This window comes from Macaca mulatta, chromosome 17 (genome assembly GCF_049350105.2).
Source record: "Macaca mulatta isolate MMU2019108-1 chromosome 17, T2T-MMU8v2.0, whole genome shotgun sequence".
NCBI lineage: Eukaryota > Metazoa > Chordata > Mammalia > Primates > Cercopithecidae > Macaca > Macaca mulatta.
Window position 1 is genome coordinate 91933490 of NC_133422.1, and position 568345 is coordinate 92501834.

Sequence of the window (568345 nt, forward strand, 5' to 3'; positions counted from 1 at the left end):
GAAGCATTTATTTGCATAAATTGCTTAAATTCACTGTTTCAGGAAGAAAAAAACTCTACTTTCTTAAGAATGTTGAAAAAATTCTTAATTATGTAGCCATTAAATGATGTATAGACTTATTTTGGAAACCTTTTCTTCTTAGGAGCAGGAAGTGGGTTGCAGCCAAATCCATTTTGGCCTCACTCTCGAACTCCCTTCAGTGCTGAGTCCCCCAAGTCAATGCAATTGTTGTCTATTAGGTAATTCAGGTCAGGTGCGTTGGCTCAGGCCTGTAACCCCAGCATTGTTTCGAGATGGGCAAATCACCTGAGGTCAGGAGTTTGAGACTAGCCTGGCCAACATGGTGAAACCCCATTTCTACTAAAAATATAAAAATTCACTTTGGGAGGCTGAGGCGGGGGTTCATGAGGCTAAGAGATTGAGACCATCCTGGGCAACATGGTGAAATGCCATATCTACTAAGAATACAAAAATTAGCTGGGCGTGGGGGTGCGCACCTGTAATCCAGCTACTCAGGAGGCTGAGGCAGGAGAATCATTTGAACCAGGGAGGAGGAGGTTGCAGTGAGCTGAGATCATGCCACTGCACTCCTGCCTGGGCGGCAGAGTGAGACTCTGTCTCCAAAAATATATATAAAATAAATTAGCGCCTACTTTGTAGCACACGCCTATAATCCCAGTTACTCAAGAGGCTGAGGCACAAGAATCACTTGAACCTAGGAGCCAGGGGTGCAATGAGCTGAGATTGCACCACTGTGCACCACTGCACTCTAGCCTGGGTGATAGAGCAAGACTCTGTCTTAAAAAAATAATAATAATAATAAGAATTCAGTGGTTTCTACAGAGTAAAGTTCTGCATATAAAGTACATTACAGAAGCAGAGTGTTCTCCTTGAACTTCTTGTCTTCCCTAATGTTCCTTCTTAGCAGGAAGTTGGAATCTTTAAGTCCTTCATTACCTAAGAGAGAGAGTATCCTTTTAAAAGACTCTAAATATGGCATTTCTATTGGATTCGACCTTATATCAATTTTTCCTTGTAAGAAGAAAACTCATTTGGAATACAATCTGTCAGAAGGTGACAGCTGTTTTTTGTCGGATGTAGAATTAAGTAAACAGTTAAGACAGTTGAGCTTTTACTAAGATGATTTAATAAAGCTCATTAATGTTGTTTATTTACATAGCTGACCCAAATAGAACGCAAAATTCAACTCTGTGTGATCAAAATATATGGAAGTATTAAATGCACGACTGATGTTAAATTCTAATTTCAAATTTAATCAAATTTATTAAGACAAAAGACAACACAAAGAAGGAAATCCTTGAAATATTGGGAAATGTTTTACAGGTATTTTCCTTTGTTTTGTAACCCATGTAAAGTGCTCAGTCTACCTCTTCAGGAAAGCACTAATAGTTTCACTGCTATGATTAAGAAAAAAAAAAAGAGTTATTTTTTAGATTATAGATCAAAGCTATTAAATCAATCAATATAAAAGCCAATGAGTAGTTAGAGAAGGGCTTTAGCACTCAGTAAACATCCTCTCTTCTCTGTCAGTCATATCTACAGTAATGAATCAGAGAGAAATCATTTGACCCAGCAAAATTTACTCTCCTGTCTGAATCGTGATTTCTACAGTTCTGATCCTCAGAGAGCAAGCCACGTAGATTTTTTTCTCTTTTCTGTTTCCATGCCCAGTTCTTTCAATCTTTGTTCACTGCATCGTGACTGAGGATGTCATACAGTCTACTTGATAAGCATGTGATTCACTTTTCATATATTAAGATCTCTTAGCTTTCCTTCAGCTTTATGGGAGTGGAAGGGAAGGGGGATTATATTTTATTTCTTATTCCAGTAGCTCCTGAGTGTTGATAACTAGGTTTGGCTGTGAATCTTGTGAAGTGTGAGAATTAAGCTATGAATTGTCATAATAAAAACAATTTTCAACGTTTATTATTTATTATTTCTGAGCATTAACTCCTTTAATCCTCTCAGAATCCCATGAGAATTGCTATATCCTTGTTGCAGAGATAAAGAAGAATCTTAGGAACAGGGGGCCCCAGGCAAAGGCACATGCTAATAGTGAGAGAGATAGGACTTGAACTTGAGAACTGATTGGAGCCTGCTCAATCAGTTGTAGTAATGATGGTAGTAATAATCATAATAGTAATAATGTAGTAACAATGATAACAGTGTAATATTATAGTAATAATGATAATAGTATAATACTATGCCAAATACAATGAAGTGGAAAGAGAATGGCATGGGATTCAAAGTCTGCAATATGGGTTCAGGTTAAAGTCATGACCAAACTAGTAGTGTGACCTTGAGCAAGTTATTTAACTTGTCTAAGCCTCAGTTTCCTCCTTTGAAAAATGGATTTAGTAAAACAAGGGCAGGTAACAGGCTTGTCTTCCTTGAGTGCCTGTTGTCCCTCTGCTGTGTTTCTTTTCCCTCTACTCACTGCTTTCTCCCTAACTCCTTGGATCCCCTTCCCTTTACTGCACGCATTCATTTTGAAACTCAACTAATTATACAGCTAAAGTGCTAGAGAAAACCTGTAAGTGGCCAAGGTTGTGCTACACACTCTATGATGGGCACTAAAAACCAGCAATCAATGAGAGTGAGGTTAGGGGGATAGTCTTAAATTATGTAGAGAAGCATTGTTTATTGAACTTGTTATTCTGCAGATTTGCATTTCCCAGTGTGCATTTTTTATATTAACAGGAGTGTATTAGTCCATTTTCATACTGCTGATAAAGACATACCTGAGACTGCGCAATTTAGAAAAGAAGCAGGTTTAATTGGACTTACAGTTCCACGTGGCTGGGAAAGCCTCACAATCACGGTAGAAGGCAAAGAGGAGCAAGTCATGTCTTACATGGATGGCAGCCAGCAAGGATAGAGAGCTTATGCAGGGGAACTCCTCTTTTTAAAACCATCGGATCTTGTGAAACTTATTCACTATCATGAGAACAGCATGGGAAAGACTTGCTGCCATGATTCAATTACCTCCCACTGGGTCCCTCCCACAACAGGTGGGAATTCAAGATGAGATCTGGGTGGGAACACAGCCAAATCATATAATTCCACCCCTGGCCCTTCCCAAATATCATGTTCTTACACTTCAAAACCAATCATGCCTCCCCAACAGTCCCCCCAGAGTCTTAACTCATTTCAGCATTAACTCAGAAGTCCACAGTTCAAGGTCTCATCCAAGACAAGGCAAGCCCCTTTCACCTATGAGCCTGTAAAATCAAAAGCAGGTTAGTTACTTCCTAGATACAGTGGAGGTACAGGCAGTGGGAAAAATTGGCCAAAACAAAGGGGCTACAGGCCCCATGCAAGTTTGAAATCCAGCAGGCAGTCAAATGTTAAAGTTCCAAAATGATCTCCTTTGACTCTGTGTCTCACATTCAGGTCATGCTGATGCAAGGGGTGAATTCCCATGGTCTTGAACAGCTCTGTCCCTGTGATTTTGCAGGGTACAGCTTCCTTCCCAGCTGCTTTCAAGGACTGGTGTTGAGTTCATGAAATTAAGTTTGGAGATAAACAAAATTAAACTTTTGTTTCTTGCAGGACTTCTCAGAGCCTTTAATATGCTCATGTGCAATGTGAATCTCCAAGTGGACAATGTAGTATGCATTGATTCCCACATAAGTCCAAAGGAGAATTCTTTTTTTATTTTCCCAGAGCATCTTGTGGGACCATTACTTAGCAGGAAAACTATGAGAAAGTCTTGGACAGGAATAGTGCCAATTAACAGACGTAAGAATCAATAATTGAGGATCATTATTGTGACTTAGGGAGGGGGCAACATACCTCTGATGACTTTGTAGGGTTGGAACTTGCCTAAGCCTCAGTTTCCTCCTTTGAAAAATGGATTTAGTAAAACAAAGGCAGGTAGCAGGCTTGTCTTCTTTGAGTGTCTGTTGTCCCTCTGCTGTGTTTCCTTTCCTCTACTCACCACTTTCTCCCTACCTCCTTGGATCCCCTTCCCTATTGTGGAACCTACAGCTTGGCCCAGATTGTACAATAGAACTGGATTGTTCCTAAAACTACAGAAGTAAAAGCTGATTCATGGATTTATCTCATCAATCTCTTGGGGTGTAGAAACCCTAGTCCCTACTCTTTACCCAATTACAGGTCATGTTTAAAAGTCTCAGTGGTAGATGCATGTGGGTCAGGGACTTGAGAAATTTGGAAAAATAATGCCAAGACTAGGAAAGAACCAGAGCAGAAACACAAAGGTTATCCAAAGGTGAGAAGCTCCCAATAATGAGATCAGCCTCTAATAACATTCACCCACCTCAATCTTAACCTCAATCTAAAGATGTTAACTGGACAGATGTGTATAGTTGAGTGGGTTGTGTACTGTACAACTCCAGTGGTGCACATACTTCAAGAATGTGGACTGCAGAATGCTAAGTATGACCTAAATAATGTTCTAGAGATTTTCCACATACAAACCTCCATGGTCATACACAGTGGCCCTGGACATAAACTCAGCAACTATGTAAACTGAGAATGTATACTTAAAAATTATTATTTTGATCAGACTGTAAGTGGTTTTTACATCCAACAGAGTTCTTAAATGCAGGGGCAAAAAAATCAAACTGGTCAGCCAACCAGCTAAAAAGGCACAATAAATGAATTCAAAATCCTTGAAAGATATGATTTGGGTAATTATATTTTAAATTAAATCCCTATATTTCCTTTAAAATATTGCAGGAAGTTCTCTGTTTTCCATTTCTAGGATAATGCCACCCATTATTATTTTCTTCTATATAAACAAGATAACCCACCAAAATTTCACTTGCCAACTCCCTGTCAAACATGTTAATAGAGTATGAATCTTTGCTCCACTTTTAGGATTAGATTGAGTATTTGCCCCACTAAGAGGCCTAAATTTTACACAGAATCCACTTCAGCCACTAGGTTCTTTAGGCACCCAGGATTAAGTCTTTAACCTGCTCTGCCTCAACTTTTCTACTTGTAAGGTGAAGGTAAAGAAAGTGACCTCCCAGATTGAGTGAGTATGAAGTGATAAATTACTGCAAAGTAGTGTTCAAAGGAGAGTGTGCAATTAGTGCTTTCTAATCTTTCCAGTATTGAAGACATAAAGATAAATTAGTTAGCCTCTTTGTCTTCTTTGAGAACGATGATGAAACCCTTATTTGGGTGTTGGTGAGTCTAATTAAGGCAATTAATACTTATTAGTTTACACACTATGAAAAATGTGTGCTCATTGCTCATTTGGTAAAATTTCTAGTTTTCTAAAAGTTTGATGAACTTTTTGTTTGGCTATTGTCAATATCAAAAAGTTCTTTAAAAAAAGACATTGACTTCTTTTTATTTTTATTTTTTTGAGACAAGGTCTTGCTCTGTCACCCAGGCTGGAGTGCAGTAGCGCGATCTCAGCTCACTGCAACCTTCGCCTCCTGGGTTCAAGCAATTCTCATGCCTCAGCCTCCCAAGTAGCTGGAATTACAGGCATGCACCACCATGCCTGTATAATTTTTGTACTTTTCGTAGACATGAGGTTTCACCATATTGGCCAGGCTGGTCTCAAACTCCTGGCCTCAGGTGATCTGCCTGCCTTGGCCTTCCGAAGTGCTGGGATTACAGGCATGAACCATCACGCCTGACCGACATTGACTTCTAACCCCCCTGCCAAAAAAACAAAAAGTGTTGTCAGTATATTTAAATGTGAAATCTTAAGAAAAGAGATTTTTTTTTTAAGTATGGTCCAAAGTATTAGCTCAGTGATGTTACATAACTCAGGGTATGTATCTATAAAGCAAGGTTATAAATGCTTAATTATGTTAAAAATAACTTTAAGATTCAAATAGATTAAAAATGTCATCTGTGTTTCTTAGTCAGGGACCCAGCAAATTGAGAACTTTTAAAATTACTTTTAGAACATGACGGTTAATGTGTGATGAAAGCTTATAAAGGAAGTCTTTGTCTTTGTGGCATAGCTTGTGGTTTTGAAAACGGAGAGACTGATTTTGCCAAAGTGTAGTATGTATGTGGATAGTTTTCTATTCATTGACAGTGAATTTTTCCTATTGATACACACAAATTTTATAACTATACATAAATACAATTTAAATAATTCTGCACAACTGTGATTTTTTTTTTTTTTTTTTTTTTTTTTTTGAGATGGAATCTCACACTGTTGCCTAGGCTGGAAAGCAGTGGTGCAATCATGGCTCACTGCAACTTCCGCCTCCCGGGTTCAAGTGATTCTCATGCCTCAGCCTCCCAAGTAGCTGGGATTACAGGCATGAGTTTCGCCACCTTGGCCAGGCTGGTCTTAAACTTCTGGCCTCAAGTGATCCACCTGCCTTGTCCTCCCAAAGTGCTCAATTTTTAAATGTTATTTGCTGTGAGACCAAAGCCAATATTGAAACTTCTAAGTGGAAGGGACTCAGTCCAATTCCTGGTATGGGAAGGATTTCTGGCTGCTGTGATTCAGTGACTTGGGTGTATGGGATTTTTGTGTAGGGAGGAGAAGGGTGGTGAAAGAGTAGCAGGGAAAGGAAGGCAGGGGTTGGGTGGGGTGGGGGGAAGGGATGAGGTACACAACATTTGATGCATGATCTGACACCCTATGAGAATCCTCATTGAAATTCTGAGGAGGCACAAACTTCCAGGGAGTTGAAATCTTTTCTGTCTTTTACAAAAGTAAGTCTTGTCTTGCTGTCTGCATCCTCATTTTCAAACAAGAAGCTAGGACGTAGATGAAAAGAAAGATTTCTTCTAGCCCTAGGATCCGTGATTGTAAGCTCACCATAATCATCTCAGGATCGGACTGCTTTGCGAAATAAAATCATTCTATTTGTAAGTGATCAGGCTTGTTGGAGAGGTTGGCAGTCCCATGGGTTGAGGGTATAGAGGAGGAGTGTGTGGGCCTGAGCTTGAGAGAGACAAGGGTTGCAGGCAAAGCTGCAGCCAAAACTGGAGTAGAAAAAGCACAATTCTCATTTTGTTTTGCTGTGGAAAAGGGACCTGCTAACAGAGTTCAAGATTAGAATGACTCAGTGAATATTTAAGTATGGTTATTTCTTCCTTTTTCATTAAGCCTTCTAAATGCAGAGATCTATAAAACTGTGGCTTGAGATTTTAGAGAAAGAATGCAGTGACATGAGACCAAAATGATGTGGGGTGATGACATCAGCATCAGAATGCTGTTGCTAAGGTGAGCCTGTTTTTCTCTCTAATCCAGCTGGAAGGCAAAATAATTGCCCATTTCTGGTAAAGAATATATCCACGACATGATCCCTCTTCTGTAGCAGATAAAACAAAGCCAGATGCCTTCTCTTTGCACAAATTATTTTAAAAATAAAGATTAAAATTTCATTATAAAACATAGCACATGTCCTTGGGAGAATAGGCAGAACATTTTACGTAAGTTTGAAATTTTAATTTATCAAGACTATATGCCGAGATCTAAATGGATATCGGAACGAGATAGCGTGATGAATCTACTGGGAAAGAGATAGCAGTATATTGGATTTAGGGAAAGGGGAGATAGGGAAATATCTAAAGGTGTCAAAGAAAGATCTAATGCTTATGGTGGCTGATACAGGAAAGAGAGTGAGGAAAGTCCTGGACGTGAAGAAAGACAGGCAGAAGCCACCATTCTATGGCCTTCAATAATGGATGGTGCCCTTTGTACAAGGAGAACACTGTCAGTGGAATTCAGAAACAAGGGGTGGGACTCAGGCAAACTGGAGGCCAGAGAGGTTGCATGCAGAAGTCCCTCCCACATGAACATTTTCCAGAATTGCTCTTGGGGTTTGAATATTCTGCTTGGAACACACTTCTCCAGGGATTTCTTTTCATTGACGCTAGAAACACAATCCCTCACCCTACACATCTCTGTTCAGAGGGAGCTTTCTCCATGAGCCTGTCCTGGCTCCGCAATAGAAGCCACAGCTACCCCCTCCCAGCTCCACCTGATTGCCTGATCCCCTCTACCAGGCCCAAATTCTCCTTTTCCTTTTGTTTTTTTCTTTGCACTTAACACCTTCTGATTTGCCATATACTTTTTCTATTACAATTAGAGCCAGTGAGGTGTCACAGTACAGAACATGGCCTCTGAAGCCAGCTTGCATGGGGTAAATGGGCTGCACCACCTTCCAGCTGTGCGACCCCAGAAAGGTTACTTAATCATTCAGGTGTTTTCCCATCTGTAAACCTGAGACAATAATAGTGTCATGGATTTCACACAATAGCATTGTCCTTGACTCGGTATAATCACTATGCACATGTTTAATAAATAGAAGTCTCCCCTTGTCCCCAATACCATGTAAGCTCCCCAGAAGCGCCTGTCATGAGTAGTATTTGATGGAGGAAAGAGATGAGTAACACGTTTTCCAGAAATTGATGTTTTTGCTGGAACATGGAATTTAGACAGGGTTAAGCTTTGGAAGGGTAGTTATGCCCATAGGTCAACTAGACAGCTACCAAGGGCCCTCTGCTGGTCAGAAAACCTGGGCAAATCATCTCCAAGATTTGCCTGAGGAGAAAGGCTGCTGCAAAGATCTGGTCCAGACGGGAGATCCTGGAGCCACAGGGACTTCCGGAGTAACCAAGGTTCTGAGAAACAAATAGAAAGTAGCATTGAGGTGTGCTAGACGCCTCAAGTGAGTAAAGCTGAGGATCTCAGTCAAGTAAGAACATATAGCATCAAATAAAAGAGGTTGAGTTGAATGAGGTTGAATAGAGGTGACAAAGGGAGATCTGGAAGCTATGGTTGTTGACAGAAGACAGTGAGGGAAGTTCTGAATGTGAAGAAAGACAGGCAGAAGCAGAGATGGACATGGTCTAATGAACAGGAAAAAAAAATTTACCTGGACCAGGGTTTCCCAAAATATAACTCCCAAGAACACCATACTAGTTAGATTTCTTTTTTAAAATAAAAGAGCCTCTGGTAAAATTAATTCTCAGACACAGTGAACTAGAGACCCCGTCTTGGAAATTTGCAATGCACATTCCCAGAATCAAGGCTCTGAGAGGTCCTTCGGTAAAAACACACATTTAATGAGTGATTTCAACAGTTTCCAAACTTACTCAGCCCTGGGTCATTTTCTTCAGAAACATTTGAGATAAGTGCCCAGAGATCTCACTTTGGCGATCATGTGAAATACTGTGAGATTCTCAGGATCCCATCTACATCTTGCTTATCTTTATATCATGAATGTTTCAGTTGGAACCAACACGTAGCAAGTCATGTGATAAACCCTAATCAGATGAGTGAACTAGTGGATCTAGGTAGGGTGGTGATTCTAAAACAAACAGAAAGAGATGGAGAGGGGAATAGGAGCACTGACAAGTCTTTCCTTCAGGAACAGTATATTGTAGTAAATCTAAACTAGTTGCATTTAATTTTTAAAGTCAAGCTTGTCATCACGCTACAATAACACACATGCTATGCTTCATCTATTCCCCACGTCCATTCCATACTCTCTCTTGGAGATGACGATGTCTTCATCAGGCAGCAGGTTCACCTACTTCCACTGCTACAGAGACTCCTACAACATCATCACAATCTTTTGTGCTGGAACCCACCCACTTCTGAATCATTGAAGAACAAATTACGTTATTCTCACTCCATTAAAGAAGAGGTTATTAAAGACCCTTTGATTCCATTAAAAACTCTTTGTATGGATCTAAGCTGCTCATCAAGCATCAAAGAGACAGAAAATCCTGACTCTGCTATAGCACACACTATTTGGTCACACCAAGGTGATACTCTCAATTGGTAGTTTTGACTTTTCAACTCTTTCCTGGTTTTTTAAAGCTTGGCTTTAATGACCCTTGGGAGCCCCTTAGAAATGCCACATTAGCTCTGATCCTTGACCTTGTGTCTCAAACCCAATTTCCTACTCATCCTGTACCACATTTCTGTCCTCCTAAATTTTGTTTAACAAATATTTATTGTCAGTCCCATATGTTGGATACTGGACAACTAACAATGAGTATCAAGTAGATTATAAATTTTGACAAGAGGCAGTAAGTGCTCCAGATACAAAAGGAAAAGTATAGCACATGAGTGTATGTCCTTCCATCCAATGGCCACTGGACCCCTGTTAAGCCTGGCCCCTCAGTCAGAAGGTAGGCAGAAGGCTATGGATGGAAAAAATCTTACTTTCAAGTATCCCAACAGGAGGGAGATCATGGCCCCCACCTGCAGCTTGGAGACCCACCTTTCAGGCTTGGACATTCTTCTCTGTCAGAAACACCACTTTCATAGAAGGAGGTGGAGAAGGGGCTGAGAATACTCATCCTTCATTATAGGAGAAAGAACAAATTCTAGTGAGCACAGTGACAGATGCACAGTGATCCCTCAGCCAGCCTAGAAGAATAGCAGGCAGGAGCTGCAAAAGGAGTCTGTAGTTTTATTGAAGACAGTGACAGGGGAAATGCTCATTGCTGCTTCCTCTTTGCATTTATATTTATAATTCAACATCTGGAAAGGTGAATGATCCTGGCAAGTTCCCAGGCACATCAATTGTGGGCAGATCATTCGGCCCCTGCCTCAGGGTGTTCTTTCTTTGGCCCACAGACATCTGCAATCCTGGAGAACCATAGGCTTCACCCAAATCTCATAGGCTTGGAGGATTTCATATGACCACAGCTTAAGGGCTGGGCATGTCCTGTAACCTTTGACCTGACCTTCTCTCTGCAACTTCAAATGCCCTTAGGCCTAGGACAGGAGGCTCCATATGACCATCAAACCAGAAAAACAATGAGACAGTTAACATTGGTCAAACTATTGGGACTTTTGCCTCAGTGCCATGGTTCCCAAACTGTGCTCTCAGGCACCCTAGGAAACTGTGGTGAACTCACTGGGGTTCCATGGGCTACCGTACATTTTCTAAGGAAATACAGCAATACTCAACATCTGTCAGACACTGTGCAACCTACCAGCTCAAGGTAATTGACAATTTCAATAGAATCACACTTCATTCCTTTTGATGGTAACATATATCTTTGCAAAGCTGGGTTTTTAGTAGTTGTTAAACTGATAAAAACAATTACCATGCAAGAAGCAACGTGGAAGAAAATGAGAGTTGTGGTTGCAATCTGATTGCAAGCTTTGAGATTGGCATGCTACCATCCATTAAAAACTAATTCGAGTTAAGCATGTAAGAAAAATGTTTTTTTCCAAATATTTACTTTTCATATAACTACTAACTTATTAAAACATAAGCACTTACTAAGGTGTTTGGATATAGCTATTTAATAAATGGAACAATTAGGTATTATTTTTGGCCTAGGAACACAGGGAAAAAAATTATGGAATACCAAGAATGTCACGAAGCAAGGAAGTTTGGAAATCTCTACATTAGTTTTCACTTTTTTGGCATAAAGAAATCACTCTGACTAGGATTCTAAGCCCTAAGGGTTATGATAATGTTGATAATGATAATAGTAGCAGTAAAAATAGTGGCTAACAGACACTGAGCACTGCTATGTGCCATGTTCTATGCTAAGGGAGTCTCAGACATGATTTCATATATATGCTTCATGCAATTTACTTCCTCCTATTTTCCTTAACCCAGAAAATGTTAGTCTTAATTTTCCCGTCTTCTGCCCCTAGACCTACTGGAGAAAATTTAAAAACCAGTAGATATTTCTTGTGATAAATTCAATAAAAAACACTATCACTTTTTCTGAAAATTATAAAACCAATTTTCTATTCCCTGCTGCATTTTCAACCAACATGTTTTAAAAAAAAATTACTATTCTCCTCGAAAGTATGTAAATTTTCTCCAGAATCCTAAATAGAAATCAATCAAGTTAAATGAATTCAGCCCCACTCCATGCTCGGCATTGTGGATGACAAAAAGTACTTTAATGCAAGGTCTGTACCCTCAAGGGGCTTATGATTTGGTTTATACATGAAACAACTAGAAAAAAAATTTAAAAACAACAGTAAGTACATGCTAAAGGACAAAGAGGCCGGATCGGCTGGAAATATTATGTTGAGAGAGAAACAGCCCTAAGATTGAATAATCACAGACCAGGCCCGTCAGCAGCTTACCTTTCTGTCTCATCTCTTTCTTGCTATGAACAACTTTTTCTTACTTTCTAGGGGCCAGGCCATCTCTTCCAGTAAACCAAACACTTCCATCTGTCCTCAGACACCTGTTCTTTTCTATTCAAGGGGAGACTTTGTTTCTCAGGAAATCACCACGATTTTAAACATCATCAAAGATTAGTTTTCTCCTTGACTATAAGCTTGCTGACATTTGGTATGCCCAGCAAAGGAGATGATTTCATAACTGCATTGTGCCTTTCAGCTTTTATTTATTGCTTCTTTTCCTTCTCCAGTTCAACTTTAGATTCATGAATGTGTGTTTGTGTGTGTGTGTGCATGCATGGATATATATTACTACATATGTAGTATATTTACACATACATATAATACACATATAATATATAATATGCATATTATACACATAATATATAATATATACATAATACATACATATTATATATCATATGCATGTAATATATACATATATGTAATATATACATATATACACATATATGTGTTGTATATATGTAATATATAATATACACATAATATATAAAATATAGTATGGATATAATATATAACATACATATTATATAATATACAATAATTACACATTATATACAGTATAATATATATGTCTCTATGGTTTCTCTATCAGTTTTTTAAGCCCTGTGACTGTCCTTATCACTTTATTATCAGTGCCATTTAACCATTCAACAACTATTCAGTAACTGTCTGCTATTATACGGTGCATGTTCTAGGCACTGGGGATAAACTGATGAATAGGAAAGACATGGTTCGGTCTCTTATAGATTCTAGTGAGGTACATAAACAAGCAAGACATGTTTACTACATACTGTGACAACTGCTATGACGAATAAAATGTCAAGGTGCCATGAGAGTCATGGTGGGCAAAGAAGGCTTCCTGGAGAAGGTGACGTGTACACTGAGTGTTGCTGGATGGAAAGATGTTAGATGTGTGTGAAAGGAATAGAAGATTTTTCACGAAGAAGGAATTCAGGCTCTAAATTAGAGAAGACATGACACACCTGAGGGTCTAAAGTTAGTTTAATAATACTGGATGTAAAGGTAGGAAGGAAGTGACTTCAAGAGGAGGGTGAAAGAAGATAGCTGGGAACTGGGCAGGGGATTTTTCTGGAAGATAATGAGGAGACATGAAGTGAGTTTATGCAGATAATGGCATTATAACATTTGCATTTTTAAAAAGATAATTTTGGCTGAGGTGTGGTAAATGGAGTGAAAGGTGAGGGGCAAGACTGGAGGCAGAGAAGTAAGGAACAGGTAAAAGAGGTAAAAGGTGGCGGGGGTTTAATTAGGGGCACAGCAGTAAAGATGGAGAGGAGTGGATAGATTCTGGAGACAAGAATTCACAGGGTATGGGACCATTTGGTTGTTGGTGATGATAAAGAATTAGGCATCAAAGATGGTGGCTCCATTTACTAAAGTGGGAAACATAAGAGAAATGATGGTTTCACTCACTGAAATGGGAAATGATCAAATAAAAAATGATTTTAGTTTTGGACAAGGTAAAAATGAGTCATCTCTGGTACATTTAGGTGAAGAATTGGGCCGGCTGGGCACGGTGGCTCACGCCTGTAATCCCAGCACTTTGGGAGGTCAAGGTGGGCAGATCATGAGGTCAGGAGATGGAGACCATCCTAGCTAACACGCTGAAACCCCGTCTCTAGTAAAAATACAAAAAATTAGCCGGGCATGGTGGCGGGTACCTGTAGTCCCAGCTACTCAGGAGGCTGAGGCAGGAGAATGGCATGAACCTGGGATGGGGAGCTTGCAGTGAGCCGAGACTGCACCATTGCACTCCAGCCTGGGCAACAGAGTGAGACTCTGTCACAAAAAAAAAAAAAAAAAAAAAAAGAATTGGGCCTAGAAGTTAAAATAAAAGGATGGAGTGATCTCGCATTTATCGAACTGTAGAAGACAACTGACAATTTCTATTGGGCAAATTTGAAGGTTTTGTTTTATATTTTCACTCCTCTGGCCACCTTCTTTACTTGAATACGGTTGATCATCTTCTTGTTACTTGTTCTCTGGTTTCTCAAACATTCTGCTTTCTACTTAGCATGTCATGACCTCAAGAAAAATTAAGCTTCTATCTAGAGTTTCCAGGAACTTATGTAGATATATAAAAAGAAGAAAAGAAGGAGGAGGAGGAAAGGAGAAAGAAGAGGAAGAGGAGAAAAAAGAAAAAATATAAGTCCAGCTTGGATCTGTAGGACATTATACCCATCAATTAAGTCATTTAACATACATGTGTTATTGAGTGCCTCCACCATGTGCCATGAACATACTAGATTAGATGTGGAGAGACAATGGTGACTTCTGAGACCAACAGGCTGGTTCCAAAGGTAGACCTTAAGTAAATAAATAATAATAACCAAATTAATGTATAGCCATCCCCTGCAATAAGTGCTATGAAGCAAACAACATCTATAAACATTTTGGTGCTCGAAGAATAGTCCATGGACAACAGCCATCAGCGTCACCTGGGAGCTTGTTAGAAAAGCAGAATTTCAGTATCCACCCAAGAACTATGGAGATGGGATCTGCATTTTAACAAGACCCCTGGGGGATGTGCATGCACATTAACATTTGAGATGCACTGCTCTGGAGTTCACAGGGCTATGAGAGAAAACAAGAAGCAGATCTGAACTCATCCTGTGGGTCAGGGAAGGGTTCCCTGAACAGACGGCCTCTGGCTAGCCTCTGGCTAAGCTAGAGAAGTAGGCAGGCGCTAGACGGCACAGAGCCTCATGGGTCATGTTGAGGACTTTTATCTTTTTCCTAAAAGCGGCCCAAACAGAGTTAAAGGTTGTCTCAGTCAACTCAGGCTGCTGTAGACTGGGTGGCTTATACAGTGGAAGTTTGTTTTCTCATAGTTGTGGAGGCTGAAAGTCCAATGTCAGAGTGTAGCATGGTCAGGTTCTGATGAGGTCTCCCTTCCTGGCTTGCAGAGAGCTGCTTTCTTGCGTGTCTTCACGTGGTAGAGGGAGAGAGAAAGAGTCTCTTTCTGGTGTCTCAGAAGAACACGAATCCTATTATGAAGACTCCACCCTCATGACCTGATCTAAAGCACCTCCCAAAGGTCTCATCTCCAAATACCTTCCTATTGAGGGCTAGGACTTCCACGTACAAGTGTTAGGGGGACACAATTCAGTCCATAGCAAAGGTTTTACACAAAGGAGTGCGGAAAAATTAGACTTGTCTGTTAATTCCTGTTCTGACTGAAGTGTGAAAAAAGGTTTGAAGGGGTCAGGAATACATTCAGGAGACCAGTTAAGGGCTATTTCAATCATCATGATAAAAGACACCGATAACTTGGACAAAGTCATTGGGAGAGATGAAGCAAAGTGAAATATTTCTAAATATTTAGGTGTTAAACCTGAAAGACTTTGATAATGGATTTCAAATGGTGGTTGAAGAAGGAGAGTTAAGGATGACTGCCAGGTTTTTGGCTCCTGCAGTTGGATGAATGTGATACCAGTTCTTGAGATGGGAATCGTGAAGTCAGCAAGTTTGTGCATGGCATTTTGCTAACTGCAATGAACAATGCATTTAGAAATACCAGTAAGAATGGCTATCATTAGTGAGCATTTATTATGTGCCAGTCACTGCATAGACGTTTTGTGTGCATTATCTTAATTAATATACAACATGAGCCTTGCTTTCTGAGATGGAAAGATCAACTCAGGCAAACTAACACCAGAAGACTACAATGTTAAGGGTTTCAAAGTGTCTGATACAATAAACAATACAGAATGCTTTCACAAGAGAATATCAGAGAGGGTAATGTGGCCAGAGAAGACACGACAGAATAAAGGGAAATGTGAGCTGAGGTCTAAAGATTGAGTAAGGCAGAAATAAGCATGACTCCATCAGGAAGTTCACTTGGGAAAACAGTGGAGAAAAAGTTGAGTTGAAAGGGAGAGCCCAGATTATGAAGGCCCTTGAAAGGCTATAATTCAGATTTTATAGAGAGAAAGGTTTGAATGTGAAAGGAAGATGACTTTATATGACTTTAAAAACCTGTCTGGCAACAAGGGAGCTTGAAGATGAGGAGGCCTGAGTCCCAGAGGCTGTCTTGTTAGCATTTGTGTTTTCCAGGTAATAGGTCAGAGTTCTGGCTTACCTGAGAAGGAAAATCAACAAGGCTTAGTTTCACTGGCTGAGAATGGGGGAATGTGTCAAAAGGTAACTAGAGTTTCAGGAATGGGATTCATGGAATGATAGTTTCGAAGACAGAATCAGAAGGAGATGCGGAAGAGGAGAATCATGAATCTGTTTAAGTATATTAATAATTAAAAGTAGTTTTTACCTGTTTGACCAAAGAACTAATTCAAATTTCCAGAAGTATTACAGTAGATGAAAGCCGGCAAGTTAGGATATGTGGTAGCATTACATGGGGAGGACAAACAATGTAAGCATAAAAAACTGAGGGGAATAAAGCATAGTAGTTATTGAAGAAAGTAGCCTAGAAATTATGTGAAACATTGTTTTTAAGATGTAATGGCAAAATAAAAAGAAAGCATTCCATTTCATTCTGTTGCTTCATTACAGATGCACTGAACAGTTGCTTATAAAAATAGTGCATTGGGTTCAACCTTTCAGATGAATAGGGGCTTTGTTCTGCCTTGGTCTCGTCATGTAATCATCATACTTTTTTGTTTTTTCTTAAAATGTTGTATTCAGGGGAAGGAAAATGTATGCTTATTGTGTTTGCTAAATGCCATATGTTTTTGTGTTTTTGTTTTCAAAGCATACAGAAATGCTGTAGACTGGGAAATAAATAAATAAATAAATAACCCTTTCTAACCTTTCTCTTCTTCTGCTTTATTTCAGGAAACTCCAGCACCTCCTAGAACATCTTTTGTGGAATGGCAGGCACCTCATGGGGGCCCTTGGATCATGTGCCACATGCATTCAACAGTAAACATCTTCCTATAATCATTGCTTCATTAACGACAATGTAAGCCAATGCACAGTATTTATCAAATGGCATCTAAGATGGTTAAGGCACACCTAATCCTCTCGTGGGTGCCTGCCAAGAGTAGAAAAGGGTGGTGTATAGATATCAATTTTATTGTCCAGCATTCCCTAATCGAAGTCCCAAGTGGTCTGAAAACTTAGACGAAAGATAAATGGGCCACAGTAATTAACCAGTGCAATAACAGATGTTATACAGGAAACCTGTGTGTGCCAGAGCTAGAAGCATGTTTTGATTTTGAATACGCATTTGGGCTAGCACATTCTTCCCCAATAATGGAAATACGTAAATGTTTTGTAAGGTATTAATTGCCATGGCAGACACTGAATTATTTTTCCTTTACAAAATATACACATATGCTTTGTCAGATAGTCCAAGGACTTCAGTTTCATGTACAACCTGGATTTCTTTGGAATCTGCGGAGTTTCACATTTTCCAAAGTGTTCACGGTGCAGCTCCTGGCTCCGAGCTGGCTGTCTTCAAGGGTGTTTTCTTGAGCTACCCCTCTCTCTGCTCTGCCAATTATGTGCCACTTTGTCTTGGTGCTATGATTGCTTTCTTCTGAGAGGGAAATTCCTCTTTCATCAGTATGGATGCACTGTTTTTACACACTGCAAGTGCTGTGTTACTGTGTCAGTCATCCTATTAGGGCCAGTTTCAGACGAGTAGGGCTGACGAGCTGGCTGGGGATTGGCTGGCCCGGGCTGGGAGGGATTTGTCGGAAGGAAGGGCTTGCAGCTTACAGCAACAGAGTTTAGACTGTCTTTGCTTCATCATCTGAAGGTAAAATTTTCCAGATACGGCAGGCGGCTTTCAGAGTACAATAAACAGGGAATGAGAACTATTTACATGGAAGTTTCTTCCTCATGATGCGGTGGAGAAGCCTCGGCCACTTGGTTCTGCCGGATGTTCCTGGGGTTACTGTAAATGGGAAGGACAGGCAGAGCTAAACAAGGTAGGAGAATCGCCCCCCTTTTTTGAATGTTTAAAGAGTTTGCTGCAGTATGCTGCATTCCATGTGTGCTGCTTAGGGGAGCCAGGGAAACTGGATTCCACTAATTCAAATGTAATACTTGCGGGGGACCCTGGAGTTTTACGTAACATTTTGATTTGAGAAAAAGAAATGGCAAAGCTTGAATCTATGCCGCCTGTTCGGGGTGAGGCACGAAATCGAGTTTTTATGCAAAGAATCGATTCATTTATTACATTATTTTTTAAAAACCATTTTAATTCTTCGGCGCAATCTTATTTTCTTGCTATAAAAAAATTGTCATATTGCCATAGCTAGTTCCCAAATAGATAAAGTTTACATGGATCCTATTATTTGAAAACAGACTTGCAATTAAGGATTAAAAAAAAAATTCATGGTAAATAATCATCGGTTGGATGTTTGACCAAACGTATGTGTCTATTTATTAAAAATTAGGGACTTACCTAGCTCTAAAATGCTACAGCTTTAACTGAGTTTCAAAAGCACATTTTTAACAACCTAGCAAGAGGTAGCTTTCTGGCAAGTTTTCGATACTGTAGTTCAATGTTTACATTTCTTTTCCTGGCATGTCTGAGTCTTTGTTTCCAGCTTAAAAGTGGAACCATTATATTCAAAAGTAAAGCTGGGTTAATAATGCTTACTGCAATTATCTGATCTTTATGCATTTTTAATGAGAACACACAGCCAGCAGAATAATTTAATGAGGGCAGGCTAGCTTTTAAAGCTGTGTTTTCACTATGCCGAACCATATCAACTTTCTCGCTGAGAAGCAGCAGTGAGAAATGATGGAGAAGATTTATTTTTAACACACTTGGCCCAGGAGAAGGAAAGGATGTATTTGCTAAAGAATTCTTTCTGCCCTTTTCCGTTTTAAATTTCTGCCAGGCATGAGGAAACTGTGCTTTTTTGTTAGGCCTCGGAAGCATGTGTTTACAATAAATGTGTAACATTTTTAGAATAGTTAGCAAGCACTGAAGCGAAGAAAAAAATCTGACTTGCCTAACCACCACCACCTTGAATGTTCTTCAAGAAACATTACTGTCCCTTTAAAAGACAAAGGTTAAGTGGAAAGCTATTTGTTAATTGGGTAATGTGTGCGTTTTGGGGACAATAAGGTTTTAAAAAAAGGCAGGGGGAACGTTCTTATAATCTTTAAATAAGAAGAAGTTTCTTCAGCTATCCTACTTGTTTTGCAAGGAGCAGTAGAACTACTCATTTAAATAAGGGCAATGCCACGTAGATTCTTCTAGACCCACTGTTTTTACTTTCAAGGAGAAGTGCAGGACACTAGCCCAGAACTTCTGACGTCATCCCCCAACTATTTCTGCTGTGTGTTCCTTTATTCGAGCTTGTGGAGAGGAATATTTCTTTATGTCCTGGCCAGGAACATTCTAACTCCCCGTTGGCAGGACTTAAGTTATGTCTTTATATTTTCGCCTGTCTTTTGTAAACTGTAAACCCGTCCCCCTCATAAATAGGGCATCTTCTCGTACCTGCCTCATGTCGGGCCGGTCAGCAGAGGTTTTCTGCAGGGCTTCTGGCTGGGCTGGCAAAAAGCAGCAGGGAGCAGGGCACAGCTCTTTTTCTGGCCTGACTCCCCCTCGGTGCAGCCCAGCGCTGCCACCTAGGTGGATGGTCCCCGGGGCCCTATTCCCAGTTGCTCCAGAGCCACTATTTAGGATCCAGGTTGTGCCACCAAGTTCAAGGCTGGTTGTGATGGTGGGAACAGCTGTTTTCATAGAGAAATCATCATGTCCTAGCACAGATGGCCCCGAGCAGGGGAAGTACAATACTGCAGGCTGCGAATCCATGTCACAGGTGGCAACCTTGGTCACAGAGATCGGGGGAAGGGTAACGTTTACGAAGGAACCTTTTAAAAAAGATTTTGATTGGAGCACATTGGAGTTCCCGGGAGTTCCCAAAGCTAGTTTGTGTCTCCTCTCCGACTACTCATGTAGTTTTGAGCAAGTGCCTACCTTTTCTATCTTTTAATAGAATTGAATCATACTTGCTACACTTTCCCTCATCATTTAGCATTCTGACACCTTAACCTTTTACCAAAAAAAAAAAAAAAAAAAAGGTTGTTTGTCTCTGGGCAAACTGAGCTATTTAAAGTACAAAGGGATAAAACCTCGGTATTAGGAAACTGTTGGCAAATGCCTTAGGGTATTAAGATACATAGTCATATACACAAAACCCTTCATTCTACTTTGTGCTCATGTAAATTTTTTTAGGGATATTTATTCTTAGTTCAACAAATGAAATTTCCAAGGAAATCAAAGCGTTGTTGTTTGCATTTTTTCCATTGATCTAGTCTGATATACTAGAAGCTCTGCAAAGCACACTATTCTGGCCATAGGCCTTGTAGTGCCCAAAACATTTAATGCTGTTTTTCCTTTGACTTTTGTGTTAAATTTGTGAAAGTGGAGTAAATAAGAGAAAAAACAGGAGGGAAGGAGAAAAAATATGCTTGTGAAATATACTGGTTAGGTAGCTTTACTGGTTAACAGCCTGCCTTCTCTCTGCTAGTTGTTTCAATTTGCTGTTGCTATGGTGAAAACAAATCAATATCACATGGCTACCAGCCAGTCCCGCGCTCAGGGAGCGCCACAGAAATTCAAGATCAGGTACTCAAGATTCCAAGCAAGAATTGGGAAAAGAGGATTTAGATGCTGAGCTTAAGATAATTCCATATAGTAGAATAAGTAGGTTCAATCTCGCATGCATTTTCTCTTCCTTTTTTCTTGTACTTTCCTACTGATAACAAGAAAAAGATGAAAAGGAAGGTATACTGATTTGTTTACATTTCCAAAATGACAAAACACATTATCAACATAGAAGTAGGTTGGCAACATTGCAAGGGGTGAAGGATTCTGATTCAGGAAAAGGTGGATAACTACAAGACATGTTGGTTGTTGAAAACATAGTTTGGGGGCCTGGGGGCCTTTACCATCTTCAGGTACAGCTACATGTCAGAGCTGGCTGGATCGTGCCGAGCAGAGAAACCTGGCAACTCTAGTTGGACAGGTGGGCAGTGGAGATAAGGGGGGGTTACAGAAAGGTAGGGAGCTGTGGGCATAAAAATCAGCAAGCAAGAAAGCCCAGAGAGAGCTGCAGGTCAAGAGTCAGGCCAGGCGAGCACAGAACCCCTGGGGCATGGCAGAACAGTAGAGAGGACAGTTTGCCCTGTTCACAAAATCTGCTCAAGACCCAAGCTAAAGGCCTAGCAAAGAATGGCAGGAAATGGCTGCAAAGAGAAGTGAAGGTGTCATGGGCCCGGGCATCCTTTCTGGAAGGGTCGACTCAACTGGATGGGCATGGATGCCCGCTGCTGTGGAGAGCAAAGAGCTTGATATTTTAATGCTTTGGTTTCTTTCAGAAGAGTGAGGCAGGAAGACTTAGCTGGGCTTTGTAAATTAGTTCACATACTATTTTTCTCTCCAGTTTTCTGCTCTGCTCAGTTTTTTTTTTCTTTTAAAAAATGTGCACAAACTATTTTTTGCAGCCGTGATAATATTCGTAGTAAAGAGCCAAAGGTGGCTGGGTCTGCATCAGGCCTGGGCCTCCAACGGCACGGCTCCAACTACACAGTTGTTTATGGACACCAGTCCGGGCCTCCTCTGCCGAGAGTAAAAACCAGGTGTGAAAGGTAAGGCCTAAGGGTTTATTTTGTAAACCTGAGCTCTGAGGCAGATGGACAAGTTTTGGGCAGGCCTGTCCTCTGCAATACAGCAGAAACGCTTGGTAATAAAAGTGGACTCAATAATTTACCTTAGTGTTTTGACAAAGAACGCATTGTCTGAATTATCCTAGGTAGTATATTCCATCAATCAGTCAACAAGTGTTTATTAAACACCTCTGGGGTTCCCTGGCTTTTGCTATTTGGTGAGAAACCAAACTCAGTAACCTAATACCTGCCTTTGTGTGTGTATACAAAAATAAATGATGCAAAATTGTAAGTTTCAAAGATTTGAATAACTTTATTGGCTAATATTAATTTAGCATTGTTAACCATCAGATTAATTTTAGGCTTGGGGCAGTTTTGGTGATTGGGGGGAGAACAAGAGATGGAGTTTTGAGTTTTAGATATCTAAATGTATGTACTTTCTTGACCTCTGTTATATTTCTCCAGATAAGTACTGCTTAAATAACATATAAAGATGTCAGATGAGCAATAGACAGATAAGAATGGTGCAAAAAAATTCAAAATATGAAGCTACTGAGAGCAATTTCTGAGTCTCAGCACACTGAGATTTGGCCCCAAAGTGCCTGGGGAAAATGGGCATATCATCTAAAAAGCTGTAAATACCAGCCAGCAACGGGAAGTCTTAGACCCGTGTCCCACAATTCTGAGCTGCAGGGTGTGGGGGAAGGAAGCCTCCATGCCTTTATCTCACTGTCTCCATCTCTAGCAAGGAAACCTGTTTTCTGACTCTGCAGAATTTCACTTTCCCCCTTGTTTCTTAAAAGCAGAGTTACTATATCTATCTATATATATCTCTATCTATCTATCTATCTATCTATCTATCTATCTCCTTTTGAAACACTAAGTTTTGGGTTTGTTTGTTTGTTTTACCCTAACATCACAGTTAATGTGTATTCTCTGGGCACAGACAAGCTACGAGGTTCAGGGACATACGCCTGGGGAAGAGCTGAGAGAGGAGGCTGAGGATGTAGCCACGTTTACAGAACTCTTTCAGGCATGGGTCTTGGCAGACAGATGGGCAGGTCCAAGGTTTATGGGCATTGAATGCAAGCTGGTTGCTGTAGACGAGCTCCAGGGTGGTACATGACCTCAGAGGAAAAAGGGAGGAGTCAAGAACACTGAAAATGCTGTGGCCGGCCCCGTTTGCAATCCACAATAGCAAGGAAACAAGATATGTACAAATGCGATAAGGATGGTTAAGCACTCAAATGTCTTCAGAAGGAAAATTTACATATGTGTAGTTTCTTACACTTTACAAAGGGCATTCACAGGCATTATCTTAATTAGCAGTTCAAATAGAGTTAAAAAGTGGGAGTCTAAACTTAGGGCACTCTGGCAAGGGTGGGCTGGGTAAAGCTGCTGGAGGAGATGCGTTATAAACTGGATTTTTAAAACTTGGATTTATTGATTTTTTTTTTCCAGCAGCTAATTCACTTGAATTTTGAAGGACAGGAAAAACTTAGAACTGTCCCTGGGGGTGCAGATGCATGTCCCCAAATGCCTTCATGGATAGTGTGTGCATTGAGACTAGACTTTGGGACCATCGGCAGCCTGGATGCCAAGACAGAGCAAGAAGACAGGTTGATTCGCTTTGCTTTTTCAGCTCTGACTGCTAGGCATTCAGGCACAAAGGCCTCCGGGGTTCAAGCAATTCTCCTGCCTCAGCCTCCCGAGGAGCTGAGACTACAGGCGTGTGCTACCACACCTGGCCAATTTTTGTATTTTTAGTAGAGACACGGTTTCACCATATTGGCCAGGCTGGTCTTGAACTCCTGACCTCAGGTAATACACCCGCCTCGGCCTCCTGAAGTGCTGGGATTACTGGCGTGAGCCACTGTGCGTGGACTATTATCTCTTTTAATGGTCACATTTTGCCCCCTGTTTTACAGATTCAATGAAAACTCAAATTGAGTAAGGTTAAGCAATGTGCTAAACGTCTCATTGGCCAAAAAAGTAGAAAAAGTAGTCCTCAAACCTCTGGGAATCCATGTGTGTGATGTTTAATGAGACAAATGAAATTAAACTTCAGTCTGACTTGGAGTTTTCTTGTAATGGATGTTGCATAATTGAGTAGAGCCCAACCCAAGCAATTCTGAGAAGACAGTAATATTTTTAATTAAGATATTGAATTATTCTAAAAATCTATAAATTTCTGGCATCCTAGATGCAAGCTTCAATTAATCAGACTTAAAGTATTGATGCAATATATATTGTCTAAATGATTTACTACATATAATTTTCAATGTTCTGAGAGTTCAGGAAAGTGGAGCTCAGTTTGGGTGGGAGTAAGAGATAAGGCTGCCTGCAGGAAGAGCTGCCTCCTTTGGGTCTGAATGGATGTATTTGGTCTGGATCTATGTCTCTAATGTGGTATGTACACACCCCAGGTCAAGGGCAAGATTATTCACTTGGCAAGGAAATAGGTGAACTTCCATCTTATGTATTATTTAGCTCATCCTTTACAAATGTCAGTTTTCATGGATGTTTGATAATGTGTATAACATATTAGTAGGGTTATGCAAGTATAATATTTATAAAGTAACCATCTTTAATGGTTGTTTCTGATCTAAAAAAAAAAATTCTTATAAGAATGTATGATAAAAAGTGTTTGGAGAGGCCGGTGGTCAAAATCTCAGGAAGGAGGAATAGCATGATGTGGTGTAGGGGCCAGGGAGAAACCTTGACCTTAGAGATGGGGATGAAGTGTTAGGGAGCAGCGGGGAATAAAGTTAGATGGAGGGGGTGGAGTTGGGATATGAATCAGCTGGAGGGCTCTGTGGAAGAGTTTAATTTCATTACCTATAACATCACATCTAATGCTTTATAAAGATTTAATTGGGACTTGTAAGATAGGGTTAGAGGTCAGAACATTTGTAACTAGTGATGTCACCGGCCAGAAAACTTTCACAATATTCTAGGCACAAAGTGGAAAAGGGTTGCATTAGCAGGAAAAATGGAGGAGAAAGGGCAAATCCAAAAGGCATCTTGAAGGAAAAATACTAGAAGGTAGTGAGAGCTTAGAAGAGCCAAACTGGGCTGGGCACAGTGGCTCACGCCTGTAATCCCAGCACTTTGGAAGGCCGAAGCGGGTGGATCACCTGAGGTCGGGAGTTCGAGACCAGCCTGACCAACATGGCGAAACCCCATCTCTACTAAAAATAGAAAAATTAACCAGGCATGGTGGCGCATGCCTGTAATCCCAGCTACTCAGGAGGCTGAGTCAAGATAATCCCTTGAACCTAGGAGACAGATTGCAGTAAGCTGAGATCACGTCACTGCAGAAATTCTAGGAGGAGTGATATCAATGGTACCCTGACAGAAATGGGAGTGGTCTGAAAAAGGGACCCATACATAGGAATAGGGTTGAAGGAGGGTGGGCGATGATGAGTTTTTAGACTTGAGAATGGTGTTTTTAGCTAATGATGGAACATTCAAGTGGAGATGTCTCATAAACATTTGACAATGTGGGAATGAAGAACAGCCTGGACGACAGGCTACAAATACAAGCTCGTGACACACCTGTGTTGAAGCCATAGTGGAAGCCATTGGAGCTCACACCTCGTGAAAGAAGGCAGCACGAACAGAGATAGGCAATGACCAAGGATGAATCTTGGGGAACACAGCAAGGGCCTAAAGAGAATAGGAGCTAGCAGAGAATCAGAAAAATACCCACAAAGGAGCAAAATTGTTTTAAAAAAATAAATGACCAATACTATTAAGCACCAATCTCCAGGATTCCATGAGAAAACAGTGTAGTCTCCTGGGTTGAACTATTCTCCTGCACATAGCTTTCCCTCTCTGGCAAGGGTTTCTGGCTATGGTCCTTTTGGAGGCAAATATTAGTTCAGAGTCTTGCGTAGAGCCACAGAATATTAGATAGTCGAGGGAACCTTCGTAGCTGTATCTCTCATATATACAGTTGACTTCTTAAAAGTCGATCTTCACGAATAAGCAAAGAGAGTATTTAAAACCAATAATTATCAATACTTCTGCATCTATCTCTCAAAATATATATATTTTGGGGATGTTACTGGTCAGAACAGTAATTCCAGGGTGATTGGAAATATCATTTGACACTGGTCATCCTGTTCTCAAAGACCCTGGCGATTCATTTTCTCTGATTCTAGCAGTTCTCAATTGAACCCAGCCATAAGGACTTCTCGGAAGAAAATAGCCTTTCATGATGAGAAAGTACTTGAAATATGCAAATGGATTGATGCCCTCACACCAGACGCCTACCATAAGTGACCAGACAGCACTCCTCAAACTCTCATGTGTCTATGAATCACCTGGGGATCTTAGTAAAAATGTAGGCTCTGATTCAGTAGGGCTGGGCTGAGGTCAAGATTCTGCATTTGTAACAGGCTTCAGGTGATGAAGCTGCTGTTCATCCAGGAGGCCCCAGGAGCTTTGTAAGTGTCACTGCCACAATGTGAGTGGCAGCGGATCACTGGGTCTGGGATGGCTCCTTGGAGGATCTTCTGGTGGTCTGGAGACTGGAACCTACCTCCTCCACACATAGGTCTTTCTAGGCTGTTCAGTAGGTCTTTCCAGGCTGTTCAGCCTCAGAGTGAAGCTGAGGTTGAATTGATGTATCCCACCAGCCTTGCACCAATGTGGCTGGGGCTGAAGGCATGAAAGCAGGGACTTCAGCAGCTACAAGCAGTTCTGTGGCTACACACAGCCTGTCTCTGGATATCTCCCCATTCCCAAGATGTCTGTCTTCTCTGTGGACACAGACTCTGACAACTTCCCCAAGAGATTTGGTTACTGCCTCCAGGGAAGGCTGGTGTGTTTGTTTATCTGTCTGCTCCAGAGTTTGTTTTTTTATCCTAAGGAATATATGCATTATAAACCAGACTTAGATTCCTTTTCTTTAGATGGTGGTCAGAACTGGAGCCTGGAAGTCTGATGTGCCTACTTGAGTCCTCACACCCTTGGTGAATTAGGTCCAGGAGCTCTGACACACTCATTCATTCCCTAAGATGTAGATAATGCCATTCTCTCCTCCGTCTCTCCAAAGAATATGAAGGATAGAGAGGAAGGGTTATATGCCATTAACATTGCATTTGTTTTAAAAATGCTAGTTTTAAAGTCTTGTAACAGAAACGAAGACATTGTGAGAAGAGACAGCTGTCGAATGAAGTAGCTTAAGTGAAATGTCCAGGCCTGATTGTTGAGTCTCATACCTTGTTATAGGTCTTCCATCTCGTGCCCCTGTCTTTCTTCCCTCCTTTCAGATGTCTCATTTTCCTGTGTGTCCCACATGTGGCCCCCTCTTTCCTAGAACCAGAAGTCAAGCTAAACTGATTTAGAGGAAGTCTTCCCTACCCAGATGCTCATTTAGTCCACACACAGATGGCCGGTATTTTTATGCATTTTTAATTTACCAATAACCTTTTAGGAATGAAACACAACTAACATTTATTGAATTTATTGAGCACTTACTATATGGAAAGTCCTCCTCTGCTGAGAGCTTTATGCATATCAACTCAGTTAAACCTTTTCATGAAGAAAATGAAGCTTAGAGAGATCAAATTACTTGCCAAGGTTACAGAATAAGAGGCGAAACTCAAGTTGGTAGGACGGAAACACGCAGCCCTTGTCCACCAGTGCTTACTTGGGGATTGCAACAAAAAGGGTTTGCTTTAGAAAAACTTCCCTGAGAGTTGTAAGTACTGTTGGTGGAGCTCACTAAGTAGCTAAATAGACATAAACAAGCAATTACTGGCATACTGTGCAGGCATGAGTTCAGTTTTAGCCAGGAGTCCCTTCTCACAAAGGGACTTGGTATATTGCCAAGGATAGCTAGGGCATCATCTCCACTATTTGCTGTGATTATTTGTTGGGCTTTTTCTTACTCTCGACTGTGTGTGTGTGTGTGTGTGTCTGTGTGTGTGTGCATGTACATTGAATGAACTTAACTTGATGGATCTCAACGTTTAGACACCTTAAATACATGTCATAGGTACAAGCTCGTTATCAACTCTAAGACCTATTCCAAAGTGAAATGTTTGTGCTGGTGTGATTTTGTTGCTCTCTATGAGAATTCTTAGAGATTCCTTTTCTTCTTGCACTTCCCTTCCTGTGCAGTGCCGTTTTCTTTGATGCTCTCGCTTCAGGCTGTCTTTTTCTAGAGTTCTGCCTGCTCCTGCGCTAGCCCATGGTCGCCTTTCTCACGTCCCGTTCTCTCTTCCAAGTCTGTACCCGGCACCCCTACTAAATGGCACACGTAGATACCTCATATTTCTGGGGTCCTAGTCACACCTGACTCTTAGCTGGTAGAAGGGACTATTTATTTTCCCCCTTAGGAAACCAATCATTTGGAGCCTCAAGTATCAGCTTCCTGGCAGCCTCCACAAAGACCATCCCCTCAGGAAACAAACAAGCTCTATCTCTAGAGTTTCCCTGTTTTTTTTTTTTTCTTTAAAGTTCCCTGGTGCAAGTAGGCTGCAATTAAGAGGCAGGATCAAAGGGACTGGCTGCCTCTGGGGCTGCTGGGACCAGCAAAGAGCTTTGGTCCTTTTAACTACTTACTTCCCACAACACGTGCTACTCCAGCTGCTTCTTTGTTCTCCTGAGTACTCAGGTACCAAAACGGTGGTTTGCTGTGGGAAGACACATTAGAGTCAATGGGATAACTTTTTCACATCACACAGGATTCTGACAGCCCCACCACGCCACTCTTTGGAGATCCACCCAACTGACAAAAAACACAAATATAAGGTGGAAACTAGAAGGAAATCCCAAGTGGGAAGGCATCTGAGGGATTATCTGGCACAATTCCTGTCTACCCTCTTCCCCAGCCCTAACAAGCTCTTTCCATCTATTCTGTATCTTCCTTTATTGACTGGACAATCACGACCCCATAGCACATACAAGCCATAACATTTTGTTAGAAAATTCTTCCTCGTGCTGAAATGAAATGGGACTCTGTTTCCTGCACTCTTCACCCCTGTTCAGGCCTTTGGAGTAACCCTAAGCAAATCAAGTGTCTCTTTAGGAGGGGAGCCCCTTCACGTATTTGAAGATGACAGAATTCCTCTGATAGAACCATTATGGCACCTCCCTAATTCATGACAGAATACCTTTATTTATGCAACCCAAGACACTGCGCTTCTCTGGCAGTGTTGACCCATTGTTGACTCAAATTGAACCTTGAACCAGCTATGATAAGAGAAAGAGGCGGGGCTCTTTAACTTCTTTCAGCTCTGTTCAGGCCTGAGCACAGTAGGGCGGTGGTGGGGAGTGAAGAGATGAAGGTAAAGTGTGGCGGGACAGATGAGCTTCCACAACTGCATGATGGAATGCTTTAAAATTGTTTTCAGTCCCAACCACAGGTAACAGCCCCCTCCAAACATCCCTGGCAATGTACGGGACACTGGCTTGCAAAGTTACCCACAAGGGCAACAGAAAGATCGATCGAGATTTAAATAAACATACATGCAGAGATAGGTAGAGGTATTTCTGCACATCAACCATTTGAATAACATACTCAGGCAGTGTTTAGAGATAAGGTACACATTTTTGGTTTTCTTTCGTTGTTGTCTACGTTTTTTGGCTCAACGATCATTTTAGCAGTAGCGCTCAGTCCTCCTGAGTTTCTCTGCGGCTCTCAGCAGCTTAGAGACATACTTCGCCATCAGTAGGTGCCAAGGTCACTGGAGGAACTAATTAATCCCAGCTCCAGTCAACAGCAGGCTGCACTAACCTGCCCTCCTTCCTCGGAGAAGGAGAAACCAGGAAGGATTTTGTCCCTCAGATCCACCCAGGCCTACTTAGGGACACACCGAGCAAACAAAGGAAGGGTGAGGAGGGGTGTTGAACCATTTCTGTACGAGGTGGCCACGTTTTCATGTAGAGAAAGCCCAGAACCTGATCTGAAGCTTTCAGACTTGAGTTGGTATTTAACCTAGAGATCCCCAGGCCCCTATTCTCTCACAAACTCTGCCTTTTTTTCCCCCTCTGTACTAGTATTGGTTTTATTCATGCCCTATAAACCTAGCCACCACGTTTTGCCAGGCTAAAAATTTGCCTTTTTAACAAAAATTGCCAGCTTTCTAGCTGACCACTCAAGAGCGTGAGTTTTCCCCACTCAGGGTGACATCGATGTCATATAACCCAGACCTCATTAAATAATTGATCAGAAAATGTAACTGAAAGGAGTGATTATTTTTGGAAACATTGATGACCAATAACCCAAGATACAAAGTTAGAAAACATTGCCATTTAAAACCTTGTAGATACCTGAATTCTTGTGAGTCCCCTTATCCAGGTACATGTTAGGTCTTGAGTTAATTGCGGCTGTGGATTTTTATTTGATGTTCTGATCTCTTTCTTCCAGTTTGATAAATTAGCATAGAAAGTGGAGGCAAAACATGTCGGCGCGGCTTGTGCCCTTTGTCAGGTTAACAGAATGGAGTCCTGCTCTGGGATCAGTCAGTGCTGTTGTCCGAACCCTCTGTGGCTCCTTCCTCCCTAGACCCCAGAGCTGCGGAGGCAAGAGGGGCGTCGGCCTGGGAGCGAGGTTCCAGTTACAGTTTGGGAGAACCCAGCAAATCCTGGAGTTAGGTTTCTGACGCTCCCCATCTTGCTCCCTGGTTACAAACAGAAAAAATAAATCAGAACCATATGTTCAATACACTATCAGCCTCCTAGTGAACATGTTGCCATTAAATAATAACCGTCAGCCTATCCGCAAATTTGACGGTGATGGGCGTTGGAGCTGACCTGCCCCGGCGGAGGCTGGGAAGGGTGGAGAAGGGCGATTGTGTTTGCTTCCTTGCTCAAAATGGCATGTCGCTGGAAGCCTTCCAGCTCCTAATGGTGGAGGCAGAGCGAGGACTGCATTTACCGACTTATTTCCCTCTTTTTTTTTTCACGTATTGCTTCTTCCCCTCACATTTTCAGGACTGAAAATTAGAAACACTTTTCTCCTACACACAAAATTACTCCCTCACACACACTTTATTTTCCCCCCTGCTTTGAAGTGACAGTTGCTGCCAGAATAGCTTTCTCTCAGAAGAACACAGGCTGTCCTGGCCAGAACGAAGGGGTTAATTTAAAATACAGTCAGCTAGGTAGTCCTGGGGGCCTGCTTTCCCTTGGGGAAGGGGTTAGTGTCTGAAAGCTTGCAGGGGGTGCTCCTGGAGCTCTGCTAATATCTTATTTCTTCATCTGGGTGTGAGATGTACAGATGTGTTCACTTTGTGAAACTCCATTGGGCTGGATACAGGATATGTGGTCCTTTTTTTTTTTTTTTGTCTTTAATAAAAAGTTTTTTAAATGTAGCTGGCTACCTTGTACTTTGTATTACAAGATAAAGAGAAAGCCCGTGGGAAGATAGTCCTATATTTTTATTCTGTTCCCCCTTGGACCTCCACTTTTTATTCATTTCTCTCTTCTGGAACCTTCTGGGCTTCCAGCCGTGGTCTCTGTTCCCAACTATAATCAGAACCATGAAGGGTCATGATAGCCATCTTACCATTCTACCCTGGACCAGAAGGAAGTTAATGCTTCGAATTAGAAACTTGAAAGGACATGATCAGTGTTAAACAATAATGATGGTGACAGTAATAATAACAGTTACTTTGTCATTATATACAAAACATCTCGTTGTTCCTTGTTTCTCCCTATTTTTATTTTATTCAAATGCATGAAAGCTTTGCTTAAGGGACTTTTTTTTTTCTTTCTTCTATTTGGCAATCAAGACAAATGGAAGGAAGGAAGAGCGTGGGGACAGCAGATGACAAAGCCCTTTGCCCTTTTCTGGCTGTGTAACCCTAGACTAGCCCATTAGTATGGTTAAGTCAGGGGATTGCAGATCTCAAAAAATAAATAAGGATGGCTAAGGATGGCAGGAATCCAAAACTTGTGGGTCATCAACACAGATTTGAATCCTGGGGTCCCATAAGAAGCACAAGTTACCAAATTCATCGGACCTCTGGTTTCTTGTGCCCACCTCTCAGGATTTTTGTGAAGATTTGTTAAAACAATGGACGAGCATTGCCTCATGCATGGTGAGGGGCCCTTTGTCAGTGGGAAGGAGCTGATGGCATTGTTAATTTAAGGACCTTCTCTGCCAGGGCAAATGTGTTCTCCTTAATGAAGCTTTCATTGGCTATAGAAAAGTTTGCAGGAAAAAGAAATGTATGAAAGATAGTGGATGAGGAGAAAATTATTTCTTAAGTCTTCCCCATTTCCTTTCCCCTCATGGAATTTATACTCTACTGTGACAGGTAAGATGTGTGAATAAATCACCATGGGGAAGGTATTATGCCACAAGGGAGGTATAAGGTGCCTGTGAAATTACTGCCATCCAAGTGAGGCAGTCAGGGAAGGCTCCCTGGAGGAGAGAACATCTGACATGGCCTTGAAGGATAGATAAAATCACATTGTGTGCACCTGAAAAGCACCCATGCAGGTTTTTCTGGGGCATGGAGTGTAGTCTAAGGAGTATTTGACATGGACTAAATTGTGAATGACCTTGAACGCCACCCTATGTATTTCAAACTTTATTCAGAATGCAGCAGAGAGCCACGAAATATTTTTGACCAGGTAAATGAGGGGTGAGACAATGCTTTAGAGAGAGAATTCCGTGGGCAGAGTTTCAACCTGAGAATTGCAGACACTCTGGCAGGTCATGAAGGCATAGGCTGGGATAGCAGCCATGAGGATGAGGTGCTGTGCTGAGGCCAGGAGCAACTTACAAAGAGCACGGGCAGGATTGATTGGGGCCAAGGGAAAGCGGGGGAGTCAAAGCTGACCTGGCCTGGATGTGATCAGCTTAGAAAACAGAAAAATCAGTGATGCCAATGGCATAAACCCACAGGAGGATGGGGGAGGACAATAAGATTGGCTCTGGTCATTAAGAGTTTGAAATCGGAATGTCCTCTGAGAAGTATGGGTCTAGGCTTCTGCGGCGTGCGGAGCCCAGTGTATATTTGGAATTCATCCACAGAAGACTGATGTTTGAAATCATACTGGAATTGAGATAGCAAAGAAAACAAGTGTCATCTAGAAAATGGTAGACGACACAGGCTTGGGGAAGCCTTACATTGAAGGGAATTTCTTAGGCACACTTCCACTGGCACAAAAATCCAAAGTGAAGAGCATTGCATCCAAGGTGAGGGCACCTTGGGATAGGTGTATGGGCTTCATGCCCTCTCTCAGTGTCTTTGGATCTGTGACAAGGGACATTTTTATTCACTGTGTCATAGATTAGGGGTTCCTGAAACCAGGTGAGAATGGGAAATGGTGGCAGATCCTAAAGAAAGTTCAATGAAGATGAAGACTGGGCCCAGTCCCATGAGGTGCAGAAGCCAGGACAACACCTCTGACCTTCGGGAAAGTCGCTTTTTGGAAGAGTGCTGCGTGGGCTGCTGAACTGCAAGGCACCAGGGAAGTGGAAAGTGGAAACGGTTAGGTCGGGAGTGGGAGACAGGTAGCGCGGCCAAAGGGGAGATGGTGGTGAGCAGAGAAGAGGCAGGGAGAAAGTAAGCAAGTTTAGGTTAGAGGGCAAGCTGTGCTGGGCTGGCTGGTGGCACCTGGGGCAGCTTTTGGCTCATAGAGGCTGCCTACTGGGGATTCATAAGCTGAGGCCACTGGGGAAAAAATGGTTTTTGAAAATTGATAGGCGTAAGTATGATTCTGCTCTGCCAGGAAAGATGAAAAACATCAGAAAAATGTGAAGGAAGGTGGTGAGGTGAGGTCTAAAGGCTTCTCCAAGGAGGCCTCCAGAGGCCTTTGCCTTGAAATGAATTCTGCTCTACTCAAAGTAACTGTAGCGGGGAGGGGTCAAAATGCTACATCCAGCCCCACTGCTAATCAAAGACGATGTCTGTATCACCACAGGCATAACTGCAATACAGCGACTGCCGCGACTTTCTAAAGTGCTATACAAATGTTTTTTGTACTGTTGTTAGTTTATTATTTTCCTTAGCTTTTCCCTTCGTACTACAGGGTATCAGCAAAGGCTAATTCATGTGCCTAGATAACGCTTCTCCTAAATAACAACCTGCCAATATAGATATCTCATATGGAATATTTTTAATGTCTCCTTATTATAGTAATCCCCATGCATTTTAAACTTGAGCCAATCTCTGGTAAGTAGTAGATGCTCAATAAATGTTTGTGGAATACTTGTGAATGGCTGAGTGTTTTAGTACTGAGGCAGGCATTTCTCTAGATAATTATTAGCTATGAGTCATACTCACAGAAATCCATAGTCCATCATCTCTACAAATATACCCAGAAGTTTATATGGTGATGAAAAATGAATGCATTTTTCCCCTGGGAACATATGCATCTCTATGAAGTTGTGCTTTACTGCTGAAGAGAGGCCAACCCCTTCAACCAGGGATCTTTTTTCGTTTAAACTTCAAAGAAGAAGTTTGGCTGATGAAGGCTGTGGACAGAGAGAAATTAAGTGCGAGATACATGAACTGTGAGTTCTCTGGAGCGTCCTAACTCTTAAAATAAGTTTTAGTTGCTTGATTGCTGTAGGATAGATACTTCTGGTTATGTGTGGCTGCACAAAATGTACAGCACGTCTGACAAAATGGACTGACCTATTTCTTTGCCCTTGAGGGCCACTCGAAAACTTAATAAAAGACAAGCACATCCACAGACAAAGGCAGAATAATATTTGTAGCCACTGGGACAAGGTTGTATTTCTGGACTATATTCACCTCTCCACCCAACTCCAACCCCAGGAGAGGTTGTATTTTCTTTCCATATCCATTTCAAAAGCTCTCCCACGTTACTCCAAAGGTTGATTTTGTTAGCTACACATACTCTTGCGAAGCGTGTTAGAAGGACAGATTCCTGGGCCCCACCCCAGACTTCTCAATCCTAGGCCCTAGCGCCATGATTCTGACTTGGGAACTCTGAGGGGGGGCCTAGGAACCCACATTTTTTGCTAGAATACACAGTGATGTTGACACAAATTATTCACAGACCTCCTGGCACAGGGGTTAGGAGACCATTCAAATCCTGCATCCAGATCCTGGCTCTGCCACAGACTAGCTGCACAACTTCAGGCTGATTTTGACATCGTTTTGAATCTCAGTTTTCTTATCTTTAAAATGGGGGTAATAATTCCCACTTCTCTGGGCGACAGTTGGGATTAAATGAGAGCACCTCATGTAACTTAATTACGCGAGAAAGTACTTTCTACGCTGCACAAAATATACACTAAATACATAATAAATAAGATATAGTTCTCTGGGGTGGACCCAAAGCTATTAGAGAATAACCACCAACGAATGCTATAGACTCTCTAAGCAATCCTTGAAAAAGCAGGGGCTTTGACATGACTATTTCTGCAAATTCTTAAAGGCTTGATATCCCTCACAAAGATCCCATTGTTCTTTTACCAAATGCAAGAAGGCTTTTTATTCTACAAAAGACTTTTGGGAATGTTTACATTTGAAGGAGGTGATAAAACACTGGAGCATGTTACCCCAGACTAAAGGAATCATAGTATTTCTAGGATGATTGAAATGTAGCTGCTTTTGAAAACAGGAGGGCTGGGCTACATTTGGAAAGTTTCATGTAGTGCATGTGTGAAAATGAAGCACTTGAACGAGCTCCGTGATAGGCCATGCCTTGAGCTGTTTTGGCACAGATAAAATTGCTTCTGTCCTCACTCGGGCTGTTTTTAGGTTGTTCAAGCAGATGGTAACTGGCTCACATAGGGGCCAAACTCCTGAGCTTAAAACTTTTGGAAATGAATGACTGACTGAATGAATGAATGAATGAGTTTCCTCTGGGTCCAAGAAACACTCCCATTGTATCTGCCGTTCCATTCTAGCCCTCTGGTCCCTCAGGAAAGGTTAGCCTCTTTGTTGCTTAGAGCATGAATATGTAAGGATTGGTTCAAGGTGTTTCCTGGAACTGAGGTCCCCTTCCTTCCTGGATGTGCCGACCCAGTTGTCTGTGTTGGAAGACTCAATATCAAACGTTCTTTTTTTTTCCCCACTGAGAACCCATCAGCAGCAGAGATACTTCCACAAGTTAGGTGTTTGCTGGAGCTCTGGGTCATAAGATTTGGGTCACACACAACCAAGAGGAAAGAAGCGTGCTACGGAGTCCATTTGATCAGCATACAGGGAGAAATAAGAACAGAAAAGTGAAAAAAATATTCAAAACAGAGGAGAGAGTGCAAAGAAAAAGATATGCTACTCTGAAATCTAAGTCTCCATTTCAGCTTTCAGTTGAGAAAGGTTTTCGATTTTTTTTCCAAATCAAAGTATATCTACAGATCTTCAAATCCATTGTGAATCATTTTCAAAAGCCTTAGTCCTTTCATTCAGAGCACTGATTAAAATTCAGCGGTGTGCCTAGTACCCCGATGCTAGGTAACGAAGTAGAACAATCATGATTGGTAGCCATACGCATAAACATTGCACACACACGTGTGCAACACAGGCACGCACCCCAAAAGCCATTGGAGAACACTGAGACCAATCCCATTTGACTTGGGCCCTGGATGCTTGCTGCTTCATTTAAGGTGGGGGGCCATTGGAGTTAGGCTAGCTGGGTCTGACTTCAGTTGGAGTGAACCTTGTGTTGAGCTTACACGGATGCCTGGATTGAGATAACTGTGCAGGAGAGTGGCATACATCCCATATCAAAGGAAACTGCTCAAACAAAAGCCAATAGGAGGAAATGAGCTCTTATTGTGTGCACACATGGGGTTCCTCTGAGAGGAAATTGCCTGATTGAGGACACTTCCGATGCCTTCTGAAGCAACAAGGAAAGGCTAGGCCCATGTTCCCACAACTCGGAGAAGGTGTCTCCCTCAACCCTGGGCTAGCTGCAATGAAATGGGTAGGACTTTAACAACACCGCTGCCCACCCCCAACACACTCCTAGACCTCCAGAAACTTCAATTACAGAATGTGTCTTTGGAACCCAAAAGGCAATTCCTTATGTTCTTCTTTGTGCTTCAGGGTGTTTAGATCTAGGAAAGAGTAGGGAGCGGGCACTTGGCTCATATATGTTGCTCTCTTCATAGCCAAGGCTCCCTCATTCCTTGGGGTACATCAGGCAACTGAGACACAGCCCATGCCTTGCAGGGTCACTTTGCTACCAGGATCGTGTTGGCTCCCTGGTATTGGTTAGGCCGACTGAGATGAGGTCCCTGGATCTGCTCAGAGGGGTTTTACATTCAGTCCCCTCAGCTAGACAATAGAGGCATCAACAATCCTGTTACCTGCCATCTTCTACCCAAAATATAATCCTGACTCTGAACTTGTGATTTTGCAGGGCACAGCCTGGTGTCTGAGACTTGTCCTCGGCCCCATGTGGAACATAGAAACATCCCCCGTCCCCGAGAAATGTAGGGTCTAGAAGAGGAGTTAACAGAGTAGAATGGGGACTTCCTGGGTCCTGGGAGCCCCCGGGGGGGGCATGAGGGTACCTAAGAGACATTAAAAGAGCTTGGAATGAGCAGGACTTACTTGTTCCATTTTTCCCCCTCCTGTACGTTGCTTGATTGACAGTTTGAGAACAGTTAAGCTTGGATCTGTGGGGATGCTACTATAACTGGCATGTATTATGGAGTCGTTGTCCAATGACATCATCCTCTGTAAGTGGTGCTGGTGGAAAGAAAATGAAAGCCGACTGAGCAGGGCTCCGCGCGGTGGCCCCTCCTCTCTGCTGAGCGCATGCGCTCCTGTGCAGGCGTCTCCTTCTTGCCCTCTACCAGCCTGAAGCCCCAAAACTTGGGCATGATCTCAGAGTGTCACCAACCCAGCCAACCCCTCCCATATATCCCCACCGCCCAAGTGACTATCTGCAGCAGTGGCCAGGGGCAGGCATGGACAGTGGATGTGGGAGAGAGAGTTGATCAAAAGACAATGTCCCTTGAACATATCAAGTTCTGCTGCAGTTTAGGTAGATGCATTTTCAATTTACCCTGGGGGATGAAAAATCAAGGTTCTTAGATTGCCTTACAGACTGCTCTTGATGGCTCATTTGTTTAGTCAGTCAACAAACCCTAGGTGAGTAGCCAGCATGTGTCAGATGCTGTTCTGGGCGCTGGGCTACAAAGATGCATTAGCCTGGCTACTGTTCTAGCCAGATAGAGCAGCAACAAGGTCAGCCTCAAGGAGGTGAGGATAAAAGGAAAGGGAGCACAAGGGTCAGTGAGGGCAGGACTGGCTGGCTGCGGTAGTAGGGGTAGGGGACAGGGCTGGTCATGATTTTCCAACAAGGGATTTGAACTGGGTCTTGGAGGATGCCCCAAATGCCAGAAGTCCATAAAAAGGGAGAAGCAGTCTCAGTCTTCTAATTAGCATGTTCCTTCTAATTAGTTGCTTCTAAGGCTTATCAAGTTGTATCTATAAACTAAAACTATTAGGCAATTGAATATTTAACAGTTTCTTTTTCTTTTCTCTTTTTCTTCTTTCCTCCCCACCTTTGGAGGGGGAAAAAAACAACAAACAAATTAAGGGTTAAATTTGCCAACAAATAGCATTATGTGGATGCAGAGAAAGAAGACTATTTTGCTCATCCTGGATAGGGCTGGGTAACTGAGAATTTTATCCTCCGGCATGGATCTTATTTTGTTATCGTTCATCAGAAGTGGCAAGAATAAAAAGGTAGAGGGAAACTTCCCTGTGGACTCGAACATGTTCTCCCTACCCTTTTGTCTTTCACAGCATCAGAAAGGCAAGGGGAAATAAAACCACGCCCTGGTTCTTGACCATAGTACAGACAGTATTTTACCCTCTCTTCTGGCTAAAAACGACTAAATAAAAAACAGATTCATCTCATGTAACAATGAATAATGGTGGTTTCAAAGTCCTCATAGTTTAAAGGCTAATTTACAGGATTAGGTCATAGAAATGCCTGTAAAATTCCGATGTGATTCTTTAGTCATATTTAATTTCAAATATTATCACATACCAACAATAAAAATTTTAAGAAACCTGCTAGTGAAGTATTTTCAATGAATTTAAGTTTTCATGCATTTCAAACATGATGACTTTCGTAGCTGTCCTGAATAAACACAAGCTGTAATTTCGAAAGCAACAAATTGACGGGTGCAGAGAGGAAACCAGGCCAGTGTCTCCTTAACACTGCTGAATAGATCAAGATCAGAAAAGCCAAGGAAAGCTTGTCATCTGCTAAGATAAATCGGGAAACAAATAGAGACAAGTCAACTTATAGTCAGTATGAAGCCCCTAACTATTGAACTTCACTGAGAACCATGAAACTTTGACTTTTTTCATGTATGAACGGCACTTTTGTGCCTTTGTTTTACAATGTAGACCAACGACTAGATAATGTGCCTTGTTCTTCATTGACTTTGTAATCTCATTCTTTGCCACAAATATAATGGCCTGTTTGTTTTGCTGCTGGTACACACTGGTCAAAGAATCAGACATTTGTTTCACGGTGCTTGTTTTGAAGAAATCAGTTCTGGGTACATCTTTACACTGCCCATAAAAACAGGGGCTTATCTGGGTGAGAGATACACCAGGTCTGCACTGGGATGGGCTTACATTTATCCACTACTCTAGAAAATGAAATTGAAATATAGTAAAACTGCATTTTAATCTAATTACTGAAGAGTTTGAATTATAGACTATTCATAAAGATGTACAGTTTTATTCATTATAATGACACACAGCAATTTGAGTTGGCCAAGAGTATTTTATCTAATAATGACCAGTAAGAAGTTCTTATTAATAAAGAGATAAGAATGATTTGTAAGTAAGATTACAGGTATTTTTATCTAAATAGTAAACTCCTCAGAAGTTTGGTCTCAGAAGTAGGGTAAATATTCCCTTTAGGATTAGGTTAAGACTTAATTTCTTCAACAAGCACACCCTCTCTGCCCTTTTGTTAATAAATAGTTCAAAAGTAAACTTTAGCCTAGTCTATAAATGGTTTCAAGTCACAAAGGAATTCTGATCAGTTGGTGGTGGCTGCTTGCCTCAAAACTTGCTTGGAGAAGTTTTTGGGTGCCAAGTCTAAGCTCCCAGGGAAAAAGCACTGGGATCACTTAGTGATACCTGCCATGGACAGGATAGGGGAAAGGGAGGAACAGATACTATTCATTTGCTATCCTTGGCATATCATAGGCTATTCCAAATGGTTACAAAGTTAGGATTCTCACAAAAGTCATCCCCAGTCTTCTCTGTACAAAAGCATGATGACTTTTATGTTGCTGGTAACAGTGTTTCTAGATGTCACCACAATCCTGAAGTTGAAGGTTCTTTCTACAAGGGTGGTAGCCATTTCACTATCTTAATTCACTTAGACCCTAAGTAAGAAAATTGAATTTACTAAATGTAGTCATGTAAAATGCATTTTATTTTTACTAAGTTGAAGGAATAAAATTATTTAACTACTCTTTTTTCTCTCGAATTTGATATTTAGGCAGGAGGAAGGGCTGTTACATTGGATTGAGTCCATTGAAATGGTATTTTAATATTTCATTTTAATTTTGCATGTAATTATTATTGCACTTTTTGAAAGAAAATACTTAGTTCCTTCCACTGAGACAAATCTGAAATTCAGAGCCAAGTCCACGCAGCAGCACAATTTTCCATTATTTTGAAGTTAAATAACAGATGATAAGTAGGACAAAGGAAGGGAACTAGTGCCTTTAAAGCACCTACTATGTTTCAGGCACTTTGATTTACTTTCAGAATGTTTTTCTCCCTAATTTAATGCTCCCAGCTACCTAAGAGATATATGGTATTGCTACATTTTATAGATAAGAAATGTGAGGTTTAGAAAGGGACTGTGTGTTCATTGCGGAACTTAAGTTGGAACTAGCCTCCAAAATTGGCTGAAATTTCTGTTTGGAATTCAGAATTTAAATGCATACCACTTGTCCCAACTTATAAACAGGACTCTTGTAGTGAAGTTTTTTGAATTAACTAATACGAATTTAAGAACTTTAGCATTTTTGAAAGCTGTTAATAACTGTTGGCTACCGTTATTTCTCACACACACACACACACACACACATTTATGTGGGTGAATTCCTATTGAACTTCAAACATTTATTGCAAACCACTTTGACTTTTTATTTCAAAAAGAAAATGTGAATGACTACTGTTTATGTTAGAAAATTATTTAAAACCTAGAAAAGAGAGAATTTTATATGAGGATAAAGACTGTTAACGTATACAATAAAGTCAGCAGTGCGTGTAAGAAACCCGAATATCGTCCTGACATTTTATACGTGTGTAAATTGAACTTCTAATTCAGAGGAAGTCTGCTTTTAGTTAACCACTGCGAATAAACTTCTGTTTCTAAAATTCCCAGTCTCTATCTTTGGGTAGGAGGAGGCAGTGGGATTTGTGGTAGAGAGATCCCCCTCTACCCCACCCCGAAGAGGCATCGTATTAATTTCTCTTGCTGAATTTTTGACCCTGTAAAGAAAAAAAGATGCATTGTACCAAACCACACTACAAGGCAGTCTCCTCCAGACGGGCTTTTTCCTTCCTGCTGAAGGACATGGGTATCGGCTTTATGAGCTGGTTACAGTCAGCTTTATCGCCAAGCCAGTAGATTTTCTTAATATACTTATTGCTGTTCTGTAAATAGCACAAAGGCAATCACGAATCTGAATTACTTATGGGGTCACGGTGAGATTGATAAAGGTAATCTTGGGAAGAAAGTGTTGAGTAGCCTAAATAATGAAACTAGTAATTGAAATTCTTTCTTATTGTGCAGGCTGACAGTCTCGAAACCAATTCTTTGAGTACCTATTGTCTATTTCTGAAATTTAATGAGATAATGCATGCTAGAAACACTTTATTCACCATACACAATTCTACGTAAATGCCAGCTGATAATATTAAAGATAATAATTGTATTAAAAAATTTAACACACGAAGAGAGCTTTGAGATTGTCTAGCATGTTTCTTTACAAAGTTGATTGACTAAAAACTGCAATATGCTTTATTTGTTTCTTTATTTTCAAGAATATTTGGAAGAAAAAGCACTTGAAGCCTGGCTTTATGTAAATAATATAAAAACCAACAGGGCACTGGGTTTTTTTTTTCCTTTAAAATGGTATGCCACCCTGATTTTTTTTAATTCCAAATTACCCTTTGATTCCTTTTAAAAGTGAGATAGGAGAAGAGATATGCTCTAAGTTCTAGGACAGGAGACTACTAAACATGAACCCTGACATAGGTCTTCTTTGTGTTCTTAGGGATGGCTTCATTTCTCTCATACCTGTTTCTCTTGTTTATTGATTGAAGTTAATGATACAACTTGGAGCATTAGAATATTCCAATGTAAAGTGTCACGGTTATTGAGGCAGTGGTGTTACTTATAAAAAAATTGTTTAGAACTCTAATATTTTCTTTAGTTCATTCATTAAACAGCTAAAAGAAAGCAGAATGGTTAATTAACAACATCATTTACTCCATATTTTAAATCACATTCTAGTTCAGTTACATCATTTTACTTCAAATAGCTCCATAAGCAGTTAATATTTGAATCTGCAAGCCAATTAATTGTTCTACCTGTGAATTTTACCCCAAAATATAGGTTTACCCAAATCTAGAAAATATTTGCTACTCAACACTTTCTCCCTGATTACCTTTTCAGTCTCAAAGCGTATATGACAAACCCTTCATCAAATGTTCTAAACTTTTCATCAGAAAACCTTGTTTTGGTTTAGTCTTTTAATGCTGCATTAGAAATGATGTTTCTTGGCAAATACTCCTTTCCATATTTATTATCTGGATTTAACATGTAATTATTTATTCTTTGCATAACAATTCACTTTTCATTATATATATGCGTGTGTGTGTAAACATGTGTGTGCGTATGTATATACATATGTGTGTGTGTGTGTGTATGTGTATATATATATATATATTTTTAAGATGGAGTCTTTCTCTGTCACCCAGGCTAGAGTGCAGTGGTGCAATCTTGGCTCACTACAGCCTCCACCTCCTGGGTTCAAGTGATTCTCCCGCCTCAGCCTCCCAAGTAGCTGGGACTACAGGCGTGTACCACCATGCCCAGCTAATTTTTGTATTTTTGTATTTTGTATTTTGTATTTTTAGTAGAGATGGGGTTTCACCATGTTGGCCAGGCTGGTCTCAAATTCCTGACCTCAGGTATCTGCTGCTTCAGTCCCCCAAAGTGCTGGGATTACAGGTGTGAGCCTCCATGCCCAGCCCCATAATATTTCATAGTCATGGTTGAGGCTCTTGTACATGAGTGAATAGCTTAGTTGGTTAAAGCAGGAGACATTGATTGTAAGTCCCTGATACCACAGTCTCATATATCACCCAGACCTGAGCCAACCATTCCTGAAACATGTGCTATGGGTCTCCAAAGGGACAAAGCCCTAGCAAAATATCTCTAACCATTTAAAGCACAAAAAGAAAGAAATCTTGTGTTTATGATTACTGTTAAGAATAATAAAATCCAAATAACTTTTTTTTTTAGAATCCTCCCTTTCTTCTAAAATCCTATAACATCAGATAAAGAAAAGGTGGAACAAAATCCTAAATGTAATGTTCAAACTGTCATATGTGGTGCCTTAATGGTTAATTTTCTATTAGTTATATTTTATTATTAGAAGCAATAATAAGCTGTTATAATTTAACATTTTTATGCCAAGTCTATGGAAAATGTTATGCAAATTTTACTATTATTAGAAAGCTACAATTTGCAAGCCATTGTCACTCCATTCTTTTAATCTCTTTTCTTAAAAGTGGCCACCCCCAACCCCACTCATTGTGAGTTGAAATTATTCAAATTAATGTGAAGTTGTTTAAATATTAAACTATATTTTACCTTGATACTTAGTTTTTAAAAACACATAATTTCTGCTACACGATTTGGACAGAAGACTGTGATATATGATATGCCTACTATATCGTCGTAATGGGCAAGGTTCATGATAACAAAAATATGTCCAGACTTAGTGAGATAATGTGAATTCCCTATTTCTCAACTTCCTTGCATTTTAAGATGTTCAGTCTGGAAAGTGTTTCCACAGTTTATGAATGATTGTCCCTAGATGGTGGTGAAATTTGACCTATTGTTCAGTTTTGAAGATGGAAATGACATGTTCACCAGCATAAAAGCCCAGGGGGCATTTTTAGAATTTTTGTCTTAGAATGTTTTTAGTTTTATTTTATTTTCTGGTGATAAAATATGTGCTTCCTCAAGGAAAAATATATAACATTTAATATCCTATGGTAAACACTGGAGCCTGACATTATCCATTGCTAGAAAACATGGTTTTTAAGAGCTGCTTAATGTCTGATGAAATGAAGATATCATTATTTATTTTAGCATTTCCTGTTGCTTAACATTTACATTGGTTCTAATTGCTTATTTTCATAAATTGTGCTGTGATTAACATGCTGATACATAAATATTTAATCCCATGCCTAATTTTTTCCTTTAGGATATATCCCTACAAGTGGGAGCTTTAGGAGCTGCTGAATTTTATTTTCTTTACCCTTTGCATTTTCTGATAAGGTTTTTCATTTTCATGTTGGAAATAAAATGCGATTGGGTATATTGTTTTGAGTATTAGGTTTCCCCCCTCAAAGTTCTATAGACATATTTCTATTGGCTTTTGCTGTTTTCTGCTGCAAAAGAGAAGTTGGAAGCCAACTGATTTGTTTGTAGTTAACTCTTTTTTGGGCAGAAGGCTAAATAATTTTAGAAATCTTCCTTTGTCTTTGCAATTGCTATGAGGTTCCAGCTTGGCAAAGCTTTTTGCTGGCTTAGCCCAGGACACGGAAGTCTGGTTGGTTCTTCTTTCTCAGCTCTTTTTGGAACTTTCCAAGATTCTCTAAGCTACAGCTTTTAATTATTGCTTCTATTTCGTTTGTTCTTTATTTTTTTTTCTCTCCAGGAACACCAAAAATTCTTAGGTTGGATCTTTGTTTTCTGACTTCCATATCTGTCAGTAGTTCTCTGGGCAGTTTAATCTCTTTTCCATCTTTCTCTATATTGTGTAAAAAAAAAAAAAAAGTCTCAGGTGTATTCTCCAACTCATTGATTCTACTTTATTTGCCTACTGTGTTGAATTCAGGTTTTAATTCTGCTGTTGAAATGTTGGTTTCCTCTCATTCCTTTCTTATGTCAACCAACTGCCACTTTTATTTCTGGCTGTCTCTTGGTCCCTTTTCTGCTCAGTCTGCCTTTTTCCCATCTTTACTGTCCTGTTTTATACGTTCTTTAAGAGACATTGAGCTCTCTTGAACTTCATTGAAAACATAAACCGAGATGCTTTCTTCAATTTTTTTTTAATGACAAACCTTGGGCTCCCTTTCTGACCCTCCTTTTAGTTTGTAGAATCTTTCCTGCAGTCATTTTGGATTTCTGTTGTACATTTAGCTATTTGTTTGTTTGCTTTTTGTTCATTCAGTGATCTTGAAAGAAAATAAGTCTGTCCAGGCTTGGCTTGTTTTTATTCAAGACAGGGCTGAGAAATCATTTTAGAGATCCTCACTTGCTGCCTGATATCATTATAATCCTCCCCTCCAACGCTAAGTAGAAGGCTCCTTGATGGAAATTTGATTTAGTTCAATGGTACGGCAGCTTCAAGATAGCATGGAGGGAGTTTTAGCGACTGTATATACAGCACAGGTATGTCATCTTAGCTGAGTTTCTTATTGTAAAGGGTTACTTCTCTCCATCCACCTTTTTCTTTTCTTACCCTGGATGCCAAATATACAACTCAGCCAAGCCTCCTTGCCATTGCTATTTCCACTGCACAGGAAGAAGAACTCTTGCATGGTCAGTTTTGGATTTGGTGCTGCTACTGGCCAGAATTTAGTAGTTTTCTGTATAACTGCTAGGAGCATGGAGACTTCAAGACATGTGGCTGAGGGGATGGTTAATATGTACAAAAATATGGTAATGTTGAATGAGTGAGATCCAGTATGTGATAGCACAACAGGGTGACTACAGTCAACAATTTATTATACAGCTAAAAATAACTAAAAGGATATAATTGGAATGTTTGTAACATGGAGAAAGGATAAATGCTTGAGGTGAAGGCTACCCAATTTACCCTGATGTGATTATTACACATTGTAGGCCTGTATCAAAGTATCTCATGTACCCCATAAATAGATACACCTACTATGTACCCACAAAAATTAAAAACTAAAGAAAAAGACATAGCTGATAAACTTTCTTAACACTACTTTAAGTTTTCTTTTTGCTGGAGATTAATAGGGAAAGTCAGATAGCTACTTGTGCTCAAGTTGATGTTGCACAAAAAAGTCAGAAGCTATTAGTAAACACGCACTGAAGTGTTTAAAGATTTATTTTTGTTGTTGTTCTTCTTCGCATTGTTTTGTATTGTTAGAAGGACTTGTATGACTATTATCAATGAAAGATTCTTTTTCCCTTTATGGATTATATTTTTAATTAGATCAATTGGTGAATAGAGCAAGTTGAGTTTATAAATAAATTTTTTTCTCTATTTTCCTTAACTTTTCAAACAATACTTATTGAATAAGGCATCCTTTCTCCATGTGTGATATTTAATATCTTGTATCCTCAATTCTTATATATACTGGGCTATCTTTCAAGAAATTATTAGTTTCAATGATTTATCTGTCTATTCTTTCCATAATAATAAATTGTTTTAATTGTTTTAGATTAATAGTACATGTATCCCGATATACCAAGGCCAATCCCATAAATTGTGATTCTTTTCAGGAATTTATGCTCTGTCCTCATCTGCTGTTGCTTCCAGAGAAATGCCACAATCATTTTTCAAGTTCTTCCCCATATCCATAACAGCCTCCCCAACAATAAAAAATCCCTTTGAGGTTTTATTAAAATAGGATTAAATCTACAAATTAATTTAGTAAGAACTAATATTTTTAGATGACAAGAATCTACAAATATCTTTCAATTATGTTCAAATATTATTTTACATCTCTAAGTAAATTTTGTTAATATTTTTGCTTGTCCGATACATTTTCAGTTAGCATTATTTCAAGCTGTCTTATTTTTATAAAGCTATTATAAATGAAATATTTTTCTATTATATGTTCTACTTGATTATTGCTAGAAAACAAGAAAATTATTGGTTCCATTTAATTTTATTTAGTTATCTCATTTCTGGCAACTTAACTGAACTCACTTTTTCCTTGTGAGAACTAAATTTAATTCTCTTGAATTTTCTGGCTATGTAATCATATCATGTGAAGATAATGATAACATTTTCTCCTCTTTTCCAGTAGCTATGCCATATATTACTGTTACATATTAATGCATTGGCTGCACCGTTTCTTGACTTTTTGAAAATTTCAAACAGCTTCTCTTCTGAAAATTCTCAAAAATAAACGGTTAGTGACAGAGGTCTCTCTCTCTTTTACATCTTGTTGTGAATATGAGTTCCCCACTGGGAATTTTAAACTAATTATAGCAACCAGCAGCAGATTTTTCATCTTGCTAACTGAAATCGGAGACACTCAAGCATCTCATAAATATCAGTTTTATGATATTAAAAACAAAGTTCAGGATAGTACATTTAAGACTAATTGCACATCAGTTTCCTGCTTGCATAGAAAATGCAAATTGATACATACATTTAAAATAAAGATAACCAACTTTTTTTGCTTTGTTTCATCTATCCATCCATATATCCATTTATCTCCTGAACAAATATTTTTTTAAACTCTGTGCTTGAAGCAAAGAAATGAAAAGTAGAGTCCCAACCCTACAGAACCTCATCCTAGCCTTATTAGGGATGCATAGTTCTGCTCATATAATTGTGCCCCAAATGTTCATGGCTTGAATAGATGATATCAAGTGAAAATGTATATACTTATTAAGTTCTCATTATATTCTAATTATAAGCTCCTGAGTTAAAATTTGATCCTTTGAGATAGACACACCTGTGACAGATGAGTAAAAACAAATGCCACTTGTGGATCCTGTTCATTCATTACCAAAGACCTCTCCAGTTTCTTGTATTCTTATCAAGGTTTCTCAGATGAGGAATGTTGGGAAGACTGCAGGAAAATTAAACATGTTTCAAATTTACTGGTTTTATCACTCACATAAAGAAATTATTTAGTTAATTCTCTCTTTGTAAAATAGCAATACATAAAACGTTTCATTTGAGACAGTAACATTGTATTTATTAATACTTATTAATTTATTAATACTTATTAATAAGTTCTTATTAATACTTATTACAACACAATGTTGTATTGTGTAATGTTCTTTGGACATTTACATTCCAGAAATGTGATTTTTTTAAAGGAATTTTCAATATAATTTTTATTTATTTATTTTTGAGACAGAGTCTCACTCTATTGCCCAGGCTGGAGTACAGTGGCACGATCTTCACTCACTGCAACCTCCGCCTCCTGGGTTCAAGCAATTCTCCTGCCTCAGCCTTCCAAATAACTGGGATTACAGTCACGCACCACCACGCCCAGCTAATTTTTGTATATTTAGTAGAGATGGAGTTTCGCTATGTTGGCAGGCTAGTCTCGAACTGACCTCAGGTGATCTGCCTGCCTCGGCCTCCCAAAGTGCTGAGATTACAGGTATAAGCCACTGCTCCCAGCCCAATACAAATTTTTTAAATATGTAAAATTTCAACTATTAAATGCTACTGAGTAAGAAGCATTTAGATATTTAGATTAAAATGTTATAACATTGAATGGTTTCCAAATGTGAAATGTCAATATTCCTTTCTCTTTGAGAAATAAACTATAACTTACACATAAAAATCGAAAATATCATTATTCTCAATTTTTGAAGCATGATAAAGGATTTTGATGTATTATAATTGAAAAGTATTTAATCTTTCTGAAAATAGCTCATGAAAATTTTGACTGTAAAAGTTTCAATTTAAACAAAATCCAGTGTTATTAACTTGCTCTGTCTCTAAAATGGCCGTTGAAAGGCACTTGCCTCTATTCAGAAATTTTAAAAAATCTAAACATCTGATTTGAACTTGTGCGTTGACATCTTTTGACCCTAAACCTACCCACCCCTCCACTCTTCCCCCTGCCACTCTTTTATATTGGATCATATAGTTGTAGGGATATAAGACCCTCTAAACTTCCAAATTTGCTTTTTCATTACGGTAGTATTTTCAGTAGTAGCATAAATTTTTCACAAAAACAGTCAACGTGATGGATTTCTCAAAGCAAGACTGAGTCTTGTCGAATATGAGCAAACACAACTGAAACCCAATAGATGCTACTTTTCAGCAACAGGAACAGCCCAGGTACTCTTGGGTGGCCCTGATTTCAAGTAAATAAATCAGTATTTCCAGCCGCAAAGGTGACACTAAAACCAGAGCATACATCATGACCGTGTCAGGCATTTAGATGCAGAGAAGTATTATTTTCTTCTCCAAAAAGCGTGAGTGATTCAGATGAAATCATCAACCTTAATGAACCTGTGCTTCTGCTGCAGGGTTAACAAGCCAAACCCCAATGAGTCACAAGCAGCTCCCTAAAGATCCCTCCCACGGCGAGGCAAGAAACATAATTCTTGGCATGTCCAAGGTAGAAAGCACCTTGGAGACCCTGCCCTTCAGTATCTCCAGTTTTTCCATGGAAGCTCAGAGCAGAGTTAGAAGAATTGACAGAAGAAATCTGCTGAATTATCCACAAAAGTCTTTTAAAGCTTTCCTTCTACTCTATCACATATCTTTGCCCTAATATAAAAAACACATTTTAAATTGCATACCACTTCAATTATTTGACTTTTCTCTTTAACCCTCATCAGGTTTTTAAGTAAAATGAAGGCTTTCCTAGGCTGCACTGTGTTTTCCTTGGGCCACATAGCCACTCACGTCTAAGTTTGAAGATTGCAGCTTGGTCCAGAGTCGTCTTTTAAGGTTGGGTAGACCGAGGACTGGACAGGAATTGTGACTTACCTTAAATCTCCCAGCTAGCAGGTGACTGTGCAGGAACCAACACTCAAATCTTCTAACTCCCAGACTTACCCATTTTCAAATAAACAATTAGGCAATGAGGCTATCCCCAGATGGCAGCCAAATGTATTTCAGAGAACCTTCACTTTTTACATTTTCCCACTTTGCAAATAGGAATGCTGGTTGACCTTTTATTCTAGAAACTGTTTAGGACCTCATGTGCTGTGTTTTTGGTGGAAGGGGAGAGCTGAGCCAACTATCCGTGAAGCATCCATAATCTACCTACTGACTTGCACATTCACTCACTCTTGGTGACTAAAGTACTTCTCTTTCTAAAGAAAACCACTGGGGAAGCCGAAAGCATCAGCGAAGATAGGTAACTGTGAACATGATCGTTTAGGAATGGATATGATCTGAACTCATTCATGTTTAGAGAGTGTCAAATTGAGAACTAGGCAGATTCACCTACTCTACAAATGACCCTGAAGCAAACTGGTTGAAGAAATTAGATCTGAAAGATTCTTGGTGGAGAGTTTTGAGCTTTTATCAGTATATCCATATTTAAAAGGAGATAAAAGAAGACAAAAGAAAAAAATTATTGCAAGGCTGACAGAACAATTGGATTAAACATCAGTTCAATTAAAAAGGACTAACAGATAAATCTTTTTCTTTTCTTTTTTTTGAGACGGAGTCTCGCTCTGTCGCCCAGGCTGGAGTGCAGTGGCCGGATTTCAGCTCACTGCAAGCTCTACCTCCCAGGTTCACGCCATTCTCCTGCCTCAGCCTCCTGAGTAGCTGGGACTACAGGCACCCGCCACCACGCCTGGCTAGTTTTTTTGTATTTTTAGTAGAGATGGGGTTTCACCGTGTTCGCCAGGATGGTCTCGGTCTCCTGACCTCGTGATCCGACCGCCTCGGCCTCCCAAAGTGCTGGGATTACAGGCTTGAACCACCGTGCCCGGCCCCAGATAAATCTTTTGAAGATAAATTTTGACGCCAGTTCTTTAGAGAAACTAAGGTGACCTTGATGGACAGTGGGAAGAATCATGACATGTGAAATTCCTTGAATAAAAATTGATTGACTTTAAATAATAATAATAATAAAAAACCTGCCAGCTTGGGGACATGGATTTTTTTAAATCAATTTTCTTAGAAAATATTGGAACTACTATTTGTGAAGCTGGGTGGAACCTTGGAATGCCTGTTAGCAGGCTTGCTGGGAAATTGGTTGTAGCAACCAGCAGAGTGAAGAACTCATAGTCAGACGTAATAAATATTTGCTGCTGATGAGTCATTTGTACTGGAAAAAGTGAAGCAGACAGGAGTATCTCCGCCAAATGCTGCAGGTTATCAGAGTGGCCTTAACCAAAATTTCCATGAGTAATGTTGCAATCTTCTTACCATGGCTTGGTAAGACCTTCAGGAATGATAATGCCTTATATGAGTGTTCTGTTTTAAGTCTTCCAAATCTTCCATAGACAGTGTGTAGACAGAATCTCAGGACAACCTGGTAGAGAGGAGGAAACTGCAGTTTCGAGTTCATCGGCTTGCCCAAGGGTATAGGGTTGTATAAGCTGTTTCTCTTGACTCTTAGCAGTGTGGATTCAAGTAAGCAATCATTTCTCATTTAGAGGCACTCTTTTGTTAAATGCTAAGTAAGTCATTTTGATTATCACCACCAAGACACATTTCAGTAAGCAGAACATCATTTACATCTGCACATACAGAGGGTTTCATTGTAATCATAAAAATTATTTTGTATTTATCTCATTGTTAGTTAAAAAGAGACTGTATTGGCAAAATAATACTTTAAATCAGAAAGCGTTACTGCATGGCAATTTGCTTTTTCATGCATGCCTTTTGGTTATTGGAATATGCAGAGAGCATGAATAGGTAACCCCGTGATAATCTGCATACCAGTAAAAGGTATTATTCAGACCCTATCTTTTTTTTTTTTCTTATTTTATCTTGTCAGGTTGGGTTTGATTCAAAGTCGTTGGTTCTGTTAGAGAAGGAGGTTAGACCAGTCTGAGGAACAAGGAGCATGAGAAGAGCATTTGAAGCCTGCACGTAGTAACTCAGATGATAAAATCGTTTTGGAAAATAATGAACAAGTAACTTGAGAGCTTGTCTTGAGGGTGGCATCACAGGTTAGGCCAGGTTATTAATTTTCCAACTCAGCAGTATGCCTCTCAAAAAACACTTACAGGGACATGGTTACGTTTTTGAAAGAAATGCAATTGGCAGAAGGGAATGAAGGAACTGCATGGAGTCCACAGGCCAGTGGACCTGGGAGAGCAACACTACTTCCATGTAAATAAGAATTGTGTATCTGAGAAAATACCCAAAAGATACAGCTAACAGGACAGAGTTTAGTACACCAAAGTCGATGTCTCAAGATTTCTTGGTTCATTTGTATGATGCCACAGCACCCACCCTCTCTACCTCTTTGTTTCAGTCACCCTGGGTTCTTGTTGGAATGGCCCAGGGAGCTCCGTGTAAAGCATGAGCACAGGCGCCTGTGCAGCGTGTGCTCCTCAGATTTTACATTTTGCTCCTCCATTCACAGGATTTAGGGGAGCACTGGCCCATTCCTCAGCTTCCCCTTCCATAAAATGGGAAGAACCACGTGTGCCTCTCAGAAGTTGCTGGCGCCCAAGGGCAGATCAGTGACTGTGATTTCGCCTTTCTCCCCATTTCTCTGTTGCACTCCTCAAAGTGGTGGCCCATTGTTACCATGGAGACACAGCACAGGGTGACCTTGCTTAGAAATAATGACAAATGGTGGTGGCAGGGAAGCAGAGCCCGGTGGGATGAGCCTCTGAGGAGCACCCCATCTGGGCAGAGAGGCAAAAGAAGGACCTGTTCCCGAGTAAAGGAAGGGGCAGTAGGATGCAGGATTTCAGGAAGCCTGCCTGATGCATTTAGCAATAACATTACCTAATAACTCGTGGTGCCACATTTTTACAGAATGTATAAAATGCTACAGGGTTGTTGTTTTTTTTTCAATTCCTCTGAACTGGAGGCTTTAAACACAGTAAATATTTGTTGTTGATTTCAATACCTAGCAGTTAGCTTAATTTCCTGAAAGATAAGAGGAATTGTTGACTCATTCGTTTCTGTAGGCTACTTCATACTTGTGGTTTGAGTCATCGCTCATCGATGGCGATTTTTCAAAGTATGGCAGTAAATTGATTTTTTCTTTCTTTCTTTCTTTCTTTCTTTCTTTCTTTCTTTCTTTCTTTCTTTCTTTCTTTCTTTCTTTTTCTTCTAGGGTGAATGAAATAACAACAAAACAAAATCTTGTTTTAATAAATTACCCTCTTCCTGTTCCTGGATTACTGGGTTCTGCTTTTTCTGCTGAAGTCAAATAGTGAAAATTATATTTTGTTAAATATTAATACAACCCCATCACCTGCGTATCAGACTCTGCTGCTATCTTTCCCACAGTGTTCAAATAAGTGAGTAGCATTCTGTGTCCTTCCGAGGTCTTCTGAACTCTTGGATCCTCCAAGCCACATATCCCATATCAGGTTCTGTGCTAGAATAATTGGGTTCTGCAAAAATAGTGGGATGGGGCTGGATTTGGAAAGAGTTTGGACAACTGGCTGGCTCTTTCTGGTATATTATCTCTGGCATAGGCTCAATAGCCAGATCACAGATCCCAGGAAGGAGACCTGTGGCCACTGCCTCAAGGGCCCAGGCCAGAGGAAGGCCTGGTCTCTGTGACCTGACTTCGGAGATATGTTAACCCCCGAGGCCAGAAGGTCTGCTCTCTCTGACCTGACTTTGAGATATGTTAACCCCCAGAGTATGTAATGCTGAGGGTTCATGTGACTCAAAAATGCAGTCTTTCCTTGTGAGAGAATGCCAGAGCCAAGGAATGGGGCCTCTTGGAGCTTAGCCTTAGTGAGAATCATGTTCACATCTTCTCAGACTCTGAGCAACCTTTTCTGCTGGTGGCCTTCAGGACCCAGCACTGCTCCCATTCAAGTTTGAGACCCTCCTCTAGGTCTGGGACCACAGTATCTCCCACCACCACACCATGGAGACTGGACCTGGGTGCGCTGGTGAAGTCTTGGTGCATAGTGGCATTCTCTATATATTCTGTGCTAGGAGAAGAGAACATGTAAAGAAGAAGAATGAAACCTCTGGGGCACCAAGTCCCCCGAACATTGTCCTTTTCACAGTCTGGGGCATAAGCATTCCAAGTCTACCTCCCCAATCCTTTTCACTCCTGCACCAACCCCTCAAGGCGCTGAGTGCTATAGGCAGACCCTGCCACCTTTTCACCCTCCCTGAATTCCCTTTTGTGCTCCCTCCTTGGGTCTGGACTCAGGAGCAGGAAGAAAATGGGCTCCACTCATGTCCCCCTTCCCCCGATTCAGATGCTCCTTTTAGATCCCACAGCTCAAAAGGCCTGCTGACAAATCTAGGCCAAACTCAGCCGAGCTGGTAAGATTTCCAGAAGAGTTCCTAAAAATACACTTCTCCTTAAATCAGCCTTGCCAATCACTGTACAGTCACAGAACTTTAAGGACAGCAGTGACTCTAGATATTGTCGAGGCCTCTCTGTTTTAAAGCTAAGAAACTGGAGTCCCAGCATGCTGAAATAATAGCAACAACAGCAGTTGAGAAAGATTTCACATCCCATCAAGAAGATGGAGCAGAGCAAACCATGAAGGCGGGCAGAGACTGTAAGCTCTGTGGTGTATTCATTCGTTTATTTGCTCATTCATTCACTTGCTTACTCAGCAAATATTTATTCACTGCTCACCGTATTCTAAAGTTAAATGTTGCCGTAGATGTTAAGGATACAGACAGACCATCCCCTCACAGACATTACAGTCTGGTTGAGGGAGAAAATGCATAGATAAACAAGTACATATGTGAGTGTCAAATAATGATGAGGACTTTGGAGGGAAATAAAGCAGGGTGAGCCAGAGTGAGGAGGTAAGACTGATGCAATATTACATCAGGAAAGACTGCCTCATAGGCTGACCTCCAAGTTACGTGACTATCTGGGACAAAAATATTCCCAGCAGAGGGAACAGCGAGGTCAAAGCTCTAAGGCAGGATGTCCCTGGCTACTCAATGAGCAGTCAAAGGCCAGGATGGCTGGGGGGGGGAGGTCAGAAAGTATGGGGCCAGTCACCGAGGTCAGTGTAGGCCGTCATAAGGCTCTTGATGGTCCCACTCTGTGAGGTGGAGAGCCATTGGAGGTTCCTGGGCAAAGATGTGACATGATCTGATTACATTTCCAAAGAGTCCCTCAGGATGATTTATTGAGATGTGGCTGCAGTGGGGCAAGGGTAGAGGCATCAGTAGACTGGTGAGGAGGCTTTGTACTAATATTGTGGGAGAGAATGCTGGCTCCAAGGCAGGGGGCCAAGTGCAGCTGGTGAGAAGTGGTCAGACTCTGGCGCCATTAGGAATGTGGAGCCAGAGGCATCTGCCATTGGATCGGATGTAGGGTATCGGAGAGAGGGAGGAGGGGAGAAAGAAATAGGAGAAAGAAAGAACACAAATGTCACTGTCTAGTGGGTTTTAAAGCCGTAAAACTGTACAAAAGAGTGCACTGGAAGCCATAAAACCAGACAAGAGAATGGTTAAACAGAGGCTTGGTGGATTTTGCAGCCAAACTGCCTGTGTTCCAGCTATTCCTTCTTCTCTCCACCTTCCCCATCCACAGATATGCTAACCTCCTTTTTTTTTTTTTTAAATTAGCACAGGCCACCAGGCATAAACCCTTTGATCACTCTGATCTTCATTATCTTTCACTTTAAAAACGTTATCTCAAATGCATCCCTCACTTCCCACCTTCTGTGGGTCCTGGGAGTGTGAAGTCAGTGTCTCATTTCCTCGCTGAGGCTGGGCCTCCATGGGAGCCAGCCACCCTGTCCTTCTCCCTTCTTGAGGCCAGTGGCTGCACGCTGGCCCATGCCTCTACTCTGCCATCTCTTCGAGCTCTTGTTCGGTTTTTCTCCTTCCATTAAAATGAAAGAAACGTGAGAAGGGTCAGGGGAGAAGAAGGTTATCTCCCACCCTCCCGGGGACTTCAGAGAGTGCACTCTTAAAACTCTCTCTACAAACCTGAGGTTCTGAAAGGGTAACTGCTCAGGATCCCACAGGTACCAAAGCATCTCTGACTTCAGAGCTGGGAGTGCAATCCCTGCCTTGCCACATGCTGTTCTTGCAGCAGCGAATGCTCCAAATTCTCCAGGCACTGAGTGCCTCCTTCCCCAGCTCCGACAGCATCATGCCACCCCGCTTGAAAGCCAGCAGGGACTTCCCCCTCATGACACCTAGCCACCACAAATTGCCCACGTGCCTTGATGTGTCCGTGGCAGTGGAGGCTTTTGGCTACTCCCTCCTCTTGAAACTCTGAACCTTTCTCCCTCACTGTTGCATTATTGGAAGGATCTTTTGTCGCTTTCTTTTTTTGTGGTTTGCCTTACTCCTTTTCCTTTTTTCACCTCCAAATCACTAAATAAACTGTCCTTGATCCAGTCCAAGCCTTCCTGTTTTCTCTCCTAGATGTATACAAATAAATCCCTTCCTCCTCTCTTATTTTTGCCATTCCATGATTTTAGCAGTCATTTCCAAGGCCATGAACTCCAACTCTGGATCCATGCCCATCACTTCTACACCCATTTCTAGTTGCCTTCTGCTTTCTCCTGGGCAGAGCTTTGATGTCCTTCTGCACACACAGGACCCACATTTTGAAGTCCTCCCCCATTTTTTTTTTTAAATAATTGTTTTTTTGAGACGGAATCTCGCTCTGTCCCCAGGCTGGAGTGCAGTGGCGGGATCTCAGCTCACTGTAACCTCTGCCTCCTGGGTTCAAGCAATTCTCCCACTTCAGCCTCCCAAGTAGCTAGGATTACAGGTGCGCATCACCACGCCAAGCTAATTATTTTATTTTATTTTATTTAACCACGTTGCCAAGGCTGGTCTTGAACTCCTGACATCGGGTGATCCACTCGCCTTGGCCTCCCAAAGTGCTGGGATTACAGGTGTGAGGCACTGTGCCCAGCCTTACTTTTCTTTTTTAATTATTAGACAGTCTTAGTATATATCAAATTTTTCAAGAATGCAACAACTGTGTAAACTGAGATAAGATTATTCTTTAACTTGTTAGGAACTTCATCAGAAATGATTCAGCACTTTGATAAGCCACGCCTTTTATCAAACCTATATCAGTCAACATTTGTACCCATTACATTCATTACAGTGCTGCAAACATACAGGTATCAGCTTCTGACACTTCGTTCTGTCTTCTAATATGCTTGTGCCTTAGCATCAAAATTTTAAAATATATATTATTTATTGTATAAAATAGTTTTCTGTTGATATGTAAATTACTGTATTTATAGTTATGGCAATATATCGATTTTGTTTTTAAAAAGTGTGTCTGTTGGTTACATCATGATTTTCATTTGGTGAGAATAAAAGTTGTGTTACAAACATTTTGTCAAAAAAGGGGTTACTGGTATTTATAGGTAGGAGTACAGGCCGATGAAATGGCCATTAGGCTGGTCACTGGAGAGACAGAAAACGACAAAGGTCAGCTGAAAGTGGTTCTGTCCACCCGAGGCTGTGGCCAGGGAAGGAAATCGAAGTTCTGACAAAGACTTCTCTGGGAATTCAGGGCTAGATTTCAGCTGACAGATCGATCATTGTTCTGTCTGGCTGCAGCCATTGGTTCCTGGACATCCAGGAAACCGGTAAGTGCAACGCAGTTTTCAATGGTCTCTAATACAATTGCTTTCATTTCTAATAAGAGCATCTCCTAACTGAATCATAAATATTTGGGTAGAAAACACAGATGCAGTGAAAAACATAATTTGAATACAAATATGTGTTGAATAGATTACATCTGGCTGTAGTTTCAGGAATATATTTAGAAATTTTCCCTCTTTGAATTGAAGATGTGATTTCTTTCTCTACCCATTCCTGGAAATGGCAATGAAAAGAGATTGGAAATTTTTGCATGTTAAAATGAGCCCTGGGTTTTATGAATTTTTCACTTGTACTTTAAGACATAAGATACAAAAAAAAAAAACAGTTGGAAATTTCTCCTTTTGTTATTTTTATCATGAAACAAAGGTTGGCTTATCTGACTCATTGAACGGCCTTGGGCAACCCCATGTTTTATTTCCCTTATATTAATATATCTGAAAGTATGTTCCAGAGGACAAAGTACCATGTCAAATGAAGATATCATTGTCAGCCATGGTTCTTTCTCTAGTTAGAAGGAATGAATGTTTGGAGTTAGTTTTAGAAGACAGTCTATCAAGGGCGTGTCCAACTCACATGCTAGGCAGGACTTCATAGCTTGTACCTACCTTCAGAGAAAGAGCCTTTCTACTTTCTTTGACTTACACTTCATTGACTTTGGAGAAAAGAACTTTTAGTAAAGAAGTTATTTCCACCTGTCATTTGTGTGTTTGTGCGTACATGCATGTGGATGTCTCAAGAACTAATGTTGATACAGATTAGGTACCGCATAGAGAGTATTGACAGTATACTACTAAATATATTTTGGTTGCAGTGCATGTATTTATAGCTTAAGTGTTACTAACCCTTTGATGAAAAACAAGGAAACTGAAGCTCAGAGCAGGTGCCATCACACAGCTATTCAGAGGCAGAGTGACTAGAGTCCAGGTTAGAAAAGTTGGTCTTGTCCTTCAACCAAGCAGAACATTCAAGGCACCATTTTATTTATATTTTCAGTAAATTAGGCCGGGCACGGTGGCTCACCCCTGTAATCCCAGCACTTTGGGAGGCTGAGGTGGGTGGATGACTTGAGGTCAGAAGTTTGAGACCAGCCTGGCCAACATGGTGAAGCCCCGTCTCTACTAAAAACACGAAAATTAGCCAGGCTTGGTGGCAGGTGCCTGTAATCTCAGCTACTCGGGGGACTGAGGCAGGAGAATCACTTGAACCTGGGAGGCAGAGGTTGCAGTGAGCCGAGATTGTGCCACCGCACTCCAGCCTGGGCAACAGAGCAAGACTTCATCTCAAGAAAAATAAATAAATAAATAAATAAATAAAAACAAAACCAATTTAAAGGTATCTAGAAAGAAAAACCATTAAAAAAAATTCTCTTTTGCTACCTGCCTCAATGTTTTTCTTTGAGAAGTCAATCGAGTGCTCTGTTCACTCGCATTTGCATCTTCTTCACATCTGTGTTTCCCTTGGTTCACCGAGCTTCCTATGGGCAGGCCCCTGTTAGGAGCCTCTTCTCCGAGGCTGTGATTACAGGGCAGTCTCACACCCTCCTCCTGGAGGTCAAGTGGCTCTCAGCCCCAGTCCTTCAGCTGGCGGCTCCTCCAGGGCCCTCTCCCGCCCAGGCGTCTGCATCTGATAGGCTCAGGATGCGGCCAAGTCATTGATCAAGAGAGAGAGCACATTGAGAGCTATTTTAAATTAGGCTTCAGAAATAGAATGGGGACACTCCAACACTGAGCCACTCACAGGAAGGAAACATTATTTTAAAAAATATATATATTTTAAGAATTTAAAAATTAAAAATAGGAAACTCAGAGATTCCGAAAACTGGAAATACCAGAGTCAAGGAGATGAGGTTTCTTTCTTGTAATTAGATTTATATAAAAAAATTAAAGGCATCCTATAAATTACTTAATGGATAATGAGTTCTTGACTGTCTGACTCCGAAATAGGCTTGTTTTGCAAAGATCCTTTAATCAGCTCCCTAGGAGGCCGATGTCTGGCAGGCAGCTAAAATATCATAGATGACCCGAAAGCAAACTGGAGGAATTATGCGCTGCAGAATTATTTCCCTTAAGGTGGTCTGAAATTTTGATCAATCTCAGTCTCAAGACTGGACATGATTGATGTTTTTCCCTTAAAAAATGTACAAACTATCTAGAAAGCAATGGCACGGAGGAGACACCTGGGGTCCACAGCCCGGGCTTGTCTGAGAGGCGTGGAATGGAGGGAGGTCACCTCCTTGCAGAGTGAAAAGCCAGGCTTTCCAAACTCGCCCTGCATAACTTAGCAGCTGCAAAAGAATGTGAGCGGCAAATTCTTTTATACAGTCAAAAGTGACTCTTTTCTGAAAATCTAACACTTAGAAGAGTTTTTAAATACATTTTGAAAAATGAAGTGTCATGTAAGTAAAGACCCTAAAAATAGCTTGGGATTATTTTGTAGAGTTGAACGGCACATCCTTTGGCATTTCAGAAAATACTACAGAACCTCGTTTCTTTCTTCTCGAACTTCAGTCTTGCCTTTCCTTTAAAGATGAGTCAAGCAGTGAACCTGGATATTCCTTAAATCACATGCCGTCTGGAGAGGATGGGGCACTACAAAGCAGCTCCTTCTGATGGCTGACCTGCTGGTCATCAGGCCACTAGTCCCTTTAAAGTGGTCCTCTCTCAGACAAGCGTCCATAAAACAAGGCCCCGCCCACCCCCTCCAGAGGGCTATGGGTCAGTGTCCTTCCTGATTCTCACAGAAAGACGTCTTAGCTGAAACAAATCTCTCAGGTGTTTTCTGTGAGTCTGGCTCTGTTTTGTTGTTTTGTTTTTATTGATCAGAAACAGCCGCTGGGGGTAGCCCGGCCAGCACTCTTACAATTGTTTCTAGGGAAATCAGTGAACTCAAAAGCCTGCAGGTAACTCTGGGTGGACATCTTTGTTCCTTCAGCAAGCAGCAGGATGCCTGGCACATAGAAGGCAAGGAATGCTTCCGACAGGGGTTTTCAAGCTTGAGCCTGCATTCAGACACAGATTGCTGGTCCTCACCATCAGGGTATCTGATCCAGGACCTTGGTGGTGGGGCCTAAGAGTGTGCACTTCTTTTCCCTTCCTTCCTTTTTTCCTGGCTTCCTCCCTCCCTCCCTCCCTCCCTCCCTTCCTCCCTCCCTTCCTTTTTTTGAGACAGTGTGGCTCTTGTCATCCAGGCTGGAGTGCAGTGGCACAATCTTGGGTCACTGCAACCTCTGCTTCCCGGGTTCAAGTGATTCTCATATCTCGGCCTCCTGAATAGCTGGGATTACAGGCATGCGCCACCACACATGCCTGGCTAATTTTTTTTCTATTTTTTGTAGAGATGGGGTTTCACTATGCTTTTCAGGCTGGTCTGGAACTCCTGACTTCAAATGATTCATCTGCCTCGGCCTCCCGAAGTGCTGGGATTACAGGTGTGAGCCACCGCACCGGGCCGAGAGTGTGCATTCCTAACCAGCTCCCAGCGGATGCTGCCGCGGCCGGCCCAGGCACAACACTTTAAAAACCGCTGGGCATTGAGGCTCATGGTGTGCATCCCTGGGGCAGCTCCCAGCCTCAGCCTACTTAGCAGCAGCAGGGTAAGCCAGTGGCATCTGCTGGAATTTTCCTATGGATAATACTGGAAGTCCCCATTCAGAGCATTATTCCTTTAGCTTGAGTTTGGTTCTTATTAAAATGCAAATATTCCTTGGAGGAGGATCAGGAGCTCATTCAACAAACATTTGTCCAGTATATTCGGCATACCAGGCACTGAACTGAACTCTAGAGACTGAAAAATAATACACAAGGTCTATCAGATACCTGAGGCAAACCCTGTAGGAGTGTACCCTGTGGGGAGGCAGATGGAGAAATCAATATTTACGGTTCTTGTGAATTAAGGAATAATGATACCTATTTAAAAATAATGACCAGGCAGTATTAAAGATGGGCTGTAGGAGAGGATGTCAAAGGGGAAAGGAGGAACAGGGGGCACTGTTCCGGATGCAGGCCGGTGAGGAGGGCCTGCCGGAGGGTGGCTCAGCTGAACCTTCAGGCAGGCTCATATCCTCTTGCAGGAGGTGGCTGGGAAAGGCAGGAAATTCCTAAATGCCTGAGGAGGAAGAGGAGAGGGCCCGCCAGAGAAATAATCGGGGGCAACTACTCCCAAACATTGCCTAGGTTCTGCACTGGAAGGAGCTAATTAGGGTGGGATTGTTTGGGACGTTGGAAATAAAACCAGAAAAGTCAAAAGAAGTGAAAGAGAGGGAAGCCAAAACACACCAGTGAGAGAGACTTAGACAAAACTGGAAAATCATGTGGGCAGAGATCCTGTCCCCAGTGCAGCCTAGAAACTCCTGGGAAAGGTCAAGGCTGCCTTGCCTATAATGGGGCAATGCCATTATACATGGAATCTTGATGGGAATTTTCCTAATTTCCAAAATTATGAAATGCCTGGAGGTGCCCTCTCCAGACATTATTAACAAGAGGCCCCTCTGGGCAGATGAACTTGAAATGCCACCCCTTCCTCCCTGCTCATCCAGGGCACTGTGAATGGAAAAGCAGCTGCATTTCCACCATGCCCTCAGGGAAGCAGGCTCCCATTGGTGCTACAAGAGTATTTGAGCCCTGCTTCCCACCCAGGGTGACTGCTTGGCCCCAGAGGTGTTCCCTTCACGTTTGGTTAGCAGCAGCTGAAGGAAGAAAGCAGGCTTAAGGTTTTTGTAGTGACACTTGGAAAAACCTCTCTGAGGGTCCCTTTGGTTGTAAAATAAAGGCGATGTGAGAAGTGAAGCCTTCTCCAGATAATAGGTCCAGGTACCCCTATGCAGTCAGACCGTTGATCTCTAGGCACCTCCCTGCTCTCAGACTCTGTGGCTGGAGCAGATCTACACCAGGTCTAATGCTGGTCATCATACCAAACTATTGTAGAGAGAGACGAAGCCTGAAAGTAGATTTTGTTAATACAGATTGGTATAGTAACTTTTAAAAATCACAGAGTTCTTTTATATTTCCACTATAATCTGTCTTTCATGGCAGCAACCGTGTACATATAGGCAGGAACTATTATCAATATTTAGATGAAGAAGGTGGGTCTCAAAGAAATTGACTTGCCCAAGATTATGTGATGAGACACCTCGGTAAAGTGAAGGCTGGAAGCTAGTTCTTAGGACTTTCTACCACTCCCGGAAGTCCTGTTGACTAATAGAAGAAATGCAAAAGCCCTTAAGACAGCACCATCCATAGAAATACAATGTGAGCTACTTAGATAATTCTGAATTTTTGAGTGGTAAAAAGAAGCAGGTGAGATCAATTTTAATATTTAACCCAATATATTAAAAATAATAATTCACTACGTAATAACTATGAAACAACATTAATAAGATATTTTCACATTCTTTTTTTTCCTTACAAGCCATGTATTTTTGAATTCAGTGTGTATTTTCTACTTAGAGCACATCTGAATTTGGATGCTAAATTTTCATTGGCAGTACTCCATCTGTACGTAGGTTTCATAAAATTTAAAATTAAAAAAGTAAATTTATATGCTCAACTTAGTCCAATCACACTAAAAAGTTTTCCAATGACTGAATCAAAGGTGACTTTTTAAAATTTAAATTCATTAAGAATAAATAAAAATTTAAAATTTAGAGTCTCAGTTGCATTTGCCTCATTTCAGGTGCTTGATTGATATGTTGCTGGTGATTTCTGCCTTGAACAGCACAGTCTGACACATGCCCCTTCCTCTCAGCAACTGGCAGGCTAGTGAGTCCAATATTCTATTATGTCTATATGTTGGCATATCTCTCAGTCCCGTCTCTTGATGGCCATGCCAAAATGTGGTCTAGTCCATCCTTACCCTCCACTGCTGTTCTCTTTGGTGGACCCATCTAACCTAGCTCAAGTGGCTCTCTTCCTCTTCCCCACATCTGCCTGCCTGTACCCACTCCTTGGTACAGGTGCCTATGCTGACAGTAGCCATATAGCTTTTTGGAAAGGAACAAAGAACAAGCTGGGAGAAAGAGTGGATTCATGAGAGGCTATGATAACAGTACGTTGTACCTGTGATATAATGCACACCTCCTTCCTTCCAAAATATCTTTGCTGTACAAGTGACTCTGGCCATCAGAAAGCTTGGGTACACCTGCTCTTTTTTGTTTTTTTGAGACAGAGGTTGTCTGTGTTGCCCAGGCTGGAGTGCAGTGGCACGATCTCAGCTCACTGCAACCTCCACCTCCCAGGTTCAAGCAATTCTCATGCCTCAGCCTCCCAAGTAGCTGGGATTACAGGCATTTGCCAGGCTTATCTTTGTATTTTTAGTAGAGACAGGGTTTTGCCATGTTGGCCAGGCTGGTACCAAACTCCCGGCCTCAAGTGATCGGCCCATTTTGGCCTCCCAAAGTGCTAGGATGACAGGCATGAGCCACTGCACCCAGCCTACCCAACTTTCTAAAATTTATTTATTTATTTTATTTCTAAAAAAAACCCCAAAAAGCAGGATATATGTGCTGAATGTGCAGGTGTGTCACATAGGTATGTATGTGCCATGGTAGTTTGCTGCACCTATTGACCCGTCCTCTACGTTCCCTCCCCTCACCCCCCAAACTCCCAGCAGGCTCTTGTATGTGATGTTCCCCTCTCTGTGTCCGTGTGTTCTCAATGTTTAACTTCTACTTATGAGTGAGAACATGCAGTATTTGGTTTTTTGTTCCGGTGTTAGTTTGCTGAGGATGATCGCTTCTAGCTTTATGCATGTCCCTGCAAAGGACGTGATCTCATTCCGCTGCATAGTATTCCATGGTGTATATGTACCACATTTTCTTTATCCACTCTATTATTGATGGGCATTTGGGTTGATTCCATGTCTTTGCTATTGTAAATAGTGCTGCAATAAACATAGGTGTGCATGTGTCTTTACAGTGGAATGATTTATATTCCTTTGGGTATATATACCCAGTAATGAGACTGTTGGGCCAAATGGTATTTCTGGTTCTAGATCCTTGAGGAATCACCATACTGTCTTCCACAATGGTTGAACTCATTTATATTCCCACCGACAGGGTAAAAGCATTCCTATTTCTCCGCAGCCTCACCAGTATCTATTATTTCCTGACTTTTTAATAATCACCATTCTGACTGACATGAGATGGTATCTCATTGTGGTTTTGATTTGCGTTTTTCTGATGATCAGTGATGTTGAGCTTTTTTTTCATGTTTGTTGGCTATGTAAATGTCTTCTTTTGAGAAGTGTCTGTTCATATCCATTGCCCTTTTCATATCCTTTGTATGTTCATATCACTTTTTGATAGGATTTTTTTTCTTGTAAATTTATTTAAGTTCCTTGTAGATTCTGGATATTAGACCTTTGTCAGTTGGATAGATTGCAAAAATTTTCTCCCATTCTGTAGGTTGCCCATTCACTCTGATGATAGCTTCTTTTGCTGTGCAGAAGCTCTTTAGGTTAATTAGATCCCGTTTGTCAATTTTGGCTTTTGTTGCAATTGCTTTTGGTGTTTCTGTCATGAAGTCTTTGCCCATGTCTATGTCCTGAATGGTATTGCCTAGGTTTTCTTCTAGGGTTTTTTATGGTTTGGGTTTTAAATTTAAGTCTTTAATCCATCTTGAGTTAATTTTTGTATAAGGTGCAAGGAAGGCCATCCCGGCCTTTAAAAGCCAGTTTATCTTAAAGACAAATAGGGCATGATCTCACTTAGAGGTTTTAAGTGTTCTCACAATTAAAAAATGCTAAGTATGCATATGTTAATTAGCTCAATTTAGCTATTCCACAATGCATACATATTTCAAAATATCATTTGTACATAATCTATACAATTTTTGTCAATTCAAATAAATACTTAATTTTAAGCAAGTGTATCTTGGTAGAGTCTGATCATCTGAATTCTAGTGGGATTTTCACAGTAAGTTGAAATGGGGATTCTCCCAGGGGGAAAAAATGTATTTCTTCCAGGGGGAATGGAAAAGGCTTCTTACCTGTAAGTAAGAATAAAAATGTGCAGCATTCACTGAACTGCTTTGGAAACATAGCTCCTGGGGAACTTTTAGGAACATCTGAGTAATTATTCATGCCATGTATGCAACAGTACCTATGTTTACCTCTTTCTTTTCCTTCATGGGAGCCCCTGGGAGAGACTCTGCTGCCTTTGAGTTGAGCATCTACCTTGGGGCCTGCTACTGAGGACTTGGGGACTCTATGTAATATTTTTCAAACACTTAAGTGTGTTCAGCGCATCATTTGAAATACCCTTGTCATTGGTGCCTCATCTCCCTTGGTGCAGGCAGAAATGTGTCCTTGTCCCTTGCTTTCCTCATCCTTTGTTCTCCATGGGAGCCAGAGGTACAGGTTGAGGTAATAAAGATACAAGTCCAGGCTGGTCTATGAAACCCAACCCATATTAAATTTGGTTATTAAACTCATCTTCTTAAGCTCCCTAGCTTAAGCTCGCTGATATTAGCTTCTGTGAACACAACGTTGCCAAACAGACTTGCAGGAGCCTGCCTGGATCCCTCAAATATTTTATAATTGAAGTTTGCTATGTGTCATAGCTTTCAAGATTGCCAACTTCCTTAAATGCACATGCAATTAGAACTCATGCAAACACTTTTATTCAAATGTAAAATAATTATTGGGATGAAGTAGCATTTCCTACCAGTCCCAAGAGATGTCCTGCTTAAATAAATGTTCCATCATCAGATAAGCTTGAGACACCATTGTAGCTTCTCCCTTATAAGGGACCCATCAGACACAGCAGCCAAGAAAAGCCCTGTGGCAGGCCGGATGCGGTGCTCATGTCTGCAATCCCAACATTTTAGGAGGCCAAGGTGGGTGGATCACCTGAGGCGAGGAGTTTGAAAACAGCCTGGACAACACGGTGAAAACCCCACCTCTACTAAAAATACAAAAGTTATCTGGGCATGGTGGTAGGCACCAGTAATCCCAGCTACTGGGGAGCTGAGGCAGGAGAATCACTTGAACTCAGGAGGCGGAGGTTGCAGTAACCCAAGACCACACCACTGCACTCCAGCCCGGGCGACAAGATGAAACTCCGTCTCAAAGAAAAAAGAAAAAAAAAAAAAAAAGAATAAAAAAGCCCAAATGCAAGAAAGCTCGTCTGGCTTGGTTTACCCAGGGTTAAATAAACTTAATTGATTTGGGGACATAATTTTTCAGGGAACACTTGTGAACCACTTAAAAATTATTGCTCTCTGGGCTGGGCACGGGTGGCTCACGCCTGTAATCTCAGCACTTTGGGAGACAGAGGTGAGTGGATCACCTGAGGTCAGGAGTTCGAAACCAGCCTGGTCAACATGATGAAACCACGAAACCCTGTCTCTACTAAAAATACAAAAATTAGCCAGGCGTGGTGTCAGACACCTGTAGTCTCAGCTACTTGGGAGGCTGAGGCACAAGAACCATTTAAACCCAGGAGGCAGAGATTGCAGTGAGCCAAGTTTGCACTACTGCACTCCAGCCTGGGTGACAGAGAAAGACTCCATCTCAAAAAAAAAAAAAAAAAAAATATATATATATATATATATATATAGCTCTCTGAACTTATTTGGTACCTGCCAATTTAAAATAATCTACTTCCAGTCTTCATTAAGTTCTTCTCAGGTATAAATTTTTTAGAAAGACATCAAGGCTCAGCAAGTATGTAAGGTCATTTGTGGCATATCCAGTTCATGAAAATAATCAACTTCTGGACTTTAGTCCTTTATTCATGCTTATCCCAGTAACTGTAATTTAATGTTCAATGATTTCATAACCCTTGAAAAAGTTAAAAGAAACTGAAGGTGCTTATTTTAGACATCTGAACTTACTGACTATATTTTTGTTGTAGCCATGTGTTTTAACTCCAGCATTCCATACTACAGAGCGTTTTTAGATTATGACTCAGTTAAAAACTAAACTGAACTCAACTAAAACTAATTTACATTCCTGGCATTTAGTCATCAGTTAAATTGGTCAATATATATTTCTTGAGGGTCTAATATACACCATAGACTAAGGCACTGGGAATACAGAAATGAAAACTACAAAGAATAGTCTTTGCCCCGTGAATGCTTGCAGTGTAAATAGGAAGATAAACATTAGGTAAGTCATGGAGGAGAGGAAATATTAAGACACCTGAGAAAAAATATCAAGAGGATCCTACCTACCCATCTCTAAGTCCACATCTCTGTAAACTAGGAAGAACATAAAGAAGAAAGAGCCCACACTTCATCCAAAATGACAATATCTTTATTACATAGGAGGGACACATCCCAAATAATTGTTTATAGCACTCCCAACAATAAAATCAATGGCCTAAATGTGAAATTAATTGGAAGCCACAGTCCTAATACACTGTTTTGGCGATTAAGCACATTAGATGGGATTGTTTCAGAAGGCCTAATTATTGTGTCTGCCACACTCATCTGTTTGAGTCATTCCTAACTTTTGGACTGCTGCCTAGACAATTCTGCAATACGGTTTCCGTTGCGTATTCTTTTTTTTTTTCTTTAATGCATAACTTTTCTCACTATATTCAAAGCTCAAAGCTCTAAACCGTGCTTTTGCAAATTCTAGATAAGAGTTCAAAAGTTCGTTGGAGTGTTGATTCATTGAGTTTGCATAAAGGTTGATATTTCATTTCTGTTTTGCAGGTTTATCATTTAGAAGTGCCTGTGTGAAGTCACTTTTGCTGGAAACTGCAGCCTGGGAGCTTTCTTTGTATTCACATCTCGCTCTTCTGTCAAGTACACTTTACCCTGACCTTATGAGTGGATGAAGATACCTCAGTTGTCTGACTTTGCCAATTGCTTAATTTCAGAATTCAAAAAGGGGGAAGAAAAACATCCTGCTAAAATATGAACATCTGAGTGTCTTATTTTCTAACATCGTCAATAGCTGTGAGCGTCAGCATTAAATATTCTCCCAAGGAGTGCCATGAAATTGAAGTCACTTTATTAAAAACAGGTGTATCTGCAAAACAGCCAAGAGACTCAGACGTTGAAAGCCAGAGATGACACTGAGCGTGCTTTTATTGTGGCCCGCCATCTTCAAGTGGGACATGTTGATTGATGAGTGATTGCCTGTCCATAAACTTTCTCATCATCCTGTTCCCTGGATTGGACTTCACTAAGCAATTTATCACTCACCTTCAGACTTACATGTGGGAGTTTTCACAACAGTAGTTTTGGAATCATTAGAACTTGGATTGATTTCATCATTTAACAGAAACAAACAGCCCAAATTACTTTATCACCATGGCTTTGAACGTTGCCCCAGTCAGAGATACAAAATGGCTGACATTAGAAGTCTGCAGACAGTTTCAAAGAGGAACATGCTCACGCTCCGATGAAGAATGCAAATTTGCTCATCCCCCCAAAAGTTGTCAGGTTGAAAATGGAAGAGTAATTGCCTGCTTTGATTCCCTAAAGGTAAGAGAATGCGTTTTATGTGTCATTTCAATACCACATTGGACTTGCAAGCAGAAGGCTTTTCATTGCACTTTTACAGAAGTTTAAAAATTGCTTTTAGATTCTGTTTTCTTGTTTGTGGTGACTGTTGGGAGATTTTCACTCAAATTTTTTCATATCAGGCATATATAAATTTTTTACATACCCATGTTTAAATTAAAAATACATGATGATGTATTTCTGGCCTGGCATGACATTCATGTACCCAAGAGTTTTAAATCAAAGTCTGGCTTGTGACAACTGAAGATAAATATTTTATCAACATTTGATCTTCTGGAGGTTATATAAAGGTGAAGAAATTGAATGTGTCACTTTTAAGTGCCAGTTATTCTGACTTAGCTCTTGAAGAGTTTTCTATTCTTATGGCTTTTTTTTTTCCTTGACCGAGTACTTCCTAAAACCCTTCTTTGAAAATGTGTCACGGCTAACAGAAATTATTAAGTACACATTCAATACTCAATACTTGAGAATCTACTTCATGTGAGTTATATGACAAAAGAAACTAAAGTGATTCAGATGGCTCCCTTGATGAGCTTACTCTCTGGCAGGGAAAATACAGTATATCAGTAAGTATCTACAATGCAAGAAGAAGGGGACACATGCCTTGTGGGAGGAACAGACAGTGAACACATTTCTATGGAGTCCATAGAAGAGAGCTGGCTTCCAACAGACTGTTTCAAGACATGTTTTTGGAGATTCAAGGCATCTGAGTCGTATACTGATTTGGGTGGAGTTAGGAAGATAGAATTTAATGAAAGATCTAGAAGTGGCATGAGTTTTAACCCATAATGCTGTGGAGTGTATTCAGCCCTAACATTATGAATCTGAGATTGTCTAGGGCAGTCCTACAGGCATAATAATATTGTTTCCAGGAGCAATAAATAAGGCACATAGATTAAAAGAGCTCAGTGTTTACATCTCTGCAAGACTTCAGTAAGTTTAAGTTTAAGAAAATTGTTTATCAATGCTCTTGACATGATTTGAGAAATTACACAGCTGTTAGTTTACAAAATAGTGACCCCAGCCTATTCCTGAGTGTTAAAGAGACTGAGTTGTCCTTTAGGACAATTTTCTCTTAAGTAAAAAATTATGTCTTGTAAGACATAAGTCAAAATTTATAATTCTTATAAGACTTCAAACTATATATTTAAATTTTAATATCTCTTAAAGGGAAAATTTGTCAATACACTCAAAGCAGGAAAATGTATTTCTGACCCAACGAAAAAGTCTTTTAAGGGTAAAATTTTGACAAAATAGATCTGTAATCTACATCAATACCTACTCCCATTTTATTCCTTTTTATCATAAAATGCTTATTAGACTAGACTTTAAAATGATGAATTGTTTTGCCTAAAATGGAAATGAATAGATGGATAAATCACAATTCATATAAACTATAACAGTACAAGCATGGTTATATATATTTTGCCTTTAGTCAAAAAAGTAAACCAAGTCTGTATTTGCCTCTATGATTATCAGCAATAGAAACATTCACTATGAAAAAGCAGTGCAGGCCAGGCACGGTGGCTCATGCCTGTAATCCCAGCACTTTCAGAGGCTGAGGTGGGCGGATCATGAGGTCAGGAGTTCGAGACCAGCCTGGTCAGCATGGTGAAACCCTGTCTTTACTAAAATACAAAAAATTAGCAGGGCATGGTGATGCGTGCCTGTAATCCCAGTTACTTGGAAGGCTGAGGCAGGAGAATCACTTGAACCTAGGAGGCGGAGGTTACAGTGAACCGAGATTGCACCACTACACTCCAGCCTGGGTGATAGAGCGAGACTCTGTCTCAAAAAAAAAAAAAAAAAAAAAAAGCAGTGTAGATTTAAAACTAGATCATAAAAGCTTCAAGATATGAAAACAGGTCAGTGATGATAAATTAATTTTTCAGGTCATCCCCAATTTTTCCATCTTATTAATCCAAGCCTTCTCCAGTTGGATATTTAATATTAAACATCACATTTTTTGCCAGTTTTTTAAAAACCTTATATTCTTTAATGTAATTAGAGAAATATGGGGAAAATAATTCCTGACCTATTAAGGCCAAGTATTTCATGAATATCAACTAGGCAACAACGCCTTGATCCTTGCTATTCACCACATCACTGTGGATTCACTGGGACCACAATTGTTTGAGGAATCCAGCCCCCAGAATAAAGGGTCATGAACCATTTGTTTAGCATAAAAACGTGAGCCAAGTTGTGAGAATGTTGACCACCACTCAAGTAAAAAAAGGCTGTACAAATCATTTTCAGAAGTGCCTGGTGGAACCTTTTTGAGGTGTTGAAGCATAGTTATAGAGTGCCTCAAGTTATCAGTTCCCTTTCAGATTGTAAAATTTCAGGTTATTTAATGAGTGCAACATTATATATTTTTAAAACTGTCCAGCTGAAAAGAATGTGAAAACGGCCCACAGGCACGGGGTGAAATAGATCTGAGTCTAAATACCTGCTCAACTACTTCCCAGCCTTGGGTGTGTCATTTATGACTTTTTGACTTGGTTTCCTCATCAGTAAAAGGAGGATATTCAGCAGAGAAACTGGCTGAAGTAAGCACGGTCTGTAGCAACACGCTGGCAGATTCACCTTACAAGGTTCATGTGAGGATTGCAAACTCTTTCCACAAGACAGACCAATCAGAAAAGCACTCAAAAAATAGTAGCTAAAAAGAAAAATAATGACAATGATAATGATGAAGCTGTTTAACTTTACTTCATAATCAATTAAAAAAAAATGTTGCTCAGTGTGCAACAGAGAGAACTCAGTGTGCAATTGAAACCAGTGTGCAATAGAGAGAAGCAGCAAGGGCTTTGAAATCAGATGGACCAGGGCTTGACTAAGCCTGGCTGGGACCTAGGCAAGCTTCATCACTTGGGATGAGTTATTTTACCTCGTTGGCTTCAGTTTTCTCTTACATAAAATCGATCTAATTCCCACTTCATAAGGTTACTTCAAAGACTACCTGACCTGTGGCATCCCACATACTTAGCCCAGGGCTGAACAAGTTAGGACCTGGCAATGTTAGTTTCTTTCCCTTCGTAATAAAGTATCCCAGGATGGCCCTTGATTTTGATGACTAGCTTTAAAGGCAAGATCTTGTGCCCAACTCTTTACAAGTCCAAACGTTTAAGAATCAACTGTGTGAATGACAGTACCTCAATTATACAAATTAGCCATGACAAGAAAAAAGATTTGGGGGACACAATATTTTTGTTATTTATTACCAGATATTTTGTGCAAACACTGTGAAGTATTTATTTATAACTGTGAAAGGAATCTATGTTGGACTGCCAGTATGGGGACAAGTCAATCTGAGTCTTTTTTATTGTTGTTATATGTTATTTACAAATATGAGTAAACTTTTCCATAAGTATGTACTAAATTTGTTGGTGGAAAGTGATTTGCTGAGCTCTTTGGCATGAGAATTATACATATATAAATGCATTTATAGAAGACATTTTGGAAAATATAGTACAGTTCTTACTGTGAAATTTGTGCGTTTTTCACATACCTTGTTGTTGTATTTTATGTAAAACACTGAGCATGGAAGCAGCTGTGATTTTTTTTTTGGCAGTTTCAGTATTATTATGAACAGTAGACTTTGTTTAACGATTTTTCTGAAAGGCCAGGTCACATTCCAGAATGCTGTGTTCCACAACTTAGGTTAACTTGACAAAATGCAAACTGTTTTATGAGCAATCGTCTCCCTTGGAGCAGAGGCCTTGACCACGTTAACCATGTCTCTGATGCTTTTATGATCCATGAAACGCTTTCTCTCATAGCTAAAATGTTTGAGATTTTTCTTTCCAGATTCTTTTTTCCTATAATTGATAGGAATTAATCTGAACCATTTGGTAAATTGAACATCAGGAAGGGAGCACATAAAGTAACAATAATGCTTATTAAGACTAAAAGTGTCAGTATTTCCCCCTTTCAGGAAGTATTTATTTGCTTAAACATTTGAATTCGCACTCAGCTTTAAAAAGGGACACAACTTTAAAAATAGGATTGCTAATTTTGGTTAAAAACACTCAGAGTATGGGGGAAAATTGTTTGGACAATTTTTAGAAATTTAGACGTAATCTTTTGTAATAAAAATTTATTTCCAGTACAGTGAGATCCTTTTTAACACCTGCATCAGATGATGTCACTCCTCTGTTCAGGATCTGTCAGTGGCTTCTCACCACAGTCAGAGTAAAGAGCAACACTGCAAAGGCTGCCTAGGCCCTGTGAGATCTGCTTCCCCCTCCTGCCACCTGACTTCATTTCTATCGCCACCACCCCCTCCAACCCACTCCAGCATCTTTGCTGTCCCCTGAATATGCCAAGTAGGCTTTGCCTTAGGGCATCTGCACTTGCTCTTTCCTCTGTTTGGAATACTCTTGCCTCAGCCACACAAACAGCATGTTTCCTGGTTTCCTTAAGGTTTCTGATTAAAAATGCCAATTTGTGAATGAAGCCTTTCTGCCAACTTATTTCAAATTGTAATTCTGCCATTGCTGGGATCCCACTTCTTTCTTACCTGGCTTTACTGCTCCCCCAACACCAGCATTTGATATGAGAGATGCTAATTTGTTTATTGGTTTATTATCTGTCTCCCTCCTCCACTCTGCTAGAATATAAGCTCTATGTGGATAGGGACTGTGTCTGTTGTGATCACTCTTGTGTTCCTGGAACCCAGAACAGTGTCTCATACATAATAGATACTCAATAAATATTTGTTGAATTGCATGTTCTCCATGTTCATCAGGAAAGTTTTCAAGCCTCTCAGATAGGGCTGCTGGATTTGATTGTACAGGGGTGCACTGCACTCTAGGGGCACCTTTCTTATCACAGTCTATGTGATTGACACCCCCTGGCGTTGTGCAGTGGACAACCTGTACAGCCATGTGCTGTTGCCCTGGGGTCAGTATCCAGATTTCAAAATCAGGGAGTTCTGTGTAGGAATTTCAAGGCGCAGGTGTGACTCTGAAAGTATAATACAACATTGACAAATTTTCAAGTAAATAATTTGATTTCCTCTTCAGGGTAATTCAAGCTGCATATGATACAGAAACTACTTTTTTTCTACCCTCGTTGTCTGTCTAAATTTCAAAGATGTGAAGTGGAAGTTGCTCATTTGCCTATGGGATGCTGTCTATAAGTTAGCTGATGGCAATATGTAATTTGCCAAGACTTTAAGTTCATGTTCTTAAATTGCTGTTGGACTCCTTAATAGCCGTGAATTCTTTGCAGAAATTGTTTGAGTATTATCTCAATGATTAATTTTGGCCGGATTTGCAAATATAACCTCAGACAATTTTTTTATTATCAATAGTCATCATTGTAGTAACATAGAGCCTACTATATGCCAGGTACTTTTCATGCATTATTTATTCCAATAACTCTGTCAGGTAAATATGATTAAATCACCCTTATAGATGTGGACGCAGGTTCAAAAATTTAAGTAGCTCACTTGTGACTACCAAACTCATGAATGATGGAGAAGGGGCCTGACTCCAGGTAAGTGTGGCTCCTAGCCAGCACTATGCATTCCCTTCTTGTAACTGCTCTTACTGAATAAGTCACTGAGGTGGTTAATTCCAAAATTCTTAATAGCTTAATAATATTCATGTTTAACAAGATTAGCATGTTGAGGAGATCCAAAAAAAATTCTAGGCCAAGTGCAGTGACTCACACCTGTAGTCCCAGCACTTTGGGAGGCAAAGGCAAGAGGATTCCTTGAGCCTGGGAGGTCAAGACCAGCCTGGGCAACATAGTGAGACCCCATCTCTACAAACAAATTTTAAAAATTAGCCAGTTCTGGTGGCATGCACTTGTGATCCCAGCTACTTGGGAGGCTGAGGCAGGAGGATTGTTGAGCCCAGGAGGTTGAGGTTGTAGTGAGCCATGATTGTGCCACTGTACTCCAGCCTTGGGGACACAGCAAGACTTCATCTCAAAAAAAAAAAAAAAGTCAAAAACCATTCTAAAATAGAAGCTCCCAGGAGTAAACCTGTTTAGATAGCAGAAATTTCAATCTTTAAAAGACAGAGACACTGCAAGAGAAAGTAAGGCATATGTTGTATTTGTTTGTTTGTGTCTGTCTATAAATATTATACCATCACCTACTAAATCTCTGTAACAAAAATGGTTTTTGTCCAAGGCATTGTTGGTGTGTGTGTGCCCATGTGATTCTGAAATGCATAAGTCAGTTTTAGAATGTAACGGAGCACAGGCAGGTTCATGCTTCAAGATTCTTGGACCCACCAATTGTATTTTCTGAAAACAAGCCCATCTCTTTCATTTGACTTCAGCTGTTCTGGGTATATCAACCACTTCCCCTGTGTACCCTCTCTGGACACTATTCAGACTTCATATCATAGTTTACTCCTGGAAATCCATGCCCAGTGAGAGCCCAGAAGCTTCTGAAAGATGGGATTGTGTCTTACTTATTGTCATGCCCCAGCACCTAGCATGGCATCTGGCACAGAGCGGAAGTACAGTCATCCCCAGAGAGTGCAGACATGAACAAAGAAACCCTTACAACTTTTCCAGATGGACCTAGTGCTGCTCCATCAGTGATCTCCAGACCAAAACCTTCCTTGTATGTTGTTCACCATTTCCTTTAACATCTCTGTTTCATTTTGCAGTTTGGTTATTCGAGGAGAATTCTCTCCTGCTACTTTTTGCCTGTGTTATTTTCCTAGTTCTTTCACCACGCTCACCGCCCTTCCTACTTTCCCTCTAATGCCACCTCTTCCTCCCCTTGTTCCCTCAGTATGGATGCTCCCCAAGACTCAGGATCAGCTTTTCCTAGTTCAGGTTCAGCCATCAGCTCTGAAAGCTCATCTGCTTTTATGCATTCATTTCCCACCTCTTTGCCAATGAATCCCAAATCTGGGTGTGTGCCCTCACTGGCCACCACCGTGGCTCCAACTACCTACTGAACATTCCCATCTGAATGGCCCTTTGTCACCTCCAGTGCCACATCTCTAAATCCAAACTCTTGCCTTCCTACTGCAATCCACCCCCACCCCTGAGTGCCTTGTTCCCCAGGCATAAAACCTGACCACTATGGCCCAAACTCTTGGTCCTTTCTTTTTTGTTGTGGTTTTACAGGTTGTAGGGAAGTATAATACCTTTAAGAATTAATCAAAACTAAGAAATCTTTACCCAGAAAACTATCCATACTTACAGACTATTACAAACAATCTGCAGGGTTTCATGTTTGCTTCTAGAAATTATCTATACATTGCAAGTTAAGAAATCTTCATCTTAAGAGAAGTCTGAAACATTTAAGAAGGCCTGAGGGTCTTTAAAAAAAACCTTTGAGTTAGTTTACAAATTTGCCCAGAGTCAAGATTAGCACCAAATTCCTCCCAATACCCAAGATATTCTGTGCTAAGGAAGGAGAAACATGCAGCTTTCAGGATAAAAGCAGAACCATGACTCCCTAAGAGCAGGTGGGATCAGTTTCAGTGCTTTGAGTAAGCAAAGAAATGAGGATTTTCAGGGCGTCAGGCACCTCCAAATGTCTCACTTAGGGAAGGCACATATGCGCCATAGAGAAAGTCCTTTTCCTGGAGAGAAAGCCACTTTCCTGGAGACAGCGTCCTCCAGCAAGATGCCTACATTCTAGCCCATTTTACAATTTAGAGTTAGACAAAATCATCTCTCTTTCAGTTTCCTAAGGCCGTCGTACAAAGTACCACAAACTGTGTAGTTTAAAACACCTGAAATGTGTTCTTTCTCATATCTGGAGGCCAGAAGTCTGAAATCAAAGTGCTGATAGGGCCACACTCCCTCTGAAGCCCCTGGGGTTGGGGAAGTTGGGGGAAAGGGATGGGAACCAATTCTTGCCTCTTTCGGCTTTTGGTAGCGCTGTTTCTTGGCTCATGGCAGCCTCACTCCAATCTCTACCTCCCTCTTCAGATGGCCATCTTCCTGTGTGTCTCCCTTCAAATCATCTTCCTGGTGTTTGAGTCTGTGGTCAAATTTCTCCTTCTTATAGGGACATCGGTTATATTGGGTGAAGGCCCCACCCTTCTTTGGTATGACCTCATCTTAAATTACATCTGCAACTACCCTATTTCCAAATAAAGTCACATTCTGAGGAACTGGGGGTTAGGACTTCAACATATATTTTGGGGGAACACAATTCAACCCATTAAAATAATATATACACCTAGAAAACATCAGAAATCCAACACTGTAGTCTAATTCAATTCTGATGATTGGATTTGGCAAGAGAGAGGAGGCTTGCAAAACTCCAGAGGGTCTTTGGTACTGAATCTAAGAAGGAATGATGACAAACTGGCGTTCCATGATTACAACATTCTTTGGTTAAAACATGTACAAATAATTCATGGAGAAAAATAGCAACATTGATTTTCACCTCTAAATGAATGGAATACAATATCAATGTTTATTTTCATTGTATTTTTTATAGTTAGGTTTATTACTCATTTTGCTTTGGGCAGTGATGCTAACTTTTGTTAGTCAGTGTATCGGTTCTTATGAAACCATTCATTATTAAGGCTTAAGGAGAAAGAAATATTTATGTTACAGGATTTGTTTAATATTCTATTCTTTTTAAAAATGAAAATAACATTTTGTCAGTACCTTTCTTTCAGTCAGACTTTTGTTTATATTTTAGGATTCGAAAAAAATGACACAATAGGAAGCAAAGATTTAAAATTAAAAGCCCTGGCCTGGGAATCTGCATCTGAGCCCTGCCTTTGTCACATGTAACTTTGTATCATTTCGCCTCTCTGGGATCCAAGTGTCTCACTAGCAAATATTCTTTAGCTCACTCATTCATTCATTCATTCATTCATTCTCTCATTAACTAAACAAAAGGGGGCAAATAAAAAGGAACCAGGAAGGTGATATGAACAAATGACTCAGCTCTCCGTGTTGGAGAGACTCAGGAATTGCTGGAGACAGCAGAAAATTCAGTGAGGAGCTCATGACCCCTTTAACGACAGCAGCTGCTACTCAGCAATAGACAGCTGTTGCTTGCCTTGTGATAATCTGAATAATTGTTAAAGAGAAACAGAAATTCAAATTTTGATGTGATGTTTCCCAATTTCTGAATCTTGGCAATCAATTAAAATCTTTTTAAACCTTAGAGTCCAAATAAAACACATCTTCAGGATGGATTCAGCCAGTAGACTGCCATATTTAACCTCTAAAATAAACAAATAAATATTGATTAGGTGCTCTTAAACACTGGGAATATAACAGCATAGATTGCTTCTTCTATCAATAGAGATCACTGAAGGCACAGTGAATTTATCAACTGCTCTTAATCATCCTTGAAAGACTGTATTCACACTGATTTGGTGATTCACTCTCATCTGGTTTTCCCCTCACCTCATTGGCCAGTCCTCTGCCTCCCTTCCTGAATCTTTTTCCTTCTGACCTCTAAATATTGGACTCTCTCCAGACTTAGTCCTTGAACATCTTCTCTACACATCCATGGTGGCACCTTACTCTTCTTAGAACTCACCAAACACGTTCTTGCCTTAAAGCCTTTGCACTTGCTGGGGCAGCCACCAGAATACTTGGCCTGCCAGATGTCTTTATCCAATCCAACGACCATAAACATTTCTAGATGCTGAATATTTCTTAATTTCTATCTCAGCCCTGATTTCTCTCCTTAACTCTAGTCTTATGTATTCAACTGCTTATCTGACATATCTACTTGGATATTTATTTAATGACATCTCAAATTTAATGTGTCTACTAATAACTTTTTAACTCCCCACTCAACCTACTGTTCTCATTGGAATAGTTCTCAGTAGATGGTGCCATTCCTTCGGTGGATCAGATCAAACACCTTGAAACCCACCTTCATTCTCCTCTTGTTATTGCTGCCATATCCAATCCATTATAAGTCCTATTCTGTCTGTCTTCAAAACAGACCCTAAATTAAAGCACTTTTCATCATTTCTATCATGACCACTCCAGTCCAAACCACCATTGTGTCTCATATGGACTATTATAGTAGCCTGCTAGCTCTCACTTCTCTACTCTAGCACTCAGCGATCCTTTTAAAACATAAGTCACAGCATGCCAGTCTCTTGCTCAAAATCTTCCAGTAGTTCCCATTTCATTTATGAAATTCAAAGTCCCTTAAGGCCCTATGTGATGTTTCACCTGTTGCATTTCTGGCCCCACAGATCAGCCACCTGCTCCCCCGCCCGCTGCACTGTGCTGCAGCCACACTGGCCTGTTTATTCTTCAGGGCCTTGACACTGGCTGTTCCCTCCACCTGGAATGCTCTTCTCCCAGGGAACTGCAAGCCTCAGTTCTTCATGTTAGTCTGGTCTTTGCTTAAATGTCACGTTTGCTCACAAAAGCAACCCTGGAATTATCTTTATGTGACGCTATCTACTGTGTCTCTCCACTTTCTGTTTCCTCCACTGAATGTAAGGCTGGGGGGGCAGGAACTGCCTTGTTGTATCCCTGTGCCTGGCAGCTACTGGCTGTACACCCATGCTTGCTAGTGAAGAAATGTATCCTTATATCCTAAATTTTAAGGTTCTAACTGTTCCAATAAAATTCAGATAGCTTTTCTGGCTGCTTGTTACTCAGTTTTTCCCATTAATGTACAAACAGAAAAGCATCACTGCTCAAGGCTTTATACAAAGAAGGCTCTTTGGTTTACAACTGAAAGGTGTTGCATGCTCACTCATGTTTATAGCTGTCCTAAAAGCAGGTCACATGGAGACTTGCTCACAAGTGTCAGCTAGAGCTATTACAATTCATGGATTGGCTTGTTGGGCAACTTCACCGTTCCCAAAATCTTGGCCCTAGACTGATGCTGGTGTTTGATAAAATTTTGACTAGTCTGCTCTGAAATAAGGACACTGAAATACGTTTTTCTCATTAAGGTAAATTCATTCAATTTAAAGGCTGTTTTTTTAAATTGACATATATTGTGGGGTACATAGTGATGTTTTCATGCATATAATATACAGTGATCAGATCAGGGCAATTAGCATATCCATCAAACATTTATCATTTCTTTGTGTTGGGACATTCAATATTCCAGCCATTTGAAACTATAATTTTTATATTATTTTTAATTACAGTCTACCCACAGTGATATCGAACACTAGAACTTATTCCCCCGATCTAGCTGTAATTTTCTACAAAACGTTGTTTTTTATTCCAAGATTGTTTTCTTCTTATTCTTCTAATTATTATGTTTATTTCTTTTTCTTTTTTCTTTTTTTGAGACAGAGTTTCGGTCTTGGTGCCCAGGCTGGAGTGATCTTGGCTCACTGCAACCTCCGCCTCGTGGGTTCAAGTGATTCTCCTGCCTCAGCCTTAGGAGTAGCTGGGATTACAGGCGCCCGCCACCAGGCCTGGCTAATTTTTTGTACTTTTTTTTTTTTTTTTTTTTTTAGTAGAGACAGGGTTTCACCATGTTGGCGGGTTGGTCTCGAACTCCTAACCTCAAGCATTCCACCCGCCTCGGCCTCCCACTGCTGGGGTTACAGCCATGAGCCATGACGCCCAGCCTTTGTTGATTTCTTTTATAAAATGATTGTCTTAGTAGGTGAGTCTTGTCGTTCTTTTTCCATAATGCCTTTACTTGACAAAAAGAAAAAGTAGGCCGGGCGCGGTGGCTCAAGCCTGTAATCCCAGCACTTTGGGAGGCCAAGATGGGCGGATCACGAGGTCAGGAGATCGAGACCATCCTGGCTAACACGGTGAAACCCCGTCTCTACTAAAAAATACAAAAAACTAGCCGGGGGAGGTGGCGGGCGCCTGTAGTCCCAGCTACTCGGGAGGCTGAGGCAGGAGAATGGCGTGAACCCGGGAGGCGGAGCTTGCAGTGAGCTGAGATCCGGCCACTGCACTGCAGCCTGGGCGACAGAGCGAGACTCCTCTCAAAAAAAAAAAAAAAAAAAAAAAAAAAAAAGAAAAAGTAAATGGGCAACTCTATGTCAGTTTCCCGCTCTTTTTTATTATGTATTACTGCTTCATAAAATTCAAAGGCAGGGGTCTATCTGTCCATACTACTTGAACTGAAATCCACACCAGCAGAGTTATTCATTTGAGTCATACACACTGGAAGAGTTTTGTCGTAAGAAAGTCACTGGGGGCCAGGTGCGGTGACTCACGCCTGTAATCCCAGCACTTTGGGAGGCTGAGGCGGGCGGATCACGAGGTCAGGAGATTTGGACCATCCTGGCTAACACGGTGAAATCCCGTCTCTACTAAAAATACAAAAAAATTAGCCGGGCGCGGTGGCGGGCACCTGTAGTCCCAGCTACTCGGGAGGCTGAGGCAGGAGAATGGCGTGAACCCGGGAGGCGGAGCTTGCAGTGAGCCGAGATGGCGCCACTGCACTCCAGCCTGGGCGACAGAGCAAGACTCGTCTCAGAAAAAAAAAAAAAAAAAAAGAAAGAAAGTCACTGTGAATCCACATGTTACCTGAGAGGACCCAAGAAGTTCCTCAAGCCTTTTTCTGTTAGCAAATGAGGACAGCTTGATCTATCAAATAAGCTAATATCCATTTGAGGGTGGGGGAGGAAAGAGCCCAACCAGGAACCTCGAGGCCTAGAATGGCTTTGTTTCAGTGCACATAATCAAGTCCCCAAGAAGCTGAGAGAAACCGGCAGAAAATGCCAAGGTCTAAACAAAGGCCAGCGGGCATGCCTCTGGGACTGGGGAGACCAGGTTTGTTCTGCAGGAGCTAGACCAATGATGAACTTCACCTATTTCACAATTTTTCCATTAACTGACCCTGCTAATACTAAATAGCGCATTCTTTCCACTTGGTTTGATTCCATTTCCTCTGGCTCAAAGATTATAGTCCGGTGTACGTTAGTCTTTCTCAGCACTATCATGACCAAGAAGAATAAAACTGATACTCCTAGAACAGATCCTCCCCTGAGCACCGACCTTTGCGATTCAGGGAATGAGTAGATACTGACATCTTTATTTGTGATCAAACTTACCTAAGCCATCTTGCCTGACCAAACAGCATTTTGGGGCTGTGACTGATGAGACCATTTTCTTATGCCTGAGGTTGTACCCACACAATATTAAGCTCTGTAGAACATGATATATTGTCAGGGGAAGGAGAAAAAGAAAATGACGTAGAGGCCTTAACCTAATTAAAGCAAAACAGAATGGCTAGATTCTACTTCAGGGATGTTTATATTTCATTTAGATTATCATCATCTCAATGGAGCATTTCTTATTCTTAAAAAATATGTGTCTAATTTTTTACTGAATAGTGATGTGGGTGCTTAGGTACATTAGTAATCAATCTTAATATAAAAACGTATGTGTTGAAAAGTAGAATAGAATATATGGAGGCTCTTAAAAAATGACCATCTTGTCTACATCTCAAATCTCATTTGGAGGAATAGTTCAAGTGCTCCCAGCTCTTAGTAAAATCATTAATAATGACACTAAAATAAGCATTTGCATACCTGCCATGAAACTAGCCATTGACCCAGATGCTTGGGATCTAAAATTAATCAGTAGCAGCCCTCGTTGGAGGCATTTAAATCACATGACCTCTCCCCCATTCCTGCTAACTTTCGGTTGTTAACAGGAGCTGGGATAGCTGGAAAATATCAGGAAAACAGAATTCTTAATGAAGAATTCTAGTAGGTCCAGAATCTTCTGAGTGGTATGTAAAGTCAAGGAGAAAGACATTTCACTTTCTAGGGAACTTTAAATCTCTTTATTCATTTATTTATTTTGCAAATAGTCATTGAGCCACTATTAAGTGTTAAGCACTACGTTTGGTGACCAAAGAAGAGGTGGGGACCTTGCTTTCATGGACCTCACAGCCTAATGGGGGAATCTACAGTATTCCAACACAGTGGTAAAGTAAGTTAAAATGGTCAGGCCTGAAGAAACTATACGCAGACATAGCCAGCAAGACCTCAGATGTGACCGTAACCTTGCTTGATTTGCAAACATAAGCAAAACTGAACTTGAGCAATTTCTTGTAAATGCCTATGTTAAAGAATACAACTTAAACTCCAACCAGTCAGAAGTTAACAAACAAATGTGTAATTATGTAACTAGGGAATTTCCAACAGGATAGATCAAATAAGGTAACTGTATAACTGCAATCAGTCAAATATTTCCCTTCATTACTTCCATGTTTATCCTATAAAAGCCTCCCCCTTGCAATCCCTCGTGGAGCTCCCAGACCAGTTCTGGTTTGGAGCCACCCAGTTCTTGAATCACTGTTTGCTCAAATAAGCTCATTAAATTTTTACTGTGCCTCAGTTTACTCTTTAGCAGAAGTAAACAAACTAATAAAATAATCACAATTTCTGAAAAGTGTGATTGATTTATGAAATTTGGAGTGCCCCAGTATGACAGGCAGTGGGCACACCACTGGAAATAGAGCATGTTCTAAACGCAGACAAATTTCTTGACCTCATGGGATTTTCATTCTAGTGCGAAATGACCAAAAAAAAAAAAAAAAAAAAAAAATTGGTAGAAACAGCCCTCCTTTCCCACCCAACAATTATTTATTTACCGCCTGAGAATTACTAGACAGGAAATGGAGCAAGGTACTCTGATAGAAAACATTGTGATGGGGGAAGACTTTTACAGAAAGGGTGGCTTGTGATGTGTTCTCCAAGGAGTTGCTTTCTGAGCTGAAGCCTGAAGGAAAAGAGAGGAAGGCTTCCCAGACGCAGGGGAAAAAGCTCTAAGCCTGGAGATGAACGCGCTTTGCCAATTCCTGGAAACCAGAGGCCTGACGTAATGAGTAAGACAGAAACTGTGTAGGTGTTTGAATGTTATGCTCAGCACTAAGATTTGAGCACAGGGATGACAGGCTCTGATCTGTCTTATGGGAAGGCCAGTCAGCCTGGAGGAGGGATGGGAGGAGGAGGCAGGGCCAGGTGGTTGGTTCAAAAAAGCCTCTGCATCACTCACATCACTAACTATGCCACCCGGCTGGGGTGGAGGGGGCAGAGGTAGGGAGATGTGTGGATTTACAATATGTTTTGAGGTAGAATTATTGTTATTATTGTTATTTTGAGACAGAGTCTCACTCTGTTGCCCAGGCTGGAGGGCAGTGGTGCAATCTCGGCTCACTGCAACCTCCGCCTCCTTGGTTCAAGCGATTCTCCTGCCTCAGCTTTCTGAGTAGCTGGGACTACAGGCATGTGCCACCACACCCAGTTAATTTTTTGTATTTTTAGTAGAGATGCGGTTTCACCATGTTAACTGGGATGGTCTCAATCTCCTGACCTAGTGATCCAACTGCCTCAGGTAGAATTATTAATATTAGAAAAGCTGATGCGTCACGACAGATTATTAAAAAGATCAAGTAATACACATCCCATCTCCATTTGCTCTTTACCTTTGTGGTATCAAGAGTGATTGCTCGGGCCGGGCGCGACGGCTCACGCCTATAATCCCAGCACTTTGGGAAGCTGAGGTGGGCGGATCACTTGAGGTCAGGAGTTCGAGGCTGGCCCAGCCAACATGGTGAAAACCCATCTCTACTAAAAATACAAAAATTAGCTGGGCGTGGTGGCATGCGCCTGTAATCCCAGCTGCTCAGGAGGCTGAGGCAGGAGAATTGCTTGAACCCAGGAGGTGGAGGTTGCTGAGATCGTGCCACTGCACTCCAGCCTGGGCAACAGAGGCAGACTCCATCTCCATCTCAAAAAAAAATAAAAAATAAAAAAAGTGATTGCTCAAAGAGGGAATGACTCTTTCCTCTTATGAGGGCATCTCTCCTGGCCCCATTTGCACTGCTGGTCATTTTACCCTTCATGTTCTCTAAGGCCATTCTCGCCATGGTCACTCAGGAGCTGGGTGTAAACCCAAGCTTGGGGAGAACTTGGTTTATTATCTGAGCAGACTTCCCTCGGACTGCTTCTGTAGAAAATCCTTCTAAACGTGTCCTGTGTAATTGAAGCTCCTGCCACTTCTAGATTTCCCTTGGTTCGTCTTGAGATTGGCTCCAGTCTCCTTAACTTTTTCTTTGCCATTTTAAACAGAAAGTTCTATTTGATCATTTGTCTTCTAGAATTATTTTTTATTTCCAATTTCAATTCTAAATAAAAATCTAGCTCATTTTTACATGAAGTTTAAGCCCACTTCTTTAATTAAATTGTAGAAAGTGTTGTCGATATCCAAATTCCTCTCTCGGTGAGCCCCAGGTCGTCCTGAAATTCCTAAAATATTCACTTGAAGTAACAGTCACATCTTCATAAGTAGTACAATTTCTTCTTTATTTTCCTATAGGATTTCTTTGCATTAAGTTCATCTTGATTTACATTTTTCTCAGGGAATTATTTCACTAAGATTTTCAATTTTATCACTTAAAATTATTTTACACTAAGTCTTCTCTCTAAATATGACTACGTAGATAATTTATAAATTATTTGTTTTCCTTTTATTTTTTAAATTAAATTTGCCAGAGGTGTGTCTGTTTTATTTGAAGAACCTGTTCTTTATCTTAGCTACCAATTCTACAAAGGACAAATTTTTTAATCTCATCATCATCATTGTTATTTTGACTTCTGTGTTTATTATTTCCTTTCTCCAGCTTTCTTTTTAATTGTTTGGTCTTTTTGCCTATAAATTCTGAGTAGAATATTTAGTTCTGTTCTCATAATTATTTTTCTGTTGAAGTATTTAGGACTGTAAGTCTACTACAAAAAATAGTTTTGGCTGTATCTTATAGATTTTTGTTTCTCACTTTTGTTATTTTCTAGTTGCTTGACTGCCTCAGTCATTATTTACGCAACCACTTCTAAAATATCCAAGTAATCTGGTTTTTCTTTTTCCTTTGAAATTCTAGTAGTAATTTTAGTATTTTATTATTAAAATAATAAGGCACAGTTTTTACCTTAGAAATGCACTGCAGTATTTTTTAGTGCAGATTATGATCAGTGTTTATACCTGGTACATGACACTTGAGAAGATGCATTTCCTGTTCTTAAGGTCCAAGGTTGTATCAGCGTGCAGATATTTATCCAAACATTACATAATTCAAGTGCTTTGTGTCTGTAATTATTTATTTTTATCCCCTTGACCTGACAGAGAGTTATGGTGATGCAAGAAATTTTAATACTCCTCACGTGTTTCCTTGTACTTCTATGATACTATGTTATTCTAAGCTTAGTGTTTCTTGAGTCTCATAGCTTTTTTACGGCTCTGTCTTGTATCAATATGTAATTAACCTTTTTTTCAATATATTCTTTGTTTAAAATTTCTTCTTTCCATAGGTTTTTGGGGAACAGGTGGTGTTCGGTTACACGAGTAAGTTCTTTACTGGTGATTTGTGAGATTTTGGCGCACCCATCACCCGAGCAGTATACATAGAACCCAATTTGTAGTGTTTTCTCCCTTACCCCGTTCCCATCCTTTCCCCCTGAGTTCCCAATTTTCTTCAATTTATTATTTAACATGAATGTACCACTCCTGCTTTTTTTTTCTTCATGCTTTCCTGATCTATTTTGTTTCATTCTTTTATTTTCAACTGTATTATATCTTTTTTATCTTGTGTAAGCTTCATTTCATTGAATTTCATTTTTAATCTGAATTAATCTTGAAATCTTGTGTTTCTCTGATATTTATATTATTTTTAGCTTAGTTTCCTGTATCTACCTTCCTTTATTTTCTTTTTTCTCCCACCATTTCCAGAACCCCTCACCAGTTAATCAATGACTCTGTTCAATATTGTGCCATACTCCCTGCAAGACACATGGAAATGTAACACTCAGTTCTTGTTCTTAGGGATTTTATAAACTAACTAGGAGACAAATAGCCTTGCAAAATTTACAATTAAATACTAAACCATGTGTACTAGTTATTAGCAGAAGAGACTTTTTAAGAAAATGGAAGCGTTAGCTGCAAGAACAACCAAACAATGTCATAGCAGAGAGCATTATGGGTAGAATTTAGCTAAGTGGGAAGGCAGACCTTCATGTTATTTACCTATATCAGTGGCTGCCAAATGCTATTCCTCTGGGGACTTATGGAGGCACCTGGTCAGTAGGTCTGGGTATGGATCCCAGTATTCTGTATCTTTAGAAGCTCTCCAGTGATTTAGCTGCATGGCCAAATTTAGAAAACATTACTTGAAATAATTATATCACATACTCTGAAACAGTTCTTACACTGTATAAATCTAGTAACTATCCCTGAAGGTCTTACTTAAAGTTTCCATTTGTCATACAATGTTCCAATAAGGCATAAAGACTATGTTAACTCATAGATTACATTTCCCAAGTCAGGATAAAAAAAGATCCAGCACCTGCCCTACACCCTTTGACTTTTTATTCTTGTGACAATTCTAATTGCAGTGTCCAACTATGCAGAAGCCTTTAAGTCATTAACTATAACTATAAGCAAAACAACAACCACCCAGTTATTAACCACCCAGTTATTGCCAGTTTGAAATATTAGGGTATCATTGTGAGGGGAAAGTAAGCAGTATGTGAAGAAATGGAAATGAATGAACTGGTTGTGTTTACCCTGGAGAAAGAAAGATTTGGAGAAGACATGATAGCCCTCTACAGATGTTCAGAGTTAGCACATTGAAGAGGAAGTAACTTGCTCTGGGTAAAGAACAGGGCCAATGAATGAGATCTGTGAGAAGACACATCTTTGTTCAATGTGAGGAAGAAGATACAAACATGCCTTGAGGGATAAAAGTTTCCATCTCAAGAGCTGCTCAAATAGGTGCACGCTTGGGATTAGTCTTCAGATTGTCTTTTAAGTTTTTTTTTTTTTTTTTCTATACCAAAGATACTAACAGACAATCCCATGCAGAACTCATTGCTAAAGTGGCCAATCCCAGCTTAGCAATAGAAGTTTTCCCCTGTGCCAGTGTTGAAATATTTGGTTGCCTAGCAACCATTACGTATCTGTGATGCATCGGAAAATCATTAGTTTGTGCCTGAGTTGATGTTGTAGTTCTTAACACCATACTTGGTTCATTTCATTCATGACAAGTATCCCCATTATAGTTTGTTACATATCAAAAGGGTGTTGAGCTGGAACGTGCACAGTGGTAATCTTTATCAAACCCTACCCAGCTGCCCAGCTTAGCCATAATGATCACAATAGAAATAGATGTTTGATCCATGCAGGAGATGACAGGATAGGACGGTGAGAGCACAGTAACAGTTTGGGGACTTATAAAACTGTTAACATACATTTAAATCTAGTAGAGTTCTTGGAGCGATGGTACAAGTTAAATCATGAACTCTTCAACGTTGAAATCCTGTGAATTTTGAATAAGTGACTAATACCAGCATTTAAGGTATAGAACAAAGTTTAAATACATAACATACTTAGGTCATAACTTTGCATTTACAGTCTCCTAGGAAACCAACAAAATATATCTGGGTAGTTTAAAAGTATGATCTCATCTATAGAGAGCTGCTTTATATCATAAGAACCAAAGAACTGTTATTTGTCAAACTTCCATATTAAATATCTGCCAAGATATCTTATTAGGTTTTCTTAGTAATAATGACTCAGTACATAAAATAAACCATGGAACTCTGTCAGATTCTATCCACGCTAAATAATTGAGACACTCATTTCCTCTCCTTTGTTTGATTTCTCCAACCCAAATCATAATGTTACGAAGTGATTGATTTTGATTCATTTCTCTTTCTCTCTGAAATATTTAGAACTGCTTTAGGTAACTTTTTATTAGCCAGTCCAAGACATTTGTACAACAATATAATTAATAGCATTTTTAATGAAAATGATGGCATATTAATTGGTAATTTTTGGATGAGTGTTCTTCCTAATTACTTATTAACCTTTAAATCAGATATACACAAGGGAACAGAACAAGATTCATGTCTTTGAGTATCTGAAAGCTTTTTCAAGGTGCTTTTTATAAAAAGAATCCAGAGAAACTGTTTCCCCCGCAGAGGGAACTTAAAATTATATCAGGAGCTAAGTGTGGTATGATGCTCAGCACATTAATATGCTACAGAATTTTTCAGTGTAGCTATTCATGGCCCTTCAGTGAATCATCATTAATAGAAGTATGGTTTAATAAGATAGTAAAGAGGATGCCGTCAATTTTTCTTTATCATTTAAATTTGAGCTAGTTGCCAAAAGGTGCTTAAAAGGGAAAAATACTATTATCAGTTGAGATAGTCTATTTGAAGATTTTGACATACATACTAGAAAATGAGGGAGGCTAGACCAACAGAAGATTTCTAGATCTTTGGCTCCAAACATTAAGACTACTTCATGGAGCTGAAGAACATTCTATAGATAAGGTGTGATCAACCTGACTCATTGCCATCATCAACATCAACTAGGTGAAGAGACAGATGTGGATTTTAGAGGACAAAAGTCCAGTTTCATTTTCTCAGATAGAAAAGGGCATCCCAGTCCAGGTTCTTGTCTGTGGCCCTGTCCTGGTCTGAGTTTCTGTCTGGCCTTTTTGTCCAAGTGGTACTGCTGAAGGAGGGTTACTATTTGAAAGTCAAAGTTGCTTTTCCACTCCTTCTGCACATTCATTTTCTACTTATGCCTTACCTCAATACCTTTATTCTGTTAACTTTTCTGCTTTCTTCCTCCATCTCTGCCTTCTTTCATTCATGTAATGGGCATTTATTGAGGGCCTAACATACATGAGGTTCTGTCTTTGACATAGAAGGTGCAGCAGTGAAGACAACACTACTGCCTTTAAATTGCTGATAGCAGGAGAGGCATCAAGATGAGTATCAGGCAACTGCCATACAGTATGATAAGTACCAGGAAGGGTCTCCATGTGTCCTGGAGTATGGTAAGATCTATGGCATGAGCTCTGGAAACACCTTGCAGGCTTAACCCCAGACCTGAGGTTGGGAATGTCAGAAGAAACATCTCATTAGACTTAACTGGGAGAATTGGGTGGGAATGGGTAAGAGTGGGCACCATGGTCATCTCTGATTCTGCTTTCTCTAACTCCATGAGGCTGCCTATCCTCTCAGCCATTCCCTGCCTGTCTTTCATGTCTCCATCTTCCGTGTTTCTCTGCTAGATCATTATCTGCCAAAACAATATCCCCAGCCAGGACCACCCATCAAACCACTCTGCAACACTAGAAACTAAGATGCTGCTTAAAGACCCTGCTGCATGTTGAGGAAGAGTTGATGAAGGAGTCTGGATATCCATTCTTTTCTATGGTTTGCCTCCCAGTTTCAAGAGGTCCGAATGCAGTTGCAGACCAAGTTTTAACTGTGGCTCTACCTGTCATTCTAAATAAGCAAAGGCTGCCAGAAACAAGATGCAAAGACAAAATACTAAACTATAGCTAGAGCAGCAATGAATAAACAAATAGGCCAACAAACACATAAGCAAGCACCTACAGAAAATAAAATATTTCTTGAAAGGAGAGGGAGAACAGACACATAGAAGAAAATGATAATAATAGCTGCCATTTACTGAGTGTATACTACACATTTTGAACTCTGTCAGAGCTCTTCAGTATATTAGATATAATTCTTAAAACAGTCCTGGAAGGCAATTTCTTAAAAACAAAATAAAACTTCTGGAGCCATCTTTGGCACAAAGTAGGAAGGCAGTAACTATTTCTTGAATACCTGAATAAATCTGTCTGTTTGCTTGGTGTCTGTCTTCCCTCTTTCCCTGGAATATAAGCTCCCTCATGGCAGGAACCTTGTTTGCCTTCTGCTGTATCCCAAACACCTAGAATGCAGGCTGGAACATGGGAGGCACTCAATGAGTATGTCTTCTCTAAAAGATAGAAAACCTGAGACTTAACAAGATTCAGTATCTTTTGCAAAATCACACAATAACTGGGAAGATCTGGGACTGGACCCAAGTAAACCCATGCTGTTTTTCCCTTTACATAATGCCTGTCTCACCTTTTCTTTCTCTTCCCCATAATCATTCTGTAGTTATCTCAGGCCTGTTTATATTCCAGATATTCTTCCCTGTCAATAATTCACCAATAAAGTTCTATTTACGGACTCAGTGCAAAAGCATGCATTGGTGAATGAATATTGCACACATAACTATTAGAGTAGGGAATGATGAGGAAGTTTTATTCTTCTGTTTGTGCCAAAAAAGCACTAGAGGAATACACAGGCATTAAGGATTGCTTGTCCCTTGCAGCTGCAGTGGGCCTTCTGCTATGGAGACAGTGCAGTCAAACTCACTGATGCACTACAGCTCATCCTCAGGATCACCTGAGGTCACACGGTCACCTGAAAAGTACAGGCAAGCTGTAATCTCATAGTATAATGATCATAGTGAAGAGAATAGCTTGTAGTGTACCTGGCTGGTTTGGGAGGAGGTCAGAAAGAAAGCAATGGGATGTTAGGAATTGCAGGGTTAGGACTGAAAATTACTGTGCTGGTCTGAAGAACCCACATGACTCAGAATTTCATGAAGCATGAGCATTGATGGTTTCCATTAGTAGTAGATTCCAGCTACTTTCATTTTTCTAGTTTTTTTCCCCCATTCTTTCTGTATTAATTTCTTCTCTCTATTTTTCCTATTAGCTGAATGAAATTTAAAGTTTTCTAATACTGACAGTGTTTTAGGGAACCATGCACCATCATATTGCATGGTAGTGTGTAAAGGCAACACAAGGTTCCTGCCATCAAGGAGCTTATATTCCAGGGAGAGAGAGAGGAGACAGACACCAAACAAATAAATAGATTTATGGAATATAAATTGATTTAGGCTTTTTGGAGGACGATTTGTAAATATATATTAAATTCTTAAAGGTTCACAACGGTTCAACTCAACCATTCCATTTCTAGATATTTATTCTAGAGAAATACTTGTGCATGTGAACAGTGGCATGTACATGGATGTTCATGTCAGTAGTCTTAATACTTGGTTACATGAACTATGGTTCATTGATACTGTGAAATACTGCATATTTAGAAATGAGGTAGAATTACTGTATCTATCTATCATCTATATCCAAGACATACACACATGACTTGAAAAAATCTTCAAAACATATTACCTAGTAGGAACAAAAAAGCTTGCTATACTGTTTTTTACACTATTATCTTTTATATTTAAAAAATTCTAAGAGATATATTCCATAGGTACAAATATAATGTGTCAATCAGGTTGTAGCAGCTAAGCTATAACAAGAGACCCAACAACGATATGGCTTTTAACCATATGGCCTAAACCAGTGAGCAAAAAGCTTACTTCTGTCTCATCACAGGATGTCGGGGGTGTTCTGCAGTCATTCAAGGCCCATATTCCTTCCATATTGTGGTGGTTCTGCCATTCTTCAGGCTCTAGGGCCTTAGAATTGCATAGTCAAGGCTGGGTCACTGATACAGCCAGGTCCCAACCAGCCGTAAAGGAAAGGAGAAAATGTGGGAGAGGCCCATTCACTACCTTAAAGGGTCCCACCTTAGGGACTGCACACATCACTTCCACTCAAAACCTACTGGTGAAGACTTTGTCCAACAGCCACCTCTTATAGCAAGGATGGTTGGAAATGGAGGCCCTGGCAAGATGACCATGTACCCAGCCATAGCTCTATGATAGTGAAAGTAACAGAGAATATGTTTTGGTGGACAGCTAAATATCTTCTTCACCATATAGGGCAGCAGCATCCCCAGCGTTTTTGGCATCAGAGACCAATTTCATAGAAGGTGGTGGGGGGATAGTTTGGGGATGAAATTGTTCCACCTCAGATCATCAGGCATTAGAGTCTCATAAGGATTACGTAACCTAGACACCCTGCATGCGCAGTTCACAATAGGGTTCCCACTCCTATGAGAATCTAATGGCTCTGCTGATCTGACAGGAGGTGGAGCTCAGGCGGTAATGCTTGTCAACCTCCTGTCTAACTCAGAATCTGTAATACCTCCATGAAGCCCACTTAACCTCCCAACTGGCCTCTCTTGCAACATTGCCTTTCTCTTCATCTTCTTTTTCACCTTCAGCATCTTTACTCCACTGTACTCTCTTCTATGCTAACCACCATTGATCTGCTTCAAAAATGTGGATGCTCAATCCCTACTGGATTACAAATTTGTAAAGAAGTCAACAAAATTATAATCCAGTAGGGATTATACCTATAACTGGCCTTTTACCCTTGCACTGGGATTTTTTCACTGACTCCTTTACTCACACAAATATATTGGGCATCTATAACAATGATAGATAGATACAGTAGGAAGTTGGAGTGATAAGACAGAATTGTCATTGACACCAGCTGTCCCCTTTGGAAACATTTATTGAATTAGCCAAACAAGACATCTGTGTCAGAATAGATGAGTAACAATGGTGGTTGATGTGCCTGAGTTCGTGGTAAAGCTATTAAGCTAAGTAGGACTTCAGAATGGGAGATGATAACTGGAGGTTCTTTAATGAAATGAGACTGGAATTGCACCCCGAGGCATATGTGATATTTGTCTAGACATAAAGACATTAGCATGTACGGTGGGAATGGAGTGAACACTTATTGACTGCCTGCTACAGACTGTGCACTGTGCCAGGCATTTTGCCTGCATTACTCCATTTATCCCTATAACATGTTATTAAAATAGGTACTCTGATATTACAGAGACAGAAAATGAAGCAGCGAGCTTATATTAATACCTCAGGATCCCCAGGCTGGGAAGCAGAAGAGGTGGGATGTATGTTCAGAACTATTTTCTAGGTAGATCTAGATCTGCCTGGTTTCTAATGACCTCACCGTGTCTCGGAGCATTTCAGGCAGGAGGAGAAGCAGGAACATCGTGATGGAAGGGAGCTGAGTGTGGTCCATCGAGGGACAGGGAGGAAGGGAGGAGAGTGGGTTGGGTGGCAGGATGTCATTCCATATGCTTTTAGGTTGAGGTCACCCTGGTGTCTGAGGTGCTCTGGTCCAAGAGAATTGAGTTACTTGCAGGAAGTGCTGTATCATGCTTCACTTGGCATTGAGTTCTCCGCCAGCCCTGGGGGAAAGAAACCCTACAAGTCAGTCCAGCTCCACTGGCCCAATTTAACAAACCAGTTTAGATGCGGGGTTTAGTTAACAGAAAGCACTACCAGCCTATATTAGTTCGTCAATAGCAAATGCTGACTGAGAGTCCTACAACCTTCCTGTCTCGTGAGCATCAGTTGTTTTTGGTGACTTGTGGTCACTAGAACATAGGGCAGACAGGTCTTCCTGGTCCTTGACCTACATGGTCTCAGAGCAGTAAGCTCTACTCTTCTCAGATTTCTTCCAGTTGGACGCTTGCTCAGCTCTTCATGAGGTGACTGTATTCCAGTGTTTTCTCAGAGATCATGTTCTTTAAAAGTCCTTGAGATTTCTGCAGCAATTTCTCAGCACATCCTTGGAGGTGTGTTTCTCTCTGGTCCTGCAACTGTCTCCTCTTGTTTCTGCCCTGTGAAGGCCCTGTCCTCTGGAAAGCTGAAACAAAACTATCTTCCTAACCTATTTCCCCTTCTTTTACTCTCTGACCCAAGCCATAAACAATTCTCAAATGCTTTCTAAAGACCTTTTCTCTAGACTTGGCTCGTTATTTTGATCAGTCAAATGAGAGGAAGAGAATCCCTTTCAATGAGAAAGGCATGGTGGGTAATGCTTTTTACAGAGCGTTACCTCTGTATGATGGGGAAACTGAATGCGGAAAGAAATAGTTCGTCCTTTTTTCCAAAGATATTTTGGCTGTGGGGTGTGGTTGGGAGGAGAAAGCCTTGGAACTCTCTGCGTAGGAATATGATAGGAAGGAATGGATGTTTACAATTTGTAATCTGGTCATCTAAAGTGGTAATATGTGCCCAGGACAATGCCAATGCCAAGTTCTTTAAAAGTGTTGTTTCCCTTAATCCTCACAATTAACCCTATGATATTGGGCCCATTTTGTGGATGTGACAGAGTTTGAGTCTGATCATTTCAATCCAAAAACAGTGGGTATAAATATGTTACTAGTGAGGACAGAGAAACTCCCAGGAGGCTGTTGTGGAGTCTGCACTTCAGCTGGGGCCCAGACTCTGTTGGCTCTGGGAACAGAATAGAAAGGAAGGGTGAGGCCATTGACAGGAAAGGCTGGCAGGCAGAGAGTGAAAAGAACAGTGAAGAACGGAGGGAGGGGCACTGACTGAGTGCCCTGCGGCCAAGCATGTTCCAGCGGCTATGCCACCAATCCCTACAATCATGTCACAAAAAAGTTCTTATATTCTCCATTTTGTGGTTGAGGAGAGAGGTTCAGAGATGTGAAATAACTCTACAGTGCCGAAGTGGCAGAGCAGGGATTCGAACTGGGCCCTTTGTGATTTCCAATTCATAGCATTTTGTACCTCTCTGTATTCTTCAAATGTGGCTTCAAGCTTCAACCTTGGGCATGAAGAGGAATCACGAAACCTTTCCCAGAAACAGGGAAATCATGTCCCAGGGAAGGACATGTAGGCGGGCTTTGGGATTATGAGTTCCTCGGGAGGCAGCAGGAGTCTTTTGGGGTAGAAATTTCTTAAATGTCTGGGGACAGGAGCTTGCAATGCAGATTTGGACGGCAGAAGTCACAAGGCAAATGCCACCTGCCAAGGGAAAACAGGTGGAGTCGGGAGGGTCCTCGGGGCTGGGCAATGGGTGGGGGTGCCCACAAACAGAAGCCAGGATTAACCACGGGACCAGGAAAAACATGGAGAAGGGACCGTTAGCACCGTAAGAAAATAAGAAGGTGCCAGGGTCAGCGACAATCAAAATGGAGAAAGGCATAGAGGTCGGAATCCAGGCAAACCCCCGCCAGCTAGCTACCGGCTCTCTCAACCATGCAGGCTGCACCAGTGATATTTTGGGTCATGTCAAATTTATTAAGAATATATTACATTCCATTAAATGCTGCGGCCATGAAGGACACTGAAGTGTTTCCTCTCTCAGGCCTCCCTGCTCTGGTGGCAGAATGCCCCATTTTCTCAGGGGCTCCGTCTGATGGATTATTGTTTTCCAATAAAGTATTTGTGGAACATATGCCTCACATAAACCAATAGAAAAATAATAATAACGTAGACCCTCTCTGAACCTTAGAAGAAAGTGTAGGCTTTCATTTAATGAGCTTTGGAGACAACATAGCGATTTCTGATGTCCTGTCAAGTTTGTTAAATTGTGATTCTACCAGGATTTTACAGTGAGCCAGAACAAGCATGTCCCACGGTATAAATTAGGCATAATTGGATATGCACTGACTCTTTCAGTCACTGGATATAATTTAAGGCTATAATTGAATAAGTGACACTGTTGTGGCCTGACAAGCCCTCTCCCAAAACTTCTAGCCCACTTTCAGGAAGTAACTGGGGAGGCAGAGTCCATCGTATGACTTGATACCAGTGTTTTCCAAACCTAATCCCACATCTGAAGAAGGGCTCCAACCCATGGCTATTGGTTTATATTTTCAATAGAGGGGACAGGAATTTGCATTTTAAAAAAATTATCTGATTAATTCAATTGGAAAGCCATATTAGAAAACACTGTTTTATGCTATTCAAGGAGAAAAGTCTTTGTCACATATTTTATATACCTAAACTTTGTAGGGATTGACTTGGTGAGGCTTAGCAGGGAAAGTGTTTATTTCATTATTGCCTACACTAACTTTTCATATGAGTTTAATTTTCTATTAAAAATATGCACTTACCTTTTTACATATAGGGTCAAAATGTAAAAACTCATTTATTTGCTTTTTTATTTTTAATTTAATGATAATTGCTATTATCCTTGGCATGCTAGCCAAAATATCTCATATATTCTAACTCCGAACAAGAATATAATGATCTGACAAGTGAAGGATTTAATAGTGGATCATAGTATAAGATCTTTAAAGACCTGGTTTTGGATCCCAGATCTATCATTTATAAGCTAGATGACCTTATGCAAGTCATTTGCAAAGTGGCAATAATAATAGTAATATCTAGTCTGCTTACCTCATAGAATTGTTATAAAAATCAAGCGACATGATGAAATGACAGAGCTTTGCAAACTATTAAATGCTTACAAACAAAATGCATTATTACATAGAATTAAAATAATAAGTTCTATGGTGTTACTTCCATGACAGTCCCTGAGGAGAAAAAGTTGGAGGGATACCAGCTCTGCTTAATTTAGAGAAGCTCTGTTTGACCTTTATACCTTAAAATCTGATTTGTATATTGACCTTCTACATGAGGCTTCATTGGAAATCTGCTGCTTAAAAAACATGGTTGAAATCAGTCTTGTGTGTGCTGTGGGGCTTTCTGCCCATATTCTTCCTTCTTTTAATTACCAGCCCACCCTTGATCAAGTAAGTGCTAATTACCACCTTCACAGATATTGTAAAAAAGGTAAAATTCCAGTTAGCATCTTGACTTGACTTCTTATCAGGAGTTCTAGTTAAATTTTTAGGTTTAGTTGAAAAACAATGGCTAACATATTTTTTTTAGATGAATTACTCTTATTTTCAAATTTTCTTTCTACTACCCCTAAGGATAATTAAGAAATTCCTATAATAGGAGAATTTCTATTTACAGTCTACTACTTGGAAATAGGAGTGAAATCTAAAAGGTGCACATGTATCAGATGACATGAGCAAATCAGGAAACGTATCGATCCCCAATGCTCAGCCAATATTAGATTGATGTAATTTTAGATTGACTGCCTAAAAGCCTAAATCATCACTTCAAAATCCCAAATTGGTTGGGTACGGTGGTTCACGCTGGTAATCACAGCACTTTGGGAGGCTAAGGCAGGCTGATCACTTGAGCTCAGGAGTTCGAGACCAGCCTGGGTAACATGGTAAAACCTCATCTCTACAAAAAATACAAAAAATTAGCTGGATATGGTGGCATGCACCTGCAGTTCTAGTTACTCGGGAAGCTGAGATAAGAGAATCCATTACTTGAGCCTGGGAGGTTGAGGCTGCAGTAAGCCATGCTCACACCACTGCGCTCCAGCCTGGGCAACAGACCCTGTCTCAAAACAAACAAACAAACCCAAAATCCCAGGATTTTAATATTTTTTTGTCAGAGTCTCATGATAAGTGTCTTCATGAAAAGTTCAAGACATTTGACAGAAAGCTACCCAAGCAATAATTATGTCTAAGAGGAGCAGAACAGGAGGGAAGGGGAAGAGAAGGGATAAAAAAGGGAATAGAACAAATGTGTTCATTCCAACAGATTCTGGTGGGGCTTTCTCTGCCTGGAGGTGTCCTGGCATTTTGTGTGCCCTCACTGAGCAGCTTCCACTGCTAGTCTGCATGTGTTCCCTTTCTCTCCTCACACAGAGGAAAGGTAGAAAAATGAAAACATTTTCTATGACATTAAAAATCATTTCCTCTCCTCTTTCTCCAATGTCCCTAACCAGAAGAACCTAACTTAATAGGATATTTCAGATGACAGAATTGTCCGACCTTCCTCACCACTGCCTCTTAACCCTTGCTCACTGCAGGGCAACCTGGTTGTTGCTCTCAATACTCCACCAACTGCCGTGGATGAAACCACCAGTAACTGTTTAATTGCCACATTCATTGATCATTTTTGCAGCGCTTCATTTTATTTGACCTCTCAGCAGTATTTGACACCATCGAGTACTCTCACTTTTTCTCGCTTTCTTCAAACCTTCTCATCTTCTTCTTTCCTCTTCTTCAAGGCACATATTTCTGGAGCCTTCCATTACCCTCTGAGAGCAAACTCATGGTGGTCACTCCTTGCCATGACTGTTACATAAATGACATCTCTTACATTATATTGCAATGATTTGTAGACATGACGGAGAGGCTGGGATTGGGCCACCAGTGTGACTGCCTGGGACATAAACGGGAAACTCTCCCCTTGGTGGTCCTCATTTCACTTTCTCCATCTGAGCAAGAAACAAAGAAGCAAATACTTCCAGAAAAACTTGAAGGGCTTCCCAGCACCAGAAAGGGATGAGGAGAATAGGTGTCCTACTTATGAGCTCATTTTTCATGTGGAGGAAACCTGCATGGGAAGTAGACAGCCTTTGGACATTGGTCTCCTGGGGCTCGGTAGAGTCTGGTGTTGTTGCCAGGCAACAAGAACAAGACTCAAGGACTATAAGTTCTTGTCTAGTTGAGTAGAAAATTTGGATGGATTCTCAAAAGGATTTCAGGAATCTGTGGAAACTCTGCCTTGGTTGGATCACTCAGTGTTCGTGAAGTCTCCCTGCATGCCCAGCCCTGTAGACTCTGGATTTTTATCAATATAGCATCTTAGTCCTTATTGTTCAAGGCATGTTCTTGTTATCTCCCTGGTTAAACTGAAAACTTTTCTGAAGGAGAGAAAGAAAGTCTAAATCTCATGGGTTCCATCTCCCAGTATCCAACATAAATAAAACTGTCTTCAATAAAATCGTATTGATTGATTATTGGTTGATGATTGATTATTTGACCTACCATCCTAGTTGGTTGTCATAAATCCTCTCCTTATTTTTCTTGGTGGACACAAGTTTAGTGATACTTGTAGAGGCCAACTTTGCCTTTCAACTTTGAACTTCTGTTGATTTTTCCACTGTGTGTGCCAAAGCCTTAAATTGGTTCCAGTTGCTTAAAAGAGATGTATATTTTTCTTCTACACATTTTAAGGAAGAAAAAACTTGGAGCGTATTTTCCCTAGACTCAACCAAAACCAGACAGTTTTTCCAGAAATGTATGAATGAACAACAAAGTCATTACTTTGGAAGCCGACGTGCCGTTATATTGGATTTCAGAAAAGTCAAGTAATCCCACATTTCATGTGATTCCAGGTAAAAGAAAAAAATATTTAGTCAGCCACAGGAAGGGAAAAGTAAATTCAAAAGCTCCCTTGCACAGATTTGTGATACAAAAACTGAAAAATTTAATGTAGCAGCAGTATGACAAATTATATTAGTAAATATGAATTGCTTTTTAGACAAAAGAATATTCATGACAGTTTTGCTGTTTAAAGATAAAATGATGTCTTTCTTCTTCATTGAATCATAAAATCTTGGACCTGGAAAAGACTTCAGAGAATTAAATTATTTTCCACCCAAGTGCCAAGATAGTGACTCCTCTAGGGCACGGATCGTATTTTCTGCTCCCTCTTCAAAATGTCCACAGTGCTGAGTCAAATGCTGTGCACTCAGTTCCCTTAAATAACAGTCAATGATGAGAATGCTGTTCACAGATACAGGGGATAAAAACAAAACTCTTATCCTCACTTTCTGGAATTGCATTTCTCTTTGATAACAACCCATTTTGAGCCATAGAGCTATTATAATAATAGGGATTGCATCCTTGGGATTTTCCTTGTATCACTCATTAAAATGTCATGCAAAGAACCACACTGGTGCTTTTGTTGCTGGACGAGCACTGGCTGGCTGCCACATGCTTGCAGGCCCCAGTTCATGGAGGCCCCACACATTGACCTGCTCATTCAAAACTGTTGCGAGGGCTTTACCTTTATATCACCACAGTACAGTGACTTACAATGATACCAGATCAATACTCCTCTCAGAGTTTGTCTAGGAAGTCCTACCAGCTGTCATGTAAGGGTAATTAACACATCTCTCTCAATTATGCATGCTGGTGGAAGAATTTCAAACATTTGGCTGGATAACAAATCCATCCCCTCTGTTGGAGAAAGGTCATCCCTCTGGCCATCTGGGTATTTACTTTTCTTTAGAAATGAGCTTCATGGAATTTTCTGTTGGAAGGGGAAAATGATGAGAACAAAGGGAATTTCCTGGTAAAAATGATGATGCCCCACTTAACACTGCTCATACCCACACACCAACAATCTTAAATCTTACACCTAATGCTTATTTATTCCACTATGTACTAACCTACATCATGTGTGGCCTTCTCATTATTATGACAAGAGCTGCTTTAGAGGCCCCTGAAGTTTTATGATGATCGATCTGTATAACAGAATATTTCTTTTTCCTCTGATGTGTTCACAAAAGATACAAGTCATCACTTTGGGGAAGTTGAGAAAGAAAAGGCACTGAGAGGCGTGCAAGGATGAGTAAGTTCCTGCTCTTAAGGAAGGTACAGTCTAGCATCAGGGAACACACAAGTGACTGTGACTATGACAATGGTCATAGCCTTCATTTCTAGCAAGATAAGCAAAAGAAGTCCTGGGAAGGAGGAGACGTTTCTGAGCGGGACTGAGGAGTCATCGTGGAGAAAGGGCATCAGAGCTGGGTCTGTGGGGGTGAAGTAAGAGGGCAGTCTGTGCAGAAAGAGCCCATGAGCATAGACACAGAGGAAGAAAAGTGTGGGTGTATTTGGAATCTGAGAGTAGCATGGTTGGACTGCAGCATAAAAAACCATGGGGTATGTAGGGAGATAAATAACAACAACACATAGGAACAGGGCTGTGGGGGAGCTTGCACGCCCAAGTGAGGAATTTGGACTTTATTTGGTGAGTGGGGACAATGGAAGACTTTGAGCACGGAAATGAAAAATGTCAAAATGACCTTTGCAATCAAGGGCAGTTGCATCACATCTCCCCCAAAATTCATACGTTGAAGTTCAAACCACTGTTGTTGACTGTAACTTACTTGGAGACAGGCCCTTTACAGGGGTGATCAATTTAAAGTGAGGTCATCAGGGTGTCTTAATCCAATATGACTGGTGTCCTTATTACAAGGGGAAATTTGAACACGGAGATAAGCAAAGAGGGAAGACAGCGTGAAGAGACAGGAAGAAGACAGCCATCCACTGTCAAAAAGAGGGTGCTGGGACAGATCTTTTCCTCGTGGCCCTCAGAAGGAACCAACCCAGCACACACATTGATCTTGGACTTCTGGCCTCCAGAACTGTGAGAGAATAAGGCTCTGTTGTTTGAACCACCCAGCTTGTGGTACTTGGTTATGGCAGCCCAAGCAAACTAACAGCTGGGATGAAATAATGTGGGCTTTGCAGAGGATGGTAGCAATGGGAAATTCAGGGAAGAAAGAGAGATGAAAACTGTCATAGAGAGAGATGCTTGAGCATGGCTCACGCCATGGGAATTTGAAATTTTAAATTTTTACACTGTTTCAACCCAACACTAAGAGCTAGCTCTTGTTCATTAGTTGGTTTCATTCAAGTTAATACCCAGAGTAGAAATTCTTTTCCTTCATTGAAAGAAAAAATAAGATCGAGAATAGCACAGAGAAGGACTATCTGTAATGGAGTATGGGGCAGGTTATGCAAAAGGTGGAATATTGGTGTTTGAACATTCATTTGAAGAGATTTAACCAAAGTGGAGGCCTAGAAGGGTGGTAAGGACAGAGGACTGTCAGGCAGAGGACTTAGCCCCTGGCAGAAATGTCAAGGTGTAAGGCTTAGCAAATAACCAGCTCCTCATGCTGTCTTCAGGGTGCTGATTGGGCATGCAAAGGCCTGGGTTAGAGTTAGTTCTGGCTCTGACTCCAAAGAGTTCTGTGATCCCAGACAAGTCGTGTTCTCTCTCTAGCTTCAGGGTCTGTACTATAAAAAAAGGGGATTGTTCTGGATCATCTTAGAGATTCCAGTGCCAAGAACATTTTCATGATACGATGCTAATTATGTGAAGTTTTATGTTAGATATAATAAATGCATGTTTGTATATATGTCTGTGTGTATGTGAGATTTACAGCCCTCCTGTTTCTTTTCTTTTTTCTTTTTTCTTTTTTTTTTTTTCCTGAGACGGAGTCTTCCTCCGTCGCCCAGGCTGGAGTGCAATGGCGTGATCTTGGCTCACTGCAAGCTCCCCATCCCAGGTTCATGCCATTCTCCTGCCTCAGCCTCCTGAGTAGCTGGGACTACAGGTGCCTGCCAACATGCCTAGCTTAATTTTTTGTATTTTTAGTAGATATGGGGTTTCAACGTGTTAGCCAGGATGGTCTCCATCTCCTGACCTCGTGATCTGCCTGCCTCGGCCTCCCAAAGTGTTGGGATTACAGGCGTGAGCCACCGCGCCTGGCCTATAGCCCCTCCTGTTTCTAAAAGGAATTTGAAAGAACTTTTGAAATTCAGCATCTTTTTTTTTTTTTTTTTTAAGAACAGCTAAGTAGAAAATCAACCTAAAGGAATAGAGAAACATATTACCAGTCACCTGAGATGAACTCTTTATTAGATAGAACTTTAGTTCTGAGTTTCCTGGCAGTTAAGGTAAAAAGAAAAACATGTGCTCATTGTCTGATAAAAATCAATGTAATATGATTAGGTCTTGAGAGAAACATGTAGATATGCTGAGAGCTCAGATAAGATTACATTTGAGAATAGGCAGGTTCAAGATGCATTAAAAGCCACGCAAAAATCCATACTCTTTAATCCAATAATTCCACTTACACTGAGGAAATAAAAAAAAGGGGGAGGAATGACTACGTGTGTGAAAATGCTTGTCACAAAATTATTTATGAAAGTGCAGAACTGTAAGAGCCCGAATGGGAGGTAGAGTTAATTGTGGTGCACTCATTCAAGCAAACACAATGCCGGCATTGTAAACAGTGAGGCTCTCCAGAAGCATAGAAAAGCAAGGTGAGTGATCGGCTCCATAAGAACAATCAGGAGATAAAATTATTTGTTCACCAAGGTTATAACTATATAAAAATATGAAACTGTCAAAAATGAGTCTTCAAACATGGTCGTAATTATGGTAGAGTGGTGCTCTTAGGCGTGAATCCCCCCCAACCATGTTTCCCAATGTTTAATGATGTTTACAATTAAATTTAAGCAAACAAGCCAGCTCACACACTTAAGATTTTCATTCTAGCTATGCTTTATGGGATTACATTTTTAATTAAAAGAAAAGAGAAAGATTTCAGACCGCAAAAATAGCAAACTGAAATTGTATTCCTTAGCAAAATCAATTTCTTGAGATAGCGCTGGATTTTTAGAAGGGATTTTTTTCTTAAAAAAAAAAAAAACATGCGTAGATGTGTGGTGCTCATGCAGAAGTCCTCCTTGTTTGCTTTGAGGTCATGGAAGCTGCCTGAATTAAACATGTGAGGAAATACTGTTAAGGGGCTACAGGTGGGTTAACGTCCAACAGTGCTCTCTCCTTAGCACCCTCCTAAGCCTCCTCTTCCCGTTAAATCTCTTCAAGTGAATGTCCAAACACCAATATTCCTCCTTTTGCATAACCTGCCCCACATTCCGTTACAGATAGTCCTTTTCTGTAGTTATTCTTGATCTTATTTTTTCTTTGAATGAAGGAAAAGAGCGTCTACTCTTGGTGTTAACTTGAATGAAACCAACTGATGACTAAGAACTAGCTCTTAGAGTTCAAACATTGTAAAGTTTTAAAGCTTCAAATCCCCAAGGCATGTGAGAACATTCTAGAAATGATCCAGCAAAGACAATAACTTGAAAAAAAAAAGATTCGTAGAAGAACAGTGTAGGTGCACATGTCAACAGTTGCTCCAGCCTTTGGCAAAGTGCTTCCGAGTGCATGAAAATCAATCAATGGAATACACTCTGTTAATGGAATAAGGGGACGGAAGACATCATTTCAGTTGATGCATAAAAAGTGTTTGATAAAATCCAATATCCTCTCATGATAAAAACAAAGAAGTTTGTCTTCTACTTGCAGCATTTCTCCCATTTCACCTTCCTTTTTGAGTACTTTTCCTTATTTCATGTTTTTGCACTTGTTTCTCATGAAGTCTATTATTTTCTTTCCATTCTAACGCCCTCTTTTACTGGAGGTAGGTAGGTAATTAAGAAATTACTTCTCACTGAAGTTTTAGTGATTTCAAGATTATTATCATTGCAAAATTCCTGGATCACAAAGAATAGGAAATATCTCCAAGAAATGAGTCTATAATGGCAGCTCTCAAAGACCAGGAAACCCTAGAATGTCTCTTCTTCTCATTGGTCTTCATAACCCATAGTTTGCTCTAACCACAGCCATTGAGTTAGAATTCTAAGTAGCCCACAACTTAGATTCATTTTATTACTTATTATTTACTACTCATAGGTTTTCAAAGAATTAAAATTCCTCGTTTGGCACTGAAAACTTTTCTCTGTGCACCTATATTACTAAGTATGTTTTCACTACCTGTTTATTGGGAACACACCTTACAAAAATTACTATGAATTCAATTAAAAATTATATGTCTGAATCTGCATTTTATTCCTCACAGTAGAGTTTATAACTTTGGAAACTCTCATACATGTACTTACTTTCAAGACACTATTTATTCAGTCTACAAGCAGTGTTTGGTGCTACATGCAACCATGTTCCCTGGTGACAACTTGCATCCATTGGGGTAGCAATGGTCTACAGAGGGAAACACTGAGAAGCACAGAGCAAAATAAATTCTAGAAATTCTTGGGAGGAATTGCACATAGACAAGCCAAAAAGAAGTCAATTCCTCTATGCCTCAGGACCATGAATTGGAAAGTGGGGGCTCCTAGTGGTGCTCCCTAAATTCTAAAGGTCCAACGGCTCTTTGAATCTTTGCCTTTGTCAGGATGAAGGCAGGTCCAAAGTGTTAGCTCTAAATCCTGAAAATAGAATCTAAGCTATCAATTTGCTTATTCTGAAGCAATTTTCAATGGTTTTCCCTGCTGTTCTTTTCCCTGCATCTAACTGCACTCATGCCTTCTCATAACACATAGGACCCACTCCTGCACAGAAGGAACTCGAATTCTAATCAGCCAATTTTTTATTTGTGGGACATCCCATCAAATTTTTTAAAAAATATCTTATTGAACAGAAGAGGGAAATGGAATTTGAGGATGATTTGACATTGTGAGATGTAAATGGAGTTGGCAGAAGTTTGACCAGGACTTTTCCCTGCTCTGCTGGAGAGACTGTCCCTCCTCTTGCTGCCCTTCTTGGAGGAGCATTTTCAGCCTGCTGCCTAAACAGCTATTGATGGATAGCCTTCTCCCGGCAGCACTGCTCCAAAAGCTGGTAGCAGACATGGCTGATCTATTCCCAGCTGTCTGGATTTTAAGGCTGAGCTGTAGGCTTCAGGGATAGCCACACACATTCTTTCAAGGTCTGAGGTGGGCACACTGGAAATAATGTGGTTCACTACACCTGGGCTTCTGACATGTAAGCCCGTTATGCTCTCCCAGGCTCTGACCTGCTGTCTGATCACAAGGGCAGTCCTAAATGGAGATCTGTATGAGATCAGCAGTATTTAGCAATTGGGAGTTTGACATAATGCACTTTCTCATAATTTATTAAAGTTGCTAATACATTTAAAAAATATGTGAAGAACATGGAAACCTCTCAGTAATATGGTCTAGTGCATTAACCCTCCATTGATTTTGCATCTCAATCAGAGTAAAAGCCAAAGTCCTTATGATGACCCGTGAGGGTCACCATCTGGTCACCTCACTCTCCTCATCTCTCCAGTCTTAAGTTACTGCTCTTACCCTCACTCACTCTGCTCTAGCCACACTGACCTGGTTGCTATTCCCCGAATATTCTAGGCATGCTCCTGCCTCAGGACCATTGCATTTCCTCTCTCCTCTCCCCAGAAGCCATCAGACCTGCTGCCTGCCCCTTTAACACCTCAAATGGCATCCTCCCTTTGAGATCTTCTTTGTTCATCCCATGAAAACTTGTAAAGTTTTCTGCACACATACTTCCTGTCTCTCTCAGTTGTTTCTGTCCCTAGCACTTATCACCATCATCATATTCACTACCTGTTGTATTTATTGATCTTGTTGAGTGTCTGCATTTACCCATTAAAATGTAAGCTCCATGAAGGCAGGGACTTTTGCCTGTTATGCTCATTGCCTTGTCTCTAGTGCTGAGAACGGTGCTACACAGAGTAGCATACATTAAATATGCACCAAATAAATGAACACTTATTTACCACTCAAATATGCATTGAATGAGTGAATGATTAAAAATTGGTAGTCAATGCTGTCCAAGAACATGAATTTTGGGAGACTCTTGCAATACTATTTTTTCTTCTATTGAGATAATCCGCAGCTCAGGCACTGAGGTCAACAACTCTAATGTTCAAGATCTTCCAAGTAGGAGGGAGGAGGTTGGATAAACAGAGTTTGAGTAAATTTGCCCTTGGCTTTTGAGAGAGCTAAGTGAGAATCCTGGCTTTCCCACCTCCTAGCTCTGTGACCACTGATAAGCTATTCAACTTAGGTCAAGCTGTTCAACTCTGGGCCTTAGCTCACTCAATATGTAAAATGGAATGATATGAAATTCAGGGTTTTATAAGAATCAGGGTTGAAAACATTAGGCATATAGTAATAAACCCTTATTAAAATGAAATGTATTTTCATATATAGAAATAATTTGTATTTGTAGAAGTTTGCTTTTTGATAAAGTAGACAGTCATATACTTATTGACATTTTCATTTTAGGGGACACACTGAATCTATATTTAAAATAGTATTTTTTGTCTTACAGGAAAAAAAAACTCCTATGTATACTTTAATTAAATTATCACATGTATTTCTGTTATTTAAGGATCCTAAAATGAAAACAAATAACTTCCAAAGCATTTAAAATAATTATCAAGGTATATTTGTTCACTCCAGGTCTCATCCCGCAAGGTTTACAAGAGTCTTGGCTTTTGAAATCTGTGTCTTCCAAAAATTCATTTGTTAAGCAAGCACTGAGTACTTGCTCTCTTCCAGGCACCAGGCTCTACATTACTGGCTATTCCCAATAGCAGGAAAGAGCTTCTGCTCATGAGCAACTTACAAGATAGGCTCAAGATGGGATCTGATATCAATACTGATATTGATAATGGTTAATAGCAGGCATTAGGGGTTAAGTGCTGCCCCAGAGGTGCAGATGTTAGAGACATGCAGAGAAGAGAAAAGATGCTTTCTCAAGGAAGCTTGGGGGTGGTTAGAGAGTCATTCATGTGAGGGCAGGTCAGGGGACCAAAACAGAGGAATGGAAACAGCTTGAGCAAACTCATAGAGGAGGAAGGAAGGCATAAATCTTTGGATTTTCCCAACTCCAACTGACCTCGGCATGAAAGAAAGCAGGACTTGGACTGGAAAGGAAGCTCACTCTCTGGCAATGTGGAAGGCCTTGCTCGTGGGTGAGGGTGTGGAAGGCCTTGCTTGTGGGTGAGGCAGTTGGATGTGATTCAGGAAAGAATGGGGGTTCTCTGAGGGTTCAGTGGAGAGAGATAAACTCATGACCATAACCAAGGGTTTGTTCATGGCTGTCAATTTCTTTCATATGCCAATGACTTCCAAATGTATACTTCTAGACCACACCTCTCTCCTGGACTCAAGATTCCTGAACCCAACAGCCTGCTTGGCACCTCTCTTTCAATGTCTTATAGGTATCTCAAACACTGCTCCTGCTATTTCCCCCACATCTGCTTGAACCGTACCTTGTGCATCTCGATTGATGACAAATATCCCCTTCCAGGGGCTCAGACCCAAAACCTTAAACTCATCCTGACTGGTCCCTTTCCCACTTCACATTCAGTGTGTCGGGAAATCCTGTTGGCTCCACCTTCCAAATATACCCAGAGCCCACCACTTCTCACTTCCTCCGCTGCCAGCCACCTGGTCTGAGCCACCATCTTCTTTCCCTGGGTGATGACCACAGCCTAACTGATCTCCTGATGCCACTTCTGGCCCCTTCAGTCCATTCTCACACAGTAGTCAGAGCTATCCTTTTAAAACACCAGTGAGATCACATCACTCCTCCGCTCAAAACTCCCATTTCCTTCAAAGAAGAAAACAAGTTCTTACAATGGCCTACAAGACCCTACCTGGTCAAGCCATGGTTGTTTCTCAGAACTCCTTTCCAGCTTGGCCCTGGCTTATGGAGCCCAGATTCTCCAGCCTCCTGGCTGACCCTCAGATGCACCAGGCATGCGTCCTGCCAAGCCCTTAGTGCTGCTTGTTCTCTCTGCCTGGGATATGCTTCATCTGGATACAAACAGGACAGCTCCCCACCTCCGTGAAGTCTTTGCTGCTGAATTACTTTCTTAGTGGTAATGGCCCTACCTATGTAACTAAAAAGGGCCACCCAACCCACCAGCACTCCCCGTCCTTCTTGCCCACTGGTTCTTCCCCAAAGCCCTCAGCATGTTCTGCTGCGTAACTTGTGTATTATCTTTATTGCTTATTGTCTGTCTCCCCTAACTAGAAGCTAAGTTCCACGTGGACAGGGCTGTTTGTGAGTTTTGTTGTTGATATCCCATGTCCCTGGAACACTGCCTGGCCCAAGGTAGACTTGCAACGTATGTCTGTGGAGTGAATGAAGGGGATAGTGCAGCGGAGGGTATAGGAGATAGAGGTAGAGAAGGCATCTGTTGGCAGCACTGTCACACATCTGATGGCCTGGACCAGCCTGACAATGCCAGTGGGAAGAGAAGGTGGTGGGGGATGCAGGAGACAGGATGGGTATGTATCTAGGGCTAGGTAACTGAATGTGGGAGATGCCAGGCTTTGCGATGGATGATGTATCAATTGCGCTCCAGTCCCGTGTGGTCCTGTAAGTATCACTCTGTTCCAGGGCCAGAGGTCATATGCTTTTGCTACTCAACTGTCTTTGTGGATCACAGAGGCAACCAGGTAAAACTGGGTAAATAAAATGAACAAACTATTGGTCCTGTAAAAATAGCTCAAAACTGTGTACCCTCCCAATGGACCCCACAAAGTATGAAGGTATGACATGCTCAGGAAAGTCACGTGTTTCATACTGGGGTCATCTGAAGGAGGTGGACAGTTCCCCCATCCGACTGTCCCTAGGGAAACTTCCCTCCTCTGGGGCTTTAGTCTTTTTCAGTAAGCAAAGCACTGATATGTGTCTGAAGTATGCGTGCAGAACTATTCAGTGATAGGTTTATATATGCATAATCCTTTTGGCTGTCTGAAATCCAGGTGCCTCATTTGCAGATTCTGAAAGCTTGTGATCTCCCTGTAATAGGGCAGTCCCAGAGGCTGTTAGTGGTGCCTTGTCTTGCCCTAATAAACGGAGATATGATGGCAGTGGCCTACTTTGGTTATTCACTTCAATTACTAGTTTGAAGTATTAAAAGTCAACCGTATTTATAAAATATACTCAATCACTTTAATTGGATTTGGAAAACTGTATGATTTATGAAACATTACATGAATCCTTCTGGCTAATATTAGAATTAAATATTACTTATTACTATGCTTTCTTCCCTTCCATTGATGTGTATATGCATTGCAGATTTATGTATGTAGAGTTTCTCAAAGATAAGAAGAGTTTGCTTTTCATCTTTGTAGCCACTTGGGCCTAGCACAGTACCAGACATAAGGTAGGAATCAATAATTTGTATTCAGAGAGTGTGGTGGTTCTGGAGCTAGGCTGAGCAGGTTCAAGTCTGGATCTTCCTCTTACTAGCTGTGTCACTTTAGACAAGTTATCTAACCGCTCTGTACCTTGGTTTTGACATTTGCAAAATGGGCATAAAAATAAGACCTACCCAAAAGGCATATTGTGAACACTAAGGAGATCATTCCTGTAAAGCACTTAGCACCATGCTTGGCACATTGTGAAAATTCGGCAAACATAATTAGTTTGTATAACTATACGAATATGTGGAAGAAGTATAGTGATTAAGGACAGTGGCTTTGGAGTCACACTGTCTGGGTTCAAATCCTGGTTCTACATCTTGCTACTTGCACGTCCTAGCACAAGATCATTCATCTCCTCAGGCCTCAGTTCTCTGTCTGTCAAATAGGGATATTAACAGCACCTCCCCCTCTCAAATGTTTGTCTGAGATTTTGCATGTGAAATACTTAGCGTGGTGTCTAGCATGCATCTAAAGAGTATTCAAAAATAATAATAATGGTATTTGACTGCATTCAAAAGCTGTTACCAAGTATTATTACCATATATGTAATCCTTGTTTTAAAAGAAAAAATGAGACTTCATAATAATATATCAATTCAGTTTGTAAATACATTTGACTAGCAGTTTCTGGACGATCCAGAGCTTAAGTATCCAGCCAGCAGTGACAGATGAAGAAGAGCGGGGGTTTGCTGAGGGCAAAGACTTCTTCCACAGTTTACAGGCAGGTCCTGAGAGGAAGAGGAAGTAATGTCATAGCTCACTGTTGGGCTGAATTTGACCAGGAGCGACCCCAGGGTCTGGAGTTAGTTTGGCCCACCAGGCCAAAGAGATGGAGATTTCGATGCTGTGAGCCTGGGTGTGTTGTCTCAAGGTCTCCGCCCTCTCTAGGTACATACTGGAGAAACACGCAGCAGCAGGAATTCTAAGAAAAATGAGCAGGTATCTACTGAGGGTGGACCACAGTGAGAAAAACCCTGGATGGGGACCCTCAGGAAGGGTGAGCGAGCAACAGCTGCACAGCAGCGGACGCAGGACCCCATCCTACAGGCAGCGTTTTCTGGAGGCAAAGGTGAAAGGCAGAGCTTCACTCCAGTAAGGAGCCTGGAGGGAGGCAGGTTCTCAGACCTTGAACTCGGAGGCAAAAAGAGAAACCTGTGGGACCCTACAGCATAAGACGTGGGACACCCAGTGGGTGTTAGGGCTTGAAACAGAGCAGCTGTCTAGCCATCAAAGCTAGGGCCACGAGTCAGCATCAGCTGGTGCAAAGATTCAGTGTCACTTGAGGATTGGTTCTGGGGACTTGGGCCTCACTGGGGGAATGCTGGCCAGGCGGGAGCTCTGGCAATGATCAAGGGCACTAAAGGCTGGGCCTGATGAGAAGGAATAAATAGGCAGGGCAGTCGTGAGGGTGACAGAAGACTCTGGCTGAACAGAGCAGGCCAGTCCCCTGTCCTCCTCCCTACCGCTGTCCCTCTGTGTGTGAAAGTGCCAGAGAAGATGACCCCACCCACATCACGGGGGAGACTCTGCTGATGCTCATCTATCCACCTTTGTAAAAGCAATTCCAAAATGCTGGCCAAATTTACCCATTTTCTTTGGCTTCCCTCCTGCTAGATTGAATGATTTTCTTTCCCCTCCATGCAATTTTAATATCAAGGACAATTTTTATCAAGTCATTCTCTGTAATCAGAATATAAAAATTATCCCAACATTTCTCTTTGAAAATGGATCTTCAGAGACCCAGTAGCCCTTTATGCATTACTAATGAGTTCTTTAGTGAAACATTTTGTCTTTTACTAAAATAAATCTCTTCTATTAAATCTTCCGTGGGAAAAATCGGATCGCATTTAAGCTGACTAGTTTCACTGGTAGAAAATCATTGTACTTGTTAGGGATTTGGGGGTTGTTATACTTTATTTTTGAGCAAATAGGGAGATCTCGTTACCTAAGATCATGAAAAAAATTAGAATATACATTCACAGAAACAATTCTTAGTGTTAGAGGAAACTAGTGTTTTGCTGGTATAACCGCCAGTCTCAAGACAAAATACATTATCTAACATTTCTTAGAGGTGGCTGTGCTCGCTTCCTAAGGCTGCTATAACCAGTATCATACACTGGAGGGCTTAGAGCAACAGAAATTTATATTCTTACAGTTGTGGAGGCCAGAGGTCCAAAATCCAAGGGTCAACAAAGCTATGCTCCCTCTGAAAGTTCTCTGAAAGAGTCTTTTTTTTTTTTTTTTTTGAGGCAGAGTCTCACTCTATCACCTCGGCTGGAGTGCAGTGGTGTGATCTCAACTCACTGCAACCTCTACCTCCCGGGTTCAAGCGATTCTTCTGCCTCAGCCTCCCGAGTACCTGGGACTACAGGCGTGTGTCACCATGCCTGGCTAATTTTTTGTATTTTTGGTAGAGATGGGGTTTCACCGTGTTAGCCAGGTTGGTCTTGATCTCCTGACCTCGTGATTCACCCACCTCAGCCTCCCAAAGTGCTGGAATTACAGGCATGAGCCACCGTGCCCAGCCTGGAAGGGTCTATTTTAGGCCTCTCTCACAGTTCTGATAGCCTCAGCCATTCCTTGGCTTAAAGATGGCCATCTTCGGCTGGGTGGGGTGGCTCATGCCTATAATCCCAGCATGTTGGGAGGCCGAGGCAGGTGGATCACCTGAGATGAAGAGTTCGAGACCAGCCTGCCCAACATTGTAAAGCCCCATCTCTATTAAAGATACAAAAAAATTAGCCGGGCATGGTGGTGGGCTCCTGTAATCCCAGTTACTTGGGAGGCTGAGGCAGGAGAATCGCTTGAACCCAGTAGGCGGAGGTTGCAGTTAGCCGAGATGGCACCACTGCACTCCAGCCTGGGCGACAGGGTAAGACTCTGTCCTAAAAACAAAAACAAAAACAAATACAAAAACAAAAAGCCATCTTTTCCCTGTGTCTCTTTCACATCGTCTTCCCTCTATGCATGGATCTCTGTGACCAAATTTTCTCTGTTTATAAGGACACCAGTCATACTGGATTAAAGTCCATCCTAATGTCTTCTCTCTAACTTGATTACATCTGTCAAGACCCTACCTCCGACTAGGATCCCATGCTGAGATTCTATGGGTTAGGACTTCCACATGCGGGGAGACACAATTCAACACTGTCAACCAGGGCACTCTGGCCTTGTCACGGTATATTTATAATAAGATGGGCTATTCAAAATATTTTACCATAAGTACCTCCCAGGTGGGCAGCAGCCAATCAGAGTGTACCACAGCTAGTCCCGGAAACCCCTGCTGTGTGGGCTTAACTCTTTGATTGCTGGGGTCCAGGAGGAGAAGATGCTGGGACTCTGGAGGAGGGACTGGAGTGGCCAGACAAGCAGGGAAAACACTTGACACTCAACAGGCTTGGGACAGTGTCTGTTTTCTACCATCCACTATCACCTCCCTTGAGTGCATTATCATGCAAGGTCACTCATTCTGCTTTAAAGAAATCTCACATATTGAGCCAAAAATCTGTAACCCCATAGTGTCTCCCATGGACCACTGCAGGCAATGGAGAAGGCATGTGTTTTGGTGAGGGAAGAGCAGAATTCAGCCCTGGTTGACTTTAATAACATGACCTGGAAAGTACCTTAAATCTCTCTGAGCCTCATTTCCTTACCTTTAAATTGGGGTAAGAGAAAACAAGAATATAGTGAAGGTCTAATAAGACGGCGTGTGAGGAATGCTTTTTAAGGTGTGATATAGAAGTTCCATTGTGAGTTTCTTAAAACCAGCTCTGCATAGCGCTGATGGCAGGGAGTCCCAGGCCAGCCGACTTGGCTGACTGCACAGATCTGCCACTTACTTACTAGCTGTATGCCCATGGGAAGTTATTTCCCCTCTCTGTGCCTCTGTTTTATCCCATAAAATGGGATTATTAACATTACCTCTGCTGAGAGCTTGTAGTGAAGACTAAATGGGTATGATCTCTAAGAAGCACTTAGAAACTGCCTGGTAGATGATATGTACAACATTATATAAGTCTCTGCTATTTTTATCGAGGGCAGGGCCACCGCTTACAGTCCTGTGTGCAATTCCTTCCCAGTTTCTGGTGTAGAGCAGATGCTCCAAAACTGTCAGATGAGTAAAGGAGGAGGCACGCCGCTTCCACCCTCAGGAGGTGCAGGATAAAGCCCACACCTCTTCCCTGTACCTCTGCTCTGCATAGCCTTCCCCAGCCGGTGCATAAATGCCCACGCCATGGTGCAAGCTGCCATGCCCTCCATCTTCCCAGGCTGTTTTTTCTGAAAAAAATGCAGCTTCCCCCCGCTGCAGTCCAGGACTGCAATGCAGGTCTTTCCTGAGACACCAAGTACAGAAAGTCACTGACTTATAATGGTTCAGTTTATAATTTTTGACTTTAGAACGGTTCAAAAGCAATATACATTCAGCACACTCCTGGACTTATGATGGGGTTACACTGGAAAAACTCACTGTAAATTGAATATGTCATAAGTTGAAAATGCATTTTCAACATACACTATTTTCCATTAACCATGGGTTTATCGGCACGTGAGTCCATGGTAAGGCAAGAAGCATCTGAAATCCAAACCAGCCTAAGAGGAATGTTCTTTTCCTGTGTTGCTGAAAATGAGGGAACTCTTAATAGGATACTCTATTTTCCCATCTTCTTCCAGTGTTTCTTTACCTAGTCTTCCTTCCCCTCCAGCCCACCCCTTCCCTATTCCTCTATTCATAGGCACACAACCCTTCTCCCACTTCTTCCTGGAAGCATTCCCAACTCCAACACCAGCAACCAGGGCACTCTGGCTTTGTCATAGTGTATTTATAATAAGATGTGTTATTCAAAATATTTTACCATAAGTACCTCCCTGGTGAGCAGCAGCCAATCAACGTGCACCACAGCTAGTCTCAGAAACCCCCTGCTGTGTAGGCTTAACTCTTTGATTGCTGGGGTCCAGGAGGGGAAGATGCTGGGACTCTGGAGGAGGCACTGGAGTGGCCAGAGAAGCAGGGAAAACACTTGACACTAAACAGGCTTGGGACAGTGTCTGTTTTCTACCTGAGATGGAAGTCATTTCCAGTATTTAAGTAAAATGGCACAGCTGTGCAGGGGCACACCCACCAAATGTCGGCCTTTAATGCACATGTCCAAATTCCAGGCAGCCCTCTGTGGGGGTAGGTGATTCACCATACAGTATTGCAATCAGTTTGAAAAAGGCTATAATAGAAGATGCATAATAAGGTTTTGTATCTTTGGATACATTTTGCTTATTTTAAAAATTGACCAGCTTCTGGAATTGCTAAGGACTGATAATAAAAATAGAACCCAATATTTACTAAACGTTCAGTTGGCCCTCCGTATTCATGGATTCAACCAACTATGGATTGAAAATACTTGTTAAAAATTGTGCCTGTACTGAACACTGTCAGACTTTTGTCTTGTCATTATTCCCTAAACAGTAGAGTATAACAGCTATTTACACTAGCATTCACTTTGTATTAGGTGTTATAAGTAATCTAGAGATGATTTAAAGTATATAGGAAGATGTGTGTAGGTTATATGCAAATACTAGGCCATTGTATATCAGGGACCTGAGCATCCTGAATTTTGGTATCTGTGGGAGGTCCTGGAACCAGTTCCCCATGGAAACTGTGGGATACAGATGTCATGGGATGGTGTTTATAAGGCTTCAGGAATTAAACCCCCATAGAGTGGTTGTCAGTTACTCTGGTTTGTTTTAATTCTCCAAATTGCTAACTCTAAGTTTTAAAAAGACTTTTGTGGGTACAGAGTAGGTGTATATATTTATGGGGTACATGAGATGTTTGGATACAGGCGTGCAATGTGAAATAAGCACATCATGGAGAATGGGGTATCCCTCCTCTCAAGCATTTATCCTTTGAGTTACAAACTATCCAATTATGTTCTTTAAGTTATTTAAAAACATACAATTAAGTTATTGTTGGCTATAGTCACCTATTATGCTGTCAAATGGTAGGTCTTATTCATTCTTTCTATTTTTCGTGTACCCATTAACCATCCCCACCTCCCCGCTACAAATGGCCAACTCTAACTTCCACCTTCCTCCCCACTCTCAACTAGATAATCTGATAAATATCTTAGCTTACATGTTAAATGTCCCATCCTCTGGAGTCATCCCTGACCTTTAAACTAGGGAGAGCTCCCTGCAATGCATTCACACAGGCTATCATGGCATTGATCACTCTATTTTAATTGTAATTTTAATATCACAGGGCTTGGCACATGGAAGGGGTTCAATACATATACGGTGAAGGAGGGATAACATGCACCTATTGTATGAGGTTCCCTGTACTGTTGGGGTTTGAGGAGAAGTTCAGGAAGTAGACAGAAAAGGCCTGCTCTCCCCGACAGGAGAAATTCCAAGGCTGAGATATCAATGTTTCTGTTCACCCATGGGGCTGCAGACATTAATGAATGTGGTATCAAAAAATCTAGACTCTATGAAGTCAAACAGCCACTAGACTGGTATATTTGTCAGGGTTCTCTGAAAAACAGAACTAATAGAATAGATGTATAGATGAAGGGGAGTTTTTTGGGAGAATCGACTCACACGATCACAAGAAGTCCTGCACTAAGCCGTCTACCAGCTGAGGAGCCAGGGAGCCAGTCTGAGTCCCAAAACCTCAAAAGTAGGGAAACCAACAGTGCAGCCTTCAGTCTGTGGCCAAAGGCCCGAGAACCCCTGGCAAACCACTGGTGTAAGTCCAAGAGTCCAAAAGCCAAAGAACTTGGAGTCTGATGTTCGAGGGCAGGAAGCATCCAGCACGGGAGAGAGATGAAGGACAGAGACTCAGTAAGTCATTCATTCCACATCCTTCTGCCTGCTTTGTTCTAGCCTTGCTGGCAGCCGATTAGATGGTGCCCACCCAGATTGAGGGTGGGTCTGCCTCTCCCAGTCCATTGACTCAAATGTTAAAGTTTGGCAACACCCTCCCAGACACACCTAGGAGCAATACTTTGCATCCTTCAATCCAATCAAGTTGACACTCACTATTAACATCATAACTGGTTTCATGTTAGGTTGATATATGATCATGGTCCACACTAACCAGCCTACTGCCATGACTCAGAAGACATTTATATTCTCATTAAATAAAATAATTTCCAAATGAAGCATCTGGTGCCCGGAAGTTTGTTTACCTGAATCTCTCGAGAACTGATGGACTATTTTTAGTCTCACTGATTTCTCTTAACTGGCACATTTTCAGTTAACAAATAAAATTAAGAGAATTAACAATCCTTATTGGTAAGAGGGGTTGCTCCCTTCATCAAGCCAACAAACAGCTCTCCCCATCACAAGACACAAGTTGTGTGGGAAATTGCAACCCAGTTTGGTTTGTCCAACCAACCAAAATGCATTTAAAACTTTTTTAAAGACCAGGTGCAGTGGCTCACGCCTGAAATCCCAGCACTTTGGGAGGGCAAGGTGGGAGGATTGCTTGAATCCAGGAGTTCGAGACCAGCCTGGGCAACACAGTGCGAACCAGACTCTACAAAAATTTAAAAATAAGCCTAGTGTGGTGGCATGCACCTGTAGTCCCAGCTACTTGGGAGGCTGATGATGTGGGAGAATTGCTTGAGCCCGGAAGGTCAAAACTGCAGTGAGCCATGATTATGCCACTGCACTCCAGCCTGGGTGACAGAGTGAGCCCCTGTTTCAAAAATGAAACTAAAAAATTTTTAAAAGGCTTAAACATGCTATGAATGGCAAACTACAAACAATTCACCTACTTTGCCTTTCTTCCTCATTTACTAGTTTTTATATGCTTTATTTATTTAAAATAGTCACAAAATTAATGTCAGGGGCCTGTGCCAGTGGTGCTTGAAAGAAGAGGGCAGTTGCATTGGCATAATAAGGAATGAGTCACAAATCTATTCCCAAAGCACCTGTGATGGCCTGGAGGTTTTTTCCCAGCCCTCAGGTGATAACAAGCTATCCTAAATGCAAATCTAGAGATGAGAACACTCAGATTTGCAACTCCCTTGAAGAAAGGTAAAAGCACTATCACTAGAGAAGAGCTCTGCCCCATAGTCCAGATGATGCAGTGGAATGATGCTTTACACCTATTTGTATGGGTTTTTGGAAAGAAAATGCAAACTGACTTGGTCTACTTACCTGTGTAACTTCGTTTCCACTTTTCTTTATCCTCTCCTAAACCCGTAGCTGTGCAATCGGTGGTGGTGGGTAAAATTGGAGGTGGTAGTGACTGTCTACCACTATTTGTGTTTTTCCCTCATTTATCCACCAGGCTATACTGCCAAATATTCCTTCTATCATCCTAGGCATTTCTTCCATATAATGGAAGCACCAGAGAAAACGAACACCCCCCAGAGGAAAAATGTAAATACATCATTTTTATCTGTCATTAATAAGTACAAAATGTTGTGCTACTCACCAATTATTGCATATCTAGACTGTAAAAGATAAATTGTAATATATGTTGAACCAAATAATAAACAGAAAGAGCTTAGTGGAGGCTTATGCATAATCTTGATGATATTGGCAATTATCCATGTTGATAGACATTCTGGTTATCATTTGTTTATAATGATCCCCTGAATCTAAAGTTTCTTTCTAATTCTGAAGCCCTTATGTGCTTGTATTTTATTTGCTGTATTAGGTAGTTGGAACTAATAATACAAGAAGCTCAAGTGCTTCAATTAGTTTATTTAAATTCAAAAGAAGCCCAAAAGCCTAATCTGTCACTTGCCTTACAGTAGAGCTATTTCAGTCTCATAGTTAATGTCGTAAATTAAGCTTTGATGTAAATAACCATTTTATTCCCCTACACTTTTACTTGCCCATATCCTTCTGGAAATGTACTGGGAGGAAGAAGAGGAGGTTCAGGCCAAATGTTAGACTCGGCCTTCGCCTATGTGACTGAGACCTGTATAAATGATGGACTGATAAAAATCAGCTCACCCACACAAACCACAGCCTTTATTGCTTCCCAGCTTTCAAAGATCTTGAGAGGTTTTCAAACTATAGGGAAACTGAGGCTGGCACCATCTGATACACCCAGTCAGCTTAGTCACTTAGTAAATATCTGCTGAACAACTTACGCGGCACAAGGACGAAAACAGAGGTCTGTTTGATCAAATTTTTCACTTCCAATTTGTGTACACTGTGGGTACTGAATAAATCTTCCCAGATTTAATTGATTTTGACTTAATTCGCCACTTTCTGCTGAATCTCCTCAAGCCTCATCACGTAGACATCTGATAATTCTCAGAACATACCTGGACCGTTGCCAACATACGTCCCTGGTGTCACTTTTTACTGTAACTGTTGGTTCATGTGGCTTTCCCCTTTTACAGATTAGGAGCATTCAAGGGGAAAATAGATCTGGAAAAAATATGGATAACAATTTATGTTTCTTCCTGAGCAATTCCTGTTCTAACAACTGTCAGAAGGAGTTGAGATATGGGAATAGGATCACTCCTATTTGACAGATGAGAAAATTGAGGCACAGACTATCACACGTTATTTGTAAAAGTTCATCTAACCATTTTGGAATGAAGCCACAGCCAGAATTCTGGGATTTTCCAACCATAATACATAGCTGCTTTAAACTCAAGATAAGTCATGCCATGTTGATTAGCCCTGGCAAGTTTCAGCAGGGGAGATACCAAAGAAAAACAGTTCTGAGACTGTTTGAAGAGATAAATGACCAAAGTCGGCACAGACAGAGTGAGAATAGCAAAGGGTTAAAGAGCTTGGAAACAGGCCAGACAGGAGCACAGTGATAAGGAAATGGAGCAAGTATTAGAGAAGTTGTTTTCAATACCATGTATTTTTACCTACTATGAAAAGAAAGTGTCAATAATAATAGTGATGATAATGATGATGGTGATGATGATGATCTAGCTTAGGGAGTGCCTATTATGTGCCAGGAACTGTTAAAACACTTTATATGCATTAACTATTAATCCTTATTGAAAGTCTATGAGGTAGAAACTATTCTTAGCCCCATTTCACAGATATGGCAACTGGAAGCCACAAAGTCCCACTTGCCCAAGGTGCCCAAGAACAGCAGCGCTGCATTTTAAATCCAATTAGTCCAGTTCTGAGACTGTTCCCTTAACCCTTTTTTTTTTTTTTTTTCACACTGCTTCTCCGGGAGAGGTTGCAAGACAGAACAGGCTTCTGAAATGTAACTCCAGAGCAAGAGCCTTTGTCTTGACCTCAGGATTTCACCAAGCTGGCCTCAGCCATGTGGAATGAGAGGAATTTCAGAGGCTCTTCCATGATTTTCCGTGGCCAGCTTTGGGGTCTAAAGCAGGCTCCAGGACTCAAAGTGTCCCTGAAGGCTGCATCTAAAGCACATACCATCTGCCCTTAAACCTTAGGGCCAGCATTGCCATTCCGCAGCCTGGCCTGCTTGCTTGAAAATATCATCATGCACCTACAGCAGCAAGCGCTGCCGAGGTGGCACTGGAAGAGGCAAAATTCAGAAAATCAGGTTGGGATTCCAGCCCTTCGCTAGAATCATTTTCCCCAAAAAACGTTTTGTTGGAGTCTGCCGGTCGATGACTCAGCCCATGTAAAGACACAGTTCAAATTATTCCAATGGAACACAAATGGCTGAGGACTGTTAACTGAATTGTAGATCATAGAAATCCATTGCTTTTCCCATGAAAAACTAATGGGATGCAGTTGTCTGACAGCTATTCCTTTGGGCAAAAACTATGGTTAATGGGAGATTCTTTAATAGTCTTCTAATTAATGTTTTCTTTTTTGTGCCCATATTTTAATTGATTTTTTTTCAATTAGGAGCATACTAGAAAAAGATTCCAAAAATTACTTGTTTTAAAATAAGCCATTAGAAAATCTCATCCTTCAATTATGCTTTTTCTTTTTCACAGCAACCTGATTCTGATGTCTTTTCTTAGCCAAAGTTGCATTTATTCTATCCCACGCCATGTAATTTAATGGCCATGTAATTCCAATAGCGCCAATCTGTTGTTCTGTCAAGTACATATTACAATTATTTAGCATCTTCCTTCCTCCTGTCAAGAATCAACATGAGTATTCTGTATTAGAATCTTTCATGGTTGCTGATTTTAATAAATTTAATTCAGCTTGAAGTTCAGACTCGATTCTAGCCATCATCCCTAAATATTCCTGGAGTACAGATTATTCTTGGAAGTAGAAACTGCACAAATCCGTCGACTCCATCAGAATTCTGTTACTGTTTTTAAAGAAGTGGTCTCCAAACAATATAAACTATAATAAAATTAGAAATATGAAATATAATAATCAGGGTGTGATTTAAATGTAGCATAAATCTGATCTGGTTATTCTCCTGCTTAACAACTTTCAGTAGCAGGAAGTTCATACCCCTTAGCTGGTCTCCCATTGTCTGGCTTCTGCCTCCTACTTCCTGCCTCACCTCTTCTCACTCCCCATACTCCTCCCCACACCCCTTCCCTGCGCTGGCCTTAGCTGCCTGCCTGCCCCAAGATGGGACATTCTCCTGGCACACGCTTCTCCTCTAAAGAACATTCAACACCCACAACACACACACACACACACCACACACTAGACACACACCATACACACAATACACATACAACATGCACACACACCCCATGCACACATACAACACATGTACCATATATATAACACACACACATACAGCACACACACAACACAAACAAATACAGCAGACAATACACACACAATACACATACTATACACACACAATACACATACAACATGTACACACCCCATGCACACATACAACACATGTACCATATATATAACACACACATATAGCACACACACAACACAAACACACACAACAGACAATACACACACAATACACACACATAATACACGCAATACACATAAAACATACGTACACACCCCATGCACACATACAACACATGTACCATATATATAACACACACATACACATATAGCATGCACACAACGCAAACACAACACACACACAAATACACACACATGCAGCACACATACAACATATACAACACACACAACACACACACGCACCACACACCTTGTTCACACACAGTATACCTACCGCATACACACACAGAGAACACACATCCACACACAACACACATGCAGCATGAACACATACCCCATACACACATACAACACATAAGCACACACAACAGAAACATACAATACATACAATACATACAATACCTACAACATACATGCATACACATGCAAAACACACACACACACACACACACACACACACATTTTGACCACCACTCACTCCCTTGCCAAGTTCCTACTCATTTTTCAGGTCTCAGTTTAAATGTCACTTCTCCAGAGATCTCCTCTGACCCCTGGTCTCAATTCTGACCCTCTCCCACTATTTCTTCTCAGCATTCTTCTCTAGAATACATATCACAACTTGTAACTAGATATGTTTTGTTAACCTCTGGCTTCCCCACAAGACTGCAAGCTTCATGAAGGGAGACACCATGTCTTGATTTTCCTCACCTTTGTTTAGCACTAAGCACAATGCCTGGCACATAGTAGAATCTCAAGAAATATTTATGAATGAAAGAATGAATGAGACCTTAGCCTGGAAGTATATGACCACCTGCTGGTTCCATACCTGGCATGTCCCACCCATACCTGGCATGTCCCACGTGGGATGAGCAAAGGCCCTGAGGGCTTATGTGACCCATGAGCTTGTCCCTGGTGTGAACCCACCTGACTGGCCCTAGCTGAGGCTTCTAACTCCCAGTTCCTGGAAGGCTCTTCACAAGCACTCGCAATGGTGCTCTCCATCTCCATCTCCACCCCACAGAAGCTGCACCAGTCCCTGGCACTAGGCACTGGACTTCCTTCCCTTCTCTCTCCAGAAATAGTGTGTTACCAAGAACTAAAAGGGAGGAAGAGTTAAAACAAAACAAAGCAAAAAACAAATCCTAGCTGCCACAAGGAAGATTTTTCCCAGACATTTTTGTCTTTATTTCTTGGACTAAAATCAGGAGACACTATTTTTGACACCTCTGTTTTGTTTCACAATGATACACAAAGACGCTTTATGCTTCTGCACACTGCCCTGTACCATTCAGCTATGACAAGCTGCTTTGATAACCAACAGCTTTTGTACACTGATGCATATCCTGGCAAATCTTATGCCTTAGCAAAAACTTCCTTACAAATTGTTCACTGTGTCAAATAGCTTGTTTTATTTTGACAGTAGCTTTTCCATTAGGATTTTACAATCCTATAGGATCCCTTACTAAAATTCTGTTACCTAGAGTCTCCCTGGGTTTGAATTAGTGTGCCTCAGACATCCATGGTACATAATTCTTCAAACTATTAATACTAGATTGTACTAGGGTTCAGAGCTGTCTCTTAAAATGTGGACACACAAATACCCTGTAGAATTGAAAATAATTTTAAACATAAAATATTTGAATAAGTACAATTAAGTAGCTTTTAACATGTTTGGTGTGAAAGTTTATTCTGTAGAAGAATGAAAGAGCCAGTCAAAATACTACTAAATGTATGATTCTGTACTCACTAAAAATGAAATATCATATGGAAACATTTCTCTTTCTTTTGATAATAACATTTACTCAGTGCTTACTATGTGCTAGGCATTTTTCTAAGCCTTATGTATGTGTTAACTCATTTAATCACACAACAGCCCTGAGAAGAAGATACAATAATTATTTCATTGAACAGATGAAGAAAAAAGTCAAGTAATTGCTCAAAGTCATGCAGCTAAGAAAAGGTTGAGCCAAGTTATGAGACCAGAACCTGTGAGCTTGATTACTCCTCCATCCTCTTACCAACAGATAGGTCCATGCAAATAATTGTTTCCCATTCCCAAATCTATATATATATGTATATACATATATATGTGGACAAGATATACATATATATCTAATTTAAAATTTTGTTATGCATCCTATTATTATACAAAAGATCATGGTAAATTTTTATCCTCCCTGGATTTTAACTATTGCTAATGAATAGCTTGGCAGTGCGATGTAATTGAGTCAGGTAGGTCTGGATTTAAAATCTAGTTCTACCACTTACCAGTTATATGGCCTTGGGAAAGTTCCTTAATCTTCTGAGTCCATCTGCTATTTTGTAAAATAGGGATCATTATTGCAGTTATAAGGAGAAAATGAGATAACCATATATAAATTGCTTGGCATGTAGGTGATCAATAACACTCTTTACTCCAAGTATGTAAGTAAGGACACTAGGAAATTACAGCAATTGTCACAAAAAAGATTTCATTGATAAATTACTAATTCAATGTTGTAAAATACTTTCTATAAGCTGAAAAATAGCTTAATATGGTTCCCTACAAGTCCCAGTTTTATCAAGAGATAGGAGCATTTATAAGAAAATTGTATTTTTCCAGCCAAATTGAAAGTGTATGTGCAGCCACAGAGCATTACATTAAAAAACTAGTGATCAAATTGACAATTATATGAGTGAACACAATATAATGGCCATACTGGTATAAATGTGGACATTTCATTAATTCCGTCTTCATTTTCTGGAATTCTGCTTTCCCAAGTCTCTCCATTAGACCCATCTGTGCACCTTGAATATGTGAGCCTTTCTGGGTGTCAGCTTCCAAGAGCAGTGTTTGTGGCTAAAGAGAGTTTGGAATGAGGTTAGAGAAGCCTGGGGTGGCTTATCCTCTGAACAAGAAATGCATTCTCTGTAACCCTCCTCCACCCCCGCTGATGGGCTGTGCTATGTTTTGATCCTCATGGACACCTCACATTACAAAAGACAGAATTGTATTTGGCCACCTGATATAAAGGCAGCCAATTCAAAGACTGGGTACAAGTGAACTTTGTAGGAGCTGGCTCAATCTGAATGCTTTCTTGGAGATTTGATTTTTTTTTTTTTTAAATTCAGAAAGAGTCTCACTTTGTCTCCCAGGTTGGAGTGCGGTGGCGCGATCTCGGCTCACTGCAAACTCCGCCTCCCGGGTTCACGCCATTCTCCTGCCTCAGCCTCCCAGTAGCTGGGACTACAGGCGCCCGCCACCACGCCAAACAAAGAGACAAGCAGTTGTCAAAGGCAGGAAGAAAAGGAAGTAAAGTAAGAGATGCCTGAAGCAAGTTGACAGGGCTGGAGGGACCCTGGCAAGTCACAAAGCAAAGAGATTTAGGATTAAAAATTTTTAAAAGATTCGATTTGCAAAAGAAGAAGATGAAGAGAGAAAAGAGAGATTCCTATACTGCTTTGATTTAGATTAATGTCCACTTCACCTCTATCTTTACAATAAACTTTCCAATACTTTCCCTACAATGTCCATGTATACATAGGAAGCTGAATGAAACATCAACAATATGAACTTGAGACTAAGGAGATATGTTGGCATTACCCACAGTTATAGACTCTTATTAGCAGCAAATAAGGACCTATTCCTTTTGGTGTCCTTGGCACCTGCCTGGTTATCCTCCCCAAAGAGGGTGATGCAACTATTAATGCTGCTAACAGTAGATCCTCAGGACAGCATTTGTTGATTAGCACAGACACCCGGGACTGAACACAGGACCCATGTCTGCCCTTCTCCATGGTGGTGGGGGAAGATTCAAACTCCAGAGAGGAAGTCTGAGCTGCCAAAAGTGTGGATGAAATTAGTGGGAAGCAGAGTGAGAACTCCAGATGTTTAGAATTAGGATGACTATAAACAAATTCATTTCCCCAAATCCCCCAAGCTTGCTTTTTAAAATTATTTTTATATCTGGTAAACAAATCAATACTCTCTTTTCTTGGCTGCAAATGGACTAATTCTTTAGGGAAGTATGATAAACTGGTTCACAGTTTGCTCTTCTTTCTCCAGAAATTGTACAATTCACACATCAATGTAATTCTTTCAATTGGTAGTTTTGAAAACTTGGGGATTAAGTATAAACACCGCCATATGCAATTACCCTTCCAGACTGGTTTTATGTACCCTGTCACCTAATTATTATTTTCCTTTGTTTTACCAGCTTTGGTATCCAAATACTACTTTAGCCATAAACACTCTTCACTATGTCACATCATGACATCAGATTTGATACTCCTGTCATGGGAGGAAGTCCTGTCATGAGGGCAAGGCAGGGATATAGAGTGACAGCTTTTGTGTAGCAAAGTAATCACTTGCAGATGATTATCTGAGTTCAAGCCTGAGAATTTCATCTATGTGTATATCACCAAGAAATGTCCACCCCTGCACTATTATTGCCTCTTCATCAATAAGCTGAAAGAAAGAATGTCTTCAGCTAATCTGGAACACACATTTAAAATTCTTATTACTCTCTACTCCACAAATTTATTACATAATTATTCATATTTGGACATCACTCTAGCATGTACAAACAAGCGTATAGCTAGTTCAAGGACTCCTTCTGATAGCCCACAATAGATACGCCCTTCTGATTACCTTCCGTACTGTGTAGGGGAAGAACCTTTCTTTCAGCAGTCACACTTCTTTGGAATCTTTTGTCAGGGTTTAGAATCTGAAAGAAAAAGAAAAAGAAAGAGGGGTGGGGGGGGGGAGAGAGAGAAAGAAAAGAAAAGAAAGAGGGAGAGAGAAGGAAGGAAGGGAGGAAGGATGGAAGGAAGGAAAGAAGGAAGGAAAGAGGGAGGGAAGGAGGAAGGAAGGAAGGAAAGAGGGAGGGAAGAAGGAAGGAAGGAAGGAAAGAAGGAAGGAACGAAGGATCCAAGGGAAGCTTCTCTACTTAACAGACTTAAGAGGTTCAAGCAACCTTGATAATCATGTAATGTTTGATTCACTTTTACCCAACAAACACATGAACATGCGTGCGCGCGCACACACACACACACACACACACACACACACACACACACAGAGGATCTTTGATTTTGTATATAAGACGTGATTGTTCAATGGTTGACTTTGGAGTTGAAAGCTACTTACAATAGTCCTAAAACCAAAACTTGTTTTTACAGGGCCGTTGTTCGAGAGAGAACTGCAAGTATCTTCACCCTCCAACACACTTAAAAACTCAACTAGAAATTAATGGAAGGAACAATTTGATTCAGCAAAAAACTGCAGCAGCAATGCTTGCCCAGCAGATGCAATTTATGTTTCCAGGAACACCACTTCATCCAGTGGTGAGTACATCTTATACAGTGATGAGTTGGATGGTTACAGTGTTGGTGTGGATGATGCCACATTGACCTAGGGTGGCCTCTCTCCACTTTGTCGCTTTGGCTACAATTAGAGCCAAATAGCTTTAAAGCTCAACAGATGAAGGAAAATAGGCTTTTAAAAAATTAATAGAAAAATACTTGTGGAAATAAGAGGCAAAGACAATTTCTAATCAATATCTGGGAAATCTGTATCACTCCAACTCTTTTCAACAGTAACTCTATAACTCAGCCATCTTAGAACGGAAATAGTTTTAACAGGTTCATTTACAGTGTGAATTAGTAATTTAGGTATCAGTGAGTTTGAAATGCCTAAAATATTTTGAGCCACGTAGTTCTATGGCACCATTTAAAGGATGAGGAAAGTGAGAAACCAGAGAAGTTCAATGATTTTCCCCAATGTCATACAGCTAATAAGTCTTAGAGCTGGGACTTAGACATGTTAGCAGAGCACTTTCTGTAGTCTGTTCCAAGAAGATCCTAGTAACATCCCTCAAAGAAGGATGTCAAAGGTAGCACCACCAAGGAAGACCCTACCTGAGTCACCTAGGTCTCAACCTGCCTTTCAGAGGCCTGCAAAAGGTGTGACAGCTCTGACTATTGTCACAAGATCAAATGCCAGAGGGACTTAGTATATGAATATGTATTGCACAATATTTTTTCCCTGATTTCACCCTGTCTGAAAGTACTTCCTTAAAGGTCTGGAAATCGTTTTAGGAATGATACCCTTGGGGAAAAGGAGTGCGTTTAATTTTAGTTGGTTTCATTTACACTTGTGAATTATTTGTCAGAAACAAGCTAACTTTTTTTTAAAAAAAAGAAAGACAGTGAGTGAAATGTGTTTGTTTTTAAAAAGTATGTACACAAAGCCTTTTGTATAAAAATCAGTCTTTATTATAGAAAAATTCTGCATGATCGAAACCTGCTAAATTAGGAGGGACGGCTACCAGCAAATTCAATGTTCTTGTTGTGTTCCCTGTGAGATGGGGTGTGGAGGGCAGGGCCTGCACAAACAAGGGTAGAGAATTCTGGCAGGTCGTCAGCCATTCTGCTTGTCTCCAGGTTTCCGTACAGAGTAGCCAGGAACCAGCTCTGCCCAGAGTGAAAGAAATGCCAGGTGCAGAGGGCTCCAAGATAAATAAGATACAGTCTTTTGGGGATAGACAGACACAAGAAAAGGGCCAAGTAAGATTCAAGCCCAGGAAATGACGAGACTGGACAAGGAAAGCCTGCCTGGAGGAAGTCTCAAATAAGCCTCTCGTAAAGGGTGAGTAAGAATTCACCCAGATTAAGGACTAGATGCAGATAGAGTTCTGAACATATTTAATCCCCAAAATAGGCATTTAAGTGGTTCTGTTTAAACTACACACATGTATAATTTATGGTTCTCTCTTTATTGATACACACATATAAACTATTTTATTAAATTACCTAAATGCTAAAATAATTTAGTTATACATATTAAATAATGTCTACAGCAATACATTTAGAGCCAGCAAGGTCAACATAATAATGCCACATTATGTGTCTCACTTATTTGACTCATACACATCCTATTTAGAATTCATAAGGCTGACCCTGGCACTCACTCGTGGCAGTGTTAACAAGAGAATCCCATCCCTGCTGTTAACTATTAGTTGAACTTTTTTTGAAAGTTATGTTTATTATTGCCTCGAATATTAATTAGAAGTTCATAATCACCATTTCCCTCTGAAAAAGGAATATTACACTTAAATATTTTAATAGAGGTTTTTAAATCACTGGAAGTATTAGAATAAAAACGGTGACATTTAAAAATTATCAACTCCACAAACAAATTAATTCAGTCTCAGAAATGAATTAGTGACCTAGTAGAGGATAGGTGGCTGAATAATGGCTCTCAGAGGTACCTGGAACCTATAAATGTCACCTTATATGGAATCAGGGGCTTGGCAGATGGGATTAAGTGAAGAGTCTTGAGATGGGGAGAATCTCCTGGATTGAATGCAATTACAAGCATCCTTATAAGAGACACTTACATAAGAGAGAGGGAGCGTTAGCTCCGATAGAAGAAGAGCAAGGCAATGTGACCACAGAGGCAGATTGGAGTGATGTGGCCACAAGCAGAGGAACGCCATCAACCACCAGAAGATGGAAGAGTCAAGAAATGGATTCTCCCCTAGAGCCTCTGGAGGGAGCGCAGGTCCTGCCAACACCTTGATTTTGGCCCAGTGAAACCAACTTAGAACTTCTGGTCTCCAGGACTGTAAAGGGATAAATGTGTGTTGTTCTAAGCCAATGGGTTTATAGTAATTTGAAGCTGTTTACAGCAGTTACCGGAAAATAATAGATGCAAAAACTGCATAAGACAAGTCAATTGATAAAGAGAGTCTCAAGTATCATTCCATTTTAGGTCTCACGAACGAAGCTTCTTTACAGCACTGTGGATATTTCTTCCATTCCCTCCTTCTTCTGTCCACTCCTGAACCCATTCCCCTGCAATCTCTCACCAGTGTCCTCCATATTACCAAACCAATGGTCACTTTTTGCCTTATTGTTGCTATGGTCTGAATGTTTGTGTCCCACCAAAATTCATGTTGAATCCTAACCTCCAAGGGCGTATGGGAGGCGATTAGATCCTGAGGGTGGAGCCCTCATGAATGGAATCAGTGCCCTTATAAGAAGAGACATGGGAGAGACCCCTCACCTTCCCGCCATGTGTGGACACAGCAAGAAGGCACTGTCTATGAACCAGGGAGATGGTCCTCATCAGACATCAAATCTGCCGGCACCTTGATCTGGGGCCTTCCAACTTCCAGAACTGTGAGAAATTCAGTTCTGTTGTTTATAAGCCACCCAGTTTATGGTATTTTGTTATAAGCAGCCAGAATAGACTAAGACAATTTATTTTACCTCTCAGCAGTACTCAAGTCATGTAACCAATCTCTCCTTTGTTAAACACTCCTTCCTCCATCTCCTTTGCCCACCATGTTCCTCTTCTGTATGTTGAGGTTCCAAGAGCTGGATATTTCTTTCCATCTACCCTCTCCCTTGTGGTCTCATCCATTCCTGAATCTGTCAATCATCTACAGACTGAGGACCCCCAAATGTATTTATCCAGCCCAACCTCTCCTCTGAGCTCCAGGCTTTTATATCCACCTTTCTACTGGTCTCACCTTTAAATTTCTTAAAGGAACCTGACACGTTCAAAATCAAATTCTTCCCATTTGAATAAATGGTACTCTCAACTGGCAATCTAAAACCAAAACCTAGCAGACTCTTTCCTGAAATCACTGGAAGTATTAGAATAAAAAGTGTGACATGTTTCAAAATTATCAACTCTATAAACAAATTAATTCAGTCTCAGAAATGAATTAGTGACCCAGTAGAGTATAGGTGACTCACTGACATCCAGTTCATCAGCAAGTCCTGTCATATCTGCCCTGAATCCTATCCACTCCCCTACATCTCAGTTCCCTCTTCTGAGCCACCATCAACCTTTTATCACAATATCATAAAAGCATTTACTTCCTAATCTATCAATATCCACTCTTGCCTTACTCCGTTATATCCCATAGACAACAACCAGAGGAATCTTTTTAAAACATAAACAGCATCCTATCACTCCCTTATGTGCCCCTCCATGCTTTCCCATCTTACTGGGACAAAGCCGAAACTCTGACCTTGATCATGACCTATGGCTTTTGCGATCTGGTCATGACCCTGCTTACATTGCTGGGTGAACACGCACAGCTTGTGCGTGTCCCAGCCTCTGCCTTTGCTGGCCTGTCCATGTCCTAGTGCTTTTCACACATTAATCACCTCATTCATAAGGACTCCAGGTCCACCCCTGCAACCCACATGCAACCCCCAGCATTCTCTACCAGCGAGCCCTCCTCCCTTTCTGCTTATCCACACAAACGAACTGTAATTTTGTTTGTTTTCTTCTTTCTTATTAGGGCTTCAGTTCAATCAATGTACGCAGTGTTCTGGCACCATGTCTGCACCAATAAATATTTATTAAGGGAATGAAAATTCAAGGCATTCTCTCCCCTTACAACCCTTCTGCCTCAAATTCACAATGCTTGAAAAGTCCCCTTCATTTATTCCTCCTAGCAGCTTTTCTCTCCCCAATTCCTGATAGGAGAGGACAGGAATTCTTCCCCCTTCCCTTTCCAGAGCGTGCACAGCCTTTATATGTGCACTCAAGATAAAGAAGCAAGCGTGAGCTACCTTTGGGAGGATGGAGATGGAAGAACCCCGAAGGGACAAGTCTTGCTTGAGTCTTGTGCCCTCTGGAGCTGCTTCTGGCAGTAGAGGGAGGAGGCTTAGGAGACGCCATGTGTCAGCCTTTTAGCGTGAGTGCCAGGCACCTACCCTTTAAAGCAGACACGTTCTAAAAGAGTGAGACGACGGCATTCTTGCCTATTGACTGGACTTTTGAGCCATGAAATACCTCAGGCCCTTGGCTAAGCCCCGTTGCTGCTACAAAATAGCAAAGAATGTGCATGTGTGCGTGAGTGTGTTGTGAGTACGTGTGTGTAGTGAGTGTGCAAGTGTGTATATGTGTAGTGAGTGTATAAATGTGTGCAAGTGTGTTGTGAGTGCATGTGTGTTGTCTGTAGTGTGTGTTGCATGTGTATTGTGAGTGTATGTGTGTTGTGTGTAGTGAATGTATTACGTGTGGTGTATGAATGTGTTGTGAGTATATGTGAGTGTACATGAGTTTGTTGTGTGCATGAGTGTCCTGTGTGTGTAGTGTGTTATGAGTGTGAGTACATGAGTGTGTTGTGTATACTGAGAGTGTGGAGTGCTGTGTGTGTAGCGTGTTATAGTGTAAGTGTACATGAGGATATTGTGTGTATGAACATATGTGAATGTGAGTGTATGAGTGTACATGAGTGTGTTTTGTATGTATGATCATATGTGTGTTGTGTGTGAGTGTACATGAGTGTTGTGTGTTGTGGGTGTGTATGAGTATACATGAATGTGTCTTGGTGTGTGTATGTGAGTGTACATATGTTGTATGTGTATAGTGTGTGTGAATGTACATCAGTGCATTGTGGATGTGTGTACTGCATGTATGTGTGTACGTGAGTATATTGTGAGTGTATATTAGTGTGTTGAGTGTATACAGTGTGTGTGAGTGTACGAGTGTGTTGTGTATGTGTAGTGTATGTGCGTACATGTGTGGTGTATGTATTGTGAGTGTACATGTGTTTTGTGTGTACACGAGTGTGTTATGTGAGTGTATAGTGTGTGAGGGTACAAGTGTGTGTGTTGTGTGTGTATTGCGTGAGTGTATGAGTGTTGGGTGTGAACGTGTGTGTTGTGAGTGTATGTCAGTGTACGAGGGTGGTGTATTGAGTGTATGCAAGTGTATGTGACTGTGTTGTGTTCATAGTGTATATGAGTGTACGAGTGTGGTTGTGTGTGTGTATTGTGTGTAGTGAGTATATGTGAGTGTACATGAGTGTGTATGTGTGTTGTGAGAATGTATGTGGGTGTGAGTGTACATGAGTGTTTTGTATGTGTGTGGGAGGTGTAGGTGTGTTGTATGTGTTGTGTGTGTGTATGTAATGTGTGTTGTATGTTGTGAGTGTATAAGTGTACATGAGTGTTGTGTGTGTATGAGTTTTTGTGTGTATTGTGTGTATGTGGGTGTGAGTGTATGTGAGTGTACATGAGTGTGTTGTGAGTGTGGTGTGAGAGTACAAGTGTGTGTAAGTGTATGTGTGTTGTGTGTATGTTTTGAGTATGTGAGTATACGTGAGTATATGTGTATCTGAGTGTATAGTGTGTATATGTGAGTGTACATGAGTGTGTTGTGTGTTTCGAGTATATGAGTGTGCATGTGGTGTGTCTGTGGGTGTGTTTTGAGTGTGTGTGAGTGTACATGCGTTGTGTATGTGTGTTGAGTGTATGTGTGAGTGTATGGGAGTGTGTTGTATGAGAATGTGTTGTGTATATGAGCGTGTTGTGTGTGAGTGTACGTGTGTTGTGAGTGTATGGGAGTGTGTTGTGGGTGTGTATGAGTGTGTGTTGTGTGAGTACGTATTGTGTAGTTGAGTGTGCGTGAGTGTGGGTGGGTGTGTTCGTCATCTTTGAACCTGGACCTGATGTCCTGGAAAGGAGAGCAGGGCATGGAAGACTGCGGAGAGAAACACAGGAAGGTGGAGTGGAGAACAGGGGCAGGAAATCGCAAGACCAGCATTTCAGAAGCGATTTTCTTCAAGAAGGCTTCCCGCGAATCTTGTCCTCTGGCCTCTTTAGCTGTGCCTTTGAGCTGAGAGATGACGTGGACCAAATGGATCCTGTCTCAGACAGCCTGGCAACAGCACTTCTGCAGAAACTGCAGGGCTAATTCTCCCAAGCTGTAGTTGGTACGCTTCCAGGAACAGAATCATTGGAAGGTGCTGCCCTTCTCTTTTCTCAGCCGCCGGCTGAGAACCAAACTCAGACACCGGGATCCGTTGTTGGCCGAGATCATACCTCAGGAGTTTAATTTGAATTCAGGATCTGAGAACCACTTTTCCAAGGCAGCAGGCCCCACACCTCCTGTCTGCAGACGGCCCAGGCTGACTGTGGGACACGTTCCTGTGCAACTCTCCACCAACGCTCTCTGCATTCGCTCCAGAAACATACGGGCAACTGATTTGGAGGGGGCTGCTTTTCGTCTTTTGTTTTAAGAAGTAACCAACAAAATCTAGTAATCGCAAAAGGCTGGACACGGCCTCAGACTAGGGGCCAGGAGTCCCGGGTGTTCTGCCTTGACTTTGCCTTGAAGCATTGACCTTGGGTTATCCATTTAGTGTCTCTCCTCTAAATTGTTTTCACCTGGAAGGCTGGGCAATTCTTGCTGCCGCACTTGCTTCTCATGGATTTGAGAAGATTAAAGAAGACAAGTGTGAGAATGCCTTGAGAACGACCAGAACCTTTCACAGATGTAAAGCATTATTATCCACAATAATATTAACACGGAGTGAGCCTCTCTGCAAATCACCGTAACTATATATTTTAACTAATCAATTTCAATGAAAAACACGCTACATCAAAAAGGAACATATCCTACTGCGTCTTCGTAAGGCCTGTGAACTTGCAACTTTCAGTTTCATGTGACAGAAAATATTTTTTTCAGTCCACATTTCAAAAGGAAAGAGAAAATTTTTGCTATAATTTTACTCACTTTCATACCCTTACTGTACTGCTATGCTCATTACATCCCTGTTGTAGAACTGTTAGATAATTTGAGGCCAAAAAACCCTTGATCAACATTGATTTTTACAGTAGTAATGAGAGCTGCTTTTTATTGAGTTCTGACCATGGGAAATAGGAGCGCAATAACACCTTGTTCTGCCCAACGCTTCCAGCTAAGTAGTTTCACTTCCTCATTGCAGATAAGAAACTGAAAGCCCAGAGAGGTTAAGTTCCTCCTCAGGTTAAAAGGTAGTAAGTGTCAGACCACTAGATTTGAATTCAGGTCTCTCTGAGTCTAAAATCTATGGTTTTACTTTAAAATAATACTATTTCTCTGTGAACTATGTTATTGCCATCATCAATAAAACATACTGGAACTCTCATTTTAGACTATGAAATCAGATGAACAAGTAACATAGATTTTTGAAGGCAAAAGTTAGCTAATTGGAATATATTTGTCGATACCCAAATGGTTTCGGGAAATGAGTTTTGAGGTTCTCAATCCTGTCGACAAGGCAAAGTACAACCCGTATTTATGGTACCACACTAACCCTGGCTTCAAATGATCTGTGGTCTGGGAGGGATAAGAATTTGCTTCCAGAGAAAATGAAAATGGAAGTATGGGGGAGGGCTCTTTTATCTAAATGTTTATGTTGATAATTAGTCTCTGGGTTAAATTACATATTTACTGCAAGTTTTTTAATACTATTTTCACTCCTCACATATGACAATGGTCCTCAAATTTGGCGACGCATCAGATCATCTAGTAAAATTTCTAAAATTCAAATATCAAGGTCTCAGCCTAGATCTATTGGGTCAGAATTTCTCTCTATTTGTAAAATCTCCCCCAGGCATTTCTGACAGAGCTGGTCCACTGAATCACTGATGTGCTGTGATTTATGACCTTTCAGAATTGATTCTTTTTAAAAATCCTAACATTACATAGTCCTTAGACCATTTAAATCACTTGGCTTTTTCTCCAGTAGTACTAAATTATAAAAGCTACAGTTACTGAAAATCATAACTTTCTATAATTATGACTCAGTGAGTAACATACACATATAAATGTTTGTTGACAGTCAAGGAAGAAAAAAATCCTAACTGCCATCTATTTCCCACATTCAGACCTCATGTTGCAACTTTCTCCCAAAATGGATTTTACGTCGGAGCCATAAAGATCTAAGAGCTCCTTGCGGGAGTACTGAGCCAGGACCCCTCTAAGACCACTAGAACTACCCCTTCTAGCCACTTTGAAAATAGGCTCTCCTGCCTATCTGATAAATGCCTGCACAAACTATCAATAATTTACTCTTTTCTATCATGACTTTTCCTAAGAAATATTTTTCTGTTACTGCTATAAAGAAAAAGTATGTTTACTAAACGTAGGTTGTTATTTTTCCCATATGTTAAATAATTCATCCAGTCATAAATAGACAAGAAAAATGTCACCCACAATGTAGAAACAGAGAACAAGCATGACACAGCATAGTTCAACGTTAAAAGTGTGACAAGCAACAGTAAAGTTCAGTGTTAAAAAATTGCATTAATATGTAATTGCAAATATCTGAAATCAAATAGGTTAAAAATCATCTGTAATTAACAACCAACCAAACAAACGAAAAGAAGCATTCAGGTCCAATTTGGTGTACAATTTATTCTAAGAAAAATCTTCAGCATTTTAAATTACTTAACAAGGTTTGTTCTCTTAAATGTACATTATTTCCTTTCTAAAAGGCAGAATTATTTACATATTATTAGGTGGAGCTTTTAAAACTAATCATCACGTCAACCCACTAGCATATTTCTTTTTTTTCCTAGATGAGGAATATAGGGTCAGAGAACAAATTTAATAAGGTTCTGTATGCTCTTGTCACTGCTGTGTTGATTTTGTGACCTAGAAAACCAAACCAACTTTTAATGGCCAATCAAAAAATTGTTTGATTAAAAAACTCTTCCAGAAAATCTTTCAGGAAGGGAAGACTGACTGGATCTAGATGTAGTTGAACTAGGGCAAAAAATTGTAGGTTTATTTGAAAACTACATTTGAATTTTGGGAATATACATGCTAGTGATGGAATATGGAAACATACTGATAAGTCTGGGCAAAATAAAATTGCAAGTAACCCCACTGTTTGAAAATGCATAGACTTGGCCAACTTGAAAATCAGCCTGTAATCAAAGGGTTTCGTGACTCCTCTCCCTTTGAGAAACATGTAGAATAAATCAAAGATTATTAGTTGGTATTCTATAGCTTTTACTACCTTAGTGTTATAACATTTAATAGTTTAGAATGTTGAGTAATTGGAGTCGAAATTATTTTCTTTTGTTGAGAACACTTTCATAGGGACAAAAGCTTAATCTAGTTCCTGTAACTAGAGGTTTTTTATGATGTTCGCTCACATTTCTATATGGTTTGGGGAAGAGAGGGTCTACATAGATTTCATTTTTATTACAGGTCAGCATTGAGCTATACAACTAACGTAAAGAGTATATGATGAATACATTTTGCTTAAATGACATTTCCTGGTAATTTTTTAAAGTTTAATTCTAAAGAACTCTTTCTCCTGTGTTGTCTTCCTTTAACAGCCCACTTTTCCTGTAGGTCCCGCGATAGGGACAAATACAGCTATTAGCTTTGCTCCTTACCTAGCACCTGTAACCCCTGGAGTTGGGTTAGTCCCAACGGAAATTCTGCCCACCACACCTGTTATTGTTCCCGGAAGTCCACCGGTCACTGTCCCGGGCTCAACTGCAACTCAGAAACTTCTCAGGACTGACAAACTGGAGGTACTTCAATTCTATTTGTGTTTTGAGATGCATTTGTGGTAGAAGTATACTTCTGTATAAGTGATTGCTTGTAAGATGTTAATTCAGTCCTGCAAAACAGCCATGTAAACACACACACATAAACTCTCACCTAAAACCCATGCATTTATAACTCTATGGTTTGAAGTTAAGGCCAAGTATAAAGGAAATTAGTCTATGGAAAAGACTAGTTTTAACACAAACAAAAATCAGCTGCATGGAATATGCGTTTAAGGGAAAAACATTAAACAATCAATGGAACAGTGACTCAATCATGATGCAGCCTATACAGATGGCTCCAGGTCCTGAAGGCCTCCTCATGTCAAGATCTAACCCTTGCAAGACCCTGGAAAGTTCTGGAAACTGGTGGGCAGGAGCCCAGCAACCAGGACAGCCAAGGACACCCAGGGAGAGTGGTGGGAGGAAGTGGGACTACACCTATTTACCAGCTGGTATGATCATATTTCAATATCTCAAGAACAAGCATGGCTGCTCTAGTATGTTCTGGCATATTAGTTCTGATTGTGTTGTTGCTAAACAGGGGAAATTGGAGGATAAGTAAATTTAGTTTTTTGTTTTGTTTTGTTTTGAGACAGAGTTTTGCTCTTGTTGCCCAGGCTGGAGTGCAATGGCCCAATCTCGGCTCACCACAACCTCCTCTGCCCAGGTTCAAGTGATTCTCCTGCCTCAACCTCCCAAGTAGCTGGGATTATAGGCATGTGCCACCATGCTTGGCCAATTTTGTATTTTTAGTAGAGACAGGGTTTCTCCATGTTGGTCAGGCTAGTCTCGAACTCCCAATCTCAGGTGATTCACCAGCCTTGGCCTCCCAAAGTGCTGGGATTACAGGCATGAGCCACCACACCCGGCCCATAAATTTAGTTATTAATTGAGATTTTTCTTTAACCTCAATTGTTCTATAACATTCAAGAAAACAAGTTCCTATGTATAAAAAAACATTCTTAAGTTATGAATCAAACTAAACCTCCTGTACTTTGTTAGGTAAAATTTCTCTTTAATCAGAGCTGTAGAACTCATCTATCTTACTGCTATATCCCTGTGATATTCACTACAGCATTTTATAAGGGTGTATAAAATTCTCATAGATTTTTCAGAGAGCTCCTTTAATTTCATTACTGATTAAAGGTGTTAGGTGACGCATCCGGTTAGGACGTAAATACACAGTGCTTTCTGTTAGTGGGATTATTAGAGAATGTTCTTTCAATGTGTATTTGTTTAAATATTAACCCAATGAACTTTGAGGGCAATAAAATGTGGCTGCCTAATAACCTGTGAAAGTTTTAAAACTCAGAATTTCAAACTGCAAATATTTTATAGGATATTTATTTTTTAATTTAGTTTCCATCTGGATGCCCAGATGAAGAGAATGAAACTCTAATTGTTACTATTTTGAAAAGATCCAGCCTATCCTTGTCAATTACTGTATAGACCTTTCACAGGACTGGAAAAGTGTTTTGGGCTCCACCTGCTGGACCCACGGAGCTTTTGTGTTCAGCATGTGACTCTATTTTAGAAAACAAATTAAATCAGCGGAATTGGGAACAAATAGTCCTTCCCAACAGGGCTGGTAGACAAAGGCATGTAAAAATGAATCACAATGATTTTAGCAGAGCGACTTTTGGTTCATTTCAAACCAGGAATTAAGTGAGCTGCACACAGAGCACCTTGGTAGGAGCTTGAGGGCTGGTCCACACTTATGATGCTATCAGACAGAAGTCATTCCACTGATGGAGGAAGGCTTGCTCAGAATCTGTGGGAACATCTTAGTGCTTTTTTATTTTGTGCATTTTATGAACTAAAGATAGAATGTTGGCTAATATCCAAGTAGGAGGAAACAATTAACAATCTGGTGATTCATGCTGTTACCTTCAACCTGGCCTGGTAACTGGTCAGTATTTCCTAAGTTTGTCTGACATTCACAATACTTGAATTTCATGTCAGGGGCCCTTCATATAACATCACTAATGATCAACATGATGATCACTTACATATCCAATTTGGAATTGGAGCCTAAAAAGAAATAACTTACAATTCTATGCATAATTATTTCCTGCTAATATTTATAAACAGAGAAGAATTATACAAGCAATATACATATGTTATGTATGCTATTTCATGTTATCTATATTCAGGGAATAATTAAGAATACTCTTCAAATTCTAAAGAAATATTTTTTCACACAGTAAAATCTTGATCCACCAGAATTCTCAGGGGTGGAGAATCCTAGTTACTTGAGATTTCAGGATAATTTAGCATTAAAGAATTTTAAAAATAAACTATTTCCCTACATTTCTTTCTCTATATCTCTTGCCATATTTCTCTCTTTTGTCTTTTTTTTTCTTTTCTGTGCTGTCAAAAATAGTATAGTGACCTTAAAAATGAAAATTTTGGTGTCTTAGATATTGTTCTTCTGATTTATGATTATGTTATCTTTGTAGAGCAGGGGAGAAGGAGTGGGAAACAGGAATGTTCAGATTCACCCCACCCCACCTCCTCAGAGAGAGGAGGAACATGTTTGTCGTCATTTTCCCTGATTCTTTTTGTACAGCTATGACCTGGTAGCTTGATCGATGGTGAAATTATCCCTCCACACACACAAAAAAACCTATAGCATTCTCAGAATTGTCATCCGAGTAGGAGATTGAAGATATAGAGAGAGGTAGATAGATTATAGGTGATTGGTAGACAATAGATTATTGGTAGGTAAGCAAGTATATACACAGGTAACTAGATTAGATAGATGATTAATTAATTGATAGATTTTAGATAGATAAGTAGATGATAGATGATGGCTGGATGGACAGATGATGGATGGATGGATGATGGATGGATAGATGGATGGATGGATGGATGGTAGGTAGATAAATGGTAGATAACATTAGTAATTGCAGTTTTTACCATTAAAATAATGATCGATTAACAGATAATAGATGGATGGATGGATGGATGGATGGATGGGTGGATGGATAGATGAATAATAGATAATAGATGGATAGATTGATAGATGATAGATAATAGATGATGGATGAATGAACAGATGGATAGATGATTGGATAGATTGATGGTAGATGATAGATAAAGGAATGGATGCATGGATAAATAGATAGATGACAGATGATAGATACATGGATGGATGGATAGACAGACAGATAGATAGATAGATAGATAGATAGCTGCATAATATGCCACCCAGGGACAATGGAGGCCTTGTTGCTTTTCCTTTGTTATTTTAGCTGAACTGCAGATTTCGGATTATTTTCTCAATATAGATTTTCACCCTAGAAAAGGGGGTAAAACAAAACTCAAATGAGTGTCTCAGAGATTGTGGTTACCTGGGTTCTGGATAATCAGTCTTTTCTTATCAGTGGTTCAAGAGCCACCATTGAAAGCGAGGCAGCCTCTGCTCCTCCCACGGTGGCCGGGGCCGCAGGGGCGCCTGGGCTCAGGCTTGCCTCTGCAGCGCGGCTCTTATTCCCTGTCTTAGGTATGCAGGGAGTTCCAGCGAGGAAACTGTGCCCGGGGAGAGACCGACTGCCGCTTTGCACACCCCGCAGACAGCACCATGATCGACACAAGTGACAACACCGTAACCGTTTGTATGGATTACATAAAGGGGCGTTGCATGAGGGAGAAATGCAAATATTTTCACCCTCCTGCACACTTGCAGGCCAAAATCAAAGCTGCGCAGCACCAAGCCAACCAAGCTGCGGTGGCCGCCCAGGCAGCCGCGGCCGCGGCCACAGTCATGGTAAGTGCGGCCGCCCGCCGCCCCTGCACCCTGGCGCCTCTGCGGAGGCCGCTCCGGGCTGGGACTTGGATGTTCTTCCCAACACTCGGGAAACATGGAAGGCTGCTATTCCTGCTGCTCCGCTGCCTAAGTTTTGCTGTTGTTTTCCCCCTTTTTGTTTTGTTTTGTTTTCCCCTCCTGCCCTTCTTCAGCACAATAAGTAAATCCCTCAGGTGCAGGGAAAGTCCTGGGGTCCCTGAGCTCCGTTCCCCACTCCCAGGGCAGCGGAGATTGAGTGTGCTCACTTAGGGTCTTCTTAAGAGAGGCTCAGGGCCTTGTAATGAACACGAAGGTGGGCACCGCTTCAGAGAGAGGAAAGAAAGGCGCATTTCTGCACCTGAGCACCAGGAGGCAACCAGCTCCTTGGAGCAGCGGCGGAGGACAGCTGTGGCCTAAGAGAAGCCCAGCGAGTGATCTGGCTTTTCGCTACTCCCATTCTCTCCTCTTCTTGCACTTATCACAAGGGCAGTGCTGGTCACATTCTCCACCGCAGTGAGATTTTATGCAGAATAGCAATGAATGAAACAGATGAAAGTGGAGCCATCCTGGCTGATGCAGAAAAAAAAAAAAAAAAAAAAAGACCTGTGACCTAGGCTTGCTTCCCTGAGTCACCTACTGTCGTTAGAGACCAGCAGTACATCATTATCATGGCCTGGGAGGCTGCTCAGAATCTCAGGGAGCCTAACTGTCCCTTAGAGACCAGATGCACCATTATTAGGATCACCCAGAAGCCTGTGGAGCCTCCAGAATCCTCAGCCTCGCCCCAGACCTCAGGGAATCAGAATTTAAATTGTAAAACATCCCCCAGGTGTTTCGTATGCACATTAACATTTGAGAAGCACCTGCCTAGACACTGCTTATCAAACTTGGCTACATTTTGGAACAACCTGAAGGGTCTGACCTGACATCTGTCCCTTTCCCTGAAGTTTCTTATTTTCTTATTTAATTGGTCTGGTGTGGCCTGAGCAGTGACTTTTTTTTTTTTTTTTTAAAGACAGGGTCTGTCATCCAGGCTGGAGTGCAGTGGAATGATCAGGGGTCACTGTAGCTTTAAACTCCTGGGCTCAAGTGATGCTTCCACCTCAGCCTCCTGAGTAGCTGGGTGCAGGCCCATCTAAGTTCTAAATTTTTTTGTAGAGACAGGGTCTTGCCATGTTGTCCAGGCTAGTCTCAAACTCCTGGGATCAAGCAATTCTCACATCTTTACCTCCCAACGTGTTGAGATTACAGGTACGAGCTTCCACACCTGGTGACAGTGGCATTTTTTAAAAGCTCCCAGGTGATTCCAATGCACCACAAAGCTTGAGAACCTCTGCATCAGGTTGCAGAAGTTTCTAATTAATTTGTTTTCACGCGAGCTCTCTGGCTTATCAGAAGTCTGTGTTAATATGTGATAGGCACTATGCATTCATTCTTTCAAAAAATTTAATGAGACCATGCATCTGGCACTTGCTGGGTAGAATAAATAAATCAGGCAGGTTTCCTTGCCCTCAAGGAGTTTGGAGTTAGTAACTGAGAGCAATAAAATGCTCCTCAATGACATGATAGAAATGCTTAATCGGGTCCAGAAGGCATGAAGGACTCAGTGGTCAGTCCTCCCTCAAGAAGGAGAGCTATGACTGCAGAGATGAAAAGTACAGTTTGAAAACACCTTGTTCTAGCTAGCAACCACCACCTCATACACTGATTACTGATTAAAATGGAAGGGTAGCTGTCACACAAACAAGTTCACCATTACTCAACATTGTTTGCACAAATGTTTATTAAGGCACGGACCTGCAATCAGTGATAGGGATACAGCAAGAAAGGCAACGTCTGCCCTGAGGTAATCACCACTGGGTGCGGAGCATGTGGTTATAGAGACCTTTCCAATCTGAGCTGCTTATTTCCATGCACCTTGAGCACAGGGCGCTTCATCTAAATCACTGTTTTTGTTTAATCTCTGAGTCCTTTTCTTGTCCATTTAGTGTCCTTTCCTCTTGTCCTTCTCATGCTTATGTTATTGGACATAATGCTGATTTTTCTGAGTGTGAATTCCTATATATGTGGAGATGTATGTATCTACACAAGAGGGTCAATAAAAAATAGAGAAATTCTCCCCTTTTTTGTTCTAGTAAAAGGGTAGTTTCCAAAACTCATTTTAATTGGGAATGGGAAGGAGGGGAGTAAACTGATCACTTAAGGCTGATAAAAAAGGAATTCTTTTAGAGCACAAATGAGGCCCCTGACACATTTTGCCAATGTGGAATCCATTCTACTATCCACCTAGTGAGGATCTCAGCCCATAAGAAGTAAGATTTTTTTCATTGTAATCATTATTTTAGGCCAGCTCCAACTTATCATAATTGGTGTGTTGATTGATGGGCACTAAGAACATATTTTTTCATACAATTTCTTTATTTGTTTGTTTTTTGAGACAGAGTCTTGCTCTGTCACCCAGGCTGGAGTGCGGTGGCACGATCTTGGCTCACTGGACTCTACTTCCCAGGTTCAAGAGATTCTTAGGCACCAGCCTCCCGAGTAGCTGGGACCACAGGTGCATGCCACCATGCCTAGCTAATTTTCGTATTTTCAGTAGAGATGGGCTCAGGAATGCCTGGGTTCAGAAACTTCAGACCCACCAGGTCACTCTCTTCTTTCCCTTGCCTACTTCTCTTACTATAGCCACACCATTCTCTAAGGTCAGCTTCTCTACAGGACCTGGGATCAAGGCTTTGGACATCTATAGGGATGCATTCTTACATCTTTTGACAAGGGAGAGAATGGTGTCTTTTATACCAGCTCAAATTAGATATTGGGGCGGGGGAAGAAGTTAAACATCATTTTGGTGGCTGTCCCTGTGGTCAGTGACAGGATGCTGTGATTGATTCAGCCTGGGTCCCAGTGGCTATCCTTGGTCACTGAGGTATGGAATGAGGCCCTGATAATATGAAAATATTAGTCCTTCAAGTAAAAGCATATCACAAAGATATTGTGGGTTTGGTTCCAGACCACTGCAATGAAGCGAGTATCACAATAGAACAAATCACATGAATGTTTTGGTTTCCCAGTGCGTATAAAAGTTATGTTTACACTATACTGTGGTCTATTAAATGTGCAAGAACATTATGTCTAAAGAATATATACACACCTTAATTTTAAAATATTGCTTAAAAAATGCTAACCAACAATCTGAGGTTTTAGTGAGTCGTATATTTTTGCTGGTAGAAGATGTTGCCTTGATGTTGCCTTGATGTTGATGGCTGCTGACTGATCAGGGTGGTGATTGGTGAAAGTTGTGATGACTGTAGTAATTTCTTAAAAATAAGACAACAATGAACTTTCCCACATTGATTGACTCTTCCTTTTATGAAAGATTTCTCTGTAACATGCAATGTTACTTGATAGCATTTTGCCCAGAGTAGAACTTCTTTCAAAATTAGAGTCAATCCTCTAAAACCCTGCTGCTACTTTGTCAACTAAGTTTATACACTTTGCTAAATCCTTTGGTGTCATTTCAACAATGTTCACAGCATCTTAGCCAAGAGTAGAACCCATCTCAAGAAACTACTTTCTTTGCTGCTCCATGAAGCAACTCCTCAGCCATTAAAGTTTTATCATGAAATTGTAGCAATTCACTCACATCTTCAGGCTCTACTTCTATTAAGAATTCTAGTTCTCTTGCTATTTCCATTATATCTGCAGTTACTTTCTCCATTTAAGTCTTGAACCCCTCAAAGTCTTCCACGAGGATTGGAATTAACTTCTTTCAAACTCCTGTTCATGTTGATATTTTGATCTTCCATGAATCATGAATATTCTTAATGGCATCTAGAATGGTGAATCCTTTACAGGTTTTCAGTTTACTTTGCCCAGATCCATCAGAGAAATCACTATCTATTGCAGCTACGGTCCTACAAAATTTATTTCTTAATTAATAAGACTTGACAGTTCAACTCCTTGATCCATGGGCTGCAGAATAGCTGTTGTGTTAGCAGGCATGAAAACAACATGAATCTCCTTGTACATCTCCACCAGACTCCTTGGGTGATGAGGTACATTGTCAATGAACAGTAATAATTTTGAAACAAATCTTTTTTTTCTGAGCAGTAGGTCTCAACTGTGGGCTTAAAACATTCAGTAAACCATGTTGTCAATACATATACTGTCATCCAGGCTTTGTTGTTTCATTTCTAGAGCATAGGCAGAGTAAATTTAGCATAATTCATAAAGGTCCTAGAATTTTCAGAATGGTAAATGAGCATTCAACTTAAATTCACCAGCTGCATTAGCTTCTAGCAAGAGTTGGCTGCTGTACTTTGAAGGTTTGAAGCCAGTCTTGACTACTCTGTAGCTCTGAAAGTCCTAGTTGACATCTTCCAATATCTGGCTTTTTTGTCTACATTGACATCTGTTCTTTAGTGTGGCCACCTTCATCAGTGATCTTAGCTAGATTTTCTGAATAACTTGCTGCAGCTTCTCCATCAGCCCTTGCTGCTCACCATGCACTTTTATGTTATAGAGACGGCTTGTTTGCTTCAACCTCGTGAACCAATCTCCGCTAGCTTCCAACTGTTCTTTTGTATCTTCCTCTCTCCTTTCAGGCTTCATAGAATTGAGGAGAGTCAGGACCTTGCTCTAAGTTAGGTTTTCAGCCAGCATAGTGGCTCCTGCCTGTAATCCCAGCACTTTGTGGGGCAGAGGTGGGTGGATCACTGGAAGCCAGGAGTTTGAGACCAGCCTGGCCAACATGGTGAAACCCCATCTCTACTAAAAATACAAAAATTAGCTGGGCATGGTGGCACACGGCTATCATTCTAGCTACTCGAAGAGCTGAGGCATGAGAATCGCTTGAACCTTTGAAGGCAGAGGTTGCAGCGAACTGAGATCGTGCCACTGCACTCCAGCCTGGGTGACAGAGTGAGACTCTGCCTCAAGAAAATAAATAAATAAATAAATAAATAAATAAATAAATAAATAAGGCATTGGTTTAAGGGAATGCTATGGCTGGTTAGATCTGTCCAGCCCACTAAAATTTTTTCCACATCGGCAATAAGGCTATTTTGCTCTCTTATCATTTGTATGTTCACTGGAGTAGCACTTTTAATTTCCTTCAAGAACTTTCCCTTTGCAGTCACAACATGGATAACCTTGGCACAAGAAGTGTAGCTTTTAGCATATCTTGGCTTTCGATATGCCTTCCTCACTAAGCTTAATCATTTCTAGCTCCAATATGGAGTATGTATTTTAAGTAATAATGTGTGTCTCTTTCTTTCACTTGAACACTTAGAGGCCATTTAAAGTTATTAATTGCCTAATTTCAATATAATTTTGTCTCAGAGAATAGGGAGGCCTGAGGAAGGAGAGAGAGGGGTGATAGCCAGTGAGTGGAGCAGTCAAACCATGCATGACATTTATCAATTAAGTTCGCGGCATGGTTCATGGTGCCCCAAAACAATTAAAATAGTAACATCAAACATCACTGATCACAAATCATCATAAGAGATATAATAACATTAAATGTTAAGATATTGTGAGAATTACCAAAATGTGACAAAGACACAAAGTTATCACATGCTGTTGGAAAAATGACACTGATAGACTTAACATAGGGTTGCCACAAACCTTCAATTTTAAAAAACTGAAGTATCTGCGAAGTACCATATAACAAAGTGCAATAAAACAACCTATGCCTGTACTTATTAACACAACATATCAAGGTACTAATAATGACCTTAGGGCTGAGCCCTGATTTCATCTGCCTGTTTTCTCAATGGACCATTTCTAACATCTGCAACCAATATATACTTCAGTCATTAAAGGAACAATGTACCTAGTATATGTCAGTGGTAGATGACCTGGGCTGATGGGGATAAGAGGGAAAATGGCCATTTACACAAACAGGTCATTTCCCTGCTGCATTTCTTCAAGTCAAAGCTGTACTCTTCTGTGTACCCTTGTATACATTTTCACATTACATTCATGGTTACATTCCTCAAGCTGCATAAAGATTATTGCAGTGGATGCCAACAGTGTTAGTTACCATAGTTTCTTGGATTGTTACACCGTGCCCAAATTTGGAGTTCTGATAAGTCAGAGGATCTTGCAGCATCGTCAAAGACAACCCAAAGGAATGTAGTTTCAGAACAAAAGCCAGGTTCTTTCTGACAATGACATGAAAATTACTGAATCTGTCATGTGTTTTTAGTTGAAGTGAGACGCTCATTTGAAACCAGCCTAGGTGCTGTTGGATAAAGTCAAAGTATTGCTACTCTAATGGCAAAATTACTCAGTTCATGAAAGAAAAGCTATTATTTTATTTCCTTATTTAAAAGGACAAACAGGAGTGATGAATGCAGTTAGAAGATATTAATATTCCATCCATGACTTCCATATATAAACCCCAAGCATTTCCAGGGTACAATTTTTATTATTGTCTGGAGATTTCCCACTTATTTTAATTAGATGCTTAAAAAGAATGGAAAGTTTTGACTCCAGAATAAAAGACATTTAGTTCCTTTAGAGTCTTATTCTTTTAAATACTTCTTAAAACATAACCATCACAATCACCAGAATTTTTTAAACATGAGAATAAGCCAGACAGAACTTTTCTTCGGTAGTGTTAACACAAAAGGTGTCTGATCTTCATACAAGCAATCTTTGTTCACATACACCAAAATGGAGTGACACAAGGAAAGAACCATTTTGCAAAAGGAAACAGGACAAGCGGCCATCAGCTAGATATGTTTTGATTGTTGAGGAAAGTCTGTACAGGAACTTTGATTGGCATCCTACTTGTCTACTTTCTTTCCTACTTTAAAGTGACAGCTCTGATCATTGTTGTCAGTGTTTTCTGACCCCTCAGATTTGGTCTTTGCCTACCATGCCTGATGTGGGCAGTTGGTTCGATTACCTTGACTTGCAGGTGGATTGGTCCTCAATTCAAAAAAATAAAAGCCTAACTGCCCATAGGACCTCCTCTGACTCATCACCCATGCTCACCAAACTGGAGAGGCCCAGAGAAGCAAAGGCTCAGAATGTTGGTGATGCCAGCCAGATGGATTCCAAGTGGCTGATACATAGTGAGGACTCAATTAACTGTCTTGGTGCTTAAGGAGGATCTTAGGATACACTGGGCTTGGTGATCTATGAGATCTGTTCTAAGCCTGAAGATCTTTCAATGTAGGTAAACATATGCCAGCAGTCAAAATCACTGAAAACTGAGCATCTGTATATGAAAATGGTACATTATAACATGATTATTCATCCACATGGATTTTTAAAATACATTCTCCACATACCTGCTTCACCGTGTGAGATGAACAGCATGTTAATATGCACACCCCACCCTCCAAGACCTCAGTGTTTACTTAAAAAGGAGAGATCTGCCTCTAATAAAGAAAACTCATGCCATGGAGTGATAGAAAGAGATACATGTCACTGTCCTGCTCACTCTAGTGTTCTCAGTTTTTTTACATTCCTAGATTATTCTAAATTCTATGGAAATTAAGTTTCATCACACTAAGACCAGAAGAAGAACATTAACCTTCCAGGTGACAATCCTAAAGGGAAATGTTTATTATTTTTCATTGTACTTGGAGACTTCATTAAATGGTTCCTTGTTAAGTCAAATTTTTGTTCATGAATATCAGCCTTTGGAGACACAATCGCTCTTCTAGTTAACATGTCGGAAAAGATCAACCCATTAGTGGATTCATTCTGTAAATACTTAGGATTGCAAACGGGAAGGGAAAAATTGAGTCCAGAAAGTTAAGGCCAAAATGATTTTGAGTTTAACGATCCAGTTCACGTTCTCAATGTGTTCCATGAGAATAGGCTTTGTAACCTTCTTCAGCTGACGCAAATTAACTGAAGCTCGAAAAACAAAACAAAAGAAAACCCTGCACTGCTTAACAATGCAAAGCTGTGCAAGGATGGAAGATTTGAAACAAAAATGGCATTATGGAAGTTACATGATGTCAAAGTTACATGCAAGGAAAGAATATCCAGTACACAGAAGTTTTGTCAGCTCATTGTTTTTAATGTTCACAATTGTACTTTCACAACATTGATTTCATGTTATTCGATGACCCTGATCAAAACTACCTTCCAAAACATTTTCTTCTCCATTGGCCATTCTAAATCTCTTCTCTGCCTGTAGTTCTTTCTACTTTATTTCTAGTCTCTTCCCCTCCACAGCTCTCCCCTATTATCTCCATACTTTTTATCCTGAATTATAAAACAATAATAAACATCCTTTATCCAGGAAAATGTCATTAACTGTTTCCCATTTTAAAGGTTTAGTACTATCTCATGTCAAATGACAAAGTTCTATTTCAAAACTTTGGAATATAATATTTGTATTTATTAGACAAACCTTAGGGATTTACCTATTGTGCTAAACATAGAAAAGGGTATTTCATTTTTTATTTGCATTGGAGCAATTCCTTTGAATTATTTATTTGCATAGAATTCCATCATAGAATTTTTAATTTTGTTTTTTTTTTTTTTTTACAACAATTAACAAAGAATAGGAAAATTTTTCATCGTGGTCTAAATCAATCCATATTTGTTTTTATTTCAGTTGTTTAAATGAAACTGTCTTCCCAAAATTATGGTTCTAAGTTAAAGATATTATTTTACTTCTAATCTTTCAAGCAGTTCTTTGCTATTATTTTTAGCTGTTTGCTATTTTTAGCTGTTGTATGTGTTCTTTCCAAGAGTTCCACTTTTCATTAATGGGGTTGCTCACTGACTGTAGCTAAAAGTACAAATAGAATTACTAAATAGAAATTATTTTGATACCGGGGGACACTAAATACCTTTTAAAGGGTATTTTCTTAGTATAATCCGGTAAGTTGTTTGAGATAAATGAAATGAACATTTCAAATGTAGTAGAAAACAGAATGGATGATAAGTTGGTTGTTAGAAACAGGATGATGGAATAAAAGTGGGGAATTCTGGAAACTCACTATTTAAATTCAAGACACTAAATTTGGAACTTTAGTCCACATGACAAGACTCACACTAGCAGAGTGAAGACAAGAATTGAGACAATTATCCACATGATTCAGACAAAAAATAAAGATCCAAACCCAACAGTTTCGCCTAAATAATCTTGTGTTTGAATATTTTTTTGCCTGAATTTTTTGTCTCAGTTCGCCACTTCATTTTGTTAGGCTAGCTATGAATTTTAAATTATTTTTATGAAAAATTTCAACTTGGGTCTTATCCTTACTCGATGGATTCATTGTTTCATATTTGAAAACTAACTTATCAGAAGTTCTTCGATCCTATGGCCCTTACAAATTTTGCATTTTTTTCTGAAGCAATATAAAAAATGCTTATGGTGTGTATGCAAGCTGCTGTTTTAATTAACTTTCCTGAATTTCAAACATCTATATTTTACTCTCTTATATGCTTTTAACTAAGGTATAGTAGATGCATTTTTGCTTCAATACTAATTTAAGGTGTAATATTCATTTCTTTAGAGAACATTTTTGTTGTTGTGCATGCCTAGTGTTTTGTACGTTGTATATTGCATTCAGAATATTTTTTTCCTTCTCACCTATCCACAATGCAATGCCGTTCCCATGATGCACCTCTGCTTGCTGTTTACCTGTATGTTAATTCGCTTGAATCCCATTGGCCCACTGCCATCATGTGCTCGCTGCCTGTTATTAAAAGACTCAGTCGACTGCCAAAGCAATGAAGCGACCTCTCGAAGCAACTGTAGACCTGGTACTTTGACCTTTCACCTTTCGCTTTGCATGTAGCTTTTCAGAGAACCATCTGAGATTTGTATTACTTGTAAAATATTGGTTGCGAACAATCATTATTATTAATTTATGGAAAAAATCCAATAAGGTGTTTAGCCATCTCATTCTCATACGTAATCTGTGAAATAAATTAATCCTAACAAATTTTAATACCTTTTCCAAAAGAGTGAAGCAAATTTAAATTATTTGACTCAGAAAATGTTCATTATAATTCTTATTAACCTTTAAATTCAAGAAATTGCCATTTAGTTAAATAAAAGAATAGGTATTAATAATAACACCAATGCTTCCTCCCCCTTAGAATAGTTTAACTCATTTTAAAAGCTGAAGCCATTTTTTTGTTGTTGTTGTTGCTTGATAGTTTTTCTTTTCCTTAGTTGAGATGCTACCGTTTTGGGTTACAGAAATCATGCTTTCGCTCTCAATAACAAATTCTCACTCATTCGACATTGCCGCTGTTTAAATTAAGGTGCATGGCAGAGGCATCTCCTTAGCTGTCATTTTTAAAAAGAATGTTGCAATTGATGATCTCTATGAACACGGAAGTTGTGTTTGCTTTAAGTTAGACATATCTTATCGAATTCTTCATTTCTAGGCCTTTCCCCCTGGTGCTCTTCATCCTTTACCAAAGAGACAAGCACTTGAAAAAAGCAATGGTACCAGTGCGGTCTTTAACCCCAGCGTCTTGCACTACCAGCAGGCTCTCACCAGCGCACAGTTGCAGCAACACGCCGCGTTCATTCCAACAGGTATGTGCCCTTACTGCCCTATGTCCTGTGCCCTTCTGGTCATGTGCTTTCTTCTCATTTCTTTAAGCTGTTTGGTGGCATCTAGTTTGCTTTTGAAGGTATAATACAGTTTGAAATTCATCGTTGTCCTAGCTATCTAAATGTATTTACCTTACTTTGAATGATAGCTAAAGACTGTTAGGATTCTAAAGCCAAATATTTGATAGATTGAAAAGACAGATTTAACCCATGAGAAACAGAGAGCAGTTAGGGCTTTTGGTTTCTCGTATTCACACAAGCCCTGTCAAATTGTTTATGTAAATAAGACCTTTTATGTGTGACAGTTGAAATTTGTCGTTAACTGTGAATGACCTAAAAAATAGCAATTCCAGTAAATACTAACCATTTTTTTTCTATTTCTATTCAGAGCACTAAAACAATGAGACTATTCAAATTAAAGCAATTCTCTACTCATATTTTTATATCCATTCTATCTCTTTCTCCATCCTTCTCAACTTTCACCAAGTTCACAAGTATATAGAGCTCTTATCCTCAGTGTCTAAGCCAATGCCTGATACTATTACGTACCATGTGCATTAACTATGATTCCACTAAAAGATCCATTGTAATAGTCATAGAATCTTAGAGTTTAAAGGACTCTTAGTGATCTCCTCATCCAGATGATTGTTTTACAGATGAGAAAACTGAGGCCCCCTAAATGAGAAGTGACTTTCCAAGGTGCCACAACTAATGAGAAAAAGAACTGAGTTTCCCTGTGACCAACTCCATTTACATCACATTCTACCACCCAGACCTGCCTCTATATACACATACCACAGAGTTCTCCTGAAAAAAGAAAAGAGCAGATAAAAGTGAATTTTTGAATAAATGACCCCAAAAAGTCAGATAAAAGTAAAAAAACAAAAGTATAAAGCATGTCATCCCTCCCCTATTTGCACCGACATCTCTAACCACAGATACACACACGCACACCATATGCAAAGATAGTCACTGTAATTGACTTCGGTTTTCACCTTATAGTCAATGTTAGAAGCAGGGGATAACGTAAGCCCTGGTGGGAAGACCATCCATTGAGTTCTTTGTGAGTCAAAATTCTTCAGCCCACAACAGTGAAATGAAGGTAAATATAAATGAATAACAATTCTAACAAAAAGAGGTTTTTGATTCAAATCCATAAGTTTGAACTTTTCCAGCTTATTATCCATTTCCTTAAATCCCATAGCTTATCAGAGTTAACATCAGAGGGAGGTAAAATATTTCTGTGATATTCTTTGTATAAAATCTACACTTTGAAATGGATTAGTAACCTGTGAACAATACATATTTTAGTTAAGATATAAATTATGTGAGCAAAGTGGTTTTTCAGTGTTTACTTTTCTTATTTTAGTTTTGAACCTATCTTAAATTCACAGACTTGTAGAAGAAATCTCTAATGCAGTATTTATTAGGGGTTCACTCTTGCCCTATTACAGCTTTAATTAGTGACATCCCAGTGCTGTTACAGCATAGCAGTGTTTTAACATGTAATCTACTTGAGATAACACATTTGTAAAATAATTACTAGAAGGTAAACTTACGTTAATGTCCTGTGTGGTTTCTACAAAGTGTCTCATTATAGACCTCTTGGCCACTAGATATTTTATGATAAAAAAAAAAAAATTAAGGAAGAATATACCGAGGGGAAAAATGTAAAAGGAGAAGCCTGTTTCTGAAGAATGGATGTTACTGCCATTACCATGTCCTGGGAATACCTATGGAGCTCTGGTGCTAAGCCTGCCAAAAGACCCGGAAGCCCTCCAGCACATGTTTAATTCTCTAACCCAATAATGACTGATTTGTTAAATCACTGAAAGAATCATCAGTTTAAAATATTTCACCTGGAAGCCTTTTAAACATTTCCAAAGCAAGGATAAACAACATCCCTTATGCAATGACCTGATTTTTGTTGATGAAATGTATTGCGTGAAGGACCCATGCGGCTGCATTGGCTGCTGTGGTTGTGTACTTCCGCCCTCTGGTGGATTCTTTAGGAACAGCTTAAGTGTGTCTGGCAACCCTCAATACAGTGGGCTTTGGAAGCCAAAAAGTGGGTCCTGGCACACCAATACAGTGACTAGAAGGGTTTCCATTTCTTACAAGACATGAATATCAGAGTGAACAAACATGTGGATCTAGTGTTCTGAAATGGTATTTCAACTGCTAAGAATTTTCACATTTCTCTTAAATGAGGAAAGAGAAAATAATTTTATTAAAAGGAAATTAAAATAATCTTTAACCCACTTAAACCCGTACCAGGAATTTTATTGTTCATTATAGCTCAAGGTTTTGCTTCTGATTTTCTTTCTTATAAGCCACATTTTCAACTTTATTTCTAAAATGATAAAGATGATAATCACTCATTGTTCATCATTGTTGATTTGAAACCTCTGCAAATCAAGTGAAGATGTTCAAAAATAATTCTTACAACTTGGTACATAGAGGACCCACTACTTTTAAATGAACAGATTTTGATTTTTCTATAAATGTTTTACATAAACTTAAATATAAAACAAAAAAGTATTTTGTGTTTTCCTGAAGGTTGCCCTTGATCAAAAACCATTCATAGTTAAAGCTTTTGATATGATACTAAAATTCTCCCATTGACACAATGTGAATTTGGATTTTGGGAATTCTGCCTCCAGTTTGCAAAGATATTAATATAAAATGTTATGCAAAATATGAGAGTCTTCTCCCAAACCATGCTAAGATCATTATTGCCCTAGTTGATGCCCTAATACATTTGCCGCGGGTGGAAGTTTTCTTTTTCTTTTTTTTTTTTCTTTTTTGATTGGGATTATTTTAACCAAGTAGTTAGACTTTTTCTTTTCTATGTTAGGAAAGTGGCAAAACCACACACACTTACAAAAATAGCAGCATAATAATTCTTGGCATTTCTCTGACAGGTTTATTCTAAGTTACTGTAAATGTTCTTATAGACATTATCTCATTATTCTTCAAGATGTTGCAGTTCTGTTAGTGGCAGGCATGGTTATTTGCATTTTGCAGATGGAAAAACTGAGGCTGTGTCTACACTGCAAAGTGGAATACATAATTAACGGAACTACCCAGATAATTCTGGCTCACAGATATGACAGCTGAAATATTTGTGCAACTGAAGCAGAAAACATTTGAGAAGTCTTTGTTCATAGAATTGGTGCCTTAGTGAAATGCTTCAACTGATCAGAACAAAGGCAACCCACAGAATCCTTCCTTGATTTATTTCATTACATTGAAAGTACAGAATAAGTAGAACAGGGGACAGTGTCCAGATATGGCCTAATGATGAGAAATGTGTAAATGTTACATCAGATTGTCACATGACTTGGTGAAAGATTGATCAGTGTTCAGTGGCATCTATATCTGCATAAGCACAACAAAATTTATTCCATTCAATTCAGCAAACATACCTTGAACCCGTACTATGTTCTGGGTTCCAGAGCCAGTAATGAGAATACAAAAGAGTTCATAATGATGTGAAAACCAAATATTATGCAGAGGATGAAACAGTACCTGAGGGTCTGGGCAAAGCTATTCAAGAGTGAAGGAGAGGGGACAATGAATTATGCCTCCAGCATGTGCACCAGGTGGTGGTTACGAAGGATATGGAGAAAGAAGACTTTCCGAAGTAGGAGAAGTTTGCCTAGGAGTTTGAAAGAGAAGCAAGATTTTATCAGAGGGGGAAAAGCATCCCATTTGGGATGTGGGAAGAGTGTACTTGAAGAATAGAAAATTGTCCATCATAACTATAACATAAAGTATATACAGGGTGTATGCAGAGAGTAGAGGATGGGAGTGTTATAGAAAGGCAGAGATGTGGCATTGAGTAAGGGAGCCACACATGCATAAGCTATGCATTTCCAATATTCACAGCATTATTAGGCCACTTAGAGAGAGAGGCTCATGGAATTAATTTGGTTAAGGATTTCAGCCACATCCAGGACTGAAGCCAAAGTGACATGACTGATCCTAGCCCAGTGCAGCTGTGGGAGCTGTGGATTATTTGCAGTACCATTGGTATTCACATGCATGGCACAGCAAAGCTCTCCAAGAGACCCTCCGCTCCACATTTGAATGAAAGAAAAATAAGAGGGCATTTTTATAGGTGTAACTTTTTTTTTTTTTTTTTTTTTTTTTTGAGACAGAGTCTTACTCTGTCACCCAGGCTGGAGTGCAGTGGCGTGATCTTGGCTCACTGCAACTTCCGCCTCCCAGGTTCAAGCGATTCTCTTGCCTCAGCCTCCTGAGTAGCTGGGGTTACAGGCATCTGCCATCGCACCCGCCTAATTTTTTTGTATTTTTCGTAGAGACAGGGTTTTACCATCTTGGCCAGACCATTCTTGATCTCCTTGACCTTTTGATCCACCCGCCTCGGCCTTCCAAGGTGCTGGGATTACAGGCGTGAGCCACTGCACCCGGCCAGGTGTAACTTTGAATCCATCCATGGTTGACTCTATAACGGAGCAACTCACAAACTGGGTATTTTATTAAATTTTAGAAACAAATCACTCCCAGCACACTTCTTACTAATGGCAGAGAACATTCATTCAACACATTGACCACCTACTATGTGCCCCATAGACCTAGACAGACAAGATCTCTGCTCTCCCAGAGTTTACAAGAAAGGGGGAAAGGTCAATGTTCAACAAATATCCATAGAAAATACAATTAGAATTTATTTATTTATTTATTTATTTATTTTGAGATGGAGTCTTGCACTGTAGCCCAGGCTGGAGTGCAGTGGTGCGATCTTTGCTCACTGCAACCTCCACCTCCTGGGTTCAAGTGATTCTCCTGCCTCAGCCTCCTGAGTAGCTGGGATTACAGGCACGCACCACCACACCCAGCTAATTTTTGTATTTTTAGTAAAGATGGGGTTTCGCCATGTTGGGCAGGCTGGTCTTGAACTCCTGACCTCAGGTGATCCACCCGCCTCGGCCTCCCAAAGTTTTTGGATTACAGGTGTGAGCCACCGTGCTCAGCCATTTTTTTTATGAGTACAGGTTGAGTACCCCTTGATCCAAAATGCTTGGGACCAGAAATATTTCAGATTTTGGATTTTTTTTTTCGGATTTTAGAATATTTGGATTACATTAACTAGTTGAGCACCCCAAATTTGAAAATCTGAAATCTGAAATGCTCCAAGAAGCATTTTCTTTGAGGGGCATGTTAGCACTTGAAAAGTTTCGGATTTTAGAGCGTTTTGGATTCAGATTTTCAGACTTGGAATGCTCAACCTGTACTATGAATGAAAAAGTAGAGTTCAGTGAGATTAAAAATAGAAACTGACTTGATGGCATGGGGAGTTAGGTAAAATAACAACTGAGCATTTTCTAAAGAAGTGACATATACCCTGAGATCTGGAAGATGAAAAAAGTGAGGTGAAGATTATTCTAGGCCAAGGGGACAGCTTGTGGGAAGCTCAAAAATAGGACAAATGTGTAATGTGTTCAGTTCAAAGAAAAGAAAATTAATCTGTCTGTATCATGGTGCCAGGGAAGAGAGGTGTAGGAGGGCCTGGGGAGGTAGTCAGAGACTAGACCACAGGGGACCTTTATCCTAAAAGCAATGAGAAACCACTGAATGGTTTCCAGCAGCGGAGTGGCCAGGCCTGCATTTGGAAAGATCTACTCTGCCAGCAGCTGGAGAATGAACTAAGGAGGGACGAGAATGGAAGCAGGAAGACCACGTAGGATGTTATCACATAGGCCAGCCTAGAGATAATGGTGACCAGGACTTCAGATGTGGCAGTTGTGACGGACAAACAGATGACTGCAAGCTGCATGCTAGAAGCAGGATTGCTTTGGCTGATTGGTGAGCTGGACCTGGGAAGTTCACAAGGGGAAGGGGTATCAGGCCTAACTTTCAGTTCAGACTAGAGCTCTACTTAGATGGTGATGCCCATCAGGTATCTCCTGAGGTGTAGAAAGTTTCTCCCATCCAAGTCCTAACCAGGCCCGACCCTGCTTAGCTTCTGAGATCAGATAAGATCAGGCGCTTTCAGGGTGGTGTGGCCATAGACCGAGGTGTAGAAAGTTTCTGTGAAAAGATCAAAGTTCGGTCCTGTTCCATTTGATACACTTATGAGACATCCAAGCAGAGAGGTGAGGGGGGCATTTAGAGGAAAGGACCTGGAACTTTGAGAAGAAATCTGCGTGGGATACACAAATATGGAAGCTCCTGGAATCCAAACCCACGAAGTGAACGATACACCACAGGAAATGCAGCATAGATGAAAAGGATCCATGACTGAGTCCTGAGGAACTCCAGCATAGAGAGAGTGAGTTCAGGGAAGGAAGGTCGTTCAGCAAAGTAGACAAAGGGACTTGCCAGAAAGAAAAGTATGTGTGTGTGTGTGTGTGTGAGATCAAAAATCTAAGGGAAGACAGTGGCTTCCGATGGAGGGAAGGGCAGAGTGCTGAATGCTGCTGAGAATCAGGAACAGTGAGGTGAGGATGGGAGAGTTCCTGCTGGCTGCAGCAATATGGGATTTTCCTGGTGATTGGCATTCACAATTTAAGTGCAGAGGTCAAATGAAAGCCAAATTGAAGAGGAATGAAGACTCAGTAGGGATAGGGAAGTAAACATTTATGTGCAGGTAGATTTCCAGAAGTTTGATTGTGAAGATGAGAGAATAGGGCTGGAGAAAGGTTTAAGTTGGATGTATTGGCCCACATTTGTTGAAGACTATGGCTGTAGCCCAGTTAAATAGCCCCCTTTCCTGACTAGGTCATGTTAGCTTGATCAAAATGTAGTTCAGGCAAAAAGTTGCCCTCCAGCGTGAACAGCTCCACAGAGAATAAAGATCTACACATCTCAAATTCTCCAACTAATATCTCAGAAGTCAGTTCTGAAACTCTAAGAGGACATTCCTATATTCACAAGAAACTACTTCTCAGGCACCTACATGACACCCAGTCTTCAATGATCTAAATCCATGTATTACTTTTTTTTCATGGAACTGAACCAGTAGCAGATAATTCCCCAAAGCTTTCAATACAGTTTTCTTTCAGTTCTCCACAACATGCATGAATATAATATTCATGGTCAGAGTTTCCTGATGCGTGTATGATAATTATGACCACCACAAGTAAGACAGCTATTTCTAAGAAAGGGTTGAAATCGCCCCTCCCACCTCCTACCTCCCCACTCAGACACCAACTTGAGATTTCCTAGTTTTGCCAGAAATCCTCCTCAGGGATCACCCTGTAGTAGTCATGACAAAATTCCTTAGCCCCGGTCCTAACTCAGCTGCAACTCTGCACTATTCTGCCTCTACAGTGTTTAGGCTTTATTGCCAGGCACTACTCCTTTATCACAATGAATCTTACAACAGAGAGAAGACCATGTGCTCATACAGGTCATTCCCTGTAAGAACCTCAGTCTTCCTAGGTGATTAGGCTTTCAAGCAGTAATCTAAAATTCACCCATCCTGCCCTGCAAGTTTCTGATTTGGAGAATATCTTAAATCTTAAATACTGTTCTTATTTTCATACCATTGTTGACACAAAACATTTACAGTCAAACAAACAAGTAAACTTTTAATGCAGGAAGTTCAGTGTATTCTAGTGAATATAAAAGATGACCTGGATTTAGGAAGAGAATTCTATTTCTACCCTTCCCCTTGACCCACACCATGCATGACCTTGGAGGAGTTACTATGCCTCAGATTTTTCATCTGTAAAATACCTGCTTCCTACCTTGGAGGATTAACTTGATAATGTCTGTAAAATACTTTGAGGTTTTAGAGGAAGGACACCACAGCATTATCACATGTCATTCTTATTAGAATCATGTCGATGCATATGAATAGAAAGTGTGGACAGTGGTCTAAGGAGTGAGCTTGGAATAATATTGGCTTAAAATAAGTCTGATATATTTGTGTCTGTACTGACAATGTGAATGGCCCTAAAAGACTGTGTTAACTAACCCTACTTATTTCTGGTTGTGCTTCAATCTCACTTTGAATGTTAACTCTAAACCGCTAACCTGTTTCTTTCCCTTTATTCACTTTTTCCACCCACCATTGCATGACATCAGGGTCAGTTTTGTGCATGACACCCGCTACCAGTATTGGTAGGTTTCAACCTTTTTTATTTGTCTTTTATATGATGTACAATACCTTCACTTGCTTGAAATTTATTTCAGAGATGGTAGAAATGCTACAGGAAATAGTAGATTTGAAGGCTTATTTGGCTTTAGAGTTAACATATAGGTTTTTAAAAATGTACTTGTATATTTAAGAAAATGACGGTTTTAATGTGACCTCTTGTGCTAGAACAATCACTACAAAAACATAAAGCCACAAGTACGAGTCTGCTTTTTAATGATTTGTGTTTTGTTTCTCTTTATAGTTTATATGGTATAGCGTAAGGAACAGAGCTTACTCTATCAGCGAGGCAGGCTAATTTCATCAATGTTTGAAAGTTTCATAGTGGTGTGCCTTTATCTCCTCTTTGCTGTGTGTTAGAGCGATCAGAGTTTCCCAGAAGTATTCATTTTTTACAAATTATAAATGGATGTATTTTGAAACTGAATGTCTGAGCTTCTTAACTTAATTATCTTTTCTAATTTTAAGTGTTGATTTATTTGGCATGATTTTTCTGGACCTCAGCATTCCCTTAGCCATTCAATTTTAATAGCAGATAGTTGTCTTCACACACATGAATGCCTTGGTACAAACGTCTGTCTTTAAGACATGTGGATTAGATCTATTTAGAGTCAAGAAAAAGAAACATTGAAAATTTTGTCTGGCTATTTCAGAGTAACTGTGTTAGAATTTGCATCAAGGCTATGATGTTTGCTCCATCGTTTATTGATTCAAATAAACCACAACCCACAGCAATTCCATTTCATGTAAGCAGTTCCAAATTGAAAAAAAAAATTCAATTTCACCATAATTCCAAAGAACATCCTATCCCAAATTAGGCCTCCATATGGAGACTTGGATGTCTCAGAATTTATGATTAAAAGTGATGATCACATATTCTTGCTTCATCAGACATCACCTTTCACAATTTTAGAAACAACCATTATTACATACACCGTATACTCTGAATTGGGAATGGATCTATTGTTAGAAGTAAAATGTTTATAAATACATCAACCAAAGTAATCTGCTTTGGCCTTTCTGGGAATCACTGATTATGTTTTAAAACTTCCTTTAATTGTACTTGTAATAAGCTATTTTCCCTTTTTTATTTCTCTCCCATGCTTCCTTGCTTTGCATTGTGATTGCATGCCATCTGCTGGTTTAACCCATGATGGCTTGCTGCTCTGATATTCACCATGCCAAAATACCACTTCTATTACCATAATGCTACACCCTCCTGTTCATTGCTCCCATGGTTCCCCTCCTGAAAGTACCCATGATGCACAGCGCTACGTCCGCCACTGTCTCTGCAGCAACAACTCCTGCAACAAGTGTCCCCTTCGCAGCAACAGCCACAGCCAATCAGGTTTGCTCCTTTTAAAGCTTTCTTTCACAAATCCCAAACTCTAAATGAGTGCTGATATTTAAAAAAAAAATTCTCGGTGAGAATTTTTTTTTCATGTTTATCCATCAAATTTTATTTTTTTAATTAGTTTATAGCAAGCATTTACAGACAGGTTGCACTTATTTAGAGTTAACATTTACTGCAAATAATGATGTAGCTATGTTTTGTGTTGCACTGTTTGTTTTCGTACCTAATATTGTGTAATTAACCTGACAGGCTTAAATTCCTTTTAGTACAGCATTACCTATCCAGTGGTTTGTGAATGGCCACATAAAAATCGTAGACGCGCACCCATGGGTGCTTCAAAACTGGCTCTATTTTAATTCGGTTCATTCAGACCCCATCATCTATGTGGAGGAAGAAATTCTCCTCTTAGAAAGTCTTCCCTTTGGCCTAAGTGTCATATTTGAGGTCTGAATAATTCTTATGATCATTTGACCTCGGTCTTAGGTTCTGCCAAACTCACTTGGCTCCCACTTCACAATCTGCTCCAATACTGGCCTAAGAGCCAAACCATCCAGAATGAAGAGTCATGGGTGCCGCTGAACTCACAAAGGCTGGATATAACTGATGAGGAGCGTTTAACTCTGTTGGTTTAATGCATGTGCCAGTGAGACCATGGATGTACTATTTCGTAGTGACAGCCAGCTGCTATTTCCTACTCTGTGGTCACAAGCTGACTGTATTCCTGACCCTAGCCTCCCAACTTGCAAACATGTGCTTCTAGCCACAAGAAGACAGCGTGAGGGTGAATGAGCAGAAACTCTCACCTCGCCTGGGAAAATACTTCATTGCGCATGCCCTCCCTTCACAGTAGAACAATTTTGGTTTGGTTTTTAGTTTTGTTTCATGGGTTTTTAAAAATAAAATCAGCTCTGCTAATAAAAGATGACAAGGGATAAAAGAAACTAGGGGAAATCGTGTTGGGGGATCATGGCAGTCCCAACCCGCATTCTGCAGGCTGGGAGGGCTGAGTCATGCTGCTTTCCACGTTCAAGTGAATCCACGATTCCAGCTCTGCAGGTTTCATCTCTACAAAGAGAGGCGTGAGTGGACAGGAATGCAGAAATAAAAGTTAAACCCCGTGACAGTGCTGACTATGCCCTCAGCATTGTGACAGAGCAGGAGAGAGCAGAGAGTGGGGGAGGGAGGAGAGGCTGAACAGCAGTGCAGAGGCAGGTGTCAATCAACTGTGGACGATTCTTCAGTAATTCACTCCCACCTTTAAAATGCCAACCCGTCCTCCGAGGAAAGCCAACCCAGCTTCGAAATAAACAGAACAAAGAGCAGGCAAGGATGAGTTCCTTAGCTGGGAAGACGGTGATGATGATGATGATTTAATGTGGGATGGGAGAAGGGAGAGAGACTGCATCTTTCCATTATTAGGACCAAAGCTCTTCTCAATCATTCACTCTCAATAGGGAAGCTGGATACCTGTTTCTTTCAAGTCTTAAGTCCTGCCTCCTTGAAATCTGTTTAGTGATTTTTGACCCAATCTTTGTTACAAAGTGCTTTTATAAGAAAACAAGTTTGGACTGAGTGCAGCGCCTCATGCTTGTAATCCCAGCACTCTGGGAGGCCGAGGGAGGAGCATCACTTGAGCCCAGGAGTTGGAGACCAGCCTGAGCAACATGGTAAAATCTGGTCCGTACAAAAATACGAAAAAAAAAACCAGCCAGCATGATGCCATACACCTGTAGTCTCAGCTACTTGGGAGGCTGAGGTGGGAGGATCGCCTGAGCCCAGGGAGGTTGAGGCTGCAGTGAGCCATGATAGTGCCACGGCACTCTAGCCTGGGTGACAGAGTGAGACCCTGTCTCAAAATAAAATACAAGTTTGAAGTATAATATAGTAGTATTTGTTACAGTGAAATTCTATATGGTAAGTTTAGCCTTTTGGGCACTTAGAGATCTTTTTTAAGAAAGGAAAAGAAGCCAAGATAAAGAAATACTTTAGAGTTGTAGGATAAATTATTTTATCATGATAAATATTTGACCATGTGTCATATATATCATTCAAGCCTAGTGATTCTTTGGCTCCATTTGGTAGAAAAAAACTTTGAGAGATTCCATACGTATATTCAAGTTTCTCTCTCTCTCTCTCTCTCTCTCTCTGTGTGTGTGTGTGTGTGTGTGTGTGTGTGTGTATATAGGGAGGCAGAGGTTGGAAGCATGGAATATTCAGAAGCTAAAATACATCACTTTCAGGCAGGGTGTGAATGGAAAAGGAAATACATTGAAGTTTCAACTTCTTTAATTGCAAGCGTAGCTGAAGTTTCATTTCAATTTAATCCAAAGAAATATAATTAAAGGAGTACCTGACAGTAGCTTCAAGAATCCTATATTCTGTGTTTTGCAGTTTATCAGATGTAGTAGTTGCTGCTAGATTGCACTTAAATGATGAAGAGAAATCCTTTAGCAGCTCTTGATGCAAGTCTGCTTGCACATGAAAAACACGAAAAAATAAATTATAGTGAACACAAATTTCCAGATATGATATTCTTTATGTATTTTCAATAGGTTTCAAAGAGCAAAGCATCGACAAAAGACCTTGGCAATTCTTTTAACATCCAATCATAGGAAACCCAGAGCTTGTTAATGACTAAAATAACAAGTTATCATCTTGTTAAGATTTCACTCTTTAAACTCAAATAGAATCATACCCATGTGGATTATGTAAGTCATTTAAACATAATGAATCTCAGTTTCCTCATTTGTGAAAGGAGGAGTAGAACTAGATGCCCCTGGAGTCCCTCTCAGCTTTGAGATTCAGTAAACCAAAGGTTCAATGACTATTGTTTTAGGCCCAAAGCATGAGATTACAAAGATAAACACAAATAGAATGCAAAGTGGAACTAATGATTCCAGAGTTCAGTGACTGATAAGCACCCTGCCTTCTTTTCTGTCTTTAACACAAAATGTAGTTGGATTTTGACAGATTTTTTGTTAATTTGATCAATTCAGACTGTCAGTTCAAATATTTAAAAATCTCATAAGCATTTGTAATTAGATACAAATCATTTATTGAAGAAAGAGGATAGATTTAAACATCCCATGACAGCTTCTTAGGTCCAGTGCAATTTACACGTTACCCCATGGTGAGCCAAGCTGAACAAGCCGCTCTATCCTCAGGCTGAATCAAGATGCCACCAATAAAAGTTTTCACTGAACTTGGACTGGTGGTTTGAGATTAAATCAGGACAGAATCCAAATATATTTGGGAAATATAAAATGTTTTTTGATTGTTTAGCTTTAGGAACAGATAAGGAAACAAAAATATAATAAACAAATTTACTAAGCACTCTTTTCTGTTTCAATTAAGGTATTTGGGCCTTAACAGGCAAATTATACCTAATAGTAATAATATGATTATTATAAACCTCTTATTATGTGCCAGGTATGATTCTAAATGGTCTCTCTCATGTAATATATTACATATCATATTATACATTCTATTATATACTGTGTAAGAGAGGATACTTATGTATAGATGTAGACACTCAATTCTTCACAATAGTTTTATGAGATGGGTGCAATGATCATCACCCGCATTTGATAGGTGGTAAAACTGAAACAAAAGTTAGCTACCTCAGCCAAAGTCAGACAGCTTCTACATGGTCTTGCTGGAGTTTAAACCTGACTCCAGAAAACTTGATTTAACCATGATGGTATACTGCCTTAGCAGCTCAAGCTAAGATGAATCCTACACTGGAGAGATGAGCTGGATTTGAATAGAGCCTTGAGCTAGCTATGTAAAGTAGCCAGGTCATCTTTAGAAACCATATAATAGGCCGGGCGCAGTGGCTCATGCCTGTAATCCCAGCACTTTGGGAGGCCGAGGTGGGCATATCACTTGAGGTTGGGCGTTCGAGACCAGCCTGACCAACGTGGAGAAACCCTGTCTCTACTAAAAATACAAAATTAGCCAGGCATGGTGGCGCATGCCTGTAATCCCAGCTACTCGGGAGGGTGAGGCAGGAGAATCGCTTGAATCCAGGAGGCAGAGTTTGCTATGAACTGAGATCACGCAATTGCACTCCAGCCTGGCCAAGAAGAGCGAAACTCTGTCTCAAAAAAAAAAAGAAAAAAAAAAAAGAAAGAAACCATATAATGGACCATATAATGGACCTTATTATTTCAGTGTGATAAAATAACCAGTGAAAATTATCAATAATTTTTATAGAAGTAAGATAGCCTAAGAAAAAATTAGTCCTTTGTCTTAGGGAAACAGGTTCATGGGTTTCTTTTGTCATAGACTTTGTTCCTAACCTCTACTAATCATCTCACAAATAGCTTGTTAACAAAAAAAAATTGGTTGGCGGGGGGAAATGATAGGTAGCATGTAAATTAGTCAATTTGAGTCCACTGACCAAGGACCAGAATGTGTAAATCTGTCAAAGATGCCTATATTGAAACAAATTTAATCTTAGAATGTACATTAAGAGAGGTAAAGCTTAGTAATGGATTACCTGTTTTTTCATAAGAAAAGAATTTTTAATAAAATGAGAGTGCAGAGTAAAATTCCTGAGCTCGAATTATTACAATATTCTAAGTTGTAATTTGTTTAGCATTTTTTATTTCAAAGTTATATTCTATTTCAAAGGGAGATAAAACACATTTTAAGTTTCTTCATTTATATACAGAGATCATTTAATTTACTTAATAACATTCTTTTTTTTTTTTTTTTTTTTTTTTTTTGAGACGGAGTCTTGCTCTGTCACCCAGGCTGGAGTGCAGTGGCGCTATCTCGGCTCACTGCAAGCTCCGCCTCCCGGGTTTACGCCATTCTCCTGCCTCAGCCTCCCGAGTAGCTGGGACTACAGGCGCCCGCCACCTCGCCCGGCTAATTTTTTTGTATTTTTAGTAGAGACGGGGTTTCATTGTGTTAGCCAGGATGGTCTCGATCTCCTGACCTCGTGATCCGCCCGTCTCGGCCTCCCAAAGTGCTGGGATTACAGGCTTGAGCCACCGCGCCCGGCCCTTAATAACATTCTTTTTCTTTTTTTTTTTTTTTTTTTTTGAGACGGAGTCTCACGCTGTTGCCCAGGCTGGAGTAAAGGCACAATTAAAATACAATTTATCCTCTGAATCTTTCCCTGAACATCTCTCTCCTCCTCCCCCAGCAAGAAGTACTTTCCCTGTCCTCTGAATTCTACAAGGACTTTGCACATTCCTTAAGGCACTATCATTAAATAGAAAGACAAATGCACTTCTACAAAGAAAGCTGGGGCAGCATCGAGTTTAGCTGGAGAATAACTCCCATTCAGATAGATCAGAGCATCTGTTTGTGGGAGCGGCTACAGCGTAGGTTTGATTCTGATTGTGTGGGACCTTGATACCGAGTTAAAGGGTTCGGCCCTGAGTTGGCCACTGCAGGATTTTCAAGCAGGATAGTGATGGAAACGGTACTCTAGGAAGAGTGAGCAGATGGATTAGAGGCGGGAGAGTCTGTGGAGGCCATTAAGAGGTTTTAACAAGAGCCTAAACTGGGACGATGGCAGCTGGCAAGTGGCCTACTTTGTCTTGCCTTTGCCCATTACAAAGGGAGTGTTACTTTTGGCAAAAGAGAAACATGAAATGATTTCATACTATGGCAAAACCTGTCTAAATAAATGTCACGTGGTAGAAAGAGAGATTGAGGCTGCTGTGAAACTCAGTCCCTGCCAGCACAGCAGTCGAGTGGCCTCGCTGTTCGGACACCGGCAATGTGTTCACCTTTCACATGGGCCTTCCCATTTCCTACCTAAATGAGACTCAGAGCCACAAAAGCTCGCCCCCTACCTCCAACCACAGGCTTCTGCTTGAAGGAAAGAGTCCCCTCAGGTGTAGAGTGAATGTATATTGTCCATGTCTCCAAAGCAGAGCTCTATGGACAGTGAACAGATTATCCATCTAATTCATTCTGGCCCATGAGTCCATGCTAGGGAAAGAGAGTCCTATGTATTAATATTGGGAATCTTTTTACAGAGCATCACAAGAAGTGCTTTAGAAGCTAATGAAATCAGATTATACTCTGGGCAATATGTTAACCAACACTTAATCACATCTCCAAAAATGATGATTCATGTTTAATATTATGACCTCAAGGTCTTATCACATCTTCTGAACCCTCCTCCAAAGATTAAGTACATTCACCAGAGAGTTGGCCTTAGGAAGAACTTACTGGAAATTAGTTGATAATATGTCATATACATATAGCCCTCTATTTATATTTGATAAATTAGAAAATCTCATTTTCTAGACTTACCTGGCATAGTTTTATTATATATGATAATCAATTTCAATATCTTATCAGAAAGATAAAATAATTACATGTAACCAGACATATATTATGTTTTATCTGGCCTGCTATAAAGTATTGAAGAGGGAAGAGAAAAGCTTGTTTCTGACCTATAAACATGAACATAACTTTAAAGTTATTTGTATATGGATTCTTGGATATGTAAGTCCACCTGTACTAACCAAGAAGTCTAGAAAGGTAAGATTGTGTTTTATTTCATCTCTCATCTCAGAGTTTTATAAAACATCTATTATTCAATGCCATCTGTCTGGACTATATTCAGACAAATGTAGGAGGCATTAAACATTCCCCACTATTCACCACTTGACCCATTTTGGGGCCTGCATTTTGTTTCACAAGAAAAATCTTGGTTCAGCAAGGCCCCAGTGTGGGAGGAGTAGGCTCCTGTCCTCTCTCTCTCCTGAAATACACAGTAAAGTGGCCGGCCTGTATGTATGGCTGGTCAAACTGTGAAACACTCCTTTCTTGGAGTTTGCTTGTTCCTGGGAACAGATTACAGAAAGCAGCTGGGCCCCACGTATGTTGTTCTCCAAAAAAGCAGAGACAGCAACTGTCAGAATCCAGCCCTTGTAAACAGTAATCTGGGCCGAGACTTCTCTCTCTACCTTATACTGCCTAAGTCCTTTAGCCACCTCTAACTGTTTGCTTATATTCTAACTGTAGAGCGGGGGATTCAGGTTGGAGAATGGATATGGTTACTTCAGATGAGGCAGAATTGCCATATCAAATATTTTGTAGAGAAGGCAGGAGAGAGAAAGAGAGTAGAGAGAGATAGAAGGATTGAGATTGAAGGATTGAGATTGAAACCTCCTCAATTTCTTTGCGTAAAAAAATAAAACTATAAAAATTGCAGCATTTGCATTCAGTGAACGCTATTTGTTAAAGCTCCTTGGCAGTTTGAGGCTGAATTCCACTGTGCGCATGGCTAAAGATAGCAGAATCCAGACTTGCTTAGTATGCTAAAAAAAAAAAAAAATTAAGGCTGGGAAGAGGTTGGGGGGTACTCTGTCTATCTTAGGTGGTCTTGGATCTATGAGAACAACATAGATGTACATTAATTTTTCTCTTCAAGAAATTAGAAAATAAGTAGACAATAGACTTTTTATGTTCCTGCCTCGGCAGCAGCTGCTTTGCAGGCCTACCCTGAAGTTTAATTAATAAATGCATTTGCAGATTCTCTAAGAAAAGGCTCAGTTATGTAAGTGTTGTAATCTAGTACATTTTCATTTTTCATGAATAATTTACACCTCTTGGTGAGAAACTTGGGTAGAATTCTTTTGTATATAGCACATAGAGACACCGTATCAGCTCCAATTCTGTGCAGCTGAAGAGAAAATGTCAAGAGTCCTTATGCAGCACATTCCTGCCTGTGGACAGTCCTTCGCATGACACCTCAAATCCATCCTCCTTTGCTTTTTTTTTTTTTTTTTTTTTTTTTTGAGATGGAGCCTTGCCCTGTCACCTATGTTGAAGTGCAATGGTTCAATCTTGGCTCACTGCAACCTCCGCCTCCTGGGTTCAAATGATTCTCATGCCTCAGCCTCCCAAGTAGCTGGGATTATAGGCGCCTGCCACCACACACAGCTAATTTTTGTATTTTTAGTAGAGATGGGGTTTATTATGTTGGCCAGGCTGGTCTCGAACTCCTGACCTCATGATCCACCTGCCTCCCAAAGTACTGGGATTATAGACGTGAGCCGCCGTGCCCGACCTCCTTTGCATTTTGATGGAACTGGAGGGGGGTCTTTTTTAGTCATATTCCCAGTCTTATTTTGGCTTTTGTTGATGGTAGTAAAATCATGCTCCATTTTTCCAATTTTAGGTTTTCTCATTGGAGCAACATGAATATATAGTTCATCCTATATCGGTGTTTATTTCCAGCTCTAGATTTGTAAGGAAAGAGAGACTAGCTGCAATGAAGGAATTCGGGTCCATTTTCAAGGGATGAACGACGGGCAGGGTTTTCTTCTTTATAAGAGTTGCTGTGAACGGAATGGAATTCCTCCTCATGGGCCGTTATCCACCCAAGCTGTGCCCCTGCTGCCTACCTTCTCACACGTCTGCCCGCACATTTGGGGAAGGTGACAGCTTCTCTGTGCAGGTGGATGTGGAGGATAGACAAACCCGAGACTGAGGCTCCAAACACATAAGATGCTACCACATGTCAAAGATACACTGGCATTTGCTCTGGCCTCTCAGCCCCTTCTGACATTCCTCTGGGGTGACACTGCTGGAGGCAGTAACTCCCAAGGTCAGACTGGGCTGGGTCTGCTGACCACTCCAGAGGCCACCAGGTTGGGGAAATGCTAACCATACTTAGGAACTCACTGCCTAGTCAAACAGATCTGAAACAAGCAGAGAATGTCATAAAACACAAAGTCCAGCAGGCAAATGTTGCTGACTGGAAAGTAAGTGCCATGGCACGGCCTCATCCCTGAAGTGTCAGAGGTCTGAGGGGTGTGTAGGAATGAGACAGAGAAGGGACAGGTGAGGTTATTCCTGACACCATGACCAGCTGGAAATTGAAGAAGTAGAGATGAGGTAGGGTAAAGAGAAAAGGGAACCCATGCTTACCCATGCACCGGCCATCTGCTTTCCACATACTATCACATTAAACCCACCAGGACTCTATTTCCCTCTTTTACATGCGAAGACATCACATGTTTGATCACAGCTCCAGTAGGTAGCAGAGCCTGCCTTTGGCCTCACAGCTGCCTGACCTTGAGGTCAATGTTTTTCCCCTTGTTTAACATTCTTCCTCGATAGCATATGTGGTTTAGAAAGGAACTTCAGAATCCATCTCAGACTTTATCTCATGATAGAAGCAGATAGAACAGCTATGATTGCATCAGATCTAAAGAAGAGGGGACATTGTGGCTCATGTGAGCCAGTGAATGGGGTGAGTGGGAGACACCAGGGAGCGTGAGGAGGAGGATGTGGTGGGGCAGTCCTAGAAAGTGCAGCTGAGTGGATCAGAAGGAGGTCAGGTTATGGAGGGCCTTAAAGCTCAAGATGAGAACAGGACAGGACAGGTTCCATGAGAGGCTTGGAAACTCAAATCAACTCCAAGTGAGTGGGTAGAGGTGTGCAGGGACAGCCAGCCCGAGTCAAGCTAACTGGTGAGAAAGCTGCTTTATCGACAAAGTGATGAAATTGGGATAGAGAGAAAAGAGAACATTTGAGGGGAAAAGGGTGAATCATTCAGAAATAGGGAAATTCAGAGAGGCTCCGTGATCCCTGGCTTGCCTTTGCTCACCCAGAGGCTGTTCTCTGACTTCTGTGGTGTCTGTGGATTTCAGTGCCTTTCTCCTCTCTGTCACATAACGCTCCTATGAGACCTCTCTCCCATTGACCATAAAAAGGATGGTTCTCATTTACGCCCCTTCATTTTGATTTGTACTATAAAGGACACATTTGTTGACTGGTATTTTCTGACACCAGTTTATGACAAACTATAGCTAATCTAGCAGTTAGAATTCATCATGCTTTAGCATTAAATACAAAATATTAGAGCTTTTGGTCTCTTTGTTTTACTTTCGATGATCAAATTATATTATTCCTATCATTGCTCCCCTTGCTCTGGAGTATTCAAAGATCTCAGAGCATATGTCAATAAATTTCCTATAATCTTTACTGCTTGCTGCAATGCATTTCTGGAAGCAGCATCTTTAAGGTGATCGTTGCAGAATGTTGCCCATTTTCCCCTAATCACAGGTGCATCAGGCATTATAGGTCTGGCTTGAGACCAGCATCAATTACATCACAGATATGAAAGGCAGTAAGTCATAAGAGCAGATTTTCCACCATCATACCATACCTCTACAAAACATAAAAAAGAAAAAAGATGATGCGAATTACATTATAAATTGGAATAGGAGCCCAGATGGGCTTACAGCTGCCTGACCTTGAGGTCAATGCTTTCCCCCTTGTTTAACATTCTTCTTGGTAGCTTACCCAATTCACACACATAGCAAGAGAGCCAGGCCCAGGACCTGATCACCGAGTCCTGCCTAGAACAATGTTGTCTCCCTTTCACCACACTGCCTTCCTGAGAAAGTGCTTTAAAGGATCATGTAAGGCACCTTGAACTGCTCCAGAGCATACAGGCAGCGAAAACATAACTCAGCTACCCTCACAAAGAACCTACCACGTGCCAGACACTGGGCTAAGCCTTTTGTATGAATTATGTCATTGAAACCCAACATGTCCTATGAAGGACTATTATGATCCCCTCTCTAGTGATGAGGAAACTCCAGTTTAGAGAAGCTAAAGAACTTGCTCAAGATCATACTATAACAATAAGTGGTAAAGCCAGACTTAGAGCTTTCCCGAAGCTCCTAATACTTCATATTTCCAATGAGGAAAAGGACCTAGAGTGGTTAACTGACCTTAGTCATAGTTACAATAAGGGATTAGGATTAAACTCAGTCTCCTAACAGCATGCTCAGTCCTCTTTCCCCTCCATCAAACTTCTATTCAGCTTGAATAAGCAGGCTGTACATTTATTCTAACTTTGTTAAATAAAATAACTTTGCTTCCTCCCTACAATTTAGAACGGTTTTTGAGGAATCAAAAAGATACTTGACGTTAAACCTAATTCCCTCCTTTAGTCCAAGTATGTTTTCCTAGTAATAATTTCATAACTGTTCCATTAACCATTCTTTCAATATTTGTCATGGTTATACTAAAATATGCAAAAGGTCCAGAGAACCACTTTAGTTCAGAGGATCTAGGACAGAAGGAATTGCTTAAACCGATTCCTATTGTTCATATCCTTTTCTTTGCTTTTCTCAAACCTTGTAACATTAAGAATGGCTTTGCACAGGGGAAAAAGTTAAAATGGGGAAAGCTAAGAAGTGTGTAAAGAATGAGAAGAAAAATTCCATTGTGTTCCTTTGCCTTGGACAAAGGTATTTAAGAGTTGTTGGGTTGGAGTTTTTGATCAGTTGGTTGATTGGTTTAACATAAACTAGAAAGTCCCCTCCATCTTTCCACTGCTTATGTGGAACCTATGTGGGGAGAGGTGAAGGCTTGGAGCTTGAAAGACAGATGTTTATCAGACAAGACTGGATGCACAGAGGTGTCCGTAGAGAGACATTTACTCTAAGCACACTGATCTAAGAATTATTAATAAACACTATGCCTTATCAACATATTCATATTTTGTGGCTTATACCAGGAAATGGAAATAATTGAAATATTACTGTATAATATTACTTAATTGAAACATTACTTGAAAATAATTGAAATGTTACTATATTAATAACAGTGGCATTTATTATATGCTTACTACCACCAAGCACTTGTTAAATACATTATCTGATCCTCACACCAACCCTGTAAGTTAGAAAAAATTTTTAATTCCCACTCTAGAAATTAGTAATACTAAGAATAAAAGATGTTTAGTGACTTATCTATGGTAACATATCTGTTAAGCCTAGAAGCTGGGTTTGAACCAAGTTTAACTTTAAAGAATGGGAAATCCTGCCCTTCATGGGACATCAACTTCCTACTGCAGTGAACACTGATTATCATGAGCTGGTGGTTGTTGATGCTTTTGTAATAAAATATTTCAGTTTGAAAAATGATTAACATGAATTGACAGTCAATGCTTTAAGGAAAAATCAGAGAAATTCAGTTTATACTTTGTCATCAGTGACAGTTCAGGAGATACATATACAAAAATGGAATGAAGTGCTCATTTTTAAGAATCTTAATCTCATCAAAACCAAGTTTATTTCCAACATATGGGGTGCCATACAGATCATATAATATTTAAGTTACCCATGGTATTATTTGAATGTCTATTTAAATAGAAACTGAAAAGAAATTATTTAGGATTATGAATCCTAAAATAATAGGCTAAGGAAACAGAACCAACATTTAGCAAAACCCACTATTACATGTCAGATGTGTATATATGTTATTTCTTTTACTACTCAGCATAACTCTGTGACGTTTCTTATCCATTGTGAGTATCATATCCATATGTGAGCACATCTTGGAGAATAATTTGCTTAAGATTCAAGCAGGTAGGAAATGACGGATACATGTAGACCTCAGGCTTGCCTGCCTGCAAATCCTGTTCTCTTGTGAACCTACCATGTTTGAATTAGATTGGAGTCTATGGTCAGTGTAGGCTTGGGATGAACCTCTTCATACAACTCCCCTTAAAAACTCTGAACTACTGAGTTTATTGCTTTGAAAAGTTTTGACTAGTTGAGCCGAAAGTTTAGTAGAAGCAAAAACTTTTTAAAGTCCAAGCTCAGTATCAGAAATGGTGTGAAAATATTGCTGCTTGGCGAGAATAGCAAGAGAATCCAAATTTGAGGGGTGAAAAGGCACCATTCACTCTTCCCAGGGTGGGAAAACTGGCACACAACTTCTGTCTGAAAAGAGTCTATCAAAAGGACTCCTCTCAATTGAAACTCACTTTTTAATTTTTAACAATAATAATTTTAAAACAAAGATACTATTTTTCTTCACCATCCCCACAGAACCTGACTTTCAAATTGATCTCAGGTAAAGGGAACAACACTAGTTGAGGATGAATATTTTAGGCAGCCTGCAGGAGCGACTGCAAAGGGAACCAAGTATAAGTTTAATTTAGTTGTAGTGAAACCACAGAGGTAAATGAGAACCCAAATGGGGATCTTAATGGTGATTCAGGTATACAAGCAGGAAGAGCCAGGGGTCTCACTGTGAAGCCCCAAATGGGAAGGAAAACAGAAAGGGTGGGAGGGCAGGAAAGAAGGAATGGAAGGAGGAAGGGATTCAGGATTGGCAGGAAAGGAGGATGTGGAGTTATTCTCTAACGGGGGCAGGTTCCGTTTGGAATGAGGAGACGTTCTGGAGATGGAGGGTGGTGATGGTGGCACAACCAGGTGAATGGAGTTAATGCCACTGAACTGTATGCTTGAAAATGGTGAAAATTGTGAGTTTTATGCTATGTCTATTTTACCACAATTTTAAAAAATAGACAAAATATCTGAGTGGTCATTTCTACAAAGAAAGGATTAAGGATTGACAAGGATAATGTCTGATTGGACCTAGGTTTTCATTTAATAAAATCTTATAGTATAAAATGGTTCTTTTTGCATTAAAAATTCTTTACGGTTGCCACGTTTCCCTTTAAGAATTCTGTTTTCATAAGGCAAGGAATGGAGTGCAAAGGTGTCTTCTTTCTAAATGAAACCATGTCTGTGGCAACATAGCTTTATATCTTCTCTCAACAAATGTATGCTAAGAACCCACCTTGAACTGGACATGATGGCTCATGCCTGTAATTCCAGCACTTTGGGAGGCTGAGGTGGGTGGATCATGTGAGATCAGGAATTCGAGACCAGCCTGGCCAACATGGTGAAACCCCATCTCTACTAAAAATATAAAAATTATCCAGGTGTGGTGGTGGGCACCTGTAATCCCAGCTACTTGAGAGGCTGAGGGAGGAGAATTGCTTGGACCTGGGAGGCGGAGGTTGCAGTGAGCCGAGATTGCGCCATTCCACTCCAGCCTGGGCAAAAGAGCAAGACTCTGGCAAAAAAAAAAAAAAAAAACAAAAAACAAACAAAACACCCACCTTGAGCCATGTACAGTTCAGAATTGTGGGAATACAGCAATGAAAACAGCAGTTCCTGCTTTCGTGGGTCTTACATGGTGAGGGGGACAGGCGATACACAAATGTATAAGTAATTACAGTCAGAGTTCTTATCATATGAGAAGGGTCATATCAGAAAGTAAATGGTGATGCTGAAAGAATGGGCCTCACCACCGAGCTTTAATGGGGGATGGTTAGTAATAAAGAAATAGAAGAGGCCGGGCGCGGTGGCTCAAGCCTGTAATCCCAGCACTTTGTGAGGCCGAGGCGGGCGGATCACAAGGTCAGGAGATCGAGACCACAGTGAAACCCCGTCTCTACTAAAAATACAAAAAAAAAAAAAAAATTAGCCGGGCGCGGTGGCGGGCGCCTGTAGTCCCAGCTACTCAGGAGGCTGAGGCAGGAGAATGGCGGGAACCCGGGAGGCGGAGCTTGCAGTGAGCCGAGATCGCGCCACTGCACTCCAGCCTGGGCAACAGCGTGAGACTCCGTCTCAAAAAAAAAAAAAAAAAAAAAAAAAGAAATAGAAGAGAATATGGGAGCTCTCCTCCTTCTTTAAACATTTTCCTCCTTTGGTTTCCATTTTGCCATCGATTGGCTATTTTGGCACTTCCTGAGGGCTTATTGGGGATGACAGATGGTGAACTGGCTAAACTACTCACTGCACTGCAGAGGTGCCAGTGTGATACAAGCCAAGTGAGAAACTAAGGCTCGAAAGGGCACAAATCTGACTGGTGGCACAGACAAGCCTCCTGAAATCCCCCTCCAGTACTCTTTTTGATTTTTCCTTTGCACCTAGATTTTACACACAGTTGAGTGGTTTTTGTTAACCTCTCTCTCTCTCTCTCTTCCTCATCATCCCTCTCTTTCTCTGTCCCTCTCTCTGATACACACACACAGGCAAAGAACTAAAAAGAAAAAAAAACTTAGTTTTTTGCTGGAAAGTTTGTTATATGGCAGCATCATCCCACCAGTTTGAGAATGTGTCAGATGATGACAATACATAAAGACACACGTCCATGTCCCGTACATTATATTAATCTTACTGTTCCCTTTACTGCATTTTAGCATTTGGTTGCTTTTCTCCCTTTGATGCCTTAAAAGCCAATTATTAGCAGGCTAAATTACACATTCTACTCCACTGTTAAAATGGGTACTGTGGCCAAAATGTGCCCAGGATTCTAAGTCCAACATAATGGTAATGGATACAAAAGCAGGGCATTGAGCAGGATTGGGCATTTTATGCTAAATTCAACAAGATCTTGTTTCTGTGATTTTTCTTGACCTGAATCTTCAATTTATTACTGGGAGCAAAACCTCATTTTGAAAAAAACCCGTATCATATATGAATCCTTTTGAAATTTCTTTTCTGTTGCTGCATAAATGAATTTATTTTTGGAATTCCCTTGTTGCTTTAATTTTTTAACTTTTGTGTTTATTAAATTTTTATTTTTCACTCCTGAGTTGCCAGTTCCTGTTCTTTAAAATATTCAAGATATATAAAAAATAATCATGAGCAAAAGTAGATACATTAGGAAAATATTTTCAATGTATACAAGTTAGGTCTTAATATTATGTTACATATTATATTAATATTATGTAACATATTGTCTGTATATTACATATATTACATATTATGTTACATAATATTAAGACCTACCTTGAAAATACAGTAGTGAATACAGTGCTGATTTTTAAAGGTATAAAAATGTTTTCTTAGATTCTACTTTATGTCCAGGGGTCATCTTCAATGAAGCAGCCTATTTAATCTCAGACAGCCTCACTTACTACACATCTTACTGTAAATATTTTAAACACTTTCAAATATTTTCTTAGTGTGGCCCACATATTACATATTTTTTCTTGATTTAGTAGAGGAATTTATCCTGCTTTCGTACACATATAGTCCCTAATTTTAAGCATATTTATTCAAAATTTCCTTTGTCATTTGGTTTGGAACTCAGTTTTCGTACAGAGACGGCCATGGACTTGTTGGTTAGATCTCCGGGCTGGCCTACAATCATTTTATTTAGCTTGTGGCATTGTTTATAAGTAACACAGTGCTAAAGCATGGCCCAGGCCAAGTGCCACCCATGTCTGTGATGTTGCTATATCTTTGGGATTCAAGAAAGATATCATAAGCGTGCAGCTAACCCAAACCCCCAGATGGCCGTGCAACAGAAAATAGAAAATTCCTTCACCTCCTCCACCTACTGGAGCTGTGGAGGAGCCTTAACCCCTGGTGAGTTCCACGACTGGAATGTCATCCGGGGAAGGCCTGTGGAGTAGGAATGGGAAGTATGGTGTGGAATCACGAATGTTGGGTAAAGACTAGGAAGATAAAATCTGGGGCCTGCTTCTGGGTAGCCACCAGACCCATTCACGCCACCTTCTTCCTCATTTCTCTCGATGTCATGGTTTCATCTGCCAACTACTTTTTTTTTTTTTTTTTTTTTTTTTTGAGATGGAGGTCTCACTCTCCCACCCAGGCTGGAGTGCAATGGTGCGATCTTGGCTTACTGTAACCTCCGCCTCCTGGGTTCAAGTGGTTCTCCTGCCTCAGCCTCACGTGGGCCATGCCCGGCTAATTTTTTTGTATTTTTTTGTAGAGACAGGGTTTCACTTTTTTTTCCTGGCTATCATGCAGCCCTTCCAATCTAGGGTTTTGTTTTGATTTTAGCTTTTCTGGCACCTGCTGAGGAAACACAGTCTCATCACTCCCCTCCTTCTGAATAAATACACAGTGCTCTTGAATATGTCTTTGTTTAAAACACTTCTAGAACACCAGCGGAAAGGAAAGTCTCCTTCTCGTGCCTCTTTACCTTCCTCCTCATTTATATCCTAGAGGAGAAGAAAAGTGTTCACTCTTGGATAACATATGGGTTTTTAGATGGTCTGAGGACTAGATTCCCATCTCAGCCTGAGAGCCACAGAAATGATTCTCAGAATTCCCCCAGGGGAACTGGGATTGAAGGAGACTGTCTGGAGTCAGGGAGGGGATTATAATCAAAGCCTAACTGCAATACTCATAAGAACCGAGATGTTTCCACATGTGACATGGACTCATACAAAGAGCAGAATCTTATTCAAAGTTGAGCACTTCCGTTTATGAATTTTATCCAGATACTCTAAGTTGTCAATGTGAACCCTGGTCAGTAATCTTCAGCGAGGACAGTGTTATTGCTTTTCATGTAAAACCTGAATTATTAATAGTTTTAAGTGACAATTTTTCTTTAGTATATCTAAAAATATTTTGTTCAAATATAATCAAGTGGAAAATATTGGACAGAAATGAGTCATCCACAAAAAGTATCATTGAAACTAGGGGCATTAGAGCTTTGAATATAAACTTTCTACTGAACAGCAGAGGACAAAACAATAATTCTGGCAAAACTCCTCTGGAAGGTGCTATGAAATATTAGGGACATTCCAACCTCGGTGTGCTCTTCTCCAGAGTAAAGCTGATTGTCATATTTGAGAATTTTTCCCCCAGGACCTCAGCATATGCCTTTTATGTACAAATAAAACTACATTTTGAAAATAAGTCAAATATGGCATGACACTGCCTGCCCTCCAAACAATATTCCCCCAGAATAATGAATCAGACTATTTTTAAGTATCTTTACATATTCTACTAATTTATCTCTGAGCTTTTTCTATAATTATTATTTTATTTTATTTTTTTCGAGAGGGAGTCTCGTCCTGTTGCCCAGGCTGGAGTGTGGTGGTGAAATCTCGGCTCACTGCAACCTCCACCTCCCAGGTTCAAGTGATTCTCCTGCCTCAACCTCCCAAGTAGCTGGGATTACAGGTGTGCACCACCACACCGAACAAATTTTTGCATTTTTAGTAGAGACGGGATTTCACCATGTTGGCCAGGCTGGTCTCGAACTCCTGACCTCAGTGATCTGCCCACCTAGGCCTCCCAAAGTGCTGGGATTACAAACATGAGCCACCGCACCAGGCCTATATTTAAAATTTTATAGTCATGAAGTAGGCCAAAGAAAGTTCTTGAAAGTGTACATTTATTAACATGTATAATTATAATTGCTTTAATTACTTTTTAAATCTGATACCATATATTCACCAAGAGACTAAAGACACTTGCTTTTGACTTCAGTAATCCATACTGTGATTAAGTACTGAATTATATTGGAGTCAAAAATGTACACATGTCCCTTTGCCTCTGTGCAGTTTGCTTCAACTGAAAGATCTCACAAGTGTCGCCTCTCAGGCAAGATCAGGGCATTTCAGACAGTCGTGGCTGCCATGGAGAGGAGGTGTGGGGCAGTGGGGAAAAGGTGGAGAGAATATTAAATGGTGCAGAGACTGAAGGAGAAAGCAATGCCAATAGAGAGTGGCAAGAAGGAACCTGGACAGAATCAGAAGAAAACTGTAGATGAAGAAACACAGAGACTGGGAGGGTGAGCAACATGCGAGCCTCCTTAGCTTAGCCCTATTTTTAGGAAATGCCACCTAATTGCCTATTTTTAAATTAATAATAAATTTTGTTTAAAGAGGCAGTGAAATATTATTAATACCTTTAACTGCCTTCTGGGGGAAACAAGGCCTTGTAACCATGGCAAAAGATTTCTAAGAAACCTACCAAGTCTAGAAGGTTTCTTTAGGTGGATTTTTATCTGTCATATTTCTTTTCTCTGTGAGTGATTCTGCCCCCAGCCTGGAATATTTTCCCCTTTATCTATAATGGGGAGTAGGGAGAATGGGAGAATGGGGAGTGGTGTTTATTTCTCTTAGATATTTCTGAGTCCTTAACTACCCTAAAAGGGCACACAGACGACACATCTTGTCCAAAGGGTTCTTTTTCTGCCCTATTCCTGTTTCTCCCCTGAATGGTCTAGTGGTCTTCTGTTGATACCAGCATTGTGGCACTGTGTCCTCAATGATTTCAATTTATTCAGCCATCCATGCAACCACCAATTAATAAATTCCCAGCCCTGTCCTAGACACTGGTGCTATAAAGATGAATGAGACAGTCCCCCTGTCCTTAAAGAGCTTGGTTTGGCTGTGGACCCAGTTAGTGTACCAGCCCTGCTTGGAAGTACCCACTTGAGATTCCATGTTAGTGACATCAAGACGCATTGAGATTCCTTAGTAGTTTAGCAAGGCTGCACAGATATAAGGTATTTTTTATCTATGCCATCCAAACTCAACATTACAAAGACAGTCCTAATGGCTATTCACAGAAGACTGAACCAAAACATCCATTATTTCTCTTTTCTAATTGCTTGATGATTTGCATACATAGAAATTCTTGACATTTTCACTGGAATGTTTTCCTATCAATTAAGCAGAGCAGGAAGAGTTCTTACCAAATTTAATATTGAGCTATCATTTAAAAAAATAACTCATCTGACATCCTTGAATCTTTGAAATGAGCACTTTTATGTAAGAAGTATAAACATTTCTGGAAGTCATCTAGAAGCCCACAGTTTCCAAAGTTATGCATACGTACAGTTCCTGGAGATAAACCTCGAGGGAGAAAACTCAGAATGTGTTAATACATGGTACCTCTGAAGCACTGAGGACATTCTACGTTGATTTGTTTTCTCTTGCACCCTTCTGCATGAGGATTGGTTAGTTCAGCTGTTAAGTTCATGGTGCTGATGAGTTCAAGTTCAGTGTTTCAGTCTCTGCAGAGACTATTTTAGTTTGAACCAAATGTGTTTCTCACCCTGTTCAGCTCTTTTTTGAGCGCACACCATGAGTGAGAGGTATGGATGGCTCAGCCTAAATCCATCATCACATGGAAGAGACAAGAAAACATGCATGTTTCATAACTGATGACTCAGTCAAGGGAGGGTTCATATTTTCTTTTTAGGTAGAGGGTGCCTTGTTGGTCACGTACTCTCTTTCTTTGGGCGAAAGCCAAATGTCTGAAAGTTGCAGGACTAACTCTCCTATACACCTGCTCTTCTGGTCTCACTCTTACCACTGCTGCCTGCCATGATGTTGCCTGTAGCCTTGGCTTATGCCAGCTCAGGAAGTGATCCAGACTTAGTGGATATAGTGGATATTGCCTTCAAGAAAGTAAAGCTGATGAGTACACAAACCAGCAGCTCTTAGCTGAATTTAGCCCAAAGATATATATGATCCACACAGGGTTGTTTTCTGTGATGTGAATTCATTGCTGAATTTCCAGCTTCTCTTGGAAAATCTAAAGGTCAAGTAATATGGAGTCCATGTTTCCGCAGGTAGCATTTGGCTGGGGCAGAGTAGCTGCTGCCACACCCTTGACCTGGCCTATTCACTTACGTACCTTTCCTGCCTGGCCCCAGGAGGCTTAGTATTAGACAGGACCTAATCTGGTCCACTTTTTAGTAAGCTTGGCTACCACTGCACTGTGAGTCAATGGCAGGCAATTCACTGAGGACATTGTAATTATTAAATGGCTGCTCATAACATATTTGATAGAAAAATAACCCATTTGATGTCTTTGAAGCCATTCATGCTTTGTCTTCAACAAATAAATATGAAACTAATCAGGTACTGGATTCACATTGGGGTAACTTGAGAATGTATATTGAGCAGAATCATCAGATTCTTAAATCCAACCACCTAGGGGAGACAGTTTAATTCACTTATTGTGATTTCCTTTCCTTATTGATAAGCAGACTGTATTGTAGCCAGCTGATATTTTTGCTTCGGAGATACTCTTGTTCTAACCAGAGGGACCACTAAAGATTTAGAAAAGTACTCAAGATTTGAGATCAAGTATATCTTTGTCTTAAAAATAGAGTCACAGATTTTGTGGGCATCAGCTATTCTGATTTTTGTCTGTTCTCCTTTTAGTGGAAGAAGGAATTGAAAATAATGCTTGCAGTTCAGAATTTTGATTTACCATACTAGATTAGCTAGAATCTTATTTAATAATTTAACTTCCTTCTCCTGTCATGGTGCTCTGTTATATAAAACACTACCTACTTGAGGCAATAGTCTCCCAGGGAGACAAATAGAAATATAGCTTGTTGAATATCTTTGATTTCTTTCCTATCATCATAGTTTGCCAAGATTTCTCAGCAGCTGAGGCAGTGGCACTGTGGTTGGGTAGGGTGTTCTGTCGCTGTAAGCAGGCATGTTTGCAACATCCATCTGGAGGAGCCCTGGGGCAGGATGTGGTTGACCTGTGGATGCCCTGAATGAGAGGCCCAGCAGCCTCACAGTCCCCCAGCAATTTCCACCCATCTAGCCCCTCCATACAGTCTCACTGTCTCCCCTCTAAAGCTCCAAGCACATTTGCTGTAGGTTCCACCTCAGGGCCTGACCTTCCCCTGATCCCCAGGCTCACAGGGTTCTTCTAAGCACCCTCTGAAGCAGGCACCATGAGGCACAGATATGCTCTTTGGAACCTCTGCTTCCTCTAGCCCTATCTCAGACCGTCCCCATGCCCTGGAGCGGATGCCTTCACCAGTGAGCGAAGTGACATCTCTAAGCTCATGCTGGTTTGTGCAAGCACTTTGTACATTGTGCAAGCCAGTTAAAATGATGCATGTCAGCTTTTCCATGTCTGCAAAATATGATCACAATACTGACCTAGCTTGTAAGACTCTAGCTTGTAAATTCTCAGAGCCTCCTGAAAATCAAGGGGATATATCTTAAAATTCAAACAAAAATAAAGGTGCTTCAGAGAGGAGACTGGCAGGAGACCCAATGTGGTGGCTGTTTCTCTGACTTATGCATACCCTGGCAGACCCTATGAGTTTTCCACTTCCCTTTCAAGACAGCATGGGGTGCTGTGCCTTGGAGGTTGAGTACAGAACTTTGGGCACCAGCCTCAGCTTTGACCAAATGCAGGGCAGGAAAGAAGTGACGGACAGTGGGTCTGTTGAGCTCACTTTGGTGAACTGTATTTTAATTAGTATTTTTAAAAATGGACAAATTCAAAATTAAGGTTGATCCACATCAGATGTGTAGCCCATGTGCCAGGGCCATATATAAGCCTGTTATTTTAAGAAGGTATGTTTCTTACCTATAATGAAAATATTCAGGCACCCCATGAAGGTTTTGATCCTCCTGGTCACAAAACTACAAAAAAGATGGAAAAAGTTTATATATATATATAAATAATATAAAAGTATATATGTGTGTATATATATGTGTATGTATATATATAAAATTGGTATGGGAGAAAATCTCTGAAAAGAGGTAACAGGAAAGCACACAAAATGTATCTATTCATGTGATTTTAAATTATGTTTGTTTAGTGCTAAATCAACATGTAATCTGAATAAAGAAAAACCACGTTAAAAACTAGACAAAGGTTCCTCTTTCCCTCAAAGTAGCTTCTCCTCTCCCGCCTGCCAATCCCCACAAGCACACACACTTGGCTCTCCACTTTCCTCTTGTCCTGTGGGTGGTCTTCCAGCTGAATCTGTCCCACACTACCCTGGGGCCCTCGGGCCTGTAAGGTCCTGTGCCTCCTCACAACAGAATTCTATCAGATGGGTGCTAGCGATATGACAGGCCCTCAGTTGATAACTGTTCTTGATCTGTATCCCTGTTCTATGTCTCCAGGGTGTATTTCACCCCAGAGTACAGATAATACAGACTGTATCAGCAAGCTGTATTTCTCAGGAAAAAAATTTAATAATCAAAGATATTTCCAAGAAAAAATCTGCCACCCAAAAATGGAACCTATAAGGAAAAACAGCCAAAGCTTTCCCACCTTCTAAGATTAAATCTGTTGAACTTCTTGAAGTTCACAGATGCCAGGAATGTGATTCATTTTTTTATACAACATGACAGCCAAAGACAAAGACTGGGGATGGCCAGAGTTTTCTGGCCTAGATGCCAGGCAGCAATCAAAGCTGAGAGTTCAGTAGTCCCAGGGCTCGTTTTTATTGATGTCTTTATTCATATAATAGCTCATGGGTACACTGGGGCAGAGGGGAAGTGCAGTCTGGGCGAGACTAGTTGATGCTTTAGTTAGCTGCAAGACTGATTTACAGTCCAATTAAATTTCAGTGGTCATTTATGTCTCCTCATCAAATACGAGTTCAAAGCCTTGCCGTAAGTAATTTCCATAACCCACATTTCCCCATTCTAATATGCCATTGCTGTGCTTTTCATAGAATACTTCTTTTCCAGATGGTTAGGAATTTCATTCTTTATAGCATTTTAATTTCAGCGAATAAGCAAGAATCCAAATGCATTCTAAAATACATATTATTATACATCAATTTAAGAAATTGGCTGGGCACAGTGGCTCACACCTATAATCCAGCACTTTGGGAGTCTGAGGTGGGAGGATTTCTTGAGCCTAGGAGTTTGAGGCAAGCCAGGGCAATACAACAAGACCCCATCTCTACAAAAATAAAAATGAAAATTAAGCAGGCATGGTGGTGTGTGGTTGTAGTCCCAGCTACTCAGGAGGCTGAAGTGGGAGGATCGCTTGAGGCCAGGAATTCAAGGCTTCAGTGAGCTTTGATTATACCACTGCATTCCAAACTGGGCAACAGAGGGAGACCTTGTCTCAAAAAAAAAAAAAAGAAAAGAAAAAAGAAAAAGAAAAGAAAACAGAAAAGAAATAAAGAAACTGCAATTTTTTTCCCGGAGTTATTTTAGAAAGATTTTTTCTAAAGTAAAAGAAAAAGAAAAATCACATTATTTGATGTCCTAGAGTGCATTCTTATTTGGAAAACTTACAGATAGGCTTGAAACTAAGGGATGAAATCAAAAAATTTCTATTTGATAATCAAATATCTAAATCTAGAAAATCTGAATATTACCTATTGGCAATGATAATATTCAAAGATAATAGTATTCAAATATTAGATACTGTGTTTACATATGAAATCATATCTTATTTTTTATTCATGTCTATTTTTCCCAGTTAATTTTAGATTCCTAGGAATATTTAAGAAACAAAGAATAATCTTATCTGAAGTTTTAAGTTCCCATTTACTCTAAATATTCAAGATAAATGAGTTCTTTCTCTATTTTTATGAATCCTATACACATCTGTCTGTTTCAATAAAATAAAGAATACTCATGTTTACTTCACAGGAGGAACTATTTGCATGTACTAAAATTGTTGCATATAAAATACAGGAGCACTCACTTAAAGGGAAAAAATACCCACGTGGAGAAAACATAACGGGATAATACACTATGCTTGGGAAAATAAGGCTTTTGCTGGGAATTGAATCCTAGTGTGTAGAAGTATTAGCTAACTCTCATTATAAACAAATTTTACCAGTTATTTCCTAAACAGACTCTTGTTTAATGAACAAATGCTTTGCTTATTAATTACACAAAATTTGGTCAAAGCATTAGAAAAGATGAAACAGTTTCGTTAGAGTGTGTTAAAAACTTGACTTTTAACCTTGACATTTAATGGACTGGACCACATGGGCCAAATTCCCTCTCCTTTGCAAAGGTATGCAGCTGGAAATGAACTTAGAGATCAGACTCAAGGGACCACAGCTTGCATTTAATAGTTTACCTTTAGCTGTGCTTTAGCTGTGCTTTTGGATGTATTAAGAACTTTTTAACTGCTTTATTAGACTGTTATCCCTTTTACTCTTTGATATGTGACATTTAAATATGCCTTGAATTTGAAACTGGTTGTTGTTATGTGTTGGGAACAAAATTATTTTTGATAGGAATACATTTTTGAATTACAAATGCAAGTTAATAAATAATATCTGATTTATTATATCTTGAAATATTTCTATTTAAGCCTTACAAGTGACTTTTCAGTACAAACAAGATTCTCTGATTAGACTTTCTGATCACCATAGCAAATATTAATTGGACAATAATGGGAATGTATAATAAAGAGCTGTAAAGCAAAAATTTTTTAAAGAAATTGTGGTCTAAACATGCATGCCTCTCTATTTGCTGCCACAGTTTTCCAGAAAGTACTGTGCATTTGAATCATCATTCTTTATAGTGGCCACATAGCAGAAGTGGTTAAGTGTAAAGTTTTTCAGCATGAAGGGCGGGTATTGTGCAAAATTATAATTGCATCAAAATAATGAGAGATTGAAGAAAACTCTGATTTTCAAATGTCTATTTTTGAAGAGTAAAACTTAAACTCATTATTTTTCCTCCCAGAAGGATGCCTAAATCATGCTTGTCTTTCTCTTTAACAGATAATTCTGAAATAATCAGCAGAAACGGAATGGAATGCCAAGAATCTGCATTGAGAATAACTAAACATTGTTACTGTACATACTATCCTGTTTCCTCCTCAATAGAATTGCCACAAACTGCATGCTAAATAAAGATGTAGTTCTTCTGGACAGACCACAACTCTAAGAAGCTAGTGCTGCTATCTCATATATGAGTATTAAATATGGTATGCTTAGTATATTCCAACCTAAGATAGTTAACTACCTGAGACCAGCTGTGATGTTTAAAGACATAAAGGATAAAGTTTACTTTTAAAGGGTTTCTAAACATAGTTTCTGTCCTAGGAATATTGTCTTATCTCCATAACTATAGCTGATGCAGAAAGTCCAGCCACTTTACTCATTTCGATTCAGAATATTTCAAATTTAGCAATAAACAATTAGCATTAGTTAAAAAAGAAACATATTCCAAGGGCAGGTTCGATTGTAGCTGTAATTACTGTCATGCCATTTACCCACTGGATCAAAGGGTATGTTTCACTTCTTGACAATATAAATGCTGCAGCAAAGACGAGAGGTGAAGTAAAACCAATACCTGTCCTGCAGGTCTAAAATTTGAATGGAAATTCAAGCACAAGTACTGGGGACACATCAAAGTGTGGTGTTTGGTTTGCCTGGAGATGCCGCATTGAATCATGTGATTCTAGATTAACATTAAATAGATTGAAAAAGAAACTTTGCACGGTATGAGCTTCATACCCCACCAAACAAAGTCTTGAAGGTATTATTTTACAAGTATATTTTTAAAGTTGTTTTATAAGAGAGACTTTGTAGAAGTGCCTAGATTTTGCCAGACTTCATCCAGCTTGACAAGAATGAGAGGCCCATGCCAACAGTCTAATCTAAGAGATTAGTCTTTCAAACTCACCATCCGGTTGCCTGTTACAGAATAACTCTTCTTAACTAAAAACCTAGTCAAACAAGGAAGCTGTAGGTGAGGAGATCTGTATAATATTCTAATTTAAGTAAGTTTGAGTTTAGTCACTGCAAATTTGACTGTGACTTTAATCTAAATTACTATGTAAACAAAAAGTAGATAGTTTCACTTTTTAAAAAAAATCCATTACTGTTTTGCATTTCAAAAGTTGGATTAAAGGGTTGTAACTGACTACAGCATGGAAAAAATAGTTCTTTTAATTCTTTCACCTTAAAGCATATTTTATGTCTCAAAAGTATAAAAAACTTTAATACAAGTACATACATATTATATATACACATACATATATATACTATATATGGATGAAACATATTTTAATGTTGTTTACTTTTTTAAATACTTGGTTGATCTTCAAGGTAATAGCGATACAATTAAATTTTGTTCAGAAAGTTTGTTTTAAAGTTTATTTTAAGCACTATCGTACCAAATATTTCATATTTCACATTTTATATGTTGCACATAGCCTATACAGTACCTACATAGTTTTTAAATTATTGTTTAAAAAACAAAACAGCTGTTATAAATGAATATTATGTGTAATTGTTTCAAACATCCATTTTCTTTGTGAACATATTAGTGATTGAAGTATTTTGACTTTTGAGATTGAATGTAAAATATTTTAAATTTGGGATCATCACCTGTTCTGAAAACTAGATGCACCAACCATATCATTATTTGTCTGAGGAAAAAAAAGAAATCTGCATTTTAATTCATGTTGGTCAAAGTCGAATTACTATCTATTTATCTTGTATCGTAGATCTGATAACCCTATCTAAAAGAAAGTCACATGCTAAGTGTAATCTTACATAGTGCTTGTATCGTTGCATTTGTTTTAATTTGTGGAAAAGTATTGTATCTAACTTGTATTACTTTGGTAGTTTCATCTTTATGTATTATTGATATTTGTAATTTTCTCAACTATAACAATGTAGTTACGCTACAACTTGCCTAAAACGTTCAAACTTGTTTTCTTTTTTCTGTTTTCTTTCTTTGTTAATTCATTTAAACTCAATGAAAACATAGTATACATTACTAAAAGGTAAATTATGGGAATCACTGAAATATTTTTGTAGATTAATCGTAACATTGTCTTTCTTTTTTTCTTTTGTTTCATGATTTTGATTTTTAAAATTATTAGCACACAACTATTTTCAGCCCTTTAATAATGGAGCATCAAAAACATCACCTGTATCCCCAAGCAAATATAGAAGACTGTATTTTTTACTATGATATCCATTTTCCAGAATTGTGATTACAATATGCAAAGAGTCATAAATATGCCATTTACAATAAGGAGGAGGCAAGGCAAATGCATAGATGTACAAATATATGTACAACAGATTTTGCTTTTTATTTATTTATAATGTAATTTTATAGAATAATTCTGGGATTTGAGAGGATCTAAAACTATTTTTCTGTATAAATATTATTTGCCAAAAGTTTGTTTATATTCAGAAGTCTGACTATGATGAATAAATCTTAAATGCTTTGTTTAATTAAAAAACAAAAATCACCAATATCCAAGACATGAAGATATCAGTTCAACAAATACTGTAGTTAAGAGACTAACTCTCCACTTGTATGGGAACTACATTTCACTCTTGGTTTTCAGGATATAACAGCACTTCACCGAAATATTCTTTCAGCCATACCACTGGTAACATTTCTACTAAATCTTTCTGTAACACTTAAAGAATTCCTTCATTCATTACCTTACAGTGTAAACAGAAGTCTAATTTGTATCAATACTATGTTTTGGTTGTAATATTCAGTTCACTCACCCAATGTACAACCAATGAAATAAAAGAAGCATTTAAAAGGATTGTATAGTCTTCCTTCTTTTTGTGTTGAGACAGATTGATAATTCGCCAAACAAAATGGTTTTCACCTTCACACATATAGTATTTGTTAACTTCAAAGAAGACCAAACTCTGGTCTTCGAACGGGAGATTGGTAGTTTTTGCTTTTGGCTTTGGCTTGTTCACAGCAAGAAAAACAATTAAAAATGGTAATTTGAGAAGTTTGTTTACTATTCTTTAAAATTAGAAGTAAAAATAAATCCCACCACTCAGCCGTCTTCTTCACATCTCAGACTGATAATGAAAAGATATGGGATCAATGGCATCAGTAACTACATGGGCAACAAAATGTCAGTTTCATGAATAGATTTTAAAAAGGGCCCATTAGGCTGTAATACAGGCTTCTGTAAGAGCTTGATGGCATAACATGACTCAGACCTGAGGCTGCAGAAAGAGACAGAATGGTGAGTTCTGTTCTATGCAGAGGTCCTGGCCAGGTGGCTCAAGAATAGAACAGGAATTCAACAAAGAGGGTGATGAGGGTCCCTGCTATTCTGTCAGTAACCAGCCTTCTCCTAAGAGGTGGTGTGTGGGCAGAAGGAGTGGCAGAAACTCCTTCTTCGGCCTTTTGAGACCCACCATTTTTGTCAAGGAAGGTGCTATTGGCCTTTTGGGTGGGAACATTCCTTGTCATACTGAGATTGGCAGAAATTGCCTCCTCTGTGGGCCAAGGCAGAAACATGAGTTTTTCTCCATGGCAGATTTAAAGCTTTAGGCCTCCTGAGTGGTTATGATATAGCATAGAAAACACATACATTCAGCAGATACAAATAAAGCTGCTTGTATTTTTTAACTATCCCATCAGGATTTCCAAGGGCAAAAATACTTTTAACACCTCTGTGGATATTTGAAAATATGGCTGTATATTTGGATGAGTGATTTTTGTACTGTAATGCAAAAGAAAATCTATCTCATCAATCACTCCCTACAAAAATCATTCTGTTAATAGTAAGTTCAAGATGTCAACTTCAGAGAGCAAGTTATTATTTTAAGTGAAAAATCTAAAACTGTACACCTGGTTTCATGAAGTATAAGTTCTATCAGTAGATTGCCTATTCATGGTACTACATCAAAATCAAAAACAAAACTTAAACCTCTCAGGATAAAAAAAAAAAACTCTCTCTTCAGCATAGAAAATATTTGGGTATAAAATACCAATTATCTCATAATTATCTGACAAAAGAAAAGTGTCATTTCAGTTTTGGGCTCTCCAAATTTAAAACGATGTTTCAAATGAGAAATGCATTCTTTATTATTAAAGTTCTATTGCAATGCCACAGATTTTAGGGGCAGCTAGGAAAATCAAAATAAAGTTCAATGTTCTGATATTTATAAAAAGATGGTACTGGTTCCCTGCAGAATGATTTCTGCAGGGGCAACCCCCACCCCTTCTCCCCACCTCCAAAATATCCTAGGGTGTCTCTGACATATTGGGCGATTGTTGCTGGACTAATTTATCTCCATAGAAATGACTGAGTCACTGTGGATAAGCATGATTCACACAGAATGAAACATAGTAATGATTCCCTCTGTGCTCTTAGTTGGGAAGATAGATGGCAAGGATGGGAAAGGGTAGAATTGAGAATGTTCACCAGGGAGCTACTTACGTGCCAAGTTCTATGCTAAATATTCTATATATGTTTCTAACAAGCCCACCCTGTGTTGGAGAGAATTACTAACAACCGATAAGTGAATTCTGACTGCTACAGAGATTCCTCTTCAAGGTACATAGAGATTCTGCTGTGAGAAGCATCTTACTTCTAGATCAACACTTCTAGTGTCTGCCCTTAGGGTGACTAGCTGCCCAGCTCAGCTGAAAACCTCTGCCCAGTACCTGTCAAAGGTTTGACCAACTGGCTTGTGACTTCAGTTTCCTCCACTGTCAGCTACTTTGAAAAATGTCCACCCATTTGAGGTGTCCCTGTGGCACCCACCATGTAAACTGTATAAATGCTACTAGGCCTAAATTATAATGAAACCATTTCAGATAGCCCATCAAATCTGGTGAAAACCCATATAGTTGTTTACATGAAATAAGGCATAAACAGAGAGTCACTGGTTTTGTTCACACATATTTTACATAATCCTTAGGGTTACAAAGAATCTATTATACCCATAATGTAGATGAAAAAAATCAAGACTCATAAAAATTAACTCTCAAGATCACACAGAGCAAGCCCTGGCTTGTCCCAACTCTACAGCCAAGTTAAAATGAGCTTGATTTGTGGCAGCTTTCAGGTCAAAATTTCATTAAAAAATTCAGAGTGAAGCATTTATCCAGGTTTAAGGTGAAGTTATAAGAATCTTTTACTTGGTTACTTAAGATAAAGATATTCTTCCCTATCCCAAGAATATGATTTATGAAATATCTTGAAACTATGGGCTACAAAGTACTCTGCTAGATTTAGGACATGGCCCAGTTCTTTATTAGGACCAGAGGCAAGAGAAGAAATGTTATATTGTACCATTACTCTAGTGTTACCCAGAGTCTTTCGTTTGTTTGCTTGTTTGTTTATCAAGCTTCTATATGGTTCTCCTGAAATAAAATATATAATGACGGTCATTGAATTTTTCCTAATAATAATGTGGCATTAAGTCATGATGCAGCTAGCATGTGAAAAGATATAACGTGAAAAGATATAACTTGAAAGTCTGGGGAAAATAGCCAGAGAGAATAAATTTCTGCATAAAGGCCACATATGAATGTGAACCCCTAAAATCCAATTGCCTCTAGAGAGGCTGAGAAATTAAATGTTACTATTGTTGAGCCCTTTCTCTCATAACTTTTCTGTGGGTTTTTCCAATACTTTGTTTATATAAATGAAGGCAGAGATTTATATTTGCCCTTGTGTGTAAACTAAAATGATCTAAATCAGAACAGTCTAACTTTTCTTTTGCTAGAGAACATTTCCTTCCAACAAAAGGTCATCCTACAAAAGTCCACAAACCAAATCGCAGCAAAGTGCTCCTGTTGCAGGGAGGTCTCTTTCCTGAGATCCCTGAATAAGCTCTGCAGTCTAGAGATGGAAACCCATGCATTTAAATGTAAAATGTGTGGCTTTACAGAGGGAGAGAAATGTATTCAAAGCAGCGTGACAGCTTAGAAAAGCTGCCTCTTAAGTTCTAAATATGTCTGAGCAAATTGATCAGATATATACAGAAGTAACAAACATACTACAGAATAAATATATTTTCAACACTCTCACACACATATTTTTATATAGAGAGCAGTCTAAACGCATTAGCATTCATAAACACAAAGTCGAATGTTTTTCAGAGCTACAGAATGGAAAGATCAGTGTCTGCATTCCACAGTAGTTTAAGAGCTGGTTAAGTACTAAGTTGCTGGTCACGCCGCCCAAGTTTAACTCTCAACTGTACTTTTTAACACCTCGTAAGCATCAAGGTGTTTTCACCAATAAGCTGAGTCTCACAATCGAATGTACCTTGCTGGGACATAATGAGGTTTAAGTGAGATAATATATGCTAATCAGATAGAGCGGGACCTGACACTTAGCAAGATTTCAGTGAATATCAATTATTATTCTTAAAATAATATTAAAATGAGCTCTTGTGTTTCCCTGTAAGTATTTATATCCTTTTTCTGTCCAAACATCTCTTGGCAACTAAGAGGCGCCTCTTCTATTTCCCCAATGACAATTAATGCCAAAAACTGATGGGCAAATTATAGAAAATTCCTAATAACAAATAATGAGCCAGATTATTTTTGTGGAAACCTATAATTACTTCAGTTCAACAACTGTTCACTGAGCACCGTCTAAGCCCTGCTGAGTCATTAAAGGGATGTGAACATGGCCAAAGGCCAATGCTCTGCCCTCAAGAAGCTTATCATGCGGCACAACAGAAACTGTTAAAAATAGAGAAAGGAGGAAGAGGATTGTATCGGTTTCCTAGGGCTCCCACAACAGACCACAAAAAGGGTGACTTAATAGAAATTTTAGGCTGGGTGCAGTGGCTCACACCAGTAATCCCAGCCTTTTGGGGGACCAAGGTGGGCGGATGACCTGAGGTCAGGAGTTCGAGACCAGCTTGGTGAAACCCTGTCTCTACTAAAAATACAAAAATTAGCTGGGCATGGTGGTATGCAGCTGTAATCCCAACTACTCTGGAGGCTGAGGAAGGAGAATCACTTGAACCCAGGAGGTGGAGGTTGCAGTGAGCTGAGACTGAGCCACTGCACTCCAGCCTAGCAACAACAACAACAACAACAAAAACAATATAAATGTATTCTCTTACAACTCTGGAGGCTGGAAGTTGGAAATCAATGTGTCAGCAGGGCCATGTTCCTCCTGAGATTCCAGTAGAATCCTTTCTTGACTCTTCTAGTTTCTGCTGGTGGCTGTCAGTCCTTGGCATTTTACGGTTTGCAGCTGCATGGCTCCACTCTGTCTCTGTCATTACATGGCCTTCCCCTTGTCTGTCTCTACCTTCACATCATCTTATGAACACACTGGTCATATTAGATTAGAGCCCACCCTAATGTCTTCATCTTAGCTCAATTACATCTGCAAAGACCCTATTTCCAAAAAAAGCCACATTCCCAGGTATGGGGTTAGGACTTAAACGTGTGTTTTTGGAAGGACACAATTTAACCCATAGCAATAATAAGGGGGGTTGAATAAAGATTGCTTTCTATAGATTGCAAAGTAGTAATAAAATACTTTGATCACGGTTTCTGTTGCTTTTTAGTTAGGAGACATGACCCACAGGGAATATCATGACCAAAGCCATAATCCCTCAGGGAGAGCCTTGTGTTCGTTTGCTTGTTTCTGTTTTGTCTGCAGAACAAAGCATTTGGAATGCAAGATCTTCTAACTTCCATTCTGGATACAACAATCTGTGATTTATGAACACCTAGCACATTTCTGACTGAACTCAACATCTATTGTACTTGGTAATTTTGATTTGCAAATATATTTCATTGTTTGTAAGTTTGCATTGACCAGACTAATTTTACTTAGCCTGTGTTGCAGGGGTAGGCCCTTTCTTTCTTTCAACAGACATTAGAAACTTCAGAAACCCTTCATAAGACGTTGTAGTCAAGCTTGTCCCAAAAGGCCAAGTGGGCTGTCTGTAGCAAGGAAAAATATACCTAGCATTTTTTGTACCCTTATATTGTGATAACCTCTTAACATGAAGTGTCTCATTTAATCTTTACAATAATTTGAATGGTTGATTCTATTATGAGCGTCCCTATTTATAGATAAGAAAACTGAGGACTGAAAGTTTAGATGACTTAACAAGTCAACAAGTTTGTAGTGAAGTGAAGATTCAAACACAGCCAGTCTGCCTCTAGATCCCTAGTGTTTTGCTACTTTATTACTCCAAATGTGGCCCTTGAGCCAGCCACAGGACTACCTGAAGACTTGCTAGAAATGCAGAATCCAAGGCTGCACCCCAGACCTACTCCCAAGGGACACACATGCACCTTAAAATCTGAGAAGTGGTGCTGTGGTACTCAGGACTAATCTCCCTTCAGATACTCTGTTGACTCTGCAAAGCAATGAACGAAGACCAGTGACAACACTGGACCATTTTGGTGTTCCTTGTTAGTAACAATTCAAAAGAATTGTCATTGGATACAAAGACATCATATGTCTCTGATTTTATTCTTGCTCTTTCTTGATCTGCTCTCTATATGGCAGCCAGCACATTCATAAAATAGAAATCAGATCACGGCATCATTTCCATCAGAGATGGATCCAGGCTTTGTGAGGCTGGAAGCTTATAAAATTGGGGAAGGGAGTTCTTAAAGACAAAGAACCCCAAAATAAATATAAAGTTAAATACAAAAGTAAATATATAGAAAAGCAATATGCCATTTTTATAAATTATCCATTGGGCACACTACTATGACATGTTTTATTTAAATTTCTCACTGCACCGCCTCTGATTACATCCTCATATAACACTTTTTTGTAATATCATTTCCTACACAGATAACAGAAAGGTAATTCAGTCTTGTAGTGTGGTCGGATGAAATTTGCTTTTTAATATAGATTTTTTGTATTGATAATTTAACATGCAACTTCACACATACACATACACACACATATCCTCACTGCTTATCATGCAAACACAAGAATTCTAAGTTCTATTTTACACAATTCTTATTTGAAAAGGAAAAAATTGGCATTTATAATTGTGCTTTGTTATCCTAAAAGGTAAGTATAAAAAGAGAATAAATCCTCTGCTTAGAATTGTATGCATCTGATGACTAGAATGTTCCATGGACTAGCATTCACCACATATACCTTAAACCTTTTCCTTTCCACTACCTGCTTACTCCTAGGGCTGGGTGCTGTAAGACACACTCACATTGCAATGAAAACCAATTGTCATACACCTTCATGTCATAATACTGGGTAAGCAGCACCTATACTAAGATGGCTAACAACATTAGCCAAACACAGAAATGTCTATGAGCCATATAACTGTATTTCACCATGCGCAAGCTAGATGTATACCAGTCAACTTCCTTGGAGCCAAATATGAAAAATAACCATGGCCACTCCAATGTCACTCCACAAAAGGGAGTGTGATGGAAGGGATGTCAGAATGGAAAAAGAGAGTGATCCGAAACAATTGCCAATTTTATAAAACCATGACCTTGAACACATACAAAGCTACGAAAGCCACAGTTCCTCCCAGGTTTGTTTTGTTTGTTTGTTTTGAGACACGGTCTTGCTCTGTTGCCCAGGCTGGAGTGCAGTTGCATGATCTCAGTTGACTGCAACCTGTGCCTCCAGGGTTCAAGCGATTCTCCTGCTTCAGCCTCATGAGTAGCTGGGATTACAGGAGTGCACCACCACACCTGGCTAATTTTTGTATTTGTAGTAGAGATGGGGTTTTACCATGTTGGTCAGGCTGGTCTCAATCTCCTAACCTCATGATCTGCCCACCTCAGCCTCCCATGCTGGGATTATAGGCATGAGCCACCTCCCACTTTCTTAAAAGGACTCACACAAGTGGTAGGTCCTGAAGCTTAAGCTTCATTAGTTTCATGGCAGATCTGCCTCTGTCCTCTATTTTAAACAAACAAGTAACAATGACAATAAACTTTCACTCTTCTCTGACTTCCCACTACTCCTAGGATAAAATTCAACCCTTTTGCCCTGACTGACACCTTCTCCAACCTCATCCATTACCATGTTCCCCTGAGCAAACTACCGTCTAACCCCTCTGAACTCTTGCATTTCTCAAAGGACATGGAATTCTTTCTGCCTCCTGAATTCCTTTCTTTCTGCCTGAAATGCTTGTCTTCTTTCTTGGGTCATAGCAAAATCATTTTCTTCTGAAGGTGATATCACCTCGTCCCAGACCTCAGGTGGCATATTTCATCTCTGCACTATGTTTATTGCTGCCATAGCAGCTATCACATTGTGTAACCATCTTGCTCATCTCTGTTTCAGTTGCATTATCTGCCTCTCATCAGAATTTAATCTCTGTGATGGCAGGTCCCTTGTCTTGTTCACCACCTTTATTAGTTGGTTCTCATGCTGCTGATAAAGATGTACCCAAGACTGAGTAATTTATAAAGAAGAAGAGGTTTAATGGACTCACAGTTCCACTTGGCTGGGGAGGCCTCACAATCATGATGGAAGGTGAAAGGTACATCTTACATGGTGGCAGGCAAGAGAGAATGAGAGCCAAGCAAAAGGGGAAACTCGTTATAAAATCGTCAGATCTCGTGAGACTTATTCACTATCATGAGAACAGTACAGGGGAAACTGCCTCCATGATTCAATTATCTCCCACTGGGTCCCTCCCAGACCACGTGAGAATTATGAGCGCTACAATTCAAGATGAGATTTGGGTGGGGACAGAGTCAAGCTACATCACCACCATATCCCCTTTGCTCACAACGGTGTCAGAACACAACAGACTTCAATTCATATTTGTCGAGTGAATGATTAGTAAATCTGGGATGTCAGAAGAGATAGGCATAAATAAAATCTAAAACTATGAAATTAAAACAGTGATTCAACACATTTGCTACACACTCTACATTCTTGGCCAAGGAGCTAAGTAGAGATCCACTTAATAACAAGTATTTTTGAGCCTCTAATGCGTATATTACAAAATGCCAGAAAACATGAAAAACAAAGGGCTTATTTCCTTATTAGATTGTAAACAATCTGGAACCATCACAGTCTTGCTATAATTTAGAGAAAGAAAAAAACATACAGATGGAAACAAAATACACGATATATATTGAGATATCTCATGATGAGTTCCAAATTATTAAATAGTGAATGTCATGGGCAATTGGTGACAGCTGGAGACGTGATGGAAGTCTCCCTGGAGAAGTCTCTTGAACTGGACCTGGAGGAGTAGTAAATACAGAATTTGCAAAGTGAGAAGCCTGAGAAGCAACAGGAATAAAAATGCACAGGTGGGTGATTAGAATGGATGGGGGTTCTATGCTCAAAGGAGAGAGCGGCACACAAAAAACAGGGGGAACATTGGCTTTTGCAAGACAGCCAGAACTAAAAAAGTGAATAGCAGAGTGGAGCTGCAGTGTGCTGTCAGATCCTCCTGCAGAATGAAGTGCTTACTCTGCAGGGTCCAGGAGTGCTGCAGCAGTCGGTTCTTCTGGAATTGCATTAACTAAAGAGAAATGCCTGATCCAAAGCCTCACTCCCTCTCCTCGCATGCCCCTTGTCCAGTTGGTTGAAGGAAGAGGATGAAGGCCTACAGCCTTGCCCCAAATCAGAGCAACTCTGAAGAGTCATCCTCGGGTGTCCATGGGGCCGGCTGAGGCCTTTTTGAGACTGCAACAGAGCCCAGCTTCTCCTTCTGCCTCACTATGCTTCCTGCCCTCCCTTCCACATGGGTTGGTCCCAGGGGTCTTCCCTAAAAACTTCATGCCCACTGGTCCCCACCTTAGAGATTACTTCCCAGGGAATCCAAACTACTATCAATAGGTAGATCCATCATTTGTCAATTCCGTTATTGAAGCACTTGATGTTCTTTCAACTGATGCAAGAAATACATTTTAAATCCATAATTCGATTCTTTCTTGACAAAGAAAAAATTTTTCTGTAAATGTATCTTGCCTAAGATAGTACTAAATTAATCACAAAGAAGAAAAAGGAGAATGATAAGAAAGAATTCCAAGCTGAAATATTTTTATTATGATTTCAAAAAGTAGCAAATTTTCACATATTTTAAGGAGAAATATAGCCTTTTTTTAAAAAACAAAAAAAAAGAGGAGGGAATAGTGAAAGTCATGACTTTCATGTTTCTTTTGGTCCAATTCTTTTTAGTCTTTTACATTCCTGAGCCCTATGCCAATACTTCTTTCAAAAGAAACCAGAAAAAATAACCAAATTAATTCTATGTAAGCCAGGTATCATTATATAAGATGAAAGTTTGTATTTGTTCAATACAATCCTGGAACTAAATTCAATTGTAGAACACAAGGGATATAAAACTCTAGAATATGGTCTGCTTAACCCATCAAAGCCATTTCAAAGCTAACTGAAGTGATTTGTCTATGTTGTTACATATTGTTTGCAAGCTTAAGTGGGGCACACTTGGGAATTAATACAGTTGATGGCTACTATTGATAAAAAGGCTCCCTTAAGAAAGCAAGGAGTAATTAAAGAAACACATACACATAATCAATGTTCAGATAATCCCAGCTCCTTCAAGAGTCATCAATATGTTTTGAATGCAAACGACATATGAGGTGGTTTTACTCTGGTAAAAATCCTTACAGAGAGCAATTAACCTATTTAGGGCATGAACTGATAGCTAGCTGTGGACACACGGACTATAACTTTTACATGTTCTACTCACAGGAGCCACTGCAGGAGACAGGAAACTGGGTTAATACAACAACTCTTTGTTGACCATTGGTGTGTGCTACCACTCACTAACCACAGTTCATTCTGCAACCCTAAAAGGCAATAGCTATAGTGTTTACAACCATAGAATTGGAAGCAAAACTAGCTCAAATCCTGGCTGCCCAATTTCTGCCCATGTGACCACAGGCAAGTGAGCGAACTTCCAGTCCTGTCTTCCTTCTCTGCAAAAAGGGAGCTGATAATAATGGTATCTATCACATAGGATGGTTGTGAGAATTTAGCGAGTTACCATATAAAAACTCTTGGAACTGTGCCTGGATTATAAAGGCATTAGCTGTCCTTGAAGAACAAATCCAATTTTTAAAAGTTGGCCATTTGGAATGAGTTTCTGTGTTTGTGCCATTTCCCAAGCAGGATGACCTCTCAGCATTACTCCTGGTAAAGTTAACTGGGACAGTCTGGTTGCCTCACAGTGGAATCAAGTAACCCAGGCGCCAGCCATCAGGCACTGGCTTGGCTCAGCAGACAACTCAGGTTTTTATATCTCACAGTAATAAACATTCCAGAGTATCATTTCTGGAGGCACAATGGGATAAATACATTGAATGAGGCTCTGGAGGAGAATAACAAAGACAGCTGGATAAAATATTAAAACTGTCTCTTTAAAGGCACTTTGGAGCTATCAAGAAAGGAAGAAATGCTCAGAGGATTAATAAAAAACGAGAACACTTTAACAAGAGCTAGGACAAAAGCTATCCTCTGCCTGGTGGCATCTGCCCAGCTCCAGTACATCGGAGCCTCCACAGGCACAGGAGACCAAGAGAAAGACTCGGCCTGGACCAAGCTGTCTCCAGGGCTGGATCAGCATGTAGCCACCTGTCTCAGGTACAGTAATTAAGGGAGCACCAACAAACCCAGAACTTGAGATTTAAAAAATGTAATATTTTTAAAAATCAAAACTAATGCAAAAAAATTCCGTGATGAACAAAATAGCAAAACTGTAAACAAAGATAAACTGTTGCTGTTTATTTGATTTGCAACCCAGTCAAGGACAGTAAAGTTATGAGTCAATGTAATTCGTGAAACAGATATATCAACACATTATCAACTTCATGGAGAAAAAACATCTTTCCAAAGATGCAAACACATCATTAAGTAAGATAACATCCGTTTATGATAAAATCTCCTTACAAACTAGTAATAAGGAAACTTTCATATTATTATAAAGATTATATACAAAATACCTACATCAAGAACAGCAGCTAATGGTAAAATGTTAAAGAACTCCCTTCAATGTCAAGGCCAAGGCAAATGGTACACCATAGTTGGTTTTACTCAACATTGTACAGGAGACATCAGCTAGTACTGTAGTACAAGAAAAAGAAATAAAATGTGTAAAATATAGAAAAGAAAATAAGCAAAGCTCATTATTACCAGATAATATAATTTGTATGCAGAAAATAATCAAAAAATCAACAGGTAAATATTAAGATTAATAACTGTGTTTATCAGATTTCTAAGATTAAAATCAAAATGCATTAATTAAGATAATCTTATTTGTTGTAACAGATACATCTCAGTGGCTTAACAAAACAAGAATTTGTTTCTTAGCAGGTAAAGCTAATTTAATAGGAAATAGGTGAGAGATGGGGCTCTACTCCACCAAGTCACTTGTGGGCCCACTGATGGAGATGCCATCCTATTCAACTTGTGACTTCCAAAATTGTTGTGAGCATCCAACAACATACAGGGAAAGAGGGACTGGGAAGCTGTAAATGAGGTTTTTATGAGTCAGATAACATACATAGGAATTAATATGACAAAATATGTTTAAGTGCTTTTCGAGAAAATTTTCAGCTTTTTTGTAAGATCTTAATAAGCAGAGAGATATTCCATGTGCATAAATGGGAAAAAAACAATATCATTAAGATGTCACATCTTCCCATATTAATCTATAGCTTTAATGCAATTGAATCAAAATAGTAACAACATTGTTTATGGTACCTGGAAAACTGATTCTAAAATGTATACAGAAAAGCAAAGAACTAGGAACAGCCAAAACACTCTTGAAGGAGAATAAGGTAAAGAGCTCTCCCAACCCCTACCAGAGCTAATTCTAAAACTGTAATAACTAAGGCAGTGTGGAACTGATATAGTGTTAGACAAGGCAGACCAATGGAACAAAACAGAAAGGCCAGAAACAGTCCACGCTTAGAACAAACAAACAAACAAACAGAAAAAATACTTGGCTCATGACAGAGTGACAGGCATTGAAGATCAGTAGGGACAGGGGAATTATGCAATAAATGCCAGCGGGGAATTTGGTTATGTAATGGATTAAAAAAATTTAAGTTGACCCTTACCTCCCACCATTCATAAAAATCATCTATTCAAATTAGATAGAAGGTTTCATTGTGAAGGGCAAAATGATACATTTTTGAGAAGACAGTGCATAAGACTATATTTCCCACCTTGGGAGGAGGGGAAGATACATGAAATGTTTTTATAAAGTTTAGAATCTTAGGGAAAAATTAATAAATTCAACTCCTTTGAAATTAAGAAATTCTACTTGTCTAAGGGTTCTACAGGAGGATGAGAAAATGAACTAAGACAGGATACTTGATACACATACAGGAGATAAAAATTGGTATTTGAATATGTTAAAGACTGCTACGAAACAATTTTAAAAGGGACAAACAACCCAATATAAAAATGAGCAAAAGACATGAACAGGCATTTCATAGAAGAGGAAACATAAATGGCCCCAAAACATGAAAAATTATCCATTAGTAATCAGGGAAATGCAATTTCAAACCACAACAAGGTACCATTTCACACATATCAGGTCAGCAAAAAATTTAACCATTGAACAAAAGGTTCTCTCATGCAGTGTTTGGAGTTTAAATTGGTATCATCACTTTAGAAAACTATTATGTGTTACCTAGTAAAACTGAGTATGTGCATCGGTGAAAGGCTGAGGTAGAGATCTAAGCCCCAACTTATCAGCGATAACAGCAGCCAGGGCTGTGCCAGAATCTGTCTATATCAGTCACTCATGGCAATGTCCCAGTTTAATGTCTTCAAATATGGGAAGGGAAGTGGCTTTGAGGTCAGATTTCCTAGGCACCAATCTTGTCTCCCACTGCTTACTAACTGTGAGCCTTTGGCCAGACCCTTAAACTCTCTTAGTCACCTGTCTCAGGTATAGTAATTAAGGGAGCACCAACAAACCCAGAACTTGAGAAAAAGAATATTTTAATGTAATATTTTTAAAAATCAAAACTAATACAAAAAAATCTCTCTGTGTCTCAGTTTTACCATCTATAAATGAAGACAATAAGATAGAACACTTAGCGAGTGCTATCACGGTGATGAATCCTGTGAAAATTTCACTGGAGATGAGGATGAAAGTATAAGGAGCTGGGGTCCCCGCTTGGAACATCACCAACTCGGGACACTTAGTTGATATCCCTTAATATCTGGGCTTATCATCTCCTCGGGACTATTCTGTAGGCAGTGGGTGATGTCTCAGGTGAAAGCCAAGTTTGCTACATCTTTATTTCTTAGCTAGAATATGGCGTGTCCCTAACAATTTCACACAAGTCAGAAAAAAACCCCACAAATTCCACATCCAGCTTCCAAGCATAAATGAAGAACATGAAGTCACTTGCTATTTTAAAAGCTAATTACTAGTAAAATACTTTCAGATTCACATTTCCTGTGAAATAAAATTCTGCCTTTGAAATGAAAGTCTCTGGCAGAACTACTCAGCAACACCTTTGTTCCAAGCAGGGGTTTTCCTTTAGTACAGAACACACTGTTCCCTAGTCAGAAAAAGATTGATTTAATTTTAAAGGGGAGACAATGAAAGCATATAACTGTTAACACACATTTAAAAATATATGTGCAACATCACCAAAGAGACATAGATGTTGGTGAGCTCTTTTGTTTTTGTAAGTTTTATGGTGAAGACATGAAATAAAATATCTAAAGATATCCAGTTTAGTGTCTGAAATTGAAAATAATAAAGAAGTATTTGACTTCTTTATCATTTTCCAAACAATCTACTTTTGGACTACAAATTGTGGGAGAGCTTCATATCATCAAATTTCAGCTTCTTTGGAAAAATACTCCTTATAAATAGATTCGATGACTCAATATTTTTCCCATTGATACTTTTTCTATATGTATACTATTGATTCTTCTCAAAAAGCTAGATTAGTTAGAGAATAATAAGGAATATGCAGAAAAAAATCATCTCCAGCTTCTACAGACCAAAGAATAAACATTATTTCACTAAGTTGAATATATTGAGTTTAAGCACATAATTCTACAGCTTCAAATGTTGGTTTCCCTACAAAGTTGTACAAACTGTTAAATTCTTCCAAATAATTTGGCGTCAAGAAATATTTTAAAAATCATTCTCTTCTTTTCTTCCCTTCCACTGAAAAAAGGTGGAAAGAATAGTCCTCTCCATTTCCTCATCTCTGGTTTACTCTTTTCATTTTGGAAAAGTGTTATGCAATGTTTAAGATCTAAAAAGGTATAGAGGCCAGGCGCAGTAGCTCACGCCTGTAATCCCAGCAGTTTGGGAGGCTGAGGCAGGTGGATCACTTGAGGTCAGGAGTTCGAGACCAAAATAGTGAAACCCTGTCTCTACTAAAAATTCAAAAATTAGCCAGGACTGGTGGCGGTATCTGTAATCCCAGCAACTTGGGAGGCTGAGGCAGGATAATCACTTGAACCCAGGAGGTAGAGGTTGCACGCCACTGCAACCTGGGTGACAGAACGAGACTCCATCTCAAAAAAAATAAAATAAAGTAAAAAGATATAGAGAATATAGCAACAAACGTCCATCTACCTACCCCTAAGCTTAATAAGCAACCTATTCACAACACAGTTGAAACTTCCTGTGAATGCTTCCAGATCAGATAACTCTCCCTCTTGAATCTGGTCAATACCATTCCCAAGCCTCTCCTCATAATCTTATTACTTCTGTATCCTTAAACTACATGAAATATTGCTTGAATTTTAAATTTGATGTGAATGATATCTTAGATTATGTATTCTTGTGCAACTTGCTTGACTCACTCAGCATTATGAGTGTGAGAATCATCCAGGCACATCCCGAGAGTTAATGTTCATTCATTTTTACTGCTGTATAGCATTCCACTGCATGAAGATGCCCTAACATGGTCTAGATTAGTGACTACTTTAAATATTAACTCACTTCTGTGAATGGACATTAGTTATCTCTAGATACTATCTCCAGATACTATATCCAGATTTTTATGCCACATTCTCTCCAGTGTTTGATATAGTCTACTTACCTTTTTGCCAGGTCATTTAATTTACATATCTCTGATTACTGGTATAGTTAAGCCTCTGTTTCTGTAATAAGTTTTTAGTTATTTAAGTTTTCTCTTCTGAAAATTATTCTACATGTCAGTCTTTTTGGGGGAGAGGTTTTTTGTTCTATTTGTTTTGTTACTTGTAACATTGTCAAATTTATCAAGCCTTTTATTTATGGTTTAATAAATTCTTCTTTACCCTAAGGTCATAAAGATATCTTCTTATATTTTTCTTCTGTAGCAATTTTGCCTTTCAAATTATTCCACTAAGGATTGATTTTTGTATATAAAGTGCAGCAGGGATCCAATATCATTTTGCTTTTCCCTGGAGGACAGTGAAATGCCCTAGCACCATTTATTGAATAGCGTTTCTTTTGTCCACTGGTCTGCAATACTCTTTCAGACATAAATCAATTTTCTATATATGTGTGGGCTTCCTACTCCTTCCTTCTGGAAGGAAATTTCTCATTTTTTAATTGAAGTGAATCCCTTAGCAGTTGCTGCTAGAAGGGTCAGTGGGTAGTAATCTTTCTTAGAAATGTATGAAAATGTTTGCCTTTTCTTAAATGACATTTAAGTGGATATACAATCTAGTTTCCCCCAGCATTTTGAAGATATTGCATTGTCTTCTGATATCTATGAGCACAGAGATGGTGCATGAGAAGACAACCCTTGATTTGGCTTGTTCCTTTATACATGATCTCTCTTGCCTCCTCTAGCTTTGTGCTTTTTCCTCTTTATCTTAGATGTTATGCAATTTTAATATAAGGTTTCTAGATGCAGTTTTTTTTTTTTTAATTTCTCTTGGGTGGGGCTCTGCATGACTTTTCCAACTTAGGATTCTTTTTTGTTTAACTCTTAAAACGTTGTAATCATTCTTTTTATTATTGTTTCCCACCAGGCTCTTTATTTTCTCCTTCCAGACGTTCTATTAGCTGTATATTGACTCTTCTCATGTAGTTCCCAGGTCTCTTCTTTCTGCTTTTCATATTTTCCCTCTCTTTGTCTCTCTGTGATGCATTCTGTATAGTTTCATCGATATACTTTACATTTCACTAATTTTCTCTTCATCTGCATCCACTCTTGTTTAATCTATCTTGATCTTTATTTTAATTACTATGTCTTTCATTGTTTAAAATGTCTGTATGCTTTTTATAAATCTGTGTGCTCCTTTTCCCCAAAAATAAGTCCCACTATTAAATTAGAAATCGTACTCCTTATTTTCTCCCTTTGAACAATTTAAATGTTTATTTTAAAGTCTCTGAGATACTGCACTATTCTGTTTTAAAGTGTCTTTCCCATACAGGTAAGTCTCCTCAGTCCTTTGAATTTTTTCCTCTGAGCTTGTCTCAGCACCACTGTCTACTATGGCATCTCTGGGTTCTGCATTCAGGAGATTCGATTCCTGCCCAGTGTCCAGGGCAAATGGAGCAAATCTAGCTTCTTTTCCAGGCCAGTCAGTGAAGTTTTTCTGGGCCACGGACTAGATAGCCCATTTGTTGGTCCTGGCTCCCCACTAAACAGGGAAATTATAGACTTGACTCTGTCCCTAAGTGGGCTTCATAATCCCACTTACTAAGATATGTTTCCTGTCCTGGAAGTTGAGTATATACATCCTTGACTCCCTTATATTCACATCTGATATGCTCACCCTTGCGAAATCCATTCACTTATTTGGGATAAATAGTAATATGCAACTGTGTCAACTTCTGTTCCCTACTTTAGCTGAATTCCTTCCTCAATTCTGGAAACCAGAGAGAATACCTCAGAATTCTGCTAAGCATTTGGTAAAATTTGTAGTTTAGCCACTATTTCCATATTTCTACATGGAGAGTGAACATTTGTCAATCCAGCTCATTCAACCATTCCTAAATAGGAACTCTCCCTTCTTCCTTCCTTCTTTCCTGCCACTTCCTCCGTCTCTCCCTTCCTCCCTTCACCAGTCACCAGTCACCATCTTCTATCTCCGTTTCATTCTCATGGCCTTTCCTTCTCATTTTTTGGTGCTATCTTCTTTCTCTGTTCACAACACAACACATGGTCTCTAAGCTTCTTACCTTGGCCCTCTTATCTTCATTTTCTACTGGTACACTCTTGAGAAATTTGTTCAGTTCCTTGGCATAAATTCATTCAATTCTTTGGCAGAGTAACATCCTAATGACAAATCCAAGCCAGACAGACCCACTGAGCTCTAGTGCCATGCATTTACTTCTTACTGCATATATAGGCACCTACAAACCTCCCAGGCACGCCCATCTCAACATACCCAAAACAAAGCCATGATTAGCCTTGTGAAAATCTTTATATTTACTCTTACATTTTCCTTCCTTTTGAGTGACATTTTCATCTATCTGCTCAGTCACCAAAGTCAGAAACCTGGGTAATACAGCAAATGTACCCTTCCTCTCAGTAGCTATATCTAGTCGACAATAAACCCCTATGTAATCCACCCATTTGGCAACTCTCATGTCTATCCTCTCTTCTCCATTTCCACTGTGATGGCCTGAGTCCTGGTCCTGAGTCCCACTCTCTTGGGCTGCTGTTACAGTGCCCCACATAATCTTCCAACTTCCCTTCAGTCTCATCTGACTTCTGTAAATAATCACAGGCAAGAAATATATCATGAGATTCCTTATTTTCATTGTAACAGGAAATCACCAAAAGGAACGTCAAAATATCATGTGCTTATTTGTGGTCCAAGATGACATCTGGATAACAGTTCAAGATTCAGCCTTTCTCAACTTTACACTGAAACATACATGACACACACACACAAAAGAATGAAATGACAAAAAAAAAAAGAATGAAAACAAAAACTGTCAGAACTGTCAGGCATTCTACTACTGCCAGGCTATGGGAGGAAATTTCACTAACGAAATTTACAAAGCCGAAATGAACATCAAAATCCATGATGACACTGAGTCACACTTTGAGTCTTGAAGAAGAGCACATGCAGGCCTCCAAGGTAGCAGAGAAAAACATTGTTTGTCCTCCATCACCTTCCTTGGGGCTCAAGGGCCCAGCGACATTATGAACCAGGCCACCATGTAACCAGCCTCTTCTGCAGATAGTAGAACTCAAAACCTGAGCAGGATTTGCCCCACTTCCAGTCAACAAAACCCTTGTCCTCACCTCAGGTAGATCCAAGCCAAAAACCTCTAGAGAATAAGAGGACCAGACGTAGGAAGAACGCTAAGAACTGAGCTGGCCTCCCTGTTAATCTCTCACCACCTCATCAGAGTAGAATTCCAGCTGTCTTACTAAACCACACCAAACAAAAACTTACTAAAACTTAGATCAAGGCAACCTTCCCTAATATATCCTATTACAGAATAAAGCCCAAATTGCCTTATATAGCATTCGAGGCTTACTCTATACATAGGCTCCATCTACCTTTATCATCTACTTCTCATTATCTCCAAACATTGCAAACTCCAGCCACACAGTATTATTCAATGATTTTAAAGCATCCTTCAAGCTTCCCTACCTTCTTGTCTAGGTTTCCCTTGTTCCTTCTGCCTAGAAGACCCTCTTCTTCCTCTTTAAGCTCCCTGAAATCTTTTATTATTATTATTATTATTATTATTATTATTTGAGATGCAGTCTTGCTCTGTTGCCTAGGCTGAAGTACAGTGGAGTGATCTCAGATCACTGTAACCTCTGCCTCTGGGGTTCAAGTAATTCTCTTGCTTCAACCTCCTGAGTAGCTGGGATTACAGGTGCATGACACAACACCCAGCTAATTTTTGTATTTTTAGTAGATACAGGGTTTCACCATGTTGGCCAGGCTGGTCTTGAACTCCTGACCTCAGGTGATCTGTCCACAGCCTCCCAAAGTGCAGCTTCTCCATTATTAAAGATCCACATTTCAAGGTCCAAATCCTTCCTCAAATCTTCCAAAACCCCTAAATTGGAATTAGTCTCCCCTTCCCCTGTGCTTCTATAACATTTTCTTTGTGCTTCCATTTTAATATTTATCACTGTCTGTCTTAGATTGATAACTGCAACTTTGCTCCTCCTACTAGACTGTGAATGTTTTCATTTTATTAGCTAACACATACCATAGTGCCTTCTGTATCAAAGATATGCAATGGACATGTGTTGCATCAACTGGAGATGAGATGAAAATGAACTACAGAAAATTTCTTGCTCAGGTCCAATTTTTACTATTTCATTTATATTTATATTTAAAACAATCACTGGGTTTTGTCACTAGGCCAAGCAACAGGCTGAAAAGGAATGAAACCTTGAATTTCCTTTGCAATTTTGAAGAGGAAATCCATAGGTGACACCTTCCCTGATAAAAAAAAGAGGAACTAAAGGCCACAAGGGGTAGGGAAGAGGGGGTGTTGAGGTCATAGAACAAAAGGAAATCCCATTTTCTAATCTCTACAAGATGGTCTCGTTGCTGATCTCTCCTGCTGCAATAGAGCAATAAAACATGTCCTGGAAGGTCAGCAGATGTTACAGCAGTGGGAAAAGCAGGATATAATTATCAATGATCAAGGCACTCAGTGGGGCCATCTCAATTTTCTCCTCTTTCATTCTTCCAACCAAATGATAGAAAATTGATGTCAATTCCAAAGCCACTTATGTATTTGCAGCACAATAGCGAATCATCCATTCAAACATCTTTCATAGTTATTTCCTAATGAGCTGACGCTCTATGTGAAGGTTGCTGTTCATTTGTATAGTCATCCCTGTGCTTAAAATACTAAGGAAAACTTGTCCCTTCTTATTGACCTCAAGGATACTGATTCCATAATGGTTATAAAAGGCACAGAAGTTGTGTTTTGCATGCCTTTTTCTGCCAAATTCAAAAGCATAATTGCTCTTGCTTTTCAGCCACTGATTCAACAAATGGTAATGGGAGTTCTTGCTCTTCTGCAATCACGGTGCAAGAACTAGAGGTAAAATGATGAGACACCTGACTTCATGGAACTTACTTTCCCTTGGGAGAGACAGACACCAATAAAATAATTCTATGGATAAGTGAAAATTTTATGGAAATCAAAAGAAGTTTTGTGGAAAGGAAATGAGAATCTATAACAAAGGGATCTTTGTTCATCCGGAATGTTAGAAGGCTTCCCTAGAAAATCTTGTACACTGAGATTTGAAGGTTGAGTATGAGTTAAATAGGGAATGAGGAAAGAGAATGTTACAGGCAGGAGGAAAACAGCAAATATAAAGACTTTGCTGCCTGAGAAAAGATGTTTACGAACACTGAGGAAAAACCAATCATGATGATTTCAGCATACTGAGCTCTCTATCTGCAATGCTATTTAGTGGCCAAGTTCCTAGGATTCTACAATAGTATTCTACTTAATAAAAGTTCATTAGTTAGCTGTTTGGAAAGCTTAAAAATGAAGACAGTTTTATGAAATTGGGTGACAAACATAAGTCTTAATATGAGGCAAGGCAAAAAAATGATGTGAATAGCTGAGCACGGCCTGAAATTTTTGAGCTCAGGTTCTTAATTTGTAACCCATCTTTCTTCCTCCTCTGTCCTCCCCAAGTCCAGATGCATAGTCACAGGACCTAAATCTTCCTCTACTATGAACTTTCAACTGAAGGCAGCACACAAAACACCACTCAAAAAGGATTTCATTAGCAGTTTTCTGAGCATTTTGTCACTGGACTTACTGACTAAGCTTATTGAACATTTTGCTTGAGGATCTTAGGATAGAAACCAGTATTATTTTTTTAAATGATCAGCTAAGGCCAGGCGTGGTGGCTTACATCTGTAATCCAAGCACTTTGGGAGGCTGAGGCAGGTGGATCACTTGAGGTCAGGAGTTCGAGGCCAGCCTTGTTAACATGGTAAAACCTCATCTCTACTAAAAATACAAAAAATTAGCTGAGTGTGGTGGCACATGCCTGTAATCTCAGCTACTCGGGAGGCTGAGGCAGGAGAATCACTTGGACTTGAGAGGTGGAGGTTGCAGTGAGCCAAGATTGTGCCACTGCACTCCAGCCTGGGCAAGAAGAGCAAAACTCTGTCTCAAAAAAAAAAAAAAAAAAAATTCAGCTAAGCAGAGGCTGGTGGGTTTTTATACCTGACAGTTCCTTTCTTAACATTTTCAAAGTTTGTTTCACTGATTCAGAATGACTTTTGAAACCATTATTTAATTTTTTTTTACCTGCTGTCCAGCATGTTCTGATTTCTGCCTTGGCAGGAACAAAACATTAATCTCCTCCCATAATCCTGACATGCAGGATTGGCACAGCATTTATTAATTCACCTTTCACTTAAATTGGTTTTCTTTTTAGCTGCACTGCATTCAATATCTTGGACTAACCATATCTTTTTTTTTTTTTAGCATAATATAAGATAGGGTCAAACCTTTACTTCTTGAGCTGGGTTTAATAAATAAAACTAATAGCTGAGATTGATTACCCATGTAGACAGCAAACTACAAAACCCAAGATGAATTGTGTAATTTGCAGCTCTATGACATGTATTAAATTTTGAGACATAAGATAAATAATTCATGTAAATAAGAAAGTGAGGACACCCAAGAATGAAGTTTGTGGTTATCCGTTAACAGCAGGTGAAATAAACAACCAATTTCATTAAATTTTGATTTAGGCCTTTTAAATACATTTTTACTAACCACTGCCTAATTGAGACTGCTGTATAAATTAAAGAAATTCTGTTATTTGTCCTTAACTAGAGACATTTTAAATTAAATATCTAGATCCCTCAAAAAATTATCACTACATTTACATCTTACTTACACTAAAGTCAGCCTACCACCTTGAGATTTAGAGAATTAAAGTCCCTTAGATAACTAGGGGAGGTTAAAAAACAAAAACAAAAAACAGCAGGCATAAATGATAAGGTATTAATTTTTCTTCTTTGGTACCTGCCAAGTAGAATCCAGTGGATAAAATATGGAGTAAGTGTTGAATGTTGCTTACACTTCTTATATGCCTAAATTAGTATGCCTGACATTATAATTTAACCAAACAAGTTTTTCAACTTGCAAGACAGGGATTAAAAAGTCCACTCATTCATAGGGTGGCTTCATGGTTTAATTAGATTTGAAGAAGCCACGATAATCCTGAGATCCTCCAAGGAGGATGTATAAGAAATGATATGGTTGTTTTAATGAAGAACTGTGCCCGTCTCCTCTGCCACTGGGATATTCCCGCCTGGGATCAAAGAGTGGTCAGATTTCTAAGCCATCAAGAACAGGACCTTTGACCAGGTGGTGTAGATTTCTGGCCCCAGGGATACAAAGAGACCTTCCAGGTCTTCCATAGCTCAGAGTACTGGTACTAAGTGCTCAGCAGTGGACACGATGCTGTGGTTAGTTAAGTCCTCCCTGAATGTCTACAAGACAGCAGACTAGGTTTTTCTGGAATGTTCGAAAGGCAAAGAGAGTCCCTGCTTTCCAAGATTTACAGTTTGTGATGAGAACTGTGAGTAGCTAACATGATGTTTTTTCATCTTTAGAAGAATTTTTATTGTTATCCCCATTTTACAGATGAGAAAACAAAGGAACAGAAACAAGGGTTTGGTGATTTGTCAGGTGCAGCCTTCACCTCATTCTCCACCCTGCTGTTTACAGAGCTGTAAAGAGACTTGCAACTGAGGATTTCTTTGGGGTTAAATGTTGTTCTTCTCATAGGATTAAAGGTTAGCTAATCTTTACCATGTTTGAATTTTAGAAATTCTCAGTATTTGTTTAAAAGTGCTGGAATAATGTCAGTTCTGGGTATAATTTCTCCTGAGTAACCATACTTACTTGGGGTAGAATCACCTGAGCTGGCTCAGTTTCTGCAGACACTATATTGAGCTACAATAACTAAGGAGTCCCATACTACATACTGTATCAAACCAGTCTTTGAAATTTTTGTGAAGATTGGAAATGAGGCAACGTTTTGTGTACTATTTAACCTAAATAGAGTAAAACAAAAGTTTTATATAATCTGAATAAAGGAAAAATTTAGGGGACTCAATGGGTGTCTTTGAGATCCTTCCAGCAAGTTTGCATCCACAGCGATCTGGGGGCTACTCTCTAGGCCTAGACATCGAGTCACCTATTGCAGCTCCACCTGCTTCCCTCTCCCATCAAATATGAAACCAGCACCTTCAATGTCAAGCCCTTTACTCAGGGCTTTTTTTTTTTGGCCTGCATTTATTGGTGTGTTTCCAAGCAGGCGACTTCTGCAGCACTTAGTCTAGGTTATATGAAGCAAAAAGAAAACCGAGGAAACTCACATCTGTGTCATTTATTGGGTCTCAAGGTCCCTGGAGGCTTTGCTTTCTTCTCTCCACCTTTTAGACTCTTCTGTTTGTTCTACATATCATGTATGTCCAGGGGTTTTAGTTGTGCTCAGTGAGAAATAGGGAAAAGTGAATCCACTCCATCTTTCCAGAAGTGGTAATCCCCTCAACTTGCCTTTTTAAGAACTGTGGTTTTATACACAGAGGCCACTTTAAGTGGCTTTAAGTTCAGCAGCATTAAGTACATTCACAATGCTGTACAACCATCACCATCATCCCTCTCCTGATCTTTTTCATCAACTCAAGCAGAATTCTTATACTCATTCAACAATTCCCCATTCCCCTCTCCCCCTAGTGCCTGGTGACTTCTACTTTCTATATTTATGAATTTGCCTGTTCTAGATATTTTATATAAGTGGAATCATACAGTATTTGTTTGTGATGAGTTTATTTCACCATAGCATAATGTCCTCAAGGTTCATCCATGTTGTAGCATGTGTCAGAATTGCCTTCCTATCTAGGGCTGATACTCGGCTGTGTGGATATAGAACATTCTGTTCATCCATTTAGTCTGTTGATGGACACTTGTGCTTCCTAACTTGCCTCTTTAGTGCTGAGAGCTGACGTGAGGGGGAGAGTGGAGGTTCGTGAAACTCTTTACCTTGGTTTCCCCTACTCCTTTCCCTCAGTAGTAAAGGCAGAAGAGAAAGAGCCTGACTTTTAGGATGCAACTCCTGGCATTCTGGATCAATCTTCAGCCTGCTTTCCTTTAAGCAGCCTGATAGAGGCTATTGTACAGCTTATGTGGTTGGCAGACTGGTGCTTACTGACTTAAATAACCTTCCAATATGGATTTATTCACAATGTAATCTGATGCTTTTTAAATGCCAAAAAGAAAAAAAAAAAAAAAAGATATTGTGAGTCTGTGCACATCCCCGCTCCTCCAGGCCTCATCAGTCCCTGCCAGAGCACAGCCTTACTCCGACTGCCTGGTGTCGTCCTGAGCCCCCAGAGAACCAGCCATCCAAAACTGCAAGGGAAAACAAATCCAGGAAAACCCTACAAACGTCAGTGAATGCGTCTACACCAATCACATCTTAACTGAAGCTACAGTGTACCCAGTCCTATAGTTCAGGGTACCAAATAAAAAACATGTGAAAAGACTATGGACCCTGAGGATCTGAGAACAGTGTGGCTCACTGATAGGAACTTGGACACTGTAAAGGCAAGTGTACATCTGCATTCTGATGTGTGCTCCATGTTCCTCAAGGGTTGAGTTGATGTGGACAGAACTTCTTGTGGTGACCCCCATATTCCTACTCAAAAGTGAACCCTCCACAAATACTACCTGACCTGTTGTGATTATTCCTAGTAAAACAACCCCAGCTCCTTCGCAAAGTTTAAAATTGGTGGTTTCACTGCCATCAGGGTTTGACGTTGGTGGTTTTAATTAAAGATACTAAGTATTTTAGGGTAGGAGACTGTTTTATTTTGTTTTCCCAAAACATTGTGATGGACTATGTCACAATATATGATGAACTCAAAACATTGTGATGGACTCTGAGATTTTAGATACTGGCTCTGGTTTCCTCTGTTAATTCTGTTCATGAAAAAAATTAGACATGGCATTCTGAAAGATCTGAAGATCAGGAGAAGTCTAATCTTCATTTATACCAACATCTGGAGACTAAACTGCTGAGAAAGGGCTCTTGGCCCCATTCCAATAACTTGTAATTATTGAACAAAATACAGCAAATATAATTACATTAAAGTCAGGATTAGAAGATAGAATGGGAAATCACTAGATACAGAAAGAGAGAAGAAATTCAAACCTGGAGTGGAAATGAGGTAATGAGGTTAAGGTTATCCACAGGGCCAGAGGACCCCAATTTAAGTCCAGGGCTTGAGGAATGGAGGCAAGTTGGGATTTTAACACCCACATGCTTCTGATAGGTCCCATCTCAGTCAGGGAGCTGGAGGGCTGGGCTATAGCCAGAAACTTTAAGGAGCTGTCAAATACATGAAGGAGAGACTAGAAGTTGGCAAAATAATAATAATAATAACAATAATCTACTAAATCTAGATTCTTCTCCTCTGGAAGAACTGGATGGCAAACTTTGGATTCAATTGGAAAAGGCCTCAGGAAAGGATCTCTTGGCATGAGAAAATTCCAAATCTTTACTAAGCAAAGACCCTTGTCTGGGTCATGCGTTTATCTGTTTTCTAAAAATTAGGATTAATTGAAACAAAGCAGGTAAAAAATCAAGTTGTGATTTTTTTTCTGATGCACATGAATTGGATCATCATCATCCACATTGTCAGTCCTCATTAATATCACAGTTACAATTCTCTAAATGTGATCACCGACACTCCATGCTAGACTTCTTATAAACAAATCATAGGAGTGGTTTTCTCCAAAATAACATTTACAAAACAGGTAAGGATCAGGTAAAACTCCTGTATTACTAATCAACCTGTTGTACTTCATCAATAAAATGATTAAGAGCAACTTAACATTGTGATATGATTTGGCTGTGTCCCCACCCAAATCTCATCTCGAATTACAGTTCCCATAATTCCCTCATGTTGTGGGAGGGACCCAGCGGGAGATAATTGAATCATGGGGGTGATTTCTCCATACTGTTCTTGTGGTAGTGAATAAGTCTCATGAGACCTGATGGTTTTATAAGGGCTGTTTTCATTTTACTATTAATAGTATCCCTTTTTATTCTCAAAAATGTCCAAATTTAGTAGGTAAATTATATGGTCTAGTAGTTTCATTTTCAAGTTAGTTTAAAATATAAATACAGCTATTTTAGACATTACGTCAAGTTTTAAAATGTGACCGAGGTTATGATCCAGAAGCCCTGAATGCCCCTCCCTGCAGGTAGGACAATAAGGAAATCCCTGCATTCACAGGATCCCAAGTACTATCTTAAGGAGGAACTAGATGATTTCATATTACTTTTCCGTTTCTCCAGATGACAACTGGAGAACTGTTGCTGCGTAAGAACAACAATAAACAGTTAAGTTGAAGCAAACCACCTCTTTCTGTATTTGTTGAATAGCTGCAGGAAATACTCAAATCCTCCTAGATTGTCCACTTGTTGTGGGACTGGCACGGGGTTCTATGTCTGGGTCTGTGAGATAAGCTGATCCCAGGCCTCATGTCACATGACCTGGCTAGTGCCTGGAGCTTTTGCACTGCATCTTGTTATTAAACCTGCATGAGAGACATTATTTCCATCATCACAGAAAGGACAAACTATCTCCTCCAGGGAATCTGGCAGGACCCTCTAACACTATCATAAAGCAGCTCCAGAAGTCACTGTCATCAGCTATATGCAATTAGGATCTGTAAAATTATTGGGCCATAATTTATAATTAATGCTGACAAACTGACAATAGAATGCTGTTCATTTCCAATGTATTCTTAACAGAGATATAAGAGAACATGTTCTAACAGGATAATTTTGTCTTTTTCAGGAACCTTCTGGTTGTAATAGAAAACCGGAAAACCACTGATACTAACTTAAAGGAAAATTTAGTGTAATGTTGGGGTGGAGGCAGGGATCTCAATGCCAATGGTAGAAAATGCAATTGGATCTCCTCATGAGTAGGAAAGCTCTCAGGAACTAAGTGAGCCATCACTACTTCTCTAATAATCGACTTTATTCTTTGACATTTCTCTGCAGATTAGCATTTCTGCTGAGTTGTACACAGAGGCCATCAAAGGCTTTCCCAGTGTGGCTTTCCTTACTTCCTAGTTCAAATGCCCAGCCCCACCCTCTGGACTCCAGTTCTAAATTCCTAGGAGGAAACAAATCTTACTGGCTCATGAGCTAGGCACCATGTGCCAATGACATCAACGATCTATGACCAGAGAACTCATGTAGTACAAAAATGGGTCCCCTGGAGCCTGACAAAACTCCCAAGAAACCTACAAATGGATAGAGTCATGCGCATTTTTATTGTATGTCTCTAGTACTAAGAATGCCTATTTTCTATTTTTCTCAAATACATTTGAAAATAAGTTGGGCATATGGGCACACAGAAGCATCATGTTCTGAGTAGGTAGTAATGCCATTTTAGCACACTCAACTGTGCCTCCAAAATCTTCTGTACAGAAGTAGATTAGATTGTGTAATTCATGAGAACCATGCCAAAAGCCCCCGACTAAGGGAGCCACTGTAAACTCACAATGAGAAGGCTGGCATCTTTTATTCTCTCTCCCGTCTGCTGTCATCTGGATATTCTTGCCTCAGCCCCTATGAAGGTTCTGTGCCTCCCACCATCTGTAAGCTTTCCTGTCCTGCCTACACCAGCCCTCAGCTAGAATGAAAAAGGGGGTCTTTAATATGGGGACTGAAGACATCATAAATAGTTTCCTTAACAGCTTGTCACAGTCCTGCCAATCAGATGTCCTTGATTTCTAAGCAACAAGAAAAACTACTGAAATTTTAAGGGGACACAAGACAAAACTATATCAAGGACATGTGTAAGTTTTTGTATATTTTTCTAATATTTTTTAACCTTGATGACTCATACCTTTTAAAACTCATTTGCCTTGGTGATTTGTTTTATTCTTGTTGGTTTTTTTTAAACCAGTTAGAATCGCCTTATTGGCTATTTTTGATTCAAATAGAAGTGGAAGTGATTCTTTTTAAGAATGATTTCACATGCAATGAGATAGAGAAAATGGGAGTTTTTCTATATTTTTCCATTACTTTATCACATTCAGCAGTTGTTTGTCTTTTAGTATAAGTATTTGGTTAGAACATTAAAAACGATTGCTTAAAGGATGAGACCCAGCTGCAGTTCCTGTGAATTAAGCCTATGTTACTGTCTTTTGAAGAATAATACTGTTTAAAATTTCACATTGTTATGAGTTCATATAGTTTAGAGTTTCAGTTCAAAGTTGAAAAACACCATTGATTTCCCTTTAGTAGGGAGAATAATTTGATAATTTGAAAATTAAGCATACTTTTCATAACATTTAATGTTTTATATTTAATCCAATTCATTCAACATTTATTGAATATATACTATGGACTAAAGCATAATAAAGATTAGAAAGATGAAAACAGTTATAGATTCTCCACCCTCCTCCCCGCCAGACATCCATGAGTCCATACACCAGCTGAAATGACAAAGATAAATATAATGCAAGACAAATTGCAGTACACATGAGAAGAAAGGTATAAAGTTTTTGGAAAATATGGTGAGAGATTAGTTTAAGGAAAACAAGGGGAGGTGGAATTTAAGTTAAATTCTGGATTTGGGGTAGGCTATCTCATTAGTATCCTCGGTAAAAATTTCCAAGATCACCAGTTCCTTTAAGTGTGATCTTTACTTCAGAAAACACATAGTATTGTTAAATTGATTTTCTTTTTTCTTTTTTTTTTTTTTTTTGAGACGGAGTCTCGCTCTGTCGCCCAGGCTGGAGTGCAGTGGCCGGATCTCAGCTCACTGCAAGCTCCACCTCCCGGGTTCACGCCATTCTCCTGCCTCAGCCTCCCAAGTAGCTGGGACTACAGGCGCCCGCCACCTCGCCCGGCTAGTTTTTTGTATTTTTTAGTAGAGACGGGGTTTCACCGTGTTAGTCAGGCTGGTCTCAAACTCCTGACCTGGTGATCCACCCGTCTCGGCCTCCCAAAGTGCTGGGATTACAGGCTTGAGCCACCGCGCCCGGCTAAATTGATTTTCAACCCAGAGGCAAGTCAGAATCATTTAGAGGATTTTGTTCAATATACACATTCCCAACCCTCCTTCCCCCAGATTATTCACTGATGAGACTTCGGAAGGATTTGGGCATTAACATGCTCCCCCTACCCCAACCCTAAGACATATAGAGCAACACAAAGTGTGAATGCCACGGTGAAATCTATTTAAAGAGATGTACACCAATGTGCAACACAGTTTCTGAAAAAACTTATTTTGAATAGATAAAGGTTTCTTGAAAAAATCTATTTGACCCTTAAAACTGGAAATGTATTAATATAGTTCATTTTTATTTAAAGTTTTCTTATTTTTATTTAAGTTTATCTTATATGTATTTATGAAATGTACTTTAGTCCTTTCTGGAATCAAGTGGAGGAAAAAAACAAAATAGATATGTTAAAATAGAGATCATAAGACTAATGGAACAGGCTCCTTGTGGCAATAAAGTACCAAATAATAAATGAGACCTAAGGCCATGACAGAAAAAGCTAAAGTCACATACCCCTACCCTTATAGAATAAACTATGCTCTAATTGCCACAGGTTTTTCTTATTCTCTAGCAGCTAAACAAGCACTGGCCTCAAGATAAACACTGTTGAAACAATCATAGCTCATTGAGCACCAGATGCTGACTAACTGACCCCTCTTTTCCACAAGCTACAGCTACGGCTTTGATTGGACAAAAGACTGATTTCAGTAACTTTCTCCTGATAAGAGACCACTGACCATCTTCTGGTTCTGTCTGGTTTACAGAGGCTGAGCACTGAGTGCCTTCATATCCCTGCTTCACCTTTTGACATATAGAGCTTAATTGGAATGCATTTAAATGTGAAGTCTCCACACCAAAGTGAACAACGGATGTACGTAACATCCATGTTTGCCTACTATTCATGCACATGCCCCCTCTTCATGGATATTTATAGCTCCTCCTACAACGTGTTAAATAAATATACTTGGCCAATCCATTCAGCATAAATTCCTATCTCATCCTCCCTAGAATAACTTTTTCTTTTGGTCTCTGCCTGAGGTTACACTTCCCAGCCAGCTAGGATGGCCACCCTGCTGGCTGCAACTCTTAGGAAGAAATAAAGCTCTCCTCTCCAAATTTATAGATTTCATGATTTTAAGTTGACAGGTAGATGGTAGATATCGAAACAGAGCTAGTTAATGTTCGCTATTTCTGTGTTTGTGAGAGCCAGCATTTAAGGAGTATTATACAAGGTGTGGTTAAATGTCTTACTAAGCCTCAGTCCAGCCTCCACCCCATCAATCACATATCCAGATAGAACCCTCAGGCTTAAGAGAGTCTACAGCCCTAATGTAAAGAGCAGCACTGAGCACTTGGAAACTTTGCAACATTAATATAAAAATCTTAAGAATCATAACCTTACAGCACCACAATTTGTCCATTTGAGTTCCTTTCACTTTGTCAGTGTGTAGTATAGAACTGACTTAATCCATTCCAGCTTTGAAACTAATTGTTGCTTATATAATTTAATTACATTAACAGATTAATATTTCTTATGCAATTAACACGCATTGTTGTATCTTTTCATTGGAAACATTAGTTTGCATGGAAAATGGCCAAAATCTTAAAAACCTAATAAACACCAGAGACCAGTCCCCAAAAGAATGTAATCAAGACAAAGTATAAGAAAATACTTTAACTTTCCTTGACTACCTGGTACACCAAGGAAAATAAGGCTTACTATTTCTGAAATGTCTCCCTCAGCTTCTCTCATTCAAATGTAGACTCTGATCAATTTCACCATCAATGCCATTGCACAGAGATAGCGCTCTGACTAAGTAAACAAGACATATTTTTCAACTAGTGCAGCCCAATGAATGTGGTTAATAATTCATTAAGTGACTAATATTTTGTAAGGCTGTGTGAGAAATATTAATTAGGATAATAGTAAAAGATGGTGTACTGTTCTGTGAAAAGCAGGAAACTGATTTTTGAGGTGATAATTCTAGAGAGCAGGATGAATAACTTCCCTCAACAAGATAACTGGATGGCTGCTGAGAAGAGTTAGATGGTACTTCCACCATAACTCTGCTCTGTCTTCCCCAAGATGCCTCCAAACCATTGCTGAACACAATAATGTGAGAAGCAGAGGAGAAATGGAGGGAATCAGAGAAGGGATGCAGCTTCAAAGTTTAAAAACTTCTTATAATCTCATAAAAATTTAAAATGAGTTAAATTCTTGAAATGAGTTTAAGAATCTAGTAATTGTAAAGGCTGTTATTTTTCATGTTACGCCATGTGGAGTGATTAACCTTACTGAAAAAAATTAGTAAGTGTATGACAAAATAAGTGGATTTACTTATGGCCTCCTTATACTCGCTCTGGGCACATACTCATGCCATGACTTATCCCCCAATTTAAACTATTTTCTTCTAGTTTACTTTCTTCATTTTCTTTTTCATCCAGGTAAGCATAATTCCATGCCCAAAGTTGACAGACTGTGAAATTTAACTGTATATCTCCCACTTACATTTTAATTGGAAAAAAATAACTTTTACATCAAAACACCAAACCCTAAGTGCAGAATTTCAGACAACAGTCAGTTGATAGAAGACATGATTTTTCAGATCTTTCCTGGCACTACTAAATTCCAGGTCTACAAACTGCCATTGACCTTGCCTGTTGCAGACTTAGTGTTTTTGAGATACAAGTTTCTTTGGAGATTAGACCAACTTTAGAGGACACTTATATCAACCTCACCTTGATTTAGGGAAAATCCTTATTCCTTTCCTTTTATTCTTATCTTCTCTGTGTTCAAAACCCAGGGTTTTTAGAAGCAACATTATAGTCCACTCAGTTGCTCATTTATTTACAAACATTTTATGAATTCCCACAATTGTTTTTAGGCAATGTGCTGAATGCTGGTAAAACAAAAATGAACAAAGCTCTGTCCCTTTCCCCAGTCACTGGAGAAGACAGCACAATCACGTGCTATTGGTGTTAAGGCAGAAGTCTGTTCAGGGTTACACTTGGGGTCACAAAAAGTGAGTGGTAAATCCTACCTCCAATAATACCAAGATGTGTTCATATATCTACCATAGCTTAATTTAAAAAATTCTTATATTTGTACAGAAAATAGCATTAGAAAAATTAGTACTACAACCATGTTTGACCAGAAACCACATAATGCCTAAAAAGTTCTGATTTTTATTACAAATATTTATTATTGTTGCTCTACTATTACATTTGGCACATCTATGGGTTTTTTTATTTCCAAAATGCTTTGCTAATCTGTAACTTATTATTACTTACAGCTTTTTTTGTTGAAAAGATTTTCCTACAGCAAGGTACAAAAAAGGCATTCTACTGAAAACATTTTAAATTACACTAGTTACCAAAAAGACTATCTTTATGTATTACCGTTCTATTGAAATTTTTCTTTTCAATCAAATTCCATTCATTTCTACATAATGCATGTCAATAACAGCTACCATGGAAAAATAACCACAAGCCAAAACTGTTTTTCTACCTGTCCTTATTTTTTGCCACTCCTCATATTTCCTTCTATTTCTATTTGTGAAAGTTTGAATCCCTCCTTCTTGATGCCCTTAAATCCATAATTACTTCTTATGACAACTCTTTTGACGCCCACATTATAAATTATTCATTATTTTGAATGACGCCTTAATTTCAAATGCACTCTTGTACTCCTACTTTGTCTTCTGTATTTTTCTCCTATATTATTTTTATACTTTTAAATAATCTTGCTTTGAGACTTCTGGCATCTTTCTTTTTCTCTGAGAGATGCCCCTAGAATGCTGTTGCTACAGGGAATTTAAAAATCAAGTGATTCTGGTATTTCCCTTATTCGCTCTTACTTCATTCCTGCTTTCTTCCTTTGCTCTTCCAGTTCCTTACATCTAGAGTGTTCTCTTCTGCCCCATCTAGCCTGTCCTTTAGCCACTTCCTTCAAAACCTGATACAATATTAATTTCCTTCAGACTAACTCTCCTGGACTAACCTACTCCAATTTACTGTGTCTCTCGACCTCTGGGAATGTCACTATAAACTATACATTTCATTCTCATTTACTTGGAAAGTGTTTGTTTTTGTAATTTCATTCAGCTATTTAGTTATACATTTTGTAATATTATTTATATAATTACTATATGCCTTTTCTAATTCCTGATTTTTCCTTCTTATTAGTTTTAATGATAACCATTATTTTGTAACATAAACATGTAATTGGTTGCTTACTATCTGTCTCTCCTGCTAGAATACAAGCCCTTTAGGATAATTGCTTATTGTTGTATCCCCAGAGCCTAAAAAATATACACAGTAATTGCTCAATTAATATTATAGTATCTTTGAAATATCATTCGGATATTAGTGAAATGAAAGTGCTCACAAATGCTTGCTGATTTTTTTAAACCCCATTTTGGCTGGAATGGCTCACACTTTTCGTAACAGGTGGGATGTATTTTACTGTAAGATGCAGAAAACCTTACCAACACAGACTTAAATCGAAAGACACCAGCTGTTTACTTAGCCGTAAGTCCAAAGGTAGGAAGTTCTAATGTTAGTTTGACTGTCCAAAGTTGTCATGCAGAACCTAGGTTCTTCCCATCCTCCTCCTTGGCCATCTGAAGTTGCTGGCTTTCTACGGTATTGCATCATAATGCCATAATGCATCATAGCCCCAAAATGGTGTCCACATTCTCGTATTTCAATGTGTAAAGCAGGAAGCAAGGAGAGTGACATCAGAAAACAGGGATATTTCCTCACTCTTGTCAATATCCTAGAAATCCCTCCAGCCCCAGCAGCCTTCTCCCCATTCCGATGACAAGAACTGAGTCACGTGCCTACTTCTGGACTAACGGTGGGCAGAGGGAAAGCAATGCTATTAAAGTCCAATCCTGATTCACCCCAGCTTCTTTGGCAAAAATAAAGGGAAACTGCTGGGTACGCAAGCAACACTGTGCCTGCTCTTCTGCTTTGTTATATGAACCACACTGAAGCTCTGTTTTCCACAGAATCCTCCAGCTCTTAAGATTCTTCAGTCTTTTTCTTTTTTCTGCCTACATTTTAATCATTACGCATTTTCTTTCAGATTTTTTTTTCTGATTAAAATGGCCTTTTGAAACATCTACTCTGTCCACCCATAAGTTTCTTTTATTGAGTTGTTCCCATACTCTTAATTTCTGCATTCTAATTCCTTTTCTTTTCAAAAACACTGAGACATATCACATTTTTAAAGGAAGAACAAAGTTTATTTTGCCCCTTCCTTTCCACTCCACATATATATTTCAGATTCTCAACTGTATTAGGAGCCTCAGAGGGCAAGAAACCATCGTCTGCTCTCCTTATAATTGCCAGCAGCGTTTCACAGGTGCTAAATGTACTTGACGTGCCCTTCCCCTTTATGGTTAATCAGAGGCATGCAGGCTTTAATAAGAAGCAATAGGAATCAGGGTTTTACAGTTGAAAAGTACCCCTCGCATTACAAATATCCTCTACTAATTTGGTTCTATTAAATTCTCTGCATATTTGCTTCTTGCTGGTGTCAGGAAGTCCCAGAATACAGTGGATTTCCCACTTCATACCACCTTTTCCAACATCTTTCACAGAAAGAAAGGATGGACCTGGGTTTCCATGGTAACACAACTGTGATAATGGAAGGTATCTGGCTATAGGTGAGATAACTCCCTCTCAGATTTAGTGGAGGGAGGAGAAATGAAGATTTTCTTTCTTTTTATTCTCCTGGCAATGCACTTCGGAAACTAAAGGGACCCTGCAGTGTCAGTTACAGCGTTAAGTTTTCACTGTCTTACAGATTTACAGCTCTTGGGCATAATTCATATTTCTTTTATATCATTTTTATTTATTTCCCACAAACGAATGAAGACAAAAGTTATTTCTATAATCATCTCAGAATAGAGTTTATGCTGGCATCAGAATGAACATGACTAAGGGGTTAGAAAACAGACATCCATCTCTCCCCCAAGTCCTCTAAATTCTCTACACGTCCTGACATCCTTTTTATAGCAGCTAATCTTTCACCCAACATTTCACATACAGCCACAAATCAGGTAAGTACCATCGTTTAAGCCAGAATAGGTGAGAAAATATGCTCTGACCTGTCATGTTTCTTTTGCCTCTTGGTGGTTAAAAATCAACCTTTATAGTACTGAGCATGAAATCTGAGGCCTGTCAATATAAGGCCTGTAAATAAACGAGCTATAACCACCCAAAGGGCTGCAGTCTCTATACTCCTTCTTATCAAAAACGTCAGCATTGATGAGAGGTCAGGGGAAATAACCTGAGAAATGTCACAAAGCTGTCCTACTCTCTATTATGCTAAGTGGAGTGACTACGGAGACTACTCACTATTTTTGTGACAGCTTCAGTCCAGAGCTTCTCAACATCTAGGGACCTAGGAGTCATGAAAACAGTTGTTTTAGGCGACCTTCTGGACCCACAATCCCAAAGCAAATTTCTCAAAAACATAAATCACTGAATCTTTATTCCTTGCAAAGTAAATGGACTTAGAACTTCTCTGTAATGCAAGGTACTAGATGGGTTGTCATGATCTAGAGAGAAAGCTTCATGCTTCCTGACTCTATTGAACAAATCTAAGAACTTCTTATTACCAAGATGCACAATTAGAATCTTAAAAGAGACAATCTGTCTTTCCTTGGAAAAGAACTATAGCTGCTACTAACCTAAAGTAACCATGAATAAGCATACCAGTTTTACACAAAATATGAGACTTCTGGAAAGCTAGGTGAACACCATACTTACCTACATCCTCTTGAAACATCCCTGCCAAAGTAGCTCAGATATGAAGCACCCATGTAAGTTCTCTCAATTTTCACTATTTCACATTACTAGCCTAGCATGAAATAGTAGATCCTCTTCTGTTCCAATTCCCTTTAAACAGTCCTGATTCTTAGTCCTTTTTATTAATATAATACCTTCACTGCTGATTCTGGTGGCTCAGATAGTACCATTCATATTTTAATGATATGTAATCAAGAAATGCTGAGTTATATTTTACTACATACACATTTTTAAATTCAGAGGACATTTGTCCTTGATAATTTTAAATGAAAACTTGGTGTGTATTTATTATAGCAAGGTAATGCAAATATAAGTTACCCATTCTAATATAACGAAGCTCTAGGGAAATAGGAAACTACTAAATTTGAGTAGTCTTTGCAGTAGTTTGACTATCGACAGAAAAGATGGTGAAAGAATACCTGGCTTTTAACTCAGACCAAAATCCCCTCTGCATGATGACCTTGTGGGAAAGAGGACCGGGGGAGAGGTATGCCAGGCTTTAACAACAGAACTACAGAAATGTATTATTCGCAGGAAATGTGCGACAGTAACGAACGGATGAGACTAGTTTGAGAAGGACCTAGTTTAAAGAAAGTAAACCGAGTAACCGGTAACTGCAAAAAATAATGCAGGAATGTTTGAGGATGTAACGTCTCCTAAATTTGACGTTATGGGTGGGAGAGGGTGTGTAACTAAGATGTAATGCTAGCGACAGAACGCTAAGTTTTAAAACTTAATAGTGAAAGAAAAAATAATGTTCTGGGAGGAACGCCTGGAAGACCCATGCAATTGCTGCACGATATCTCCTTAAGGACCGGAACATTTCTCACCCTGAAGACAAAAGTCCCTGTGTTCTCGATTCAGCCCACATCCCTCAGCACCATTTCCATGCCCATCATTTAGGCAGAATGCCACGGAGACGACGTTAAAAGTGGAATTCATCATTCTGGCTTGCAACCCATCTTGTTCTTTTGCCAGAACAGAGCACAGCAACTGGCTCCTCAATCTCTGCCCCTCCCAAACGCCCGCAGCCGGGCCCTATCTCCATCCCGCCAGCCTCTGTGGCAAGGGGCTCGCGAGCTCTGGTTGGCTTGGTCGAAACTTCCGTCACACGCCAGCTCACCTACGATTGGTTGGCAAAGCGTGCGCGAACCGCCCCGCCTGGCGAGGCACTGGGGGGTGTGCTTGCGGATCCCGCGACAGATTTTTTTCCCGATTGGTTGAAAGAGGAAAGTCACGTGGTATGGGGAGGCTCTCTTATTGGTAGTGAATGGTACCATGGGGTGCAGAGACATGACGTGGTTGGCTAGAATGAATCCCAGCTTCCCACTAGATGCCCCTAGCCGGCTGTTGCTATGAGGTGTCCCGGGGCCTTCCGGCTGCCGGTCGGGGTTCCGCTCTCCAGGTTTTCAATTCACCAGTGGCTGACAGGGCGTGGACAGAGCTCGACTGCAGTTCGGCACTGAAAGGGGCGGATCTAGAAGAAATGTGGGCGGATCCAGAGGATTGGTGGGCGGGACCCTGGCGACGTCAGCAGGCTTGGACCCAACTTCCGTGGTGTGTGGCCGCCTCTGGCTCGACCCTGTGGCGCGCTGCCGGAGGGGGCTGTCACCCTCCTATCAATGTCCTAACACTCGAAAGCTTCGTTTTGTTGCGTTTACACAACTTCAGGCAGAAGCCTGTAGGTGCCCGTCCCCTTAAAGCTACACATGCTAATACAAGATAAAACCAAAGCTCTAGAAGTGCTGACAGACTGGGTGGCATCGGGCAAAGGCCCTCGCGGTCCCTCTTGGGCCTTGGGCATCTCTCCCCTTCACTCCTCGCCTCAGGGTAAAGCTTGGAGGTAGCTCTGGCCCCTCTACCATCGCATCTCCGCCGAATTCTGAACGTGGGAGTCTCAGGTTGACTGCTCCCAGCTCGGGCGGGAACTGCGCATGCTCGGTACGTAGGCCCTGGGGTCTGACTGGGCGCGCAGGGTTCGGCGCTGCTGGGCAGTCGCGGTGCTTGTTTATCTCCGCGACGGCAGAAGCTTCGGAGCCGCGCAGAGCCTCTCGGGAGCGCCCGCGGCCGGTCGCCTAGGCGACGGGGACGGGGGCGAGGCTGTGCCGCGGGCTCCGCCCCGGCCGCCGGGCCCCGCCCCTGGCCGCGCTGCGGCTGGGGCTCGGGCGCGCGCTCCAGCGCTGGGGGTAGCGGCGGCGGCGGCGGCGGGCGGGGATCTGGGCGTGGAGGCGCGAGGGGCGGGGCGGGCGGCACTGCGGGCCCGCGGCTCGGGCGGCTCGGGCGGCTCCGGCGGCTCACGCTCTGTCTCCCTGCTCGCCCTCAGTCCCACCCGGTGCCCACGGGGCCGCATCGCCGCCCGGCTCGGCCCATGCCTAGGGCCGCTGCTCCCTCAGCTGCCGCCGCCGCCGCCGGCGCCCAGGGGGCCGCCGCGGCTGTGAGGTGGGGGCGGCCGCGGGAGGCGGCTGGGCGGGCCGCCGGGGCCGGGGCTGGGGGCGCAGCGCGGCCGGCGTAGGTCTATGTCGCGGGCGGCGGCGGCGGCGGCGGCCGCGGAGGGACGATGCGCGAGTACAAAGTGGTGGTGCTGGGCTCGGGCGGGGTAGGCAAATCCGCCCTGACCGTGCAGTTCGTGACCGGTACCTTCATCGAGAAATACGACCCCACCATCGAGGACTTCTACCGCAAGGAGATCGAGGTGGATTCGTCGCCGTCGGTGCTGGAAATCCTGGACACGGCGGGCACCGAGCAGTTCGCGTCCATGCGGGACCTGTACATCAAGAACGGCCAGGGCTTCATCCTCGTCTACAGCCTCGTCAACCAGCAGAGCTTCCAGGACATCAAGCCCATGCGGGACCAGATCATCCGCGTGAAGCGGTGAGCGAGGGCGCAGGGGGCTTGGCGGCTGCACCCCGGAGTCACCGTCCCGGGGCCAGAACTCCCCGCGCGGGGCTCTGGGGAGGGGGCTGTCTGGGGGGTGGCTCCGAGCTGGAGGCTTTACTATTGTCATTCTGCTCCTCCTCCTCAATCTCAAATTCGAATGCTTTGTTTCACAACTAAAATTTGGCATCCTGTTAGCCCACAGAACAGCTCTTTGTCTCTTGGCCGTTGTTAGCATTGCTTGTACAGAGCCCCCAAGGAAACAAAGTTTAAAACTTGCAGAGGGGAAGGGAGTGGATGGGTTTGTGTTGGGAAGAGAGGAACTGTGCAGGTATAGTTGAGACATTTGCAGACTGAACAACAACAGTCTGCCTTGGCAATGTTTGACAGCAAAAATCGCTCACACACCTATACAGTAAAGTCAAGTCCAGAGGAAAGAGACCTTTCTCATCTCGTTAAAGGTTTATGGTTCCAAGGCGTTTTACAAAAATTAAGTCTCTAATTTAGAGCAAAACTTTAAAGACAGATTATCAAATTTTTTGAAGACATCGTAAGCTAAATGGGGTTTCGAGAATATTAACATAGAGGAGTGCAAATAAGCCATTCACAAGAGGAAAAGAATGCAGCTTAGCTGTTTTTTGTTTTTGTTTTTAATATAGCCGCCTTAACCGCTTCAAAAAAAAAAAAAAAGTTCCTGGAAACAAAACAGAAGCTTCTTCAAAAGTGTGACTCAAGTATTAGCTAATTTAAAGTTAACGTTAATAAGCCTTTATATATATATAAATTGTTTTCTAAAGTATACATTTTGGAAATATGGCTGATTACTTAAATGATTTAAAATGTTTGTTTTCTCTTAAATTCACTGAGTATATTTTTCCATGTAATTTCAAGCATTAGAAATGTGATAATATCTTAGTGCAAAGTTTTGGCAGATTTTTCTAATTATCATTTAATTACATATTACCGTTTTATCCAGTTGTTGTTAGTTAAAGCCTGCTGATAATTTTAGTGTCCTTTTTTTCTTGCCTTATTCTACTTAGAGCCTAAATCTGAAGACCTTTATTGAAAGATGGTTGTAAGTGCACTGTAGACATAATCACATTGTACGTCAGTTTGAGTCCACTCATTTTGAAAGAGCAAGGACCAAGTTATGTGTGCCCAGGGGATGCTCAAAAACTCATTACGAGTAGTGGGTTTTTAATGCAACCTGTGAGATCAAAGAGAAGGCTCTCTCTCCATTGCTCCACCCCCCCCCCTTAACTACTTGAGTATGCACTTTAATAGCTGAACTAAAATTGTGCATGTTATTCATCCTTGTGTTAAATTCCAAACTAGAATAAAGCAGATACTTGCGTGGTCTCTGCTGCTAAGATTTGCGAATTTGATAGCTTTTTACTTCTCCAGTATCATTTTCCTAAAGTTAAGCTTAGTATGAGGATGGCATTTAAGGGGCTACATTTAAGTGACTTAAATCCTTATTACCCCCTCCCCCAATACCACACAATTAGAAAGAAACAAACCAAACCAAACCAACTGCAGGGTAGTCTGATACATCGCCACATGTTAATGTTAGGCCAAATGCATACGTCAAAAAATAATCTAAATGTCCCAACTTCCTCACCCTTCACATTTAGATATGCAGGCATAAAGATATGAAGATGCAGATATACAATGATAAAGCCACATACCCATGGCTAACTTCTTGAAGCCTAGGGAACAAATATGGCAAAATATTTTTGGATAATATGGTCCACATAATTTTGTAGTTTCTTGTAATTTAGTGCAGATTACTTTTCTCAGTTATAATAATAGGTTAGTCTAAACTCAGTATATTGGAGCAATGTATTTATTTTCCTTATGGCCCAGAGGAAAAAAAGAGTAAAATTCTGCATGCCCAGATATCATTTTACTCACTAGTCTCAGTTCTTGATATAAAAAGATCATTGATCAGCTGAAGTAGAGTTCATAAATTCTTTCACCAGAATTCAACCATTGTATACGTAAGAACCTCTTGGACCCTCACTTATGTGTCTTTGTAATACGGTAGTAGTAAGGTATTTTACACCTCATCGTAATCCCAGCATCTGGCTTCCCATCATTGATGGAGAGGACGTGTGAATGCAGGTGGCCTCTCAGTATTTGATATCTACTGTCAAATTCAGTATTCAGCTTTAGGTCTAGGTCAGCACTTTTCAATAGAGATATAACGTGAGCCACATATGTAATTTTAACATTCCTAGTAGCTGATTTTTTTTAAATAACATAAATATGTGGAATTAATTTTAATAATGTATTTTATTTAACCCACCATATTTAAAATAGAATCATTTCGACATGTCAATATTCAAAAATTATTGATAGGATACTTTACTTTTTTATACTGTGCCCTTGAAGTTTGGTATGTGTTTGACGTAGCACATCTCAATTCAAACAAGTCACATTTCAAGTGCTCAGTAGCCACATGTGGCCACAGGCTGCCATATTGGACAACAGAGGTCTAAGGTGTATATGATTTGGGGAAATGCTTGCTTATTTCTCTAAACTTCAGTTTCCTTATCTGTGAAATAGAGATTAATATGCACCTTCAAGAGTCCTTGTAAGAATTAAATGAGATAATGTATTTTAAGATACCCAAAACAATACCTAGTACACAGAAGTTGCTCAAAAAATTCTAGCTGTCATTCTTACTTTAATAACTTTGTCATTTATCTTCCTTAAATTTTACCCTTGATATAAATGTAATTTTAGAAGAAATAAATTTGTAATTGCATTTTGGAATTCATTATTTAGTATAGGCAAGATGAGACTAAAAAGCAATGAGGTTAAAATAATCCTTGGAAGAACTGTGTTGGTATTCTCTTTAAATATTTTCTCTTATGAAGGATCTGATGGAAAAGGGCATGAGAATGAACATTTAACTTCAAGTACAGTGTAGCAATAATGCACAGCACTAATGCATAGCCAAACGACGAATGGAGCTTTTCATTTTTCATTTTCATTTCAAATAATAGCAGTCATTTTCAAGGATTTCTATTACTTGAAATATTTCACTTTTAAGAAATATAAAAACTCCCTTAAGTGTCTATAAGTGTACATACCTCCATATACATACACGACCTCTTATCAAAGCCAAGTGGACCAACTGAAAATGGCTGTATTTGTAAATTCATATGCTTTCTTTTCTTAACTTGATTTTGGGTGACATTACACACACAAAGAAAAGTAATAGGGATATAGGAAATGTTTTTCAGTTGAAATAAAACTAGAATTTTTTCTGATTTTGTAATTGCTTTTCTCATTATTACCCATGCCAGGATCAGCCATGGTCCTGACGTGAGGTTCTTGGAACGTGATATACAAGGCCTGTTTGCTGTTAGGAAAAAGTCCAGAAATCTTCAACATGACCTTTCACAGCCCAGCTTGCTCTTATCCCTCCCTGCCTGTGCATCTCTTGAAACCGTCCTTTTACTCTAGCACCCAGACCTTAAATCCTTGAAAGTGCCTTTCTCTGGGCTCTCCTTTGGCCTGTAGAAATCTACCTTTTCCCAGAGTTAATTCCTACTCCATCTTTCACCCTCACCCCTGCTTAACCCATTTATACCAGAGGTTGCAATTTTTTTTTTGTGAAAAATCAGACCTTGGCAATGACCTTGAGCAGCAGGATATAAATAACTCCCACAAGCTTAGCATTCCAATAATGGAACACTAGGCATAGATGAGTTAAAAGATTTCTCCCCACTGAGGGAAGATATGCTCTTAAACCAAAGTAACCCCTTTCCTGTCTTCCCTTACTAAATTTTATGCCTCACCTCTTCCCTCAATTACACATACTCTGCCCTTCCCCTTTTCTTTGAAGCACTCATCCAAATTTAATTATTTGTGTGATAATTTATGGGTAGTCAGCCTTTCTCACAAAACTCTAAGCCTGTGTAACTAGCACAGCTCCCACTAGCACATAGGAAACAAGAAAAAATGTTGGAAAAATGAATGTTCAGAAAGAAAAGTATTTGTGTTGTCCTTTGGCCTCAGTTTCCCTAAACATTTTGATTTCATAGACGGAGGAGATGATCTTTTAAAGTTCTTTTTGCAGATGGAGGTGATCTTCCTTCAGCTGGAACTTTCTGTGAGAACACTTCTAGTTGGGGCAGTTTTTAATATGAACCTCAAAGAATCAGAAACATGATGTATTCCAGATGGAGGAAATGGCACAGGAAATGCATAGAATATGTTTTTTGGATGTTAAATAGAGCAGATTGGCCAAACGGGGAATTTATATAGAAGTGTGAGGGGAGGCAAGGTGAAAAATTTCAAAGCTAAATTACTGAAGGTTAAAGACTTTGGAGTTGATCGTGTAGTCAAGGACCATAATCACAATTGTCATAGGTATAGTAATATGTAGTGATATGGTAGATGACTTAGTGGTAATAGACTACTCTGTTTCATAACAGGAAGAATAGTCATAAATGTTGTGATAATCCAGTTTCTATATGAAGTGTGAAGATCCTGAATTAGCATGGTGGCTGTAGTAACAGGAGAGAAAGGATGCAAGGAATGTTACAAAGAATGAATTAATCACACTCAGAGGAAGTGGAAAAGGTCAGACGTAACCTTGACATTTTAAAATGAATGAATAGGATTATGGAGGAATAGCTGGGGGAGATTATTTTCAGTTTTGGCGATGGTAATTATCCAGATAGCCAGCCTAATAAGTAATTAGAACATCTGAATAAAGCCCGAAAGGTCAGGTTATGTATGAATATGAAGACTCAGGATCATCTGCATAGTTCAGATTGGGAGAGTAGATGAAACTTACTGGGTAGAGTATAGAGACAGAAATGAATGGATATGGCTAAGAATAGAAATGAGAAATGAATGAATATAGCCAAGGATAGAACTCGAGAGTTGTAAGATACACAGTGGAGACTTCCTATATTGCAGTAGGAGGGAAGGCGTGGGGTGTTTTAAGATTGGTAAAAAGATAGTTGATGTGCAGTACCCAAGGTGAATAAGTTGTTGTTTTTTTTGATCGTTATTAATTTTCTGTATCACTTAAGTGGTCACTTTCAAGTGAGCTGGCTGATTGTTTACACTGTCCCCCTTACAGTATGTAGCTATTAAAGCCTAATCTAAAATAGAAGCACATTGCCAATTGTTACACATAGATCTTTGGCCCATGACAGTTTGGTGCTGGAAAGCTGAAACAAGAGTATACATCAAAAGATGTTTGTCCCAACTAAGTGAAACTTCTGGAGCTCTGCTACCATTTTTTCCTCCACAAATACCTGCTTCCCCAACACCAAAACTTAATTCAAAGCTGGACCTCCCAGGTACAGAGCCTAATAGCTATGGGTCACTTTTTTGTTTTGTTTTGGTACTGGTGAATTAGTAAGAAAAATTTTTAATAATTAATAAATGTATATTATAAAGAATTGATGACTAAATCCTGAAAGTCAGACATAAATCCAAACAAAGAATTTGGGTATGAAGATAAGGAGTGATGGTGAAACCTGTATCCGCTTAAATACAAAACTAAGATAAAAGAATTGTGAGAATTATGGCTGCCAAACAGAATATCACAGTGAAAAACACTGACAATATGAAACAAACAATATAGCTAGTAAGTCAAGATGAGAGGAGGGAAATAGTTATGAGTGCTCACTTCATCTTTCATGAGAGGGATTTAAATGGTCAAAAATTGAAATTTGTTTTGAAAATGACTCAAAGAGCTCAGTGTTTTTCATGATCTTTCTTCCTTTTTTTTTATTTTTATTTTTATTTATTTATTTTTTTTATTATACTTTAAGTTATAGGGTACATGTGCATAACGTGCAGGTTTGTTACTTATGTATACTTGTGCCATGTTGCTGTGCTGCACCCATCAACTCGTCAGCACTCATCAACTCGTCATTTACATCAGGTATAACTCCCAATGCAATCCCTCCCCCCTCCCCCCTCCCCATGATAGGCCCCGGTGTGTGATGTTCCCCTTCCCGAGTCCAAGTGATCTCATTGTTCAGTTCCCACCTATGAGTGAGAACATGCGGTGTTTGGTTTTCTGTTCTTGTGATAGTTTGCTAAGAATGATGGTTTCCAGCTGCATCCATGTCCCTACAAAGGACACAAACTCATCCTTTTTTATGGCTGCATAGTATTCCATGGTGTATATGTGCCACATTTTCTTAATCCAGTCTGTCACTGATGGACATTTGGGTTGATTCCAAGTCTTTGCTATTGTGAATAGTGCCACAATAAACATACGTGTGCATGTGTCTTTATAGCAGCATGATTTATAATCCTTTGGGTATATACCCAGTAATGGGATGGCTGGGTCATATGGTACATCTACTTCTAGATTCTTGAGCAATCACCTCAAGCGTCCTCTCCAGCGTCTGTTGTTTCCTGACTTTTTAATGATCGCCATTCTAACTGGTGTGAGATGGTATCTCATTGTGGTTTTGATTTGCATTTCTCTGATGGCCAGTGATGATGAGCATTTTTTCATGTGTCTGTTGGCTGTATGAATGTCTTCTTTTGAGAAATGTCTGTTCATATCCTTTGCCCACTTTTCGATGGGGTTGTTTCTTTTTTTCTTGTAAATTTGTTTGAGTTCTTTGTAGGTTCTGGATATTAGCCCTTTGTCAGATGAGTAGATTGCAAAAATTTTCTCCCATTCTGTAGGTTGCCTGTTCACTCTGATGGTAGTTTCTTTTGCTGTGCAGAAGCTCTTTAGTTTAATGAGATCCCATTTGTCAATTTTGGCTTTTGCTGCCATTGCTTTTGGTGTTTTAGACATGAAGTCTTTGCCCATGCCTATGTCCTGAATGGTACTACCTAGGTTTTCTTCTAGGGTTTTTATGGTATTAGGTCTAACATTTAAGTCTCGAATCCATCTTGAATTAAATAAGGAGTAAGGAAAGGATCCAGTTTCAGCTTTCTACTTATGGCTAGCCAATTTTCCCAGCACCATTTATTAAATAGGGAATCCTTTCCCCATTTCTTGTTTTTCTCAGGTTTGTCAAAGATCAGATGGCTGTAGATGTGTCGTATTATTTCTGAGGACTCTGTTCTGTTCCATTGGTCTATATCTCTGTTTTGGTACCAGTACCATGCTGTTTTGGTTACTGTAGCCTTGTAGTATAGTTTGAAGTCAGGTAGCGTGATGCCTCCAGCTTTGTTCTTTTGACTTAGGATTGTCTTGGAGATGCGGGCTCTTTTTTGGTTCCATATGAACTTTAAAGCAGTTTTTTCCAATTCTGTGAAGAAACTCATTGGTAGCTTGATGGGGATGGCATTGAATCTATAAATTACCTTGGGCAGTATGGCCATTTTCACGATATTGATTCTTCCTATCCATGAGCATGGTATGTTCTTCCATTTGTTTGTGTCCTCTTTTACTTCACTGAGCAGTGGTTTGTAGTTCTCCTTGTAGAGGTCTTTTACATCCCTTGTAAGTTGTATTCCTAGGTATTTGATTCTCTTTGAAGCAATTGTGAATGGAAGTTCATTCATGATTTGGCTCTCTGTTTGTCTGTTACTGGTGTATACGAATGCTTGTGATTTTTGCACATTAATTTTGTATCCTGAGACTTTGCTGAAGTTGCTTATCAGCTTAAGGAGATTTTGGGTTGAGACAATGGGGTTTTCTAAATATACAATCATGTCATCTGCAAAGAGGGACAATTTGACTTCTTCTTTACCTAACTGAATACCCTTGATTTCTTTCTCTTGCCTGATTGCCCTAGCCAGAACTTCCAACACTATGTTGAATAGGAGTGGTGAGAGAGGGCATCCCTGTCTTGTGCCAGTTTTCAAAGGGAATTTTTCCAGTTTTTGCCCATTCAGTATGATATTGGCTGTGGGTTTGTCATAAATAGCTCTTATTATTTTGAGGTACGTTCCATCAGTACCGAATTTATTGAGCGTTTTTAGCATGAAGGGCTGTTGAATTTTGTCAAAGGCCTTTTCTGCATCTATTGAGATAATCATGTGGTTTTTGTCTTTGGTTCTGTTTATATGCTGGATTACGTTTATTGACTTGCGTATGTTGAACCAGCCTTGCATCCCAGGGATGAAGCCCACTTGATCATGGTGGATAAGCTTTTTGATGTGCTGCTGGATCCAGTTTGCCAGTATTTTATTGAGGATTTTTGCATCGATGTTCATCAGGGATATTGGTCTAAAATTCTCTTTTTTTGTTGTGTCTCTGCCAGGCTTTGTTATCAGGATGATGTTGGGCCTATAAAATGAGTTAGGGAGGATTCCCTCTTTTTCTATTGATTGGAATAGTTTCAGCAGGAATGGTACCAGCTCCTCCTTGTACCTCTGGTAGAATTCAGCTGTGAATCCATCTGGTCCTGGACTTTTTTTGGTTGGTAGGCTATTAATTATTGCCTCAATTTCAGAGCCTGCTCTTGGTCTATTCAGGGATTCAACTTCTTCCTGGTTTAGTCTTGGAAGAGTGTAAGTGTCCAGGAAATTATCCATTTCTTCTAGATTTTCTAGTTTATTTGTGTAGAGGTGTTTATAGTATTCTCTGATGGTAGTTTGTATTTCTGTGGGGTCGGTGGTGATATCTCCTTTATCATTTTTTATTGCGTCTATTTGATTCTTCTCTCTTTTCTTCTTTATTAGTCTTGCTAGCGGCCTATCAATTTTGTTGATCTTTTCAAAAAACCAAGTCCTGGATTCATTGATTTTTTGGAGGGTTTTTTGTGTCTCTATCTCCTTCAGTTCTGCTCTGATCTTAGTTATTTCTTGCCTTCTGCTAGCTTTTGAATGCGTTTGCTCTTGCTTCTCTAGTTCTTTTAATTGTCATGTTAGAGTGTCATTTTTAGATCTTTCCTGCTTTCTCTTATGGGCATTTAGTGCTATAAATTTCTCTCTACACACTGCTGTAAATGTGTCCCAGAGATTCTGGTATGTTGTATCTTTGTTCTCATTGGTTTCAAAGAACATCTTTATTTCTGCCTTCATTTCGTTATGTACCCAGTAGTCATTCAGGAGCAGGTTATTCAGTTTCCATGTAGTTGAGCGGTTTTGATTGAGTTTCTTAGTCCTGAGTTCTAGTTTGATTGCACTGTGGTCTGAGAGACAGTTTGTTATAATTTCTGTTCTTGTACATTTGCTGAGGAGTGCTTTACTTCCAATTATGTGGTCAATTTTGGAATAAGTGTGATGTGGTGCTGAGTAGAATGTATATTCTGTTGATTTGGGGTGGAGAGTTCTGTAGATGTCTATTAGGTCTGCTTGCTGCAGAGATGAGTTCAATTCCTGGATATCCTTGTTAACTTTCTGTCTCGTTGATCTGTCTAATGTTGACAGTGGGATGTTGAAGTCTCCCATTATTATTGTATGGGAGTCTAAGTCTCTTTGTAAGTCTCTAAGGACTTGCTTTATGAATCTGGGTGCTCCTGTATTGGGTGCATATATATTTAGGATAGTTAGCTCTTCCTGTTGAATTGATCCCTTTACCATTATGTAATGGCCTTCTTTGTCTCTTTTGATCTTTGATGGTTTAAAGTCTGTTTTATCACAGACTAGTATTGCAACCCCTGCTTTTTTTTGTTCTCCATTTGCTTGGTAAATCTTCCTCCATCCCTTTATTTTGAGCCTATGTATGTCTCTGCGTGTGAGATGGGTCTCCTGAATACAGCAGACTGATGGGTCTTGACTCTTTATCCAGTTTGCCAGTCTGTGTCTTTTAATTGGAGCATTTAGTCCATTTACATTTGAGGTTAATATTGTTATGTGTGAACTTGATTCTGCCATTATGATATTAACTGGTTATTTTGCACGTTAGTTGATGCAGTTTCTTCCTAGCCTAAATGGTCTTTACATTTTGGCATGTTTTTGCAATGGCTGGTACCGGTTGTTCCTTTCCATGTTTAGTGCTTCCTTCAGGGTCTCTTGTAAGGCAGGCCTGGTGGTGACAGAATCTCTAAGCATGTGCTTATCTGTAAAGGATTTTATTTCTCCTTCACTTATGAAACTTAGTTTGGCTGGATATGAAATTCTGGGTTTAAAATTCTTTTCTTTAAGAATGTTGAATATTGGCCCCCACTCTCTTCTGGCTTGTAGAGTTTCTGCCGAGAGATCTGCTGTTAGCCTGATGGGCGTCCCTTTGTGGGTAACCCGACCTTTCTCTCTGGCTGCCCTTAAGATTTTTTCCTTCATTTCAACTTTGGTGAATCTGGCAATTATGTGTCTTGGAGTTGCTCTTCTCGAGGAGTATCTTTGTGGCGTTCTCTGTATTTCCTAAATTTGAATGTTGGCCTGCCCTACTAGGTTGGGGAAGTTCTCCTGGATGATATCCTGAAGAGTGTTTTCCAACTTGGTTCCATTTTCCCCCTCACTTTCAGGCACCCCAATCCGACGTAGATTTGGTCTTTTTACATAATCCCATACTTCTTGCAGGCTTTGTTCATTTCTTTTTTGTCTTTTTTCTTTTGGTTTCTCTTCTGGCTTCATTTCATTCATTTGATCCTCAATCGCTGATACTCTTTCTTCCAGTTGATCGAGTCGGTTACTGAAGCTTGTGCATTTGTCACGTATTTCTCATGTCATGGTTTTCATCTCTTTCATTTCGTTTATGACCTTCTCTGCATTAATTACTCTAGCCATCAATTCTTCCACTTTTTTTCCAAGATTTTTAGTTTCTTTGCTCTGGGTACGTAATTCCTCCTTTAGCTCTGAGAAGTTTGATGGACTGAAGCCTTCTTCTCTCATCTCATCAAAGTCATTCTCCGTCAAGCTTTGATCTGTTTTTGGCGATGAGCCGCGCTCCTTTGCCGGGGGAGATGCGCTCTTATTTTTTGAATTTCCAGCTTTTCTGCCCTGCTTTTTCCCCATCTTTGTGGTTTTATCTTCCTCTGGTCTTTGATGATGATGGTGACGTACTGATGGGGTTTTGGTGTAGGTGTCCTTCCTGTTTGATAGTTTTCCTTCTAACAGTCAGGACCCTCAGCTGTAGGTCTGTTGGAGATTGCTTGAGGTCCACTCCAGACCCTGTTTGCCTGGGTGTCAGCAGCAGAGGCTCAGTTGAAAATGCAGAAATCACCGGTCTTCTGTGTCGCTCGCGCTGGGAGTTGGAGACTGGAGCTGTTTCTATTTGGCCATCTTGCTCTGCCCCCCCTTTTTTTGCTTTTTTTTAAAAACCACTTTATTGAGGTACGATTGGCATTCAAAAAGCCAGATATATTTAATGTATCCAACTCAGTGAGTTTAGAGATAAGCATACACCTGTGACATCACCACAATCAATACTGTGAAACTATCCATCACCTCCAAAAGTTTCCCCCTGCTTTATTTATCCATTCACTCATTCATTCGTTTTTTTTTTTTTTTTTTTTTTTTTGTAGTAAGAACACTTGACCTAAGTTCTATCTTCTTAGCAAATGTTTATACAATATAGTATTGTTAACTGGAAGTACTATTACTGTACAGAGCTCTGGGACTTACTCATCTTGCATAACTGAACTTTGTACAGTGAATCACTTTTTATGGCCCAGGAGTTTTTCCTGAAAAGGAAACTTTTGTTTTGGCTGCATTGTAAAATTACAGGTTACAGTATATAGTTTTCTTTTTGCCATCCCAGGATTGTAATTTTTAAAGCTCAATTTGGAGTTGGAGGAGATGATGTTCTTCTGCTCTAACATTCTGTGAGAGCACTTTTGTCTGGCCGGGGTGATGAGGGAAGGGGTCAAGTTTAATATGAACCTTAAAGAATCAGCAGCCTGTAACCCACAATTTTGTCTAGTTAAGATTTGATAATTATATCAATAAAATGTATGAGAGGAATAATTATACTAATATTTATTTTTTAATGGAGAGAGGGCAAAAATAATTTAAATAATTATTAAACATTAAGGAAGAGGTAGAGGAACTAAGAAAAATGACTGGATTTCACAACCAACAGGAAGAGCCAACAAAGTTGGAATTATTTATTTGCTAACGTTGCAGTAGCAATACACTTGAGTGATTTAATTTCTGTATGTGAACTTCTGGGAAATTATATATGGCACAATAAGGTGTATTATGCATGTATGTGTACATATTTTTAAGCAAGGATCTTTACATAAAACCAAGCACGCTATACTTCAGGGAATTTTTTTTCAGGGATATTTTTTCTTTTCAGTTCTCTTTTAATCATTGTCTTTAGAACCTTAGTGCCTAGGGAAGGATGTATGCCTTACTCCAGGGTTTTCTTTGCTTCTGTTTTGATTTTTCCCTGTTTTCTGTTTCTCTCCATCTGTTCTTACCTACTGTTTTTTTACATACTTATATTTTTCAGGCCTATGGTGTAAAAAGAGTTTTAAGTAGTCAATTTTTTTGGAGTAATAAGAGTTTGAATACGAGTAGACTTTCAAACAAAGTAAAACTGATGGAGACTGAATAGTTACTAAAGGAAATGTATAGACATTGTGTTTAGGAAATTTATCTTGAAATTTTAATGGTGTACAGAAATACGCTATATATTATATATTGCCATTTCATTTGTTACTTTGACAGTTGTGGTTCATTTCATTAAAAATTATTCTCAGCCTGACAGAGAAAAGTTTAATTTCTTAAACATGCCTTTCTGCTTTATCAGATCAAACTCAGCCTTTTAGTAGAGTAGTATCAATAATGCTAATGCTGTAATTGTGGACATCTGCATTTCAGTCAAGTATGTTAAGTAAAGCATAAATATATTAATAAAATTTAAAGTAATCAAAATAGCTAAAAACAATATTTGAAGATTCTAATACATAATCTAAGATTTTGTCATGGTATGTATTAAATACTAAGTAGATTTAGCTTTGTACTTTTAAACGATTGAAACCTCTTTGGAAATATTGGACCTTATAGACCAACTCTTTCACCTTTTTTTCCTCATTGTAAGAAAACTCCAGTAAAATCAAACGCCTTATTTTTAATAAATTTCAGTTAAATTGAGGGTCATTGCTATGAAATATGTTTTTTTAAAGCATGTAAATCTGAATAAGGTTATTGGGTATCTGAATCATATGTCAACAGTGTATTATATTGAAGTTATGGTTTGGGAGGTCTAATAACCAGTCAATACTGGGAATTTTTGGAAGTTTAATGCACTTAGTTACTTAAAGTTGGAAATGTACTTCTAATCACACCTCACTGAAATGTATCTGAATGAGCTATTTAAGATAGATTGGAGCTAGTAAAGTACACTTTTAAATGATAGATTCTTAACTGTAATGCTGAAATGTTTTCACTGGCATAATTGGATAGATGGGGATTTGTTTTTGTTTTTGTTTTTGATTTCTCTAATATGTTTAAGATTTTAAAACACACCAAAATTTATATTTAGGGAGAAATAAGATGACTTATACTTTTTGTTTTTAAATTGTTAGTATCTGTCAAAAAGCCAAATATTGGAAAAAATTAATAACTATCTCACTATTTCTGTAGATCCACTCAGCAGGGGATTTCACATTTTCTTAACCAGGGCCCTCAGTAAGAAATACATCTTATATTGTGACTTAGTGCACACATCTAGCTGAAATCAACATTTCATGAAACAGTAAACTTATTCTGTTGCTTATATTACCTTTTCTATTTATTTTTTTCTATTTTTATTTCATTGTTTTTAAGTGCACTTCATGACACACCAAATTGATTTTATCACACATAGTTTGGAAACTGCTATCCTAGGACATTTTACCCTAAGAAAACTAAATGGAACTATCTGTTTAATATTTCATCTTCTCTCTCCTGCTTTTCTGGTTTCCAACAATGCTATGTAAGATTATGAAAATGAAGTACTTCCCAATGTGAGTTAGTAAATACTACCTGTAATTCAGAGAAAGATAGCATTTAGTCACTGAACAAAAAGATACAGCATATCTTTTGAGAAAGCATTTATCTCTGTTGTGCATATTAGAAATGTGAGGATGTATTTCTCATGTAATTTTGTTCATTCTAGTAATGCAAGATAACTCTTGCCTTGTGAAAACTTAGAGAAAGGGAGGTTGTGGTAGTATTCAGACTTGAATACATGAGTGCAGGATTACCCATTTCTAGAACAGTTGCTGAGGAGGTTCAGAAAACTCAAAATAGAGGTCTGCTGCATCTATCCAGGTTAACACTGATCCACCTCTCCCTGTAAAACAGTAAAACTATAAATACCTTAAAACCACTTAGTAAAGTTACCCAAGAGAAACACTGAAAAACCTTTATTTAAAACATTTAGGAGTGTTTTCATGCTTTCCTGCCCCTTAAAAATTAATAATTCAAATGTGGAAATCCTATATTATATTAATAATTCAGTGCATATTAGTATTTTCTTTACTAAGTATCTTTACAGCTCTCTCTGTATATGAAATCTTAGAGTATTTTGAGAGACAGGGTCTTGTTCTGTTGCCCAGGCTGGAGTGCAGTGGCGCCATCATAACTTGCTGTAGCCTCTGACTCCTGGGCTTAAGCAACCCTTCTGCCTCAGCCACCTGAATAGCTAGGACTACAGGGCAGGCACCACCGCATCCAAGTAATTCTTTAAAACTTTTTTGTAGAGATGGAATCTTGTTATTTTGCACAGGCTGGTCTCAAACTCTTGACCTCAAGTGATCCAACTACCTCAACTGCCCAAAGCACCAGGATTCAGGCCTGAGCCACTGTCCCTGGTCCTAAATTAATTCATCTTTAGGTTTCCAATGAACATTATAAATAACTGTACGTATTATAATTCTTGAATAGAGTATTTTGTTGTATATACTCATCTTCTCATCCATAAAGACAGCAAATGTTAATCTCATTAAAGCTGAGCTCCAGCACTTACTAGTTATGTAATTAGGAGCAAGTTGACATTCCTTGCATTTTTTTTTTTTTGAGTTAGAAAGCTATTTTATTTATTTATTTATTTATTATTATTTTTTTATTATTATACTTTAAGTTCTAGGGTACATGTGGATAATGTGCAGGTTTGTTACATATGTATACCTGTGCCATGTTGGCGTGCTGCACCCATCAACTCGTCAGCACCCATCAACTCATCATTTACATCAGGTATAACTCCCAATGCAATCCCTCCCCCCTCCCCCCTCCCCATGATAGGCCCCGGTGTGTGATGTTCCCCTTCCCAAGTCCAAGTGATCTCATTGTTCAGTTCCCACCTATGAGTGAGAACATGCGGTGTTTGGTTTTCTCTTCTTGCGATAGTTTGCTGAGAATGATGGTTTCCAGCTGCATCCATGTCCCTACAAAGGACACAAACTCATCCTTTTTTATGGCTGCATAGTATTTCATGGTGTATATGTGCCACATTTTCTTAATCCAGTCTGCCACTGATGGACATTTGGGTTGATTCCAAGTCTTTGCTATTGTGAATAGTGCCACAATAAACATACGTGTGCATGTGTCTTTATAGCAGCATGATTTATAATCCTTTGGGTATATACCCAGTAATGGGATGGCTGGGTCATATGGTACATCTAGTTCTAGATCCTTGAGGAATCGCCATACTGTTTTCCATAATGGTTGAACTAGTATACAATCCCACCAACAGTGTAAAAGTGTTCCTATTTCTCCACATCCTCTCCAGCACCTGTTGTTTCCTGACTTTTTAATGATTGCCATTCTAACTGGTGTGAGATGGTATCTCATTGTGGTTTTGATTTGCATTTCTCTGATGGCCAGTGATGATGAGCATTTTTTCATGTGTCTGTTGGCTGTATGAATGTCTTCTTTTGAGAAATGTCTGTTCATATCCTTTGCCCACTTTTCGATGGGGTTGTTTTTTTCTTGTAAATTTGTTTGAGTTCTTTGTAGGTTCTGAATATTAGCCCTTTGTCAGATGAGTAGATTGCAAAAATGTTCTCCCATTCTGTAGGTTGCCTGTTCACTCTGATGGTAAGTTTCTTTTGCTGTGCAGAAGCTCTTTAGTTTAATGAGATCCCATTTGTCAATTTTGGCTTTTGTTGCCGTTGCTTTTGGTGTTTGAGACATGAAGTCCTTGCCCATGTCTATGTCCTGAATGGTATTACCTAGGTTTTCTTCTAGGGTTTTTATGCTATTAGGTCTAACATTTAAGTCTGTAATCCATCTTGAATTAATTTTCGTATAAGGAGTAAGGAAAGGATCCAGTTTCAGCTTTCTACTTATGGCTAGCCAATTTTCCCAGCACCATTTATTAAATAGGGAATCCTTTCCCCATTTCTTGTTTTTCTCAGGTTTGTCAAAGATCAGATGGCTGTAGATGTGTCGTATTATTTCTGAGGACTCTGTTCTGTTCCATTGGTCTATATCTCTGTTTTGGTACCAGTACCATGCTGTTTTGGTTACTGTAGCCTTGTAGTATAGTTTGAAGTCAGGTAGCGTGATGCCTCCAGCTTTGTTCTTTTGGCTTAGGATTGTGTTGGCAATGCAGGCTCTTTTTTGGTTCCATATGAACTTTAAAGCAGTTTTTTCCAATTCTGTGAAGAAACTCATTGGTAGCTTGATGGGGATGGCATTGAATCTACAAATTACCTTGGGCAGTATGGCCATTTTCACGATATTGATTCTTCCTATCCATGAGCATGGTATGTTCTTCCATTTGTTTGTGTCCTCTTTTACTTCACTGAGCAGTGGTTTGTAGTTCTCCTTGAAGAGGTCCTTTACATCCCTTGTAAGTTGGATTCCTAGGTATTTCATTCTCTTTGAAGCAATTGTGAATGGAAGTTCATTCATGATTTGGCTCTCTGTTTGTCTGTTACTGGTGTATACGAATGCTTGTGATTTTTGCACATTAATTTTGTATCCTGAGACTTTGCTGAAGTTGCTTATCAGCTTAAGGAGATTTTGGGCTGAGACAATGGGGTTTTCTAAATATACAATCATGTCATCTGCAAAGAGGGACAATTTGACTTCTTCTTTTCCTATCTGAATACTCTTGATTTCTTTCTCTTGCCTGATTGCCCTAGCCAGAACTTCCAACACTATGTTGAATAGGAGTGGTGAGAGAGGGCATCCCTGTCTTGTGCCAGTTTTCAAAGGGAATTTTTCCAGTTTTTGCCCATTCAGTATGATATTGGCTGTGGGTTTGTCATAAATAGCTCTTATTATTTTGAGATATGTTCCATCAGTACCGAATTTATTGAGCGTTTTTAGCATGAAGGGCTGTTGAATTTTGTCAAAGGCCTTTTCTGCATCTATTGAGATAATCATGTGGTTTTTGTCTTTGGTTCTGTTTATATGCTGGATTACATTTATTGACTTGTGTATGTTGAACCAGCCTTGCATCCCAGGGATGAAGCCCACTTGATCATGGTGGATAAGCTTTTTGATGTGCTGCTGGATCCAGTTTGCCAGTATTTTATTGAGGATTTTTGCATCGATGTTCATCAGGGATATTGGTCTAAAATTCTCTTTTTTTGTTGTGTCTCTGCCAGGCTTTGTTATCAGGATGATGATGGCCTCATAAAATGAGTTAGGGAGGATTCCCTCTTTTTCTATTGATTGGAATAGTTTCAGAAGGAATGGTACCAGCTCCCCCTTGTACCTCTGGTAGAATTCAGCTGTGAATCCATCTGGTCCTGGACTTTTTTTGGTTGGTAGGCTATTAATTATTGCCTCAATTTCAGAGCCTGCTATTGGTCTATTCAGGAATTCAGCTTCTTCCTGGTTTAGTCTTGGGAGAGTGTAAGTGTCCAGGAAATTATCCATTTCTTCTAGATTTTCTAGTTTATTTGTGTAGAGGTGTTTATAGTATTCTCTGATGGTAGTTTGTATTTCTGTGGGGTCGGTGGTGATATCTCCTTTATCATTTTTTATTGCGTCTATTTGATTCTTCTCTCTTTTCTTCTTTATTAGTCTTGCTAGCGGCCTATCAATTTTGTTGATCTTTTCAAAAAACCAAGTCCTGGATTCATTGATTTTTTTGGATGGTTTTTTGTGTCTATCTCCTTCAGTTCTGCTCTGATCTTAGTTATTTCTTGCCTTCTGCTAGCTTTTGAATGTGTTTCTTCTTGCTTCTCTAGTTCTTTTAATTGTGATGTTAGAGTGTCAGTTTTAGATCTTTCCAGCTTTCTCTTGTGTGCATTTAGTGCTATAAATTTCCCTCTACACACTGCTTTATATGTGTCCCAGAGATTCTGGTATGTTGTATCTTTGTTCTCATTGGTTTCAAGGAACATCTTTATTTCTGCCTTCGTTTCATTATGTACCCGTAGTCATTCAGGAGCAGGTTATTCAGTTTCCATGTAATTGAGCGGTTTTGATTGAGTTTCTTAGTCCTGAGTTCTAGTTTGATTGCACTGTGGTCTGAGAGACAGTTTGTTATAATTTCTGTTCTTGTACATTTGCTGAGGAGTGCTTTACTTCCAATTATGTGGTCAATTTTGGAATAAGTGTGATGTGGTGCTGAGTAGAATGTATATTCTGTTGATTTGGGGTGGAGAGTTCTGTAGATGTCTATTAGGTCTGCTTGCTGCAGAGATGAGTTCAATTCCTGGATATCCTTGTTAACTTTCTGTCTCGTTGATCTGTCTAATGTTGACAGTGGGATGTTGAAGTCTCCCATTATTATTGTATGGGAGTCTAAGTCTCTTTGTAAGTCTCTAAGGACTTGCTTTATGAATCTGGGTGCTCCTGTATTGGGTGCATATATATTTAGGATAGTTAGCTCTTCCTGTTGAATTGATCCCTTTACCATTATGTAATGGCCTTCTTTGTCTCTTTTGATCTTTGATGGTTTAAAATCTGTTTTATCACAGACTAGTATTGCAACCCCTGCTTTTTTTTGTTCTCCATTTGCTTGGTAGACCTTCCTCCATCCCTTTATTTTGAGTCTATGTATGTTTCTGCATGTGAGATGGGTCTCCTGAATACAGCAGACTGATGGGTCTTGACTCTTTATCCAGTTTGCCAGTCTGTGTCTTTTAATTGGAGCATTTAGTCCATTTACATTTGAGGTTAATATTGTTATGTGTGAACTTGATTCTGCCATTATGATATTAACTGGTTATTTTGCACGTTAGTTGATGCAGTTTCTTCCTAGCCTAAATGGTCTTTACATTTTGGCATGTTTTTGCAATGGCTGGTACCGGTTGTTCCTTTCCATGTTTAGTGCTTCCTTCAGGGTCTCTTGTAAGGCAGGCCTGGTGGTGACAAAATCTCTAAGCATGTGCTTATCTGTAAAGGATTTTATTTCTCCTTCACTTATGAAACTTAGTTTGGCTGGATATGAAATTCTGGGTTTAAAATTCTTTTCTTTAAGAATGTTGAATATTGGCCCCCACTCTCTTCTGGCTTGTAGAGTTTCTGCCGAGAGATCTGCTGTTAGCCTGATGGGCGTCCCTTTGTGGGTAACCCGACCTTTCTCTCTGGCTGCCCTTAAGATTTTTTCCTTCATTTCAACTTTGGTGAATCTGGCAATTATGTGTCTTGGAGTTGCTCTTCTCGAGGAGTATCTTTGTGGCGTTCTCTGTATTTCCTAAATTTGAATGTTGGCCTGCCCTACTAGGTTGGGGAAGTTCTCCTGGATGATATCCTGAAGAGTGTTTTCCAACTTGGTTCCATTTTCCCCCTCACTTTCAGGCACCCCAATCCGACGTAGATTTGGTCTTTTTACATAATCCCATACTTCTTGCAGGCTTTGTTCATTTCTTTTTTTTCTTTTTTCTTTAGGTTTCTCTTCTCGCTTCATTTCATTCATTTGATCCTCAATTGCTGATACTTTTTCTTCCAGTTGATCGAGTCGGTTACTGAAGCTTGTGCATTTGTCACGTATTTCTCGTGTCATGGTTTTCATCTCTGTCCATTCGTTTATGGCCTTCTCTGCATTAATTATTGTAGTTATCAATTCTTCCACTTTTTTTTCAAGATTTTTAGTTTCTTTGCTCTGGGTGCGTAATTCCTCCTTTAGCTCTGAGAAGTTTGATGGACTGGAGCCTTCTTCTCTCATCTCATCAAAGTCATTCTCCGTCCAGCTTTGATCCGTTGCTGGCGATGAGCTGCGTTCCTTTGCCCGGGGAGATGCGCTCTTATTTTTTGAATTTCCAGCTTTTCTGCCCTGCTTTTTCCCCATCTTTGTGGTTTTATCTGCCTCTGGTCTTTGATGATGGTGACATACTGATGGGGTTTTGGTGTAGGTGTCCTTCCTGTTAGTTTTCCTTCTAACAGTCAGGACCCTCAGCTGTAGGTCTGTTGGACATTGCTTGAGGTCCACTCTAGACCCTGTTTGCCTGGGTATCAGCAGCAGAGGCTGCAGAAGATAGAATATTGCTGAACAGCGAGTGTACCTTTCTGATTCTTGCTATGGAAGCTTCCTCTCAGGGGTGTACTCCACCGTGTGAGGTGTTGGGTGTCAGCCTGCCCCTGGAGGGGGGATGTCTCCCAGTTAGGCTACTCAGGGGTCAGGGACCCACTTGAGCGGGTCGTCTGTCCGTTCTCAGATCTCATTCTCCGTGTTGGGAGATCCACTGCTCACTTCAAAGCTGTCAGACAGAGTCGTTTGCATCTGCAGAGGTTTCAGCTGTTTGTTTTTGTTGTTGTTGTTTTGCTGTGCCCTGTCCCCAGAGGTGGAGTCTACAGAGACAGGCAGGACTTCTTGAGCTGCTGTGAGCTCCACCCAGTTCGAGCTTCCCAGTGGCTTTGTTTATCTACTTAAGCCTCAGCAATGGCGGGCGCCCCTCCCCCAGCCTTGCTGCTGCCTTGCTGGGAGATCGCAATCTGCTGTGCTAGCAATGAGGGAGGCTCAGTTGGCGTGGGACTCTGCCGGCCAGGTGTGGGATATAGTCTCCTGGTGTGCCCGTTTGCTAAGATCCTTGGTAGAGCGCAGTATTGAGGTGGGAGTTACTCGATTTTCCGGGTGTTGTGTGTCTCAGTTCCCCTGGCTAGGAAAAGGGATTCCCTTCCCCCTTGCGCTTCCCAGGTGAGGCATGCCTCGCCCTGCTTCAGCTCTCGCTGGTCGGGCTGCAGCAGCTGACCAGCACCAATTGTCAGGCACTCCCCAGTGAGATAAACCCAGTATCTCAGTTGAAAATGCAGAAATCACCTGTCTTCTCTGTCGCTCACGCTGGGAGTTGGAGACTGGAGCTGTTCCTATTTGGCCATCTTGCTCCGCCCCCTCCTTCCTTGCATTTTAATTTCCTCATTTGTAATATGAGTATGATGTAGTAACTCAAGAGATAATGAACATAAAGTGTTTCTTTACATGTGAACCTAAAATATCAATAATAAAGTTTCACCAAGCATCACAGAAATAGGAATGAAACCCAGCCTTTTATCTGTATACTGCCACGTGATTTATTAGAAATTAGGCTCAATTGTCTTACTATATTGAGATGAATTATATACCTAGTATAGTATAACATTTCTGTTTTTCCCATTGTTTTCTCCTCTGTTTTAAGTACTCTAACACTATGTTACAGAACTTATAGCATAGACCTTGAGTGCTTTGTGTCTTTGCCTTCTCCCAGAGACCTAAATATGTTGGCTATAAATGGTGGCAATAAATTTTTGTGACTTACGAGGAATTGTGATGATTTTTAGTACGCATATTTTAAATATTAAAATGCGACATAAGCAGTCAGCATATAACATTAGTATTTGTTAACACTTTTCTTTTTAAAAAAGTTAATAGTAGACCTCTTTATGAATACCAAATGTTACACATGGGGTGAAGATAATTTTAACAGTCTTTATGGCTAGTTATATATAGTAGCATGTTGGCATACCTTTTTAATAAATCAAATTGAGAAAAGTTTTGTCTTTGTATAAGTCATCACTGTCAACATCAAGTAATATCATTTAAGCCACCTCATTTGCATAGCATTGCCTTGGGCATTATACAGAATAAGAACAAGATGCTATCTTTGTCCTTCTGGTGTGTCAAAATGTCCTATAAAAGGGTATATATTTTGCAGTATTGAGTTATACAGAAATCTATTTTTAAAGACAGTTTGATTTCTAAGTTTCAAAATATTGTTCCACCAAAAACATTGCTCTTATTAGGCCACCTTTTCTAAGGAATTTTATTCATTTTAACTTAACAGAAATTCAGAATTTTATCTATAAGACTAATGACAACAATTACATATTTATATATAACCGCCTTTTTTGTATATGTCTTAGTCTCTTCAGGCTGCTATAACAAAATTCCTTAGACTGTGTAATTTATAAACCATAGAAATGTATTGCTGACAGTTCTAGATGCCGGGAAATCCAAAGTCAAGACATATCACAGATGGTGCCTCTTGCTGCATCTTCATATGATGTAAGGGGCAAAATGGCTCACTCAAACCTCCTTTATAAGGGTAGTAGTCCCATTCATGAGGGTGGAGACATCATGACCGGATCATTTCCTGAAGTCCCCATCTCTTCATTCTGTCACATTGGGGATTAAATGTCAACATATGACTTTTAGGGAGACAAGCATTCAGATCACAGCAGTATATTTAGTACATTTTTATCCTCCCTATCTAAAATATAATTTCTCCTTGCCTCAATGATCCACTTATACTCTACTGTTTCTTTTTCTAGTTCGTGAACCAACAGTCCCAACAAACTTTGGCAATCAGTAATGTTGATTGGTAAAATGAAGTACTGAAATCCTATTGTTAAGTAGCTACATACATACATACATACATACATGAAAACTAACTAGAAAATGAACTAGACTTAATTCTTTTTAATTTTTTAAGAGCAAGTGATGAGAAAATAATTTCTCAATGGTTAATTCAGTTTATGTGTAAAACCAATGATATAAAACTTGTTTACAATGGTCTAGCATTAAGGAACTATAATGTTTGCATAAACCCTATGTCTGTTCTTCCTCTCAGATGGTCAACTAGTTGTGGAGTGCTATTACCTTTATTAAAGAAGGATGTAAACAGAGCATTATCTCAATAGGTGCAGCTGCTATGTGGAGCTCTGTGCAGGGAGAGTCCTCCAGCTGGGTGTGGGCTCAGTCGTGGGAATGCTGTGATCCACCAGCTGCATGTGTCCTGAGAGAGGCAGCCAGGATGCTGTGTGTTTAACATCCCTGCTGAACAAATCAGTACCTTAATTATGGTAGGATGCCTTCCAGAGGTATATACATTTTAAAAGGCTACTCTTGATGACAGAAAATGTTTATTCCTAAGGCCACCCTGAGCACATCATCTGGTTTTATTGAAGGAAATACTTGTACATTTATGGAGGGAAGGAAATTTATTTTATTGCTTGCATCAGCATATACCTACTAAGGAATGAGTTCTGAAGCTTTTTTTTTATAGGCCACAGTGAGTGGCTTCTTAACAATCCCATACCTATTTTCCTTTGAATAAGTACCATTGCTTCAGTCTATTCCCTTTTCTCCAAAGGTGACTGTATGTCTCTTTTGTCTGGGACAGTTCAGGTCTATGCTTGTTCTTCTCTACATTGATTTACAGTGCCCCTTTCCATCTTGAAAGTATCTCAGTGTGGGCAATACATTTTATGGTCACTATAGACTGTTACCTCAAATTCTCTTTTTTTTTTAATCATGACAATTCAAATCCCATTTGTGCATATATTTTTGAGATACCTTGTTTAAATAAACAGTATCTTTCTTTGACCTGGCCAGCATCCTTTTTTAAAGCTTTTGTTAATTTGGGTAAACAAATCCTCATGAACTGGAAATGTTGCTCAGTTTTGAAAGATGACATCTTTTTTACTAAATGCTCTTGATTAAAGATGGCTGCAGACTCTTTGACACAACTTTCATTGAGAAGTAGGATCTGTTTCCTCTTCCTCTGAGTCTGTGCTGGCCTGTTTAGACTGCACTGATCCATAAAGTATGGTGGAAGTGATACTAAGCCGTTTGGGGCCTAATCTCTGAGAAGACCAACAGCTTCCACCTTACTTTCGTGAAACCCTGAGCTACCACACAGGAAGTCCAGCTATGCTGCTGGAAAATTCACAGAGAGGCCCGGAGGCTAGACAGAGAGGAGGAGGGAGCTCCCTTCCACCCATTCCTACCAACGTGCCAGGCCTCAGGTGATGCCATCTTTGACTCTCCAGCCCAGCCCTGCTCACTGTAACTGAAGACCTCTGAGTGACCCCGGTCAATATGATGTAGAACAGAAGAACTGCCCAACTGAGTTCTGCCCAAATTCTTGACCCACAGCATCATGCAATATAGTAAAATGGCTATTTTAAGCCCCTAAGTTTTGGGATAGTTTCATGCAGCAGTAGTTATCTGGAACAATAACACATTTTTAGATAAACATGTTATTTTAGAAATTATTTTGGTAAGAGTACTGTTGATCCTTTGGGTTTCTTTGTGAAGATCTTAAAAAAAATTATTGAAGATGATTAAATAAATCTTAACTCTTAAAATATGGCAAATTTATAGAGCACCTACCAACTGCCCTTGGAATTGATCTGCCCGATGTCATTTGACCACTCTCACCCATGCATAACTGTACTTTGAAGATCACATTTAATTGTATTAAGAATATAGTGTATTATAGCTTAGTTTCAGCAGAAAATCCAAATGTATGTATGTGCCCTTTGCAACTGTTTATACTCATAGTCTGAACTGCTGCTTCCCCCTTCACTCTACCCACAGGGTGTATTGTTTATACAAGTAATTGATGTAAACCATCTAATTTCTGTTAACGAAGAAAGAGTCTGTTATTTGGTGGTGCTCTGCTTCAATTTTCATATCTAGCACCTGACACGTAGAAAATACCTAGGAAATATTTGTTGAATTTATAAGTAAAGATCCCTGCATTCTATATTTTGACAGTTTCCCTCCAGATCCCAGATCTCTGGAGACCCCTTATGCATCAAATCAATATAAGCATTTCACTGTCTAACACAAGGCATGATAAAGAAAAATAATAAAGCATTTTAGACAGAGTACATCCAAAAATGCATTTTTAGCCTGGTGGCCATGGACATGTTTGCACTGATTTTGTGACATTTTTGTTACTCCAGACACTATGGACTACTTGAGAAAACTGTCAGATTTGAAGACCATCACTTCATTATCGCATTCTACTTTGTGTGTCTGTAAGTGTCAAGAACTGATTCCAGCACTGGGGATACAGCTGCATATAAAACATTCATTGCCCTTGCCTTCCTCAGATCCCAGATGTAACTTCAAAGGTAGCACAGCTGGCTTCAGGCAGAAACAAGACTTTAGCGCAAAACTCCTTATACTACTCAAAAGTTCTTGGGTTTTTTTTTCCTTTTTTTCTTTTTTTATTAACCCACCTTGTCTTAGGCCTTCAGAGCCATCGTTCACATCTAGTAACTTGACTTAGCAGTATTTACTGTAGGAAGATGAACAGAATAAGGAAAGCTACTTCTGTTTGGAAAAGATAGTATTCGATCTTAGAGGGAAAGGTTTCTATCCGGTTTTTCTCAAATCTTTTCCACAAGATTTAATGGTTTTCAGACTAGATGGTTAGTTTTGCCCATCCTTGGCCAGAGGAATGGAAGCCAGAGATAGGAGATAAAACACTAAATAACAGTTTGGTACATTTTTACAGCTATAGCACCATTATGATTCTAGAACTGCCTTATGATTTGAGAGAACTTAGAAAAGGATAATTCTCATTTCTGTAGTATTTTACAGTATCCACAGTACTTATTAATTCACGTAAATGGCTTAGTGTGGTGTCTTCACACACTAATGTTAAGTCATCATCATCTTCCTTAACGTTACATCTAAGTATCAATTAATATTTCTGTTTCACAAATAAGGAACCTGAGGCTCAAAAAGCTCATAACGTATCCAAGGAGGCAGAGCTGGGACTTATTTCTAGGTCCTCTAACTCTAGATCTAGCGCTCTCTCTCTCGTGGTGCACTTCATCTTAATTTTTGCCAGTGACCAAATTGTGGTTGGCCTGGACTGTTAATCTAGAAATAATTTACCCAGAAAAAAAACAGGTTTGCTCACTTGATGAGTAACAAAAGCACCCCCCATGAGAATGTAGGTTTTGATCAATAGGAGTTTTATTACTTGGTGCTAGTAACTAGGACACTGGAAGGATTCTTCAAGGCAGTGCCTCCCTAAGGAAAAGCAACAGGAGGGCTTTATGGGGCAATGGAGAGGGGAGAAGGGTGCAGCCTTGAATATGGAGGAGGGATCCCAGGTGCACAGATGCAGTGAGCCATCATGCCAGCACATAGGTCGCATGTTATGGTAATGAAGCTGTTGCCTCTCCCATGGTGGAGACTTTAGCATGGTAAGTTGCAGGGGTCTGTCAGGAGCTAGTTTAAACCAACAAGGTGACTGCATTCCACACAGGCTGCAGGACAGGAGTCTGTAAAACAGGCTGATTGCCCAAGTTGATGAAATTCCTATAAACCCTGGAAACCCTCCTTGTCTGCTTACAGATAGGCCTTTGGCTAGTCATAGTAGATCCACTACATATTTTTATGGGATAGTTGGTTGGGAGAATGATTGAAAAAGCAATGTTTTAAGATAATTATTATGGAAGTAGCATAGGATAGAGTAGAAGGATGAGAAATTGGAGGTGAGACCAGTTAGGAGACTGTTGCAGTGTCTCGGGTATGAGTTATTTTGGAAATGAAAGGATTTTTATAGTGGGAATGAAAATGATGGGACAGATTTCCTCACATCCAGTAATTCCTGCTCTGTCCATCCCTGTAATCACTACTGGACTAGACCTGTTGTTGCAGCCTCTCATTACACCTGCTCATGCTTAGAGACTATTGGACACTCTGTTGCTTACCATTCACTCTCCCTTGTCCCACAGTGAATTCTTACAACTATCTGTTTCTGACTTCTTTCATTTCATTGTTGGCTTGAACCCAGTCAAAATGTAACTCTTCATTCTTCATTGGTTGCTGTTGAGGGCCATAACCTCTGCCAACAATGATAGTTTTCAGCTCCCTTCTTCACTGTGCATTTGTTTTATTTGTTGTTTTTTTTTTTTTTTTTTTCATGTCATCTGTTACTTCTCCTGGTTCAAGTGAAAAGACCTTTTTAATAGGCATCGCCAATAAATCTCATGCCAGTTGAACCATCCAGTTACAACATGCCATGAATAATGAATGTACTCCTCTTCCTCTTCTGAGTTGTTTATTGCTGGGGAGAAGAAATGCTAATTCTGTTGGTCTCATAAGCTGAATTTTCTAGAAAGCTGTATTATAGAGATTCAGTGTTTGGGTTTTTTTTGTTTTTTTTTTTAAGTTTTATTTAGTGTTATATGTACTGAGTGATTTAGAAATGAGAAATATTCTAAGATTTTATTACAACAATAGAAAAATCTTGCAGGATAAATACTCTTCTGTTCATAATTTAAAAGTTCCTAAAAATCTTAGCTCTTCACAGCTTTGAAGAATTTTTATTTAAATCTTCTTAATTCAGAGGTAGCTTTAAAAAAGTAGTAATTGAACTTTGTGTACTGAATTTTTATTCAAAACATTTTGCCAAAGATTCTGAAAATGAAGGGTGCTAAAAAGATATATACTATAATTTAATCCAGATGTAAATTTAGGTAGCAGTTCAAATAACTTGCCTGTTCCTGAATAATTGACTCAATTTAATATTTTCAAGTACAATAGTCAAGTCTGTTTTTTAATGCACAGGTTTCAGATTTCAGTTCTCACTAAAGATAAAATGGATGTTGTACGTCCAAATACCTTTTTCCCTTTGCTAGATGAAAGCTGTGTGTTCTCCATATATGTGCCTGAGCTTGAGTTTTCCTTACTGTTTAAATTACGTAAAAAGCATGCTTTGTTGACAGATTTTTAAATGATACATTTTTGATTAAAATGTACATTCTAACAACACATTCAAGTATCAAATGCAGATCAACAACCACTTTCCTCCACCTTATTTTGGATGACTTGGATATTATGCTTAAAAAAGAATCAATTGGTTTATTCAGATAGGATTTTTGTATTTGGTTTCTGACTGATAAGGTTTGGGGCTTCTAAACACTTCCTCACAAATAACGCATTACTGGCACTTTACAATGAAAAATCTCCATTTCTAATAAAGAAACAGATTAAATGTAGTTTTATTATATTCCTTTTTCTTAGCATGGATTTTTGAGGTACTGTGACATCTTGATATGCCTGAAGAGCATTGTGGTCAGTTGGATGCAATATATAGATCTAATAGTGAAGGAAATGTTTAGAATTACTGTTTTTATTTTCAATAACATGTTGTATTTCAGTGTTAATATTCATTATGCTTTCAGTCTTTAGCCAGTTTTGGATATAAATTAAACAATATTGCATTGTACAGAAGTTTAAAATTGGTTAGTGATATTCTGCTGAGTAAGAAACTGACTGTGATCAGCTTAATCATGTGCCCTCCATGATGTAAACACATAGCCAACATGCATGTGCATGCAATTTGTCTTGAAGGTTATTTTACTTTTCCTGATTTAATGAAGAAATTGTTTATTACCTCACTGATTTTTTTTTATTGAGGTATAAATTTTATGCAGTAAAGTGCACAAATTGTAGGTATACACCTAGGATGTGTATACCATGTAACCAAATCCCAAATGAAAATGGACAGACATTTCAGGCAACAAAGCAGGCTGCCTCATGTTCCATTTCAGCCACTTCCATACTCAGAGACCACCATAAATGAGTCATGCCTGGTAATGAACTTCTGGCTTCCATCATTCAACATCTTGTACGGGATTCATCCGTGTTGTTGCATGGACCAGTAGTTAATTCTCTTTAATTGAGGTGCAGGATGCCCCTTGCATGAATATACCAGGATTTCATTAATTGTTCTGTCAATGGGGCACCTGGATAGTTTCTAGGTGAGGGTTATGAATGATGCTACTAAAAACATTCTAGTACATATCTTTTGGTGAATATGTGTATACTTCCTCTTGGTGTACCATTATTGGATCATAAGTACATGTGTTCAGTACTAGTGTATACTGCCAAGCGATTTTTCAAAGTAGTTATAACCAGCAAGAGTAACAATTATTCCACATCCCAACCAACATTTGATCATGTCAGTCTTTTTAATTTTAGCCAATCCGATAGGATTCTAGGAATCTCAATGTGATTTTTGTCTTTGTTTTCTTGGTGTATAATGATGTGGAGTACCTTTTCATATGCTTTATGGCCATTTGGGTATTTTCTTTGGAGAAATGCCCATTCGGGTCTTTTGTCCATTTTAAAAATCGGATTATCTTTTTTCATAACTTGTAGAAATTCTTTATATATTCTGGATACAAGTTCTTTATTAGATGTGTGTATTGCACATACCTTTCCCCAATCTTTGGCTTACCTTTTCCCTCACTTAATAGTTGCTTTGAGTGAGCATAAATTCTTAATTTTATGAAGTCAAATTTTAAAATCCTTTTATGGTTAGTTCCTTTTTGCGTTCTGTTTAATATATCTTTTTCTACCTCAAGGTTCTGAGGATCCATTCTGCATATTTACTTCTAGAAGTATTATAACCTAACTTCAGTTCTGTGATCCATCTCTATACGGGTAATGTGAGATAGGGGGTCAAGGAATTTGTTTGTTTTGTTTTGCATATGGCTGTTCTGTTGAGCCAACATCATTTATATAAAAGACCATTTCCCCAGTAAATTGTAGCCGTACCTTTGTCATAAATTGTTATGCACAGACCGTTTGTTCCCCAAAGAAGACCACCAGAGTCCAGAGTCAAAGCCAAGCGGCAAGGATCTTTACTACAAGTTCGAACTTTGTCCCTCCATTCCACAGCATACAAGAGGGCCCCGAACAATGCGAGTGCTTGCTTTTTATAGCCCGATGTAAACAGGATATGTAAAGTTACAGGGGAACAAGGTAATTCTCTCGGTTACAGCATTACAATTGGTTAATATTATACATTTAGCGTTTTTTATTGGTTCCCGCTGCGTCCTTATCGGAGATTTCCCAGGTGGTGTTTTTCTGAAGTTTGAAAGAAATATGGAGGAATGTGTTTGTGCTGGGCTCAGGAAGTTGGGAGATATATGGGGGATGTGTCTCATTCCTTTCATTCCCCCCTTCTTTTCAGGTAACTCTAGAGCCAATCTTGGGTCTTATAAGTCTTACTCTGTTTCAGCGTTTACAGGTTGGTATTGGGCTCTGAGGACCATGAGCTGAACGGTGTCAAACCTTTCTCTGACAAACTGCAAAATTCTGTTAACAACACAAGGTCCTATGGTTAGCAGAAATAGTAGACTTAGCAGGGGTCCAAGGAAGGGGGCTAACAGAGAAAACATAGAGGAATTCCACCATTGGTCTGCAGCTGAAGCAAACTGCTGTGTTTTTACTTCAGTGCTTAACTTGCGTAACTGTTGGACCCGGTCTTCTACAAGCCCTGATTCATTTATGTAGAAACAACAGTCCTCTTTCAGAAACATACATGTACCACCTTTTTCAGCAGTGAGTAGGTCTAGGGCCCTCCAGTTCTGCAAGGTTACCTGGGCTAGGGACGTGAGCTGCCGCTGAAGGGAGGCAAGGGACTCAGCTGACTCCTCCATAGCAATGGCAAATTGTTGGTACAACTTGTTGCTTTCTATGAGGGTGTGACCTAGGGCTCCCCCCGCCATCCTGGCTGCAATGAGGGATGCGGTGAGGGAGATTCCTGCAATGAGGGGGAGAAATATGGCTCGTGCAGGTCTCGGTCTAGGGACTGGGTGAATAGCAGTACTAGTCCAGTTACCGGTGTACCCTAGGAACTCGCCAGCAGTTAATAGAGTCAACCGGGGAACTAATGTGACAGGAAGACACAGTAGGTTGGTAACAGAGGGACTAGATAGGTCCTTAGATAATGTCCCATTACACCAGAAGAATATGCCCGGCGGAGCCCTTAGGGTGATATTAGGGGGCACTGCAGTGATGCTGCAGAGGCTGGAATTGGTTCCTGAGAAACAGTAGGGAAACTTCTCCTGACTGGGGTTTAGGTATAGGGGCACGTTTAGGATAGGGGCATATGAGAGGTTTCGGAGGTGGTTAGCTTGGGCAGAGGTAGAGGATCCCCATGGCAGAGGGACAGCAGTTAGCGGTGGACGCCCTAGGGTGGCACACAGAAAGCAGCCAGACAGTCTGTGAAGTCCTGTAAGGTTAGCAAGCTCTAGTCCTTCCTGTAATAATTTTAATCAGGAGAAAGGACGTAAGTCTTGTGTTAGTCTGTTTTCCTGTCGTTGGATATTCCTGTGGACCAGGGGCAGTACCTGCACTAGGCCTCGCCACAGATAGAGGTGACTGCTAGGCCATGTGGAGGAGGGGGAGTAGTATACAGCCCCATGTTGAGGCGTGGTGCAGCGGGAGTTCCAGGGGTCTCTATCCATGTATATGAAAAGTGTCCATCCCGTCTACGATGGAAGGGCCACTTAGGGTCCAACTGTTCTTCCTCTCCCCAATAACGGGACCTATGGATGTTACAATAGTTATAAGGACAGCCGGCATTTTGGTGCCACCAGTAGTGTTTACAATTGTATTCAGTCTGATCAAACTCAAAACATATTATTGGTGTCACTGGTTTGGCTATTTGAAAGCCAGTAAAATTTAGTAAGATTGGGCTATTGCACCCTGAGGAGGGGCAATCAGCACTGGCCAATAATTTCCCGGGCTTATGAGGTTGTCCAGGGTGGGTTCGGTTTTCATAAAGCCAGAATCTCCAGACAAAGGGATTAGATGCTGGTTTGGTGTTTTCCCCAGCGGCCACTAGGGCGGCTAGCGTTAGGGCTAGACTACCTAACTGCATGTTTGCAGTGAGCTATGTTGCCGGCGCAGGGTGAGTTTTAAGGGGTTGTTCTTAGCTCTGTCCACAGTTCACGTGGCCGGTGCTTCAGCTGCTGCCGTGATTGGTCCCAGAAGGTCGGAGGTTGGGTCCACTGGCTTGACGTGGGTGTAGTGGATCCACGACGCGATGCCTTCTACCTTTAGGGCGGTGGGTGTGGTCAGGAGTACCTGGAGTGGTCCCTTCCACCTGGGTTCTAGGGTCTCTTGTCTGTGTCGCTTAACCAGGACCCAGTCTCCCGGCTGGTACGGATGGGGTGTCGGTGGGGGACCGGTCTCATATAGTTCCTTCAGCTTGGGCCAGATTTCTTGATGAACTTTCTGCAAGGCCTGTAGGGAAAATAAGAATTCAGAGACATTTTCTGTTTCAGATTTGAGCAGATCATCTTTTAGACTGGGAACCAGGGGTGGGGGTCTGCCATACGTGATTTCGTAAGGGGTAAGGCCCAGTCTGTAAGGGGTATTACGGGCCCGGAACAGAGCGTAGGGGAGAAGGACCACCCAATTAGCGCCAGTCTCCATAGTCAATTTAGTTAAGGTCTCTTTTAAGGTCCCATTCATCCTCTCTACCTGTCCTGAACTCTGGGGCCTGTAAGCGCAATGTAGTTTCCGATTTGCCCCAAGGATGGAAGCCAAATCCTGACTTATCTTAGCGACGAAGGCGGGCCCATTATCTGACCCTATCTGGACGGGGAAGCCATACCTGGGAAGGATATCGTCCAGAATTTTCTTTGCTACGACCTGAGCAGTTTCTCTTTTGGTTGGGAATGCTTCAGTCCACCCTGAAAAAGTATCTACAAAGACAAGTAAATACCGATACCCGTACTTTCCTGGCTTTATTTCAGTAAAATCTACTTCCCAGTAGATACTGGGCCTGGTTCCCCTGAGCCTTGTTCCCGCTGCAGTCTGGGATTGGGGGTAGGCGTTGTTAAGCTGGCAGACTTTGCAACTTGCCATGATGCTGCTGGCCTTCTCGGCTGTATGTCTGAATTTGAGCTTAGAGCGTCTGATCAGGTCTATCATCCACCGAGCACCCAGGTGGGTGGTTCGGTGGATGTGTTCTAATACTTGTTGTCCTAATTCTTCTGGTAGGATGGTTTGGTCATTAGTATCAGTCTACCACCCATTCTGGATCTGTTTCAGGGGAAGTTTTGTCAATCCACTGGAGATCTTGTTCTGAATAATCAGGGAAATATGGCAAGTCCTGGGGGCCCGGGTCAGGGAGCTGGAGTGCAAGGAGTTGGCTGGGAGCCTTTGCCACATTTCTTGCAGTTTGGTCTGCCAGAAAGTTGCCTTGAGCAGTTGGAGTGGTTGGTTTCTGATGCCCTGGGCAATGCACAATGGCTAACTTTTCTGGCTTCCATAGCGCTGTTAATAGGGCTAGGATCTCTTGCTTGTTTTTTTATCTTTTCCTTCAGCCGTTAGTAACCCTCGCTCCCTGTAAATGGCCCCATGTATGTGCGCCGTAGCAAAAGCATATCGGCTGTCTGTATATACTGTCAGCTTCTTCCCTGCCCCTAAGGTAAGAGCTTGGGTGAGCGCTATCAGTTCGGCCTTCTGGGCTGATATCCCCGGGGGCAGGGGTTCCGCACAGATTACCTCAGTCTCTGAAGTCACTGCCGCTCCAGCGTACCTCTGGCCTTGATGCATGAAGCTGCTCCCATCAGTGAACCAGACGAGGTCAGCGTCAGGGAGTGGGCGGTCCTGCAGGTCCTCTCGAACTCCGTGCACCTGAGCTAGTATCTCGGTGCAATCATGGAATGGCGCGTCCAGGTCCGGGTTGGGCAGCAGCGAGGCAGGGTTTAAGGTCGTTGGGGGCAGGAAGGTTATCCTGATAGGATTTAGTAGTAGTCCTTGGTAGTGGGTGAGCCAGGCGTTACTTATCCATCGATTAGGTGGCTGTTTGAGTACACCTTCGATGGCATGTGGGGTAACGACCCGCAATTTTTGACCCATGACAAGTTTATCAGCATCTTATACCATCAGAGCCGTGGCCGCAATCATTCGGAGACAAGGGGGCCACCCGGCAGCCACTGGGTCTAACTTCTTTGACAGGTAGGCAACCGGCCTCCGCCAGGGGCCTAAGTTCTGAGTTATTACCGCCTTGGCGACACCCTTACTCTCGTCCACGTATAAGTGGAAGGGCTTGGTGACATCAGGTAGTCCCAGTGCAGGCGCAGAGAGTAGGGCGGTTTTGATCTGTTGGAAAGCCGACTCGGCTTCATCTGTCCAACTAAATGGCTGCTGCCCCCGTGTTGCCTGATACAAGGGTTTAGCCAATTCTGCGAACCCAGGTATCCATAGTCTACAAAATCCCGCCGACCCCAGGAATTCCCTCACTTGTCGGGTGGATTGTGGCCTGGGGATCTGCAGAACAGTCTGCTTCCGGGTGTCTGTTAACCAGCGCTGCCTTCCTTTTAGCGGGTACCCCAGATATGTTACTTCTGGCTTACAGATTTGAGCTTTCTTTGCCGAGGCTTGGTAGCCTAGATTTCCCAGAGCTTGTAAGAGACTCTTGGTCCCTTGAATACAAGCTTCTTGGGTCTCAGCAGCAATCAGGAGGTCATCAACATACTGTAGTAAAGTTACTGGGGCTGCCTGATTTACGAAAGACATTACAACAGCTGCCTGACTTCCTGGAGCCTCTGGGTCTATGGGGGTGTACTGTCTAAAAGCTTCCATTAATCTTTCTAAGTAGGTAGCTGGGCTCTCTGTCTTTCCCTGCAGAACAGAGTATACTTTAGCCAAATTAGTGGGCTTGCGAGCAGCTGCCCGGAGACCCGCCATTAGAGTCTGGCGATAAAGGCGTAGCCGTCCCCTACCTTCTGCCGTGTTGTAGTCCCACGCCACGCCGGCCTGTATTCTCTCGCGCTCCTCTGTTGTGAACAAGATTCGGAGGAGCTGCTGACAATCATCCCAAGTGGGCTGGTGGGTGTACATGACACTATCCAGTAAAGCCATTAAATCTTTGGGGTTGTCTGAAAACCGAGTACTCTGGGTCTTCCAGTTATACAGATCACTGGTAGAGAATGGCCAGTACTGGAGCCTGGGGATTCCCGTGTCATCTGGGGGTCCTATTTCCCGAAGGGGTAAAGCCACCGTGGAGTCAGGCGGCTGGGGGGGGGCTAGCCCGCAAAGTGCGCCCTCGCGTCCACCCCGCCGGCCCTTCAAAGTTACTTTCCCTTTCAGCGGGCCTGTGTGTGCCGGCCACCTCCCATCCGCCTGCTCCTTCCCGCAGCTCAGCCCAGGGGGCTGGGGCCTGGGGCCCGGAGGGGTATGGAGGGGGTTCTGTGAACAGTGGGTCCCCGCTATCAGGTAGAACAGGATGGGGCAGTTGGTTGCTTAGATTTTAGCAGCCAAGCAACCAGTGCCTTACAAGATTCAGGGGCTAATTGGAAAGGTAACAGCCAAGGAGGCGGGTTCTCAACAAGGTCCTGCCATATGAGGATATATGGGATTTGATCCAAGTGGCCCGTACGCCCAGGTAGGAAAATCTTGGACTTTAGTGATGACAGCAAGTCGGAACGTCCCTTCGGGTGGCCACCCCACATCAAAGGCAGGCCATTCGGAGGGGCATAGGGTAATGAGCTTTCCCCTCCTGATTTCCAAACTAAGATCATGGGCCTTTGTTCTTACATCTTTGAAATTACTTGTAAGGAGAGATAGGGGAGTGCTCTGGGTATTACCCATCCTGTAATAATTTGTAGTCTCTTCCTGTAAAGGAATGTGGGTTAGAATCCCTGTGAAGGAAATCTGACTTATTAATGATATCTAGTCGCAAGCGCGCTTTGGCAGCCCGGGTCAGAAACGGCTGCTGCCCAGATCGCAACCGCGCTCTGGCAGCTCAGATCGCGAGCACGCCCCGGCAGCCCGGGTCAGAAACGGCTGCTGCCCGGATCGCAACCGCGCTCCGGCAGCTCAGATCGCGAGCGCGCCCCGGCAGCCCGGGTCAGAAACAGCTGCTGCCCGGATCGCAAACGTGCTCCGGCAGCTCAGATCGCGAGCGCGCCCCGGCAGCCCGGGTCAGAAACAGCTGCTGCCCGGATCGCAAACGCGCTCCGGCAGCTCAGATCGTGAGCGCGCCCCGGCAGCCCGGGTCAGAAACAGCTGCTGCCCGGATCGCAAACGCGCTCCGGCAGCTCAGATCGCGAGCGCGCTACGGTAACCCGGGTCAGAGTCAGCTGCTCGGATAAAAATCAGATGAGAGCCAGGGGACGTCTCCCACCGGTCTCCGCTGGCCGTCCTATAGCGCATCCGCCAGGACTGCGCCAGCTTCAGTTTCAGACCTCGCGAGTCACAGATTCAGGTTCAGAACAGACACAGACAGACAAACGGAGACGAGCCGGCTCACCTATCAGTAGATCGATCCTAGTAGATCCGTTGACCAGGGGTCTGGTGGGCTTGGGGAATCCCGGACGAGCCCCCAGATGTTATGCCCAGACCGTTTGTTCCCCAAAGAAGACCACCAGAGTCCAGAGTCAAAGCCAAGCGGCAAGGATCTTTACTACAAGTTCGAACTTGGTCCTCCATTCCACAGCATACAAGAGGGCCCCGAACAATGCGAGTGCTTGCTTTTTATAGCCCGATGTAAACAGGATATGTAAAGTTACAGGGGAGCAAGGTGATTCTCTCGGTTACAGCATTACAATTGGTTAATATCATACATTTAGCATTTTTTATTGGTTCCTGCTGCGTCCTTATCGGAGATTTCCCAGGTGGTGTTTTTCTGAAGTTTGAAAGAAATATGGAGGAATGTGTTTGTGCTGGGCTCAGAAAGTTGGGAGATATATGGGGGATGTGTCTCATTCCTTTCAAAATCAGGCAACTCTATCTGTGTCTGTTTCTAGGCTCTCTATTCTGTTTTGCATTTCTCCCTTCTTATGCCCAAACCACAGTATTAATTTTTGTAACTTTATAATAAGTATTGATATCTGGTGTCTAATCCTCCAGCTTTGTTCTTCAGATTTGCTTTGGCTCTTCTAGATATTTTGCATTTCTTCTTTTTTTTTTTTTGAAACGGAGTCTTGCTCTGTCGCCCAGGCTGGAGTGCAGTGGCCGGATCTCGGCTCACTGCAAGCTCCGCCTCCCAGGCTTATGCCATTCTCCTGCCTCAGCCTCCCGAGTAGCTGGGACTACAGGCGCCCGCCGCCTCGCCCGGCTCGTTTTTTGTATTTTTTAGTAGAGACGGGGTTTCACAATGTTAGCCAGGATGGTCTCAATCTCCTGACCTCGTGATCCACCCGTCTCGGCCTCCCAAAGGATATTTTGCATTTCTGTAGAATCCTTTGCATTTTCTTTTTTTTTTTTTTGAGACTGAGTCTGGCTCTGTCGCCCAGGCTGGAGTGCAGTGGCCGGATCTCAGCTCACTGCAAGCTCCGCCTCCCGGGTTTACGCCATTCTCCTGCCTCAGCCTCCCGAGTAGCTGGGACCACAGGCGCCCGCCACCTCGCCCGGCTAGTTTTTTGTATTTTTTAGTAGAGACGGGGTTTCACCGTGTTAGCCAGGATGGTCTCGATCTCCTGACCTTGTGATCCGCCCGTCTCAGCCTCCCAAAGTGCTGGGATTACAGGCTTGAGCCACCATGCCCAGCTAATCCTTTGCATTTTCAAGAATCAGTCACACACACACACACACACACACACACACACACAACCAACTGAACCTTCTGGCATTTTGATTGGGATTGCATAATCTCTAAGTCAATTAGTAGAGAAATTATGTGTTAATATTGCATCTTCTAGTCAGTAAATGTCATATATCTTTCATTTTATTTAGATATTTTTATATTTCTGTAAGCATTGTTTTGTAATTTTTGTTGTAAAGGTTTTTTACATCTTTAACTAGATTGTTTTCAGTATTTGCTGTTATTTGGTGCTACTGTAAATGGTTTGTTTTAAATGGAGTTTCTAATTTTTTTCTAATTCTAATATGTTTGAATTCTATTTGTAGATTAACCTGGTATTCACAACTCTTACTTTTTAAAACACTTTATAAGTTATGTTTATAGTTTTTGTTTGTGTCTTTTTTTTTCTTTGCCTTTTTGCACTGTCTTGGAACTTAATTGTACTTAACATTTCCTTTTTTGTACTTAAATATTCTTTTAATCATTTTGATTATAAAGCATAAATTACATATGTAATAACCGTTTTAAATTAAATGTTTATAATTACAGATTCACATGCAGTTTTATGAAATAATCAATTCCATGTACTCTTTACCCAGTTTTCCACAGTGGGGTAACATCTTGCAAAACTAATACAATATCACAAACAGAATATTGGCCTTGATACAGAACATTTCCATGACCACAGGATCTCTCATGTTGCCCTTATAGTCACACTTACTCCCCTCCTTCCCTCCATTCCTCTTCCCCATCCTTAGTCCCTGTCAACCATTGGTCTGTTCTCTTTTTCTATAATTGTGCCATATCAAGAATGGCATCTAAGTGAAGTCATACAGAATGTAACCTGTTCGGATTGGCCCTTTTCACTCAGCTAAATTTCCTGGACATTCATCCAAGGTGTTGTGTGTATCAATACGTCATTCCTTATTATTGCTAAGTAGTATATCTGATATAGATTTACTGCCGTTTGTTTATCCATTCACTTGAAGAAGAACATCTTGGTTGTTACTGATTTTTACCTATAAACATTTGTGTACAGGTTTTTATGTGATCATAAGTCTACTTTGGGTTACATGCCCAGGGCTGCAATTTTTCACTTATGATAATTACATAGTTTTAAAAACTATAGTTTACATAGTTATGCTGCCATACTTTTCTCTAAAGTAGCTAATTTTATATTCCATCAGCAATGTATCTAGCTTCTTTGCATCCTCACCAGCATTTTAGTGTTGTCACTATTTTTTATTTTAGTGACATTTTTTATTTTCATCATTATGTTAAATGGCAAATGATGATGTACATCTTTTTAAGTGCTTATTTGCCATCTACATCCTCTTCAGTGAAATGTCTATTCATGGCTTTTGTCCATTTTCTAATTGGATAGTTTGTTTTTACTATTGAGTTTTGAGAGATCTTTATATTTTCTAGATATTAATCTTGTCAGATAGATGTTTTGAAAAGTTTCTCCAAGTCTATTGTTTGTCCTTTTATCCTCTCAGGTCTTTCACAGAGCAAAAATTTTAATTTTGATGAAATCTAATTTGGTTAGTGTTTACATGATATATCTTTTTCTATCCTTTTACTTTTAACTTATCTATTATATTTAAAGTGGATTTCTTCTTGATGGCATGGATATATGTCTTTTTTAAAAAAGATTCAGTCTGAAAGTCTTTTTATTCATGTGTTTAAACCTACATTTAATGTAATTGCTAATATGCTTCAATTATGCCTACCATTTTACTGCTTGTTTTCTATTTTTTCACCTGCTTATTTTTTTTTCTTCTCCCTCTTCTGCCTTCTTTCTGATTATGTATATTTTTTGTATTCCATTTTATCTGTTGTCTTTTATATTTTTTAAATGATTGTTGTAGGTATTACAATATAAATACCTAATCTTTCACAGTCTACTTTGAATTTGTATTGTACCACTTAGAGTAAAATGTAAAGAGCTTACAACCATGTAGGTCTCTGCTTTCCAGAGTTTTTGTATTTTTACATCCACATATATCAAAATCCCCAAAAATGACTATGTTATAATTTTTTGTACATTTATACATATTGTAAAGAACTTGAGGAAAAAATAATCTTATGTTTACATAGTATTTACTATTTCTGTTTTTCTTTCCTCATTTTTAAAATTGCAGGATTGCTTTGATACTATTTTCCTTCAGCCCGAGGAATTTTCTTCAGTATTTCTTTTACAACAAATTTGCTAGTGATAAATTTTCTTAGCTTTCCTTCACTTGAAAATACTATTTTCCCTTAGTTCTGAAGGATATTTTTGCCGATACAGTATTCTGTGTTGACAGGGTTTTTTGTTTTTTTATTTAGTATTGTAAAGATTGTTCTACTGTCTTCTGGCATCTGTGGTTTCTGATGAGAAATTTTCAATCATTTTGTTTGTTCTCCTATATGTAATGCATTTGTTTTCTTTGACTGCTTTCAAGATTTTATCTTTATCTCTAGTTTTAAATGATTTGATTATATTGTGCCTTGACATAATAGTTCTGCTCATTGATTTTTTCAATCTTTTTTCTCTCCTTTCTTCAAATTAGACCATTTTTATCTATCTGTTTTTAAGTTTACTGAATCTTCTGTCATGTATCTTCCCATCCAGTGAATGTTTTATCTCAGATATTATAATTTTCAGTTCTAAAATTTTCATGTGGTTTTTTTTATTATACTTTATGAGAGCATTTTATTTTTCTCTTTATTTCTAGAGTGCTTACCTCATAGAGCATGGTTATAATTGCTTCTTTAAAGTCTGGTAATTTCAGCATCTAGGTCATATGACATCTATTGATAGTTTTTACCCTTGAGAATTAGTTTTTCTGTTTCTTTGCATGTTTGGTAATTTTAGATTGTGTTGGACATTTTTAGTATTATGTTGCTTAGTCTCTGGGTCCCATTACAGTCCTCTGGAGAATGTAGCTTTCTTTTTTCCTTTTAGCTGATAACCAACCCACTGAGGTTCAAACTGCAAACTTTCTCCTTGTTTGGAAGATGATTCCGATATCAGTTCAATTTTCAAAGCCTTTACTATGCTGTCTAGTGTGTATACAACCACTCACTAGCTAGTCTGAGACGTAGGTAGTGGTTTAAATTGTAGTTTGGTTCTTTAACCTTTGTTATACTGCTTTGAGTCTTCCCACTCATACACAGCTCATATTAGCTTATGTTGATTCATACACAAAATTAGGGAATCTTTTTCTCTAGCTTTCTCCTCTTTGGAGGGATCTCTGGGATTCCTCCTGTTCTCTTTAGATCACAAGAGCCCGTTGTTGGTCTGGCCAGAAACATGGTGTTTCAAAGTTTTAGCTTTCTGCACCGCCACACAGTTCTTGCAGTTGGGGTCATCTTTCTGGTAAAATGGGAAGAGAAAAAGAGAAGGAAGTGTACTGGGGATTTCTCCCACCCTCTTCAGGACTGAGGGCCCATTTCCCAATTCTTTAGTCAGAAAGACAGATTTCTAATGAAGTTTTAGCTACTGGCACCGCCTACTGCCCCAGCTCTGCTATTACTCACTCTAGGTGAGCTGTGAAATAAGAAGGAAAAAAAATGAGGATTTTCAGCCCATACACATACTCAAGCTCAAAGGGCCCTTTACTCTGATCTTCTGGTTGAAGACAATCTCCCAGAGTTCTAGTTGTCTGTGTGCAACACTGAGTGCCCACCCTCAGCTCAAGGCCACAAGAAAAAAGACGGGAAAACCAGGAAACTCACCTGCATGTAGGTCTCTTTCTTCTTCAGGTGTTGGTTCCCTTCCCCAAGCTGCTTTTTTCTCTTTACTTTTTACAGTTCTTTGGTAATTGTTTTTTGTATTTTGTCCTGAGTTTTTATTTGTAATCAGCAGGAGATAAGCACTTTAATGGGCTTATGCAAGCCTTGCCACAATAGAAATTCTCAAGTGGTTTGTTAATAAAACATTTAAAATGGCTGTGAGTTGCATTTCCATCATCAGCTGGTCTGTCACAATCAAAGCATTAGGAATCTGTTCTGATATAATATCAACACTCAGTTTCTATGAAAACAGATTTTATTGGTTGAGATATTCCTAATAGCTTTGAATATCTTCTTGGTATCATTACTCTCCTTACTTTTTACATTACATTTACACATTTCTCTCTGTTCATCTTCAGTATGCATTCTGAAACCAACAGGACATCAGAGCAAAGGACTGTGGTTTTCTTTCATTATTCGAGCTAAATTACCAGAAATGCCCTTTTAAGATGAAATATTTAGTCGCTTCAAAACAGGTCAGGTTGGAGGAAGAGTGCAGGTTTACTTAGCTCATGTTTTTCATCCTTACAAGCAGTATTGATGTTTCATGCTAGCAAGCTGTGGTAGAAGCCTTCAAGTCCTAACCAAAAACAATTCTCTTTCTTCAAAACTCCCATAACACTTTATTAAAAGATTATAAATACAAATCCCAAGGATAGGGAAACAGGCATTCTTAAGCACTGTTGGTTTTAGTATAAATTTGTACATGTTCACTGAAATTTTGTGTGTGTCTATGTTTACAGGGCAATTTGATGAACTAACCTAGGAATATGATTTTTCTGGCTCAAAAGGTATGCAAAAGATTATAGGTATAAACACATATGTGAGATATATATATGTGTGTGTGTGTGTGTGTGTGTGTGTGTATAATGTATACCCTTTGAGGCAGAAATCACACTTCTAGGTGTAGTTGATCAGATTGCTGTTTATTTTAGCCAAAAATGGGGGTGGGGACATTCATATACACTAATGGAGTACAGATAATTAAATTATGGTACAGTTATAGATTCTATAAAATGGAATACTACCTAGCCATTAATATGATACATATTATTTATTAAAATGGAAAGCTTTGTAATAGTGGAAATTGAAGTTACCAAATGTAATTGGTGTAATCTCCCTTTATAAAAGCTATAGTTATATTTATATTGAGATATATATATATATGAAAATAATTTGGAATGATAGACATCAAAATAGTTATAGTGATCATTCTCACAGAGCCGAGATTAAGAATTTAAAAAAATGTTTTTTTGTTTCCTATTAAGTATTGCTGGGTATTTTTTTAAAATCATGACTGACTTAATTTGAGCAAGAGTAGGAGGGACCTATATTCACGTTGGGGAAAAGATTTCTACATTCTAAAGGGTAAAAGAACTAGAATCTGTGAGAAGAAGGGGCAGGGTGTTACAGATCACAGTTCCTTATATACAGGTAAACTTTTAAACTCTGACTTTTTAACACTAACTTTTAACAGACCCGACAGTACAAAATGGGTTGCCTGTAGGTATGAGTTCCATGTCACTAAAAATGTTCAGACATAAGCTCCAAAGCCATTTGGTAAGTTTATCATGGAAGTAATTGAAGCATCAGTTTTTTTGACGGTTTGCCTTGGGACTCTCTTGGTAGATGATTTTAACATTGGGTGAAAAGTTGAATGAGGGGACTTAGAAAAGCCTTTCTGACTCTCATTTCTAAATTCAGAGAGAATTATATTTCCACCTGCTTATCACTAAGAAGATAATGGCATGTTAAAATTCACATGAAGTATGACCTTTTAATATGCTGCGGTACAGCACCCTCAAAAGTAAAGTACAGGAACTGACAGTAGTGGTATCTGTCTACAGTTTATCATTGGTGAATAAGTTAGGGGAAGAAGGAATTGAGTCTGGACTTGCCACATATGGAACCATGAACTATACACATAGAATATTATTTGGGGTCACAAAGTAGTAAATTACGCCGGTGATTCCTAAACCCTGCTGAACTTCAGAATCAATCTTCAGAGCTTATTGATACAGACATACTACATATTTTAATAGACTCTTGGGTCCTGATCCCACAGATTTAGATTAACTAGCTCTGGAATAGGGCCTAGAAATCACTACCTTTAAAAAAATTCTCAAGTTGTTTTGATGGTCAGCCAAGTTCAGACATGACCAGAATAAAATATATATACATATACATACACACATATCAGGACAGTTACAAGAAAGGAGAAAGCAAAAGTATTTTGATAAACACATCAAATGCTTTTGAGTTACTGATATTTTAAAAAGCTGTCTCGGTGAGAAGCCCATTAACATTCTACAGCTAAGTGATGCTACAGCCAGTATTTCTGATGTTTCATTGAATCCATTAAGCAGAGCTGCTTAAAAGAACTAGTTTTGTTTATTTATACATTTATAATCATGTTCATGAATATAGTCAACAATATGGAAATTCTTGTCAATAAAAAAGTGTTTGTCCACAGACTATACACAGAAATAAAATTATTAGACCTGCATCAGTCACTGTCTGACCTGGTCATGCCCTTAAAGGAAATTTCAAGGAAGACAGGCTGCAGTTGGTGAGATATCTGCTGATGTTTAAGATGTAGGCAAGGTGGCATCTTACCCATGATCAGGTTAACAATAACACATCCATTGAACAGTTTTAGAATTTTGCATCTTTAGCTTTATGTCCAAATGATGTGTTTAGAAAAGAGGGAAAATGAAGGCAACCCGCAAAACTGATAATGAAAATAGAACATGAAAGTAACAGTCATCATGCACTAACAAAGCGCCTCATCTTCCTAAATAACAGTCAGCCCTCTCTGAGTTAGTCTGTCATAAGTGCCAGATTTGTCTTCTGAGGCCACTTTTGGCACCCGAATTCCTGAGGTCTAGCCTCAAATGAACATTTCCTCCACTGCCAGAGTCCTGCAGGAGGCCGTAAGGATGGATCCCACAGCTGGTCGCTGCACTGACAGGCACGCTCTCACTGGCTCAGGCGTTGTCTAGGGCATGTCATCCTTAGAATGCTCTTCCCCTAGAACCTGCGCGGTAGGGAGCAGACTCCCAGAGACCCTTCCCATCTTTGTTCACAGCCACTTTCTCAACAAGGCCTGTGATCATCTTATTTAAAATTGTGGCACCTGTGCTCCCCACCCACCACCCGATCCACATCTTTTTTTCCATTGCACTTAACACTTTTATTGTAAACCCAGAATTGACTTATGTTTATTGTTGATCTGTGCCCTCTGCTAGACTGTAAGCACTGTGAAATTACAGAGATTTATTTGCTTTGTCCATTGATATAAGTGTCTAGAATAGTGGCTAGCACTTAGCATATAAATATGTGTTGAGTGGATGGATAAGTACATGATGGATTGATTGTTCATTACTAGCTATTTATGCCACATCAGGCAGTTTTCAGTATAGCCTTCAGTATTCACGTAGTTAAAACCATCCCAAATATTTGTATTTAAACAACATTGTCTGTGAAATGGAACTGCCTAGGTCATGAGTGCATTTTGGAGGTCTGCTGTTGAGTCAGAGCATGCTGGCAGTAGCGGCTCCACTTGTAGAAGTGAAACTTCCTGCTTGTGTTTTGGTCCCCTGAGATCTCATGAGATTTCCCCCAACATTTTTGGCTTTACTCCTGACGTGCACTTTCATATCTCTTAAAGATCAGCCCATTGGACGTTATTCTTAGGACAGTGCTTAGCACTCAGCAATTAGCCCAGTCAGTGGTACATGTTGATGGTGGGTGTGACCCACCACGTCTGTTGTGATTTTTAACCTCGGAGCATCTTAGGAATTATCCAGTCCAGCTCATTTTATACTTCAAGAAATGCAGGAAACCAAGATGAGGTTAATCTTCTAAATTCACAGTACTAGCTAGAGGCAGTTCTGGGACAGGAATCCTAGTCTGTTTGGTTTTTTTTTTTTTTAAACCCACCATATTGCTAAAACAGACAGCAACACCAGCTTCCTCGTGCAGTGCAGTCATCTACTGTCAACACAGGGCTTGGCTTCGTTCCCTTCAACTTCTCACCCGTCTTTCTTAAGGAGGATCCAGATTTCTCCAAATGTTACCTTCATATGGGGACCCTATTCTGTCACCCCAACCCAAAGCCTTCTTAGAATGCCTTCCCCACGGGGGCCAGTATTTTCTTTCGAGTGCCCGCTGTTTGGGAATGCTTGCTTTTCTGCTTTCCTACGCGCCCCCCCATCACCATGCTGTTCAGCACAGGGACTGGTTAGTGTCTGGTGGCTGCTTTGTTTTGACTCCCATCTGTTTTTTGCCTGTCTCTTCCCCCAGCTCCATCTTCAACTCGGTTTGCCCTCAGGAGCTCTTTACCTCCTTTGATCAGTTTCTCTGGCTCCTTCTTCACCCTTCATGGCTTCTCAAGGCCACATCAGTAGAGTTAGGAAGGGAAGGAAGCAACCACCCTCCTTTTATCTAGTACTTGATTTTTTTTCAGTATTATCTCATTTGACCTTTACAGCAACCCTGTGTTAAGTGGGAACAGATACTCTTACTCTCTTTTTACTAACAAAGAAATGAAATACAGATATGTAAAGGAAATGATCTCATTGGCAGAACTGGAAGCAGAGCCTCCAAATCTGAGTGTAGAATCTTTTCTTCTGTCCCAAATTTTAACAGAAAGAGAGACAAAATTTATCACTGTCTGGTATTCTGAAATGTACATAATTTTTTTTCTGAACGTCTTATTCAGTTTAAAAATCTTCTGAGGATATTAATGTGGATTTCTCTAGTGTCTTTAGTAACTTGATTTTAGAAAAGACCACTGACAATTAAGTTAGTGATATAATAAACAGGTTCTTTGATACTGACTGCATTTTCATCTACATTTACCAGTTATTAAATGCTGTTATATGTGGAATTGTGTTTGCAATATTTTATTTACTGTGTTGAGAATCAGGCTGATGGTAAGATTTATTCAAATTCTTGATTTTAATAGTGTATCAATATAACTTAATAATTTGATGTCTTTGCAAGTTTTGAAAATCTACATATTCTAGTAGATCCTCCACTTAACTAAAAGTGTAAGAAATATTTCACATATAAAACATGATATAGGCCGGGCACAGTGGCTCACGCCTGTAATCCCAGCACTTTGGGAGGCCGAGGCGGGCGGATCACGAGGTCAGGAGATCGAGACCATCCTGGCTAACACAGTAAAACCCAATCTCTACTAAATATACAAAAAATTAGCGGGGCGTGGTGGCGGGCGCCTGTAGTCCTAGCTACTCGGGAGGCTGAGGCAGGAGAATGGCCGTGAACCTGGAAGGCAGAGCTTGCAGTGAGCAAAGATCACGCCACTGCAGTCCAGTATGGGTGACAGAGTAAGACTCCGTCTCAAAAAAAAAAAAAAAAAAAAAAAAGATATAGTATTGTATTTAAACTTATATTCTTTAAAATATTTATCATTTATCTCAGCTAATAGAAAGTGATGTCTTACCACTTTTTATTATTCGTAGACAGACCGAAATTTGTTTCAACTTAAATTCAACCAATAAGTTTTACTTAATTTTATTAATGTTTTTTAATTACTTCACTGCCAAGCAGAGCATTTTAAAGCACACTGTGATGTATATACGCTCATAAGAAAAATGAAATGTAATTACATTTTGCAAGTAACACAAACTGGAAACTGACATTGTCCTGACATGGCTGGCAGTGTCTGCTCCCTGCCAAGCTTCTCTGTATAGCCTATCAAGAGAGTTTATATGCAAAGTAGCAAATATATGGTGTTCTGTAATGCAGCTTTATTCTCACTGCCACTTGCCCGCCCATAGGCCATGGGATGCACAAATTGTTTGTATGTAAGAGTCCTAGAAGATGTTAAAAAACCCTTGTGTCTTATGTTCATAGCTGTCAGCATGATCTAAGGCCTGAAATCATAAGATACAGTAGTGTACAGTAAATTTATATAAAGTCCTTTGATATAAATTGAAGTTGTCCAGATTCATTTCCTACGAAATGATAATATCCAACTTCTAGGTTTGCCTTTGATGTTGTTACTTCCAGTCATTTTTAAGTTGTTTTCATGTTCCACATTGCCAATGGCGCACTATCTGGAGTGTGCCCTCTTGTTGAGACCATTCTTAGTTTGATATAGTGGCAAAGAAAAAAGTGAGACTGTTGGGAATTTGGTTTGCTTTACAAGTTAGGGTGAGTGGAGAGAACCCTCTTGACAGGATGATGAAATTTGTGGAAGTATAGCAAACAATAACCACCTGTCTATTATCCAGTTTACTGAATGATAAAAATTGTCTGTGCATCCTGCCTCAAAGATTTGACCATGGGGTGGGTTTTCTCTTCTGATAGATTAACAGTGTCCAGTCACATTTGTTATCATTTATGTGTGATCTTGCTGTTTACCTCTTTTAAATCAGAAATACACTCTGCTTAGGGGAAGACACACACACATACGCACACACACTGATTTATACTAAAATCACAAAAACCTTTTAAAATGTCTTGTGAAAATATTTTAGCTACCTTTCTTAGAACAAACATAAACAAGAATAGTAAATAAATGTGCAGGCCAGCACCAGCGCTGACATCTGTTGTGACCTGTGCTACATGGAGTAACCATTGTAGAGACAATCATCTTAGGCACCAAAATGACTTAGGAGCTTTTTTCTTTGTTCTTTCTTATCACTTACTATTTTTATTAGTTTAGCTCTTTCCAAACATGTTTACTCAGAGATACCTGTTTTAGTTAGGAAGAAAAAGAGAAATAACACCAATTAAAGCTAATTGAGGCTGAATTCTTGTCAGTCTTAAAAGAATCCTAATTGTTTCTCTTTGAACTGACTAATCCATAAAAGTTTTCTGAAGGGATGGGGTGTGGTTGTATTTGATGGCTTCCATTTGGATGATTTCTACTAGCTTTTTTCTTATCTGAGAACTATTAGAACGAACATGATCATTTTTTCAGGCTGGAGTGCAGTGGCATGATACCAGCTCACTGCAACCTCTGCCTCCCTGGTTCAAGCGATTCTCCTGTCTCAGCCTCCTGAGTAGCTGGAACTACAGGCACCTGCTACCATACTCGGCTAATTTTTATATGAACATGATCAATTTTATACACATAGAACATAGTGAAATGCTGATAATTATAAGTTGTTTGCTCATTGGAGTTATTTATTATGTGATCAACTGTGAAATTTTGTGCAACCCTCCCTCAGAATAGAAAAAAAATTAAGAGGATTTAGTCTGAGTTTCTGAGAATAATTTTCCAAGTATATCTGGAAAGATAAATTGATTTTAAAGGATGTATAATTGATTAATTAAAACATCATTTCATAAAACTCATTTTATGATCCACTGTGAGAGCAGCTTCAAATGCCCTCAGATAAGTATCAAGCCAAGTGGTACAAATCATTTTCATGCAACTGAAGATATCATTTATGCTGGAATAGCCGCCCAAAACAAAAATCCACGTGACCTGTTTAACTTTGTGCTATTACAATGTCTGTGTTTTGTGTATTCTCTCATAGGTATGAGAAAGTGCCAGTCATCTTGGTCGGGAACAAAGTGGACCTGGAAAGTGAGAGAGAAGTATCGTCCAATGAAGGCAGAGCACTTGCTGAAGAGTGGGGCTGCCCCTTTATGGAAACTTCCGCTAAGAGTAAAACAATGGTGGACGAACTCTTTGCAGAAATTGTGAGGCAGATGAACTATGCTGCTCAGCCTGACAAAGATGACCCATGCTGTTCTGCATGTAACATACAATAGCATCCAAATATGGCTGTCCTGGATGGGATTTGCCCAATGTCGTAGGTGATAGAAAACTCGCCTACTCCACTGCAGAACTTGCAGGATGCGTGGTGTTAATCTACAGAGAACTGCAGCCCTTATTCAGAATTGAGCAGTGGTTGTCAGTTGATATCTCTGAGTAACATTTGGGTTCAGTAACTACAGTTTTCACCATTTGTCCTCAGTCTCCTTTATGCATCTGCAACTTTAAGGCATAGTCCATCGATCTACAGGGTGATCTCATTTGAAAGCTATGATGGCATTGTCGCTGAGTTGACAGAAGCAACTATTGTATAAATTAAAAATAACCATAAGGGAGAAACCAGAAGAATTCCTATGACCACTTACAATTAAAATATTTTGTCTTCTTTAAAAAAATAAGTAAAGGAGAAATATTTTCCTACAAGAGTACTGAATTTCAGGAATTGGGATAGAGCTTCTAACCAATGTATTTCGTCAAGTAAGATAATAACAGCTGACCTGCCAACAGCATTACAGGGAGAGATTCTTTGCTCAGCTAACACATTTCTGTTTTTCAAAATTGATGCTTAATTGTAGCTGTTACTCTAATTTGTGACATGGAACTAACTCATGCTTCAATCCTTGATAGAGCAAAAGTCAGAACAGGTTATATAAAAATAGTCTGGCTTTAGAATTTGTTAAATCACCTGCTTTGCCACAGAAAATGGAGGCTTTCACAAGGGTTTGATCAGAATTAAAACCCCGACCCCGCCCTCTGTTAACTGAGCAGGGGTGGTCTTTGTAACTTTACTGAACAAGAGGGAAGCAACTGTGATGGGAAGAGATTACCTAGCCTTACTAACAAGAAGCATTCTAATAGATAAACTAGTACCATCATGTAAGGAAAATGAAGCCATGTTGCATCCACATGTTCCTGTTTGCAGAAACCTCACAGGACAGTACGAATATCTGGCATTTTTAAGTTCATTAAAGCAGCAAATTCCTTCTCGCCTTTAAGGGCTATGGTTGTAGTGTAACCTGTGGCTAACCTGCTTTCAAAATCAAGTTTGCTGTAGCAGAGCTTTATTGCAGGCATTTTAAAAATTGAATAACCATGTGAAATAATTTGGGCTTAAAAGTGAACATAAATTATAGAGTGGAAGGTAAGGGACAAAAGCCTTTTATCTTTAATTTTCCTGGAGAATTATATAAAGGTTTTCTTAGAACAATTTTGCCCTGATTACTGAAGTGTCAAATAAAGCTGGAGTGAATATTTTGTTTTGAAAAGGTGCTCAAGCTCTGACATTTTTGGTTTTCATAGCCGTGAAGTATTTATCATTTGCATGACTAATGGCACAGGAAAAACCTATTCATAAGTTTTACAATCAAGTATACAGGGATCTTCAGCTAACTTCAGTTACAAATGCTGAAAAGATTATCTTGAGCTGGGCCTTGGGAGAAGAATTTGGCCTTCAGAACTGCAATATCACTGAGCCTGCGATCTATACACCACCCCACATTTTGTTGGTTTCACAGTGTTGTGCAAGTAACCTCTGGTCTTACGTGTGTCACTGAGAGAAGAGTGTGTGTTTGTGTGTGCATGTGTGTTTATTGTTCTGAAGAATTTGGCACAAGTCAGAGATAATTTGCCTATACTAAGAATCTATACTGCAGAATATAGTGTATCAAAAACTTTTTTCTTTTAAATTATTAAAGTGTCTTTTATACTTTTATGAAATCATTGGTAGCCCCCCAAATGTTTAATAACTGGCATTAAACTTAGAGGATGAAAAAAAAAAAAAGGTTGATAGTATTTTTCATAATGAAAAAGCTGAAGAGATAGGTGAATGAAACCAGGCCATAGTTGTCAAAAATCTTTGAATTTTGAATATTTACATTCTTCAGTATAATTTTTTATAATCCTCAGTTATGAAGCACCTTGTTTATAGGAAAAAATTTTTAACCAATTTTATTGAAACGCATTTCACTGCATAAAAGTTGGTTTGATTCAAACATGTAGAGAAATTGGAGATTCAAGATATATGATTTCTCTACTGAAATAAAAATACTTGTTAGTGAATTGGTTGAGTTTTGATTCCTCTAACTTCTCAGAATGATTCTTTTGAATTCTATAACTAATAGCAATGTTTGACAAATAAAATTGCAAAATAGAAATATCTATAAAGATCCCACAGTTTGACATTATGACTTGCTATGCAGATGTGAAAATAGGTTAAATAATATGAAAGATATGGCAGAATGTAAAGTGGAAAAAATGATCTAAAATTTTGAATTGTATTAATAGTTAAAAACATTTGTGTCAGATGACAAGGTGGGCTTTTACTGTCAAGACATGAATAATAACTGATCTGGCTGCCTGATCAGTGTTTCCACGCAAACCTGCATATTTGGTGACCAAGGCATCAAGGACATCCCGAAACTGGAAATTCCTATCCATCTGGTGTGAATATAACTCAGTTGGCAAATGAATGTGTTTGTTGAGATATTACAGTAATAAAATGCTTAAGAACAGGAAGATTACATTTGTTGGCATATGAAACCTTAGTGGCTACAGAAGAAAGTTGACCTTGTGTCACGATTTATTTTATGCCCTGATCAGACTAGCAACTTAGATAAGTGAAAGTTTTTCTCACATGCCTTAAAAATATTATGGTTTGATCCAAAGACCCACTTTTTCTTTAGCTCTTGTGATAAGATTTTCTTTTTTTTACTTTTATACAAAGGCAGCATCTTTGAATTTTTTTTCTTTTGATGTTGCAACTTTTGGGTTCTTTTAAACTGTGATAGTGATGGTAACTGATGCCTTTCATTTTGTTCAACTTAAACAAAACAAGCCAGCATCTGATCAAAAGTATTACATCAAATCTTTTCTTAAACTATCGAAAGGTGCTTTGATGATTTTCTCCTTTGGTTTGTAGAATTAGGACTGAACTTTTGACTCGAATTGCTACAGTTGCCATCACTTTTCTGTGGTAATACTACTGATATTTGCTTTTCTATATAAAGAAATGTTGCCTAAGACTGTCTGGTATTTGTTTTCAAGGGTTTTCCAGTATGAATGTTAATGTTGTCAGTGTATGTATGAATATGAAAGTGCTTTGTTTTGTTTGTTGCTGTTTTTTGCTTGTGTGTTTTTTAAATTTTTTGTTCTTATCAGTAGTCTTGTGTTAGCACTGGGTAAGCTTTAATTGTCCCTTAGCCAATCAAACATTAAGGACTATGGGGTTCTTTTTTTTTATTTAACATGTCATTGTGCATCTATTAAATCTTGATCAGGGTTTCAAGAATGACTGCAGTGGGTTTTGGAAACAGACTTATCATTATTGATTTGAGGTTTCCCAGAGATATAGTTCACAGTTAAGTGTTGCGCTCTAATACAACTGACCATTTAAAATTGAACAACAGTTTATTGTTTTGTAACAATGTCAGTTGTTAAACCTTGACATTTCAATTAAAACATGAATTGTAGTTATAACTCAATGCAAATTCAACAGTTGTATTTGGAGTTAAATTATTTTAACAAATAAATTTATTTAATGAAACTCTGGATTTGCTTTGTTTTGTACATGCTCATGAGAGAAATGTATTATATACAAAAACAACTAAAAAGTGCCATATAATGAATTTAGTACTCCTCATGCAAAAATATTTTAGCTGATTTAAATTGAGAGTTCATCATATAAAAAGGCAGGTAGGTAGATACTTCTCATAGTCTTTAAAAATAAAAATAACATGGAAAAGATTGTAAAATCAGTTATTATAAATATAAACTTATCTCTACAAATGGTATTTTATATTTTGAATGATAGCTGGCTAATTTGAAGCCTGATGCTAAGGTTAACAGAATTGTTCTAAATAATTAATATGAATTAGCAATATCACTGAAATGATTCTGTGTCCTTCTAGTGATGGCTTGAAGCCGGCTTTCTGTTTTCACGTCATGTGGATCCGAGAGTGCCAGAAGCTGAAGGTTGCTGCGGGGCTGTCGGGCCCGCTTGTTCTATATGGGGCCCTGTGAATGTTGGCAGATGCTGTTAATTGTATACAGCCTTCAGCTGCTCTGATAAGGAGCCCATTCATTTCCTAAGCCAACTTAAACTATGCCTTTTGGTTATGTTGCCTTCAAACTCTGCTGAAATCCTCTGGCAGCATTCCACCAGTTGAGACGCTTCATTGTTTTAGATTATAAGAATAATTTGAATGAATATAACAGAGGCACTGTAGATAGAATCCCAGATATTTAAAGGAAAACATACCTATATTTTAGTATTATCTTCTGAAGAACTTCATAATTTTATTTGAAGTGTTTGTACATTTTTTAATAAATTATTTAAATGTATCAAATCCCAAGTTGGAAGAAGATATTTGAGGCTAAAAAGTAGTACTCTGAAATTCTCTCAAGTTGTATTATTTGTTTGTTAGAGGTCCACAAATGAAAATATATGTAGCTAAAGGAATAAGGTGCTGCCCAGTTTGGAACCCAGCTGACCTCTAGGATCTATGAAGCAGAGAATATTATCACAAACTTCTGAAAGAAGCTGTTAACCTCTTACTTGTTTCTTAATTTAAAATATTTTGCCATGTAAATACTAAAAAAACAGTGGCTCTTCATCAGTTAAATGCATAATTTCAACTGGTTTTACATTGTTGAATATTATCTAGTATTTTTAATAAATATTTTTATAAATAGTTTTTTTTTTTTTTTTTTTTTTTTAGACAGAGCCTCGCTGTGTCACCCAGGCTGGAGTGCAGTGGCACAATCTCGGCTCACTGCAAGCCCCGCCTCCCGAGTTTACGCCATTCTCCTGCCTCAGCCTCGTGAGTAGCTGGGACTACTGGTGCACGCCACCATGCCCAACTAATTTTTTGTATTTTTTTAGTAGACACGGGGTTTCACCATGTTAGCCAGGATGGTCTCGATCTCCTGACCTCGTGATCCGCCTGCCTCGGCCTCCTAAAGTGTTGGGATCACAGGCGTGAGCCACCGCACATGGCCTATAAATAGTTTTTAGATAATATTCAACATCCCCAACATCGAAGTATTGAGTTTTAAAGATTTGTTGCTATTCTAGGTAAGACGCTATTATTTCTTTCTGTATTTTCTTAGTAGTCTTCATGTTAGTCTGTAAGGATTCCTCCAGGATTTCTCAGCAGGGAAAATAGGTAGAGGACTAGCTGCTTGAAAGACTAAATACGAAGAGCTATTTAGTATGTATGAGCTGGGAATAAAGAAACTGAAGGAATGATCCTTGGTTTAGCTTATGGGAATTTTTTTATAAAAAAAAACTTAGATCCTCCCATTTTAAAGACTTCATTATCAATGATTCATCTTTACAATTTTACACTATTTTGAGTGTGATGTGCTTTTATACCTTTAAAAACAATCAGGATGAGTGAAGCGAAGAAAAGGTCACCCCAACTTCCAGTTCCCCAAAACAGCCACGTTAACAATGGATGTAAATCATTCCCAGCATCTTCCTATGCACATACACATATGTAAGTACATGAACATAGGTAGAAGGATAAATAACTCGATGTTATTTCTGAGAAACTGGCTCTAAGTACTAAAAATGAATCACTGAAAGTCACACAGCTAATAAAGTGGCAGAGTTGAGTTTCTAACTCTGCCACTTAATTTCTAACTCTTCTAACTTCTAACAAGCTTACAACTCTAAAGGACCCTTTCCCCACTGTTAGTCCTTTTACTTAAATTGAATCCACTCATTCCATGCTCATTTAGCTATTATTTATTGAGAGGTTACACCTGCATCTGGCACTGCCGCAATACACAGATGGTCTCTACACATAAACCCCGATGTTACAGACATCCTAGTCCCATCTCCTTGCCGTTCCCTTTTCTCTCAAGACAGACACAGTTTAGTCTACTGGCAAGAAATACTTTGTACCTCCCCTACTTTTCACATGTCAGCATCCCAGTAATCCAGGCTGAGCCGACGTCCCAGGCACAGCCCTAGAGACTGCTGCTGGCTCTGTTCTTTTCAAGATCTGTGCATCAGCCTGAGCTAGACCTTCCTGGGAACTTGAGGTGTCTGTGTGACAGAGTTGAGGTGGATGACAGTACAGCAGGGCCTCAGGGCTCTGCTGTTAGAGGCTGGGTCTACTTCTAAGGAAGAATTCAGGCTAAAAATAGGATTAGCAAGGGGCAGTGGGGATACAGAGGCAGGTTGGGGACAGCAGGGCAAAGGGTTCTATGTATCAGATACTACACTGAAGAATAAATGCTGGGTCCATGCCTATAGTTAAATACCAGGTGTTTTTAGGTTTTAGTAAGATTTTTAGTTTAAAATGTTGACATTTGTTACAGCACAGCTCTGTAGTGTGTTCTGAAGAGGTCTTGTACCATGAGAGGTTTTGCTGAAAATGATGATAGAGTCAAGCAAGTTTGGGAACCTCACATAACAGATTTCACATCTTGGAAAAAACTCAAATTCCACTCATGTCCCAAAACTAACTAGACCCCAGGACACTTTCTTTAGATTTTACACAGTAGCACTCTCTGGAGCACAATTTGGAAAATGCTGCTATTAGATATTTGGCCTCCAAATGCTGATGTGGGAACTCTGTCCAGGTGAGGGGACCTGGATCAGTTGTGAGCGTGAGAATTCCTCTGACCCCTGTAGTCTCTAGAGGAAGGGAAGAGAAAGGGAGCGAGTTGGGTGCAATAGCTCGTGCCTGTTAGCTCAGCACTTTGGGAGGCCAAGGCAGGTGGATCATCTGACGTCAGGAGTTCAAGACCAGCCTGGCCAACATGGTGAAACCCCGTTTCTACTAAAAGTACAAAAAATAGCCAAGCGTGGTGGTGTGTGGCTGTAGTCCCAGCTACTCTAGAGGCTGAGGCAGGAGAATTGCTTGAACCTGGGAGGCAGAGGTTGCAGTGAGCTGAGATCAGGCCACTGCACTCCAGCCTGGGTGGCAGAGGGAGACCCCATCCAAAAAAAAAAGAGAGAGGGAGAAGAGGAGAGGAGACAATGTACAGTTGATGGACATTGGAGTATTTCCAGTTTGAGTCTATTATGAATAAAACTGCTATGAACATTTGTGTACATGACTTTTGGTGGACAGACACAATACTCACTCCTAGGTCACTATCTAGGAGGGGAATTGCAGAATGACAAGATTTGACTGTCAACTTTCATAAACATTGATAGTTTTATCAAGTGGTTGTACCAGTTTACACGAACAAGCAGTATGTGAGAACTCCAGTTGCACCATGTCAACGATGGATTGCCTGGGAAGTGGGCTGTGACATAGAGCTTAGTGTGCAGGATGCATATTACCAAATGTCCTTGGGATTAACTCCTGTGGAAGGGAGTAGAGGAAGTAAGGGTGGCCAGAGGGAGAAGTTGTGCAATGCAGGGCCTACAACCCCCAGACAGGGGGAGTTAGAATGAGGCCCTTAGAGTTGGGCCCAGATGGTTTAGTCCTCTGTACCCTCTGCCTGTCAGTCATTGTGACCTTGAACAAGATGCAGAGGCAATCCCTGAAGGATCAGAGAGTGAAGACTGTTGGCACTCTCAGCAGCAGGGCAGCAGCCACTTGACTGAAAGGAGGTCCAGGTGGTGCCTCACAGCATCTATCAACTCCACCTTCCACACACATACCTGGCACTGTCAGGCTTTGTCATTTTTCATTTTATTCTGGTGGGAGCGTGGTGGTATGTCGTTGTGGATTCTACTTCATGTTTCTCTAAGGCCAATATATTTATATGCTTATTGGTCATTGGTTACCCTCTTTTGTGAAGTGGCTATTTATGTTTTTTGCCCATTTAGTAAATGTTTTATTTACTGTTTTATTAAGTGACTCAAAAAAGATTTATTTAATCTTTTACTTACTTATTTGTAGGAGTTCTTTACATTTTCTGGGCACATGTTTGTAAGTACAGTGTACTATCCGAGTCTGAAGCTTGTCTTTTCACACTCTTGTTGATATCTCCTGATAAACAGAAGTCCTTACTTTTAATGAAGTCAATGCACCAATGTTTTATTTGATGGTTAATTGTTTTGTGTTCTTTTAAAGAAATCTTTGCCTATTTTAGGGTTGACCTCCAGCCCCTCAGGGGTATGCTGAGTTGACCTTATGAATATGATAATAGGAAAATAACAATTGTAATCATAGTTTACTGAACAGTGATATACCAACCATCACCATCATCAGTCTTGATTTCATATTATTGATGAAATATTTAAAATTAATAGAGTTGGCTCTTGGCCAGCGTTCTGTGAATGTGTCCCATCAAGTACTAAGGCTGAATAGGAAAAAGATTTCCATGGTCAAATAAGTTTGAGAAACACCAGCCTAAACAAAGTTAAATAGGCTCTTGTGGTTTTCAGTATCCTAATGTGGATTATGTAACACTGTAAGATATAAATACATTATGTTCTGCAAATTATTTAATCATCGTATGCTAGTTTTTCTTAGAATATTTCACAGGACTAGTATTTCATAGTTTGGTAAATACTTCTCAAGGCAAAGGGTATGACGTCCAACAAAAAACAGCTTAAGAATAAACTGAATCTGAGAGTTCATAGTGAAACTAAAAAATAATAATAAGGATCCGCCATTTACAGGATACTAGCTAACAGACACAGAAGACGGAACCAGGAAGACATCCCTTTCCAATCCTCCACAGCAAAGTAGATTCAGGGACGATCAGCAATCAGCAATGCTGAGGCCACTGGGTGCAAGGGTTAGAGGGAAACAGATATTCACAAATTGCTTCTTATTTGCTAAGGGAAAGAGGTAGCTTTTCAGTGGTGACAACTGGCTGACACCACATGAACCAGGTGATCAAACCAAGCACTGCCAACAAAGGGACAAAAGTCTAAATTTAGTCTATCATGGGCCCCTCTGTGACACAAAAGGAAGCACCCAATGCCACCTATGTGGTATCTTCACCTGGACCAAATCATGGAGAAACAGACAAATCCACATCATGGGACACGCCACAAAAGTAGGTTTGGATGCTTCCAAACTGTCAATGTCTTGAAAGACAAAAATAATAGGATGGGGGTTAAGGGGCTGTCCTAGATATAAGGAGACTAAAGAGACTTTTTTAAAGAAAATGATGCATCCTAACATTTTTCCAACCACCGTCTTTCAAGTGTGCAACATAGTTCCATCAAATTTTACTGTGTATAGAGACTCTCAAAAGAAGGAAAATGTGGCCCTCCCCTTAACGGGATGCATCCAAATCCATGTGGTGGCCGGGCGCGGTCACTCACACCTGTAATCCCAGCACTTTGGGATACCGAAGCAGGCGGATCATGAGGTCAGGAGATCAAGGCCATCCTGGCCAACAACACGATGAAACCCTATCTCTACTAAAAATACAAAAAATTAGCCGGGCGTGGTGGTGGGCACCTGTAGTCTCAGCTACTGGGGAGGCTGAGGCAGGAGAATGGTGTGACCCTGGAAGGCAGAGCTTGCAGTGAGCCAAGATTGTGCCACTGCACTCCTGTACGGGTTACAGAGCAAGACTCCGTCTCACAAAAAAAAAAAAAAAAAAAAAAAAAAAAAAAGGCCAGTCTTTCCCCTGCCCTGGAAATCTGGGAACCTCCTTCCACTACAGATTGAGCTCTACTCCTTTCCCACTGAGAATCCCTGGATTAAGCTGGTTGTTCCTTGTAACGTAAGTGAGACTCTCAATACTCACTGCCCAGAGACCCCGACTTCTGATCTTTTGCTGCCTTTACGGTTGACCAGAGCACTGCTGTCCTGGGGCAACAGCAAGAGCAAACAAGTAATTGCAGAGTTTATAACATGAAAGTTGATAGAAGAGTTGGGCTAGGCATGCCTGGACCTCTTAAGCCAATTCAGCTGTGTTTACTCCTCCCTCCATGCTCCTTCCCTCTTCTCATTCCTTCTGTTGCCTCATGTGCCACAAGGACCTTTCCGTAGCCCCATGTCACTGGATTTTCCCCACGTCCTAAACACAGACAATTGCTAATTAAGTCATTCACATTATTTCCTTTTGAGAATGATTTTGGCCTTTTGATTGTTTTTCTAGCAATAAACATCTTTCTGGAAGAGGAATTAGCTCACTTGAGCAGCTGGTTTCAACAGCTCCCTGCATTTTCCTTCAGCACCCAGGGACATGTGATTTGCAACTAAAACAAAATAAAAATGCACAAAACTCATTCACTCATACCAATAATATTTGCTGTATAACTTTTTCAAACGACCGACTTCTTTCCAAATATACACAACAAAACTGGTCAGCATTAAAACTGCAAGGACAGTGGTTGTCACTGTTTGCCACTGGATCTGTCAACTCCTTTGTGGAGCCTCTCAAAGCTGCCCATGGCCATAGCCTTGGGCCTGGGGTTGGAGTGGAGAAGAGCTGGCAGAAATGGCTGCGGATTGGAACCTGGCTGGAGACCAGGGCAGGTACTTCTTGGGAAGGACCAAGAGAGAGTCCTTAAAGGGTAACCTGACAGCGTCCTCAGGGAGGAAATGTGATCCTAAGTGGAAAACCATAAATAATGACTCCTCTGCTCACGACTCAAAGGAATTCCAAATAGTAGCAACAGAATACATCTTTCCTTTTCATTTTATATGAAGAGTTGCTAATGTTTAAGATGACTGTGTCCTCTTTTTCTTCTTACAATGACTTGTCACTTCAGTCCTGAACAAATATTGTCTGATATATTAGCATATCAGTGGCTTAGAAAAATATAAAGGCAAAATGTACTAGAGCTGAACAATACAGATCCCCTAGTCACTCACTTTTAATTACATTTGGATGGATTCTTCATTGCCATGGAAACACTCTACCCTTACCAAAATTTTTAGGCAGGGATCTCCTCCAAGTTTCACAGTTCTGTGTCTTAAAGACATTTCTTGTGCTATTTATGAGTTTAGAAGCTATGCCGCAATTTCCTATTGGGATAGCATGCAACTGTAGCTGCTGTCAGTTGCTCAAGACAGTTAATATAAGAGATATTGCACCAGAGACTGTGAGCGAAGTAGTAGGTGTACCAACACGTTCCATGATTCTGGCACTGGTTTTGACTGCCACCTTATAATTTTTTCACCCGAAGGCCGGCTCTACCAAGTAGAGTATGCTTTTCAGGCTATTAACCAGGGTGGCCTTACATCAGTAGCTATCAGAAAGAAAGACTGTGCAGCAATTGTCACAAAGACGATAGTACCTGACAAATTATTGGATTCCAGGACTCACTTAATCAAGATGACCAAAAACACTGGCTGTGTGATCACAGGAGTGACCGCTGACAGCAGATCCCAGGAACAGAGGGCACAATATAAGGCAGCTAATTGCAAATATAAGTATGTTTGTTAGATTCCTGTGGACATACTATGTAGAAGGAATTACTGATATTACTCAGGTCTATACACAGAATGCTGAAATGAGGTCTCTTGTTTGTTGTATGATTTTAATTAGTATATTTGAAGAACTAGGCCCTCAGGTGTACAAGTGTGATGCTGCGAGTTACTACTGTGGGTTTAAAGCCACTGCAGCAGGAGTTAAACAAGCTGAATCAACCAGCTTCATTGAAGTGAAGAAGAAATTTGCCTGGACATTTGAACACAGTGGCAACTGCAATTACATGCCTTTCTACTGTGCTATCAATGATCTCAAACCTTCAGAGATAGAAATTCAAGTAGTTACAGATGAAATTCCTGAATTCAGGATTCTTACATGAGCAGAGATTCACCACACCTTATTGTTCCAGCACAGAGAGACTAAACATTGCCCTTAGTTTACCAAATCCGTGATGCCACTTCCTCTGTGTTTGGTAACAACAAACCAACTTTATAGAGGTCTCTGGATTGAAACAGGAGCCTCTCCCGCTCCTCCCACCACTGAAGTGGTCAGGACTCTATTAGTAAAAACAATGCTTTTGGAGAAAAATGTAAAAAATAAAAAATGATCCCTTGCTTTCTATTGTTACAGATTATTTCTATATGAAACTACTTTCTTTATTGTCTTTGGTTTGGTTGATTTATTAAATGGCTCTGTCCAATATGGTAGCCATTGGCCACATCCACATATGGGTATTTAAATGTATATTATTAAATAAAATTAAAATACAGTTAGTCAGTAGCACTAGCCACATTTCAAGTCACATTAGCCACATTCTAAGAGTTCATTAACCATAGGTAGGTAGTGGCTACACATTAGACAGTGCAGATATACAGCATTTCCATCATTGCAGAACATTCTATTAAACAGGGTTACAAATAAAAGTTTGCTTATATCAGAGCTATTCAATTTTATTTGGTCAAAAATAACAAGGGACTAGGAAGATATATGCAGAGCTAGCTTTATGTGTGGGACTAGGAACATATATGCAGAGCTAGCTTTATGTGTAAATGACCCCACACTTAGAAGAAACCAAAGCTCGGTTCAGTGCTCTGTTGTGGTCTTGAAATTCTTAATAATTTTGAACAAGGCTCTGAGTTCATGCACAAGGCTCTTCAAATTAAGTAGCCAGTCCTGCACTATATAAGATGAAGCTTGGCTGTTGAATTCTTTGTTTTCACTTCCCCTGCATTTGGTTCTTTTCAGCTGCCCTTTTTTTAGAGCAAGGAAGAAGAGTTGACACATGAGATAAAATTCAGGTGCCTGGAATCCTTTATAGCATCTCAACAGTCTTATCAGTATCAGGGATCCAGCTTTAAATAACACCTCTTAGGAATGATAAAAGCCTAAAACATTTTGGCAACTCCAATACTAAGAAAAAGTTTAGCTTCTCTTAGTAACAGGTGTTTTCTACCATGAATTCTGAGTTGCCCATGGTGGAATTCCTTTCTCTTATACAGCCTTGCCAGAGCTTTTTTTTTTTTTTTTTTTTTTTTTAATTTGAGACAGAGTCTCGCTCTGTCTCCAGACTGGAGTGTAGCAGCACAATTTCGACTCACTGCAATCTCTGCCTCCTGGGTTCAAGCAATTCCCCTGCCTCAGACTCCCGAGTAATTGGGACTACAGGCGCGCACCACCATGCCTGTCTAATTTTTTGTGTTTTAGTAGAGACGAGGTTTCACCATGTTGGCCAAGATGGTCTCAATCTCCTGACCTTGTGATCTGCCTGCTTCGGCCTCCCAAAGTGCTGATATTACAGGCATGAGGCACCGAGGCCGGCCTGCCAGAGCTCATGTTTAAGATTTAGCCTGACTTGTTTTATTCTTCATCCACTAATTCCTTTATTCTTACAATCCTTTATTCAGCAAATATGAAGCATCTACCATGTATGAGACACTGTTACAGGTCTGAATAAAAAATTATGTGGCACATACCTGCTGTTGCCATCTGGTAAATTATGTGCTGCAATTAACCCAACATTAGCAACAGAAACAAGAGGACAGTAAAATCAAAGGCAGCCTGAGTATCATCAAGGATTTATTAGCTACTCTCCATGTTTCCTGGTCACATTAAAACAACAAAACAGAATGAATGAACAATTCCTACTGATTCATGTACTATGTTATAAAGAGGAAAATTTCCCAACCAAATTTTGGTTAGTTTTTTTTTTTTTTAATATACCAACCAGTTAAAGGAAAAATAGCACAGATAATAATAGTATTAGTGATAATTTTACAATTAATACTAAAGTCACTTTCACTTGTATTGGGAGCTCATTGCATGATGTACCTTTCTGAAAAATTTGATTCCCAATTATGCTTGAATTAAACTAACATTTGCATTGGTGCTGCCTTCCTGGGCTCATATGGTTCAGGTATGTATCGAATGTCAAAGGAAAGACGGCATGTGACTACACAGGCCAATGAAAATTTGCAAAGCCAGAGACACTCATGCTGAGAATTGCAATGTCACATAAAAATGCTTCTTCTCGCCTTTCAGTATCCTTGGGAGGCTTGTAGAAATGCATACCACATAAACTGAATAGGAAATAAGGGCAAAGAGAATATAGTAGAAAAATAAGGTAAAAAACAAACAAACAAAAACCCTCATAGGTAAAGTTATTATTCACAATGCATGACAAATGGTCCCGTATTTTTTTAAAAGATAGAAATAGAATCTTTCTATGTTGCCCAGGCTGGCCTGTATTTTTGAAAGCTGAGTTCTTCATACTTAATTCTGAGTTCCCTGGTAGCCAAAACCAAGAGGAAAACAAAATTACACTGTTTATAGTGTTTTGTTTTGTTTTACAGTGTTTTTTTTGTTTTTGTTTTTCTTTTTCTTTTTGAGACAGAGTCTTGCTCTGTCGCCCAGGCTGGAGTACAGTGGTGCAAACCTCGGCTCACTGCAACCTCTACCTTCCCGGTTCAAGCAATTCTCCTTACTCAGCCTCCAGAGTAACTGGGATTACAGGCGCCCACCACAACGCCTGGCTAATTTTTGTATTTTTAGTAGAGATGGAGTTCATGATGCTGGCCAGGCTGGTCTTGAACTCCTAACCTCAAGTCATCCACCCACCTCAGTCTCCCAAAGTGCTGGGATTACAGGTGTGAGCCACTGAGCCTGGCCTAAGTGTTCTTGAAATAAAAATAACCAACTCTAGAGATAGACACCAATGTTTCTGTGGATCCCCAAAAGAGTACACTGTATGACTGTAGTAAATGATGCCATCAGCCACAAAGTGGGGACTGTTTGTTATGTCTTGTGACCTCTGTCATTTGTTTATTCATTAACAGTTATTCTTGTCAATGCTTAATGTTTATAGAATAATTTTGTGGCTTTTCCGTAAAGGGGTAGATTTTAAAATATTCTATTTATAGCATTCCAGGAAGAACACAGGAATAAAAGAAGAAATAAAAGGAGAGGTGGGCAGGAAAACTGATTAGGGAGCAGAGAGAAGTCCTGAGAAATTAGCCCTGTTGGATTTAGATTCCTAAGCAATGACCTAAGAATGTACCGTGGGAAGATGCTAGGCATTTAACAGAGGCAGAGATGGAGTCCAGAGAGTCTCTGGGCATGACATCCGGATAGTATTTGAGGGCTATTTAAACATATATATTTTTAAATACACTTTACTTTTTAGAGCAGTTTTAGGTTCACAGAAAAACTGAGCAGAAGTACAGAGAGTTCTCATATACTCCCTTCCCCCACACCCACAGCCTAACCCAATATCAACATCCTGCACCAGAGTGGTGCGTGTGTTACAGTCACTAAACCTGCATTGGCACATCATGTTCGCCCGAAGACCATAGTTTAGATTAGTATTCACTCTTGGTGGTGTACATTCTATGGGTTTTGACAATGCATAATGACATATCTTCACCATTATAGGCCCATATATTTTTATCCTCAAGAAATTCCAGTTCTTTGTAGTCCTGAAGCTAGACAGAAGCATGAGGTTAAGAAAAAGTTTAGGTTCTGTTAGTAACAGGGGTTTTCTACCATGAATTTTGAGATGTGGGAACAAGAGCGCAGGATATGAGAACAGCAGAACCACGTGGTGGAAATGTTCCTGTTCCTTGGTAGAAATCAACAGGTTCTAGGCCAAGACAGTGGAGTGAGTGGTAGACTTTCAGCTCAGGAGTTTGTTTTTTTATAAACTCCAAGCTTGACTTTCTCTAGTCCTGGTCTGGAAAACTATAAATTCTGGAGGGCAGTGGAAATAGCATGTATAATGGGGAATAATGGAGTATGGGATAAATCTAATTAGGAAAAGCCAATTATGATCTTACCTCAGAAGACTGAGATGCTTAGAGAAATGGATTAAATTTTAAAGTTAATTAGGCAATAATATATTGCACCATTTGTTGAAAATCTTTCTAAAATTTATATGTTCATTTCAGAGTTACAATAGCAGCAAGTTTTGGGGCCATATACCAATTCCTAATTCCCCATTAAATTGCATGACAATAATGAAAACTAAAGACTGAAAAAGCACCAAAGTCAAGGTGGAATTTCCACTGACTGCATTATCCCTGCATCCACAGTAAATAAACACACATACACACACACACACACACATACAGGTAAAATTCTAGAGATAATCCTAGTATGGTAAAGGACAAAAAAGAATTTCCCATATGAGTGCCATGATCAATATTTAACATATTCTACATCAGAGGCTTCAGTGCCCTCAAATTTAGGTATCTGAGAGGGGTACTGGAACCAATTCCCCATAGATACCAAGGACTGATTTCAAATCAGGGCTAACCACAGTCAGTTAAAAGAAAATTTTTAAAAATACCACTCATTAATGTCAGAAAAAAGAAACAGAAAACACCTCACGAAGAAAGCAGAACAAGCTATGTTGAAGACAAAACTAAATAAGGTTTCTAAGAGCATCTTGACATCATGTTGCTGGAAGACCTGATGCTATTAAAATGTTACTTTTCAAGAATTTAACGTATGCCCTTAATGCAACATCAATTAAAATGGCAATTGTGAAGAAATTGATAAAATGATTATTGTATATAATTAATTCAGAAAATAAGTTTAAAAAAGAGATTGGAACATTTCAATAATGTATAAAAATGTGAGGGAATCTTGGGCGTCTGATCGTAATGTGTGTGATACAACTACATTCGTTAAAATGAAAAATAAATACAATTTTACATATGTTTTGGAGTCAGACCTGGGTGGTTCTGTGCCAACTCCTAGCTAGGTTATATTGGGCAAGTGGTTGAAACTTTCTAAGAAAATGAGTATATTACATGTATTATAAGATTGTGATTTGAACCAAAAGAGATAATCACTTAGCACAATTCCCACTACAATTCTACTATTGTTTTATTTGGTAACAGAATATTTAGGAAAATGTGTCCTATGAACCAAAAGGTCACTTTTTAAACCTGATAAAGCAAATAATTTACAATGACATAGTATCATGAATCTGTTCCTGCTGCAATAATACCTATTGCTGGGAGTGGTATAGTAAGGTAGACCCAAGAGTGTTGCAAAAGTCCTGGAGAGTAGCTTAATAATACTTACCAAGAGCTTCAAACATGTTTCTACCCTTTAATGAAATAATTTAATTTTAAAAATCTAACCTAAGAAAAAGTGATATAAGGACATATATATTAGTTGTTATATTATATATAAGTATTTAAATATTCACCAATGAAACTATTAAGTAAAACATGACATAGCTACAGAAGAATATTTTAGGCTATGTATATTTATGCAAATAAAGAATTATAAATGACATCGTAAAATGTTAGAGCAGAATAAAGAATGGATATACTGTATAATACCAAATTTGCAAGTTAAAGCCATATAGATATCTATATATGGTAAAAATAAAATATAACATGTTTTCTCTGAATTATTAAATTTCTTTATGCTTTTCTGTATTTTCCAAATTCCACAATAAGCAATTACTTATAGTAGAAAATATGTTACTTAAAATAATATGTCAGGACAAGCCACTGTAGACCAAGAAAAAAAGTATAAGATCTAAGTATTCTTTAAATAAAATATGTCTACTTCCTGCCTTACTATTAGCTTGGTCCAATTAGCTTGATGGATATTTTTGGCATTGAGTTATTTTAAAAGGCTTGGAATTATCTCTGAAAATATTAATCTTTCTATAGCATTTACAATATTAGACTATTAGGCCTAGTGAGTGTTTAGGGGAATGACAGAATAGTCACTGGAATCATATGTATAAATACTTATATCTTAATTGCTATTAACAGCATTACTGTTATAATTTTTCTTTTTCTCTTAAAAAAGGAAAGTTAATGAAAAGAAATTGGGGGTCACAGGTATTTGGATTCTTGTTAATGAGATTCTCCTCTTTAATGAAAATTACAGAGTACCTATATGTAATAATTCCCTTCCTCATTAAAGAAATGAGCATAGCCCTTGGGATGTGTGAAATCTTGGTGGCAATTCAAAGTTACTCACTAACTACATGACTTTGACCAAAAACTTCACCTCTACCAACCTTGGTTACCTCAACTAAAACATGGGGACAATCCTGAATTGTTTTGAAGTTATTGCTGATGCCCCTGTGGCTAGGATTGGAAAACCCAGGCTTTTCCCCAGGGAACTAAATTTAGGGGACATTTTAAATAGAAAACAACATGTAATTTTAAAACATGTTGTATTTAGAAGACAACAGTAAATCAACATATTCTTTCAGCAGTACAGAAAAAAACTGATTTTAGAACAGGGTTAGCAAAAACAAATTGTTAAAATTGGAGTAACAGACCAGAGGGTGTGTTTGGAGCTGTATTTACTATTTGGCCTCCTTGCGTTTGTAGTAGAAATGCTTAATACATTCCCCAGCCCTCACCCCCATCTTGGTCCGCCCCTTTCTCCCTTCCAGGATCTTAGAAATTGAGTTATCTGGTTTATTAAGCACTCTGATTGAAGAGACCAATATTGACGTATAATCTGGTAAAGAGAAGACAAGGACATTCTACATGGTTGGTGGGAAGCAGATAGCAGGAGGGAAGGTGGGTAAAAAACATGCTGCAGTATCCGGTGACCACCTGAAGAGCAGAAGGTTTCTTTCTCCGAATAACTAGCTAACTCCTGGTGGGAATGGTCCACCCTTCAACTTCCCTAATTTTAGAAAATTTTTTCTTCTTTTTGTTTACTAGATACGTGTTATAAAATGAATTATTTCCTCCCACCTCAATTCATAGGCTGAAGCTCTAACCCACAATGTGATTACATTTGGAAATAGGGCCAGTAGAGAGGTACATAGGGACAAATGAGGTCATGGGGATGGAGCTCTAATCCAATAGGACTGGTGTCCTTATAAGAAGAGGAGGAAATTCCAGACCTCTTTCTCTCTCCACTCACACACAGAGAAAAAGGCTATATTAAGACACAGTGATAAGGCAGCTATCTGCAAGCCAGGAAAAGGGGCCTCAGCAGAAACCAACTCTGCCAGCACCTTGATCTTGAACTTCCAGCCTTCAGAACCATGAGAAAATAAATTGATGTTGTTTAAGGTATCCAGATTGTAGTATTTTGTTATAGAAGCCCAAGCTGACTAATAGAATGTGTTGCTCCATTACAAAAAAAAAAAATTCTGATTCACTGATATTACCATAAATGCTGAAACAGCCTACACACTCCCAAATAACTAAAACCTAATAAAATGAACTTCATCTGAAACTACTCTGAATACATTCACAGACTGTGAACCACAGATTCCATCTGAATCTCTGTAGATTAAAACATTAAAGATTTTGCAGGATTGTCAATTTAAACATTATTTGTATAACGTGATACATAAAATCCTCGTGTTTTAATTTTAATATTATGGCTTTCTTAGTATTTTTAAAATAGGAGTTTGTGACAACAATGTGATAATCATAGCTACTGAAAAAAAAGATGAGTTACAATACATTGGGAATCTCCTGTATTGGATCAGAAACAAATGGAGTCAGATGTTGCAGAGCCCAGTGATTGGGTGGATATAAACAGATGACTTAAAGATTTAAAACTACTCAGCTTTAAGCAGGTGCCTTGAAAAATGAATACAAATCAGGGGCTGTGGCATTTTTATTTGTGGGTATTTGTGTTTGTAAACGTACACATTGACTGTCTGAAAATCAGAAATCTCTAGGGTCTGGGCAAATAAGTAGAACGTAACAGAACATGCTTTATATCCACACCCATTTTCTTTATAGTATTTAAAAAGATGAAAAGTAGCTCAAGTGAGGACTTGAGAGAGGGAGAAAGATAAATACTATAAATAAAATATTCAGAAGTCTGTAAAGTGATTACTGTAGGAAGGAGAATCAATATGAAAAGCACAGTACTGTTTGGCTCTCATCTTTCTGACTTTTTTAGCCCTGGGCAGAGGGACAGTCTTGATGGAAGAGGCTAAAACATTGACTGCTGGCATGCAGATGTACATTTTGGTCCAAGGCTGTGTGAGTTAATCACCAAAGGGGAAAGTGATAGCATTGGGTTTTGGCAGTAAGAGTTGTAGAGTTAGCTAAATGATAAGCCTGGACAATAAAAATATTGGCTCCGTGGAAGAAGCTGGAGACCAACACTAAGGAATCTAAGGATTAAAGGAGGTTTAAGAGACGGTCTTGTGTATTCTTGTTAGTAAGTGGATGCCAATTAATCAACTCTGTGGCCTGTGGCCTCTGTGGCCTGTCCTGGTCTCAGGACCTCTCAGAAGCCATTCCCAACCCCTCTTAGAATCCAGCTACAAGGATTAAAAGAATAACTTCCAGCCCGGATTTTGCAACATGTTGGACAAGTATCTCAAGAATTATCTACCACAGATAAACCCATCTGAATTCACTTTCATTTAAATATAAATTGTATGTATCAATTTGAAGAGTGGAAGAAGGTATCAGAAAAGCAAATATTTAAAAGAGCAAACACCCAATTTTTGCCTTTTTGCTGACTGCAGAGCACTTCCACATTTAAAAACTAATGTGAAATCTTCATAAATTCTACTCTCATGTATCCTTAAGTACTATACTTAACATCATAGAACTTTAAGGTAACCTGGGGGTCAGCTTATTCAAGCCCTCAGTTTTATCCCCGAAGCTCAGAAGTTTACAACTGCCCGAGACTCACAGATGTTCCACAGAGCCACAAATGCTTCACGTCCCAAACTGAGCTCACTGTGGTGTACCAAATTTGTTCCTTTTCTTATATCATTTATTTCAGATAATAGTGGACGTATATTCCAATTACCTAAAAATTTAGGAAAATTTTAAACTCTTTTCTTAATCCAAATCATATCATTTCCATGTATTCATTCATTCATCTATTTATCCATCAAGAATTGACTTGTCATTGACTTCATAAAGACACTTTGCTAGACTCTTCATACTTAGTAATTAAGTAGCATACAGTCTCTGCTGTCCAGAGTTTCAGTGTCTGGATGGAGAAAGTGTATGCAAATAAACAGTGAGTGAAGTGCTCTAAAGGACTGCTGTAGTATAACAGAGAATCAAGGTCTGAATTCAGCTTGCGGTAGAGTCAAGAATATTTGAAAAAAGTGCCTTTTCTATTAAGCTTTGAAAGTTCCACAGGATGTCCCCCGGTAGACGGGAGGAGGAGGAAAGGCAGACACCATTCCACCTGGGTTATGCCAACAACCTCCTATTACACCTTCAGTCTTGTTCCCCTTAACCTATTCTAGCTACTACAGCCAGATTGCCTGGGCAGACTGTCTAACTCTCCTTCCCCTTTCCCCTCCCTTCCTTAATTCTTTCTGCTCTTGTCACTTTGTCTTTTTGTTAATCAAAACATAACCGTAGTTAATACTTTTGTTAGAATAAAAATAGAAGAATGAAATGTTTGACTCTAAACTAAAAAATGCATATAGACAGAATAAGAAAGCAGGCTGTTCATTCAAAAATGCAAATGTTAAGTACTGTTCACAGCTCCTCCATGGTTCTCTATCTTACACAGAATAAATTCTTTTTTTTTTTTTTTTGAGATAGGGTCTCACTCTGTTGCCAGGCTGGAGTGCAGTGGCACTTTCACAGCTCACTGCAGCCTTGACCTCCTGGGCTCAAGTGATCCCCTCATTCCCACCTCAGCCTCCCTAGTAAATGGGACTACAAGTGTGTGCCACCACACCCAGCTAAAATTTTTAAACATTTTTTGTATAGCTGGGGTCCCACTATGTTGCCCAGGCTGATCTTGAACTTCTGAGCTCAAGCAATCTTCCTGCCTTGGCTTGTCAAAGTGCTGGTATTACAGACGTGAGCCACTGCACCTGGCCTAAAAGCTAAATTCTTAACACAGATGGTAAGTACGTATTGACTGCTCAAATTCCTTTGGGGAAACTGCATGCCCTCAACTAATGACGAGTTGGCCAGGCATAGGCAACACATACAGGGCCACCACTACCCAGTGCAACTCCTGTTTTTAAACCAGAATAAGACGCCATCCCTACACAGATAAATTATAAACGTCACCCCCTCCATGGGGGAACAGCCTTACGCATACACAGGCAGGCAAGCAGACACCATCTTGTGCAAATGAAACCTGCCTTTCCCTCCAGGAAAATGCAGCTCCATGCCAGGATACATAGCCTGGTGAGCAAATGGGCCTGACTTTTGGCCCCCATTCACTCCCCGTGACCAGATGCCTTTGTGCAGTGCACAAACCGTGGACAAATGATCTGGACTGGAAGCACACACTGATTCCTTCTAGGTACAGTGTTCGACTCAGGAGTAGGTAGGCGACCAAGCAGCGTCAGAGTCTTTCAAGACTGATAAATAGATGTGAGGACAAAGAAGGCTTTCCCCTCTGGGGTTACTAACCTGGGAAACTGTATATTTTAGCCTGCTGAAGCCATTTATTCACCATGTGGGAAGAGGCTCTAATGTAAATAAAGGAAATGCATAGAAAGACACACACAGAGAGAAAGAGAGAGAGAGAGAGACAAAGTCCTGATACCACTGCCTGAGCTTTTCTCTATATCCAGCTAAGTCTGAGGGCTCGTCTGCCTGTAGGAGGCTGTCTAGTTATGTAAGACAGTGGATTCCATCTTTTTTTTTTTAGACGGAGTCTCTCTCTGTCGCCTAGGCCGGAATTGCAATGGTGAGATCTCGGCTCACTGCAACCTCTGCCTCCCACGTTCAAGCAATTCTGTCTCCGCCTCCAGAGTAGCTGAGATTACAGGAGCAGCTGACACGCTCAGGGTTTCACCGTGCTGCCCAGGCTGGTCTCGAACTCCTGAGCTCAGGGAATCCACCCACCTCGGTCTCCCAAAGTGCTAGGATTACAAGTGTGAGTTAACACGCCCAGCCAATTCCATCTTTTAAAGTTGGCTTGTTTCACTAAAATATTGTCACTAAAATAGCCCATATACATATAGCTTATCATAGGGTTTGCAAATTCATATGTCTATAAAAATCCTATATAAAAGAAAACAATATGATCAAGACAATATGGAGTGTTGGGGACTGTGACAAAATTGGGAACCATTGCCCTATCTTGAAGAACCTTCTCCTGCTTATCTCCAATTGACCTGAAAAATGTATGTCCAGCAGAGCTGAGTCTTGTACTTTTATTTTAAAGGGTACCCTGGAAACACAGATATTTATGCCAAAATCTTCTAATTTTTAAGTATTATCAACTAACTCTAAGTAATGTTAAAACACCATGCAGGTCAAATGTAATATATTTGCAGGCCAGATCAAGTCAGCAGTTTGGAACTTCTGACATATGTTACTGCAGAATGTGTTCTGTTCTTCCTCTCTGCTCTATGTCATTCTACTCCCAATTACCTTCCACCTCACTCTCTCTGCTCCAAACTTCTTTTTTTTTTTTTTAAGATGGAGTCTCAGTCTTTCACCCAGGCTGGAGTGTAGTAGTGCAATCTCGGCTCCCTGCAACCTCTGCCTCCTGGGTTCAAGCGATCCTCGTGCCTCAGCCTCCTGAGTAGCTGGGATTACAGGTGCCTGCCACAATGCACAGATAATTTTTGTATTTTTAGGAAAGATGGGGTTTTGCCATGTTGGCCAGGCTGGTCTCAAACTCCTAACCTCAAGTGATCCACCCTCCTCGGCCTCCCAAAGTACTGGATTACAGGTGTAAGCCACCATGCCCGGCCCAAAACTTATTTTAGCTCCTTGAATACCCCACTCTCTTTGGAACCTCCAAACTGTTGAGAATGCTGTTTGATACCTCTGACTGAAACTCTTTTGTCCTCCGTCTGTCCCTTGATCTCAGTTCAATTGTCACTTCTTCCAAAAAACTTTCTCTGGAATCTTAAGTCTGGGTTAGATATAATGCCTCTGTGTATTTTTTGAAAAAGAAAGAAAGAAAGAAGAAACAAAGAAACAAAAAAAAGAGCTAGTTCATTTGAATTCATACAGAACTTTGAATGCCAAGGTAAAGACTGAAATTACTTCTCTACTAGCAGTTCTCAATCAGGAGGAGGACCTTTGGTGCTTAAGAAAAATGTAAGGCCAGGCATGGTGGCTCATACCTGTAATCCCAGCACTTTGGGAGGCCAAGGAGGATGGATCACGAGGTCAAGAGATAGAGACCATCCTGGCCAACATGGTAAAACCCCGTCTCTACTAAAAATACAAAAAAAAAAAAATTAGTCAAGCGTGGTGACATGCACCTGTAGTCCCAGTTACTCGCGAGGCTGAGGCAGAAGAATTGCTTGAACCTGGGAGGCAGAGGTAGCAGTGAGCCGAGATCACACCACTGCACTCCAGCCTGGGCGACACAGTGAGACTCTGTCTCAAAAAAAAAAAAAAAAAAGAAAAAGAAAAAGGAAAAATGTAAATATCTGGGTCCCATCCCCAGATCCAGGACTAGGCCTGAGGCAAAAAATTTAAGGATACTCCAAAACTCAGCAATCAAGATAAATGTTTGGAAGCAACATTTTAAAAAATCAAAATTAATGCAAAAAATTCCATAATAAACAAAATACCAAATTTTTAATAAAGGCAGAATGGTAATTACCGATATTTCCCGTTAAGCTCCAACATGACTTGGTATAACATTTCTTTAAATTTTGATATTTTGTTAATTATGAATTTTTGCATTAAATTTTGTACTTTAAAATATTACATTAAATTGGTATTTACCTTGAGCAATGAAGTTTTGAAGTACCCTTAAATTTTGTGCCTGAAGCAGGTGCCTCCCTTGCCTTACCCTAGCCCTGGTCCTATTCAAGTGTAGCATAAGAATTCACAGTAGTACATTTCCACTTCTCTACTCCCAGCCTTTGTGCTAATGTAGTCATTCATTTTATTCATTTAGTCATTTTTTATATAATTATAAATTCGTACTATGCTATCATTATTTTTATTTATACTGGCAATTGTCTTTTAAGGAGATTTATATATTTACCCATATAGTTACCACTAGTGCTACAGATTCCTTTGTATAGAAACACATTTCCCTCTCATATCATTTTTCTTTTGCCTAAAGTATGCCCTTTAACATTCTTGTAGTGCAGGACTGCAAAGCATAAATTCTTGCATCTTTTGTGTGTTAAAAACAAATCGTTATAAATAATGATATTTTTTCTGCATATAGAATTATAGGTTGACAGGATTTTTCCCCCACTCAGTACTTTAAAGATGTACCACTGTCTTCTCACTTACATCATTTCTGATGAGAAATGTGCTATAAATCTTGTATTTATTCTACTATACCTAATATCCTTTTATACTGTGCCTTTATTAAAGATTTTTATTATTATTATTGATTTAAAGCAGTATTTTTATTATGGACCTTCTTATAGTCACCTTCATGATTTTTGCCCGTTTTGGGATTAAGATGGGAGAATAAATTTGGTTCCTGTTATTCCATCTTTGCTAGAAACAAAACTTTTTGGGTCATTTATCCTTGATGTAACTCCTAATACATTTAGACAAGCCTACCATCTTATCATTTGCTTTCTACTTTTTTTTTTTTTTTTTTAGTTTCTTTTTTGTCTCTCAAAGCAAGGAGAGAACATCTTGCTTTCATTTTGATTATTTTTCACTACTCTATTTGTTTATCTTCTACTAGTTTGAAAGTTCTGTCTTCCTTTACTATTATTTTAGTGGCTACCTCAGCAACTATCACAAGCACCCCTGGTTTTAAATACTATTTCTGTGTGAAATAGTTATGCTTTTCCTCAGCAATGCAATAACTCAAGCATACTTTATCATTATTTAAGCTCTTCTCAACTTACATACCCTTATTTTCCTTTAATTCTACATATTTATTGACTCCCAATATATTACTTTTGATATTCCTCATTTAAATACATCCAGATGCTTAACATTTTTATTGCTTCTTAATTTCTTCATGAATATTTGACTTTCTACTGGTATCATTTTCTTTCTCCTTAAAGAGTAATTTAGGTCTGCAGGTGGAAAATTCTCATGATCGTTTATTTCTGCATTCAAATGTTTCTTATTTTATCTTTACTCTATGTATTTTCACTGGGCATGAATTATGCAATAGCATTTATTTTCTTTCAGCACACAGGAGATAGTATTTTATGTCTTCTAATACTCATTATTGTTTTTGAGAAGTCAGCTGAAATCTAGTTATTGCTCCTTTAAAAGCAATCTCTTTTTTTCTGGAAGATTTCAAATTTTTTCTCTGTTCTTTGGTTTTCTGCAATTCCACTATGATGGGTTTGGGTTGTGCACTTCTTTTTATTTATCCGGTTTGAATTTTTGAATCTGTAGATGCATGTCTTTAATTAATTTAAGAAAATTTTAGCTTTTATTCCTTCAAATATTGCTTCGGTTTCATTCTTATTTTCTCCTCTTTCTTATTTTGGATTTGCAAAAACATGTTTGGTTATTCTCATCATTACCCCTATGTTTTTTTTTTATAATTTTGCATTTTTTAAAATCTTGTCCCCGTTGCTTCCTTCTGAATATTTTGCTTTCATCTATCTTCCAGTTCACAAATTCTCTTTTCAGATGTGTCTAATCTGTTACTAACCATGTCAACTGAGTTGTTAATTTCAGTTATCATATGCTTTAATTCTAAACTTCTGTTTGGTTCTTTTCTAATCTGCTGCCTACTGCTTTAATGGTTTTAGGTCTTCTGTCAACATTTTCACTTTTTAATTTCCTTGAACATCAAAAGCATAGTTTTTTTTAACATCTGTGTCTGATAATTCCAATATCAGGAGCTCTTGTGGGTCTATTTCTGTTGTTGATTGTTTCTATTTGTCATTCTTCAAGTTTTACTGTCACTTCATGTGACTGGTTACCTTTCACTGTGTGCCAGATATTGTATTTGAAAAATAATTAGGCAACTGATGTACTAGCAATCCATAATTTTATTATTCAATTTCAGAATTGGGTTTTTTTTTTTTTTTTTTTAAATCAGCCAGACCACTTGAAAATGGATTACTACCCTTGTGGGAGATTATTTACTTCTGGTTTATTTTTTCTTAAAGGTCACAATGCAAAGTAAAGCACTTACTATGACTTCTACCCTCGACGGGCTCCAAACTGCAGTGTTTATTTCCCAACAGTTCCAGGCTGTCTTGTACCAGCCAGAATGACAGCAGTCTCAATGACATTAGCAAACACCCTCAGGGGAAAGAGAAGTATCAAATGAAATTTTCCCTCTCTGAATTTTTATCTTCCCCTGGATTGTGCCCCAATAAATCTGCTCTAACTTATAAATCCACCAGTGCCTTCAAGAATACAGACCACTTCACCCCTTGCTGATTTTCTAACTGTCTTCAGTAAAAGGATTGGTCTGAATTTAGGAAATTTTTAAAAATTTAATTTCCTTTTTTATCATGAATGAGGTTAAGCATTTGTTTCTTTAAAAATCATATGCATTTTCCATTTGATTTGTAAGAATATTATCAACATTTCAAACTCATGATTTTTCCTAATCTACTCTCTGGTTTAAAAATTACCAAAGAAATATTTTGGGGAAACAAAAACTATAAAAAATTATAATACGTTTTGATAACATAAATTGTTTCTATTCAACCAAAAGTATAAAACACTTTTTATTCATTGAAAATTAGACTTTATCTCTACTTCTTTACTAAATAAACATTTTAAAATATTAATTTGAAGGGCAAACTATTGGCTTCTCTGGATTGATCTGCCCTTGACCTCAGGGGTGAAGCCTGTGCATATGTCGTTTTAAGAAGTTCTACAGATAATTGAGATCCTGGTTAACATGCTGAAGCAGATGTCATTGAATGACTCAGTCAGCTTCTTCAAACATCTTTGTGGTCCACCTTATTGCATGCAGAAAGGTAGAAAACTAAAGGTTATGTTTCCACAACTCCCTTTACATCTTGGGGTCAGTACTTAACCAAATAACCACACCCATACAATATTTGGAAAGGGAAGTGAGGTATAACCTGTGCTTTTGTTTCTGAAGGCCTATTTCCTGTAGCAGCATCATCGGGAGTTCCATTGTCTAATCCTGGCTTTGTGGCTATTGAGTGGTTGTGTGTGGACTATCCATTTGTTGGCATTACAAGGGGACATGGAGCTCAAGTCATGGTGGTGGCTTTCTGAACTTTAGTTCCTAGTTGCTGTTGTGGCTGTGATGTCCTGATTCCCCAGTTTCCTGACTATTTGCAAAAATAGCAGCACCCTTGGTGAGCCACTTTTGCTGTTTTGGGTGTCATTCCTAGAAGCTCAGCCTCAAGTGCATACTTTATTATTTTGTAAGCTTTTAGTTACCTGAGGAACTAGATTGGTTTCTACTCACTACACCTGAAAAGCAGGCTTTCTGCATGACTAAAGTCTCAGAGACTTAAAATGATCAGAATTGTGTTACAGAAACAGAACTCTGGCTTAAAGCAGGCCACCAGAGAAGCAGGGAGGTCAGCTAGAGACAATCAAGCCTAGTCAATTTTACTTACCTGATATTTCTCAAATCTACATTTCCTGTATTGCCAAGTGTTGGGACTGCCCCATCTCACTCTGAAACTCTTCCACCAACTCGATAAATCATCTCCTTTCTCCTCCGCCCTATTCCTTACTTCCCCTGTGCCCTTCGTACCATTGCTAGAGGCTCTGTGAAATTCAGACAAAATGGTGTTACTTCATTGCTCAGTGGTCTTCAGTGCTGCTCTATCATCAACAAATGTCCTAGCATTGTGAAATTTCTTAGCTCCTTTTTTTTCCCAGTCTTATATCCTACCATTTTTCCTGTGTACCTGGTCTCTAGTCATACCTGAATACAAGGCTTCAGGAAATGTAGAATCTTTTTTCCTGTCTACCTACGTCTGCATGTGCTTGTCCATCTCCCTCTCCTCTTGTCTCTCTTGCAGCTTTTTCACATCTTTCAAGATTCAGCTCAAATACTATTTCTTCTGTGAAGCCTTCACAAGGAAAGGAGCTCACACTTTCCCTGTGTCCTCACAGTATCCTCACTTTCCTCCACGGCAATTGCCATCTCTTCTACAGGAAATAGGTCTTGCTAAATTTTTTGTGCCAGTATAAAACACAGCTGCTGGCACATAATGAATGAACAGCATTGCTTGTTGAATGAATAAACAAACTGTTTGCCACACTTGGATTTAAGCCCAGTTCTAGGATTCTTCCTATCATACCATATTATTTCTCTCCTTACCTCATAAATTCTACTGAAACTAAATTAATTGCTCAATTGTGGAACTATCTATAATTTATACTGCATTACCCATAATTTCTTGAATTGTCTAGTTACTGTTAAAAAAGAGGGACACCTTTCTAATTGCCAATAACTTTATACATTGCATATTAAGTACACACACACACACACACACCCCTCACACACATAGATACAATCACAGCTAGTAGCACTGAAGAAGCTACAAACAGCTCAAACGTTCTATGATAAGTATGGGCAAATTATAAAATAGGCATTTATATATATTGTTTACTCTATGTTCCCATATTCATGAATTCTTCTACTGTGCCTATTACCATCCTCAGATCTGGGGTTGCATTCACACTAATCAGGTAATGCCCTCACTCTCAGACCTCATATCATAGAGGGGATAGACAGCAACTAACACAGTTGCACAATTAATTACACACCCTAAAATTGTTAGAAGTGTAAAACAAGAAAAGCACAGGATGTTTTAAAATCAGGTTGACCCTATATGGTCTAGAAGGTGAGGAAGTCTTCCCCAAGGAGAAGTCTGAAGTAAGATAAGTAGGAACAAATAGATACAAAGAGGGCAGAGAATTCCAGAGAGAGGGAATAGCATGTGCAAAGGCCCTGAGATGGGAACAATCATGAGATATCTTAGGAATGACAGGAGACCAATGTGGCTGGATATCAGGAAGCTAGGGGTAGAAAGGTATACATGTGGAGAGGCAGATGGGAATTGGATCATGTATAATCATAGAGGCAAAGTTAAGGATTTTGTTCTCTATCCAAAGATCAATGGGAAGCCATTGAAAGACCACAACTATTCCTTAAATCCATTTTATACATAGCATTGAAAGTCTAAAATTGTGCCTTCTGATGACAGAGTAAATAGAACATCAATGGTCCTAATCACCTCTTCTCCAAGTATTCTGGCAGCACAAATGGATTTTCAGTTTAAAGTACTTGAAGTAGGGAGGAAAAGGCTTCTGACTACTTTTTCTAGAATAAGCAAGTCCTGCTTTAGAATCTGCCCACAAGAAAATCCTATGGGAGTTCCTTGACAAACGTTATTGCCAAGCCAACCCAAATATCATCAACAACTTTTTTTTCCCAGCCTCCCTCGTGGCTAGGGGTGAACATGTTAGACAATTATGGCCAACCAGATGTAAGTTAAAGTCTTATGAGTGGGAATTATGCTTCCCTGATGTAAAGAGAGATTTGGCAGAAGCCTCCTTCCCCTCCATCTTTCTTTGCCTACGGTTCAGATTTAAGCTGTGGAGATACAGCAACCATACTGCAACCCTGAGACCATAGCATGAAGACGAAAGGTCTACTAAGGAAAGAAAAGAAAGAAGAAATCAAAAGATATGAAGAGACGGGGTCCTTGATGACTTTGTTGGGCAGCGACAGCAACTTTAGACCTTTCTGGGTTTCTTACAACAAAATTAAACCTCTAATTGTTAAAATGACTTCAGGTTTTCTGGTTTTCATTTTGTTTTGTTTTTACAACTAAACCCATTCCTAACTGATGCAGCAGGGTCTTTAGGATGGGAGGGGAAAGGATGGTCTAGGAGATCCAGGTAAATCAAGCATGAGCCTGCTTCTACCAAACTTCCTCTTCTGCTAGAAAACCAGGGTGGAAGGGGAATGGACTGTTAAGTTCATGACTATGCCAAATGTCATGCCCGGGGTCAGGTTCAAGCCCCAGCTGAGGTCCAAGGGGAGTGGGTGGATGGGCAGATAGCTGAAAGAATACTTGGGGTGGCAGGGTGCACAGGCAGGTGAATATGGTATTATTCAGCAGCTCTCTCATCAGCAGCTCTCTTATACTGTCCGCACTGTTTCAGCTACTTGCTTCAGACGTCTCCAGGCACAGCTGCGTGGCCGGCTCTCCCTTCAGGGTCAGCAGCTTAACTCTTTCTCTCCCTGAGCACGAGCCAGTTTCTGGCTGCCCCCTTACTCCCCATCCATCTGCAAGACAGACAGCTTTGATTTTCTTTCTCTGAGCATGAGCAAGCCAGCACAGGAGTGTCTATACAGCATCCGCATGGCAGTTATACCTCCTTTAAACAATAGTGGCTCCGAGCCCAGTATAAGCTTACACAAACAGGTTATGAAACAAGTGGAGTATGTACCTGCACCCTAAACTCACTGAATCACGCAGGCCTGGATGTCTGCCTCAGCCTGATTCTTGACCAAAGCACATCCATGTAACTTACATGGACCAAAGGTAGTTAGATTACAAGTGTCGACTTCAGCTTTCTACAAGCGAGAAGGAATAGTGTCATGCAGTGTTAACTGCATTTTCTGCAATGTTTACTGCTTGATTTAAGAACAAAAGCATGCTGGAACCTTTGGCTTTCTTGGATATATTATTACTCTGGGTTGCTTAAGGTGCACTTGCCAGGCCTTTGATGGTCCCGTCCTTCATCGTGGGACTCCAATTCTCAAAGTCAAAAAAGAAACATGAATGCTTGAGAATTTTCAAATGGTTTTTAGACATATTCTTGAACATGGTTAGTGTTAACTTATGATGTGTCTTATTTATGTGCCTGATGAGACTTTAATAAAGATACTTCCTTCTTTAACTGTAAACTTTTCTTAATTGAAAAATCTTTTCATTCTCACCACAAAAGTAGTGCATGTTCATTGTAGAAAAAGTAGTCAGAAGACTTTTTCTCTTTATTTCAAGTCCTTTAAATTCAAAATCCATTTGTGCTGCTAGAAGATTCTTTCAGAGCAGAGGTGCTAATGACCTTTGATATTCTATTTACTCTCACATCAAGGGAATCTACAGAAAGAACATGAAGGTCTTGATGGGAAAAGTCTGAGTGAGTCACAGCTTGATTGCAGCTAGCTGCCCTGTGCTCAGGAAGATGCAAAGAGGCCAAGCTCACAGCTGATTTTTCTCAAGTGGCTTGACTTTAAATTACATCGGGTTGTGAAGACATCTGATTCCCACCCTGAGCAGTATCTTTCTGTAGCACTTCCATGGAGGTGAGGATTGGGCTTCCTCATTTACTGCTGCATCCTCTGCACCTAACAAGACGGAAGGTTCAGTGAAGATGGGTGCGTTCTACACTTACTGACTGAGAGCTGAATTAAACTCTCCTTGGAAATTATAGCCCAATATAAAAATCTCTGCAGATCACACACACACATCTCTGCAAGTCACTGTGCCTTGTAATGGGTTTATTTGGGGGTAAGAAAGATGTGTCTGGAGCCAGGCCCAGTGGCTCATGCCTGTAATCCCAGCACTTTGGGAGGCCGAGATGGATGAATCACTTGAGGCCATGAGTTCAAGGCCAGACAGGCCAACATGGCGAAACCTCATTTCCACTAAAAAAAATAAATAAATAAAAAGTAGGCGCGTGGTGGCACACACCTGCAATCCCAGCTACCTCGAAGGCTGAGGCATGACAATCACTTGAACCCGGGAGGCAGAGGTTGCAGTGAACCGAGATCATGCCACTGCACTCTAGCCTGGGCAACAGAGCCAAACTTGGTGAAAGAAAGAAAGAAAGAGAAAAAGAGAGAGCGAGAAAGAAAGGAAGGTAGGTGTATCTTGGGATGGGAGAGTCTTCTAAGCATCAGCAAGCAGATTTAAACACAAAAGACGGTCAAAAGAGTGTCTCCATCAATAATAGCAGTAATAGCTAATGTTTATAGTACTTACAGTATACCAGGCACTGTTCTAAATATTTTACAAATATTTACCAATTTAGTTCTCATAGCTGCGCCTATTATCTCATCCCTATTTAAGAACTGAGGAAACCAAGACCCACAATGACTGAGTCACTTTACTCCAGGTCACATGACACACAGCTGGGATGGAATGCACAGCTGGCTCCAGAATCTGTCCATCACCGTGCAAACCTCCTCTTAAAAGGGTACTTAATACTAAGATCTTCCAGCTGAATTACATTCTGCAAGTTGTTTCCAGGAACTGTCCTAGGGTTTATTTCTCCTTTGACTGGGGTCCACAAAGAGCTAAGAATTGTGCTTGGCTCTAAGATTCAGCAGCACTGAGTTGCCAAAGCTCAGGAATTCCACCTCATGAGTAAGAGCATTGGGCCTGTTTGGTTCAGTCGCACATACCCTCCAGACCTACCTGACATCCAGTTTTGAGGCTCATGCTTGACTTCTCTTGCACTGCATTCAGAGGGATTCAATGTTTCGGTGGCTTAACAATTACAGATGCTGTATTGGAGGGAGTTTTTGGAAGAAGCTTTTAGAAGTCTCTTCACAGCCTTTGTGTCCCCTGCCAGGGAGCACAGTAATGGTGTAGCCAAGGGCCCAAATCTGTCAGGGTCCTCATAGGAATAGATGGCACAATCCAAGTAGAATAATCCAGGAAGGGCTTATTTATAAAGTGACTAAGTTACAACAATACCGGTGAGGTGTAGGGGAGGCACGGGGACAGTACAGAAACCCGCCTGCTGTCCCCATTCCCAGAGCTGAGGGAACAAAGAGAACAAGTGGCCATGGCATCTAGATGGCAGCTCAGGCCTGTTGGTTGCTCTGAGAGGAGCACTGGCCTTCTATCAGGGATGCAGCCAGCCCCAGGTGAGTTTACAGGAGAATCAGGGGACTAAGTATCCATCCTCGTTTTCCTTTCTCTTTCAGATCCCTTGACAGGAGTCCTCCTTGGCTGGACCCAAAAGGAAGTAAGGGAGATTAAGATTCCTTTGTTATAGTTCATACAAGTCAGCTTCAGGGACAGAGAGCAATGAGGAAAAGGGAAAATGTGGATCTGGAAAGGGAAATGAACAATATCTGGAAGCAGGATCAGCCAGACTGTTAATAGACTGAGGCCCATGCCAACTAGAGAAGGTAATAAAGAGGTCCAAAGCATCAGAACAAACATCATGACAAAATGGCAGCCTTGTCTCCACTCTGTAAGAACTGCAAGCTGAGAGTATTAAGCGAGCCTATGGCTGGGGGTCAGTGAGCCATTTTGTTCTCTGGGTATTGCACTAAAGGATGTGTGAAAATATCTGGAGGTGGAAAAAAAAATCTGCGTTGGGACAAAGGAACCACCATGCAGATTTGGCAGTTATGATCCCAGAGGCAATGTCAGTATTACCTGTATCCTTCATCCTGGCAGAAGTGCTTGCTGAAGACTGGTAGATGAACAACATGCACTTTCACACATCATTATATACAGACTATAGGAAATTTGAGACCTAAAGAAAAATTGTATCTGAGCCACATCCCTAGCATCTGAATATTAAACAACAAAGCAGTTAAAGTAACAGTCGGCAAATAGCATCTAAGTGCCAATTCATCTTGCGTCTATTTTTATAAGTAAAGTTTTATTGAAACAGCGCCATGCTCATTCACTAATATGGTCTATGGCAGCTTTCCTGCTACAGTGGCAGAGTTGAGTAGACAGAGATTGGGTGGTCTGCAGAACCCAGAAGATTTGTTTACTATCTGACACTTTACGAATAGAGTTTACCAGCTCATGAATTCGGGTCAGATGGTATATGATGTACAGTAACATCATCAGTGGGTTTCAGATGACTGTGAGTCAATATCTACCACTAGGCCCAAACTTGGAAAAGGCAACAACTATGTCTGTCTTATTCATAGCTCAATCCCTGGTGCATAGCACAGGCTTCGCACAGAATGGGGGCAGAGTGAGTGAATGTTCTGTAAAGGCTTGAATGTTCCCGAGTGCAGAGGATATAGGCATGAAGAGAGGAACTTCCCTTTAAAAAGAGGTGAAATAAACCACAGAACTTTATAGCATTTGTCCATAACTGGCTTTGTTTGGGATTTTATCTTTATCTTCCTCCTTTAGTTCACTTAAAAACTTAATGTGAACTGTTTGAGGGAGAGAAGGAAAGTGGCAATTGTCAATTGTACATGGTGTAAATGAGATTTTTCATCTGTCTCTGTTCTCTGATTATGTTTCCCATGTTGTGTCTGGACTGCTGATTTGGTAAATGAGGACTGAGCCTAGCATTGCCCAGAAGGTTTCTCAGTAGTGATAACAAAAGACCATGTGATCTGCGGAGGAAGAAAAGGACAGCTTTATTTCCTATAAAGGATTACAGTCTGCAGGTTGGGAAATGAAGCCTCCAGCCTAAACCAAAAGCACTTACTTCAGAGAAGAGTAAGGGAAGGTTAGAATTTATGCCTGACAGGTTAGCTATGGCTACATATTCAGTGGGTTATAGGAGAATCCATAAATATTTATGAGAGAAACCAAACACATGCCAGTGAATAAACATATATGTTACATACATTCCATGTTCACTTTGGAGTGGAAATTTAACATTAAAATGAAGTGAAATTTGTCTCTTTATGTCAAAAGGTGAAACGCAGGGCACAAACCCATCTTGCATGCAGTCTGGGTGGGCTGGCCAGCACCAGTCTGTGGTGGGCAGTCATTCATTAAGAAGCAATGTTTTTTAAGGCTGGTCAGTGGTCACAGCAAAACCATAATGGGGGTAAGGGAGTTTTTGGCCACAACATAAGGTGGTCTGTTAAGATTGGTGGAGAAATCTTCTAGACATTGTTTTTCAGGAACTGGTTTCTGTTTAATCATAGGAAAGCAAGTCTTCTAGTGGTTAGCAAGGTAGGAGAATATTGACTTCTGACTGACCTCCTGCCTTGCCAAAGCCAGAGAATCTGGTTTAAAGTTTTCTGGGATTTCTTTGTGCCACAGGGACTCTTTCATTCTGCCCTGAGGGTTTTAAAACTCTATTTCTATTTCACAGTGGTTGTAAACCCTCAGAAGTGACCATACTATTTGGCAGGTCTTCCTCAGCCGTTGCTATAGGCTGAGTGAGACCTCAAAGCAATTCAAGAGATCTAGTTTCTAGGTAGGTGGATTGAGAGAGAAAGTCAAATATTCACCTGAGAAAACACCATCTTCTGAGGCATTCATTCATTCAAAAAATATTAGGTGCTTATTCTGTGCCAAGAAATCTTTTAGGTGTAGGAGATACAATAGTAAACAAAAAAGACAAAAATAAAATCCCTACCATCATGAACTTATATTCTCACATGGGTGTGTAACAGAGAGAGGAATAGAGGCAAAGATTTTCCTTAAAATAAGTAATATATAGTACATCAGAGGGTGATAAGTTCTATGGAGAAAAATAAAGCAAGGAAGGACCTAAAGGGTGCTAGATTGGGAATACGGGAAATTTCCGTTAACTGTCATGGTGGTGGGTAAATGAGCTCATTCCTACTTCAGCATTTGGCATTACATGAAGAAACATCAGTATTGCACTAGAAAAGCAGTTGGCTATTTGATCTTCACTTTAGGGAGGAAAGTATTGAAAACTCAGCTTTCTGGGAGTTTGAAATTGTTAGCACGGTCACAGTAACAATTCATTCCCCTACCCTGAACCTCTTGTGTGCATCTCTGACATAACACATTTGCCCAAGTGGAAAGTCATACCTTGGTCTACCAGTAAAACAAGGACCCAGAACACGGAAGTTGGCTGAAACTGGCTATTTGAATATAGCCAAACTGGGCTGGGGGCCAAACTCATATTTAATATGGGCTGGCCAAACTCATATAGAAGTTGTCTTATCAGGGTCAGAAATCTCTGCAAGCCAGGGAACTATCCTTCATGCTTCCTTTACTTCATTAGCCATTTTCCAAACAGAAAGAAGGACCCATGTTTTGGAAATTCTGATCAGAGTATTTGGGTGGTCACATATAAAAGTACTGCTTCATGCCTGCCAATGCCCACTCAGCAGTGCTAAACCTTGCAAGAAAGCAGGGGCTTGGGCAAAGGGCTTGAGTTTGAAACATACTGCAAATGCATTGAAAACCATGAAAAAAAACTTCTCAACTTAATTGGCTTGGCCAATGAGATTGAATCATTTGCAAAACCACTTTTATGAAGCACTGTCCAGAGACTGAGGATACAGCATGAAGATGTAAACACCCCCCTCGCCCCGTCTTCTCCTAGGTAATGACAAGAGTCTTCAGTGTCTGATGAAACAAAACCAAATTCTGTCTCTCAGAAGGTGGGAAGGGAGCCACATGACCTACGCTGCACTCCAGAACTCCAGGTGATATGTTGAATGGGAGTGGAGGGGAAATTGTGGAAGAGCCAGAGAAACTTCCATGGATGCTCCTGGGGACACTTTCAGTGAAATTGAGGATATCTGGCTTCCACAGCTCTCTAGGGAGCTGGTTGCAGATTTGATTCCTACAGCCTCTTCCCTAGAGTGGATTGGCCTCTTCTCCACTTCCCTCATTTTTGCCTGGGAGCCAACAAGTTTCCATAGTGTGGAATGGAGCTAGGGTTTCCCAGGCCTGGGACACAGTACAGAAATCAACAAGAGTAAGTTCAGAATTTCCCGAGCCTCTGCACTCAGGGTTCTTCCAGCTCAGCTGGTCCCACAGAGCAGCCTTCAGAGCCATTCAAATATGCATCATGTCCCTTCTGTTTTCCTATGGATTTGTTGCTCTTTCCCACACTAGAGGCAGAGAAAAAAAATCTGTATCCTTAGCTTCTCTCCTTCCTCATTTCTCTTCATTCTCCCTCCAAATTTGAATACAAATTACCTAAAATTTTTCTTAAGATTTTTAAAGGTATGTATCAACAGAATCACCCAGTCAGTCTCCCAATTAAACAGTTCAGATGTGACCCTCTGCCTAGGTTTATCATTTGGGCAATATTTGCCCTGTTTGAGAGCAGTAATAACTCCAGCCCTCTTCTTGTATTTATGCCAAGACATGCTGCATTTAAGAAGCACTGAAATTTCTCATGGCATTTTCTTTCTAATATCTTAAATATTTGCTTATTTTTTCCCACAGGAAACTTTACAGTTACATGTGCATTCCTAAATCAATCCTTGTTGGTTTCCTCCCCTTCTCTGCCCACTCGCCCCAGTACTTCCCTCTTCAGCAAATCCTTGGGCAGCTCACTGTGGACGGTTCTCTTAGTTTGCTCATAGCAATGGGAGACATTTTCCTTTGCATTGCATGATTTGATCAATGGCAGTTAGTTTTCTCATTTGCTCAGTAAATCTTAGCTATTGCCTTGAGTAGGACTCTTCTTCACACATAGGAAGCATCTCCAAAAGCCAATCGGACTCCATTATTTTTTAACTCTCCTAAGTTCAGGCTCATCTTTTTCTCTTGATGACAACTCAACGGGTCCTCTGTGGGGCTGGCTGTATGATGTAAGCCCCACCACGCTCTCAAATCCAACAACTGCTTGACAGATTTTGTTTCCCAATTTTACATGAGACATCACAATAAAAGGAAGCAGGGACTCAATGAAGATAAATTAGAAGCAGCAGCTAACACCTACAGAAAAAAAAATTCCAAGTAGCACACTCCAAGGGATCATTTTATAGCCTTTATTCTTTATTTGGGGGAAAATAAGCAGACTAGTCAAAAAATATAACCAACTAATTTATATCTGCCCTGCCAGCCAATAGAATAATCCAGTGAAACATGTCTCTGCTGCAATTCCTAGCTTTACATTTTCATCACAGGCAGTTTTGCAAGCCATAAAATGGTATCAAGTATCTGCAGAAAAGATCAACGGTACTGCAACAGGGAAGCCCTTTGTCATAAAAGGCCAAAGACTGAGCACCATTCCTGAATCTTGGAAAGATCTGTTACCAGCCTTTGTGGTAGACACAGGCGCTTCTGGAACTAGATGGAGATGCTGTAATCAATAACTGTTCCCCATAATTGGCTGTGTTTCCATTTAAGATCAGAGTGGAACTCTGAATGAGAAGGTGCGAGATTGAAGTGTTTCAGAAGCACTTTTCAAGGCTGGATCTAAATTGAGATTCAACTGAATTCCATGAGTACTTATGGGAAACTCTGCATACGCCACTGCGCTTAACATGGCCATGTTATTATACGACTCTGGGCGGAGGCATTCACGACCTAGTCCCTAGGAATGGCCTCCCTAGAATTCCTGCACAGTCACATATGATACCCATCATGTTAGATACCACAGGCCTTTTGAAATCTGAGGAGGACTCTCTCTGCCTTCGAAGAGCTTTTAGGCTGGCAGGAAGGAAAAGATTGCTACAGAAGCAACTATTATACCAGGCAGAACAAGCTTAGTAGCAAAATGGAAGTAACAAAAATCAAACTCCAAGTTAACTCAAAATGTAAGGAATCGGCCAAGGAAGGAGGATAGCGGGGAGAAGAAAAGCTGGGATTATCTTGTGGGAGGCTCCAATGTTTGGTCTTCAATTGGTAAGTCATCAAGAATTATGCTTTCGGAAGATGAAACTGACAAGAAAAACAAATGGCACATTTTTCAGGAGTCTGGAAGACAGGTAGAAAGTCACTGCAAATAGTCTAGATAAAAGATAAGGGGGCCTGGGCTACTGTGATAACAGTCAAAATGGAAGAAAGGTGATGGACTTGGAAGATGTTTTGACATTTATAAAAATTCATTTCTATTAACCATAAAGTTATAGGTGAGAAAATTTGTAAGAAACAAGGGCTGATTAATCCCAATTTTAAGAATAAGAAACAATAGAGTTACATAAATTAGGCTGAATAATATTAAATTGTCCTTTTTGTAGGTAACAAAATAGTTGACTATTGATAATTTCGTAAAATTTATATTTACTTCATAATAAGTGCCCTTAAATATACAGCTGTAGAAAAAGCATAGCCCCAAACTTAATAACTTTAGAAGAAATAACAATTAACTGTGAACAGAAGAGAGCCAGAAATCATTTATTTAGCAGTGAAACAGGTAAGAGCGTGTTTTAAAGAACAGATACAGTTCTTAAGGGATATTGCCCATTAGAGAATCTCTGGTGGCTTTCAGCCTAGGGAGAAGTTTCAGACAAAAGTGGTTAGGTCACTGAAAGCCCTGTACTGTTTTTGGAATAAAAGAAGGGCATTGTAATTTACTTCCATTTATAACCTCTTATACACCTCCCTTTGGGGCTTTCTTAAGAAGATTTGAGCCAGAGTCATTGGCAAGCATTGAAAGAACCTCTAGTGAAATTTTCCCTGAGTCCATTTCTATCCACACTTCCTTCACCATAATACACACTGAAGGCAGAATCCACAAATAAATAGAGAAAGCTTAACTGTGTTGTGCTAAACTTAGGCAAACTTTCCATTACATGAGGATGTTATTAAGTTACCCTGTAAATGTTAATGATTACCTGAGGGTGAACGCTGTGAACTCCAGTCAGAATGATGCAGGCTATAGAACGTCCATAATTTTTACCTCCGAATTCTGGACCACATCAATCTGCCTTCAGGCCTTTGTTCCTGTTGATCCCCTTTTCTAGAAAGTTCTCTCCCCTCCCTACTTCTTTGCCTCCCAAGGAATGACAACTCATCCTTCAAGTCCTGACTCCCAGTTCATTCCAGAGGAACCAAGTCTTCTTCTATGAACACTCAATTCACGCCTTTGTTTTCATTGATTTGAGTTTGATGACTACCAGTCTAATTTTGGTTTTCACTCAGATTTGATCAAGAAAGGTAAGCACAAAAATGTGTTAAGCAGTAAAAAAAGGAAAATAAATTTCAGGTTTTGTGCTGGTGATACGCTGCATTTGTGTCACTAAAATGTCAAAAAATGCATTGTAAAAGAATGCAAATATTTTCACCTGTGCATAGAAGTATACATGAATTATGTATAATAGAAATATGTTTGCGTAGACATAGAAAACATTTGAAGGGCTAGCCATCCATTTCCCCTAGGATGTTGGGAAGATTAGCTACTTTTACAATATTATTTAATCATTTTTTCATTGCTCAATTTTATTTTTAAAAGAATACTTTTATTAAAATAAATATACATACCCCTCCCACACTGGGTTAGAGAACTGTGGTTCCTTCAAGATCATCATCAAAGAGGATATGTACCAAAGCCCACAACACCGACTCCTAAATGAGACCTGTCTTCTACATGTTCCTTAGTGGTTTCCATTAGAAAGTGTTTGTCATACTACAGGGTGACCTTTCCAAAGCCAAACACAGCCAGGTTAACTAACTCCGGAGGCTACACACTCCACAGCCTCCTGCACTGATAATTTGGGGTGAATGAGGCAAACTTCTACTTACTTTTTAGAGTAACAAAAGGAATTGTTGCCCAAGAACAACAGGATCGGTAAAAATTGTACAGTAGTTCCCCCATTTGCAGGGGTTATGTTCCTAGCTCCCCAGTGGATGCCTGAAAGCATGGGTAGTACAGAACCCTGTGTACACTGTTTCTCCTACACATACATACCTATGGTAAAGTTTAATTTACAAATGAGGCACAGAAAGAGATTAGTAGTAAAAACTACTAATAAAATAGAACAATTATAACAAAAGCCAGCCACACTACTCTTGTGCTTTGGGACCATTATGAAGACAAATAAAGGTGACTTGAATACAAGCCCTGTGACACTAGGACAATCAATCTGATCACTGAAATGGGCTCCTAACAGAACGGTAGTATAGATACTGTGGAGATGCTGGACAAAAGGAGGATTCATGTCCTGGGTGGCATGGAGTGGGACTGTGTGAGATTTCATTGTGATACTCAGAATGGCACATTGTTTAAAACAGGGTTCCCCAACCCTGTTAAGGAACCAGGTTGCACAACAGGAGATGAGCAGAGGGTAAGTGAGTGAAGCTTCATCTGTATTTACAGCTGCTTCCCATCATGCACATGACCTCCTGAGCTCCGCCTCCTGTCAGATCAGCAGCAGCATTAGATTCTTGTAGGAGCATGAACCCTATTGTGAACTATGCATTCCAGGGATCTGGGTTGTGTGCTCCTTATAAGACTCTACTGCCTGATGATCTGTCATTGCCTCCCATCACCCCCAGGAGATGGGACCATCTAGTTGCAGGAAAACAAGCTCAGGCTCCCACTGATTCTACATCATGGTGAGTTGAATAATTATTTCAGTATATATTAGAACATAAAAATAATCGAAATAAAGTGCACAATAAATATAATGTGCTTGAATCATTCTGAAACCATCTCCAACCCTGGTCCATAGAAAAATTGTCTTCCACAAAACCTGTCCCTGGTGCCAAAAAAAGTTGAGAGTCACTGATTTAAAACATATAAATTGTTTATTTCTGGAATTTTTCATCTAATGTTTTCAGACCACAAACATTTGAGCTTTACATTTGAGTCATTAATCCATCCTGAATTAATTTTTGTAAGTGGTGAAAGGTAGGAGTCCAGTTTAATTCCTTTGTATATGACTAGTCAGTTACCTTGACCGAAGGTACCTGAAGTCATGGAGAGTGAAGCCCACATAAGAGGGGGACTATGTAAATGCAATATTTGACATCATTGTATGAAGCACTAAGCAGCCACTTCCCAGCATAGGATATTTCTCGTGGCCACATAAATGCTTAGGCCTGAGCTTCCCACCATCTCCTCACCACTCTTCCTTCTCCAACATCTTCTCTTCCATTTTCTAGTTACCAATCTTCAACCCTCAACTTCCTAGTCCTTTAATAGGCTAAACATTTTATCCTCTCAAAGTAAGTTTTAGATTTACCTTTAATATCCAAAAATGTCAAAACTCATATTAAGGGGAGCCCGCTTAACAAAGGACCCTCAATCCAAGTCTCTTTCTGCAGCAACCAACAAATAATTTGGTGAACCAGCATCACATTTCTTAGGCAGGCCTTCTAATCAGACCAATCAGAGCCCACTGGAGATTCTGTCACTAGAATCAACGTTAGAAAATTAGAGCTTGGCTACATACGCCTGGCATTCTGACTAATAGGACTTCCACACTGGGAGTGAAGTGAAGTCGAAGGAAGGTCTTCCTAGAACAACAATGAACATTCATCAAGCACTTTCTGTGGACCAGCCCCTGGACTAAGGCATCTTTCATGTAGCATCTCACTTAGTTTTAACAACTCTGTGAGATTGTAATGGAAAAATTTATCCCTGGCTAGGCTTGGTGGCTCACACCTGTGATCTGAGCACTATGGGAGGCCAAGGCGGGAAGAAGATCACTTGAGGCCAGAAGTTCGAGACTGCCCTGGGCAACATAGTGAGAACCTCATCTCTACAAAAAATAAAAAGATTAGCCAGGTGGTGCTGGTGCTGATCTGTAGTCCTAGCTTCTTGGGAGGCTGAGGCAGGAGAATCACTTCTGCCTAGGAGTTTGAGGCTACAATAAGTTATAATGCCACCACTGCACTCTAGCCTGGGTGACAGAGTGAGACACTGTCTCTAACAACAACAACAACAACAACAACAACAACAACAACAACAACAAAAGTCCTGAATATAGTCTGTGTGATGTAATTATAGCCTTCTTCAGAAATGAAATTAGACTTTTACTGATAATATATTTAAGCAGTTTTCTGATGAGCTTTAAATGGGATTAACACTTGCTTTGGGAAATTATCACCAATTCACAGCTGAAAAATCAGGGTCAAATTCTAATGATTTTCTTTCTTTTTTAAAATGTAATTTCAACTTTTATTTTAAATTCAAGGGGTACATGAGCAGATTTGTTACAGAGGTATACTGCATGATGCTAAGGTTTGGGGCAAAATTGATCTCATCACCCAGGTAGTGAGCATAGTATAGTACCTTTTTATTAGTTTTTTAACCATTACCCTGTTCTCTTCCCCCTCTAGTAGTCTCCAGTATCTATTATTGCCATATTTATGTCCAGGTGTACCCAAAATTTAGCTCCCACTTACAAGTAAGAAGATACAGTACTTGGTTTTCTGTTACTGCATTAATTTGCTTAGGATAGTGGCCTCGAGCTGCATCCATGTTGCTGCAAGGGACGTGATTTCATTCTTTTCATGGCTGTCTAATATTCCATGTTGTGCATGTACCACATTTTCTTTGTCCAATACACTATTGATGGCAACCTAGGCAGATTCCTTGTCTTTGTTATTGTGAATAGGGCTGCAATGAACATACAAGTGCATGTGTGTTTTTTGGCGGAATGATTTATGTTCTTTTGGGTATAGGCCCAGTAATAGAATTGCTGGGTCGAATGGTAGTTCTGTTTTCTTTATTTTGTTTGTTTTTGAGACAGAGCTTTACTCTTGTCACCTAGGCTGGAGTGCAGTGGTGTGATCTCGGCTCACTGCAATCTCCACCTCTCAGGTTTAAGTGATTCTCCTGCCTCACCCTCCCAAGTAGCTGGGATTATAGGTGCTGACTACCATGCCCAGCTAATTTTTGTATTTTTAGTAGAGACGGGGTTTCACTATGTTGGCCAGGCTGGTCTAGAACTCCTGACCTCAGGTGATCTGCCCACCTCGGCCTCCCAAAGTGGGTATTTCTGTCTTAAGTTCTTTGAGAAATTTCCAAACTACTTTCCATAGTGGCTGAACTAATTTACATTCCCCCCAACAGTGTATACATGTTCCCTTTTCTCTGCAGCCTTGCCAGCATTAGTTTTACCTTTTTTGTTGTTTTTTTGTTTGTTTTACTTTTTAAAAATTTTTATTTATTTATTTATTTAGAGATGCCGTCTCAGTCTTTTGCCCAGGCTAGAGTACAATGGTGCGATCTCAGGTCACTGCAACCTCAGCCTTCCAGATTCAAGTGATTCTCCTGCCTCAGCCTCCTGAGTAGCTGGGATTACAGGTGTGCACCACCACACCCAGCTAATTTTTGTATTTTTAGTAGAGATGGGGTTTTTTCATTACATTGGCCAGGCCGGTCTTGAACTCCTGGCCTCAAGTGATCTGCCCATCACAGCATCGCAAAGTGCTGGGATTACAGGCATGAACCACCACACCCAGCCAGTCACTATACCCAGCATGACTTTTTAATAATTGCCATTCTGACTGGTATGACTTGGTATCTTATTGTGGTTCCGATTTGCATTTCTCTGATGATTAGTGATATTGAGCATTTTATCATATGTTTATTAGCCACTTACACATCTTCTCTTGAGAAGTGTCTGCTCATATCTTTTGTCCATTTCTTAATGGGAATTATTTGGTTTTTGCTTGTTGAATTGTTTGAGTCCCTTGGATGGTAGACCTTTGTGGGATGCATAGTTTATAAGTATTTTCTCCCATTCTATAGGTTGACTGTTTACCCTGTTTTTGTTTGTTTGCTGTGCAGAGGCTCTTTAATTAGATCCCACTTGTCAATTTTTGGTTTTGTTGTAATTGCTTTTAAGGACTCAGTCATAGATTTCCCAAGTCAATGTCCAAAATAGTGTTTTCTTCTAGAATTCTTATAGTTTTAAGTCTTACATTTGAGTCATTAATCCATCTTGAGATAATTTTTGCATATGGTGAAAAGTAGGGGTCCAGTTTAATTCTTCTGCATATGGCTAGTCAGCTATCCCAGCACCATTTATTGAATAGGAGGTCCTTTCCCCATTGCGTAGTTTTGTCTACTCTGTCAAAAATCACATTGCTGTAGGTGTGTGCCTTTATTTCTTGGTTCCCTATTCTGTTCCATTGGTTTCTGTGTCTGTTTTTGTACCTATACCATGCTGTTCTGATTACTGTAGCCTTATAGTATCGTTTGAAGTCAAGTAATGTGATACATCTGGCATTGTTCTTTTTTCTTAGGATTGCTGTGACTACTCAGGTTTTTTTGGTTCCATATGAATTTTAGAATAGTTTTCTTTTTTCTAATTCTGTGCAAAATAGCTTTGGTATTTTGATAGGAATAATGTTGAATATGTATATTGCTTTGGGCAGCATGGCTACCTTAACAATATTGTTTCTTCCAATCCATGAGCATGGAATGTTTTTTCATTTGCTTGTGTCATCTACTTTCAGCAGGGTTTTGGAGTCATACTTGTAGAGATCGTTCACCTCCTTGGTTAGATGTATTCCTAGATATTTTATTTTTTGTGGCTATTGTAAATGTTCTTGATTTGGCTCTTAGCTTAAATGTTATTGGTGTATAGAAATGCTACTGATTTTTGTACATTGATTTTACATCTTGAAACATTACTGAAATCGTTTATCAGTATCAGGAGTCTTTGGGGTTTTCTAGGCATAGAATTATATCATCGGTGAAGAAAAGTAGTTTGACTCCTTCTTTTCCTGTTTAGATTCCTTTTATTTATTTCTATTGCCTGATTACTACAGCTAGGACTCCCAGTACTATGTTGAATAGGAGTGGTGAGAGTGGGCATCCTTTCCTTGTTCTAGTTCTTAAAGTGAATGCTTCCAGCTTTTGCCCATTGAGTATGATGTTGAATGTGGGTTAGTCACAGATGCCTCTTATAATTTGGGGGTATGTTTCTTCAGTGCCTAGTTTGTGTTGAGGCTTTGTGTCATCAAGGGATGTTGGATTTTGTCAAAAGCTTCTTCTGCATCTATTGAGATGATCATATATGTGTTTTTAAATTCTATTTATGGAGTGAATCACATTTACTGATTTTCCTATGTTGAACCAACCTTGCCTACGAGGAATGCAGCCTATTTGATCGTGGTGAATTAACTTTTTGATGTGCTGCTGGATTCAGTTTGCTAGTATTCTGTTGAAGATTGTTTTGGTCTATGTCCATCAGGAATACTGGCCTGTAGTTTTCTTTTTTTCATAGTGCTTTTGCTAGATTTTAGTATCAGGGTGATGCCGTCTGCATAGACTGAGTTAGAGAGGAGTTCCTTCTCCTCAATTTTTTGGAATTGTTTCAGTAGAATTGGTACCATCTCTTCTTTGCACTTCTGGCAAATTTGGCTTTGAATCCATCATATCCAGGGCTTTTTTTAATTGATAGGTTTTTATTACTAGTTCAATTTCAGAACTCAATATTGATCCATTCAGAGTTTCAATTTCTTCCTGATTTCATCTTGGGAGGTTGTGTGTTTCCAGGAATGTATCCATTTCCTCTAGATTTTCTAGTTTGTGTACATAGAGATTTTCATAATAGTCTGTGAGGATCTTTTGTATTTCTGTGAGATTGGTAATTTTTGTAATTATTTTTGTGCAGTTAAGATTTTTTCTTTTCTTTCTTTGTAATATTATTGTTTTTCTTCTTTCTCTTTCCCCTCATCCCTAGGGAGTGTGACTGTAGAAAATGTTGGGTAGGGTCTCTTGACTTTGCTTCTATAGCCCTATGCACTTCCATTGGCAGGTTTTATACTGGGCTATGCGGTTTGACCTGCAAGCCTGTAGATGACACTTATGGGTAAGAGCTGGTTGTGGCCAATCTGGCTGGGTATATATGTGATCCTTATTTACTGGGAGAAGCTCTCTGTTGCCTCAGGCAATGGGCTGATGTGTGTAGTGCACAGTGGTCTGACCTCCCTGCTCAGCCCAGGGAAGAAGGGGCCACCATGGGTAGGACCAGACCAGGCAGGCCTGCCTACAAGTCCCCCAATGGCAGGCACAAGTACTACCACTGGGGGAATTCAGGGGGCAGCCACCAAGTGCCCAGAGGTGTGCCTAGGAGTTTCCCAGTGTGCCTCGGAAGCCTCCTCAGCCCTAAGTTATCTGTATGAGTTGGGGATTGGGGTTGTGGCCTAAATTCATAATCCAGGAGCATGGATGTTCCTGATGTCTGGAGATCTGCCCGAGCGTGAAGTGGAAAGGGCTCTCCTGCACCTAGATCTCTGCACAGGAAAGATGGAGTGGTGCAGGCTGCCAACCTGGGCAAGTAGGTACTTTGAATGCCTCAGTATGGAGCAGAGAGGCTCTCCCTCTACCAGAATCTCTGCACAGGAACGGTGAGGTGGATCAAGCTGCTGATACAGGTAATTGGGTGCTCATGCCTGGAGATCTGCCTGGGTGTTGGGCAGACAGGGTCCTCCTTCATCACAGTCTCTGCATAGGAAGGACGGGACAGCTCAGGATGCTGGTCCAGGTGAATGGGTGCTCTGAATGTCTGGAGAGCTGCCTGGGCTGGAGTGGAAGAGGCCTTGCTGCACCACAATCTGTATGCAGGAAGGGTAGAGCAGCTCAGGCTGTCAATCCAGGTAAGCAGGTGCTTTGAAGGCCTGGAGATCTGCCTGGCATAGAGAAGGGAGGACCCTACTTTACCACAACCTCTGCACAGGAAGCATGGAGTGGCTCAGGCTGCCAATCCAGGTGAATGGGTGCTTCAACTATCTGGAAATCTGCCTGGGTGTTGAGAGGGTCCCCACTATACCAGGATCTATGTCCAGGAAGGGTTGGTGGCTTATATTGCTGAACCAGGTTGGTGGGTACTCTGAATGCCAGGTGCATTTGCATTGCTATGAAGGAATACCCAAGGCTGAGTAATTTCCAAAGAAAAGAGGCTTATTTTGGCTCACAATTCTATAGGCTGTACAAGAAGCATGGCGCCAGCATCTGCTCACAGTGAGGGCTCAGGAAGCTTCCAACTATGGTGGAAGGCGAATGGGGAGCTGGTGTATCACACAGTGAGAGAGGGAGTGAGGGAGAGGGGTAGGAAGTGACACACTCTTTTAAACAACCAGATCTTGCATGAACTCAGATTGAGAACCCATTCACTACTGCAAGGAGGGGGCTAAGTTACTCATGAGGGCTCCACCCCCATGATCCAAACACCTTACCCCAGGCCCCAGTCCAACACTGGAAATTACATTTTAACATGAGATTTGGAGGGGACAAACATCCAAACCATATTAGCTGGAGATCTGCCTAGGCGTGCAGCAGAAAACGGCCCCCTGCACCAGATCTCTACACAGGAAGGATGAAGTGACTCAGGCTGCTTGTCTAGGCAAGTGGATACTCTCGGAGTGCCTGGAGTTCTGCCTGGGGATGGAGCGAAGAAGGCCCTACTGCACCATGATCTAGGGGAGCAGGCTGAGGCACCCAACAATGACACACTCAGACCAGTTCCAGGTCGCCAAGCTGGTCCTGGCTGCGAGTCTCACCACCCAGGAGAAACTGCAGCTGCAGAGCTCTCTGGCTGCCCCAGGCCTGTGACAGGGAAAAGCACAATTCCAGTACCTACTGCTGAGGCACTTTCCACCATTCTGGCTATGGAGGCCCCTACCCTAGTCCAGAGCAGATGCTCCAATCTCTGACCCAAGACTAAAATGCCTGTGTGGCTACATTGCCAGGTCACCAAAGAATGACCAACTTTGTATGTGCCTGGATTAAAAATAGCATGCTGCTCCCGGTCTTGAGTCTGAGAAAATACCTGCAGCTTTTCCTGGTGTCTGTCCCTCTCAGCATCTCCAAATCACTTTCCAAGTTATCTTCAGGGCTTGAGAGAAAGAAAGTGCTCCTCCGTCAGCCTGGGTCACTCACATCCCCAGTGGAGAGGTGAGTCACAGAAGGAGGCTTCCTGCCACTCTTACATACAGGGGCTTCATCGCTTTTATCAGCCGGTTGCCATCTTGGGGGCTATTTGTCTGCTTTCTCATCCACAGAATCCGGGATGTCACTCATGATTTCGGTGGATTCCTGTTTTTCTTCTTGAATTGCAGCTCACAGAGTTGATCTTTATGCACTATTTCTAAGTGGCTGAGGTATGCTAAAAACTCTAGTGACTTATTCTAATGACTTATTTTTCGTTAAAGAATCAGTCGAACAGTAGTTGTCTCTACATTGGCTTCTCCTGTAAAATGTCTGTACCGAAAGTGAATCCTGCTTGGCCTGTAAGACGATGTTTTCCTCCTTGTGAGATTTCCATAGAATTTGGACACATACTCATGACCAAATTGCTTGAATATTCTTTTAACTAAGTAGAGATGACTGTTTTCCCATGTGACATCTAGTGAGTAGCAGCAGAGCCAGAGCATGAAGGTAGATTTGTCTGACTCCAAAATCTGGGCCTCTAAGTATTCTAATTGGCCTCTCACTTCATTCCATTCTCATCCCACAAAGTTTGTGACTGGCAATCCCACTTCTTCAATAAAACTGTTCTCTGTAAGTTCTATCAGTTAGGACATTGGGCCACCCTAACTTTCCAATTTTGACCATGGTGATAGAAGCTTCAAATGGAGAAAGAAAGCTGGGTCCACAGCCTAACTCTTGTGTCTCCGTAGATTATTTTTTACCTGGAGGCTCTCCTTCACCTCCCTAACTATCCCTGCTGCCACCCCACAGGCCTTAGACAGGAACTGCCCCCTTTCCTGTCCTCGGTTCTACGGCGACTGAGAGTCTTATGCCCTTATCCCAGCTGAGAGCTGCCTTGACACTTACACCAGATTTTACTCAGGGCTCAGGAGAAGAGAAACAGGGAGCAAGATGCAGGTGGATGACATGCTGTACAAGTTACAGGAGCTCACAGTTTAAAGTCCTCAATAACTGATCCTACAGAGTCAGGTCTCCTGCAGGCTCACGACAGAAATCATCTTAACCTGACACCCAGGAGGGCCCTCAGGTATGTCTAGACTCCTTAAATTCTAAAGCCCCAGAGGATGAAGCCAAAAGATTTTGGTTAACTGCTTAAGTATCATCTTAGGAATTTCCAATCACCTTCCACAGGAACACGTTGTGCTATACCCCAGAAATACCAGGAGGTATCCTGAAACACATTTCTCTCCCATAGAAAAATGTCTAATCATTGAACATGCATTCATTCAGGAAACCCACCTGCGCCCTCTCTCCTCTCTGCCTTTGATATTGCTGGTCTTCTTTCTGAAAGGCTCATCTTCCCCTCTACTTTCTCTGGATGACTTACTCTCATCCTTTATGTCTCAGTTTTATATTCCTTCTCCAAGAAGCCTTCCCAGATACCCCTTAATGCCTTTCTCTTCAGCCTTTCTACATCTTATCCCTCTTCATTTTAATCACCTCTATTTTTGTCACCAGACTCATACATAAGCCCCATGAGTTGAAGATTGGGCCTATTTCTTCAACATTGTATTTCTAGTTCTTGGCTTAAATAAAGTGTTAGGTACATACCTGATGAATAAATGCATCATGTAGCATAATGCATTGCACATGGCTCTTCATACACGTTGGCAGGATTAAACAAAGTGCTCAAATTCGGTTGTTTTCTCTTTGGCATTGTTGATGTCTTTGGGTAGAATGAGCTTCAAATACTCTATCACGTAATTGATTCAAGTTAATTTCCTCTTTTTTGCCCAGGAAAGAGTTTGGATTATACTGATTTACTTCCTCTACTCTGCTTACGCACCATGTTTCTGTGAGATGATTTAGTTACATTAAATCAAAGTAGCCATTTAGCCAATGGGACAGTGAAGCATATAAGGTCCTACATATTATTTCTGACTCTGCTCACTACCTTGAGCAACTCACTCAGTGATCTTCTGTGTCTGTCCATGACTTAAGATGTTCAATGACCAGCAATCCTTAGAAACTCTTCGGTGCAACTGTAATTCTCAATCACATATAATATTCTCACTTCAATCATTATTGGTATACTTGAGGAGAGAAACCCAACCTTATTAAAATATCTCTTTGAGTGTTGTTGACTGTAAATTTAATATCAGACCACCTGCACTTAGGTAAAAAGTACTCTTGCCAAGCCAAAGATCAATTCAAAGCAAACTTACTAATGGGAAATATTGAAATTATAAATTTCCCTGCATATGGCTCGAGTTATGATCAGCTTAGCTTTTGAAATGAATTCCAACTTCCAGTAAGATAGCAGCTGGGGGCACTTCTTTTGGGTTCAGGGAGAAGTTCACCTTTTACAGAATGCTATTAAGCCAGTGTGAGATGTGGGAAGGATCTGTGGATGACCTACTATAAGCCATTCGACTCTTCTCTATGTCTTTGATTATCCCTTATATTGAAAAAGTAATACATCAGGGTGATTTCCATCTCTTTATATTTGTTCCTTATATTTCTAACCTACTAATATTAAAGGAAATAGTAAATGCTGTTTTAACAAAGCAAGAGATTCTTTACCTATAGGAATACAATGCCAATGGGTTTCTTTTATGGGAAAATAAAACCAGAAACTTGCTATGGAAAAATAAAACCATAACCCTTGTATAGAGGAATTTCAAAATGATGATATCTGATGACAAGAACAGCTCTGGACAAACACATACCCAGAAACCTCTGTGAGGGAAGACAGTCCTTCTCAACTTGGGACTGTTTTAACATCAAACTTATAGCCTTGAAGGTATTGAGGCTATGTGTAGCTCACTCTGACAAACTGATCAGAGTGAGCGATGGATATGTCTTGGCCCATATTCTAAGCAGGTAGTGGCTTTTGTCATTAAAAGAAATTTTATATCCTCCTCCCATGAACTCAGGGCAGGATGCTGATCCCAGAGACAGCGCAGCTGGCAGACAGAACATAGGCAAGACCTCAGTTCACATTAAAGAGAAACTTGCAAAATCAAGAAAAGAATCAAATATTATCCCTTTGACTAATATGTAAAAAAGCACCAGCACTTTGCAGAGTATAGAGAAAGGAAGCAAAGACTCCATAATGACTATATTCATTGTGGACTGTGTTTTGCATAGGCTATGATTGAAGATCATCTAGAGATAGTCACAGTGTTCTAAAAGTCCCATCCTCGTGCAGAATGGCATGAGACAAGATGTCATGGGACTCATGGAAGAGCATCAATGGAACTTAAATGATGCAAGAGGAAAAGAGATCCAAGCTATACCAGAATAAAGACTCTTTCCCAAAACACACTGATTAAGGGTTCTAAGGGTTCTCCCTAGATTCTTTGCAAGAACTGAAATTTTACTTAAGAATCCCACTACATATAACTTTCAAAGATGTATGTTTTTAAATGTATGTGTGAGTGTATACACACATACATGAATACATGAATTTTTACATACATATATGTGTGTGTGTGTCAGGTCATTCTTGCATTGCTTTAAAGAAATACCTGAGTCTGGGTAATTTATAAAGAAAAGAAGTTTAATTGGCTCACAGTTCTGCAGGCTTTACAGGAAGCATGGTGCTGACATCTGTTTGGGTTCTGGGGAGGTCTCAGGAAGCTTACAATCATGGTGGAAGGTGAAGGGGGAGCAGGCACATCACATTGCCAGAGCAGGAGCCAGAGAGAGGGTGGGAGGGGGAGGTGCCACTAACTTAAACAGATGTTGCAAGAGCTCACTCACTATCGCAAGGACAGCACCAAGCCATGAGGGATCTGCCTCCATGACCCAAACACCTCCCACCAGGCCCCACCTCCAACACTGAGGATTACATTTCAACATGAGATTTGGGCCAAGACAAATATCCAACTGTATCAATATATTTATGCATGTGTGTATGTATGCCTTGTTAAATATAAAGTAATTCTCATTTCAACTGTTCTGAAATTACTTTGATATATTTATGAAGTACTGAGCTATAAAATTTCTCAGTGTGTTATATACATGCTTTGGGCAGGGTGGCTCCTACCTGCTCCTTACAGTCAGGAGTTTAGAACCCAGAGTGGGTTAAAGAGATAAGTAGCCTCCCTTTCATAGTCCTATAAGGATACAGTTTTATTTTATTTGGATTGATAGCATATTTCATGTATAATATGCACTGTGTATGAATTTTTTTACTTTAAATCCATGTCAACTAAGATTCAGCAGCTGTTTGCCTTCCTTCTAAAAAAAGAAAATATTCTGAAGCACTTAATCTTTTCACCCCAGCAGTGTGTTGAATTGTGTCCCTCCAAAAGATATGTCTGCGAAAGTCCTAACCCCTGGTGCCTAGAGTAACCTCATTTGGAAATAGGGTCTTTACATTTGGAATCAACTTAAGCTGATGTCATACTGGATTAAGGTAGGCCCTAAACCCAAAGACAGACAGTCCCTGCCAGCAAGAAGGCTCTCACCAGGTGGGTCCCCACTTGACCTTGGGCTTCCCAGCCTCCATAACTGTAAGAAATACATTGCTTTTCTTTATAAATTAACCATTTTAGATATGCTGTTATTTGCAACAGAAAAAAATTAAAATATGCTTTTTTACATTGAAGTACAGTGTGGAGGGTAATAACTGTGTTATGCCCTTCAACGTCTGCCTCATGCTCTTCAAGGGGCTCCCACAGACAAAGTCATTGTCTTGGACAAAAACAGAAACAGGACACAACATTATGCCTTATATCCGAGAAGAAAATATAATATGGGTACATGAAAAGGTTTTCTCCATTGGCACTAGAACTTTGTCCTCTGTGGTGCAAGGAAAAACTGGGAGGAATATAGAGCTGTGCTTTCCAATGGAACTTTCCACATTTACAATCTGCAGCACACAGTACAAGAGCCATGAGCCACATGTAGCTACCGAGCACTTGAAATGAGGCTAGAGTGATTTACAAACTGAATTTTGAATTTAATACTTTAAACTTAAATTAGACTATGAAGACCCAGAATCTAAACAACATGGTAAGAAGAGTCTAGAAGTGGGAAAAATAGAGAACTTAAAATGAAAAAAGGCACAAAAATCTACTTAAGTCAAACCCAGTAAAAACTAACAGAAAATAATTGTTTAGGTGGACTAACCAATAAAGTTGTACAGATAATTCTCTCTACACTTTCTATGATCATATTTATCTAACATAAAGTACCTAGAAGAAGAAGAATTGTGCTAAATTAGTAATAATGTTAAAAAGAATGTCTGGAATAATTAATCAAATCGGCCAAAATAGATAATCTTGTACATTCAATGGCCACAGTCTTACTGGACTAGATAGATAGAAATCATCATTCTTATGCACAAAAAATAAACAATTTAATAAAGTGAGGGTATAAGATGAAAATTCAGTAGAAGAAAAAGAAATGAAAAGCTCCAAGAAAGACTAAAAGAGCCATTCACTTTTTAATAGCAATAGCAAAACAGGGACAGGAAAGAAGAAAGAGAGAGAAAACAAGGAAGAAGTCGGGGATGGGGTTGGAAAGGAGAAAAGGATGAAAGAAGAGAGAGGAAGAGAAGCAAAAGAAGCAAACTCTCATCCATAAATTCAAAAGCTGTTAGCATTTGGAGGAAACATTTGGGAAGTTCCTAAAAGTTGAAGCGGTGTTACTACTTTTGAAAAGAAAACCCCAAGACAGATGGCATAAGGAAATGTCATATGGAGACATCTGAATAGAAAGATGCCAGTTCTTACAGACCAGCTAGAATCTGGAAGTCCTCATCATCTGATATACTCTACAACCAGATTTCAGATTCAGTTGAGAAACTCACAATGGTATACAGGTCACTTGCAATGCTCCCTGAACTCTCCATCAAAACCAGGAATCCACTTCTGTGAAAACTTGGAGACAATAAATCATTGAATCTGGCCAAATGTATTCTACTAACATTGCTAAAAGCAGTATACTGACATCTATTTTGTTGGGAGTTTGTAATATTGTCTGTGTCTATAGCAGAAAGGAAATGGAATCAGTAAGATCCCTCAATGGGGGGGGGGGGTGAAAACACCCCATATTTTGGAAAGATTTTTGGAAAGATCTTTGGAAGATCTTTGGAAGATCAAAAATCTTTGAAAGACCAAAGATTGCAGGAAACCTGTAACAAATCTAGTCCCTCTTGTGTATTGAGAAATGATTTTAAATTGTGTCAAATTTTATTGCATTTTTAAAAACTTGGAATCAATGACACGAAAGACCAGTTAATCAAGGCTGCCCACTTGGATGCCTTTTCTCATGTCTCTGCAAATTCAGAGAATTCATCAAACATTCACTAAGCATCTAGAGCCATGAATGGTGTGGACACTTATTAAATTATTGCTGAATAAAACAGTAAACCACACTTACTTAAAGGCTGGTCTTGCAGATATTATAGAAACACTTGTCAATCATAAAACAAGATGCATGTGTTCTTATAACCTGCTGACCGGTTTATCAAAGTTCTCCTCAGAGTCTTCCTTAGGTAATTGCCATCTATTCAGCTGGTTTCCCTAGCAACAGCTGACATCCTGAGAAAGGCAGCCGTGACTGCCTTAGCTCCATCCATTGCTCATTCTAGTGGGTTTCTGTAATTTTCCATAGCAGCAGCACCTATGTTTATGTTGTATTATCTTATTGCTCTTGTGAATTTAAAAAAAAAAAAGGGTGGGTTATATATACAGTTTGACTCATTTCCATTAAAAACAATTAAAATGATGGATAAAATGAAAACAAACAAAAAGTTCGCCATGATAAATATGTCCTGAGGCTGGCAAGAAAGTAAGGAATCCTCAGATTAAAAACTGAATCAAGACAGGCACCCAGAAACAAAACAACCTTTGCATTGAGGATATTTGCCATGAATTTGAGCCTAGGTGTTCAAGGTCTTGCAGGGTATCGAAAAACAGAGACAAAGACTAGGACCCAACCAGGTTGTGATTTGATAGAAACCCTCCCCTCCATATAAACCCTGGACCCCAAAGCCTATACCCTAGAAATAAACATGCTCTCTGCCCCTCTCCCCAGGGGACAGTAAGGACACATACTATCTGGAGTCTCTGAGTATATTAGTCTGTTTTCACGCTGCTGATAAAGACATACCTGAGATTGTGTAATTTAAAAGGAAAAGAGGTTTAAAAGACTCACATTTCCACGTGGCTGGGGACGCCTCGCCATCATGGTGGAAGGCAAAAGCCACTCCTTACATGGCAGCAGGCAAGAGAGAATGAGAACCAAGCAAAAAGAGAAACCCCTTATAAAACCATCTGATCTCGTGAGATTTATTCACTACCAAGTGATCAGTATGGGGGAACCGCCCCCATGATTCAGTTATCTTCCACCAGGTCCCTCCTATAACACGTGGGAATTACAGGAGCTACAATTCAAGATGCGATTTGGGTGGGACACAGCTAAACCATATCACTGACTATACAAGGAAAGTTTCCCCTGGGAATTTGCAACCACACACTGGCCCTCACATGGTTTGTAACCCAAATTCACACAATCTATGTTGTCTAAAAAACATGCCATCAAAAATGTAGTTTAAAGTGATCCCAGGCTGGTAGTAGTACTGCTTGCCTAGCAGAACCAAGTGCAGTTTTTTTTTTCTGGAAGAACTACCTTGCTTCTAAAAACAGAAGGTAAGATATGGCCTAAGACAGAATAGTGAATTTAAAGATAAACCTGAAGAAACCACAACAATAAAGCATAGAGAGAAAACAAGATGAGAAATAGGAGAGTTTGAGAACCATGGAAGAGAGAATGAAAAGGACTAACACAGCTCTGATGTGAGAATGACGGGGAGAAAGAATCAGGTAGAAACAATATTCGAAGAGAGAATAGCTAAGAGGTTTTTAGAAAGCCACCTACAGATTCAGAAAATGCAGCTATGGCTGGGCACAGTGGTTCATGCCTGTAATCCCAGCACTTTGGGAGGTTGAGCCAGGAGTTTGTGACCGGCCTGGCCAACATAGCAAAACTCTGTCTCTACTAAAAATAAAAAATTAGCCAGGTGTGTAGTCCCAGCTACTTGGGAGGCTGAGGCAGGAGAATTGCTTGAACCCAGGAGGCAGAGGTTGAAGTGAGCCAAGATTGTGCCATTGCACTCCAGCCTGGGCAACAGAGCGAGACGCTGTCTCAAAAAAACAAAACAAAACAAAACAAAACACAGCTATAAATATAACTATAAAGCAGGATAAATGCATAGAACTCCACTCCTGGACACAGCAAAATGAAAACTGAAAACCGTAAGAAGATAAAGTCCTCCGTAGAGAGAAGACATACAACCTTTCAAGAAGTGATGCTTAATTTGATAGCTTGCTTCTTAATGGCAACAATGGGGGCCTGAAAATGGCAGATCTGTACTGAGAGGAATAAAAACGCTGATGCAGAAGTTGAATCCCAGGTTCCACATCTCTCAGACATGACGGCTAAGTAGACATTTTCAAACAACCCAAAACTCAGAGTTTGCAACATTTAAACACCCAGTAAGGAAAATTCTAAAGGATATTTTTTTCAGGCAGAAGAAAATGATCCCAGATGGAAAGTCTGATGTAAACAAAGGATTAAAGAACAAAGAATATGGCAAATGTGGGTAAACCAAAGCTAATATTGATGGAATGAAACATAATTAAAGTATCTTGTAGAGTTAGAAAAACATGATACAACTAAAATATTTCACAATAGCATACAAATGGGAAGAGAAAAATATTAAGTTTCTTGTGTTTCGGGGGAGAAGGATAAAAACACTGATTTCCTTTAGAATACAGTGTATACAACTTTCAAAACAGAAGAGGAAAAACAATGAGAAAATAATAATCAGTCCAAAAGAAGGTGTGAAGAGAGAGGAAATGAAGTATAGAATGAGGGAGAACAAACAAAAGCACAAGATAACCAGGTACAAATAAATCTAATTTATAAATTTAGTAATTATGACAAATATAAATGGACTTAAATCTTTAGTTACAAGGCTGTGTTTATAACATGTAGTTATATGCTTTTTATCAGAGATAATATGAAATACTTAAGTCATTAAAATGGAATGGATGGAAAAAAGATATGCCAGATAAATGTTAATTGAAAGAAAGCTAGTGTAATTATATTAATACCAGCCCAAATAGACTTAGTATTTAGGCATTGATCGGCTGTTAATATACAATGTGTGTTTTCTTTTTCTCCCAGTGAAAGCGCAACAGAAAGTGTCACACCAAGGCATGTGCTACGTATCTTTTTCTTCATTCTTTGACATCAGAGAGTGTTATTTCTTTAAAAAGTTCTAATAGCTCGATCTCTCAGAAATTATCTTAAATTCTTTCTTTTCGTGCTTTTTCTTTTGTTGTTGTTGTTTTTGTTTGTTTGACACAGAAGCTCAATCTGTCACCCAGGTTGGAGTGCAGTGGTGCAATCTCAGCTCACTGCAGCCTCAACCTCCTGGGCTCAAGTGATCCTCCCACCTCAGTCTCCCAAGGGGCGGTGACTACAGGCACACCCCACCACGCCCAGTTAATTTTTTTGCTTTTAATTTTGTAGAGACAGGGTCTTGCTGTAAAAAAAATTTTTTTAGCATTTATGCTGGAGAAAAGTATTTTATGGTGAAGAAGAGTTGTCCTGCCTCCTCCAAATGTTGCTTAAATCTATAATCACTTGGCCTTGTAACATCTCTGTCATCTGTTTATCCCATTTCCATGAAAACATGTCTGATTTATTTTAATGGTGTCATTGATGCCTTTCTTTTAGTTTCTCAAGTTTTCACTGAGGTTCCATGGGCTTCTCCTTGCACTGAGCCCCTCTTGTTTGGATCATGGCATTCACTCAGGGTCCAACTCTCTCATTAGGTTTCAACGCATTTTTATGTGAACTCAATGAACTTTTTTTTGAGCTTCAAATCGTTTCATGGTATTTTAAGTAACAACCCTGACTTCAATTAAACCTTTAATGTTTTTAATACACACCACTCACCTTAAATCTTGGTTCTTTTAAGCTAGCTGAGTTTGACCTTCACATTAAGCCCATCTCATTTATTGGCTGCAGCTTGGATTAATCTCTTTGAGCTTCTTACTTCATTTGTCTTACTCTGATTTTTAAGAGGTCAAGTATATTTAACTCTTTGATCATATAACAGATTTCCCCTGTCTGGATTTTTAGTACCGTGTATGGCATGTGGTTGGTGGCTCTATTCTAAGCTTTTTCCAACAGTGTATGCACACAGCCAACTGCTTTGTTGCTGCTATCATTATTACCAACTCAGGTTTATTAAGCACTCAGTGCCTATGTCAATATGGTGCTTATGAATCAAAGAGAATCTTGGTTCTTGGTCATCAACAGCTGCCTGCACTGATTCAAAGGACAGAAAATAATGTCAGCCACAGCAAACAACTGCACCTAGGAGGGAGCCTGTCTCTTCCTCCTGGTGTTCCTAAACTCTGAAGAAACAGCATGAGTTTTACCATCAAAGGCTTTGGATTGATTTCTGTACAGCTCATGAACGGGCTAAGTGAGCTTGGGAAAATCATGTAACTTCTTTGGGCCTCCGTTTTCTCTTCTGTAATACTGGAATTATGATGATCAGACCTGCTTTTGTGAAGACAATGTAACAGTGCATGGAAAGCTCTTTGCACGCTGTAATCACACTAATTAAATGGCATCTGACTAATTGAGTAATCCTGATTCTCCTTAAATCCAAAACTTCTCCCAAATTAAGACCCTCATACAGGGCTTCTGGGGACCAATCTCTCTGACTCTTTCAATCACACAATAATTAGATTTGGGCTGTTAAAAGATAAACTTTGGCACTATTATTTTTGGAAATATGGGCTAATAACAGTGACATATCAGCTGATTCTAGGACTTTTTCAGGTGAGCTCAATGTCCCTAGAGCCTATAAAAGGCTTCGTCAAGTTGTTTTCTGTGACTCTAGCCTGGTAACCCATATCAAGATAAATACATCTTTGCGTGTGGTTGATTCATATCTTCTCAACTGCCTAGAAATATTTGAGCATGAAAGAGTATGCAAATATCAGCTCCAAGAGGGGCAGGCTACTGCATCCCTGATTGCCTGGCACGGAAGACACCTAGTAGATAGACAATACACAGCATGCCATGGCATTGGAGTCCCCACCAGGCCAAAATGGGGTTTATGGGGAAGCAGCTTCAATTTTCTTCAAGTAACTCAATTATCTTTGAGTAGGACATAAATTATTTTCTTAAAAAGCATAAATGGGTTGATTGGCTTCTACTTTTCTGGTTTTTTTTGTTTGTTTGTTTTTGGTTTTGGTTTTTCGAGATAGAGTCTCACTCTGTTGCTCAGGCTAGAATGTAGTGGCATGATCTCAGCTCACTGCAACCTCCACCTCCTGGGTTCAAGCAATTCTCATGCCTCAGCCTCCCCAGCAGCTGGGATTGCAGACATGCGCCGCCATGCCTAGCTAATTTTTGTATTTTTAGTAGAGACAGGGTTTCACCATGTTACCCAGGCTGGTCTCAAACTCCTGACCTCAAGTGATCTGCCTACCTCAGCCTCCCTAAGTGCTGGGATTACAGACATGAGTCACTGCGCCCAGCCAGACTTCTGCTTTTGTGGATGACAATTTTTAAAAAAAAATTTTTTTGACATTTCTCACCCTGATATTTATGTACTCTTTGATGGATCAGTCTTCTGGTCAGATATTTCAAGACAATGGAGATCTTTGCAATGTGCAAAGATTCATGTATTTCACCAGGAGTATCAGGCTAGAGTCTTCAGTAGGAGGATTAGTCCAAAACAACCAAGTCAGCATCATCAGAAGCTACACCTCTTCTCATGTGTCTTGAGAATTTTTGTCGTGATCTCATATTTGTTGTGATTCTATATCTGAAACTTCTATGAGGACTCCATGAGTGGTTCATCTCTCTAGATGACTTGCATTTTCTAAGTGCCTGGGGGTGTGATTTCCAGTTTCACCATTTTAGAAATCTATTAATTTACAAGTAATTAGTATTTTTATTATTTGTGAATAAATTTTGGTTTCTTGCTTTATAGTCAGAGAATGTGGCCAATAAAAATGTTCTTTTGAAATTTCTTGGTTTTCATTGTAGTCAGGTAAATGGTTTATTTGCAACTGCCTGATAGACATAGTGAAGAATGTGCATCTTTGTCCACAGGGCACAAAATTATCTACATACGTATTTTTAAATCAGATTTGTTGATCACATTATTTGAAATATCTTTGTTTAATGTTCATTTATTTCTTTTAAGCGTATTATATTTTCTGGTATGATTTTTGATTTTATAAGGTCTCTGTGTTTCTAGTTTTCATTTGTTTTGCTTTATGTATTTAACTGCTATGTTACTTGGAGACATTGAAATTTATTAATTTATTATAGATTATGCCTTTTATCTTTATGCCTCAAATTCTTCTTTATCTGGTATTATAATGTTATAGCTGCTTCTTTTTCTATTTTGCTTAAAATGTCTTAGTGCATTCCATTATTTTCTACACGTCTTTACTATTCTATTTTAGTTTAATTTATTTTTAAACAACATATAGCTAGAATTTGTAAGCATTCTGTTCCTTGCCTTTTTTTTTTTTTTTTTTTTTTTTTTGGAGACAGGATCTGGCTCTGTTGCCCAGGCTGGAAAGCAGTGGTGCGATCATGGCTCACTGTGGCCTCAAACTCCTGGGCTCATTGATCTTCCTGCCTCAGCCTCCTGAGTAGCTAGGACTACGGGCATATGTCACCATGCCTAGCTATGAAGTTGCTTGTCTTTTTATACAAGAAAGCATCTTTCACTTTCATTGTGATACTTAATATCTTCTGTTTTATTTTTCCATTTTACTTTATGTTGATAATTATTTTGCTGTTTCTTCTTACTTTTTTTCCTAATTTGCTGTATTTATTATTTAAAATTTCCACTTTAATTCTAGAAATTAGGAAATTCTCTCTCTTAGCTAGTAGTTTCCTAATTTTTAAGTCACAAAATCATAGATATGTGGTAATAAATTTAAATAATAGTCCCCGTATCAAGATTTTTATTAATCTGCTCTGACACCAACTTTGTTGAGACTTATTTAAAATTGAACTCTTAACCTAAGTATTTATTCAGTAAATATCAGCAAGCGCTTACTCCTGGGAATACAGATAGTATTTCACACAGAGACATGCAGTTTTTCTTTTCTGTTAGGGAATTACTGCTTACCTCACATTACAGTTCACAGGCACATGATCATCATCCTTTAGACTTCACTACATGTTTTACAGGACTGCTCACTGCGGTTTCTTGTATTCTTCATCTTCTCCTGTCCTGAGATCCAGGTTATCCTTACATTTCGTTTGGTTGGAATATATAAATAAGAGCGTTTCTTTAAAGAGAGTGGGTCATAGCGTTTTGAGTAATGGCTTTCTTCTGTTCTTACGTTTAAATGACATTGTTTATCTCAAAATTTTGTAAATCTTTACTGTTTTCCAGCTTCCAGTACTGTAATGGGAGTGATGCCAGTCTCATTCTCTTCTTTATGTAACAGCCCTTTCTTTGCATGTGGAAGCTTATCAAACTTTATCTTACGGGACTTCAGAAGAGTCACTTGGATGGGACTGATTTCTTTGTCATTGTTATTACAACTTCCTGGTGTTCGCTGAACCGAAAGCAAGGTCTCGTTCAGCACAAGGAAGTTTCATCTATTATTATTATTTGTTGATCAGTATTTATCTTCCATATATTAATTTATTTTTCTTAAACCCATACCTATGCCTTCCATGTCTTTTCTCTTTTCATCTAGGGTTCCCGAATTTTGGCATCTGTGCTCTGGGTTGTGAGCTATTTCCTCCACTTCATCTTTCTGATAACCAATGTGATTTTCATCAGGAACTACTCTTTTCGAGTTCATCTCTTAGTTTTACATCTAGAAATTAGGCATTTTAATTCCAGAAATTTTATGTTCTCTTATTTTATCTCCTGAAGACTTCTCATTACATTTTCATTAACTCTCTAGTATGTTTTTCTCTAAATCCTGCCTCAATAGGATCTATGTAATCCAGTCATTTAGGCCTCACAGTTTATTGAAATAGTCTGTTATTTTCTTTCCCTACTCAGGCCAGTGAGTGTGGATTTCTTCAGTGAGAAATAACACAAGTCCAGCTTTGGTCTCGCTGGGGATAAAGAACTGACAGGCCTATTTTCTTCTTGCTTAGAGTAGGATAAAAGATATAGCTAGAATAGAAAACATGCCTGCGTCTTTCCCTGCAAAAGGGCTCCGTAGTGAATAAGTTCATAAGCTAAGGCCTTTGGGCTACGAGGTGAAGCCCCCTCTATTTTCACGATTCTCCAGGTTCCTCAACCAAACCCCTTCTGTCCTCTCCAGGTCTGCTGGCAACGCTAGATCAGCCCCTAAGCAGGGAGATGCAGGACTCCTTTGGAAAGATACACTGTGGCCAGCCCACTGGTACAGTAGATCCAGATGGCAATGCATACCCAAAGACTCTGTAGACTCATGATAACTTATAACCTTGTCATGACCCCCCAAAGCCTGGAAACAAATTTTGTTTACAAGGAGTGTGGGAGAAAACAAGAAGACAAATAGAAGGTGTTTATTATCTTTCACTCCCAAGGCCCTACTACAATTATAGAGAGAAAAAAATGCAAAGGCGTTAACAAAAACAATAAAACAGGTGATAACAAGGGATAGGTGTTTTTTCATGTTTTTCAAATGGAAAGTAGACGGGGATTGATTTAGCGAAGGGGAAGAGGCTGCTGCTGTTGACAGCAGATACTGGTGAGAGGAGAGCCCATTCACCCTGCCCAAGTGGAGGCCTGGAGGGAGAAGACATGTGGCAGGGGAGGGAGGCTTCGAAGGCAGCATGAGGTTGGGTTGAGAGTTTCCACCCATGAATCCAGGAATGAGCAATGGAGCAGCCTGGCACCAACTTCGCAGGTGGCAGGAGGCTGATTTCTGGCCCTCTCCTGAAGGCCAATCCAGAGCAAATAGTTTGAAAATATTATAATTACATGAAATTGAAGAAGAAACTCCTTGATGACTCAGGTGATTAAACACTAGAGTAGGCTTTCAGATAATTCACAGGCCTGAAGTTAGAACCTTATTCCAATGTTCTTTGTGGCATCCTTTTTGGAAACAGATGGTTGGACTAGGTCCATTCATTCATTTGACAAACAGAAAGAAAGGCATCAGATACCAAATCCACTTCATATCTGTGATGCCTGTAGGATTAGGGGGCATTAGGGACAGGGAGTACTGAACAGTGAACAATTATCTGATTATAAACCACTAAATACCAAGATCCACAATATTTCTTTATTGTCTTTCATTTGCCCAGAGTGAAGCAGAAATAAAGACAAGGAGAAGTCTGTGATATATTCATTGTGTGTAGTTTGAACTTGTCTCTGATAGGGAACTAAAGAAATCAATTTAAAGGAATTAAATGATAACTAATAAAATTATTCAATGCAAGTAGCATTCCTGCAACCTGTTTCTCAGAGACAATCGTGACAAGCTAAATACCCAACACTTTATTCAGTTCATCCACCATTTCTCACAGGTGTCAATTTATGATGTCACCACTTATTCTCCCACCGTTGAGTTCCTCTAGTCCACCCAACTCAGGATTCCACCCCCACCTCCTGATCACAAACTTTTCTGACCAAAGTCATCATGCCATTATTCTCTCAATTGCCAAAAGCTAGGAACTTTTCTGAGTCTCTTTATTAGTCCATTCTCACATTGCTATAAAGATACTACCTGAGACTGAGCAATTTATAAAGAAAAGAGGTTTAACTGACTCACAGTTCCCTGTGGCTGGGGAGATGTCAGGGAACTTACAATCATGGCAGAAGGGGAAGAGGTATGTCTTACATGATGGCAGGTGACAGAGACAGCGTACGAGAGCAGGAAAACTGCCTTATAAGACCATCAGATCCCGTGAGAACTCACTCACTATCACGAGAACAGCATGGGGAAACCACCTCCATGATCCAATAACCTCCCACTGGGTCCCTCCCTTGATACGTGGGGATCATGGGGATTACAATCCAAGATGAGATTTGGGTGGGGACACAGCCAAACCATATCAGTCTCTCTCTCTCTCCTTTACTCTCTCTGTCTTTCTCTGACATACTAATCAGCCCTGATGTCTCTATGGCATAGGGTCATGTTGACAACCCGCTTCACCCTGACATTCTCCCCTAGGTTAACACTTGTTGGATCTACTCTTCTGGCCCATCCTATAATGCTGGTCCTCCTTAGCTTCTTGATCTTCTTAGGCCATACCTTCATCTACTTCCATGGTTTTGTTCCAATCCATGCACCAACAGCGTATGGACACGACTGTGCACTGGGGCAATGCTTTTCTGCTGCACCCCAGGCCCATGTATTTAACACCTGGATGTCTCCTCTGGAGTGTGCATAGGAGGCCATGTGGTATACAGGGAGAGAGCAGAGCAGGGATTCTGGACGCAGACTGTCTGTGCTCAAAATTAGCCGGGCATGGTGGCACATGCCTGTAATCCCAGGAGAGGCAGGAGAACCACTTGCACCCAGGAGGCAGAGGTTGAGGTGAGCCAAGATCGTGCCATTGCACTCTAGCCTGTGCAACAAGAGCGAAATTCTATCTCAAAAAAAAAAAAAAAAAAAGCCACACTGCCATTTCTTGGCTGTGCAATATTAGGCAAATTACTTAACCTCTCTGGGTTTCAGTTTCCTCTTCTGGGAACTTGAAATAAAAATATTACCTATTCCAACTAGTTGTTAGGTGCAATTGTTATATGTAAATTATATGTAAAGTGCTGAGACCAGCTCATGGCATATGGTATACATAAAATGTAAGCTATTGCTTTTGCTATGATTATTTCAGACAAGGGATTTGAAAACAAATTTATTTTCTCTTTATTCTTATTTACCATGGAAACACCATTTGTCTCCTCATCCTCTAAACCAGAAATATGAAAGTCATTCTTCACTCTCCTCTCTTTGGAGTTATTAAATACAGTTGATTATACTTCCCATTTCTCCTATCAGCCTGCTCCTCACCATCCCCCACCAGTCTCATAGACTCTGTTTATGCTCTTCCCATCTGGTCTGGAATACTGCAATAGATTCTTAACTAGTTGTGTCTTCTATTTTTCCTCTCCCTTTAAAAATCATCCTTTGCAATGAAAACCCAGTAGTAGTAAAAAAAAAAAAAAGAAAAAAGAAAAAGATAATGGCAATGATAATACTAATACTTTGTTTTTAGGTATTGTCTCATTTAACCCTTACAACAAATCGATGACATAGACACGCTTACTATATTGTTTTATAAAACTCAGAAAACGTAGGCTTTGAGAGGCTAAGAAACTTGCCCAAAGCACAGAGCTGAGACCTGACAGGTCTAGAATATCAATGCCAGCTGTCTGATCCCAGAATCCACACTCCCAACCTCTGCTAAGTGCAGGCCCATTCCTTCCAGCCATTCTCCAGTTACTGATTTCCTACAGATGAAACTGTGCTTTCCACAGGACCCTTTGTCAACTCATCCAGGAAAACTGCTCCAGCTTCACATTGTAATCATACCTTCATAATCCTCGCTTTGCATGTTACTCTTCAGCAATACCAGACTGCATATGGTTCCCAAACACTTCATGGTGTTTTTCTCCTTCATGACTTTGCAAAAGTTCTTTTCTTTTCCTCCATTTGTTAACCCTGAAAATAACTATTGAGAAAATGTAGCTCATATGTCACCTCTCTGGCCCTCTGACTGGCAAGCATTCCCAACTTTCTTCCATGCTTCTTTCATTAATGCATTCTATTTTTACTGGTTTATATACTACATCTATCTACATTAGTAGACTAAGAGCTTTCTGAGGGTGAGGACTGTGTTCTCATTGTATTCCTGGCACAGTCTTTAACATTCAAAAAATATTTGTTGAATTAAATTTATTTCAAAATAGTTGGCCTGTGTGTAGACATAGACCATGCTCAGATGGTATCCCTATTAGTCCTTCTCTTCCTACCCTTATCACCACCAACCATTTAGGATCTAGGCATCCCTCCCTGAGAGGACACTCATCTTCCGTCTTCGTGTTCTGCTCCCTAATCACCATTTTTGTCTAAATAACCTCTCCTATCGACCAAGGCTCCATCCTGTCATTTGATAATCTCAATCCCTTTTCTGCATGGAATGAGGCTGAAGTCCACAAGCAAGCCAATGTGAGACTTGGCCTGTGGCCTGTATCATACTGCAGAAAGGCCTGGGAGGCCCGGCTGGGGCCAGGGCACCCAGGACCAATGGCTAGCTGTTGGATCAGACATGAGTAGAGTCTACCAGGCAGGTAGACACAGAAGGTGTTCAGAAGAGAGCTTGTCCAGGCACATGGATTTGGAGATACAAGCATTCAGATCGTAATGGAAGAAGCCAAGGAGGTAAAGAGCTTAACAAGGGGCAGGAGTCCTCAAAGGAGACTGAGCCAGGGTGGGAACAAACAAGAAGAATGAGGGAAAAGGTCATTAGGCAGAGGTGATATCCTAACTGAACAATAAGGAGAATCAAATTGTTAGTCACCGACGTGGGAGATTCATATGTTTCTTATGTCTCAACATTCTAATGTGATTGCTAGTGACAGAGCTATTGTGACTGATAACAGATGACCCAACAAATGTCATCATTCTAGTGACAAGGAAATAAACTGAAAGAAGTCTTTTTGCTTTATCTATACATTGCATGATAACCTCTGACATTCATTATTAGCAATCAATATTCTGTGTTGAGGTAGCTGAGGAGGAAATGAACAAAAAATTTTTACAAACCCTCAGCCCCTGTATTAGGGTTCTCTAGAGGGATGGAACTAAGGAAATATATATACGAGTTTCTTAAGGATTAACTCACATGATCACAAGGTCCCTCAATATGCCATCTACAGGCTGAGGAGCAAGGAGACCCAGACCAAGTTCCAAAACTGAAGAACTTGGAGTCTGATGTTCAAGGGCAGGAAGCATCCAGCATGGGAGAAAGATGTAGGCTGGGAGGCTAGGCCCGTCTCTCTTTACACATCTTTCTGCCTGCTTATATTCTGGCCCTGCTGGCAGGTGATTAGATTGTGCCCACCCAGATTAAGGATGGGTCTGCCTTTCCCAGACAACCAACTCAAATGTTAATCTCCTTTGGCTACACTCTCACAGACACACCTAGGATCAATACTTTGTATTTTTCAATCCAATCAAGTTGACACTCAGTATTAACCATCACAGCCCCTGAATTTTGTCCTTTTCTACTGCCTGCTGGTAGATTGTACTCTCTATGCAGGGCCTTTAAATGTTCTTTATTTTCTTTTACAGACTTGCAGGATTTCAGCTCCTCAAGCCCATCACAGTCCACAATATTCCCCACTCAGTCAACATTCTCAGTGACGGTAAACAATACACTCAGGCAGCTATTGCAACTCTTCCAATGAGATGATGTTTTCCGATGAGTATGCACACTACATAAAGGTTTGAAATGCAAGTTGTCAATGGTCATGTAAACGGTAATTTTAACTGTGCAATAATTTTGGAAAGCAACTTGACAATGTATGTCAAAGACTTTAAGATGATCATACGCTTTTTCTGAGTAACTCCACTTTTAGGACTCATGCGAATCATGTTAATAATCGGAAACAATGGAAACAGGCTTAAATCACAAAGATCTTCATCACAGAATTACTCATAATACTCAACAACAACAAAACCTTAATGTCTAAAATAGGAGAATAGCTAAGTCAATTACAGTATCTACTACCCATGTCAATAAGGGGGTACTATGGAGCCATAACAAATTGTGTTTCGTGTCAGTTCAGTTCAACAAACATGTATGGACTGCTTTAAATCTATAGCACCATCCTAGCAGCTAAAGGCCTAGCGTTCAGTGTTAAATTAAGTTTAGCCTACAGCTGCCTCCTTACATATTTTAAGTCTGGCCTAAAGCTTTCTCTGTACATAGTAAACTGTAACTTAACGGATTGTGTAAACAGGCTATAAATTTACTCGTGTGCCAACCACCAAGTTTGGGCCAACCAAAGGCAGCCAACTGTTGAAACTGGGTTCACATAAGGCAAATGTGAAACTGTTAACAATCTGGCTGTTTCTGTACCTGACTTCTGTTTTCTATAAGTCACTTTCCTTTTTCTGTCCAGAAGTCTTCAACCATGTGGTAGCACTGGAGTGTCTCAGAGCCTGCTCTGGTTCAGGGGACTTTCCGATTCATGAATCATTCTTTGCTCAATTGAACTCTGTTAAATTTAATTTGGCTTAAGATTTTTCTCTTAACATCAGACAAATATAAAAGAATATTTGAAATAGAATGGAAGTGCCACAAAAGCATAGGGGTGACTCGGCTACCCCAGGAGGGGAAAACGGGGGAGAGAAGATGAGAAGGGGTACCAAGAAATACTCAGTTTGTAACTGCTGGTAGCATCCTAATTTTGTCATTTCCCTTAAACCAGCAAGATTAATGCAGCAAATGGTTTACTGGGGAAAATCCAGTGTGCATAGAAAGGCTAGTAATTGATTTCTGAAATAAACAATGATTAAGATGAAATCTAGGGATGAGAAGGAGTTAGCAACCGAACAGTAGTGGGATTGGGAAGAGCGTTCAAGGTAGAAGGACTAGCCTGTGCAAAGACACAGAAGTGGATGAGAAAATGAGATGTCAGGGGCACCATAATTAGTCAAAATGGCTGGAGCACAGAGTTTCACACAGTGTGAAAGAGCCTGACAAAGGTCAAGAGCCTGAAGATGGAGGTGCACAGGGCCTAAAGCTTCCTGAAAGACATATGGAGCCTGGATTTCATTTTGAGGATAACGGGAAAGCACTAGAAGTGTTTGTGTGAGGAACTGACCTGCACAAGTTGTTACTGGTAATACAGGAGGAGCAGCTTTAGGGCAAAAAAAAAATGATGAGCCTGGTTTTGGCCATGTTGAGTAGAATCCACCAGACATGTAGACACAGGAGGTGTTCAGAAGAGAGTCTGGCCAGACACAAGGATTTGGAGTTAGAAGCTTTCCCATTGTAATGGAGGCCAAGGAGCAAATAAGCTTAAGTGGTGGCTGGAGTCCTTCCTCAAAGGACACTGAGCCAGGGTAGCTGGAGCAGCAGGACAAACAGGAAGAGTATGGCATTGCAAAACACAGGAAAATGTATGTTTCAAGAAGTGGGTGACTGTGCTGACAGTTACTATGGGATCAAGTAAGATAAGGACTTACGACATTCTAAGGAAATTAGCAACAAGAACATCCATGAGCCAAGCAAGAGGAGTTTTGGAAGAATGTTGAAAACAGAAGCCAAATTGTAGAGTACTATGACATGTGGATGTCATGGAAGCAGAGGGGAGAATGCTAAGGCAGCCATGGGAGGAAAAAAAAAAAAAAAAAAACCTGTCCTGTCAATGGGGGAATTCTCCTGTACTTTTTTTTTCCTTTCAGATTGACGATGCTGGTATTCAGTGATTGGGTGCTGATGGAAATGATCCATTAAGGAAAGTAGAGGGTTAAGGGGCAAGGTGAGAGAAGGCATAATTGATATAATGAGGTTCTTTGGGGTGTTGGAAAGGAACGGGATGCAGAAACTTAGTTGGAGAAAGGATCTCTGTATTGGAATTTTACTCCGAAGGAAAATGATGGGGTGGATGGAGAGCACGTGGTTTGTAGGTTTGGAATTTGGAAGCTGGGAATAAATCTGGTGGCTTTTGTTTCCAATAAGGGGTAGAAGTCACAGGCATCTGCCAAGAGTGTGTAAGAGGAGGTGGAGAAGGAGATTGAGGGAAAAAGAGAAGGTTTGCAGTTGCTGTTTTGCAAATTGGGAGGATTAATTAGGACCAGAGGAGAAGGCAGAGTCGCCCAAATCATGACACTCATCAGTATAGTTGTGTGACTTTTTCCCAGCAGAGCCAACTATTTCTCAGTTTTTCACTCTGAAATATGCACATTTAAGCAAATTCAATGAACTTTATTCCAAGTACCCAAATGCAACTTTTCAAGGATTTACCATAGGGAAATCCAAGCTCTCCAGGAAACTTCACTTCTTGTTTTCCTAGATGGTGGAGGAGCATGGTAGAAGTTCCGGTAGGAAAAAGAAGGGCATAGCAGGGAAAAAAAGTCCAGTACATCACAATCTGTTTCTAGTCATTAAACATTATATAATGCTTTTTCAGTTCAAAAGGTATTGTAAAATATATTAATTCACCTCATCATCTCAATAGTTGCTCAAAGTCAAAAACCAAGTGGAACCATGTTAAGACCAGGCTATCCTCCAGATTTTCCGAACTTAGAGCACCTCTCTTTTTAGGATTCCATGGGCCCCTCTGATCCTATCAAGTAGTGTTGACATAGTAACTGTAGGAAGAATGTATAGCATCTGACCCCAGGATTATTCTACAGTGAAGGTCCAGGATCCTTCCTTATAGATACTTGCAAGCCTATTCTAAACACATACAAACACTTTGTGTTCAACAATAATAACTAAAGGGAAGTGCTCTGTGGTTGATTTGCAGACTTGATTCACTGTTTGGCTCAATGTCAAGAAGAAGAAAATTGTTTCCTGCCTTTTCTGGAATAAGTGATTTCTTGATCTAGAGTTACAGTAATAGGAAACGTATATGTTACAAAGAACCTATGCCCAGTTAAAAAAGCCCTTTTCAGCAAGCTGTCGGCTGGTATGAGTCACTTACATAGGATTACTACAAGACCTCTTACTCCCCTGATGAGTAACACCCTTCATCGCTTTTTGAATTTTATCACAAAATACTCATTTTTGTTGAGTAGTTGGAATTTCTCGTACTACCATGAGGAAACTGAGGCTTCCAATCCAAGATGAGGTCATTGGCTGATTGTTGTCTTATCTTCCATAGATTTTGTCATTATTGTCATTGTTGTCATTGCAGTTATCATCATCATCATCATTTCCCATGATTACTACCAAAATGCAGAGACTATTTTGAAGCAATATCTGTCTTCCTTGAGGATAAATGTTACATATATTGGAAATTCACAAGCATTTAATAGTTGATGCCTAGCAGCTACATGGAAGAAACTCAAATATGCATGCTTTGTTTCCATTACAAATTTTTTTTTTTGAAGCAGGCATAAGTTTTAGAGTCAGGCAGACATAGAGTCAAATTCTACTTATGTAACTTACTGTTTGTATGAACTCATTTAAGTTACTTAATCTCTTTGAGCCTTGGTATTCCCTTGTAAAACAGGGAAAATATCTCCTTTTCAGAGTTTTGAGAGGATTAAAAGATATACTGTAAGTGAAGCACATAATAGGCATTTGATATTGGTTTCCAGCCCTCCTCCTCTTGAACCAGTTTCCCACTTCCTAGGATTATAAGTAGTCCTCCACAAAAATCTTACTTACAAATTAAAATATTTGCTGAGAAAAATAACTTTGCAGGTGTCAATGTTATTTTTATTTTGTCCTGTGACGACATGACAGGACCAGACAATCTTTCCCCAAAGCCTAGTTAGAGTTTTTCCATTACTATATTTGTGTTTGTTTTTGCTTCCTTTGTTCAAATTAGGTTTTTAGTCAACCAAGATGAAATGCTCACCAAAAGTCATCCTTTGTAGCAGTAATGACACAAATTACATTGTTCTCTAGGGTTTAAAACGCCCAGTCATTAAACTTAACTATGTGAGCTTGGCAAATCGTTTCGAAAGCAAAACAGCTGTTTCCCTTTTGCTCCATTTTTTGAAGCCTTGCTCAACGACTTAAAGATGTACACACTCCCATCATAGACCCAGGGAAAGCCTGTGAAGTACTGTGAATTCCAGCATGAAGGCTACAGAATAAAAAGAGAATGAGGCGTTGAATTTTATTTTCAAGCAATTGTATGGTTTCTAGTTGTTAAACAATATAGTGCTTATAATGCGTCAGGCACTATTCCAAGTACTTCATGAATAATAATTTGTTTAATCCTCATAAGGTATGTGCTATTATTATTCCCACTTTGCAGATGGAGACTCCAGCACAGAACATTTAATGGCTTGCTCAAGATCATCCATCTCCTAATGGGCAGAGCTAGGTTCTGGATTCAGACAGCCTGGCTCCATGGTCCAAGTTTTAAGTAGGTTCTTCCACCTCTCATTGACTTACTCTATTTATTTATTTCTAATCATTTACTTTATTTCTAATCATTTATGTCATGCCTCTCCACTGTTTCTGCTCATCACTGCAAAGTCTTTGTTTTCATTACCCCCTGTGACTACCTCTCTGCGCCAACAAAGATGCCATTCCCTAAGTGGTCACCATCATTGGGGCTGCCCACAGGCATGCCTCTCCATAGGGTAGGGGAACCAGTAGGAAATTTGACTCCAGTCACTAATTCACAAGATGGCATGCAGCTCAGATTAAGGGCAGGGTAACTACCACTGGAAGAGGCTTGGCAGAGAGACCACAGCCACGAGCCCATTTTGTGCCTTTCACAGTGATCATCTTCTCAGGTCTCTATGCTGAGTCCTTTCTCCCTGTGACACTCTCAACTCTCCAATTTGTTCAATGTATAAACGAATACAGGAATCTGTCACTACTGCTCCTGGCCAATACAGGGCCCTTGGGTGAATTAGAGAGAAGTCATCCTTGGGCACCTGGCTAGTGACAGTGTATGGATGTGGTCTGTGGGCAAAGCGGATACTCACTTTGGGTCAAGAATAACTTCGGAGACCACCTAGTGGTCCAAGCCCAATCACTAGTTCCTTTAAGTGCAATAGTTCAATTCAACAAAACACTGCCTGAGCATCTCCTGAAGACCAGGAAGTATGCTAAGTACAGGGGAGATGAAGAGAACTCCGGAAGGCCACCTACAATAAATCAATGAGAGAGTTATCCCTGGCCCCTTAGAGTCAGAAAGGAGGGTCACCATTCTCAGTGGGATCTTTCTTAGAGAGGGTACCTGAGCATACTGCTTGGAACATTGTAGGTATTTAATAAATACATACATAAAGAGTGAAAAATGAATCCATGTCTTAAAGCGTAAGCATTAATGAGACATAAAAGAAGAAATATATCCCAGGCAAAGAGAATAGCACAGGAGAAGCCCAGAGACAGGAAACAGCTTTGTGTGCCTGGGGAATTTCAGTTCAAATCCCAAGGAAGGAAATGGCAGGAGTTGGAGTGAGAGTCAGGAGAGAAATCTTATTCCAGCGTTAAGAGGCTTGAGCCTCATCCAGCAAGTCAGTGCTTCTCCAACTCCAGTATGTATACAAATGTATACAAATTACTTCAATATCTGATTCTGATTCGGGAGGTCTGGGCTAGGACCTGAGTTTCTCTGGCTCCAGCAAGCTCTCAGGTGACGCTGCTGCAGCTGGTCCATGGACCACACGTTGAGTGGTAAGACATCAGGTGCTGATGAAAAGCACTGATGGATCCCAGAAAGGAGAATGATGTGTTTGGCCCCTGATAGATAGTTAAGAAACATTTAAAAATAAGAACAGTGAGGTATATGAGGATATGAACCATGATTAATTAAAGTTCACTCTATTTCACAAAGGGAATGAAACAAGCATTTACTGAGTACCTTCCATATTCTGGTCACTGCACTAGCTACATGACAAACATTACCTCTTCTAATAATAGAAACTAAAGCCATAGCCCAAACTGTACCACTTTTAACTCAATGACCAGTATAACCAAACAACTCATTTGTGTAATTTTTAAATAGAATTAACCAAATTGAAATTAACTTATCAACCAGGAATTTTTGGTGTTGTATAAATCTGTGTATATTGTGTTTTATAATAACAGAACAGCATTTTTCTCTTGGATCATTAGTCCAGGCACATTTTTGAAGTTGACAAAGCCACTGCTCAACTATTTGATGTTCGTTATTGGGTAAGAAATCAGCTTAAACTTGTACACTTAGTCACCACCTCACAACTACCAACTCCTGAAATAGGCCTAGATTTCTCATTTTCAATTCAAAATGAACACTTTGCTTCCTGGCTAGTTAGCCTCGGATGTTTCTGGCTAGTGACACCACCTAAAGCTTGGTTATTTGGAACTATTATTTTCAGAGAGAGAAAGACAGCTAGAGTGGAAAGGAATAAAAGAAGAGAAGAGCCAAGTAGAGAAGCTCGGCTGAGCTGCCTGGTCCCTGTTCCCACGGAGACCACCAAAATAGATCCAGGCTGCGTCCTGCTGGATGGGTTCCTCCCGTGCTTACCGTGCTCCCCTCGTCAACCTGGCCCACTCATCGGTTCCTCCCATCTTGTTTACATTGGGGACAAGGGCCGCACGAGTACAGCAAAGGGAATTAAAACTGAGGTAGCACGAAAGAAAAAAGTAGAAATGCGTGAAAGGAAGATCAGACGCAGTGTTGCTGACTCCTTCCTATGGAAACCAAGCATTTCCCCAGAAGAGTTCCAAAATGTTTATAAACACAAGCCTGCGGATGTTCTGGAAAGTGGATGTCACCTCTGCGCTATTATGCTCTGTAGAACGGAGAGGGCTTGACAGAGGAAGGGAGGAGAGGAATAGCAGGTTCTTGGGCACTGGGCAGACAGAGGTTCCTATCTCAGAGTTGTCACTGACACATGTGCCTTGGCATTTGACCATAACTAAACATTGGACCTCTTTCCCCATCTTTAAATTAAGGTGATATTATGGAAGATATATTTGATCTTTGCCTTTGCTGCATCTTTTCCTTGCCTCTTCTGGTTACAGCCTCCCTCATTTCCCTTTGTTCGGTAATGCCTATCCCCATTTCACGCAATCTTTGGGGGGATTGTCAATCAAAGTACTCTAAGGGCTAAGAATGACTCAGGCCAGGACAATAGGACACCACCCCCACCCCACCACTCCATCATTTGTAGGACTGAGCCAGTGTCCAAAAGCCACTGGAGACTGCCTGAACAAATTGTTCATTTGTTCCTGCTCATAAAACCCCCCAAATTGCTTTGGCACTTGTTCTTCCTTGCAGCCTGTATGTTAAACTGTCCCCGTCCTTGCAAGCCTAACAAATTCCAAATTCCTTTTTTGGTAAAATTAACTAGTGTTGGTTTCTGTTGCTTGCCACAAAGAATGCTAAATGATGCAAATACTTGACCTCTTAGGGCTGCTGTGAGGATTAATAATAACAAATGAAGTTCTAGGTTTAAAGTAAAGGCTCAATATCTGGTCCAAAGATTTACTATTAGGGAATAACTTAAGGTTATAGCTCTAACAATCAATCCAAGGAAATTCACAAAGCTAATGAGTCTGTGCCACAGGGTGTTAAGCAATAGGGTGCCCGTTTCACAGCTCTTTCTATGGTCTAATTAACCAAGAGGTGCTGCACATTTCCCAGATCAAAAGCATTTTACCCTACTCGCCTGCCATCCTTTCTGTAATTCCCATCATTCCTCTCATTTGTCAAGTTTTATCATAAAGAAACACTTAAAGCACTTAAATGTGGTGCTTCCTTGAACCAGTATGTTATTGGCATGTGTGTGTGTGTAAACGCTTACGTGTTACTTTCCCTAAATGTAGAGAACACATGTTTGACCAATTTGGAGAGAAGTTTAAACTCACTATGCCTAGTATGTTACTTATGATTACGTTTTATAATCATAAGTATTTAAGAAATTCTGTTTTTTTTTAAAAATATACTTTATTGTGTAGAGCAGTTTTAGGTTCACAGCAAAACTGGGCAGAAAGTACAGAGTATGTATTTGTCTGTCTGTTTCTTTTTTTGAGATAGGATTTTGCTCTGTTACCCAGGCTGGAGTGCAGTTGTGCAACCGTGGCTCACTACAGCTTCAACCTCCTGGGTTCAAGTGATCCTTCTGCCTCAGCCTCCTAAGTAGCTGGAACTACAGGTGTGCACCACCACGCCCAGCTAGTTTTTAAAATTTTTTGTAGACATGGGGGTCTTGCCATGTTGCCCAGGCTGGTCTCAACCTTCTGGTCTCAAGTGATCCTCCCACCTCAGCTTCCCAAAGTGCTGAGATTATAGGCCTGAGCCACCACTTTCAGCCAACGTGTGTATTTTAACTATTTTATTATGACTTCAATTTTTTCTTTGTGATAAAACATAATTATGCAGTCCTATAAAACCTTAAATCAATATACTCTATTGAATATAGGAGGAAATACCAGGACATTTTCTTGGTAAAAGGTGATGTTTGCCTCACGATGTGGAAACCTGTAACCCACCCCTGCAAAGCTTTGTGTTCCCTCCGAGTGAAGCAGGAGTCTTAGCCTCTTGCTCTAAGAACTGCCTGTTTATTACTTACTTGTCAGATTTCAGAAGCACTCATCCTCAAGGCCATATGCAAAAGACTCTGTCCCATTGGTCATGAGCATCCTTCTAACCTTGCAATAGCCGGAACAGTGGAGTGTCAAGAGCAGCAGAAAACAGTAAGGCAGGGGAGAGACGCAATCAAGGAGCTTCTCCGTGTTCTGTCTGGACTCCACTTAGCAGAATACACCTCAGAGCAGCCTTCCATGGAACTAAGGCATCTTTTTGTTTTCCTTCTAGAAGAAAATAAAGATAATTTCATCCAGAAATCGGAAAAATAGGAAGCTGAAATTTTAGGTTCCTGGTGTAAATCACAGCTAATTGTAGGGCAGGCACTTAAGACATGGTGCCTCCACCCACACCAGAGATCTGTTGCATGTTCAGCATGCGCCAGGTTTACCAGCTCTGAGCGTTACCCTCTACAATGAGGGAAGTCCCGCTGGTATCCTCATTTTCCAGCTGAGGAAACTGAGCTTCAGAAACACTCAGAAACTCATCAGGAAAATGGCAGAGCTAATATTTGAACATCAGAGGTCAAGCCATTATTATTAGGTATCTTAGCCCAGGCTGCTCTAACACAATACTTTAATGGGTGACTTAAACAACAGACCTTTATTTCTCACAGTTGTGTGGAGTAGGCAATCCAAGACTGAGGTGCTGCCAGACTGGGTTCCTGGGGAGGGCTTTCTCCCTGGCTTGCATCTTACTGTGTGTTCACCTTGGTGAACACATTGTAGAGGAGATAGCAGACATATACAACTACAGAGGGTAGCCAAGCTTTTTAAAATTTTTTTTTAAAAAGTCATCTCTCTAGACAAAATATATGTATGTGGTTTTGTAGCTATATTTTACTACTGATTATAAGCAAAGATACCTGTAAAGCAATGAATTCTCACTTAGTTCACTATAAAAGTTTTGGAAGCACTATTTTATGCTAGGGGAAGTCCTAGGCACTTGAGTTCCTGTCCCCAAGGAGCTTTGCAAGCAAAATATGGACAATTAAAATATAGTTGTATAATAATATTGAAGGTGGAATGGGTGCTGTATTGAAATCTTTTTACATATTATAAAATGCCTCACTAAGAGCCTGTCTTCTACTTCCTGCTCAAAAGTAGCCTATGAATTTCCTACTTCTGCCAGCAAGTCAGGTGAGAAGAGAAAATGAGTTTATGAGAGTAGGCATGTGTCAACACTCTCTGAAAAAGACTCGCCTGTACGCTGCATCTGCACACACTGTCATCAAAAAGCAAAGCAGGATTGATTTTAGTGTCTGCAATTTTAAGGACAACAGAAAAACAACAACAAAAACCTCACACCTATTACATCATGGAAGTCTGCCAACCCTCTACCAACAATACTATTCTCATTTGACAGATGCTGAATCTGAGCATCAGAGAAGTTAAGGCACTCAATAAAGACTTCAATGATTTTTCCAGATAACACAGGGGAAGAATTGGAACTTAAAGCCAGGTCTTCTGTCTCCAAATCCCATGACCTTTAGAGCATGTTTGAAGAAGAAAGTTCGCACATTTTCATCTGAGATACCTACTACTCTAAAATTAAATGCAGAGTCTCAGCTGCTTCTATGAGCCAGTAAGGGTACTGTGGTGGCTTTGTGACATGTCAGCTTGGCTAGGCTGAGTTCATTTCTCAGAAATCCCTCCCTGTATGTTTCTGATTTGGGTGGGCCATAAGAAACGTTATTTGGGAGACTTGGAGGCAGAAGGGGAGGAGTAGCCATTCTGTACCTCACACAGATTGTTACTGATCTGCTGACTCGCCTCAGTGCTCTGACGCAGCAGCTGAGGCTGCAGCTCTTCTCCTTTGCCTGGTCCAGATATGCGTTTACTTCCCAGGGCCCTGGGTTCTGCAGGATATCCTTGTCACTATGGCCCAAGTCATCAAAAATGGCATAGGTTTTGGTCCATTTGGACTCATGCTGTGAATTCTAACTTCATCTTGATCCCTGTTTACATCCCTCTTCACTTTCTGACATGTGGACTTTAAGCTCCAGTGCCAGAGGCAAAGGCTACAGCCATCCAGAGGCTGCTTAAGCAGGCCCCATGATTGCAGAAGGTCAAATCCCTGTCACAAACTCACATAGATAGATCATAGAGAGAGAGAGGACGGATGAGTTAAGAGGCTGAACTGTATCTCCCCACAATTCATATGTTGAAGCCATAGACCCCAGTACCTTAGAATGTGACTCTATTTGGAGACCAGTCCTTTAAAGAGCTGATTAAGTCAAAATGAGGCTGTCAGTGTTCAATCTGACAGACATCCTTAAAAGAAAAACATACAGTTGACCCTGGAATGACACAAGTTTGAACTGTGCAGGTCCACTTACACATTTTTTTTCAATAAAAATTACAATGAGTGTGTCTGCCTCTCCTGCTTCCCCTTCCACCTCTTCCACCTTTGCTACCCTTGAGACAGCAAAACCAATTCCTCCTCCTCCTCCTCTCCGCCTACTCAATGAGAAGATAATGAGGATGATAATCCATTTACACTTAATGAATAGTAAATATATTTTCCTTGATTATCTTAGTAACATTTTCTTTTCTCTTACTTTATTGTAAGAATACAGTATGTAACACATGTAACATAAAATATGTGTTAACTGACTGTTTATGTTATTGGTAAGGCTTCTCGGTCAACAGTAGACTATTAGTAGTTAAATTTTGGGGGAGTCAAAAGTAATACATGAATTTTCAACTGTGCAGGGAGGTCAGTGCTCCTAACACCCACATTGTTCAGGAGTCAACTGTATCAGGAAATAGAGAGAGAGGTACAATGAGAAGGTGGCCATCTGCAGCCAGGAAGAAAGGCCTCGGGAGAAACCAAATCTGCCGACAGACAGATTTCAGACTTTCAGCCTCCAGAACTTCAGGAAAAGAAACTTATGTTCTTTAAGCTACTCAGTGTGTGGTACTTTGTTATGGCAGGCCTAGCAAGCTAGGAAAGGAAAGGAAAAGGAAAAGGGAAAGGGAAAAGGAAAGGAGAGAGAGAAAGAAAGAAAAGGAGGAAGAAAGAAAAGGAGGAAGGAAAGGAGGAAGGGAGGAAGGAAGGAAGGAAGGAAGGAAGGAAGGAAAGGAAGGAAGGAAGGAAAGAAGGCATACATGTGTATATATTAGTGTTCTTCAGAGAAACAGAATAGGGTGTGTGTGTGTGTGTGTGTGTGTGTGTGTGTGTGCATTATGTATCTATGTGTAGACATACAGAGAGAGATTTATTTTAAAGAAGTAGTTAATACAATTGAGGTGGGGCTTTGGTGCTGGCAAGTCTGAAATCTATAGGACCGGCCAACAGGTTGGAAATTCCAGCAAGAGTTGATGTTGCAGTTTTGAGTCTGGAGGCAGAATTCCTTCCACTTTGGGGGACCTCAATCTTTTCTCTGAAGACTTCCAAGTAATTGAAGAGATCCCCACTCACCTTATGGAGGGTAATCTGCTTTACTCAAAGTCTCTTGATTTGAATATTAATCAAATCTTAAAAATTCCTTTGCCACAATATCCAGACAGATGCTTCACCAAACAACTGGGCATCATAGCCTAACCAAGTTTGACACATAAAATTAGCCATCACCGTGTATGTGCATCCTAGTGGTTCTGCTTGTCTGACTGAACCCTGACAGATTGATATAGGTATCCTCATCTTATTCTTAAAAATCTGCAAAGTTTCTGCTTGCTCTCCTTTGATAATTACCTCTATTCCTCACTCCATTAAAATAACATCCAACAGCTGAGAGAAAATGCAGTGCTTGTGTTAACTGCCCTGACAGGCCCCAAGCCTATCTGTTGGGGGCCAAGATAGGAGCTCTCCCCAGGTCCTCACATTTAAAACAGTGGTTCTCAAACTTTAGTGTGAGGCTAGGCTAAGCTCCATCAGAACCCCTGAGGAGTCTGTTAAAACACAGATTTCTGGGTCCCACTCCCAGAGTTACTGATTCCATAGGTTATATGGTTAGGTTCTGTGTACCCACCCAACTCCCATCTCAAATTGTAATCCCTATGCTTTGAGGGAGGGACCTGGTGGGAGGCGATTGGATCATGGGGGCAGTTTTCCCCATGCTGTTCTCATGATAGTGAGGGAGCTCCATGAGATCTGATAGTTTCCCCAGCTCTCTCTCTCTCCTGCTGCCTTGTGAAGAAGGTGCCTGCTTCCCCTTTGCCTTCTGTCATGATTGTAAGTTTCCTGAGGCCTCTCCAGCCATGCAGAACTGTGAGTCAATTACACCTCCTTTCTTTATAAATTACCCAGTCTCAGGCAGTTCTTCATAGGAGTCTTAAAATGGACTAATAAAGTAGGATTGGAGTAGAGCCTAAGATTTTGCATTTTCTAGCGAGTTTTCAGATTATATCTATGCTACTGGTTTTGGGACCACACTTTGAGAACCACTTCTCTAGTATATCTCAAAGCCTGGGTCAGTGAACTTCAGCACTGCTATCAGAACAAATGCTAAGAAATCAAACCTTACGTAAAAGGAAAACTAATGTTTCACCTTGACTTGGAAACACTCTTAACTCTCACTCTGAAAACATATTTTATAAATCTCCTAGGTATATACCCAAGAGAAATGAGCATGTTTTCCATCAAAATACATGTGCAAGAATGTCCACAGCAGATTTTTTCACAGTACCCTAAAACTGCAAACATAAATATCCATTAACAGGAGAATAAAATGTTGTGTCAGAAATAAAAAAGAATGATTTTGTATTATATGTAGCATCATGAACAAATCACATATATTCTGTTGAGCAAAATAAGCCAGACATAATAGTATACACTGTGCAAGTCCACTTAATAAAGTCACAACAAGCAAAACTAATTGATGTGGTAGAGATAGGATTGACTGGGATGGAGACGGGGGACCCAGTGGGGATGCTGGAAACGTCCCTGATCTCATTCTGAGTTTTGGTTACCTAGGGTAAGATTTGAGTACTTTATGCAAGTCGCAGCTAAGTTATTTTATTTTATTTATTTTATTTTTTGAGACGGAGTCTCACTCTGTTGCCCAGGCTGGAGGTCAGTGGTGCAATCTTGGCTCACAGCAACCTCTGCCTCCCGGGTTCAAGCAACTCTCCTGTGTCAGCCTTGCAAGTAGCTGGGACTACAGGCGCATGCCACTACACCCAGCTAATTTTTCTATTTTTAGTAAAGATAATGTTTCACCATATTGGTCAGACTGGTCTCGAACTCCTGACCTCAGGTGATCCACCCGCCTCAGCCTCCCAAAGTGCTGGGATTACAGGCATGAGCCACTGCGCCCAGCCTGTAGCTAAGTTAGACCTCACGAGACTGATTTTTCCATTAGGCACTGGAAGCTCAGTACACAGGGTCCATATGGGTCCCATGTAAGGGCCCATGAAAATTTTTTGATTTCTTCTAAAACCAGAAGAAAAATTATATCTAGTCTGGATTATATTGTCTTTAAGCCAACAGTCAGAAGACATAATTTTTAATATTTGTTATGGAGGAATGGACCTGCAACGGCGAAAGTGTCTACAATCCACAAAAGTCATAAGGCAGCCCTGATACCACACTTAAAAGCACAGATATGCACATTTTTCTCAATAGACGTAGTTGTAGAAGGCATTTAGGATTGTATTATTTTGTCACTCAACTTGTTGTAGTCTTTAACAGCTTTCATTTCCTACAAAGAAGTTCTGAAAGGCTAAATGATTCCGCACAACTGTGTCAGACGCAAGGCAGACAGAAAGCCAAGAGACAGAGAGGGCTCCCTCTAATTGAATGTCATTTAAACAGAAAGAGAGGGTAGGTCTGAGAGCCATCGGACTGAAGGAGTTCTGATGTAGGTCTTCCTAGAGAGGAAACTTAAGGAACACTAGAAAGACGGAGGCATGATACGTCTGCCACCTTGCTCTCTAGCCCCAGCCAGCAGTGTTGACAAAAGGATGTGAGAGGCCAGAGAGGTTCCTGGGTCAGGAATGTGGGTCAGGAGCTTTGTTCCAGGCTTTTCTTTTTTTGAACTTTTATTTTAGGTTTGGGATACATGTGCAGGTTTGTGATACAGGTAAACTCATGTCACAGGGGTTTGTTGTACAGATTATGTTATCACCCAGGTACTAAGCCTACTACTCAATAGTCATTTTTTCTGATCCACTCTCTCCTCCCACCCTCCACCCTCAAGGAGGTCCCAGCGTCTGTTGTTCCCCTCTTTGTGTCCATGTGTTCTCATCATTTAGTTCCCACTTGTAAGTGAGAACATGCGGTATTTGGTTTTCTGTTCCTGCATTACTTTGCTAAGGATAACAGCCTCCAGTTCCATTCATGTTGCTGTAAAGAACAAGATCTCGTTCTTCTTTTCTGGGCTACTCTTCGCACTTTCCATTCACTGGATTGCGAGGTTGGAGGGACCAAAGGGAGAAGCCTAAGGGAAGCCCTCTGTGCTTTACAGACCTGATCCGCCACTCAGAGGTGGGGCCCTCACCGAACACTTGCCAGCGCCCCGCCCAATGCTCCACTCTGTGGGCACACAGAGATTTATAAGACCCCCGGAGTCCCCGTCCTTGGAAGCCTACGATTCAGTGGTGGAGTGGTGTACACAGGGGAGTGATCAAATGCTAAGCTGGGGTTACTGGACAGATGCTTTGGGAAGAGACAGATCAAAGCAGGTTCCCTGCCAGACAGGATCTAGTTTCCTAGCTCTAAACTGGGGGCGGAGTTTATTCACTTTTTTGAATGAACCAAATTATTGCTCTTCTCTTCCTTTAAATAACCTTCAAATTGCTATATCACAAGAATATTTTATTAGTGCTGTGGGGTTTGGGTTTCAATTAAAAACCCTCTGTCCCCAAGGACACGAATCCTTTTCTAATGACACTGAAGATTAAAGATAGTAAGAAGCTAAAGTACAGTTGGTCTATACGATTGAAAATAGCCTTGGAGAGCAAGTATGCACTTTTTAAAACTTAAGTGCATTGTTACAGAAAAGTTATTATTTGTTTGGAAAAGAATAATAAAAATCATTGTCATGCCATAGCAACCAGACTGGTAAGTAATACAGAACAGGCTGAACTGATAAAAATATCTGTGAAAATGTCCAGATTGATGAAATATTCTAAAAATAAGTTTAACAAAATAGTGAACAAAATTAAATTGGCCTAATTTTCCATACATGCCATCTCATGTTTTATTTTTTTAAAGCTAAAATATTCACTTTGAAAATGATTTTAGCACTACCATCTGGTAAAAAAGAAAGTGCAAAGCCCTAGAATTTGGACAATAGGAAGATACAACTGTAGATTTAAGGAATAAAACTTCAACATTCGAAGGGCAAACAAATACGTATATAGCCCAGCATGTAGAGCTAATACTTCCCCATGCTAAGTCTTCAAAGTAATAGCTTAGAAATATCTGGAGCCTTTACAGTGAGTAGTAACTTCTTCCCCACTGTTATTATTTACTTCTCTTTTCAGGATTTCAAGCAGATGAGCACTGTTGCTTTGCCAGCTTGCAGAGGAAACAGAATTTCCAATTATAAATTCTAACATTAGATGAGCAAAACCCTGATCCAACTCTAACAAGGAAATTGACGGTTTTGTAACAGCCGTGTTTCAAGGGAGAAACTGCCAGCATTTGTTGATATAGATTTAGAAGGGAACTTGCTTCAGGTCGGCCGTCAATCAAGGGCTCTTTGTGTTTTCAGAGTAGACTTTGAGAAGCGAGTTACAAAGCTGAGCTACTCCAGAAGATATTTGAGTATTTTTATATTCTTCTATGAGCCGGAAAGACAAAGCAGTGAACTGCCTTTTATGGGGCCTAGTGCCCTATCATTACAAGGGTGTACTGGCGAGTGCTTCCGAATCACATCTTCACTCATTCATTCATTCAACAAACATTGACTGAATTAGACAGATGGGACCCATGCCAGGCACTCGCTAGGTCTTGGAGATGTGACAATGAATAATAAATAGCTCCTTCCATGAGGAATTTAGGAAAGAAATGTGGACATGTAAGCAAATACTTTTTTAAAGAGTATGCTATAAGTTATTAATTATATTAATAAATTATATTACTATCATAAATTTATGTTAATACAAAGATTTAAATTAACTAAAATTAAATGTTAAGTAATAAATTAGTAATTTATATTAATATTAAAATATTAACTGTGATATAAATATGTAAGATTCTTTTAGGGCTCATAAAGGGAGAATAGTTGATTCTCCCTGGAAGAGTCAAGGAAGGCCTAATAAAGGAGTGATGATTTTGCTGAAATTTAAAGATTGGTAGGTTGTATGAAATCTACCATACATGGTGTAAGGAGGAAGGATCATCATTTCAGACCAAAGGAATACTGTTAGGAAGGTCATGGAAGCATGAAATGGTTGTGTTGCAGTGGGGGACACAACAGTGGGTTTTGAGGGGCTGAGAGGTAGGGGACCAGGTTGCAGGAAATGAGAACCTCGCTATATAGGGCTGTGTGTGATATGTGGAGAGTGTGGATCTTATCCTATACATAATGAACAGCAATTCAAGGGATTTAAGCCAAGGAATAATGTGCTTAAACCTACACTGGCATATGTAGAGACTGAACCTAAATGGGAAGCAGGTAGTGAAAGCATCAAGGAGGCAACAGTAGTAATTGGGTTAATAGGTGAAGAGGGCATGAACAAAGGCACAGGAGAGGTTGAAGAGGGGACGTTGGAATTGGCAGGATTTAGAAGTCAATTGTATTACTGGATGGAAGAATGGGAAGAGATTGGGATGGCTTTCTAGTGCACACCCTGCAGGTGTGGATGGATGGTGGTTCCACTTACAATGATGAAGACATAAGAGAGGATTGGGTTTGAACAGGTTGAGCTCTGAAACTAAAGGATCCTTGAGGGCAATGCCATATCTTATGTGACATTTGATACTCCTTACTTAAGACAATAACTATAATATAGTAACTTTCAATAAATAGTGGATGAATAGATGAACTGACGGAAGGAAGAAGCCATGTCTGTTTGACATCTGGTAAACCACTGACCATTCAGGCTAGACACGTAGATCTGGAAGATTGTTTAAAACTCCTGCTAGGGCAAGTAGGTGAGATATGGGCCAAGAATAAAACTTTAGAGAAATACCAGAATAAAAAGGTCAAACAGAAAAAAGAGATAGCAGAGGAGCCTTAAAATTAACAGGGTGAAGAATGAGAAGAGAGACATCTATACCGTCACATCTCTCCATGTCACATCCTAACACTGCCCTTTTCTATTGAGACTTTGAAAAAGTATTTAATCTCTTGAATATCAATTGCCTCATCAATAAGATATGAATAGTCATGCCTACCATATAGGGTTCTTTCAGGGATTGTCCTTATGTTAACGTGTATAACACATAGTAAGTGCTCAACAAATATTAATCCCATCACCCTTTTAAAACACAACAAATACAACAACGCCTTGGAGCCCCAGGATTTGAAAGTTTCAGTTCCAACACCTAGTAAGCATCTCAGGATGTCCAAGACCTGCTGTTGTGTCCTGCCTTTCAGTTAGGACACCAATATAAATACAGACATTAGGAGGTGAGCATGGGGCAATCATCCAGCTTTCAAATGTTAAAAAATCTTTTTTTCTGCTTCTCTGGATATCTTTATTAATTCTTGCCAAGTGCTAAACGATAGCATTTTTAAAAATTGAGTATTTGCAAATATCTGAGGCTGTATAAAGAGACTATCTATAACAAATAAGAAAGTTATAGATGGAAACTCTATACTAAATAGTACACAACAAAAGAGACACAGGTAATGTATACTAAAATCATTGAAAGCAAAGAAAAATTTATTGCTACTATGTAGTAATTTCTGAATGATTATTATGACTTAAATCCCACTTGTTTCATGGATTCAATTTGTTTCTGGCTGATACACATCTCTTTCAGTTCTTCCATCAGATCCAAGAACAGTATAACTCTTTGCTTGTCTCAAAATGTCTTTATTTGGTCCTCAGTTCTGAATGAAAGATTAAATGAAAGAACTTGGATACTGAGTTCTTATTTGATACCCACTTTCTGTCAGCCCTTTGAAGATGTTATCCTATTGTCCCTGTCATTGACTGTTATAAGTAGATTGCTGCCAGCCTAATTGTTGTTCTTTTGTAAGCTCTTTTTTTCTCAGGTAGCTTTTAAGGTTTTATTTTTCTCTTTGATTTTCTGAAATCCCACTATGATGTGTCTAGATGTGAATTTATTGCTGTGTACCTTACACAGAACTTAGATTCTTATACTTACAGGTTACATTCTCCAAAATGAGACACTGTGATGGCGTGTGGCAAGAAACATATTTATTAGGGTGGCAACACTTGGCCTCCCTTCTAGGGGGTACTATCACCCTCACTGCAATCATCAAATCAAATTCTATTACAGCCTCTCTTACTGTCAGCTCTCGTCTGCAGAGAGCCACCATGGAACGTTTAGTGATGCTGACAGCCCTCCCATTGGCTCTATGGGACATCCTGTGTGGCTTTGATAAATGGTGCATCACTGGATGGTTATAGTACATAACCATCTGGCCAGATGCCTAACCACATGCAGAATATCCATTCTGGTTGCTCACTTCCTGGGGCCTCTTAGTCCTTTCCTTCTTGGCAATGTCTGCGTTGGTGATTCTGGCATTTCAATGTCTCTCAGTATGGGCCATCATTTTTTCCATGCATCTTGGAGGCATCCTAGTAGCAATTTTGAACCATTTATCGGGATCTTTGCCAGGATTAAACTTTTTTATTCTGTATTTCAGGAGAAGATTCCTAAATAAATATACTTCCCTGTCCAATTTTATATTTTGGTGCTCTTGATCAAGTACGCGCAGAATCCCGTACCACGTTACTCTCCAGTTCCTGCCAGGGCATGCTGAGCAGGCTTGCAGCACCTTCTCCAGTACAGACACTTAGGCCCAGCACATCCACAGCTGGATTGTGCTGCACCTTAATTATTGGCCCAATGTCCAAAAGGAGATGTGGAAGCAGATTCTGGAGAGAGGAGGAGGACAGGTTGCCTTGGGAGAAAGTCCTTAGCACTTTCCAGGGCACTTTTCACAATTCCAGGGCACTGGGGAGCTGCTGTGGAGACTAGGGATGCTCACTCTTCCTCTTCGTGGGGAAGACTGGGTGACATCTGCAGGTGCAGAAGGCAGAAGGAGTCTTAAGAAGTCAAAATCTTCAAGGGCGTCCACCTAGATGTTCCCATCCCATGTGGTCTGGGGCCCAACTTGGCATAACAGACCCACCCTGGTGGGGCATTTGACAGCCTTTGAAGTTCGCCCATCAGACTCTCAGTTTCTGGGCTTGTCATTTTTCTCCACCTTCCTGCTAGAGGAGAAAAATTCTTTCTGCACAACCACAGAAGATCCCTGGCTTTCCCACCTGGCTTTCTGTTGCTTCTAGTTTATCCTTAGCCTCTCTTCATCTCTCTGGACAGCATCAGTGTCATTTAGCAGCACACGCTCAATCTGAACAATCACTATTTTGTCCGTAATTTATTTTTTATATATTTTTATTTCTATAGGTTTTTGGGGAACAGGTGGTATTTGGTTACATGAATAAGTTCTTTAGTGGCGATTTGTGAGATTTTGGTGCACCCATCACCCAAGCAGTATACACTGAACCCAATTTGTAGTATTTTATCCCTCACCACCATCCCCATCTTTTGCCCGAGTCCCCAAAGTCCACTGTATCATTCTTATGCCTTTGCATCCTCATAGCTTAGCCCCCACTTATGAGTGAGAACATACGATGCTTGGTTTTCCATTCCTGAGTTACTTCTCTTAGAATAATAGTCTTCGATCCCATCCAGGTTGCTGCGAATGCCATTAATTCATTCTTTTTTATGGCTGAGTAGTATTCCATTGTGTATATATACCACAGTTTCTTTATCCACTCATTGATTGATGGGCATTTGGGCTGGTTCCACATTTTTGCAATTGCAAATTGTGCCACTATAAACATGTGTGTGCAAGTAGCTTTTTTGTACAATGTATTTTGTCCATAATTTAAGTGCACGACATAGCCTATACATTAGAGCACTCCTTTCCACTGATCCACCCTCTCAATTCACCACTGGTGAGAGAGTTTTAACAATATGCCAACTTGTGCCAGGGGCTGTAGAAAATAATAACAGAAGAGGGAGTGGCATCACTGCTGTAATACATCTGAGACACTGTGACACCGCATTTCGTTAGTAAGCATTAACTGTTGACATTTGGGCGTTTCCTAGAAGCTGGAACTGGGATTATTTTTCCCCTTAAATTCATTTATGCTGGCTTCCTGGAGTCTGTATAAAGATTTCAAGAGAATCTTGCAGTAATTTACAGACACCATGCAGCCTCTGCCAACAAGAATCCCATGTACAGTAGTCCCTCTTTATCCACAAGGGACACAAGACCCCTGTGAATGTCTGAAACCACAGATTGTACCAAACCCTATATATTATATACTGTCCTTTTTTTCTATAGTTTAACTGATAAATTATATACAGTAAGAGATTAACGATAACTAAAAATAAATCAATTGTAACACTGTATTATAATAAAAATTATGTGAATGTGCTCTCTCCTCTCTCTCAAAATATCTTACCTAATTTTGTACTCACCTAATTTGGGACTGTGGTCAACCTCGGGTAACTAAATCATGGAAAGTGAAAACACAGATTAGGAGGGACTACCATACCTTCAAAACGAGGAAATTGATGTTGTGGTGTTGTGTATCATAATTTGCACTATTCATTGTAGATTGCTAAGTACTTATTAAGACACTTAAAAAGAAAAATGTCCTTTCAAATGGGCAACATATATGTCTTTTGACCTTACACAACTTAAACACAAACAGAGTTTTAAGTTATAATGACAATATTAGCAAAGGAAATCATCATTTAAGGTAAATTATCTGTGAGATGAAGATATGCTCCTCACTATAAAGGCAGAACTGCCTAACAAGGGCACGGGCAGTTCAGGTCTCTGCTATGACAAAGAATGCTTCACGTACCACCCCGTGAAGCCAGGGAGAGGCACCGCCAAGTGCATTCAAGGACTCAAAGGAGCACACACTTGTGCAGCCAAGAGAAGCTAAGTGTATGGCAAATGAGCCAGCCCTCTCTCCAAGGGGAGATTTCAAGTAGGGTATTTTCAATTACTCTACTGTCTATGCAACCTTTGCAAGGAATTTAATTGGAACAGAGTATTTAAGGGGAATAACTAATGATACAATTGATTGGTAATGACCAGTAGCTGCACTCGTAAAACCATGATGCATTCTGAGAATGGCATTTTTGCTCCTGGAAAAGAAAGTTCTAATTATGTTTCAGCATTCAAAACTCTGGCGCTTTTAAATGTTCACGTTCTTTTGGAGAGAATGGCAGAGTCTAACGGTTTTATAATTGTATGTTAGCAAATGTTGACAGCACTGGAAATCAATAGTCTGAGTGCTCTGCTCCTCTTAGCTGGCATTAACTAAAATAGCCCTTGTACTAGATCAACTGTCTGGTTTGCCTGAGAAGCAGATTTTTCTCTACCTATAGTCCTAGAGTCAAGACAATGGCTTAGGTGTATGTTATCAAGGTGGAGAATATACTATGAAGGCACTGTTCAGTTTCCTTTCTTGGCTTCCTTGTATAATATTGATTACAACTGTGAACTTTCAACATTGGAGATTCTATGTTGTCTGACTACCTAGTAAATGTGAAATCACAACATCTATTAACTGTTAGTTTCAGGCAGGATGGATATGCACTATTATCCTATGTAACTTCAGGCTCTTTCTAGGAAAGATGTCATTCCAAAGAAAAATTTTCTCAGCAACTGAAATGTCACTGAGTTATAAATGATCACATTGTATATAAATTAACACATATCTTGCTCACACATTTTGACATAATTTTCAATACTCTTGAGTGTTTCTTAATGTGTATACATTGTGAGTACTGGAGTAAAAGTGGAAATTATTTTTTCTAAGTTTTTCACAGATGTTTTTTATCATTTTCCCTTTTGTAAGCCATTCCATGCTAGTACACTACCAAGCCACAATTCATAGGTAATTTCATCCTCACATTTTCCAAGCTTCTAAATTTGCCTTCATAATTCAGGGTCAGACTTTGACTAAGTGAGAATGGAATGAAAAGAAGAGAGAAAAGAGAGACCAAGAGAAAGTGGGAGGAAAAAGGAAAAGCATGAAACAAACTTTGTGAGGGTGATGTGTGTGGGAAGAGGATGAAATGGAAACAGTAGAAAGGAAGAAATGGTATGCAAAACGTCTTGGACAAATTAGGCTCTTCATTCTTGGGCTGTGAGTCAAATGCTTTATAACTTTACCATTGTCCTTCAAAATGTTCATTGGCTCACAGATGGTTTACCAGTCTTCATCTGTTCTCTATTCTTTAGACACGTCTATGAATGGGATAGTCATTATGACTCCAGGATGGAAACGAGTCTCTAGGCTTCAGGTGGAACTGTGCCCCACAGAAGAGTAGTTTGAAAAATGCATCTCCCCATGAACCCATTCAACTTACAGATGAGTAAGGAAGGCACTAGAGAGGTATATTTAACACCAAGATGAAAGCTGAAGAATACAATGTGATAGTTAATATTGAGTGTCAACTTGATTGGATTGAAGGATGCAAAGTATTGTTCCTGGATGTGTTTGTGAGGGTGTTGCTGAAAGAGATTAACATTTGAGTAGTGGACTGGGAAAGGCAGACCCACCCTCAATCTAATCAGCTGCCAGCATGGCCAGAATAAAAGCAGGCAGAAGAACCCAGAAAGACTAGACTGATTTAGTCTTCTGGCCTACATCTTTCTCCTTTGCTGGATGTTTCCTGCCTTTGAACATCATCAGACTCAAAAGTTCTTCAGCTTGGGACTCCCACTGGCTTCCTTGCTCCTCAGCTTGCCGACTGCCTACTGTGGGACCTCACCTTGTAATGGTGTGAGTCAATACTCCTTAATAAACTCCTCTTATATATACATCTATCCTATTAGTTCTGTCCCTTTAGAGAACCCTAATACACACAGGTTTTGGAGTCCAATAGCCTGAGGATGGGTGCCACCTCTACCACCTACTAGCTGTGTGATCTTGATGAGACTAATCTCATTGCCCCTTTGGCTTGAGTATCTTATTCGCACAATGGGATATGATTCCTATGCCAAAGGAGAAATGAGATAGATGTGTCGTATTCAATGCATTCACATGCAGTCAGCGCTCAACTAAAGGCAGTTGTGGTTGAGTTTCCATGTCTCCTTCCCTTGTACCTGCCATTGTTCTTTCCACTCTACCACTTAACTTACAAATCATAAATTAAATGAGTGCTCTACTTATAAGAGTATTTGCCACATCATTATTTAGAGTTATGCTCCCCAATTATGTTGAATGGTTTATTTATACCCTACTGAGTACTTGACAGAGATGTGAGAGAAAATTAGAAAAGAGAATGTCAAGTTTTCTGAGCCACCACCAAAAAAAAAAAAAAAATGTTAATCTGGAAGTAAAAATCCCTGAAAGTATCATGAAGAAATAAAGAAGCATAATCTTACACAACTTATCAGGAATACATTTATTGTATGAAGAGGTCCATGTATGTATTCTTGTCCTAGGGCAGCTATAACAAATTACCATAAGCTAAATGGCTTAAAACAGCAAAAATTTATTATTTCATAGTTCTGGAGGCCAGACATCTGAAATTAAGGTGTTTGCAAGGCCATTCTCCCCCAAGAGGCTCTAGAGGAGAATTCTTCCTTGACTCTTTCTCATTTCCAGCAATCTCTGGCACTTCTTGGCTGGTAGCTGCATCCTCCAATTTTTGTTTCTGTCTTTATATGGTTATCTTCTCTCTGTGTCTGTCTAAATCTCCTTCTCCTTTCCCTTATGAACACACCAACCACTGGATGTAAAACCAACCTGTTGAGTATGACATCATCTTAATTGTATTAGCAAAGGTGCTATTTCCACCCAAAGTCCCATTCACAGGCACTAGAGGTTAGTATTTTAACGTATATTTTAGAGGGACACAGCACAACCCACTACCATGTGTAAAATCAAAAATGTGCTTTAAGGTAACAAGGCTGATTTTGACGCAGGGCTGGTGGAAATCATCTTGATACCTTATAATTGTAAAATCAATCGTAATAATAAGATGTAAATAAGATGTAATAACATCAAAAGTACCTTTTAAAGTATTAGTCTTATAAACATTTATTTTGGCCCTCAAAACTGGTGTATCTCATCTTTAATACCCAGAGAGATGCAACAAAGACCATGAACCTTGGTTAATGTCCTGATTCCACTGCTTACTCTATAATCTTATTAATCATGTCAACACTCTATTAAACTCTGTGCTAAGCACTTTACAAACATGATCTTTATTTCTTCATGCAACCCCATGAGGACGGTAGTATTATTTCTACCTTATAAAGTAGGATTCGGAAGTTTTTAGAGAAGTGAATTGCCTTGTCTAAGACCAAACACCTAGTAAATTCTGCTGTAAAGACTTGAGCCCTGGTCTGTCCAACCAGGATGTCCACTTAACCATAATGCTCTTTAATTTTAGCAGAAATTTTACTTCTAGGAGCCTCTCTAAGCTTTAGTTTCCTCCCAAGCGATCTGTGATGGTTTGACTCTTTCAGCCATGACTCTGCCCTCTTGGTGGCCTTCCTGTAATGCAGAGACTGGAAAGCCTAAAACTGCATCCCACAAACGCTCTTGCAAGTAGGGTTCTGGATGTTAGGCTCCATCACTTAGAGCTTCTCCTGTATATCTAGAAGGCCAAAGTGAAGCAGAGGCCATCTCCTTGCCATTTGGGCTGCTTTTCTGCTAGCAAATCAAGTTGTGGGAAGTGAGGTTTGGGAGATTTTCAGCGTTCATTCTCCAGGTACTTGGGTTGTAACAGGAAACGTGGATGAAGGCAGTGGCCGCGCTTCCTACCCCAGTGGCCAGTCACCAGCTCTGTGAATGTAGAGAGCAGGAAGAAAAGGCAGCTTTCTGCCTAACTTCCTCATCCTTGTATTGTGTCACGGCGGAGTGTTCTTGAACTCAGAAGTTCCAGAGGCAGCTTTGGCAATAGTCACTTCCTTGATGGTCAGTTCTGAATTATGTGGGGAGTTATCATTGATGACTGAGACTAGAACCCATTCCTCTAGCTCTTCTAAACATTCCATAAACATCTAACAATCTGAAATGGTTTCCCATCAAAACTTCTTGGAATGGATTCTATTTTATGCACTGTACCATCCTTGATTAATACATAAATCAAGATTAATAATACTTCCCCATAAAAGTGTTTTCAGGCTAGGTATGGTGACTCACGTCTGTAATTCCAGAACTTTGGGAGGCCTAGGTGGGCAGATCATGAGGTCAGGAGTTCGAGACCAGCCTGGCCAATATGGCAAAACCCCGTCTCTACCAAAAATACAAAAAAAAAAAAAAAAAAAAATTAGCCGGGTGTGGTGGCGGGTACTTGTAATCCCAGCTACTCAGGAGGCTGAGGCAGGAGAATCACTTGAACTTGGGAGATGGAGGTTGCAGTGAGCTGAGATTGTGCCATTGCACTCCAGCCTGGGCAACAAAAGCAAGACTCCATCCCCCCCCCCCAAAAAAAAAAAGTGTTTTCATAAGAAAACTGAATGGAAAAATGTATATAAATGTATATCACAGTGTCTATTTTATTAATTTCCTTGTGTACCTATTTCTCAGTTCTTCTTATAAAATCAATGGACAGTATCAGCCTGTGTTATATATACTCAGCATTTTCCCACAAACACGTATCGACATAAAAATCACACCAAAAGCGTATGAACTTAAAACATAGAACATTTATGTCCATTCTACTGTCTTGTTTTCCCTTGGTTGACATCCTTCATTTATTCGACATTTATGGAGAGCTTGTCATATGCCAGACATTGTGTTATGCTTATTTACATAGTAAGACTGTTTTCCTGCCAAACTAAAGGCATTCTCTAAAAAAGACTGAATTCCCACTGGAGATGAACCCCAGGCTCATAAATAAATTCTTGACAACCCAGAAACATTCAGGATCATGAGATGATGTTCACTTTGTGATCTGATCCCAGGAAAGAGCCTCTCTGTGGAGCCAGATCTGCTGGAAGGTTGCTCCTTTAGGAAGTTCATCGTGATGAAAACAAATGGCCAAGGACTAAGGCAATGCCCTGCTAGAAAGGCTATCTTCTTGTTCATGTTGAAAATGGGGTTTTGCCCAGTGCTCAGCCTACTGGGCCACTCCGCAGGCTGATACCAGCCCCCAAACCCATCTGTCCTGAAAGGCCAGTTATATCAGAGAAGCAGGAAAGGCAGGATACATGAGGGAAAGAAATGTTTCCCCAAATTAAAAACTACCTAAGACATTAAGGATAGCCAATGGTCCCCAGGTCCATCAAAGATGTGGCATTTGACACCATCATTAAAGAAAAGTGACTTCCCTCCCTCCCGTGTTGGAATCGGGCAAGAATCAGGAAATTACTACAGCATTCTTCTCAGACTGTGACCAGGTGGGTCTCAAGGCTCAAGTACGGTCTGAGAAAGTCCCCCAGAACTTTCCCTCGTAAAGTCTCGGACAGTCAGGGAACCTCACAGGTTGGTCCTCCCTTTTCTGAGCACCCCACACATATCTCTAACTATCTCTGTGGGCTCACTGTTCTGAAAACACACCAAGTTTTTCCAGACAGAAGGGGTCCAATGACCTATTTCTGGTGACCAAGAGAAACATAAAAGCCTCAAAAACCTCAAACACAAAATACTCCCCATCCCCTACATACACAAATGCTGTGATTTTGTAAAAACTTAATTCATTGGCTGTTAGATTGTTTCCTTACTAAACAAAGGCTGCTCCCTGTTTCCTCATTTGATGGGCATAATTACCAACATGATCCAAGTCTGCACATACTATTTTCCTTCCATTCACTGCAAGTCTGGAACAACAAGAGAAGTGACACTCCCAGAAGTGGAATTAATACACACCCCACATACTGCTCCCATGTCTCCTCTGGCTGCCATCTAAAACACAGAGTTACAGATTGTGACCCTCCCCATCCTCAGACACAGGGTTCACAATTTATCAAACATTGTGGCAGGTAATTGTTGGGAGGAAGACTGAGATAAATGTAAGCTTTTAAAAACAGCTGGTGTTCTTACTTGAATTAAGAATTTGAAGATCAAGCTATGCAATAAAGGAGTGTAATCCGTGACCATCCCTCTGAGCTGGATTCTTTTCTCTGCTACTAAGGAGTATTTGTCAGTGTCTACCATTTGAAGACTACAAAGAGGAGAAGGAGACCCTTTGTCTTCCCTCAGATTTTCACTGCCACCTCCACCCCAGCATCTCAGTTGAAATCCACATCTGTTCACAGAGGGCTCCATAGTTTCCCAAGTCTGCCCATATACAGGCTTCTGCAGCAATTAAGAAGTTTGATATGGAAAAAGAGTGGAACAAGATGGCCAAATAGAAGGCTCCACTGATCTTCCCCCTTGCACAGATACCAATTTAACAAATAGGGTGACCTAGTATTTGCTAGCACAATAGGGTGCACAATAGGTGACAAATCAAAAATAATTTAATTGTACATTTTAAAATAACTAAAAGAGTACAGTTGGATTGTTTGTTACACAAAGGATAAATACTCAAGGTAATGATACCCCATTTACCCTGATGTGATTATTACACATTGTATGCTTGTACCAAAATATCCCATAATGTCCCACAAATATATATATACCTACCATGTACCAACAAAAATTAAAAATTAAAAAAGAGTTTTCTAGGTCCTCCAGGATGGTGGGGCTCATTAACATTATCATTGTTAATGAGCACTGGATAACATAGGGGCAGGCTGAGGGTGAGGCAAGAAGCAGCTCAAATAGACCCCTTGCAATGGATTGCAGCTGAGCCATGTGGAGAGAGGTGGCATTGGTTGCCCACTTACAGTTTTGCTTTTTGAGTGATTTTTATGGTCTCTGCAAGCCTTCTGCAAGGTTTCTTGGATATGCTTTGAATATTTAACTAAGAAGTTAGGGCCTATCTCACCTAAATTGAAGCTGTGCAGGAGGACTGGTAGCAGTATGACAAAGAGAATGATCTGCAAGAGAATGTTAGAGCGGTCCAGAAAACAGGTGACTGGTGTCAACAGGGTGGATTTGTAGAACACATGAGCAGTTTTAAGGGAGATGCAGAAATACCTGGGTTGAGACGCAATGAAGTCTGCTTAAAAAACTTTGCCTTGTAAAAGGAGTGGCCACTGAAGGACCAGAGATTCTCTTTGTCCCCATGGCAGGCTAAGAACTCGAGAAGACTGGCATACTGTGATCTTGCCATTTCAACTAGACCTCAGAGGATCTGACGGATTCTCATAAACAGACAGCAGTTCACAGGCTACTTTCTGAAAACAACTGATTCACCAAAACTGAGCCCTAGAAGGCATAAGCATGCGTGGCCATCGCCTGTGGCAATGTCACAACCTGAAACAAACAAACAAAAGCAGAGACTCCATATGCCAAAGATCAAGGGTGCAGATGTATCCCGGCATTGGGACCTTTATTGTGTGAGCCTGAGAAGGACACTGAATGCAATGTATTACAGGTCCAGGGACAGCCAAGCTACTGGATAAGAGAAAGGATGCTGGTCTGAGTGAGAATCTCAACTTCAGGCCCTTAATCACAATATGCTCATCTAGTTCCATCTCAGTTCCTCTGTTCATAATGGCAGAACAGAGGTGAGGGACTCACAAGACAATCTGCAATGTTCTTTACAGCCTGATGACTCAAAGCAGGAGACAGAACAGGGTAAGGTGGTGCTGTGGTGTGAGCACTAGGCTGGGCTCCCAGACCAGACCACTAAGGAAGCTTCTACCTCTGTTGCAACCAGGAAGTAGGGGATGAGGAAGCTGCCACTGCCCCTGCCACATTCCAGGACACACACCACCATGGCTGCAGTCCAGGAATCGGGAGCCTGGGAGCATGAAGCTGCCACCACTACTGCAAACTGACTCTGTACACCCCTGGAGCTGGAGTGAAGAGGTTTCATGTATTTATTCCCTGAATGATCATCAAAAACAATTTACCCAATCTACCTGCAGTGAGGGCAACTTCATCCATGCAGGAAAAGAAACTGGGATTTGGGACATTTTTCAAAAGTGAACACAAAGAACGCATATGTTCTAGAAAAAGCACCAGAGTAATTAAGAGAATGAGCTTTGAGAACAGACAGATCTGAGTACACAGACTGCCCCCACCAGATACCTGCCTCATTTTCCATATCAGTAAAGTGGAGGTAGTAATTCTACCTATACGGCTATGCTATGGCAACAGTTACATGAGGTGATGCATATAGCGTACCTAGCACAGTGTTGGAGGAGGTTGCCAGCTACACGCGAGCATCTAGCCACCGCCTTCTCCTGTGCCTTCCTGTATTGCAGACCCCTGTTGGATGACAGAGTCTGGGAAGCTCAAAACCACCACAGCTAGAGTTCTGCATGCCAATCAGGGTCTGCGTGGCAGACACACTGGCATGCGATTTGGAAGGCAGAATCAAGGAGACGCCCAGCCCTGCTACTTCTGGCTTTCCGCTGGTAAGTAAGGTTGTGGAGATATGGCATTTCTGCAGTGGTGTCCCATTGTCCATACGCTAGCTCTAAGGGAGTCAAGAGGCAGTTTGCAGTGGCAGTGGCAGCTTCATGCTCCCAGGTTCCCAATTCCTGGACTGCAGCCATGGTGGTATGTGTTCTGGAGGCAGGGTCAGTAGCAGCCTCCTCATTCTCCCCTTCCTGGTTGGAACAGAGGTAGAAGCTTCCCTGGTGAGCTGGTCTGGAAGCCCAGTCTGGGGCTCGCCACTCCCACCACTTCCCATGATTTTGTGAGCAGCACCTCCCCACACTAATCCTTTCCTGCTTAAAACACCAAGCATCTTCCAGATCCCTGCACTGAACTCTGACAGTTATGCACCTCATGGAGCACAGGGTAAACTTCCAATACAACTTGGCTATGTCTACATTTTCAACTGAGGACCTACTGTGTGCCAAGTCCTGATATACATGTTGTTTTAACCTCCAATGATTCTGCCAGCTATGACTTTTTATGACTATTTTATACATAAAGAGGTTCAGTGATTTGCATAAGGTCACTCAACTAATAAATGACAGATGAGTGTGGTCACAAAACTCATAAGAACAATCTTAGGACTGACAGAAGTAAAAAACCTCTTTGCGTTTTTGCTTTTCTCTACTGATACCAGAGTTCATCCAGAGAATAAAAGGATCCTAGGTGGCCCCGGGGGGCAATTAATTGCTTTTTGGAAGTTTTCAAACTAATGAATTATGAGATGCAAAAATCAATAGAGACTTACTTTAAAAAAGAAACAGCATCCATCATTAGTGATGTTAGAACCAGGTAACACAGAGTTCTCCAAAACATCCTCAGGAACGCCAAGGCAGCCCGGTTTCTGGGAGACACTGGACTCTTCTGAAGGTTGATCTTGGCCCAAAGACTCCCCAGTGCCCTCACAAACCTTTTAAACTGCGCAGCTGTTTCCAAACCACAATGCTCCCACCTAACCTTCCCACCCCCTCCTCTTCCAGGCTTGCAGGGCGAGCTGAAACTCTCCCAGACTTTTCTGATACTCTCATTTTCTCTCACACAGTCGTGTCCTCTAATGGAATCTTGGCACAGTTAACACCATTTTGCCATCTGCCTCCCATGCCTGGACTAACACATGGAATTCAGCACTACCATCTACCCTCCTACTCACAAAATAAGAATTACATTGTATTTTACAATATAAGATGCATGAACACATTTAATGTACTCAGACCCATGTCCAAAACATGAGAGAGAACGTTCTCTAGCACTAAAACTGTTCACCATTACCTGAAGAGCTAAGGCCTAGTTTTCTTAACAAAAAAAAAAAAAAAAAAAAAAAAAGAGGAGTAGAGGGCATTTAAAATAACATCTGAGAGAAGACTATTTAACTCCCAAAACAACTAGATTCCACTGAAATAACAAACAGAAGTAGAAGTGCTAAATCCATCTCTTCTCAGAGAAGAAAAGCACATATTTGCTTTTGCTCCAGAGATTTTTTTAATACAGTATTTAATGGGAAGGCTGAGTTTGTAGGGCAGTTAAATCACCGGAGATACAGAGAAGCAAAGATTTCGCTCTATGCCTCATCTGACTTTCCCACTCGCTCTTAACTGGCCATTATGCCTCGTATAATGCATTCTAATGGCTTAAAATGACAGCATTTTGTTTACAAAATGGCTCCATTCCTCAGGAAACCCAACAGCCTGTGCACGGTAAGAGGGCTATTGATAGAAAATAAACTGCACAGTGTGACAGAAGCTGTTCCCACCTTCCTGCCCTGTTATTCATTTTGGGGTCAAATGTATCAGCTCAGAAGGCCTGAGGGGCACAGCCAAACATCCCTAAGAGAACTGAGCAAAGAGCTCAGGAAGGTGAACTGAGGTCCAATGTCCTGGCACTGATACCAAGGAGAGGATTTGACCCAAGTGTTCACTAAATATTCTGACCTTGAGATGCACATCCTGGAATCATGTGGATTTGCTCTGTCTGCTGAATTTTAAAATGTCTGTCAGTCTTAGACTAGAGCTTTAGCAGGGGACTCAGCAGCCTCTCTCCTTTCTGTTTCTAATGCCAAAAAACAAAAACAAAAAATCCTAAACACAAATATGATCTAAAACAAAAGGAAGAGGGTCTGCTTTCTGTAAGAGGCAGAATTTATAGGCTTAGAACAATAAACCAAATATTAGTTCTTAAATTACTCAATTCCATGTTTTTACCCCACTTTGATCTTCTATGAGTGAGAGGAAGAGTTTTTGCAAGGGAGAGTTCTAAGGAATTCTCTAAAAACAATAGGCCCTGAAATAGGGTAACTTAAGGTGGTATGTCTTTCTTTGTTACTTTTACATATTGCGCAAATGACCCATCCAGCCTTGGATAATCACTGTATCCTCACTTGGAGAACTTGCAGAGTAGTGACTCTTATTAGTCATTGGTTTTTTAACACCCAGCCATATTTTAGTCAACTTCAATAAATAAATGAGTACAGGTCTTTTAAAGGTTAAAACAGTGGATGTTTTTATTTTATATCTAAGCCTTTTGAATATGAGAAATCTCTTAACGGACATAGTGGAATATTACTCAGCCTTAAAAAGGAAAGAAATACGTGCTACAACAGAGATGAACTTTGAAGACACAATGCTAAACAAAATTAGCCGGACACAATAAGACAAATACTGGATGATTTCACTTATATGAGGTATCCAGAGTAGTCAAATTCATAGAAACAGAAAGTAGAATAGTGGTTACCAGGGGCTGGGAGGGAGGGGACTGGGGAGTCGTTTAATGGGTATAGTTTCAGTTTTGCAAGATTAAAATATTCTAGAGATTGGTTGCCCAACAATATGAATATACTTAACACTTCTAAACCATGCACTTAAAAATGGCTAAGATGGTAACCATGTTATGTGTATTTTACCACAATTTAAAAAATTCTGGCTAGGTGCAGTGGCCCATGCCTGTAATCCCAGCACTTTGGGAGGCCCAGGCAGGAGGATTTCTGGAGGCCAGGAGTTCAAGACTAGCCTGGGCAATACAGTGAGACCTCGTCTCTACAGAATTAAAAAAAAAAAAATTAGCCAGATGTGGCTGTGCATACCTGTAGTCCCAGCTACTTGCAAGGCTGAGGCAGGAAGATTACTTGACCACAGGAGTTTGAGGCTACAGTGAGCTGACTACATCACCGCACTCTGGCCTGGACATCAGAGGGAGAACTTGTCTCAAAAAAGAAAAAAAAAAAAAAAAAAAAGCCAGGCGCAAAGTGGCTCATGCCTATAATCCCAGCACTTTGGGAGGCGGAGGTGGGTGGATCATGATATGTCAGGAGTTCGAGACCAGCCTGACCAATATGGTGAAACCCGGTCTCTACTAAAAATAAAAAATTAGCCAGGCGTGTTAGTGCATGCCTGTAATCCCAGCTACTCAGGAGGCTGAGGCAGGAGGACCACTTGAACCCGGGAGGCAGAGGTTGCAGTGAACTGAGATCACACCACTGCACTCCAGCCTGGGCGACAGAGCAAGACCTCATCTCAAAAAAAAAAAAAAAAAAAAAAAAAAATTACTATGTTAAAGGGTTTACTGACAGATTGCATTTTTCTTTAGAGTCTGTTAGCAATGTCACAAAAATTATTAAAATCACAACAGAAATTCACAAAGCCCAGGAATTACATTTGTTTATATTTGGTGGGGAAAAAAATCCTAGTAAAAACTGAACTTGACTGGGGCAGTTCCTATTACTTAATCCAAGGGTTCTGAGTAAGACAAAGGATTTCTGAAGGAGAAGAAAATGTCAGAAAGATGCTAGCTAGCCAGCCCCAAAGCAGTTCTTCCTCAGAATTTCTCTGATTTCTTTTTCAGCTAGCCCACCCACCACACTAAGTATCTCCACCAGATCCTCAAGAGAGACAAATGATTCCTCCTCTTCTCTCTTAACCAAATGTCCTACTGGTGAGCTGAGAGTATCCGCATTTGCAACACATAATAAATGCTTGCTTGGCTAAAAGGGATTAGTAACTCTGACATCATGAACAAAGGGCCACACCAGGGAACCATCTGGAATTTGGTAAATCACTACATAGAGAGAATGACATTAATTCCAGGGCTTATTTTAGGCTTAATGTCCAGAAACTACTAAGCTATTAATTAGAGCAAATGAAATCCTTTCACACACAGTGCATGCCACCATGGTATGTATTATGGTCTGGTATGTATGTTGGTCCCTCACCAACCCTGGGGACTTCTAGCTTGAAAACTATCATAATTGGCTAAATCAGCCCTGGTCAATATCAGAATTGCAGAGAAAATAGGGGATTAAGTGGGAGAAAATAAAAATGGCATCTCATATATTTTTTAAAGCAAAGGTTTGAGAAAATAGCAAATTATTTCTTTCTTTTATTTTACTGAATTCTTTCTGTACAAAAGCAAGGCATGCTTATAACAAGAACAGTGGAGCTATGTAAAGATAGTTAAGAGTCTCCCCCTCCATGCTTCTAATCCCAGTATCCTGAGATAACCAATATTAACAGTTTTATAAGTACTCTCCCACAACTTTCCTTATGTTTATGCATATATATGTTAATATACTGAAGGATATACAAGATAAATATATATAGAATATATCTCCTATATATGAGATACATAGGATAATCCTACGGATTATAGGATTTTGCTTTAACAAAACTAATGTTACCGTTACTTAGTAGTTTATTTCATTTAATAATAACATTATAGATTTCCCTCAACTTTGGTGCCTATAGATGTAATCTTTTTTAAAAGCTGCGTAATTATCAATAGTAAGAATGAGCCACTATTCATTCAACCATTTACATCTTTTTCAAATAATTTTTTTCCATCGCACACAATGCTGGGATAACAAACTTACATGTACTTTATTTACTTTTTATTTTTTATTTATTTTTTACTTTTTGAGACAGAGTTTTGCTCTTGTTGCCCAGGCTGGAGTGCAGTGGCATGATCTCAGCTCACTGCAACCTCGGCCTCCCCGGTTCAAGCGATTCTCCTACCTCAGCCTCCCAAATAGCTGCCTTATTATTTCTGTAAACTATATTTCTAAAAAATGGAACTTCTGTGTCAAAGGGCATATATGTATAATTTTAATACCACTAGATTACTTTTTCAAGAAGATAGTAACAATTTAAATCTCCATCAGCACTGAAAAGCATATCAATTTCCCACCAACCTTGCCAGTACTGGATGCTATAAATCTTCTAAATGTTTGCCAGTCTGACAGGCAGAAATCAAACTTTCATCATTTTATTTTTGTTTACCTGACTACTAGGGGGCTTGAGCATCTTTTCATGTTTTATTGACCATTTATATTTCCTTTACTATGAATTGCCTGATCATAGCTTTATCTAATCTATCAATCAAGCTGTTTTTCTTTTCCATATCAGTGTGTAGGCACTCAGTTTATTAAGGATATAACCCTTTATATAACCCTTTGTCTGTCTTATATGTGACAAATAGCTTTCCCTAGATGATCATCTTTTAAAAAAAAAAAAAAAAAAACTATGTATGAGTTTTGTGACATACGGAAATCTTTATTTTTATGTAGCCTAACTTGTAATTTTTTTTACTACTTCTGAATTTCTCTTTCAAACGAACTTTCAAACTAGCTTAACAAATTTCTCTTAAATAAATCCTTTTGAGGTATTGATTGGGATTGAATTGAATTCATAGATTAATGACGTCTTCACAGTAATGAGTGCCACCATCGCCTACCCTTGCTCCAAAAGTGGTATGATTTTCTCTATATTTAGGTTTTCTTTTATGTCTTTCAGTACTGGTTAGTACTTTCCTTCATTTTTAGGTCTGAGACATATTTCAATTGGCTGATTCCTGGGCCTTGATGATTTGTCTGGCAACTAGAATAACATCTTTTCCTGCTCCAGTTTCTGGAGTAGGAGGCTGTGTTTGGAGGCAGCGTGGCCCAGTGGTGGAGGCCAAAGCCTCTAAGCTCAGATTCCCTGTACTGACATCCCAGATCTTCTACTCACTGGCTCTGTGCATGGAGCTAAGCTGACTCCTCTTTCAATAAATTCCCTTGCCTCTAAAGTAGGGATGACAACAGCATACCTCTTCAGCTTGTTGTGAGGATTAAATGAGAAAATAACATCACATCTTTAGCACAGACTCTAGAACAGAGTAGTAAATATATGGTAACAAAGACAGTGACTATGACAAAGAGAATGGTGTAAATCTATTGTTAACACTGTCTTATTGGTTTTCATTCTCTTGGCTTTTGTAGGTAGAAAATCATATACCCTTCTAATTGTGACGATTCATCCATTTCCTTGCAATGTTTAGGGATTAGTCCGCTCTCAAATTGCTTTAAAGAAATGCCTGAGACAATTTAATTTATCAAGAAAGGAGGTTTAATTGGTTCATGGTTCTGCAGGCTATACAGGAAGCATGGCTGAGGAGGAAACTTTCAATCATGGCAGAAGACAAAGGGAAAGCAGGCATGTCTTATGTGTTCAGAGCAAGAGAAAGAGAGAGGGGGGAGGTGCTACACCTTTTTAGTAACCAGATCTCATGAGAACTCTATTATGAGAACAGCACTAAGGGGGTGCTGCTAAACCATTAGCAATCACCCCAGTGATCCAATCACTCCCACCAGGCCCCACCTCCAACACTGGGGATTACAATTCAACATGATATTTGGGTGGGAGAAAAGAATAAAAATGGTATCAAATATATTTTTTAAAACAAAAGTTGTGCCCATTAGCAGTCCCTCTGTTTCCCCAAACCTCTTAGCCCTAATCAACTACTAATCTACTTTCTGTCTTGAAGTGTGCCTGTTCTGTACATTGTATATGAATTGAATCATGCAATATGTGGTCTCCTGTGTCTGACTTCCTTTGCTTTGTAGCGTGTTTTCAAGGTTCATCCATGTTGTAGCATATATCAGGACTTCATTCCTTTTTACTCTCAAATAATAGTCCATTGTATGGATATACCACATTTTATTTATCTACTCATTAGTTGATGAGCATTTGGTTGTTTCCATATTTGGGCTATTAAAAATAATGCTCCCATGAACATTCATGTACAAGTTTTTGTGTGGACATTTTTTTTAGTTTTCTTGGTATAAATCTAGGAGTAGAAGTGCTGGGTCATACAGTAAGTCTGTATTTAACCTTGTGAGGAACTGCCAGGCTGTTTTCCAATATGGCTGCACTATTTGACATCCCCACCAGCAGTATATGAGGGTACCAACTTCTACACACCCTCACCAACACTGTTATTTTCTCTTACTTATAGTCATCTTAGTGGGTATAACATGGTATCTCATCATGTCACTATCCATTCTTTCTTCACATTCCTTCCAGAAATATATTCTTTAAAAATCCATTGTCAAAGATCTGTTAATAGTAAACTCTTCCAGTTCTTGATGATCCATATTGTCTGTATTTTGCTATTGTTCATGTTAGAGCTTAGCTGGATGTAAAGATCTACTTTGATTTCTTCTGCTGTCTTTCTGGATTCCATTATCGCTGGTCAGAAGTCTACTATGTATTATTCCTTTGAAGACATCCTGGAGTTTTTCTGATTAACATTAAGGTTTCTTTTCCTTTGATCTCTGCAGTGTATCTAAATTCTCAAATGTTGATTTACCTTAATTTATCATACTTAGTAGGATTTGTGCTGTTTATATCTGAGAATAATATCTTTCATCAACTCCAGGAAATTCTCAACCATACTCCTATATTACAGCCACTGCTTCATCCTTTCTGTTATCTTCTCCAAAACCGTTGTTAAACATGTGTTGGCTGTTCTCATATCTTAATCTCTCATTTAAATTCTTCACCGCTTCATACTTATGATGCATTCTAGATAATATCCTCATTCTTTTCCAATTTACCAATTTAGCTATGTTTCATCTGTGCTTAACCTATTATTGATGTTTTTTTATATCAATGACTATATTTTCCTTCTCTAAGAGTTGTATTTGGTTCTTTTTCAAATACGCATCGACTTCTTTTTTTCACATTTTCTTGTCCTTTTCTGGTGTCTTAACCCTTTTTAAAATAGTTTTATCTATCTTAAACAAATGTAATTCGGAGTGCTTTTCTGCTAATTCTATGATCCAAATTCCTTAGGGGTCTAATTCTGCTGTTTGTTTCTTGTATTAGTCACTTATTTTTTCCTCTTGTGTTTTATAATATTGAGTTAAAAACTTTCAAGTAACCAAAACGGAAAATATTTAACATAAAAATTGGCCATAGTCAGGTAGTACTTCTGGGGCGCCTGGCAAGATAAATACCAAGAAGAACACTCTAAACGTGGGTTGCAATCAATCACCATAAATAACGTACTTCACTCTTGCTTTTTTCTTTTCTTGTCTCCCACATATACTCCTTACCAAGACCCAAGAGACACTATAACCATCTCCTTGCTTATTTCCCTGCTCTGACCCTTCTCCAAAGCACTCTGTCCTCACAATGTGCTATTTTAAGACTGTACAGCATGTCATGTAACTCCCTTGATTAAGAATCTTTAGTGGCCTCCCACTGCTCAATACAAAATTCAAACTCCTTAAAAGGTATACAAGGCCATAGATAATCTGCCTCCTCCCATCTGCCACCTGCTGCTTCTCCTGCATGTTTCTCCATCACAAAGCTCCAAGTTACACTGACCTTCCTTTTCTTCTGTGAAGCCAACAAACATGAGGCGATGCCACTTGAGATGAGGCAGCAGAAAGGAAGGGAGAGGGGAGTGATACGGACACACTGCTGACATCACCAAGACACTGGATCAAATCTTGCCTGAAGTCTGCTTTCTCTCTGGGCTTCACAATGTCTCATTCCTTTCCCTCTTCATTTCTTCCTTTCCAGCAACCACCTTCACGCCCAGCTATTTTGTGTGAGTTAGGGCCTTGATCTGTGAGGAGCTGCTGTGTTACTGCATTGATCCTCTTCCAGAGACTGTCAGAGAAATGTCGCAGCCAAAAGCGGAGTTAAGCTGTCTTTACAGAGACCGATTCTATTTCACGGTCCAGTAAAAGGTAAGAAAGAAAAGCTATTCTTCATATGTTCTTGGGAATTCAAAGTTCCCAATACTTAGGAGCCATCAAGTACAATATTTCTATAATTTAGTTCTCTCAGTTCACTACATTTTCCGATAGGCCACAGTTTTCTACACTTAACCATACTTATACATTCACTTTTAATTGATTGCCATTTAACATCAGTCATTCACCCTTCAGACTTCTGTGCAACATTAGTTCATATCACTACTCCAGTGGCCAAAACAATTGGTAAGACAATTTTTATGACCTATCGCTCTAGGAAATTCCAAATACTTGTCATATTCTCTTAGTTCAAAACATAGCAAAACAAATCATTAAAAGAATGAAGTTTACCATATTCAAGAATGAAAACCAACAGTTATGGTGTCTTCCAGTTTACGTGATTGTTTAAACATGGGTTACTGCCTTAAATTCTAACAACAATGCTATACTCCTGCAAAGTACATATTATGGATGTCATCCTGGTTTTACCACTGATGGGATAAAAAGTGATGAAAATGAAACAGTTATTGAGCAACTGCTCTATGCAAGGCATCATCACAGAAAGAGCTTAAATATGTCATTTGATTTGATCATCCGAGAAAGCTGAGTGTCTTCATCACATCATACACTAATTGCCAGGGGCAGAACACATGCCCGGTCTGCAGAGCCCTCTCTGCTATGGCTGGCTTCTTCAACTCCACATTCATGGAGGCCTCTTTTCTATGCAAGCCTATGGGTTGAAAATGATTTATTCTTTAGGAGCTCATTACTGCCTTTAAAAAAACAAAGAGCTGCCACAGACTTCTCTGTCTTGTGTCTTTGACTTAATATGATTGGTACTGACTTTGACACTTCATTATTTTCAAATGACAAAACAAGCAGCTCCCAAGACAATGTGGTTTGCACAAAGTAAGCAGTTCTTAAAATTAAATTACATATTAATAACAGACTTTCCCATTGGAACTCTTTAATATTGTTGCCTTGGGCATAGATCCTATTTTAGTTACATCCTCTGTGTTAGACAGAAGCATTTGCTGGTGATGCTAATGCTGCACCTCATGTTGAAATAAAACACCTCCCTAGAGACATAGATGTTTGCATAATCCTAGTATGATCCAGGAGTCTTAGGGTGGTGTTTGAGCTCCAAAGTGAGATTTATTAATTAAAAGGTAAAGCAATCATATACTGCCTTCCTTCTCCAGCTTCCCATCTTAAATTAGTAACGTCAGTCTCTCTCAGATTCTCCCTACCTCCCTATTCCTTGATTTTTTTCTCCATAACAGTTATCTGATATGCTGTATATTTTATTTCTATTTCCCTCAATAGAGTGGCAGCTCTCTGAGGCCAGGGACTTTGGCTCTTTAATTCAGTCCTCCATCCCCAGCACCTTGAATGGTGTCTGGTATACGGTAGACAAGGGGACTGAAGTCTATCATACTGTGGGGAGTAGGGAGCTCTTTAGAAAAAAGACACAAAGGTACAAATGTAAAAATTACATATAAACTGTATCAATATTATTATCCTAGTTTTTTTGTTTAATTTTTTTTTGTGGGGGGGGTTTGGTATTCTTTTTCTTCTTTTCTGAGACAGAGTCTCGCTCTGTCACCCAGGCTGGAGTGCAATGTTGTGATCTCGGCTCACTGCAACCTCCACCTCCCGGGTTCAAGCAATTCTCCTACTTCAGCCTCCTGAGTAGCTGGGATTACAGGCATCCACCACCGCGCCTGGCTAGTTCTTGTATTTTTAGTAGAGATGGGGTTTCACCATCTTGGCCAGGCTGGTCTTGAACTTCTGACCTCGTGATCCACCCGTCTTGGCCTCCCAAAATGCTGGGATTACAGGCATGAGCCACCACGCCTGGCCCTTATTATGGGTTTTATGTTATCTGTGTCAAACTTTGATGTCAAATGAGTTAAGAACCTGTACAGACAGGCTTGAGTAAGGCCACTGTAGGAATAAACACGGGCTTGGCGTGGGGTCCAGTTTAGATTGAGGGTGGTGTGTGAGGATGAAAGTGGTTGAGAAGCCGAGAGAAGTGTGTTGGAGGTAGAAAGGGCAGGAAGGTTAGCATCAGGTGCTGGCAAGTGTCCCAGGGTACCTGGAAAATTTCTCTGAATTAAAAAATTCACCAAACAAGTGACATAACATAGTGGATCGTTAACAATGCAGTCAAATCTCAAGCTTTGTCGCTGTCATCAATCTTTGATAGCAACAACTTAGCTGCACACATAAATATATCTCACTAAATTCAAACACAATAAATCCCTCACTCAACTGTCCCCTCAGGCAGTTTTCAAATCTCCTTGTAGCTCTTCCAACCTCACCCAGCATGAGAGGAAGTGGTGTGACAGAATGAAGTCAGAGAAGAAGGCAACTATCGTCTTTGTTAATAGTGGCTCAAATATGTTACTTCTGCAAATTTTACAAAATTATGCAAACACGTGACTGCATTGCCCACCCCCGTGGTCCCTCCCAGAGTTGGAAGGAGATGGGCAAAGAGAGACCCTGAAGCTTATGCATCCTTAGCTTCATGCTAAATCTGACTTTGTAGGGCTTTAATAAATATTTGTGGAATAAATGAATGCATGCATATTTGAATGTCTGAACTTAAGATCTAAGAGCACATCCCAAGAGTACTTCCAAATTACATCGGTAATTTTTAAAGCAAGCTAAGAAACAGAATAAGAGGGAGGCATCAAAAAAACTTCTGAAAAGTGTAAATAACCAGGGGAAAAAAATAAAAGTTTTATCAAACTATGAGTCTAACCCAGCTGATTGAACTCTGAAGAGCTACCTTCCAGGAGCCATGCTACAGAACCTCAGTTTCTCCAGAATCAAAAGGATGTGCTTTAAAATGCCTTTGAAAATTTAAAATATAATTAAAACCCTTATATTCAGCACACAATAAATGTTATGTTGAATGACTAAATTAAAGGAATACTGATGGAATAGATATCTCAAAGTGAAATAGCTCCACTTGCCCTTCCCTCCTGTGCAGGATGAAAATGAACCTGACATTCTGGTTGCATCTGAAGGTCCAGTCTCAAAGGAACTCCCAGGTTTGGCTTGCAACAATAATCTCCTGGACTTGGTTGGAAGCAGGAAGGAATGGCCTACAAATTACTCTGCCCCTGAAGCAGGTTATTTCTGTAGCAGAGATTGTATATTATCTGCCTTCCATCTGCTCCATTTCATTTTCAGATAGGAGCAAGATTGGCAAAGAGTCAAAAAGAAAGTCACAGGCACACCCAATTAACTTAAAACCCAAGAACTGAACCACATGTGGAAATAAACACCATCCAAATGGGAATGGCAAAGGCAATTTATTCCAAGCTTGCTGTAGCAAGGGAGTCAGCCACCATCACAGGCATTTGTCAGAGACTCAAGGGCAGGCAGGGGACTGGGAGAGCATTATGGTGGACAAAAGGGACAGCTTCGGATGTGCCCTGATTAGAGGCTGTTGGTCTGGAGAAGCTGGTGGTGGCTAACTAGGAGCAGGCAGCCATGTGATTGGTTAGGGGCATATTTGGCTTTCTCTGGTTGGTCCTAAATTGGAAGCAGGCACAAACACTGGGAAAGCTGTTAGTTATTAATCAAGTCCCAGCAATTTGGAGCCAACTGTTACACAAGTTATTATTCAGCTTCCCAGATTGTTACTAGAGACAGAGGTCTGACTTCAGGCAAGTCAGGCTTTAGTGGGCGGGCTTACTGGGTTGTTTATTGTAGATAAGGGGTTGGTTTCCTGAGAGGTTGCTGGAAGCTATGGTTCAGTTCTATTTTTATATACAGTCTGACCATGGTCTATTTAGATATTCAGTTTCTCACACACCACACCATTTAGTGTTAAACAAAAAAGCTTTCTGGGTAAGTGTATCTCAGCAGACACAGGAAATGCAAGAGGGTGTGTGCACTGGTGTTGGTTGTTTTTCTTATAAAGCAATTGTTAATAGTTCCATGATGGGAGAACTTGTTAAAGGGTAAATAGAAGTGCAGGGTCTAAGCTGCATGAATCTCATCAGTGGTAATAAGAGGCATGTGGTTAAGTGCTCACACACTGTGCTGGAAATTTCTCCTCAAATATTTTAAAAATTAAAAAGCACAAAGAGGATTCAGTTCACGTGAAGCCTGCCCCACCTACCCTGATCTCGTGCCCTCAGGAAAAAAGAAATGGGTCTGTTACTGCATGAGGGTCTGAGAGGTCATTATTTTGAGCCATACATCATGACAATAACCAGGGCAACAGTCTCAGAAGTGATTCTAGATTATTGCTTACAGAGGAGCACTCTAATGTTTTTTTCATTTGAGCCAATTATTTAAGGCAAAACTGTCTTTCACATTAAAAACCCAGTGGGCAACTTATAAGCATCAAATAAATTGCACTGGGGGTCCATTTTCAGGCTTCATTGTATAAAACTGCCATTACTTGCCCCACTAGTTACAGGGAAACAGAAAAGTTTGCATTATTCTGCATTTCACAAGCAAACAACTGGAGCTCAAAGGCATTTTAAAAATGCAGTCTTGTCTTTCCAATCTTTGCAGCTTCCCTGGCCTCTATGAAACGGAGTGAGCTGAACACACTAAATTAGCCCCACTTGCTAGCAGAATGAATATCTCCCCAAAACCAGGCAAACGAGAGCAGGCAGGAAGCCCCCTTCTGGCAGCAGCGACAAACCATTTCCTCTCCTTCCAGAAAGGGCCAAAGAATTAACTAAATCCTTAGCTCTTCTGAGAAGAGCAGCAAAGATAATAGCGAAGATTAAGCTTGAAGGAGACAGAACCCCTTGGCTGCAGATCAGCAACCTGAAGCAAAGAAAAACTGCTCATTTCAGCTGCATTGCCTTGGTCTCCAAAATTGCAATTGCACAGCCCTTTGCTACATGGTGACGAAAACCCCAACCCTTCTGCTGAGTGACTCTCACTCAAATACCCCATAAAGATGAGCTGGGTCCTCTATTTCATTATTTGTTTGAAAATATCTGAGCCTCTGCCTCACACAAGGGTTACTAGGTGCATTCTCAGAAAGGGAGAAAATAACAGCAGATTAACTAGAGCCAGGGGCACCATTTCCTCCAGCTTCAATTGCTTGGCCATATTGTGTTCTTCTGTTAGGCAAGAGCTCAGAAAGCTAATTAGACTGGTCTTGCTTCCACAAGTCACCTTTGGAGAAGAGATGTTTGGAGGATGAATGTCCCCCTAAGGCTCTGTGTCTTTCATTTTGCATGAAGTCAGTGCTCTTTCTGCTACAGGGGTGGGAAAGTTAACAAATGAGCCACCTTCCTGGACATTGTGCTTGTTGATTCTGGAAAGTATCTCTCACACACACACACACACAAAAAAAAACCCAGACAAGGAAGCTGCACACCAAACCACAAGGATTTACATGTAACTGGAAAAAAAAAAAAAAAAAAGAACATGCACTATGCAATATAATCACTCATTCATTTTTCAAATAGCTATTTAACACCCATGATATATCAGACGCTAGAATTTCACAGCTATGAAAGTCATTATTCACACCCTCAAGTAGCCCATGGTCTAGAAATTCAACATCCAATCCATGACCAGTGGATCCAATCCATCACAAAATCTTGTCAATTTTACCTTCTAATTAGCTCTCAAAATCATCCAATCCTAACTTTATACCCACCAGAGTGACCCAAACCATCATCTCTCACCTGAACTTTTACAACAGTCTTCTAACTGTTCGCTCCACATCCTCTCTTCTTCCTTATAATATATTCTCCAAAGCCAGAATTACCTTTTTGAAGGTAAAGATACATCTTAAAGTCTTTAAGTGATTGTCTTTGTACACCTTAAAATCTTTAAGTGATTGCTCAGTATTCACAGACTAAAAATAAAATGCCTTAAAATGTCCATAAGGTCCTAAGTGTAATAGCACCAACCTGCCTGCGGTCAATTGCAAAAAAAAAAAAAAAAAAAAAAAAAAAAAAAAAGCCCCAATTCTCCAGTCCTCCTATATCCATGGCTTTGCAGTATAACTTTGTAGCTCATTCCGTTACAAAGGGGAGTCTACTTCTCCACCCATGAATCCAGGCTGCCTTTGTGACTTGCTATGGCCAATAGAATAGGATGGAAATGATGGTGTTGTTCGAAAGCTACACCTCAAGAGGCTTTAGTCATGGCCATTTATTCACTTGGAATTCCACCACCACCATGTCAACAAGCCCAAGCTAGCCTGCTGCAGGGTGACAGACCAAGTAGAGCACCACCACACCATCCAGGTTTCCTAGCCAAGGCTCCACACACACGAGAGAACCCAGCCAAGATCCTATCCAAACCACAGCCGACCACAGATGATGAGTGAGACCTGCTCAGCCCAACCCAGCCAGGAGACTCACACCACTGACTACAGATGTGGAAGCAATGATAAATGGTTATCGTTTTAAGGCACGACATTTTGTTTAGTAGCTCGCTGTGTAGCATAGCTAACAGATACGCTGTCTCCACAGCCCCATCTAGCCCTTTGCTTCTTGTCTGAAGCCCTGAGACACCAGCCTTCTTTTCAATCTCTGAGACTGGCCATGCTTCCTCCTGCCACTAGGCTTTGAACATGCTGATCCTTCTGTAGACATACTTGTAACCCTTCCCTCCAACACCGCTGCCTAGTTAGCTCTTCCTCTTCCATCCAAATCAGCTCAGCCACTGCATCTTGAGGAAAGTCCCTGCCGACCTCCTTGACTATTTCATTTCCACATATTCCCTATTACATAATCTCTAGTATATGTGACAGTACAGCATAGTAGTAACAGCCCAGTCCCTAAGGCCAGACTTCCTGGGTTAACAGTCCAGACCCTAAGGCCAGACTCCCTAAGGCCCTAACCTCCCCACTTGCTAGTTCTTAACCCATGGAAAGAAACAAGAGCTCTGTGTCTCAGTTTCCTTATCAGTAAAACAGTGGTTATAAAGTTACCAATCTCATAGCCTTGTTCTGAGGACTCAATGGGTTAGTAAAATACTTGGAATAGTTCCTGGCATGCACCAAGCGCAATGTAACAATTAGCTATCATTAAAGTACCATGTACCTCTGTTAAAGAGATTGTAATTTTCCATTTATTTGTGTGATACTTTGATGAATGTCTATAGGCCACTGTATTAGTTAGGGTTGTCTAGAGGGACAGAACTAACAGGAGATATCTATATATATACATCTATAGATCTGGATATAAAGTATTAATATATAAAGTATTAACTTACACAATCACAAGGTCCCACAATCATAGGCCATCTGCAAGCTGAGGAGCAATGAGAGCCAGTCCGAGTCCCAAAACTGAAGAAGTTGGAGTCGGATGTTCAAGGGCAGGAAGCATCCAGCATGGGAGAAAGATGTAGGCTGGGAGGCTAGGCAAGTATTGTCTTTTCACGTTTTTCTGCCTGCTTTATATACCACCCACAATGGCAGCTGAGTAGATGGTGCCCCCTCCCCCAAGACTGAGGGTGGGTCTGCCTTTCCCAGTCCACTGACTCAAATGTTAATCTCCTTTGGCAACACCCTCACAGATACACTCAGGAACAGTACCTTGCATCCTTCAATCCAAACAGGCTGACACTCAGTATTAACCATCACGAGCCCACCCTTTCTCAACTTGAACTCATGCATCTCCTGAGATCATACAATCTTCAAATAAAGACAACAATAAGGACATAATTATGCCTAACATAATACAACTATCCTTTGTACAACTGGAAATGCACTAATCCCAACCCAAATACTATTGCATGAAGTTAACAATACTTAAATGCTGATATGAAGTCAATAAATATGTCACATGATAAAAGAAAAAAGGAAATAAAATGAAGATATTTTCTTAGTACAAGTGTATATGTTCACAAACATATTTTTAACAAAAGGAGGAGGAAAAACTCATGACGATTACAGTCCTCGTTTCTGCAGCTGGTCACGTGGTCATAGCTAGTATTGATGACTACCTTCCTTCTACTACTCTTTCTGTATTCCCTTTGCCTTCATCAAGCACCTCAGCAGGTCGTGGTTTTTTCCTGGTGGAGTGATCCAGACCTTCATTCCTGAACAGTCTGGGTCATTTGTAGTCCTGCCTGGACTGGGTTGTTGGAGTTTCCCATTGACCTTAATCATAGGGCATGGTAATACTAAGAGATGCCCTAAGAGATCTCCTCTATTATATGCATACTCTTCCTTACCTCCGTTGTGGAGTAGTAGACTGATTTCATTTTGATACTCCAGGTCAATCACCCCAGCCAACACTGTAACTCCCATCTTAGCCTATTGACTTAAAGGTAGGAGGAGCCCAAAGCAACCAGGTGGCAATCTTAACTTCCAGCTTAATGAAATCGTTGCTGTATCTCCTGGTGGCAGTGTTCCTCCCTCTGGAACTAAGACCTCGAGGCCAGCAGAACATAATGTCACGGGAACAGGAAGCAAAACTTTTGCTAGTGGATCACTAGGGGTGATGGTGAGTGGTGCCACTTCCACTTCCGCCCCCTGATTCCTGGATCCCTGAATCCTGACTATGGGAGAAACAGTTCCACATATTGGACATTGATTCAGAACATGCACGGCCTACTGGAGAACTTTGCCCCAGCACTGCAAAGTACTGTCACCTAGTTGGTGTTGTGATTGTGACTTCAAAAGGCTATTCCACCATTTTGTCAATCCAGCTGCTTCAGGGTAATGGGGAACATGGTAAAACCAGTGAATTCCATGAGCATGAGTCCACTGCAGCACTTCTTTAGCCACAAAGTGAGTGCCTTGGTCAGAGGTAATGCTGTGTAGAATACCATGATGGTGGATAAGGCATTCTGTGAGTCCATGGATGGTAGTCTTGGCAGAAGCATTGCATGCAGGATGATAGGCAAACCCAAATCTGAAGTGTCTATTCCAGTGAGGACAAACCCCTGCCCTTTCCGTGATGGAAGAGGTGTAATATAATCAACCTACCACCAGGTAGCAGGCTGATCACCCCAAGGAATGGTGCCACATCAAGGGCTCAGTGTTGGTCTCCGCTGCCAGCAAATTGGGCCCTCAGCAGTGGCCATAGCCAGGTCAGCCTTGGTAAGTGGAAGTCAATGTTGCTGAACCCATGTGTACCCTCCATCCCTACCACCATGGCCACTTTGTTCATGGACCCATTGGGTGATGACAGGGGTGGCTGGGGAAAGAGGCTGAGTGGTATCCACAGAATGGGTCATCCTATCCACTTGATTATTAAAATCCTCCTCTGCTGAAGTCACCCATTGTGAGCACTCACATGGGATACAAATATCTTCACTGTTTTAGACCATTCAGAGAGGTCCATCCACATACCTTCCCCAAATTTATTTGTCACCAATTTTCCAATCATGCTTCTTCCAAGTCCCTGACCATCCGGCCAAACCATTGGCTATAGCCCATGAATCAGTATATAATTGTACATCTGGCCATTTCTCCTTCCATGCAAAGTGCACAACCAGGTGCACTGCTCGAACTTCTGCCCACTGGGAAGATTTCCCTTCACTGCTGTCCTTCAGGGATGTCCCAGAGAGGGGCTGTAGTGCTGTAGCTCTCCACTTTCTGGTGGTGCCTGCATATCGTGCAGAACCATCTGTGAACCAGGCCCTAGTCTTCTCTTCCTCTGTAAGCCAAATAGGAAACTTCCCATGAGGCCATCAGTGCAGGTGGGGGAAGAGAAGGCAGGGTGGCAGGAGTGAAGACCATGGGCATTTGAGACACTTCCTCATGTAACTTACTTGGGCCTTCAGAACCTGCTCAAGCCCAATCACATACATACCACTTCCATTTGATGATGGAATGCTTCTGTGCACAACCCACTTTATGGCTAGATGAGTTAGAAAGCAACCAGTTCATGACAGGCAGTTCAGGTCACATGGTGACTTGATGACCCATAGTCAAACGTTCAGTTTCCACCAAAGACCAGTAACAAGCCAAGAGCTGTCTCTCAAAAGAAGAGTAGTTATCTGCAGAAGATGGCAGGGGCTTGCTTCAAAATCCTAGAGGCCTCCACCATGATTCACCTATGAGAGCCCACTTAAGGCTCCAAACAGCATCCCTGTCTGCCACTGACACCTCAAGCACCATTGGATCTGCTGGGTTATATGGCCCAAGTGGCAGAGCAGCTTGCACAGCAGCCTGGACCTAGTGCAGAGCTTCTCCTGTTCTGGATCCCACTCAAAACTGGCTGCCTTTTGGGCCACTTGATAATTGGGTGGGTGTAACACACCTAAGTGAGGAATGAGTTGCCTCCAAAATCTAAATAGGCCCACTAGGTATTGTGCCTCTTTCTTGGTTGTAGGAGGGGCCAAATCCAGCAACTTATCCTTCATCTTAGAAGGAATATCTCAATAGGCCCCACATCACTGGACCCCTAAAAACTTTACTGAGTTAGAAGTTCCCTGAATTTTAGTAGGATTTATTTCCCACCCTCTGGCATGCAAATGTCTCACCAGTAAGTCCAGTGTATTTACTACTTTTTGCTCACTGGATCTAATTAGCATAATGTCATCGATGTAGTAGACGAGTGTAATATCTTGTGGAAGTGAAAAGTAAGCGAGGTCTCTTCAAGTAAGATTATGACACAAAGCTGGAGAATTGATATACCTGTGAGGTAGGACAGTGAAGGTATATTGCTGGCCTTGCCAGCTGAAGGCAAATTGCTTCTGGTGGGCCTTATGGACAGGAATGGAGAAAAGGGCATTTGCCAAGTCAATGGCTGCATACCAGGTACCAGGAGATGTGTTAATTTGCTCAAGCAATGAAACCACATCTGGTACAGCAGCTACAGTTGGAGTCATTTGGTTAAGCTTAGGATAATCCACTGTCATTCTCCAAGATCCATCTTGGAGATTGCAAAAACAATGTAATATTGTTTTTGATTTACTATTTTTCTAGGTAGAGGAAGCTCTAATGGCTTCTATTTGGCCTTTCCCACAATAGACCTCACCCTACCAGTTAGGGAGCCAATGTGGGGGACCAGCTGCTAAGTATGTCTATGCTAATTATGTATCTAGCACTGGGGAAATGACCACAGGATGGGTCCGGGGACCCACTGGACCCACTGTAAGTCAGACCTGAGCTAAAACTCCATGAATTACCTGACCTCCATAAGCCCCTACTTTAACTGGAGGACCACAATGACGTTTTGGGTCCCCTGCAATCAATTTCAGCTCAGAGCCAGTGTTCAGTAGTCCCCAAAATGTCTGATCATTTCCCTTTCCTCAGTTATCCTGGTAAAAGCCCAGAGGTCTCCTTGGGGAAAGATGGGAGAAAGATTAACAGCATAAATTGTTGGTGGCATAGTGGGATCCTTCTTCAAGGGGACCCAGCCTCCCCTTAATTCAAGGGCTTCTGGGTCTGTAAACTAGTTTAAGTCTGGAAATTGATTGAGGGGCTGTGATTCTCTGTTTTTGTAATTCAAATTAGTCTTTTGTCCATTTGACCTACAAGTTTTCTGCTGATATAAATTAAGTAGGAATGTAGTAGGTTTCCTATCAGTTTCACTTCTAGGAACACCCTAATTAGCCAATGCCAGAGCTCTACATGAGTCAGATTATTCTGATGGCTGCTTTGCCTCTGCTGTCCATTACAGTAGCTACGCCCTCCTTGCCTTTGACAGTTGAGTGTCACCACTTGCCCCCTGCCACCTCAAGATCCAATTATTTACATTGTATTTAAATTTTGTAGTTGAGTGACTGTGGTTCCCACTGTTATATGTGACATACAGAGAAGAGCAAAGCAATTACAGGGCCCTTCAAAGATGCAGGTGCTACCCTCACAAATCTATTTCACAAGGCATTAGTCAAGGGTATATCTTCTGGACCCTCCCAGTTGGGATGAGTAGGTCTAAAGTGAGTAATCCACTCCACCATCCCAATCTCCCTAAGCCTTTGGATCCCCTCCTCTACCTAAACCATGGAAGATCAGGCATTTCCAGGTCATTCACAGTGGGCCATCTTTTAATCCACATTTCATCTAACCAAGCAAATAAGCTGTTAGAATCTTTTTCAACTCCACGAGCTGCAACACAAAATGCAGAGTTCCTACTTATGGGCCCAAATCAATACATTCAGCCTGATGCAACTCTATGTTCCTTCCACCATTATCCCACACCCTTAATATTCACTCCCATGCCTCTTCTTCAGATTTCTGCTTATATAAATAAACTCAAGTAGTTCTTTTCCAGTGTAGCACACCTCCTCATGGGTCACACTCTCAACCTCATCTCTAGGGGCCCGCCCAGACCTAAGTCTAGTTATAGGTCTAGAAGCAAACTGGGGTGTTGGGGGTGGCTCTTCTTGAGGAGAATCTACATTATCTTGCCTGGCAACTGCCTCAAAGGAGGCCATCACTATTGCCTCAGGCAGCACAGGGTTTATGTCCTCAGGCAAAGGTAGAAAAGCTGATGGCAGCATGGGTCAGGGAGGGGATGTTGCCACTACTGGGTATGGGGAAGCTGTTTCTTCTAGCAAATAAAGATTTATCACAGTTTATGAACTCAGTGTCCCCAGTTTTATCAGGGTCCTCCCACATGTCCCCATTCCAAGTTACAATGTCCCATTCTTTTCCAATCAATGTCCTCACTTTAACAGTAGACACCTGGTGAGGCCGTGCATGCACCTTTCATTGCAGGTCAGCCACTCCCATGATAAAAGCTCGTGTGGGGATCTGGCAAGATGGCCAAATAGGAACAGCTCCAGTCTGCAGTTCCCAGTGAAACCAACGCAAAAGATGGGTGATTTCTGCATTTCCAACTGAGGTACCCTGTCCATTGCAGGCTGGAGAGTCACCTCACCTGGGAAGTGCAAGGGGTTGGGGACCTCCATCCCCTAGCCAAGGGAAGCTATGAGAAATTGTGCTATCCGGCCCAGATACTATGCTTTTCCCATGGTTTTTGCAATCCGCAGACCAAGAGATTCCCTCGTGTGCCTATAGGACCAGGGCCCTGGGTTTCAAGCACAAAACTGCACGACTGTTTGGGCAGACACCAAGCTGGCTGCAGGAGATTTTTTTTCATACTGCAGTGGCGCCTGGAACACCAGCAAGACAGAACCATTCACTTCCCTGGAAGGGGGCAGAAGCCAGGGAGTCATGTGGTCTCGCTCAGTGGGTCCCACTCCCACGGAGCTCAGCAAGCTAAGAACCACTGGCTTGAAATTTTCCCTGCCAGCACAGCAGTCCGAAGTCGACCTGGGGCAACTGAGCTTGGTGGGGGAGGGGCATCTGCCATCAATGAGTCTTGAGTAGGCGATTTTCCCCTCACAGTGTTAAGGAAACCATCTGGAAGTTAGAACTGGGCAGAACTCACGACAGTGCAGCAAAGCAGTTGTGGTCAGATTGCCTCTCTAGATTCCTCCTCATTGGGCAGGGCATCTCTGAAAGAAAGGCAGCAGTCCCAGTCAGGGACTTACAGATAAAACTCCATCTCCCTGGGACAGAGCACCTGGGGCAAGGGGCAGCTGTGGGCACAGCTTCAGCAGACTTAAATGTTCCTGCCTGCCAGCTCTGAAGAGAGCAGCAGATCTCTGAGCATAGCACTCAAGCTCTACTAAGGGACAGAATGCCTCATCAAGTGATTCCCTGATCCCCGTGCCTCCTTACTGAAAAACACCTTCCAGCAGGGGTCAACAGACACCTCATACAGAAGAGCTCTGGCTGGCCTCAGGCAGTGCCCCTCTGGGATGAAGCTTCCAGAGGAAGGAGCAGGCAGCAATGTTTGCTGTTCTGCAGCCTCTGCTGGTGATACCCAGGCAAATAGGGTCTGGAGTGGACCTCTAGCAAATTCCAGCAGAAGAGGGGCCTGACTGTTAGAAGAAAAACTAACAAACAGAAAGTAATAACATGAACAAAAAGAACACCCACACAAAAACCTCATCCAAAGGTCATCAGGATCAAAGATCAAAGGTAGAAAAATCAATGAAGATGAGGATAAAACAGTGCAAAACTGCTGAAAATTCCAAAAATCAGAATGCATCTTCTCCTCTAAAGGATTACAACTCCTCTCCAGCAAGGACACAAAGCTGGACAGAGAATGAGTTTGATGAATTGACAGAAATAGGCTTCAGAAGGTGGGTAATAACAAACTCCTCTGAGCTAAAGGACCATGTTTTAACCCAATGCGAGGAAGCTAAGAGCCTTGATAACAGGTTGCAGGAACTGCTAACTAGAATGACCACTTTACAGAAGAACATAAATGACCTGATGGAGCTGAAAAACCCAGCACAAGAACTCTGTGAAGCATACACAAGTATCAATAGCTGAATTGATCAAGTGGAAGGAAGGATATCAGAGATTGAAGGTCAACTTAATGAAATAAAGTATGAAGACAAGATTAAAGAAAAAAAAATATTGAAAGGAAATGAACAAAGCCTCCAAGAAATATGGGACTATGTGAAAAGACCAAACCTATGATTAACTGGTGTACCTGAAAGTGATGGGGAGAATGGAACCAAGTTGGAAAACACACTTCAGGATATTATCCAGGAGAACTTCCCCAACCTAGGAACATGGGACAACATTCAAAATCAGGAAATACAGAGACCACCACCAAGACATTCCTTGAGAAGAGCAACCCCAAGACACATAATCATCAGATTCTCCAAGGTTGAAACGAAGGAAAAAAATGTTAAGGGCATCCAGAGAGAAAGATCAGGTTACCTACAAAGGGAAGCCCATCAGACTAACAGCAGATGTCTCTGCAGAAACCCTACAAGCCAGAAGAGAGTGGGGGCCAATAATCAACATTCCTAAAGAAAAGAATTTTCAACCCAGAATTTCATATCTAGCCTAACTAAGCTTCATAAGCAAAGGAGAAATAAAATCCATTACAGACAAGCAAATGCTGAGGGATTTTGTCATCACCAGGCCTGCCTTACAAGAGCTCCTGAAGGAAGCACTAAATATGGAAAGGAAAACTGGTATCAGCCACTGCAAAAACATACCAAAATATAAAGACCAATGACACTATGAAGAATCTGCATCAACTAATGTGCAAAATAACCAGCTAGCATCATGATGACAGGATCAAATTCACACATAACAATATTAACCTTAAATGTAAATGGGTTAAATGCCCCAATTAAAAGACAAAGACTGGCAAATTGGATAAAGTCAAGACCCATCGCTGTATTCAGGAGACCCATCTCATACACAGACACACAGACTCAAAGTAAAGGGATGGAGGAATATTTACCAAGCAAACAGAAAGCAAAAAAAAAAAAAAAAAAAAAAAAAGCAGGGGTTGCAATCCTAGTCTCTGATAAAGCAGACTTTAAACCAACAAAGATCAAAAAAGATAAAGAAGGGTATTACATAATGGTAAAAAGATGAACACAACAGGAAGAGCTAACTATCCTAAATATATATGCACCCAATACAGGAGCATCCAGATTCATAAAGCAAGTTCTTAGAGACCTACAAAGAGACTTAGACTCCCACACAAGAATAGTGGGAGACTTTAACACCCCACTGTCAATATTAGACAGATCAACAAGACAGAGGATTAACAAGAATATTCAGTACTTGAACTCAGCTCTGGACCAAGTGGACCTAATAGACGTCTACAGAAGTCTCCACCCCAAATCAACAGAACATACATTCTTCTCAGCACCACATAGCACTAATTCTAAAATCGACCACATAATTGGAAGTAAAACACTCCTCAGCAAATGCAAAAGAATGGAAATCATAACAGTCATCCAGCATGGGAGAAAGATGTAGGCTGGGCGACTAGGCCAGTCTCTCTTTTCACATTTTTCTGCCTGCTTATATTCTAGCTGTGCTGGCAGTTGATTAGATTGTGCCTACCCAGATTAAGGATGGCTCTGCCTTTCCCAGCCCACTGACTCAAATGTTAATCTCCTTTGGCAACACCCTCACAGACACACCCAGGTTCAATACTTTGCATACTTCAATCCAATAAAGTTTTCACTCAGTATTAACCATCACAACCAGAGATCAGCAAATCTTTTCTGTATGGCCCCTGTCTTAGTTTAAGTTCAGCCTGCTATAACAAAAATACTGTAGACTGGGTGGCTTAAACAACAAAAATTTATTTCTCACAGTTCTAGGGGCTGGAAAGTCCAGCATCAAAGTTCCAGTTGATTTCTAGTGAGGGCTCTGTTCTTGGTTTGCAGATGGATCATTCTTGCCGTATACTCACATGGCAAGAAAGAGATCATCTGTCTTGTTTCTAGACTAGAGTTTGCAGGTCAGAGTTTAAAGAGAACTAAAAGAACACTCAGTACTGCTCTGGTCAAGCCTAACGAATCTTAAGAAGTAAACCCAAAAAAACCCAACTAATTAGTAGTTAATTTCTGAATTAATTAACTACTCCAAAGAATGGAAAAGACATTATAACAGGTATTATACTGTATTCCATATGCTCAAAAATGAAGTATAGACATGGAAGTTTTTTTTTTTTTTTTTAAATTAAAAATGTTCTCTGGGCCGGGTGCGGTGGCTCAAGCCTGTAATCCCAGCACTTTGGGAGGCTGAGACGGGTGGATCACGAGGTCAGGAGATCGAGACCATCCTGGCTAACATGGTGAAACCCCGTCTCTACTAAAAAATACAAAAAACTAGCTGGGCGAGGTGGCGGGCGCCTGTAGTCCCAGCTACTCGGGAGGCTGAGGCAGGAGAATGGTCTAAACTCGGGAGGCGGAGCTTGCAGTGAGCTGAGATCCGGCCACTGCACCCCAGCCTGGGCGACAGAGCAAGACTCTGTCTCAAAAAAAAAAAAAAAAAAAAAAAATGTTCTCTGACCACAATAGAATCAAATTAGAATTCAGTAACAAAATGATCTCTGGAAATTTGCCAAATATTTGGAAATTAACACACTTTTAAATAACCAGTGGACAAATGAAAATAAAGCGAAAATTAGGTAGTATTTCAAACTAAAGAAAAATTAAAACACAATATATTAAATAATTTGGGATACTGCTAAAGCAGTATTTAGAGGGAAATTTATAATACTGAATGCCTCTGTTAAAAAAAATGAGAGATCTCACATCAGTGATCCTAGTTTTGGCCATAAATAATAGAAAAGGAAGACAACATTCAATGTAATGTAAGCAAAATAAAGGAAATAATAAACAACAAAGAAATGAAAATCAATATAAAAGCCATTAAAACAAAACATAGAGGAAATCATTGAAACCAAAAGCTAATTCTCTGGGAAGATACATAAAATTGTTAAACCTCTAGTTAGACTAATAAGGAAAAAAAAAAAGAAAAGGCACACATTACAGTATCAGGAATGAGAGAAGTGACTTTGTTGCAGAGTCTACAAATATCAAAAAGAAAATAAGAAAATATTTTGAGCTGTCTTCTGCTGATAATGTGAGCAATGTAGATAGAAACAAAACATACCTTGAAAGAGACAAAACCCCAAAGCTCATACAAGGATAGCCTAAATAATTACATATCTTTTAAAGAAACTACATTTATAGTTAACTTTACACACATGCACATACACGCACACACAAAAAAACTTCTGGGATAAATTATTTCACTGATGAATCCATCCAAACATTTAAAGAAATAATGCCAATTTTGAAGAAACTTTTCAGTGGAAAACAGTGCGGCGATTCCTCAAGGATCTAGAACTAGAAATACCATTTGACCCAGCCATCCCATTACTGGGGATATACCCAGAGGATTATAAGTCATGCTGCTATAAAGACACATTCACACGTATGTTTATTGCGGCACTATTCACAATACCCAAGACCTGGAATCAACCCAAATGTCCATCAGTGACAGACTGGATTAAGAAAATGTGGCACATATACACCATGGAATACTATGCAGCCATAAAAAAGGATAAGTTCATGTCCTTTGTAGGGACATGGATGCAGCTGGAAACCATCATTCTCAGCAAACTGTCGCAAGAACAGAAAACCAAACACCGCATGTTCTCACTCATAGGTCGGAACTGAACAATGAGAACACTTGCACAGGAAGGGGAACATCACACACCAGGTCCTATTGTGGGGAGGGGGGAGGGGGGAGGGATAGCATTAGGAGATATACCTAATGTAAATGACGAGTTAATGGGTGCAGCACACCAACGTGGCACATGTATACCTATGTAACAAACCTGCACGTTGTGCACATGTACCCTAGAACTTAAAGTATTAAAAAAAAAAAAGAAAAGAAAAGAAAAGAAAATGTGACACATATACACCATGGAATACTATGCAGCCATAAAAATGGATGAGTTCGTATCTTTTGTAGGGACATGGATGAAGCTGGAAACCATCATTCTGAGCAAACTAGCACAAGGACAGAAGACCAAACACCGCATGTTCTCACTCATAGGTGGGAATTGAACAATGAGATCACTTGGACACATGGCGAGGAACATCACACACCAGGGCCTGTCATGGGGTGAGGGATGGGGGAGGGATAGCATTAGGAGAAATACCTAACGTAAATGATGAGTTAATAGGTGCAGCACACCAACACTGCACATGTATACATATATAACTAACCTGCACGTTGTGCACAGGTACCTTAGAACTTAAACTATAATAAAAAATAAAAATAATAATAAAAAATAAATAAAGATTGTATCCTTATATCAAGAGAGATGCCCAATAATGTCCCTGATAGAGGCATGGTTCAGATAGAATGTCATCAACAGCACCTTCTCCCTCCCATTCCAGGACAATGTTGTCTTTTCAGGACACCCCAACCACTGCCACAGACACCACTAACCCTATTGCTTGTTGCCCTCATTATGAATAAATCCTAAACTGTTCTTCCATCTCTGTGTTGTTAGTTCAAGAGTCAAGAGTCAAGATTTCAGAGAAGAGCAAAGAGTTGACCAAGCCTGGGTCAAATAATCACCTACTAATGGCCAGGTGATAGGAAAGGGAATATCTGGTTATCTTCGATTTTTTTTTTTTTTTTTTTTTTTTGAGATGGAGTCTTGCTCCATCTCCCAGGCTGGAGTGCATTGGTGCAATATCGACTCACTGAAACCTCTGCCTCCTGAGTTCAAGCAATTCTCCTGCCTCAGCCTTTTGAGGAGCTGGGATTACAGGCATGCATCACCATGCCTGGCTAATTTTTGTGTTTTTAGTAGAGACAGGGTTTCACCATGTTGGCCAGGCTGGTCTTGAACTCCTGACCTCAGATGATCCACCTGCCTCAGCCTCCGAAAGTGCTGGGATTACAGGCCTGAGCCACCGTGCCTGGCCACCTTTGATTTTCATAGCGGGAGGTGAGGCAGTGTCTTACAAAAGGAACCTCTTCCCAAATAGGATGGAGCTTAATAAAGCTGCACATTCTGCACATGTGCCCCAGAACTTAAAAGTATGATAAAAAATAAAAAACAGTCTACCTGGAAAAGTTATTAATGGAAATCTCATCCTCAGGGAACAAAAGTTGCAGCACACAAGTTCAGGCTGCTGAAAACAATTTAAGGGTGAAGGAAGTACAATTGTATGTACAGCACGATCTGTGTCACTCACATTTTCCTCCAGCCTCTCTCAGAAATTAACGCAGAGATCCTAGCATTGGTAGGAGGGTGGGGTGACCAAGCGGACCCCAGGCCGTACCAGCATCCTTGGTCCAGACAGAAGCAGCATCAGCTCGAGGGTTGGCACCTTTGCCAGTAGCCATGATGTCCTGGGCAGGCACCACCAACAAGTGAACATCTTCTGAGGACCCTGGTGCCCCAGACACCATCTGTGGCATCATCAGAACACATGGAGGAGGAAAATGGCAGGAGTTACCGTGAAAAAAAGGTTTCATCTGCAAAGCTCACTAGAGGTAATTCCCAGAGGGCTCCTGGAATGATTTAAGAGGAATCTTGGTGGACCTGGAGTGAGGGTAGAGCAGTCAGTGCTGGGGAGAGAGGAGTCCTGTTGTTTTGTGACCCTGTTTTTATTCTCAAGCTGTGTGTACTGAGCAACACACGTTATACAATTACAACCCCAAGCCAAGAAACACATAAAACTATAAGAGCTCAAATCCAGATCTTTCAAAATCAACTAGAAAATAAAAAAAACAAGCAATTTGCAGAGAACAAGGAGAGTGTCAATCTAAATAACAAAAGAGAGAGGCTCTCTAAAAGAAAATCATATTTATTTTGGGAATAAGACATTGCAATGGGCATACATATGCCATAATAAACTATGTGCATATGCTGGGAGGTAAAGGAAGACAATGGTTTTAAAAGGAAAAGTGAGAAGTATTGCATAGTTGTTTTGAGATCATTATCCTTGACTACAAGGATCAACAACAAGGATGATACCACTATGGGTTTGGACAGACAATTACTGGCAGATGTCCTTGCAGAGTGTGTTTTGTGTTATAATGGTCTTTGTGCAAAGTCATGGTTTTTGTGAAATTTTTCATGATAGGTTTTGTTATCAGGCATTTATGCCTGAAAATCCTCTCCCCATGGCATTCCCTGGCTCCATTTGTCAGGGTTTTGTTTTGTTTTGTTTTAACAAAAGTGACTTCATTTTGATTCTGGCAACTGTCAGAAAAGTAACCAATAAGACTACAAAGATGTCCCAAGGAGAAGGCAAATGTCATGGCTGAGCCAGGGAAACAGAACTCAGGAGATCTGAATTCTAGACGCTGCTCTGTCCCAAATGTTTTGCTTTACTGAGAGGCCATCAATCATCCCTCTGAGCTGACTTCGTTTCCTATGGCATGAGAAGGCTGGGCTAGTTAAATGACCCACCCTTATGTCTGACTACCTCACAAATGCTGTGATTCTGCAAACACTTATTTGGACATTTTAATAACCAGCTGGCCTTTAAAATAGCTTTGCAGGGGGTTCAGCCAGCATGGGTTCTGCATAACAACAGCAGAACTGTGTGTCCTTCCGGACTCTGAAAATTTCAATGGTAAAGCAACAGAAAAACTAAATGTGCATTGCACGTAGAGTCAACTGGTTTACCCCAGCAGATTCAGTTGGGGTAAATAGTCTCCACTTGTGGAAGTTAATGAGTGCCTGTGGCTGAGCATGTTTTTGGTCAAGCTAATTGCACATCTGGAAAAATCATCAGAGAGTGTAGATTTCTTAGCTCATATTCCTACAGAGTGTTTACTAATGGATTTAGTAGCCACAGGTAAAATAGTGTCACATTGTAAAAGGGCCCCCATTGAGAGCAACATTTTCAAAGCTTACTGCCTGATTAACATCTGGCTAAACTTTCTCTGTCTCTCCAAGTTTTCTTACTTGCTTGAGTCTTCGTTGCATCATGATTTCACAAAGTTGGATGGGAAACTAATTTTCATTAGCGAATGTCGCAGGACTTTCTGGGCTAAGGAGTTGGCACAGGCTACCCTCTGTGTGTTCCATTTCATACTTGACAGCTCCGCTGCCTTCCAAGTCTGTTTTATATCTCTCTTCTAATATCCATCACTCACCAGTCAAACTACACCAAACTATGGACCAAAACACACCCTGGGTTTTCCTGCCTCATGCCATTCCTTCTGATATGACTCCCTCCTTACTCCTCATTGCTCTCTGGCTATCATATTTCACATATCTTTCAGTACCTTAAAGCTTCCAATACTCACCTAAGTCATCTATACAATTAATGCAATTTTATCAAAATCTTGACAGTGTTTTTTATGAATCTTCATTCTGAAATTTACATCAGATTATAGTCAAATCAATTCTGAGAAAGAATGAGATGGCAGAAATGCCATATCAGATGTAAAGACATCTACAAAGATATTATATCCAAGACAGGGAATGTTTGGTTCAAAGACAGACCAACAGTCCGATGGAAGAGAAAAGAAAACTCAGAAACAGGCCCACACTTATGTGGAACTTTGATGTAGGACAGAGATGGTACTGTAACCCAAAGGACTTTCTATTTTAGTAAATGGTGTAGAGACAATAGAGTACCCACATGGAAAAAAACAAAATTAGTTATCTATTTGACCCTACACACAAAATTCCACATGGATTAAGACATAAATATGAAAGCAAATAATAGCCATTTTAATAATAATCCACATTTTTTTCTAATTTTCATAACAGTCATAGGAAATGGATATTATTAGCCAGCTCTTAGTAGAGAGTGAAGCTCAGATAAGTTATTTACCTACAGCCAAACAGCTAACAAGGAACTGGGTGGCAGCTCCCAAATATCCCAAAGCTTTAATTTTGCCACTGCACCACATTACCTCTCCCTCTTTTGAATAGTCTTTCAATTATTTGATTGATTTCAAACAGTGGATTTCAGTAAGCAATACTCTATCACTTACCTATCTATCAAGCTATCTATTTACCTACCTACCTACTCATTTTTGTCTTCTGCTTGTATGTACTTTATCTGTTTATCTTCCTGAAGTCCGAAACCATGTTTTGCTCTGTGGCATTTCTGACAGGGGCCTGATGTGGGGTCTTAGAAGCAGATCTTTCTAACATCCTAATGATCATCTTGATCACCCAAAAGACAGATCTAAAAAGTTGTCAAAGAAAGAAGAATAAAATGGCTTTCTAGGTCTCACTCTCTTCATTCCTTTTCTAGTCTACCACCTGTGATTGACACATTACAGAAAGATTTGAAGAACTTACATTGGAAAATGCTGATCCAGAGAAATATTTGTAATAAAAAGTTGTCCATCCTTCATACTGACAAAACCAGAATAATGATGCTTCTTTGTGTCTGCTCAGTTCTCTCACACCCTTCTTCGCATCAGACTTTCATCTAAGTCACAATACAAAAGAGCTATTTCGGCAGTTCCGAGATGGCCAAATAGGAACAGCTCCAGTCTACAGCTCCCAGCGTGAGCAACGCAGAAGATGGGTAATTTCTGCATTTCCAGCTGAGGTACCGGGTTCATCTCACTGGGGCTTGTCGGACAGTGGGTGCAGCCCAAGGAGCATGAACCAAAGCAGGGTGAGGCATCACCTCACCCGGGAAGCAAAAGGGGTCAGGGAATTCCCTTTCCTAGCCAAGGGAAGCTGTGACAGATTGCACCTGGAAAATTGGGTCACTCCCACTCTAATACTGCGCTTTTCCAATGATCTTGGCAAACAGCACACCAGGATATTATATCCCGCCCCTGGCTCAGAGGGTCCCACGCCCAAGAAACCTCACTCATTGCTAGCACAGCAGTCTTAGATCAAACTGCAAAGCGGCAGCGAGGCTGGGGGAGGGGCGCCCGCCATTGCTGAGGCTTGAGTAGGTAAACAAAGCAGCCAGAAAGCTCAAACTGGATGGAGCCCCTCACAGCTCAAGGAGGCCTGCCTGCCACTGTAGACTTCACATCTGGGGGAAGGGCATAGCCAAACAAAAGGCAGCAGAAACCTCTGCAGACTTAAATGTCCCTGTCTGACAGCTTTGAAGAGAGTAGTGGTTCTCCCAGCATGGAGTTTGAGATCTGAGAATGGACAGACTGCCTCCTCAAGTGGGTCCCTGACCACCGAGTAGCCTCACCAGGAGGCACCCTCCAGTAGGGGCAGACTGACACCTCACATGGCCAGGTAGCCCTCTGAGATGAAGCTTCCAGAGGAACAATCAGGCAGCAACATTTGCTGTTCAGCAATATTTGCTGTTCTGCAGCCTCCACTGCTGATACCCCAGCAAACAGGGTCTGGAGTGGACCTCCAGCAAACCCCAACAGACCTGCAGCTGAGGGTCCTGACTGGTAGAAGGAAAACTAACAAACAGAAAGGATAAAAAGGATATCCACACCAAAACCCCATCTGTACATCACCATCATCAAAGACCAAAGGTAGATAAAATCAGAAAGATGGGGAAAAAACAGGGCAGAAAAGCTGAAAATTCTAAAAGTCAGAGCGCCTCTCCCATTCCAAAGGAACACAGCTCCTCGACAGCAAAGGGACAAAGCTAGACGGAGAATGATTTGCACAAACTCAGAGAAGAAGGCTTGAGACGATCAAACTTCTCCAAGCTAAAGGAAGAAGTTCAAACTCATCACAAAGAAGCTAAAATCCTTGAAAAAAGATTAGATGAATGGCTAACTAGAATAACAAGTGTAGAGAAGTCCTTAAATGACTTGATGGAGCTGAAAACCATGGCATGAGAACTACGTGATGAATGCACAAGCTTCAGTAGCCAATTCGATCACAGGAAGAAAGGGTATCAGTGACTGAAGATGAAATGAATGAAATGAAGCGAGAAGAGAAGTTTAGACAAAAAAGAGTAAAAAGAAATGAACAAAGCTTCCAAGAAATATGGGACTATGTGAAAAAACCAAATCTACTTCTGACTGGTGTACCTGAAAGTTAAGGGGAGAATGGAACCAAGCTGGAGAACACTCTGCAGGATATTACCCAGGAGAACTTCCCCAACCTAGCAAGTCACGCCAACATTCAAATTCAGGAAATACAGAGAATGCCACAAAGATAATCCTCAAGAAGAGCAACTCCAAGACACAAAATTGTCAGATTCACCAAAGTTCAAATGAAGGAAAAAATGTTAAGGGCAGCCAGAGACAAAGGTCAGGTTACTCACAAAGGGAAGCCCATCAGACTAACAGCAGATCTGTTGGCAGAAACTCCACAAACCAGAAGAGAGTGGGGACCAACATTCAACATTCTTAAAGAAAATAATTTTCAACCCAGAATTTCATATCCAGCCAAACTAAGCTTCATAAGTGAAGGAGAAATAAAATCCTTTACAGACAAGCAAATGCTGAGAGATTTTGTCACCACCAGGCCTGCCTTACAAGAGCTCCTGAAGGAAGCACTAAACATGGAAAGGAACAACCGGTACCAGTCACTACAAAAACATGCCAAATTGCAAAGACCATTGATGCTAGGAAGAAACTGCATCAACTAACAAGCAAAATAACCAGCTAGCATCATAATGACAGGATCAAATTCACACATAACAATATTAACTTTAAATGTAAATGGGCTAAATGCTCCAATTAAAAGACACAGACTGGCAAATTGGATAAAGAGTCAAGACCCATCAGTGTGCTGTATTCAGGAGACCCATCTCACATGCAGAGACACACATAGGCTCAAAATAAAGAGAAAGAAATAAAGGGTGTTCAGTTAGGAAAAGAAGAAGTCAAATTGTCCCTGTTTGCAGATGACATGATTGTATATTTAGAAAACCCCATCATCTCAGCCCAATATTTCCTTAAGCTGATAAGCAACTTCAGCAAAGTCTCAGGATACAAAATTAATGTGCAAAAATCACAAGCATTCTTATACACCAGTAACAGACAAACAGAGAGCCAAATCGTGAATGAACTCCCATCCACAACTGCTTCAAAGAGACTAAAATACCTAGGAATCCAACTTACAAGGGATGTGAAGGACCTCTTCAAGGAGAACTACAAACCACTGCTCAACATAATTAAAGAGGACACAAACAAATGGAAGAACATACCATGTTCATGGATAGGAAGAATCAATATTGTGAAAATGGCCATACTGCCCAAGGCAATTTACAGATTCAATGCCATCCCCATCAAGCTACCACTGACTTTCTTCACAGAATTGGAAAAAACTACTTTAAAGTTCATATGGAACCAAAAAAGAGCTCGCATTGCCAAGACAATCCTAAGCCAAAAGAACAAAGCTGGAGGCATCACGCTACCTGACTTCAAACCATACTACAAGGCTACAGTAACCAAAACAGCATGGTACTGGTACCAAAACCGAGATATAGACCAATGGAACAGAACAGAGCCCTCAGAAATCATACCACACATCTACAACCATCTGATCTCTGACAAACGTGACAAAAACAAGAAATGGGGAAAGGATTCCCTATTTAATAAATGGTGCTGGGAAAACTGGCTAGCCATACATAGAAAGCTAAAACTGGATCCCTTCCTTACTCCTTATATAAAAATTAATTCAAGATGGATTAAAGACTTAAATGTTAGACCTAAAACCATAAAAACCCTAGAAGAAAACCTAGGCAATACCATTCAGAACATAGGCATGGGCAAGGACCTCATGTCTAAAACACCAAAAGCAATGTCAACAAAAGCCAAACTAGACAAATGGGATCTAATTAAACTAAAGAGCTTCCGCACAGCAAAAGAAACTACTATCAGAGTGAACAGGCAACCTACAAAATGGGAGAAAAATTTTGCAATCTACTCATCTGACAAAGGGCTAATATCCAGAATCTACAAAAAAACTCAAACAAATTTACAAGAAAAAATCAAACAACCCCATCAAAAAGTGGGTGAAGGATATGATCTGACACTTCTCAAAAGAAGACATTTATGCAGCCAACAGACACATGAAAAAAATGCTCGTCATTACTGGCCATCACAGAAATGCAAATCAAAACCACAATGAGACACCATCTCACACCAATTAGAATGGCAATCATTAAAAAGTCAGGAAACAACAGGTGCTGGAGAGGATGTGGAGAAATAGGAACACTTTTACACTGTTGGTGGGACTGTAAACTAGTTCAACCATTGTGGAAGACAGTGTGGCAATTCCTGAAGGATCTAGAACCAGAAATACCATTTGACCCAGCCATCCCATTACTGGGTATATAGCCAAGGATTATAAATCATGCTGCTATAAAGACACATGTACACGTATGTTTATTGTGGCACTATTCACAATAGCAAAGACTTGGAACCAACCGAAATGTCCATCAGTGACAAACTGGATTAAGAAAATGTGGCACATATACACCATGGAATACTATGCAGCCATAAGAAAAGATGAGTTCATGTCCTTTGTAGGGACACAGATGCAGCTGGAAACCATCATTCTCAGCAAACTATTGCAAGGACAAAAAAACAAACACTGCCATGTTTTCACTCATAGGTGGAAACTGAACAATGAGAACACTTGGACACAGGGCGGGGAACATCACACACCAGGGCCTGTTGTGGGGTGGGGGGAGAGGGGAGGGATAGCATTAGGAGATATACCTAATGTAAATGACGAGTTAATGGGTGCAGCACAACAACATGGCACATGTATACATAGGTAACAAACCTGCACGTTGTCACATGTACCCTAGAACTTAAAGTATAATTTTAAAAAAAGAGCTATTTCACCTCTAACATTTCCCCTTTCTCATATTAATTAGGTTACAGGTATAGCTGTGGCAATGAAAGTCAAATAACATAGAAGTTTATTTCTCTCTCACAAAAGAGTCTAAGTATAAATAATGCAGGGGTGATGTATTAGCTCCAGGTGTTGGAGATCCACGCTCTCTCTTGTTAATCTGCTATCTTCAACATCAGCTACTACCTCAAAGTCAAAGATAGCTGCTCCAACTCCTGCCATGACATTCACATTCCAACCAGCATGAAGGGGAAAAAATTGGCAGATAATATGCATCCATGTGCCCATTAAATATGGGAGGTTCTCTTAGTAAAGTAAGAGTAGAGAAATAAATATTTAAGGAGCAACTAATATCTTACTACATATATATGCATGGAATTCATTCAGATTTTGGTGACTACCACTTACTCACCTGTGCCTTTGGTCATGCTTTCTTTCTCTATCTCTCATAGGAAAGGTGATGGGAGTTTCACCTTGTCCAGCATGTGAAGCACTCATAAATATGAAGGGAAAGAGAGATATGTAAGTAACAGATGGCAATGTAGCATGGTAAATGTTAGCGTAGAGAGGAAGAAACAACTGATTTGGCCTAAATGGCTGGTACTGGCATGATCAGTAAGATGCCACAGAGGAGTGACAAAGCATAGCCATAGCAAAAGGAGCAGCCCATATTAAACCCATGAAGGTATAAATACACATGCCATGATTTATGAACTATAAGAGGTACCCCTGAAGCTGCAGGGAGAACTTAAGGAGGTGGATAGCAAGAGGTGAAGCTGGAAATGAGGCTTCAGACCATGAAGGGCCATAGGACCCACTAAGAAGTTTGGACTTTATCTTTTGCAAGGAAGCAAAAGTAGATTTTTCAAGGGTACAGAAGGATATCTGGTAGAAAGTGAGCTTTACTCAACTTCAAACTACACTGGCTACAGTAACCAAAACAGCATGGTATGGTACTGGTACAAAAACAGACACATAGACCAATGGAACAGAATAGAGAACCCAGAAATAGGATTGCACATCTACAACTATGATTTTCGACAGACCTGACAAAAATAAGCAATGGGGAAAGGATTCCCTGTTCAATAAATGGTGCTAGGATAATTGGCTAGCCATATGCAGAAGATTAAAACTAGACATCTACCTCTCACTATATACCAAAATTAACTCAAGACAGATTAAAGACTTACATGTAAAACTAAAAACTATAAAAACCCTGGAAGACAACCTAGGCAATACCATTCAGAACATAGGCATGGGCAAAGACTTCATGATGAAGATGCCAAAAGCAATTGCAACAAAAGCAAAAATTGACAAATTGGATCTAATTAAACTAAAGAGCTTCTGTACAGCAAAAGAAACTGTCAACAGAGTAAACAGACAACCTGCAGAATGATAAAAAAAAAAATTTTGCAAACTATGTATCCAACAAAGGTCTAATATCCAGCAGCTATAAGGAACTTCAACACATTTACAAGAAAAAAAACCACCCCATAAAAAAGTGGGCAAAGGACATGAACAGACACTTTTCAAAAGAAGACATACATATGGCCAACAATCATATGAAAAAAAGCTCAACATTACCAATCATTAGAGAAATGCAAATCAAAATCACGATGAGCTACTAACACCAGTCAGAATGACTATTATTAAAAAGTCAAAAAATAACAGATGCTGGCGAGGTTGTGGAGAAAAGGAATCCCTATATACTGTTGGTGGAAGTGTAAATTAGTTCAACCATTGTGGAAGACAGTGTAATGATTCCTCAAAGACCTAAAGACAAGAAATACCATTCGACCCAGCAATCCCATTACTAGGTATATGCCCAAAGGAATATAAATTATTTTATTGTAAAGACACATGCAGGCATATGTTCATTGCGCCACTATTCACAATAGCAAAGACATGGAATCAACCTAAATGCCCATCAATGATAGACTGGATAAATAAAACACGGTACATATACACCACAGAATACTATGCGGCCATAAAAAAGAACAAGATCATGTCCTTTGCAGGGACATGGATGGAGCTGGAAATCATTATTTTTAGTAAACTAAGACAGGAACAGAAAACCAAATACCACATGTCCTCACTTGTAAGTTGTAGTGAAATGATGAGAACGCATGGACATATAGTGGGGAACAACACACATTGGGTCCTATCAGAGAGTGGAGAGTGGGAGGAGGCAGGGGATCAGCAAAAAATAAGTAATGGGCATTAGACTTAACACTTGGGTGATGAAATCATCTGTACAACAAACTCCCATGACACAAGTTTAACTATGCTAACAAACCTGCATATGTACCCCTGAACTTAAAAGTTAAAAAATAAAGAAAGTGAGCTTTACCTTAACTCAGAACTCACAATGCATTATAATTGGGGAGACTGGATACAGAGAAACAGTGTATGAAGATATTTGTTATTAATTTTTGTCCCCCAAACTTTGAACCCTCTTGCTATAGTTGGGGACTCCCATACCTTATGAATTGAAATCCAACTTCCACTAGAAAAGCTGAAAAATGCCAGATGCTTTCTCAATCTCCTTTGCTATAACATATGATTGACTCTCAGTCAATCTGATTCACCTGCCCCAGACTTTGACTTGAAAGATAGTAACAGATAGTGTGACCAACTGTCCCAGTTTGCCTGCAACTGTCCTCTTTTAAAACTGAAAGGTTTACAAAGTCCTGCATCCCAGGAAACTCCTCAGTTTGGACTGAGGTCAAACTGGGATGGTTGGTCACCCTAGCAGGAAGCACACGGAAAATACAGTAAGAACTTTAAGAGATGCACAAGTTACAAAGCCATTGTAAATGCTGAGGTAAGAAAACAAAAGAGTGATCACTGGGACAGCAATGGGGTGAGAGATGAAACAGCTTCCACCAATAAAAGGAAGAATCAGCTGAACGTGATGTTGTGTGATCACATGGGGAGAGGTTGATGGAAGAAAGGCATGAACCAGGGAAGATTGAGTTTCTGGTTTGAATGTCTGAATGAAAAGGCACCATTAATAAAGACAGTGAAATGGTAAGTTCCATTTTGGACATGCCAAATTGAGGGGTCTGTGAACAATATCTAAGGGAAATTTTTCACAGGCATTTATCAGTGTTGCTCTAGAGCTCAGGAGATTGATGGAGAAATAGGCAGAACATCTAGGACAGTCGCTGGTACACAGTCTATGAATTTTTGTTAAATATGGTTGAATATTGAGTTCCCCTCATCAACACAGACAAAACACGCAGTTATTTGCACACAATATACTCTCAAGAAATTTGTGGTAAGTGATTGAGTGATTCATTCCTTAGCTCAGCACACTGGAGCTACCTACCCTCCAAATACCTTTTTCACTCACTAGTTCATTTGTCATTCGTGAAACACACAAGCCTTTTCAGAACAAAAAAAATGTTCTTCCATTAGCGGGGTCCCACTTTAAATTCTGACCTTTAGGACACTGTGTCTATTTCTTGAATCAAGTAACTATGTGTGACTTCAAGATCTTCAAGATAACTTCTAGTTCAAAATCAAAATCCTTATTTTTTACTCTTCAAAAAATGACTTCCCCTAGAGACAGAAGGATTATATTCCAAGCAGATAGGTTGAAATGACAACATTATTATTTTTAAAAGTAAGCCAAGGGTGGACGAAATCAGAATAAAGAAAGCTGGATGGCTTTTTAAAAATTATCATTATTTTCAATCATGGCTAGTTTGGAGAAATTGCTTAGAGGAGAACAAGTAAAAGAACAGAATTGGAAATGGAAAACATTTTATTTAATCCCATTTTTATAAGTAAATATCAGTAGAGGGGAAAAAACTAATCATGCATTGGTATGGGTGAAGAGTTAATAAAATAAGTGGAGATACTTTCTGAAAGTAGTAAATTTAATAGCTGATATTTATTGTATACTTAGGACAGTGGCACTGTGTTAAACACACAAAAATTGAAACTTATAAGTTTTAAAATGTGTTATATTATTTACTGAATGTTATAAAATATCCGTAAATGGGTACATGCAGCAATCAAGGGCAGTAAAGATTAAAGCAAATAAAAGCAGGGGGATAGAAATGAGCAGATAAAGTTTTTAGTCCCTTCCTTCACAACTTGACTGTCACGTCCTTCTGGCCCTATATGATTCTAATAATAGACTCCAAAAATGAGCCCAGAGGACTAGAAGTATAAGGGTTCAGACAAATGCCATGTTTCTCTCCTTTCAAAAAAAAAATAGTACTTGTAGTTGGTAATTGTATTAGTTCATTCTCACGCTGCTATAAAGAACGGCCTAAGACTGGCCGTTCTTTATGAAGGAAATTTATGAATGAAAGGTTTAATTGACTCACAGTTCTGCATTGCTGGGGAAGCCTCTGGAAACTTAACAATCAGGACGGAAGGCAAAGGAGAAATAGGTGCCTTGTTCACAGGGCGGCAGGACCGAATGAGCGAGTGCCCGTGGGGGAAAAGCCATAAAACCATCAGATCTCGTGAGACTCACTCACTATCACGACAACAGCACGGGGGAAACCGCTCCCGTGATCCAATCACCTTCACCTGGTCCTGCCTTCGACATGTGGGGATTATTGGGATTATAATTCAAGATGAGTTTTGGGTGGGGACACAGCCAAACCATATCAGTAATTTAGAAAATAAGCCACCCCGAAATCCCCAAAGGGTGAAAGAGAATGGATACGTCTTCCTTCCCTGTGAGGCTTTCCCCCAAAAAGCAGCCCTAGCAATATCCAAACTTCCAGTCCTAAGAAGTTTTACCCTGTCCTTTGAAATAAAGAAAATAACTGAGAGCAAAAGACAATGGGCGAAGAAAAGACTGGGTACGAAGTTTTCTCCCTTCTTGTCTCTGGGAGCAGCAGGGCTTTTCCCGAGCGAATGCTGACGCAGAGGTGGACTGAGAAAAGGGCAGAAGCCGGGGCCTCACCTTCATGCTGAAGAGGAGCTGCAGGTACCTGAGGGCCCTAAGAAGGCACGAACTGGACGACGGCAGAGCAGTTGACTGGCGAAGAGGGCCCCTGGGTGGTGCGATGCAGTCCAGTCCGCTGGCCTGGGAAGCCTCATTAGCATCTCCTGACGCCTGCGCTGAGCGCTGCCCCGGGGAGCCCCGGACCTGCCCTGGGGATCAGTCCCAGGCAAAGCCGAACAGCTGCACCGGAGACTTGAGGGCTGTGTGGCTTTTGCACTCAGTGGGACACAAAAGGATCCACGTGGGACTTCAGCTTGAGAGGCAAACAATACCGATGGGTCAGCAGCAGTGAGAAAGAAGAGGGGAGGCTAGGAGGAAAAGAAGAAAAAACGATGGCAGAAGACAGGGAGAAGCAGCACAGAACAGCGCTGTGCGGAGGACCCAGGTAAGGAGAAGGGCGAGAGCGGCTTCCGCGGCCTCAGAGGAGAGGGGAAAGTGGAATGGAAGGGAGACAGGATTCCGTGGGTCTGTTCCTCTGTCTTGAGCCTTCGCATCATGCTTTCAAAGCTCTTACTCCACATTTTAATTCACAAAAGCCAATATGAAAATATTGAAATGTGGCAGAATTAGACCTCAGGACTTTTTTCTTAATACTTGCTCCTTTTTTTCTCTGTAGACCACAAGAATCTTATAAACAAAGGTAAATAAAAAAACTAGGAGGCTGCAATGAACCCCAAAATGGCCGCTGAGCATTGCCGATTTCGTACTCTGGAGAGCCGATGGCTGCACCACACATAGAGTACGTGCCATTTTATGTGTGGTGCAGCCATCGGCTCTCCAGAGTACGAAACCGGAGAGCTAGCTAGTCCCAGGACCACCACTCTTCACTAGCAGAAGCTACTGACTCTCTCCCTACACGCGGCAGAACGCATGACCGTTCTGTGGTCCTACTGAACTGGCCACAAAAATCTCAGTGGGCTCAGAAGCTGCTGATTACATCGACCCTACAGTGATGCAAATGTTATTGCTATTTTCAGCACTGTGCTAATGAATTATATTTAACTGCATTAAAAAGTAATGATTTGAAAGGCTACAATTATGAAATTTAAAATATAAATTGTACCCAAAGGATATTAAACGTGGGCTTTGCATTTTTTCTCTTGCATTCAGAGCCTAACAAATACCCTTTTATCCTCTGAAAGAAAATGGGCAAACAGACTGATCAAATAGCTCACTCCAAGCAATTAAAACTTTCCATTACCATATGGAAAGATGTATGAATTGATCCAAAACACTTGTCCCTAATAAGGATATATTAACATCTGCCAACTGGAGTTCAGTAGTTAAATGAGATAGCAGTGGAGGGATTAGGAAGTAATGAAAGAAATGTTTTTCCAATAAGGCAGAAAAAGCCTTATTCATCCTGGAAAAGAAAGTCATGAATATGTAACTCTGTGTGTGTGTGTGTGTGTGTGTGTGTGTGTACACACTTATATATGTGTGTATGTCTGTGTGTTTGAGTACACTTAACTATATGTACATGTATTCATGTATGTTGGTATACACTTACATATATGCGTGTGTGCATTTATGTATGAATGTATTTGTCTTTGTCCATTTGTGTTGCTATAAGGAATACGTGAGCCTAGGTAATTAGAAAGAAAGATTTTTGTGCGTCTCGCGGTGCTGCAGACTGTACAAGAAGCATGGAGCCAGCATCTGCTTCTGGTGAGACCTCAGGAAGCTTCCAATCATGGCAGAAGGTGGAGTGGAGCCAGCATCACATGGCAAGAGAGAGAAAAAGAGAGAAAAGGAGCTGCCAGGCTCTTTTCAACAACCAGTTCTTGCGGGAACGAAGAGTGAGAACTCTCTCACTTCCAGGAGAAGGGCACCAAGCCATTCATGAAGGATCTACTCCCATGATCCAAACATCTCCCACCTGACCCTGCCTCCAACACTGGGGATCAAATTTCAACATAACACGTGGTGAGGCCAAGCAAACCTTCTCCAAACCATAGCAGCATTCAACGAAATTCCCATCTCACTCACCTCCACAAGGGCAGGTTCACCATCAGGGTGATTGCCTTAGTCAGCTCAGGCTGCTGTCACAAAATACCATGGCCTGGGGGGCTTAAACAATAGAAATTTATTTCCCACAGTTGTGCGTGCTGAAAGGTCCAAGATCAAGGTGCTAGCATGTTTGGTGTCTGGTAGGGCTCTCTTCCTGGCTTGCAGACAGCCGCCTTCTCCTTGTATGTCCACATGGCCTTTCCTCTGAGTTCACTGGAGGAAAAAGAGAGAGAGAGAGAGAGATCTTCCTCCTCTTATAAAGCCACCAGCCTGATTGGATCAGGGCCCTACTCTTATGACCTCATTTAACCTTAATTACTTCCTAAACCACCTATTTTTAAATACAGTCACATTGCCAGTTAGGGCTTTAACATATGAACTTGAGGGTTTATTCATATATACCCAGAATTCGGACCATTCAGTCCAGCCTCTTTCTCGCACCCTTCTAAGTTTCTGACCTGTATTTGTCTTAGTAGCTTTGGGTTTTTCTTAAATAGGGATCTTTCCATAGCTCAGGTTGCCAAGTTTTTAAGGTGGTTCCAGATGTATATAAGAAACAGAACATGTGTTGGGGCTACGTTATCATCTACAATATTCAATGTATGCCAGGATATTGAGTGGGGCTTCTTCTGTTATCCTAAAGTTGTTATTAAGGTTCAAAACCGAGAACAAAATAGACTAGCTGCCCCGCGTGCTAAATAAGTTGGCAGCAGTCAGCTTCTAGGCCAGAGGGGAAGCACCGATGTGCAGAACAAGTCCCTTTCCTTCCACCTCTCACCCTAGGCAGCTACAAGAGAGGGCAGGGAGGGGAGAGAGTGGGTGCCCCTCCAGGTACCTTCTTCCTGGAGGAAAATTGGAATATTACCTCCCCCTGGAACCAAGGGTCATACATTTCCCCAGTTGGATACTGTAATGGGTAATTTTATGTGTCAACTTGGCTAGGCTCTGGTGACCAGTTGTTTGGTCAAGCAACAGTCTAGATGTTGCTGTGAGGGCACTTTTTAGATGTGATGAGCATTTAAATCAGACTTTGAGTAAAGCAGATTACCCTTCCAATTATTTGAAGGACTTAAGAGGAAGATAGAGGTCCGCAGAGTGGAAAGAATTCCACCTCCAGTCTGCCTTGGGACTTAAGGCAGGTTTCAGATTTTCCAGCTCCCACAATCATGTGAGCCAATTCCTTAAAATAAGTGCCTCTCCATAGATAGGTAGGTAGATAGGTAGACTGATGAATCGGTTTATAGATACTATACACATACATACATATACACACATACATGAGCACATAGACATCTTATTGCTGTTGGTTCTGGTTCTGTTTATCTGGATGAACGCTGGCTAATGCAGGTATCTATTCAGCCAGCACAAGTCCTGGTCTGACACCTGAGCAGGGAAAAGGGGAGTTAGAGCTAGATGGAGAGGTGGATTTGGGGGATATGGAGAGAACAGTTATAGGGGTGCCTCCTGCACTGCCACCTTTGGTGTGACAGGAGTGTGTGGGTTTCCTTGGGGTGGAGCAGGCACTTTGGAAGACAGCTGGGCTTTCACCATCTTACGGAGTCCCACTCCTGTGCCTCCAGAGACAGCCAGCACTCAGAAGCCTTCCAGAGCTGGGGGGCCACAGTGAGCAGCCAAGAAGACAACTGCCCCCACTTCCATTAAACAGAACACCTGGCCCTTTCCCTCCTTCTTCTTGCCATGTACCCTGGAGGAGCTGAAGGGAAGCTGCAGGGACCAGCACGGTGTAGCTCCTCCTCTCACCCACCCACCGGTGCTGCTTCCCAGCAGCGGTGCTCAACCTTGGCCGCACGTTAGAATCTCTGAGAGGTCAGAAAGAAATACTTCCACTCAAGCCCCACCCCAGAATCACTCAGCCTTAGAGAGAACTAGAAGCTCCCAGTTGGAGCCAGGGCTGAGAACTCTCTTGTTAGTGCTGCAGATAGGACAACTTCTGCTAAGACAAAGGGAGAAAAGCAGCTTTCAGGTTGGACATCTTAAAGTGAACAAGACAGTGTCTTCAAGTGTAGAATTAGACTGTCCTAGTAACAGTGAATACAAAGTTATGGAATCATACTATTATCATCATTTCTTAAGTGTATAGAAACTTATGGAATCTGGCTAAGATGACATCACAGGACTCATTACCCAAAGGAATAGTATCTTTGGGCCGAAGTTATTGGTGAAAATTCAACTGAGAAAGGAGGTTTCATGTGCATATTCTAATGAGATGAGACGCCTCTGTGAACAGGCTCCAAATGAATCATTTCATGAACTGAGCCAGGCCTCAGGCTGTGCCATCTTTTCTACAAATGATCTTCTAGTTATCAGATAATCTGATATTTTGCTCTCTAATAGAGAAGCAGGATTATAAATGCAAAGTTATGTAAGTGTTATTCAAGCCAGAAATTGACATTTTCTCCAAAGCCTGTACCCCTAGCACTGCTCTTCTCTAGACAGGCAACTGCTGGGGCCCAGGAATTAAAGCAGGATGTCAGCTCACCCTCCACTCCTCTGTCTCTGCCCTGGTCTTCACAGCTCCACACCTGCCATGAGAGGATGTTCGCCAAATGCCTGTGGGTTCTTCCCACTGCTCACCTGCAGATGCAAAGCTTGGGGTGGGCTCTTCTGCATTTTGCTTTTTTTTTTTCCTGCTGAATATTTCTCTTTCAGATGCAGAGATAAGGAAAAATCAAGGGATGGAGAAGGGTGGGAATAGCATGGTTTGCATTGCCTTCTTTAAATTTACCCTTCCTTTCTATTTATTTTCTACACATTTTTTCCCTTCCCCAGTTCCTTTGTGATTTTTCTTGGCCTTACCGTAATGACAGTGAGTGGAGTGATGGACGTGAGGGGAAGGCAGTAAGCTCAACCTTACTTATTAAAACAAATAAGTAATCTGATTGCCGGCCACCAAAGGCCCCCATGCACAAGTTTGGTGAGACTATGTCGTGTGTGTATGGTGTGTGTTGTGTGTAAGGTGTGTGTGGGTGTATGTGTGGTATGTATGTATGTGTGAAGTGTGTGCATGTGTGTGTGTGCATGCACATCCCATGTGCATGTTTTATGCTGCATCTTCATGGGAAAAAGCCCTTTAGGACTGAAACTGTATATGAATCTATATTTGAAGTGGGATAATATTTAATATTACATAAATTACAGTATGATCACTTGCATATAAATAGAGCATTGTTACTTTTGAAATAATATGATGATACAAAGCAAACATTAATATTGGGTAACATTTTATTACTTATCATTTATAACAATGTGCTATAACTATAAAGTGCTTCATACACACTATTAGACTTTGTTTTCACACACACACAAAAATCCTTTGAGGTAAGATATAATCTTTCCTTTTTACAAACAAGAAACTGAGACCGAAGAGAGGAGTTACTTGCTATAAAGAGAAGATGGCATAGCAAAGAGAGGACCCAAAAGAAAACCTGTTGATTCCATGAACCAGGGCTTTTCCCCGTGCCTTCCGACAAAGTTAATACTAAACAAGTATTAGAAGTGTATCTTCAGAAGCACTGCAGAGAAGGCAGCTGCAGGAAAATCAAAGACAAGTTTAGCTAATGCCTTTCCACATTAATGTTAGGTCCTCATCCACGTGGAGCAAATTGTAATCTCAAGGATATATGCCAGATGAGAGTCATAGAACTTGTCTCTACCTGGAAATCTAAGAAATAATTTCATCGTCCCTGTGACCTCTGGATAAAGCCACACATGTGTGCATTGTAATATAAATGTGCAATCTGCTTTTCTCAAGACCATCAGAAGAGAGCCCCTAACTTCTTTCATTGATCAATTCCGATATTTAATAGCACTCACTACTGAGCAATTTTTACATCAAAACCTATTTCTTCACCTACTCAATGTGCACTAAAAAGAAGTTGGTCACCATCTTTCTTTATAATTACTTTTCACAGATTTTTAAGGCAGCCACAAAATTTCTCTTCATTCATAAATCATCTCAGCTCTTTCAGTTTTGCTTTTAGGCCTTCACATTTCCAAGCTCTGATTAACTTTGATGGCTCTGTGCCCTGAGTCTCCTCCAAGTGTTTCAGATCACTGCAAAAGCCACAGAAGCCAGAGCAGAAGATGGAAAGATTCAGCTTCCATATGCGCCAGTGGGGAGGCAGCCCGCTGCTGAGGGAGAGCCTATCAGGTTTCCTTCTCTACCCAGAGCCTCTCACTGCTGAGTCATGATGCTCCCAGACACTCTCCAAATGTCACCTACAGCCAGGTCAAGGTCCTTTCTTCCCAGTATTCTCATCAAATTACAGTCCCAAAATGCCTCCTGTAAGAAATGTTGATGGTTAAGACTTGATAAAACTTTATGATTTTAGTGCAAATAAATATAACATTTATGATTCTAATGGGAGTGGTCACATAACAAAAGTTCAAAATATGAACAAATGGATGAATAAGTTAACAAATGGGCTCATTTAACTTTATGAAAATAACTTATTTGCACGCTTATTTTTGGTGTTTAATGTTTGTGATGAGCAAATGAATGGACAAATGCATATTCAGGAATAAATTGTTACAGGATAGTTTTTAAAATAGAATATAATCAGGGCTCTCATGCAAATATAAAATACATTTGTCTAAAAAGAATGAGATCATGTCCTTTGCAGGGATATGGATGGAGCTGGAGGCCATTATCCTTAGCAAACTAAAACAGGAACAGAAAACCAAATACTACATGTTCTTACATATAAGTGGGAGCTAAATGATGAGAACAACGGACACATAGAGGGGAATAACACACACTGGGACTTATCAGAAGGTGGAGGGTGGTAGAACGGAGAGGATCAGGAAAAATAACTAATGGGTACTAGGCTTAATACCTGGGTGATGAAATAATCTTTATAACAAACCTCCATGACACAAGTTTACCTATGTAACAAACCTGCACATGTACCCCTGAACTTAAAATAAAACTTAAAAAATAATAAAAACAAATGTGTCAAAGATTTTATTTAATTCATTAATCAATGAGGAAACCAGTAAGATGTTAAAACTGGTTCAGAGGAGAATTCTAGGGCTCACACATCTATAGACAGAAAATGATGCTTAAATGAATTCACAAATAAGATGTAAAACTGGTTTGTTGAGGAGAGGGGAGGAAAAAATGAATTGCATGTATGATACAATGATGAATAAGCGGGGTTTTGTACTCAAGATGCTCACAAAGAATTATGAAACCATTATAATTCAAGATTATGGACACGTGCCATGCAAAGGGAGAATTGGGAAAGGGAGATATTCTGTTTGCTCGGAAGAAGATGGGAGGATTCATGAAGGAAGTTTTCAGTGGTATGTCTTGGAGGATTCCAGCTTTCAAAGACACTGTGAGGATATTGTGAGTAAATGCCTGGCTCCATTTGGAAGAATCTAGTGTATGAAGTCAAGGGGTAGGAGACAAACCTGGAAAGGAGAGTCAGGTACAATCATGGAGAACCTTGAGGACCATGCGGAAGGCAGAAAGGAGCTACTGAAGGTTCCTGAGCAGAAGAGTATAATGGGCAAGCCACGGAATGATGACCTCCCCCAACCCGGATGGAAAATAAGTTGAAAAAAGAAGACAAATTACTCCAGGGAGAAGATTAGGCATTAACTGCAATAGTCCGGGGAAAAGGAATAATAAAGACCTAGACCAGGGCTACAGTATGGAAAATGGGAAGAAAGAGACCCAAATGGGTGCTGTCTGCTCACCATTCTGGCCTTCTAACACCACACCAACAAACACTGGAGGCTTTCAAACACCAGCAAAGCTATGTTCTTTATGACTCTCTCTATGTCCACACCAACCCTTCAGCTACTTACTGTCTGACCTCCCTGTCCACAAAGCAAGATTTCCATGCCCCTGTGCTCCCTCTGAGATCTATGCCCCCCTGCTTCTCAGTCAATGCTTTGAAATGACATTGAACTACCTGCTAAAGTGTATCCATAAAGTGTTCCTATTTGACCTATGGAGACATCACATTCCAGGTCTGCAGAATGTTCTCCTGTGCTGTTAATGCATGAGTAACTACTTTAATCACAGAAATAAGCTCCCTGTCAGTGGTATTTTGCAGGTACAGGTGCAGAGATTTTCGGCAGTGGCAGAGTGCACTCAGGCACCATGGCAACCAATGCGTCAGCCTGGGTACACTTAGCAGCAGCAGAATAGTCAGCTTTCCATTCATTTGAGCTGACAGCAAAAACTAGAGATGTTTTGTCCTGCCTTTCCCTCTCAAAGTCGGCTGTCTGGTGAGGAGGAAATGTTTGGCAGGTGCTAGGGCAGCACGGATACTGGTCTTTATACCCAGGGAAAGTTAGGATGGAAATTGCAGCCCAAATTGGCTCAAATGCTTTTCTAGTGTATCTGCAGAAGCTGCTATCTGCAGGAGTTCCAGGCAGGGCTGCCTAGGTGTGTGTGCTGCCTGCTGGTGTGTCACTTAATGTTACTTTAACTTGATTTAAAATCACTTGCCAGAGACTGTCCTTCATCTCTGCAGCCCCACATTTTATGGGCTTATGAAATAATAGTCATTTTGTATAGCCCTTGTGTAAGAAATGCCTAAAGTACCAAGATTTTCTTATTTTCAGGTTGTTCTGGAGGAGATTAAAACTCAACTAAAACTATCTTAAGCAAAACTGGGCCTACAAAGCCTTATATAACTAGGCAGTCCAAGGGACTCAAATAATATGTTTTCATCTACCTACTCCTTTCTCTCTCAACACTTGGCCTAATGTCCTCCTAATCCTTATGGTTTGTATAAGCACAGGGCTTGGCTATAAACATTTCTGGGCTTAGAGTTCCACATTTGCAATCCCATAGCAGAAGGGGTGCATCTTTCTGCTGGTACATGCGTAGAAAATCCCAGGGAAGGGCTCTGATTAGCCTGTCCTGGGTCACGTGTTTATCCCCAGTGAGAACTATGAGGAGCGAAGCAGGTAAGGTTCCTTGCACTGTGGTCAGAGGAGTAAATACTGTGATCTGCATCCCCAGAGATACAACAAGAAGGAGAGAGGAAAAGATGGTCACCACATCCAAACAATAGCCAAAGCCGAAAATGTAGAAGATTTCTCAACTGCTAGCACTTCAGGATTCACAGAGTGCCCCCCTTGCAAATACACTGATCATAACACTGTGGGATTTCCCATGTCCAGCGTGCACCATTCACACTGTATGCTATGTCATGACCTGCCAGGCCTGCCCTGCACATTGAATGCTGGAGGAAGTTACCCCTGAAGTTGTGCAATCTCAGGGCTATTTCTGGTCACTCCCAGGGGAATGAGAAGAAAAGTCGTGTCAGGAGCTGAAATTAGATCAGAGACCAGTGCATCCACAGTACTAGAGAGATGAAAGAAACCAAAGGTCTAAGAGATGGGAAGTCGTCAGGCAGTGTGCTGGCCTCAAAGGCAGGGTAGCAGCAACAAGAGTGTGAAAGGCAACCTGGCTAGGACAGGCACTGTCTGCTCTCTGGCATCCCCTTTATTTCTGGATGGACATCAATGTCTCTGAGTGAACAGGAGGTAACTCCAGCTAGAGGAATTGTGCCTGCAGGGGGGCTTGTGTCCCAGCTGAGGCAGGAATAGAAGAGGGGGAACAGGTGTTCTTGCCCTTGTCAGGGTAGCTGTCCCGGCAGAGGTTATGATATGACTCCTGGCAGGCTTGAACCTGCCAGGCAGAGCTGCATGGTGGTGAGTAGGCTGTGTCCCCTAGTGGAAGGCGGGCTGATATTCAGCTGGGACACAATACCATGGCCCTGCCAGTTATTGACTCCTGCCATGTCCATTCTGATTGATCAGTGCCTGTCCCAACCACTTATCAAATATTTTTCCTGTCTCCCTGATTCTGAGTGCCTTTGTCCACTATCTCTTCTTATTTGCTTCTACCATAAGCTCTCTCTTCTCTTTCTGGGATTCCAATTGCACTTATGTTAGACCTTATTATCACATCTCAAGTATGTCTTATACTCGTTTCTACCTTTTGATTCTTTTTCAGTGTTTCAGTCTGAGTATTTTCTTCAAATTTTCCCTTAGTTCAGAGGTTATTACCTCTGAAAACAATGTCCAATTTTCTGTTAAACCTATTGCCCTCTCTTTTTGTGGTAAAATATATATAACATAAAATTGGCATTTTAACCATCTTTAAATGTACAAATCCATTCCTCTTTTAGTTATTGTATTTTTAATTCTATAATTTTTATTCAGTCATTTAAAAAAAATTTCAGTTCTCTTTCTCAATCTTGTCTTTTAAATCCCTAAAAATATTAAGCATAGTTACTCTAAAGTCTATGTATAATATCTTTACTTGTTAGATTCCTCATAAGTCTGTTCAATTTTGTCACTTGTTTCTCTGGGTTTATGGATCAATACTTGTCTCCAAATGCCAGATTATCTGTTTCACACTAGGAAATACATACTAAAAATGGTAAAATAATTTGAGGCTCTGGTTGATTTCATCTTCCTCCAAAAAAGACTTAACCTTTGCTTCTGGCAGGCAACCAAGAAGTCTGACAATAACAAGTGTTGGTGAAGATAATAAGTGTTGGAGAAGCAATGAGAATACATACATTTGCAAAACAATTTTGCATTTCTAGAAAAGTTGACTTTTGACTTGTCATACAAATTCATTTTATAAATGAGAATACTGAGGCCCAAAAGTGTTAAATAATTGGCCCAAGACAGCATTGCTTTAGAGGCCAGGACCCAGAGACAGACCTTTACCTATTTTTTTTAATTTTTATTTTTATTTTAAGTTTTGTGGTACATGTGCAAATTAGTTACATAGGTAAACATGTACCATGGTGGCTTGCTGTACCTATCAACTCATCACCTACGTATTAAGCCCAGCATGCATTATTTATTCCTAATGTTCTCCCTCGCCCCAATCCACCCCCTGACAGCCCCAGTAAGTGTTGTTCCCCTTCCATGTGTTCCCATTATTCAGCTCCCACTTATAAGTAAGAACATGCAGTATTTGGTTTTCTGTTCCTGCAATAGTTTGCTGATAATGGCTTCCAGCTCCATCCATGTTCCTGCAAAGGACATGATCTCATTCTTTTTATGGCTGCATAGTATTCCATGGTGTATATGTAACACATTTTGTTTATCCAGTGTGTCACTGAGGGGCATTTGGGTCAATTCCATGTCTTTGCTATTATGAATAATGTTGCAATGAACATATACATGCATGTATCTTTGTAATAGAATGATTTATATTCCTTTGGATATATACCCAGTAATGAGATTGCTGGATTAAATGTTATTTCTAGTTCTAGATATTTGTAGAATCACCATACCATCTTCTACAATGGTTGAATTAATTTGCATTCCCACCAACAGTGTAAAAGCGTTCCTGTTTCTTTGCAACCTCACCAACATCTGTTGTTTCTTGACTTTTTAATAATCGCCATTCTGATTGGTGTGAGATTGTATCATTGTGGTTTTGATTTGCACTTCTCTAATTATTTTTGATGTTGAGCATTTTTCATATGTTTCTTGGCCACATGAATGTCTTCTTTTGAGAACTGTCTGTTCATATCCTTTGCCCACTTTTTAATGGGGTTGTTTTATTTTCTTGTAAATTTCTTTAAGTTTTTTTTATAGATTCTGGTTATTAGCCCTTTGTCAGATGGATAGATTGCAAAACTTTTCTCCCACTCTGTAGGTTTCCTGTTCATTCTGATGATAGTTTCTTTTGCTGTGCAGAAGTTCTTTCATTTAATTCGATCCCATTTGTCAATTTTTGCTTTTGTTGCGAGTGCTTTCGGTGATGTTTTTCGTGAAATTTTTGCCCACGCCTATGTCCTGAATGGTATTGCCTAGATTTTCTTCTAGGGTTTTTACAGTTTGGGGCTTTACATTTAAGTCTTCAATCTGTATTGAGTTAATTTTTGTATGCTGTGTAAAGAACTTGACCCATTTGATAGCATGGCCTATCCTCTTTTCCTTACTACCTTGTCTCCAAAGTTTGACTGCAAACAATCCAGGTTAAATCACATCATGACTTTCTTTTCTCCTCATCTTTTAGAAAGTCCATATCCCACTAGAACAATTCCTTGGGGTCACTATTTATAGTAATATACTACCTACCCATTATTTGCTATCCTATCCTCATTGTCTGGAATGGGACCTGAAACATACTCGAAAATTATTGGTTGAGTTTATTGCCCATGAATCTCTATAATTCTCAAGAACCAGAGGCATCTACAACCATCTGTCTGAATTATCCAATCAGACCAGACTCCTCACCATAAGGTTCGCTGGCCAACTACTTTGTAGGATGAGGGGTCTTTTTTGCCCAGTACTCATGAGTCATAGATAAGGGTCTAGCTGAGATGTAGCAAAGTTCCTGACAAGTGGGGTGAAATTATTTTTCTCTTTGGTAGCCCTCTATAGCAACAGGAAGGTCCAGGCCTGGGGCTTTGGCAACCAGGAAGGATGGGCATAATATCATACAAATCTACCCAAACTTTCCTCTTCAATAGGGCCTCACTGATCAATGTCACCATCAGCCTTCTCAAATCTAGTTATTTCCCTCCAGTTCATACTAGCAAGGAAGTTCATTTTATTTATTTATTTTTCAAATCCTACTTCCAAAAATAAATTTCAGAGTAATTTTTAAAGAGCACTTATCAGGGGAACCTGCCTCCGATAGTTAACATGGGTTCTTCTCTATTTCCCTAAGCGTCGGCTGGTCTGAGAAATAAAGGGAAAGAGTACAAAAGAGAGAAATTTCAAAGCTGGGTGTCTGGGGGAGACATCACACGTTGGCAGGTTCCGTGATACTCCCTGAGCCGTAAAACCAGCAAGTTTTTATTAGCTATTTTCAAAAGGGGAGGGAGTGTACAAATAGGGTGTGGGTCACAGAGATCACATGCTTCGCAAGGTAATAAAACATCACAAAGCAAATGGAGGCAGGGCGAGATCATAGGACCACAGGATGGGGCGAAATTAGAATTGCTAATGAAGTTTCGGGCATGCTTTGTCATTGATAACATCTTATCAGGAGACAGGGTTTGAGAGCAGACAACCTGTCTGACCAAAATTTATTAGGCAGGAATTTCCTCGTCCTAATAAGCCTGGGAGTGCTACAGGAGACTGGGACTTGTTTCATCCCTTCCGCTTCAACCGTAAAAGACAGCTACCTCCAAGGGGGCCGTTCATAGGCCTACCCTCAGGGGCGCATTCTCTTTCTCAGGGATGTTCCTTGCTGAGAAAAAGAATTCAGTGATATTTCTCTTATTTGCTTTTGAAAGAATATAAATATGGCACTGTTTTGCCCAGCTCTCTGAGAGTCAGTTTAAGGTTACCTCTCTTGTTCCCTGAACATTGCTGTTATCCTGTTCTTTTTTCAAGGCACCCATATTTCATATTGTTCAAACACAAATGCTCTACAAACAATTTGTGCAGTTAATGCAATCATCACAGGGTCCTGAGGTGACATACATCCTCCTCAGCTTACGAAGATGACGGGATTAAGAGATTAAAGTAAAGACAGGCGTAGGAAATCACAAGGGTATTGATTGGGGAAGTGATAAGTGTCCATGAAATCTTCACAATTTATGTTCAGAGATTGCAGTAAAGACAGGTGTAAGAAATTTTAAAGTATTAATTTGGGGAACTAATAAATGTCCATGAAATCTTCACAATTTATGTTCTTCTGCCAGTCCCTCCGTTCGGGGTCCCTGACTTCCCACAACAAGCACTATCTTTCACTCCACCTCCAGTACAAGCAAAATGGAGCCATTGTGCATTTATGGCAGCTCCCAAGCCCATCTCTCAGTTGGCTCTCTGTTGTCCAGGTGGCTTCCATCTTTCCCCCGGTGCTGTGAAGAACTGCCCAAGCCTTAAGGCTCTCACAGTGGGTGTGGGAAGCTGAGCTGGAGCTAGAACAGGAACCCATATGGGAAACAGGAAACTGACTCCCCCATTTTCTCCCTAGCCTCAGCAAGAACTTACCAGGGATGGGTACATTCCTTCAGAAGAGCTGGACTACCTGATACTTTCTGAAAGTCTGTTCTCACAAGGCCTCTGCTACCCACCACCCACCCCCCACCAGAAGAGAATGTATTAGTCCATTCTTGCATTGCTATAAGAAATGCCTGAGACTGGGTAATTTATAAATAAAAGAGGTTTAATTGGCTCACGATTATGCAAACTGTACAGAAAGCATGGTGCTGGCATCTGCTCAGCTTCTGGGGAGGCCTTAGGAAACTTACAATCATGGCAGAAGGTGAAGTGGGAGCAGGAGCAAGAGAGAGAGCAAGGGGGAAAGTACCACACACTTTTAAACAACTAGATCTCGCCAGAACTCACTCACTATCACGAGAACAGCACCAATGGGATGGTGCTAAACTATTCATGAGAAATCTGCTCCCATGATCCAATCACCTCCCACTACACCCCACCTCCAACATTAGGGATTAAAATTCAATGTGAGATTTAGTGAGGACACAGATCCAAACCCTATCAGAGAATACTTCAGAAGAGCCAATCACTCACTGGCAAACTTCAGTTCTAAATAGGAATCAAAGATTTTTTCACTAAAATAATTAATAAGAAAATGTTTTACTTTAATTTAACTTGATAAATAGGTAAAAGACGGGAGCAGGAAGAGGGCATTGTAATTCCACTGCCACCTACTAAAAGGTAACAGCCATGACAGGTATGACTGATTCCTTCTGCTTCTTACTACACATCGTACATACTCAAGATCATCCTGTGTACACAGTTTTGTAATTACTTTTTTTTGGCGTAATATTGTTCATCAGCATTTTCCAGGTCATTAAAGAATGTTTATTAATACCTCTTTAATGCCTTTATAGTACTATAGAGGTAGTGTAATTTTCTTAATGGTTCCTAATATTGGATAGTTTCAAAGTTTTATCCCCATAGTAATCTTTATTATCTACTTGGCACTCTGTTCTCATGCCTCATAGCTCAATAACTTTTTTAAAGACTTTGAAGTGCCAGTATCATCCTTTCAGCGGAGCTGAGGAATCTGATTACAGTTTTCTCCTGGAGAAGGAGTCTCACACTTCTTTTTTCCTTATAGCACATTTTTCCTGCTTTACATATTTCCCCTCTTGCAATTTTTCAAGACGAGCCTTGAACTGATTTTAAATAGGTTTCTCTGTGGCCAGGTATTCTTGTGCTATATTCTAATCATCTTTATGGACATTTTGGAATTCTATCAGATTTTAAACAAGAGCTATTTAAGAGATTTATGAAGAGCTGGTACTCCTGCATGGACAACTTTATTTAGTAATTATAAGAAGAAACTTTAATTTTGGAAAATGTAGTTGGTGTTCCTTCCCACCCCAACAGCCAGATCTATGTTAGCATGTCACTTCGAAGCACAATGAAAATATTCTTAACTGCTGTAGAATGGATTTGAGCGTGCTGGACACAGTAGATTGGGCATCTATCAGGTGAAAGGTACAGGCCCAGAAACTGTCTTCCCTTGCACACTGAGCTGTGGCTCTTATGTTGAATCTAGCACATATAAATTTGCTGAGAGGTACTTTCTGGGGGATGGGGATATCAGCTGCAGACATTTGCAACATCTTCCTGTGGGCAGACACACAGAGACCATGTTACACGGCTGTGCACCTGAAATACATCCGACCTGCAATGTCGAAAGATGAGACCCCAACACCCACTCTCATATATGAGTGCCAGGCTGGGAAGGTATCGAGCAGCTGGGGATTCCTAATCCTAACCCATCCAATAAAAGTCAAGTGAGGGTCTTATCATGTGCTAAGCTCTGTGCTAAGTGGGAGCTACAGAGATGACTGGGGCATGGTACCTGCCCTCACTGAGCTTACAGTCTTATGGCAAAGAAAAATATGTAAGCAAATAACTGCAAAGGGTATACCTCATGATGTGAGAGGTAGGTTCTTAGTGCAATAGGAGACAACAGAAATAATGATCTCTACTCAGCAGAGGCAAGTAAACACTGAACAGAGAAGGAGGCACTTGATTTGCCTCTCGAAAGATAAGCACGGACCTGACAGATTAAAATGGAAAATGAAGAAATTCAGGAAGAGGGAATAACAGTAATAGAATTTGTTGGGCATTTTACTATATGTCAGGCTTCTCTGTATGTCTTTTTTGTATATTATCTCATTTAATCCTCACAACACTACAACAAGACAGATTCTATTCTCACCCTCACATCTAAATGAGCCAAAACAGAGAGGAGATAAGTACCTTGCCCAAAGTCATACCTGTAGAATCTTAAACAGCAAGATGCATTCAGGTAACTGTCATTATTTCAATATTGGTGGAGCGTGGAGTCTGGTAGGCATGGAGCCAGACCTCAAAGAGCCTTGAATGTTATGCTGAGAGATTAGAATTTATTCCTGCAGGCTATAAAGAACTAAACATTTAAAGCTTCCAAAAGACAGATCTGATAGGAAGCCAATTTGGAGTCAGGAAGCCCATTTAGAGTCAGGAAGGCAATTTGGAGACTATTAAAATAGTCCTAGGAGAAAAGGATGAGCTCTTTAGCTAAGGCTGAGAAAGAAAAAACAGAAGTCAGAGCAGTTAAGGAGATGGGGAGCTGCCTTTCTGGTTCCTATTCCTCAGGGTATGTGGTTTACTCTGCAAGGTCCACATGCAGCCAATAAAATCTGCATGTGACCTATTTCCCAAGGAATTGGGACAGGAAACGGGGAGGTGTGGCATCTGCAGTGACCACACTCCCTGACTCAGGTGTCTCCTAAGCGTGTGCAACCCTCAGCAAGGCCTTTCCACTACTGAGGATGATGGTCCCATTCTCTAGAAGCCCGAAGGACAAACCAGGCAGAAGATGCCATTCTCAGGCCTAGGGTCCCCCATGCCTCTGTCACAGCCACCCAGACACACTCAAGCTGGTCCAAGACTGCGATGTGGCTTTGGAAATATCCTCCCACTTTTTCCTCTTCTGCCCTTCAAGATCTGCCAAATAATAGAGACATAAAATGGCATAGGATGAGAAAAACAACATCAATAAACTTTTGTGAGGAGTTTTATAAATCTAGAGCAAGGACATGTATGATAAAACAGTATTGACTTGGTCTGTTTCTTCTCGGTTTATTATACCCACTGCATGGAACTGTAGCCTACATTCTGTTATTGTTCCTTCAAGAAAAATCTAAACTCAGCTGTGTTAGAGAATTCTAGGGTGTATATCGTTTGTCTTTCTTTTGCTGAGTATATACAAGAGAGCTTTATGACTAACTGATTATACAGAGGAGAACGTTTCATAATTAGGTTTTATAGAGCTATGGACTTTGCATTAAGTGGTTTACTGCAAAAAGTTGGAAACATTGATTTGAGACATTGGACCACTCTGATTAAATTTATGGTACATGGGGGAAGATTGGGGCCAATTACAGGATTGAGTTCACTCTGGTGATATAATTCTATATAAAATATGGCCTATCTGGTGATTACTTTAAAACTCTTGACCCTGGTTCTACTATATACTCATTTCTTCAAAAATTGTCCCCACTGGGAGGAATTGGCACACTTAGCTTTCTAGAAGAGAGGATTCAAGAACTCATTTAATTATCCATTTTTGGACAAGTTCATGGAATACTGTATCATTTTAAATCTTATTATTTGTAACATTTAACTATGTGAACACTTTTAATGTCTGGCAGTAGTTAATTTTAAAAGGTGATTGGCATATTTATAGAATGGAATATTATACAAACATATAATTGCATTGTTTCAAGTCTGCTGAATTACTTATGAAATGCTAATAATGTAATGTTAAATGGAAACAAAACAAGTTACATAACACCCTATTCAGTGTGATCCCAAATATATGATCTTGTGTAAGTGCGCATGTGCGTATTTGGGGGCCAAGCATTCTGGAGTAAGCTCTTACAAAATGTTTGTAGCAGTTATCTCTAGAGATGGTTTGATAGTACATTTCTGGGTTTTTATAATTCATTTATGATTTCCCAAAATTTTGGAATTTTCTACAATGTATTAATATGTCTGTGTTCTTTTATAATTAAGAAAAAAACATATTTTGTAAATAACTTTTGTCCTTCAAAGTGGTTCTGTTGGAGACTGCGCAGTTATCACAAAGATGCTCTCATTTGTTCATTTTTGTAAATTACTCCCAAATCCAGTCCAAAGCAATGTTTTTACTTTATAACTACATTTCATTGTTTTTTCTTACTTTGAAAAATGTTCTTATGCTGTTCACTCATCCACTTTGTTCTATATCCTTGGCTTCAAATATTTAGTGGATTCCAAATGTAAAATGTGCCTTCTTAAGACAAAAATTTACTATTCTGAGGGTATTTGAAAACCTGTGTCAGGGCTCTGTGTTAGTCAGCTGAACCACCATAACGAGATACCATAGACCAGGAGGGTGAAACACAAGAAATGTTACTGTACAGAGTCCCAAATGGGATCCAGCATGACTGAATCCGGTGAGGACTCCTTTCCTGGCTTGCAGATGTCCACCTTCTCACCATGTCCTCACATGGCAGAGACAGTGAGAGAGTAACAGAGAGAGAGAGAGCACTCTGGTGTCTCTCCTTCTGAGGACACTAATCCTATCAGAGTAGGGACCTACATTGGCCTCGATTGGATCTCCTAGAGAAAGCCCTGGAGATGACCTCATTTAACCTTAATTTCTTTCATAAAGACTCTATCTCTAAATACAGTCACATTAGAGGTTAGTGCTTCAACACATGAATTTGGGAGGAACACTATACAGCCCACAGCGTGTTCTGAAAGTATTACAAAATGAAGAGTTTTCAAAAGTTTTTGAGCATTTGTCGCCATAAAGCATATTATCTGTCCATTTTCATACTGTGCAGACAACACCACTTATTTCGATGAACAAATTTCCAGGGACTTTGTTTCATGGAATGATTTATGATCGATTCTGCTACAATGCTTATTTCTTAAACACCAATTAGCTCATATCTGATTGTGAAATGAAAGAATGATGTTTGTGTCAAGAAATTTTGTGACTGCTTCTGTAATTTTCCTGAGCACATTTTTTTTCGTGCAATTAACTACAAGCTTTCTCCAAAATAAGGAAAAGATCTTAGAAATATATGAAGACATAAAGACAAAAGGTTAAAATCCTACAGAAGTTACTTTAGTGCAAATTTGGCTGCTTTAGAGACTTCATAAACAACCACATTTGTTTTAAACCTATTTGGGGAAGCTACAACTACAGATGAAAAGGCTGCAAATATATTTTCTCCATGTTAAGAAATAAAAGGATGAAGAAAACTTTTCCCTGAATTAAATTTTAATGTTGATGAAAATGGTCACTATTAGAAATGAACCACGCATAAGTTCCAGGGCTTTAGCTTGCAAAGGACCAATACTAGGTGCACAGGCCAACATGCAGGTTTCACAAGGCTAGTGTTTTATTGGATTATCATTGCTTTTATCTATCTTTGGTTACAAAGTGCTATTGATTTCGAGGGATCCTCCTAATCCCATTTCCCCACAAATCCTATTATTTTTAATCTGCAATTTTGCAGAAGACATGGTTTTTAGCAACATATATATGGAGTTTTTGCAAAAGTGCCAGCACGTCAAACATTTTATGCTAATAAAAAAAACTGATTAATTACATCATTGTATAATCGACCCTCCTGCCTCCTTTCAAAACTCAACTCTTTTGAAAGATTTCCTAATCACCTGTCTGCATCCCCACCAGTTCAATTGCTAACACCCCCTACCATGTCTTTTACTCCTATTTTATGGTGCCCTCCACAGTTTATTAGATTTATTTCTTAGTGAACTCTGAGGCCCATGAAAGAAAAACACACACACATACACACACACACACCCCTGTTCTATCTTTTAATCCCAGCACTTGATTGTGCAGAGCTACTGACATTCATTGAGTGACATTAGCCAGATGGGAGGAGGCAAGCTCTGAGTGTAAGGACCCTGCAGGTTGTACTAACCACTGCATTCCCAGCATCTAGCACACAGGATGCTCGATAGACACGTGTCCACTGAAATGGGTGCCGTGAATGAATGAAGTGACAGCCTCTGTCCTGTTTATACCATCTTCCTACAGACCTGCTTTCCATATGTTAACTTGGTGTTTTTCACCACACCCAAGAGCTGGCAAGATCAAGAAATATTTCCATCTTGGATATAAGAAAATTGCCCTGTATACAGTTAAAGGGGCTGGAGAAGCCCGCAGTCAGAGCAGTCACAGACAGGGCCTGGATGAAAGTCTGCCAGCTTTCAGGCCATGACTCTTTTTGTTCAGGCTGAGTTCTCACCTTATTTTTTTTTTTAACTTTTGCATCAAGTTCCTATACCGTAGATTCAGCTTCCTGCTAGACTATATAAATGATTTCTGGAACTGGCATACCTATACACACACACGCCATCATCCTACTTTTTCTCAGGCTATTTTTAGACTGGATATCATTCATATGTGATATCTAAATTTTTCCAAAACTGCCTAGGGGTTTCAAGAAAATGTCTGCAACACACAGACTGCCTAGTTCGTAAGTATTAACCAGCAGTTCCTTCCAACCTCTCAACGAAACTCATCCTCTTTTGACAATCTCTCTCACAGACTCAATATTTCTGGGTTCCAGGTTTTGGCAGTTGTTCATACTCACCACGCTGCTCCCATCTCAGAACCTTTGCACATACTGTTCCCTCTGCCTAGAAAGCAACCTCACTCAACTCTTAGATCTTCCTCAAGCCCCTCCTCTGGAAAGCATTCTGTGACCTCCATGATTACACCAAATTCCCCTGTTATAGGTTCTCATAGCACAATATACCTCTACCTTGGGTCCCTTGTCATAGATGCAATCTTACATGAATGTTGTGAGTCATTGATGGATATCTGCATGGTGGCAGACTCTACACTGGTTTTTTTCCAAGTACAGAGTTTGGCACATTACTGCTGGGCCCATCCTGGCCTCATCTTCTTGTTCACTTCATTGTGGCGTCCCGGCCATCTGGGTGCCCTTTCTGGTGCTAGCCTCAGTACCTGAATGCATTTTATCCAAACTCTTCTTAAATAATGTCTGAGCTGCATGCTTTTTTCCGTTGTAATCCTCTATTATGCCACAGGAGCCCTATTAATGTGAGGATGAGATGTGGGGAAGGAGAGTGCTCGATAGTCCTATAATTAGGGCCTAGTTTTCAGATGAGCTCCTGTCCTCAGGCTGTGACCTTCATAAGCACTTCTCAGTTTTGCTTCTTTTGTTTCCTACTGCCTTTTCCCACCTCCCAACATGAAAACCAGAGGGTGCTGAAGTTGGGTACTTCCCTTCCCCATGTCAATCAGTCTTTTGTGAAACCCCCATAGTTTAAGCACTGGTAAAGTGTGATAGTTTCTCTTGAGAGCAGATCTCATTAAAACAACAACGACAATAAAAATAAAAGAAAAAAAAAACAGAATTTTTGGGTACAATTCAAAAAGGCTATTTTTTTTCTCACCTGCTAGAAGGACAAAGAGATTTATTTATTTACTTTTTTTCTGATTGTCACTATGAGAACCTTGTAGGGCTTTTGGAGGTAAAACTCATGAAAAAGTAGGACCCCACCTCACCCTACACCTGGACCCTGTGGCGTTTTTAACTCTCAGGCTTGTTCACACTGAGCCTTGAGAAATTCATCAGTTTGAGTTTAGCTTTTTCTACCCTGGTCCTGGTTCCTGAAGCGTTTTCTGCTCTGGGGCTTCTGATCTGGTAAACTGTGATTCTCTCCATCTGCCTTGGTCTCTTCAATCTTAGGGACAGCATTTTGCCCTGTGACCTCACTTCTCTGAAGTATAGAAGAAGAGTTGTCGATTTTTCAGTTTGTTCAGCTTTTTCCTCATTGTTCCAAGTCCCTCTCATACTTTACCAGAAACCAGAAGTCTAGTTTCTCCAACACCCCGCCCACAACATGAGCAATGGCTTTCTGCTCAGTCCTGGTTGACTTCCCTTCCTGCGTCTCTACCGAGGTACCACCATGCTACACATTCTGTCCCTCCTGGGCTCCATGAGGATAAACATCATGTGACTCAGGATGAAATATTTCGTGGTGTATATTTTACATTTTAAAACAGGCTATGTGACTTTCTAGATAAGCAATCACTCAAAGTTCATATTTTAAGAGGCCTACATTTCTTTTGTGGATTTTTGTCATATGTCACGTAAGTAATTTGAGATAAGTATTTATATAGAAATAGCCTCATGTGTTAACAAGGACTTAGAAACATTTATAAGAGCCTCTTTGTTAAGGAGTACAAATGAAAAGAAAATGAAGACAGACAGCAATGTATGTGCCTACACCTCTGTGTGTGTCAGTCAACAGTCTTTAGAAATATTCACTGCCTGAGAACACAGATAGGCTCTGTAGGAAATTGCTAATGAGTTTGCCATCGCATTTCAATTGCCTAATCGGAAAGGCAAAGCCAACAGGAACAATTGCATGCAAAGCTTTCATCACACAGAGAATCATAATACCCACAGAATTAGCAAACTGAAAGATTAAGAACACAAGAAGGAGGAAAGGCAAAGACAGGGTCTTACCTGAACCCCCGGGGAGAATGAAGCCAAGAGGAGTTGAGATGGGTGGATGCCTCTCAAACACCAGCCCATGGTTTCCCCTGCACATCTATTTCCCCCTGTTGGTTCCCCACTTCCCTCCACTCACATCCTAATTAAGCCATTTTCTGCTCCTACCCTCAGAGGAAAGGTGTGACTTTGAGCAAAGGAGAGGATAAAAAAGAACCCTTTGTCTTTTGGGTTCCAAAGGTAGATGCCCTTAGAGAAATAGAAAGATTGGATAAATTGCCCACCGGGAGTAAGAGAGGACATTTTCTCCTTCTCAGGCTAGAAAAAGATTCTCCAGACTTGTGGAAGATAAGAGAGAGAGACAGACAGTGAGTGTATATGTCAGCATGTCTGTGTTGCGTGGAGTCAGTCAGCAACAGGAAGAGAATACTGGCAGGTCCCAGATGGAAGGTATTGGGTCCCGCTTTCTGGTTAGGGTCTCACGGGGACAGCAAAACCCACAAGAGGATGGTGAGGAGACCTAGTGGTAGAAGAAACTGATCTCTTGGCCCAGATCAAGCCCCAAGAAAGAAGCAAGGCTCTTGAAAGGGAATGGATCTGCACAGGAATCAACAGAAGACCCAATGAATAATGGATGTTTCTGTGGACTGATGCCATGAAGGAGCAGATGTTCCCCTTCCTATCGTGCCTTGCACTACTTAAGCCCACATATATACCCACCTGGAAAAGGAAGGAAAGACTCACACAGAGTATTTCCACTCTTCCCAGAAGAAAGGAGATTGACATTAGAATTAAGTTGAATTATGGAAAGGTACAAAATGTGTTTGTTGATTTAGGTCCAGAGTCACCCTACTAGAGAATAATAGGAAGAGTTTGGATTATCTAAAATTTATTGAATGTCTATTATGTGTGAGGGACTCAGCTAAGTGCTTTCCTCTACTTAATGTTCACCACAATCCACCATGTAAAAAGAAATCAAGGCTCAGAAATTTAGGTAGTTTGCCAAGATTACCAAGTCATTGAGTGGAGGCTAAGAACCCCAGCCATCGCCAGATAAAAAAGCCTGTAGAATTAATATTTGGTCTATTCTAACTCCTACTGGAGAGCAAGATATGCAGTTGGTCCTCTGTATCCATGGTTTTCACATCCGTGGATCCTCATGATGCCACTTTATATAAGGCACTTGGATTTTAGTATCTTGAGGTGGTGGGGGCTCCTAAAACCAATCCACAGTGGATCCCAAGGGACAGTGGCAATGGTTAAATACTCCATCTCTGCCTTCATTGAGTTTACAATCTAGAATGAAGAGGAGGAGGAAGGTTCCCAAAGAGATTAACCCAGTCCTGGTCAAGAAGACACAGGAGCAGTGTGGATTATCTTGCATCTTCATGAGAAGGGAATCTCAACTAGAGATGGGAGACAACCAGATGTAAATTCTCTCCTTCAAAACAGGTAGTATTGGCTTTGGAGTCAGTCAGAGTTTGGTGCAAACCTGGGCTGTGTCATGTATTAACTGTGTGGCCTCGGGCAGTTAAGTAATCTAGCTGATCTTCACTTCCTTTATCCTTAAAAGAGGAACAATAACATTCATTTCACAGGGTCATTGTGAGAAGTAAATGATATCATACAGATAAACTATTCTGCCTAATAGATGGTTGGTGATCAATACACATTAGCTCCTTTCCCCTCCCTCCAGCACAAAGCATCCTCAAGAACTACCACCCCATCTTGAGTCATTCCCAGTTCAAGAATTCCCAGTTTGAGATGCCAGGTGAACCTTCCAAGATGAAGGCAAACCCAAGCTTCTCCTGTTATCTGTCAGAGAGACATATCCTGCCTTTGAACCAAAGATGACTTGGACTGTGCAGAATTTTTTGAATTTACTTCAGACTAAAAGAATCACTCCATGCTGGACGCACTGTCTGGCTATGACTGAGGAGGCCCCTGAACCCAAAGCCCTGGCCAACCTCTATCTCTTGCAGACACTGTTCTCAGCTCCCCCTTACAGAGACAGAAGGAGGGGGGATGTGAACAAAGAGAAAACCCCCTGTAGGGTGGAAAAGTGGCTGCTTATATAAGGAGGCTGGATGTTGTGATGTTTGATTTGCATAGGGCTCAGGGGATTGGTTTGACCAGGCTTGTCACTCATGTAGCCACGAGAAAATTGGCCATCCCACCCTAGTCTTTTAAATATGCAAATTGAGTGCACCATGATGTTCTACACACTTGGGGCTATGTGGGGTGGCCATGTTGCCAGGCACATGTGGGGGCAAGGGCAAGAAGAAGAGGGTAGGAATTGCCATCTTTGGGTGGACCCAGTTTCCAATGGCCGTCATTTGCATATCAAAGCTTGCCGCTGGCTCCAAGAGCCAGGGCTTTCCTGCTAGACAAGACATGTTTCCTGGGCTGCTTTAAAAGAAACGAAAAGGGGTCCACCCCTTTTCCTCTCTATCTGCCTAAAATAATTTCTTAGTAACTCCTATAACACCAGGAGGGATAGAAAGAGAAATAAGAGGTGGTCTTTGTGCTCCAGAAGTTCACAATCTGAAACAGGAAAAGGATATTCATAAAAATAACTGACACAAAGTAGACTGGTAAATTATACAAGAGTGAAGGAAGGTATGATAAAACATGGATTCATACTCACTAGAAAGGGTGTAAGGGAAAGTTTCTTAGAATAACTGAAATTGGAAGTAGGCCTTGAAGGATGGCTGTGACTACACCCAAATAATATGAGGAATCGGAGAAGAAGGCAGAGTAGAAGGAGACTGCAGAGCAGAAGGAGTAGTTTAAGCCAAGGCAGGTGATTGGAAAGCTCATAGTGTGCCCAGGGATAAGATGGGGCCAAAATTCATGTGCAGTAGTGTCTTAGTCCATGTGTGTTGCTATAAAGGAATACCTGAGGCCAAGTAACTTATAAAGAAAAGAAGTTTATTTGGTTCACAGTTCTGCAGGGTGTACAAGCAGCATGGCACCAGCATCTGCTTTTGGTGAGGGCCTCAGACGGCTTCCACTCACGGTGTAAGGTGAAGAGGAGCCAGCGTGTGCAGACCACATGGTGAGAGAGAAAGCAAGAGAGAGGGCAAGGAGGTGACGAGGCTCTTTTTAACAACCAGCTCTTGCAGGAACTAATAGAGCAACACTCACCCACTGCAATCCCCCAGTCTCAGGGAGGACATTAATCTATTCATGAGGGATCTACCCCCAGGACCAAAACACCTCCTGAAGCCTCATCCCCAACACTGAGGATCAAATTTCAGCATGAGATTTGGAGGGGACAAACAAGCCAAACTATCCAAGTAGGAAATGGCCACAGATGGATGAAATATGGAGGGTTTCTAATGCCAAGCAAGGAGTCGAGAGTGTATGTTACATGGAACGGACAGCCATCACAGATTGTTCTGTAAAATGGTAAAAACTAAACAGGCAAGTGGAGGCAACCAAATTACTATTATATGTTATAACTAGTGCAACTAAGTACATCTTTCAAATACATGCTAAGGAAGTAGTATAATTGGGATTAGAACTTCGGCTTATATCTCTGAATTTAATACTTTTCCCCACTAATCCAAATCTAATGGGTGTCAACTCTGGTTCCAAAACAAAATTACCTGAAGAATGTTAGACACACACACACGCAAATCACCTATGTCTGGATCCCACTCCTGTAAACTCTGAGTTATTGGGTCTGGAATGGAGCATGGGCATTGGTAATTTTTTAATTCCCCCAGGTGGTTCTCATGTTCAGGCAAAGTTAAAACCCATAAAGTGTGGTCCCTGGACCTGCAGCATCACAATCATCTGGGAGCTTTTTTGGAAATGCTGAATCTCAGGTGCCCACCCAAACCTACTGAATCAGAATTTGCATTTTTTGACAAAACCTCTAGGTGATTTGCAAGCATATCAAAATTTGAGAAGTGCTTCCGTACACAACTGCCTACCCATTCCGCACCATTGCCAAGCCCATTTCAGCCTGAAAAAGGATGAAGGAAAAGCCCCAAAGATCCAGATATGAGATTGTCACTGAATCACATAAGAAAAACATGAAACTTATCTCAAATTTGCCAGGTCAGAGCTTCACTGCATGATGCTAAATGACTGATGAGAGAGAAAAAGGGGAAAAAGGGGGGTGGGAAGGAGCATTTGTTTAGGTGGCAGAAATGCCTGACAAAAGCACTAAACTCTAAAATAATTCTGAGGCATTTGGGGTCCGCAGAAGCCTCTGATGATCGAGAGAGGCTCCCAGAGAGGTGGCTGCGACTTGGCGCATGTCCCTGACACAGCAGCCTAGGCTCACAGGACAGGAAGCCAACACCCTGGAGGCTGCTCCTGCTTCAGCCTCAGCCACGTGCTCCTCTGCAAAGGGCTCAGGGCTTTCCCCTTCACCTCTGTCCACCCAAGGGACCGTCTATCTGTTGTCATTTTTCCTTGCAATCATTAAGCTGCAAGCCCCCAACTGCGCTCAAGTTCAAAGCAAAGGCTCAGGACCAGCCCTCCATCTGGGGTGGCAGCACTGGAGACCAGTACACAGATGCAGAATGAAACCTTTAACAGTTGGAAACCATCACTACGCACCACCCTGGCTTCAGAAAATGATGATGAAATGCAAAATTGTGCTTTGTGTTTAAAGTAGAAGCCTGGTAAGGAGCCAAAAGTGCTCCAGGGCATGACAGCCAGAGAGAGCTGGAAGAGAACATTACAGCAAGGAAAGCTCGCCTCTGAGTGAAGCCAACCAGCCAGAGCGTCACTGCTCACTCCTCAGCAGCTTCCCAACTCATTCCCAGAGAACCATCTTGAGATGCAGACTCTCGGGCTACACAAGGAAAAACATATGTCACTGGGGTCTTCAAAGTTAGCCTCTGACCAAGTCTCAGTGAATTAAGAAATAATTTAGAAGTTTTAAAGTGACAGTTTGCAACAGAGTTCCTTCTCTATTTTATTGACAATAGCAAATCCCCAGGTTACTCCAACGATGCAGTGCCAAGCAAGTGACTATCTCTCAGAGACCCACTTTCCCTGTTTACAAATGGAAACACAATTAGTACCTTCCTCAAAAGGTTATTGGGAAGATTAAATAAAATAGTCCAAGTAAAATGCTTTGCATCATGTCTGACACATAGTCAGGGCTTGATAAATGGTTGTTGGTCTAGGAAATGTCGCAATGCGTCAATTACAATGCCTGGTGACCTGTACCCACTCGATGAATGGAAGCTATTATAATGCTATAGCTTCGGCAGCTGTCTAAAGCCAGACACAATCCCTACTCCCTTTCTCTTTCAGCTGAAATTTTCCAAATATATAAAGACAGTTGTGTAAGCTTCCTGAAATAGAGTATATGATCAATAAATGTTGTTTCCTTTATTCCCCTAGTGTTCTCTTGTTCAAGTAAAAATTCCGCATTGTAGGTCATCTTCTTCCAGATGCCATCCACCAGGTTTATAAATGCCTCTGCAAACAAACTCCCCCAACTGAAGAGAGTTCCACAGATGTGATGAAATGTGCAATAAATACACAAGAACCATAATCTAGCTTGACCTAGAAACAGTAGTTTCCTAATTTGGTGGATCCCTTTTTTCCAAATATAAAATCTGAACTTCACATTGATCACTTACCTTTCTGTTCATGGTTCTCCAATTTAATCTGAGATTATTTGACGTTTTTATTCTATCATCCATCATATTTGCTATTCTTTCAGCTTTTTCATCTAAGAAATTTGACAGTCTGATTCTGAAGTCTTCATCACCATTTGGTATTAATTTTGTTTCCATGTCTGAATTCCCGAATAGATTTTAAGATATTTATGAACAATAATTTCTAGATTTTGTAACATTCTCTAGAGTAGTATATTTTAAATTTTTATGATTGCAACTCAAAGTGAGAAATACATTTAACATTGCAGCCCAGCTCATTCACACACATAATGTGAAATAAATGTTTAATAAAATAATACTTATCAGGGTTCTCTAGAGGGACAGAACTAATAGGATAGATGTATATATGAAGGGGAGTTTATTAAGGAGTATTGATTCACACAGTCACAGGTGAAGTCCCACAATAGGCTGTCTGCAAGCTGAGAAGCAAGGTAGCCAATCCAAGTCCCAAAATCTCAAAAGTAGGGAAGCCAATAGTGCAGCCTTCAGTCTGTGGCCAAAGGCCCAAGAGCCCCTGGCAAACCACTGGTGTAAGTCCAAGAGTCCAAAAGCCAAAGAACTTGGAGTCTGATATTTGAGGGCAGGAAGCATCCAGCACAGGAGAGAGATGAAGGCCAGAAGACTCAGCAAGTCAGTTTCTCCCCCTTTCTCAGGCCTGCTTTATTCTAGCTGTGCTGGCAATTGATTAGATGGTGCCCACTCAAATGGAGGGTGGGTCTGCCTCTCCCAGTCCACTGACTCAAATGTTCATCTCCTTTGGCAACACCCTCACAGACACACCCAATACTTTGCATCCTTCATTCCAATCAAGTTGACACTTAATATTAACCATTACAGATGCCCTCTGACATTGTCCATTCTATATTTTAAATTACTATTAATTGTTGGCCAGACTCACCCAGATGATTTTATAACCCATTACCAGGTCATGACCCATAGTTTGCAAAACACTGTTCAATAAAAGAGCTTAAAATTTTTCCACTAGAGCAGCAAGAAAAAGTTCATCTATGCTCTGGGACAGGGGAGAGGTAGCAGCACTGCCCAAAGAAATATTTTCTTTATCTTTAAAATCCTTGAGAATGTGCACTCACTGCATAATATATTTACATGTATTTTAATAAAAGTTAATAGACTTCTCCATTTTTTTCTAGTAAAAATTGTGATCCAGGGAAGTGTTCTGTTTTAATCCCAGGGCTTTGTTTGCCCTGTGGCACTCCACCAGGAACCCACTACAGGTATCCTGGTTTGAGACTAAAAACTCCAAAGTTCTAGAAACAGGGCTACTCACACAGCCATTCCAGTAAGAATGGGTCCATTTATTGACAAGCCATCTCCCTAAAGAAAGAAATATGAGGTAGGATGCAGTAAGTGTTCTATTAAACAAACATTATTTGAGCTTTTCTTGGGATAGGAAGGAGAGATGGGATAAAGGAATTATTAAAGATAGACCAGGAAGATGGGCTTTGTTAGGAGGCAATTCTCCATGGGTCTCTCACATTTCTATATATCTTGCCAACAAAGTGGACTCTCTTTTCCAAGATGTTTTTATACAATCAAACACCCTTAAAAAGAATATGCTTGAATATAGAGAATGTGTCTTCCTCTGGAGCAAAGAGCAGGTTTGTCTACTGTCCAGTAAAATAAAAGATAATGTCTCCCTCCAGGAAAACAGTCAGGCAGGCTTACTTCCTGTTATAAACTATTTGGGTTTCCTAAGCTCAGGGTTCTTCTCCTATAATGTACCCACTCATGTTACTCTCTCTCTGTTTTCCTATGGAAATTCAGGCTTGGGACCTAAACTGCAGCAACTCCTGATACTCTGGCTACTGCTATGACAGGAATCTCATATCTTCTTCCAGTATATCTGAAATTGTGGCAGGCTAGCTCATTAGCTTGCAGGTAAAATAAAATCTCAGCTCCTTCCCTGTTCTTGATGGCTTCATGTTACTGATTCCAACAGACAAGCTTATGCCTTGAAGTAATAAGTTTATATTTGATTCTTCATTTATTCATACTATAAAAAATATTGAGTACTTAATCAATTGATATGGCTTGGGTCTGTGTCCCTGCCCAAATCTCATATCGAATTGTAATCCCTAATGTTGGAGGTGAAGCCTGGTGGGAGGTATTGGATCACGGGGGTGGAGTTCTCATGAATGGTTTAGCATCATCCCCTCAGTGCAACTCTAGTGATAGTGAGTGAGTTCTCATAAGATCTAGTTGTTTAAAAGTGGGTGGCACCTCCTCCCTCTCTGTTTTCCTCCTGTTCTGTCCATGTGAGATGTGCCTGCATCCCCTTTGCCTTCCACCATCATTGTAAGTTTCCTGAGGCCTCCTGTATTAGTCAGTTCTCATGCTGCTCATAAAGACATACTCAAGACTGGGTAATTTAATAAGGAAAGAGGCTTAACTGACTCACAGTTCTGCATGGCTGGGGAGGCCTCAGGAAACTTACAATCATGGCAGAAGGGGAAGCAAACACATCCTTCTTCAAATGACAGCAGCAAGGAGATGTGCAGAGCAAAAGGGGTAAAAGTCCCTTATAAAACCATCAGATCTTGTGAGAACTCACTCGTTATCATGAGAACAGCATGAGGGTAACCACCCCCATGATTAAATTACCTCCCATCGGCCCCCTCCCATGACACATGGGAATTACAGGGATTACAATTCAAGATGAGATTTGGGTGGGGACAGAGCCAAACCGTATCACCTCCTCAGAAGCAGAAGCCACTATGCTTCCGGTACTGTCTGCAGAATCATGAGCCAATTAAACCTCTTTTTAAAATAAATTACCCAGCCTCAGGTATTTCTCTATAGCAATGTGAGAACAGACTAACACACCAATGGTAGGTAATTCCGAGAGGATGTGGATAAGAGAGTACAGAATTAGGCAAAACAAAATCTTCTAATAAAAAACAAAAGTTACATAATAAAACAAAGGCTAGTAAGGAAACACAGAAAATTGCCAAGTAGTCAACTGTATAAAGAAGATAATTTCAACATGGAAGCACTAGGAATAAAGCAATCCAGGAGAGCATAATAGAGAGTGATCAGGGTAGACATGGAAGAAGGATGACTTGAGGCTGGTGATTAATGGGGGCCTCTCAGAGACAGCAATATTGGAGCTATTGGAGACATTAATAATAAGGTGAACCAGCCATGAGAATTGGAGAATTCTCCAATATCCTTGGAGAATAATATTCCAGAAGTAGCCACCATGGATGCCCTAAGGGAGGAAAGAGGATGGTGTGTCCACGAAGAGAAAGGCCAAGAAGCCAAGGTGTGAATGGTGGGAGCTGAGGTTGGACAGGTGGGCAGGCCCAGGTCCTAGAGGGCCATGGGGGTCATGGATGGAGTCTGGTTACTGTCATCTCTGCTCTCAGTGCCCTTCCTCCACCCCAGGACCTCCACACATGCCTCCCCTCTGAAAGGGTGTGCCTGGGCACATTCTTGAGGGAGCTCCTGGGTGTCTTTCTCAGTGGGAAAGTGAGTGATAACTGCCCCAAAGCTTTAATTTGTGGCCTGCAGAAATATTTCCATTAGTATGAGTGAATCTTTAAAGACTGAGAGTCTATCAGGGTCATCTCTAAAAGTGGAATTTCAGATGCCTGACATCATGGAGGAGGGAATTCAGGGCAGATGTCCTCCTGGGACCCTTTCCGTCACACCAGCAGATGGGACAGATTCCTTCTGGCCCAAGTTTAATTCCAGGATATAGGCACTCATCTCTGTCAGCAAAGAAATGAAAAGTGGCTTCCAGCAGCTTATTTAAAGAGCTTCCTAAGGAGCTTTATTTGGCACTCACCAATAGGTATTTCCTGAAAAAGAAAAAGAGGAAATTGATCCAATATCTTGTGATGAGAAAAGTCATTAGATAATTATGTCAATTTCTTGCTTCTATATGAAGCTCAAAAACAGAGTAAAACTCATTTAGTCAAACTAGCCAAATTACTTAGATCTCCAAATAAAGTAAAACTAATTTAGTTAATCTATTAATTTAAAGAAATTGGACTACTGTAAGTATAAAGTCTATCATATGACTTAAAAGTCTGAAGAAAGGCTGCCTTCTTCTTTCTAATAAATGGAGTGACTCAAGATTACTGCTAACTCAAAATTTTCAGAGTTTCTTCAGAACTTGATTCCACGAATGGAATGTACTTTGATACCACTTCATCTAGACAATGGTATAACTCATGCAATGTATGATTGCATATATGATTTTTGCCTCCCTTTAATTCAACAGGATTCCCATAATCTCATCTTTAGGGGTTGTTTTCTTAGCAAACAAGTTTTTTTTATAGCTGATTCAGAGGTAAATTTGTCAGCCATTATTATCACAAATATCATATTGTTGGTGTCTTCATTGACAGGGTTATATTAAAGTCCTACAATCATTTCATCACAGCTGATGATATCTTGGGAGATTGAGAATTCCTGGAGGAAGACATAGCTATTTGAATTCTGTGAGTTAGCTACACAAGAAGGCAGCCATTCAGGTGAGCAGCGGCAGCCCATTTCAGGGACCTGGTGCAGGTGGGTGAGACCTGAGAGAGTGCTTAGCACGCACAACATCCACGGACAAGGTGGAGTCGATGGTAAAACACAGCAGCTATGGATCTGTGTCCCCATAAGAGTCTTCCCAAAGTTCAACTAAGACAAGCTAATAAGAGTTTCCTGAAGTGTCTCAATCGCAACATTTATGTCTTCAGATTTGGAGAATGTATTGCTTTTAGGGCCAGAGAGCTCTGAAAAGGTTGATGATGGGAATTTCCACAGCACGTGGATTTGTGAAACCCACTTGAGCCCAGGCACAGTGTGTGCAAAGCCAGACTGCCACCTACTGACATGCAGCAGGGGTGGTCCGGCATCCTTCTGTTGTTGGGCATAATGCAGGTTCTGTCTATTACCAACGGTCTACTGACCCCTCTGTGCTACTTGTTAAAATACAATACAAAAGGAGTAATCATCGCCTTGAGACCTGAATTACATTTTTAATGGTTGAGAAAAAAAACATTCATCCTAAACATTATCAAATGTCTGCTAGTGGGTCAAAAATAGAAGAGAAACTATGTCATGATGGAGTGGGACAAATACGATTTTATTTCAAACAACTCCTCAAATTTCTTCAGTACAAGAAGTGAGAGACAACAGACTTGCTTCACCTAATGGAAAACTTCTTGAAGGCAGGAATTATTCTCACTTCTCCTTTCTGCCTGAACTTAACATCTTTCCCAGTGAATACTAAAGACTTAAAAATGGTATGTTAAGTTAGTGTTAACAATTATAATAATTATAATTACTAAAATTAAAAACCAAATCAGATGCTCACGAAAATGCACCAAGAGAACCCTGGGTTTAAATCCTGTCTCTAATAGCTGTGTACCTTGGGCACCTTACTTAACTTCTCTGATTCTGTTTATTATGTTTAAAATGTAGATGATGCAAACTACCTCTTTGGGTTGCTTTATGAGGATTAAATGACATCATGTAGATGGCATGCTTAGCACAGTGCTTGGCACACAGTAATCTTTCAATGGAGATCATTTTTAAAGTAAAGCCTGAGATTCTGCCTGCTACATGTTGTGACCTGGCTTAGAATCCTCCAACCTCCGCTTTCCTTAGCAGTTTAAAGAGACTCTGCAACTGGCCAGCACCTTGCCCAACCTAATATGTGAGTACAACCCAGAGAACCGGTGCAAGGCAGGCTGGGGAGGCAAGAGATTAATTGAACATCTTTCTCATTGTTATTTTTAGTTACAAAACTGCAGGCAAACAGTTTCTGTTCCTGTCGGATAGTGCATCTCTGGCTGGAAGGCAGGAACGCAGGTGGGAGGAGGCCTGACCATTAATCATAAGGAAGCAGGGAAGGAAATTGAGACAGGAAATGTCAGCATCAAAATGTCCTTACTCTGGGTCAGTCTTAAGGTGCATCCCCAGACCAGCATGTTAAAAGCTGGGGCCTGACTACAAACAACACCAGTGAAGAGGAAACGCCCGGCAGTAGAATGTCAAACCAAAAATAAATTGGGCACACTTCCCTTCTAAGGCAGAGGGACTAGCTCCTCTTATACTTGGCTCTCAAATTCTTGCTAAAATTCCGGGAAGCCGTCTTGAAAGAAAATGCTTTCACATGGATAAACGTCAAAGTAGATGCCAAAATAGTGGAGGATGGAACATAAATGGCTTCATGTAACTTTTCTGGGCCTCTATTTTCTAATCTGTGAAATGGAGATCGAATCCCTGTCTTTCTCTCCTTACAGAGCTGTTAGGAAGACCACAAGGATGATAGAGAAGGTGGGGTTGTTGTGACTCTGACAGTTCTTTTGCTCGCTGTCCTGATAGAAAATGACAGCCAAAACCTTTACCTTGCATCTTGTATCCCAGTCAACTGAGGCAGGGCAAACCCCACTTGGGCAGGGGGACCTCAATCTCTATTTATGGTGGTAAGTCACCGGTTTTCACCAGTTCCCAGGGGCACCCACACTAGTGCATTTGGTAAGCTTCTGGATATTTACAAATTCACATGGCTTTCCATTTGATTTTGTTAATAATTGGCTTTTCTAAACACATGTTTCATTTTTGGAAGGAATAAAATGTGTTAATATTGTAAATTAAGCCCTCAGAGATCAATTAGTTACACAAATGCTTGCATTGTAATCGTTTCTAGCCCTAAATCTTTTATTCCCAATATTGTTTTTATCTTCAGATCTTGCAGTGTTGGGGGGAGTGATTAAGAACACCTGAGTACTAATTCTGTACTATTTGCAAGTTAGTCTATCTGTGTCTTGGTCTGCCCATCTGTAACACCCCCAGAAAAGGCGCCTCTGCCACCAAGCCCTGCAGAGTGAGGAGGAGTTGATCTGCCAATAAAGGTGTGGAGGGTGCTTCAGGCAGATTTGGAGTCAGACTTGAGTTCAAGCACCATGAGCACTAATTCTGTACTATTTGGCAAGTTAGTCTATCTGTGTCTTGGTCTGCCCATCTGTAAAGTGGGGAAAACAATGGTCTTAGAGTTTTCAGTGAAGACAGACGAATAACTCCTCAGTAAATTCTAGTTAGTAAGCTGATATTGCAACCAGACTTCACAGTTTAACCCAGTTATTTTTTAATAAATCAGCAGATTTATACTCATTCATTTAGCACTTATTCAGACCTACAGGTCCCAGGCCCCATAGGAAACAATTAGTTTGCCAAAGCAAATAAATCCAGACCACTCAGTCTAGCTGGTGAGAGAAACATGCAAACAAATCATTGCAAGCCAATGTCTCAGAAGAAAGTTCTAAATCCATTTGTTCTCCATGGAAGAAAGTGATGAGTTCATCACTGCTTGGGTAGATCTGAAATTCTGTAGAAATAGAAATTCATCCGGAATCTCAAAGAATGAGGAGTTTGCCAGCAAGAGCATTCCACAAAGCCAAATATTTGACTCTGAAGCAGTCATATCACAGCATAGTAAATTGGGGTAGTTTACTGATTTGGCAGGTGAAGTCTCAACTTCATCTAAGCAAGTTACAGGAGATGGGGTTTAGGGAAAACTGGGGCCAGGTCATGAAGAACATTGCATTCCATTTCAAGAACCCTGGATATTATCTTGTAGGAAATACATACGTTTTGAAAGGTTTTAACCAAGGGATGAAATGATCAGGTAGTATTTTTAAAAGATGAGTCCAATGGTCTGGTTGTATTGGAGAGAGGCCCAGAAGCAGAGCTATAGATTAAAAGCCCATTCTCATAGTTCAGGTAGAAAAAAAAAAGTGCAAAATTACAGGCAGGAGAAGAGATGACAGGAAAGAAAAATATGAGGAAGGTATAATTGATAAGACATAGAAACCCCTTGGAATTGTCTGAGAACAACGAGAAAGATATGAGAAATCTTATATCTTTCTCATTAGAATAGAAAATAGAGAAAATTCTAACTAAACTTTTAACAAAGTTTTTTTAAATTTACCTGGGTAGTTTACTGGGTGCTGGGAATACAGAAGTAAAGGGCACAGCCCCAGTGTTCAAATAACATGCAGATTCTTACGGAGAACATGACACTAAGCTCAACAAGGGTTTTGTGTGTTTGCAATATGTGCCAGGCGTTACTATCCACGACCACATTTACATTCACTCTAGAGTGAATCTGAAGGTTCACCCTGCAAGTGACTCCAGGGCAAGAACTTTTCTGTTTTTTGTTTTGTTTTGAGATACAGTTTTACTCTTTTGCCCAGGCTGTTGTTCAGGGGTGCCATCTCTACTCATTACAACCTCTGTCTCCCGGGTCAAGAGATTCTGGTGCCTCAGCCTCCCAAGTAACTGGGATTACAGGCACATGCCACCCCCAGCTAATCTTTGTATTATTAGTAGAGATGGCGTTTCACCATGTTGGCCAGGCTGGTCTCAAACTCTTGACCTCAAGTAATCTGCCCACCTCAGCCTCCCAAAGTGCTGGGGTTACAGGCGTGAGCCACATGCCTGGCCTTCTCTATCTTTAACAGCTGAGAAAATTGATTCTTGCGAGATGGAACTAAGTAGAGAAGGCTCTGGAAGCTCAGAGCCAAGGGGTTTAGCTCATTCCACAGTGCAGGAACACCTTCCAGAAAAGATGCCTCTGCCACCAAGCCTTGCAGAGTGAGGAGGAGTTGATCTGCCAATAAAGGTGTGGAGGGTGCTTCAGGCAGAGGGTAATGTGTGTGCTTAGGCATGGGGGAGGTTTGTGCAGATTGGAGGGGCTGGAGTCCACCATGCAACAACTGAGGCTGCAAAAGGGACTAAAAATCAGATTGGGGATCTCGACAGGCAACGCTGAGGGACACGGAGGCAACTAAGCCTGTGTGTGTGATGATGACTGATTTTCCTGAGTATTTAAACTGCAGGCAAGGTATCCCCTTCCCTGGTGTACAAGAAGTGTACTCAAGGAGAAATCCTTTCGAGAAATGAAAACTACCATTTATTGAGTGCCTGATGTGTGCCTTCTCTAAGGATGATCTCACCTACCTCCCAAACAGCCCTAAACAGTAGATATTAGTAACCTGATTGTGAGAGGTGACAATGTGCTAGCAGCCCTCTCTCTTCGGTGCCTCCTCGGCTGAGGAACCCTTCAGCCTGCCACTGCACTGTGGGAGCCCCTCTCTGGGCTGACCAAGGCCAGAGCTGGCTCCCTCTGCTTGCGGGGAGGTATGGATGGAGAGGTGCGGGCGGGAACGGGTCCACAGTGCTCACAGGCCAGAGCGATTTCCAGCAGGCGCAGGCTCCAGCTCGGCGGGGCAACGGCCAGCCGTCGCTGCAGGCCCAGGGCAGTGAGGGGCTTAGCACCCAGGCCAGCAGCTGCGGAGGCCGGGTCCCCCAGCACTGCCAGGGCTGTGCTGGAATTCTCACTGGGCCTCAGCCGCCTCCCTGTGGGGCAGGGCTCGGGACCTGCAGCCCACCATGTCCGAGCCCCACTTCCACGGTGGGCTCCGGCGCAGCCCCAGCCTCCTGGATGGGCACCGCCCCCTGCTGCGGGGCACCGGGTCCCATCGACTACCCAAGGGCTAAGGAGTGCAGGCGCCGCTGGGGACGGGCAGCTCCGCCTGCAGCCCTGGTGCACCATTCACTAGGTGAAGCCAGCTGGGCTCCTGAGTCTAGTGGGGACTTGGAGAACTTTTATGTCTAGCTAAGGGATTGTAAATACACCAATCAGCACTCTGTGTCTAGCTCAGGCTTTGTAAATACACCAATCCTTACTCTTTATCTAGTTAACCTAGTTGGAACTTGGAGAACTTTTCTGTCTAGCACTCTGTGTCTAGTTAAAGGATTATAAATACACCAATCAGCACCCTGTGTCTAACTCAAGTTTTGTAAATACACCAATCAGTACTCAATCTAGCTCAAGGTTTGTAAATACAACAATCATTACTCTGTATGTAGCTAACCTAGTGGGGACTTGGAGAACTTTTCTGTCTAGCACTCTGTGTCTAGCTCAGGGATTGTAAACGCACCAATCAGCACCCTGTCAAAATGAACCAATCAGCTCTCTGTAAAATGGGCCAATCGGTCTGTGTAAAATAGACCAATCAGCTCTCTGTAAAATGGACCAATCAGCAGGATGTCGGTGGGGTCAGATAAGGGAATAAAAGTAGGCTGCCCAAGCTAGGCCCCAGCGACTTGCTGGAGTTGGCTTCCTCCCCATGAAAGCTTTTTTCCTCACTGTGAAAGTTTTTTTGTTTCATTCTTTACGATAACTCTTGTTGTTGCTCCTCCTTTGGGTCTACGCGGCGTTTATGAGCTGTAACACTCACTAGGAAGGTCTGCAGCTTCACTCCTGAAGCCAACAAGACCACAAATCCACCGAGAAGAATGAATAACTCCAGATGCGCTGTGTTTAAGAGCTGTAACACTCACAGCGATGGTCTGCAGCTTCACTCAAGTCAGCGAGATCATGAACCCACCAGAAGGAGAAACTGTGGCTGAATCTGAACATCTGAAGGAACAAACTCTGGACACACCATCTTTAAGAACTGTAGCACTCACCGCGAGGGTCCGTGGCTTCATTCTTGAAGTCATTGGAAACCAACAACCCACCAATTCTGGACACAAATTGCACAAGTAGAGACCCATGTAACCAAGGTCACATTGATAACTAGCAGGGCCAGGATTTGAACCCACGCCAGCGTGGTTACAAAGTCTATGCTTTTGCCCTTTAAACTGGGGTTTCTCAACCTCTGCATTGTTGACAGTTTGGGGATAGATCGTTCTTTGATGTGGGGCATAGGCTATGCATAGTAGGATGTTTAGGCGCATCCTGTCTACCCACCATACAGCAGTAGAATCTCTCCCCCAAATGTGACAATTGAGTATATCTCTAGACAGTGTCAGACGTTACCCAGGGGATGCAAAATTGCTCTGGTTAAAAATCACTCCTTTAAACCATGCTCCCCGTTAAGATGTAAGGAGAGAAACGACAAATAGGCACATAATTATAGCTATGCGAGAGCCACTGAATATCCTTGGTGAAGTAGAACAAATTCAAAATACGTGTTTGTCAAAAAGTGAGACAGACCCAAAATAAAAAGGGTTTAATCAAGAGGGAAGGTTGCTTCTCTTCTCTTTCACTTTAAAGTGCAGAGGGGGAGCATCTGGGGTGGATGTGGCAGCTGTTTCGCAAGCTTCTTGGGGAACCCCAGTGCTTTCCAGCTTTCTCCTCTGCCATTCTCAGGGAGTGGCCTCCATCCAAATCATCCAAGATGGCGTGTCAACCATCACAGCTGTATTCCAAGCAATAGGATCGGAATAGGCAGGAAGGAGGCAAACCACACCTCCTAAATGTACTAGAAGCTATCACATGACTGCAGTTAACTGCAAGGGGGACTTGGAAATCAAATATTTATTTTGGTGGCTGTGGTCCAGCTAATAATGCTACTATTACGCAAAAAAGTCAAGAATTGGATTTAGGGGATCACCAGCAGCCTCTGCTTCATATGGTCACCTTTAGCTATACAAGAATTTGTAATTTCATCAAACTACCTTGTGACTCCAAGCACCAATTTCCTATCGCTTGGAGTTCAGCTTTATTTTCAGTGTTCATTGAGCAAATGCTATGGGTTGAAATGTGTCCACCAAAAACAGATTGAAGTCCTAACCCCCAGTATCTGTGAATGTGACCTTATTTGGAAATCGGATCTTTGCATATGATCAAGTTATGATGTGGTCATTAGCATGACCCCTAACATAATCTAATCGTGTCCTTATAAAACAGGAAATTTGGACAGGGATGACAGAGGATTGGATCAACTCCTCCTTCACCTATGAGAAGATGAAGGCAGGGATCTGGGTGATGCCAAGCAACACTAAACATTGCCATAAAACCACCAGAAGCTAGGGGAGAAGCAGGAAACAGATTCTTCCTCAGAGCCTTAGAAGGAATCAGCCAACCATGCTGACAGCCTGACCTTGGACTTCCAGCCTCCAGAACTGGGTAAATACATTTCTGTGGTTTAAGCCTTGTAATTCACAGTATTTTGTTACCACAGCCCTAGCAAACTAATACAGCATACTTATGAGAAAAGAATATGAAGACTTCGAAGGATTTTCCACAATCATTTGCACTAAAAATAAAGTGTTTCTAATCCCATTTTGTCTTCACGATCAAAGGAAAGACACCTTTACAGTCTCTACACCCTAAGAGGTGGATGTCAGGGAGCTCTGGTGAGCTGCTAAGGAGAAAGGACCAGGAGAACAAGGGTGAAGAGGGCTCTCCTTCCAGCAGGGCAGCAGTGACTGTCTCCTTCCCTCCATCTCATTTGAGGAAACCACCTCTGTCTTAACAGCCTGTCTCCTGCTATCAGCTTCAATGATGGGCTTATACTCAGTGGTGTTACAGTAAATACATGTACAGTAAACTGAAAAAAAGAAAAATGTGTAAATATATATGTTTGTTATAAATTTCAATAAAGGATGTATAGTGTACAATATACAAATAATGTTATTTATTGTCAATTTCATAGAGCTAATTTATTCTCACAGAATGTTTCCATTGATTTTTGCCAAACTCTTATGTATTAGGGCTCTCCAGAGAAGCAGAACTTATAGAATATTACTTCTCTATCTATCTAGATACTCAGAGCTCTCTGTCTACCTAGATAGAAACTCTAGATGGATAAAAAGATGAGATAGATAGGTAGATGATAGATAGACAGATAGATGGACAGACTCATTTTAACACAGTGGCTCACATGCTTATGGAGGTTGAGAAGTCCAATGACCTGCCACCTGCAAGCTGGAGACCCAGGAAAGATGGTGGTGTCATTTGAAGGCCTGGAAGTCAAGAGTTTATGGTGTAGATTCCAGTCCAAGTCTGAAGGCCTGAGACCCAGAAGCAGTGAGGGCAGGAGAAGATCAATGTCCCAGCTGAAGCAGTCAGGCAGAGTTCCTCCAGCTTTCCTCTACCTTTTTGTTCTGTTCCGATCCTCAACAGATCGGATGAGGCCCACCCACAGAGGAAGGGCCATCTTCTCGGTCTACTATTTCAAATACCAATCTCTTCCAGTAACACCCTCACTGACATACCCCGAAGTAATATTTTACCAGCTATCTGGGCATCCCATGGCCCAGTCAAGCTGACACATAAAATTAACCATCACACCACAGCCAACCTAGAACTGCAATTCGACTGTGACTTGACAAGTGGAATTTTATCCCAATCCAGTTTTTTCCCAATAAATCTATTGTCATTAAACCTGATATGTGATCTTCTGTTAAACTATTTTTTACCCTTGTATTAATTGTATTCATTAAACTAATTTTTTTTCAGCTTTGGTAGTAAATCAAGCCCTAATTTGTGGTGTCTGCTGATTTCCACGGTGTAAATACTACATGACAGACGATTTCAAACTACAACGGTGCCATCACTGAATGCAGAGTTGAGAAGAGATATGCAATAGCACAGCATTATATGACATTTCTACCACTCAGATGCAGGCAATGTAGATTACCTTAAGAGCACAGATAAAAGTAAAATGCACTAAAATGTTTAAGAAGAGATGAATTTTAAATATTACTGTCTTTGTCTTTAGTATAATTTATTTAATTGTAAGTTTATATAATTTAATTTTTATAACAGCTATGTTTACCAACTGGCTCACAAAATTGCTGAAAATCTAGTAATTGGTTCTTGTGGGCTGGTGCAAACTGGCTGCAGCACACTACTGCCTGTGGCTGTTACCAGCAATTAGATTTTACCATTATATTAATGCAAGCAGAGTTTCTGAGCTACACCCAGAGAGAAAAGTTACACCTAATGCAATATTTCTTTTTTATTTTATCACTCTTACCCTAAGATTCAAACAATGTAATTCAGCATCATTAATCATCAGTCATGAATATTTATTATATTCTTGTGGGGTACACTGGACTATGGGTCCTTAAGATCAGAGACTGTTTCACCCCAATACCTAGCATAGTGTTAGACACATAGTAGTTGCTCATTAAATATTTGCAGAGCCATTGATCTAAAATTATTACATAGTATTCCAGGTGATCACAAGTCTGCTTAGGGTGCTTGAATATTTTTCTTTCCTTCAATGTTTCTTTTCTGCTCAATTAATGGTCAAAATGGCATAAAACTAGATGGATGTAATTAACTGGGGTCAAAGTAATTCTTGTCTTTCTGTCCTACTCTTTATTGTTAAACCATGGTTATATGGCCCTGTGGGGTGATTACCAGAATCATCTGAATGTAGCCCTAGGAACTATCTCTGGGTGGCCTGAACAAGTTAGCTGGAATCAGCAGATAGGGCTGCATGCAAGGAATTAGCTTCCCATGGGATGAGTAATGTCCTCCTTCTAGAAATGGGGTGCATAACTTCCTTCAGCCCCAATGTCTCGAGGTCTGGGCGGCTAACATTCCCAGACAACTCCTACCTACAGTTGGCAGCCCAAATCCAGACTGCCAGCTGCCAGATAATGAGTGTGTTTTCCCCCACTGACTTGGGGTACTTTCTCTTAAATGCCCTGTAAAAAATGGAATCCCCTAGAGTGTGGGGTCCAAACACTGGAATGGTGCCCTGGCCTCACACACCTCCCTGGGATAATGAGGGAATCAGGAAACAGTGCCTTCTCTCTCTCAACAACCCTTGGCCTATGTTAGTTTTTCATCTTCCCAATACAGCCTATACTATAACCCAAACTGTGTGACATTGTAGAATTTGCATCAAACCCAGATGGGACTCACTTGGTTGCACAGGTGGCATCCCAGAAGGAACCCACCTTCAGGATAGGCATCCTCCATGTTCCGCATTAGCTGAGACTATATGCATGGAGTCCCAGCAGTGGGGGTAGCCCAAGACAAGCAATCAGGCCACCTGGAGCTCACCAGCCCCCAAAATAGATGTGTCATCTGGTGACAAGTTTTCTAGATCCCTAGTTCACAAATGCCTTATCTCTGAATTTCCAATGAACACATAAGCTGAAAAACAAAAGACAGTCTAACAAAACAAAAGCCTAAGTTCCCCCAAGTGCCATGAAGTCCATTGAGCTACGGTACTTGGTGTCATTCAGTCTTCACGGCGAGGATTTCTTGTTGATACCCAGGAGAGAACTGAGGGTGCTCTTGGGAATGCCTATTGTTCACACATCCAGACCCTAAACATGGAACTTTGTTCTGACATCCTTTCGATTACAACAAAAGAAGTATACCAGGCTCAATTTGGCCAGGTGTCGTGGGTAATATGCATGTAAGAAACAAATGGTGGAAGGTGAGCTAGTTCACTGAAGGCTCTAAAGACGATCCAGTGAAAAGAACAAAGTTCCCAAGAGACACTCAATATATTCACCACATATTTTGCCTCTTTCATCCTTTCTCAAGCATCATTGTGAACATTCAGGGTAGTCAGAAAGATGCTGCTGGTGGCCACCATAACAGGTATATGGCACATAGTAACTTTAGACAGGACACCTCTGCCTGATATTTTGAAGTATATTTGGAGATAACTTCTGGGGCACCACATGGTCAAAGCCCACTAAGAGAATAGCAGGTTCTTGATACTTCTGTTTCAAGAGTTCAAGGGCTACAGTGAAGCAAATTAATCCAAGCCCAAAAACATCAAAATCCATTTCATACTATTTTCTGGATGCCTAGTGTATGTTGCTAGAATAATTGTTTGCAGAAGGGCAGGGAAATAAAACTGAGCTTGGTTCCTCATGCAGTGCAACTCAGCAGTGCTGAGCACGATGGAGCAGTTGTCCTCACATCAGCCCATCATCCAGCCGCCACCCTGCAAGCGGGTCCATGAGGTCAGGTCTCTAATGGGCTGATCTGACTGATCGGGCTTTCAGAGTACATCAGACAGCAGTAGGTGCTGTTTTGCTGAACTTGGCAGCAGGACCATGCCCATTTAAAACACTAAGGTCAAATCACGTCTCTTTCTGAAATTCTTCATGATGGCACAAAGCAAAGAACACACAACTTTTGATTGTCCAAATACGAGTATGGTTGTCAAGAACCATGCAAGCATCAAAGACCAAAGGCAGATAAAACCACAAACATGGGGAAAAAGCAGGGCAGAAAAGCTGGAAATTCAAAAAATTAAAAAAAAAAAAAAAAAAAGAACCATGCAAGCTATGAAAACACCTTCCCACCCTCAGATGAACAAATAATTCACTCAGGTTATCCTAAACATTACTGGGAAAGCATTGAATAATTTTATGAGGCTCTCACACAGGTCACGGCAAACACATGGGTGAAAAGCTTTCGAGTCATACAAGGAACAGTCATAATCCATACTCGGCATCATTGTTTTTATAACCAGCAAAGTGATCTCTTTTGAAATTGCTTAGGGATCATTAGCATTGAAAGATTAGGAACCTAAGGCACCAATATCAGGATTACCTATTTCTATAAATGATAATGTTTTGGTGTTGGAAATCACATTGCTGGTTGAAACAACTGAGTAATTACCCGTAGCACAAATGACACCAGCACAAACACAATAACATAAAACACACTCTCTACTGACTCTAGCTCTGCTGAGAAGATTCTTTTCAAACAGGGAAAAAGGCAGGGATAATAGCAGCCATGGCCACAGAAGCTGGCTACAATATACATTATCAAGAACATGTATGCAATATCGACATTAATTGTGATTGAAGTAGTGTGCCTCTGGTTCCTGTCTATAGGTGTTTTCTCTGTGCTACCTGAACCCAAAGCCTTGTTTGATAGACAAAAGCTCACTGCCAAACCCAAACATTAATAGCTTGGTTTTGATGGAAACATCTTGCTTTAGTATATTTTCTGTAACCTATTTTCCATTGCCCATCCACCTTCTACCTGGCACTGTTGTTTCCATATACAACATTATAACATGGATGTTTTATGATAAAATATTAAACAAACAAAGGCAACCTGTATACACAGAAGGCATACCCTTGTATAGCTCACGTCTGTTCAATAAATACCTATAGCTTGTATTTAGCAATTCCTGTCATTATTTAGAGCACTGGAACCAATCCTATTTTTCCCTTAAAAAAAAAAAAAACTTCCAGCATATTTTTTTAAGGTTGGTATAGTTGTTGTCTTAGTTCAGACTTCTATAACAAGGTCTGGATGGCTCATACACAGCATTTATTTCTTACAGTTCTGGAAGCTGGAAGCCTGAGATCAGGGCACCAACATGGTTAGATTCTGGGGAAGGCTCCCTTCTGGGTTGCAGACTGCAGTCTTCTCACTGTATACTCAGATGGTGGAAAGAGAGTGAGCTAGCCCTCTGGCCTCTTCTTATAAGGGCACTGGTCCCATTCATGAAGGCTCCACCCACATGACATAATTACCTCTCAAGGCTGCATCGTGATCACATTGGGGGTTAGATTCTAACATATGAATTTTGGAGTGACACAGATAGTCCATAACAGTTGTTTTGTGTCTTTCATCTAGCACATAATAACTGTGAAAACCACGTGTATCCTTAGGGATATAACATAATTCTTAGGAGACCTGAAACTCACCAAGAGATCTCATCTGAGATCTTCAAATGTCTTCATGTTGTGGGTTCTTAATATTTAAACCTACAGCACAAGAAAATGTTTTTTTTTTTTTGTTTTTTGAAATGGAGTTTCACTCTTGTTGCCCAGGCCGGAGTGCATTGGCACAGTCTCGGCTCACTACAACCTCCGCCTCCCAGGTTCAAGCAATTCTCCTGCCTCAGTCTTCTGAGTAGCTAGGATTACAGGCACCCACCACCATGGCCGGCTAACTTTTGTATTTTTAGTAGAGACGGGGTTTCCATGTTGGCCAGGCTGGTCTTGAACTCCTGACCTTAGGTGATCCGCCCGCCTCAGCCTCCCAAAGTGCTGAGATTACAGGCATGAGTCACCATGCCTGACCCAAGAAAATGATTTTTAAGGTGGACAATATTACACTGATTACCAAACTCCAAATCAACATTCACATTCCACTTCTAAGGTGACACACCTGCTTTGCTTACCAGTGAGTTTATTTTTTTAATAACTACAAATTGGTGGATGATACCTTGCATACTCATTGAATTTCAGTGTTTTGAAGCCAGCCTATCTGTGTTTCAACAATCATGTCAGTGTTTCTAGATCTAATCATCAAACCATAGGGGCAAATGCAAAAAAAAAAAAAAAAAAAAGCAAAACATGTGATTTAGCAGTTTATAATCTAGTCGGCATAATAAAACAGACGTATTTTAAAAGTTAAGTTACAAGAAATTATTTAAAATTTTCCTTAACATTTTAAGACAATGTTAGAAGAAATGTCAGTACTTAATGCATGATTGATTATAAGGATTAAAACTCAGATTTGCCTGACTCTAAAATTCTGTTTTCTCTGCTATATAAACAATTCCAGAGAGGTCTGCCAATCTTACCATATCTACTAACCTCAGAATTTGCCATTAGTAGAAGGTCTGAACGTTCCAGCCACTTTTCAGTAGAGGAGACACAAGGTAGCTGCGAGATGCAGAGGACTTGATACAAATCTCAGGAGCTGGTTTGCCAATGGGATCAAGTTTTTCTCCCCAGCAGGGACATCTCATGTCATCTGCAGTTCTGAAACATTAGGGGACTCATTTAACTGATCATGAAAATGACAGCAATTACTGGATTTTCTAAATGCCTGCGTCTTAGGGCTTGGAGGACATTTGTGAGAGAAACTGCTCCTTTCAAGACAACCTGCCCTGCTTTTCACGTTGTACTGCAGCTATGTAAGATGCACCAGCTGGGCGAAGTTGGGTGAAATTACTCTGAATCTATAATTATTTCAAAATTTAACATTACAAACAATGAAAAGATAACCTGAGTAGTTCAACAGGTGAGATATACAGTGTCCAAGGTGGGACCTGGAAAAGGTGCTCCCTCTTCCACGATGCCTAAGCACGTGGTGTCTCCCCGTGGTCCCCTTTGTGCCTTTGTCCTGGAGCCAGGGTTCCCAGAGGGGACTGCAGGCAGCTAGTCTGAACATGGAATTCAGAGTTAAAGGACTTGGTCATGGTCCTGACTCTGCCACTAACTGACTCTGGTCATGCTGCTTAGCCTCTGAGTCTGTTTCTTTACCTGTAAAGTTTTTCTTTCTTTTTCAGAAAAGGCCACTTAGAGATTCGCAAATATTGGGTATTCTGACCGTCCTTTCTATCAGTTGTGGCCCCAGACACCTGTGTAAGGCTAGCAGCCCCTTCCATGTGGTGCTCAAGTCCCTCAGCTGCCACGGCAGAGCTCTTGAGGTGGCTCACAGGTGACTCAGCCTCTTAGCCTCACCACAAATCCAGGCCTTTGCTTAGAAGCAACTTTGTTCTTATTTATACACAGCTGCTTGCAGTCACCTCGTCCACTGCAACAGCAACTGGATGTCACGTTGCCTGCTGCCAGCCATGCATGTCCCCGCCATCACAGCAGACCTATTATCAGCTGTGACTCAGGGCAACTCCCTGGGCTGTTGATATGGCTTGGATGTGTGTCCCCTCCAAATCCCATGTTGAAATGTGATCCCCAGTGTTTGAGGTAGAGTCTGGTGGGAGGTGTTTGAGTAATGGGGGCAGATCCATCATGAATGACTTCATGCCATCGTGATAATGAGAGAGTTCTCTCTCTGAGCTCACACAAGATCTGGTTGTTTAGAGAGAGTCTGAGACTTCCCTCTTCTCTGTCTTGCTCCTGTCTTGCCGTGTGACATGCCTGCTCCCATTTCGCCTTCCACCATGATTGGAAGCTTCCTGAGGTCTCACCAGAAGCAGGTGCTGGAGCCATGCTTCCTGTACAGCCTGCAGAACCATGAGACAATTAAATCTCTTTTCTTTATAAATTACCCAGCCTCAGGTATTTCTTTATGGCAGTGCAAATAGACTGACACAGCTGTCTTCCAGGGCCAGTAGTTGGAGGCTTTGTCCTGCCCTGGCATGTTCCATAGAGCTGGGGAGTGTCAATGAGCAAAAAGTCAAAAGTGCCCGGCTGCAAGAGGCCCAAGTGTCCCTTCCCCACTGGAAGCTGAAGACCAGCATGGCAGCAGGGGCCTTGCCTCATGGAGATTGAAACCACATAGGTCCTGGAAGCAATGCCAGCCTGCCTGATTCCCTTCTCTAAACTTAAGCACTCTTACCGTATGATTCAGTAATCGTGCTTCTTGGGGAGACTTAAGCACTCTGCAAAGTTCTGTGCACTGAATATTGGCCAAGTTTACTCTGGAAAACAGGGGTCATGCTATGTATTCTCTACATCATGAGTCTTAATTCAAGGAAATGGAAGCATTGAAGGAGCTATTTTTCTAAAACTGTGATTTTCTAGTGGGTATGGGAACCAGCAGCATCAACATCACCTTGGAAATTGCTAGAAATGTAAATCTGAGGCCCTACCCTAGGCCTACTGAATCATACACTCCAAGGATGGGCTCTAGCATTCTGTGCTTTATCAAGTTGTCTGGGTGCTTCTGATACAGCTCAAGTTTGAAAACCACTATTCGAGAGCTTTCTAGGGCCTTGCCCTGGATCTTACCACTGCCTACTGCAGCCTCCCCAGTCTCACCTTGCCTTTCTTTGGGAAACTCCAACCCAAGACCATTCAGGGGAAGGAGATTCTGAGAAATATATTTCCTAGCTTTTCCTCTGCAGAGATCTTAGGGGTAGTGGTGATGCCAAGGAGACAGACAGCACAGCTAATAAATGCAAAAGTGATGGAGACATCTCAGGTGGTTCTGGACATATGTGGAAGCGGCCACCCCCCAGGCTCCAGGGGAGCTTCTCCAGCCTCAAGAATCTTCCCCCATAACCTCCCTACATCATGACAGAGCCTCAAGTCCCTCATTAGAAATCTCTCCTCTGGGGCATTAGAACCTCTTGCTTTGCTTTAGTAAAATATTTATAGCCCAACCCTTTTTCTTAAGAGAATTTATTTTGCAGAGCACTTTTAGTTTCACAGCAAAAATTTTGTTTTTGTTTTTGTTTTGAGACAGAGTCTCGCTCTGTCGCCCAGGCTGCAGTGCAGTAGTGTGATCTCAGCCCACTGCCATCTCCGCCTCCCAGGTTCAAGGGATTCTCCTGCCTCAGCCTCCCCAGTAGCTGGGATTATAGGCACCCACCACCACGCCCAGCGAATTTTTGTATTTTTAGTAGAGACAGGGTTTCACCATGTTGGCCAGGCTTGTCTCGGACTCCTGACCTCAAGTGATTTGCCCGCCTCAGCCTCCCAAAGTGCTGGGATTATAGGTGTGAGCCACCATGTCCGGCTAGCAAAATTGAGCAGAAAGTACAAAGATTTTCTATATATCCCTTGCCCCCACACATATATAGCCTCCCCCGTTGTCAACGTCTCCCACCAGAGAGGTACGTTATTACATTTGATGAACCTGCACTGACACAGCATTATCACCCACAGTCCATAGTTTACATTAGGGCTCAGCTTTGGTGTTGTACATTCTATGGATTTGGACAAATGTATAATGACATATATTCACTATTAGAGTATCATGCACAGTAGTTTTACTGCCTTAAAAATCCCCTGGATTCCTAGTCATTTCTCCCTCATGCTAACCCCATGGCAACCACTGATCTTTTTATTTTCTCCACGGATCTGCCTTTTCCAGAATGTCATGTATTCAGAATTATAGAGTAAGTAGCCTTTTCAGACTAGCTTTTTTCACTTAGTAATCACTGTTTAAGTTTCCTCCATGTCTTTTTATGGTGTGATCACTCATTTCTTTTTAGTGTTGAATAACATTCCGTCATCTGGATGTATCACAGTTTAACCATTAACCTACTGAGGGACATCTTGATTGCTCCCAAGTTTTGTCAATTACAAATAAAGCTGCTATAAATATGCATGTGCAGGTTTTTGCGTGGACATACGTTTTCCACTCCTTTGGGTAAATACCAAGAAGCACGATTACTGAATCATATGGTAAGAGTATGTTTCATTTTGTAAGAAATCACCAAACTGTCTTCCAAAGTGGCTGTACCATTTTGCATTTCCACCTGCAGTGAATGAGGGTTCCTGTTGCTCCACATCCTCACCAGAAATTGGTGGTATCAGTGTTCTGGATTTTGGCTGTTCTAATAGGTGCATCATGGTATCTCACTGTTTTAAATAAACAGTTTTGATAAATAATTTTGACATAAAGAGAAGTTTAGGAGCTGAAGATACCAAGATTTTTAAAAATGTTATCACACACATATATATATATTTATTTATATATTATTTATTTTATATATTTGGAACTTGAACTGCTACTGGCCAAAATACAGAACAGGTGTTTTTATGGAAATACATGTGATACCTTTGCTGGTGATAAAGTAATCCCTTTTTACGTAGAATTTGCAGATAATTTCAACAAGGAACATGAAGAAAATGCATATTTGAGGTATGAAATAGTATCCCTCTATGAAGCACCAGAAAAAGCACAGGCAAATCTTCATCATTTCTCAGGTTATTTAATTTTGTTCAATTAAAGAATCAAAGCCCAAGGCTTTTTTTTTTTTTTTTTTTTAACTTTATGTTCTAGGGTACATGTGCACAACGTGCAGGTTTGTTACATATGTATACATGTACCATGTTGGTGTGCTGCACCCATTAAGGCTTTTAAGGGCTGGACTATGTACCCAAGAAACTTCCTTCTACAACTGGACAGGCACCGTCCTTCCCCTTCAGATGGGCACTTCACATCAAGATATCTTTGACGCACAAGTATGGAGTGCCCAAGTCTTATCAAGGGGAGATAGAACTTGAGCCAAAATAGTTAACAGAGAACTTAGAGGAATGACATGGGGATTATTAAGTAATGGGCTGCTAATACTCCAGCTCATCTTTCCCTTTTTAAAATTAAAAATAGTTTTATGCAAATACTCTAGGATTTAACAGTCACTAACATCTGATGTATGCATTCGCATATTAGGTCAATTTTCCAATTGACACAAAGGTATTTTGACAGCACTGGGCAACTGCAGGGAAGATGAAGGGGTTGAAGAAAGATGAAAGAGAGCCCTCGTCACTGACTGTAGACCATCAAGAGACTGCTATTAGATTTCATTCATTCAAGACTTCGAACTGGAGGCAGAGCAAGGTGGTGAACTAGAAGGCTCCACCAATGGTCTCCCTGGCAAGGACACCAATTTAACAACCATCTACACAGATAAAGCACCTTTAAAAGAACCAAAATTCAGATTCCAGAGCTTCACAAGTCCTATAACATTCTATAAAAGTGCTAGCGAGATGATAAACATTTTAAGAACGACTAATAATACAACTATTTCAAAAATAATATTGATCATCACACAATTCTTTCTAGAAAGACTATTCACTACTGAAAATGTTAATACTAAGGAAGTATTTCTGAACTTTGAAATATGTGTTATCCAGAGAATGTGAAAAAATAACTCAGAAACAGAATTGAATACAAAATCAATAAGGTAGGGCTATACAATAAAAATATAATAATATGTTATAATAACATATACCACACATATAATGTTAAATTTTACAACCAAATTTAAATCATTTAAAATCAGTAGGTAAAATTGATTTTAATAATGTATTTTATATAACTCAGTATATTTAGAATATCATTTCAACATGTAACCAATATAATAAATTATGAAAGAGATATTTTTAAGAATAAAAAAATAAAAACTTCAAGTATTTGGGGGAACCATCATAAGCCTGGTGCTGTGTAAACACCAAAGACATAAGGAAGAATAAGACAGTTCTCTTCAAGGAGGTTACATTCCAGAGAGACAGATAGATAAACAACAAATTTGAAGCAATATAATTGGTGCTGCAGTCAAGATATGGGTAATTTATTATGTGATCAGAGTATAAACGGGTACTTCTACTTGGGGGTGTGCTGGATGTCTTCTGTCGGCATTTCTATATCTACTTTCAACCGTCTGCATCCTACAGGTAGGCTGGTTGTGATAATCAGCCTCCAAGATGGCACCTAGTGATCTCTGCCCTCTGGTTGTCCTGCTCCTGAATAAGACCCCCCACCCCATGTTATATGAGGGCTGGTCTGTGTCAGACATGATGGTATGTGACTCTCAAGACTAGATCATCATACATATGACAACTTCTTAGTTGCTCTCTCTTAGATCACCTGCTCTGGGGGAAGCAAGCTGCCATGTCATGAGGACACCCATGTAACCTAGAGGAGCCCCCTGTGATACGAAACTAAAGCCTCTAGCCAAAAGCCAGATGAGTGAGGGATCTTGGAAGCAAATTCTCTAGCCTTCAGATGACGGTAGCCTCAGCTGACTTCTTAAAGGCAACCTCTCAAGAGACACTGAACCAAAATCTAGCTATCCAAATTCCTGCTCCACAGAGACTATGAGGTGAAGTTTGCTATTTTAAGCTACTAAGTTTTGGAATCATTTGTTATAAAGCAATAGATAAATAATACACTAACCTCTTCGGACTGCATTAGCAGGCCCCCTTGCCCAACTCTTACTTCCAGCTGGGTTCAGCTAATGAGGGTTATGGTGGGAGAAAGGTTGTGGAGCAGAGTTGGGATATTCAATTCCCCAGCTTCCCCTCTATTGGCCACTGTGTCTTGGCCATAAAGGTGTCAGTTTCTGTTTAGTGGTTGCCCCCTTACAGTTACTGGCACCAGGTCCTAGTGACTGCACTGTTCCTTTGCCTTTTCAGGCCCTGACGTTTTACAAGCTCAAAGGTCTGGCAGTTGATCCTTTGTAATTTCCATATGCCCTGCCTATACCTTTGTAAATAACCCCTTTGTAAACTGTCCTCAAATTACCCAATTTGTGTATGCATCTGTTTCCTGCTGAAACCATGACCCATACAAACAGCGGAAATAGGAAGGCTTGAAAGAAATGACGTTCGATCTGAGTCATGAAGAATGGCTGCAATCTTGTCAACTAAAAGAGCAAGAGCCACACATGTTCTAGCATCCATAGCTCAGGCAAGTATGTATCGAGTTCCAACAGCATTATACCTACACTGGCTCAAGTCTAACGGGACGCCATTCACACTGTACTCTACATGAATGGCATCTAGAGTTATGTGATAAGGTCACGATTGTAGGATGCGATTTCAGTCCACGTCCAAAGCTTCATATAAAATATTATTTTCTAGAATTCCTGTGATGTAATTTCTATTTCAAACAACTCATTCCGTAGGTGACAGAAGCTTCTTAATGGAGATTTCTGCTCTTTTCCTGTCCTCTAGGATGAAATGGGTAAATCAGGACTTTCTTTTTTTCTGTGTAGATGGGGTCTTGCTATGTTGCCCAGGCTGATCTCAAACTCCCAGGTTCAAGTGATTCTCCTGCCTCTGCCTCCCAAAGTGCTGGGATTACAGATGTAAGCCACTGCACCTGGCCCCAGGATTTTTTTTTTTTTTGAAACAGAGTGTGTCACCCAGGCTGTCACTGAGGCTGGAGTGCCGTGGCGCAATGTCAGCTCACTGCAACTTCCACCTCCCGGGTTCAAGCGATTCTCGTGCCTCAACCTCCCTAGTAGCTGGGATTACAGGCATACACCAACATGGCCGGCTAATTTTTGTATTTTTAGTAGACATGGGGTTTCACCTTGTTGGCCAGGCTGGTCTTGAACTTCTGACCTCAGGTGATCTGCCCACCTCAGCCACCCAAAGTGCAGGGATTACAGGCATGAGCCACCACACCCCGTCCCCAGGAGATTATTTTTAAAACTCAATTACTATTTCAAAAACACCTGGATTCATTCAATAACATTTTATTTCTTCAGAATGTACGAACTCAGTCTTTGTTACACTTCTATGTAGGTTAGACTGGGGTTCAGTGTGGCCAATGCGAAGATGCTCTGCAAAACAGCTGATTAGACTGTGCATGATTGCAGGAGCACACTCAATCTCTGGAAGAGAGCAAATCGTTTTTAAGGGCTTTAACCCATTAACTATTTGTATGCAAACAGGGTTTCTAATTATAAATGAGTTTTATCTCATCAATACAGCAGCTCAGCAGGATTTCTACTTGGAAGTCTTCTGTCAGAACTTTGTGAAAATTTAGTTTGAGTTTCTGTTTGCATTTAAAATATATTTCTTTAAAAATTGACTTCAATTCAGCCTAGTACCTGATTTACATTGACCTTCCACCCAATTAGTGCCCATCAGTGAGGCTTAAACACAGCAAAGACCGGAGTGGATGGCAAAAAAAATGGGCCAAAAGCATTAGAATATGAACACTAGAATCAATAAGGCACAATAAAATATTTTCAAATCCAAATTATGAAATATCCTTGAGATAACTCATCAAAGTAAGAAATGACCACCCATTCCACAATCTGAGCTGAAGAATTTACCTAATCAGGTTATTGGCTATAACACTATAGACAAGGGGGCAAATGAAAAAGATCTCCAGATTGCAAAGGGCCAACTGAAACCAAAATTAAATAGGCTGACCCTTGCTTTAGACCTGAGATAAGATGTAGAAATGTCAGCACTCACCACTGATTAAGCATCTGCTTGGAATTTCTTTATTCCTTGCCCTGCTTTCACAGAACACCTGCTAGGGAAGTGCAAAAAATTGCAAGATCATTTGAAACATGAACATGAACTGAACTTTACATCCTGGTATACTAACCCTAAGTGTCTATCATAAAGGCCAAACTGAGAGTTGAGCCACAGGAGACTAAGGCTATGATTTTCTTCCTGGCCAGTACTAAGAAAAGCAACCATGGTGCTTTGTATCCAAGGGACAAGGACAGTCAGGTTTTAAATGTTTGTTTCTATTGTTGTCACTGATGGGCTGGGAGCTCTCTGCAGCTCCACTGATTGGATGGGGAAGGAGGAAGCCATTCTCCATACTTGACCACTCCACCCTGCCCAGTTTCTTCGGAGATGAAAATGATAACATGTCCAGGTACAGATACATCTACATGTCTCAGAAACCAGATGCCCATTCACTTGTTTTGAACATAGAGTATGCGACATATCAGTCAGATTCGACTAGATGCACCTTGGAACAAACATCCTTCAAATCCCGGTGGCCTCAAACAACAAAGATTGCTTTCTCCCTTGCATGTCATGTTTTTCATTATTGTCTTGAGGTTCTACTCATACTGGGACACAAGCTGATGGAGCAGTCAGCCATCTGAATGCTCTAAAACTCGAGCTTTATATCAAATAACACACTAATTCTTCAATCTTCTGCTCATATTTCTCTGGCCAAGCATGCCACTGGAAAATGCCTGAATTTAATCCTGCTCTGTGCAAAAGGAATAAAAATCAGAGTATTGGTGAAGAGTCCTATAGCCACTACATTCTTGTGAAGTTTTACATACCCCTGCTGCGAGGAGGTCATCAGAAAGGTAGAAAAATTAAAGGAAACATGAGTGAAGGGGCTACGAGCAGATTAGAGATGCAGATCGGAGAAAATGTGCTAAGGAGGGATGGAATTTGTGGTGATGAGTTTTAGTCAGTCACATGACCTATATTTAGATTTTTGACAGTTTCATACGCACCAGCAATCTCTCTTCTCACCTTCTCCCTACTTTGGCTCGTCAACTGATAAAGAGTGACAGGCAGAGAGGGTGATAAGCTGACAAGATAGCACCATGCTTGTGTGTGTGTGAACGCATGTGCTGGTATGAAAGAGCTGCCATGTGAAGCAGATCGTTTTATTAATCCTACAAGAAAGTGACCACGGTTGAGGTGTCTGAGGATCGGTGGCTACTGCAAACAGCTCCCATTATGGCACTTGTAGGTGTCCACACCCTGTTCCCACCTGGAGCTCTTTGGCCAAGGAAGAGGGAAATGCTGGCAATTCTGTAGAACATCATCAGTGCACTGAGATGTGTAAGTCCAAAAATACCTCAGGCCTGAGAACAGATGCTCAGCTTAGACCTGGGAAACAGAATGGCTGCTACAGACATAGATCTTCCTGCTACACAGGAACCCAAGGTGTATTAAATGATTCTGTAAAAAACTCCAGTGAGCAAAGGAGGAGCGATTCCACAAAAGGTGTTGGGGAAACAGGATGTTATTTGCGGGGTGCGGGAGGTGGAAATCCATGAAGATACTCGTTTCAACTCTCCATTCACTGATAAATTCTATCTGGACTGGAGAGATAAGAATTTTAATTAAACCATTAAAAGAAAAACTCAGAATAAAATACATTTATTTAATGTCTGAATGGCAAGGCCTTTTTAAATATAAAGCCTGCAGGAATAGGATTACAAAAAAAAAGATCAATGGATTTGACTACATAAAAATTTTAACTTATTTGTTTTAAAAAAATCTAAATTGAAAGATAAGTGTCAAACTGAGCAGAGGGGGGATTTGCCTCTAATGTGATAGACAAAGGATTAATATCTTCAATATATTAAGAGTTCATACAATTCAATAACAAAGAATATGGCTAGCTGGGTGTGGTGGCTCACACCTATAATCCCAGCACCATGGGAGGCCAAGGTTAATGGATCACTTGAGGCCAGGAGTTCGAGACCAGCCTGGCCAACCCCATCTCTACTGAAAATACAAAACTTAGCCAGGCGTGGTGGCACACACCTATAGTCCTAGCTACCTAGGAGGCTGAGGCATGAGGATCTCACTCAAACCCTGGTTGCAGTGAACCGAGATCATGCCACTGCACTCCAGCCTGGTCAATTGAGCAAGACCTTTCAAAAAAAAAAAAAAAAGAATATGACTAAAAAAAATCAACCTCAACTAGTAAAAATGAAACAAAAGTTTTAAATAAAATATAAACACCATTTTTATCTACCAAATGAAAAACACATTTGAAACCCATGGTGGATAACAGAATACAAAGGATACCAATAATCACTGAGAGGCAGGAAACAAACAAGGTAGGCCCCATGATTTTCAAAGTTACTGCCCTGGGAGAGTTTCCAGATTGTAGCCCAGGGAGAGTGGATGCAAGCGGAGACCAGCAGACTCCTTAAATCAAAAAGATTCAGTTGGGAATCTTGGGGGACCAAGCAGCTAGAATTTGCAGAACAGAGTAGCAGAGAGGTGAGATATTCATGGGGTCCCCTGATGTATTCGGTAGAGTCCTGGTCAGCATATGAATGTAAGGAAACCCCCTGAGGCTGGGGAAAGACTCACCCCAAAAGATTAGCGGGAGCAAGCACCCAGCACTCACACAGCACTAGCAACAATGCTCAATTCCACCAGTCAGGCTGCAAAGCCTCATGAGGCATTGAATAGAATATTCAGAAGGATCTTGCCGCAGTGGTGGGGCAAAATTAATCCTACATAAGTTGCTCTCAGACTGGGGAAATTTTGCCTCCAGGGGACATTTGGCAATGTTTAGACACATTTTTTTTCTTATTGTCACCATTTAAGGGAGCTACTAGTGGAATCTAGTGAGTAGAGGCCAGGGATGCTGTTAAATATCCTACAGAAAAGTATTATCTGATACAAAATGGCAAAAGTACTGAGGTTGGAAAATCCTGTCCTAGTCTAAATTCTGTTCAGGTCATGTCCAAGAGCAAGACCTAAAAAGCTTAAACTATTTCCAAGTTACTGAACTATGTCCTAGAACAAAACTCAAGAATATATGTAGGAATTGTTAAAAGGTGCTATCTATAATGTTTGGGATCTAATAAAAAATTACCAGGTATGCAAAGAAGTAGAAAAAATATAAGCCATGGTGAAGGGAAAAATTAATCTATCAAAACTGAACCAGAATTGATACAGATATTATATTTAGGAGATATGAACATAAAACAGCTATTATAACTGTATTCCATATGTTTAAAAAGTCAAGTAGAGACATGGATGATATGAAAAAGAAACTCACCCAGGCATGGTGGCTCATACGTGTAATCCCAGGCAGGAGGATCGGTTGAGCTTAGGAGTTTGAAACCAGCATGAGCAACATAGCAAGACCTTGTCTCTACTAAAAAATCCCCCAAAAAGTAACCAGGCATGGTGGCACACACCTATAGTCCCAAGCTACTCGGGAGAATGAGGCAAGAGGATTGGTTGAGCCAAGGAGATCAAGGCTGCAGTGAACTATAATCGTGCCTGTGCACTCCAGCAAATGAGTGAAATCCTGTCTCAAAAAAAATAAGTAAATAAAATAAAACAAAAATTTAAAAATTAAAAAGAGAGGCAGGTAGATCACATGAGGTCAGGAGTTCAAGACCAGCCTGGCCAACATGGTGAAACCCCATCTCTACTAAAAATACAAAAATTAGCCAGAAGTAGTGGCAGACACCTGTAATCCCAGCTACTCAGAAGGTTGAGGCGGGAGAATCACTTGAACCCAGAAGGTGAAGTTTACAGTGAGCCGAAATCATGCCGCTACACTCCAGCCTGGGTGACAGAGAAGGACTCTGTCTCAAAAAAAAAAAAAAAAAAAAAAAAAAATTAAATTAAAAAGAAACTCAGATTGAACTTCTACAAGTGAATAATGCAGTGTCTTAGATGAAAACTATACTGGATGGGATTAAAAGCAAAGTAGACTTTGCTGAAAAAAGATTAATAAACTTGAAGCAAGTAACCATGTACGCTAGCCAAAATGAAACATAAAGAAAAAATCAACCCTTAAAAAATACCCTTAGTATCAGTGAGCTGTAATACAATTTCAAGTGGCCTAATATGTCTTTAATCGGTGTCTCCAAAGGGGGCAAGAACAGAAAAAAAAAAAAAAAAAAAACTAGAAGAAACAGGCTAACAATTTTCCAAATTTGATAAAAGCTATAAAGCCACAGATTTAAAAAGTTCAATGAGTCCCAGGCAAAATAAACATGAAGAAAACTACACCATAGTGAATTAAACTCAACTTGCCTTTAAAAAGTAATAAACAGAAAATTATAAAAGCAGCCTTTAGGGGGAAAAGGTAGGTAAAATACAGAGAAGCAAAGATGCTGATGACAGATTTCTCATCAGAAAAAATGCATGCAAGAAGACTATGGAGTAACGTCTCTAACGTACCCCCAGTCCACCCTTCACCCCCAAAAACTTGTCAACCTAAAATTCTATAACCAGTGAAAGTATCTTTCAAACATGAACATTAAACATAAACTCTTTAAAACATACAAGGGCTAGATGAATTTATCACCAGCAGACTAACACAACAAGTAATGTCAAATGAAGTCCCTCAGGCAGAAGAAATGATACTAGATAGAAATGTGGATTTATACAAAGGAATAAACAGAACTGAAACTGGTAACTGCATAGTGTTCTATAACTTATCTCCAATGTGTAAAGATGCCAGGCTTCCAGTTCTCCATGAGCTGCAAAGTCTGTGTTAGGACCATTTGCCAGAGATGCTGAAGAAACACACGTGTCAGTATCATTCAATGTCAAGTCAATTCCTGACCATTCTAATGTGTTAGAAAAAGGAAACATACATACTACAGGTGCTATGATATGATAGTAATAACTGTTGAGTAGTACATTTTTTCTATAGCAGATGAGCAATATGTTTCATTCAATTTATCATCCTTCTCCTTGTTCAAGAGATTCTTTTCGTAAAAATAAGAATAAAAGTATTTTATTCTCTCAATATAACAAGTCAAATATTTCAAGATTTCTTCATGGCCAGTCAATCAAAATACTCATCTAGGTCAGATGAATTTCATGTAAATCTACAATGTAAGTCTTCATTGAGTCATTCATCAAATAATTCATTCACTTGACCAATATTTATTGAGCACCTGCTATGTACTAGGGACTGTGCCAGTACTGTAGATATAATAGTAAATAAGAAAGACATAATCTCTGACCTTTTGGAGCTTATTTACTTGAGAGCCTATTAACTTCAGATTTACTACATTTTTAAAAAGCAGATTAGATGGGCAAATTGTATAGCATCTTTAAATGGCTCCAATAGATCCCCTCTTTCCTCAAAATTTCTCACTACCCTAAATTATTCATGCCGAAATATCCACTACCTCTTTGTCTTCTGGCATTTTACCTTGTACAATTATCTACATTCCAGGGTTTAGATTGGGCTAGGGAATACAGTTTGGGGAAGGAGGTCCATATAAAACCCAATCAGGCATTTTCACCTTTATCTGTAAGAATTCATCCGATCTTTGCTGTGATGAAATTCTGAAGAGCAGATGTCTGGATTGAGAGATCCAAGGGACACTAGGATACTGGAGATAGATAGACAGAGGGGAGAGCCAACAGATGGGAGTGCAGAACTAAAGAGAGCCAAGCAATACCATTCAGGACATAGACACGGGCAAAGATTTCATGACAAAAATGCCAAAAGCAATAGCAACAAAAGCAAAATTTGACAAATGAAATATAATTAAAATAAAGAGCTTCTGCACAGCAAAAGAAACTATCATCAGAGTGAACAGACAACTCACAGAATGGGATAAAATTTTTGCAATCTATCCATCAACAAAGGTCTAATATCCAGAGTCTACATGGAATTTAAACAAATTTGCAAGAAAAATAAAACCAAACAACCCCATTAAAAGGTGGGCAAAGGACATGAACAGATACTTCTCAAAAGAAGACATTCATGCAGCCAACAAACATGAAAAAAAGCTCAATACCACTGATCATTAGAGAAATCCAAATCAAAATCACAATGAGATACCATCTCACACCAGTCAGAATGGTGATTATTAGAAAGTCAAGAAACAACAGTTGCTGGTGAGGTTGTGGAGAAAAAGGAACATTGTTCTTTTTGGTGAGAACTGTTGGTGAGAATGTATTAGTTCAATCATTGTGGAAGACAGTGTGGCAATTCCTCAAAGACCTAGAGACAGAAATACCATTTGACCCAGCAATCCCATTAGTGGGTATATACCCAAAGGAATATAAAGCATTCTATTATAAAGATACGTGCACATGTATGTTTATTGCAGCACTATTCACAATAACAAAGACATAGATTCAACCTAAATGCCCATCAATGATAGACTGGATAAAGAAAATGTGGTACATATCTATCATGGAATAATATGCAGCCATAAAAATGATTGAGATCATGTCCTTTGCAGAGACATGGATAAAGCTGGAAGCTGTTATCCTCAGCAAACTAACACAGGAACAGAAAACCAAACACCACATATTCTCACTTATAAGTGGAAGCTGAACACTGAGAACACGTGGACACATGGTAGGGAACAACACATACTGGGGTCTGTCAGTGGAGGTGGGGAGCCAAGGGAGAGAGAATGCTGGGCTTAATACCTAGGTGATGGGTTGATCTGTACAGCAAACCACCATGGCACATGTTTACCTATGTAACAAACCTGCACATCCTCCACATGTATCCCCGAACTCAAAATAAAAGTTGAAGAAAAAAAAAGAGCCATAATTCCATTCAATGGCTAGATATGTCCCATGCGCAGACTAGTAATGGACCAGTACATGCACCCACAGCAGTCCAGTGGGTGATCACCAGGCAGCAGCCAGCCTCTCCCCCACACCACTCTACTTGCAGCACTTCCACAGCAATTGCTGAGTCACAATTCTGCCTAGAATTAATTGCAAATGTCTAAGCATTGCTAGCACTATTGTATCAGACACTTATTTATCCCATGTCATTTTCATTTGTTGAGTTTTTGGCTACCCTCATAAATAGCAGGGCTCTTAAGTACATGAGCTCTGTTTTCCTAGCCTTTATGGGAGGCAGTTTAGTGAAGTGAAAATAACAGTGAATTGATCCAAATTTGCCCTCTCTCCCCTTTTTAGGTGTGTAATCCTAGGTAGGCTTCCATTCCTATCTGCAAAATGGAAATGAGAATGCCTTCTTGCCAGGTTGTTATAGGAATCCAATGACACGATAAAAGTAAAGCGTTTTCATAAAATTTCATAAAATCCCAAGAAGCTTACCACTACTTTTTATATATAATAAAAACAATAATAATTAACATTTTTGGTATGGTGCCAGCTAGTCTGCTAAATGCCTTATTTTAACAACCCTATAAGGTCAATAGTGTCATTATCATCCTTTTCATTTTCAACTGGGAAATCTGACAGACAGAAAGGTTGAGTAACTTGCCCAAGGAAGATCATACAGTGGGTAAATGGTAAATTATTCTGTTGTTACTTCTCCTGGTGTTTTCCTTTATGCCCAGCAGAGTATATGGCACACAATGCCTGCAGTAAGCACTGATTATGTGGTTAAGCCTATTTATAACATCCACATAGGAAACAGGACTATCTTTCTTTGTATGAGTTTCTCTGTTGTCACAGGCTTTTACTATGTGCTTAAGTCTAAAGAACATGACTTACCCTGAGGTTTATCAGAATCCTGCAATTCCGCTCTGTGGCAGAGTGTGACCATGCTTACAGCCAGGTGGCATTCACTTGGGGCCAACCTGGAAATTCTTGGGGCCAAGCAGACTCGGTCTGGATTCACAGAGTGGGGCCTGCATTGACCCCCTGCGCTGGACAGTACGGGACAGTTCACGGGCGCCCTGAAGTGCTCCCTTCACTACAATGACAGCAGACACTGTTCATCCCGAGCATAGCTCCTTGAGGGTTCTATCTCCACTTCACCCTGAAAGACAGATTCATGGTTTCCAAGTTGCAGTGTTTCTATTTATCTGCATGTAAAGGCTGTGGTTCACAGTCAAATACGAAATGTGCTTCTCATAAATTTGTGTGCAAACTGAAGTCAAACCCAGTTTGTGTTTCTCTCTTCATCTTCCTGTGCCTTCTCAAACAGGTTTAGGGTAATCTTACTTTATCTCCTGAAATAATCCCCCCAAAATCAGAATTTCAGAGTTTACATTTACAGTTGAAGAGTCACAAGTCCAGAGAGGGGACATGGCTTGCTTTTGACAGAGATTGGTGAAATTCAAGCTCTCTTGAGTCCCTGTCGCACTTATTTAGTCTTAACTCATTATCCCCAGTGTCTGGTGGACCCAGGTTCTTAGGGACTCCATCTCTTAAAAGGCTGGTGGGATGCAAGTTTACTTGTCCTCACTCGCACCCACCAAGGATTGCAAGTGACCCTGAGGGGAGAAGAGAGGGTATATTAGTCCCTTCTCATGCTCCTAATAAAGACATACCCGACACTGGGTAATTTATAAAGGAGAGAGGTTTAATTGACTTAAGGCTGCAGAGGCCTCACAATCATGGCAGAAGGCAAAGGAGGAGCAAAGGCATATCTTACATGGCAGCAGGCAAAGAGGGCATGTGTAGCGGAACTCCCCTTTATAAAACCATCAGATCTCATGAGACGTACTCACTCTCACTCTCATGAGACCAGCACAGGAAAGACCTGCCCCCATGATTTAATTACCTCCTACCAGGTCTGTCCCACATGTGGGGATTATGGGAGCTACAAGTCGAGATGAAATTTGGGTGGGGACACAGCCAAACCATATCAGGGGGCTTCTTGAAATTCTAGTTTTTATTCCCCTGACATTTTCAACCATGTCTACATACTGAGAATTTGAACATTACACACAGCTCGAGAGCTCGAGATGTCCTTCCCAGCAAATCACACCACTTTAAGTAAGGAGAGCACTGGAGAAGCAAGGGCACCGGTGACTCTGCTTGTGTAGAGCTGGTGGTGTCTTCTCCCTCACTCAGGCTAGGGAGGCTTGGTCACCTCTTGCCTGTTGTGTCCCCATTTTGAAAGTATTGTAGGAGACTAAAGTAAAGGCATCACCAGCTTCAGGCTTCACTCGTTACTTGGTAAAAGTGTCTGCAAGGGCCCCTGGGCATCCTGCTGGGTAGTTGGACTGTGAATTCTGCCTGCTATTATCCCCTCCATCCTGGATTCTTGAGAGAAAGCATTTATTTGCATCAAGTCTTTCAGTATCAGCTTTTGGAGTGCAGTAAGAAGCCTTTATTTGTTTTTTAGGCAGGATGTCACACTGTTACCCAGCCTGGAGTACTTTGGAACGATCTCTGCTCGCTACAGCCTCAACCTCCCCAGGCTCAGATGATCCTCCCACCTCAGCCTCCCAAGTAGCTGGCACTACAGGCATGTGCCACCACACCCAGCTAATTTTTCTATATTTTGTAGAAAATATATGTTGCTCAGGTTGGTCTCGAACTCCAGGGCTCTAGCAATCCTCCCGCATCTGCCTCCCAAGTGCTGGGATTACAGACATGCCTGGGTGAGGCACCACGCCCCACCACAGGAGACTTTTAAAGCACATACAATCAAGCCGTGTCTCACTAGTCCTCCTATTTTGCCAGGAAGTTCTCAGTGATGCCTGAAATTCCCAGGAAGTTCTGGTGTTCTTGGAGCTTCTAAAGAACAAGGAGCAAACAGAAAATAAAAAACTCTGGTAGCCAATGAGCCAAGTGAAGAGTGTGCAGTTGAAGATGCTGATAAATCTCTCTCTGAGACCCCCAGCTGTCAACCTCATCTACTCCAGCAGCCTCTGCATCTTGCTGGTGGATTTGATTGAATTTGCAGAGCAGACTACACTGACTCCATTGTAAAGGAGCTAGTAAAATCATCGTGACAGGTGGCATGTTACTCGGAAAGAGACAATGAAGTTAGACCAGTGAATCTCTTGCAATTATCAATTCAAACATAATAACTTTGTGCATTGGGCAGGAGGAAGACAGTGAGGAGCAGGGATGAGTCAGTCGTCAGGGGGAGGAGGAGAAGGACGTTATCTGCTTTCCCAGGCTTTTACCTCCTGACTTTATGGCTGCATCCTTGGTTCTACTCCACAGGTTTCTGTTTTAAATTAGCACTAAATGAAATAGAATTAAAATATGATGAAGTAGCCTTTGGGTGTCTCTGCTTCTCATTTAAATACTTGAAAAACATTGCATTTCCAAATTCTGAACACTTTCTGGTTCAAAGCATAATTTGAGTTTGAGGATAAGAGTGATTTTTAGAGCTCCTTTTCAGAAAAGAAGAAAGGGTTGATAAATTTAGCAAGAAAGAATGAGGGGAGGTAAAGAGGAAAGTCAACTGCATCTAAGAGAATAGCTGCTGGGCCCTTGCCTCTGACTCCATACATGGGAAGGGAGGAATGTGGAGCAGGAATATGACCTTCCCTAGGGGTTGAAGGAGTATAACAATATAGCTACAGCCTTCAGGTTGGGCCTTTCTGGTACCTTCCAAGTCTGTGATATGTGACCATAAGACCAATTCAAATCAGATGTGGAGCCAGAAGGGTCCTTAGGGATTGAGGAACCACCTTGTATGATTTTCTTATTCATTCCACTAACCATTTTTATTGGAGCTCAGAAATGTCAAGAAACTTGTCCAAGATTGCACCGCAGGATTGCAGCATGGGGACTGCTACCGCCAGCCAGCACTCCTGGGGTCTCTCCACTCTCTCACACTGACTCGTATAATGTTCAAGGCTCCAGGTTGAAACACCAAAGCCCCCAAGATGAAAACCATGAGAATGCTCAGAATTGGAGACTATGTGATCCAACTGAGAAAAAGAAGGCCCTTGACTCAGCCCAAGATAGACTTTTTTGAGGGATTTGTCATCAAGTATCGAATTTAGAAGCATCACTTGAGGTGGTCAATCTTTTTGAGGATGCAAACTTCTTTGTATAGTTTGAAAGAAGAAACTTCTCCAATGCACACAGACACATCAGTTAACAAATTAAAAACCCATATAAAATCCTCACTCCATCTGAAGAGTCCTGAGACCATATTTAGAAGAGTGATCACATGAGAAGAATCTTCAAATATCAACAGCACTTCGAAGAGAAATATGAAAACAACTGCCGTAATTCCTTGGTAATTATAGTTATGGAGGAACTAAATCCTGCATCTGTGAGCAAACAGAGAAGAGTCTCAGCCTGGATTCCTGGAGATTAGTCACGGGGAAAGGCAAATCCCTCTGCACTCCTTGCATCCAGAAAGCAAGATCCCTCGGGAAGTTCCACAAAGCAAGAATATTCAGCATTCCTAATGACAGGGGAAGGTCACTGACTTGCTACAAATGAAGCGTCAGATTTCCAGTTTAGCTGTACAGCTAGAGATGAAAAACAAAGCTTACGCTAAAATAAATAAATAAATAAATAAATAAATAAAATAAAATAAATAGGCCAGGTGTGGTAGCTCACGCCTGTAATCCCAGCACTTTGGGAGGCTGAGGAGGGTGGATCACCTGAGGTTGGGAGTTCGAGACCATCCTGACCAACATGGAGAAACCCTGTCTCTACTAAAAAAAAAAAAAAAAAAAAAAAAAATACAAAATTAGCCAGGCATGGTGGTGCATGCCTGTAATCCCAGCTACTCGGGAGGCTGAGGGAGGAGAATCACTTGAACCTGGGAGCGGAGGTTGCAGTGAGCCCAGGTCATGCCATTGCACTCCAGCGTGGGTAACAAGAGCAAAACTCCATCTCACAAAAAAAAAGAGTAAGGGATATGAGAGATAATGAAAGAATGAAGACACACAAATGGTGAAAAAAAACTCAACCTCACATAATACGATAACAGACCTCTTTTTTGATAGGTCAAATTGAGAAAACACTTTTAAATCATAATTTTCAGTCTTTTGAGGCTTCTCAGTTAGTTCTGGTGAAGTTTACATTTTTCAGAGGGTAATTTGAAATAGTATGGGCCTTAAAAAGGTTCATACTCTTTACTTCAGTGATTTAACTATCTATAGAAATTTCCCATAATGAAATGATCAGTGTGCACAAAGATTAACATATAAGAATGTTATTGACCATGGTATCTATAGCAGTCCAATAATAGCCCATTGTCCAATAAGGAACAATTGGCTAAGCATTTGTCAATAGGCAGCTGTCTCAGTAAATTATGGGCCATTGAACCATGAATATTAGGGAACCATTAAAAAATATGTTAGCAGTTGCCTACTAATTTTTTCTGGTGTAACAGGAGAAAGATAAATAAATAAATAAATAAATAATAAATAAATAAATAAAATGTTAGTGGGCCAAGGCACGTCTTCTCAAACCTGTAGCCTGAGCACTTTGGAAGGCCGAGGCACATGGATCACCTGAGCGCAGAAGTTTGAGACCAGCCTGGGCAACATGGCAAAACCCTGTCTCTATAAAAAAATACAAAAAATTAGAGTGATGTGGTGGCGCACGCCTGTAGTGTCAGCTACTTGGGAGGCTGAGGTAAGACAATCATGTGAACCTGGGAGGTCAAGGCTACAATGAGCCCTTATAGCACCACTATAGCACCACTCCAGCCTGAGCAACAGAGCAAGACCCTGTCTCAAATATATATAAATAAATATTATATATTAGCAATAGATACCTTTGATTGTGCCCTTACTCTAAGATAGGATGGAATGGAGAATGTGACAAAAGAATCCAATGATACTACAAACGTTATGAAACAATCTCACTTAAGGGAATAGGGGAATAAGGTACTGACTTAAATAACTTTGGAAATAAGTAGAGTCTATAAGACTAAAGGTAAAAGGCAATATGCCTAAGCACCACTATCTAGTTGCTAAAGTTGGTTCCCGTAAGAGCAGAGGATAACAATTCTGAAACCACTCTCCACGTACGTGGTACTTGAGCAATAGAGTGAACGGATGGAGAATGATGGAAGCCAGGTTTCTCAATGAAGTGTGAGATTACAAATAAGCAAAAGAGGATCCTGGAATGATCCCTGTGGTAATGGATTAGAATTGGAGACAGCAGTATAAAGTCATGCTCAACTCAATACAGATACAGATGGTTACATATAGAAATATTTATAGATGTGTGTAAACACTGGTTAGAATACACAAATATCCTCACTCTGTCAGCTGAGAGGAGCTAGAAGCAAAAGCACACGAGGAGCAAGAAGCGCACCTAGTGCCCTGTTCTTTGTTTCTAATATGACCTCCAATAAAAGGAACCTGGACTCCTCGGAGAAATGGCTCATTCTAGAAGAGGGGCATATACAAGATGAGCCTGGAGTATCTTTTAATGCCATAAGGTAAGAGAGTATTTTTAAAAGTTATAAAAACTAAAAAAAGAAAGAGAAAGAAAACCACTCCACAATGATTGGGGTACATCAAAGAGCTCCCAATACTCAGAAGGAGGGACAATTTGAGCATCAAAATAACATAGTATTGGATTATAACCCAATGTATAAAATCAGTATCAAGTCCATACTGATATAAGTGATTAAATGAATGTGGAACAAGAGACAAATCTCCCACACAGTAAAATTTGAACAAATTTATAAAATTACTCAGATCGCAAGAAAGTGGATTATAACTCCTGCTTATTAAGTGTGGTCTGCACAAAGTGGCTTCCTTCTGGAGAGCACACTGTAAAAAAAGTAATGTGTAAACATGGACATAAATTTTAAAAGAAAAGAAAAGAAAGCAACTAACTTTGGCACGTGGCTCACGCCTATAATTCCAGCTCTTTGGGAGGCCGAAGCAGATCACTTGAGCCTAAGAGTTCAAGACCAACCTGGGCAACAGAGCAAAAGACTCCTATCTTTACAAAAAGTTAGCTGGGCATAGAGGCTCATGCATGTAGTCCCAGTGACTTGACAGGCTGAAGTAGGATGATCACTTGAGCCCAGGGAGGTCAGGGCTACAGTAAGCTGTGATCATGCCACTGCACTCCAGCCGGGGTGACACAGTGGGACCCTGTATCAAAAAATAAAGAAAAGAAAATTTAAAAATAGTATAGAAAAAGGAGAAAAAAGAGTAACTTGACAGTAGAGAAACCTGACAAACACAATCTTAGATGATCAAGGTCAACATCGATGGCAATGAGCCATGTTAACAATACATACCCTTGATATGCTGTGATGAGAATGTCACTTTGCTTCTGTGGTCTTCCCCCAAAAAACCCATAATCCCTGTCTATCATCAGAAAAACGTAAGAGGAAGGGACATTCTACAAAATAGCTGACCAGTATTTCAATCCTCAAAGCTATCAAGGTCATCAAAAACAAAGAAAGTCTAAGAAACTGTCACAACCAATAGAAACCAAAGGAGACAGGACTGCTAGATGTACTGCGTTGTACTGGATGTGATCCGAGAACTGAAAATGGACATCAGAGACAAAAACGATGAAATATAAATGAAGGCATGGGCTTTAGTTAATGAAAGCATATCAATATTGGCTCATTAATTGTAACAAATGTACCACACTAATGTTAACATGTTAAGAGTAGGGGAAACGGGACGTGAGGACATAGGAGCTCTACTATCTTCACAATAATTCTGTAAATCTAAAACTATTCTAAAATAAAAATTGTATTAGCAAAAACAAAAACAAAAGAAATAATCAGTGATAAGTAACATCCAGGAAGAATGATGAATAAGGATTTAATCTGCTATTGTTTCATTTTTTGTTGGAAAAAAATTTTACAGGAGTCACATCCAGGTTAGAACAAGTGTTGCCTCATAAAGGCAGCAATAAACTTATTTGGGCTGAATTCTACCACTTTTCTAGGATCCCCAGAGGGTGAGAAAGTTCATTCTGACCACTTCCCTTCTCTATTTCTACATTACAATCATCTCATGAAGCTTGAAAGTAGGGCAGCCTCTCCAATGGGCCGTTTCTCCTCTCTGTCTCCCCTATCCCTCCAGCATTTGATTTAGTATACCTGAACCACCTCATTCTCCATCATTATTTCAGCTTAGCCAAGAGGAAATTAGTACTAAAACCATCAAATATTAGTTGAATATCTTTTATTAAACAGAAAATGGGAATTACCAGGTACTTATCCATACCCTAATAGAGTACCTCTTAACAGCTATGCAAAATAGCCTCTATGAATCTCTCATCCTGCTTGTTCCATGACATTTTCTACCAAAGGGTCTGAGCATAAAAGAATTAGGTGTGGTAATATTGAAGATGACAATAATAACACATAATGTTTACTGAACACTTACTATGTGCTAGGCACTAGATGTTTTGACTTTTATGGATTTTTTTGGTGGGTCCGGTCAGTTGATTTTTTAATAAAAAATAGTCCAGACTCAGAAGGTATAAGCAGGTAAAACAATTTTATTTTTCTCCTGCCCATGACTTTCAGTTGCACAGTCCCTCACATACCTGGGCAATATGTCAGGCAGATTATATTTTGCAAGTCACCTTGAGATATTAACCAACACCCTCATTTTGACATATTCAAAAGTCCAGTACAGTTTAGAACGCTCAACTTGAAGCTTCCCCTCCTTCTGAATCCCAACCCTTAGTCAGTCTGAAGAAACCTGCGACAGGCAATAGTTGAAGTTCTATAATTTTTTTTTACGTTGTCTCCTTCTCCATTACCACTTGCTTCTAACTGGTTGGAAAAAAAGGGCAGGGAGGGAGCAGATAAAACTTCACCCAACATGTGCTGATGTCAGCTGTTGTTGTCACATGTCACATGGGGAAACCCCGTCTCTACTGAAAATACAAAGATTAGCCGGGCACGGTGGCAGCCGCCCGTAGTCCCAGCTACTCGGGAGGCTGAGGCAGGAGAATTGCTTGAACCCAGGAGGTGTCTGGGGATAGCATATACCCAAAGGCTGACTCTTATTTTGTGGAGCAACTGAGTGGGTCCCTTACTGGGGACTTACTAGTGACTAGTACCTGGCACTGCTCCTCTTAGTAACCCCATGGAATCTCTCCTCAACAAAATATCCCACAGAACTCTTTCCCATTAGGATTACTTTGGCCCCATTGGGCAGATCTCTAGAGGTGGGGTCCTCTTAAAATGACTCAAACTCAACTATTTTCCATGGGGCACACTCTAGAAAAACACTCCAGGAAGCCCTCATTCCCTGCAACTGGTGGGTGGTGCCCTGCTCCATGGTAGCCTTCTCTCCCTGCTCGGCCATCAGGAGCAGCTCTGATCAGGACTCTGACCTTTCCCGCCAATCCTCCCTCCTCTGGGCTTAACCCTGGAGGGGCCAGAAAGGGTAACCAGAAAGTGAGGAGAAAGCACAAAGAAGACACAAGGAAGTGTCTCAGTCTGTTCAAACTGCTATCACAGAATACACTGGGTGGCTTATACACAACAGAAATCTATCTCTCACTATTCTGGAGGCTGGGAAATCCAAGATCAAGACATCTGCAGATTCAGTGTCAGGTAAGGGTCCACAACCTAATCCCATCATAGATGGCGCCATCTCACTGCATCATCATATGGTAGAAGAGGCAAGGGGGTTTCTCTCAGGCCTCTTCAATAAAGGTACCAACCCCATTCACAACCACCTACGTGGGCTCCACCCTTATGACCAAATCACCCTGCAAAGGCCCCACTTCCTAATACCATCACCTTGAGGGTGAGGATTTTGACGTATGAATTTGGGGCGGGGAACAGAAACATTTGGAGCATAGCAGGAAGCAAATGAACCAACCCTGCCCTTATCTTCCCAGTAACAGGTTTCCAGGCATGTGTCAAAACCGGGCTGAGGTGGGGAAGCAAGAACTTTTCAATTGAATGAGCATTTCAAGTTTCAACATTTACAGATTGGACTCAACATTTTAATAGTTAAAATAAAACTGAAATTTTTACTCCATGAAAATAAAACCCAAAAGTGACCAGGAATACACTGGTGTCAGTATTAACAGCAACAAAGGAAATCATCAGTGATAAGTAGGGTCCAGGAAGAATGATGAATAAGCATTTAATCCGCTATTGTTTCACTTTTAGTTGACACTAAAGTGCAGCTAAAGGACAGGAGAGGGGGATTTAACTGGCACTGTTGAAAGACAGTAGTAGTATGAGAAAATAAAGCTGCTTCATGATTTACTCCCACAAAAGACAGTATGTTTCATAAACTACATATACTAATTTATACTCATAACAGTTTTATGAGGTGATGTGTTAAGATAAATTCTCTGAAGAAATAAACTGTTCTTAAATGATACATTTTGATCTTCCATCAAAAGAAACCAATTTTCACTTACTATCATCCGAATAGATCTTTTTGGAACACACCTGCCTTCTAGTGACTGTTTGTTGAGATAAAATTCGAAATGGTATTATTTTTCAACTAGAGGAGATGTTTGCAGGAAGAACCTTTCTAGCTCCTAATAAGGCATTCAAAAGTAATCAATTAGGTTGAGTGCCGTGACTCACACCTGTAATCCCAGCACTTTGGGAGGCTGAGGTGGGTGGATTACCTGAGGTCAAGAATTCAAGACCAGACTGGGCAACATGGTGAAACCCTGTCTCTACTAAAAATACAAAAAATTAGCCAGGTGTGGTGGCGGGCACCTGTAATCCCAGCTACTTGGGAGGCTGAGGCATGAAAATCACTTGAACCCAAGAGGCGGAGGTTGCAATGAGCTGAGATCATATCATTGCACTCCAACCTGGACAATAAGAGCGAAATTCTGTCTCAAGAAAGGAAAAAAAAAAAAAAAAAAGTAATAACTGGTCTCTAGGTGGAGATGAGGTAGAAGGAATTGTTTGATCACTGAACACTCATCACCCCACAACCTAACTCCATCTGGCAGAAAATAGGTTTAGAATTTAGTTGGTGTATAAATCTAGCAAAGCACCAGTTATAAGTACCTACGTTAGCCCCTGTCACTTTGTAAGGCAATCACTGATAATGTTGCCTATACATGGCTATTTATTTCTTATTTTCCTGTACAATGCATTGTCTTCAGTTCTGAGCTTGCCCTTCTTTATCAGCTTTAGGCTGTTATTTCGTAACTAGCCTCAAGTCCTTCTCCTTTTATGGCCTATATGGAATAGTAGGGGAGATAAAAGGGTTGATTATTATTGTTGTTTTCTATTTACTAGCAGCATTTTTAGGAAGTGAGGCTCAGAGAAGTATTAATTTCAATCACTCCTTTTCTAGAAATTCTTGCCAGAAGCCACTTAGGTGTCTGATATGCTTATTTGCACAAGAGGTCTGCTTCAATTGGCAAAGATGTTAAGTCTTTTTTGACTTAATTGAATCCAAAAAAAAAATCTGGAAGCTTTCATACTTTTCTTTATTATTGGTTCAACTGTTAAAGAGATGTTGGTATAGCAAGATCTTTGAAAACAGAACCAAGAAACTAAAATGTAAGCAAACAAGTGCTGGGTATTAAGCAGGTTGCTGTGTACTGCAGGGACTATAGGTACAAAATTAAACGGGTTGCTGTGTACTCCAGGGACTATAGGTTCGTGTGTCATTACAGAGAGAATGAAATTGGCCACATGAAATGTTTTGGCTATATGTTGCTCTATAACAAATTATCCAAAATCGTATTCACTTAAAGCAAGCGAATTAGCTAACAGTTTCTGTAGGTCAGGAATACAGGTGTGGCTTACCTGGATGGCTTTGGCTCAAGGTCTTTCTTGAGGTTGCAGTCAAGACACTGGGGCTGCTGTCATCTCAAGACCACCAGGGGCCGGAGCACCTGCTTCCATTATGGCTCACTTAATGGCTTTGGACAAAGGCCTCAGTTTCTTGCCGTTGCCAGGGCACCTCAGTACTCTGCCACTTGAATGCTCTGTGGGACTGCTTGAGTGTTTTCACAGCATGGAAGCTGGCCTCCCCTCAGACTGAGTGATCCAAAACAGGGATAAGAGAAAAAACACAATGATTCTTTTAGGTATTCTTAAAATCCACACACCATCACATTCACCATATTCTCTTAGAAGCAAGTCACTAAGTCTAGCCTCCATCAAGAGGAGGGGATTAGGCTCCACCCTTTGAAAGGAGGTGTATCAAAGAATTTATGTACATACTTTCAAACCACAACGTTAAGATTTGGAGATGGTGGCTGTTGCTTTGTTTGTGTATTTGTTTTGCACTTATGCTCCCAGTAAGCAGAAGTATTCTCAAGTGAAAAAATATAGATGTCAATTGCAGAGAACTATTTTAATAAAGTGTTATGTAATACCCTTTATTTTCAGCCACAATAATTATTTTAATAAAATATAATGCGATGTGTTTTATTTTCGGCTAAAGGACTTTTATCTTTTGAAGAGTGAGAAACAGAGAAACTTCCAAAAAACTGCACCCCAAAATTATAAGAATGAGAACATTTTAAGATAAAAATTCCTTTAATGTTTTTCTCTTTCACCAGTACAAAAAGTGATATTTTAATAAAGCAGCATCTATTAGAGAAACTGCTAATGTTTATACAGAGTTACATTCTTACATTCAAAATTACTCAGGCCCAATCTTACTTTCTCCCTAATAACAATAGTTTAATCAAGGAGGTAATCTTTAATGCAATCTAATATCTATCCTTTCTTTAAAAATTGCCGCAAACTTCTCAATCAACTAGCATTCACAGTATAAAACTGAGAACTAAAAATAAAATCCTAAGCCCCCAAACAACTGAATGGACCCCCTCTTGGCCAAGGGGACCCAGAGAAACCTTGAAAACTGAGTTCCTGGCCACGACAGGACAGGAGGTTGGACACACATTGGTATATCCCCTCTCTGTGTGGTTTAGACACAACTGATTAGCATTAGTGTTAAAATAGAGTTCGTAAGACTGATGGAACGGGCCGGGCGTGGTGGCTCACACCTGTAATCCCAGCACTTTGGGAGGCTGAGGTGGGCGGATCACAAGGTCAGGAGATTGAGACCATCCTGGTTAACACGGTGAAACCCCGTCTCTCCTAAAAATACAAAAAATTAGCTGGATGTGGTGGCAGGCGCCTGTGGTCCCAGCTACTCGGGAGGCTAAGGCAGGAGAATGGTGTGAACTCGGGAGATGGAGCTTGCAGTGAGCTGAGATCACACCACTGCACTCCAGCCTGGGTGGCAGAGCGAGACTCTATCTCAAAAAAAAAAAAAAAAAAGAAGACTGATGGAATGCACTCTATAGCAATAAGATACCAAACTACAAACAGGACCTAAGGCCAACCAGTCAAGGATTAAGCCAAGTACCCCTACACTTAAAGAATAAGCTGGGTTCTAACTGTCACAGGTTTTTCTTCTTTTATAGAAGCTAAACAAGCACAAGCCTTAAGAGAAGCAATATTGAAATATTTGCAATATTGAAATAAAAGCAATATTGAAATAATCCTCTACCACCAGCTGCTGATTCACTGGTCCCCTGTTCCACAAGCCATAACTACAGCTTCGATTGGACAAGACTGATTTCAGTAACTCTCCATGGACTGGTCCCAGCCAGTTTAAAGAGACTGCACACTTGAGTGTCTTCATCTCCCTGCTTCACCTTTTGACATACAAGGCCTAACTGTAATGTAAATGTTATGCCTCCACACCAAAGTGAACATGGGATGCATGAAACATGCATGTTAGTTCATGTGTCAGGCCCCGCTTCATGAATAGCCGTAGCTGCTCCTATAACCTGTTGAATATGTGTACCGGGCCAACCTGTTTAGCGTAAATGCTAAGCCCCACACTCCCTTCCTTCAAAGTGCCTCCTTCAGGTCTCTGCCAGAGGCTACACTTCCAAGTCTGTCAGGATGACGGCCACCCTAGAGGCTGTAACCCTTTTTATAATAAATAAAGTCTCCTTTCCAAATTTATAGAACTTGGGATTTTTCAATTGACAAAACTTTTGAAATCTACATAGGTTGATAAAACAAGGCAAACAAGGACCCATGCTCATTAAATTGGCTACAATTCACTTTAATATTATGGAAGTTCTTCCATATATTATTTATATTATCTTCCTTTTAAATAATACATTTTAAAAATCACAAGATGAATGAATATTTGAATCATGATTAAGGACATCAGAAAAACTTCTTTGGGGATATGCCATATACAACTTTGATATTATCTGGAGCTTTTTGGAAAACTCATTCAAAAAAGATTGTTCTGATGCCCTCTTTTTTCTAAGTAAAATCAAAATATTGGTCATTATGGTGCTCTTAAAAATGTCTTTGTTATCAAAACTCGCCATCAGAGAAATGCAAATCAAAACCACAATGAGATACCATCTCACACCAGTTAGAATGGCAATCATTTAAAAAATCAGGAAACAACAGGTGCTGGAGAGGATGTGGAGAAATAGGAACACTTTTACACTGTTGGTGGGAGTGTAAATTAGTTCAACCATTGTGGAAAACAGTGTGGCAATTCCTCAAGGATCTAGAACTAGAAATACCATTTGACCCAGCCATCCCATTACTGGGGATATACCCAAAGGATTATAAGTCATGCTGCTATAAAGACACATGCACACATATGTTTATTGTGGCACTATTCACAATAGCAAAAACTTGGAATCAACCCAAATGTCCATCAGTGACAGACTGGATTAAGAAAATGTGGCACATATACACCATGAAATACTATATACAGCCATAAAAAAGGATGAGTTCATGTCCTTTGTAGGGATATGGATGCAGCTGGAAACCATCATTCTCAGCAAACTGTCGCAAGAACAGAAAACCAAATACCGCATGTTCTCACTCATAGGTGGAAATTGAACAATGAGATCACTTGGACACAGGAAGGGGAACATCACACACCGGGTCCTATTGTGGGGAGGGGGGACTGGGGAGGGATAGCATTAGGAGATATACCTAATGTAAATGACAAGTTAATGGGTGCAGCACACCAACATGGCACATGTATACCTATGTAACAAACCTGCACGTTGTGCACATGTACCCTAGAACTTAAAGTATAATAATAAAAAAAAAAAACTAGCATCAACGCATTGCAATACAATGTCATAAAAAGCCCACCTGTTTTTACAATTCATAAATTGAACTTCTAGTTTAAAGATGTGGTTTAAAGACAGAATATCTTCCTTATTTTCTCGGGAGTGTTCTGAAAGCCACAAAGAGAATGAGAAATAAGAAATGCAAACTTATCTGTGGCAAAACTAGGCGAGAAAAAATCCCATGCCATCAAATAAATGGAAAGGCTGCCAAAAGCAGAGATCAAGTGGAGATATGTGTGGCAGAAAGTAAAGGGGGAAAAACAGACTGTGACCCTGGATCGTGGACGAGCCAGCAAAGTATATTTCTTGGCAGTGAGAGACAAGGGCAAAATAAAAATCATTCATTTGCAGCAGTAGGATGAGTGCACAAACTAGCATCAAGAGCTTCCTCAGAACTAGGAAGCAGAGAATGTTGGACTGCATGAGAAATCACATAAACGGCATATTTACAGGAAACAGCTTGTCTCTTTAGCAATGAGAGAATAACAGAGACAGAACTCAGTGAAAACTTTATGGGAGCCATCTCTAAAGGCTGGGACGAAGTAAAGGCTAATTAACCTGATACAAGAATCCTGGGTCATGGGGGAAATTCCAGCTAGCCCAGAACATAGCCCTAGTTCCTCCCAAACATGAAACTTCTGAAAATGGCTGGTCCAAGAAAAATTCACCTCAATCAACTAAGTAATCAAAAGGAAGCATCACAAGAACTATTCCAAATAGATATGATGGGAGTAGGGAGAGAGTAAAGGGAAAAGAAAATAAATGGTAGAAGATGAACATTCACTGACAAGTAGCGGATGAAAAGAGTGACCAAACACTATAGTCAATTTAAAATTCTTGAATCAATGCCCTTCTGAAGCAACTGCGGTGAAAACATAGTGAAGAGTTAGTAAAAAGAAGAAAATAAAGCATGAACTAGCAAATTTCAGAAAAGAATTGAAAGAAAAATCATCACAGAAATAAAAGTTAAAATGAAAGAAGCACAAAATAGGATAGATATTGTATAGGATATTGAAGATAAAACTGGGGAAAACAACAAGAAATGGAAATTAGCACCCAAACATATTTAAAATATTAAGAAGAAAATTATGGTTACCTAAAAGAGATCAAGTCTACAGCCATGCCACCCTGAATGTGCCTGATCTTGTTTAAAAGAGATCAAGATGAAGGCAATGAAAAAATTGGAGTAAAGCAAATTATTTCCAAAAATAAAAGATATGTTGAATTGACATAATAAATGGACATCACATCCCAGCAGAAACTGACCCAGTGTGTTCAACGGCAAAACATACTCTGAACTTAATGTATTTCAAAAATAATGAAATAATACTTTAGAAAACAAAGTAAATTATCAAATCATTTATATGAGAAAAATATTCCAGCTATTCTTGGACTTCATCACAGCAATATTCAATTCTTGGAAACACTGGAAGAATTTCAAAATCCCTAAAGAAAAAAGAATGTGACCCATGAATTTTGAGGACAGACTGTCAAACATAAAGGCAACAGTCACAGAGCTATTATATGCAATGAACTTGGGGAATACTGTTTTTATAATAAGCCTTCTTGGAGAGTATATTTTAGAAAAAACTTTAATCATGAGATGACTCTTCAAACAGCCAAAGATGTAAGAAGAACTAATGGTAGAATTATAACTAAAAAGTAAAAAATAAAAAAACAGAGGTAAAACAAAAACTAAATGCCATAAGCCCTGACAATGTAGACATTATATATTTTACAGAAATTGAAAGAGGAAAGAACAAGAATGTGAGAGGCAGTACAAGTTCATAGATTCAAAAAAAGAGTAACAGATATAAAGACTGCGTTTGATGGGCTTGTGAGAACAAATAAATAGCCAGAATATCCTCAAGTATTTGGAAGTTAAACAACATACATGTAAATAACTCATGAGTCAAAGAGGAAATTACAAGAGAGAAAGTATATTTAATTGGACAAAAATGAAGGCACAACACATCAAAGTTTGCGGGACACAGCTAAAATATTAGAACTGAGACGAAACAGATCTGCCATATTAATAAATATGAATAGGAAAACTCACCTTTAAAAAGAAACTGTTGAAGTCCGGGCCTGGTGGCTCACACATGTAATCCCAGTACTTTGGGAGGCCAAGGCAGGAGGATCACTTGAGCCTAAGAGGTCCAGACCAACCCTGGGGCAACATAGTGAGACCCTTTTGCTACAAGAAATGTAAAAATTATCCAGGCATGTGGTGGCATGCATCTGTGGTCCCAGCTCCTTGGGAGGCTGACACGAAAAGGTTATTTGTGCCTGGGAGGTCGAGGCTGCAGTAAGCTATGATCATGCCACTGCACTCCAGCCTGGATAACAGAGCAAGCCCTGTCTCAAACAAACAAACAAAAAGAAAACAAAAGAAAAAGAAATCCAAAGCAAACCTCAACTCTATGTCCTATGCAAACACACCTAAACTAAGTGATTCTGAAAATTAAAGGATAAATAACCAAGAAAATACAAAAGTAGAAGAAGACAACTTCAATTTTGTACAAGACTGAAAGCAAGATTAAATTTGTGGCGAAAATCCTAACAGAATAAGACAGCAATCTAAAAAGAAGATACAATAGTTTTTATTATTTATGCACCAAAAAACATATTCAGGGAGCATATATATTATATATATTATAAATACATTTATTCATAGAACAAATATTCATAGAGCATAAACCAATATCCAAGTCTCTCAAAAACTTCATGGGTTTTCTACATATTTGATCCCTGTTATTTTGATAGACATACCCATACTTCTTTTTGAAATATGCTTCCCTATCTAGAATTAATTACAGGTGCTATGAGAAAGTCAGAAGATCATATCAATAGACATTTTAGGAGCCGTTTTATGCAGATGAAAGGACCTGCTGAGTCTCCATTAGATGAAATTCATAGGTTCTTACATACAGTATTTTTATCATTTGTTTAGATATTCTAAAATTTTGGTTTTGATTTCAAAGATTTCAGCCAAAAGTTCTTTAAGAGACCATTTAAATTTTCTGACTGATGAGGGCTTTTTATTTTCAGCCTTTATTTTAATTACATATCGGAATTATTGCATTGCGATGAGTAGATGTTTTGTACTATTTCTTCTTATAGAACTTATGAAATAAATCATTAAAAGTGCTGCCAGTCAGGATTAAGACTATAATTATTTAAGATGTCAAAGACTTTTGTCCTGCTCCGATTTCTACTGGTAGGAAGTAAGCTAAAATAGCATATTCTTTAATGATTACTTCCGAAGTGGCTAAGGAATATGAGGATAAAGGAAGAACTTCCCAGCCAGCAGAATCAAGAGCCATGGGGAACAATAAAATGAGGACATACTCCCAGGGAACAAAATGTAAGCTAATAAGGAAAAATACTCTACTCCCAAGATAAGGTAACCAGGCAATATTTGAGTATTGGTTGCTACAGACCATTGATGACTACATACTTCCTCAGCATCCTCTTTTGAATGGGTATATTTGTGGAGGTTAGCCTGTCCCTGCTCTATCACTGCATGTTGGATAAGTAAGGGGAAATAATTTCTTTAAATTCATAGTTCTTTCAGTCAGGGGAACCAAATTCAAAATTAATATAAATGAAATCCCAGATATAATAGTTGGATGAGACTTTGGCAAGACTTCTAAGACTAAGTGTATTTTGTATGTGGGAGGTGTGTAAACAGAAATAAATAAAAGAGTGAACTGTGGCAGAATAAATTGTTGTCTTTCGTTCTTTATGCCCACTCAGTATTAGAATTATACAGCCACTTCCGTTGCCATGCAACTTTACAGTTACACCAACTATAGTGGGCAGACTGTATTTTCTCATATTGTTAACGTTGGTTTTAACCATATAACTTGTCTTGGTCAATGAAATGTGGACATAAATGACAGCATGCAAGTACCAGGATGGATGACTCAAGAGGTGTCATGTGTCCATTTGTCCTCTTGTGCTACTGCCACTCATCTTATGCAATGGGACTCCAGGTAGCCACTAAACTGAAGACAATGAGAAACACATGGAACAGGGAACATGGAACCTGGAAGCTAGAGCCCAGCCTAACCTAGATGAGTTGCCACCAGCCTGTAGATCCACAAGCAGGAAATAAATGCTTGATGTTTTAAGCCACTGAGATTTTGAGTGGCTTGTTATATAGCAACAAACGACAGGGAAAAACTGAAATAAACCACAAATATGCAAAACTTTTTTAAAAGAAGGAAATAACTATAACTACAGAAAATTACAATAACCATATAGATTTCCTTGCTCAACTCTGTATAAATAAATTTGAAAAGCCAGATAACATATATAATTTCCTAGAAAAATGCAATTAGCCCAAACCAGCTCCAGACAAAACAGTAAATCTGAACAAACTAGTATCTACAGAAAAAACAGGGGAACTGCAAAAAAGCTCTCTCACCAACTTCCCATTTAAAAAAGCAATGGGCTCAGGGAAATTTGATAAATCTTTAAAGAATACATATTTTCAACATTGTTTGAATTGTTTTAGAGCATGAAAAAAGAAGAAAAACTTCTAAATATTTTAATGAAGTAATATTGACACCAAAATTCAGCAAAGATTAAAAGTATAGATCAAACTTTTGTATAAATATGAATATAAAAACCTTTAACAAAATATTAACAAATAATATCCAGCTATAATAGGATATCTGATTTAGTAGACTTTATTCTAGAAAAAAAAATGTATCAATAATAAAATTTATTAATGCTTCACCATATCATATTCTAAGAATAAAATAATATAATCATATAATTATAATTTCCATGAGTGATACTGAAATTGTGTTTAATAAATTCAATATATATTCTTAGTCAAGATTCTTAATAAAATAGAAACAGATGAATGCTCCTTTAATATGATTAAATAAATCTGTCTGAATCCAAATCTAACCTCATGCTTAAGAAACACACTTAAAGCCAGAAATAAAACTAGAATGTCTATTATCAATGCCTTTGTCGTCGTTGTTCTTCCAAATACGACATGTATGGAACATTATTATACATAGTTCATAATGGGTATGAATATGAATTACACTTGGATACATACTTAGAAGTGGAATTTCTGCATCACAGAGTTATTGATGGTTCAATTGTATAAGACAATGACAAACAGTTTTCCAAAAATCTTACACCAAATTACTCCCTATATCAGTTAGTTGATGGGAGATCTTATTGACATATAGTCTCACATACATTTCATAATCTCAAATGTCTTCATTCCCACTGTAGGCTGCTGTTATTTCAGTACAAAAGAAAATAGCATTAATTAGACACTATGTGCCAGGCAGTTTCACATGTACTATCCCATTCTAATGCTATATTATAATCTTTCTCATTTTACAGATGAATTTTGTTCAAAGTCATAAAGCTCCCCCAACAGGCAGCCCTTTCTCCAAATCTAGTAGAGAAGTGAAGGTTTACAATTGCCGTGGAGCAGCCCATCAGGGAAAGCAGAGAGTAATAAAGAGATACTCCCAGGTCACATACAAAATGTGTTCTGTTAAAGCAAAATAAGTAGGAGGCCATTAGCCTGACTGTGTACTTTGAATTCCTATATAACACCACAACCTAACTTGTACATAAACAAACCAAAACCTAACTTAGTTTATTTTTTGGAACACATAGCTGGATTTCATCCAATCACAGACAGCTGAGCTTCAGTCAATCACAGGCAGCCAGCTGATTAGATCATGCCCAAATAAGGCAAATGTCTAACTATAGCCAGTCAGGTGATTTCTCTACTTTGCTACCATGTTCATCCTGTAAAAGCCTACTGCTCATGCTTCTCTGCAGAACTCTTTGAACCTCTTCTGGTTCTGAGTGCTGCCCAATTCATGAACCATTCTTTGCTCAAATAAACTATTAAATTTAATTTGTCTAAAGTTTTTCTTTTAACACTTTGATGTCGGAAGCAGAATATAGAAGAGACCTCCAGTGACCCCCAGGAGCATTGAGTGATGAAGCAAAGGAACCCCCCAGGCCCACTGTTCCCATTACTCTGTCATCATAACTGGAAGTTGTGAGTCTCCTCCAAATTCAAGCTCTGTGAATTTGCATTTTGTGCTCTTCAACTTTTTTGAGTAATTATTTTACCAGAGTTTGGAATAGGAGGAGATCCAATAAATAATTGTACTGGGTCCAGTTAGAGGCCTCAGGTAGGTACCTTTTGAAAATGGATTCCTCCAAATGTAAGGAATCTGGAAATCCAGGAGTGTGGTACTCCACTTTCTGAGACACCAGTTAATTTTATATACTAAATTTGTAGACCCAGAACCAGTGCCTTTCTGAAAGACTCCTTGTAAAAGGCAAATGAGAAATATTAAAAATCTTTTGCACAAATATTAGTAAAAAACTTCAGCCATCAGGGTGAATAATCTTGTTCCACTGGCCAGAGAAAAACAATTTGGATACAGGTATTTTTTAATAAATTAGTAAACTTTGTATTTTAGTACCTAGCATATGGCTACAGTTTTAAAATAAAAGCTTTAAGATCTGCCTTGATCTGCATGCTTATTTATCTGTCTGTGCGATAAATTATTTACATGTCTGTCTGTGTGAAGTCATGTGTGACATTTTTCTACCTCTGGAGAGTATTGACAAAATTAATTTGTAAAAGAGCTATATTTAATTGGTTAACAGAAAAATAAGTTCTTATATTGATTATTCCTTAAATGTTCAGAAAGGTTGAAACTAAACAAAAATGTTTTTCAAGTTCATGTGATCTGGGAGAATTTTCGGTAAATAAAAGTTTGTTAAAGCTTGTCAGTTTGATAAAAATAGGCATATCTTCAGAGTCATCAGCATTAAATGTAATACAGATGTACAACTTTTTCTACCTAAGTTTACTAGTAAAATAAGCTCAAGTTATTGCTATATTAAAAGATGTATAACTTGGCCAGGTGTGGTGGCTCAAACCTGGAATCCCAGCACTTTAGGAGGCCAAGGCAGGCAGATTGGCTGAGGTCAGAAGTTTGAGACCATCCTGGCTAACATAATGAAACCCCATCTCTACTAAAAATACAAAAATAAGCCAGGTGTGGTGGTACACACCTGTAGTCCCAGCTACTCAGGAGGCTGAGGCAGGAGAATCACTTGAACCTTGGAGACAGAGGTTGCAGTGAGCCAAGATCGCACCACTGCACTCCAGCCTGGGTAACAGAGCAAGACTCCGTCTCCAAAAAAAAAAAACAAACATGGCTGTTTATTATCTCATTTTCATAACATTCAAGCATAATTGTTTTTTTAAGTGAGTTAAACAGGTATAAATGAGATAAAATTCCCATATAAAAGATGTCCTCTCTATACAGAGAGGTTTTAACATTCTTATCATTAATTAAATGGTGGCTGAGGGACATCTATACAAATAATGACTTAATTCTCAGGCCTAGCCAAAAGCTGTACGACAGATAAAATTTTGCCTCTCTGTAGCTTCTTATTGCAGAGAAACTAACGATAGCTAGGTCTGTTAATAAACATGTCCTGTGCCACATTCAAAAATTATACCATGAGGAAGCAGATGCTTCTAGAATTATAAAATCATGTTAAATTACAAAATGCTGGTATGTTGTAGGCAGTTCACAATTGCTTGCTTCCTTATTTTCATTGGAAATTAGCAGTTAAAAATTCTAATTAATATATGTAATTAAAATTACTAGAAATAATAAGGGAAACAACATCATATGCCAGCATACAAGGAAGATAAGATGTGGTTTTTGCAAGGAAAGCTATGATGTATGTTCTGTTTTGTAAAGGGAAAGGGAGACTAATTTTTATCCCAAAGTAGAGTGACTGGTTGTTCCACAAGGAGAAAGAGGAAAAGTGTAGGACAAAAACTAATGGATATAAGAAAGTCGTAGGCTTGTGAAAGAGGAATCTTGGTAAAGGATGTATAACTTGGCCAGGTGTGGTGGCTCAAACCTGTAATCCCAGCTCTTTGTGAGGCCAAGGTGGGCAGATTGGCTGAGGTCAGAAGTTTGAGACCATCCTGGCTAACATAATGAAATCTCATCTCTACTAAAAATACTAAAATAAGCCAGGTGTGGTGGTACACACCTGTAGTCCCAGCTACTCAGGAGACTAAAATTTGAAGGGGATTATAAGTTTTTTTTAATTGAGCATTAATACCAAAAGAACACTGATGCAAATGTAGAATTTGGTCCTTTCTGTTAAAACAATAAACTTTTCTTGGAGTATTGGTCTGTTCTTAATAAAAAATTATGAAAAGTTTTTCTTTACTTGTTAAGTAATTAGCCTAGGAAACAAAGATTATGTGTTTTATCAAGATAATGTCCTGTGCTTCATGTTGTCTTTATTAGGTGTTTGATTACTAAGAAAACTGAATCCTCTATATTAAAAGAGCTAAGTTTTTTCTATAACTATATGGCATTCTGTATTTACCTTTGAAGACTTTAATTCACACTCTAGTCAAATGAATAAGTATTGTTTCACAATGACTTGCGATCCTATTTTAATCAAATATTTCAAACCATTTGATATTCCTGACAAATTTCTAATAGCAAATCCTAAATTAAGACCTTTCTACCTCAAACTGGCTCTGGGACTTCTAGACAGGTCGCTAGAATATTTCAAAAGAATTTGTTCTCTCTTCTTATGAAGAGAGATATTAAAGTAACTAGACTTATTTGATATGTTAAATAGTATGGGAAGTATTGTCTAATAAGTGATACTGAATCTTCTTTTAACCATACATTATTAATATGTGTTTCATAAATTATACAGAATGCCCAGAAATCTGATAGATTTTGTATGATGCTACCAGTCATAATTTTAGTTATTATCTTAAAATAGTGTATGTCACAGAAATAAAATTTCCTTGTCAACTATGGTATAATGAATCCTCATCAGATTTTCACCATGGCCATTTTAAATTTTGTCATCCACAAACAGTTAATTGGTTTACTCTGGTACTTTCCTGAAAACTATTACAAGCAACTACAAACCTAGTGTTTGTCTTTGAGATGATTCATGGAAAGGACTCTGACAAGTACAGGGTTTTGATAACTTTAAGATCATACCATTGAACTGGATAACAATTCCCAGAACTCTAATGAAGGAACTGATTGGTTCATAGAATTGCTAACCCAACATCAAGCAGAACAAGAAATAATTGAATACCAAGCAAATTCCTCAGCAGATTTTCATGCTAAGTTAGCTAGTATTGAAAATGTTATTGCATTGGGAGTTATACCTGATGTAAATGACGAGTTGATGGGTGCTGATGAGTTGATGGGTGCAGCACACCAACATGGCACAAGTATACATATGTAACAAACCTGCACGTTATGCACATGTACCCTAGAACTTAAAGTATAATAATAATAAAAAATTTTTAAAAAAAAGAAAACGTTAGAATGTGCTGTTTGGATGAACTCCATAAGACTGATCCAAGTCAAATCACCTATAATAACCTATTTAATAAGCAGTATTGTATGTACCTGACTTGGAAAAACAAAATTTGTATCTAAAAGGGTATAAATTTAATGTTAAGCATGGAATCACAAAGGGTTTGGATGGCTGCCTGGTCTTTTGAGTCTTTAAAGATTCCATTACTAAAAACTCTGCAGTCCATGACTTATCACAGAGTAGATTAAATGGCGTAATTCCTCTAAATGGATATCTTTTGGTAGAATGTTACTTTATTGGCTTGGCACAAATATAAATAAGGTAATGGTTAAAAATCTGTCTCAAACATTAGCTACTATAGGTAAGTTTACTCCAAAGGCTATAGGTGCCCAACAAACTTCTCTAAACTCACTTGCTAAATTTTTTGTAGATTGTAAATTGCAAATTGCCTTGGACTGTCTGTTGGATGAACAAGGGGCGGTATGTACAATAGCTAACACTTCCTCCTGAACCTGGATAAACACATCTGGTATTGTAAAACCTCAGTTATCACTGAATGACCTGTTGCAGTATTCTCATTCAAGCATTCTTCACTGTCTTGACAATATGACTGAAGGAGGAAACCTGTGCCACTGTTTCTACCATCATCTTCACCAAAACCAAAGCATGGTCTTCATGACGTATGGAGACTCCTCACATGCATTGCAGTGGACATTCCTTGCAGATCAGAAAAACTTAACTGAGAAAGCTCGTTTTTGAAAAGTAACCTAAAGAGTGTCATTGAAGTAGATCTTAAGTAGGCATGGTGATTGTTTACATGGTTGTCATTGGACTCAATCTCAGGAGCTGGAATGACAGATATTCTTGAACAAAGAAGCCAGGATAGTGGAATTAAAAGGGTTGTATCTCAGTGCTTCCATAAGTATGAAGTGTATACATTTATAATTTTCACTTATCACAGGGTAAATATAAAACTGATTCATTTAAAGAATGACCTTTTTCAAGAATTCAAAGAACATAGAATGTCATGAAATCTTATCTTTTTACTTACATGCCATTTTTCTTTCTAACTCTACCACCCACCCACCCCACCCCATCTATTATTTTATAAACCAATTGGTACATAAGTAGCTTCTTGGGGGATGACATATTAGCTAAAGAGTTTCTATGTGGTGAACCTGCTTATATATTTTTACATATATAAGTTATATATATATAATATAAATAGATACATACATATAAATTCATCCAACTACTTTGTTGAAATGATCCCCATGAACTGGAACTGCTGGGGCAAAGTATATGCAAAAACTATACTTTGAGTAAATTTCCTATAACTGGAGTAAATTTTCCCAGTATTTGAGGATTTCCCACTTCATAAAACTATACAAACATTAGATATCAATATTTGTGAACATTGATAATGTAATTTACAATGAAATTGCTTTTTCATCTATTAATGTTAAGCTATATCATCTTCACATAGCCTTGTAAGTCATTTGTGTTATTTCATTTTCCTCTGTTATTTTCACTTCCCTTGTAATGTTAGTCTCTTTGTTACTGATTTCTAAGAGCTCATTTATCATTAAAGATATTAACATTTTGTCAAGCTTTGCAAATAAAATATTATGTTTTTTTCCCATTTATTTTACTGTGGTGTTTTATTTTGGGGTTGTATAGAAGTTATATATTGAAAAACAACCTTGTTCTGTTTTAAAAAAAAAAAAAAAAGAAATCAACAAACTGGATAATTGGTTAAAACAAGTACATTTCTGTTCTGCATCATTCTTGGATTTATTTAATTATAATTGGTTTGGTTCACGAGGGCCTTGGTTAAGGAGCATATTTCAGTCTCTTAGTGTGATCCTCCTGATAGTCATTATAGTAGTCTCCCTGGTATGCTATATCCTTTAAAGAGCCTTAAATGCTTGTATGCAGTCATCTGCTGTATGTCAAATGGTCTCACTCCAGTTATAGCAACAATAACACAAAGAGAACATGAAGAGTTATTCAGCTGACTTAACATCATGACTGTGAATTCCATACAGAGACCAAAGACATCTGTTATGGTGGTGACAGAGAATAACATCAATGCCCAAGGTTTCAGTGAATCTCTCAAAATTGAGAGGCTGGCTGAAAGGGAGGGATTGTTAAGGCAAAATAAGGAGGCCATTTGCCTGAGGCTCTCTCCATACTTTGAATTCTTATGTAACAAACCACAATCTAACTTAGTACATAAACAGATCAAAACCCAACTTTTTAATAACTTTTTAGTATATTTTTGTAAATAAAAATCGCTGGATTGCAGCCAATCACAGGCATCCAACTAATCAGACCAAATAAGGCAAACGCCTCATCACACCATGCCCAAATAAGGCAAACGCCTAGCTATCGACAACCAGGTAATTTTTTATTTTGCTTATGTGTTTGGCCTATAAAAAGCTCACTGCTCATGCTTCTGGATGGAGGTCTCTGAACACCTTCTTGTCCTGAGAGTACTACCCGATTCACGAATCTTTCTTTGCACAAATGAACTCTGTCAAATTTAATCTGTCTAAAGATTATTTGTTTATTCAGAGACAGAGTCTCACTCTGTCGCCCAGGCTGGAGTGCAGTGGCGTGATCTCAGCTCATTGCAACCTCCACCCCCCAGGCTCAAGCGATTCTTCTGCCTCAGCCTCCCAAGGAGCTGGGATTACAGGCATGCACTACCACGCCCAACTAATTTTTGTGTTTTTGGTAGAAACGGTTTCACCATGTTACCCAAGCTGGTCTTAAACTCCTGGCTTCAAGTGATCTGCCTGCCTCGGCCTCCCAAAGTGCTGGGCTTACAGGCATGAGCCACCACGCCCGGCCAAGATTTTTCTTTTAACAGTTCTTAGCAGCTTCCAGATTATGTAGTGCTGAGACAGCTTTCAGGTACTAAGAAAGAAATTCAGACTTAAGAGGCCAAAAGGCCTGGGATAAGATCTATGCCCCACTGCTTACTAGTTTAGCAAACAAACACAAATAAGTTTTTTGTTTTGTTTTGTTTTGTTTTGTTTTACAGACAGGGTCTCACTGTGTTGTTCAGGCTGGCCTCAAACTCCTGAGCTCAAGTGATCCTTCTGTCTCAGACTCCCAAGTAACTGGAACTGCAGACACCACTGGGGCTGGCTAAATAGGATTTTTATAGAAATCATAAATCAGTATTCTAGATAATTTTGCAGGGTTATTTTGCTATAAGCAAAAGATGTACAATTTTTTCCCAAAATATGTTTTCTAAGATAGCATAAAAATACATAGGCATAATATTTACTTAGGACAAGCAAAGGTTACAATACAGTAGTCCCCCTTATCTGCAGGGGATACATTCCAAGACCCCCAGTGGATGCCTGAAACCACAGACAGTTCCAAGACCTACACATACTATTTTTTTCTTATATATACCTTTAATAAAGTTTAATTTATAAACTAGGAACAATAAGAGATTAGTGATAATAGCTAACAGTAAAATAGAACAATTATAACAATATGCTATAATAAAGGTTACCACAAACCATGGCCATAACTTTTGAGGTTTCAGGTGTGACAGCAAAATTAGCACGAATTTTTTTCCCTCTTCACAATTTTATTCTTACTATAGATCTTAGCAACCTCAGCATGCAATTTTTTTCTTTCATTAAGTCAATAACTTTAACTTTTCACTTAAAGGAAGCACTTTATGGCTTCTCTTTGACATATCTGAATTGCCAGTATCAGTATTCCTGCACTTTGAAGCCATTATGAAGTAAGATAAGGGTGACTTGAACACAAGCACTCCAATACCATCACAGTCAATCCAATAACCAAGACAGCCACTGAATGACTTACAGGTGTGTAATGCACACAACGTGAATACAGACCAAGGGATGATTCCCATCTTGGGTAGGACAGAGTGGGACAGTGTGAGATTTCATCACACTACTTGAACTGGTACTCAATTGAAAGCTTATGAATTGTTTATTTCTGGAATTTTCCATTTAATATGTTTGAACCACTGTTGACTACCATTGAAAACTTATGAATTGTTTATTTCTGGAATTTTCCATTTAATACGTTTGGACTACTGTTGACTGCTGGTAGCTGAAATCATGGAAGGCAAAACCAGGGATGAGGAGTCACTAATATATAAGCAAATATTTTTAAACTTATTCACTAACAGTATTTTTTCATATCTTTCCTATAAAATTTTCTGTTCTTTGCAATATCTTCATTTCACCCAATGTGGCAATATTATTCTCCAAATCATCTGAGCTCCCTGACCTGAGAGAACTTTCACTCTGTCCCTTTTCCTCCCCAGTTCCCATCAGCCAACATATCCTATAGATTCTTTCTTATATCATAGCTGTCTCATCCATTTTTTCATTTCTACCTCTTCTCCTCCAAATATATTTTCGAATTCTTCATTTTTTTGAAAGTTTATTCCAACTCTCATACTTTAAATCCATCTAATACACACCATTCATGCCACATTCATGCCATTTTCCCTGTTCAGATGTTTAAATAGAACCCAGTTGCCTAGGATAAAGCTGAAATCATTTATCCTGATATTCTAGACTCTCCACAAGCTGATTCTATTGCTGGAAGGAATCGATCCTTCCTTCCTTCTTCCCTCTTTCAGTAAATGTTTATGGTGCACCTAGTATATGCCAGGCACTGTGCTAGTCAGTGGAGACTCATTAATAAACAAACAAGACATGGACCAGTCCTCAAGAACCTGTGGTCTCCTGGGGAAGAGGTTTAAATCAAATATTGACACAATAATACAAATTGTAATAAGCACTATATAGAAAAAGTTGTGTTAAGAAAATGTATAGCAAGGTTCTTGAGCTAATTAAGAGGAATATCATAACTTTGTCCCACTCCAGAGGCAGCATTCACACATGGACTTGCACAGTATGGCAGCCCCGCTCTAGACAGTCAGATAAGTCCTGAGTAAGAGACACTTGAGTTGCCAGACAAAGGACACATTGGCTAAGCAGAGAGGCAGATCATTCCAGGTCCAGAGATTCGTATGCACAAGGCATTGAGGGCAAAAAGGAGCCTGACATATTCAAGAAACCAAGAGGACACTGTGTGACTGGTGTACAGGGAGCACCCAGCCTCTGAGTTTCACCCACACCAGTCACCTCTCTGGGCCCAGACCACACCTTGGACCCAGCAGCCTTAACAGTTTTGCTTTCATATATTTTGTTAGTCTCATCTTTTCTCTTTAAAATTTAGTTTGTAACTCAAAATGGATCATAGCTCTTTATGCAAAACCAAAAACTATAAAACTTGTAAGTGAAAACATAGGAGAAAGACCTCGTGAACTTGGGTTAGCAGCTATTTTAGACACAACACCAAAAGCATGACCTACAAGATAGAAAACTTTATAAACCGGACTTCAACAAAATTTTGTTCTTCCAAAGGCACTTTAATAGAATGAAAAGACAAAATAGGGAGAAAGTATATGCAAATTACATACCTAATAAAGCACTTGGATCAAGAATAAAGAACTCTCAAAATTCAATAATAAGAAAGCAAACAACCCAATAAAAAGTAGACAAAATATTTGAATAGACATTTCTTGAAAGAAGTTATTTGGATTGTAATTAAACACAATGAAGGATGGTCAACATCATTAGTCTTTTTGGAAATGCACAGTAAAACCACGAGATACTGCTGACACTTACTGGAATTCCTAAAATCAGAAAGATGGGCCAAACCAAGTGTTGCTGTGGATGCAGAGCCAGTGGAATTCTCATACACTGCTGGTGGGGATGTAAAATGGTACAATCATTTTAGAAACGGAAAACAATTGGACAGTTTCTTAAATGGACACTGATCATAAGACCCGACAATTGCACTGCTAGATGGTTGCCCAAAAGAAATAAAAGCATATGTTTATCAAAGACTTGAACCTTAATGTTCATGGCATCTGTATTAATAACAGCCAAAATTGAAAACAACCCAAATGTCCAACAAGAGGTATATGGATATAAACAAATTGTGGTATATCCATATAAAGCGTTACTCCTCAACAATGAAAAAGAATAAGCTATTGATACTTAGAACAACTTGGCAGAATTTCAAGATAATTGTACTACGTGAAAGAAGCCAGACAAAAAATTCTAGCAAGCAGTCCCAGTGACTGCCTGGAGGCAGAAAGGCGTGTGTGGAGGGAGGAATTACAAAAGGGCATGAAGAAAGTTTGGGGGGTCATGAATGTGTTCATTGTCTTGATTTTGATGATGGTTTCAAGGACGGGTACATATGCCAAAATGGGTCAAATGTTTCACTTTAAATATGTATAGTTCATTTATGCTAATTCTAGCTCGATAAAGCTGCTAAAATATAAAAAGTATGTTTTAAATGCAGGTCATAACTCAAATCTTCTAGGAGCTATCTCCAATCACTCTAGTTCAATGTCTCCCCTGAGATCTATAAGTACTTAGTGATTCTATGATTCATTTGGCTCTTAACATTTACTGCCTTGTGTTATTAATTATCATTTATTGGGCATGTTTCCGAGTTACCATCTCAGACACAGAATCAGCACTTCTGCTCTTCCCTCAGTCTCTAGAACGGTTCTTTGCACATAGTAGGCCTTCAATAAATATCCTGTTGAAAGATTCATATTAAACCTCTAGAGAAAAACATTTTGTTATTTTTCAGAAGATAAAATATAGGACTTCCTCCAGCACTTGATCGAGTTGATAGAAACAAATTCCTAATTTATGCTTAAGCAACTCATTGCCAAACACAGCAATTTCAAATGTGAAAGATATTTACGAATCTAAAAGCTACAATAAATCATGTGTGACAAAATTAGTGTGTTTGGCCAAGAATCAGATAAATTCACATTACAAACCATACAATTAACCAACACTGCCAAAGTAAATGTTTCAAAAAGAAGATAATTTGTAAATGTTCTTATTTGTTTGTTCATTCATTTATTTACTCACCTCATTCCAAAATATGCATGAGCAGAATAAAGCAAAAAATGCTACCAAAAAAATTGTGTGTTCTAAAACAACTTGGTATCTCAGTGTGAGAAAATCTGCCATTTGTGTCACGGATTTAATATTATCCTATATCTTTCACATACGTAATTATTATTTACACACGGCACCAGCACAGAATAGGTGAAACTGTGTGACAAATTCTTTATTTCTAGTTAAAATCTGGATATTGGCTATGAGAACCACATCCCCCACCCCTGCCACCAATATCTAGATAAAATTGCTGTGAACCTTCATTCCAGGTTAAAGTTTAAATCACCTGCCAAGGTTTTAGCAAATTCCAGGGAAGCTCACATTCTTGTATCCACCTTTGTCCAAGGATCCTTCACTTGTGAATCAGCTCCATTTTGAAACTTCTTAACCACTGGCTCATGCTCTGTCTGCTGCAGCACAACGAACCAGCCACAGAACGCAGCTCTTAGTTTTCAACAAAATTATCACCCACACAAAGCACTTGTGTGTGTGTGTTAGGTTTAATGAAGCTCTGGGAAGACCCAGGTTACATCTCAACAATGCAGGCAACTTCAAATAGAATATTAAACAATGATGCCTTACATTCATGAAACAAACAACCATGCCTTACATTTAAGACCACTCAAGTAGTAAGGACTCTTTCCGCTGGCCACTTGAGGCTACTTTAGCCCACTCTCCATTCTCTAACTGACTTCTCACTTCCTCTCACCCCTCTTACTGCTCTTTCCCATTACTTCCTCCGGCTCCGATCCCTTCTCCCTCTACTGTGCAAAACAATTCTGTCTCCCCACCTCTATTCCCAGACACTGCTTTGGACCCATCCTGGCACATTCACACTCAGGCAGGTACTCAACACCACATTCCTTTCACATTAAACACATCAACCCCCTTTAAATGTAGTCATATCAGTAAATAGCAACTTCTGTTCTCCATCCTATCTACAGGGCTTTGATTTTAATGCAAAAATTCACTAATATTATGTTGGAGGCCATTTTAATGGACAATAAAATCTTTAAAACCCTCAGATGCCAACTCGGAACTGTGTTTTTCCCTGTGAAGATTTCCTTGGCTGCCTGGGTAGTTAGCTGCTGCTTCTACCTTTGCTCAGAATTTATCTTGTCATGGTGCTAATGAGGTTTTCTCTTCCACCAGCCTGAGGATGAGAACTATACTTTATTCATCTCTGTAGCTACATCTGCCTCTATCATATACTAAGCATTTGGTAAATATTTGTCAAATCAGTTATTTGATGCCAATCATGTCTGCTTGAGGTTGGGCAGCAAATCATTTGGTCCCAGACAGCAAATGTACAAATTCCTACAGAAGTGAAGCTGAAAGGCCAGAAGTTAGAAATCCATATAGACAGAAAAAAAAAAAAAACCATATAGACAGGAAAAAACAGAGCTATTCAATGCAGAAAGGTACACCATGTACCTTTGATCATTCAGCTTATTCTGGAGGCAGGCTTCCTTCCAACCTTGACTTTCATAAATTTTGTTCTAGCTGTGCTGCCTCTGGAATTCACAGTGCCCACTTCACTAGACGATGACTCATGCTCACCATGTACCAAATTATTTCCATTTTGATATCATTTGGAGGCACTAGACAAAAAGACTATAAACCAATTCTACAACAAAAGATGGTCTCTCAGTAAAGAATTTTCACCCACCTCCTCTCTCAGTTGGTTTTCCAAAGAATAATTATAGAGCAAAACTGTAAGCTCACTGAGAATAATAGCTGTGTCTAAGTTTCCTTTATATAACATCTTGCACCAACTTGAGCTTCGTAGGTATTCGATACATATTGAATTGCATGGGAATAACTATGAATTCAATTCAGCACAGCAATGACTTCAACAAAATATGTTTACATGTGAGTACATATGTATATATGTGTGTGTGTTTATGTGTGCATATATTCACACATATATACAGAGAGAAAGTGAGAGAGCACCTGCATTATAGGCAATTGTGAGTAGTTGCACTTGATTATTTATTGTCCTACATGTACCACACTGTGCCATCTGTTATTCTTTCTTTTAATCAATATTTATTAAGTTACGACACATCAGGAAGAACTATGAATAGAGGAAAAGAAGACTTCTTGTCTCTTTACAGTTGCCTCTAATTTTTCTCTCTGTTGGAGCACAGAAGAGTGGGAGGAGGTGGAGAAGGTAATACAACCGCATCACTATTGGAGAACACAGTGTTATTAAAGGGAAGAAGCCATAAACCCCCTGCCGCCCCCAGCATCGGCAAGTGCCGAGTGTTGAATGACTAATGAACACCAAGTCCATGTGCTTTAGGTAGGCTATCAGGCAACCGATCTCAATCTGAGAAAAAGTAAGCAATGAGGTAGGAAAATATCCAAAGAATGTGATTTGTAAGAAAGACATGCAAGCACCACATAGGCATAATGTGAATTGACAGCCATGGCCAGCAGGCGATGATGAGTATAACTGAGATGGAGGTGTTTATCAAAACTTGTAAGCCTATAGTAATTTAGAGCTAAAAGGGCCTCAGCAGTTTTCAGGTGCAACATTTCCTGGTCCTTTTTGGGTCATACACACATAGAAAATGACAATATTTATAAGGCGCTCTGAGATAAATGAAGGAGGTTTCTTAGGGTAGAAAGTTATCGGCTTAAGGCCCAGATCAGCTCCCCGAGGGCTGTCAGGACACAGTAGTTGAGGAGACTACTTTAGGCCAGTCTCCTCATTTTGCAGGGGAAGAAACTGAATCTTTGCTCAAGATTACTCAGTTAGAAAACCAAAACAGAGCCAGGAGTAGAGCTTTAAGTTTCTCTCTTAATTGACGCTTCCGCTGCAGCTGACCCTTGAACAACACAGGGGTTAGGGGTACCAACCTCTATGCCGTCAAAAGTCCACGTATAACTTTTGACCCCCAAAAATCTTAACTATTAACAGCCTACTGTTGGCTGGAAGCCTTACTGATAACATGAACTGTCAGTGTATTTTTTGTATGTTATATGAATTATATACTGTATTCTTACAATAAAGCTAGAGAAAAGAAAATGTTATTTAAAAATCATAAGAAGGATGTATTAGTCAGGGTTCTCTGGAGGGACAGGACTAATAGGATAGATGTATATATAAAGGGGAGTTTATTAAGGAGTATTGACTCACACGGTCACAAGGTTCCACAATAGGCCGTCTGCAGGCTGAGGAGCAAGGAAGCCAGTCCAAGTCCCAAAGCTGAAGAACTTGGAGTCTGATGTTCAAGGGCAGGAAGCATCCAGCATAGGAGAAAGATGTAGGCTGGGAGGCTAGGCCCGTCTAGTCTTCACTTTATTCTGTGTGCTTTTATTCTGGCTGCACTGGCAGCTGATTAGATTGTGCCCACCCAGATAGAGGGTGGGTCTGCCCTTCCCAGTCCACTGACTCAAATGTTAATCTGCTTTGGCAACACCCTCACAGACACACATAGGAACATACTTCACATCCTTCCATCCAATCAAGTTGATGCTCAGTATTAACCATCACAAAAGAGAAACTATATTTACAATTCATTAAGTGGAAATGGATCATCATCATCCTTGTCATCCTTATGTTGAGTAGGAAGAAGAGGAGGAGTTGGTCTTGCTGTCTCAGAAGTGGCAGAGGCAGAAGAAAATCCAGATATAGGTAGACCTGCACAGTTCCAACCCATGTTAAGGGTCAGCTGTACTCCAGAGCTTCTCCAAGTACTGTCCCCAGACCAGCAGCATCAACGTCACCTGGGAACATGTCCAAGTGCAAATTCTCAGACCCCACCCCCGACCCTACTGAATCAGACTGTGGGGGATGGGGTCCCACTCTCTGTGCTTGAACAAGCCCTTAACAAATTATTCATTCTGATGTTCACTCAAGTTTAAGAACTACTGTTGTCATCTGTACTGACTCTCAACGCTTCTATAAGCTACCAGGTTAACATTTAGATTGCCTAACTCAGGGGTTGGACAAGGTTTTCTGAAAAGGGCCTGAAAGTTAATATTTTAGGCTTTGCAGGCCACCCAGTCTCTATTATGGCTACTCAACTCAACCATTGTAGAACAAAAGCCGTTAGAGGCACCACATAAATGAGTGTGACTGTGTGCCAATAAAACTTTATTTATTTGCCAAGCTGCCAAAAGTCCTACTTTTCAAAGAACAAGGATGGAATTAAAAGTATTTATTTATAGATTTTCAGGGACATATGTTTCAAAAAAGAAGTACACTTAAATTGTACCTCCCTTGTATCTGTTCTTCACTTAAAATTGCTTACTTCTCTGAGAAATTAAGCACCAATTTAGATATCACTTTATAATCATGTAATACACAAACTCAAATCATTATTTTCACTGGCGAAACATGAGTTTCTGCATACTGTACATTTTCTACAGCATCTGATTAAGAAGTAGTTAGGACAATAATTAACTAGAGTTTTCTTAAGTCATTCCAGCTGAAGAATTTCTTGATTTGGGGTGGTTTTGTTTTGTTTTTGAGATGGAGTCTCACTCTGTCGCCCAGGCCAGAGTGCGGTGGCACAATCTCGGCCTGATGCAACCTCCGCCTCCCATGTTCAAACAATTCTTCCTGCCTCAGCCTCCCGAGTAGCTGGGATTACAGGCTGGCGTCACCTTGCCTGGCTAATGTTTGTATTTTTTAGTAGAGATGGGGTTTCACCATATTGGCCAGGCTGGTCTCAAACTCCTGACCTCAGGTGGTCCGCCCACCTCGGCCTCCCAAAGTGCTGGGATTACAGGCGTAAGCCACCATGCCCAGTCTGAAGAATTTGTTTTGAAAGAGGGTTAGCCTATAAAAATACTTTATTTTGTCTGATTTTTCTTTTTAAAAGGAAGAGTTTTATGGTAAAAGAAGTAGGACTATTCAATTTAGGACAATAAAGCGAGTGGGTGAAGATAATGCTAATCTATTCCTCTTAAAAATAGAACTATGCTTAGAGGAGAAGTTTGAATACTTAATCTGGAATCATGGTGGTGTGGTTAGTCATACCTCCTAGATCTTTACAGCTATAAAAGGGCCCTTAGGAATTATCTAGTCCAACGCTGTCATTTTGCAAAATGACTAGGCTGAAACTCAAAGATGCCAAGAGTAACAGTGGTGGCTGTTGTTCCTCAAATATTTTAGATGTTCTTCATTTTTCAGCCTGTCCTCCCACTAACCACACCTTACCTCCACAGTTAGGCTATAGCCATGTGACCTGTCCCGGCCCATACACTGTGAACAGATGTGACATGCCACTTCCTGGCTGAAATTGTGACAAGCCAATGTGTCCCTCTCTCTCTCCTTCCCCTCAATGGCTCCCATGTTGAGATGGTGTAACCACAGCATGAAAGCCACCTGGATTTCCACATCACCCCATGAAAGGCAGCTGCTCTAGAGGGTGGTCCAGCGCTCATCAGATTTTCATCTTTGTGGTTCACAGCCACAGAGATTTCAAGATGTATTTGTTCCTGCAGCACAGTTTAGCCTATTCTAACAAAAACACTAAGCAACTCACTCAAGTTCAGTCAGCAAGTTAATGGCAGAGCTAGGATTAGAATCCAAATCCCCTGACTGACCAGTCGAGGGCCATACTTCATCACTCACCAAAGAGTCAGGATAGTCACCACCAAACCAAGTCTTAAGCAAAGGAATCAGATAGTTGAAAATGAAAACAGACAAAATGTGGACTGGTAGAGAGGCGGTATCCATGGCTTAAAGTCCAGAATTAGGAGGGGGATGGTCAGGAAGGAAAGAAGCCTCAGTGTTCAACTTTCAACAGAGGACCAGGGAGGACAGAGGTGTGATACTGTCCTTGATGGCCTCTTGTTTCTCAATTTATACATTTCCCTTAAGTTGATGACAAGTGCTCCTAGACTCTGTAACCCAGTTAGGGAGTTAAATGCCCCCAAAAAAGTGCTGCCGTCTTTCTATTTGTGCACAGGAGCCATCAAATAAACAGGAACCTTGTGCCTCAGACCCAGATTAATTACTTTTGTTTTTAAAGATGGAGTCTCGCTCTGTCACCCAGGCTGGAGTGCAATGGCACTATCTCGGCTCACTGCAACCTCTGCCTCCTGGGTTCAAGTGATTCTCCTGCCTCAGCCTCCCACGCAGCTGAGGTTACAGGTGTGCACCACCACACCCAGATAATTTTTGTATTTTTAGTAGAAACAGGGTTTCACCATATTGGCCAGGCTGGTCTCAAACTCCTGACCTCAAATAATCTGCCTGCATCAGCCTCCCAAAGTGCTGGGATTATAGGCGTGAGCCACCGCACCTGGCCCCAGATTACTTTAACATGACATAGTAGAATTTTTAAAAAACAACAAATTGAAGAAAAAATGAGTAATTGGTTGCTAGGCAACATCAGTGCAAAGCTCTTTCTTTCCCTTCAAGAGCATTTGCTGCATCTTTATGAACAAAAGTTAGAGTACTTAGCAGCAGGCATATATTTGGTTATGACATCAACAGACACCAAATGAATTTTTCCCGAACACAGCACACTGCATTGCGTCAAGCACTTCAGAGTTCTGAACGGCTACCCACTGTGCACAGGATGACGTTTCCTTTCTGAATACTCATTTTTCTCTGTGTAAACAGGTTAGATGGCCATCTTTTGGAAGTAATCAAAATAACACAGCAGATTTTGCAAAGTCATGCAAGGACGGGAGGGGGTTAGCTGTGACCTGTCTAGTATGAGACCCTTTGTCTGGACGCCAAGCAGCTCAAGCTAAAGGTTAGCCCCTCTTTCTCTTATCCCTTCCGGGAAAATGCATGTTTTGCTCCAGAACTGGCCTCTCTAGAGGCAGACACTCACCCAAATATGAACCAAAGGCAAAGCTAACAATGAGCTCAGGGACCACATCTCCAGGGCTGTCTAGACGACTATCCGCTGACTCACTGGGGCACACAGTCTCCTGCATTGCTCTGCCTGGTTCCCCCTTTCCTCTCCTGCTTTCAGTTTGGCCTCACCCGCTGGCCCTGACACATACCACCACATCTCTTACCTAACATCTATTTTAGACTCAGTTCCCCGAATCAAGCTTACCAAAATCCTTAGAACTCATTTCTTGCTGTTTTCTCCCAGCTCCAAACAATAGGGCACCTTTCCTGGCAGCAAAACACCAAAGCAATCTAGGAAGTATCATCCAATGTGCAGCTGCCCAATGGACGCCACTTGATCCAAAAGGAAGCAGACAGCAGGATGGACCCCGTAAGCATTTCCATCAAGGATACAGAAAGTTGCTCATCCCAGAGCTCCTAAAGCACCTGTTATATGTAAGACACTGTTCAGAACAGTGGATATTAAAAAAAGAAAGAGTTTTATTTTTGAGGAAATAAGACTAACACAAAAGATTCTGCCTTATTGAACATATTACAAGAGATAAGGAGGCCAAAGAAAGGGGGAGAAGATAACTTTAGACTTGGTTAACAGCAGATTCCAAAGGGCAGTCTTCTTGGCCAGGAGGAGGGGCAGGGCCGCTTTCAGAAGGGCCTCCTAGAGGCCCGTTCAAGGTCATTGGCAGAAACCGGGGCCTGCTTACCTTCCTCCCTCCCGTGTCCTCTGTGCTGCTCCCTCCCAGTCCGGATCACAGAATGTTTTTGGAGATTGAATTCTTACTCCCATTACTCTCACTCCTGCTAGAATCTACCTGTTTATTGCCAACACCTAAGCCCCACCTTCCCCAATTCCTTCCCCTCTGCCACATCTAGCTTTGGAGCTGGCTGGTCCACTTTAGCTTCATGACCTGAGCACATTGCTTCCCTCCCTGTCTCATGTTCTCTCTCCCAAAACTTTTCCTGAGCCCATACTATTTGTTAGGCATCATGCTTGGAAGCTCTGGAAACACAAAGAAAACATTGTCCTTTTCCTTAAGGGACGTATCATCCAAAACAGGCAACCAACATAGAAAGTTCTAAGTCCAACTGAGGCGAATTTCAGTAATTTGAGCTCTCCAGGGTGGGCACTACATGAATGGCAACAGGTGAGTTTCTTCAGTTCATCTCAATTGAATCTGGTGCAGGGATTTGCCTGTGAAGCAAAAAACCTCCCACTGAGCAAGTTCAGTTACTATAACATCCTTCAAAAGGACAGTGCTTGAACTTTGCTTAATCCAGTCTTCTTAGCATAGGGCATTGCTAGGCACTGAAAACAAGCTCATTAAAGATGTAAGAGTTGAAAGGTAATTAATTCGAAGGACCAGTGCTGCTTCTGCCTCTCCCCATGCCCCCTACACACAAACACACTTGAACACACACACAGGCACACACACACCTTCCAATTTCCTTTTTCATGCAATGTGCTTTGTAAATGTCAACAGCAATGCACAAACAACAAGTATTGCTATTATGTCCTGCTCCCCCCCTATTCCTTGTAGAAGAAGATGCCCTGGACATCACAGCAACCTATGCTGCATAGCTCTTCTCCTTCACCTCCCCACACTGTCATGGAAGTGAGATCAACTAATATCCCTGGCAAAAATAAAGCCAGAGCTCAGTGAAAGAGCTGTGCCTTCATCTCAGTACTGCAACCTTACGTGCTCCTGAGGCAGCTTATTTTCTGTTTCTGATGGGTGTGCTTGTAAGTATAAACCTAAAATGTTCACAAAGTCAAGGCAGATTACATCCTTGGCTTCCTTTCCATTGATCAGGCTTGCCACAATGGCTCTGAAAAATTAAATTGGTCTGCCAGGATTTATACTTTATGAGGTCTCATATTATTACCCTAGAATCTGTTCTTCTCAAGGGTCTTTCAGATGCATACGATTTTCTTCAACATTTCTCCAGGTATAGAAGTGCATCTTTTAGGATCTTCTTATTCATGCTGAAATCTTGCAGAAACCAGAGTTCCATTTTGACTGATTTAGTAGGATAGGCTCAGGCATGAAGGCACTGCCTGCATTGCATAGGATAGTGGTCATACAACAGGAAGTCATGACAAGTGGCATGCATTCTGGATACATTGTAAAATGAGTTAATTGTTGAATCTGACCTTTTAATTCTAAAGTTGATAAGTAATAAATAGAAAGTTTGCTCTATTAAAACAAGTCCAATTCTGAGGGCAGGCATCTCCTTAGGCAGTCAAGTAGATGGCTTGGATTGTAAGAGTCCACTCAGTCACACAATAAAGACTGCTGAAATAAATGCCACTTGAAGGACAGCAAACGGTATGCCCTTTTGTTTTTAGAATCCTAGAACCAATCACAGTTTCTAATAGCATCTAGTTCTACTAATGTTCCTTCTTAGAACTTTTAAGTTCTAAAGACTTTCGTGTGAGCACTTTCAACAGGAGGAAAGTGCTTTTCAAATGGCATTTTTTTGTAATTTATGTCAAATATAAATAAATTCCTTCTTGACAGCTCTAGAGTTTTGTTTTGTTATTAGTCTCTAGACTCACAACCAAGTTCAAAAATATTTTTGAAACAATTGAGAATTCTAAAATTCTAATAGTTTCCTGATTGCTGCTTTCCTGTTGCACTCTAAGTTTTCCTACATTAAAACATATTATCCAAGCAGCAAAAGATCCTGTATTGATCAATAAGCATTTGCTGAGAAGTTACTATGTACTAATACTGTGAGATTAGTAGGGGAAAATACAAAAGAATTCTATGACATATCTGTCCCTAATAAGTTTACTGTCTACTTGAGAAACAAAATTGACCAATGGACAAATTTAAGAACATTTAACACTTAAACTGTGCAACCCAGTCACAGACATAGTAAGAGGTGAAAATGGACAGTCAGTACATTGAAAGCCAGACAGGACTTGGAACAGACAATGAATTTCTGCATTTCAGGGCCTTGATCTTGCAGTTTCTTCTACCAGAGAAACCATCCTTGGCGCACTCTCAAAATCAAGTTCAAATGCCCCCTCATCCATGAAGCCTTCACCAGTGTTCCTGGTTGGCATTAATTGTTCCCTCTGCCAAACTCCTGAATTGCACTTTGCTCGTAATTCTGTTAACATCATTACTTAATTCTGCTTTGATTTATAGTTAACTAACAAATATCAACCTTCCTTAATGAGCTTCCTGAAGGCATAGATTTAGACCTCACCCTTGGATGCTCCCCCAAATCAGCACCTTATTGCTGTTTTACCTGTGTTTAAAAACATTTGTTGACATTATTTAATTTTGCCATCATATCGGGAGTATACTTTCTTATAATCATTTATGTGCTGTTTTCATGTTAATTTAGTATTTTCCATGGGAGTTTTCAAGTTGAACTAAGATATATAAAGTTTAATATACCATCCATCATTAAATTACATCATACACAGATTTTTCATAATGCATTCCTTTTCTCTACATGTTATACATCGGATTTTTTTCTGTAGAATAGAAATTAACTCAGTCCAAAAATTATAATATCATCTCAATAAGTCAACGTTTTTGTCTTCTTTAACATCCTCATTTGGAACAAGAACTTGGTTAAGCACAAGGAAGCTCTTAAATCATATGCAACATATTTAGAATATTTTTAAAGTGCTTTCAGTTGTTATATTAATATTAGCTAACATTTATTACATACATATTGAGTGTCGGGCACTGTTAAGCTCTTATATGAATTAATAATTTCTTACAAAAATCTAATTTCCAATATTTTGCTGCTATTATTAGCTGTGTTATTCTCCTTGTCCTTGTGAGCTTGTCTTTCTTTTAAAATTCCTTTCATTTAATTTTAGTGTGGTTTCAGAAAGGACAAAAATTGATGTTTTTGTTTAATTGAGCTTCTAAGGCTGGCCAGAACCCAGTGTTTATTTCAAAGAAGGCATTTTAGTACAATGGTCAAGAGAGCAGGCCCTGGGGTCAGATTGCCTGATTTTGAATCTTAGTTTTAAAAATTATTAGCTGTGAGACACTGTGTAAAAAGAAAAAAAAAATTAAAATAGCTTTAATCTCCTCAGAGAGACAAGAGAAGTTTGCATCCCAAAACAGTAAAAAGATGCCATTTTTAGAAGACAAGAGGAGGAGGAAGAGGAAGAGGAGGAGAAAGAGGAAAAGGGGGAGATTCAGAAAACAAACAAAAACAAAAATGGTTCTTGGAAACTAAAAACATGATTGCACAGATTAAAAACTCAATTGAAGTGTTGAGAGATAGGATTGAGGAAGTTTCCAAGACAATGATGTAGAAAATATAAAAGAAAAACCAGAAAGATTAGCAGACCAGTCCAGAAGTTTAATCTCAAATAAAAGAAATTTCAGAAAAAAAGAATAAAATAGATGAGTAGCTGGGCACAATAGTTCACATCTGTAATCCCAGCACTTTGGAGGCCAAGATGGGTGGATCACTTGAGCCCAAAAGTTTGAGACCAGCCTGGGCAACATAGTGAAACCCCATCTCTACGAATACAAAAATTAACCAGGTGTGTGGTGGTGCACACCTGTAGTCCTAGTTACATGAGAGGCTAAAATTAGACAATCACTTAAGCCCAAGGAGGTCCAGGCTGCAGTGAGCTGAGATCAGGCCACTGCACTCAAGGCTGGGTGACAAAGTAAGACCCTGTCTCAAAAAAAAAAAAAAAAAAAAAAAAAAAAGGAAGTAAGGGAGGGAGGGAGAGGGAGGAAGGAGAATAAAATCATCAATGAAATACTGCAAGAAAATAAGCAGACCCAAAGGGTGTGAATTTTCTGATGCAGAACCCACCCAGCAAGTACCCAGAACAAGATAGATATACCACAAGGCACATCACTGAGAAATTTCAGAACATCAGAGTAATAGTAGATTCCGAAAGTCTGCAGAAAGAAAAAAGAGATCACATGCAAAAGATCTGGAATCAAATGGCTTCAGAACTCTCTACAGTAATATTGGAAGCAAGAAAACAATGGAGCAATGCCTTCAAAATTCTGAAAGAAAATAATTACTATCATATCTAATTTAGAAGGCTATATGAGCCAAATTATCCATGGAAATACATTCTTCTAAATGCAATGTCTCAAAATATTTACCTCCCATGCACTTGCAGGGTCTCAGGAAAACATGTCTCAAAATGAAGGCCTTGGAAGCAACTCTCTGACCTTCTCCTACCCTTCAGTCTCTGGCCTTTTATTTTCCCCTGAGGCTAGTCATAAAATCTAGAATCCCTCTTCCCCAAGGCAGGTCATAGAAACCAGAACCTCTTTTCCCCAAAGCTAGCCACAAAACTTAAAAATATTAGTCATATTTTCCCTCCATCCTTCTGTGTAAAAAGTGGCCATAAAGAATTATCTGGGCTGAAAGTGGTGGCTCATGCCTGTACTCACAACACTTTCAGAGGCCAAGGCAGGTAAATCCCTTGAGTCCAGGAATTTGAGACCAGCCTGGGAAACATGGTGAAACGCTGTCTCTATTTAAAAAAGAAACAAAAAAAAACTATATACACACACACACACACAAATTAGCCTGGTGTGGCGACATGCGCCCTGTAGTTCCAGCTTCTCAGGAGGCTGAGGCAGAAGGATTGCTTCAGCCCAGAAGGTAGAGGTTGCAGTGAGCCAAGATCATGCCACTGCACTCCAGCCTGAACATTGTGAGATTCTATCTAAGAAATAAAAAATAAAAAAAATTATCTGACCTACCTTCTTCGATCATAGATCATAAGACCCCCTTTCCAAAGAGGGCCCTATCTCATACCCAGAAGGAAGGAATAAACGCTCAGAGAGGCCAAGAAGAATCTTGGCTGGGTTTCCCCACTCAGTCTATTAGCAATAGATCATATCCTCTTTGCCCGGTGATATTTCTACACAGCTATCCATACCTTTTTGAATCTAAGCATAAAATGAACAGTGTGCCCTGTATTTTTGGATTTTCATTCTGAAGGCTCCTGGGTCACATAAAACTATGATTAAATAAATTTGTATGAATTTTCTGCTACTAATCTGCCCCTTGTCAGTGATGTCAGTGAAACCCTCAGTGGGCAAAGAGGAAGTTTTCCGTTGGCCTCTACACACTGTTTCTAGAAAGCTCCAGGAGGATGTGTTCCAGTAAAATGAGGAAATAAACTCAGAAGGAAGAAAGACATGCAGTAAAGGGGCAGCCGGCAGAAGGATTATAAACAGAGAACCCTGATTATCACTAAGTGCCAGTCACAAGTCAGTCCAGATTGGAGCAGTGAGACACAGGAGCAAGGCTCACTGAGAGTTGTCATCACCAAGATGCCACTGCTTTCTACCCTGAGCCCAGAATAGCTAGGTGAGCCTAGCACAGATTGACCAATTAAACACACATGCACACATGTGTACATGCACACACTTATTTATGTAGCATGTCCTACGTGTAAGGCAATATTCTAAGTTCTTTACAAATATTAACTAATTTATCCTTTAAATAACCCTACTAACTAGGTATTATTATTGTCCTCATTTTACAGACAAGGAAAATGAGGTACAGAGTAGTCAATAGCCCAATGGTCATGGAGAGGCCAAATTTCAAAAGCAGACAGGCTGGCTCCAGAAGCTCTTAACCACAGATTCTTACTGGGTACTTGGATGATGAAGGTTCTGCTCTTCCTTTGAAAACTGCTGCCTGGGAAGCAGCTGGGGAGGCTCATTCACCCCTCCTAGGAGTCTGAGAGAGCCCACAATGAGCTTAGAAGCAGAAAGTACAGAACAGCCAATGGCTCTCAGCCTTCTTCTGCCTGTCATCCAATTCCTGCTCCACACAACAGCCCTACCAGGTGCCCCGAATGTCCTGAGTCCAGGTTCCCCAGGCCACACTCAGTGCCTTGCCTTGACTTCCCCAGAGGGCTCTTGTAAGTTCTTCGGCAAGCTGAAGCCCAGCTATGACCCACAGATCAGCTTATTTTCTCCCAGGAGCCTTCATCTGACAGTGGCAATGTTTTCCCTTTCTTATGAAACTAGAGGTGTACTTGCTGCTCAGTTTCCCCAAATAAATAATATATCACTAGGGTTACTTACTCGTGTAATAACACTATAAAGAAAAGCAGGAGTGTGATCAGCGTAAGAGTCAGTTTTAGTTACCTCTGGGGAAGAGAACAATGAACTAACAGAGGAGCAAAGGGGCTTCCACGGGACTAGGACTGGAGATGTCCTATGTCTTAACCCAAGTGGTGGGTATATGGTGTTCATTTTATCTTCATCCTTTAAACTGCACCTATGTATTTTATACATTCTTCTATGTGAATGATACATGTCACAATTTTTAAAAAGAAGACACCTGGCCCGGGGTCTGAATACATGAGACCTGTCTCTCCTAGATTGAGGCAAGGGTTTTAAAGGGCTTGGGAGTGGGCTGAAGTGTGGAGATAGTTGATTGAGTGCAAGGTGAAGTCAGGACACAGAGAGATGAAGAAAATGTATTTCCATGCTGATTCTCTCCTGTTCTTATGACTTTAGACAATTCACTTCTCCCCATGAGACCCTGTATTAGTCCATTCTCACAGTGCTATGAAGAAATACCTGAGACTCATTTATAAAGAAAGAAAGGTTGGCCAGGCGCGGTGGCTCAAGCCTGTAATCCCAGCACTTTGGGAGGCCGAGACGGGCGGATCACGAGGTCAGGAGATCGAGACCATCCTGGCTAACACGGTGAAACCCCGTCTCTATTAAAAAAAAAAATACAAAAAACTAGCCGGGCGAGGTGGCGGGCGCCTGTAGTCCCAGCTACTCGGGAGGCTGACACAGGAGAATGGCGTAAACCCGGGAGGCGGAGTTTGCAGTGAGCTGAGATCCGGCCACTGCACTCCAGCCCGGGCGACAGAGCGAGACTCCGTCTCAAAAAAAAAAAAAAAAAAAAAAAAAGAAAGGTTTCATTGACTCACAGTTCCACATGGCTGGGGAGGCCTCAGGAAACTTACAATCATGGTGGAAGGCAAAGGAGAAGCAGGCACCTCCTTCATAGGGCAGCAGGACAGAGTGAGTGCAAGCAGGGGAAATGTCAGGTGCTTATAAAACCATCAGATCTTGTGAGACTCACTCACTATCTTGAGAACAGCATGGGGGACACTGCCCCCATGACCTCATCACCTCCACCTGGTTCCACCCTTGACACATGGGGATTATGGAGATTACAATTCAAGATGAGATTTTAAGTGGGGACACAGTCAAACCATATCAGACCCTATTTCCCCAATGGTCAATGAAGACCATTTCTCTTCTGCCCACCTCAGGAACGACAAGAGATGAAATGAGACTGCATATTTGAAAATTATTGGTACACTGCAAAGTAATGTCTAGGCAGCAGTAATGATTATTATGGCAAGAGCTGCTTTGCTAAGGACATCTGTACATACAGGGATCCCCATTTTAGGGTCAATGTGTCACATTCCTCATGTGCTTCCCACATGCTGTTATCTGGCTCTTTGCTATTCTTGGATTCTCTTTGCATCACAAATATTTGTTCTTTCTTGGGAATAACTGGACAAAATGAAATTCTGCCATCAGCTGCTCTCACTGGAGAGAAGGCACAAAATGTATGTCCTTAGGCACATTGCATCCAACAATAACCTACGCTGCTGCTTCTGATCAGTATGGAAAGAATCGGCCAAAGCACCTGTGAACAGGGTCAGCCTCGTCCACAAAGCAACGTACTTGAGCGTCAGCTCTTGGAAGAACTTAGAGCATCACTAAGAACAGGAGATGCCTATTGGAGCCCATGTATGGGTCTGGTGCATATGCTGGCCCAGAAGAAAAAACAAATCATTTTTAGACTATGCTTCAGGTTCAAAGCAAAAATTCATTTTACAAAGAGAAGAAACTTCAATGGTCATCTGAACTGCCATTACCCTTGGTGAAAGTCTCACTGATGAGGCCTTGGCAGAGAGATTTCAATGCATTTTTTTTTTTTCAGATAGAGTCACCTGTGAAAGGCACTGGTATGCCCCAGACCAAAGTTCTTTGCCACTCAACTGTAGAATGTAGAACCATCTGTTCTGCATCACGAAAGGACACAGCACCTTTTATTTTCATGGCACTTATTCATTGAGCCATTGTCAGCTTCTTAGAACACAAGAGTGCTATGATAACTCCACCGACCAAGATAAATCAAGTTAGCATCAATCCCACAAACCAAGTAAAAAGGCCAATGTCCAGTAACCTAATCCATTAGCTCTATCATTTGACTATTTTGCCATTACTGATACAGAATAGCTCGGCTCCTGGCTAAATCCCACTCTTAAGCCTTGAACTGTGGCCCTAAGTGAAAACAGGTGGCCTCATTTTTTTCACCCCAATGTTGCCTTTTTGGCCTGCCATGCCCCATCCTGTGCCCATAAGTAGACTTCAGCTGGCAGAGCAACATAAGCAGCTGAGCTGTGGGGATACAAGTGGCTGGGTGGTGAGCAGAGAAATAACTGAGTGTCAGAGACTATGGATAGACATGGCTAACTTCAGATGGTGCCACTTCAAGGAATGATCACCTTCTTCCTGCATCATCCCCTTTCTACCTCCCCATTGCACTGACAGCCACTTCCATCGCCCAGTAAAATCCTCTACATACACTACCCTTTAATCCGTTTCTGTGACCTGGTTCTTACTGGATGCTGGACAAGAACCAGGGTGCTGAGAGGGCAGGGGCTTGGATGCTGCTGAGGGGCCTGGACAGAGCCTGCTCCTGCCAGAGAGGAGCAACTGGCTGGTTCCAGCATTTGTTCCCTCTGGTTCCTGCACTTGCTTGCTCACAGGCTCCCTCTCGCAAGAAGTAACCAGTGGCAGGCTGAGTGAAATGAGTCACTCCAGTTCCCACCCTCAAAGGGGGTCGAGTTCAAGGGAACTATCCCATTTCATTACCAGAGCGTTACTCTTTTCTGATATGCACCAAAAAGAAAGATGGGGGGGGGCGGAGCAAGATGGCCGAATAGGAGCAGCTCCAGTCTCCAACTCCCAGCGCCAGCGACACAGAAGACCGGTGATTTCTGCATTTTCAACTGAGGTACTGGGTTCATCTCACTGGGGAGTGCCGGACGATCGGTGCTGGTCAGCTGCTGCAGCCCGACCAGCGAGAGCTGAAGCAGGGCGAGGCATTGCCTCACCTGGGAAGCGCAAGGGGGAAGGGAGTCCCTTTTCCTAGCCAGGGGAACTGAGACACACAACACCTGGAAAATCGGGTAACTCCTACCCCAATACTGCGCTTTAAGCAAACAGGCACACCTGGAGATCATATCCCACACCTGGCCGGGAGGGTCCCACACCCACGGAGCCTCCCTCATTGCTAGCGCAGCAGTCTGTGATCTACCGGCAAGGCAGCAGCGAGGCTGGGGGAGGGGCGCCCGCCATTGCTGAGGCTTAAGTAGGTAAACAAAGCCGCTGGGAAGCTCGAACTGGGTGGAGCTCACAGCAGCTCAAGGAAACCTGCCTGTCTCTGTAGACTCCACCTCTGGAGACAGGGCACAGTAAACTAAACAAACGCAGCAGACATCTGCAGACGCAAACGACTCTGTCTGACAGCTTTGAAGAGAGCAGTGAATCTCCCAACACCGAGGTTGAGATCTGAGAAGGGACAGACTCCCTGCTCAAGTGGGTCCCTGACCCCTGAGTAGCCTAACTGGGAGACATCCCCCACTAGGGGCAGTCTGACACCCCACACCTCACAGGGAGGAGTACACCCCTGAGAGGAAGCTTCCAAAGCAAGAATCAGACAGGTACACTCGCTGTTCAGAAATATTCTATCTTCTGCAGCCTCTGCTGCTGATACCCAGGCAAACAGGGTCTGGAGTGGACCTCAAGCAATCTCCAACAGACCTACAGCTGAGGGTCCTGACTGTTAGAAGGAAAACTATCAAACAGGAAGGACACCTACACTAAAACCCCATCAGTACACCACCATCATCAAAGACCAGAGGCAGATAAAACCACAAAGATGGGGAAAAAGCAGGGCAGAAAAGCTGGAAATTCAAAAAATAAGAGCGCATCTCCCCCGGCAAAGGAGCGCAGCTCATCGCCAGCAACGGATCAAAGCTGGACGGAGAATGACTTTGACGAGATGAGAGAAGAAGGCTTCAGTCCATCAAATTTCTCAGAGCTAAAGGAGGAATTACGTACCCAGCGCAAAGAAACTAAAAATCTTGAAAAAAAAGTGGAAGAATTGATGGCTAGAGTAATTAATGCAGAGAAGGTCCTAAACGAAATGAAAGAGATGAAAACCATGACACGAGAAATACGTGACAAATGCACAAGCTTCAGTAACCGACTCGATCAACTGGAAGAAAGAGTATCAGCGATTGAGGATCAAATGAATGAAATGAAGCGAGAAGAGAAACCAAAAGAAAAAAGAAGAAAAAGAAATGAACAAAGCCTGCAAGAAGTATGGGATTATGTAAAAAGACCAAATCTACGTTTGATTGGGGTGCCTGAAAGTGAGGGGGAAAATGGAACCAAGTTGGAAAACACTCTTCAGGATATCATCCAGGAGAACTTCCCCAACCTAGTAGGGCAGGCCAACATTCAAATCCAGGAAATACAGAGAACGCCACAAAGATACTCCTCGAGAAGAGCAACTCCAAGACACATAATTGCCAGATTCACCAAAGTTGAAATGAAGGAAAAAATCTTAAGGGCAGCCAGAGAGAAAGGTCGGGTTACCCACAAAGGGAAGCCCATCAGACTAACAGCAGATCTCTCAGCAGAAACTCTACAAGCCAGAAGAGAGTGGGGGCCAATATTCAACGTTCTTAAAGAAAAGAATTTTAAACCCAGAATTTCATATCCAGCCAAACTAAGTTTCATAAGTGAAGGAGAAATAAAATCCTTTACAGATAAGCAAATGCTTAGAGATTTTGTCACCACTAGGCCTGCCTTACAAGAGACCCTGAAGGAAGCACTCAACATGGAAAGGAACAACCGGTACCAGCCATTGCAAAAACATGCCAAAATGTAAAGACCATTGAGGCTAGGAAGAAACTGCATCAACTAACGAGCAAAATAACCAGTTAATATCATAATGGCAGGATCAAGTTCACACATAACATTATTAACCTTAAATGTAAATGGACTAAATGCTCCAATTAAAAGACACAGACTGGCAAACTGGATAAAGAGTCAAGACCCATCAGTCTGCTGTATTCAGGAGACCCATCTCACACGCAGAGACATACATAGGCTCAAAATAAAGGGATGGAGGAAGATTTACCAAGCAAATGGAGAACAAAAAAAAGCAGGGGTTGCAATACTAGTCTCTGATAAAACAGACTTTAAACTATCAAAGATCAAAAGAGACAAAGAAGGCCATTACATAATGGTAAAGGGATCAATTCAACAGGAAGAGCTAACTATCATAAATATATATGCACCCAATACAGGAGCACCCAGATTCATAAAGCAAGTCCTTAGAGACTTACAAAGAGACTTAGACTCCCATACAATAATAATGGGAGACTTCAACACTCCACTGTCAACATTAGACAGATCAACGAGACAGAAAGTTAACAAGGATATCCAGGAATTGAACTCATCTCTGCAGCAAGCAGACCTAATAGACATCTATAGAACTCTCCACCCCAAATCAACAGAATATACATTCTTCTCAGCACCACATCATACTTACTCCAAAATTGACCACGTAATTGGAAGTAAAGCACTCCTCAGCAAATGTACAAGAACAGAAATTATAACAAACTGTCTCTCAGACCACAGTGCAATCAAACTAGAACTCAGGACTAAGAAACTCACTCAAAACCGTTCAACTACATGGAAACTGAACAACCTGCTCCTGAATGACTACTGGGTACATAACGAAATGAAGGCAGAAATAAAGATGTTCTTTGAAACCAATGAGAACAAAGATACAACATACCAGAATCTCTGGGACACATTTAAAGCAGTGTGTAGAGGGAAATTTATAGCACTAAATGCCCACAAGAGAAAGCAGGAAAGATCTAAAATTGACACTCTAACATCGCAATTAAAAGAACTAGAGAAGCAAGAGCAAACACATTCGAAAGCTAGCAGAAGGCAAGAAATAACTAAGATCAGAGCAGAACTGAAGGAGATAGAGACACAAAAAACCCTCCAAAAAATCAATGAATCCAGGAGTTGGTTTTTTGAAAAGATCAACAAAATTGATAGACCACTAGCCAGACTAATAAAGAAGAAAAGAGAGAAGAATCAAATCGACGCAATTAAAAATGATAAAGGGGATATCACCACCGACCCCACAGAAATACAAACTACCATCAGAGAATACTATAAACACCTCTACGCAAATAAACTGGAAAATCTAGAAGAAATGGATAATTTCCTGGACACTTACACTCTTCCAAGACTAAACCAGGAAGAAGTTGAATCCCTGAATAGACCAATAGCAGGCTCTGAAATTGAGGCAACAATTAATAGCCTACCAACCAAAAAAAGTCCAGGACCAGATGGATTCACAGCTGAATTCTACCAGAGGTATAAGGAGGAGTTGGTACCATTCCTTCTGAAACTATTCCAATCAATAGAAAAAGAGGGAATCCTCCCTAACTCATTTTATGAGGCCAACATCATCCTGATACCAAAGCCTGGCAGAGACACAACAAAAAAAGAGAATTTTAGACCAATATCCCTGATGAACATCGATGCAAAAATCCTCAATAAAATACTGGCAAACCGGATTCAGCAACACATCAAAAAGCTTATCCACCATGATCAAGTGGGCTTCATCCCTGGGATGCAAGGCTGGTTCAACATTCGCAAATCAATAAACATAATCCAGCATATAAACAGAACCAAAGACAAGAACCACATGATTATCTCAATTGATGCAGAAAAGGCTTTTGACAAAATTCAACAGCCCTTCATGCTAAAAACGCTCAATAAATTCGGTATTGATGGAACGTACCTCAAAATAATAAGAGCTATTTATGACAAACCCACAGCCAATATCATACTGAATGGGCAAAAACTGGAAAAATTCCCTTTGAAAACTGGCACAAGACAGGGATGCCCTCTCTCACCACTCCTATTCAACATAGTGTTGGAAGTTCTGGCTAGGGCAATCAGGCAAGAGAAAGAAATCAAGGGTATTCAGTTAGGAAAAGAAGAAGTCAAATTGTCCCTGTTTGCAGATGACATGATTGTATATTTAGAAAACCCCATTGTCTCAGCCCAAAATCTCCTTAAGCTGATAAGCAACTTCAGCAAAGTCTCAGGATACAAAATTAATGTGCAAAAATCACAAGCATTCTTATACACCAGTAACAGACAAACAGAGAGCCAAATCAGGAATGAACTTCCATTCACAATTGCTTCAAAGAGAATAAAATACCTAGGAATCCAACTTACAAGGGATGTAAAGGACCTCTTCAAGGAGAACTACAAACCACTGCTCAGTGAAATAAAAGAGGACACAAACAAATGGAAGAACATACCATGCTCATGGATAGGAAGAATCAATATTGTGAAAATGGCCATACTGCCCAAGGTAATTTATAGATTCAATGCCATCCCCATCAAGCTACCAATGAGTTTCTTCACAGAATTGGAAAAAACTGCTTTAAAGTTCATATGGAACCAAAAAAGAGCCCGCATCTCCAAGACAATCCTAAGTCAAAAGAACAAAGCTGGAGGCATCACGCTACCTGACTTCAAACTATACTACAAGGCTACAGTAACCAAAACAGCATGGTACTGGTACCAAAACAGAGATATAGACCAATGGAACAGAACAGAGTCCTCAGAAATAATACCACACATATACAGCCATTTGATCTTTGACAAACCTGAGAGAAACAAGAAATGGGGAAAGGATTCCCTATTTAATAAATGGTGCTGGGAAAATTGGCTAGCCATAAGTAGAAAGCTGAAACTGGATCCTTTCCTTACTCCTTATACGAAAATTAATTCAAGATGGATTAGAGACTTAAATGTTAGACCTAATACCATAAAAATCCTAGAGGAAAACCTAGGTAGTACCATTCAGGACATAGGCATGGGCAAAGACTTCATGTCTAAAACACCAAAAGCAACGGCAGCAAAAGCCAAGATTGACAAATGGGATCTCATTAAACTAAAGAGCTTCTGCACAGCAAAAGAAACTACCATCAGAGTGAACAGGCAACCTACAGAATGGGAGAAAATTTTTGCAATCTACTCATCTGACAAAGGGCTAATATCCAGAACCTACAAGGAACTCAAACAAATTTACAAGAAAAAAACAAACAACCCCATCAAAAAGTGGGCAAAGGATATGAACAGACATTTCTCAGAAGAAGACATTCATACAGCCAACAGACACATGAAAAAATGCTCATCATCACTGGCCATCAGAGAAATGCAAATCAAAACCACAATGAGATACCATCTCACACCAGTTAGAATGGCAATCATTAAAAAGTCAGGAAACAACAGGTGCTGGAGAGGATGTGGAGAAATAGGAACACTTTTACACTGTTGGTGGGATTGTAAACTAGTTCAACCATTATGGAAAACAGTATGGCGATTCCTCAAGGATCTAGAACTAGATGTACCATATGACCCAGCCATCCCATTACTGGGTATATACCCAAAGGATTATAAATTATGCTGCTATAAAGACACATGCACACGTATGTTTATTGCAGCACTATTCACAATAGCAAAGACTTGGAATCAACCCAAATGTCCATCAGTGACAGATTGGATTAAGAAAATGTGGCACATATACACCATGGAATACTATGCAGCCATAAAAAAGGATGAGTTTGAGTCCTTTGTAGGGACTTGGATGCAGCTGGAATCCATCATTCTTAGCAAACTATCACAGGAACAGAAAACCAAACACCGCATGTTCTCACTCATAGGTGGGAACTGAACAATGAGATCACTCGGACTCAGGAAGGGGAACATCACACACCGGGGCCTATCATGGGGAGGGGGGAGGGGGGAGGGATTGCATTGGGAGTTATACCTGATGTAAATGACGAGTTGATGGGTGCAGCACAGCATCATGGCACAAGTATACATATGTAACAAACCTGCACGTTATGCACATGTACCCTACAACTTAAAGTATAATAATAATAAATAAATTAAAAAAAAAAAAAAAAAAAAAGAAAGATGGAATGAGAACTATTTTTTAGAGGTTGTTGGGGGTTGATTTATGTGCCCTCCCCAAATTCATATGTTAAAATCCTAACTCCCAGTTCCTCAGAATGTGATCTCATTTTGAAAAAGGGTCATTACAGATATCATTATTTAATATGAGGTGATAAGGGTGGGCCCTAACTCAATATGATATTGTAAAAAGAGAAACTCAAACACAGAAACATGCATCAAAGGGCTGGACACAGTGGCTCATGCTTGTAACCCCAGCATTTTGAGAGGTTCAAGTGGGAGGATCACTTGAGCCCAAGAGTTCAAGACCAGCCTGGACAACATAGTGAGACCCCCATCTCTACTAAAAAAAAAAAAAAAAAAAAAAAGTAGCCTGGAGTGGTGGTGCACATCTGTAGTCCCAGCCACTCAGGAGGCTGAGGTGGGAGGATTGCTTGAGCCTGTGGGGTTTGAGGGTACAGTGAGCCCTGACTGCCACTGCACTCCAGCTGGGGCAACAGAGCAAAATGTCACCTCGAAAATAATACAATTAAAAATTAAAAAATAAAATAAAATAAATATGCAGAGAGGAAGATGATGTGAAGACACAGGAGAAGACAGCCACGTAAGGCCAAGGAAGAGGGTCCTGGAACAGATTCTTCCTTCCCAGCCTCACAAGGAGCCACCCCTGCTGACATCTTGATCTTGGACTTTTAGCCTCCAGAACTGTGAGTCAGTAAGTGTTGTTTAAGCCCCTAGTTTGAAGTATTTTGTTACCACAGCCCTAGCAAACTAATACAAAGGTAAAAAGGAAACTAAAAGAATGTGTGTATTGTATGGTTGGGCGGTGGCTCACGCCCGTAATCCCAGCACTTTGGGAGGCTGAGGCAGGAGGTCACTTGAGTCCAGGAGTTCAAGACCAGCCTGGAAACAAAATGAGACCCACATCTTTAAAAAATAATAGATTAAAAGAATCTATTGTCTGTGGAACAGAATATCCCCTGGTGAAGTTTTTCTATATTTTCCCTTCTATTTGGCTTTCAATGTCGTGGGAATCTCCTGGAGCGTGAAGTTTAAATGTGAACTCCATGGGCAACAGAGGAGGATGGAAGTGCCTTCCACTCCTATGCTCATGTAATTATAAAGCCTGGGTCCATCTGCCAAGATCGGCCTCTCCTGCACCGAGGACATAGTGTGTGGAATAAAGATCCAACCACCTGGTGTCCGGCTCTTCATCGTTTATCATCATTTGCACTGAGGATACAGACAGCCCGAGTCTGCCCAGCCCAGGCTGACAGGACCCTGGCTGCAGGCATCAGCCTCTTCCCCAGCTGCAGGCCTTCAGCACTCAGCACAGGGTCCAGAGATCCCACCCACTCCTCGGGACCCAGCCCCAGGCCACTCCCTCAAGCCTTTCCCAAGCAAGCCCCCTCACAACTGTACCAGCCTCTCTTCCTTCCTTCTCGTCATTCACCAAATTAAATTTAAAGACTGCCTTCTAGTGTTTCTCAACACCGGCCAGTTCTCAGCTCTTTTAAGGGTGTTTTGTTTGGTTGGTTTCTTTTTTTCTTTTTTTTTGAAACAGAGTCTCGCTGTGTTACCCAGGCTGGAGTGCAGTGGCACAATCTCAGCTCACTGCAACCTCTGCCTCCAGGTTCAAGCAATTCTCCTGCCTCAGCCTCCCCAGTAGCTAGGACTATAGGTGCCTGCCACCACGCCCGGCTAATTTTTGTATTTTTAGTAGAGACGGTTTCACCATGTTGGTCAGGCTGGTCTTGAACTCCTGACCTCAAATGATCTACCCACTGCAGCCTCTCAAAGTGCTGGGTTAAGGGTGTTTTTTTGTTAAAAAAAAAAAAAAACGCAAATGCCTGGGCCCCTCTCCAGGTCATTTCAAACAGACCATCTGGTTGACTGTGATGTAATACAAATACACATTTGCTTTTCATTCCCAGTTTCTGGCCCGAATTCCTAAGACTCTTGGAATTTCCTGGGTGAGACGAATGTCTTCGTTGGAGCCCCTGTAGACCACACCTGAGTTGATGCTAATAAGTGGCTCAGGTGAGGCCCCTAGAGGGATTCGGGGTGGGGCTGGTCACCGGAAAGAGCAAACAAATGATTAGGGGGTGGACCTTTCAACCTCATCCCCAACACCCAACCCAGGCCTCCGGGGAGGTGAGGGGATGGAAGCTGGAGATGGAGCTCAATAAAAACTCTTGAAGAATGAGATTTGGAGGGTTTCCGGGCTGGTAAATGCAGCAGTCCTGGGAGGGGGGTGTCCCATTCCATCCCCCACAAGGCATGGAAGCTCTGCATGCTCCTTCCCCCACCAATACTATGCCCTCTGCACCTCTTCCATGGGCTGTCCATGAGTGGAATCCTTGACAATAAAGCTGGACCCATAAGTACAGCACTTTTCTGAGTCCTTTTGTTACAGCAGGTGGCTAGTCAGGCATGAGCAGGGCAGGGGAGGGCTCCCTCCTCCCTGCAATCAGGAACGTCAGGCGACCATCAGGTATAGTCAGATGGTTGTTACAAAGTTTTTCCAAGATAATAGTTGGTCGCAGTCATTGCCAGGGAAAGGCAGTCTCTCAATAGACAGAAAAAACCTGAAACTCGTGATCAGTAGTTTCCCAATAAGATCTCAGGAGTCGGGTTAGTAGGCTCAAGCATGCACACGAAGAAGCAAAATGAAGTTTAACTTAGAGGAATATGCCCTTCTTCTAGGAATGTTAGACTAGTCATAAAGTAGTTACATTGTCTGAGATATATACTGAGAGTTCGTCATCAGGAAAATTTAGGACTTGGACACACATGAGGAGTTTAGTAGCGGAGGTTTAATAGGCCGAAGAAAGAAAGCAAAACAGCTCTCTCTCTCTCTCTAATGAGAGAGAGGGGACTCCCGAAAGGGAAGACCACTGGTGGTGGATGAGATGGAACTTATGGTCCACCTTGAGGAGGCGGTTTCTGATTTATGTAGGGCTCACAGATTGGTTCGATCAGTTATGATGTTTACATAGCACGCGGGGAAGGCCCATCACCCCACCCCAATCTTATTATGCAAATGAATTTTCCCCTTGGCCAGGCCATCTTCCTTACTGTACACATGGCTGGCAGAGAAGGGAGGATGGAGCCGCCATCTTGAACATGTCTAGTCCCTAGTTCTCGCCGTCATTCACCCATGCAAGCTCCCAGCTGGCTTGTCTATGTCTGCAGCTCAACTTTACAGGCTGCCCTTTGTTAGAAAATTATTGGGAGCCACTTTGCACTAAAAAGACAATCCCTACCGAGGACTCCCATACCTACATTATCTTCCTAAGTGATTTCTTCTTAACTCTTATGTCAGTAAGGGAAGAACGCCTCAAGTGAGCATGGAAACAATTTCAGTAAGCACACTGCACATGCGACTCCTTCCAAGCACTAGCAGGCCACTGTGCATGAGGACAGCCCACCCCAAGGGAAGAATCAGGGGAGAAGAGACACAACCCCAGAAGCATGCCAATGTACAAGACCCCCAAGTCAAAGGTCAAACTGTGCACTTGACCCCTCAAGTCACCTGCCTGGCCCTTTTCCGAGTGTGCTTTACTCCCTTTCATTCCTGCTCTAAAGCTTTTTAATAAACTTTCACTCCTGCTTTAAAACCCGCCTTGGTCTCTCACTCTGCCTTATGGCCCTCAGTCGAATTACTTCTGCTGAGGAGGCAAGAATTGAGGTTACTGCAGACCTGTACGAATTTACCGCCAGCAACACTGAGTTATTCTAGTGAATCACAGAACCTGATGAAGGAGTGGTAAGTGTAACCATAATAAGTTCATTGCCTGATGTGCATGGCAGGTCAATATGCCAAGACCCCAGGTTGCAGCAGAGAAAGAGGTTTAATCATAGGGCCGCCAAGCAAGGAGATGAGAGGAAACCTCAAATATGTCTCCCTAAGGAGATTGAGGCTAAGGTTTTTAAGGGTTTTGGAGCGGGCTGGAGTGTGGTGATGGTTGATAAGAGTGCAGGGTGAAGTCTTGAGACAGGGAGGTGAAGAATATTGAGTCTTATGCTGATTCAGTCCTCTGAGGGGGTCTTCCAAATGGTTGGCGTCAACTGTTCCAGTGGAATTCAGGGTTGGCTTTAGCAATTCTTAAACAAAATCCTCATGATCCTATGATTCTGTTTAAGCAATTCTTAAAAGTCTTATGATTGTAACATTAGAAATACTGTCTATAGGAACAGTGGGCATGCAAATGGTCAGTATCTAGTGTTACTAGATACTGGGTCAAAGCACAGCCTAATTAATGCTTAATTATAAAGATATTTCTGTCCAGAATTCTTGTCAACATGTGAGGACAGCTTCCTAAGCAGGGGAACCCTAAAATTTAGAGTTGGCTGGGCAGAAGCGTGGGTTGCCTGGGGACCCCATGGGCAGCTGGCATCTGAAGTACAGCAATCTCATGGGACTGAGCCCTTTAACATGTGTTATCTTATGCTAACTCCAGGCAGACAGCTGAGAATGTAATTTAATTGCTGGACTCCCACTAGAGTCCAGAGGGTTGGAGAACTGGTTGGTGTCACATGGGCAGTGGCAGCACAGAAGAGTGCCGCTCAGCTTTCCTTCAAAAGAACCTGCCAGGGAAGAATTACCACAGTAGTCTAGTGGCGCCAGATGCCACCCTTTTGGTCCCACCTTGCGTTTGTGCTGAGGAAACTAACTTGTCCCGGTTTCCTCAGATACTCCCAGTTTTAAAACTCAAAGTCCCAGAGCCTGGTAACCCCTTCAGTCCCAGGGAAACTAGGACGGTGTTCAGCTGGTCACTCAATGGCTCACACACAGCTCCCGGCCAGTGACTGAGCATGGTGGGATATGAGTTCTGGCTCGCTCCTGCACATACATGAATCCTCTGACAGGCAGTTTCTGCTTGGGGACTTCCCACCAGCCCAGCCTGAGCCTTCTCAGAACTGTGCTACAGTCTGAGGATCAGCCGACCCAACCCTCCTCTTTCTCCCCTCTCTGTTCACAGGGGTCACACTTGCCTCGGGGTCTGATGGCTCTCCCTGCCTGCTCCCACTCTCATCCCTTCATCTTTTCCAGCGATTTCCCTCAATCAGTCTCTTACCTGTCTACTTCTGTTTTGGCACCTGATTCTCAGAGGACCAGAATCAACACAGGGACCCATTTGTCAATTTTTTTTTTTTTTTTTTTTTGAGACAGGGTCTCGCTCTGTCACCCAGGCTGCAGTGCAGTGGCACAATCATGACTTACTGCAGCCTCGACCTCCCAGGCTCAGGCTATCCTCCCACTTCAGCCTCCCAAGTAGCTGGGACCACAGGCATATGCCACCACACTCAGCTAATTGTTTGTTTGGGTTTTTTTCCTGGTAGAAACAGGGTCTCCCTATGTTGCCCAAGCTGGTCACAAACTCCTGAACTCAAGCAATTCTCCCGCCTCATCCTCCCAAAATGCTGGGATTATAGGCATGAGCCACCACATCAAGCTTCTAAGTATTTCGTAAAGCTCCCAAAGCAGTTGTGATGTCAGCCACATTTGAGAACCACTGTCCAGCTGTGTAACTACCAATGTGTCTGCTCATAGTCTAATGCGGGGAACAACATGGAGAATGCAGCTAGGCCTATGTGAGCTGAATATGCTGGAAGCACTGAGGAAGGAGACACTAAATTGCCCTGAGGAAGTAGGGGGTGGCTTCAGCTTCCTGTGCTGAGACAAAGGTATCTTAGTCTCTTAGGGGAGAAATCTTACTATTTGTCCCATCATATCACACCAGTGTGATTAAATTGTCATGTATTGTGGACATAAATTCACAAGACTAAGCCTTGATTTGCAGTAACTTCTACTGAAATTCAATAGAAAGAAAACTGACTTCCTTAAATATCCTGGCAAAAGGAACTGGTGTGTGTGTACATTCTGTGTGTGTGTGTGTACATTCTGTGTGTGTGTGTGTGTGTGTGTGTGTGTGTGTGTGTATAAAAGGCTGCATCCATAGAGCTAAACCTGTCATGCTAGCAACACACATACTTTAGAAATGTGCAGATTTTTACATCAACTGTCTCCAATAATTTCTGGTTTTCCTTTTAAAAAATGCATCACTAATTATAGGATAGTTATCCCAGCTGGAAGTCTTTTATCTTTGCTGGATACAGCCATTTCCCAGCAAGGCTAAAAACCAGATAAATGCTATGTGTGGCATTTAAAAAGTCAAATATTATACAAGGTCACATATGAATCACTTTTTTCCCAAATTAACACATTATTTTGATGTTCCAAGAAAAAATGTTCTAATGCATATTGCCTTTTAACTTCAACTATTAAGCAATTTGAAACAGAGGCCTCCATCATCCCCCTTTGGACTGCCAATCTCCAAGATGGAAAGAGTCACACCCAAGAGGCTCTCTGCTAATGGGAGATAGGTACAGTGGGAGGGGAGAAAACACGTTTCCTTCAGCATTTTTTCTTCTAACTGTGATCTGAGGTTAGAAGAAGGGTGGCCACAAAAACTGTTGTCGGAGCTTTGGTTTTGGTTTTAGTTTTGTTTTATTCTGGTAAAATATGCCTAACAAAAAATTGCCATTAACATTTGATCCAATTTGTAGAATATAGATCCCTGGAATTGCATTGTGCATTCACTTCCTGTCCACACACACACACTCATTCAAATGCTTGCACACACATTCACACACTCACACACTTTGTACACACCCATATACTCAGAGACACGCAATCACACACATGTTCACACTTACAAACACGTGCACGCCCCTGACCTCGCTCTGGGAGTTGAGATACTCAGTTAAAGCATGGTGCTTGTTAAGAGGATAATGGAAATGAACCAAGGAGGTGAAAACTCTTCAGGGAAATGGGCAGGGAATTTGCCCTAGTTGGGCAATGAACAGACACCTGAAAGTCTAAAATAATAAGAGATGAATTTGCATAAAAGGAACATATAATTTTGTTTCTTTAGCTGTCTATGGCTCCTTAGCACAAAGGGAGTTTGAGAAACATAGAAGGGAAAATTACTGTCTCGTGTGCCTTCCCTCAAGCTACTGTCCCACCTCCCTTACGTTTTCCATAAGCAAAGATCATAAAACCATAGTCCATACCTGCAATGAACTAAACAGTTGTGTCCCCCCAAAATTCTTATGTTGAGACCCTAATCTCAATGTGACAGTATTAGGAGGTGGGCCCTTTGGGAAGTAATTAGCTCATCCTCACGAATGGAATCAATGTCCTTATAAAAGATCCCCCAGAGAGCTCTCTCAATCCCTTTTCACCCTGTGAAGACACAATGAGAAGTCAGCCATCTGCAACACCAAAGATGGCCTTTTCTAGAACCTGACCATGCTGGCACCCTGATCTCGAACTTCTAGCCCCCAGTACTGTGAGAAATCAATGTCTGTTGTTTATAAGCCTCCCAGTCTGTGGTACTCTGTTACAGCAGCCACAACTGACCAATACAATACCCATTCTCTGTTCATCCCAAGCATGTTGCAATGCCCTGCAACCTGACTTCACCCCAGTACTTCACTGGCTCAGCTCCAAATAATTATCTCCTAATTACCAGCTCAGTGCTTTATCCTTTGGTCTTCAGCCTACTTGAGCCCTCTGCAGTTCAAGACACCATGGATAAATGGCCTTGAAACTCCCTCCCCCGTGGCCTCTAGAGCACCTCTTTCCTGCAACTCTCTCTGGCTGCTCCTCCTGTTTCTCCTGCCTGTAGGTGTCTGGATCCCTCTGTCCTTCCCTTGGCTGCCTTCTTTTATGTGTTCTACATTCTTGCCTTGGCAACCACCCAACTCCTTTGCCTTCTGTTTCATCTGCGCTAAGAACTCCCTAAACTCTCTACTGACCTGAACGCTCCTTCATTGTTCCTACTTAATAGACCCAGGTGCCTGCTAGACTGCTCCTCCTGTCTGCCCTATTAGCATCTCACACTTGCCATGCCCAAAACAAAACAGAAAATAAATAATAAATAAAACAAAACAAAACAACTACAACAAACAAATACTGTCCCCTTGGTATTCTTTCTTTATCTGAGTTGATGGCACAGTCTTAGTTAGCTCAGGCTGCCTTAATAAAACACCATGGACTGGGTGACTTAAACAAAAGAATTCATCTTCTCACAGTTCCAAAGTCTGGGAAATCCAAGATCAAGGTGTCAGCCAGTTCAGTTCCTGGTAAGAGCCCTCTTCCTGACTTGCAGATGGCCACCTTCCTGCTAGGTGCTCACAAGAGGAAGAGAAAGTTCTCTGATGTCTCTTAGGCAAACACTAGCCCTATCAAATCAGGGTCCTACCCTTATGACCTCATTTTATATTAATTACTTCCTAAAGGCCCTGTCTCCAAATACAGTCGCATTGTGGGTTAGGATTTCAGTATATGAATATAAGGGTGGGGATACAATTCATTCCACAGCGGGCACTGTGTTCCAAGCTAGGTCTCATTCTTGACTTCTCTCCCCCATATCCAGCTGGAAACCCCAGTGCTTGAGCTTCTGATCCTATTTCTCTGTAGCCCATTCCTCTGTCTCCATCCCTACCATTGCACTTCCAGTGCAGCACCCCCTTGTGCCTTGCTTAGACCACTGCCTTTGGCTTTCCTGCTGCCCTTCCTCCCCTAGTCTTTCCATTGTGGTGCTTCCAGGTCAGCATCCAAAATTACAGATCTGATCAGGATGTCCATGCAATGCAATAAACTCTATGTAGTACAGTTTTTCCCCTGTCCAACCCTCACCTACTTCTGTAGTCTCACTTCCAGCCATTGTCCCCATGTATCATGCTGCAGTAACACTGCATTTCCAGCTGTCCCAGTGTGTACTGCCACCCTGGCACCAACTGTCTTCCTTTATCCAGACTCCTCTTCTACTAAAATGTGCCTCCCTTCCTTCTTCACTTGGTGCATTCTTAGCCATCCTTCAGATCCTGGGGTAAATATGATCACCAAGAAGATTTTTCACACCACCCCACCCCCTGCCACGCAGAGCTTAGCTGCTCCAGGACCTGATCCATACCCCTGCTATAGCCTCTGCTGTGTTCATGCATCTGTCTGTCCCATTTGACTTGTGGTTCCTCATAAGTAGTGAGTTCGTTTGTGCTGCTATAACAAATTACCTGAGACTAAGTAATTTATAAAGAAAAAAATTTATTCCTCATGATTCTAGAGGCTGGGAAGTCCAAGATAAGACATCAGCAGGTTCAGTGTCTGGTGGGGGCCTGTTCCTTTACAGCATCTTCTGCTGGTAGCATCCCCACCTGGCAGAAGGTGGAGGGGCAGAAAGGAATGATTACTAGTTCTCCCCAGCCCTTTATTTATTTTTTTATTTTTTATATTTTTAGAGATAGGGTCTCACTCTCTCACCCAGGCTTAAATGCAATGGTGAGATCACAGCTCACTGCATCCTCAAACTCCTGGGCTCAAAGGATCCTTCCACCTCAGCCTCCCAAGTACCTGGGGCTACAAGCACATACCATCAGACCTGGCTAATTTTGTATTTTTTATGTACAGATGGGGTCTTACTATGTTGCCCAGGCTGATCTCAAACTCCTCATCCCAAGTGGTCCTCTGGGCTGGCCTCCCAAAGCTCTGGGATGACAAGCATGAGCCACTGCATTCAGCCTCTCCAGCCCTTTTATAAAGTTGCCAATCCTATTCTCGAGGGCAGAGCCCTCATAAGGTAATCACTTCCCAGAAGGTCTCACCTGTTAATACAATGGGAATTAAGTTTTGACATGAATTTTAGAGGGGACATGTCCATGTAACCAAGTACCTCCGCTTCCCCTAACAAGTATCTGGTCAATGTAAATCTCAGTGTAGTCTGTTGCAGGAATGTCAGTTAATTGTCATTAACTTTTCTCTAGTATACAGGTTAACCTTAATTATCTTAAACTATGTATTTGTATGAACCATTTAAATTCTTCTGAACAAAGAGAATTAGACCTTAAATATAGATGCATTCTTCATCTGAACATAATCATGTAATTTTTAAAACAAACAAATTATGAAGACACTTGAATTCTAAGCCAATTCTTCCATTTTCGGAAGAAATGTATGGTGCTCATAACCAGGATATTTAATGTATGATTCAAATGTGCTTTGAAATAAATTCTATGAAGGCAAAAACCATTATATTTTAGTGTTTAACATTTTACTTTAGGCTTAATTTTAAATAAACCTAAAAGAAAGAGGTTACAAATACTCCTCAATTCCAAGATCCTCCCAGGGCGAATAACCTCACCTTTGATCCAGAAGCACTAGAATTTTTAAAGATTATATAAAAGTTGGGTTGACATTAAAATAAAAAAATCTTCTTAATTAATCAGATTAAATCACTGTGCATTTCTGGCTATATGCTTCCAGATATTCTTTTCACAAGAGTCTTTTGAAATGTCTACCAGAGGTGGAAACTTTTATACAAAAGCGCCCTGAATCTTGTAAGAAGGACAGAGCAGCCTTTACAGGAACAGCTTCTTACCTTTTGAGCCAGATTTTGTAAAGTTTAGTGGCTAAGGGAAAGCCTCCTCAGTATTCCTGTTGTGAGGAAATTCAGACACTAATGTCCCGGAATCAGGATGTGATCACCTTAAATGATGCTTAAATGTTCTTATAATTGGCATCATCTTGGAGTTTTTGCTTAATGATAAAGGGGAAGAATCACTTTCTCTGAAAGAAAGGAAACCCCAGATAGAGCAGTGAGATCTTCGAGTACCCAAGAATGGAACTTGAGCAGTCCAGAAATGCGGTGCTTCTTTCATGACTGAATAAGGACTTCTCCCCATCAAGGCACCAATTTTATGAAACTAAGTCACTGGTCCAACCACCAGAGCTCAGTGGTGACTGGGAACAGGAGAGTGACGTGAGGTTAGCTGCTCCACTGGGGCTTCCCAGTGTGGGATGTAAGTGTCCTCTCCACAGGGTCAGGAAACTTGTCTTTGTTGGCCTTGTGCATTGGTGCACATCCCCAAGCCCTGTGCTTGGCATATCCTGTCTCTTCCTACTTCCTACTTGAGACTACTCTCAAACCTCACCAAATTCCTCACTCTCTAGCTGCTTCTCACCTCAGTACTTTACTGCCTGTATTGCCTCCCTAGCCACCTGGAATGCCATCTTGACACCCTCCCCCAACCCTTTCACTTGGCAACTTGCTATTCAATCAACTCTGTCTATTAAAGCTCACTCTGTCATCTCCTCCTGGCAGCCTTCTTTGATCCCTTTCCCCAAAGCTGAGTTAAGACCCGGTATTAGTTTCCTAAAGTTGCCATTAAAAGGCACCTCAAACTAGATGGCTTAAACCACAGGAATTTATGTCCCACAGTCCTGGAAGGTACAAGGTCAAGGTCAAGGTCAAGACTGTTGGCAGGATTGGTTCCTTCTGAGAACTGTGAAGAAGAATCTGTTCTAAGCTCCTCACCTAGCTTTTGTGATTTACTGGTGATCCTTAGAGTTCCCAGTTTGTAGAAGCATCGCTCCCAACTCTCCTTTCATCTTCTCATGTTCCTCTCCTCACTGTATGCCTGTCCCCTAAATTCCCCTTTTTATAAGATCAGCCATATTGGATAAGGGCCCACCATAATGACCTCACCCATTTCCAAATAAGGTGACATTCTGGGGTACTGGGGGCTCGGATTTCAACATGTTACTTTGAGAGGAGGACACAATTCCACCCACAACACGGCCCATTATCCGTGTTTCCATAAAGCCCTCCATATATCCCTATCATTGCTTTATAATTGACTATTCAAATGACTGCTTCCTCCAATGGACTGTGAGATTATTTGCAGAAGGCACTGTGTTATGTGATCTTTGTACATCCAATGCCCAGCAGAGTGTCTGGAACACCTAAGGACTGAATGAATAAATGAATGAATGGGTCCACTGTGAAGACGTAAAATATTATAAATGAACCATGTACAGATTTACTCTACCGTCAACTTCAACATTTTTGTAAACATACATAAAGCATAAACATATATGTAAACATGTTTGTATTTATGACTATGCATACTCAAAACACTACACACATGATATGCAGATATAGTAAGAATGGTTTCACTGTCAGTCCCTCCTCAGTTGTATATTTGTACGAGTTTTGCCATCTCTGAACCAGATCCTTTCCTTTTTTCATTTTGGTTTTATCTTTTCTGACCCCTTTCTCTGTCCCACTCCAACAAGCGGTTTCCCTGAGTCACAGCCACTTGGAAAATACAGAGAACCTTGAATGGCTCTAGTGCCTAATCCTATCTCCAGTCACTGTTTTTGTGCTTTTACACAACTCCATGTACTGAACTTCTCCTTCCACTGGTGCCGCCCTCAGGCACTTCCTGCTTTGCTAGGTCCCCAGTGGAGGTCTGGGCAGGAGGGGAAGGCTGTCAGGCGGAATGCTGCCAGGAAGACATCCCTCAACTTCACACAACTTAGAAATTGTTTGTTCCATAATTATTTTCCAATTCTTACTGCAAATATTCACACAGCAAATACAGAGATCTCAGACCCAGCTCCTCTGGGGAACAGCGGTTTAACATCTTATCTCAGATACAGATAATACTCTAAATTCTTTCATTCCCATGACATTTGGGTTACAAATGCTTCCAAAATTTTCAAAAGCTCTGGGAAAGTCTCCAAATTAGAGTTTGCTCTGGTCCATGTTTAGTTATTTGTGAAGTCCTTATCTGTGGTCTTTGCATCTCTAGTTTTCTCACCTGTCCATTAGAAGGGCCAGCAACGGACATCCCCACACAGCAGGGTCAGAAAACATTAACATACATGTGGTGTGTTTGATTTTTAAAATTAAATACTGGCCTGATTCTCACAAGTATGTTTAATAAATGCACACACTTACATTAACATTCAAGAACAGGCATCATGGGATGAGTGCCAATGTTGCTCCGAGTTCCCTACAAGTAAAGACACTAATGGAACAGCAGTCCATTTGGAAACCCACGCTTGGCCTCCATGAAAGGGCCAGCTGAATAGTCCTTCAGCAGTTGAGTAGTAAAATGCCTGCAGTCCCAGCTACTCGGGAGGCTGAGTCATGAAGATTACTTAAGCCCAGGAGTTTAAGGCTGCAGTAAGATCACACCACTGTACTCCAGCCTCGGCAACAGAGTGAGACCCTATCTCTTAAAAAATAATAATAAAAATTAAAATAAATTGCAGATAATAGTACCCACCTTAAAATGTTTTGCAAGGAGTATGATAATACATTTCAAGGACTTAGCACAGGACCTGAAAAATAATGGTATCTTAATACATGTTAGCCAAAGCTATGATTTGTACTATTCTTCCCATCTTACAGATAAGAAAACTGAGAGGTTGTCACACTATAATACACCCACAGAGTGATGGAGCTGGGATTTAAACACTGCTCTGTGACTCTAGATCCCACTGAGTAATTACCATGTTCTCACATTAATTAACTATCTAATTTCCTTATTCACTCATTCAACATATACATATTGATTGAATGCTATGTGCTGGGTATTGTGCTAAGAACCAGGAATACAACAGTAATCTAAACAGACAAGACCCTCCCCTAAAGGAGTCTACACTCTCAGCAGAAAAAATAATATTAATCAAAAACCAATTGGTCACATGAATGAATTATTACCTAATTTTTTTACTATGAGCTATAGTAAATATTATTAAATAAAAGTAGGATGAGAGTCAGTGATGTTAGCAAAAACCATGGAGTAAGGACCTCAACATTTCATCCCTTCATAAAAACAATGAAAAACAACTGGCAAAAAGCTGTCAGAATTAACTTTTCTTAATAAGGTATGATTGACAAATAAAAAAATGTGTATATTTAAGGTATATAACATGGTGTTTTGATATAAGTATACCTTTTGTAATGATTCTCACAATCAAGCTAATTAACATATTCATCACCGAAGGCCTTTTGTGTGGGTGTGTGGCAAGAACACTAAAGATCTACTGTCATAGTTCAAGTACATAATACGTTATTATTAACTATAGTCTATGAACTATAGTCACAATGCTGTATATTAGATCTCCAGAGCTTATTTATCTTATAGCTGAAAGTTTGTACCTTTTGACCAACATCTCCCTATTTCCCCCAAACCCCAATTTCTGACAAATACCATTCTATTTACTCTGTTTCTCTATTTTAGATTCCATATATAAATGATATCATGCAACATTTGTCTTTCCGTGTCTGACTTATTTCACTTAATGTCATCCACACTGTCACAAATGGCAGCATCTCCTTTTTTAAAGCTGAACAATATTCCATTGTAAATATATGCTATAATGACTATCCATTCATCCATTGATGGACACAGGCTGTTTCCGTATCTTGGCTATTGTGAATAGTGTTGCGATGAATCTGAGAGTGCAGATATCTCTTTGAGATAGCAACTTTGTTTCCTGTGAATATAGACCTAGAAGTAGGGTTGCTAGATCATATGTTAGTTTTATTTTATTTTTTAATTTTTTTTTTTTTTTTTTTTTTGAGACAGAGTCTCGTTCTGTCACCTAGGCTGGAGTGCAGTGGTCCAATCTCAGCTCACTGCAACCTCCACCTTCTGGGTTCAAACAATTCTCCTGCTTCAGCCTCCCAAAGTGCTGGGATTACAGGCATAAGCCACCACTCCCGGCCCCAGTTTCATTTTTGATATTTAGAGGAATCTCTGTGCTGTTTTCCATTACCATTACACTAACTTACATTCCTGCCAACAATATACAAGGGTTTCCTTTTCTCTACATCCTCACTAACACTTTTTATCTATTGTCTTTTTGATAATAAGCAACCTAATAGGTGTGAGATGGTATCTCATTATGATTTTGATTTGCGTTTCCCTTATGATTGGTGATGGTGAGGACTTTTTCATATATCTATTGGCCATTTGAATGCCTTCTTTAGAAACACATCTATTTAGGTCCTTTGCCTGATTTTTTCGCTGTTGAGTTGTATGTGTTCCTTGTATATGTTGCATACTGATCCCCATTCAGATATATGGTTTGCAAATATTTTCTCCCATTCTGTAGGTTGCCTTTTAATTTTCTTTATTGTTTCCTTTGCTATGCAGAAGCTTTTTAGTTTGATGTGGTCCTACTGCTCTATTTTTGCTTTTGTTGCCTGTTCCTTAATATCATATCCAAAAAATCACTGCCCAGATCAATGCCATGGAGCTTATTCCCTAAATTTTCTTCTAGGAGCTTTATAGTTTCAGCTCTTACGTTTAAGCCCTTCATTCATTTTGAGTTGATTTTTGTGTTTGGTATATCATAAAGTTCCAAATTTTATTCTTTTGCATGTGGCTATTCAGTTTTCCCCCACATCATTTATTGAAGAGATTCTTTCCCCAATATGTTTTTTCAGCTCCTTTTTTTGAAGATTCCAACCATTATCAATTAATTATTTTTTCGAAAATTAAAAAAAAATGGAATTATTTTTTTCAGAACTCTGGAAATTAACCAAAGACTTACACCAACCCAGTGACCATTTATTTGAGAAAAACTGCTGACTCTTGGTAAGAATAGCAAAATTGGGGGACATTTTTAACTTGCTATATTTTCATCCCCTGCTCCTAAGCTTATCAGAAGCCTGGGAAAATAATAGTCCACATTCCCAGTGCTAGAAAGAGCAAAAAGTATCTAGAGTTCTTTCAAAACTTCATTCATGCCTGTGTGGTAGGTCCTTGGCACCCTCCTGGACAGACTTGCCTTTATTTAACATAACTTGGAACACACAGTGCTAGACAATCACAGAGAAGAGGAAATCTATGCAGAAATTGGAATGTTGACTCCTTCTTTTCAGAAGAAGAGAGGTAGCACAGGATTAGATAAAATATTTGCCAAAAACACTTAGAGATAATTGTTTTGATGTCACTACTGTCTGGGATGATAGATAGAAGTTGAGGCAAACAATAGACTAAACAAAATAGATAAAAGGGAAAACTGAGGAATGAGATATTCACAGCACCTTTGAAAATCTCCAACATATTTCTAGGAATCTAGAAGTCCGCATGCATGTAGAGGGCTGTGTGTGTGCTCCAGGAAGACCTGAGAAGTTATGAAGTTCTTATCTCTGGCTGACCTTGAGGTTCTTGCAAGAAGTGACGGCTAAGGTAGAGTTGTAATCTGCCTGGCTGAGCATTGAAGGTTGTTCCAACACATACACAGGGCCCTTCAGCAAAGCCTGGGAGATTTTCTGGTTGCAGGCATTTAAGGAAATCTCTGTTCAATCATTAGCTGACCACGAAAATAAGGGAATAAAGATGTGAGTGGCCACAAATGATGAATACAGGCTTTACAAAATTAGTTCAGAAAAGTCACTGAACACATACCTACTACTATAACAAGTAGCAACAACAAAACTTGGAAAGGTAGAAAAATCGGATTTCTAGAGTTACTACATAATATTTAAAATGTCCATTTTTCAACAACAACAACAAAAAAAAACTAAGAGACATGCAAGGAAACAAGAAAGTATGCCTCATACACAAGGGGGAGGAGAGAAATTGATTCTTTAAAAACTCCCTGAGGAAGCTCAGACATGGGACATGGTAGACAAAGACTCCAAATCAGCTATTTTTAGAAGAGCTGAAGGAAACCATGTCTAAAGAACTAAAGGAAAGTGTATGAGTCAGGGTTATCCAGAGAAACAAAACCAATAGGCTATATAGAGATATATAAAAGGAGATTTATTATGGGATTCCACACGATTATGGAAGCCGAGAAGTTCTATGACCTGCCATCTATAAGCTGGGGAGCCAGAAAAACTGGTGGTGTAATACAATCTGAGGCCAAAGGCCTCAGAACAAGGTGGGTGGGCCAGTGGTGTAAGTTCCAGACTTACAAGGCTGCAGGGGGGTGGGAAGTGGTGTAAGTCCCAGAGTCCCAAAGCTAGAGAACTAGAAGTTCTAATGTCCAAGGGCAGAAGAAGATGGATGTTCTGGCTCATGAAAAGAAAGAGACAGCAAATTTACCCTTCCTCTGCCTTTTTGTTCCATTCAGAACCTCAACAGACTGGGTAATGCTTAACCACATTAGTGGGGGTGATATTCTTTATTCATTCAGTCTACTGATTCAAATGTTAATCTCTTCCAGAAATGCCATCACAGAAAAACCGAAAAATATTTTACCAGCTATCTGGGCATCCCTTAGCCCAGTCAAGTTGACACATAAAATCAGCCATCACAGAGAAGAGAAAATCTGTGGAGAAGTTGGAATGTTTATACATTGGTAGTGGAAATGTAAAATAGTACAGCTACAATGGGAAATGGTTTGGAAGTAACTCAAAATGTTAAGCATAGAGTTGCCATATGATCCAGCAAATGCATTGCTGGGCATATCCCCAAAAGCATTAAAACAAAATTATTTAAACATGATTTGTACACGAACAGCACTATTCACAATAGCCAAAAGGTGAAAACAACCCAAATGTCTATCAACCAATGACTAGATCAACAAAATGTGGTACATCCATGCAATGGAATGTTATTTGACCATAAGAAAGAATGAAGTACTGACTCATGTTACAACATGGGTAAACCTTGAAAACATCATATACTAAGTGAAAGAAGCCAAACAAAAAAGCCCACATATTTTTTACTCCATTTGTGTTCAGAATAGGCAAATCCAAAGAGATAGAAAGTAGATTAGTGGTTGCCAGGGAGTGGGGAGATAGGGGAATTGGCAGTGACTGTTAATAGGTACAGGATTTCCATTAGGTGAGATAAAAATATTGAGGAGTTAAATAGAGGTGATGTTTGCACAACTTTTTTAATATAAAAATCCACTGAATTGTACACTTTAATGTGGTGAATTTTATGTACATAAAGTTTTATGTTACGTTAAACTTTTAAAAGTGGAGTGAGATTTGAAAGTGTAAGAAAGGGATACTGATCATGTGGGGAAGTGGGTGGTGGGGTGCAAGTAATTATATTTGAACAGAAATTTGATGGTTCAGTATGTGTTATCCAGGTAAAATGGAGGAGAGCATTTCAAAGAGCACCTGCATAGGCAGCACATCCCGGGAAAGTGGTGTGAACATCCAAGAAATACTAGAGAGACTGGAGGACTAAGCATGAGAAGATGAGGCTGGGAGACAGAGTCCCTGTCATTCAGGACCTGCTAGTTTGGAGCTTCCCATCTGTGCAGTGAGGCGTGCTTATGGCAATGGCTGCATTATAGGTGAACTGTCACCATAGATTCCATCATCTTTGGGGGCAGCATAAGCCCCCAGGCTGGTTGCCTCTGAACATAAACAACCTCATCCATTTTCTTGTAAAATCATACACATATTCTCATTTTCTATGCGTGTTAACATGTAAAAAATACTGGGAAATTTGAAACTAGATATTACATAAAGGATTCTGATGGAAAACCATTGACATGTGACTTTATTTAAGCACGGGTATTCCGTTAAAGCAATTGCCTTTTTGAAAGATTACCTCTACTGCAGTGTGGAGTAGTGATAGAATAGTGAGGAGATCAATTAGGCAGCTCTTTCAGCAAGGTATTACAATAGCTTGAAATGTGCAGATGGAGAAGTAGAGGTGTATTTGAAAGACAATTAGGAGAAAAACTAACTTGCCAATGGACTGGCAACAGATTCAAGATCAAACAGCATGGATATCTTACAGGTTCTCTCAGCAACATCCCTGAATACACTATGGGGGATTCTCTCAGAAGAACACTAGAGGAGGGATACATTTTAGGGAAAGATTATAAGTTCGGTTTTGGGCATTTTCAATTTGAGTTGATGGTAAGATATTAATAATTGATGTCTGCAAGCAGTTGGATATATGGATCTGGATTTAGAGATAGAAATTTAGATTTCATAGGTATGTTAAAGGTTATTTGATGCTTGGCTGCAGATGATGTCACCTAGAAAGACATTGTAGACTGAAGAAAATGGTCTTAACAGCAATATTTACAGTGCAGCTACAATAAAATAAGTGAAAGACACTAAGAAAGAACAGCTTCAGAAGCAGAAGGAAACATGGAGAGCTTTTAACATGGAAATTGAGGAGAAAACCCATGTCCTTCTCTAAAGGAAGATGCAATAAACAGAAACAAATGTTGCTGACTATGTGGTGATGACTGAAAATTCCCCATAGGATGTTACAAACTGGAGATTGTGTTTGTAAAATAAAGTGAGTGAAAAGTTAGATGGAGTGAATGGGGAAGGCATTGGGAAATAAAGAGATCTCTTTCAAGAAGTTTTGGCTATGATGGGGAAGCAAGCAATAGCTCATAGCTGGAAAAGATAGTGGGGGAGAAACTTTAGCATGATTCAGTAGAGAGGATGTGGTTTGCCATGGGACAGATTTGGCTAAAAGGGTCAGGAAAATAAACCCAGGTAAACAGGACTAATCTAGAACACACTGTCTGGAAGGTAAGATTGAGGCTCTGGGAGACAAGATTTTTAATAAAAGAAGCACTAGCCGTCAGAGTTGATGGGCAGAAGCCATTTGTTCTGGTTACAGTTTCCTGCAGGTCTCATCAAAAAGCCACACACCAGGCACCATTCAGGGGACAGGTAGTCCTGGCATCAAAGGTGAATGTGATCCTTAATTTAGCAGATGTAGAAATGCTAAGATAACCAAACATTATGGAAGTGGCACCTTTGCAAAAGAAAGGAGGCCCAGGGTGAAACTAAAAACTGAATAAATGGACAGGAGAGTATATTAGTCAGGGTTCCCTAGAGGGACAGAATTAATGGAATAGATATACATATATAAAGCGGAGTCTATTAAGTATTAACTCACACAATCACAAGGTCCCAAAATAGGCCACCTGCAGGCTGAGGAGCAAGGATTGCCAGACCAAGTTCCAAAACTGAAGAAGTTGGAGTCTGATGTTCGAGGGCAGGAAGCATCCAGCACAGGAGAAAGATGTAGGCTGGGAGGCTAGGCCCGTCTCTCTTTTCACATTTTTCTGCCTGCTTATATTCTAGCTGTGCTGGCAGCTGATTAGATTGTGCCCACCCAGATTAGGGATGGGTCTGCCTTTCTCAGTCCATTGACTCAAATGTTAATCTCCTTTGGCAGCACCCTCACAGACACACCTAGAATCAATGCTTTATATCCTTCAATCCAATCAAGATGATACTCAGTATTAACCATCATAAACACTAACATAGTATTTAAATTATTCAGTCCTAAGATGAGTCCTAAGAATTTTAAGACAATCAAATTCTGAAATATATGTTACTATAAATAGATTTATAATATTCTATTATGTAGAACAAGTCCCTATCACACTGTGGCATCTAAAAAGTTACCAAGTCTCAATTTTGTATCAGGCACCTGACTAGGAGCTGGGTATATTTTGATAAACCAATCAGAAATGGCCTCTTATCCAGTGGCGTTTACATTGCAGTAGAAAATAACAAACACACACAAATAAATACCAACAGAGGTAAGCGCTCTAAAGAATAAAAGAAAATCTTAGGAAACAATATACAGGAAGTGCTTTAGAATAAGTAGTCAGGGAAGCCTCTTCTGAGATGATAACATTTAACTGAAGAGAAGTATGAATAAGAGTTAACTCGGTAAAGAGAAGAGGAATGAGTATCCCAGAATTAGGGAACAGCACAATCCAAGTGAAAATAAGTATTCTCACCAGCAATGCAGGGAACTCATTGGTGGTCCCTTTACATGACCCACCATGTGAAATCAGCAAGAAATTTCATTTATTTGTCTCAAGCTTTCCTCAGACAGTCCATGTCATCTTTGGGAGGGAGGGGGTTCAACTTTTTTTTCAATAGTTTTGGGGAACAGGTGTTTTTTTTTTTTTAGGTGGATAAGTTCTTTCGTGGTAATTTCTGAGATTTTGGAGCACCCATCACCTGAGCAGTGTACTCTCTACCCAATGTGTAGTCTTTTATCCTTCACCTCCCTCCTGAATCGCCGAAGTCCATTATATTATTCTTAAGCCTTTGCATCTCACAACTTAGCTCCCAGTTATGAGTGAGAATGTAGGATGTTTGGTTTTCCATTGCTGAGTTACTTCACTTAGAATAAATGCGTCCAACTCCATCTAGGTTGCTGTGAATGCCATTATTATTTCATTCCTTTTATGACTAAGTAATATTCCATGGTGTATATATATCACATTTTATTTATCCATTTATTGGTCAATGGGCATTCAGGCTGGTTCCATATTTTTGCAATTGCAAATTGTGCTGCTATAAACATGCATGTGTAAGTATCTTTTTCATATAATGACTTATTTTCCTCTGGGTAGATACCCAGTAGTGGGATTGCTGGATCAAATGGTAGTTCTACTTTTAGTTCTTTAAGACATCTCCATACTCTTTTCCATAGTGGTTATACTAGTTTACATTCCTACAAGCAGTGTAAGAGTTTTCCCTTTTTACCACATCCACACCAACATCTATTATTTTTTGATTTCTTAATTATGGTCATTCTTGTAGGAGTAAGGTGGCACCTCATTGTGGTTTTAATTTGCATTTCCCTGATAATTAGTGAGGTTGAGCATTTTTAAATGTTTGTTGGCCACTGGCCATTTGTATATCTTCTTTTGAGAACTGTCTATTCATGTCTTTTGCCCACTTTGATGGGGCTATTTGGTTTTGTTTTTGTTTTTTGTGTTTTTTTTTTTTTCTTGCTCATTTGTTTGAGTTCCTTGTAGATTCTAGATATTAGTCCTCTGTCAGATGAAGAGTTTACAAATATTTTCTCCCATTCTATGGGTTGTCTGTTTACTCTGCTGATTATTTATTTTGCTGTGCAGAAGCTTTTTAGTTTAATTATGTCCCATGTATTTATTTTTGTTTTTGTTGTATTTCCTTTTGGATTGTTGGTCATTAAGTCTTTACCTAAGCCAACATCTAGAAGAGGTTTACTGATGTTATCTTCTAGATTTTTACGGTTTCAAGTCTTAGATTTAAGTCTTTGATACATCCTGAGCTGATTTTTGTATAAGGTGAACATTCAAAATCCAGTTTCATCTTTCTGCATGCAGCTTGCCAATTATCGCAGCACCATTTGTTGAACAGGGTGTCCTTTCCCCACTTTATGTTTCTGTTTGCTTTGTTGAAGGTCAGTTGGCTGTAAATATTTGGCTGTATTTCCAGGTTCTCTATTCTGTTTCATTGGTCTGTGTGCCTATTTTTATACCAGTACCATGCTGTTTTGGTAACTATAGACTTGTAGTATAGTTTGAAGTCAGGTAATGTGATGCTTCCAGATTTGTTCTTTCTGCCTGGTCTTGTTTCAGCTATGTGGTGTCTTTTTCTGGTTCCATATGAATTTTAAGACTTTTTTCCCTAGCTCTGTGAAGAATGATGATGGTACTTTGATGGGAACTACATTGAACCTGTAGATAGATTTTGGTAGTACGGTCATTTCACAATATTGATTCTACCCATCCATAAGCATGGGGTATGTTACCATGTGTCTGTGTTGTCAATGATTTCTTTCAGTAGTTTTGTAATTTTCCTTGTAGAGATATTTCACCTTCTTGATTAGATATATTCCTAAGTATTAAAAAAAAATTTTTTGCAGCTATTGTAAAAGGGATTGAGTTCTTGATATGCTTCCCAGCTTGGTCATTGTTGGTGTATAGCAATGCTACTGATTTGTATACATTAACTTTGTATCCTGAAACTTCACTAAATTCATTTATCAGATCGAGGAGCCTTTTAGCTGAGTCTTTAGGGTTTTCTAGGTATACGATCATATCATCAGCAAGCAGCAACAGTTAGACTTCCTCTTTACTGATTTGGATGCCCTTTCTTTGTCTTGTCTGATTGCTCTGGCTAGGACTTTCTGTATTATGTTAACCAGAAGTTGTGAAAGTGGGCATTCTTGTCTTGTTCCAGTTCTCAGAAGGAATGCTTGCAACTTTTCCTCATTCAGTATAATATTGCCTGTGGGTTTGTCGTAGATGGCTTTTATTACCTTGAGGTATGTCCCTTCTATGCCAATTTTCCTGAGGGTTTTCACCATAAAGGGACAAGGGATTTTGTCAAATGTTTTTTCTATTGAGATGATCATATGATTTTTGTTTTTAATTCTGTTTAAGTGATGTATCACATTTATTGACTTGCATATGTTAAACCATCCCTGCATCCCTAGTATGAAATCCACTTGATCATGGTGTATTATCTTTTTGATATGCTGTTGGATTTAGTTGGCTAGTATTTTGTTGAGGATTTTTGCCTCTATGTTCATCAGGGATATTGCTCTGTAGTTTTTTGTTTGTTTGTTTGTTTGTTTTGTTATGTCCTTTCCTGGTTTTGGAATTAGGGTGATACTGGCTTCATAGAATGATTTAGGAAGGATTTCCTCTTTCTCTATCTTTTGGAATAGTTTCAGTAAGATTGGTACCAATTCTTCTTTGAATGTCTAATAGAATTCAGCTGTGAATCCATCTGGTCCTGGACTTTTTTTGTTGGCAATTTTTTTATTACCGTTTCAATCTCACTACTTGTTTTTGGTCTGTTCACAGTTTCTATTTCTTCCTGATTTAATCTGGGAGGGTTGTATATTTCAAGGAATATATTCAGGAATAAATCTGTCTCCTCTAGATTTTCTAGTTTGTGTGCATAAGGTGTTCATAGTAGCCTTGAATGATCTTCTGTATTTTTGCGGTATCATTTGTAATATCTCTCATTTCATTTCTAATTGAGCTTATTTGGATCTTCCTTCTTCTCTTGGTTAATCTCACCAATGGTCTATCAATTTTATTTATCTTTTCAAAGAACCAGCTTTTTGTTTCATTTATCTTTTATAATTTTTTTGTTTCAATTTCATTTAGTTCCGTTCTGATATTTGTTATTTCTTGTCTTCTGCTGAGTTTGGATTTGTTTTCTTCTCATCTCTCTGGTTCCTTGAGGTGTGACCTTAGACTGTCTATTTGTTCTCTTTCAGACTTTTTGATGTAGGCATTTAATGCTATGACCTTTCCTCTTAACACAGCTTTTTGCTGTATCACAGAGGTTTTGATAAATTGTGTCAGTATTATCATTCAGCTCGAATAATTTTTAATTTCCATCTTGATTTCACTTTTGATCCAAAGATTATTCAAGAGCAGATTATTGAATTTTCATGTATCTGTGTAGCTTTGAGGGTTCCTTTTGTAGTTAATTTCCCATTTTATTCCACTGTGGTCTAAGAGGATACTTGACATAATTTCAGTTTTTTTTTAAATTGACTGACACTTGTTTTGTGACCTATCATATGGTCTACTTGGAAAATGTTCCATGTGCTGAAGAAAACAATGTATATTCTGCAGTTGCTTGGTAGAATGGCCTGTAAATATCTGTTAAATTCATTTGTTATAGGGTATAGTTTAAGTCCATTGTTTTCTTGTTGACTTTCTCTCATAATGCCCTGTCCAGTGCTGTCAGTGGAGTATTGAAGTCCCCCATTATTATTGTGTTGCTGTCTGTCTCATTTCTTGGTCTAGTAGTCATTGTTTTATAAATTTGAGAACTTCAGTGTTAGGTGCATATAATATATATGATTATGATATTTTCCTGTTAGACTATTCCTTTTATCACGCCCCCTTCTGTCTTTTTTTAGACAATCCATATCATCTTACCAATGATTTTCAAAGAGCAAGAAGACCAGAATATATCTGAGTGCAGCATACTCAGTCGTAATTGCAGTAGTCACAATGATCACAATTCTACCTGCAGAGATTTTTTCTTTCATTTGATTTTAGTCTCCCATATTTTAAACACAGACGGCCTGGGATTTTAAGACCAGAACCTGTTTTCTATGTGTGAGCCCAAGTGTTAGACTGTTTGTGGCCCACATGCTCACAGTGTAGTTACCTGATGGACAGGGGTAAACCTTCTTCTTAAGGTGAGACAGCCCACAGGCAGGGTCACCCCCACAACCACCTTATGCAACTCAGATCATGCTCCCAACTCATTCCACAATCTGGCCTTTGGGGTAGGAGTAATACAAGATAAAATTTGGAGTTAGTAAGAGGGTAGATAGGAAAATGATAAGACGAAAAATAGGTCAGGGCAAGGAGTAGGAAAGAAAAGCACAGGGGAGGGACTATTCCAGGGAAAATTGTACCTACTAACAATGGGAGGGAAGAAATATTTAAATAAGCAATAGCCAAATTTTTCACTGTTCTTTATTCCGTCTCCCAAGTATACATTTATTCACCTGGCCCCAAAATACATAAACTGCTATTTTAGAATAGCCTATAAAAAGATTTTTCTGTTAAAATTCAAAAACACTGAGCCCATGATCTAGGTTAGACCATGTATCTGTGTATATTAATGTTTTTATTTTGCCGTTTTCAATAACACAAGCCCCAAGACACAATATCTTTTGTACTACTTCAGAAGTGCATTGGCATATTCTGCCTTTCTAACGTGTCTTAAACACTACCAGAAACTAGATGAGGTTGATTTATTTGAGTCTCTGACTGTGCAAGCTCTGAAGAGTCTTTGATGGAAACAATTTGATTTTGGGCTTACGGGGAAACTGACAGGCTCAGTTCTATCCACTGGATTGTAAGTTCCTGTAGTGAGTTCTCAAATATATTTTTGATCAGCATCTGCTTTGATGTGATCTTTTCAGGAGTAAAGGAAAAGGAATGGAGGGAGGTTCAGAGGGTAAAAGGGAGAGAGAAAAGGAAGAAAGGAGCGTCTAAGGGAGGTCTTGACAAGAAGGTTGATGGCCCACATTGGAGATGAGGATGACGCATGGCCAGCTATGGTTTTGACATCAATCAATAGATTATCATTGGCTCGTTTGTGACAGCTGCTCTATTTACACTGCACCCCCACTCCTTAGCCCACACAGGGCCCAGTGTAATGTTCTGAATGGTGGCTCATTATTTAACCACCCTCCAGGCACAGCACTCAATGAGACACTGTTCCAGCTCTCTCAGAGTTTCTCCTCCAAAGGAAAGAGAAATGAACATTGATACCAGCCCAAAAAACACACACAGTTCTATTGAACACACAAATATAAATTCATACACGCTCAAATGCTCTTGCTTTGCTGCCATCATCTCTACTTCTCATTATTGAGCCAGCACTAGAGAATTATAAAAGGGTCTCCATCCCTCTGGATGGACAAGCCCCACAGCCTTGGGAGTCTACACAACTGTTTATGGTGGCCCTAGTAATTATAGACATTCTATACATCTAGAATCCAAGAGAAGAGAATTTAGGGTTTATTCTAGATGCTGCAGAGTATGTATGGTAATATCCTTGGATAACTTTTCTGTTATTTTACAAGAAAAAAAAAAGGAGGGAGGGTTAGAAACTGAACATTCATTTGTATTTAAAAAACAAACAAACAAACAAAAAAACAAAAACATGCTATTGAAGTTTCCCAATGTTAAAAGAATTTTTGTTAATATTTTAAGTGCCTGTCTAGGCACCTGTGTTTGCTAATGGATATTTCTACTTAATCCAAATGACAGAGTTCTACATACCTCATAAAGAAAAGTCATTCTATTTTGATGCTGTATTTACTAACTCAGAAACCTGACATTTCTGGAGGAGCTGTGCCAAGTAATTTCATGATGATAAATTTTGCAAGACAAAATACTCTTTTCTACAGAGCTCAGGTGTAATTTAAAAGGAAGATAAACAGTTCCAACATTTAATGGATAAACAAATGTGGCAGAATAATTTATTGAGATATTAATTTGTGATTTTTGGTCTTGCTCCTATAGAAGTCTGAAAAAATAGAAAAGTATTGTCATTTGCCCAGGCGAGAATGTAGGCATGTTATGAGTCCAAATTCCTTCTATTATTTACAGTGTCTCATTTTAAGGCCTGAAGGCAAAGCTGCCAAGCAACCTTCACAGAGAGAGCTGCAGCTACAGAGAGTAAGATAACAAGGGCCTGTCCTAGAGCAGGGCTGGATCAGGGGAGGATGCAAGGAGAGGTTCCCCAGGATATCGTAAGGGATAGAGTTGGGGTGAATCTACAAGTGGCAGGGATCCGTGTACCAAATGCTCACAGAATTCCAAGAGGTATATAGGGACCAGGAATATCTGAAAAAAGTAGTCTTCAGGTTTCCCTAAACAGCTTCATATGGACTACCTTGGTCATGAGTAACCAGTGTTGAGTAACCAACATTGCAATCTCACCCCCATCCCCACTCTTACCCTCAGCCATGAGAAAGTGAAACCATTCCTGGTCCAGGTTTCACTCCCCAGCGGTATGTTTTGCTAAACAATCTTGGGTTTACTGGCCATAAATTCTTTGCATCTCTTCCCATAAAGAGGTGGAATTGATATTCTTCCTTCTTTTGAATCTGGCCTTGGCATATGACTTGCTTTGGCCCATGGGACACAAGTGTGGAAACTTGAACAGTGCTTGCTTATTTTGATCTCATCATTTCTTGCTGCTTCTGGAATACAGTCCCCCGGTAGTCTGGGACAGCTGAGTCATACTGGACAGACATAGCCCTATTGCCCACACCACCAGGGCCAACAACCAGACATGTGAGTGAGGCCTGGGACTGACAAACCCCCAGGTGACCCACCCTGCTATGGGCTGAATGTTTGTGTTCCTCCAAAATTCACATGTTGAAACCTAATCTCCAACATGATTGTATCAAGAGATGGGACCTTTAGAGGTGATTAAGTCGTGGGAGCAGAGCCTTTGTGAATGGAATCAGTGCCCTTATAAATGAGGCCCTACAGAGCTAACAAGCCCCTTCCACCATGTGAATACACAAAAAGAAATTACCATTTATGAGTAACAGACCCTCACCAGACACCACATATGCCGGAGCTCTGACCTTGGACTTCTCAGCCTCCAAAATTGTGAGAAATAAATTTCTGTTGTTTATAAGCCACCCACTTTATGACATTTTTGTTATAGCAGCCTAAATGAACTAAGACAGAAATTGGTACTGAGGAGTGGGGGTATTACTACAACAGATATCCAAAAATGTGGAAGCAGCTTTGAAGCTGGTTAATGGGTAGAGACTGAAAGAATTTTGAAATGTATGCTAGAAAAATCCTACATTGCCACGAAGATACCTTAAAGGGAGGTTCTAATGAGAGCTCAAAAGAAGAGGAAGATGTAGAGAAAGCCTCAGTCTTCTTAGAGAATATCTAAATGTTCATGAGCAAAAAAAATTCATAGAAATATGGACAGTAAAGGCCATTTTGATGAGGTCTCAGATGGAAATAGGGAACATAATATTGGAAACTCATAATATTGGAAGCTCAGCTTTGTTATACAGTGACAAAGAACTTGGCTGAATTGTGTGTGTGCCCTTGTGTTTCACGGAAGATAGAATTTGTGAACAATGAAATCGGACATTTGGCTGAGGAAATATCTAAGACAACTATTGAAGGAGTAGCATGGCTTCTATTGAGTGCTTATGGTGAAATGCAAGAAGAGAAAAACAATAAAGTCAATTTCATAATCAAAAAGAAAGCAGAACTGAATGACTTGGAAAATCCTCAGCCTATCTTTATGGGGTAAAAGGAGAAAACATGTTCTGGAGAGAATACTAAGATTGTGGCCAGGCAATCTTTTGATAAACAAATGACTATGAATTACCCAGGTGATATTTATCAAAATGATGGACACATGGCCTCTGGGCATTTTGGACATTATCAGTGCTGCCCTCCATGACCTGCCAAGAGTAACAAAATGTAGGGGACAGAACAATGTCAAAAGAGGGGCCCTGAGCTTCTACAGAGCCTCACTCAGTGCTTGCTCAAGTTTGCTTGCTTAATGCTTTCACCACCTCAAGTCTCTGCTCCCCAGATTCTGGTGTGATGCTCTTTGGCAGCCTCAGGTGTGGCTCCAGGGGGCAGAGGTATGATTCAAGGCACAGTGGCTTCCCCTCTAAAGGGCATGGGCAGTAAAACTTAGCAGCCACCACACAGTGTCATCTCCATAGATGTGCAGAGTGCACGGGCTGTGGGGACATGGCTGCCTCCACCTAGATTTCAAAGGATGTCCTGAAAAGCCTTTCAGCCCCATCAGGGAATCACAAGAGAGAGCCCCCAAAAGGGCAATGCCTAGTAGGGCAATGCCTAGGGGAGCCATGAAAGTAGGGCCACCCACAGCCTTGGATGCTCAACACCTGCCTGGCAATGTTGCAGAGGCTGGACCCCTGTCCCGCTGGGGCTAGGAGGCAAAACAAATATTGAATCAAAAATGACTTCGGAGCCCTAAGTTTTAATGCTATTTGCCTTGTTGGGTTTTGGGCTTGCTTGGGACCTGTCATCCCTTCCTTCTTTCCTGTTTCTCCCTTTTGAAATGGGAATGTCTATCCTATGCCTCTCCTACTATTGTATTTTGGAAGCAAATAGCGTGTTTGATTTCACAGGTTCACAGCTTAAGAACAATTTCTCTCAGAATGAATAGTACCTTGAGCTTCACCTATATCTGATATAAATGACATTTAGATAAGACTTTGGACTTAAACTTTAAAGCTGATGCTAGAACAAGTTAAGACTTTGGGGGCTATTGGATTAGAATGAATGTATTTTGCAGGCAAGAAGGACATTGTTTTAAGTGGTCTAGGGGTAGAACGCTAGAATGTTTGTGTTCCCCAGACTAATATGCTGAAATCTAGTCCCCAGTGCAATAGTATTAAAAGGTCAGGCCTTTAGGGAGTAATTAGATCATGGGGGGGACCTAATGGGTCATAAATGAAATTCATGCCCTTAGAAGCCTCAGAGAACTCCCTTGCCCCTTCCACCATGCAAGGATGCAGCAAAAAGTCTCCATCTATCATCTAGAGAGTGAGACTTCACCAGATGCCATATATGCTGGTGCCTTCATCATGGACTTTCCAGCCTCTAGAACTGTAGGAAACAAATTTCTGTGGTTGATAAGTCACCTAGTCCGTGGCATTGTTATAGTCACCTGAGCAGATTAAGACACACACCCAGGTGACCCAGCTGTGCAGCCACATGAGAGAGGTCAGACAAGACCAGTGGAAGAACCATCCTGCTGAACCCAGGCCACACTGACAATCCATGGAATCATGAGCTAAGTTAGGGCACGATCTGTTATGCAGCAATAACTGATTCAGAGTTTTAGCAAGAGAATGGTGTAGGTACCCTTCTACCCCAATAGCATCACATAACTCATGCTAAGTCCCTCCTATATTAACTGCTACCCAGGGAGCAATGCAAAAGCCCAAGTTCCAAATTAGCCAGGGCCCTCTTCTAAGTTAACAGCTTTTGCAAGTCACAACATGCTTTTGAGCACAGGTTTTCCTTCCAGAAAGCCAGGTCAGAGCATGCATTAGTGCTGACACCTTCAGACTCAGAACCACTGTCCTCCCTTCCTCCCTCCTCACTCTGGCCTGCCTTCATCCCACTGACCATATCAATTTCCAAGACTTTCCTGAAAAAGGGCCTTGAACAGAACCCATCTGGTCAACCCCAATAGCTTTCTCTTAACTATGAGACTTAGGATTTTATGAGTTTATTTGTGTTCCCCTAATATTTGTATGTTGACATCCCAACCTCTGGTACCTCGGAATGTAGCCTTATTAGGAAATAGGGTCATTGCAGATATAATTAATTAAGATGAGGTCATACTATAGTAGGTGGGCCCCTAATCCAATATGACTGGTGTCCTCATAAAAGGGCAACATGTGGGCACATGCATACAGGAAGAACACCATGTAAAGATAAAGAGATCAGGATGACCCTCCTGTAAACCAAGGAATGCCAAAGATTGCCAGCAAACCAGCATAACTAGGTGAGGCATGGAACAGATTCTTCCATAGCACCTTCAGAGGTAGGATGGCCCTGCCAACACCTTGATATTGGACTTCTAGCCTCCAGAACTATAAGACAATAAGTTTCTTTTGTTTAAGACGCCTAGTTTGTAGTACTCTGTTATAGTAGCCCTAGAGAACTAATACACAGAAAGAAGGTTTTAGGGGTCTCAGTTTCTTACCACCCAGGAGATCCCTGAATTATTTACACAAATTACTAGTCTCTTTCCCAGCTCTCTGGTCTGCTAAGCTATGTAAAATAACAGGCCCTGTCAAACACTTTCCCCAATGCCTACGGGCTAGCCATGCACATCAGTTATTTTATTTTTTTAAAGTAAGTCTACTAAAGGTCTCCTATATACAGGGAAATAATGTCATAAATTTTCTTAAATTTTACAGCAACAAATAGATGTCACTTTACATATACTATCAATTTAGATATATACATTACAAGTTTGCTTTGTTTAACTAGAGATTCTTTTGTCCTGGAAACCTTGGAGGAACAAATCTTAATGGCATTTAATGATGCCAAATTTGAATGCCTCATTTGATAAATCAGAATTTCTCTGAGCAAATTATTTGTCTCAGCATTTGCTTATACTATGCACATATGGATATCTGAAATACATCCCTATGAAACAAGAAAAAATATAAATGGATTAATTAAGGAGTTGACTCAAGAAATTTAAAAAAGTAACAAAGTAAGCCAAGGGAAAGTAGAAAAAAGGAAAAGAAAAACATAAATTAAAAAAGAGATCTCATATAATTGATAAGTACACACAAGCTATTATTTTCTTAAGAAAAAATGGGCCGGGCGCGGTGACTCAAGCCTGTAATCCCAGCACTTTGGGAGGCCGAGATGGGTGAATCATGAGGTCAGGAGATCGAGACCATCCTGGCTAACACAGTGAAACCCCGTCTCTACTAAAAAATACAAAAAACTAGCCGGGCGAGGTGGTGGGCGCCTGTAGTCCCAGCTACTGGGGAGGCTGAGGCAGGAGAATGGCATAAACCTGGGAGGCGGAGCTTGCAGCGAGCTGAGATCTGGCCACTGCACTCCAGCCTGGGCGACAGAGCGAGACTCCGTCTCAAAAAAAAAGAAAAGAAAAAATGAAGCTGTATTTAGCCTTTTTTTCAAGGAGAAAGAAGGAGGAAAGAAAAAATAGTAATTGCAAACAGAAGAGTACCACAGATACAGAATAAATTAAAGACTTAAGAGTCTTAACTCTGTCTATAGCTCTGTAAATAAATTTGAAAATATGAGTAAAATGAGTACTTAAGAAAATTTAAATTACCAAACTTGATATCATAACAGAAATCTTGTCCTCACAGATCTGTATCCTTAGAATAAATTAAAATGTTTTGTCAAATGATCTCTTCCTGAAAAAAAGGTGTCAGTTCTGAAGTTTTCCAATGTGAATTCCCACAAATCTTCCAGGTTTGAATTCCAATAATATGTATACTTTTTCAGAGACTACAGGAAGCAGGAACATTGCTCACTCATCTTTTAAAAAGCAAAAATAAGACTTTCACTTCTGCCCATAGCGGAGTAATAAATAGAAAACAAAGTCACCCTCTCACCTAAACAAAAACAAGAAAAACAGAGCAACAAAATACGTAAAACAGTAGCTTTGAAGACATTGGGCATCAGGCAATGAAGGAAGGTGATCCCTGGGAGTCGGGCAGTCAATGAAATGAGCCCTGTGGTCTCCCAGCTTACTTCCTCCCAAGTTTCCAGGGTCTAGCAAGGGGTGACCCAGGTGGAGAAGTCCATGGACTCCCTGAATTGAGGAGATAATGCTGAGAGCCCAGGGAGACCCAGGCATTTAGATTTTGCAGGAGTGAACAGTGGACTGGAGGAGTATAGAAAGAAATTGTATTGATTTATTTAATTTTTTTGAGGTGAAGTCTCACTTTGTCACCCAGGTTGGAGTGTAGCGGCATGATCATGGCTTACTGCAGCCTGTACCTCCCAGGCTCAAGCAAAGGTACCTTTTCTCCTCTGTATCACCTTTGTACTATTGTTGCAGACAATTGTCCACGTATGCATGGATCTATTTCTGGACTTCCTATTCTATTTCTTTAATATGTCTATCTTTGTACTAATACTACACTGTCTTATTATAATTTTATAACTCTTGAATCAGGTAGTGTTATCCCCCCCATCTTGTTTTGTGTTAAAGTCATTCTGCCTATTTGGGGCCCCTTGCACTTGTAAACATTTTAGAATCTGGTTATATATGTCTACAAAAATTAATGCTGTGATTTGTTTGGGATTGTGTTGAATCTAGAGATCAATTTAAGAACTGACATCATAGCAACATTGATTCTTCTGACCTATAAATATATTTATTTGGGTCTTCTTTGATTTTTCTCAGAACATGTTACAGTTTTCAATGTACAGACATTAAATATATTTTGTCAGATTTATCCCTAAGTAGTTAACATTTAGGTGCTAATTTGTTTTATAGTTCAGTTTTGGATTGCTCATTCCTAGTTTACAGAAATAGAACTAATTTTTAAGTATTGATCTTGTACCATACAACTTTCCTAAACTTATTTATTAGTTCTAGTTGCTTTTTTGTAGATTCCATCTGATTTTCTATTTAACTGATTATTCTATTTGCAAATAAAGACAGTTTCACCATCTGGGTGCCTTTCCTTTTTCTTGCCTCATTGCACTGTCATAGACCTCCAGTATAACGCTGGATAGAAGTGATGAAAGCAGACATTCACCTTCTCTTGACCTTAAGGACAAACAATAAGTCTTTCACTATCACAAATGTTAGCTGTTGGTTTCTCTTAGATTTCCTTTATCATGTTGAGGAATTTCTTTTCTATTTCTAGTTTGCTAGAAGTTCACATCAGGAATGGGTATTAGATTTTGTTAAATGTTTTTGTACACCTACTGAGATGCCCAAAGGGTTTGTCTGTTGGGAAAGGCAGTCTCCTGTGTGTAGTCTTTTGACTTCTATTTGACTGTGTAAGAATGGGCCCTGGGCCTGGAACACTTTCTTACCAAAGTATTAAGAGTCTTCACAGCCTGTGCTGAGGTTGTTGCCTTGTGTGGAAATATCTTTCCCTATTTCAGACCCAGTGTGTGCTTTTTGTTCTGCTTAAGTGTGTGTATCAAATGGTACTTGGCTAATCCCACTGTTATATCTGTTTTCTGAAGGGAGGGGTCAGGGTCCTTCTGCTGCAGTACAAAAGGCAGGTGTGCAGGCCAGCTGCCAGGAGAGACCCACTGGCCATGGAGACTGACACCAACTACTGAAACTGATCTTGCTCTGTCTCTTCTCGTGTGAATAAAGCATTGTTCCATCCAGTGCTTGACTGAATTGAATTTTCCTTGGTGGCTCCAATACCAAGAGTCAGTGGGCAGAAGTGCTCAGACTTCTACTCCTGACATTAGGCAACAGATATCACTTGCTTGACAGACTAATTTTTTTGTTAATATGGTGAGATACACTGGATGATTTCAAGCATTAAACCAACCTTGCATTCCTGGGATAAACTCCACCTGGACAAACCCTCTTGTGTGTATTGCTGAATTTTATTTGCTAAACATTTTTCAGGAATTTTTGCATCTGTGTTCATCAGGACATTGACCTATATTTTTTTCCTTACAATGTCTTTGCCTGGGTTTTGGTATGAGAGGAATACTGGCCACAAAGAAACAGTTGAGAAGCATCATAATCCTCTTAAATTTTCTGGAAGAAAATTTATAGAATCTTAATCATTCCTTAAATTGCAGAATTCACCAGTGAAGTATCTGGTATGAGAGTTTTCTTTGCTTTAAGGTTTTTAAATACAAATTTAATTTATGTAATAGACATAAAGAAATTCAGGTTATATATTTCATCCTAAGTAAGATTTGGTAAGTGTATCCTTAAAGAAATTTGACCATTTCATCTAAGTTGTCAAATTTATTACCATAAAGTTGTTCACAGTATTCTCTTCTTATCCTTTTAATCCCTGTAGAGACTGTGGTGATGTCACCTCTCTCATTTTCTCTTTCCTGATCAGTCTTGCTAGAGGATTATCAACATTATCGATATTCCCAGAGAACTAACTTTTGGTTTCAGTAATTGATTTGTGAAAGGTCCATATATGCAAAATGACTCCCAAACGCAGAAGGAGCCAAGAAACCAAAGAACAAGGCAGACAAATCCAGTTGGTTGGTAGAAGGTTATTTACTGGGGAACTAACAAACAGAAATATAGTCTTGGACAGCCACAAGACAGGTAGAACTCCATGCTGGGGCTCCCCAGGCCTGGGACTTACATACAATAAGGAAAGGGTATATGTGCTCCAGAGGGAATGTGCAGGACAATTAAAGTCTTCTTTGTAGGAGAAAAAAATACGTACCTTATAGCCTATAATTTATGCTATAACATCCAGTTCGTTTTCACCTAAGGGCAAGATTTACAGAAATTATGTGCTCATGCATAAGGAACTGAAAGTAAAGTAGAAATCTCAGAGGCATTCCCAAAACTGCAGTTAATCAAAAGTCAACGTGGAGAACTAACATCCAAGGTGGAGGTACTTTAGCCTTCATTGTGACTTTTTTCAGTTGTTTCATTTATTTCTACTCTTACTTCTATCATTTCCTTTCTTCTGTTTCTTTTAGATTAAATATACATTTATTTTCCTAGCTTTTTAAGGTGGAAGTTGAGGTTATTGATTTGAATTCCTTCTTCTCTTACTGACTGCTAAAAATTTCCCTCTAACTACTGTTTTAGCAGCATGCCACAAATATTGGCATGTTAGGTTTTCATTTTCATTCAAGTAAAAATATTTTTTAATTTCCCTTTTAATGTCTACTTTGACTAATTTATTATTTAAAAGTACAGCATTTACTTTTTAAATCTTTGAAAACTTTCCAGATATTTTTCTGTTTTAGTGAGAGAACATGCTTTGTATTACTTTAATTCTTATAAATATACCAGGACTTGTTTTATATTCCAGAATTGGTTTACTGTGGTCAATGTCCCATACAGACATGAAAAAAGAAATGTAATTTCTTTTACATATTCTACTATTATATATTCTACATAGTATATTCTACTATTGTTGGACAGAGTGTTCTATTAATGTCAATTAGGTCAAGTTGATTGACAGTGTTGTTCAAGTCTTCTACATCCTTTAAGATTTTCTGTCTCCTTTTCAAACCAATTATTTAAAGAATGGTATTAAAACCTAGTTGTGGATTTGTTGATTTCTTCTTGCAGATCATGCACCTTTTACTTTATTTTTTAAACTCTCTGCTATTCAGTGCATAAACACTTACGATTTCTTGTGCCCTCTTGATGAATTGACCCTTTTATCGCTATGGAATGACCTGTTCTATTTCTGGTTGTCTTCTTTATTCTGAAATCTACTTTGGCAAATACTATTACAGCCACTTCTGCTTTCTTTTGATTAATGTTAGCACAATATCTTTTTCCATTCCATTACCTTTTTTTTTTTT

The 568345-nt window shown here is 40.3% G+C and overlaps 2 protein-coding genes, 1 long non-coding RNA gene and 1 pseudogene across 11 annotated transcripts; 3 read left to right on the forward strand and 1 right to left on the reverse strand.

Moving 5' to 3' along the window:
• The first annotated feature begins 17828 nt into the window (after positions 1-17828).
• On the forward strand, positions 17829-188822 carry MBNL2 (muscleblind like splicing regulator 2). Of its 9 annotated transcripts, XM_028837222.2 has the most exons (10): positions 17829-18027; positions 68042-68818; positions 126981-127145; positions 136944-137144; positions 140668-140931; positions 150637-150690; positions 151324-151477; positions 159554-159589; positions 160877-160971; positions 186025-188822. In XM_028837222.2, exons 2-10 carry the CDS (start codon positions 68645-68647, stop codon positions 186037-186039), a joined length of 1158 nt encoding a protein of 385 aa, XP_028693055.1. In that variant the 5' UTR covers positions 17829-18027; positions 68042-68644; the 3' UTR covers positions 186040-188822. The 9 variants fall into 9 exon arrangements, with proteins under 9 accessions (XP_028693055.1, XP_028693053.1, XP_028693057.1 ...); XM_028837220.2 differs by lacking the exon at positions 160877-160971; XM_028837224.2 differs by lacking the exon at positions 159554-159589.
• Positions 161055-226689, reverse strand: LOC114673441 (uncharacterized). Its single transcript, XR_013407692.1, has 4 exons — positions 225636-226689; positions 224353-224398; positions 163328-163445; positions 161055-162042 (listed from the first exon to the last, which is right to left on the reverse strand). It is a non-coding gene; the product is annotated as an uncharacterized LOC114673441 (long non-coding RNA).
• Positions 226690-227200: 511 nt separating this feature from the next.
• RAP2A (RAP2A, member of RAS oncogene family) lies at positions 227201-280408 on the forward strand. Its single transcript, NM_001193832.3, is given in 2 exon segments — positions 227201-227676; positions 276263-280408. Coding segments are annotated over 2 exon segments (552 nt in total). The 5' UTR covers positions 227201-227362; the 3' UTR covers positions 276501-280408.
• A 4953-nt stretch (positions 280409-285361) lies between these two features.
• On the forward strand, positions 285362-288187 carry LOC144336188 (proteasome subunit alpha type-6 pseudogene; annotated as a pseudogene).
• Positions 288188-568345: the final 280158 nt, after the last annotated feature.

Excerpts from the sequence above, each read along its gene's own strand:
- MBNL2 (XM_028837220.2), top strand. The coding sequence starts at position 68,645 with ATGGCTTTGAACGTTGCCCCAGTCAGAGATACAAAATGGCTGACATTA. Across the intron at positions 68,819-126,980 it reads CCTGCTTTGATTCCCTAAAG|GGCCGTTGTTCGAGAGAGAA; the intron begins GTAAGAGAATGC and ends TTGTTTTTACAG. Across the intron at positions 159,590-186,024 it reads GACACCCGCTACCAGTATTG|ATAATTCTGAAATAATCAGC; the intron begins GTAGGTTTCAAC and ends TCTCTTTAACAG.